The sequence below is a fragment of the Typopeltis vanoorti genome, chromosome 13, assembly GCF_054136105.1.
Source record: "Typopeltis vanoorti isolate ZY-2024b chromosome 13, IOZ_Tvanoo_1.0, whole genome shotgun sequence".
NCBI lineage: Eukaryota > Metazoa > Arthropoda > Arachnida > Uropygi > Thelyphonidae > Typopeltis > Typopeltis vanoorti.
Genome location: NC_143561.1, coordinates 38,174,383 through 38,717,949, shown reverse-complemented (window position 1 = coordinate 38,717,949; position 543,567 = coordinate 38,174,383). Strand labels below are relative to the sequence as shown.

General features: G+C 35.3%; 5 protein-coding genes across 9 annotated transcripts; 1 reads left to right on the top strand and 4 right to left on the bottom strand.

The window, feature by feature from the left end:
* The first annotated feature begins 15,937 nt into the window (after positions 1-15,937).
* LOC150100062 (epithelial sodium channel subunit beta-like) lies at positions 15,938-31,754 on the top strand. The gene is made up of 11 exons (XM_090403207.1): positions 15,938-16,209; positions 16,499-16,622; positions 20,739-20,872; positions 22,204-22,325; positions 22,477-22,619; positions 27,011-27,110; positions 27,219-27,285; positions 27,381-27,465; positions 27,771-27,805; positions 31,313-31,388; positions 31,497-31,754. Exons 1-11 carry the CDS (start codon positions 15,938-15,940, stop codon positions 31,752-31,754), a joined length of 1,416 nt encoding a protein of 471 aa, XP_090259333.1.
* A 925-nt stretch (positions 31,755-32,679) lies between these two features.
* LOC150100061 (erythroferrone-like) lies at positions 32,680-40,017 on the bottom strand. The gene is made up of 7 exons (XM_090403206.1): positions 39,889-40,017; positions 39,651-39,762; positions 39,238-39,278; positions 38,666-38,845; positions 38,263-38,474; positions 37,151-37,229; positions 32,680-32,697 (listed from the first exon to the last, which is right to left on the bottom strand). Exons 1-7 carry the CDS (start codon positions 40,015-40,017, stop codon positions 32,680-32,682), a joined length of 771 nt encoding a protein of 256 aa, XP_090259332.1.
* A 13,561-nt stretch (positions 40,018-53,578) lies between these two features.
* On the bottom strand, positions 53,579-128,386 carry LOC150100060 (anoctamin-7-like). 3 transcript variants are annotated; one of them, XM_090402353.1, is made up of 22 exons: positions 128,225-128,386; positions 99,552-99,759; positions 94,109-94,211; positions 88,206-88,345; positions 84,278-84,385; positions 83,909-84,045; positions 82,251-82,419; positions 81,973-82,138; positions 81,133-81,223; positions 72,884-73,050; positions 72,542-72,624; positions 66,992-67,129; positions 65,531-65,726; positions 65,332-65,443; positions 62,749-62,803; positions 62,502-62,599; positions 59,787-59,911; positions 59,477-59,682; positions 58,304-58,437; positions 57,530-57,620; positions 55,858-55,989; positions 53,579-55,385 (listed from the first exon to the last, which is right to left on the bottom strand). In XM_090402353.1, the coding sequence occupies exons 2-22, from the start codon at positions 99,672-99,674 to the stop codon at positions 55,305-55,307; spliced, it is 2,655 nt and encodes an 884-aa protein (XP_090258479.1). In that variant the 5' UTR covers positions 99,675-99,759; positions 128,225-128,386; the 3' UTR covers positions 53,579-55,304. The 3 variants fall into 3 exon arrangements, with proteins under 3 accessions (XP_090258479.1, XP_090258478.1, XP_090258477.1); XM_090402352.1 differs by lacking the exon at positions 128,225-128,386 and adding an exon at positions 106,143-106,246; XM_090402351.1 differs by lacking the exon at positions 128,225-128,386 and adding an exon at positions 100,466-100,556.
* Positions 128,387-150,240: 21,854 nt separating this feature from the next.
* LOC150100059 (succinyl-CoA:acetate/propanoyl-CoA:succinate CoA transferase) lies at positions 150,241-248,416 on the bottom strand. The gene is made up of 8 exons (XM_090402764.1): positions 248,127-248,416; positions 218,731-218,883; positions 208,371-208,610; positions 202,305-202,493; positions 182,156-182,371; positions 174,903-175,040; positions 158,087-158,215; positions 150,241-152,109 (listed from the first exon to the last, which is right to left on the bottom strand). The coding sequence occupies exons 1-8, from the start codon at positions 248,314-248,316 to the stop codon at positions 151,925-151,927; spliced, it is 1,440 nt and encodes a 479-aa protein (XP_090258890.1). The 5' UTR covers positions 248,317-248,416; the 3' UTR covers positions 150,241-151,924.
* A 16,019-nt stretch (positions 248,417-264,435) lies between these two features.
* Positions 264,436-534,317, bottom strand: Nup133 (nuclear pore complex protein Nup133). 3 transcript variants are annotated; one of them, XM_090402314.1, is made up of 33 exons: positions 534,097-534,317; positions 525,768-525,904; positions 520,532-520,641; positions 515,189-515,410; positions 514,810-514,881; positions 497,164-497,274; positions 485,542-485,655; positions 472,985-473,044; positions 465,104-465,165; positions 452,507-452,574; positions 443,321-443,397; positions 431,721-431,823; positions 426,579-426,647; positions 414,801-414,891; positions 393,779-393,830; positions 391,769-391,852; positions 383,758-383,917; positions 382,794-382,900; positions 382,349-382,455; positions 373,768-373,867; positions 362,608-362,727; positions 362,191-362,331; positions 349,916-350,120; positions 349,556-349,689; positions 342,335-342,374; positions 323,769-323,947; positions 318,278-318,353; positions 307,606-307,667; positions 302,927-302,983; positions 294,184-294,264; positions 294,028-294,095; positions 282,502-282,587; positions 264,436-267,519 (listed from the first exon to the last, which is right to left on the bottom strand). In XM_090402314.1, exons 1-33 carry the CDS (start codon positions 534,219-534,221, stop codon positions 267,383-267,385), a joined length of 3,417 nt encoding a protein of 1,138 aa, XP_090258440.1. In that variant the 5' UTR covers positions 534,222-534,317; the 3' UTR covers positions 264,436-267,382. The 3 variants fall into 3 exon arrangements, with proteins under 3 accessions (XP_090258440.1, XP_090258441.1, XP_090258442.1); XM_090402315.1 differs by having other exon boundaries at positions 393,779-393,827; XM_090402316.1 differs by lacking the exon at positions 302,927-302,983.
* Positions 534,318-543,567: the final 9,250 nt, after the last annotated feature.

The window sequence follows — 543,567 nt, the reverse complement described above, 5'->3', positions numbered from 1 at the left end:
ATGAAAAACAGCCAGAGAACACATACAATTAATAAATATAATATACTACCCTCAAGCCTGTGATTTTTTTTCAGTCATATCGGTGGGAATCTGTAATGAGGTGATATTATTTGAGTGACTTTGCTTCATGTCTGTTTTAGTTTGAATTAATTTTAAGTACATAGTATATCCATTCTATTAAGTGATGGGTTTCTTTAGATGTAAATAAAACGAAAAAATTTAAAAAAATAGTTATAAAGACTGGATTGTTTTTTTATTTCCCCAATTTCTCTTCCATCTGGAGATTGACTGTAGTTTACTTAATGCTAGTAAAAACCCACAAGTTCACAGAAAAGCTTCAGTCATATTCAAACTAAGTGGTTTGCATCAGATATGTTATTTGAAAAAAAGTCATGATCAATAATCAATTGTGTTATTTGAATGAAATCTGATAAAACATCACATATGAACAAGAATACAGAAGTCCACATGGATCCTTGTCAACTTTGAATCACAGGAATCATTGAATAAAACATGTCCAAAAGTTTATTTTTGCATACAGTTTTCTATCTTCCACTTTAACATGCAATCTTTCCTTGTTGCATGTGATACTCTTTCTGGGTTGATTCAAGCATGCTTACCTCTGTAGTTATAACAGTGTCTGATCTTCTATTGTAGTTCTCTATTGTGTTTAACTTCCTCTGGTACAGAGTTTCCTTGACATGTCCCATGGAAAAGCTAGTAAAGGTCATGGGATTGGACTGCCCTTCCACAATGTGATGGAGCACTGTCTTGCTGGAAAATAACTTGATCAAGGTTTGTCATCTGAGCAGCATGATTTTGCAACATCTATAGATTTTGTTAATGGTTGGTTTACTGGGTGGCAAACTGATGGTGCAATCTTTTTTAATGTTATATTCTCTTGCACCATCAGGATATCTGAGTTCCAGATCTTAAAATTGTCACAGTTGATTCTCCCTAAAGATAGGAAGTAAAAATACCAATTTTTGTTTGTTGTCTTTTCAAATTGTTTTACAGGCAATTTTTCAAAAATTGTTATAAATGGACTCTCACTCTAGAACTTGTGGGGACCACAGGTACTGTGTACGTGTGTAGAGGCTTAAGTGCTGTGAGGACATCATGTTGGAGGCTTAATGGATTTTTTACAACACTCAAAAAGAATTAAAATAGAATTTAATACTTCCTATATTTCGTCCTAGTCACTAGGACATCTATGGGGATTACAAAAACAATTAATGTAACATATACACAAATAACAAACAATACTAAGCCCAACCACATGGGTGACACTAAAGTCCTATCTAGGTAGAGCGAACTCTAAGGGCAGTAGTAGGTGGCCTGGAATGTAAGTTTTGAGTGTTTCCCAAATCTTCGGAAGCTTAATGCAACCATATTTATTGAGATTTGGTTGGTTTTTGAGAGCTGCTGCTGCTTCTAAGAAAAGTCTCTTTCTTGAATTTGCTGTGGTGGAGCATGGTGGTTTTCTTCCATGATACCCTGTGGGTGGTGTCCAAAACATGGTCAGCCAAGCCTGAATGGCCACAGTTGTGTTTGAAGATGTAAGACTTGTGTTCCTCTAGACGGATGGATGGATGCTGATCTGCCTGTCTGTCCAAAGTACACCAGCTTACAGGAACAGAGTACTTTGTAAACTCTAGGCAGAGAGAGAGAGGAGGGAGCTGATCTTTCGTAGAATGGGAGCGGAAAGATTTAAGTTTTTTCGTGACGTCAGGGGGCCAGGAAGATACTTTTTTGAGTAAGATTTTTAGTTTCTTAACTTGTGTTTTTGTGGGGTCGTGTTCTACATCTACATTCTGTACTACCTACATCCCGCTAGAACACGACCCCACAAAAACACAAGTTAAGAAACTAAAAGCTTACTCAAAAAAAGTATCTTCCTGACCTCACAAAAAAACTTAAACCTTTCCGCTCCCGTCCTCCCCGAATATACGGTTTACCAAAATTCCACAAACCCAATTCCCCACTCAGGCCTATAGTAGATGCCACCAATGCACCTTGCTATCTAAACAGCTAAACAGCTGGCTAACTCTCTGATCCCCCTCACCGGAAGGTCCCCTTCCTATATAAAAAACTCGACCCACTTTAAAGCCCTCACAGAAAATTTAACCTTGAATAAGACAGACATATTGGTAAGCTTTGTTATCTCCTCTTTGTTTACAAATATTCCCTTAATTGACACCTTATCTCTCTTAGAAAACGTTTTTCCCTCTGACATCTTAGATCTATTTTCCTTTGCCATTAACTCTGGGTATTTCTCTTGGAACAACAAAATCTACAAGCAGATAGAGGGAACTGCCATGGGTTCCCCCCTCTCACCCCCCTTGCCAATTTCTATATGGAAGATTTCGAAAAACGAGCCATAGACTCAGCCCCACTCAAACCTTCTATCTGGCTAAGATATGTAGATGATGTGTTCTCAATTTGGCCTCATACCCCAGACACGTTAGACTCCTTCCTCAGTCATCTCAATAGTCTACATCCAAGAATCCAGTTCACTGTGGAAAAGGAAAAGAACAATTGTTTACCCTTCCTAGACACCTTAGTCACACGCCTGCCTAATGATACACTTACCTTCACCATATACAGAAAACCCACACCCACACACACACAGGCAGATACATTCACAAATTCTCCCACCACCATCCCTCTCAACAATATGGCATTATTAAAACTCTTACCAAGAGAGCCCACAATCTTTGTTCCAGTGGAACTGCCCTCACTACTGAGCTTAACCACATACACAGCACTTTCCTCTTCAATGGCTACAGCGATCACAGTATCAAAAAAATAATCAATTCCTCCCCAATTCCCCATCCTTCTCGTCAACAAGAATTTAAAAATGCCGTCACCATACCCTACATCCGTGGCACATCCGAAAAAATAGCCAAGATACTAAAACAGTACAACCTACACACAGCATATAAGCCTCACCGCACGCAAACTTGCTACCCTTATCCGTTCTACGAAAGATCAGCTCCCTCCTCTCTCTCTGCCTGGAGTTTACAAAGTACCCTGTTCCTGTAAGCTGGCATACTTTGGACAGACAGGCAGATCAGCATCCATCCGTCTAGAGGAACACAAGTCTTACATCTTCAAACACAACTATGGCCATTCAGGCTTGGCTGACCATGTTTTGGACACCACCCACAAGGTATCATGGAAGAAAACCACCATGCTCCACCACAGCAAATTCAAGAAAGAGACTTTTCTTAGAAGCAGCAGCAGCTCTCAAAAACCAACCAAATCTCAATAAATACGGTTGCATTAAGCTTCTGAAGATTTGGGAAACACTCATCACCAGAGTTCCCACCTTACATTCCAGGCCACCTACTACTGCCCTTAGAGGGCGCTCTACCTAGATAGGACTTTAGTGTCACCCACGTGGTTGGGCTTAGTATTGTTTGTTATTTGTATATATGTTACATTAATTGTTTTTGTAATCCCCGTAGATGTCCTAGTGACTAGGACGAAATATAGGAAGTATTAAATTCTATTTTAATTCTTTTTGAGTGTTGTAAAAAATCCATAAAACAGGTACAGTGTGTTATACAGCATACCTCACTTAACGCAAATTTGATATGCACAGTTGAGTGAAATGGTACTATTTCCTGCTTTAAGTGAGTGATTAATCATTTAATGCGAAATTTTTTGTTGCCAATCTGCAGCGAGTGGAAAAGCTGGAAGTCATTAAGGGGCATGAAAGTGGCGCTAGTAATACAATGATTGTGCTAGACCTGGGATACAGCGAGTCCACAGTTTGGAATATATTAAATAAGAGCAAAGAATACAAAGAACAAGGAGAACTTGCTACTGCTTCTTTAAGCATGCAGATCACCCGAAATAGAAGACATTTAATGATCGAGATGGAGTGTCTTCTGTCGCACTGGATTGAGGATTATAACCAAAAAACAATACCTCTTAGTACAGGGAATATTCAGGCAAAAGTTCTCGTGTGTATTTTTACCTCATTGAAAGACACCAAATTTCAAGAGAAATGTGAAAGTTTTACTGCGAGTTTAGGATGATTTGACCATTTTAAAAATCGAACTGGACTGCATCACGTAAGAATAACTGGGGAATCTGCTAGTGCTCATAAAGACGGCCAAGTTTCCTGAAGAATTGCAAAGGATAATTCAGAAGGGTGATTATGATGATTGGCAAATATTCAACATCGACAAAATTGGCCCCTTGTGGAAGCGTATTGAAGAAATCAGCATAAGTGGAAAAGAATTTGAATTTAATGAACTGGATAATGAAGATATGAGAAACTTGCTCAGTTTCCATTCAGAACATTTAAGTGAGAATGATCTCCTACAACTATAGAACAGTGTGCTTATGAAGAAGAGAATGTTACGACTAAGAAGCTAACTGTAAAAGAACTTGAACTAGTGTTCAGTCACATTGAGCATGCTAAGGAAATTTTGTTTGATGCTAATCCTGATGTGGAAAGAAGCTTCGGAGTCCACCGAAATCTTGATAAAGCGATCACAGCACAAGATGAAAAAGTCATTTCAAACATCTTTACTTAATTTTTTTGTAAAAAAGTAGCTCAGTCAAATGTTTAGACATTAAATAAAAATTTAACCAATTGCTTTTTATTAACTGATGATTTTATCCTCTAATAAATATATAGCTTATGCAGTATTTTATTTTTTTTTTTCCAAATTTACGCTAACTGATGGATGAATTAGAATGATCCTATTGTTTATTGTAACGTGATTTTGTTTAGCGCACATTAACTGATAGATTAATTAATCATGTTAAGTGAGGTTTTCTTGTAGTGAATTTCTTTTAGCACAGATGGTATTTGCTAATGAGTCTTTGAGTATGTATACTGTAATTAGAGTAATGTGCAAGATCAGAATTATACACTTGAAATTTTGTGATAGCTTAATTCCTTTAATGGAACTTCTCAGAACTCTGACAGAAACACTTATTATGGTATATCCAGCCATCTAAAATATGGATTATTGATAAAGTTGAGATAGATGCTGATGAAAGAAAAGTTGACAGAACATGTAAAATCAACAGTATAGTTACATAATACTGCTTTGTGTGGGGGTAAAAAAAAGTATATATTGCTCATTTCTCAAAACTAGGCTTGAGCACTTTCATGGGTAGTTACAAACCCTGAATAAAAGTACTCTTAAGTCAAATGAATTGAAATAGGGAATGCATCAAAGACACAATGCAATAGCAAAATCTTTAGAGAATGTTAAAAAAGAAAAAAAAGCTAATGGTAGTAGAACCCCCACTCTGACTAATATCAGATTGAGGAAGCCTTATCTGGTAGTAAAGGAAGAGATGAATTAGTGATCAAAATGTTGTTGGTGCTGGGTAACTGCCTATCACCCTCCATCATAGGAATGCTGTTTAGTGCAAAACCAAGACTTGGTCTATCATACCTAAATTTATATCTGAAACTATCCTTTAGAGGTTATGATGTCAACAAAGTTATGTGGACTTACTAAGTTTTGGATCCTCTTGGACCGATTTCAAGATATTTTCTTTATTTGCCTTGCAAGGTACCTTGTACATGGAGAACTTGCCAGAGAATTTTCAAGGTCTGGAGTTGGCACAGGATATTGGTTATATCTCTTGTTTATTTTTTTTACATGTGGGACATAAAATTGAGGGCTGTCTTGGTTGTGCCTTAATATTTTTTGTGTTCATCTTGCAGTATTCACATTTAGTTTATATCTGAACTTGTATACCACTTGTCACTACAATGATCTAATGTGATATTCTCTTTAAGCCACATGTTTAAAATCATTGCTTTGTGTGAGATGCAGTGTTAGGCTGCAAAATGTATATCCCTACATTGTGCATATCTTGCACTTGTACAGAGTACCACTCATTTTATGGGCTACAACCAGTGGAGGTGATCAGTATCAAGAGATGTAACTCCACATCCATCTTCAGACCTCATTCTTGTGATAATGTAAAAAGCATTATCCATGTCTAAATGCTTCTGTGGTGTTGGAGCATATAATGTGATTCACTGCTCCATAAGACTGATTGCAATATGTTCCAAGAATGTTTGTGACTTGGTTCATATCAAATGGTACATTATTCTTTGTTAACAAAGCTGTGTGTGTTACAACTTCCATGAAATGTCCTACAGTTGTGTATTAGAAACTTTTTGTTTTTATTTTTTTAGTGGCTTCTAGAGTCTTGAAATGAGAACCATCCTGCTCATGGTTGGCTCCTTGTATTTGAGACCTCTGTGGTCATATCTGGGACTAGGTGTTGTCTGTGTTTTGTTCCATTTGTTCAGCATGCTTATAAGTGTAAATTTGGGAATGTTTAATTGATATGCAGTAGCACTTTATCTCGGATGATATCAACTAGCATTCCTATCCAAAACACTCAACTCTTTCCAGGTACTTAAAATGCATTTTCTAGGATATAAGACCAAAATCCAAGCAAACAGCTGATCTCCATTTATAGACGACAAAATTTGGATATTGCATAGGTATATCCATTTTCCTACAGTAGTGGGGATGAATTGTGGTGTGTTGGCACAACTTTTTCTTCTCAGTGTCATGAATATACATATCTGGCAGACCTGTGTATGTGTATGAGGGAAATTGTTGTAGTCCACTCATACACTATTCATTTGCATTTCATCCAGACTTTACTCATTTTTGGAGAACAGATAGTAACTGGTTTGCTTTTACTCCATTGTAACTCAAGAAATTAGGAATGTTGGTGCTTGGATCTGTCATAGTGACTTATCCACATCCTCAGAGTGGTGGAGGACTTAAGCTTCTAACAGACTAATTACATCTACTGATGGTACAAAAGCTACAGCTAATATCCAAACTTTTAAATCAAAAGTGGCATTTGTTTTATATCTGGACTTCAGACAAATTTCAATGACATAAAATTGGAGATGTGAACTTTACATTTATTGTAATACAGTCTCATGTAATATTGTAAATATGTTAAATCTGGTGTGAGACAAGGATGTACATTATCCCCTCTGTTATTCATTATCTATATGGATCACAATATGAAAAAAAGTGGTATTAAACATGATATCAGAATTGGAGATGTTAATGTCAGATTTTTGCTTTATGGCAGGAAAACGACCCAGAGGAAGACCAAGATATAGGTGGATTGATACGGTACAAAGTGCCTTAGACCAGCGCTTCCCAAACTGTGGGCCGCGGCCCCCTTGGGGGCCATAGGTTTTGTTGAGGGGGGGCCCGTGAAATAATGAAAACAAATTTAAAATGTTTTAAGACGAAGTATATTTTTTTATTTTAAAAGAAACGTATTTAACTTTTATTATTTCTTTTTTTGTTATTTTTTATATTTTAATGGAAAAATTCACACATTGGTGTTGATTCACAAACTTTGCTTCCTGCGTATTTCGGCGCTTAACGAATATTAGTAAATATTGCTTATTCATATATTTCATTTCAAAGCAGTGGTTAATTGTATTTACTTCGAATGCTCTCCAAGGAAGTTCCAAATCTTTCTGTCCCTTTCATAACGCGTTCGTAATCAGGGACTGTTGATATCGACTTTATATACATATCAAACTCGTTTTATATTACCACTGTCATCCGAGCTAGTTTTCTGTTACTAATAAAAGTTTCGCATATACTTCACACATGAAAAAAGCTTAAACAAGTTCATGTGGGGATATAGTAACTCGCTTGCAGTGGTAAAGAACACGCCCTCCCTAAGAGCCACTATACTGCAGAGGCAATAAAAATAAGTACTTTTATTACCAGTGAATAAGGTATGAGGAGTCTGTGTAATATATATAGTGCAATTAGAGACAACTGGGATAAAAACACTAATTAATGAATCACATGTCCCCTCATACAGAAACTATGCTGTATATAGACTGAAACAAAACCATATGTTGCATGGGCAAACACAGTATCTAACTAAAAACTATTGTTATTTAATTAGATTGTGTGAGTTCACTCGGCAGCAATAAAATTCAACCGAAAGTGTTAAAACTAATTAATATATATAATATATATATATATATATATAATGAATGTTATGGCAGTTTCACATATGGAATTCGGTTGAAGAGAGTTAGCATTTCAACTGAATTGTCAGCTATGCTTTTATCTTTCGGTTGCGCGATCTTTTGTTAATACCGCACCAATCTATATGCACGTTTTAATAAACAGACTGCCTTTGCTGTCTGTTTCGCGTTAGGCTTAATTACCGTAAAAGGAGAAAAGTCACAAAAGAGAAAAATGTTCCTGGTCCGGGGATTCCCTTATTCAGGTTATCAGTCTGTGGTGTGCCAGTATTGGTAAGCGGTGATATTATTTGATCTATTCTACGTTAAAAAATTTAACCCTGAGATGGATAAGTGGTTGATAAAAAATAAAAAAAAAAATCCCGCGAACAATCAGAAGAAGCAGAAACAGACTAAAAAAAAAAAAAAACAGAACAGCCCGCATCGTCTTCAGAACCAAACGGTAAGAGGCAAAAAATGTAACATATGCATTTGATTTTTGCAATATTCGCTGTGCATGTTTTGTATTGAATATAAATATAATAATATATCTCTATTACGATTTTTTTTTCGAGGGGGACCGTGAAATATTTTAATTTTTGTAGAGGGGGCCCTGACATCCAGAAGTTTGGGAAGCACTGCCTTAGACGATAGAAACATAAGATCTGATAATGTTGAAGTCTTGACAAGTAACGGACTGATGCCAACTCCGTAAATGTCTGTATTCTGACATTGGAGTACAGACTTTTCCGAAAAGTTTGTTTCAGCTTCGTCCTTCAGATGCTGTCCTCGGAGTGTATTTAAGAGAAATAAACGATTGGTGATCGAAAATTGCAGATCTGGGCTATGGGTGAGTAGTGGAAGATCAGTCCAACCTAATATTGCAACTGCATTCCATGTGTAAGAATTGGCGATAAGTATGGGTGTTGTCATGAAGAGGACCTCATTAATATTTTTGGCGGCGAAACTTGTGATGTTGCAGAAATTGAAAAGATGCATTTATGGATGAGGTTTTTTCCCCCCATATCTGCAACATGACCATTTTGAATACTGATCATGGTAACTCCAAAAAGTCCACAAGAAAGACTCCATCGTTGTCCCAGAGCACTGTTTCCCATGTAGAGTTGTTTTTGATTTTTTTTTTCCCCTGACGCAGTGAATTGTGGTGATTCTGTTCTATTCCATTCCATTAACTGCATGCTCGTTTTAGTCGCAATAAAAAAAAACTCATGTTTCATCGCTTGTAGCTATGCATGACAGCAAAGTCTTTACCCTTTCTCAACAGTTTTGTAGAAGTTGGGTGTACGCGAGTTTAAGGGCTTCTTTATGTTAGCATTTTTGGATCGGTGTATGTACGACCTTGTAATAGCTGAGGTCATTACCGCTGGTTTTCAGATACGATAGTGTTGACAATTGACGAGTTGTGACGTGACGATCCTCATTCATCAGCTCATGAATGCGATTCTTGTCCATCATTTCTGTTCTGCTGCTTTGAGGCTTATCTTTAGTTAGTTTCACTATTCATAAAATGTGTAACCCAGCGATTAACAGTATTGTCTCCTTCCATTGGAGTTCTATTTTTCACAGTAAGATTCAATCACTTTTTTGTCTTCGTATACATACAGCTATAACAGTCGCCACTTTGAACTACTTGTATGCTGCATCATGTGACTGATCACAGCTCCACTCACTGTAGTGTAACTCAAGATGACTACCACTACTGGCCATTCGATGACGGGTAAAGCTATCTTCCACTCTGAAATCGAAATAAAAGGATTACCTTTGTGTGCGTGTAGAGATAATGTTTGTAACAATAGTGTTAAGCTGCCGAGAAAAGCCGTTCTAACTTCGATTTTAGTCTCCACCTAGGAGATTTATTCCTAAGCTTTTCTCCAACCGCTTTCTGAGTTCGTCGATCTCTGGCGTAGGCAAGCAGGGTATTTAATTCTGCAACTCAAGAAAACTGACTTTAGAACTCGCACTATTTCAGGCAATAATATGAGTTTAGGGACAAGTAGATGGCGGCAGTTGTTTTTCAGTCTAGTTTTGAAAGAAACTTGTGTCACAGTATCATAAATTATCTACACGTAAATACAATAAGTATTATTTATTAAATATCCTGCCAAATATTTCAGTATGAAAGTAACAAACTATCGTCAATGGCCTGATCAACATTTTTTACAAGGTAGAATGCAAACAATTGAATTATTCAAAACAGTACAAGCCGCGTGATGTAAAATGGGTAATAGCGTTATGCTTCACCGAAGAAAAGGTTTATCATAAAAGTGATTAAAAAATTATATAATTTATATTATCATCAAAATATGTAATTTATAATATAATACTAAACAGATCATTAGATGTAGTATCCAATGGTTTCTTAGGATCTATCTTTGTAAATATAACTATTGGCCTTAATTCAAAATAAAAAAAAAAATCAGATAACGCCTTTTTATTCCCGTATACGGGGAGTAGGCAAGGCCATTTAACCCTATCTAACTTTTGGAGATTGAGTGGGCAGTTCAATCTCCACTGGTACCAATCAGAGATAGATGGCCCAAGGCTACCACTAATTAAGAGGTACTCAGTGAAGAGAGACGGCTCAAATGTGCCGCCATTTGGTCCCTAACCCAATATATTTATTGTCTGAAATAATGTGGGTTCTACGGTCGATTTTCTTGAGTTTACAGGACGAAAAACCCGAGTTTCCGGGAGGAAAAACCTGCTTGCCCGTGCCAGAGATCGACTAACTCGGGAACCGGTCCAAAAAAGGCTTAGAAAAATTTCCTCTAGTCGCCGACTAGACTCGAAACCAAGTCTTCCTTCGTGCGGCCAAGCGCCGTGGTTGGCAAACGCCACATCCACTGAGCTACACAGGCTCCTAATTCAAAATAAATAAATAAATGTGCTATTCGGATCAAACTCCTATATTTTTGACAAGGATTGGCAGTCATTCCGATTCAAATTAGGGCGATGAAGTAAGGTCTTAGCACGCTTTGAATAGGCGTTCGAATTTATATTGGCATCTGAGTAGAAGGCAAGTTTTACACCAGAGAATGTTGTGGTCTGCCTCTATTCCGTGTTGCGCCAATCCAGACTTACCGTAGAATATAGGATTAACGTTCTTTGTATTCTTTTTTCTATTGAACGACCTGTTTTCAAAGTAGGAAAGCTGGCTGCCACATGGAACTTGATATACACCAGGAAAAGACACATAGTTGAGCGTTTATCTTTAGACGATGGGAAATACCTGGATATTTAATGGAAATATAAGTAGCTACCATATCATATTTCCTCAGAATTCTTGAAATAGGCTCTAGAATGCCAGAGATGTATAGGATTGAACTCGTGTTGATGTATTGATTCTTTGTGGTTTTGATTGGGTTTGTAGGAATCAAGCAGCTGTTGTTTCGGAGAAGCCAATTAGTTTCATAGATAGTAGAGAGAGTTCTTCCTCTAACTGATGGGGAGTAGAACAGTTCTATCTCGTCTAATTAAACATTTTATGATTCCTGTCTTTTGGGAAGGATGATGTGCAGATTGTTAGAGGGTGTATCGTCCAGGAAAAGTTGGTTTTCTATAAACTGATGTTAATTTACCTGATGATGAGCGGATGAAAATAATGTCTAAAAAGGATTTTTTTTTTTTTCAATTTCCATAGTGAATTTTTCAGGGTGTTGCGTAGTTGAAACTCCGAAGTTTCAACTATGCAACACCCTGTGTAGGGATAATGGTATGCTTCCTGCAACTCCTACTCCTCCTCGCATTCATTACTCTCTACACCAGTGTGCCACTCAGTTAAAAATCAACGCATTCATCGCTCATCTCTCATGCTAAAATACTTACGTGACTCCAACACTCATGATCATGAAACCTTCATAGTTACTTGTTAAATCAAAATGCTTTTATTCAGTCGAAATATTTTTTCAATATAACTCTTCATACATCACAGATAGATAAACTGCAATTTATATTATGTTTGTCACCCACATTTTACCAGCTGGTAGTAGAGATTCCATATGAAAAGCAGAATTCTCGAATAATAGTAACTTCGCTACAATTTGTTACAACAAACGAATCAACAATACAGTGACGGCCGGTGAAAATTTTAAGTGGGGGTGCTGCATATACAAAAAACAAAAAAACAACAAAAAAAAACTTTTTTTTCCTAATCAGTAACGAATTTATTAATAAATAAATTTACATATTAAAAATTGCTTTATTAAAAATATTTCATCCTCACCATGAACAAACACCAATAATAAAAGTTTCGTAAATAGCAATGACAAGTGCAAACGAATATCAGCGTTAGATCGCAGTGCATTTGTTTCGTGCAACGATAATTGAAAAAATATAATTCTTTTCATATTTTCAACAGTGACACTCGTCATAATTCAGCCTTGTATCTATAATAAATAAATCATTATATGTTATTTTAACAAAATAAAATAAGATTTACAAAAAAATAGTTCACCACAACACGCGCCAATAATAAACGTTTCATATCTCACAGAAATAACGAACGCAGGCATAAGATACACTGCCCAAGTGGCAGTGTATCTAATGACAACATGCAACGACAGCAAACGAATATCGGCGTTAGATTATTATTATTATTATTATTATTATTATTATTATTATTATTATTATTATTCGTGACACCTCCAAGGAGTCCGAAGACTCATCGCGGGAGGACACTTATTGTACAACTCTCCGTCTCCACCTCTACCACTAATCGTCAACAGCAGTGCCATCTACTGGCCATTACCACCACAGCTAGTATTTTTTGTCTGTTAATTGCGTGCGTTCTGTAGGGCCGATTTGTCTGTATGCGGGATGAAAAACCCGAGTTTCCAGAAGAAAAAACCTTGCTACCTCCGTATGAGATCAGCTAACTCACCTTCGATTGAAAACGTCCATATAAAGATTCCTCCCGTTATGACGAGACTTGAAGCCATTTCCAATTGAAGGGCGAATGTACCATAGTTCTTCAAATTGCGCTATGGAAGCACTGTAGATCGCAGTGCATTTGTTTCGTGTAACTATAATTGAAAAAATATTATTCTTCTCATATTTTCAACAGTGACACTCGTCATAATTCAGCCTTGTATCTATAATAAATAAATAATTACATGTTAAAAAAAATCAGCTAACGCCTTTTTATTGCCGTATAGGGAGTAGGCGAGGCCATTTTAGCCCTATCTAACTTTTGGAGACTGAGTAGGCAGTTCAATCTCCACTGGTACCCAATCAGAGATAACTGACCCAAGGCTATCACTAATTAACCGGCAAGCAGTAAAGAGAGACGGCTCTACATGTGTCGCCATCTCGTGGTCCCTAACCCTAACACTCGTATTATATGTCTGAAATAATGTGGGTTCTACGGTCGATTTCCTTGAGTTTACGGGAAGAAAAACCCGAGTTTCCGGGAGAAAAAACCCGCTCGCCCGTGCCAGAGATCGACTAACTCGGGAACCGGTCGAAAAAAGGCTTAGAAAAATTTCCTCTAGTCGCCGACTAGACTCGAAACCGTCTTTCTACGTGCGGCCAAGCGCCGTAGTGTGCAAACGCCACATCCACTGAGCTACACAGGCTTATAATTATAATTATATGTTATTTTACCAAAATAAAATAAGATTTACAAAAAATAGTTCACCACGCACACGCACCAATAATAAACGTTTCATATCACAGAAATAAGGCGCGTAAGCATACTAGAAATACACTGCCGTTTGAGCAATTACAGTTGGGAATGACGTAACGTGCAATGACAAGAGCAAACGAATATCGGCATTAGATCGCAGTGCCTTTGTTTCGTAATCTAAAGCGTTAATCGAACAATCCCAATTATTAACTATTCAATCAATGTCAAAACATAAGCTGTAACCTTTAACATGTACTGCATTTATATAATGTTGTAAGCATTGTTATTATTTATAAACACAAACAAAATTTAATTTTTTCATTTTTTCCTTGGGGGTGCTGCAGTCGCAGTGCTTATGTATGGGCCACTGCAACAATAAGAAAGACTCAATGTTTTAAAAGTAAGTAGTCGAGTTTTGGACCAATCGGTTGATAGCTTCAGCAATGTTGCAGTTCAAATATGGCGATATGTTTTGCTTAATAGGAGCATCGTAGAACTTAGGCTAGCTATGCAAATATTGAACATGTCATGTTTTTGTGCTTAACAAACACTTCCTTTTGTGCTTAACAAACACTTTTGATTTTTTTTTTTTTTTTTTGTATGTGTGTGGATGTGCTTAGGGTACGCATATTTTTCGACAATTTCATAGTGTAAGCGCCCTTATACGAGTTTCACGAAAGGGGAAGAAATTCAATTTGAGAAGAGCATGTAACAAAACTATTTCTTTACAAATTTATTTTCACTTGTTTTTATTTATTTAGTTGTTTCTAACATTTTCATTCCATGAGAGACAGAAAGTTGATTAGGCTTTTTCTGTTTTTTTACATCACAGAGATTTCGTGTTTTTTTTTTTCATTCCACCATTCTCAAAACCCAAAACTATGAGCAGAACCACTTCTGAGTGATCGAGAGTTTCACTCGTTGAGGTTAGAGTGATTTGAGAAATCGCCTAGGTTTGGAAGAAGAAGACCCTTTATTTATACAAAGGTCTAAACCGGTCTGCATAGTAAACCATATGTTGTGATGTGTACTTTGCATCATGGGATACTAAGGCAATTAATGTGAAGTCACTAGTCCTTATACACGAGTAGCCCAGTCGTATTCGAAAAAGTTTCGAAATTGTTTTAGGGACACGTCACAGATCCATCATGCAGAAATAAAAACTATTAGTTTTCAGGAAAAAAAAAATTTATAAATTTAGCGGCATTTTTCATTTTACAAAAGATTTAAAAAAAATTTTTTTTTAATATATAGAGAGAGAGAGACGGGGAGAGATTTGATAAACATTAAGACGTACTACGCGAGTCAAATGAAGAAATACAGAATGCCCTGAAAAGGGTAGTTTTAAATCTATACAAAACATAATCATATACAGTATATTATTAATCGATCATAATCATATAGATAATTCAGACAAAAAATACTATTAATGGCAGTGGGCGGTAGATGGCGTTGTATATTAATAGTGGTAATGCCGTTGTATGGAGACTTAAGTACAGTAGTGAAGACGAGTTGTGTTTAGTAAATTAGAGTACTCTCCCACAATGAGTCCTTGGACTCCTTGAGGTATCATGTAATAATAATAATAATAATAATAATAATAATAATAATAATAATAATAATAAGTGATATATCGATTACTGAACCATTATTTCAGCTTTATTTACGTATCAAAAGCGTGAGGATTTTTTTTCAAGATATACATTCTATTTTTATGATATTTTTATTTTTATTTTTTATATTTCAAGTTCACATTGAAATTTGCTTATTTCATTGCTTCAGCTATCATTCAGTTACCAATACAGTTGTCATAGCAACAAATAGACTTTTTCCACACTTCTCTAGTAAATCATCTTTTTTTATATCAGAAATTTCAAGAAGTAACCCATCATCTATCGTCCTGAAATACTCTAAAGATATTGATTTTAACTTAGATATGCATATATATGACTACCAGTTTCATGACGCATGTAACAACATCCCTAGTTTCAGATTTATATCACATTAGGGCAATGATTTGGAAATGCTGAAATTCTTAGAAAATATCAAACTTTACTAAGATCACGTGTTCTCAAAAAAAAAAAAAAAGCTGCAAACTGATAGTTCGTCTGCCAATTCACAATATGGCAGACGAAGCAGGAAAATGTTATCTATGCTAAATTATAGACAGTTCTTGTAACAAACTTAAGCCTACTTTTTGATTCGCAAGTTATATATTCCAGTCCTTGTAATTCGCTTGAAGATTATTTCAAAGATATTATTAATATATACAACTTATAATGGATCCGTCGAAAAGGGAACAAATCGGGACGTATTGTAAAGATATGTTTGAAAGGTCACTGTTGACAGGAGTCCCTCAAATCATTGCCGCTAGAAGTACTCTTAGCAAAGTCATTAAGACGATCGTCTTCTTAGGAAGTGTTACGGGATTCCTTTACCAGACTTCGTCGTTTTTAGTGCTTTATTTCTCCTATCCTACTCTGGTGGACGTACAAGCTACCAAACCACCTTTTGTGGATATACCTGCTTTTACGATATGTAACAGGAATGGGTAAGTCAGTAGTGTTTAGAATGATCAGTGTATCTAACTTCCAAAATTGCGAATTAGCCACCTTTTAGGAAAGAATGCTTGAGCCTTTTAATGTACAGATTATCAGGGATCAATCAAACATTTAAATGTTTGTTATTTATTATTAATTGTATGAATAAGTCATATTTTGATATCCAATTTGAATAACATAACATAATATATATATAAGCAGAAAATCAAATATATTTTATGTTTATTTTATTTCAAATAAGTTGAAATTCTTCTGAAATAGAAGTGTGATTTTTTTTAGACTTCGTCGTACGCCTTTTTGTCAGACATTTCCTACAAAATGTGCACAACCACGTGATGTTGATGAATTTTGTAAGCTTCATCCTGTCGTCTGCGAAAAAGTCACAAAATCTGATGATCTGTTGGTAAGTTAGATTGCAACGTAAGTGCAATTTGTTTTAAATTCAGAACCGAGCGTTTATTTTATTCTTTTATTGCTGTTAGAGGCTAATTGGTCAGTTTAATATTTTCTAGTAAAATAAGAAAGGGAACGTTTTCATTTAAAAGTTAGTCAAGTTAATTTTATAGATTTAATTTATGCATTTCTAGGATTTTTCTTTGCCATTTGAAATCAAAAATAAATATATTATTATGACAATAATAATAGTAACCATTCACTTAAAACTTTTAAATTAATTTTCACTGAAGATATCTGCGATTTATAAATTTAAATAATTATTTTCTATATGTATAATCTAATAATAATTTATTTATAATGACAGGTTTTTTGAAAGATGCGAAATATCCGTTTTCTTCTAAATTATGTCTGTCTTTCACATTTTAATATAATAACTATAATTTACTAGATTTTAATTTAATAATTTCAAATAGTTTAAAATGTATAATACATTTAAATGATTATGTGGGGTCTTTGAACAATTATTATTCCTTTTTTTTTTTTTCCTCGTTTCATTTCTCAAATTCTCTAGGTGGCGCATTTAGTTAATAGCGTATATGTTACACTAGTTATTAGCAGATCAACTTATTCATTATTATTATTATTATTATTATTATTCCTGATACCTCCAAGGAGTCCGAAGACTCATCGCGGGAGGACATCTTCAACTGTCTCTACATCTTACCTCTACTACGAATCAACGTCATCTACCGCCCACCTCCAACACCACCACAACTAGTAATTTTTGTCTGTAAATTGCGTGTGTTCTGAAGGGCCGATTTGTATGTATGCGGGATGAAAAACCCGAGTTTCCGGGAGAAAAAACCCTGCTACCTCCGTATGAGATCGGCTAACTCACCATCGATTGAAATCGACCAGATAAAGATCCCTCCCGTCGCGACGAGAATCGAACTTAGGCCTATTCCAATCGAAGGGCGCAATGTACCGTCGTTCTTCCAATTGCGCTACGGAGGCATTCTTCCTGGGTTTTATGCTTTGTTAAGCCTACTTCAAAAGTGAGCAAACTGTGATTGTCAACGAAACTTCGACATCAGAGTAAATCTGTTTTGAAGGTAGCAGCCCGAGTCTCATCGAATTATGCTGTTAGCGTGTAGTCTATTCTTTTACGGCTTGTCAAAAATCCTTGTATACAGGGATGAAGTAATTTCAACTTCGGAGATAATAGACTTGCAGGAAAGAGAATTTATAAAGTTTCCAAGCGACAACTCTTGCAAGACGTTATGAAAAGAAATTGTAATGCAAGAATATTAGAACTCGTAAGTAACATTCGAGAATCTGACTGCAAATGGGGTAGCTTTTGCCACCAATTAGTGGAAATGACAATAGGTGTAAGAATTTTGACTAATAAAGTCTAAAGGCCGTCTGCAACTGTGTCGTGGTATGAGAAACTATATGGTGGAGGACCTGGTAATGCATGGGAAGCAGTCATGGGTGTTTGAAGAAAGCTGTAATTGACTGCATTGCCAGAGTTAGAAGAAACTATCACAGGGAAGTGAAATGGGTGAATAAAACTTTAAATTATGAACTACATGAAAAGAAAACAAATAAAACCTATATCGTGATGCGTTGTTATAATAACATTACAGAGAACAGGGCCGAGCGAGTGACAACTGTAGTGAGGAAGGTGAAATCAGACTTTGAAGGAAAAGTAGCCGAATATATCAAAGGAAATCCGACAATTATTTTTCTGTTTGACAAGTAAAAGGAATAATGACTGATAGGATAACGTTAGTAAATGTGGATGGAAAGTGTAGAAATAGTCGACTGTTTAAGTAATCACTTTGGCAAGGTATACATTCCTGACAGATTTATTAGTCCTGAAGATGAAACTGATCTGGATGAAAAGACAGAAGTAGAAAAAATAGATGCATTAAAATATTGCAACATCAGGGTGTGAGCGCTGCATTGGAGTCGGACTGGATATCAGCAAACATGTTAATGGAATTTGCTAGAGAATTGCTGTCCTTAACCTGGTTATTTGAGTCTCAACACGAACACGTTTCTAATGAGTGGAAGGAGGATAAGATAATTTTATTATGCATGGGTGGAGCTAAGATAGATGCAATCAATTATAAATAGTCGGCATCTCTGTAGTTGTTAAAGTATTAGAGAGACTAGCGATAACTATCATCCACAGGAGGATTAACAACACTTTGGTCTTTAGAGAGGGTAGTATAACTTTGTTAAATATAGCGGTAGAAGAATTAAAAATATTGCAAGAGATGGATGCAAACATGACATTAGGTTTGGATGAGAGATCAGTACGTGTTAAATGTGTTAGAAAACAGTTATGTCCTTAACGTGGTTGTTTAACTAGAGTCTCAACACGAATGCATGAATCATAGCTGCGTCATCTGCATATTAGAACTTGCCTCTGAGTGGTAGCTAATTAATGTCATTCATATAGATGTTAAAGAGGAGATAAAGAACATCTCCCTGTGAAACTTCAGAGGTTACTGGTAACTCTGTTTGCGGAGTTACCTTTGTGATTGAAGGGATCGTTTTCTACTGTTCTAGGATGGATTTTAAAGTACCAGGTAAAGCTTTGTCAGCTGTTAGAATGGTTTGATCACTTTCATAAAGCTGTGTTTGATTATTTCAAAGCGGGTGGTGGCTTTGGAATTAATCAGATGCCAGGATGTTTTGCATCATTTTGTGAAGCGATCAATTTATAGACACATTAATTTCTTTTAGCGCTTTTTTTAATCTGGTTTGTATGTAAAGTATTCACCTCCTAATTTTTTTTTTTAATTTATCCATGGATTCTGGTTTGGTTATGTGCATATTTTGATTTTGGTTTTCTTTATAGCTTTCTTATATATATTCTCCAGTGTGACTTCAATGTTTGAGTATAACATATCTACAGAATCCCATTAGTTTCCAATCATTTCTTATTTCTGGATTAACTACTTCCTCGTGTACTTGTTTTTCGTTTATTATTTTCGAATGGAGAACATTCTAATGATTGTTTTCTGTTATGTAGCTTTAGGGAATAATAAATAAATAATAAACATCAAGTACTGTCCGACCACAGAAGCGAGAGTCGTCGCAGATTACCAAGAAGAGTCAATTCATGTTGGAGGGAATAAAGGAATAAGGCAATGTACGAATTCGTCACCAACACGCGAAGTCACGTGTTTATACGTAAAAATTTCCGACTGTTGTACAAGCAAAATAGTTACCATTTTAAAAACTAGAATTTTCATAAAAGAGAAGTTAATTTTCCAATGTATAATACTAAAAACACTCATTTCACAAAATGCATTCACTACCCTATTATCGTAATGTATTCGTCTTCTTCTGCCATGCGCAGAAGTGTCGAGGAATCTCGCATCTTTGGTCGCACAGTAATATTTTTTTTTCTATCGAACTACTGACCTAATGAATTTTCAAGGTACCCGAAAAATATAGTACTTTCAAAACACATATAAAGTGGGTTAACTGGTCCGAGGTTTTTTATTGTAAAGTAATAGCCTACTAGTTTCGCTGACTTGACTGTTGACTTCGTCTGGGCATACAAGGTGACAAAACAGCTTAAAAAAAGATAAAAAAAAAAAAAAAGCTAAGGATATCAGGTTAAAACATAAACGAATGTAAAATATTGTCTAGATCCTTGGTGACATATGGAAAAGTCTCATAAGATCACTCAACACATCAGAGTTCAATTTTGCTGCCAATTATAGATCGTCCATGTATAACAATGACTGATGACATACACGCGCCATGCGTTTGATGTAGCGTTTTATTTGAATTTAGATAATATTTAACATTCGATTATGTTTAACTTGATATCCTTAGCTTGTTGTTAATCTATTTTTTTAAGCTCTTTTGTCACCTTGTATGCCCAGACGAAGCCAACACTCCAGTCGGGGAAACTAGTAGGCCATTGCTTTATAATAAAAACCTCCGACCAGTTAAACCCAGTTTATGTGTTTTGTATATAATCAGTGATCGAAAAGAACAATACAATATGGTACTTTCTTCATCAATAATCTGGGAATTGTTTGCATTCTTTTTAATTGATTTTCTTTCAATTCGGATTTCTTTTTATCTTACCATTTAGTATCCGACACCCGAAGCTTATATAGAAGAAGACAGGGCAACTCAAGAAGTCTTGAACGAGTTAGGCCATTCTTCCTACCCGATGATTTCCGATTGTATCTTTAAAGGGATCAACATTACAATCGATATGTGCCGGTAAGTTGGTGATGATGAATTTATAAATGTAAATATTTCAGTAAATATATAGAAAGTGATATTTTCTTATGTATCAAAATTGCATTTAAAACAGGAGCAACCTAAATTTCGTAATAATATAAAAGAGCTAAGCTTAGTGGAATATGAGCTGATCTCATAAGGCTTAAAATGTTTTTTAAAATTACACATGAAAAATTAAGATTTAGTTTAATCAATAGTAAGACTATCAATTAAATATTTTAATTTATCAATTAAAATATTTAATATATAGTCTTACTGGATCTATTTCTTTCCCACTAAGCTTAGCTTTTTTTGTAGTATGGATAAAAAATTGGAGTCACGTGACATTATTTTCAGAAATCCGGACCGTTATTTTAGGATGTAGTTTAATCACCCCTTCACCTGGTAGCCAACCAGAAATAGCTGTTCCAAGATTATCACTAATTTTAAACGACATACGTTGAAGAGAGGCAGACAAGTGTCGTCATCTCGTACTCCCTAACGCAATATGAATCTGTTCTGAAATGTGGGTTCTGCTGTTCAGTAACTTAATTCATTATTCTTCCGAAAGCATTGCAAAGGATAACACAAGAAAGAAATAGGTTAGCACATTTTAATACTATATTTAATTGTGAAAAAAATTAAAATATTAATAATTGATTTTTACACTAAAAATATAAATTTCTGATGTCTTTTATTTCCCAAAGGGGAGTAGCTGAGGCCATTTAGCTACCATTAACTTTGTTTGGAAAGTCACGGAAGTCAATCTCTATCCTTAGCCATTCATGATAGCTTTTTCAAGGTTATAAGTGATTTTTAATTGGCATCCAGGGAAAATAGTACGGTACAGTTGTTTCCATCTCGTTGTTCTTAGCAGTATATATTATCATCTGAAGTATTTTTGAGTTGTAAGATTAAAAATCCGAGCTTAAGAGAGAGAAAAGCTGTAATTGCTTGTGCGAGAGATGTGAATTTCTCTGGCTCAGGTTTCCCAGTTGAAGAAAGACTTAGAAGAATAAAGTTTTTCTAGATGACGACTAGAATCGAACTTAGAATAGTTTTTCTTCAGGTGGCCTGTTGCGATTGTAATTGGTTGGTGGGTTTGTTAAAATCTCAGCTTCCTAGTGTAAAAATCCTGTGATCATCGTACGAGATTAGCTAATTTACCATCAACTAAAAAAGTCCTTGTTTTTAAGGCCTAGTATAATGTGATTAGAACCATTTTGTTAACTAATAGGCTATTTTAATTAAAAAAATAGCTTTAGGATTTAACGTTTTATTAAATTGGTTTCTTAAATAAATAAGAATTCTTTTTTTTTCTGTTTTCACAGTAATTCTAGCTATCGTTCATTTGCTTATATTGACATTTATGGAAAACAAAAACTATGTTATATCATTAATACAAGGTGGGACAAGAATACTTTAAAGATGCCTCAAGCTCCTGTTGGATCAGGTAAGTTTTTGTTTTCCTTTCAAACGTTTTCAATTTCAGTTTTTTTTTTTTCGTTATAATTTTATATGAATAAAAATGAATGTTACGTTTTAAAACAATCTCCAAATTAAAAAATAAAAATCTGTCTAAGAAATTTACATTTAATTTTCAGTGCTGTACATTACTATTGATTTCGAACCAGATGAATACTTCCGACTTGATCGGCCGGTGGCAGGACAAATAGCCGTCCATTCTCCTTGGGTTGTCTTCAATCCATTCACAGAAGGTTTTCCTGTTGTTCCTAAAAAAGCTTATGTAATTCACTACAAAGAGGTGATTATCAATGTTTATTTTTATTTTATTGCATTACAGCAGAGGATTTCTTGTTTTGTGTGAAGAGTTTTTAAATGAATCGTATTTACTACTGTAATGAAGCCTGTGTAGCTCAGTGGATGTGGCGTTTGACCACGACGGCGCTTGACCGCACAAAGGAAGACTTATTTGTTTTGAATCTAGTCGTCGACTAGAAGAAATTTTTCTAAGCCTTCCTTTTTTCGACCGGTTCCCGAGTTAGTCGATCTCTAACACAGTCAAGCGGGTTTTTTCGTCCCGTAAACTCAAGAAATCGACCGTAGAACCCACATTATTTCAGACATTAAATACGAATGTTAGGGTTAGGGACCACGAGATGGCGGCACTTGTTGAGCCGTCTCTCTTCACTGCGTGCCGCTTAATTAGTGATAGCCTTGTGCCAGCTATCTCTGATTTGGTACCAGTGGAGATTGAACTGCCCACTCAGTCTCCAAATTAGATTGGGCTAAACGGCCTCACCTACTCCCTATATACGGGAATAAAAAGGCTGATAAAATAAAGCTTCATTTAATTATTTAACAATATTTTTCCCAGAATAGCGTATATTTTTAGTTATTATGCTTCCTATACTCGAAGTCTTCTCATTATCAACATATTTAAGACGTAATTCAATAATATGTATGTAGTATAAAGTAAATGTTAATAAGTTAATAAGAATAAATCAGCCTAACTATAATAAGAAGGTATTATAGTTAGGCTGACCATATTTCCTTGAGACAAAAACGGGACATTGGGATAACAAAAACGGGGCAGGGGTTAAGTAATATTTTGCATTCCTGAAAAAAGTAAGACAATAAAAAAGTTTGATTACATAAACACATTATTTTTGCTAAGTTTTTTGCAACCAGCGAAATTGGTGCTTGTGTTATCTGCACACAAAGCAACAATTTTGTTTTGTAAGGGAAATTTGTCATTTACGTCCTTCAACATAGCACACTGTATGCCGGATGTTTCACCAGGTAAGGAAATAAAGTCAATAAGTTTGCCTTGAACATCACAATTTGGCAAAATACCGCACAGCAATTGGAAAAAGTTTGATGTCTTTTTTCTTTGATGCATATAAACTGACTGTAATGCTTTTTTGTTTTATTCAAATCCTGTATTACTTCGCCCAATATGCGTGTGGTGATAAAACATTGATAATTCCTGCTTATGATTTGGTATATGCTGAAGAAAATTTTGGTTCATTAATTTTATTTATCAATGTTGACAGTTATTTGGGCGAAAACTTTACGCCGTGACGCACAGCATGATAGTCAACGGGACATTGGACAAAATTAACGAGACATTGGCCAAAAGAAAACTTTATAAAACATCATAAAGTTTTATTTACCATCAATAAAACTTTATGATGGTAAATAATTATCATCATAAATGAGCTGATGTTTTTAACTGAAGCCAGCGTCTTTTCAGCATCCTTATGTTTCTAGTGACGTAGATTGATGTTGTTGATTGATGTTACTTCTGTCTCCATAAGCAACGGAAAAATGGACATTACAATGTTGGCATGCCACTTTTTTTCTATCACTACATAGCTTGTCCAGTTTAATAAATTTGAATTTTTTCTAGAGATCGTCATTAAAACCAGTTTCGCCTCTTTGATATTACACGGATAGACTTAAAAAATGACTTCAAAAAATTAAAAAGACTTAAAACTTTTAAAAAATATGAAATTTAAACCTCTAGCATTGAATAACAAAGCCCCGGTCAGCATATAGGCAAAATAAAAACTAAGGCTACAGCAGAACAGACGCTGCGTCTGTTCTGCTTTGTTGCCACGTGCAACACAGCAGACGCGCTGTGTTGCCAACATGCATTTTTTATTTTCTCTCAATAAATTACTGCAGATAGCGATATTTCGTAAGGGCTGTGTAGCTTAGTGGAAGTGGTGCTTGCGTCCTCTGCATTTGTTCGCTCGAAGTTGGACTTAAGTTCAAGTCTAGTCGCTGACTGGATGAACTTTTTCTCAGCCTTTCTTCGACCGGCTACCGAGCTAGTCGATCTCTGGCACAGGCAAGTGGGTTTTTCCTCCCTTAAACTCAAGAAAATCGACCGTAGTACTCACATTATTTCAGAAAGTAACATATCTTGTTAGGGTTAGGTACCAAGAGTTGGCAGCACTTGTTTGCCAGCCTCATCAGTGGCTGCTATAATTAGTGATAGACATAGGCCAGCTATCTCTGATTGGCTACCGGTGGAGATTAAACTGCCCATTCAGTCTCCAAAAGCTAGATAGGGCATAAAGGCTTCTCCTACTCCCTATAAGGGAATAAATGGCGTTAGCTGATTTATTTTTTATTTTTATCGATATTTAGTATCGAACAATGTGACTCCATGGTTATACAAATTAATGGTATCCATGATATTGATATAGGTTATGAATAATAATTTATGATTGACCAATATTGAAGTATATTTATAGTTTTTATTAAAAACGTGACAAAATTGACATTTTTATTAAACCGACGGGACGGCCTGGAAATATGAAAAAAAAAACGGTACTGTCCCGTTCAAAACGGCACGTGTGGTCAGCCTAGTTATAGTCCATCTAGTGGCAGTATTGTTGAGACTAAATATATTCGCACGTTGTAATAAATAGAGTAATATGGGTTCAAAAAATATGTATAAAGTGCAATTTTAAAATAATTATTTTATTACTTTCACAGCTATTATAGCCTGTTTTTGTTTAGGAGTGTCCCTTATTTTAAATACATTGGCTTTTTTACTCAAGAAAAAATTTTAGGGCATTATAAGTGTATATTAAAGGAAATTATAGCAGAATAATTGAGGAAGAAAATTTTTCCCATAAAACCCTTCTCCTTCTCCAAAGAAATATATATATATATATATATATATATATATATATATATGTATATATATATTATTTTAAAAAAACCGGGTTTCCAAAATTATTCTTCCCGCCTTGCGTCGAACACTCCCCCACCCCTTTTTTTAACAGCCTAACAGCAGTAATATAGAGAATGAAGTCATCCTAGCATCTAAACAAGGTGTGTACAAAATTTTCTTTCTCAATTATTCTGCTATATTTTCCTTTAATATACACTTATAATGCCTTAAATTTATTTTGAGTAAAAAAGCCAATGTATTTAAAATAAGGGACACTCCTAAACAAAAACAAGGTATGATAGCCGTAAAAGTAATAGTTTCAAGAGGAGTAACATGAGAATTTTACCAGAAATAATACCTATAATTATTTTAAAATTGCAGTTTTAATTAATTATAGATTAATTATAATTAATATATAAATGAAATAATAATTATTATGGAACAATTTTAATTCACAATAGCTGTACTTTATTTACCTGCTTTCCTTAAACGTTAAACATTAAAAACAAAAAAACTTATTTTCATTTGTGTTGTAGTGCCATCTAGTGGAAGTATTATTGAGACTAAATCTATTCCCAGTTGTAGCAAAGCAAATAATGTAAGGTTCAAAACAATATTAAAAAGTGCAATTTTAAAATAATTATTTAAAAATTTTTAATTAATTATTTAAAATTATTTCATTTCTATAAATGAACTAATAATTATTATTGAATTTTAATTCACAATAGCTGTACTTTATTTACCTGCTTTCGTTAAACGTTAAACATTAAAAACAAAAAACTTTTTTCTTTTGTGTTGTAGTGCCATCTAGTGGCAGTATTGTTGAGACTAAATATATTTGCAAGTTGTAACAAATGAAATAATGTAGGTTCAAGAAAATATACAAAAATGCAATTTTAAAATATTTAATATATAAATGAAATAATCCTTATTACATATTAATATATTTAATTTAAAATAGCTGCTTTATTTATCTGCTTTCCTTAAACGCGAAACATTTTCAAAGTTTTAATTTGCCCGTCGAAAAAAGTTTATGTTGTACCGCCATCTAGTGGCGGTTTTGCTATTATATTTAAGAAAAGAAATACAGTAATTCATTTCAAGAGAAAATAAAAAAAAAAAAGCAACTTACTGTATGGATAAAATATTGAATATAACTGTATGGAGTTCGTGTATATGTTTCTTTATAGATATATTAAACTAGTATATTGTTTTTCTACCCAGATTATAACGAACCTACTTCCTCATCCATATCAATCAAACTGTACTGATTATGTAAAGAAATGGAGCACTAGGGGAGCGAACGGTCCTTTAACACCTGAGGTACTCATGTATACGAATTATTAATTTATTTAAATTTTATAATTAATATTCAAATATTTTATACTTATTATTATTATGATAATTTATATTTTAAAACATGTGCATTATGTCATTCGATACTAATGTACTATAAATTTATATATTTTTTAATTTGTTTGTTTTAGATGTGTGTACAAGAATGTTTTTTAAACAAGAGCATGGATCGATGTGGTTGTGTCCAGCTTTCTAATCTCTACCCCCATAGTCATAAATTCTGTGAAGAGAGTAAGTGAACATGATATTTTAGTCATACCGTTCGATTCGATAATATCAGTGATTATTAAACGTTTACGAAGTTTCTTGCATTGTTATCCTCGCGATTTCTTTGTGTAGGAGATGACTATTGCATTAATCAGATCAACTTCACTACGTGCTATGAAGAATGCCAAGCTGCTTGCCAGTAAGTTGTTATTTTCAAATATGCTTTTTGTTGTTGTCGTAATTTTGCATTGCTACTATACCTTTATGGTTTTTTTTTTTTTTTTTTAATCATAGTGACCGGAAGTTTGAGATAAGTATCAAGGAGGAGCTAATCGAGACGGTAAGTGATCTTTCATGGTTTGAGGAGCTAATTGAAAGGGTAAGTGATCTTGCATGGTTTACTTTATACTTTGTGCAGTGATGTCATATAATCTTCTAGAATTGGCCTGTGGTTTAAGGAGTGTAAGTTTAAAGGTGATTCCCAATACGTCATTTTTTTTTTTGTTAGGAACTCGAAGTTAGCTCATGCCAAAAGATTATAATATAATCTTTTATGTTGTAGTGCCATCTAGTGGCAGTATTATTGAGACTAATATTCGCAAGTTGTAAAATATCAAGTAATAATGTGCACTCCATCACACTCCCAAAAATATTAAATATTAATTTTGTTTTTCATTTTTTTAGGGTATAGAAGAGTCAGCGGGAATTAAAACTGAATGGTAAGTGCCAATCTGTTTTCCCCCTATTAAAAAGGTGTGTCTTTTTAATATCATGACCAAAATTCAATTCAAATTTAAAAAACAATGCTTTAATTTTTAAATAAAATTATATTTTCTAAATGATCCCCGCTAGGGCAATCCATGAATGCCGGTGGGGGTATTCCCGTAAGCTCTCTGGTCAACTTATGCTACGAAACGTTCATAGTTTCTACATTCGGCTTTGAAAAGAAAAGAAAGAATAAAAGAGGAAAGAAATAGAACAAATAAAATAAAAGAAAAATAGAAAACACAAGGAGGAATGCGTATGATTCTTGAAAAACCGGACTAAACATACTATTCACTATGCTAATCATTGACTTCACAAATACCGATCATAATTCGAGTTATATTCAAATATCACAAAATTTCATTCTCAATACAAAATATTCATTCTTAAAGGATTTTTCATCAACTAATGAAATATTCGGCACGTGGCGTGTTCTCCGTTAGCGGCAAAGAAACGAAGTGACAATGACACAAGTGTAATGTTAAAGAAAGCCGTTTGTATTGCTGGCATTATTTGGTACTCCAGAAAGGATTCTTCACCCATTCCTCGTTCCCTAAAATATCACTCGAACAAGCGGATGAATATCCTAGCAACTGTAATCCCCCCACATTACATTCCTAAGTTACTAGGACATATTTTGTTTCGAAACCGATGGTTGTTCCTTGAATCTTTCTCCACTCCAAGAATGATTGGCATCGGTAATGTCATGGTGGCTGATGCCAATCCGAATTTTTTTTTTTTTAGAAGAAATGTCACATCCATCTCTGTACACGATCGGTTTACTAATCTTCATTTAAACAGCTGTTATAAAAAGCTTATCATCTAAGATTGAAATCATACCCAGTATCTTTCTAACCCAAGGGCATCGTCGATAGCCACCAAGCTACGAAGATTCTAGGTCAAATGTAAATATTGTTCGTTAACTATTCTACGTTTATTTTGTTCTTCTATAACTAAACGAACGTTGTCAATTGCATTTTCTTTCTTTCTTCCTTCTCTCCTCTTTTACCTTACGGGGTCGAGGATTTTTCTACATTTAACAGCGACCGTACTCGAGGATAAGGTGGTTCGCCCCTATGCCTCCCAGAGTGTCATCTGTAGATGCGTGCGTTGACGGGGCCGGCTTGTCTGTTCTTGGGGACGAAAAACCTGAGTTTCCGGTGAAACCACCAACCTCCGTATGAGACCGACTAACTCACCTTTAGCCTAAAAAGACTAAATAAAGGTTTCTCACGTCATCGACGGGGAGTCAAACCCAGGTGTTTCCGACCAACAGGGTTCGTATATACTGACTGAGCTATGGAGGCTCAAATTACATTTTTTACCTGTATATTTGTATAGAATGCACATCTTCTTCTTTGGCCTCTCTTTTTTTGAGGGGGGGTTCATAACTCACTACGAGGTGGGGTGGTTACCCCCAAGCTCAATCATGTGTAATTGTCTGTGAAGCATTGTGTTCTTAAGACCGGTTTACCTGCTTTGCGGGAGGAAAAACCCTGGATAAGCTGGGGAGAAAAACCCTGCAATCCACGCCCAAGATCGGCTAACTTAGCTATGTCTGAGAAAGATCCTAAGCTCCTCACGTCAGCGACGAGAATCGAACTCGGAACACTCCTTTCCCAGGAATATGGTTGCGAAGCGCTTAACCCTGGCTAACCGCGCGCGGACGCATAGAATGCGCATGGTTGTCTGTAACTTCATGTGCTTTGTAGCCTGTATGACAGCTGCCGCTGCTGCTTTTAAGCTATACAGATGATTTTTCCCACTTTTATTGGGAATTTAGAATAAACTTCTTTCGTGATTTACGCATGCGCGTAAATGCTCCACTTCACCGTACAGGTATTTGAAACCAAATTTTTGTCCAAATAAGTTAGTTGATCCTTATTCCTCAAGTGTCCGATGTCAGTATATTGCGTAGGTTCTTCGGCCCAATTTGCCTGTTTTGAGGAACGAAAAATCCTTATTTTTCCCGAAGAAAAACCCCTCATCTCCTTATGAAGAGGCTAACTCACCATTTGAATTGAAAATACCCGGTAAACGTTCCTCATAATTCATTTAAGAATAATAAATAAATAAATTTCATTAATAACGAAATAATCAAAGATCACCTTGGCTAAGTTTGGACGATACCCTTTGATTTGAATCTTGTTTAAGAAGCCAAGAATCTTGATAAGGGCTTTTATACTGAAGGCGAATTAGCTGGCCTCATATAGCGAGATAAAAGCCTTTTTCTACCATAAACTCGGGTTTTCATTAAAACAGAGAAACTGGCAATTAGAACATACGCAATGGAGAAGCGTATTATAAATCTGACTTAATGAATCACATTTATAACAAACCAAGTCACTTGGTCTAGACAGGCTATTCTGAAGCAAAATGAAAATGGGATGCGAATGGGAAAAAAAATAATAATTTACCTTCGGGAACACATCTGGAATGAATTGGGATCCAACATACTATTGGACATTCCCCACTCACAGGAGGGGCTACGATTTTCCCACCTCGCGTGGATTGTACCACTTGCTGTTAAAAGAACGTGTGGTTGCCATGGAAACAGTCATCAAGCGAAACCTTTGTCATAATAGGAATAAAAAAATAAATAAAAAAACAGTCCCATCTACAAAAAACTGTAAAGGCCTTAGCAGTAGTATTATGATGGGTTAAGTTATGCAATCCGAGAACCTTGCTTCAGAGAATAAACATAGAATATTGTTTTTGCGAGCCACTGCATGTTCGATGGGTAAGGTGGTAGTCTCATGTCAAACAACAAAATTCATCTTCCTCTTAAAGATCATCACAAACATCAATGTCCATGATGAGATTCAGACCCATAGTCTATTGGTTGGAAAACCGAGATGAAATCCATTTGACGTCACGAGAGTTCTCAGCTTCACCAGTAGATGGCACTTGAGTATTTCTTGCTAATGATATTTTGATTTTTGCGTGGTATGTCTCGTGATCAACAGACGACGTTTCAGTTTCTACAAAAGGAATGTATTTTGCTCTTTCCATTTTCTTCTTCTTTTTTAAGACGGGTTTCATAAAATGCATAGCATCTTGTTGGATTCGTTTTGTCATGTCCGTCCGTACGCATATAATAATTTTGCTTTCGCTAGATAGTTTTATGTTGGGTTTGATATTTGTGATTTTTAATGGAATTTTTCAAGTTAGATTGGTTTTATTATTTCTGAATGACAACTGACGATGTAGGACTGACATCAAAAATGTCTCAAAGATGAAATATATAAAAAAAAAAGGATATCATCATGAAATAACAATGTACACGAATAAAACAAATCAAAAATTTTAATGCTTTTGCCAAACGTACTAACAAACACCTTTTTGGTACATTTCCCATGATAACTATGACGTCACTAACTGACGTCGTAGTCATTTTTAATTGTTGTCTTTCTAGCGTTTTCATTGGTAATATAATGCTTATTATTATTATTTAAATCTAGGAATCGGACTGCTCTCTTAATGGTGTTTTTCAAGAGTACCGAAGTAATGAAATACACGTATCGGGCTAAATACGAGGTAAGTTACAATAGTCTGATCGTATTTCAACTTTGTATTAATACGTAATCAGCGTATCACCGAGATATATCACTTCATGTTTTATTATTATTCTATTTATTTTTAAAGCAAATCGAGTTCTTCAGCTTCCTTGGTGGATTCATTGGAATCTGGTTAGGAATTTCTCTCATAGGAGTTCTGGATTTTGTCGAATCGTGTGTTGCATTCTTCATGTTCACAATTAGCAAATGCAGAGAATCGTCTGATGATGTACCCTATCGTCCATCTGTGGACAACCGAATACACGTGGCTCCCATGAGGGTATTTTCCAGAGAACGCAGTGCTCCCGTGTGGATCCAAAGACAGAACATCAGAGAAAAGTTGTAGATTCTTCAAAATCGGTGTTTACTTAATCACAACAGAGTTTATTATACCACAATCAATTTATTCAAATAAAATAGTGTAAGAGTTTTGGGGGTGAGTTTTAGGGAATTAAAGAAAGCCAACAGAGTTATTTGTATGTTGAATTATAAGCAAATAACAACGTTTTCAATGTTAGTTTTGCTGGATAATTACTTGAAGAAAGTTTATGATCTACTAACGCCTTTTTTTTTTATTCCACAAGGGACTGGGTACCCCCTTTAACCCTAACTTTAAAAAACTTAAGATGGGAGAAGCTAATCTCTGCCTTTAGCCAATCGGAATAGCTTTCTTAAGAATATCAACGATTTAAACGCATCTAGGGGAAAGTACGGCAGACAACTACCGCCATCTTATGGTCCATAACCCTAACAGTATATATATATATATATTATTGTCTAAAATAGTGCGAGTTGTACGGTCGCTTTTCTTGCGTTTTCGACATCACAGATTTGTATGTTAGGAAAGCTTTGTAGTAGCACACACAATCATCTTGTTCATCGACTGAAGAAGAAGAAGAACAAACATCATCCATTAATGTCACGTTAGCGACAGGACACTGAAGACTATTGGGCATCTGAAGTAGTAGAATGTATTGGTCGTGCCAGTAATCAGGTTCCTGTAACTAGTGGGCTTTCCCAGGAGTTATTGATAGGTAGTGTTGTTGTTTATCTTTAAACAATGATATTGATCGCGAATTAAAAGTTTAAGTCTAAATTGCGAACGATTATTATAAAGTAGGAAGGACAGTTAATGATGAATAGTTTTAGAAAGAATTAAAAGGATATTTTGCTGATCTGAAAAAGAACAACGAACATCATCTACCCATTCACTTATCGTCCGCCCATAAACAGGTTGAGTTCTCTAATTGAGGATTTGCAGCCATTTCCCATTATTTTGCTCCATTCATCTAAGGATAAAAATTTTATATTTATAACTATGTATGTTCACAGGGCCTCTTTAAAGGCTAATTTTGAGGGATGAAAAACCCGAATTTCAGAACCCCTCCCCCACTGCATGAGACTGGCTAACTCACCTTTAATTGAAAAGCCCCGATAAAGATTTCTCACATCATAGACGAACGCTATGAAGGCTATAATTAGCATGGGTTAAAGAGAATAAATTCAGCATAGCGAAAGATGAAAAAAGACTGATAGTAGTACTATAATCAATAAGAAAGTTTTAAACAGTATAGTATGAGTCAAATTGTAAATTTTCAAGTATTAAAATGCCATCAACAACTTTCTTTGTTTTTCTCATCAACTGTCTATCCATCCGTACTGCTAATGTACTACAGGTTGAACCTATGGTGTTGTAGATTCCCATCCACTTGAATACACGTAATGGATATCTTAAGATATCTGTATTGAAATATTGATAAGATAAATATTGAAATTTCACACAAAAACTATCAAAACGCAATCTTGCGATTATGTTTGTATTAATGAGATTAATACGAGATTTTGTTTAATATTAATAATAAACAATATTTGTTTTTGTTTAATAAATAATGTTTAATATCAATGAGATTATGTTTGTATAACAAAAACTAATCACAGTAATTGTGTAATGCAAGATTGTAAAAGCACGTGTTTAAATTGTATTTATACTAAATAAAATATTCATTTAAAAGGAGATTTAAACTTTTTTTTTTTTTTTGGAAAAAATTTAAAATTACTGTAAAGATATACAGAAATTTCATTGAAGTGAAATGCAGTTATATTGCAACAATGTAAGGATACGCATAACAATTTCAGTGAAATGAGATTGAGAAGATTGCAACAATTATCTACAGTTGAACAATGCTAAACAGACGAACTAAAGATTTTTATTTATTTTTTTTTTAAATTTTACATAAACAATTACACTTTCATCATTTTATTCTTGGCTATTTTCACAAAAGGAACCATCGACCGATCGTACAAAATAAAACCACTGATACAACCTCGCGTGTTCAATTTCGTGCCTGCAAAATGATTAATTAGAAGGTTCCCGATTTTGTCTTTCTGGTCTTCTCTCGTCATAAAGAACTCACCGTTACCATATGGAGATCTTAGATGCCCGCAAGGTAACCCGAAATTTGAGATCCTCTCATGATTTTCGCTAAACGTCTGGAATTATTATCCACATATATAGAAACATAGCTGTTTTTCTGAAATGACAAAAATAATTAAAAAGATTAGTTGGAGAAATAATATCCGATGTATTTTTGTCGTATTATTTAATGTCACGTGATCTGTGTTTATATATTTAAAATATCGTTCTTCGTCGATGTTTATTTTCTCCTATAAATCGAACCCAAACACGAACAATGATTCTTATCGTAGGCCTAAATGAAATACCTGCTTGGAAAAAAGTCAACGGTCAACCTCATGGGCAAAGGTGCATCGTGCCATGTAACGAGTCACGCGTTCGTAGCCGATACAAATTGAACGGGGTGAAATGGCATCGAGAAAGGAACTTTCGGAGTGTGAAAGAGGCGCTGTGATAGGATGCCATGTTGCAAATTTATCAGTTCGGCAAATTGGGCCACCCAGGTCAACAGTCAGCGATACCATGCTGAGACGGTAGCGCACGGAGTCGATTGCAAGTGCTACCCCGCAGTGGATGACCCACCACACTCACCGAAAGTGACCGTAGGGTGATACGAAGGATAATATGTAAAAATTGCTGTTCGTCAGCACACACATTGAATGCGGAGTTTCAGGCATCGACTTCAATACGAATTATGGATTTCCATGGGAGCTGAACATTACCCGAACAAAAAGCCGTGTTATGGAGCGACGAATCACGCTTCCTCCCCCCCCCCCTTTGCCAAGCAGATAAACGGGTGTGGTGGATGCCCAGTGAACATCTCTCATTACAGTGTGAGACGTTGATGTGTGATCCTGTTTTTCCTGGTTAGGTCTTGGACCTCTGTCTGTGGTGCCACGAACATTGAACTCCGAGCGGTATCTAAACATTCTGGACAATGCTTCCTACTTTGTGGAGTTTCCATGGGAACTGGCCATTCTCTTTTTTAGGACAACAATGCACTGTGTCATCATAAGACTGCTGGAACTGCGTGGTTCGTGGACATGAACGTTACCACACTTGGCTAGCCTTCACAGAGCCTTGATTTCAATCCTGTCGATCATCTGTGGACAATACCGTGAAGGGACGTCAGCCCCCCCACAACAGTCCAACACCTCGTTACATGGATACAGGAAGAATGGTCCAAAATTCCCATTGATCGTGATCGTTATGCTTGTGAAAAGTATGCCTCGTAGGATTGCTGCAGTCATCACAACGAGAGGAGGTCCTACATCTTATTAAGGTGGATGCCATGGCTGTTGGTTCCTCTTCACATGAAAAAGTTCAAGAATAAATGGCGAAAAAAAAAGGGGCTATTTAAGTCTTTCGGGAAAAAAGTTGACTTCTTTCCAAGCAGTGTATATTCGAATAGTCGTAATACTGAACAGTCTCTCTCTCTCTCGCTGCTTAAACAAATTAATACGTTTCTAGTGGACTTTTCTGTATTGCATCTTCATCAACGGCCATTCTTTACGTTATCTTTTAATTACTTGCAATAATTGACTAGGAGAAAAATATCAATTTTACACATTTGCCACTAGATGGCAGTTTTAGTATGTGTGTAACCAAAGAGAAAGACCTAAAAGGCTTCACTTTGACTTCGAAAATTCTTAGAAGAAAGAAAGAATAATTAAGTATCCTCTTGTTATTTTATCTAAGTAAATTACTCTATTTAAAAGACACGAACTCCGTCATACAATAAAAAAGTTGAAAATATCTGACAATAGCAAAAAAATATTTTAATAAACCCATCTTTAATTATTTTGTAATTAAAGATTCATTTAACGAATACTGGAATTAACTATCGCTTGAAACATTAATATTACCGTTATTATTTATTTATTTAATGATTCGATATATTAACGACATCAAATTCTGTTTCAGATTATGCCAACGAAACTAATGCTGTGAGACGAGTATAATTGTCCGTTAATTACGTGTGTTCAGTGGTTGGTTTGTCTATTTTTCTAGAGAAAATCCACTTCTGTATGAGATCATTCAGATCAATAAGCTTGCAATTGGTCAAATGTTGCACACTGCGCATTTTTTTTGGGGGGGGGGGGTATTTTCATGTCTGTCTATTCGTCTGCATGAAACAACCCAATAATAAATGAAAAAAAAAAAAGGGCTATTTAAGTCTTCCAGGAAAAAAAAGGAACAAACAGTTTTTAATTTTTGTTAAGATCGGGAAAAAACAATGCTAATTGATGATGTTACGTGATTTAATTCATTTCAGAAATGTTAAATAATATATTTATTTTATTTATTTTTAATAATCTTATATTCGATGTAGATATTTCTGAAGAACGTGCTTCAGCCCTGTACAGTGTATCAGATATTTCCAGTGCAACAATGAATTTGAAATTCACCCAATTACAACAATGGTTTACCTCAATAATGTTGTAGAAAATTTCCAGCACAACAATACTCCGTTCTCTTAACAATGTAAATATCACCAATCACAATAACCTGTTTGCAAACTACAAACATCTGTTTTCATTCACAAATATAAACTGACGCCCAAGAAAGTCTACAAAGAGGAGAGAAAACTATTTAGCTACCTTGCAAGAATAATTGCGACTAAAGCAAACTTGTATTTAACAACAGAGCCGCGAACGTACATTAATACCGCATTTCAGAACACAGGTACCAATTTTCTGAGTGTATCATCCAACCATCCATAATATATAAGATGAGTCCGCCTTATAGCAACCAACGTTAGCCACAACGATCCATGAATAATAACCCTTTCTATGTAGAGCGGTAATTGACGAATCCCTGTGCGGTTAAAGCCTCTTCGCAGATGTTGCTTTGTTGTTAAATATTCACAAATTGTATATCAGGGACAGGCATTGTCCCTCGGTAAATCATTCATGTTGTCTATTAGAATGAATCTCCGTTGTCATGAGGGGGGGACGACACGGGGGGGGTGATTACCATCGTTAAGTACACGGCTATCTACGGAAGAGTGATAATACCACGATGTAACGTGCAACGAATTGATTTTCATGCGCGGGTGTCTACTTTGTTCGGTTGAGAAGGCTTAAGGAGGTTACCGGAGCATTGAGTTCTTATTATCAACGTTCTAAGATTAGCGGAAGTATTCTCAACATGACATAAAGGCCTATACATGAGAAATTAATATTGTCTTCAATATATGCAGTTTCGTTAATAATCCTACCAATGCCGAAAACATACGCACGCACTCAGACGCTATTTAAAGTTCATTTTTGTATTAATATCTTTTTTTCTTAGAATTGGAGGAATCAAAGAAAATATAAAATTCTTACCTGAAGATAAAGTATGCCATTTAGGGCAGCTGTCACGTGTTTGTTGGTGGCACTTATACTCGCGAGTGTCTGCAACGACCTAAAAATAAAAGAAATATAAACTAGTCACATTTTTTTTTTTATTTTCAATTCACCAAAATGTAAATAAATGCATAGTTTATGCGTTTCCAATCGAATGCGACTCGTTCATGATGTCACATCCGATTTATAAAGCGGATGTGACGTCAGTTGCTGTTGGAATATTTTCTCTTCCCCGAAATGTACACGCAATTAATTACAAAAACAGCACTAAGTACTGGTTTCTGCTATGACAGGTAGATGGCGCTTGAGTCATTGCTTTTTACTGCATGCATTTTTATAAATAATGATCAATAATTGTTATGATTTTTTTGAAAGACTTCCATGGTTCTCGATAGGCGAAGTCAATCATCATTAGATTCGCCCGGAAAATTCTTTGATTATTTTTTTTTTATATCCTGATTTTGATCCTTTATAAATGCTTTACAAATATTTACTACTCATTTATAAATCCTTTAACCCTAACGTTATATATTTTAACCTTTTAATATAATATTTTAATTGTTTAATAATATTTTTATCGTTTAATTAATGTTATATTATATATAATATTATATGATTTAGTCTAATATTGTTTACGTGGCAGTTTCAGTGGATGACAGGAGCGCCATCTTTTGCTCATAAAATGAAACATTTGTTAAAAAAAACTTTAAATAGTAAAAATCAAGTGGATATTAAATCCAGCATTTTTTTAGTTAATACTTTTACGCACCGATCGAGAGTTCGCTTACGAAAAATACACCTCTCCGACGTTTCAAGCTCCTTAGTATTGAAAGAGAGTTTTTTTGCTCTCTTAAGGTTTCTACCTGGTCTCTGAGGAGAACCAACCAGTTTAGAACAGCTGTCAGGTCAGTGAAACCTTATCAAAATGGGCCAATAGGAGGCGAATATACGGATGCTTGGGCATAGCGTATATTTCGTATGAAATATATTCGAATTTCATACGAAACTTTTATAGTTTCTGTATTCGGCTTTGAAATAATGCTGGATTTAAACATGCCAATTACAAACAATAGATTTATCTAACAACTTACACATTCTTCTCACACAGAGACTCGATGCACAGGAACATGGTGATCACTTCATTGGACCTGGGGCCTCCTCCACCTCCTATTTCATTCGTTGAACTTTTGTCATGTACATGAATTCTTACAAAGAAAGTATAAAATCCTTCTTGAGGGATACGAAAACGTCCAGTGTCTGGATTAGTAATATTTCCTCGTTGGATCTCGTTATCACCAAAAGGCTGTTATGAAAAAAAAAACGTAAAACAAATCTGAAAAAAAAAAATTACTATATATACGCCACCTGGCGGACTTTTCTTAAACAATGAAATTAATCATTTATAATCAAGTTCGATTTATCATAAGTACTTTTCCTCTTAATTCAAGTGAAATAATCCACGTGTTTTTCCGACCATTATTTGTCATTACTTACTCTATGAAACTTTCGTAGTTCAACAAAAGACTTTTTGGGAACGAGAATATCTGCACTTAGTTCCCAAAGGAAAGCCACTGATACCTTTGGGATAATGGCGGCTTTGTCCACTTCGAACAATGGAGGTAATGATAGACCTGTAGTGTTGATTTTAAGAATAGGCTCACAGCTGTTGGTACACTAAAATTGGGAAAAATCAAAAGACGTTAGCTAATCATTCAATGCAAGATGCTATTTATCCATTAAAAATGCATATAATAGTGAAAAAGAAAACCTATTGCACCCACAATACGTTAACAATTGAGATGAAGATTCCAAAACATTGTGGTTCTAATTATTTGCTGGGAATGAGATTACTGTTTGTTGAAAAGCACATTTTCAATGAATGAAATGGACGTTGCTATAACAACGAGTTGGGGTGGCAACAATGAGTATTTGTGCAAGTACATTGTTTAGTGAGATAATGAAAGATCTTTGTTTCATTGTAGATGTTAAAATTGTAGGTTTTCAACAATCATTCAGAATGCTGTTTAAAAACAAAATAAAGGCAATAGAAAATATAGGAATTTTACCTTTGGATCTATAATTAGTTGAGCTCTACGTTCCGCTGCCTCTAAACAAAACAAAACAAAAAAAAATCATTACCTTTTCAGCACTATAAATTATACTCGCAGCGCCATCTATCGATAGTAATCGAAACAGTTCATGAGTAGCCTTAAAGTGCTTTATTTTTAAAGGAAAAATTAAAGTCTTTAAATAAACAAAAAAAATAATAAACAAATATATTAAAATTTAAAAATAATTACAATTTATTCATTATATATTTTCAAACGTCCAGCGTCACCTATCGCTCACTAAGCTTACTATCTTTGTTTAACAATAATTTTCAATAATAAAAAATTAAATAAAAAAAAAACTTTAAATAAAATAATATATTAAATAAACCTAAAATAGGAATTTTCAATTAACAAATAGAGAACTTTACCTCTAACGACATATCTAAACTCCCGAAACAATTCTTCTTTTGTGACATTTGCTCCTGGGGGTCCTCTAGGACCACGTGGTCCCTCTGGACCTTGAGGACCTGGTGGACCTTGCTGTAAAAACAAAAGAATATAATTTATATCAATCATCATATACTGGAATTGTCCCAAAGGATATTTGAAAGACGTTTTCAAGATGAAGTCATTAGAGATAGAGAGAAGAAAGAAAGAATTACTAACTGCGTGTAGCAATCCACTTTTGAGCTGCTTTCTGTTATTTCGATTGTTCCGTCGGCGATTGGCGTTCCTCTCGGAATTACGAAGAAAGGTCTTCCACGTTCGACGGGGATCTAATATTACTGGATGCATCTGCAAGAAAGAATTATTTCATAGTCGATTGCATCTTCCATAAAAGTAATTTTGTCCAACATAATAATCTTGTAATAATATTGGCGGAAAAGACAATGCAGAATGGAGCATGTGTGCTGAAGCGATGACATAGAGTCAACGAAAGGCCTCTTCGTCCATACAATCCTTCATTCTGGGTTTTTGGTGCGCCACCTAGGGAGAGATGTGAGAACTATATTCTTAAACTGGTAGAGACTTATCGTTTGGAAACTGTTAGGAATTAGGGAGAAGTAGTGTATAGAAAGAAAGAAAAAATAGCCATTTGGACACTGATGATACATTTATGATAACATTTCAATCACCAACTATGATCAGTTACCATAAATGAAGGAGAGGGAAGCCAGGTCTTTATTGTAGGAAATAAATTAGAATTGTTTTTCGATAGCGTTAAAATATATTACATTATCATCTAAACCTTATCTGAGAATGAACAGAAAATCGATTTTTAAGTTGACCTTAAAAGATTTTAAAAATTGAGTCATTTGAGAATTTTGTGAATGACGAAGAGGAATGGATTGTATTGTTATCCACGAAGGCCCACGTGGCAGAATATTATTGATATAAAGAAGGAACAAATATAGATAAAAGCACAGAACTTTGATGTACATCGATGGAAAAATTAGATGAGGGGGGAGAACTATTCACCATAACATATAATGAACGATTAAATGGAAAACTAAAATAAATGTAGTTCAATCCTTTATCCAAGTGTAAGCAAACAAAGTTTGCTTACACCTGAAGTATCTTCAGGATTGAGGCAACTAGTGGTAAAGGTGGACCAAGCTCTCATCACTCCTTGTCTCGATATCTTCCATAATGCAAAGCACATCTCCTTGCGGACATGTATAATGCCATGGATTAAGGGAAGGGACACTACCCAGACCGGTTTTGACCTTTATTGAGGTCTCGTCAGTGGGAGCCAGACCTAGAGATGGCGATACTAAGGCAAAAGCAATGGAGAAGTCATATGTATCTATACGAGTTGCCAAAAGGTATACTCAAAATGGATGGGGGATAATAACATGACAGTTTGGAAAGAATGTCCGATGCAAGAATAGCAGATGTCTTGAAAAATCTTGAAATAACCTTGCCCATCTTCTGTATCAGAAGATGGGCAAGGTTAGCGAGGAGGTCTGAAATCTGTAGAAGTAAGATGGCTGAATCCTTATTGATTATCGCTAATTAAATGATGGATCACTAGATTGGGAAGAAGAGAGCAATGGGATGTTAGTTTCATGGTTGACGTACTCCTTTTTGGGAACAGGGGGTGCAGGAAAGCTTGCTACCAGACTGTTGGATGAATGCCACATAAAGTATGACAACTAGAAAAGGAGATGTAAGATGGGTGTTATGTCTGGAATAGAAGCTTTTAGTGCAACTGCAGGATAACATCCGGACTATTAGACTACTTAGCCTCAAGGCTATGGAGCATTTTTTAAAAATACCGTCGTTGTCCTCCCCCCCCCCCCCTTATCCGCTATCAACGGTCAACCTTATTGTCAACGGTCAACCCAGTCCGAATATATTAAATGGAAAATTCCAGAAATAAACAATTTATAATTACATCGGCAAAGCGGATATTAGATCCAACATTATTTCGAAGCCGAATGCTTGCAGAGACTATGAAAGTTTCGTAAGTTGACCTGACGGCTTACGAGAATACAATCATCGGCATCCTCGAGTTGCACGATCCACTTGACTTGCGAGTAAGTAGCTAAGGCAACTCGGGGATGCCGATGATTGTATTCTCGTAAGCCGTCAGGTCAACTTACGAAACTTTCATAGTCTCTGCAAGCATTCGGCTTTGAAATAATGTTGGATCTAATATCCGCTTTGCCTATTTAATTTTACATCGCCGAAATGAAGCTGAATGGCTCTTTCTTTTAGTAATAGACCATTCGGCTGATTCCATTGGTAGTCCAACACCAGGGCAACTCGTTGCAAAGGTGGAGAAAGCTACACACCCATCTTGCAGTTTTTCGGAAATCAGGAATTTCGCGCCGTTCTGAGTAGTTCCGGTTATCAGATCCACTGTCCCGGTATTGCAATGCTTCTGTTCAAGTAACCTTTATTTTACTTAATAATGGAGCCAAAGTGCAAGAGTAGTGATGCTGGCAATTCGGTTAAGTATTTATGGCTGTAGATCGGTGTGCGTTCACGGGGCAGGTTTGTCCGCTTGCGGGATGAAAAAGCCAGATAAACTGGCGGGAAAAACCCTACTGCCAGCGCCCAAGACCGGCTAACTTGACTATGACTGAGGAAGATCCTCAAGCTCCTCACGTCTTCGACAGGATTCGAATCTAGGACACTCCTTCCCCAGTCATATGGTTGCGAAGCGCAAAGCCACTAGGCTAACCGCACAGACTATGCTATCCTAACCAGATATCATTGTTACACTGCTGATGTCTCCATGCATCACTTCCTGTCACGTGCTGCTTTGCGCTGAGGCAATTCTTGTAATCATCCATTGCTTAGGATTTTTCCATTGTTACGCAGCATTTATGTCGTCTGGCAGACGGTATGCATAAAATAATGTTTTATTTTGGCATAAGTGAATGACGTCACTCCGGAAGAGTGACAGATTTATTGATAAAATCATAATATTCGTATACAAATTAAAAATATATTACATGGAATAATTCCGAAGGATGCCGTTTATAGTTCGGTGCTTTTTTTTTTTCTCTTTTGTTTGCGTGAAGGATTATGAATGGGATATCACATCTGAATTAGCGCAGTTTTTGAGCTGGGAAGGGCTTGTTTTTCTTGACGGATAAAGGAATCCTTAGAAAACTGTATAAAACTAATATACTGTATAATATAAACTGTATAAAAATATACAAAAGAACAAACAGATGGATTATTGTCTGTCCACTAGTTAGGAGTATCAGAAACAAAAGGGTAGAGTTTGTTGCCTTAGTCATGATTCGACCTCAGATTGTAAGTATTAGTGAGATCTGGCTATCAGAATCAGACCTGGTATCGAGTCTCATGGGTGCAGTAATTTCAGGAAGGATAAAGAGGATAGGAGAGGAGAAGAGGGGGGGGGATACTGCTAATGATATCGCATGACTTAAATCCAGTTAGGGTTGAGACCTATGATTGTAGTACTACTATAAAGTCCGACCACAGAAGCGAGAGCAATCGTTGGCAGAATGCCAAGAAGAGTCAATTCATTAAGGCGATGTACGAGTTGGTCACCAACACGCGAAATCGAGTGCTTTATACGTAAAATTTTCCAACTTATACAAGCAAAATAGTTACCACTTTAAAAACTACAATGATCATAAAAGAGAAGTTAATTTTCCGACGTGTAATAATAAACACTCGTCCCACAATACGGATTGATTACCCTATTATCGGAATGGATTCTCCTTCTTTTGACATGCGCAGAAGGGTCTAGTATCTGTACGCGTACTATACTAACAATATTTCATGTGGCAGTGAGTTTGAAGCCATCTGGTGTGAGGTGGAATCGAACAAGACAAATTACATCGTGGGGTGTTGTTAGAGACCTGGTGGATCGGTTGCTGGTGATGAAGAAATGCATCACCAAATAGATACGCTGGGTGTGAAAAGAGTAATTAATTGGAGACTTCAATTTTCCAAATATTGATTGGTTAACAGTAGAATCTCATGCGAAGAATGAAAGTGAATTTATTGAGCTGTTGCGGGACAACTTACTCAAGCAGCATGGGACAGAAGGAACTCGAGGTCAAAGAGTGTTAGATTTGATTATAGTGTTAGAGGACGTTTCAGTAAAAGACGTAACTATTCTACTTCCGGTTGGTGATCATACGGTACTCACATGGGTAGTGATTAAGTTTATGCAAGTTCCATTCAGAAAAGATTACACGCTGAACTACAAAGTAGGAAATTATGACCAACTGAGGAATGTACTGAGTTTAGTGGAATGGGATCGGTTGCTGGATGGAAAGAATATCGACAGTGCATGAAAGCATTTAAACAACACTTGAATGATGCGATATCAGAATGTGTCCCGAGAGTTCGAAGAATAAATAGAGTAGGAGTCAAATGGATGTGTAATCTTATTAAGCAAGAGATTCGTAGGAAAAGGACGACGTGGAAAGAATGCTGTCTGCATAAGGATGACGTGGGTTTACTAAGGGAAGGTCATGTTTTTAGCAATTTGCTCACATTCTATAACAAAGTTACCATTGAATTAGACAAGGGGAATGAATACACCAAGATACGTTTGGATTTTGCTAAGGCTTTTGACAGAATATAGCATGGTAGACTGTTGCATAAATTGGAGAAAATGGGTTATACAATATTAACATGGATAAGAGGATGACTGACTGAAAGATATCAAAAAGTGGTATACGGGGGATGTGAGTCTGCAAGGTTTAAGGTAACAAGTGGTGTACCACAAGGATCAGTGCTTGCTCCAGTGTTATTATCTGTACATTAATGATACTGGGAAGGATTTGACAAGCGACATGCAGCTATTTGCTGATGATGATGAAAAGATTAGATAGGGTAATCAGGAATGCCGCTGATATGCAGTCTTTGCAGAATGATTTGAATAATCTGGAATTGTAGGCATGGGAAAATGGGTGTCAGCTCAGTTTAAGTAGAGTCATTCACTTCGGCATGATTAGATATCCAATGTCGTATTATATTGGTGGGATTGTGCTAGAAGAAACTTATCAGGCTAGGGATCTTGGAGTGTCAGGAGATAGGAAGTTGAAATTTAGGATCCATATAGCAAAGATTGCAAATACAACTCAAAAGATAATTGCAATGCTGAAACGAACGTTCACATTTAAAGATAAGGATGTCGTTTTGCCTCTTTCACAACGAAAACGGAAAAGGATTTCCGTTTTCGTTGCGATTCTGATTCAGTGGAGAGAGTACAAAGGAGAGTTAAAAATGAGATCAGGATTGTGGAATACTGGTGATGAAGACAGATTGAGAATTTGTAGACTGCAGACTCTAGCAAACAGGAGAAAGAGGGTTGATATGATTGAGACTTACAAATTTCTGAAAGGTCATACAGGATTTCAATTGATGGAATTTTTCAGTTTATGGAAGGTGGGGAAATTACGAGAGGGTGTCCTAGGAAGCTGAGAATGAAGGCCGCCAAGAAGGGTGTGAGGGCTAGATTTTTCTCTCAGAGGGTGGTGCGTGATTGGAATGGATTTGTTGTTGGATGTTGTGAGTGCAAGCAGTGGGAATGAATTCAAGAATAAGTATGACAGCAATTGCGTGTGGTATGTGGCCTCCCTCGATGAGTCTCTGACTCCCTGGAGGTCTCTAATAATAATAATAATATTATTATTATTATTATTATTATTATTATTATAAATGATAATAAAAAAAATTCATAATAGAGTTGGTTTTGATGATTCAAAACCAACTCCGACGGAAGAGGGTGGTTAATATCAGTGACTCACCCCGGAGGGGGTCAGGGACCCTGGCACCCTCCAAAAGAAAAAGGGGGAAAAAATACTAGAAAATTTTCCAAAAATCATTTCCTAATTAAAATTCATTTTTTATTTATTTATGTTGTGTTGTGTCTTCTATTTCTATACTACTTATGAATTAGCGATCATTGCAGATGCTCAGTCATAAGTCGTATGCGATGCATAGTGTGTATTCTCAAAATCATCTACTCAACATCTACTCCTCCTACCCCCCCCCCACGATTAAATCCTGAGTGCGCTACATAAGGTTAATCCTTATGTTTTTCCAACCAAAGAGCACTTCTAAACCAACTGAGTAATGGAGGCTCTAGTTGATAGCTCTTATTAATAATATCTCTTGCCATACCTAAGTCGTATAACTACGCTCCCCCTTCCCTACAACCCTACAAGCTTCCGAGGGGTTCATTGAGAGTTCGTGAATTTGTTAACCACTCCCAGTACAGTACGTCTCTTCCCCTACCCCTCGGGCGACTCATCTTTTGATTATTAGATTCATATTTGGAGACGTTAGAGATGCCATGACTAGCTACACATGCTTGTTAAGAGGTTCGGGGGGGGGGGGGAGGTTAAACCCTAAACAAGAGAAAGTACTCACCACTCTCTGCGTGGGTCTCCATCTCGGTGTTGGGGACACTGAAAATCCCTCAGCCGGTTGGTACCCGCGAAACAGTGCCGTATTTGCCGGCGATTTTGCGGCCGCTCCTGGATCCGAATGATCTGTCCTCTTGGTCGCCTGAACACGATAAAACATAAAACACAACAGCACAAACATATAGGGCCCCGCACACTCCATTGGATACACGTGTTTCGGTCTGCCGGTGACGGTTACTTCCCGCGTTCTGTTTTGTCGTCTAACTCTGCGACTCACGGTCTAATCACATTGTGAAAGGAATCGGCTTGCTCCCGGCTCGCGATAGCAGGTAGCTCCTCCCCCGTGATTGGGCCGTGTACGAAACAAGACGGAAGAAGAACAAGTGTGTGGGCTAAGGTCAGCGGGTCAAACCGGAAGTAGATTTTAAACTATGAACGGTGATGTTAGACTTTCTATTCTACCCTAAGGTATTTACGAGTATTAAAAATTAAATGAGATTAAGCTGAAGTTAATTGTTTTTGCGCAGTTTCCCATATACTCATCCCAGTTAAAAGTCACGCATTGACATGCTAATTAAGTTCGTGACGTCACCGGAAGGTTTATTGCCCTATTAGTGTTTAAAAGATTAGTTTTCACACAAAACAATCAATGTTGAATCAATGAAAGTTACAATTGCAAGGCGAAAGTTACAACAAAGGCTTTCACGATGGCATTTGTCACAATGCAATAATTGTCCATTTCATATAACCTGTTGTCATGGTGATATCACGCAAATCTTTATTGTTTGTTTCATACTGGGTATTGTTAATAATTTCTACATTCTTTCACAACAATTTCAAGCTATTGTTAGGAATCCTACATTCTAGGAAAGGTTTTTTTTTTTTTTTTTTTTTTTCAGTGGCTTACCAAGGATAAAATCGCATCCAATAATGACTATTGTTCAGCTTAAAGAACCCGCATTTCCCGGTATTTATAAAAAGAATTACCACCGCCGCAAACTAGATTGCCCTGGTAGCACCCATATAAAACTGTAACTCACCACAGTGACGGGGATATGGACACGTGTTCTGTCACCTGCAAGGGGGAGGTCCTTCGCTAGAAGTATGCTATTCTATTAAGACAATACCTCCCTCTGCAGGTGTGCATCTTACTAGTTCCCAAATACGTTGCTTCTCCGACTTATTTCTTCCATGTTCCACCCCTCCCAAAGAAAGAGTATTGTTTCGTAGGCTGGTGAAGTTCTTGCATACTTTGCAGGTGGGATGATAGGTGTAATCTCATGTGGGAAGTTAGGGGTTTGTGTGCGTTGAAGGCCATTCGTCCACCGTGGTTCTTATAAGGGGTGTGGGTCGAAATATTTGCAGAGTAGGAGTGGAGCAATTTATATGATAACTCCTCAAAAATGATTTGCAGCACATGTTTTAAACATTCTTGATGTATGTAAATTCTTAAATTCTTTTAAGAATTTAATCCCCCCTCATTAATACATGATATGTATTTGTTTTAGTTTTATAATGTTAATTTAACTGAGCGGTTCGCAACAATGCAGTCCAGTTGCCATAGTAACCATATTTTTATACATTTTGTACCTTTCATTTTGCTAGATCTTATTCCACGGAGTTTTCATTTGCAACAATCGAGTCCCGTTGTCATAGTAACCACATTTTTATACTTTTTTTTTTTTTTGCATCTGATTTTGCTAAGTTTTATTCTACCGAGTTTTCATTTGTAACAATTGAGTTTTGTTGTCATAGTAATCACATTTTTATACATTTTGTACATTTCATTTTGCTAAGTTTTATTCCAACGAGTTTTCATCTGTAACAAATGCAACACTGCTACTGTTAACATGTTAACTAAATTTTCATAAAAATTCACTATTCATCTATTTCACATTCCTTTTCATGTGATTACATCTGTAACGATGTAACATGATTTTCATTGTGGTGTACTTTCTATGTTTCTATTTTTATTCATTTAATTTTGTACCAGTGCAAAAGGAATGTTACTATGAAAGCGCATTTTTATGTTGCTGCTATTTTACTGACTTTTAAAAGAGCATTCCATTTGTAACAATGAATTAATGTTTGCTATGGGAGCCACACCAATAGTCGAATATTATTTCTGTTTTTATTGACAGAAGGCGATTCTTTGTAACAATACATCATGAACCACTGTTGCCATAACAACGAACCCAGGACCGTACTTACACTTTTCCCGAAGCGGGAAGGGCCAGAGGTGTTAAGAGTGCTCCGGAGCCCCCATCTCATTGTTTGGGGACCTTATATTGGCCCTAATTTTTCGGGACCCCAGCTAGAGCCTCGTGTGCCTGTGCATAAGAACGACCCTGGGAACGACATTTTAAAATAATGTAGCCCCGCATGACTTCTGATTTGTTCCTTTAAATGCGATTTCATTTGTAACAGTGCAGTATCGCTAAGAAGTCAATTTTTATGTTATTTCTTTCACTGAAAATAAATTCCACTTGTAATGACGATATGTGGGCCAATGTTGCCATGGAATCCACATTTTGAATAAAGAATGTTTTTATTTTTACCATGTATCTCATTCAGTTAAATATAGTTCAATATACCAATGCAAGTATTGTTGTCATATCCTGCAGTTGTACTTCTCTATGTATTTTTGTTGTTGTTTTGTTTTTATGCGCAATGCTATAGCAAACAGCATTCCTTGTGGATAATACTGGTGTTATAACGACTTTCTTCTCCTGGACAATGCTAACCTATGGAATAAATTATATTTTGGTTCTGCATCATGATACTAGATAAAATATTTATATTCGTAGATCCGTTTCATCAGTATTTTTATAACAACCCTACAGAACTCATCTTGAGACAGACGTTGTTGTTTTTTTTAAATAATTCCTCTTTGCACGAGAAGTGAGTATCACACCTGGGGATAAAAATCATGCACTGCCTCTTATTGTTTGTTGCGGACTATGCCATGTAGACTTTCAAGTGCAAAAAGTGAATAAAAGGAAAAGATCAAATGTCACGAAATTTAAATAACAACGGAATGACTTAGTAAATAACTTATTTATGTACGCTTACTTTCCTGCCTGTCGTATATTGTTTTAAAATTTGCGTCTTCAAACTTGGGTCATCCTTTGTGCGTAGGAGCCCTCGTTTTAACTATTAAGACTGAGTTTTATCTTTCTCATATCTCCTTAAATTATTTTAATTTTCAGAAAAATTCGAATTGTGGTAGAAAGCATTATTCTCTTTGTGTGGAAACAAATGTAATTATTTTCGTCTATGTCAACTTTTTCAATTAGGGAATAAATATATTTTTTAAATGTGTAATTCAATACTTTGAGTATTGTTAAATTTTTGCAATATTCATCCCTTGTTACTTTTTATTTGCAGAGAGCATTAATAATTGTTTTAACATGGCGAAATGTACAAGATTTTAATACCGTCCACTACTAAGCAACAACAATCAACTGGAATTATGAAAAAAACAGAGAAATGTACAAAATTTTAATAAGGGGCTCTACTAAACAACAATAATCGACTGGAATTATGAAAAATAGAGAAATGCAAAAGATTTCAATAATGTGCGCTACTAAGCAACAAAATTATGAAATATAACAATAGAGAAATATACAAGATTTATAATGTGTGCGCTACTAAGCAACAACAATCAACTGGAATTATGAAAAAAAGAAACACAGAAACGTATACAAGATTTCAAAAAGGGACGCTACTAAGCAACAAAAATTAACTGGAAATATGAAAAATAATAGAGAAATGCAAAAGGTTTCAATAATATGCGCTACTGACAACAACAATCAACTGGAATTATGAAAACAGTGAAATATATATTTCAATAATATGTGCTACTAAGCAACAAAATTATGAAAAATAACAATAGAGAAATGCACAATATTTCAATAATGTGCGCTACTAACAACAACAACAACAATGAACTGTAATTATGAAAACAACATCAGAGAAATGTACAAGATTTCAAAAATGTGCGCTACTGACAACAATTAACTGTAATTATGAAAACAACAACAGAGAAATGTACAGTATTTGAATAATGTGCGCTACTAACAACAATCAACTGGAATTATGAAAACAACAATAGAGAAATGTACAAGATTTCAAAAATGTGCGCTACTGACAACAACAACAATCAACTGGAATTTTAAAAACAACAATAGAGAAATGTATAAGATTTCAATAATGTACGCTACAACAACAACAATCAACTGTAATTATGAGAACAACAGAGAAATGTACAATATTTCAATAATGTGCGCTACTAAGCAACAAAATTATGACAATAGAAAAATGTACAAGATTTCAATAATGTGCGCTACTAACAACAACAATCAACTGGAATTATGAAAAGCAGTGAAATGTAGATTTCAATAATGTGCGCATACTAAGAAACAAAGTTATGAAAAATAACAACAGAGAAATGTACAATATTTCAATAATGTGCGCTACTAACAACAATCAACTGGAATTATGAAAACAAACAAAAAAGAACAGAAGAATGTACAGGACTTCAATAATGTGCGCTACTAAGCAACAATAGAATAATATACAAGATTTTAACAGTCCGCATAGCTAAGTGCCAACAGTTAACTGGAATATTCGCGCTACTTTTCTGTAGTTGTTTTCCCAGTTAGTTTTGTACTCTTCTTAAACGTAAATGTTACATAAACAGCTTTCTTTATATGTTTAGTAATTCTTCTGTGCCATCGACCTCCCAGCGCTTCTAATACACATAAACGAAATGTTTTATTTACTTCAATCAAATACTTTTAATGTCATTTCGTCTGCCACATTTCTCTATAGAAATCTTTACACTTGTCGTAAGTGAAAAGAGAGAAAGGTCGAAGGCTATGACGATGATAGTTTGGCAACCGAGTGGAAGAGAGAAGCGAGGGGGGGGTAGTTCGCAAGATAACTGTCACCATCTCCCAGGAGGCTCTGAACAAATAGCAATCATGTTGAGCATTAATTCAGTCTCACGAGACCCCGCTGGTCGCATAGCACCGCATCTACTGTGTGCTTAAATCTCTTTAGTTCATGACTTGAAATGAGCACCCAGCTATTCTTGCACATTACCAATATCACATGACTTGTTATCAGTATCTCATACCGCTGGCGATCGATAGGAACTAACTGGTAGAATGCTGTCAATTCCCTTCCCAGTGCAGGGTAAATCATAGATGAGCTGTTGCCTTGTAATAGTGGGCCTATCTTGGTGACAACGTCTCACAAGTGTCAAAAGAGAATACGTATCTTGTTGTTAGCGAGACAGACGGTTTTCCGATCGGCAAATACCAGAAAGGCGTTTCGATCCCATCAATTTCCCCTGCCGTCTCCTAAATCATAATGGAAATAAATGGAAAATAACTTGAAAGATAAATATTTTAAAGTGGTTACATAATTTGAGATAAATATACATAAAAAAAAAAAAACGATTTGGAAATATATTTCTGTTTCCATAGGAACTGTTACCATGGGAATATACAGAAATGACAGAGCTGTTAAAGTGAAACGTACATTTGAAAAATAAAGCGAGAAGCAAAAAGAATGAAAAAAAAAAAAATTTTTGTTTTTTTCATTCTTTATCTTCGGTCAATGACTGCGGGTTTGAATCCAGCCGTGTGCACGGATGTTTGTGATTGGAAATGGAAGATGAATTTCATCGTCTGATGTGAACCCACCGATTGGAGGAGGTCCGAAGTGGCTTGAAAAATTATATATATATATATTTGCCGATATTATGATAACACAGTGTGTGTGTATATATATCTACACACACACACACACACACACACACACACACACACACACACACACACACACACACACACACACACACACACACACACACACACACACACACACACACACACACACACACACACACACACACGCGCGCGCGCGCGCGCGCGCGCGCGCGCGGTGTTATCATAAGATGCTATATCAGTGGATTGTTCGTTTAACATTGTTAAAGGACTGCATTATCGAAATCAGCTGTACTCTAACATGATTAGCTGATGGAAATGTGCGTGCGCTACCTCATCAGGAAGTCTACCACCAAGGAAAATACGGAACTGCAGGTAGTCCGATGTGGAAACAAACAACAGTTCAAAGAAAGAGGGGGGGGTAGAACTACAAAAAGAACTCCACAGTTTAGGCTCCATAGGAGGATCGCTGCACATATGCTAAACCGTTACCATAGCAACTAACAGCGCAGATTACACTGGTGTAGAGAACTTCGTGATCAGCCAATAGAACGTTGGAAGTTCAAGATACGAGAAGAGAGAGAGAGAGAGGGATCGCACTCCAGTGATTAAAGGGGTGGGTGGCTGTGGTAATTCTAGGGAAAGTCATATCTAGTATGTCATCCCGACTGTAAAGTTTGATGGTGCTGGTCTAATTGGCTAATAATAATTTCCTAGGAATGTAATGGAATATTTAGTCCGGCCAGAACAGTGCATGACTCATACTATCACACAAACTAGTCAGAGAGAGAGAGAGAGAGAGAGAGAGAGAGAGAGAGAAAGATATGCCTAGAATGGTAATGCTTGATCAGCGACCAAACGGACAGCACCTACCCGATTGAGGTGCTCTGAAATACACTGTCCTAATACTTATTAAACACAGTGTATGTATTTCCATTATTAACTTATAACCATATTAAAGCAATAAGTTTGACAAACACGTATGACATCTGTTTGTAAAATATATCCCTCCACCTCCCCCACCTTTGACAGGGCCATTTCAAAGTCAGAATCCATTTCGTTGTTTGTTGTGTTTAATTAAATCCAACTGGTATTAGCAAATCGCAGCAAATAACTTCACCATAGTTCAGCACAATCGGTATTATGATCCCAAGTAAAATATGATTTATTCGAGCAAATAAATTACCGATTCCCGTATTAAAATATTTAAATATTTTTTACATTATTATTTAACATTAATATCTGCATTATTATATTTCCCATATAGAAGTAGTGACCACACCGGAAAGGATACTAAAGCAATTGATGTCAAGTCAATAGCTTCTATATACAAGTAGCCTAGTCGTGAAGTACTTACACTTGAATAAAGGATTAAACTAAGATTATAATTTCTCGGCATCTTTAATTTACTTTTAAACCAAGTGAAACAATATGACTCTAACAACAGAGCAGTTTTTATAAGTGCAATTCATATCTTTCTAAAGTAAACTAGACTCAGATGCAGAACTTTAGATTTGATGGTGAGAATCTTATCACTGAGCTACGAACATCCGTCTATTTCGTTCTTGACCAAGAAACACATGAAATCACCCTGCTGTTGTTATGGAAACATGACCTAATATCGTTTTAGTGACCACACAACAAAAACTAATTTAATATGTGTGCGTGTGTGTGTGTGTGGGGGGGGGTGTATTACTACGAAATATATACCTTTTTTTTTTAAATATAGTTACATTGAAAATTCCAAGATCATTTGTGAAAGGTAACAGTTTTATTATCTCGATGAATTACAGGAATATATCTTTGAAATACGAAAGTATACATTTGGAATATACACAGGAAAAGTACTTCGAATATATCGGTCCTTGAAACATTTGTTAATTCTGTCTGTGGGTGTTCCATCCCACTGAAACACCCGCATAAATAAACGTCTACGATTTAGCTTAATAAAATAATCCGTTATTTAATATATTTTTTTTTTCACCAATTTAAATACATACCTTTAATTATTTCAACATATTACGATATCCTGCAGTTTTTCAGGTTTAAGTTTTTTGGAACAATACTTTGGTTTACGTCACGAGCCAATGGATGATTTAAAAAATGTTTTTTTTTTTATTATTATTTTATTTTTCAGAAATAGATCAGCATTAACAATTGTTTCATTGTTGTTCTGAGAGACAATCACAGCTGAAATAGCAAATAGGAATTTTATTACTTTGTTGGTTCATCGTCTGAACTGGAAAAAATGCAAAAACACAAAAAATACTACAAAACATGAACGGGATGAAAAAAAAGTCAAGATTTTGACTATTAATATCAACCAATTATTTTGGTTCTGTTCATAGAAATTGTAACACTTAAGAGAATTATTTGTATACCCACTTGTATTATATTGAAGTTAAATATATTTTACGGTAAAGTTGGGAAAATCATGTTGACCTTTCAACCTTCCATAACCAACCGAAATACAAGGATTGGATATCGTATATATATATTTTCTTTCCGTATGTATTTTGCAGGATAATGAATTGATATTAGCAAAAGGCACTGATCAATAGTTTTCTATCGTTCTCTATTATGCCACTGCAAGCATGATAATAATAAATTCCGATTTATTGCTGGTAAATGCGGTCAAGTGGAGTGATAAACTTGCTAGCATTATAGAAGAATCAAACAATGAGATGGATCGCTTTAGTTAGCAGCAATTACATCATTGTTGTATTGAAATCTAGCAAATCATAAAGCTTGCATAGCGACCATCGTTGTTAAGTTTCATTTATGTGTCTACTGCGGCAAAGAATTAAAATCTGGCAGGGCTAAGTGGTGGAAGACTAGATCCTGCAACTTGAAACACGGCATTTAATTCAAGGAGTTTTTTATTTTATTTTTAATATTTCGTGTTTACGTTTCCTATGAATTTTTCAGCGGGATTAACTTTATACGGGGGGGGGAGTTATAAGGGAAGGTGGGATGCATATAATAGAAGTGGGTTTACCGAAGCATTTTAAATTTGCTAAAATAACTGAAAGAAAGCGAGCGATAAAATTTAAAAAAAAAAAAAATGTATCACATCTTTGGGTAATAAATTAAGGAGCCATCTCGCTATTGATAGTTAGGAGAAAAGCGCAGCATATATTTTTTTTCTTCAAAGAATTTGCTTGGAAAAATAATTTGGGAGTGGTAGAAATTCTTTTACAAAGGGGGGAAATCCATGTATACATCAAGATTAGAAAGAGTTTGCTGTTCCAGGGCACTTTCCTCCCCCAAGGGCGGGGGATCTCTTATGTATAGCCGACAGCCTAGAGCAGTAGAGGGAGGGTTTGTAGCTATCCGGATCCAACAGTAGCTTAATTCACTCCCTCTTTTTTTCAATTCAGCTTCGCCAGAATGGCTTAGGAAACAAACTCGGTTTCCCGCTGCCTCAGCCGGTGCAAATGATGACAAAACGGAATGCGATGCGTCTCGGTAATAGCCGCTATGATTCGCCTTCTCTTGTAGGCGAGGGAACGCGCTCGTCTTCTTCATCTTCGTCATCTTCATCCCGTCTCTGAGCCACCTGAAAGAGAGTGCGATCCAGATTAGCAAGGAAGAAATTCGGTGATGAATTAAAAAAAAAGGTTACAAAAATGTAATGAAAAAAAAAAAAAGTTCACTTTACAGTTATTTAATTTAAAAAAAAAAAAGATATTATGTGGATTCAGATATTTACAGCAACATAATCTCTTAATCCCTCCTTGAGTAAAAAAAAAAGCTATTGATATTTCATTAATCGAAATATGAGATGTCCTGGTTGCCATGGCTACTGAAAATCTACATCCAATGATGCTATCTTATTCATTCAGGGATTAGATCAACAGATTGGGGATCAATCTCACAAACTGTTTAATCCCCCCCATCAATTATATCGATAGGGGCGGTTGAAATAATAAAATAATAAAAAAATTGACAAACATGACAAAAAAATTGACAAAAAGATTGAAAAATAATGAAAATAATAAAAAAAAAGACAAACAATAAAATAAACGCACCTTCATGATAGTATCCGAATCGGCCAATGCTTGCTTTGCCAAGTACCTTTCTCTTTTGATCTTAAGTTCCAAAGATTTAGGAATGTCCGGAACCAGCACGTCGATGAGCCGGCAGATGCTGAAAACCACGTGCTAGAAAAATCAGAATCACGTGATTAGTAATCTGGAACGTCAGAAGGAAGTTTCACCTTCATTGTAAAAAGTAATTTAATAAATTACTTCAATAACTTTAAAATACTTTAAACTTTCTTAAAAGTTTCATGTCATAAACTCAGAGAAGAATCTCAGATGTGGCTGATGAGAAAGAAAGGACAGCAGAAGTCCCGTTGAGCATTATTGTGCTAGTAAAACTATATATATATATATATATATATATATATAAAACGCAAACTATGAACCAACGATTCCATTTTGGAAGTCGTGCTCTGTGAGATGTGTGGCGAAAATGACACGAAATGTGGTTCACTGGAAATTGGTTTTACAACCACAACAATGCTCCTGCTCATTTTGTTTGTGCCTAAATTTCAAGCTCAAACCGGGACTGCTGCTGCTGTCCTTCTATATTTTGCAACCACAACAATGCTGCTGCTGTCCTTCTATCATCAAACATTCCTTACTTTTGAACTATGAAATTCAAGCAAAGTTCTGATCACTATTTCTTCGCAAAAGCACAATTTCTAATTTTGAACGTGGTTTCTGATATTGAAGAACTTTGAAGTTCGAAGCAGAACGTAATGGACACGTGTTGTTTTTTGAAGTTTTCCCTTGTCTTTTAGAGTGGAAACTGCAAAAGACGATACATACACCCAGGGCCGCCGAGAGAGGGTGACATCTGAGACTTTTGTCACTGGCCTGGTATCGAAAAGGGCCCGACGTGTCACATAACTGTGATTATAATGCATGGTTTTAATTCTCGTAATAATACAACAATGATAAAAGATAATGGCATATCGAGAATGATACCGTGTTTTGTTTTAGACACACGGCTATGCTCTTTAGCTTGCTGTGAGTGTCCGGAAGACACTGATTCTCTCGGCGCTGATCGCTGTAGTCATAGCGGGTGATGACGTCAATAGGCGTTCGTGCAAGGTTGTCGCAGTCGGCTGCGCTAGCGCTAGCTAGTAATTGCATTCACAGTAATGTTCCCTAACCAGAACGCTTCGTTCTTGTTAGTATTTTGATAGACGAAGGTTTTGCGATTGTTTGTAAAGTGTAGGCCGTGCGCTAAAAAATAAAAGTAAGCATTCTTATTAATTTGATTTTTTAATTATTAAAATATAATTGAATTAAAATTTAAAGGCAATAAAAATTTAAAAATTCTCTTTTTTATTTAATGTTTGTATTTTGTATAGTATGTAATGCATCGAATTTTGAATTTATTGTACACTTTTTTTAAATAAATGTTTAATGTTTTATATGACTTTTTTTATTAAACAAAAGTGATGCACTTTTTCAAGTGGGGCCCGGACCACAGACTTGTCACGGGCCCGAAAATTTCTCTCGGCTGCCCTGCATACACCACCCAATCACACACTTCAAAGGTCTTAATAAGGACACCCATTTCAAAGCTGTAACCTTTGTTACATCTTTGAAACAGATGTCCATTGACCAACAGTTTTCGGTTTCAATTGCATGATGGATAACAGAAGGCTTTAAATATATCGATATTTACCTCAAAAATGATGACGAAGCCCAATCGAATGGCCAACAGACGCCAATAAAAATCCGTATGATTTCCTTCAGAGTCACGAAAGTCAGCGTACCTAGGGGGGGGGGGGGAAGCATCTATTTAGACTCAATTATGAAACGCTGTCGTCTGATTATCCGATTTCTGATTCGACAGAAATATTCAAGAAATAAATTACAAATATTTTCTCATGAATTTTGAAAATGTTTAAAAATTATACAATTGTATTAGAAATTAATTTGGCATTTAAAATATTCCATTAAAAATGAAATGTCTTTTTGATTTAATCAATGGAATTAATAAGTACGATTTATTTCTTGATTTGATTGATTTTATTTTGAAATTTTTAAAATTAATTTTTTTTTTTTTAGAATAATTTAGCGTGTTCAAATTCTACGGAATTTTATTTAATATTTTAAAATAAAAGTATATTTTAAATCAATTGAAGTCTGGCTAATCGCATTTAATATCCATTGCTACGTTTTTAAATTAGAAGATTTAACTTAATTAGTTATATTAAATTTAAATAATTCAAAATTTAATCATAAGCTAATTGTAATTTAACTATAAATTTATAATTAAGTTTTAAACATAACTGAAAAGCATAACAAGGACTTTTAAAACTGATATTGCAAAGCATCGATTTTGTTTTATTATTAAATGTAATTAATTAATTACATTACTTAAATTAATTATAATTAAACTTTAGGATTCTGCAATAAATTTCTTAAGTAGATTCGCATTATTTTTGGTTCGTACCTGCAATTATGATTAAGAGTGCCATTAGGGGCCCACGCCAAGGTGAAATTGATATATCCTTTCAAATTCCAGTTGTACTCGTACTCGTAAAGCATTTTCGGCAGGAAGTCGGATGTAAATGCAATCAGAAAACCCTGCAAAGAAAGAAAAATAAGGAAATTAAGGAAATAAAAAAGAAACAAAATAAACGAAATAAAAATAATAATCGACCCTTAATGAAGGGGTCAATAGTCTACAGGTAAGAAACATTCACCACTTCTGCACGAGACCAGTTAACTCACCCTCAGTTGAAAAAAAAAAAAAAAAAAAACTTTAAAGGTTCACCTTCCAAAGGATTGAAACCCAAGTCTTGGAAAGATACGTTGAGTGCAAAAATGACAAACATTCCACGTCTATTTCTGATCTATTACACTACTCATTCTCGATCACAGTAGTTTTTTTTCACATGTGGGAACTCGGACCACTCAAATTTCCATAAAGCCGGTCTTGTTGGCCGAGTGGTTAACGTATCCGCTCTCTAGCCAAGAGGCTGGGGATTCGAATCCCGCTAAGGGCATGGATGTGTGTGTGAATCCAACTAACCGTTTACCATATGTACTGCTGCAACCTGTGTCCTGGTGCAGTAACCCTTTGTGCCATAAAAATCAAATCAAACAATCCAAAAAAAAAAAAAAAGTAAAACTATTCAATATAATTGACAAACATTTTCATATTATAGTGCAATAGTAGTCTAAGTGAAGTAGTATCTTAAATGTCCAAAATTTCTGTAACTAAAATAAAGCAGAAATTGCAGCATGAGTCTTAGCATTAAGAAGTTTGATACCCATCGTCTTTATTGAAATTATCCCAAAACGTTCTCGATGACTGTGAGAGTTAGTGTGCATACATATAAGTATGTATCGTACTACATATACGATTACGTAGCGTAGGGATGTTTGGGACAATAATTTATATATCGGGTAAAAAAAAAAAAAAAAAAAAAAAAAAAAAATTAAATAGATATTAAATCTACTTGGATATTTTGACGCCAACATATCACCACGTCACAGGATTAGTTACATTTTAATTAATTTTCCTAACCATCATCTGGACTAATTTCAACTGTATTTAATATCGACTCCATCGTTTACATCTGATTTTATTTTTTTTTACGCGATCGAGTCGCTTACTTACGTTGCTCATCACAGCCAGGTGAGCCAACAGTTGCAGGATGCTGAACCAGATGCCAATATTCTGAGCTCTTTCGGCCACTGTACGACGCGTCTCGCAAACAAACTTCTGAGCGTCCAGTCTAATCTCGACCCAGTTGTTAAGAAGAGCAAACAGAGGTGCCAACGGGAAGGCAGCGACAAAGATTGTAATGAATCCGAACTGAAGCACTAAAATAAATAAAAGAAAATAAAAACACATTCTCACCAAATGAGTCAAAGTTCGTTGCAAATTGCCATAGTCACTTAATCTTCTTACAGATCGGAATACGTACCCATTTCGAGATATTCCTGAAAAAGGCCTTCGTTGTCGATGAGCTGGTAATCTTCTTCCCATCTGGTGAGTTCGACTGTCCCTACTAATTTGGTTCTTTTCCTGTGCCACCACGACTTCAACTTTCTGAAATCGTCAAAGAGTATATATTACACTTAGAATTACAGGTTGTGCAACATACACAAAAACAAACAAATCAATTAAAAAAAAATTGATCAAAACATGGTTTGAGTTGCTATATCATGGGAGAAGTAACAGTTTAGACAGTAGACAACATCCAAGACATATTTAGTACACAAGCTCGAGGATTAAACGGCTTAAGCTACCATTAACCAATATCGCATCATATTATTATAACCAATTTTAGCTGTCATTAATAATAATTATATTATTATTACAAACGCCTTCTGAAACGAGGATTCGTCGAGAAAAAGAAAACTTCCACTCGGCGGGGAATCGATTCCCGGTTTCTCGCGTGACAGGAGGGGATACTAACCACCATACTACCACGGAAGTATTCATATTTTCGACCATATTCTTCATAATTTTTAAATAGAATGGAATTTATATCAATCATTTGTATATCAAGGCATCCAAGAGAACAAAATAAAATTACTTACATAATTAAATATTTGTAAATAAAATTGTAAGCAAATGCGGATAATTTAATTTGCTCCATTTGTATTTTGAATAAAAAAAAAACAGGAATAAAAGCAGGAATCGAACCTAGGAGTATCCTAGGTTCGATTCCCGTCGACGACGTGAGGAGCTTGAGGATCTTCCTCAGCCATAGACAAGTTAGCCGGTCTTGGGTGTGGACAGCAGGGTTTTTGTTCCCAGTTTATCTGGGTTGAGCAATCAGGGCTTCCTCGTTCAAGCTTTCGACGTCGTACGAAGAACATGCGTCGTTTTACGAACGCTGAGATGTCAGACATGCACCTCGTTTACCATGTTATGTATCCAACTACTATTGAACTGTTCAGTCACGCCTAATAAATTTTTTTTACACTACTTACTGCCTTGTGTTATTTCTGTATCTTTGTGACCCTGTTAGTACCTTCCGGTGGCGTTTCCCGTCATGCTTTCCTATGTGAATATGGTTGATTTTGATGTTCTCTACCTCTCTCCAAAGTATGTACGTGAATTTTGAACTACCCTATATATATATATATATATATATATATATATATATAGGCATAAGCTTTGATCACTTGCCTAAGTATCCCATAATACAAAGCACATATCCTTACGGTCATGCAAAATGCTATGTATTATGGGAAGGGTCACTACCCAGACCGGTTTCGACCTTTATTGAGGTCTTCAGTAGGAACTAGACCCAGAGGTGGTGATACCATGGTTGAAGTAATGCAGAACTCATATTTACCTATACGAGTTGCCACAAGGTGCTTTGACCTTATTAAATAAAAATCTCAGGATGAGAGATAAAACCAAGTTTATAAAATTTCTTGGTATCTTTAAAGTATAGTATACCCAAGGTAAAAAACTTTCTATATCTCTCTCTCTCTCATCCTGAGATTTTTATTTAATAAGGTTTAAGCACCTTGTGGCAACTCGTATAGATAAATATAAGTTCTGCATTACTTCAACCATGGTATCACCACCTCTGGGTCTGGCTCCCACTGAAGAGACCTTAATAAAGGTCGAAACCCGGTTGGAAGCTTGACTGATGGATGGCAATGCTGTAGCCAATGAAGTTCTAACTGAGGCTCGGCTGTTGCTGTTATCCAGGTAGAGGGGCAACGAATGGCAATGCTGTAGCTCATGAAGTTACCTGAGGCTCAGCTGTTTCCCCCTCAGATGAGATATGAGCTGTTCTGCTCGGTGGTGGGGTGGGCCTGCCACTGGGTAGAGCCAACGCTGAGAATTCTTCTCAGTGACGGGGTGAGCCTGTTAGTGAGAGGGAACAACCGCCGAGTATTTGATCCTTTGGGTCCCTCGTTGTTGGGTGATCTCACGAGTTTTTTGGAGAGGTAATCTCGCACTTAAACAGGGAAACCGGTCTGGGTAGTGACCCTTCCCATAATACATATATACATGTCCGTAAGGAGATGTGCTTTGTATTATGGGATACTTAGGCAAGTGATCAGAGCTTATTCCACCTTTACCACGAGTTGCCTCAGACCTGAAAATACTTCAGACGCAAACTTGGCTTACTTGCTTGTTTTCTTACTTGGGAAAAAAAGGATTAAAATCAAATCAAGTTTATATATATATATATATATCAGTGGCGTAGCTTTTGTCGCCCGGGGTGGCTCCTGAGTTTGCCGTTCCTGTTTTTGTTTAATTTAAACTGAAAAACTGAGATTTCTTTAGAAAGTAGATCATAAATTTTTCCCCTCTTTGGATCAACCAATGAATGAAATAAGGAAGGGATGAAAGCAGTGACGAACTTTTTGTTTAGTTAAATAATTCAAGTACATAAAAATATGATTGCTATTTATAAACTATAAACTTTCTTGAAATGATCAAATACATTGTATTTAAAGAGAGGCATTTCATAATATTGTGCGCGAGTACATCAAGCTCCCTATTTTATCAGGTGGCGCCATCTATGGATACAGAATGTTATTAAAAGAAAAAAGTCAACCTTGCTTAATGGCTCTTTTTTATTTGAATTTTTTTTACTGACAATAAAACGACAGCAAAACTATTAATTCAAGAGATATGTTGGGGATAAAACAAACAGAATACATACGGTAGTAAAACCTCTTGTGCATTGTTGATGATTTGTTTTCCTATCATGATAATAGCAAGCTGCTGGGCCAATTCCATCAAGCATCCGCTGTTGTTGCACTAAAAAAAAATAATGAAATAAAATAAAATAAAAACGCTTCACCACAACATGAAAATGTCCATGCAAAACAGTAACGTCTTCTCAATTATATATATATATATATATTTTTTTTTTTATATACCGTAAATGTGTGAGATGATCACAGTACCTCTTCGTTCCTGAGTCCTAAGATGTGACCATAATGACCAGGGTAACCAGCAAACCTAAGAAATTGGCAAATTTAATAAAAAAAATTGGCAAATTTAATAACAAAAAATAAATAAATAAATAAATAAATAAACATAAATGCTTTATAGTTAATGTCTAATATCATTGAATTAATGTATTTACATATAAATAACTGATTTTTTTTTTTTTTACATATAAATAACGCGAGTCCCATTGTTACCGAGTTCAATCATAAACTTTTTACTATTATTCAGTTACGATCCAATTAGAATATAGTTGAGATATTTAATGAGCGATTTATAAAGGTATTTCATTCTTATGAATATGACATCATGCAGAACTTGAAAGCAGTGGAAAATAAGGGGAGGAGGAGGTGGAACTGTTAGTAAGTAAACAGGAGGTATATGAGGAATTGAATAGACTTGATGTGAATACGGCTGTGGGACTTGATGCTGTTTCACCACCTGTTTTGAGGGAACGTGCCAGAGAGTTAACAACAGCTTTTACATATCTTTTCAACATGAGTCTTGCACTGGGGCCAATTTCCAAAGAAGTGGAAAGAGGGTAAAACTGTTCCGATTCATAAGGGAGGTGATAATACTAGGGCTCTGAATTATAGGCCAGTCTGTGTATCTGGAGTTGTGGTTAAATTATTCAGAGAAGTTAATTAGGATCAAAATTCAGAATCGGGTGGACAACAGAAAAATATTCTTTGGTAGCCAGCAGGGAATTGTTAAAGGCAGATTGTGCTTTAGCAATCTGCTTACTTTTTATAATAAAGTGACAAATGTATTGGATAAGAGTGTTGCATATACAGTGGTATATTTAGATTTTACAAAGGCCTTTGATAAATTGCCACATGACAAGCTGGTAATTAAATGGAAAGGATTGGAGTGAACAGTAGATTAGTTCGCTGGATTGGAGATTGGCTGTCCGATAGGTATCAGTGAGTTGTCTATGGAGGAGCGATATCCCTGAAGAGGAAAGTTACTAGTGGTGTACCCCAAGGGTCTGTTTCCTGTCTATTTATGTTTATTTTGTATGTAAATGATATTGAGAGAGCGGTCTGAATGATGATGTGCAGTTCATTGCAGATGATGCTAAGCTGGAGAGCCTATTAGGAGTAGAGTGGATGCTGTGACTTTGCAAGAGGACTTGAATACACTGGATGAATGGGTACATGAGTGGGAATATCAATTTAATCTTGTAAAGTGTAAGGTTTAGAAATTTGGGAAGCAGAGATGAGATGTATAACACACAGTCGGTGGAAATATCTTGGAATAGGTAGAAGAAATGAGAGATCTGGGAGTGATTGAAGACAAGGACATAAAATTTTGGGGACATGTTGCTAAAATTGTGAGGACAGCACAGCGGATAATGGGAATAATACGGAGGGCACTGACTTGTAGAGGTAAGGATGTTATGGTTCCCTTGTATAAGGCTTTGATCAGGCCGCATATGGATTACTGATGACCTGGTGGTCACAGTAATCTGTGACCACCTGGTCACAGATTACTGTGACCAGGTGACAAAATCTGTGGTCACCAGGTGACCACAGATTTGGTCACCTGGTTTTTCCAAAAGATGAAGATGTATTGGAAAGGGCTCAGAGACGATTGACTAAGGAGGATTTCATTCCTGGAAGCAGTATAAGGAGAGTGTGAGCAAGGGGCTGAGGAGCAGGTGTTTTGCATGGAGAGTGGTGAGTGATTGGAATGCATTGCCCGAGAGTGTGATGTGCGCAGAAACAGTGAACATATTTAAGGCGCGGTATGATAAACTGTGTGTGTATAACAGTGGACCTACCACGATGAGTCTTTGACTCCATGGAGGTTTTTTAAAATAATAATGATCTTTTATGAATGCCATGTATTCTGCGATATTCATAGTAGAATTGGTATTTCGAGTCCTAATATGTTTCGATAAATTACGATAACTACTTAATCATTAGTAACGTGTGTTTATAAGCGCAGAGAGCATTTCATTAGAGTAATCTCACTGCTATCGTTATGATCCGACACTTATGAGGCTATCATTAACATTACAAGACCTTTCTCTTCTCACATATTCCCTCCTCTCTCTTTCGCGCGTTTTATTTGTCTCATTTTCTCCTGTCTTTTCAATTCTTTTCTCTCTCTCTCTCTCTCACACACACACAAACTGAACATTGCTTGTCTTCCTCTTCTGCCTCTTTCATTCTCTCATCTTTCTTTCATTTCATGCTCTTGTTTCTTTCATCTCTTCTTCTGCATTCTTCTTTTAAGTTTTTTTAATCTTGTTTGTTCTACCTCCCCTTTTCTTTCTCTCCGCATGCGCTTTCATTCTTCTTGTCACTTTCATTTTCTTTTATGATCTCTCTTCCTTTTTTTTCCTTATTCTGTTCTTCTTCTCTCATGGTCCTTCCTTTTCCATATCTCGTTCACTTTGATGATTTATTTTTTCATTTTGTTCGTATTTCTTTCTCTTTCATTCTCTCGCCTCCCTTTCTTTCTAATGCTATTTGCCCAAAGTTATACAATGCCTTTAAACAAGCACGATTTAATGCAAACAAAAGGCTACTTACCTTCCTTTGAAAAAAGCGATGTAGAATATAGAAGAGTAGAAGTTGATGAACTGGAACACGAACACTTTGAAGGTGAGGTTGTTATCGAAGTCCGTCTGAGTGCGGTGCATCTCTGAAAGATAATTTTTCATTGCAAACACGAACGATGGACGCACTTGTGGTCAAATATCTATCACTGAATTGTCCTGTTTTTACTTACCCCACTGAGTTAGTCTCAGAGCGAGTTTTTCATAAACTCTTCCGAGACACATAATAAGGATAAGATTGACCACAGCTCCAGTTGAACTAGAGATGAGCGCTGCAGCACCTCGAAACGTGTGGCTCCTGAACAGGAAAATCGATACCAGAACTCGGTAGATGATAACTGCAACTATGAAGATCATCACCAGTGTCATCTACAAAACGAAAAATGGTGTATTCCTACATTATGAACTTACAAGATTCTAGACTGATTTTAAATTTATTTAGTTTTCGAGTTTCATTAAGAAAAAGAAGGATTTTTTAGGACACTACAGCAACTTTCCCACGTTTTGTGAATTCAAAACGAATGTGCTGCCATCTCTTACTACAATGTTGAACCAATATCAAAATAAATACAGTATTCAACATTCTTTATGCTATTTTTCGAATATTTTCAGAATTTGCTTTGAACTAAAAATATAAAGAATTTGAGGTTTGGTGTCCATAATATAGATGTGAGATTTAGGAATATTTTTAATTCATCGTTTCTTTTGTATTTTACAGTCAAGCTAGGGATCCATTAAAAAAAAACAAAAAAACTGGCCCACTTAATAAATTTTATTGGGGATAAAAAAAAAAATAACCCTTCACTCGTTAAGGAAGAGTAATTTGTGAATATTACAACAAAGAGATAACCCAGAGTGACAAAATTTTACATACAGGAAAAAAAAAACCTTCTTAAGTTAAGCTAAAAAGATATTTTTTAAAGTAAATTTATTGTGCCGATTATGATATTTGATTTTTCCTTAATAAACTTTGTTAGAACATCATTTAGCTTTATTTAAAAATGGATAATTTTTATATACACTAAATTGTATTTTGGATTGTGGAAATTTTTTAACGAAATTTTTAAAGATATTTCGCCTGATAATTTGAAATAATAGTAAACGGAAGGACAGGATATCATTTCACTAATTCTTATGACGAAGATCGTTTGATTCAACTTCAAAAGAAAAAGTGATAGGAAATGGAAAAAAGTTGAAACCAGATGATTTCGTAATCTAATTTAACTATAAAAATTCAACCAAAGAACAATTTATGTTTAGCATATTGAGATAAATTACAAAAAAATGGTCAAAATTATTTGAGAAGTACAAAGGAGAGCGCGCAAGTCACAAGAATCCAAAGCACAAAAATCATGCAAATCAGAAATTGACGAATGTAATCATAGAAATTCATTTAAATAAAAATTTTATTCAAGAAGATAAAAAAAAGCCCTAAAGTTTTAAAGGTCAAAATTCATGAAGATCAAAATCATATTCTCAAAAAAAAAAAAAAAAAAAAAAAAAAAAATCAAGTTAAGAACTGCACTTTTAAAGTCGTAAACAATATCAAAATATGAAAAATAACTGACATCTCTATATCTTTTTCTCAGTCACCACCTTAGGAAGACACCGTCTTTGTCTATTTTGATACCCACCATGACTAAAATCGCTCCCCATCCAGTGGCCATTCTCTTAAAACGGACGTTCTGGGGGAAGGAAGGTTCTTTAATCCCAGTGATTGGATTTCGTTCTACGAATTGGGCTTTTGCTGCAAATTCTGGTCGGGGCCTTTCCTGAAAAGACAGAAAATGTTAGTTGATTCATTTCACAAGAACCAATGAAAAAAAAAAAAAAAAAAAGAAGAGAACTAATGACGGTAGCTAAGAAAAAAGTAGAAATAAAAATTGGAAAATTATCATAATCGAGCGCTGAATTACGGAAAAATTGTAAACATTGGTATTTATGGCCACCACTTAGTCGACTTCATTGGACAATAAAAAAGAAAATTGTTTTCTTAGAAACAGTAATAGTAATTTAACATTTTCCACTTATTTTTGCTTATTTGTATCTGTACAAAAATAATGGTGAATGCCGCTAAGCGTTTTTATTTAAAATTGCTTCTAAAAATTGGAGTGTTTTATAAAAAAGAATCATCGATTCTTATTCTTTTATTGCCTTTAAATGTATCAGACCCTGTTTTCGCATATTTTATCTAATTGTAGAGATTTATTTGAGCAAAAATAGACAAAAAAAAAAAAATGTTTACTTCCAATAGGAAAGAAAAGTGGAATTGTCTCATTAGACAAATATAAAAAAATGCCACAACACACACATAAAGAAAGGATTCAACGTTGTAAATATTCAGAAAATATTGCAGAAAATAATATTAAGAAATGGTTTTCGTATGTGGGAGCGAGAGTTTTCATAAATAATTTTAGGTGGGAGATGAATTTCATCGCCCGGTGTGAGACAATCACTCAGCTTATTGAAGGCCTGAAGTGGATTGAAAAAGTTTCAAGTATGGTCTCTAGAAAAGGGTTTTTGAACGATGGAAAAATGAACAAAAAACATATAAAGTTGATAAAAACGAAAAAAAAAAAAATCTGTAGTCTCCTACAGTACGAATGTACTATAGGTTTATAATAGCTTTTCGTCAGTGGGAGCAAAAAAGAATTCAACTGAAAAATAATTCTGTTTTTAATTTCAATGGTTTTAAATCACGTGATCTACGACTGGTTTGGTTGGTGAGCAATTACATTTCCAGAGACAAGCAAACAAACTACAATTCAGTTCGAATAAGCATAGTTGGCAAAATAAAGAATAATTTTGAACAAGCATAGACTGCGCTCCAATATGTCTTAGATCAATTCATATCTAGAGAAATTCTGTTAGAGAATAAAGATGGCAACGTAACATAATGGGATATGTAAATGATTTGCAAGAGAATCTGATCATCCGAAACCGAAAGAATGTTTGAAAATGAACGGAACCCATTAAGAAGAAGTTTTATATTAGGATGAAAGAGTAATGGATTGTTTGTTCTCCAAATTTCAGTGCAATTTAGTGAACCCGCACTGTAACCAAAATGAACCATTAGAAACAGAGACAGAATATAAAGTACAATAAAGCCTAAAGGCTTTCACAAATATCCATGTCTACAGTGGTTTGGAGAGAGAGAGAGAGAGAGAGAGAGAGAGAGAGAGAGAGAGAGAGAGAGAGAGAGAGAGAGAGGAGACGCTGTCCACTCTACCAACCAGACCAACAATAGACGATTCTCTCCCAATTTGGAGTGGAGAGTCAGTGTTACTTTACGTCAATAAAAGCTATAACAGTTTGTTAAAGCATTGCTAATGAACATATCGTTAACGTAACCCAATGAATCCCGAGTGCATATAGAATCCCAGGAAGAACTAATTAAGACCACAGGGGGATGGAGGGATAAGAGTGTTTCCTAGATTGATTACAACGATATGGGAGACACGATCATGGCCTAGAGATTGGAAGAAGTCGGTTTTCATACCACTACATGAGAAGGGATATATAAAGGTTTGCACGAACTATAGTACTATTAGTTTAATCTCTCATGCAAGCAAGATTTTATTACATATCATTCTAAATAGGGTTGAGGCAGGTTTTAGGAAAGGTAAGGGTACCAGATATAGATCCTTTGCCTTAGACAGATCATAGAAAAGTATAAAGAATTTCGACTCCTATGGGAACGTGTTTCATAGACTACTCCAAATCTTTTGACTGCATTCAGCATATGAAAGTGTGGGAAGTAATGAAAAGAATGGGTTTTCCTCAACACACATTCAGATTAATTGCTAACTTGTACAGTGAGCAGGAAACCACGCTGAGAACAGGTGTTGGATTAACTGATTGGCTTCAGTTTGGCAAGAGAGTTAAGCAAGGATGCCTACCTCACTCACTTGTTTAGTATCTATGCTGAGGATATCATGCCTGAATCATTGGACGAGTTTAAAACAGGAGCTAGAACGAATCCTTAACAGAGGTAATAAGATCAGCAATAACAGAGGATTTCAACTCAATTAGCAAGACAAAGATTATGGTTCTTAAAGGAAATACAGAAAGGGAAGCTCCTGAGAAACAAGTACACCTTAATGGGAAAAAAATTGAGGAAGCCACAAAGTTCGAATACCTGGGATCCGTTATTAATGTGAATAATTTCTCCTCAGAAGACATCAGAAGAAGACTAGGAATGACTAAAACAACAGCCAGATGAGGCGTTACAGAAAGCTGCTGAGGATACTGAAAGGCGGTCAAATGGATGGGTGTTAGAAAAGATTGGCAGAACTTGAAAACTCCTTAAAGATATTGACAGAAGAAAGCGGAAATACTTTGGACACGTTGAAATGATGGAAGGAGGACTTCTAAAACCAGTAACAGAAGGTAAAGTTCCTGGAAAAAGAGGAAGGGGTAAACCTTCAATGCGATGGATGGTATGCTTGGAGTGAACTCTCTGATCTTCAGGGAGTTAACGTCTTCAGAAAAACATATGACAGGACTACCTGGCGAGGACTGATGTGAAACATACCAAGAAAAAGAGTGACCACCGGGCATCTGATGATGTCCAATGAGCTGATGGATGGATGGATGGATGATCCAATGAACTTTAGTAAATTCACAAGTGTACATACCCAAGCTTAGTATGATGAAGTATTCTTGTTTCGATTCGGTTGTTCTCTACAATCAGAAATTTGCGCTGGTGGCTGATGGGATTTTTTCTCCTGTTTCCTAACTTCCAGGATAAAGTCTTAAAATCCACTAAACCTCTCAAGCGAAAAGTATCTACTCACGGAACCACCTTGTGGCTCAGTACCGAACGAAAATCTTCTCTTCTGAGAATCAGGCGACCACTTTATTATTATTATAAACTACACTATTCTTCATAGGAAAATCTTTCTACAGGATGTCCCAAAATTCACACAAGAAGCAATTTTGATAGAAAACAGAGGTTTTTAATTAAAAATTGTAATTTCTTATTGATTCATAAAGTATACAGTATAGGGTTATGCATGGAATACCATATCGCGTAAATGGCCTCCACGGCTTTGCTGGCACATACGCACTCTTTTGTGAAAATTTTCTATGACCGTTTTGCATAAATGTGGCTGAATCCCAAAGAAAAAAGTCCAACGGCGTTAAGTCACATGATCTGGGCGGCCAATTCTGATCACCAAAACGGGAAATGACACGACCAGGAAATGACTCATGCAGTAATTGAATTGTTTCTCGGGCTGTATGGCATGTGGCACCGTCTTATTGAAACCACATGTCGTCCACATCCATATCTTGCAATTTAGGCACAATAAACTGGATTATCATGTCGCGATAGCGAGCACCATTAACTGTTATTGCCTTACCAGCCCCATTTTCGAAGAATGGACTGATGATGCCTCCAGCCCAAAATCCGCACCAAACAGTGACACGTTGTGGATGCATTTGTTTCTCAACAATCACTCGTGGATTTTCTGAACCTCAAATGCGACAATTTTGTCGATTAACGAAGCCATTAAGATGAAAATGAGCCTCATCGCTGAAGATGATTTTGTTCGAAAAATAAGCATCCACTTGTTGTTGTTCCATAATCCATTCAACGAACTATCTTCGCTGTATGTGGTCATTTTTAATAACCCTGAACTGTCAGCTATCACTCTGTCTTTTTTTTCTCGTTGGCAACACTTTACCGCACAAATGGCGCTAAATTTAAATCTTGCGTGAATTTTGGGACACCCTGTAGATGTGTATGAATGAAAAAAAAAAAAAAAAAAAAAACAATCATGTAAGTTGCCGTGATTATGCTAGAGCACTGAAAATCTTGAAGGGCTGTCAGTGCTTTGTAAAGACTATAATTCATAAAGACTAGTTTTTAAAGTGATTTACTATATTATATAGGAACATATCCAATTCTTCCTTTAAAATATAATTTCCTGCATAGAATACTTGTCAATAATTTTAAACATTGAGCAAATTTCACGTTAAAAGTCGATTCAAAATATTTAATTAAAACAGACAGCTTTTTCTCAGTGGTTACCCATTAAAATCTGCACACTGCCGTAGTATTAGTTCTTTCAATAAATTATCTTTTTAGATATAGTTTATTATCTATTTTTATTATTATTATTATTAATAGTAGTAGTAGTAGTAGTAGTATTCGTGACACCTCCAAGGAATCCGAAGACTCATCGCGGGAGGACACCTACAACTGTCTCAACCACTACACCGAACATCTACTACGAATCATCTCCATCAACGCCATCTACCGCCCACCTCCATCACTACCACAACTAGTATTTTTTTGTCTGTAAATTGCGTGTGTTCTAAATATTATATAAATCGATGATATATAAATATTATATATCATCGATTAGTAACAATAATTAGAAGTAGGAAAGTCTCAATGCGAGTAGCCAATACTTTGGAACATAATCAGTAAATGAAGTTCATTAATTATTTTCACAGAAAAAATAAATAAAATATAATTAAGTGAAGTTTATCTCTGTGAATATATTTTTACAACTAAGCGGCATTCCAATTTATTTCCACACAAATATACTTACTTCTGGCCTTTTTTTTTTTTTTTTTTTAAACTGTGAAACAAATATTAAAACATAGAATTCGACATTAATTTATAAAATTTATCATGTCTAATTATTAGGTAAATTTAAATTGCCTAGCGAACAACTTAAGCTACAAATGGAGCTCTTAGTTGTAGATCGTCTGTTTATTTATCGACAATGAAAGAAGCGCCCTCTCGCAAAGATATTTATTCGCAGTTATGAGATATTTACTAAACGTTGATTTGTGATAGATTCACACGGTGCTTATTATTATTCTGGGCAATAAAATTCATCTACCACTTAAATAAAAATATCTAAACATGCATCGAAACAAAAGTGAACACTCAGGTTTCGCGTTATTCAAATTTCGAAGATTTCGGCATCTTGGAAAGATAAATAAAAAATAATAAATCATCTAAAGCCTTTTATTACCAAATGGAGAAAGCGAGGCCATTTAGCCTTGCTAATGTCCATCCTTAGCCGTCCCTGCGAATAGAATCAAACGAATGACAGACTTCTTTTACTTTTTATAAAATTCTACACATATTTACAGTTAAATAATAAACCATGATGTATTCACGTGCTATTACAGTTGGTGAGTTAGGTCTGACATGCCGTACTTACCTCCTCCTCTTCGAAGTCCATGCAATCCCAATGATGAGCTAAACTAGCACTTTTTCTTTTCCAGTACTCCAAAAATGTGACCGCTGAAACGAAAAAAATCAATCGGGAATTAAAGAAAATTGATACACGTCTAAATGTAAGTTAAAAACAACAACTAAAAAACTAAAGTCATCAGAAATTTGCCAGCGATGTCAGTCTAAAATATATCCACAATGGATATATTTTAGATAGAATAATAACAGACAGGAATGAGAAAAGATAACATTAGCTCAGGCAAAAATAAATTACAAATCCTGATTAGACAAGTAAGAGAAGATATAGAATAAAATAACTTAGTCTTACCCCAGAAGGAAACAAATATAGCGTAGAAGACTGTCCCAGGATGGTCGAAGAGGTAGGACATCTTGCTGAAAAAGCACACGTCACTGAGGTACCAGTAACCACAGCCGTAGCTTTCGTTACAGCGAGGACACATCCGATAAGTAGTGCCGCTACTGCAGACGTCGTTGCTGTAATAGTTGATAAATTTACATTACATTTAAATTTATAAGAATAATTAATATTTTCGCAGAAGGATGCTATTGAATTATATCAAAAATATTTTGATAATATTCTGCTAATAGTTTACAACTATGACGTATACGCAAAGCATATCAATTTGGGCTCAGATCTTATATTTTGGTCTTCTAAAGCATTTCTAATTTCATTAATCAATATCCACCTACATCTTATTTTTCATTTGTTTTTTCACTGTTTTTTAGTACACAAAATATCAATCTAATTATGCATTGCAATATTTTGTAAATATCCAACTTAATGTGTCAAAATATATACATATTTAAGGCAATTTTGCTAATATATCTTTGATAATTCCACGTGTTCTCTGGTTGGCTGGTTTATAAGTTTTGGAGGAGTTAAAATTCCGGTTTTCTGGATGAAAAAGTCTTACCCTTTGATATTTTTTACGCATAGGATTAATACATTTGCATTGAGTAGAAAAACAAAAATTCAAATTAGTTCTGTTATGGGTGCGAATCCTATCATCGTCACGGATGCTTCTGAATGATTTCAGGTGGCAGGCGGATTTCATCGCTTTGTATGAGACCACTGCTTTGCTTATTGGAGGCCTGAAGTGGTTTGGAAAAAAAGTACCATGTTTGATCTCTATAGAAGGATTTCCCAGTTAGCTGACCCTTAGCCTAAGCATGTTACTGATATGCGCTATAGATTTAAATCTTTCATGGGTTGAGTTGTCATAAAAGTTATTATTATGATATAATTATTAGACAATCATATTAATACCACGAATTAGACCTGGCTTTATACACATAATTAGAAACTTTTATTTAATAGTGTATTGGATCCCCCTTTAGCTCGAATTACAGCACATATGCGGTTTGGCATAGATTCCACAAGGTATTGGATTGTATCTACGTCTATAACATACAGGCATCTCACAGACAGTCCTTTAACTGGCTCAGATTTGATGGAGGAGGACTTTACTCCTAGCCATGTGCTAGGAAGGTGGTGGAAGTCGCTGTCAGGTGCGCTGAACCACTGTTGAGCAATTCTTGTGCGATGGACAGCAGCACTGTCGTCCACTAAACAACTGTCGCCTGTTGGATAAAAAATCAACATTACAGGATGGACTTGATCGGCGACAATGTTCAGATGTTCCTTGGAGGATACCCGACCTTCCAACAATAACAGGGGACCCTTTCCATACGAAAAGAAAATGCCCCACAAAATGACCTCCAAAATATTGAGTTATGTTTACAAGGCAAGCTGGGATTCATTGCTTCGGGGGCTTCACTCTGAAAGATCCTTTGTTTTTCACATTTGTCATCAACACTGTTGACGATTACTGGCCAGCCACATTCTTAAATAGTTGCTTGGAACATATCTGATGTACGTGACTAAGTATTTTGCAGATAAACGTCATTACTGCGTAAATGACGTTTACATACACCTGCATAAAGAAATTCATTATATCAGAGAGGAAGGAAATTAATGGGAATTACCGGAATGTTTATGGTGTTTTATCTTTAACTGACATATTAATAAACTTGGTACAATTCAGCAAATAAATAAATAAATAAAATAATATAATAAATGAATAAAGAAACACATATGCACACAATATCGAATGAAATGGTGACCTTATATTACAAGTTTAACTTTTGACAGAAAAGTAAATTTATGTTCTAACTATTTCATTATTATTTTTTTTAATATCCAAAGAAGTAGGCGGCACTCTTAAAGTCGTAGCTTTTTGGAAATCGACAGACGGTTAGTCTCTATCCGTCATCGTCATAGCAATTGATGCATTTTTGTTATCGTAGTAGACAGGGCCGGCGGAAGCGCGCATGCAGAGCATGCGTGCTTCCGCCAGGGAGCGGTTCATAAGTTAATTTTTAAGAAACAAAATTTTTATCATAAAAACAAAAAAAAATCTTAGAATGATCAATATTAAAATAAATAAGGCCGGATACACCGAATAAAAATTAAAAAAAAAAAAAGTATATTGCCGCCTCTTTGATCAGCCGGCTGTTTACAATTTGCAGCTAGAGCAGGTTAAATGCTTGCCTACAGAATGTTGTGTCTACTGCCGTCTATCTAAAGTGAAACGGTGAACGGTTTTTATGCCCAGAAACAAATTTTCGTACAAAACATTTGTTGCTAGTTAACCAGTCATATGGTACACATCTCAGTAGGCTACTGACAATAGCGCAGTGCCGACTATTATTTCGTCTCTGTGTCATGTTGTGTAATAATTTCTTGTGGGTATAAAATAGAAATGGAATCAAAAATTAAAAAAAAAAAAGTTATTCGGTGAACAAAATCGTAAGCGTCACGCTGCGAAAGAAGCAGATATTAAGAAACAAACTGGGGCTCTTAATAAATTTATTAAAATATTAAAATATTCTGATGCAGATTGTAACCAACTCGATACATCAGAAATCACAGTTGAAGAACCGCGCACATCATCCAGTTGGCATGAAGGTACTATTGCAACTATTGAACAAGATAATTGAACATGATTTAAGTGAAAAATAGTTAGGATTTAGTCAACTACAACAAGATTTAGTTGTAGTTGACCACGAAACTAACACATTGCTAGTCTCTGTAAATTTAGAAGATCCAGGTGAATGGGGAAATATTGATGAAAAATTACGAGCTGTTTTAATTGAAATGGGGCCTGTTCAAAAGAAAAAAATAATATATCCCAGAAATACATATGGTCGTAAATTTGGCCACACGTATTATAATAGAAAAATGGAAAACAGGAGCTCGTGCCAAGAACATGGCTCATTTATTCCGAAACTTTAAATTCTGTTTTTTGCTTTTGTTGCAAACTTGTCGCACCTACTAAATCAACTGAATCACCTACTGAGTCTTGTAGAAGGTCATAACGATTGGAGAAATGTAAGTACAACTTTACATAGACATGATACTAGCAAAACTACTATTGATTTCCAGACTCAAAGCATGTATGAAATGGAAAAGAAACATTGGACGAGTGTTTTAGAACGCTTGATTGAAATGATAAAATTCCTTGGTAGTCGAAATTTAGCTTTTCGCGGATCATCTGATAAATTATATGAAAGGAGTAACGGCAATTTTTTAAAATTAGTCCAACTGTTTGTTATGTTTGATCCCGTTATGGAAACTCATGTTGAAAGGGCCCTACAACGAATATAATAGGGTACACTATTTGAGTAAAGACAGTCAAAATGAAATATTGGAAACTTTAAGTAACGCAAGCAGGGATACAATTTTATTATCAATTCTAAAATCTAAATATTATTCCATAATTTTAGACTGCACACTTGATGCAAGTAAAACAGAACAAATGACCGTTATTATTCGCTTTGTTTCCTGTGACAATGGAATTTTCAAGATCAGGGAAAACGTTTTAGGTTTTGCAGATATATCAGATTCCACAGGACGTGGTTTATGTGCAACAATAATGGAACAACTGGAAAATGGAACATTCCCATTGAAGACATGCGAGGTCAAGGGTATGAAAATGGAGCAAATATGAAAGGGAAAAAATATGGGCTCCAAAATTTGCTTTTGAACAAAAATCCTCGAGCGTTTTACGTGCCATGTGCTGCTCATACTCTAAATTTAATCATTAACGATGCAGCCATAGTGAATGCAGATACAATTAGTTTCTTTGCAATTATTCAAGAAATATAAAATTTCTTTTCATTCTCTTACAAACGTTGGGCAATCCTGTAGGAGAAATTTATGATGCACTTTTTCAAATTTTAAATAATGAAAATTTTAATAAAGAAACTCAGCATGAAGCACAACCATTATGTGCTAAAATAAAGGATTACAAATTCATTTGCTCTCTTATAACTTCGCATGATTTACTTACCAGAATAAACCTATGAGTAAAAAGCTTCAAGACGAAAATATGAACATTACACTTGCTTTACAATCTATCAAAAACTTAAAAATATTCTTACAAGAGTATCGATGAGATACAAATTTTAAAGAAATTCTAAAAACGGCAAAAGAACTGAGTGAAGAGGTGGATGGAGAACAAGAATTTAAAACTGGTACGGAAGTTCGACGACGAAAGAAGACACGACAATTTGACTACGAGCATCATGACGAATCGCCAGAAGATAAATTTAGAGTGAATGTGTTTTATACATTTCTAGACGTTGCAATGTGTTCGTTAATAGAACGTTTTGAACAACTAAAAACATATTATGATAATTTCTCTTGTATAGATTACTACAAATTAATAACGAAGATTTACGAAAAAATTGTGACGATTTAGAGATTCTCTTGAAGGACTGCGACAATAAAGACGTAAATGCAAGACGTAGAACTATATGACGAGTTATGTGCTTTCCGGGATATTTTTCGGAAGGATAATTTAAATATTCAAAAGACCTTTCGATATTCTTAATTTTATTGTGTCCAATAATTTATCTTTCCCTAATTTTTCAGTTGCTTTAAGAATACTATTAACTTTACATGTTAGTGTAGCGAGCGGAGAACGTTCCTTTTCCAAGTTGAAATTGATTAAAACCTACTTAAGAACAAATATGTCACAAAAAAGGCTTGTTAGTTTGGCGTTAATAGCTATTGAAAATGATATATGTGCGGAATTAGACGTTAAGACCATTATTTCTAATTTTGTGAATATGAAATCAAAAACCTTAAAATTTTAATTAAAAAAATTTCAAGTATATTTATGTAATTTAATTTTTTTTCTGTTATTCTGAAGATGTTATTTTTTGAATACCTATATTAAATGTTCTAATTATTTCTGAATTCTTTTCTTATTTTCTCATCTGTTTTGAGTTTTTTTTATTTTTCTAAAAGATAGTTCCACTTATAAAAATTATTAAAAAAATTTTACAAGTTACTAAGAATTTAGTAACTTGTAAAATGCAAGAATTTTTTAAACCTTAGTTCAAATAAATTTTAACTTTAATTAAAATTCATGTTAATTTTGTTAGCGGGTCGGTGAGAAGGCTATAATCCCTGTATCATTATATTCAACGATTAAAGTGAAGTGGCTTTATCAAAATTTGTTTTAACTTTTGAAAATTTTTTGAATATTCTGTTTTTAACGATTATCCTGCCTAGCCAATACCCCGGTTCGTTACATTTAGCGAACCAACGTGTAGCTGTTCCGTCAAAATTTATTTAAGAAATTTCAAATAATTAAAATTTTTATTATCGTAAAAGAACCACACTCTCCCGGATCGTTACAGGGGCGCTTAAATAGAAATTGCATGCGGGCGCCAAAGACCCTAGCGCCGGCTCTGATAGTAGACGAAAGGTGACAAGAATACGGCAGGCAAACAATTGTCATCTTGTGTTCCTAATCCTAATTATCATCTGCAGGTATATCGTATTCTAATCGTGTTCTAAAGAGCTTTTGTTCATTTTTTAACAACCAAGCAATGTCCAGCAGCAGAGTTTTACAATTTAATCGACATCTCGTATACTGATATTCAATGGTATCTTCTACTGGTTTTTTTTTTTTTTTTACAGAGTTTATACTAGAAATACACGTGTGTTTAGTTTCCATATAACATCGCAACCTATAAATCATACTATAGTGTAGTGACACAATGATTCCTACCAGAATTTCTTTTCCCTTGAAGTATAATTTGGCATATTTAATTTTATGGTTTGATTTCATTGACAGTATTAGCAAAGACTATAAGACCAGACGACTCTGTAAAAATCAGAGTTTCCCAGGAGGAAAAGCCATTCTGCATTCGTATGAGAAAAGCTAATGTATTAATATTGTCTAAATAAAAGATTTCTTATTGATAATCAGTTATCTTATGAAATCATGTTTATCTGGAAGTACTGCATTATACTACTTGTCGGGGAGGAGGACGCAACATATTACTAGTGGAAAGTCCTGATTTCTTTCGTCACTACAATGATTCTCGAGGCCAAGCCATAGTCAGAGAATTGTTGATTTTTATTACAAGAATCATTAAAGCCATTATTCAATCTTTTCTCTAACTTTGATTGCAAGTTAAAAGTTATTAAAGTGCAATTTGATCATACAAAAATATTCAAAAGATGACATAATAAAAAATTTGATTATTGGTTTATAACCTATAATACTATTGGTTTATAATAACCTTTCGTGGTTGGGAACCACACATTAAAAAAATCAGTATCGTTAAATAGCAGTGGCTTGAGTACAGAATCCTTTGGTACGTACACTAGTTGCATGTCTTCTTCTGGACCTTACTCCTCCATAAAGTATTCCTTGATGTATATCCGTTAGTGACTCTCTTATCCACATCACTAGATTCATATCCAGACTCATTCGCTCCAGTTTATGTAACAACGTTTCGTGCGGTACCCTATCAAATGTTTTTGCAAAATCTAACAGTATCATCGTGTAACCATTCCCCTTATCCAACTAAGAAGTTACGTTGTTATGCAACAACAACAGTTACGTTGTTATACAAAAAAAAAAAAGAAAGAAAAAAGCGTAAATTGCTGAGGTATGATCTACCTTTCCCCCATAGAGTATCCCATTCCTTTTCACCCATTTCTGAAAATTCTGCGCTTAACCAACTTCTCCAATACCTCGACCACCACTCCTAAGATGCTTTGTAGATAATTTGCTACCACCCTCTTGGAGCTTTCTTTATGCAACAGAACTATTTCTTCCTCTTTCTACTCCCCTAGAACCCCACTGGAATTGACACTTAAACAATCTACTCAAAGTCGCTGTGAACTCCTTATAAAATTCTCGAAGTACGTACCCCAGTTGATATCCCATAGCTGTATTCACATTAACGTTGTGTAATATTATACACCTCTATTTCCACATCGGCCATTGTTGCATGTATTACTGCAATATCTTCAATCGGATGATGATATACATTTGTAAAGTGATCACTTAGTAGTTCAACTATTTCGTCTGGTACCATCAGCATGTATCCCAATTATTCTACCATAGTCACTCTTCCTTTTACTTGCACGATACTGAAAAAATCTTTGGGATACTCGTAATTGGATCATATTCCACTCGTAATTTCTGAAATTAACTTTCAATATGCTTTTCGACACAAGGTTAATTTAATTAAATATATATTTTATTATTGATAGTAGAGAAAAGCTTTTAGTAGGTAGCGCTGTTTACATACCAAACGATAGGATTTCGCTTTTTGAGCTACATGAAAACGAAAATTAATAAAAGCTCTCGAGAAGACAAAATATCTTACGTTTCGAGGAAAATGAGACCCGGTCAGAAAATATATATGAACTGCGTTAATTTGGTCACAAAGAAGACCAGCTGTGGAATTCGTAGCATTTATTTGTAGTACACAACAAAAGCGAATTCCAGTACAAAGCGAATCCATCAATGAACAAATAGATGACGTTCTCTAGGAGTGTGCCTCAGTTATTTTTTCTTCGACAACGCTGCAATATTCTATCAACAATCTTATTTGATCTTATGATGCTATAAAGGTAGCATTTATTTTTTTTTTTAAAGCAAGCTATCATAGGTGTCGTTATTTTGTATCGAAAGCATCCGAAGAATGTTTTGATATCAGAGGGCATTGACACGTCTTTGGGGGCGTATTATATCATTCGGAGAAATGCCGTTTCACCTTTATTGATCAAAACATCTGATATAAAAACGCATTTTCAGTAGAGAAATTAACGTCGCCCGCAAGCAAGGTGATCTCACCTATATAATGTACTTATGTTAGGACTTAAAAAGCAAAACCAATGTAAATTAACAATGCATTTAGCAGTCCAATTTTAAAGCGTTTAAACATACAGGGCTAAAATAGTGGAGACATACGAAAATCGTTGCTGCCTAACCTTTCCAAAGACAGACAAAATGATTCTAATGTTGATTAGACTCATACACCTGAACAATAAAAATTAACATAAAATTTCCCGAAACACACTTCTACAATGACCACACGGAAATATAAACTACTTATGTCACTACTCCTCGAAACCAGAGCATTATGTTGTTAACTTCCAGCATTTTAATAGAACAGATAAAGTTCGTTCTAAAATATAAATGAAAACTGTACCTATTGCGAATAAGACAAAGATAAACTTACGATGGTCTGTCATCCTTCATGGTGATAACCCCATAGAGGAAAACAATTAGACCGACAACAGCTGCAGGCAGGAGCCATCCAGTATAGAAACCTAAATAACATACACATAAAAAAATAAAATAAGATTTTTTTATATTATTATTATATTAACTAATATTGTATTATGTCCATTCACTTCACTAAAGAATGTCCGATGTTTCTCTAGGGGGGGAGAATTTTTTTTTACCTTCATTTATATTGACATCATACCTTAAGGAATACGCAAGACTAATTCTTTTTAAGAATACACTAAAGCAATTAAAACTATGAAGTTCGATCTAAAACGTGACTGAATACGCGACATGTGGTTCCCGTGAGTCAATGTATTTTATAATAGAAAACAGAAACAGTTTGAAAACAAACAGTAACCGTCAATTATTAATCCAATCTAATTATACCTCTTTCTGTATAATAAAATATGTTCATTGATTTGTTGATCAACTATGGTAGTGTGACTTCATAGTTCCATGTTTCCATGGGAACAGTGATTCTGTTTGTGAAACGTATCAGCGCATGTCTACTGTCTTAGGATATTGTCAGAAGACATGTGCTGATACGTTTCACAAACAGAATCACGGTTCCCATGGAAACAGTGATTTATTCTTTATTAATTACTAGGTTCTTTTTAATAAATTTACTTATTAAAAGAATAAATTTATTTTTTCTTTATTAATTATTAGGAATTATTCAGTGATCTCGGAATATGTACATTTTATTTGATTTTTTAAATAAATCGTAATATAAATTGATATAAAATTTTGGACATGCCACTATCATAAATCCCTTTTCTGTAAGGCTTACCAATCCAAGCAAAATAAATTCCTATCTTCTCCCCAAAATATTCCCTGATGTGGTCTAACGGTTGATACTTATACCATCTTCCCCATCGGGCCCAGTAGATATATAGCACCTGTCGTCTATTTAGACTTTCTGGAGCTACGTAATAGTTAGGCTTCTGGTAATCTCCCTGTAATAATAATAATAATAATAATAATAATAAATTATTTCGCTTCTTCTTTTCATTGTCGTAAAATTAAAATTTGAATACTTTTTCGTTTAAAAATGCATATTTTACTTACATCGTGCAGGGGAAAGGCAGCCGTGTAGGCCCCTTCCTCCACCAAACGGTCAATTCCTATTTGAGCTCGTCTTCTCTTTCCGTAAGCTGACGTTTGAAGAATTTCATGGACAATGCGAATTCTCTGAGCATTGGTGAAGTATTCGTCTTGATTATCATTACCTAAGAATCTAGTATGGGTTGAAATCGGTGACAATTAGGGAAAGCAAAATACAGCAATATAAATGCATTTAATTTCTGTACATTCATTAAAAGATAATTTCCTAGCTTTCCTACTTTATATTCAATAGTATCGAACAGTTTTAAAATATTAACTAAGTTTAAGAATAAAAATGCGAAAACGTAATAGATACATATAATAATCTGATTATAATAATATGACAAATTATTACGAATATAATAACTATTAAAATAATAATAATAAAATTTTTTAATGCATTTTTGTTCTCAGAAAATGTAACCTGTTTTGTTTTTCTTTATTAAGTTAAAAAATAAATAATAAATCTGTTTATTCTTCAAAGGGTATAGGCAACACACGTCATCCCTAACGTTTTGGAAATTGGCTGGCAGCCGGTCTGCACCTACGTCATCGTCGAAAAAATAGTGCGATCTCCGGCATGCACAGACGAATGCCGCATGAGGGCGCTGTAAATGACTGCCGTTATCCCGCGTTCCTATTCGTCATCCTAACTAGTATTGCCGTGTGAATTCTACAGTCGATTTTTCTGAGATACGAAAAATTCCCATTCCGAGTCTCTTCTTGTAGAGGAAAAAAAAGGTCTACTTAAAACTATCGTTCACTCCTAAACAAATTAAATTCCTAAACTTTTCGCTTAGCGATCATTCTGATTAATTTTAACATTAGCACGTGTTATATATTACGGTTAATTTTATGGAGTCTATCCTCTCCCCCCCCCCCCTAAAAAAAACCTCTTAAAATAATATAGATAACAAGCTTTTATGCACTTAGTCAAGGAAGCTTATTCGTATATTACTTCCCGTTTCGATGGTCATTCACAAACGATCCATTTTGTACACTCTTGAATTATGGTTTTAGTTTCGCCAATTAGTAATTTTTACCAAGTCAATCAGACTGACATAAATCCACCATAAGAGAGAATCGGGAAACTGTTCCATATCTCCAACTTCAATTGTAACTAGTTCTTTGCAAGAAGAACTAAAACCGAGGCCAGTATAGAGAATAGCTCCCCCCCCCCCCAATAGTTCCATAGTAGTTAATTTGCAGGGAAAAAAAAAGAAATATAAGTACATAAATAAAAAGAAAACTTTATTTAAATTACAAGATACATAAAGATATGCAACATGTCTATATATTTTTTTTATTTAAAAAGATATGCAACGTATTTATATCCTATTTAAAAAATTACAAACGTAAATTTGATCTTCTGAATCTTTTCCTCCATGATTTACTTTTTTTTTATTGTTTTATTTTTTATGTGTTTTCCACTAACGGTTGTGAACTTATAGTGCATTAGTACTGTGGGTTAGTTAAGGATTTTTTTATTTTATTTTGTTATTATTAGTTATTTTTACAGTCTATAAACACTGCTCCAAAGATCTAACAAAATGTACACATCGTTTTTATTTGTTTCTTCCAATTTGTCAAGTGACAATTTATGTAAATAACTGAAAACCTACTTGTCCAGTTTGGATTTTTTAAAGGCGCACGTGTAATAATCCAGTGGTTTATTTGGGACTTCCTCGCGCATGATATTCGGTATGCGAATACTACGCAGTAACCTCTCGGACCAGTTTTTACTAGGATTAGGATGAGCCTATAAAAAGAGAGAGAGAGAGAGAGAGAGAGAGAGAGAGAGAGAGAGAGAAAGAGAGAGAGAGAGAGAAAAAAATGGATGAAATAATTAAACTATAAATATTTGCGATCGTCAAAAGACAAAAGTACGATTAAAAATAAATAAAAACGTAAGCACAATTCACAAAAATTATTTAATTATTATTGTAAGAATTGAGTCAAATTTTATGAATGTAATTAACACGGTATCTTGCCTGTAGTGGCGCCCTCATACAGAGTTCTTCGGCATAATGGATGAGTATTGGCCAAGGTGCAGATAACTTGATAAAGTGAATTGTTTTTCTTTCGCTTTCCACAACTTCCTGAAAACAACAAAGAATCCATATTATGATTTTATCATTATTTTTAAATTTACTTTTAGCAGTAAATTAATTTTTTTCAATCCACATCATTATTCTGTCATCCATCCCTTCCCGTATGTATGTAGGTAATCAAATACATACATACATAAAAACAAGAGAATTTCAGAAGCATTTATCTGTTTTATTGATTATAAGAAAGCTTTTGACTGCGTGGATCACAACAGACTGTAGATTGTAACGAGATCAATGGGAATACCTGAGCATGTAATTCTCTTGATAAGAGAGTTATATGACAACCAAGAAGCTTCAGTAAAAAACAGTTTTTGGAGAAACAGACAGTGTTCGAGTGGGAAAAGGGGGCGCTGCAGAGTTGTATGCTGTCGCCCCATCTTTTTAATATTTATAGTGAATATATTATAAGAATGGCTAACTTAGACAAAGATCCAGCTGGGATTAAGATTCGTAGCAGAAAAATAAATAAATTAGGATATGCAGATGATACAATTTTCATAGCAGAAAGTAAGGAAGATCTGGAGAGGTTGACCAATAAGAAAGTTTTAGAGAGTATAAAGACAGAATGCTCCTTGGAGGCGATGATTGCGAAACAGAAGTTGATGTACTTTGAACATATTATGCAAGTTGCTGAACCATTGGAAAAGGCAGTTATGTTGGGGAAGATTGAGGGAATGAGAAGAAGAGGAAGACCATAAACGAGTTGGATGGAAAACATAAAGAAACTTACCAACTTGAACTTATTGCTGAAGGAAAGGACAAGAGGCCGAGTGGGATGGAGAGCCTTTGTTCACAGGATCACCGAGAGTCGAAAACGACTGGATGGCACATAATAACAACTTAATACATATTTGATATCTTAAAACTTCTTATGGGAGGAGCTGCTATAGAGACACAGACATCATTGTGGCAATGATGTTTCTTTGCCCAGTCAATGGTGGCTATCGCTTGGTGTGACACAGGCCTGTGTTTATCGGAAAAGACTACAGTAATATGAAAGAAACATGTTTGATCTGTAGGTCAAGGCTTCGGATTTTTTTAGCCTATTCACGGCACTAACGCAATACAGCTTTTACAAAACGTGCATGAATGAGGCCTATACCAACACACTGAAGAAGGTAATCCTTACTCATTGTCTTCTTCTTCATTATGTTTCTTCTATAACAAGTTTTTCTTCGGTAATTGCCAATTTCCCTCCTTAACTTATCAAATTTATCTTTTGCTATGTATTCCTTCATCTTTTGCACACTAACACTTTCACATGCCGAAGTAGGATAAAAATGATTTCTCAGTTGAAGGCAACATCAATTCATTGTAATCAAATCCCTATAAGCTAATATCAAATCCCGAACTCTTAATCGTCATATTTCATTTATCACATGTCGTTCAATTTAAGGGAGAATAATGTGTCATCCAACTCCTCACACTTACTGCAAGTCTTCGCTTTATTTTCCCAAAATATGGTCGATTTCATCTTGTTTTGAGGAAGGCAAGTCCTTTGTTATTATACTAAACAAGCAATTCAGAGATCCCCAGCACTTCTCTTGCAGGCTTATAGGAAAATGCACAAAATACTCAGAGTAATCATTCACCACTGCCAATGAAAAATCAAAGCGTCCTCTGGTGAAACAACAGTTTGCGTGCAAAATGTTTATCGTACATCATGGAAGCTATTTATGCGTTCCAAGCACACACACAGCTGCCATGCGGAACGTCACGCACCGCCATTCGCATTTGAAACGAATGGAAAGTAAACAGCTCAGCCTGTGCAGTTCCAAACACAATTGACGTAATTTTGCGATCTATTACTTGGATCGAGTGTGTGTGTGTGATTAATACGAAAGACCAAACTTATTTCTTTTCTCCAAATCTTTAATGTATTATTCTTCGGAACTTTTAATTAAAATATTTGGAACTTCATACTCAAACTTCAGTAAAAAAGTACAAAAACTACTCTATATTTTGTTTGATAACATCCCATTTATTATATTATATTGAATATAATGTACAGGAAAACCTCGCTTAACGCGATTAATTAATCCAATTAATGAGCGCTAAGCGAATACAATAAATAATAGGAATAATTATAATTCATCCATCGATTAGAGTAAATTTGGGGGGGGGGGGAATTACAGTATAAGCTATATTAGAGGATAAAATCATCGAAGTTAATAAAAATCAATTGCTTAAATTTTTATTTAATGTCTAAACGTTTGATTGAGCTACTTTTTAACAAAAAAAGTAAGTAAAGATGTTTGAATCGTGCTCGAGTTTTTCATCTTATCACGCAATTTACGACAGCTGGCGATCGCTTTATCAAGAATTCGGCGGCTTTGTTCCATTTCAGGATCAGTATCAAACAAAATTTCCTTAGCATACTCAATGTGATTGAAAACTAGCTCGAGTTCTTTTGCAGTTAGCTTCTTAGTCGTAACATTCTCTTCTTGTTCTTCATCTTCTTCTTCTTCATATGCACGCTGTTCTTCAAGCTGAAGGAGTCATTCTCGTTTAACTTTTCTGAATGGGAATCGAGCAAGTTTCTCACATCTTTATTATCCAGTTCATTAAATCCAACTTCTTTTCCAATTGTGCTGATTTCTTCAATAATGTTAGATATTGGATTTTGAGCACGATAAACTAACATAGGCTTGAGTTTAAAGTCGCCTTCCACATTGTTTCCTAATAAAAGCGTAAGACGATCTTTAGATACTTTGAATCCTGTTTGAGATGCTTCAGTTTTAGCTAGGAAAGTTTTTGTTGGCATACGCTTCCAAAAGAGACCAATTTCGTCGGCGTTGAATATTTGCGGATCGTCATAATCACCCTCCTGAATTATCCTTTGCAATTGTTCACGAAATTGGCCGCAGAATCTTTATGAGCACTAGCAGATTTCCCAGTTATTCTTAGATTATGCAGTCTAGCTCTCGGATTTTTAAAACGGTCAAATCCTAAACTCGCAGTAAAGCTTTCAGATTCCTCTTGAAATTTGGTCTCTTTCAGACAGGTAAAAATACTGAGAGCTTTTGCCTGAATATTCCTTGTACTAAGAGGTATTCTTTTTCGATTACAATCCTCAATCCAGAGTGACAGAACAAGGTCCATCTCAATCATTAAATGGCTTCTATTTCGGGTGATCTGTATGCATAAAGAAGCAGTAGCAACTTTTCCTTGTAGTAAAGTAAAAAAAAAAAAAAAAATCTATAGTCCAAACTGTAGACTGCTGTATCCCAGGTCTCGCACAATCATTATATTACTAGCTCCACTTTCATGTCTCTCAGTGACGTCCAGCTTTTCCGTTCGTTGCAGGTTGGCGACAAAAATTTCGCGTAATGTAGAAAAATCGCGTTAACTGATTAATAACTCGCTTGAAGCTGGAAACATTTCACTCAATCGCGCTAACTGATTATCGCGCATATCGAATTCGCGTTGAGCGAGGTTTTCCTGTACATTCAAATATAATAAACGGTTGTCACGTAAGTTCACTTCGACAAATATTTCGTATTGTATCATTTAAAAATTCGTTGCGACGCAGATGAAGATATATGTCGAAAAATACCAGGCAGAGCCGAGCACAGTTATTATTATTACGTGACACTTCCAAGGAGTTGAAGGGAAGGACACTACCCACCGTCTACTGAATAAATAAATAAATGAAATACAATAACTCAAATGACAGGCAGTTATTTTAAGAATTACCATATTTTAAAGGAACTTACTATCTTAAAACATATCAATTTAAGCACGCATTGCTATCAGGGAGAAAAGACATCAATAGTAAACACCTGCTTTATTCTATAAAGACACCAACCTCTTCCATATCCAATCCTGCCTTGCAGAGATTCGCCATAAACTTCTGGCGCCAAGATTCGTGCTTGTGGGATTTCTTTTCCTGTTTTTGTAACTGCGCGCTGCCGTCTCCTGATATTTCCTCGTACACCAAAACGAAGTCTTAAAAAAATCAAATTGTTATTGCAATAGAGAAAGAACATCATGACTATTTATAACTTATATTTCTATGACAACAACAAGCTGTCTGACACTTCCAGACAAAGTAAATTCGAAAAAGGAAAATGAAATACTTTAATTTTAGCGTCATACTTTCATTTTATTACAATTCTGCTTTAAAAATCAACTTTGAAAATTAAAAAGCACAGTCAACAGAATAGATATTGGGAGGGGGGGGGGTACTGCTGCAATGCAAGCACTTTTCGCCTCTATATTTACTTAACGTAGTTGGTGTAGCAGCGACCTCTTATGGACCTTGAGTTGATTTACAGAAGTTCACAGAATCTCTTCACGTCAATTTCTCTTGTCAAATCAAGTCATAAATTCATGTAATTCTTCCAATTAATTACCCACGGCTGGGTTAGGTTATTTACAGTTTAATGGCGAAGCAATTAAAGCTATACATGAGTTTATTATGTCTTCAGTTAACGGGTTTCTGGTTTTGTACAGAAAAACCAAAGCTTTTGGGAAAAAAAGAAAACTTTAATAATTCCGTCTGACCGATTAACTCAATTTCAGGTTAAAGGACATCTAAAATGTTCTTGGAGTTTTTTTGGTGTGAAATACATTCAAGTCCTTCCGTCCATAAAGGTCAGAAGGACCTCAATGTATATCACAGTATTGTACTAAGCGGGGGCCTTGTATTTTATAAGGAGTCCTGATTTCAACTGGTCATTTAGGGCATAAAATGTTTCTTTGTCATCGTCTGCTAGCCTGTCCGAAATAATGGGCTACTGTAAATCTCCGCAAAAGATACTTTATCAAGATTCCTAAACTAGGTAGGATTCCCTCTGCTGATCCTAAGTCTAACAATATTTGCAATTGATTTTAATTCCTGAATAGGAATAAATTAGAAGTGTTTTGGTCAATACGTGCTCCACATCCTTTCAGAGATTTCTCTTTTATAGGGAACAACTGTCATATATGAATTAAATTTACTACAAAAAAAAAAAAAAAAAGAACTGCTCATTATCATTCCTGGATGTTCTCTTTACTAAAAATCATAAATATACTACAAATACATACATACATATGCTGATCATCCCCAAAATATGAGTCTTGTTCAACAGATTCACTGATCTAATTAATTAATATTTCAACGAATATCACATAACAATAATTAAAAATAATCCGTTAATTTTTTTAAAGAAATGACATATCATCGCTGCTCCATACAAATCGATCACTCAAATAATTTGTCCTAACCATTTAATGAAATATACGAGAGACGTCCAGAAAATAAGTTCCGTTTTTAAATATTTTCACTGCAGCGCTGCGATCGTAATGGTGCGTATGCGTGCTGAATTTGTTGATTCGTTAGCAAGGCGTTGGGTGCCATTTTCAGACATTCTCGCAGTGCGTATGCTTCTTGGTAGGTGTTTATAATGTCTAAGAAAATCGAATCGCCCGCCACATGTGAAATTAGGTCAGTTATCCGTTTCTTGAATGCGAGGACGTGAAAGCAGCTGAAATTCATCGGTAAATTATTGAGGTTTATGGAGAGCACACGGCCGGCGTAACACAACACCTTCGGCTGGGAACAATTCCATACCCCACCCCCCCATAGTCCGGACCTCGCGCCACACGACTTTCACCTGTTCAAAAATCTGAAATCTTTCCTTGGTGGCCGGCGGTTTCAAGACGACGGCGAGGTCAAAGAAGCGGTCAATACGTGGTTTGAGTGGCAGGCGGCAACCTTCTACGACGAAGGTATATAACTCTTGGTGCTCCGTTATGATAAGTGCCTGAACAATGGCGGAAATTATGTAGAAAAGTAGTGAAAGATGTCTACTTTAATTTCCAATAACTTTTTTTTTGTAAATATATTTTTGTTTCTCTGACAGCCCATCGGAACTTACTTTCTGGACGTTCCTCGTACATTCAATAGTTACTGGATTGCATGTTGTCTATGCACGGGTTTACCTGTTATTCCATGCTGTGATCTTCGGAAATTCTTTTGCGACTTGCTACACCTAGACTTGACTGTTTAAAATATTTAAAGAAGTCAGTGCGGTGTGTTGAACTTGGTAAATATAGTTTGCGATTATTATTATTATTTTAATTCTGTCTTTTTTTCCTTCACCTCCTTTTTTTTTTTAAAAATCCTAATGTATTTTCCCTACTTGCAATTTGAATTAAAAATAAATAAATAAATCGCAGTGTACTAGTTAGTAAGACAGAACCAGAATGACACTGATATCCTTTTTTTTTTTTTTTTTGGCTGGAATGAATGATTGAGAGCATTGTCCTATAATGACCTTCAAAACTGCAGGCCTTTCAAGAATTTTTTTCTTTTTTCTTTTTCTTCTCCTAAAGAGTGCAACATATACATCTATTGCATATTTGGCTTTAGTGTCAAAATGCTATGCCACAAACGAAATGAGAATGCTAACTAATGAACTAACATTCACGTAGTGATGAATCTGTTTTCGTGGACAAGTTTTTGTCATATTTTCAAAATAAATTCGTTTTGATTGCTGATAAACGTTCACAATTAACAGTTGTCACTTGGATTGGTTTGCACATGGAAACTAATGAAATGAATTCAAATTGTTTCTTCTCCGAAAACGAATCGAAGGTTTCGTAACAGTTTTTTCCAGTTTAAAGCATAACTTGATGCGGTGCTATATTTATGTTATTTTATTTTACGTCTGTCATCGTGTAATGGAGCGGAAATCCCAAAAGACACAATCATACCTCATAAGATATGGTATGATTTTCAGTAACGTTGTTTTTCAGTAGCGCGTGATCCCAGAGAACACTGTTTCAGTGTCCCCTGGGAACACATCTCCACAATGACTGCTACAGGGTGGCCCATAACTCACCAACGGTTTAAAATAAGTGGTTTCTTCATAACTAATAAAAAATCAGGTTCTGTATTTCATTATAACAAAAATAATTAATAAATAAATAGTTATTAAACGTTTAAACCCCTTCGTGACTTATGTGATACCCTGTTCTACTCAGCACTTCTTACCTATATTATTTTGGCAAAACAGTGGTTGCACTATAGTTAAAATAAATCTTGGAACCCTAAAATTTAATTTCCCAAGGTTAATATGAAGAACTCTTTTCGTCCTAATTTTTTTTTTTTTAGGAGGAATTGGTAAGCAGTTGATTTTCCACTCCATCTTCGGTAGTAGAGATCATTTCCACCGAGGATTTGCACAGACAGGTGAAGAGATAAATGACCAAACTAATTTGTTATTTAATCGGGTTAAATAAACAATAATTATATGTAATAAATACGATGGTTAGCCGTATGCCTCCCAGTGTGTTCTATGTCTGTAAATGCGTGTGTTCACGGAGACGGTTTGCCTGTTATAGGTAATGAAAAACCCGAGTTACCGGATGAACCCCCCCCCCCCACACACACACCTCTGTATGAGACCGACTAAACGGTTAATTAGTCGGTCTCATGGTATCCTAGCCACTAAATATTTTTTTTAAAATATGTAACATACCTGTTTGAACCAGCCGTACAACCGGTTGTTTACTTGTAAATGCATCTGAATTATTTATTTATATATATTTTTAACAGGTTATGGAATTATCAATTATTCTGGGTAAGTTTTTAAAAATCTCCCTGGAATGATATTCATCTACTATCATCTAAAATTAACTAATAATAGCACTAATAATTTTAAGAGCGTCCGTAGCTCAGTCGGTATAGACGAAGCCCTTTGATCAGAAAGACCTGGGTCCGATTTCCGTCTAGGTCTTGAGGAACCTTTTTCTGGTCTCTTTCGACTAAAGGTGAGTTAGCCGGTCTCATACAGAGGTAGAGGGATTTTTTCACTCGGAAACTCGGGATTTTCGTCCCTCAGAACAGGCAAACCGGCCCCGTGAACACACACACGGATTTACATTCATAAAATATCCTAAAAACCCTTCATTAGAAGGGCTCACTCGTCCCAAGGGGTAGGAGAGGAAAGGGGTAAACCCCCACACGAATGAAATGAAACTAATGATGTTAATACTCATAACACAGTGGGAGTGACATTCTCATTAGTCACATTGTACGAGGGGGTGGGGCTGAAAAGTCTGATAAACAACTAGAAGAAAAAAATGATATTAAAGCAACTGATATAATCACAAGAAATTATCTCAAAACCCTTTAACCCCCATGTTTCTTCAAATTGTAGTAGTTTGTTCTTTTTCTTTTAAGATAAATAAGAAGACATCTCAATTCCTTCATGGTGATTATCACAACGTTTCAGCACACCCTCGTATGTATCAGTTATTTAACTTGTAAGTTATTGTTTGAATGGTGTGAGTTGCTTGTTAGGCCTTAACTGATTTGAAAGAGTTGCATGTTGATCTGGTAAGCAGTTTGGGAGCCATGATGCTAAATGTATCATGCACTCCAACCTTATATGGAGTTTGAATAACATAAAAAAATAAAACGAAAAAAAAAATATATAGGAAATTTTCTCACGAAGGAAATGCTCAAAAAAAGTTTATGAAAAAAAAAAGTGTAGTATTCATGGAGGAGTAGAGTCCAGGAGAAGGCGTGTGACCAGTGTAACACAAGCTCTGTACTCTGGCTATTGCTATTTCACTTTAACATTAATGACAGGAAATGGTCTGGCCTAAGAGAACATATTCAGTTGTTTGTTGATGTAAAACTGGGTAGAGCAATAACTAATAAATAAGATGCACAGATCTTGCACGATGATTTAAATAGACTGACAGTATGAGCAAAGGGGAATAAATGGCTATGGTATCAGTTTAATATGGAAAATTGTAAGGTTATGAATTCTGGAATGAAAAGATTACCAGCTGTGAACTACACTGATGGAATTTGACTGCAGGAAATTAATAAAGCTAGGGATTTGGGGATGTTGGTGGATACCGAGTTAAAGTTCAGAGGTCATACTGCAAAAGTGGCTCAAATAGCTTACAAGACTACCTGGTTATTGAAAAACACACTGACAGACAGAGATAAAGGTTGCTACAGGTTTGGATTATTAATATCGCAGTACCCAGTGATAACAACATTAACAACAAAGAACTGGGAAAAAATTACTAAATATCGAGATCTGGCAATCGAAGTTGGCTAGCTATGGCTTAAACACACCAAAACCATCCCAATAGTTATCGGTGCACTCGGTGCAATTTCAAAGAAGTTTATATTTCTATTTACAGAAATTAAACATCAGCGAAGTGACCCCATGTGATCTACAAAAAAAAAACAGCATTACTTGGAACAGTCCATATTTAAAGACCCTACCTGACAGACTATTCTTAGATTCTTGGGCAGAATCTAAATTGTTCTGCATCATAAGTCAAATTGTTGTTTAAATGATATCTTGTTTTGACTGTGTATCAATTATGTGAATAATAATAATAATAATAAATTTATTGTAACAAAACTTAACGGTATTTATATGCGGTTAATTTTATTATGATTTGAAGATTTAATTTTGTTGACATTCCTCAGCTTTTCATTCACAGAAATTAAAAAAAAAAACATTTTACTTCGTTGATTGTACCGAACTAGTATATACAGCAGGTCTTGCCTATTATATAAGAGAAATGCACAGTTCACAACAAATTCATCGTTTTATTTATTTACTTAGTTGAAATTTTAGATAATAAAATTGCATTGGTAATTATAATAAAAATAGGATAACGAGCTGGAAGGAAATTGCATCGTACTGCGATAACTGCAAATTTCAAAAGCGAAAAATTCGGTTAACTTACCAATTTTACGTTTCCCATCACGGAAATAAGTACTTTTATCGTCTGCGGAACTGGCTGTCATCACTATTCCGCCATCATTGAGAGGTGATTCGGTCTCTTCGTTCTGTAAAAATAAGAATTTAAACGATCTGGAAGTAAAATTACAATGTATTAATAAGATAACACGATCGTTGATATTAAACAAGCTTAATTTTAAAGAAATAAAATAAATAATTAGCCTTTAAATTTATTAATAAATAAAGTTATATTAAAACATAACTATTTATATCTTCCTTTCCTGTTTCTGCTTCTAAACTTTACAGTAGCTATTCCGTCTGTTACTTCACTCCCACCTCAATTTTTTTCCCCAAATAAAAGACAGAGTTTATAAAAATAAACACAATATCACTATTAAATACATTACCTATGACAAATTAGAATATCGGATATCAAATGCAGTGAGATATTTATTAAGGTTATGATCAGAATGTGAACAGCAACAGCATTAAAATAGGTAATGGCGTGAATGACTATCTAGCTGTTTTCCTTCTGTGGCTATTCCCAACAGTGTGCATCCTCCCCTTCTCTTTTCATTAAAACTGAATATATATTAAACTCTAATGGACACACATATATAAAATTTCTTTCATCGTTAAATTTGAATTTAAATTACATCAAATTATGCTTATATTAAAATGACCTATACAGATTTGATTAAATTACAATAATCATAGGTTTTGCTATTAATACGCATGCATTTCTATTAACATTAAAAACACGTCCTTTAAATATATGCAAGAAAAAATGACCGTATAATCCACATTATTTCAGACAATACTTAATCTGTGTACAGTTGATCTTAAGATGTTCCTGCGTAGGAAGTTGTTGGTGTGTTACATTGCAGAAATTCTGGTATGAATATGAACAATTTTCTCTGTTACAAATGTCAACAGGAGGAAACCTTTGCACCTAGTTTCTTACAGCATGGGCGGAATGGCGAATAAATAAAAAAAAATAAATAATCAATACCTTTATTTATATTTCTTAAAGAGAACAGGTGGCATTTTCTACCTCTAATTTTGGAAATCAGTTTGTAGCCGGTTTTCATCATCGACAAAAGACACTGGCGCAATCTCTAGAAGGTACGCACAGACGAAAGCACACCTATGCCATCTCGTAATCTTAGTCATCATTATATATTATTATCGCTCATTGCGAGTTCTATGTCGATTTTCTGAGTGGTGTGGCGGTGTAAGAAAACTGAGTTTAGAAAGAAAATTCCTACAAGAGTCAAAGAGGTACTGACTCAGGAACTGACTGAAAAAGAGAATGAGAAATATTTAGAGGAAAATAGAAGACTCGTGTTGGCCAGTTCAGTAGCGTAGCATCTATGAAAATGCCCTCAAAGTACCGGTACACCCCATGGATTTTCAAATGGGTTTGAGATCTGCTGGCCATTAAAGATGGTTGATGTCTTTTATATATTCCTCGAACCAGTTTCTTACAGCCAGCAAGGGTGGAATAGCGAATTCTCTTCCACAGACTGTGCAATATTGTGTGGAAGACATTCCGTGCATGGTCTGCTACGAGCTGAAGTAGGTAACAACAGTCATGGATTAGCTAAAATTCGAAAGGGGTTTAATTATAATTCTAAGAAACATATCCCGTACCATGATGCCCCTGAAAGATTGAAACCATACACGGCCAAACTAATTCCCTAAAGTATGAGTAGCATGGCACATTGTCATGCTTGGAACAGGTAAGAGTGAAGTACAACACTGCATAGTGAAGATGGTATCTGTTCTGAACTGCCAGTAGGATACATACTATATACTACTGTAGTATCTACAGTATTCACACATTGGGCGAAATGCAATGAAGGTTCCATTTCCGACCAACAAAATACAACCCATACCATGATATCACATTCGCTATCCTGGACGACTTCGTTTGTTGCCATTCTCATAACCGCCCATCAGTATAGTAGACCATAAACCATGACTCGTCCAAGCAGTATGCATTTTTGCATTCTTCTGGTGCCTGTCAAGTTGGACACTGCAGGAACGTGCTCACAGTACAGAATCAACTTTCAATAATGACTTGTGGCCCTTCTGCTCTAGAATCCCATATATGCAAAAGAACAGTCATAGTCCTGGAGGATATTTTTCCTGTACCTCTTATGTCGCATTATGATGACTAGGCTAATAGACGTTACTTGTTGATTAGCTACATGAAGCATTGCATCCTTCACTCAGCAGATGCAACATTCACTTGCAGCGCTCCATTACGTCGGCGAAGATGTTTCAGCCTTTTTTTTTGTTGTTGTTGGGATCATTACACTTTCTTCGTTGTGGGTTGTGAATAATCAGCATGGCACCATATCTGCGATCTACTCGAACTCCATGATATCGTTAACTTTCTATTATTGTAACTTTAACACTCTGGTTTGCATAAACATATACCCAGCTACATTCTGATAGCTCATGATGCTACGCGATTATTAAAATAATTTTAATTGGCTCTGTTCAGTATATTTTTAGGCAATCAAAAACAAATATTTCACTGTTTTTACCTCCATTTGAAATCGAATATCTTAGCTTTAGGTGGGAAGTTTTAGAAAACGGTCTTTGTATTTCTTCAGCATTCGAACCCAAGTGTTTCTAACTAAATGATTTGTGATGGTATTCCGCCTTGCCACAGAAACAATCGTTCTTTTGACCAACAGCGACAACGCCTCATGACTATTCTTGCCTATGCAATAATTTCGGTTCATTTTTTTTTCTTTTATTTCTGATAGTCCTTATGTGAACTGGAATTAGCGCATAGGCAAGAGCAGTCATGAGGCATTGGATGAACGTGTGAGTGTGTTTAGACTGATTCATCAATTTTGAGGAAATAAAACTGAAGTTTTCAGAAGGGGAAAATCCATACTCGCCTGAAACAGTCTCAATTTGGCATGGAATGATAAGACAGTCAACTTCTATATAAGTCATTCCTATCTATTTCTCATATAAAAAATAAAGTAATATCTTTAACTCATTTCATGCCATAATATTAAGATCCTTAAATGGAATATTCTTCTGAACAGTATTAATCTGTCGTTTTTTCGGCATAAGCGCATCGCATCTATAGATTACACTTAAGAAAAATCACGTATCTACCAGATCCCCCTTTTTTTTTTGCTTTTATTAGTGTATCGTTCCAGCAATAAAATTTTGAGGATGAAATCCCCGTATTTACTATATGCAACAGATCATGTAACAGTTACTCAATGCTTTAAGCGCTGTAAAGAAACCTTGGTGGTAGTGCGTGACGGAAATTAGCTACCTACTGATTTTCCAAACAGACAGGGCAAAAAGAGTGCCGCCTCCTCCCCTCTGTGGAATGAAAAGGCATTAGAGGATTCCCTTATATTAAATGGCCAAGCTACTAAAGCATGCAAGAGTACACTGAAAATTTCTAAATTTTACAATGCAATTCATTTTTAAGAATAATTTAGCATCTTTTGAATCCAAAATTTCTCCCTCGACAAGTCTTTGACTCCCAGAAATTTGGAACACAATAGACCTGACATCACAATTATCGAACATCAACAGATTTGGATTATCGATATCGCAATACACAGTGATAACAACATTAACAACAAAGAACTGGAAAAAAATGACTAAATATCGAGATCTGGCAATCGAAGTTGGCCGGCTGTGGCTTAAAAACACCAAAGTCATCCCAATAGGTATACTTGGTGCAATTTCAAAAAAAGCTATCCAACTATTTACAAGAATTAAACATAAAGGAAGTGACCCCATATGATCTACAAAAACAGCATTACTTGGAACAGTCCATATTTAAAGACGCTACCTGACAGACTATTCTTAGATTCTTGGGTAGGATCTGAACTGTTCCAGTCAAATTGTTGTTTGAATGATATCTTGTTTTCACTGTGTATCAATTATGTGGATAATAATAATAATAATAAATTAAACCAGTTATCATCATCAACTTATAATAAACACTCGAGATAATTAATTAATTTTTAATAAATTATATGTATTTACAATAAAATTTATTCGAAAGGTGGCGCTGTAATACACTCGCTGGATGTCAATAAGAAGAAGTATATACTATTATGTCTGGACTTTAAAGTTTGCAGAATGGATATATTAAACAATTATAGGGCTTGCAGATAAATTCAGGCGTTTCATATCTATATGTTGAATATTACTACTTGATTAAATTCATAAGGAAAAAAAAAAAGAATTAAAACTACTTTAAGGTAAGCATTTTAACATGTCAACATGCACTCGTCGGTCTTCCGCTTCCGGGCTACTAATCACTGCGAGTGCAGCCAAACGTAGTGGTCTCGTTACTTGGCAACCGCTGTCTGTAGGACACGCCCATAATGCAACAGTCGTTATTCTGTGTACTTAACCCAGCGAACAGAAGCTTGATTAATACATTCACTTGCACAAAGTGCCTCACGGCGCAAACGTGTAGTTTTCCTTAGCTGTATAATTAGTTTAATACAAATACACACAGTTTCGGATTTATTTAAAGGGAGATGATTAGAATATGGAAATTTATCTGCAAAAATTAGCAATGCAAGTTTATTTTTTAAAAAGTATTTATTTGCTTTCTGATTTATCTTACATGGATCTGTTGAAACTTTGAATATACAAATTTGAAAAGTATAATCAATTATTTGAATATAAAATTTAAATATAAAGGTGATTCAAATCTAGGATTGGATAAAATAATTTAATAAAGTAAAATTTTCTCAATGTTTAAAATATATCAAAATTATTTTATATAATTTTTTTGAATGTAGGAATATAATATCAGAATTCAAAGGCAGTAGAAAATTTATCTGTAAAATGTATGTACTGAACAAATGAAATATATGTACAGTACATACACTTTATAAGTACTGTTAGATACTACGCTTATTATGCTCTTGTGTCAATAATTGCATTTTGATGCAAATTATTGATACCAGAGGCGCTTCATCGAAATAGCAAATATCATGTATAAGACAAGTTAAATGAAATATGCAGTATTTACTTTTTAAAAGTAAATAATAAACATAGATAATAATGCATTTAAAGGAAATAACTGAGAGTTGCGTAGTGTCCTATTAACTTCCATAATGCTATATCAATAGATGAAAGATTTCTAGGTGCGATTCTAGCCACTAACTAAAATTTTTTATAAGCGTATAAAAAGTTTTTTTTTTTTTTTTAATTACTAGCCAATTCCTGAATTAGTTAGTCTTTGATGCAGGTGTTGAAAAGTTCGCACTGGGTCCCGCCTTTAGGAAATGAAAGAAAGGTGGTTTATGAAATAATTTCAAACAAAGTAATTAGACTAAAATATTAAATAAATTACTAGTGAAAATAACCTATAACTAAAAATATGCAAAATGCACAAAATATGTAAATACAGAAACTGAAGTTGTTATAATACTTACTAGGTGATCCCTGGCCAAAATGAAATCACCATCTTCCTCTTGGAAGGATCCATAAGTCTCTCTGTTCCTATCAGATGGCGAATTTAACTCGTACTTTTCCGAGTAGCGGCCGAAGTGTGGCATTGGAATGGCAGTTGATTCAGAAGCGGAGGGATCAGAAGTATCGCCAGCCGAAGCAGTGGAATCTGGAGACTGTCGGCGCTGACGTCTTTAAAAAAAAATAATAATTAAAATAAATGCTTAAAAATATTACGATAGCGACTCATTTTATTACCAGCATGTGAATGTATTCCTTCTCTAATACTAGCCTTTAGCATAAGCTGGAAAAATAAAATCCAATAAAACTTATGACAATCATAAATCTCCAGAGTTTTCTTTGATACTAGGCCCTGGTATGGTATCACGTGCTTTAGCGTACGCTACAATCCGCCGAAACTTTTATAGTTTGCTATATTCGGCATGAAACTCTTTGGTTTCTATCTTTGAGTTTCTTATTCGGCTTTGAAATAATGTGGGATTTAATATCCCCTTAATTTAAATAAACTTACATCGCCGAAGTGAAGCCTTTTGACTCTTTATTTTAGTAAAAACTTCTTTCCTAGAAGAATATAAGCTCGAATAGGAATACATCCCGCTTCTGTTCAAACTATGAGAGTCTGTTTTTTTGTTTTTGTTTTTTTAACTTGATTTTTCAAATGTCTGATGCTGAAAGAATAAATTCAGGGAACTGTTGAAAGTTTTGTTTAAAAAAAATAGCTTCAAATGACAAAAATAACATATGATAAATATTTTGCCTACGATGACATATAAAACGAATGATTGGAAGTGACATTAAGAATACCTATGGCACAGCTAATCAATGTTTACATAATTTTTCCGCCCCTTTCTGTTGCTTCTAAAAACAGTCATCTTACCTTTTAGAAGAACGCATGATGGATTTCACAAATTTGGGTAATTTTCTTTTCCCTGTCATTTTGCAACGCAAAGAGAATTTGTAGGAACAAAATTTCAACCGACTTCAACTAGTATCAACATCGCATATGAAGATTTCCGAAGGCCTTTGGATATGAATGCTCATTAGTATTTCCGGTATTGGAGGATGTTCTTATCAGTAAAAAAAAAAAAAAAAAAAGCTAAGGTTCAATGAGTAAAAGTAATAGTAAATTTCATTCAGCTAATTATCGAATACAGCTAAGAGTTCCTATTTTTAAATCTATATAAATCTTAAGATTAGCAAGTTTAATTCATACAGCAAGCATGTAGTTATGCACGAATAACCAATCATTCTCTTTCTTCCATTTTTTCACTCCTCTTTTTATTTAATCAATTATTTCCAATATTAATATTTATATATATTGACAAAAAACAATATCAAAATGCTCCTTACTTTATCAGTTATCTAGCTGCCCTCTTAGAAACCAAATATCCCGACATGTTCAACAGCACTAAATGCATATTAATCAACACTCCACCCTTTTAATAACTGTTATTAAATTTAACAGTAATAATTGACAATAATAATAATACTATTTATTGCAAATTGATTATCACTCACTTGTTTACGACATAACAAATATCAGCTGTCATCGAAAATTACAGCAAAGATAACAATTAAGGATAAATACTTATATTAGCCATCCTTAGAAGATGTATAATACTTATCAATGTTATTAATAATATTGATTTTTAATTACATGCTAATAACCCACGTGTCAATTAATATTATTTCATTTACTCTCCACCTATAACATTTACATAATCATTCTTAAAAGTATAGAACTTGCCACCGCCCATAACTCTTTGGTGAAGATCACTCGATATATTCCACTTAGCTCATATAAGATGAGCTCTAACCCCCCCCCATAACTTCTTATTACACCCTCAATTAGGACCTAGCTCAGCCATGCGTTAATAGTCTAGGCTATCTATATATAATCTCTGAATTCTTGTAATCTCCAGTTGAAGGATGCGTGTCTCGTCATTCTTCCAACTGCGCTAGTTAATGAGATAGTTAATTCCAATTAGTTGAAATCCCATGGATTAATATCAAAATATCATCGCCATGATATGCAAATATAAACAATTGCATACTTTTAACATCTACCATGTCCAGTTGTGTTTATATTTCTTTATTTTCTCGGTTATTGGTTGGTGGTTTAATTCTTTCATTATTTCTCAATTTATATTGAATTGGGTATATTTGCTGTTTTTCTGATAAATTTCATTTCAGCTATACTCTTCTTTTTGTCTAAATTGCACATCTGTGATAAAGCTAGTGTATTATAAACTTTTAGTCGAGTCTGCTTTGGTACCAAGTTAGGTATATGCACAGAATATATTGCACCTGTTACTTTTAGGTATTTTGTAACTTTCATAATTTATATCGTTTACATCTTTATAAATGAAAATCATGCATCCTAAATATTTAGTAAATTTTATTTAAGAAAAATAAATATAAAACTGTTGAGTTTTTTTTTTTAAATAAATTAGCCAGCCTAGTTGGGCGAGTGGATAGCATTGTTGTTGGGATAATCAAATACTGGATAAAGAATATCCGATTTTTCTGTATCTATATCTAACCTAAACACGTCACACCAGCCATATGAGAAAGAGAATTGTTATAAATAAAAACGAGATCCTCACATGTTCTTTTATAGCGTCTTAAGAGTATTAGAACCTTGTCTTTGTACTTTCAATCCAATGAGGGGGCATCCCAGTCAAAACACACAGGTTAGTATGCTCAAAAAATTCCCAGGCATGCACAGAAATTCTCAAGCATAACACGAAGTAATATTCTTAAAGTGTTCCCTCTTAAAAATAATTGTGAGTGACTCAATTTTTCTCTTTCTGTCCAGATCAAAATCTGTTCCACTGAGACTAAATCGAACTCAGATGATCTCGCATAGCTATATTGATACTGGATCTAAACAAAATAGTGTCGCTATTGCAAAGCACATTTTTCTGTGCCCTCTGGATAACGACAGGTGGTTTAAGGAAATGAATCATGATCGCGTGCGACTTCTGAGATCAAGGGTTCTAAGACTTTGACTTCAGAAGTCAAAGATTCTAAGGTTAAAGATGCAAAGGCTCTTTGACCTTTCTAAGGTCCTTGTGGTTACAATGAGAGAAAGTCTTAGGATGCGATGTTGTTTTTCTATTAGATTGAGTTTTTGCTAACTCGATGTGATAATTTTAATTTTGAACTGACTGTAGACTTGATGTGTTCCTGTCTTAGTAAAATACTCCGAATCCACATCTAAACACTTTCACCTGTGAGTAGGATATCCTCAGTGTGCAATAACTACAGACAAACTTGAGAGATCAACTCATTCGTGAACTAGGAAAAAAACTCGTCTACTCGGCAATTAGAATCGAATTAATTAAAAGTCTTTCTTGGTCTAGCATTATGGAAGCAAACACTATTTTCAGGACTAAACAGGCTCTTATTTACAAACTAATGCAATAATACATTACTTATTTCAAAATAACTAAATCAAAATAAATCGCATACATCTTGTAACATTTTTATTCCTCAAAGGGCCCAAACCCCCTCTTTTAGCTCGAACGTTCGAACATTAGTTGGTTGCCAATTTCAACTTTCGAAAATGCGGAAATTGAGTATACGTGTATTTCCATCCGGATACTACACAAGAAGTGAGTGCAATAGTTCAACTGCCGCCACCTCTTGGTTTTAATCCTAACTACAGACAAATAATAATATAATATTTAAAAATATTACAATATACACATGGGTGGTTCAAAATTCCGTGTACAAACTTTGAGGGGAGGTAGAGAACATCAAAATCAAGCATATTCACATAGGAAAGTATGCCCGGAAACAGAAATAACACAAGGCAGTAAGTATCGTAAAAAAAAACTTTATTAGGCGTAACTGAGCAGTTCAATAGTAGTTGAATACATAATATGATAAACGAGGTGCATGTCTGCTATCTCAGCGTTTGTAAAACGACGCATGTTCTTCGTACGACGTCGAAAGCTTGAATGAGGAAGCCCCAATTGTTCACCTGGAGCACTGATGAACAGCGCCACCTATCACTTTCGGGTGGCGTTTCCGGTCATGTTTTCCCATGTGAATGTGGTTGATTTTGATGTTCTCTATCTCCCCTCAAAGTTTGTACGTGGAATTTTGAACCACCTGTATATATAATTACATTTTTTTTAAAGACATACATTATACATTTAACAGATAAAAGTTATTTTATGCATTTTTATTATTTTCAGAATCATTTTTAAGAGAACTGGCGGAGACCTGTTAAGTTACAACTTCCATGAGTTTGAACCAGGTGAGAAAAGCTACATTATGTCTTCTGAAAAATAAGAAAATATGAACCAAGAACTGATAAACGACAAGACTGTCGTTAATTTAGAAGTGGCCGGGGTTTTAATTCAGTTGCTGAATACGCATATATATATATATATATATATATATATATATATATATATATATATAAATATATATATATATATATAAATAAATATATATATATATAAATAAATAAATAAATAAATAAATAAATATATATATATATATATATATATATATATATATTATGATTATATATATATATATATATATATATATATATATAATCATAATTTGATATATTCCCTGCAATCTATCTGCATGTTCATTGAGTTATATACATTAGTATTCCTGGCGCCTGCTATACGCTTAGATAAATGCACTAAAATAGAAAACAGCCAATATCAACATGTATCTAATTGCCAATGTTTGTTATTGAGCTCATTATTTACGGAGCAACCTTTCTTATGAAATTTTCAACCCAGAAACATAATTTAGAACGGTTTCTCTAGGATTTAAAGACAGAATAAGGGTATTATTTGGATACTTTATTAGCCAATATATATCTTAGCGGGATGTGTAAAGTATAATAAAACAAGAGCTATTTCGGAGTCACGTACAAAACTCAGGCCATCTTATGACACAAAACTTTCGCTAATCTTGCCTTTAATCCTCCGAACACGGTGCAGACATGGCCAGAGCGGATTTTCACCTCGCTTCTATTGCATTACCAGCACGAAACTCTAATAACATTTGGAAACAAGGCCACTCACGATACAAATCATGAGCTGTTTTTTCCTTTGGAATTTAATCCCCCCTATAGGCCTTGCTAAGCAACGACAACGCAGACTTCTCCAAACATATCGATTTTCTCCAAAACGACACACAGTGATATCCCACAGAATGCGTCATTGGTAACTTTGACGGTTGCTTAATTTATTCATGACGGTTGCATGCCTCAGACTTCCCATCTGATTACGGCACAAACAAATCCTCCTTAGAGATTGTTCAGATAGTCACTTAGCCTCTTTCTGTTTTCCCCTACCCTCGAATCCTTTGTCATAGTTTCGAGAAAACTGTTCATGTGCTTGATAGAGTGAATGTATACAAATTCCATTCACTTTGTCTATTTATATGACAGAAATCTTTGTCAAGTATACATGATTCTTTTATTTTAGTCATAATCATATATAAATTCGCACCTCTAATTACTAAACTAATATAATTAAAAAATAGTTTTATTTCTATATTTATTTGAAATAGTTTTGATATACTAGTAGCTACATACAGAGTATGGCAACGATGCCGATATATCATACGTTTTGTTTACTGCCTTTTAAAGAATTATTTTCTTTGTTAATTTTTTTTTTTTTTTTTTTGTTAAATTGGTATTCTATTTTTTATGTATTATCTCTAAACGGAAAGCCCATGCTAGAAAATATGAGAAATTAAACTTTAGTCAAGCTTATTTAAATAAAAAAAAAAGTCAAACTTATTTAAATGCATTTTTTTTTAAAAGAAAACATTAAAATTCATTCATAGAGCGGAAAGTGAGTTATCTGGTCTCATATCGTGGTGAAAGGATCTTTCCTCTTGAAACTCGGGTTTTTTCATCCATCAAAACATCCATATTGGCCAGAAGAACACACGCAATTTACATGCATAATATACTGGCCTCGTGACCTTTTCAGCTTTCACCTTAATTCCAAATAATAACAAATGCCATTCGTACAGTATTTATTGTTGCTCTATGCAGATTCAACTGTTGCTGATTGTATTAGGAGAAAAATATGAGAAATAATTTATGAGTTTTTTTTTTTTTAATTTTAAAAATGAGAGAATTAATTTTTGAATTAAACGAAATAAAACGAGTTTTTTTTTTTTTTTGCTTGTTTTTGCTACAAATATATTCTAGAATCTAGACGCTCACCTATTGTTCAGCACAGAATTCTCTTTCCCTCCCTCTCTAAAAGTAAAGCATAAAAAAAGGGTATAGAAAGACTTTATTATCTATTATTTATGATCATTAATAACAATAATAATAATAATCGATAATACCGAAGTTTTAGCACTTTTTTTTTTTTTTTTTTTTTTTTGGCCATTGGATATTCTGTACTCCCAAAAATGTAATTTAATCTACATTCATAAAAACAATATATAAGCATTGGGACTAAAAATATTTAATTAAATAGTAAATATTAATTGCAAGCCAAATAGGAACACTCGAATTCCTGTATAATTATCGACATAATTATTTAATTGCTCACCTGTCTACAGTTATTGATTCCATAAACGTTGAAAACATAATTATCTGGAAATTATTAGAAATGAAATAACGAGAACCAAATCAATCTACTGTTTAATGGCTTTCATCAGCCCAATTTATATTAGATTGATTTTTTATTATACTTTAATTTCTGAGACAGACGAGCGGTTTGTTTACAGATATGTCGGAGATTAAAAATACGTTTGTTATTTTTTTGTACTGCTTGTAATTCCCGCCATTTTTTAACTATGTGCAGTATACGAATACGATGTGACGTAGTAAGAGGCGTGTTTATGCGACGTCAGTCTCAAATACAGCAAATAGTCTGGCTGAGAAATGGACGAGTGAACTAAATGAAGTTAAGCATGATTTTCAACCAAACGATTGAAAAATGAAAGAATCCTGTGATTACGTTACCTTGGTTATAAAGGCGATTTTTTTTATCAACTTTATAAAACTTTGAATTCCCTTTATAGGTAAAGCAGTTTCACCTTTTTTTGTGGCGTGGGGGGGGGGGAAGTCTAGCAATATAACCTACGGTCTTTATACAATGCTAGTGAACATAATGAAAGTTAATAATGTCATCTATTTAAAGCCGGATAATTCTTCATATGCAATTAGAAGCTTCACTTCACCTGAACAGAATGTGATGGAGCTTGGCACACTTCTTGAATCTCTCTTTCCTTCTCTATTCATCTCAAACTAATTGTGAAAGGCTGCGACTGATCACTCAGATACCGTTTTCTTCCATGTTTTGTATAGGTTGAAAGCTTTTTTCAAATAATGGCAGAGCCGAAAAACAATATTAAGTCCAATAGCAAGTTGTGTTTCTGAAAAGATCAAATCGACTGAAAGTCCAGCTCAGAGGTTTAACGGCCCCATTTTTCTATGATGAAACGTTTTCGAATATCCAAGAATTTCCCTGGCTCAGTTTAAAATCTCATAATTACACGCTTTACTAATTACACGCTTTACAGTTCGATCCTTAAAAAAAAAAATGTCGGACTTTCTTGCAGGACCTAATAAAAATAAAAAAGGCTAGTCTAACCTTATTAGTTTCGTAGTTTCCAAGGAACTTACAATTCATTAATTTATTTTTAAAACTGATCTCATCATTTTTAAAAATTGTCTGATGTGAGACAGAAATCAACAGGATGAAATATATAATTGGTTGCTTCTATAATCTAGAGGGGGGGGGGTATAAGAGTGAGACTGTAGACGGTATGCATTGCAAATTTGCATGATGTAATCTGACTCCATGGAGATATCCGTAAAACAACAACAATAACAACAACCACAACAACAACAAATAATAATAATAATAATAATAATAATAAAGGTTAAAACAATTAAAGATTTTGCACTTATATATATATACTGATCACTATATGTAGCATAGCACATCTACGTGATCAGTGCACTGTGTAGAAGGTACAATCAAAATAATAATAATAAGCTAACGCCTTTTATTCTCTTATAGGGAGTATAAGTAATTCTTTTAAACGCTATCTAGCTTTTGGAGACTGATTCAATCTCTACCGGTAGCCAATCAGAGATAGTTGGCCCATATCTATCACTAATTATAGGCAGCCACCGATGAAGACACAGGCAAACGAGTGCTGCCATCTCTTACTAAATATACAATACTAAATTCGAGATCGTTACCAGAAGCGAAAAATAGATGCCAAGCTGATGGAAAGGAAGACATAAATCCTCTGTGTTCAAGAAATAAGATGGATAGAAAATGAGTCGAGGAGATTCGATGCTAGTTGCAAACTTATCTAAAACTAATGCCTAAGAAAGGTATGAGATTGGATATCGTACTAACAAAGAATTTCAAAGATAATATCCTGGAAATAGTAGATGTGACTCACGGGTATAAGACGATATAAAAGTTACAATTGTGAGTATTTTCTATTCTTATGCGCCCAAAGCTGCAAGAATCATCAGGCAAAAAACAATTTCTGAAAGTCGATGATAGATGCATTACAAGAAGTCTCAGAAGGCGAGAATATTTATACGAGGTGGGGGGATCTTAATAGAAATCATGGCAAAGATATTACATATTCATTCTATATTCTTCTGAGTTCATGGAGAAGAGGTCTTGAAGATACGAACCACGAGGAGAGAAACAGAATAAATTTGGACATACTTTTTAATATGGTATTGGCTAATTCATTCTTTGATAGATGGATAAAAAATGATCGTTGCAAAATGTTAATGGAGGGTCGATATATAGGAGAAGACAGACAGTCAAATAAAGGAATGACCATGGGAATAGCTGGAGTAGAAGTTCGAGAGGGCTTAAAAACATACGAAGTGGCAAACGTTGTAATTCAGACAGCATACCTGGGGAAATATGGAAAATATTAGATGCATTTTTATTAGAGGATAATGGCATTCTGTGAAAATCTAATAAAAGCAACATATGAAAAGGAAATGAGGTTGGCGAAAAATGGGAGCAGTGTGACAATACCCATTTATGAGGAGAAAGTGGGGAGTAGAATTGTAATAACTACCGAGGGATGAAACTAGTTTCAAATATCATGAAGATATGGGAAAAGACCATGGAAAAGACGCAGAGATAGACAGAGAGAGAGAGAGAGAGAGAGAGAGAGAGAGAGAGAGAGAGAGAGAGAGAGAGAGAGAGAGAGAGAGAGAGAGTTGGAGTGCACAAAGGATCAACATTTTTTTTTAATATAAAATAACTTCCTTAAGTCCTTTTTAATTTGATATTGTTATGAGGAGATAACAGGGGTGTGGGGGAGAGCATGTTATTTGCTGGTAATATGGTGCTCTACGCCTATAGTAAAGCAGAAGGCGAAACAGTTGTGACACACTGAAAAGCAGAGAAAAGTATTAGAAGCTAGCGGACGATAAAGTGACCATAACGCATAAAAAGATGTGATGCAGTGTAGATGATGAAAAATTGACACTGTTCATATTTATGAAAAAGTGATAAAAAAAAAAAAGAGTTCGAAGGTTTCGATAACCGGTAAAATGTTGGAAGAAGGTGACGATCTATTGCTTTGGTTTCCATAGATTTAGTTACGAAGCAACCAGCGTATTATGTCTGTAAAAGCGTGTTCTTTCTATTTTGAGGTTTCCCATTTTGAGCAATTAAAAAAAAACCGAGTTTCCGGGAGGAAAAATTCTTTTACTTTGGTATGAGACCGGCTAATACACTTCATATGAGAAAACGAATAGCTGAGTGCATGCTAGATAGAATAATTAGAAAATTGTGATTGTTTGGAATGACTTTCGAAGCATCTAAGGCTATAAGGCTAATGTACTATGTCTGTAAATAGGATGAAAAACTAGCTTTCAGAAGGAGGGGAAAACCTGTCACGTGTCCAGGAGATCAATTACCTCTGAACTTTATTTTAAAAATCTTTTACAAAAGTTTTTGCATCCTAGACAGAATTCGAACCAGGACTTTTTTTTTTTTTCAACCAAAGCGTATAGATTGAGGCTGTAACTAGTATACTTTGCGATGGAGAGGCTGAAAAGAAAAGCTTTTATCACTGTAGTAAGATCCCTAATGCAGCAGATGTCGAGGGTAATAACTTAAATATTGCTGAATGACGATTTTCAGATATATGGAGTGGGATCAGGAAAGACGGATTTAGGAACGAGAAGATAAAAGGTCGTTAAAGTAACTCGATATCTCAAAGATGGTCAAGAAAGATTGCGCTGAAAAGGACCCGGATACTAGGGATAATGAAGGATACACGAGTCGAGAATGAGCTATAAAACATTGATTTGCTTGGAAAACGAAAGAACTGCATTCGTCTACTCCTATTGAGACAAATGTACTTCAGGATTCTTCTTCTTCTTCTTGTAAACTATTAATTTTATCACCTTTAGATATATATCTTTTAACTCTAACTTTTTTTTAAAATTCTTTAATTATTAATGGACATCACTAATTGGCATTAAATCTTGAAAATTACAGTTTATGATGTTATTCAAATGGATCAGAATATTAAGTAAAAGAAAATCGGTACTGATATAAAACCAATAAAATTGGAAGAACTAAAAGAAGCAATAAAGGTATCAAAAAATAGAAAATCAACCGGATTAGATGGCATAAATACAGAGTTTTGGAAATATAGCGGAGATTTACATCAGATTCTTAAAATTAATTAATAACTTTTGGAGGAAATGTGAGATTCCATCAGATTGGTTAAAAGCTAAGGTTATATCCTATATTTAAGAAAGGAGACAGATGACTGTGGAAATTACAGAGGAATAAGTTTATTAAATAAACATTACAAAATTTACAGTAAAATCCTGAATAAAAGACTTAGAAATATTGTAAACAATTTACTCTCAGAAGAATAAATAAATAAATAAATAAATAAATAAATAAATAAATAAATATATATATATATATATATATATATATATATATATATATATATATATATATAAATCAGATTATTAAAATATGGAAAGCAACAATAAAACAAGGTATCCAGTTAACCAGAAAAAGTGTTCGTCCACCCGATTAGAGATCCTTCTACACGTCTGCGCATGTCAGAAAAAGGAGAATCCATCCGATAATAGGGTAATCAGTCCAGTCCGTATCGTGGGATGAGTTGTTGTTTATTATTACAGGTCGGAAAATTAACTTCTCTTTTATGATTATTAGTTAACTGTGTTGCTTGTATAACAGTTGGAAAATTTTACCTATAAAGCCATATAAAACCAATTACCTATAAAGCCATATAAAACCAATTACCTATAAAACCAATTCGTACGTCCTTCATTTCTTTCTCCCCTTCAGCATGAATCGACTATTCTTGGCAAGACGCCAAGTAGAGACCTACAAACAGTGGGCGAACTATCCATACAATGCTGTATGTAGATAATCAAATTATATTACAAGACAATGATGACGACCTTCAAAAATCAGTTTGCGAATTAAACAAAATAAGGCAACAATACAATTTAAAATTTTCACACAAGAAACAAAAAAAGTCATGGCATTTAAAGGTCGAGATAATGTTAGATCAAAAATAGTTATAGAACAGATGACATAGTTGAGTTATTTAGGCTGTATAATAACATATCTAAAAGATAAAGATATAGATAAAAAGATAAAGACATTTCAGAAAATCTGTGGAACAATTAAAAGGACACTGAATAGAAAAACAAGATGGAAAACTCAAGAATGCACAAAATTGGACCATATAGGAAATGAGCATCTCTTTAGGATGGAAAGATATCGGCAACCAAAAGAAATGGATGGATATAGACCAAAGGGAAAGAGAGTGACCAGTGGCAAAATGGAAAGACCGGTGAACCGGAACAGGCAAATGCGTAATCCTTGAAGAGAAGAAGAAGAAAATTAATTTTTATAAAACAGAATAATTAATAATTTAACAAAAGCATTAATTAAAAAAAAGAAGGATTTTCTGGCCATATTGCAACGGTAGACTAACTATTCTGGAGTGGTGGACATCATTTGGAAATTATTAATATATGAGATATATTGAAATTCGAAAATTTTTTCTCTTTAAATTTTATTAGAATTTTAGACCATCAGTATAGAAGATGGGAAAATAGCAGATACTATTTTCCATAAATAGCAGATGGGAAAATAGCAGAGAGAGAGACTGTTCTGTTATATATGTTAATTATAGAATTAGAATAATAATTGGAGGGGTGATTCTTAACCGGTGGGGTTGTTCCCCTCCCCAAGAGGAGGTGTATCAAGATGCACAAAATTGACTGTGTCTAATGCTACCACAGAACCTACTGGTAATTATAAGATGACTAGTTTTACCCAGAAGAAGAAGATTAACGCTAATGAAATCTGTTTAGTAGTATTATTCATGGCGTTACTTCCATTATGAACCACAATGAGAAAACACTGAGCAAAAATTGTCTAATTCAACAAATTTCTTACGTTCTGTGGCGTACTAGGAATAAACCGGTTTAATTTGAAAAACTGATATTAAAAGAAATAAATTCGCTAATACCCTCGATAACAGACTGATTCCTAAAACATAAACTGCCATAGATGGAAGAATTAAATTTTAAAAATGTGGGATGAAATACCCGAGATCCCTGAAAGGGGAGGAACTCTCCCACTTCCGTATGAGATCGGCAAACTCACTTTTAACTGAAAAGTCCTTACAAAATTCCTTTCTTGCTATGAGGGGGAATTGAATCTAGGTCTTCTCTCCAAGTAGAAAGCATTGTTGCTACCGACTGTGCTATGGAAGTCCTTCTGAGACTGGTTAACTAAGCCTTGGTCGATAAAACTAAGAAATATTCTTTATATCCTTCACGGAATTAAAACGCAGGTCTCTATAGTTCAACCAGAACTCGTCATAGGTTCCAGTATACACTGCGATGTGTATACTGGATCAAAATCCTGCTATCATTTTAGGAAAATACTTCAACTACATAGTTTAGTGGTGACGGTGGCATTAAAAATCTCCAGACATCAACAAAATTAAGTATTTTTAATGCGCTGCATTGAATCCATTTAATTAATAAAATCTACTATCATTCGCCCGTATTTTAGTGAATATCTTCATTAAGGAGATTTATTTCTGAAGTGTGCATTTTTAAATTATCCGAATAAACGCTTTATTTATTTATTTATATCGTGGCATTTTTTTTAATGCAAATGTACTAATCTCAACTCGAGGGAAATGTTTGCTCCAGACGTTAACCTTATGTCTTCCTCGGTGTGCACTCCTTTAGATTCACCCATTGATTATATGCTAATTCAATAATAACAAAGCCAATTTTAATTAAACGCCTGTTCCTCAATGACACGCGTAAATGAAAAGCCTGCAAGATACAATAAACACAGAATTCGAAGCGGCACCTCCATAGCGCAATTGAAACATTGCGCTCTTGAATTAGAAAAGCCTTCAGTTCGACTGTCGTCATTAGGAGAAGAAACTTTATATGAACTACTTTCAAGTGAATGTGAGTTATCCGATGTTATACGGAAGTAGCGGAGTTTTTTTTTTTTTTTTTTTTTGTTCCGGAAACTCAGTTCTTTTTCATCCCGCATACAGGAAAATCGGTCAGAGAACACACGCTAAATAATTAAAAGACAAAAATATTATTAGTAGACAGTAGATGGCGTAGTGTGTAGGAGTTGGACAGTATCGAGGATTAAGTAGCGGAGAGGGTGAGGTGCGTGATGATGAGTCCCTGGACTCCTTGGAGGTGTCACATAATCAGTGGCGCACCTAGTGGTGGGGAAAGGGGCCCTGTCCCCACAAAAGAAAAAGGAAAAAACACTAGAAAATTTTCCAAAAATCTTTTCCTAATTAAAATTCATTTTTTTATTTATGTTGTTTCGTGTCTTCTATTTCTATGCTACTTATGAATTAGCGGCCACATAAGGTGGGAATATCCTATAGCTCTCGAGAATCACGGCTGCTGTGAACGCAGGGCGAACGAAGTAGTGCTCGGGCGGACCGAGCGCTACTTCGTTTGCCCGAGCCCGGCCAGAGGAGATCAAGGGTATCATGTATTGGCGATCATTGCAGATGCTCAGTCATAGGTCGTATGCAATGTGTAGTGTGTATTCTCAAATCGTCTACTGAACTCTCCCCCAACCCCAAGATTAAATCCTGAGTGCTCCACTGCACATAAAATAATAGCTATATCAATTAAACATTAAGTGATATATTTAATGCAGTATGTAATCATTTAATAAATAACTTATATATGTGTATTAAATAATTTTATATTTCATCGGTTTCATAAATTTAATATGATAATGGTTTCATAATCTTAGGTGGCGCTTTGTAATTGTAATCGTCAAAGAATATTTTGTCTATATTTCAATTATTATTTTTGTACTCCTTATATTCTAGGCTCGAGACTTCGTAAGTAATAAATAATCTTATATAATCATATAAGTTCTCTAGGTCTTAATATAATATAATATATTGTAAACATTCTTAATATCTATAACGCTTTATTTCAACTGAATTATCAGAGCATTTTTAGTTCATAATGTTCAATATGGTACGTGGCAATCTGAGTATATAAATCGATATTCTAACTCCTGCCACCGTTTACATAGAGGTCATTCAGCCAATAGTAAGGCAGACGTGATATTTCAGCTTGTCTGACGACGGAGGTACTCAGTTCGATTGCAATAAAGCTATATAATGGTAAAGTACGTTTAAAGTAATCCAGTATATCTTTATTATGAAATAATCTCTCTCTCTCTCTCTCTCTCTCTCTCTCCATGTGTGTGTGTGTGTGTACACCATTGCCGTACTAAAACAGTTTAAACTGCATAAAACGCCTTTTTTATTAATGCAGTTTAAACTGTTTTAGCACGGCAATGGTGTACACACACACACATGGAGAAAGAGATAGAGAGATTTAGCTGTATTTAGTATTCATGCAGCTCCCTGAGGGTTTTTTAATTTATTATTAATAATTTATTTATTTTTATATAGAGCAGAATGTGATTCGCGACCGTTTACATAGAGTATTGTTTCATCGATTGCTAGTGTGTATCGACAGATTTATTACGAAGTTTTATTAATTTTTTCAAGATTTATTTATTTATTTTAAATTCATCCTTTTGGAAGAAAAGGAACAAAAATGTGGGGGAAACTAAACCTCGTTAAATATAAAGGCATCCATAAAAAAAAAACGAGTTCAGTACGTAACAAGCTGTTTATAGAAGACAGTGCGTAAACAACATCATGTTTGCAACTACGGCTGTATTAGACGCGATTCTAGTAATTTAAAACAGCTCTGAGCATGTGACTATAGGTGGCACTAGTGGGTGTGTTTGCTTCCAGAGTAGTCAGAAAAATTAAAGCGTAGAGTTCTACTTAAATACTTGATATTCGATACAATTTTGGTAAACTACTAGATTTTTTTTCTACTTTTTTCACTAGAAAGCTTTCGAAAGCATTCTAGAAATACTCAGATATCATTCGAGTTACTAGAGAATGAGACGTTGTTGAGTGATCCTTGAACTCAAGTCTTTGGTAATCTTCGATACGTTGTTCAATAGATTTTCACTCACTCGTGGTATGCGATCTTACAGTCGCATCATAGGCGATGAACTCTAAGGATTATAATTTGATGAAGACGGGTTACATTCTTTTGATTTTATATGCTCTAAGGATTCTGGCTAGTTTGATAATAAATGTGTTAAGTAGGTTGACTGTAAAGAACTTGAGATGATCGACTGTCGCACTGTTTTGTAATAAGGTTTCAGTAAGGAACTGAAGATCTTTGGCTAACAAGTCCTCATTGTTCATAAGACTCAAGAGAAGATTTGGTGTGTTGTGTCCTTATTTCATCCTTTGTAGAGTTTCTATCTGCTTTAACAAATACCGAAACTCTACGTTTGTTTTTATATGATAAATGTGCAATGTGTTCCAACTAAAAGTATTTCAAACGTTTCATTCATATTCAGATAATGAAGCCAGATTATCAAAAGATTTATTCCATTATGCAGTACACTCATAAGTTTAGCAAAACTTTTTCTCAAACTTATGAGTGTGCAAACGGAACATGCACAAACGGATTTTGTCTTTCACACGAATGAAGAACAAAATCCTTCACTTATTTTTGCTAGCTACCAAACTTGTTAGAACATTTGCCCTGTAGTTCTACGAGTGTTTAATGCCTTCTTTTTAGAGTTTGAAATTATTCGAAAACTAATGGACCTACTACCAAGGATGCCCGACTTGAAAACGACTATAACCCCCCGCCCCCAAATTTTGACAAGCGATAGAAATCTACCACCGAAGTACACAGGGTATTTAGGTGGTAGATGGTTTTCATCATCTGGTGCACTCCACTACTATGCAGATTGGAAGCTAAAAGTATCTTTAAAAAAGATCCGATTTTGGTTCTCTACAGTAGTTTCTGGATTGTTTAACAGTTAGCCCGCCCACAGTATTAAATGTACCATAGGTTTACAACCTTTGGTGGATGTGCATAACATAAAGAAATCTCGTTTCGTTTTTGACTTAAAACATGAGTTTGCTTTGTCCTTTGCAACAGCTAAGTTTTACATGTTTCTCCATTTTTATAATATAGGATGGTGAGGACTATATTTTCTCCTCAAATTTTGACTCCTAGGATAGTTTACGTAACAACAAACCATTTGATGTAATTTTTGGTATATATCATAGAGCCATTTGTCATTAAGGCATGGAATTGTTTTATTCTATTTTACTTGTCGATTCTTTTCAACTGATAAAGGAAATAATGATGGACGAGGAGGAAGTGGCAGAAATGTATCTTCACTGTTGTGACATAAAGACTGCATTTCTGCATACTCGTAGAACGTATTTCAAATTCTAGTAAAGTCATGATTCTCTTAGAGCCTGAATGTTTTATGTTAATATTTTTCATAAGTAAGACATTTCATAATAGCGTTTCTGATTTTAAAGAACACGAAGCAAAATTTAAAAAAATAATAAGAAAATTGGGTCGTCAGATAGTAAATTCTGATCAGGCACAACAGACATGCGAACAAGAGATGACCAGCGAACATTATCCAAAAGTGCCCTACTTACAATAAATGCAAGCAGTACGTCCTTTAATAATGACAAGACCTGGAAAATCGATATATGACGTCCAAGTCGTGCAATAACTCTCTAACTGCCCAATATGCAGTTACTTTTCTACGTTCTGACCTAGTAAATAGCAAATGGCTGGTTGTGATAGCGATTATGGTCTTTCCATATTCTTGGACGGGCAGATTTTAAAAGCATGACGAGAGGGAAAAAAAGTAACACGTATATGGTCGTGATAGGTAGCTACCCAGTACATATTGCATCACATACATAAAACATTGAACACCTTTCTTGGTATGGCATTCTAACCATAAAATATTGGAATGCGCCTGACACAAATCCGTCTTCTTGTATTAGTTTGAAACATATTTCACGTCTATGCCCAGATTGCATATCAGAAGTTAGCAAAAGGCATATTTATTTTACAATTAAAAGTTTAGTTTTTTTACTAACTTCGCTTTTTTTTTCAATTTAATTACAATTTTAAAATAACACGACGAATTTGATATACTGGTAAAAAATTAAAGTTTTAAATTCATAATAAATCGTATAATAATATATTTCTTTATTATTTTGATTAAATAGACAACTCCTTGTTTTAAACATTTCATCGGATTCTCATCGTAAAAAATGACTTTGTAAATAAATCCTCTAACGCCTTTTATTCTCAGAGTAAGCGGTGCTCTTTAGCCTTAACAAACTTTGAAAATTAGTTGGCAGCTAGCCATCAATAACAGTTGAACCCAAGGCTATAAGTGATTTTAAAGGCATCTGAGAAAAAGTACAGAATACAACAGTCACTATCTCGTGGTACTAAACCTTAACGGGTATATGTATTATTGTCCGAAATAGTGTGATACTAGACGTTTTATAGAAACATGATTTATTTATTTATTCGTACGATGATATAACGGCCGTGAGGCCACTTTTACGGGGAAGTACGGCACCATCTCAATCCCCCCCCCCCCAAATTTTATCCATGTTGGGGGATCGGCATAGCTGACGAACCAGGCCTATGGCTGAGTCTTAAGTATTCCTGACTGTAATCCGTGTGTGTTCACGGGGACCAGTTTGCCTGCTTGCTGGAAGAAAACCCCCCAGTTAAACTGGGGAGAAAAAGCCCTGCTGTCCACGCCCAAGACTGGCTAACTTGGTTGTGTCTGAGAAAGATCCTTAGCTCCTCACGTCGGCGACAAGAATCGAACCAGGGACACTCCTTTCCCAGGCTTGCGAACCGTATAGCCACTCGGCTAACCGCGCGGACTAGAAACATGGTGTGGGAGATATACGACAGTGGTCTGAAACGTTCTCGCCCTAACAATGAAAAAACGAATTTATAATTTCAAAATTATTTTTATTTTGCAACATAATCTCCCTTAAGACTAATACAGTTATTCCAGCGATGCTCCAGCGCCATTATCCCGTCCCTGTAGTGGTTCTCGGTAAGATTTGAAAAATACCCTTCTACAGTTGCAATCACCTCTTGATTCGAAGAAAGCCGCTGACCAGCGAGAAAGAGTCTTAGTTTTTGGGAAGAGATAGAAGTCAAAGGGAGCCAAATCTGGGGAATAGGGTGAATGTTCCAACAACTCATGGTGCAGATCCCTTAATTTTCCCATTGCCAAAATACCTTTGTGGGCAGGTGCATTTTCCTGATGAAAGATGATTTTTTTTCTTCTGCAAACTGGGTCTTTTCTCACGAATTTTTTCGTCTAGTCTGGTTAAAAGATCGGAATAATATTCTCCGGTTATTGTTTTACCCTTTTCAAGATAATTATTACGCAAAATGCCTTTAGCCTCCCAAAACACCGATGCTATGCCCATTCCGCTGATGGAACCGACTTTGTCTTCTTTTGCGCTGAAGAATCGGCTCCTGCCCACTGTTTTGACTGCTGTTTGGATTCTGGTTTGTAATGGTGAATCCAAATCTCATCCATAGTAATAAATCGACGCACAAAATCAGTTTTATTCTTGTTAAAGCACTCCAAGCACTGCTCAGAGATTTTCATGCAAGTACGTTTTTGATCTGCTGTGAGCAAGCACGGCACCCATCTTGCGCAAAGCTTTTTCATATGCAATTCTTCATGCAAAATATCTCGCTGAGACTATAGGCATTTCAAAACATCTTTTGAAATGCCTATAGTCTCAGCAATTTCAAGCACTTTGACTCGTCGGTCATCCAATACTGTATCGTGCATTTGATCAATGATTTCTGGTGTTGGATCATTTTGAAGGCTGGTACGACCACGTTAAAACTCGACAGCCCATTTCAAGGTTATCATGGATGCGAAGTACATATTAAAATTTTAATACCATTGATATTACATTGAAATATATGATGGATACGAAGCGTATGAGGATGTGTATTTGATCCATAATGGGCGTAAAGGTGGTTAAACCTTCTTTTACAAAGAATTTTTTAACCGCACGATACTCAATTTTATCCATTTCAAGGGATACAGACAACAGTTTTGCTTCAGACAGCTGTATAAAACAAACTACTTGATAGAATGACTTGCAATTTCATATGGATGCTTATGACAGATGTACCAACTTAGAAAAAAAAATCTTGCCGATAGTGTTGCCATCTATGCTCGAGGACGAGAACTTTACAGACCATCCTTAGTAGTAATATATATTTTAGAAAAAACAGTACATGTAAAGGAAATTAAAATTTATTATTAACTCCTTTATATATTTCATCCATTGTAACATGAGCTTCCTGCTGGGAGAATGTAAAAGATTGGTTACAACATTCAAAATATGAAATACAAGAAGGAATTATATAGTATGAATATACTTCCTCATGTCTCGCACAGCTGAATTGTGTAGTCGATTTTTTCTTGAGTTGCGGGGTCAAAAAAAAAAACAGTTTCTGGCAGGGGAAAACCTACTGGCATGTTTTGAATATCGACTGACTAAGGAACCAGCTGAAAAAAAGGCCTAGGAAAATTTCTAGTTGGCAAACAGAATCAAATGTATAACTCTTTTTCATATATATAATTTTTTCAAGGTCTACTGGTTTATTTAAAATTTTATATAATTAGATAAAGGCACTTTAATGGAGGATTTCTTTAAATCAAAATAACGGAACTCCTTATTTTGTGGGGGGAAAAAAAGTTCCACTCGTATGCCCTTGGTGTTTGATTCCATAGGCGCTAGACTGTCGCCAAAAAGAATTAATAAACTAAAATGAGCAATCTGATTATACTTAACTAGCCAAAAGTTTTAGCAAGTACACTGAGAATAATAATAATAATAATAATAATAATAATAATAATAATAATAATAATAATAATAATAATAATAATAATAATAATAGTTTATTATCTCTCAAATAAATTACACGCATATACTGCAAAATTTAGGACAATATATTTTCTTACAAGTGGCTAGTATGGAGTATAATTCATATCATTGTGATTTGCATGGTTAATACAATTAATATAAAATATTTATATAAAAATTTTATATTTATATTAATATAAAAACTATTCATTTATTATTATTATTATTATTATTATTATAAATAGTAATAATTAGAGTTATAGGTGACATTTACACGAAGCAAATACTATAATTATGGTTTACATATTAAAATATAACTGTAACAGTAAACTTTACAGTTTACATGTTAAAGACTCTGAAGAAAATAATCATAGTAATCAATTTTTTGGCAATGATCAGGTTTATTCTATAATAATAATATTATTAAATGACAGGTTCCAGTGTAGCCTCTTGAAAATGCCATTTAATTTCATATTCGTGAGGCCACCCAATGAAACGTTATAAGCTAGAGTCTGGTCACAGAGTGTAGGACCTTTTTCTTTGGCTGGTTTCTGAGTTAGCCAATATGTAGTAGGGGCAAGTAGTTTTTGTTTTTCAGGAAATTCGAGTTTTTAACCCGGAATAATAGTAATAAAAAAGATCGAAAAGCTCATAATATTATAGTCAATAATATGATCGTTAGGGTTTAGGTTCATGAGATGGCGGCGGTTATCTGCCATACTCTCTCTCTCTCTCCCTGAAAAGCCCTTCATTCATTGATTGCTATGTTCACTATCAGTGAAGGCTTGAAAATGGAGACGACTGCCCATCTATCTTCAAAAAAAAGTTTATTAGGGCCAAAGGAGTTCGCTGACTTCCTTGGGGAATAAAAGACGTTAGAGGAACTATTTTATTTATTTACATTACATGTCGACTCCATGGAGGTGATAGTAACATAACACAAAGGTCGCAAAGGTTATTCCACAATGATTCATCGTCTTCTACATTACATAGACTACTCACCACACTATACAATCCACAGTCTACTTTACATAAAATCTACCATCCATACTACACAATCCAGCGTCTGCACTACACCACTTACTACCCCCCCCCACAATGTATGTGTGTATAATATTACATATTGCAAGATATTTTTAAAAGTATATTTTAATATTTTATTTCAATTTCTTATAAGTAATCACATTTGAGTTAGCACATTAAATACACACATCAGTTCGATTCCTTGAAGTAAAGGCTAACAAAAGAGAGACTTGGCCTTTTTACTGGTGGTGGTGCGGGGAGGGGGGGGTAATCACGAAGCTGAAATCCTTGTGAAGGCTTGAACGTAACAGTAAGATACACATTTTCTGAGAAAGTTTGCACGTAATTTATACTAAGATTTGCAGAATTCGAGTACGTATGAAAATTACGTCTCTAAATAAATGCGTTTGACCTAAAGTTAGTTTTTACTGGTGATAGTAAATATCTATTTGCGTTTCACTTATGGTATGATTTTCAACGGTGGCGTCATGCACATCAGTAGCGTGACGCTCATGAATAGGTAGAAGTATTTCAATCGAGGTGTCCTATGGTATACAACGCCTCTCCTAGAACTTTACACGCTTTTATTCGTTGCTAGGACAACAGTATTGTTTGACGTAGTTATATTGGACCGTAGACTCTTATGGAGTAGTATAATTTAGTTGCGAGCATATTTTAATATTTTTTATACACCATTTTATAGACATACGTTAATATAATGAAACTCGTATTTCTCACTTTCTTGTTGCTTTAAATATTTACAATTTAAAATCTTCCAACAGGATTGTAAAAATGCTATTACAGTTAGTTATTTTCGTAAACAACTGTCTTGCGCGAAAATATTGTAAGATATCAAAGTGAATCAAATCAATCTAAGGCAACAAATCTTAAGGAAAAATATTGCCCTCTTATAACGAAAAAGAGTGGAATAGTTCTGGTAATTTTGCATCTACTTTTGCGTTACCCCTCGTAATAGTAGCCTCATCGGAACAAACCAGTAATAATACACAGAAACGGAAGATATGACAAACAACAGCACACCTTGTGTAGCAATCAATACAGGCCGAAATACAAAGCAAAGGCAGGTAAACTGCAAGGTCACTATCCAGAAAGATTTCAGAGTAATATTTATTGTACTGACGGTGATTAAAAAGGTAGAATATTTTTATTTGTTAAATGAAGTAATGATCAGCATCTTTGACGGGAAAAAAAAAAAAAAAAAAAACACTAGTTGTCAATAATTATAATAAACTAAAACCTTTGCAGCTTTTAGTTATTTCAGTATTAGCGTATTGCTTTTTTAGCATTTTGCTAAATATTACCCGAGCATTGACGTCATTCTAAGTGTCTTCTTGTCCAACTTATTCCTAGAATATTGCGAGTGACCTACAACTTCAACAGTGACCTTCGTTACAGTAGTGGGCAAGGAAAATCGATTAGCAGAAGAGCCGCAAGAGTGGAAAGATGCACATCTTAAAGCTCATATTACACTAAGGGTAATTATAAAGAAACTGTGCTGCGATTATCTTCCTTCTATCACTGGATTATTGTGCGTGTGTATGGCACATTTGATTCCGACAGCTGACCGATCAGTAATTTAAGCCATTAATGAGATATTAAATTTTTTTTTTATCATATTTCTTAAAATTTCGAACTAATATTTTAAATTGTGAATATAATGATGATGATTTACGGTAACTTTAGCTATGCCAATAATTGTTTATTGGTAATACCGAATAATAACTGGGAAGAACGTAAATTAATATTAGTAAATAACCGTGAAGTTCCGGAATTGTAATAAAGTATAATACCAGAGGTGGCGCTTCTGCAGCACTGTTATTTGTGCTCATCTATTTAACCGAACTAAACTAAACACAAAGTAGAGAATAAATTATTTCATTTATTATTATTATGCGCTGTAATAATAATAATAATAATAATAAATGAAATAATTTAATATTAATTTACGTTTCCAGTAAATTAATATGTTAATGCTTTAACAGTATTATTATTTTTATAATAACGAGGATAAATGTAATTGGGAAGGTAAATTAATATTAGTAATAATCATGAAGTTGCTGAGTTAAAGAATAAAACCAGAGGTGGCACTTCTGTAGCACTAGTATTTATGCTTATTTATTTAACAGAGCTAGACACAAATTTGAAAATATTTTTTTCATTTATTATAATTATGCGCTGTAATGCTTTATTATTATTATTATTATTATTATTATTATTATTATTATTATTATTATAAAAGAATAAATTTCTCTTAATATGATTATTTTTAAACTGAATTTTATTTCTTATATTAGTTCAACAGGTGGGGAGGTTAGCCATATTTTATTTGACCAACGCTAAAGTTCAAACATTAACATTCTTTAAGGTCAAGTTGCGTTTTAAATTAAACCATCCACGAAAATTTAAGGTGTAGCACGTTAGTTTGGTGGATTAAAATCTGAATAAGAAACTTTTTTCAGTCACTTATTGGCAGTGGCGGCTCGTGGCTTAAAATCGTGGGGGTGCTGCAACTTTCGAAATATACATACACACTGCAAGTACAGTGTATACGTGTTTGGATAACATATCAAAATTATGGTAAAAAGTTTAAAAAATAAGCATGAAAAAAATATTATTTATTATCGATAAAATTATACAGTTTGGTATAATTCAAAATTACTTAAAAATAAAATATATTCTTCTTGTTTTGTTTCATGAAAAAATATTGTTTATTATCGATAAAATTATACAGTTTGGTATAATTCAAAATTACTTAAAAATAAAATATATTCTTGTTTTGTTTCATGAAAAAATATTATTTATTATCGATAAAATTATACAGTTTAGTATAATTAAAAAATAAAATCCATTATCATAACCCTAATAATGCTCTGAAATAAAAACTATAACAAATGTTATGTCTTTAATTGTAATGTCCAAATATTTAAAGAGACGGAGTAAACACGATGCGAACACTCTACTACTGGCGGAAACTGCATATAAACAACAGTGGAACTGCGCGACGGACAGTGCCGCATTACGCTAATAGCTCGCATCTCACTATGACGTGCATACGCTTGCGCGCGTAGCAATATGACACTGTGGTAAACACAGTGCTGCTAGCGTCCTTCGCCCTCCTAAGTGCTACAAGATGGATTTTTATTATTTTTTATACAAAATAAGAGAATTGTATAGGATTGTTGATGATAAAAATTAAATATTACAAGCAAATATAAATAAATTAATAAATATATTTATATATCGAGAAAAGTTGGGGGGTGCTGCAGTTCCGCAATGCCTATGCACGAGCCGCCCCTGCTTATTGGAGACTTAAAGTCTACGCCATGTCTGTAGTGGCATTCCAAAGCTAACCTATTGCATTTTTATGTCAACGAAACGTTTACTGAAACCCTATAGTATTTTATGTAAACAAAGAGTTATAAACTGGTAATCTTACTGGGAAGACCAAACATGATTTTATTTCACTTAGGTCTTCTATTAAACGAGTCGATAGACACCACGGATGTAAATAATCTGACACCTAAAATTTATTTATTCATTTTTTGGACAAATTTGAATAGCGAATTCAGAGTTCTGTCGCGAGTAAGAATAAGAAATGGATAACTCGGGAAATCAGACTACAACTGGGAAGAAGAGATTATGAGGACGGTTATAAGGACAAAGGTAAAGAGTAGCTGCATTGGCGGAGCATAAGGTTCACGCTAGGAAAGTGATCAGTGTAGTAGGAAAGAAATTACAACATGAGTGGAATGATTGTAGGAGAAATGAAAAATAACCCTGGAGAAGATGGCCAGATGACTAAAGTAGATGAGTTCTAGTGGAGGCTATTTATTGATATCAAGATATTTCATTCTGGAGAAATGGTTTTTATTTTTCAAAGGAAGGGAGGGAGAGGGATGACAGATTGAAAGTAAATGGCATGGATGCGTTCAAAATACCACGAGGCACGAACCCGGAAGATACTTTTAAGGAATCCGCTAAAGAACTGAAAGTCTTGAAATTATAGTAGTCCCTATGAAATGTAGAGCGGACAAGATACGCCACTACGTAAAGGTAGTATTAAAAATTGAAGCAAATTATAGAACACTTGCATTTTCAGAGTGGGGATTAAGATTTTAGAAAAATTAGTAAGGGATTGTTTACATAATGGATAGCCAAGGGTTAGATTATTTATGGAGCCAACATAGATTTGTTAAAGGCTGGTTTGGTTTTTAGTAATTTAGAGGCCATTTAGCCGTAAGATTTTATTATTAAAGTAGCAAGAGTGGTTTATACTGGGAATGAATGTTCTGTGAGGTCAGAAAAGGTGGAAGGTTTGTAAGTAGAGTTTCGGGATCCAGTATTAGAGTCAATATTATTTCAACAGCATTATAAATGGATTTCACTGAAACGAATGCTTATGGAATGATGAAATCTGGAAGAATTATCAGCAACTTTACTGATGTAGAAGATCTTCAGGATTTGAATGAGGCTGGAGAGGCGAGTAAACGCGTGAGGATACTACTTTACTGTAGTTAAGTGAATAAATAAATAAACAAACCTGATAATGCTTTTTATTTCCCAAAGGGATTAGGAGAGTATTTAGCCCTAACTTTTGAAAACTAGCTAGCAGCTATACTTCACCCTTAGCCGATCACAGAATAGCTCGCCCGAGACTATAGTGATTTTAATTGACATCCGGGGAGGAGAGTACAGAAGACAACTGTTGTTATATGTGGTTCCTAACACTATATATTATTGTCCTAAATAATGCGAATTATACGATCAATTTTTTTGAGTTCACAGGATGAAAAAATGAAAGAAAGCATTATCGCAGGAGGAAAAAAACCACCTTTCCCGTTCCAGAGATCGACTAACTTGGAAAGTGGTTGAAGAAAGGCTTAGAAAAGTTCCTAAAGTCGACGACTTAAACGAACTTAAAATCAACTTTCTTCGGGCTGGCTAGCGTTATGGAAGCAAACTCATTTCCACGGGACTACACAGGCCTTTGGAACTAAGTGGTATTAAACTAGGTATTAATTAACTAACTAGGCATTAAACTTTGAGATCCATAGATAGATGGCTGTATTCTATTAGTGTGACTATAGTGGATGAGATAAAGGAGGCAAGGGGATCTTGGAAAGACGATGGATAGAGAGGTTGAAGTTAGTTGCTCTGACAATGACCAGAAAAGATGAGAATTTAGTAGTGCCACTGTATAAGGCTCACATCATACTACATATTCTGTACATTCTGGTCGCCTGGATTTCGAGGGGATCAGGATTCTTTCGATAGAGAGTACAGAGGTTTGTAAAATTATGATGATGATGATGATATCGTGATTGTAGGATCACGACAGATTGGGAGCTGGTAATTTGTAGATTTTGGTGGTTAGGAGGAGATGGTTGCATGGAAAAGTTTTCAAAAAATGATGTATAGTTGCAGAGGTGGGTAAATTTTTCAAGATAGTAAGTGAAGGTAGTAAGTTTGAAGCAGTGGTATGGTGAAATTTGTGCTGCTGGAGACCCTCCTGTGAAGATTTTCATGATTCCGTTAAGGTTTTCTAATATAATGTTAACAATACGCTGCAGTGAAGTTCACAATAGAGAATGGAATCCATTTGTCGAATACATGAAACTGAAGATGACTTCTTTTTAATGCTTACCTCTCCCATCAAAAGCTGTGCAGCTGAAACACATTAGTACCAATTAGAGTAAAGATTTTAAAATGCCAGAACCTTGCTCTGGAGATCAAACACCAAGCTTTTTTTTTTCTTCAAGTCACCCCATGCCTTCAATAAGCAAAAAAGACACCCACAAACATCCATGTCCGCGGTGAGATTCGAACATCCTGCCGATCATTTAAAAACTGGAAACTCGATTCAGTTGTATAACTAAGGAAGACAAAAGAATGCTTGGTCTGTTTCTTTAATTGACCTGATCATTTTAAAAATAAATTTTGTTTTCAATAATTTAAACATTGTTAATATTTCAATTTAAGGTTTCAAAATAATGGTTTTCATATCTACATCGGTGCATTTATGTTTACTAATCTGTATTTATGTTAATATACATTAGCACTTATCAAAACTGCCGGAATGTTTTATGTCATAAATTATTGAGCTAATTGGAGCACAAATTTCGAAGCATTTAGAAAAATCTAGTGGTGTGATATATTTTGAATTTTACATATTAAAATTATTGTCATGACAGATAAACCTGTATTATTTGATATATATTATATTAAAGGCTATAAACCGAACTAAAACCTTATTCCAGGAAATCAAAAAAAAAAGTCTTAAAAAAACTTTTTTTTTTAATAATAAATTTATGATAATCGTATATATATATATATACAATTGTGTTTAAATCTCGAAAGTGGAATTTACAAAATATATCACATAACCTAAAGCACAAGATCATTAGTAGAATATGAATATATATTCATTTTTTTGTTATTGAATTTATTGATATGGGAAGATACCAACATAGTCAAGCAGTTATTTGCATAACACCTGACTACTGATCTTGAAATTTTTAGTTTAAAATAGAAGCTTTACTGATGAGAGACAGATATCAGGTTTAACAATATCGAATCGGAACACCATCAACAACAGCAATAACACACACACACACACACAAAGCAGAAGTGTGTGTGGGGGGGGACTCTTTGAAACCAATGTCACATTTTTAAGATGGTGATACCTATGAGAGAATTATTACATTTCTATTTGTCTACACTATGTTTATTCTATTATATTTACTTCTATATTAACAATAATCTATAGGAATATTATGAAAATTTCATTTAACATGATGATTTTTACTGTGCCTGTCATTTTTATATTTTATCCCACTGAAAGCACGTTTATATAGTTAATAATTTTTTTTTTAAAAGTTTGTAAGAACGTTTTTTTTTTCCAGACTAATATCACTGTTTATTTAAGAAATATATGACATTATTTAAGATGAAAAATCCGTATAAAATTAGATATATTTCATAGATGTAATAGCTGCACATAACTCTTATTTGCAGTGGTTGATTCATTGGTGCAATTAATGTTTGCAGTAATAGAGATTGTTCTTTTGGCATGCAACATCCTATGTAAAAAAAATCTGTTAAATAATAATCCCGTACCTTATAACTTCATACTCATAATCGATGCTTATCTCTCCTACTGAATTAACCTCCAGATGTTGCGGAGTTTGCAACAATTAAAGCCTCAGTGTCTTACCTTTTAAGAAGTCGGGATAAAGATGAAAGCAACTAATAGATCAAGGCGGTGCACACTGGCGTCCATTTTGCAACAAAATTTTCTTCCACCATCACCCCAATCGTTCCACCCCCCATTTTTACTGTAATGGAAATCAACGCAATCCTTCGGTCTAGTGTAGCAACCCGCAGTCACGTCGGTCGTAGCTACAGATGCCAGCCATCACCGAGCTCCAATCTTGTCCAATAACTGCATCCTACTCCCCCTGGTGTCTCCAAACGCAACTGCACACTGGTTATACTCGAGCTCAGTCCATTTGCTAAAGTTGGGGAGAGGGATGGCGGGGGGGGGGGAGCGTGAACTATGGAAGACGACAATTTTTGTACCTGTGTTTTGAATCAGACAACGAGGATGTGACAAAGACACAAATCGATAGTGTGAAGCGTTCTCGTCGCTTGGGGGCGTCAGCAGTAGGAAATTCTATACGATATCAGAAACGTAAGTGGTATTTCTAGCTGGACACTAGCACACCTGTTGTTCGATTGGAAGGTATAAAAATTATATCTTCTACAAAGATACTTACGCTTTCCTCACTCTCCTTTCTTGGCTTTTTTTATTTTAAACTAGGTTTATTTTGTTTTTGCAGTAGTGTTTGTTTAATTCGATTACTATCTTTTCGTTCATCTAAAAAAAAAAAAAAACTTTCTCTGTCACTTGATCAAAGAGACAAAAGCAAATATATTAGCCATTTATTCCACTAAGATACCAATTGTTGAAACTGCGCCATCTAGCTGCATTGAGTGGCTTCACACACACAATACAGGTAACATTGTCTGCGGAGTTGTCTCGTAGTGAATGGTTTAATGATGCAGTATTTCAGACGCAACAGTTGTATTAGTACGCTCTCGGTTGCAGAGGGACCAACGGGAGGGGGGGGGGGGGAGAATCAGTGCATCGGATGCGATTAAGTGTACTAGAAATAATATTGCGAATAATAGGAATCCCTTTCCGCCAAAACAAACAAACAAAAAAACATTAAACTAAATAACCGCGTTGCTTATTTTATTCATTAGTTACTAAAATAAAAGAAATAATTTACTATTATAATATTAAGCAAAGTGTTTTCGCTCTCAGTGGTATTCGCTAGAAAAATAATTGTCATTAAGATATTTTAAAAATTTTGATTGTGCCGTGAGTAGAATTTTTTTTTTTTTTTAAAGCTGCTTAAGGTATTTTTTTCTTGGATATTTTTATCGTAATTATCTAATTAAAATTATTATTAAAATCTCTAATTAAATATAATAATAATAATAATAATAATAATAATAATAATAATAATAATAATAATAATAGTTGAAGTGTTGAATTGAAAATTGTATGCCCGTATTTTAGAAGAGAGGCTTAGGAACCAAATAGAGGATACACTGGACGAAATGCAATATGGCTTTCGAAAAAATGGAAGCACACAGGATCTTATCTTCAGTCTTAGACAAATATTAGAGAAAACATTGGAATATGGAAAAGAACTACATGCATGTTTTATAGATTTCGAAAAGGCCTTTGACCGAGTTCCCAGACACTTAATATGGCAAACATTAAAGAAAAACAAGATACAAAATAACTTAATAGCAGCCATACAAAGCCTCTACAAAAGTAATAGAAATTATGTAAGAACCTATAATAATAGATCAAAAGAATTTGAAAAAAAAAATGTAGGAGTGAGGCAAGGCTGTATCCTCAGCCCTCTTCTCTTCATTATAGTAATGGATGAACTTTTAAAGGCATGCCAAACAAAAACAAAAAAGTTCCACTTAGGATACAGGAAACTGAAAGAAATCAGGATTTCACACATGGCTTTTGCAGATGATGTAGTGATTCTAGCAAATACAGCTGAAGATCTGCAGTACAATATCAACATTTGGTATGAAGAAACAAAGAAAAGGAATATGACTATAAATATAAATAAAACTAAAACAATGATCATATCTAGAAACAAACCAAAACACATAATAAAAATAGAGAACCATCAACTGGAACAAGTCCACTCCTTTAAATACTTGGGATCGTATATACAAGAAGATGGTAGACTAGACACAGAAATTAACAACAGGATAAGAGGGGGAACAAAGCTATTCTATGCAATGAAAGGCCCACTCCTAGATAAGAAAGAAGTCACCCAGAATACCAAAATGGCAGTGTACCGTTCAGTGTTTCTACCAATATTAACATATAGTTGTGAGTCTTGGTGTTTAACAACAGGAAACACAAAAAAAATTACAAACAATTGAAATGAAATATTTTAAGAAAGTGGCACAAAAAACAAAACTGGACCGAATAAGAAATCAAACTATAAGAGACAGCCTTCAAGATGCACCTCTGAACCAATTCATAACACAAGTCCAAATGAGGTGGTTTGGACATCTTAATCAAATGGAAGAAGGAAGAATAGCAAAATCTGCATACGAAAGCCAGAAAATAGGGAAAAGAAACATAGGCAGACTCAGGAAAGTTTAGCAAAAGGAAATTAAAGAAAAATTGGAAAAGAAGGGAATTAACTGGAAACGAAGCAAAACAACAAGCCTTTGATAGGACGGCATGGAAATCTCTTTGGCAAAATCTCGACGCTTAAAAGCACAAGAGATCATAGACGAAGAAGAAGAAGAAGAATTCGGCAATTAGGAGAAATGGGATATCAGCTCGTGCGTTACAGGAATGTTCACCCGATTTGGCTTGGTCCTTGTTTGTATAATTTTAGTCTTGACTCAAGAATGATTGCACAGGAATGAAAAGAATGCATGATAATACTATTGCACAAAGGTGGTGCAAAACTTGATTGTCTAACTATCAACCTATCAGTATTTCTGGAGCAATTGTAAAGATTTTAGAGGTGATGGTAAGGACAAAATATACTTTGCAAAGAACAACATAGGTTTATTAAAGGGAGGTCATGTCTGAACTATTTACTCATAATTTATAATAATGTTACGCCTGGATAAAGGTAATGGATACACTATGACACTGTTGGACTGCTAAGGGATACAAAATGAAAGCTATTGGATAAACTAGAGAATATGGGATTGGAATATAAACCTTATATAAGTGGGTGGCTGACGGATAAATATCAAAAAGTGGTATATGGGGGATGTGAATCTGCCAGATTTAAGGTGATGAGTGGTGTGCCCAGGGATTCAGTCCTTTGATCATTGTTGTTGAATTTATACATTAATGACATTGGAAAGGGGCTGACAGGAGAACTTTAATTGTTTGCTGATGTTGCAGAGATAGGTATGACAATCAGAGATGCTACTGATACACAACATTTACAGAATGATTTGAATAGGCTGAAAGTGTGGGCAAACGATAATAGCTATAGTTCGCCCACCGTTTCCAGGTCCCTGCTTCGCGTCTTTTCGAGAATAGTCGATTCATGCTGAAGGGGAGAAAAAAATGAAGGACGTCCGAATTGGTCGCCAACACGCGAAATCACGTGCTTTATAGGTAAAATTTTCCAACTGTTATACAAGCAACATAGTTAACTACAATAATCATAAAAGAGAAGTTAATTTTCCGACCGGTAATAATAAGCAACTCATCCCACTATACGGACTGATTACCCTATTATCGGAATGGATTCTTCTTTTTCTGAGATGCGCAGAAGTGTCGAGGGACCTCAAATCGGTGGGCGAACTATATCAATTCATTTCAATATGAGTAAGTGCAAAGTTGTGCACTTTGGCTTGATGCAATATCCAACAGCATTCTATACTGGTGGGATTAATCTTGAAGTAATTGAAGAGGGTAGAGATCATGGAATTAATGTGGACAGAAAGTTGAAGCTCAAAGGTCACATAACAAAAATCGTAAATACAACTCAGAGGATAATTGCGATGTTGAAACAAACGTTGACATGTAAAGGATATGAAGGTCATTTTTATCTCTTTACAAGGCCTTGCTATGACCGCACCTGGGCTACTGTTTGCAGATTTGGTCTCCTGGTTTTCAAAGTGATAAAGTAGCTGTGCAAAGGCTGCAAAAAAGTTACAACGATGATATTGCAATTATGGAGTGTAGATTGCGAGGAGATATTGAGAGCGTGTGTACTACAGACATTGGTAGACGGAAGAAAGAGGGGTGATATGATAGAGATCCATAAACTTTTGAGACTACGTTATAGCATATAGGTTGATAAAATTTTTCATTGTATGAAAGGACAAGGGGAAATTTGTTGAATGTTAAGTTTAAGTGCAGTTAAGTAAGGGGTAAGAGCTAGATTTTTCTCTCATAGAGCGGTGAGTGGAAAAGTTTGCCCGTTGAAGAAGTAAGCATCTAGTGTGAATACGTTTAAGAAAAGATATGTCAGCTAATATGGATGATGTATGGCCTCCCTCGATGAGTCCTTGGCTCCCTGTAGGTATAATAATAATAATAATAATAATAATAATAATAATAATAATAATAATAATAATAACAACAAACATCTTCATAGGCAAAAAAAAAATATACGCACGTAAAAGGAGGTACACCAGCAAAAAGGCAAACACAGATTGAGTGTAAGAGGTGAGCTCTTACAGTCCCAACTGGCATCATCTATGGGTGCAGGGATAAAATATTGCTGAAGGTCTCTCAGATTTTTGGCAATGTGATGCAGGTGAATTTGTTTAGGTTTGGAATGTTCTAGTACACTGGCAGATTTTTTCAGAAATAGTCCCTTATTTATATTTGTATCCGTATCCATGGTATGGTCTGTCACACCAGAATGCCTACAGTGCAGATGATGTACATTAGCTGTTCTTCTAGTTTCTCTGAATTACGTAAGTTTGCAGGAAGAAGAGATATTATAAACACTACTACGATGAAGAGGATCTTTTGATGAGCAGATAAGAACAGCTAATTTTTTATCTGGCCTGAAGGAAGTCAATATGTTATTCATTGTAAGAAAGTGCAGTTTTTTCTGGGACGCCACAGATATGGAGATGGCAATGGATTTTTTGAGTTCTGGATTTTTTTTTTTTTTTTTTTGTGTGTGTGGGGGGAGGGTTGGTTTGGGGATGGCGGAGCGCTCCAGTTTTGTGAAGGTGAAGCTATCGGCTAATAAATGTGCACATGTGATTAAGTGAGGCCAGTGTTGTCCGAGAAAATGGTTCTAGCTCTATTTGTTAAGGTTTTGATAACATTATACTGTTATGAGGAGTGGTGTGACTAGAGTTGACTAGAGTGTCAAGAAATGGCAGTCAGTTATTGTTTTCCGTTGCAACACTAAAACGGATCCTTGGGTGTTGGCTGTGTAAAAACGATTCTAATCTAATATATGCCAGCCATGTGGCCAAATGGAGAGCACGTAATCAACATAGCATACATATAGTGTGAGTTTGAGAGGAACAGAATTTAGAGCCGAAATTTCAAAATGTTCCATGAAAAGATTAGCAGAGGATGATAATCTGAAGGGGGAGCTAAATCTGCTTGTTTTTCTCCTACAAAGTAAAACAGCTAGAGTGCATGGGTAAAAATAATAAGACTGATATATCGGGAGATAGAGAGTATGAGTTCTGAGTATTCGTTTAGGGGGTATAATAGTGAATAGGAGTCTATATCAAAACAGACCATGATGTCAATATCTTTGAAGATCATATCTAACAAGCAAGATTTGAAGTGCACACAGATTTTTAACATGGGAAGAGTGTGGCCTGTAATGAAAGAGAGTAAGGTAAGTGGCCGTTTTGTAAGTAGGGAAACATACTAACCTCTATGGATATCAAGGATGTGTTCTCTTTGTGTAGTTTTGGTAACCCATATATCAGGGAAGACCTAAGCTTATATGGTTTAAGTTTCTGGATAGTTTCAGGCCAGGAAAGAAACTTTGTCGAGCAATTTTTCGAAAGCTTTTTTTTTTGTTTTTTTTTGTCAAAAATTATTCTACAAAGTTATATCCTAGCCTCTGAAACTATCCGAAAACAAACCAAATAATGGGTTACCATTTACACAAAGAGAAAATGTCTTTGAGACCCATAGTAAACAGAATGTGTTCCCTATTTACCTATAAACTGGCCAAACACCTCGCCCAAAAGTTTTCCCTCATTACAGGCCACGTTACCTTCCATGTTAAAAATGCACTTCTAATCTTACTTGTCAGACATTAACCCCAAAGATACTGACGCCATGGTCAGTTTCTACATAATGGGTATCTTTCAGGGAGTCTGAAAACTCATCATGGAAGACCCACACTTATTTATACACATATTTTTTAAACTTATTCACTGTCACCGCACTCAGCTTATTCTGGCAATCTGTTCCACCTATTCACTACTTTCCAAGCAAAAAATTTAGTATACACACACCCTTACTAACCACAATATTACTCAGTTTCCTGGAGTGACCTCTAGTTCTCTATTCATCGTGTATTGAAAAATTCCTTGTGTCAATCCTATTGAACTCCTTTAATAACATGCGTCTGTCTAGTCTCATCTTTTCTGCTTGTTAACTATATTTTGCAACCCACACACTTTCAACCTATCCTCAGAAATAACATTCCATAGACCTCACAGTTCAGTCACTCATCTCTGAACCTTCTCAATCACCTTTTGATCCTCCCCCCCCAAAAAAAAAAAAAACGTGACCAAATCTGTGCACAGCTGTCAAAATGTGGCTGAATCATAGCGTTATACGGCATGGAGCAAAAAAAACAGTACTGAACTTCGACAACCCCTTCAGCACACGCGCTATGTGATATGCCGTTCGACTGCATGCTAGACTTGCCAGACGTCCAGTATTGTACTCGTAGGGATAGCCTAATGTCCCGTACTTTTAATGAAAAGATAAAATTATAAATATTATGTTAAGCAATTATAATTTTCAATATTCTTTTCAAATGATCCAACTTAAATTGATTTCTAAGCCATTAAAAACTGACAATTCGAGGAAATTAATTGTGTTTACAGTTTATGGCGGCGACGGCCTCATTCATTGGTCGCTTATTATGTAGTATAAGCATTTTATTTATAATTTGTACAGATTTAAGTTTTAATAATATTGTATTATTATTGTTTTATTAATATTGTATCTGTACAGATTTATTGCATTTGCTTATTTTCAAACAGTTTTTATTTGTACATTGTGCGGTATCGGTACAATCCGTGGATGTTATTTCAATAATTATTAAATATAATATCGCGCCTTTTTCGAATGTGCGATATTTGGTTAATACATAAAATATATAATTAATCGTAAATTAATTTTCCTTATTAATTTATAATTAATTAATCCATCTATCTATGTTCACTGGGCATCTACAGATGCCCTATAGTCATTCCGATGCTCGGTGACGTGCCACACCAGGCCTCGCCATGTAGTCCTGTTGTTTGCTTTTCTGGCGGCCTCAACTCTCTGAAGATCAGTCATTACACACACACACACACACACACACCAGCCATCTCATTGATGGTCTACCCCTTCCTCTTTTTCTGGGAACTTTACCGTCTATTACTGTCCTGAAAAGTCCCCCTTCCATCCTTTCTGTGTCCAAAATATTTTAACTTTCTTCTGTCAATATCCTTAAAATTATACTGATCTTTTCTAACACCCATTTGTACGCTTTTCAGTGTATGATATCCTCAACAGCCTTCTGTAACACCACATCTCAAAAGCAGGTATCCGTTTCTTATCTGACTTCTTTAGGTTTTCAAGTCTTACAACCATAAGTTGCTGTTGGAAAAACAACTGCATCCAAAATCCTCAACTTTATTCCCATGGAGATAGATCCATCCTTCCAGATTTTAGACAGGTCTCTGACTATTGTTTTAGCCATTTCTAACCTTTTTCTGACGTCTTCTGAACAGCAATTCTTCACATTGATCCCAGGCACTCAAACTTGCTGACTTCCTCAATTCTTTCTCCATTAAGGTACACTTGTTTCTCAAGAGCTTCTCTGTTTGTATTTCCTTTGAGAACCATAACTTTTGTCTTGCTAGGATTCAGTTGAAGTCCTCTGTTATTACAAATCTTGTTAACCTTGTCAAGAATTAGTCCTAGTTCTTCCATGTCATTACAAAGGAGTACTGTATCATCAGCATACTTCAGATTACTGATCAATCTACCTCCTGTCCTAATTCCTGTTCTGATCTCATCCAATGCTTCACGCATGATGTCCTTCGCATATATACTAAACAGAGGAGAAAATAAACATCCTTGCCTAACTCCTTTTCCAACTTGAAGCTAGTCAGTCAATCCAACACTTGTTCTTACTGTAGCTTCTTGCTCCTGATACAAGTTGGCTATCAACCTGATAGTGTGTTGAGGAAAACCCATTCTTTTCATTACTTCCTACAGTTTCACATGCTCAACACAGTGAAAAGCTTTAGAGTAGTCTAAGAAACACATTACCAGAGAGAGTCTGAATTCTTTATATTTTTCTATGATCTGTCTAAGGCAAAGGATCTGATATCTGGTGCCCTTCCTTTCCTAAAACCTGCTTGTTCCTGGACATCTCTGCCTCAACTTTGGCCTCAGTCCTATTTAGCATGATCTTTAATAGAATTTTGCTTGCATGGAAATATATTAAACTAATTGTTCTATAATTCAGGGATTTCATCTGCACCTGGGGCCTTATTGCTGTTAAGCTCCTTAATTGCCCTTTCAACTTCATGCCTAAATGGAGAAGGTTCCAAATCAAAATTTTGCTGGTGAGAGGACTCACCCACTCTGCTGTATAGTTCCTCACAGTATTTTTTCCATCTGTTTTTGATTTCCAACTCTTCTGTTAGTGATGTTCCATTCCTGTCTTTGATATTCAATGTAGGCTTAAACTTGTGCTTTAAGTCACGAACTAAATAATAATCACCTTGACTCCTTCCCAAAGCATTTCTGGTGAGTTCTCTTCATTGGTCTCCAAAAAATCAACCAACTGAGTTGATTACTCTAACATCCAATCTCGAGTTCAGTTTCCAAAGTATTGATACTTATTTTGTAAAACGAAATACGCAATGAGAGAAAAGTTACTGCTGCCGAAATAACTACGGCATACAGCATCATCGTTCTTTTGGTCATCCATGTCCCGTATTTGGTTTTCCAAAATCTGGCAACCCTACTGCATGCGCATTAATAGAAGAGCACGTGGAGTCTACATCATTATATTTAACTGTAACAATGGTGTTGACGTTGGAAGAAAAGACGTTTATTGTTGAGCATTATTTTCGTTCATACAGAGTTGGTAGAGCAGATGGTTCAAGCCTATATGTTTGCGAGCAGTTTCTTCGTTGTTTCCGTAAACGTGTCACAAACAAGTGTCATTATTTCCTTAATCGAGCGATTCTGACGTACCTGGAAGGAGTGTTCTGCCGCAATGCAAAGGGAATTCGGGAAGACCACAAACTGTTAACACAAATGAGAATTACGGGCGTGTGCGGGAATAAATGTTACAAGGCATCCAGCTCCTAAATCCTTAAGGAGCTGGATGCCTTTCGTATGTCATTCGGGTGGGTCAATGTTTAATAGCAACGGATTACGCTGCACGGTGGGAATATGAACACATGCTAGCCAATGTCTATGAAGATCCAGTCATCATCCATAACGTCGGGTTCTTGGATAAAGCGCATCTAAGCGGCCATGTAAACAGACGAACCTACAAGTTTCTCGAGACGTGAATTTATCCAAGAGAAATCTCTTCACAGCAAGATCATCGCATAGTGTGCAGTTTCCATGCATGGTATAATTTGGTCCTACTTCACTGAAGACAGTGTAACCGTGACCTAGAATAACTAATGCTACATCGAGAATGTGTTGGTTCCATTCACTCAGGATTTGCATAGGATGTCATGTAAAAAAACATTTCTTTTCGTGCACAGGTATTCCAAAAGAATGGAACAACCTGTCACACATCACATGGTTCTAGAGCCTATTTATCAGAACACTTCCCGAGGAGGCTTATTTTGAGGTTCACATAATTCCCATGCCCTTCGCGTTCATCTGATCTCACATTACTTGATGGTTTCGTTTGGGGTATGTTGAGGGAATGGGTGACAAAATTACATATGTCCTCAAGATGTCCCAACCCTTGTTCTCCAACATGACAGAGAACCTTCGCATGCGCTACGAAGTCTATCACGAAAGACAAGATGCCCATTTCGAGCACATAATCTACTGTCGTTAATGCTTTATTCGACCAAATTCCACCGATAGTTGTGGATGTACATATCATGAGTAAATATATATTTCTTTGTTAATAAAGCCGTTTACCCCACAACATACACTCATGAGCAGTTGAATTAGAGATACCTGCCATGTTGGCAAAATGGTGCTGTGGTCGCCCCAGCGAATGGAATAGTGCCACGTGGTGATTGACGGGGATGTCATCAGACCTTGTACTGACGGTCTGAGTAATAATCAAGCATAGAATGGAAAAGATGAGATCTCAGCGAATTCGATCGCGGCTAGACATATGGGGGCACTCCATCTCCAAAGTCGTGCAGGCACTGGGCTTTTCACGGGCCACTGTGTCAAGAGTGTACTGTGAGTACATGGAATCGGGTAAAACCACAGCTGCCAGGGAAAACTGCCATGGTGTGTGTGTCGATGATAGGGGATACTGTCGGCTAGCTCGGATGGTAGCAGTGGATGGGCCAAAGATCACTCACCAATTCAATGCTGGATGTGTGAGCAGCCACACCATCCAGAACCATCTCCTCGCTATAGGGTACAGAAGCCACTGCTCGACTAGGGTACCTCTGCTCACTGCACATCACAAGGCACAATTAGCATGGGCGCAGGAACACCACCAATGCATGGAAAAGGTCGCCTGGACTGATGAGTCTAGGTACACGTTGCTACATGCCGATGGCAGGGTACGAGTGCGTCGCCAAGCACATGAAGCAATGGATCCCTCGTGCCAGCAGGGTACAGTTCAGGCAGGTGGTGGTGGTGCTATCCTCGTATGGGGGACTGTTTACATGGGATGAAATGGGTCCCCTGGAATATCTATAATCGTCCCTCATCAGCGAACAATACAGGGACCTGCTATCAGATCACGTGCCTACAGCACCCTGCAGACCTGTACCTACAGCAAGACAATGCACCGTCCCATCATTCCTGAATTGTGGCCGAGTGGGATGAACACTCTACAGACATCAGGCTCACTATCTTTATTCCTTAATCTTCTTTTTTGCTTCTATCAGCAACTCTTGATCTTCTCTCATTGTATATTTCTCACCTTTTAAATTTGTGCCAGCCAAAACAATATTCTTTAACTTTTCCCCTCTACAAACTAACAGCTTTGCTAACATCCTTAATCTTTGCAGCTGAGAAACATGTTTTCCTCACTTTCTGATTAGGCAAGACCTCTTATCATTGAATTTCCATACAATACCTTCTCCTCACTTCCAGTGTCTCACACTTTCATACTTTTCTCATTTACTTGTCGTTCATTTTCCTTCCTGCTGTACCACATGCCAATTGTTTTCTCAGTCACTCTAGCTCATGTTGTCTTATGAAGGATTCCAAAGTAAGCACGCTATTTCACTCCTATCACACCTCATCTTTCATACTCTCATATTTTGTCAACTATTGTTCATTTATCACATTCTCTACAACTCTATCTTGCTCGCACTGTTAATATTTACTTCAATTCAACTACACAGTCTAAAGTTCAGTAAATACTACCAATAATAATAACTAAAATTAAAAAGACTAAGACATCTGTGTGCTACACACAGCACTGCTATTACATCTATGCACTTGCTAGCACCACCTGCTAGAGGAAATATAGCCTCTCTAAGTCACTGATATACCCATAAAAGAAGCAGAACTCATTCATACTTGTCCTCCCCAACATATATCAGCCTCATTCACTTTCACCATGCACTCTGGCTATTTTACTTTGCAGAGAAAACCTATATGCACATTGAAGCACAGCTTTGAAAGCAAGCATAACATGGCTATGCTAGTTTCATGACATGTTTTCCATATGGCTGGGACATGCCAGAAACATTTTTAGTACACCTCAACAGCAAACACCTAAGGAACCATTTCAGTGAAAAGGAAAATAACTGCCTACCCTTCCTTGACAAATAAGGTGAGAATGAAATAGACATCTGACTGCCCAATAAATCCTTTCTTTTTTAGTCTGCAGTAAACCTACCCACACTGAAAAGCACATCCATCATATATATCAAACCCCCTACTCCTCCCAGCAGTACATGTTATCAAAATCTTGGCAAACAGACCTAGAACTATCTGCTTAGACCATACTAGCCTCTACACTAAAATCAGTTACATTTGGAATAGTTGATCAGCCAATAGCTTCCCCCTCCTTCACAAACTGCTCTCCCTAGCTCTAAAAAATCCAGAACACAAAAAATTGATTGCCATCCCTGCATCTGGCGGGTGGGAGGTGCAATCAATTTTTTTTGTTCTGTTCTACTTTTAAGAGTGCATGCAAGAAAAAATTGCATGCACTCATAAAAGGTATAACATACAGATCACCTGCAGGCAATACCAAAAATTAACTACTCTTATCCACTCACCAAAAGATCCTCTACAGCATCCCTTCCTCCTGCAACTTGCATACTTCAGATATACTGGAACAGCTAATGTCCATCTAGAACACAGAAACTACATCACTCGTCTGCACTACAGCCATTGTGTAGTGGTAGATCATGCCATTGGATCCAATGGGGGGGACCCTTTAATACAGATGCAAAGAGACAATTTCTAGAGTCTCTCAGAGCACTACAACATCCTCCGAACCTAAAGAAATTTGGTTGCATCACATCATAAAAAATCTAGGAGACCCTCATTTTGAACCTTCAGTAAAATTCCATTACCACACCCATAGAACACACCAGTTAAGCCTGCAGGATCCCACTTCAATCAATCTCTGCATTCTTGCTGATGTGCCTGCCTGCATGCACATTCTTGGTATATTTTTAAACATTATTAACATGAGTGATAATGATGTGCAGATATACCAGATATGCATCATCTATCAAGGGTAACAGAAGTGACTTCTAAATTAAATATTATAGTCTGTCACTGACTCATTTTTATTACAAGAATCACCGAGGCCAAATTTTGACCTACTATTCTGGAGGCAGTTATAATACGTGTCAGGACAAAATTACATGGGATAAAATTGCACTGCAAAAATTACACGAGGACGAAATTACACCATCATCATCATCAAATTCCTGCCATGTACCCTCAAGGGGTGTACAGGATATGACAGTACTACATGAAAAAATTACATCATTACTAACTTCCTATCTACAATTTTCCTCCAAATCAGTCTGTTACTTGTCAAGACTCCATCATTATCAGATCTTATATTTCTATCGTCTAAGGCACTTTGTACCGTATCAATCCACCTATATCTCGGTCTTCCTCTGGGTCGTTTTCCTGCCAACCTGGCAGAGAACACTTGTTTTGCTAATCTTTCCTCTCCCATTCTATTTAAGTGACCATACCATCTGAGATTAGCTCTGCTAACGCATTCCTGGATGCTGACAATGTCAAGTTCTTTCCTAATATCCTCATTTTTAATATGATATTGCCATTGATGCCATCTGTTCACGCCTCTAATCTTTCTCAGGACTCTCATATCGGCGGTCTCTAGTCTTTGGTCAAGTGTTTTACTTCTGACCCAGCTCTCAGATCCATAAGTTAAAATTGGTTTGAACACAGTCTTGTATACAGCTAATTTAGTGTTCCGACTAATTTCTTTCTTATTCCATATGAATTTATTCAATTGACTTCCCACGATACCAGCTTTGCTGATTCTGTTGTCTATTTCTATATTTAGTTTACCATCTTCAGTAAAAATTGTGCCTAAGTAGCTGAAATGTTTTACTTGTTCCACAGGTTCTCCATTCACAACACAGTTGACATTTTCAATGATTCTGCCTATTTTCATTGTCTTTGTCTTTTTATTGCTGACCTTCATACCATATCTATTACAACAGCTATTCAATTTAGTCAGAGAATCTTGCAGACTTGTAGCGGATTTATTTAGAAGTATAACATCATCCGCATAAAGCAAAGAGCTGACATTAACATCTCCAATTTTGATATCAGGTTTAATACCACATTCCTTCATAATGTGATCCATATAGATAATGAATAACAGAGGGGATAATGTACATCCTTGTCTCACACCAGATTTAACATTAAACCATCTTCCTGTACTTCCTTCAATTCTAACTGCTGACTCACAACTCAAATAAAGACTAAGTATTGCTTGATATAATGCCCCATTGACACCATATAACTGCAGCGTATTGAATAGCTTCTCTCTTGGCACCTTGTCATATGCCTTTTCCAAATCGACAAAACTTAAATACAGATCTTTGTTATATTCCCATGCTTTCTCGACTATTTGTCGTAAAGTGAAGATCTGATCCTGACAGCCTCTATTTGGCCTGAATCCAGCTTGTTCTTCACCAAGCTTTTCTTCCACAATTCTTCTCAACCGTTTCTCAAGTATACTTGCATAGATCTTGCCAGGAACACTCAGTAGAGAAATACCTCTGTAATTCTCACATTCAGTTTTATTTCCCTTTTTATATATGGGTACTATGAGAGCTCTACTCCAATCATCGGGAATTCTTCCCTCTGTCCAGGCTTTCTGAACTATGCAGTGCAGCCACTGTAAGACTCTTATACCACCATACTTCAGCATTTCTGGTCGAATATCATCTACTCCTGCTGCCTTTCCACATTTCAAGTCTTTGATGGCTTTTTCTACTTCAAGTATGGATATGTATTCCTGACTGCACGCCTGGTCAGTGTTTTTTATTACTGTGCTGTCATCCCTGCTTGTTTCATTTAGCAGTTTTTCAAAGTAATTACTCCATACTTCAAGGATATCTTTTTCTCCTGTTTTCATTTCACCTTTATCATCTCTAATTCCTTTTACAGCACTCTTTCCTCCATTCCTAAGCTTCTTCAACAACCTCCAGAATATTTTGCCACCTTCTTGATATTTATTTTCTATATTCTTGCCAAAGTCCTCCCATGACTTTTGTTTAGCTAGTTTTACACACTGTTTAGCTTTCTTACATTTGTCTCTGTATTCTGTAAGAGTAAAAGCTGACTTATTTGCTAGGAACTTTTGATATGCTTTCTTCTTTTCCTTCACTGCTTCTTTAACTTCCTGTGTCCACCAGGGAGTTCTGATTTTTTTATCCTTGCACACAACCTCACCACATGCCTCTCTGGCAGAATCAATCAATGTTTCCTTCAGAGTTTGCCACTGAATCTCCAAGGTTTGATTCCTGTTCTCAAACTCTTTCATTTTCTTTTCAATAATATTTCTGTATTTTAGTCTACAGTTCACATCTGAGAGCTGCTCAACTTTTATTCGCTTTAAAACTTTCTTACATGTTATTCTTTTCAATATGAAATTCAATTTTATCCTGCTCAAGACTAAATAGTGATCACTTCCAATTTCAAATCCTCTGTACACTCTGGTGTCCTGCACCAGGGAGAAAACATCACTATCAACAATAACATAGTCAATGAGACTTTTCTTATTCCTAGCCTCTTCTCTCCATGTGAATTTGTGCACATTTTTATGTTGGAACATGGTGTTAGTAATAACCAGTCCATGTCCTGAGCAGAAATCCAACAGATATTTGCCATTATTATTAGCTTTGCTCTTTTCTCCAAATTTTCCCAAAATATTTTTGTATGTCTCACAATCATTTCCTACTCTACTATTTAGATCCCCAACAAGGACCAACTTTTCCTTTTTCATTGTGTCAGTTGCTTTTTCTAAAGCCTCAAAAAATTCCTCCACTTCTACCTTAGTAGAACCTTCTGTGGGACCATAGGCACAAATAAGTCTCATTGTCCAGTTCCCCATTCTCATATTTGCCCACATTACTCTACTTGAGACTGACTGCCATTCAAGAAGATTAGCCTCGTATTTTGTGTTGAATACTATGGCTACTCCTTCTTTTCCTTGATTGTCATTGCCTGAATATAACATTTTGTATTTATTGCTCAGAAAGATCTCACCAGTTTTGGTCTTTTTTGTTTCAGTCACCCCTATTATGTCGATCTGGTACTTATCTAATTCCTCAGCTAGCTCCATTTCTTTGCCATTCAGGCTTCTTACGTTGATAGTACCGATCTTTAACTCTGGTGATGTTGAGTTGGGGTTTGTTTTCAGATTTGTTCCAGTAGCTGACTTTTCGCTGTTTGCCCTGGTTCCCTGGCGAAAACAACGGGGGCCTTGTTTAACCGGGCGACGCCCCAGCCGGCATGAAATTTTGTCATGTTGTACCATCATTTTTTATTTTCGTTTAACCAATAAGAATACAATTTGGTCGGCTAAATCCCAAATTGCCAGCCCATCCTCGTTCGTTCAGTATCAAAGTAGATACCCAACAGGGTGCACCACGAGAAGGTGAGGATTGGACATTAGGTCAGAAGCCCTGGTCGGTTCTCCGCATTCCTTTAAAGGCTATGTGGAGGTCTCCTCTCAGTTATACAGCTTTGATACACTAAGAAAAAAATTAAAAGGAAAAATAGGAAAATATTTACACAAGTAATTTTGAAATTATAAAATTAAGAAATTACAGGGAAGAAAAAACAAAGAAAAAAATTACACAAGTAAGAAATTACACATAAAATAAAATTTACCAAAAATTGTACAAAATTTATAACCAGCAAGGGGTAAATCACTAGTGCAGATTTGGGCAAGGGGATTAGAGAGGTGGTTGAGTTGGAAAATCAAAATGATGTAGTGATTAGCTACCCTAATTAGTACTTACCTAAGATTTACAAGGAATAATTTCCTAAGGTAAAATCAATCGACAAGAATTGTTTGGGTGAAGGTATATAAGTAAATTTTTGTCTTACATTCTTCATTTCTAGTTTAGTGACTCGTAATACAATTAGTGTATAATGTGTGAGTTAATAAATTTCGTGATTAAATTTTTAAAATTAATTTTTAATTTACCCATGGCTGATTTTGAGTACGGTGTTAGTAATAAAGGTGGTCAAATTATAATTTACAAAGAATTCGAGTTTGTTCATCACCGTGAAACTGCTATCAGAACTATTCATTGGCGTTGTGCAAAGTATAGAACTTTACATTGTCGATCACTGCTCCATACCAGAGACAAGATTATCCGTGAGTCTTCAGAACACTGTCATGTTAATACGACTTTTGAATCTGACACTCATCGACTTGCAAATCAAATGAAAAGAAAAATGTCAAATCCAGGCGCAACGGCTTGTGCAATTATAGCTAACAGTTTAGTGACTGTATCAGACGGATTAAAAATGTGCCTACCGAAGAAGAGCTCCATGACGAGGCGATTAAATAGATCCAAAGCTAAAACAATCAGAAACATTCCGTCAAATCCAGATAACAAAAATTTTGAAATACCAGAGAAGTACTCTAAATGGATTATTCATGATTCCGGGACAGAAGATTCAGAACATATAATACTAATTGGTCACAAGATTCTTCTAGATCAACTTGTAGTTAACGATTTTTGACTAGCAGATGGTGACATTTAAAGTGGTTCCAGAAATATATTATCAGTTATACAGTATCCATGTTCAATATGATTAAGGCGTAGCTTTTCCTTGTCTACTGGCTCTTCTACTAGGGAAAAAGGAAGAAATATACGTGAAGATGCTGAACATGTTACTGGAGAAAATTCCTCAAGCTCGACGATGAAAAATTTTGACCGATTTTGAAACAGCAGCAATGAATGCTTTCCATACCGTGTTTGAAAACATCGAAATTGGTGGCTGCTTTTTCCACTTATCACAATCAATTATATGCAAAGTAAATGAATGTGGACTAAAATCTCATTATGACTCCAATCAATCATTTGCAGTACACATTAAAATGTTACAATCACTTGCACATTTGCCAGAAGAAAAAGTGTTAGAAACATTTTTAGAAGTTGCTGATCTGTTCTCTAATTTAGATGAATATAATGAACAAATCGAGCAAGTTCTCCTTTACTTCAAACATACATATATTCAATGTAGACAGCTCAAGAACGGCACTTATAGACAACCTCTATTCAATATTTCAACTGGAAACTATAGAGACTCTGCAGCCAACTGTATAGCCAGAACTACAAATTGTATCGAAGGATGGCACTATGGACTTCAGTCTCTCTTTCAGTGTTCCCATCCAACTTGCAGTACACATTAAAATGTTACAATCACTTGCACATTTGCCAGAAGAAAAAGTGTTAGAAACATTTTTAGAAGTTGCTGATCTGTTCTCTAATTTAGATGAATATAATGAACAAATCGAGCAAGTTCTCCTTTACTTCAAACATACATAAACAAACATACACATAAGAAACATTTTTAGAAGTTGCTGATCTGTTCTCTAATTTAGATGAATATAATGAACAAATCGAGCAAGTTCTCCTTTACTTCAAACATACATATATTCAATGTCGACAGCTCAAGAACGGCACTTATAGACAACCTCTATTCAATATTTCAACTAGAAACTATAGAGACTCTGCAGCCAACTGTATAGCCAGAACTACAAATTGTATCGAAGGATGGCACTATGGACTTCAGTCTCTCTTTCAGTGTTCCCATCCAACTGTTTGGAAATTTTTGGATAACATTGTTAAAGAATTATCTTTACAACATACAAACTATTTGTAGCATTTAACTGGTCAACGAAACCCAAGACGTTGTAGGTACATTTCGTTAAAACAACGTATTTCAAATATTATAAAAAATTACGACTCTAATAGATGAATGGATTTTTTACGTTGTATAGCTTATATGACTTAGTGTTTGTTTTTTATTATTTTTTAAAATAAAAGTAATTTTTGCAATATTAAGAAAGTTTATGCATTTAATTTGACAACAAAATACCAATAATATTTTAATCGAATTAAAGTCAACAGGTAAGTCTTATAAAGTATTACAAAAGTATCGGAACTCTTATCCGAAAATAAATATAAATTCATCATAAAAATTTAAAAACTCTAAAGTAAAAAACTTCAGTGTGAATATTCAAATTTGTGTAATTTTTTCTTAGTGTATTTTTATCTATATGTAATTTCATCCTTGTGTAATTTTAACATGTAACCATTATAATAATACTTTAAATAAAAAGGAAATAAAAATTGAATGTGAGAATTACAGAGGAATTTCCTTACCGAGTGTTTCAGAAAAGATTTATGCAAGTACACTTCACAAAGAGATATTGAAAGTGGCAAAGAATAAAATGGATGACTGTTGACATCCACCTTTACTAATTAAAGATTGGCTTACTTAATTCTTCCCTTATTTAGGGTTCCAAGACTAGATTTTTACCTTATAACAGTTAAAAAAAAATCACAAGAATATAATATAATAAGGATCTCTATTTAAGCTTTTCTGATCTCAGAAAAAAGCATATACACTGGGGTGACTGCTGAAAACACCAAATTTGTAGAGTGTAAACATAACTTTACACAGCTAATACATGGAGTATTAGCTGTGTAATTACGGAGTAATACACGACTTAAAAATAAATTGCCAAGCAATCAGCATTTAGAACTGAAGGGTGTACAGAATGATGATTTGAAACTGAACTGATATTTATAAATTTATATGGATCATATTTTATTGAATAAAATCACTGAGAATATTAAATCTAATATTCAAATAGGAGATATTAAGACTATCTCTGTGTTCTATGCAGATGATATTATCCTCTGACATAAGTATGAGTTTTCAAATAAAGGTGAGTTAGGATCTTGTACAGAGACAGCAAGGTTTCTTTCAGTTGAAAACTAGTTTTTCTACCCGACAAAACAAGCATATCAGCCAGAAAAACACATGCAATTTTACACCCATATTATGCATGCAGACAGGATTAACTGCCCTATCAGAGCAATAATTAAATTTCCAAGAAGTCAAATTTGATGTGCCACTGAGCCTAACATGCAAGGGAAAATGGAAATGTGAGATCAATCTACAACATAAAAAATAATAATAAAAAACTGACCTTTTTTCTGCTTTAATAAATTTCATAACTGCTATGGTAAATTTTGCATGAAAATCAGCAAAAGAGAGAGAGAGAGACAACAGACTAAAAGCTGCAAAAAATTAGGAGCAAAAGAAAAAAAAAATTAACTGCTCTTTGAGCAGCAAATCCATATGCAACCTGTAGTAGTTCAGGTTATATAGAATTACATATTTTAACTATTTAGTCATAATCCAGTAATAAATTTTCTAGCATTTTCTTCTAATGTCCTTTGATGTTTTATTTCAATTTCAGCCTCAAAGTCTTAATTTTCATTATAGTAATGAAGACGAACTTCAGTAGATGCAAATGCTTCATATTTTCTGATGTGGTTTGTGGGACATCATTTTCACTATTGGCCATATCCAAATTGTCCATGATTGAATGCTTAAATCACAATGAGCAAAACAGTTGTGAATGGTCTTATTGCTTATTTCTTGCCAACTTTACCCATAAACTGTATTGCTTGTAAAAAGATTAGCACTGCCCATCTCAATACGTGCCAAAAACCAGTTCATAAGCCAATTCTTAAAACAATTCAGATATCATCCATATATTTTTGTTTGTATGGTACTGAATTGATAAACTCTTCATTCTAATCCCTTTGAAGCATAGAGGCTGGTCCTTTTTCCAATAACTAACAGCTTTCATTTACTAGTTCCTGAAATATTTGAAAATCATAATACTGTTCATAAGATATATTGCTTTCACTGACCCAAATAATGTTGCATGTTTATAATACAGAGAACATCCAATGTGGCATGATAAAATAGCCCTGTTTCATTAGTTTTTGAATCAAGATTGCATTTTTCTAGCATTCCATGTAGTAGAGGTTACTGGCTAGCAGTGGTGGCCAGTGAAAATTTTAAGTGGGGATGCTGCATATACAAAATAAATAAAAAAAATAATTTTTTTCCTAATCAGTAATCAATTTATTAATAAATAAATTTACATATCCAAAAATCGTTTTATTAAAAATATTTCACTCTCACCACGAACACACACCAATAATAAAAGTTTCATATCTCACAGAAATAACGCACGCATACATACAATTTATCTGTAGCAACACTGCTCAAACAAGCAGTGTCGGATTCACTTGTTATGTGTAATGACATGCGCAAATGAATATCCGCAAATCAAGCTGCAATTGGCTGAACGCGATAATTCCGACACTGCATTAGATCGCAGTATTTGTTTCGTAATCTAAAGCGTTAATCGAACAATTCCAATTATTAAGTATTCAATCAATGTCGAAACATAAGCTGTAACCTTTAACATGTTGTATTGCATTTATATAATGTTGTAAGCATTGTTATTATTTATAAACACAAACAAAATTTAATTTTTTTTGGGGGGGGGTGCTGCAGTGACGCAGTGCTTATGTACAAGCCACCACTGCTGGCTAGCCCAATTAAACACATTGTGTCCAAATAAACGAAGCATATTCATGTTTATTCTCATGGTTTTTGTTCTTACACACTTCTCCCAATAAAACAGCTGCCTCGATTAATCGGTGGACCAATTAACCAGAATGTACCGTATTTGGTACAACAAAATTTTTTTAGAAGTCTAATAAGAGGCATAAAGCGTATGCATTTTTTTTTTTTTTTTTTAAAAACTCTTTGAATGTTGGAGATGGATTAGTACTGAGAAGTCATCAGTGTAACTATATATTTCAGAAGTTAGTGTTTTCAGATTAATTTGTCTTTTGTGGAAGGAAAAAAAAAAAAGTTTCTTGGGATGGAGGAACTCATTTCCAAATGATATCAGCTAATTAAATAATTAGTTATTTTGAAATAGCCTGGATTCACACCTAGGATGGGTGAATCCTGGATGCATGCATCATCTAAACATGTCAAAGTGCTCAACGTGTAAGAATGAGCAAGGCAATAGTCATGGAAACAGAGGGTTTTGGTGACCATAATTATTTTTTAACAATAATTTTAAAAAAAGTTAAAATACATGTGATCAGAATTCATGATGTATTTAATATAAAAAAAAATCACTGCATATACAGTTTCAGATCATACAAAGGGAAACAACCTATTTAATAAAGCCTTTATTATTCCTTGTTATGGCATGACAAATCAATGCAAAAGTAACTGATGAATAGATTGAATACTGATATTTAATTTCTATACAATTTGTTGTTGAAGCCTTCTTTTGCTTTTCATCTCACTATATTATGTGAGAAATGTTTTCTATTTTTATAAGCTGGGAAAGTGAGACAATTGAATTTTCACTGAAATGATTAAGCTAATTTTTCTGGATAAGATGACTTGTGTTGGCTGAGAAATAACTACCTTAATTGAGAAAGCATAACTAAGATATGCATTTTTATGACATGTATCAGAAATAAAAAGCAAAATGGCCCAAGGTTTATTTATAATTGCAGGTATCCCATATTTTCTTTTTTTCTCCATTTTTACAAATACCATTTGAAAGTCAGACTTTCATCTGCATTACAATAACACATCAAAAGAAATCTTGTATAATCTTCATTATTCTTTATAGCTAATAAAAGGGATATTTATGTAAAACTATTATTAAAATAGCAACAATAAAGAAAAATCATTTATTAATTATTCTGATTTTGGATTCAATGTGATGGAAGGACTCATTCACTGTAATGTTCTATTATTCATGAAAGAAACCATGTGCAGAAAAAGTGCAATGTTTAAACATTCTAGTCTACAAACTTTTAAAATGCTAATTATGAATAATATAGTTAGCTTCTATATAAATCTTTCTGTTATTGACATCTGAATTATACATTTTTTTCCCCCCATTATACCACTGAAAAACCTTAAAAGTACCTATTATTATCTTCATTACATGTGTTTACAAAAGAATATACATATTATACAAGTTTGTCCAGATCTTTTTTATATATTCTTTTCATTCGTCCAATTCTGCTGCAAATCTATCAAAGGCATTTCATAATTTAATAATAATATGCTCATGAAATGAATGCAAAGCTGACACAATATAAATGTACAACAGTTTATTTTTTTTTATAAGTTATATCAAATCTGAAAAGAGTATTAAAGTTTTTAACCTAACTTCACCAACTTATATATATAAAGTAATCCTCTATAATTGCAGCAGTTAGCTTTCTAAAACAGTACATTAAAAAATTACTATTTGCATACTTTGTCCGGAAACAATGTGACGTGACTATTAGTAACAAAATATATCAAATCTGAATTATCCTACAAATTGATGATATACACATATGGAATATGTTGAGCATCCCATTTCAAAATAATCAATTGCCATCTCATACAGGTGCTCTTTGTTTTTCTACTCTATTAAATATGCAAATAAATATCACTGAAGAACAGAAATGCAAGTAATACAAGGTAAACAGAAATTTATAAAGTCAAACTGTGTGAATTTTTGTTCCAATATTATTATGAAATTATCACCAAGTTTTCACTTATATACAGAAAGCTAATTAATATGTAATTTCATCTGACAATACATGTAACTGTTGTATTCTCTGTATTGTACTAGAACAAGCTACATTCATTCAATATATATATATACTAAAAATGCTACTGTTGTTACTAATGCAATTTAAAAAAAAAAATTTCTAAACAGCCTTTTTTGCAAATAAGTTTCAAAATTCTATTCATCTTAAAACCTTGGACCTCTCTACCTTCTGAGTATGTTTGTGTGTAATATTAAGCAGCCTCAGTAAATGCCATGGACACGATGGTTACTATTTATGGAGAAGGCATGCATTTCAGCCTCTCAAATGCAGCCTTTTCCAAACTTTCTCGATGATTAGGATGAGCTATCTGGATCAGGGCATGGGCACGCTGTCGAATGTTCTTGCCAAAGAGGTAAGCAATACCATATTCAGTCACAACATAATGAGTGTGTGCCCTTGATGTCACAACACCACCACCTGAAAAAACAGAATTAAACAGATTTACAATAGATTCATACAGAAAGGCTTAGGTGTTATTCATCATCCATGAATATCACTGAATGGTATAACTAACACCAAGAGGAAAAAATATATTTATAAAGTCACTAATATTTCGCTGTTTTTTTACCCAGCGTCAAGAGCACAATGAAACTGACAGGCACACAGCACTAAACCAAGTAACTGTAGAAATAATTTAAATTGTAACTGACAACCAGTGTTCTTACATGGGTCAGATAACTACAAAGTTAATTCAGAGAAGTCTGACTATTAGGTGTTAAAATGATAATCTCCCAGATTGTCGATAAATTAATGAAACCATACTTGTTGAGGTTGGGAGAATGCTTCATGGCTGATTCTAAGAATATCCTCTCAGATTTGTAACAACTTCGATGTAATAAAGATATTTTTCTCAATCCAATCCTATGTGAAGAAGTATCCAGAGCATGATCTGCTAATGATGACTTGCCATACAGATGATCTTGGACATAATTTTTATCTTCTTATATGTTAACTGATCTACCAGTTTGTCAAAAGCAGACTAACTTGCAGGCATAATAAACTTTATACATTCCCAGATGTTGAAGATGTAAATCTTTAGGAGAATGCATAAAAGTAGCTGTTGAATGAAAGGTTTGAAAGTGATATGAAGATCACATCTGCAAAGAACTTTGGCTATTTTTTCTGATGCATCTATAACATATGGAATGGGAATGGTTTTGCTGTGATCCTGTGTGTAGGAGGGATGGGAGGAGGGGGATGCATGAAATATTTTATCTATTTTAGATAAATTTTCCAAGTTTCTTTCTTTCTTTTTTAAATACCAAACCAGGACTATTTGTTCAAATGTTTGTTCATAGCTTTGAATGAAGTTAGGGCCATTTGCAACACCTTTTTCAATGGCTACAGGCTAAAATTACCACAGGTTCCAGCATGGCATCTTGATACACTTTGGTCCCATCTTGATAACATCACTGATGCAGGGATGATGACCTATCTGAATCCTGAGTGCTGTGTAACCATCTAGGGCATATACTCAATCATTTTGGCAATTAAATGACTCTTCAATGGATGAAATGAGATAAAAAATTTTCATCTGTGAAGAGGATATCTCTGAGTCTGTTGTTTGTGTACTACTGGTGAAGTGCCTTTTGATTTTATCACTCTCTGCTGCATAAGTTGTGGTGTTAGGAAGTGTCCAGTAGAATGATAATAGGCTCTCATCCCCAAGTCATCAGTTAGTACACATGACTTCTCTCATCTCTCGCAACATCACTTTCATCTGCGTTCTCACAGGATTATGGCAGAAGTGTGCCTTCACAGTCCTCATAAGCTGTTGCATCATAACGCAGTGTGGTTGACCTGTTCTTTGACAGTTAGATATGACTTCTGTATTGTTACAACGGTTAATAGTTAATACATAAACATCCTACTGATCCAGAGTGTTTTTAGTGTGCTGAAAATAACAAGTGGCTGAATTTCAACCTTGTGAAATGTGATCACAGCTACATGGTTCTAATAATCTCCCCACTGCATGTTAACCCATAAGCTAGACAACTCCTTCTCTACTGATAAATATATGAATGTTGGCTGTACACAGCGCCACTAATGGAACCAGGCTCGAGCAATTCTGTGGCCAGCATGGGGGATGTGCAGAAGTTGTAACAGTATTTATGGCAAGACTGTGTATAAGTGCATTTTCCTGATGAAGTCTAGATTCACATGGTTATAGTTCAGACCACCCTGCTTTTCTAAGCTGTCTGCAAAGGTTTCAGCTATGTTTGTGTCATGGTAGATGAAGCTTCATTCACTGTGGATTGATAGAAGGGAGTTAAAATCTGCACATTTCAGTACCTATTGGATTCATTGCCCTGCTGAATGCTTGTTGTTGTTATTGAGGGGGGGTGGGAAAGAATCTATGGTTGATATTGAAAACTAAATGAATGCAGACATCACATTTTCTGTATACAAGTATCTCATAACGTACTGCACACTTCCTTTTGGACAAGTCTTAATGTTCAGGTAAAGGACTGAAACAAGAATATCTAGTCTAGTATAATCCATTTTGTAACCAAGGGAAAAAAGATTTCTACAGTTACACGGACTATTGCACATAGATCTAGTTGCTTGGATTCCTTCAGAAGGAGGAAGCGGCCGAGAAGATTCAGAAGCGAGTGACTGTGACAGGTCTGTGGAATGTTCTCTATGAGAATAGATTGAAAGTGTGTGGATTATAGTGGCTGATTGATAGAAGGGGATAAAAAACCTTTAAAAACACAAATTATTAAAGGGATTTTATAGAAATGAAATTACTTTTTTTTTAATATGTGGCATGGTAGGAAGGGGGAGACCAAGAGGTCAGCCCTGGAAATTGTGTAAGAATATGGCCAGCAAGGGCCACATTCTTACACAGAGGGGGGGGGGGGGGAGGGGAGTGTAACATCTAAATTTGCTATCAGGCCTGCAAAATTTTTCCTATAGAAGATAATACCATCGCATACGAATATTTAGACCGCACATAGGTAGGCAAGGGAGGTCATACTATCAAAAATAGAAAGAGTTGAGATACCTTATCTCTTTTCCCAGTCTATGCAATTCAGTAATAGTTATGCTTGTTAGACGACATTCATAGCTTTATAAGATAAAGATAATGGCTTTTTTTTTTTTTTTGCTGCTATCAAATGATAGTATACAGATCATTTCAATACATCACAGTGATGACAAGACCAGGCCTCATATGATATGCATCCAAAAAGCTATGGAAAACATCTGCAAACAGTTTTCAAACAATAGAAGAGGTGATTTTATTGCATATCAGCTTGAACTGAAACTATGAAATGAAACTGCAGATGTTTTGAAAACAATCTGATAAAACATTCATTAAGTAGTGAAGGCTTTGAACGGCTATGATATGCTTAGGGCATGAAAGCTTAAGCTACAACAATCAAATCTCAAGGCACATGCTAGTGATAATTAATGCAATATAATGGACAAAATACAAGACAGATGGACAACACTATGTTGACAAAAGTATTTGGATACCTTATGTGCCATGCAAATTTTGGATCTTACCGATGCATATATGCAGAGGGTGTCTGTGTAAGTCTGGTAATAAAAGGTGGGATGTGTTGTATGTTTTGTACTGTAGTTTAATGTCAAGATGACATATTCAGGTGGACTGAAAAGACGTCCAACGTGGATGGTAGTTAGGTGTTACATCAGTGGTCTTTCTGTTAGGACATTGCTACCCATCTCAGTATACTGAAATCCACTATTGTTTATGTCATTCGTAGATGGAAAGTTGATGGTGATACCACAGCAAAAAGTGGTATCACCATCACTATCACCATCTCACCGATCTCAATCAGTGAGTGTCAGTGCCCTTGGGAGGGCACTGACACTCACTGATTGAGATCGGTGAGCTCTGTCTCAGAGCATTCGAGTATTCTGAATATCATCGTCAGCAGCAGATCTTGCAGTCAACCTGGAAAATGCTGCAAGGACATCTATCAGCACTAGAACTATCTGCAGAGTTGCATGCCTTAGGTCACTATAGCAGAGCTGCTGTGAACAAGCCACGCTTCATTCCCTTCAATGCCAAATAATGTCTGGACTGGTGTCTTTCACACCATTCCTGGACCATAGATGATTGAAAAAGGATTCTGTGGAGCAATGAATCACAATCCAAAGGCTTCACTCTGATCTGCAGATTACCTGGGGAATGGTTCTGGCAGGACTGCAACATTCCAACTGTGAAGTTTGGTTGAGGCTCGGAATGGTATAGGGGTGTTTCAGTTGGATGAAGCTTAGTCCATTGGTAAACGTGCTCCAAACCATGAACTCTCATGGCTATCTGGACATCCTGGAAAACTTCATGCTTCCAGTGCTATGGATGTACTTCAGCACAACAAGGCTCCATGCCATACTGCACTATGTGTTGAGACTGGTTTCCACACAACATTGAAGTATTGGATTGGCTGACTCAGAGTCCAGACTTCAATCATATCAAACATCTTTGGGATGAATTAAAATGCTGAATTCACTCCAGACCACAGTGGGCATCATCAGCATCAGTGATAGGGAACACTGTGGTCTGGAGTGAACGGCATTCTAATCCCAAATCGGTTGATGCCCCGTCATTTGCTGTCATTCAGGCCAAAGGTTGTCCCACTCGATACTAGAAATGTAATTAAAAAGCATTTTTTGACCACAATTAGGTGTCCAAATACTTTTGTCAACACAGTGCGTGCGTATGTGTGAGCACGCACATACACACGCACTAATTGCCAAGTGCTTTGTGATATATAGGATTGCTATGGTATTGAGAAGAGTGTTTTTGTTCTTTAAAAGTTTCTACCTAACCTCCGATGAGAACCAACAGTCATGGCAGTGAATGAGCTCCTGGGTAATGAAAGAATTATGGATTTTTAATATCCTCTCATTTATTAGCTTTAGGCTCTTTCCCTGAAACAATTACAGTATAATGAAAATGAAAATATGGTAAAATGTATCAACATATTTAGTATTTGCATATCCTGATGAAACATTTGTTGCATTTATATGAGAAAAAAAAATTCCATACATTTTTCAAGGAAAACCCATATCCATTCACAAGAGGTTGGTCAACATTTTTTGTGCACTAGTACTATGGAAGGGCAAAAAAGAACTTGTTCACATTTGATGTGAAGAGCTGTGCTGTGGATTGTATTCCTTAAGATACACAAGGTGGAAGATTGTTCCAGAGGGCAGCAGTAGCAATGAAGAGGAACTGGAGAAATTTGTTCTATGAGTGTGGACTTGAACTATGAAGGAGCACTGATAAGCTGCCATGTGCATTTGAATGAATCTGACAGAGTAGAGGAATTACCGATGCTAATTCTGATTAATAGTAGCTGCAGACATAAGCAGCAGAAACTGCATGCTTGTGTAAAAATAAGTGAAGAGAGTCGTTAATCAATCTAAATGCTCTTTTCTATACATTTTTAAGGAGCACCACCCTAGATGTGACAGTAATATTCAATAGTCCCACAGATCGGCGGTCTACATAGAGCTACACACTGTTTGGAGATTAAGTAATGCCTTGAGCAAAATAGGGAAAGCAAATTTTTTGGATACAGAGGTGGCAATATTTGTAATATGTTTGTGCCACGAGAGATTTGAGGTCAGAGTAATCCTAAGAAGATAAATCTCATCTTGAATGAAAATTTGGGTACTGTCGAAAGTAAGACTGGAAGAAAAGGATTTTTTTTCCCCTGTGGAAAATAAGGCAGAGTTGCATTTTCTAGCAACGAAATTGAAATACATGTTTTGGAAATCATAATTTTGAGTAGCAGAGATTAAGATTCTGGAGGTTTTGGTGATTTGTGCACTGCAAAGTTTATCAAATGAAAAGAAGAAGTGCAACATGTGCATCAGCAAAATTATATACTGAATTAATTGTCAGCTAGAGTAGATCTTTGATATAGAGAAGGAAGAGGGTGGGTGAAAGAACAGAACTTTGTGGGACTTGCTGGATTCTAAATCCAGAAGAGGGCAGTCTGGCTAAGTAATGATCCCTCTCACATAGACATTCAGTAGGAAAAAGTAATCAGGAAAAGTGTTAAACAATCATAATATCAGGTATACAGTTCTTGAATATGGACACACCAGAAAACAGTGATGCCCTATGTAACAGCATTAATCCAATAGACAATACAAGGCATTGCAATCAAGTAACTAATGAAACTGAAATGGGGAAAAAGTGAGAACTAGAGCCTACTATCAATGTGTTGAAGGTGGGTTCTTAAAATCATAATTCTAGCACTGATTAATAATATTTTAAGACCATCACAATTGCAATCATTTTAATAATATCAGCAGCTTAAAAAATAATATAATTTATATAATATAAATTAAAAAATAATATGAATAACACCCAACACCTAAGACTTGCTATAAAAGCTTTCATTTAACTTGCCTTGCTTTAAAAATGGAACAATTTTTGACTCTCCCTTTTTGGTAGTAGAAGGCATAGCCAAAATGGGCTTCCCTTTTCCATCCAGTCCCATAGCAGCTCCCCGCAAAAAGTCCACCTGACCACCAACACCTATTAAAAAATTAAACCAGATGCCTTACTATTAACAGTCAGGGTACTATATGCACCAGTAAGAAAAGAAAAACTTCTGTCTGTTAAAAAAAAAGTATTATTTTTAACTTTTATAATAAAAAATTAGATATTTCATAGGAAATCACTTAACAATTTAACAAAGTTTCTGGGTGATGGAGCTACTTCACACTCCAACCAAAGGCATCTAAATACAGAATTTTAATTATATAAAAGGGTAGTTAAGAAGACATACCTGGTTGTGTAATTTTGGAGCCAAACTTGATAAACCAAAGTGTATAATAAGAGAAAGGTATTGAGAATGAAGCTTTAATGTAATCGGTGAATAAAGAATGATGAATGGTATGGATTAGAGATTTTGAATCAAGATTATGAAAACAAAAAATGGAAAAACTAAAGACTTCAAACAAAAAGAAATAAAAAAATAGTAAAGTACATCCAAGACCAGCAGCATAATGGTGTGATTACCATTTCATGGGAAAACATCATAATATGGTGAATACACTATAAGCCTGCTGTGTGGTTTAAAATTACTTTTATCATAATTCTGCATTTTAACAATTTGAAAAAAAAAAAAAAGGACAGTACTATTGTTTTGGATAATTATATTTGTTTTAGACAAAGAGATAACTGTTGTTACAGAGAGGCTACTTATATTCTCCTATGCAGAATGTTACTATTTTATGGCTATCTTGTACTTCTTGATGCCAATGTTGTGCATCTAGCTCTGTTTAACAGAAGTAATCAGATATTTATGCGAGTAGTCCATTAAAACATGCAGTTCATAAAACCGATAAGAGTTCATCAGCACTAGTTCATGCTGGAATAAGTGCACCTTCATAAAAAAAAAATGCCTCATTAGCATGTTTCATACTAATGTCACTTGACACTTATAGAAAACACAAAGAATAAACTGATGGAAAATACCAACATCTGATACTCAAAGCAAACAGAACCAATACTTAAGTCAAAATGGCAACAATTACTTCTAAGTGATAGGAAATAAATGAATTTTTTTACATATTTTCAAAATGGTTATACCAATGCAATGACTATTCTGAAATTTTTTCAACAATGTAAATAAGTCAATATAAGTTCTTATACTGATATGAAATTTTGGTTCTCCCATGGGAGATCTCTGAATTATAGCAGTGAAAATGGTGCAGCATCGATGCAGATGAAACAGCATGCAGTGAGATAGTTTCTACAGAAAACATTCCATCAATTGATGTTCCATGATGTTTATCAGAATAAGTGTGTGTAGACATTGGTAGTGTTCAATGCCAGGCTGTATGTTATAGTGACACTGATTTGTGGAATGTAAATGCATTTAGAATTCGTGCTTACTGGCACTGCGATCAACTCAGAGTGTTATGTTGGAAATGCAAAAACTGAAGACATCGATTCAAAGGTTATGTTCTGATATGCAGTATTTTTTCATTTAATACAGTATGTAGCCTCACAAGTGCATGAATAATGCCAAAGATTCTCCAATTTCATTATCTCAGGCCATCACACATATAAGACATGATGTATGATGCACTTTTCATGTCAGCAGAAAAGTGAAGAGGCACAATGTCAGGACATGGGGGAGTGAAAATCCTCACTGTATCATGGAACACATGAGTGACAGTCCCAAGGTAAACATCTGGTGTGATGTAATGCAAAACACTATCATTAGCCCATTTTTTTTCTTCATGGAAAGCAATACTGATGGAATGATTTATCAACATGCGGGAAAATTTTGTCTTTCCACAAGTTTATCACACTACAACCACACATCCTCTTTCAGCAGGATGGTGCCCTGCCACACTGGCATTTGGAGGTCTGTGCAACTCTTGACAGGGTCTTTTTTCTGATGGAATGGATGTGGAGGACCGATTCTCTGGCCACCATGATCACTGGATCTTACCCTACTTGATTTTTTTCTTGTGGGAGTATGAGAACAACATAGTCCATGCAACCAAAGTGGACAGCCTAGAGTACCTGAAACATTGCATTTCTGCTATCGACTATGCACAGTGTCAAGACTATCAATTCGACAGTGTGCCTACTACTAAAGGAGCACACCTGGAAGTGTAATGATTTTTTTTTTTACAAAAACTTGGTGAGTGTTCCTTCTCATTTGTTACAATTTTGACACCATGGTCCATACACTTTAGTAGTAGTACCACATTGAAACTAGGGAAGTCCAATGTGGACACCCTGTATAACTCAAACTTGGCTCTATCTAACTTTCATTTTTTTCAAAACTGAAGGAACATTTGAGAGGACATCATGCCACATTTATACAACTTACAACAAAGTTTCTGATTTTTTGCCCATTACCAAGAACAGACTACCTCTTCTTTCTTTATCAGGTATCAGGTTTCCTGTGAACATTGCCTCTTATTTCAGTCAAACTGGCCATTCCACTGAGAACACGATAAGCGACAACAAACTACATCCATTACAGATGTTTGGTCTGGCTTAGCATTGACACTAAACGTAGGATTCTTTGAAAAGACCAATTGCGCCATTTTAGATATCAAGATTTGTTTAGACGTCTATTGAATACAAAGAGTTCTCTGTCTTCTTAGAGAATATCCAATGAAGCCTATACATTGTCCTAATTTGAATTGAACTGATAGTTTATTCATATCAAAAGTGTGGAAAATTCTTATCCTAAGCAGCTGCTGTTCCCCCCCCCCCCACTGCATAAGTGTAATACATGTTATACACATAATCTGTTGGTTTGAGTCACTTTAAATGATTCCAGCATTTAAATGATTAGAAATGATTTTTAGCTTTGGTTCTTAGATGTACTCCACTTGTCTTGAGCAGATAGGTAATTGTATGTTCTTACCTTGTTTCGAACTACACTGTCATTGAGTATGAAATTCTTTTCTTTCTGAAATATTTGATGTTTACGTTATCAATATTACTATTAAGAGAGACCTCCAGAGAGTCAGGGACTCATCAAGTGAAGCCACACCAGCTACCATACTTTTTCTTGAATTCATTCACACTATCTGCACTCACTATCTCCAAAGGCAATCCATTCCAATCACACCATTCTATGAGAGAAAAATCTAGGTCCTCCTCCATTTTTGACTGCACTCATTTGAGAATGGATTCATTCTCAAATGAATGCAATATCCATTCCACGGATGCCTGCTCATCCTCTCCCTGCTCTCCATGAAATGAAAAATTCCATCTACTGATATCCTCTATGACCCTTTCAGAAGTTTGTAAGTCTCAATCATGTCACACTCCTTTCTTCTGTCTGCTAGTGCCTGCAGTCTATAAATTGTCAATCTGTCTTCATAATCTGTATTCTCACAATTATTTGTAATGTTCATCTATATAATTGTTAATACTCTCCTTTGCACTCTCTTCACTCTATCAGTATCACCACAGAAACCAGTGATCAGATCCACAGAGGATTGATATGATAGCTCAAATGGGGTCATATCAAGGCCTGGCAAAATGGATTCCTTATCCTTATGAGTTTGTTCCAGCATTGCAATTATCCTCTGAGTCGTATTTGCAATTTTTGCTATATTACTATATACTATAAATACTATATTATTTGCTATATTATTCATACAGAAAACAATCCATCACTTGATCTTACTTCTGAACCCAAACCATATCTCTGATCAAGAGATTTTAGTTTTTTAGAATAAAAATAACACCTAGATTCTTGGCATCACACTATAACTGCTTCTTGAATGTAAACTTAACATCCAAAAAAAAAAAAAAGGTGTACCCTCTTTTCAGCTGCAGATGCTACTAATCTGAAGTGTATACTCAACAAATTCTAGATCTGCAGGTATGAATACTTCTTTCATATATGAGGAGTTGCCATCAAAACTTCCACAAAAATCTGAACTAAATTATTTTATTAAAGAGTAATCAGAATGATTACCGATCTCTTGAATATGTTTTGTAAATATATTCAAGTCAAAAGAGTTTTTGGACAGTACTTTCATACTGACTTGGATACCTTAATGCTACACAAGTAAATTAATTTAAACTATCCTATGATACAAACTACAAAATATGAAAGAGGAAGAAATAAATTAATAACATATTATACATCCAGTTGTGTTTCTCTACATTAAAGTTTGGCAATACAATAATTGTAAGAAAATTTTAAAATGAATCAAAGTTGAGCAGCTTTCAGAGGTAAACTGTACTCTCAAATACACAAACATTATTCAAGAAAAAATGAAAGAGAATGAAAACAACCAAAATTTGGAGATTCAGTGAAAACTGAAGAAAACATTCACTGATTCAGCCAGAGAGGCATGTAGTGAGCTGTATGCAAGGACAGAAAAATCAGAACTCCATGGTGGACTCAGGAAGTTAGCGTGGCAGTCAAGGAAAGGAAGAAAGCATATCAAAAGTTCCCATCAAATAAGTCAGCTTGTAAGCTTAAAGAATAAAGAGAAAAATGTAAGAAACTGAAACACTGTGTAAAACTAGTTAAACAAAAGTCATGGGAAGGCTTTGGTAAGAACACAGAAAATAAATATCAGAAAGGTTGCAAAATATTCTGGAGGCTATTAAAAAAGCTTAGAAATAAAGGAAAGAGTAATTACTAAAGAAACAGCCAAAAGACTTCATTTTGATGTAAAATTACATAGACAAAGTGGATATTAAATTCAGCATTATTTCAAAACTGAATGTTTTTTGTAAGTGTACCTGAGAGAGCTTACGAGAATACAAACATCTGCATCCCCAAGTTAAAGGAAAGAGTACTATAAAAGGAATGAAATATAATAAAGGTGACAAAATCTGAAGATAAAGATATTCTAGATGTCCAGAGTAATTATTTTGAAAGAAGCAGTGACAGGTAGAAAGTACTCAACAGAAATGTAATCAGGAACACATATCAGTACTTGAAGTAGGAAAAAGCCATTGAAAACTTGAAATGTGGAGAGGCAGCTGGAGGAGATATTTGACTAGAAATGCTCAAATATGGAGGCATAAAAGTACCTCTCATAGTACCAATCTATATATATAAAAAAAAAAAAAGGAAAATAAAACTGAATGTGAAAAATTTCCTATTGAGTGTTCCTGGTAAGATTTATACAAGTTTACTTGAGAAACACACAAGAAAAACTGTGATAGGAAAGTTGGAAAACAAGCTGAATTCAGGCAAAATACAGATTTGTCAGAATCGAATTTTCACTTTAAGACAAATAGTGAAGAAGTCATGTAAATATAACAAAGATCTGTATTAAATCTGCATTTTAGTCTTGTAAATCTGGAAAAGGCATATCACAAAGTGACAAGAGAAAAGCTGTCCAAACTGCATAACAATACTTAGTCTAAGTACTGTTAGACTTTTAAATCTTGAGTTTTAAGTCTGCAGTCAGAACTGAAGACTGTACAGAAAGATTTGATGTTAAATCAGGTGTAAGACAAGCATATATATACATTATGAAGGAAATGTGGTATTAAATCTGATATCACAATTGGGGATGTTAATCTCAGCTCTTTAATTTATGCAGATGATGTTATACTTTTGAATAAATCTAGGACAATTTTGCAGGATTCCCTGACCAAATGTAATATCTATAATACATTTGGTATGAAAATCAGCATTAAAAAGAAAAGACAATGAAAATAGGCTGGAATACTACTTCAGTTGTAAAATAACCCAGAGGAAAACCAAGATGTAGCTGGATTGATACAGTAAAAAGTGTCTTAGAAGAGAGAAATGTAAGATCTAATAATATTGGAATCATGACAGATAGATTAATTTGGAGGAAAATTGTTGACAGAAGTTAGCAATGATGTAGAGTTTTCATAATATTGTGTATACTGCTTGAGGGTACAGAATTTGATGAGTGATTATAAACTAAAAACTTTATTGAATATCAAATTTTATGAAATAATGCATTTTTTTCATCGTCATCATAAAATTTCTGATATCTATCCTCAAAAGGGATTTGTAGAATACTATGATAGTACAAAATAAAGTTTACATTATTAATAACTTCCTATTGAAAAATACCCTCCAAATTAGTCTGTTATCTGTCAGAACTCATACATCTGTCTTCTAATGCACTTTTAACTACACCAATCCACCTCAATCTTGGTCTCCCTCAGGATTGTTTTTCTAGTATCAAACAGCTTTGCTAACTTTTTTCCTTTCCTATTATTTTTAAGTGACTATACAATCTGAGATTATCTCTGCTCACACATTCTTGAATGCTAAAAACATCAAGCTCCTTCCTAATATCTTCATTTTTAATATGATTCTGCCATTGATGCTATCTACTCACTCCACTAATTTTTTAGAACTATTATACCTGTGGCCTCTATCTAGTCAATCAACTTTTAATTCTAATCCAGGTTTCAGATCCATAAGTTAAAACTGGTTGCAATGCAGTCTTGTATACTGCTAATATAACATTTTGACTAATTTCTCTCTTATTTCATATAAATTTATTCAATTCACCATATCAGCTTTACTTATGCTTGTCTACTTTCATATTTAATTTACCATCATCCCTAAAAATTGGGCCTAAACAGCAGAATTATTTTACTCATTTTATAAGTTTCTCATTGAAAATGCAGTTGAAGTTTTCCATGCTCCTGACTATTTTCAGTCTTTGTCTTTTTTAATGCTGATTTTCATGACAAATTTGTTATGGCGATTATTCAAGGAATACTGCAGACTTTCGATATATGTAGGAGTATAGCCATCTGCATAAAGTAAAGAACTGAGATTAACATCAACTTTGATATCAGGTTTAATGCTACTTTCCTTCATAATGTGATATATATAGATGATGAATAATAGTGGACATAGTGAGCACTTTTGTACGCATCCTGACTGCCTTTCTTTTGAATATTTTCAGTTACATTTCTATATAATTCACCATATGCCTCCCTGATCGAATTAATGTTTTCTTCAAGGTTTGAGTCTTGTTTTCAAATGCATTTATTTTTTCTTGAATATTATTTGTATATTTCATTCTATAACTTCACCTTTAAAAGCTGCTGGTCTTTCTTTTCTCTTATATACTTTTCTTTTCATTATAATATTTGGTTTTTCTACTTAAAACTAAATGGTCACTTCTTATTTCAAATATCATGCTCAACAATAATAGTCAATGAGACCTTTTTCATTTCTTCTATCTTCTCTCCAAGTGAATTTGTGCATGTTTATGTTGGAACATCACACTGGTAATGACTAGACCATGTCTTGAACAAAAATACCATAGATATTTATCATTATTATTATCTTTGTTCTTTTCTCAAAATTTTCCCAAAACATATCTACACACACACACACAATCCTCTTTTTAGATAGTATATACATTCCAAAGAATATTATGTAAAAAAAGACATCCAATTCTATATATATATGTACCATATATATATAGAAAAATATTAGATAGCCTCCACAACTTCAAAAATTAGTAATTTGGTAAAACTTGATCAACAGTGTAACTGCCATCTTCAGTTATTTTGGTAAGCTTTGAAGAATATTCTTAGACAGCTGTTGTATTTCCAGAAGTAATTTCACCTTTCATTTTAACGTTATGAGTTGTGTGTCTTTCCAAAAATCCTTGCGACCATCCATTACTTGCAGCAAATTTATTTATTTATTTTTTTTTTTTGTCATCAGTTAGTTCAGATGACGTTGATGGTTCTAGTTCTTTTATTTTCTCAAAGTTTTTAAAACCTTCTGTTTAATAGTATTGGTGTCTACAGGTATGCGTTTTCGTTTTTGGGTGTGATCTTCATTCCAAGTTAGTAGTGTCTCTCTCTCTCTTTTTTTTTTTTTTTTTTTTTTAAAACTATATCTCTGGTATATGAAGAAGACTTAGTGCTCAATTTTATACCAGAGGCTACAGATTGTCATACAGCATTTTCATTTTTTTTAAAAATTGTTTGGATCATAGTTCATTCAAATTAAAATTCTGCAGATGTGGAATCTTCACCTTTTGCAAGCCAGTCTAAGATTTCTATTTTTGTTTCTAAAGAAATTGTTTTTCATCTTGGTTTCTTTTTCAGTTGTTTACGATACAATCTGTCATTTCTGTCAAAGCAGAAAATATTTTCAATTAGTTAGATAAATCATGTGTAAAATCTTGTATAGAAAGAATTTTGTATAAAATTCTTATATACCGATTTTACTTAAGAAAGAAAGTAAATGCAAAATACTTATAGTTAAATTAACAATTTTCCATAAGTGTTTTATGTAATCTAGTAAAATATTAGAATGAATGAGGCACGAAGGTCAGCGAGTTATGGAGTTTTCCTGCCATGACTCAGCGATTTCGTATGGGGGGGGGGAAGTACCCCTGGTAGAACATCCGAGGAACTCGATCTAAAGAAGTTCCAAGGCCGTCAAGGGAGAATAAAAAGGGGGCAGGCGCTCTGCTGCTGACTTTTTTTTGGCTTGGCTCTGCTCTCTCCATTCCCGACTTGTTCCGGTGTTGCTTCAAAGAAGGTTCCTATATCTAGCCATTCCAAGGATAGGGAAGGATATCCCGCTAGCAGATTTTCAACGGTAATAGGAGATATGTAACAGTGCCGTCGGCCTGTTCCAGAAAGTCCCACTGCGAAGTTCCTTAAGCGATCTCCAGAATGCTGTATCGTCATTGCCATGGAATAATGTCAGTTTGCAGTTCTAACAGGAAAGAAGAAGAAGGTTATATTCGTGATCTCTAGGATCGTGAAAGCTGAACTGGCTGAGAAATTTATCAAGTAAGATTATTGTAGAACTGTTACGGATTGTGATCTTTAGAGCAGGGATTGTTGATTGTATAGTTGCTAGCATATTGTAAGGTTATGAAGTCGGAAAACCGCACTTCTTAATTATTGTGAAATAATTGTCAAAAGCATTCTGAGCAATTGTTAATATTAAAAGGTCATTGTTAAGAGTTAATGTTTAAAGGAAAGACTGAATGTAAAGTTTATTATTATTATAAGACCTCATGGAGTCAAAGACTCATGTGGGAGGTCCTTTTATCACACACACACACATCTCATCATACCATGTCTTAAACACACTCAAACTCCTTGCAGACACCACACTCTCAGGCAAGGCATTTACAACTCTGCACGAAAAAAACCTGCATCTCACTCTCCTACTCACACCCTCTTTATACAGTTTCCAGGGATGACCTCTGGTTCTCCCCTGATCTCCCACTATTCTCTGTAGAACTTCTCCATCATTGATCCTATAACAACCCCTTACCAACTTATAGGTCTCTATCATATCTCCCCTCTTCCTCCTGTCCACCAGACTCTGCAAATTACATCTTCTCAATCTTTCCTCATACTCAACATTCCAGAGGTCAGACTCTACCTTAGTCAGTCACCTTTGGACCCTTTCCAACATCTCTTCATCCTTCTGAAAACCCGGTGATCAAATCTGGGCACAATAGTCCATATGTGGCCTAATCAAAGCCTTATACAACAGAACAAGAATCTCCCTACTTTTACACGTCAGTGTCCTCCGCATCATTCCCAGAAGCCTTTGTGTTGTCTTCACAATTTTAGATCCTTATCCACTATCACCCCCAGATCTCTTATTTCCTCTACCTCCAACAATATATTCTCACCAAGCATAAATTCTGCATCCCACCTTTGTTTTCCAAATTTTAAAACCTTACATTTTGCAACATTGAACTCACATCCCCATTTGCTTGCCCAATCACTCAATTTATTCAAGTCTTCTTGCAAGGCCACAACATCTTCACTACTCTTTATGGTTCGTCCCAACTTTGCATCATCTGCAAACAACTGAATATCTCCATCCAAATCTTCGCTAATATCATTAATATACAAGTTAAACAGTAATGGCCCTAAAACAGACCCTTGAGACACTCCACTAGTGACTTTCCTTTTCCTGGATATCGCACCCCCATACATAATTTGTTGATACCTATCAGATAGCCAGTCTCCAATCCAATGCACTAATCTAATATCCAACCCAATCTGCTTTAGTTTGACTGTCAACTTACGTTAAGCATAATTCTGAAATTCATCTAAGTTAAATTGCTAAATTATTTTAAAGTGTGTATGAGACTAACCACGTTTCTGATGTATATGTGAACATAAATATTTGTCATCGTCTCTAAGCTAAAGGCTAGAAGTACTGATTTAAGTAAGTTGAGAACCAGACATGTGCATTGCTTTGTTACTTGGCAGAATTGATAAGAGCCTGATAAATTTGATGTGTGTGAAATCCTTTTTCCTTTAAATTGTAATTACCATGTCTTAGTATGAATAAATTGTTTTGTTTGTTAACTTGCCTAATTTCGACTTACCAATGCACTTCTCATAAAAATATAGAACCTGTGTGTCCTTAAAGTTAAAGATAGCCACGATTGACTAAATTTAAGTATCTAACATTGCTTGAATTAGAATTGAATATTAGAGATGTTTCCGTGTTCCGTTTGAGCATTTCACTTACACGTATAGAAAAGACAAACAATTCCTTGCATGATCTTTAATGGTGCAGTCGTTAATACAAATAAATTTTTAAAGATCAGTGTTAGAGAAAGCCAGCTAATTAGACAAAGGAATTGGCTCCAACCATAGTCAATTTCTAAATCTAAACTACACATACGTGAAAGTAGTATAGACGACCTTGAGAGGGGGGGGTGAAATTTTAGACTGAAGGATTAAAGGTGGAAAGACTAGCTCAAGCAACGATTACAACTCGGAGTTATGACAAGAATATAATAAGATAAGATAAGAAAAAATATTGAATATATATTTCGAATCAAGTATACAATAAAATATCATCATCATCAAATTCCTGCCATGTACACTCAAGGGGTGTACAGGATATGATAGTACTACATGAAAAAAATTATATCATTACTAACTTCCTATCTACAATTTTCCTCCAAATCAGTCAGTTACTTGTCAAGACTCCAACAATATCAGATCTTATATTTCTATTGTCTAAGGCACTTTGCACCATAGCATTTACACCTATATCTTGGTCTTCCTCTGGGTCATTTTGCTGCCAACCAGGCAGAGAACACTTGTTTTGCCAATCTTTCTTCGCCCATTCTGTTTAAGTGACCATACCACCTGATATTAGCTCTGATAATGCATTCCTCGATGCTGACAATGTCAAGTTCTTTCCTAATATCCTTGTTTTTTATATGATATTGCCATTGATGCCATCTGTTCACGCCCTATAATCTTTCTCAGGACTCTCATATCTGCGGTCTCTAGTCTTTGGTCAAGTGTTTTACTTCTGACCCAGCTCTCAGATCCATAAGTTAAAACTGGTTTGAACACTATCTTGTATATAGCTAATTTAGTGTTCTGACTAATTTCTCTCTTATTCCATAGGAATTAATTCAATCGACTTCCCACCATACCAGCTTTGCTGATTCTATTGTCTTTTTCTATATTTAATTTACCATCTTCAGTAAAAATCGTGCCTAAGTAGCTGAAATGTTTTACTTGTTCCACAGGTTCTAAATTCACAACACAGTTGACATTTTCAATGATTCTGCCTATTTTCATTGTCTTTCTCTTTTTATTGCTGACCTTCATACCATATCTATTACAACAGCTATTCAATTTAGTCAGAGAATCTTGCAGACTTGTAGCGGATTTATTTAAAAGTATAACATCATCCGCATAAAGCAAAGAGCTGACATTAACATCTCCAATTTTGATATCATGTTTAATACCACTTTCCTTCATAATGTGATCCGATCCATATATATAATGAATAACTGAGGGGATAATGTACATCCTTGTCTCATACCAGATTTAACATTAAACCATCTTCCTGTATTTCCTTCAATTCTAACTGCTGACTTACAACTCAAATAAAGACTAAGTATTGCTTGATATAATGTCCCAATGACACCATATAACTGTGACATATTGAATAGCTTTTCTCTTGGCACCTTATATGCCTTTTCCAAATCTACAAAACTTAAATACAGATCTCTGTTAAATTCCCATGCTTTCTCGACTATTTGTCGTAAAGCGAAGATCTGATCCTGACAGCCTCTATTTGGGCTGAATCCAGCTTGTTCTTCACCAAGCTTTTCTTCCACAATTCTTCTCGACCGTTTCTCAAGTATACTTGCATAGATCTTGCCAGGAAAAGTCAATAGGGAAACACCTCTGTAATTCTCACATTCAGTTTTATTTCCCTTTTTATATATGAGTACTATGAGAGCTCCACTCCAATCATCGGGAATTCGTCCCTTTGTCCAGGCTTTCTGAACTATGCAGTGCAGCTACTGTAAGACTTTTATACCACCATACTTCAGCATTTCTGGTCGAATATCATCTACTCCTGCTGCCTTTACACATTTCAAGCCTTTGAGGGCTTTTTCTACTTCAAGTATGGATATGTATTCCTGACTGCATGTTTGGTCAGTGTTTTTTACCAGTGTGCTGTCATCACTGCTTGTTTCATTTAGTTTTTCAAAGTAATTGCTCCATACTTCAAGGATATCTTTTTCTCCCATTTTTAATGTCACCTTTATCATCTCTAACTCCTTTTACAGCACTGTTCCTTGTTTCCTCCATTCCTAAGCTTCTTCAACAACCTCCAGAATATTTTACCACCTTCTTGATATTTATTTTCTATATTCTTGCCAAAGTCCTCCCATGACTTTTGTTTAGCTAGTTTTAACAGTGTTTTGCATTTGTCTCTGTATTCTCTGAGAGCACAAGCTGACTTATTTGCCAGGAACTTTTGATATGCTTTCTTCTTTTCCTTCACTGCCTCTTTAACTTCCTGTGTCCACCATGGAGTTCTAATTTTTCTATCCTTGCAGACAACTTCATCACATGCCTCTCTAGCTGTATCAATCAGGGCTTTCTTCAAGGCTTGCCACTGAATCATCAAGGTTTGCTTCCTGTTCTCAAACTCTTTCATTTTTTCTTCAATAATCTTTGTGTATTTTAGTCTACAGTTCACATCTGAGAGCTGCTCAACTTTTATTTGCTTTAAAACTTTCTTACATGTTATTCTTTTCAATATGAAATTCAATTTTATCCTTCTCAAGACTAAATAGTGATCACTTCCAATTTCAAATCCTCTGTACACTCTGGTGTCCTGCACCAGGGAGAAAACATCACTATCAACAATAACATAGTCAATGAGATTTTTCTTATTCCTTGTCTCTTCTCTCCATGTGAATTTGTACACATTTTTATGTTGGAACATGGTGTTAGTAATAACCAGTCCAAGTCCTGAGCAGAAATCCAACAGATATTTGCCATTATTATTAGCTTTGCTCTTTTCTCCAAATTTTCCCAAAATATTTTTGTATGTCTCACAATCATTTCCTAATCTGCTATTTAGATCCCCAACAAGGACCAACTTTTCTTTTTTCATTGGCTCAGATGCTTTTTCTAAAGCCTCAAAAAACTCCTCCACTTCTACCTTAGTAGAACCTTCTGTGGGACCATAGGCACAAATAAGTCTCATTGTCCAGTTCCCCATTCTCATATTTGCCCACATTACTCTACTTGAGACTGACTGACATTCAAGAAGATTAGCTTCGTATTTTGTGTTGTATACTATGGCTACTCCTTCTTTTCCTTGATTGTCATTACCTGAATATAACATTTTATATTTATTGCTCAGAAAGATCTCACCAGTTTTTGTCTTTTTTGTTTCTGTCACCCCTATTATGTCGATCTGGTACTTATCTAATTCCTCAGCTAGCTCCATTTCTTTGCCATTCAGGCTTCTTACGTTGATAGTACCGATCTTTAACTTTGGTGACGTTGAGTTGGGGTTTGTTTTCAGATTTGTTCCAGTAGCTGACTTTTCGCTGTTTGTCCTGGTTCCCTGGCGAAAATAACGGGGACCTTGTTTAACCGCGCGACGCCCTGGCCGGCATGAAATTTTGTCATGTTGTACCATCATTTTTTATTTTGGTTTAACCAATAAGAATACAATTTGGTCAGCTAAATCCCAAATTGCCAGCCCATCCTCGTTTGTTCAGTATCCAAGTAGATACCCAACAGGGTGCACCACGAGAAGGTGAGGATTGGACATTAGGTTTTCAGAAGCCCTGGTCGGTTCTCCACATTCCTTTAAAGGCTATGTGGAGGTCTCCTCTCAGTTATATAGTCCTTAAGGAAGATAAAAAAAAAGTCATTTTTTTTACTAAAAGACAAAATTTTACACGTTATAAAAATTGTAACTTACCTTAATATATAAAAAAAAAAAAAAATTCAAATTAATTTTTTCGATTTAACTATAACCATGCTAGAAATCAATTAACAAAACTCAGAAAACTTGGAAATTTATTCTAAATTTTCCTTTTTGAATTTAGATGAACATGATATGAAAATAATATTAAAAAAGAATAAACTTAAATTTGAAAAAAACAAAAAAAAACATACATAATGCAGTCCCCCCATCTGTCAGTTCGCTATCTGTGGTTTCACTATGTACGGTCAACCCTTGTCCGAAAATATTAAATGGAACATTCCAGAAATAAACAATTTATAATTACATTGGCAAAGTGGATATTATATCCAACATTATTTCAAAGCTGAATGTTTGTAGAAACTCTGAAAGTTTCATAAGTTGATGTGAGAGCTTACGAGAATACAATCCTCGGCATCTCTGAGTTGTCTTAGCGACTTAAGTCAAATAGTGTAAGCTAAGACAACTTGAGGATGTTGAGGATTCACATAAGCTCTCAGGTCAACTTACAAAACTTTCATAGTTTCTACAAACATTCGGCTTTGAAATAGTGTTGAATATAATATCCACTTTGCCTATGTAATTTTACATTGCTGAAATGAACCATATGGCTCTTTCTTTTAGTAATAGACAATTCATAAGTTTTAAATTGTGCGCTGTTCTGAGTAGTTCTTGGTTATCAGATTGACTGTCGCAGTATCGCAGCACTTGTGTTCAAGTAACCCTTATTTTACTTAACGATGGCCCCAAAGCACAAGGATAGTGATGCTGGCAATTTGGATATGCCAAAGAAAAGCTGTAAAGGGCTTCCTTTTAAGCGAAAAAGATGAAAGTTCTTGACTTCATAAAATAATGAATAAATAATAATAAAAAAATGTATGCTGAGGTTGCTAAGATTCCATTCACATTCAGATAACTTTTATGTCAGTAAGTTGTTATAATTGTTCTATTTTATTATTAGTTATTGTTGTTAATCTCTTACTTTTAATTTATAAATTAAATATTTCTCAGCTTAATTTATAAATTAAACTTTATCATAGGTATGTATGTATGTATAAGAAAAAACATAGTATATATACAAGGTTCAGTACTATCCACAGTTTCAGGTATCTGCAGGGTGTCTTGGAACATAATTCCCGGGGATAAGGAGGGGGGGGGGAGATTACAGTATTCGACAGGATTACTTTATTTCTTTATTTTTGTCAACTGTTTTATTTCAAAACTGTGTAAAAACAGGATTCGGTGCATATTTATGTACACACACACACACCACACACACGAGACTGTCTATGATAGTTTCAAGCAGGGAGAAAATACAGCTACTACTTCCTTATAAAGATCATTATTGCCTGAATATGATATCTTGTAGTTTTTATTTAGAAGAATCTCATATGTTTTTGTATTCTTTGTTTTGGTAATATCAATATAATACTTCTTGAATTTTCTGATGCTGAGTTGGAGTTTGTTCCAGCAGCTGACTTTTCACTGTTCATTCTGGTTTCATAGATGAAGACAGTGAGGGTCCTGTTTAACCAATTAAAGCCCTAGCTGGCATGACATTTCATCTTGTTGTACTATTACTATCTTTTGGTTTATGTCAATACAGAACATGCAACTAAATACTAAATTGCCAGCCCACCCTCACTGTTCAATATCCAGGTTAACCTATTAAGAGAATGAATGTATCATAAGGTGAGGATTGGACATAAAGTCAGTTCTTCAAATTTCTTAAAAAGCCATGCAGCACTTTAAACCTTAAGCAGTCCCACTTTTTTTTTTTTTTTTTTTTTTTTTTTAATGCAGTGAATCTTTAGCCTCATACCACTAATTACCATAACAAAGAATTCAACAAGAATAACCAACCTTTTTCTTTAGCACTGAAGTCATCATAAATAGAGAGCCAATAATCTTCCATAATGTAACAATAATTATGGGAATAATAAAAATTTAAATAATATTTAAAATAATTTTATTCCTACAAGAATTACAGTATTCATTTTTCAAAATTCATGTTACTCTAAGTTTTTATTTGCTGTTCTTTACTTTAAATTTTGTTTTTACTTTTCTTAATGGATTTTTGAATGACTCTTCAATTTCTTTTTTTGCATGTTCATCAAGTGGGCCATTTCATGTGTAATGACAAGCCATGCTACTGAGAAGTATGAATTGGTGACTGGATTAATATATCCATATTTTGAAAGAGCACATGTAATTATAAAACTGGAAATTTACAGCATCTTATAAATTCTAGTAAGTCATAGCATAAGCAACACTAACAAAAATTCATGCATGTAAAACTGCAGATGACAGAAGAACAAATGAATTTATAAAAGTAATATTCATGGGAACAACTTCAGATAAGGAACTTCAGGTCTAAAATAAAACTTTCTGAAAAGCTGTGTCAACATATTATATGATTAATATGCTACTAAATTAAAATTAATGAAATAATTTTAGAGGGTTCAGTACAAAAGTGAGAGAATAATTGTGACTAATACCCACCAGAATAGATTCTTGTGCCAATGGAATCTGATACCACCTGACCAGTTAAATCCACTTCAATACATGAATTAATAGCAGTTACTTTGGGATTGCGTGAAATGATAGTTGTGTCATTCACATAATCCACTATCAACATCACTGTAAACAAAAAAAGAAAGGGTAACAGGTTAATTATCCAATTTGCATGCAAAATAAACTAATAATAAAGCTTTGATTAAAAGAAAGAAAGGATACTAACTGTCCATTGTCATTTTATAGCTGAGTAAGCATTCCACTAACAAAATATTTATTCTGAAGAAATAATTTTTATATTATAGAATATAATGTGTTGTTGTAGAAAGTTTTTTACCTTGGGTATACTATACATTAAAGATATCAAGCAATTTTATAAACTTGATTTTAATCCTTTTCCCCAAGTAAGCAAACAAGCAGGTAAGTCAAGTTGGCGCCTGAAATATTTTCAGGTCTGAGGCAACTCATGGTAAAGGTGGAGTAAGCTCTGATCACTTTCCTTAGTATCTCCCATAATCCAAAGCACATCTCCTTGCAGACAGAGTTCTGGATAGAACTCTGTCTTATAAACAGCATATCATTAATATCGCTGCTAAAGTTCCCACCAGAAACAACATAGTTCAGAAGCTTTGTGGTACTATATGGGGTTCAAGTGTCACAACTCTGAGGTGCACCATCATGGGACTAGTTTACAGTGCAGCAGAGTATGGCACTCCTGTCTGGCTGAATAGTTACCATGTCAACAAACTAGGTGCTCAACTTAACTCCACTATGCATTTAATAACAGGTTGCATTAGGAGTACACCCTTACAATGGCTCTCCGCTTTGAGCCATATTGCTCCTCCGGAACGGTGACGACAGGAAGCCTTGCTTTGTGAATATAAAAGAATTTTAAATAAACGAAACCTCCCAATACATGAATTTATTCCAGATGCTTTATCTAAGTCTAAAATCCAGAAGATCTGCTATAAAAACTGCCCATAATCTTCTTAGCCAGAATGACAGTATGGTGAGTAGGTGGGATGTACTGTGGTCCCAAGCAGTATCACCTAAAGTTCGTAATTACATAAACATCTTCCAAAAACTATCTGGATTTGACCTGCCCAGGAATATATGGACGACGGCTAACAGGATTCGTACAGGCCATGATGTATGTGGAGACTTACTTTCAAAGTGGGGTGAGATATCAAATCACTACTGTCCCTGTGGAGCCAAGACCTAAACCATTTGCCATATAGTACAGGAACGTGAGCTGACAGCATATCCAGGTACTTTAAGGATATTTTTGACCTATCCCCAGAGGCAATCGATTGGATTAAAAACCTAAATGTTAAAATATGATTAATCTTTTCTCTGATGTTTGTCATAAATTTCATGTTTGTATTTTGCCTGAATGTAGATGTTTTACTTTTTATTTATATTATCATATATGTGTGTGTATCTTATCTATATTTATGTGTATTTTATCTTATTGTCTTTTAACCATGTGTACAAGCCATAAGATAAATAAATAAGTAGGTAGTAATTTGTTGAATTTAGCTGGGAGATATAAGATAGGTAAGAGGGGGTTTGTTATATTCATAATAAAAAGATAGTGAAGTAGAGTATTAGAAGAAGTATACAAAATTTAGTTTTTACTCTAATGGCTGAAAATATGTCAAATGGTTGTTGGAAACCAATTATAGAAGCGGAGAATTTATTTATGAGATAGAAATTAGATGGTTGTTTTGGCTGGAGGCTAGATTAATTAAAAATTTATGTACGATAATTATTTAGTGTTAATATTGTATGTATTTGAGTATAAATATGTTTAAAAAAATAATAAATAAAAATATCCTCCTTCTCTCCTCCAAAGTCTTTTCATTTCCAAAGAAGGCAAGCAAAATTCTTTAAAGCCATAAGTTGTGAAAATTAGTAGACAGCTATAGTCTTCAACCTCAATGATCATCATGAACATAGAGCATGGCTGATAACCATCAACATCTTGTGTTCCTAGCTCTAACCAGTATCACTGTGAAAAAATAATGGAAGTCCTACAGTCAATTTTTTGGACTTCAGTAACAAATCCTGACTTTTCAGGAAGGGGAGGAGGAGAGCTACTTTCCTGAGGTTAAGATCAATTAACCTCAGAACCCCCCCCCCCCACAAATCATTAGAAGTTCCTCTAGTTAGCGACTAGAACAGAACTTATGTTTTTCTTCTGTTGAAGTAGTGTCATTGAAGTTATGAGGCTAGATGCCAAAAAATACAAGAATTAAAAAAAAAAAAAGTGTGAAGATCATGTTAAGTGTACTGGTTTGGCTACAATATGATTACTCAGTATGTGGTTCCTGCTGTTAATTTTTTTCCCTTCAGAACTGAGGTGGACTGTGGCCAAAGTTTGAGGTTTATTTTCTTCAGTTTTCCTCTCATAAACCAACCTTGAACATATATGGTAGCAGTTATACTTATTGCAAAGATATAAAGTATGAATGCATGTTTTATGGCACTGCTACTCAATATGGACTTAAGTCTACTGGTGAAAGAAATATACAAACGTACTCAAAAAGGCTGGTATCTTGGAGAGGGCGCTAGTGGGTCAAGCGCTACGGACGTGTTTTGAAGAGCTCCTGATTCAGATAAGTTTTACTAGGAATAATTAAGTATATATGCGTAATTGTTTAAGTAAGAGCGGCTGTAAACGTTGTACGCTACCGATATTATTAGTGTGGGGTTTTTTTTCTTGCTTAAACTAAATATGAAAACATTAATATTAGACCTAGTAACCTGCAGAGAAAAAAAAAAAAAAAAAAAAAAATGGCGGCGGCATTGTCATTCCATGATTTTAATTTGGATTTCAGTCGGTTCGTTAAGTGTGAGGTCTGTTATATGTATTCCTTCGATTACATAAATGATTTGTGGATGTTTAGTGCAGATGGAAGAAGGGTGTGTGTGAAACGTGACCTGAACGAGGAATTGATGAATGCGAATATGAAGTTGATGACAGAAAGTGCTAGTACCGATTGTGTCGCGAGTGCACATTTGAAAGAGAAGGATGGTGAGAAGACAGGAGAAAAAATGTTAAAAAATCAGGAAAAAAGAAAAAGAGCAATTTGACAACCGTAACGGATGTTAAAAGGGACGAAAGTGAGGCGGAAAGAAACGAAATTGAGAGAACGAATGAAAGTAGAAATGGCGTGATGCAGAAATCGCAAGTAAAAAAAATCGAAAGAATGAATGATAGCAAAAAAAGAATGACTGATGGCGAAAGTTGGACGCATGTTGGAACGAAAGTACTGAACCAAAGAAAGATGAATGACAGTAAAAGTGAGAAGAATGATAGCGAAAGCTGGACGCATGTTGGACCGAAAGTACGGAAACAAAGAAGGATGAATGAGAGGGAAAGTGAAAAGAGGGGGTCGAGAGTTAGAAAGATTTAATGATAGAGTGAATGTGTCACGAGGTTCGGAAGGTGAATTGGATTGGATGAAGCAAGAAATGACATGGATGCGGAATGAAATTAAGAGAATTCAGGTCAAAACTATTAAAATAAATCATGATGGCATGAAAGAGTTAACAAAAGATGAGCGAGTGGCGTTGTATGGCAACTCCATTATTAAAGGTGTGCTAGAGGATAAAATGCACAAGGTATGTTTTCCAGGCAGTAAAATGAGTAGAGTGATTGAGGCATTGAATATGAGGCGGGAACGAGCAAAAGAGTTAATTGTATTAATTGGTACAAATGATTTGAGAGAGAACAAAGAGCATGTCAAAATGAATGTCAGGAGACTGCTTGGAAAGATAAAGGAGAATAGTGTGACAGGAAGGGTAGTCAGTGTGTTGCCTAGGTATGATTGTGGTGAAATGAGGCGGAGAGCAAGGATTATGAATGATATTCTGGCTGAAATGTGTGAGGAGATGGGAGTACAGTTTGTTAATGTGTGGAATGAGTTTGAGGGACGAAGTGAGCTGTATGGGAGCGATGGACTGCATTTGAGTGGTTATGGTGTGAGTCGCTTGGAGAGACTGCTGCTGGAAAGTGGAGAAGTGAATAGAGAGAATGAATCAGATAGAGAGGGGAGTGATGTGGAAGAGCAGGAGAGTAAGACGGGAGAGATTGAAGGAGTGGAAATGAATGGGGAAGTGAGTGGTATGAGTATAGAAAATGAGAGAACGGGTGTGCAAGAGGAGCAGGGAAACGGGGAGGCTCAGGGTGGACAGGGATACACAGCGTGAGAAAGGTGGATGCTCCAAGAGGAGGTGAGAGCATGTGTAGGCAGGAAAGTAATGGGATGATCAGGGATCAAAAGGAAACAGATGGAATTGCAAAGGGTTCTAAAATGAAGAAGCAGAAAGGGAAATGGCCCCAGTCCAGCATGGAGAGATCACATCGAGTGAGTGGTATCAGTGGAACTAGCTGTAGATCCAGAAATGAGTTGTTGTGTTTGTATACCAATGCTAGAAGTATAAGAAACAAGGCGGATGAAATAGTTGCACTAATTGCGTCTGTGCACCCAGAGATTGTTGGAATAAGTGACACATGGTTAGATGAGGATGACATCCTGACAGGAATAGAGATGGAAAGGTATGATGTGTTTCGTGAGGATAGAAGGGGTAAAAAGGGAGGGGGAGTGCTATTGATGATAGAGAAAGAGTTATGTCCATACAAGGTAGAGATGCAAGAGGGAAATGGGATCAGTGGTTTTGAGGCAGTATGGTGTGAGATAGAGGTGAATAGAATCAAATACTTGGTGGGATGTTGTTATAGACCTGGTAATGTGGATGGTGGTGATAGTGAAATGTATAGTCAAATAAGCCAAGCAAATAAGAAAAGGGTGATCATTATGGGTGATTTTAATTATGGCAATATAGACTGGAATGAAGAGATAGCAACTGAAAGTAAAGAAAATGAGTTTCTTGAGTTTTTGAGGGATAACTACCTCAGACAATATGTAACAGAGGGCACAAGAGGATTAAGGGTCTTGGATTTGGTCATCTCATCGGAGGATGTAATTATCAATGAGGTATCAAATCATCCACCAATTGGTGAAAGTGACCATGAGGTGATTACTTGGGTGGTTGCCAGCAGTGCAAGGACCCCTGTGAAAAAAGGGTATATGTGGAACTACAAGGGGGGTGATTATGAAGAGCTCAGGAGACAGCTTGCAGGTGTAGCATGGAATGAGGAGTTAGCTGGAAAAGAGATCAATGCAGCTTGGGGGATTTTCAAAAAATATTTAGTGGATGCAATGTCTAAATGTATACCACGGGTGAGAAGGTTAAATAAGGTAGGTGTGAGATGGATGAATAAAGAGATTAAGCATGCAATACAGAGAAAAAGGGCATTGTGGAGGCAGCATAAGAGAAGTGGAAGTAACCAATTTCATGAGGTCTACAAAGACCAGGCAAGGAGGGTGACTTGGTTGGTGAGAGTAGCTAAAGAAAGGTATGAACAGCAGTTAGCTAATGAAGCTAAAAAGAATCCTAGGGAGTTCTTTTGATATGTAGCCAGCAAAAGAAAGAATGATTATGGAAGGATGACATTGATTGGAGGAAATGGTATAAAGACAGCTGTTGCAGAATGTGTGGTGGAGATACTTAATGAGCAGTTCATAAATATCTTTCAATCTTGTGAATGTGACTTCATGGAGAGATTAAGAGCAGATGATGATGGGGAGGAGAGACTGACTGTAAGTGAGCAAGAGGTGTTTGGGGAGTTGAGTAAACTAGATGTAAATAAGGCTGTGGGACTTGATAATATATCACTGCGTATTCTGAAGGAATGTGCCAGAGAGTTGACACCTGCCTTGACATATTTTTTTAATACGAGTCTTGCACTTGGTCAAGTCCCTAAAGAGTGGAAGGAGGGCAAGATTGTGCCACTTCATAAAGGAGGTGATCGAACTCAAGCATCAAAAACTATAGGCCTATCTGTGTGTCAGGTGTTGTGGTTAAGTTGTTGGAGAAGCTTGTGAGAACTTGGATCCAGAGTTGGGTTGACAACAATGGTATAATCTTTGATGGACAGCATGGATTTGCTAAAGGGAGGTCGTGTTTTAGTAATCTACTTACTTATTACAATAAAGTGACTGCTTCCTTGGACAGAGGAGAAGGATACACAGTAATATACTTGGATTTTGCAAAAGCTTTTGATAGAGTACCTCATGATAAGTTGACAGTCAAACTAGAGCAGATGGGGTTGGATATTAGATTAGTGCATTGGATTGGAGACTGGCTATCTGATAGGTATCAACAAGTTGTGTATGGGGGTGCAATATCCAGGAAAAGGAAAGTCACTAGTGGAGTGCCTCAGGGATCTGTTTTAGGGCCATTACTATTTAACTTGTATATTAATGATATTGGCGAAGATTTGGATGGAGATATTCAGTTGTTTGCAGATGATGCAAAGTTGGGATGAACCATAAAGAGTAGTGAAGATGTTGTGGCCTTGCAAAAAGACTTGAATAAATTGAGTGATTGGGCAAGCAAATGGGGATGCGAGTTCAATGTTGCAAAATGTAAGGTTTTAAAATTTGGAAAACAAAGATGGGATGCAGAATTTATGCTTGGTGAGAATATATTGTTGGAAGTAGAGGAAATAAGAGATCTGGGAGTGATAGTGGATAAGGATCTAAAATTTAGGGGACACATCGCCAAAATTGTGAAGACAACACAAAGACTTCTGGGAATGATGAGGAGGACACTGACGTGTAGAAGTAGGGAGATTCTTGTTCCATTGTATAAGGCTTTGATTAGGCCACACATGGACTATTGTGCCCAGATTTGGTCACCTGGTTTTCCGAAGGATGAAGAGATGTTGGAAAGGGTCCAAAGGCGACTGACTAAGGTAGTTTCTGACCTCTGGAATGTCGAGTATGAGGAAAGATTGAAAAGATGTAATTTGCAGAGTCTAGTGGAGAGAAGGAAGAGGGGAGATATGATAGAGACCTACAAGTTGGTAAGGGGTTGTTATAGGATCAATGGTGGAGAAGTTCTACAGAGAATAGTGGGAGAACCAGAGGTCATCCCTGGAAACTGTATAAAGAGGGTGTGAGTAGGGGAGTGAGAGGCAGGTTTTTTTCGTGCAGAGTTGTGAATGATTGGGATGCCTTGCCTGAGAGTGTGGTGTCTGCAAGGAGTTTGAATGTGTTTAAGACCAGGTATGATGAGATGTGTGCGAGATAAAAGGACCTCCTAGATGATTCTTTGACTCCATGAGGTCTTGTTTAATAATAATAATAATAATAATAATAATCACTAACCTATAAATGGATTGTTGTCCATGAAGTCAAAAAGACGACGAGTCCCTATGGTAAAACTTCCCACAATCTTTCCTGGTTGAATATCTTTGCAACGGTTATTTATACATCCCTGCTCAACTAAATCAACAACACCATCACTGAACATTTCAGAATGTATTCCTAGATCTTTATGATTTTTCAGACTGGCTAAGACTGCATCTGGTATTGAGCCAATACCTGAAAAAGAAGCAATTTTATATGCAGAAAAAACATATACACATACCTTATATTTATTATATAATCATTAAATCTAATTCCCAAATATTCTATACAAACCAATTCAAGGTTTGTATAGAATAGTGGAAAATTCATAACTTATTTTGATGGTATTACAACACCAAAACAAAATATTAAATTATAAAAAGGATGTTTACTGACTGGCTTATATTTTGGTGGATTTCAAACCAGCATCTTCAGAGATAAACACCTATTACAGTTGTTGTTCATTAAGAGTTTGTAAATAACAGAAAAAGTTACTTCTTGCTAACAAAGAAACAATAAAGAAATAACTATAGATTTTTTCTAAAATCTATAAATCCAATACTGCCTTATATCATATAGTTGCTAGATAGTCCCACTTATAAACTTGCTCCAACAGTTAAGTCACTTGCCCTCCCCCTGCTTAACTACTTCTATTTAAAAATCTGTGCATTTCAAGTTACTAGCAAAAAAATCACATAATTATTTACTGACATACCACTAACTGGCAATCTTGATTTAATAGTCTAATTCCCCCCCCCCCACACACACAGGCACCCAATATCTTTGAATGATTCAAATTTACTATATATAGGTTACTTTACTTTGAAAGGAAATTTCTACCAATAAACAAATTAATGGTATTAAAATGTGTATTCCTTGCCTCTTTTCCCTAGCCAACTTTTACATGGATTTCAAAATTTCAAACCTTAAGGCTCTTGGGATTCCTTTGCAACTTACCTTACAAGTCAAGATCCAAAAATTCACTTTGCATCAGAAAAAAGAATCAAATCACTGTTTGCCTTTTCTTGACACATTAGTCACTCACCTTTCAGGTGGCTCATAATCTTTTTCCATTTATAGAAAGTCAACATATATGCACATGCTGGGAGATGTCTAGATAAACAATCACATCATCCAGCACAACCATATGGAATTCTCAAAACACTAACTCACAATCTCACTAACACACTATCCCACTTAACCACATAATCTGAAAAGAAAGCCAACGTACTTATAAAATACAATCTTAAACCACATATCAAATTAGCAACTCTGATCTGTACTCCTAAGGACAAACTCCATCCTCTTGCACATACTGGATTGTATGAAGTGCCATGTGACTGGCCTGCTACGAACAGACAGGAAGATCCATTAATTTTTTTTTAATGTGGCTCTACCCATGAAGGGTTTATATCTGAACCCATAGTACATTTATACATGTGTGGGGTTAAAGATTTTTTCTATTTTTAGATTATATTAACGGTATTACAAACACCAAAACAGAACATTAAATTGCAAAAAAGATGTTCAATGACTGGCTTAAGTTTTGTTGGATTTCAAACCAGCAGCCTCAGAGTCCTCATATGCAAGGACTTTAAGATCGTTTGTCCATTACAATTTGAACTGTTTCACTCATGTTGCATGTAATATATTGTGCTCTGAGGCTGGTGGTTTGAAATCCAACAAAACATAAGCCAGTCATTGAACATCTTTTTGCAATTTAATGTTCTGTTTTGGTGTTTGTAATACCGTTAATATAAGTTATGAATAACATCCAACACCTAAGCTTACAAACAAGATTCAAGTAGAAAATGAGGTGGTACTGGACTAAATGATAGTGCATGTGCTAGATAACGGGTGATTTTTCATTACTCAGAGTGAAAGTTATTTCTTTAACCTACCAATGATACTAATACACCATATGGTCTAACATTTTTTTAGTAGGCCATAAAAATGTTGTAGTATACAAAACAAGTTGAGTAACAAAATTATTTGTTACTCAACTTGTAACAAATAAAAAAAAAAAAAAAAAAGAAAAGAAACAGCATAGAATTATTCAGGTTGCAATTTCAGAAGAAATTTGATCTGCAGACATCAACACTGCTGCTGATTATTCATCACAATTAAAAGTTATCACACAAAAGCAGTGAACCAAGACTTTGTTCCTACATACTTCTTGATCAGACAACTAACTTGTATATCCAATGACCAAAAGGCACAGGGTTTTAAGATGATGAACAACAAGGCAACACTGCTCTTTCGTGTCAATAAAACTGGCACCCCACAAAGATAATGATGACTATATCCACAAAGTTAAACCACTCTGTGTAGAAAACTGAGTCCCATAAGAGTCTCCAACCCAAAAGACACGGCATTAGTGTTTTTGTATCACCAAAGCAAGAATGTTTGGATGACAGCATAGATTTTTCAAGGAATGGTTTCATAAACCCTTTGTGTCATCAGAGTGTGATCATTTAAGGAAAAAAAATACAGAACTGAAAGCACTTTTATTGCTGGACAACCTGTCTTACCCACCTTCATGCAAATAGCTCAACTTTATTCTGTCTTTATAAATCATGTTGGCAAAATAAAGTTGAGCTATTTGCAAAAGACTATGACCTCCAAGATCCAACATTTGGATCAAGGGCATTATACCAACCTTTAAAATGTACAAAAGAAAAATTTAATCAGATGAATAACTGATGAGGAAGTATCTATAACAGAATGCCTGAAGCAGATCATGCTGGGCAATGTTTTAGATTTAGATGGGGAATCATATCAGCATGTTGAAATGAGAAGTGTTGAGAGAGAGAAAGAGAGTTTTGCTTGAGGCATTCATCTAACTCTGAGGAAAAAAGAAAATGATTAAGAATAAGAGTTTGAATAAATTACACAAGGGAATGTCAACAAGACATTGATGAATGGATCCACATAGATGATGACTATATCCAACTTACAAATGCTTAAATGACCAGATGATTATAACAAATGCTCTAAATTCTCCATGGCGCAAACTGAAGTCACATTTGTGAGCAGAAAGAAACTGCACTTCAGTGGCTAGAATCAAAAAATTTAAATAGAATTCATATCCTTTATTTGAAATCAATTGTGGAAATTGCAAAAAAGAAAAGAGAGAGGGAGAGAGAGAGAGTAACAGTTAACTCAAGATTTGTTTATTAAAAAAACCAATGTAATCAGAACCTTTTTTTCCCAATATTAAGAAATTTCATTATTTTCTTTTACTTGACATAGTGCAAGTCACATCTTTCTTATCTATTACAGAAAAATATAAAATCAATATAATGTAGATTCACTTATATTATGGACCAAATGTTTTGACCCCACTGCCAGTATTATCAGATCTACAATGTTCTATTTATCATATTAAAAACTACATACAAAAACTACAGAATGAAATGAGAAAAATGAATGAAACTACTGACTTAATAAAGAAAGAGTCACACACTTCATTCAGCAAAGTAAAGCTGAATGTATGTAGAAACTATGAAAGTTTCGTAATTTTGACCAATAAACTTATGAGAATACAATCCTTGGCATCGGAGGTGACTTAGCTTGCACTACTTAAAAGAACATGACAGGTGCCCATGAGTCCATATATTTGCCTTTTATTAGTGCATTTGATAAAGGCCTGACAGCTATTTTGAACTGGTTGGTTCTCTTCAGAGATCAGACAAAAGCCTTAAGAGAGCAAAAACTCTTATTTAATACAAAGCAATCCAATGTCAGAGAGTGTATTTTACAACTTTAATACAACTCTCTGACATAGGATTGCTTTAGTATTGACTGGTCTCTGAAGAAAAGCAACCAGTTTGAAACAATTGTCAGGGCAGTGAAACCTTTATTAAATGCACTAATAAAAGGCAAATGTATGGACAATTAGCCAGAAATTGTGTTATTTTAAGCAGTGCAAACTAAGACAACCCATTCCTTAAGAAAACTCTTTCAATGAGTACACTGGTAGCTGGTACTGAAAGAAAATTTTCTCTGAGAAATTGTACTGCAGAGTAAGTTTACTCATTAAGCCTTTGAAATCCTTTTTTTTTTTTTTTTTTTTTGAAAAATTGAGTATGGTTTGTCCATTCCATGCAGTCATTTCAGCCATAGCATAATGGAAAGATTTTACTCATTTGTTATCTACAGCTTTTTTTTTTTTATTGATTATTCATTAATGTCAAATAATGTTTGTTGTTTTAATGGATTTACTTTTGATTCTGAGTGCTTAATTGTTCTTGCAACATGGTTTGATATTTCAATTTATTTTGTTGTTTGCATATTTATATTTTTTAAATTTTGAATTTCCACATAAATTGTATGAGTAAAACTTCTAAAGGCTTTTTTTTTTAATATTCATGGCCCAAACTATACTATTTTTCAACATTTTAAGACAACTTTTAACACTACATAATATGAACTAAAATAAAAATACCAAAAATGCAACAAGCCTTTGTATGCAGTCACATAAAGTAAGGAGAGGCTTTTCCTGATTTGCTGCATTTGTTACAATATGTAACAGGAATTTTTCTGCCTCAGCTGGCTGAATACTGAATTTTTCTAGTGATCTGGCTAAAGCAGAATATTGAAAAGCATAATGCATTGGCTGAATACCAAAAAAACAACAACTGAATATCTGGTGCCTTCCTACTGCTGACAACTTGAGATTGTATTAGCAATAAACAAGATCAAATATTCCATCAAAGATATACAGGATGACTATAATTAAAGTTGATGTTTTTGAAAGGCAGTAACTGGGTAACTACTCAGTGGAACGATTTAATATTTAACACGATGTGTACAGCAATGGAATTTTATTTTGCATAAAAATCAATATTAGTTCTAAAAACATTACATGCCAAATCCACAACATTTCGAATGAAACTCTACGTTCTATGGTTGAGTATGTGATTTTGCAATTTCAGCATGTTACCAACAACAGAGGACAACACACTGAGCATATTATTGTGTAACCACACAATGCACTGTGTGTACCCTACATTTTGAATTACCCACTACACCATTGCAGCACCACATATTGTTCTAGTGCTAATTTTAAGAACTAGCACTGGTTTTTGCACAAAATAAAATTCCATTGCTGCACACATCATCGTGTTATATAAGAAATCATTCTGCTGAGTAGTTACCCAGTTACAGCCTTTCAAATGTGAACTTTAATTATAATCACCCTGTATGTAGTATGAAACAATGCAATCGATCATCTATGAGCAATGCTATGAATCACCTGTTTCATAAGAGGTTGTTTCAAATTATGGCTGAAAAAAACTTCATGCACATTCAGAATTATATAAAGTGACTTAAAATGCCATACAAAGAATGGAGATTGCCCTTAGGAGAATGGATAAGGATCAATAGCTTCATATTTTTTTTTTTTTTTTATATCTGGTCCATACATGAAAGGCCACAAGACTTATAGTACACACTAGTGCTGTGGGGGGGGGGGGGATAGAAGAAAGGAGGAGTCTGTTCACATTTTGCTTGAACAGCTGAGAGTTGTAATTTTGGGGGGAAGGCAGAGTGGGGAAGACAGAAGTTCCAAAGGACAGAAGTAGGTGGAATAAAAGAGGAGGCAGTGAAGTTGGTTTGGTGAGTTTTAAGATGGAGAGTAAAAGAATGTTGGTTATCAGTGGCTCTTGTTTTAATGATTCTGGAGGAGAGTGAAGGAATAATAGTGGCCAATTCAGCAGAGAACTGTCCATGAAAATATCTGTAGCAGAAGCACAAGGCAAAAACTGAATGATTGTGAGAGAGGGAATTGAAGTGGGTTACAGTGGAATTGAAGTGTTTAAAAGGACGTGTACATTATATTCATATAGCACTTGGGATATCTTTTCAGATGTATCCTGTGTATAGGAGATGGAAACAGTTTTAGTATGATCTTATATATGTCAAGAGAGGATAGAGGTGAGGGACATGCAATATTTATTTTACATGGCTTGGAACCACTAGTTTTTTTTTTTTTAAGTATGTATAGGCAACTATTCTATGACAAGAGCTGTGTCAATGGAACAAACAGTTCTCCAGCTTTATATGTTAATGTTTTAAAGATACCACATTGTAATGCTAGATGGTGTGACTGTTTCTTTTAGTGTGCACTGGCTTTCTATAAAAAGAACTACAGTAAAACCCCAAAGTTACACGGTAGGCGGGACCAACAAAAAGCGCGTAACCCAGGGTATAATTTTGCATGTAATTTATATATACAAACATACAAAATATTAGTTAATAGGGACCAAAGGTTTACAAAAACACCTATTTTTTTAAGAAATATAATCATAATTGTAGTTTTTCATACATAAAAAAAAGAAAGTTATTTCGATGTCGATGGTTTCATAAAATCTAATAGATTCGTCTGACGGCATAATGTCTTTTTCTTCTCACACAAAATTTCTTCATAGCAAGCTAATGATTTTTTTATTCCTTGCCTTTTGTCTTGTGGCTACATTTCATTCCTCATTAGAATCTATGTCCTCCAAAATCTGTAAACCTTTCTTTTATGATTGTTCTTACTGTGGATTCCTGTAGATCAAACTTCTTTGCTAGCTCACAAATTTTCATTCTGCCTTCAAAATCCTTAATAATATTGAGTTTTGTTTCCAAAGTCAATGTTTTTCTTTTCTTGATAGCTGTAGAAGAATCGGACTTGCTTCTTTTGGATGACATTATTATTTTTTATGTGATAAAATTTTTATCAAGAACATAACATTAAACAATCGCAAGGTTTGTAGACTATAAAAATTGTGTATGAATGGAGACCACACGAAACACATCAGTGCTTGTTCACAGCATGTGCAACACTGGCGAATGCGGCGAGCGAAAGATACAACTAGTGGTGAGGCGTGAAGCGGAACGGGAATATGTACATATGAGAAACCACGTAACTACGGATTCGTGTAAGTCGGGGTATGACTGTATTTGAAGACATAAGCGACTGATATGCTAGGAATGGCAGATGGTTATCCAATTTCTTTTATCCATTATGGTTATTTTCGAGTTCAAAATAATGGAATGAAAAATGATTAATTGATTGGATTAATTACAAGAACAGTCTTCTAATGAAATGATACAGGTGGTTATCAAAATTAGAAGGTAAACATAATGATGACAACAAATGCAAAATGAAACTATTCTGCACAATAAATGGTAATCAATGAACCAACTTCTCATCCCACCTTCATTCTTTACACTGCTTTTCCATACTATTTTTTGAATGATTATAACATTCAGGTCTTCAACAACACACAAACAAATTTTCCTTTCCTCCTTCTAACTACTTACCCACATTGGCATTGTCATATAATAAGTCTTGCGATCCCTTGTGTGTGGGACTGATATTAATGGGAAAAAAAAAAATGCTCGAAAAAAGCAATTATTTTTATGCCTGAAGGAATGAAGGGATTGATGTTAGATGATAACATTGCATAACAATGGCTTCCAAAGCAGAAATACTATGTTACTAGTCTGGATTATATCGGTGTTGTTTGTGGGAAAGAAGATAAGAAAGAAACCTATGGTAGTTTTCTCATGCAGCTCAGCAAATACTATATGAGAACAGTTGCCCAGAAGACACAGATAGAAGGAATGACAGAGGATGAGAATTCAGTTGAGTGATTTTTGAAGATGGAAGAATCAGTACTGATCAGCAGTTATGTGCATTTTTAATGCAGTTTGGTAGAACAACCTAAGAAAAGATACAAGAGCAGAAACAGAACAACTTGAGTGAGTTTGTGCATGAACATGCACGACATGCTTATTCTTTAAATAAACTGTCCTCCTGTAGACATTGCTGAGAATTGTAATAGAAGTTTTCAGTTCACTATCCTCTAAATATAACAACATTCCAAGGTAAGAAGAACTGGGATCTGTATAATTATGGTTCGAGTTGTACAGGTGAAAGTAGTGTGTTGAGCAGAAAAGGACAGTTTTTTTTTTGTTGTTTGTATCAAAACAAAAAACAATCTAGTCCTGTATGAGATCAGTGTATTAACAAAAGGTAAGGAGGTGTAAGATGAGCTCTTTCTTGAGAGAAAGAAGACAACACTATCTTTATGGCAATGAAGATGAGAAGACTGTTCTTGTTCCACTGAAAATGGCAAGGAGTTAAGGTTTGTGGAATATCACAAAGATTCAAATGCTTGAACACTGCAATGTTTGTCAGATACAGACATAAAATGGAGTGTTATACTACTATCATCAGCAAAGTTATGGATAGAATTTAAGATCAGTGAGAAAGAGATTAGTTTATGTATAGGAAGCACAGGATAGGTGAAAGTGGAAAAGTTCTGAGCCACTACATCTGTCAAACTCTGTCATCCAATTCTAAAGGGTACACAGATAGTAACAGGGTAGTTGACTGAATAAGCCTCTAAGCCAGACCTAACTGTTTTTTTTTTTTTTGGAAATATTGAGAGCAACCATATAATTTTCTCCACACCATTTCATAGCCTATCAGCATGTGGGTTATGTGACTTGGTTGGAGAGATCTACTGTGGACTGAGATTGAAATCCATACTGATGGTTATCATCAGGAAGGAGAGTACAAGAAATGACTCCCATTATTTTTTATATAATTTAGGTGAGGACAGTGGGAGTGTGGTTTCATGGTAGACTTGTCATCCTATGTTATCTCTCTAGTCTTCAAGTTCATTAGAACTAAATGAGTTGTTAGTACTGAAGCTATTCAAGACTTGCCTGAAGTTTTCCTAGCAAAAGATCAGAAGATACAGGTAAGGAACTGTTCATTGTATAGCAGAAGCCATGCACTTCAGCTGAGGAGGAGAAGAATGACATCAAGAAATTGTTTTGTCTATGGGCAGTGTTGCTATGGTACCACCTGGATGTGAATTAGCAAAAACATGGAAGGGAAGAACTTGTGCCCAGACACCTTGGCTAGGGAAGAGACAGTATGGTAGTTTGAAGTAGATAAGTTTCCTGCATGTAGCCTTTAAAAGTTTGATTGGAATTTGTTATAGGTTTTATTTTTGTCCAATTACTCCAAGCTGCTAGCATAGGCTTGCTGTGAAGATCTTGTAAATTAATTTACAAGATCTTCACAAGAAACTTCTCTTTTCAATATGAAGTCATGCATCCTAAATAAGTAAAAGAACAAAGGTGTGCCTAAATTTTATTATTTATCACTATTTTGCTTCTAGTTGAATCATCAACACCATCAAACTCCCATATGGATCCTCAGGATATATAATAATAATAGTACTACATGAAACATTTACACATTACTAATATTCTACTGATAGTTTTCCTTCAAATTAGTCTTATCTGTCAGGATTCCAATGTTGTCAGATCTCGTATTTCAGACCTTAAGACATTTCTAACTGCATCAATTCACCTTGATCTTGGTCTTCCTCTCACTCTTTTTCCTACCAAACAACTGTTTTGCTAACCTTCCTTCTAACGTTCTGTTTAAATAAATAACCATACTACCTGAAATTAGCTCTGCACACACAGATTCTGAATGCTAACAATGTCAAGTCTGTCCTAATACATTCATTTTCTTAATATGATTCTACCACTGATGCCATCCATTCACTTCCCTGATTTTTTTCAGAACTCTCATATCTGTGGTCTCTAATCTTGGATTAATGTCATTTGTAACTCAGCTCTAAGATTTATAAGTTGAGAGTGGTTTCAACACTATCTTGCATATAGCTGGTTTAGTGTTTTGATTAATTTTTTTCTCTTATTTCATACATGTTTATTCAGTTTACTATCCCACTGACTATACTAGCTTTGTTCATTCTCTTGTCCATTAAATTTAATTTATTATTTAACTAAATATTTAATTTAATTTTCTATTTAAATAAGCTATTTAATTTTCCAGCCATCTTCACTAAACAATGTGCCTAAACAGATCTAATGTTTTATTTGTTCTACAGGTTCTACATTTAGGATGCAGCTAATGTTATTAACGTTAGCTGCATCTTAAATGTCATAGTCTATTTCTTTTTACTACTTAGGCAAATTTGTTACAGCAGTTAAATTTAGTTAAGGAATTCCACAGACTTGTACTAGACTTATTTAATTAAGAGTATAGCATCTGCATAAAATAAAGAGTTGAAATTAATGTATCCAATTCTGATATCATGTTTAATGCCACTTTCCTTCATAATGTGATGCATTCTAGTTGAATTTTGAGTTTAAAAGCAAGAGTTTTGATTTTTCTGTGAAATCGTCAGCAATTTCTTTTAGTTTATGAATAGCTTTCTGAAGTTTGTCCTCACAATCATGTGTATTTATCACATGGTCATCTGCAAAAAGTGTTCAAATTCACATTAGTAGATATTACATTACTTCGATCATTTTTTCTATTCCACTCTATTTAATGCTGTGAGTAGGCTATGGTTAGATAATCATAAAACTGTATTCTATTAACCAAATGTTCAACTTTTTTAAGCCATTTTAACTTTTTCAAGTGGTGAAATTCATCTACACCTAAAAATGAGCCAAACAACGGGATCGTTATTTGGCCCATTGTAGGTCACCATCATCATCATCAAATTCCTGCCATGTACCCTCAAGGGGCGTACAGGATACGATAGTACTACATGAAAAAAAATTACATCATTATTAATTTCCTATCTACAATTTTCCTCCAAATCAGTCTGTTACTTGTCAAGACTCCAACATTATCAGATCTTATATTTCTATCATTTAAAGCACTTTGTACCATATCAATCCACCTATATCTTGGTCTTCCTCTGGGTCGTTTTGCTGCCAACCTGGCAGAGAACACTTGTTGTGCTAATCTTTCCTCGCCCATTCTGTTTAAGTGACCATACCACCTGAGATTAGCTCTGCTAACGCATTCCTGGATGCAGACAATGTCAAGTTCTTTCCTAATATCCTCGTTTTTAATATGATACTGCCATTGATGCCATCTGTTCACGCCTATAATCTTTCTCAGGACTCTCATATCTGTGGTCTCTAGTCTTTGGTCAAGTGTTTTACTTCTGACCCAGCTCTCAGATCCATAAGTTAAAACTGGTTTGAACACTGTCTTGTATAGAGCTAATTTAGTGTTCTGACTAATTTCTCTCTTATTCCATATGAATTTATTCAATTGACTTCCAACCATACCAGCTTTGCTGATTCTGTTGTCTATTTCTATATTTAATTTACCATCTTCAGTAAAAATCGTGCCTAAATAGCTGAAATGTTTTACTTGTTCCACAGGTTCTCCATTCACAACACAGTTGATATTTTCAATGATTCTGCCTATTTTCATTGTTTTTGTCTTTTTAATGCTGACCTTCATACCATATCTATTACAACAGCTATTCAATTAAGTCAGAGAATCTTGCAGACTTGTAGCGGATTTATTTAGAAGTATAACATCGTCCGCAGAAAGCAAAGAGCTGACATTAATATCTCCAATTTTGATATCATGTTTAATACCACTTTCCTTCATAATGTGATCCATATAGATTATGAATAACAGAGGGGATAATGTACATCCTTATCTCACACCAGTTTTAACATTAAACCACCTTCCTGTACTTCCTTCAATTCTAACTGCTGACTTACAACTCAAATAAAGACTAAGTATTGCTTGATATAATGCCCCATTGACACCATATAACTGTAGCATATTGAATAGCTTCTCTCTTGGCACCTTGTCATATGTCTTTCCCAAATCGACAAAACTTAAATACAGATCTTTGTTATATTCCCATGATTTCTCCACTATTTGTTATAAGGTGAAGATCTGATCCTGACAGCCTCTATCTGACCTGAATTCAGCTTGTTCTTCACCAAGCTTTTCTTTCACAATTCTTCTCAACCGTTTCTCAAGTATACTTGCATAGATCTTGCCAGGAACACTCTGTAGGGAAATACCTCTGTAATTCTCACATTCAGTTTTATTTCCCTTTTTATATATGGGTACTATGAGAGCTCTACTCCAATCATCGGGAATTCGTCCCTCTGTCCAGGCTTTCTGAACTATGCAGTGCAGCCACTGTAAGACTCTTATACCACCATACTTCAGCATTTCTGGTCGAATATCATCTACTCCTGCTGCCTTTCCACATTTCAAGCCTTTGATGGCTTTTTCTACTTCAAGTATGGATATGTATTCCTGACTGCATGCTTGGTCAGTGTTTTTTACCACTGTGCTGTCATCACTGCTTGTTTCATTTAGCAGTTTTTCAAAGTAATTACTCCATACTTCAAGGATATCTTTTTCTCCCATTTTCACGTCACCTTTATCATCTCTAATTCCTTTTATAGTACTCTTTCCTCCATTCTTAAGCTTCTTCAACAACCTCCAGAATATTTTGCCACCTTCTTGATATTTATTTTCTATATTCTTGCCAAAGTCCTCCCATGACTTTTGTTTAGCTAGTTTTACACACTGTTTAGCTTTCTTACATTTGTCTCTGTATTCTGTAAGAGCACAAGCTGACTTATTTGACAGGAACTTTTGGTATGCTTTCTTCTTTTCCTTCACTGCCTCTTTAACTTCCTGTGTCCACCAGGGAGTTTTGATTTTTTTATCCTTACAGACAACCTCACCACATGCCTCTCTGGCAGAATCAATCAATGTTTTCTTCAGAGTTTGCCACTGAATCTCCAAGGTTTGATTCCTGTTCTCAAACTCTTTCAGTTTTTCTTCAATAATCTTTGTGTATTTTAGTCTACAGCTCACATCTGAGAGCTGCTCAACTTTTATTTGCTTTAAAACTTTCTTACATGTTATTCTTTTCAATATGAAATTCAATTTTATCCTGCTCAAGACTAAATAGTGATCACTTCCAATTTCAAATCCTCTGTACACTCTGGTGTCCTGCACCAGGGAGAAGACATCACTATCAACAATAACATAGTCAATGAGACTTTTCTTATTCCTTGCCTCTTCTCTCCATGTAAATTTGTGCACATTTTTATGTTGGAACATGGTGTTAGTAATAACCAGTCCATGTCCTGAGCAGAAATCCAACAGATATTTGCCATTATTATTAGCTTTGCTCTTTTCTCCAAATTTTTCCAAAATATTTTTGTATGTCTCACAATCATTTCCTACTCTGCTATTTAGATCCCCAACAAGGACCAACTTTTCCTTTTTCATTGTGTCAGTTGCTTTTCCTAAAGCGTCAAAAAATTCCTCCACTTCTACCTTAGTAGAACCTTCTGTGGGACCATAGGCACAAATAAGTCTCATTGTCCAGTTCCCCATTCTCATATTTGCCCACATTACTCTACTTGAGACTGACTGCCATTCAAGAAGATTAGCCCCAAATTTTGTGTTGAATACTATGGCTACTGCTTCTTTTCCTTGATTGTCATTGCCTGAATATAACATTTTGTATTTATTGCTCAGAAAGATCTCACTGGTTTTGGTCTTTTTTGTTTCAGTCACCCCTATTATGTCGATTTGGTACTTATCTAATTCCTCAGCTAGCTCCATTTCTTTGCCATTCAGGCTTCTTACGTTGATAGTACCGATCTTTAACTCTGGTGATGTTGAGTTGGGGTTTATTTTCAGATTTGTTCCAGTAGCTGACTTTTCGCTGTTTGCCCTGGTTCCCTGGCGAAAACAACGGGGGCCTTGTTTAACCGTGCGACGCCCCAGCCGGCATGAAATTTTGTCATGTTGTACCATCATTCTATATTTTGGTTTAACCAATAAGAATACAATTTGGTCGGCTAAATCCCAAATTGCCAGCCCATCCTCGTCCGTTCAGTATCCAAGTAGATACCCAACAGGGTGCACCACAAGAAGGTGAGGATTGGACATTAGGTCAGAAGCCCTGGTCGGTTCTCCGCATTCCTTTAAAGGCTATGTGGAGGTCTCCTCTCAGTTATACAGCTTTGACCCTTAAGCACCAATGATTTCTTATTTTTCTGCCTTTGCAAACAACTTCATTACATATATCTGTCTGAGTCAGTCAATGTTTTCTACATATTTTGTCAAATAGTTTCTAAGATTTGTTTTCAAACCCCCCCCCCCACTTCATTAATATTTGTACATTTGAAGCGGAAGAAATGTAGTACTGTTTATAGTTCATTCTTTTTGAAACTTCAGAAGATATATTTTTTTTTTTTTTTTTTTTTATCGGGATCAACACTACACTGCAGTCACTCTCTGTTTCAAATTCCCTGTACACTTTTGTATCTTGGACCAGTCTAAAAACATTAATAATAATGTAATTAAATGAAATAATTTATGCAAATTTCATGGTGTAGTAATGACCAGTCAATGTCCCCAAGCAAAAACCTGACAAGTGCTTATTATTTTCAATGCTGTTTTCTCCAAATTTTTACAAAAGATTTTTATGTGTAGGATTCATCTCATAATCTGTGGTTAAAGTTTCTAAAAAAATCTTTATTCTTTTCCTCAGCTACTTTCTCCAATGACTTGAAAAATTCTTTTACTTCTTTCATACTGAAATTTTTTTTTTTTTTTTTTTTTTTTTTTTTGTGGAACCACAAACACACAAGTCATATCATCAAATTCCTGCATATATCCTCATGGGGAGTACAGGATATTATGATAGTACTACATGAAAAACTTGCATCATTACTAACTTCGTATCAACAATTTTCCTCCAAATCAATCTGTTACCTGTGAAGATTAACATTATCAGATCTTCTTTTTCTGTCTTCTAAGGCCCTTTTTACCATAACAATCCACTTCTATCTTGGTCTTCCTCTACGTCTTTTTATTGCCAACTTGGCAGAGAACACTGTTTTTGCTAATCTTTCCTCTCCCATTCTGTTTAAGTGATAATACCATCTTAGATTTATTTAAAATTAAGGGGATATTAAATCCCACATTGTTTCAAAACCGAATAAGAAACTCAAAGATCAGAATCAAAGAGTTTCATGCCGAATATAGCAACTATAAAAGTATCAGCGACTACTAGCGTGATCTAAAGCATGTAGTCCAAACTAGGGCAACTCGTAGCAAAGGTGGGGAAGTTCTGATTGCTATTCTTAGTATTTCTCATAATGTAAAACCCATCTCCTAGGAGATGTATGATGTTATACATTATGGTGGGAGGTCACTACCCAGACCAGTTTCAATCTTTATTGAGATCTCATCAGTGAGTAGCTAGACCAAAATAATACTAAGGGTACCTGAGATTAGATCTGCTAACATGTTCCTGGATGCTAACAATGCCATGTTCTTTCCTAATATCCTCGTTTTTAATGTGGTATTACCATTGATGCCACCTGTTCACACCCATAATCTTTCTCAGGACTCTCATATCTATGGTCTCTAGTCTTCAGCCAATTGTTTTATTTCTAACCCAGTTCTCAGATCCATAAGTTAAAATTGGTTTGAACACCTTGTATACAGTTAATTTAGTGTTTCTAATTTCTCTCTTATTCCATATAAATTTATTCCCTTCACTTCCCACCACACCAGCTTTGTTGATTCTGTTGTCTATTTGCATATTTAATTTACTGACTTCACTAAAAATTGTGCCTAAGTAGCTGAAATGTTTTACTTGTTCTATAATTTCTCCATTCACGATACATTTGATATTTTCAACTTTTCTGCCTATTTCCATACCAAAATTATTACAATAGTTATTCAATTTAGTCAGGGAATCTTGCAGACTTGTGCTGGATTTATTTAAAAGTATAACATCACCTACAAAAAGAGATGAGATTAACATCTCTCAAGTTTTGATATCAGGTTTAATACTGCTTTCCTTCATAATGTGATCCATAATGAATAACTGAGGAGATAATGTACATACCTGTCTGACACTAGATTTAACTCCAAGCCATCTTCTTGTACTTCTTTCAATTCTAACTGCTGACTTATAGCTCAAATAAAGACTACGTAACGCTTGATGTAATACCCCACTGACATCATACAACTATCATCATCATCATCATTATCATCATCAAATTCCTGCCATGTACCCTCAAGGGGTGTACAGGATATGACAGTACTACATGAAAAAATTACATCATTAGTAACTTCCTATCTACAATTTTCCTCCAAATCAGTCTGTTACTTGTCAAGACTCCAACATTATCAGATCTTATATTTCTATCATCTAAGGCACTTTGTACCGTATCAATCCACCTATATCTTGGTCTTCCTCTGGGTCGTTCTCCTGCCAACCTGGCAGAGAACACTTGTTTTGCTAATCTTTCCTCTCCCATTCTATTTAAGTGACCATACCATCTGAGATTAGCTCTGCTAATGCATTCCTGGATGCTGACAATGTCAAGTTCTTTCCTAATATCCTCATTTTTAATATGATATTGCCATTGATGCCATCTGTTCACGCCTCTAATCTTTCTCAGGACTCTCATATCTGCGGTCTCTAGTCTTTGGTCAAGTGTTTTACTTCTGACCCAGCTCTCAGATCCATAAGTTAAAATTGGTTTGAACACAGTCTTGTATACAGCTAATTTAGTGTTCCGACTAATTTCTCTCTTATTCAATATGAATTTATTCAATTGACTTCCCACGATACCAGCTTTGCTGATTCTGTTGTCTATTTCTATATTTAGTTTACCATCTTCAGTAAAAATTGTGCCTAAGTAGCTGAAATGTTTTACTTGTTCCACAGGTTCTCCATTCACAACACAGTTGACATTTTCAATGATTCTGCCTATTTTCATTGTCTTTGTCTTTTTATTGCTGACCTTCATACCATATCTATAACAACAGCTATTCAATTTAGTCAGAGAATCTTGCAGACTTGTAGCGGATTTATTTAGAAGTATAACATCATCCGCATAAAGCAAAGAGCTGACATTAACATCTCCAATTTTGATATCAGGTTTAATACCACTTTCCTTCATAATGTGATCCATATAGATAATGAATAACAGAGGGGATAATGTACATCCTTGTCTCACACCAGATTTAACATTAAACCATCTTCCTGAACTTCCTTCAATTCTAACTGCTGACTCACAACTCAAATAAAGACTAAGTATTGCTTGATATAATGCCCCATTGACACCATATAACTGCAGCGTATTGAATAGCTTCTCTCTTGGCACCTTGTCATATGCCTTTTCCAAATCGACAAAACTTAAATACAGATCTTTGTTATATTCCCATGCTTTCTCGACTATTTGTCGTAAAGTGAAGATCTGATCTTGACAGCCTCTATTTGGCCTGAATCCAGCTTGTTCTTCACCAAGCTTTTCTTCCACAATTCTTCTCAACCGTTTCTCAAGTATACTTGCATAGATCTTGCCAGGAACACTCAGTAGGGAAATACCTCTGTAATTCTCACATTCAGTCTTATTTCCCTTTTTATATATGGGTACTATGAGAGCTTTACTCCAATCATCGGGAATTCGTCCCTCTGTCCAGGCTTTCTGAACTATGCAGTGCAGCCACTGTAAGACTCTTATACCACCATACTTCAGCATTTCTGGTCGAATATCATCTACTCCAGCTGCCTTTCCACATTTCAAGCCTTTGATGGCTTTTTCTACTTCAAGTATGGATATGTATTCCTGACTGCATGCCTGGTCAGTGTTTTTTACCACTGTGCTGTCATCACTGCTTGTTTCATTTAGCAGTTTTTCAAAGTAATTACTCCATACTTCAAGGATATCTTTTTCTCCTGTTTTCATTTCACCTTTATCATCACTATAGCATTTTAAATAGCATTTTTGGAGACAATGGCACCTTGTCATATGCCTTTTCCAGATCTACAAAAACTTAAGTACAGATATTTGTTATATTTCCATGATTTCTCAACTATTTATCGTAAAGTGAAAATCTCATCCTGACAGCCTCTATTTGGTCAGCTTCTTCACCAAGCTTTCCTTCCACAATCCTTCTCAAACATTTCTCAAGTATACTTGGATAAATCTTACCAGTAACAATCATTGGGGAAATACCTGTGTAATTCTCACATTCAGTTTTATTTACCTTTTTGTTTAGCTTTCTTATGTTTGTCTCTGGATACTATGAGAGCTACTCCAATCATCCAGAATTTGTCCAGTGCAGCCACTGCAAGATTTTTATACCTTCATACTTGAGCATTTCTGGTCAATATTATCTCCTGCTGCATTTCCACATTTCAGGGTTTTGATAGCTTTTCTACTTCATATTCCTGACTGCATGACTGTTTAGTGTTTTTTACCACTGTGCTGTCACTGCTTGTTTCATTTAGCAATTTTTTAAAGTAATTACTCCATACATCAAGGATATCTTTTTCTCCAGTGACAGCACTGGAGAAAAACATATCCATAGTTCACATCTGAGAGCTGCTCAACTTTTATTCGCTTTTAAAGCTTTCTTACACATTCTTCTTTTCAATATGAAATTCAATTTTATCCTGCTCAAGTGATCACTTCCAATTTCAAATCCTCTGTACATGCTGGTGTCCTGCACCAGGGAGAAAACATCACTATCAACAATAACAGTCAATGAGACTTTTCTTATTCCTTGCCTCTTCTCTCTCTCCATGTGAATTTGTGCACATTTTTTATGTTGGAGCATTGTGTTAGTAATAACCAGTCCATGTCCTGAGCAGAAATCCAACAGGTATTTGCCATTATTATTAGTTTTGCTCTTTTCTCCAAATTTTCCCAAATATTTCTGTATTTCTGACAATTATTTCCTACTTTGCTATTTAGATCTCCAACAAGGAACAATTCCTTTTTCATTGTGTCAGTAGTTTTCTTTAAAGCCTCAAAAAATTACTCCACTTCTCCCTTAGTAAAACCGTGTGGCACCATAGGCACAAATAAGTCTCATTGTTCATTCTGATATTTGCCCACATCCCTCTACTTAATATTGCCTGCCATTCAAGAAGATTAGTCTTGTATTTAGTGTTGAATACTATTGCTACACCTTTTTCCTGATTGTTATCGCCTGAATATAACATTTTGTATTTACTGCTGAGAAAGATTAGTTATCCCTATTATGTCTATCTGGTACTTATCCAATTCTTCTGCTAGTTAAATTTTTTTGCCAAGGAACAAGGAACAATTCCTTTTTCATTGTGTCAGTAGTTTTCTTTAAAGCCTCAAAAAATTACTCCACTTCTCCCTTAGTAAAACCGTGTGGCACCATAGGCACAAATAAGTCTCATTGTTCATTCTGATATTTGCCCACACCCCTCTACTTAATATTGCCTGCCATTCAAGAAGATTAGTCTTGAATTTAGTGTTGAATACTATTGCTACACCTTTTTCCTGATTGTTATTGCCTGAATATAACATTTTGTATTTACTGCTGAGAAAGATTAGTTATCCCTATTATGTCTATCTGGTACTTATCCAATTCTTCTGCTAGTTAAATTTTTTTGCCATTCAGGTTTCTTATGTTGATAGTACTGATCTTGAACTCTGGTGATGTTCAGTTGGGATGTGTTTCAAGATTTGTTCCAGTAGCTGACTTTTCACTGTTCACCCTGGTTCCTTCACGAAAACAACCGTGGCCTTGTTTAAACAGGCAATACCCCAGCCGCCATGAAATTCTATGATGTTGTACCATCATCTTACGCTGTGGTTCTCACTGTTCAATTCTGCATTTTGAAATTGCCTTCCATTCAAGAAATTATCTATGTACTGCATGCTATAATGCCATCCTTTCCCCCAGTCCATAATTAAATCAAGAAATGAAATTAATTGTTAAAACACATAATGAATAATGTATACTTTACATATGAAGCATATGTAAATTATTGACTGTAAAATTAAAATGTTTATGTCCTATGACATAAACATTTTAATTTTACTCTGTCAATTATTTGTAGTTATTTCTTATAAGACTGCAAAGTATCCATGCAATCAACACTCTACTTTCACTATAATATACTTATAGGGATGCAAGGAAATTTGCTATAGTTTGTTATAGCAAATTTCCTTTTAGCATATCATTGAACCTATAAAAAAACTTTGGCTGAGACTTTTCAGTAGTATGTTATAGTGAGAGAGAGTTTGTAATAGTGATGTAAACTGTACTGCTGTCAAACATACTCTTGGTTATAACAATTGTTCAGATGCATGCTCAATACAATAAACATTCTATATAACAGCACTTACATGAAGTCCATTAATAGATTAACATATCTTGTATTTTAATATAAAATTTTAAAAAAATTATATATTTCACATAAATTAATTAAAATTAACATACCCATTTGAAGAGTGGCTCCGTTATCTACCAAATTCTCAGCAATCAATTTGCCAATTTTAATTTCTACATCAGTCAGCGGTTCTGGCTTTAGTTCTGGTAGTTCCACCTTCCCATCCACCAGATAATCAAAGTGAGACATATGAATTAATCCATCTCCAAAAGTACGAGGAAGACGAGGATTGACTTGTCCTAGTTAAGTAAACAAAAATTATGCTATACTTAGTAGATAATTCTACAAAATAAAATCTGTACACATGGTTATTTAAACTCTTTCTTTTAAGGTTACACGGTGATCAGCATTCATATTTACAAATTTAGGGACACAAAACACACGTATTGAAATGATTATTTTACTTATTATTAATAAAATAACACTTGACGTTTCAACCCCTGTATTGAGGTCATCATCAGAAAGATACATGTGTATAGGAAACCAAGCTACATGCTCTTGCACTCTATAAAGGTAAATTAAATCTATGCTGTTAATTAATCTTTTTGTTAGCCTGACCTCTAGTGATATATATATATATATATATATATATAAAAAAATTAATTAAATAAAAAAAAACTACAATAAACTCTGATAAAGTCCTCCTGTACTAAGATTCTTCTGGATTTGTACAGTTCAGATTGTTATACTACGATTAAATAAAAAAACAATAAATACCTCCATTTGGGAAAAATTGGCCTTTCTGACCACGCTCCAAACATACCACAGAACTGATTGGAAAGCTACCAAGTCCCTACACTGCACCAAAACCTGGTTCGAGAGGAAATTTAAAGAAGCATATGAAATGCTCAAACATAATCCAAATCTGAACAAAAATGGCCTAACCATTCCAAGAATGTGGAGAACCTTTTGCAACCTTTATAGCAACCAGAACAAGCCAAGGAAAAATCCCAATACAAGAAGACTTGTTGAATTTTTTTTTTTTTTTTTTTTTTTTTTTTTAACATTCAAGAGCAGCTTGAACTGTACAAGTGCAGAAGAATCTTAGTACAGGAGGACTTTAGCAGATTTTATTGTAGTTTTTATTTATTAATTTTTATTATTATTATTTATTTATTTTTTAATCACCAGAGGTCAGGCTAACAAAAAGATTAATTAACAGCATAGATTTAATTTATCTTTATAGAGTGCAAGAGCATGTAGCTTGGTTTCCTATACACATGTATCTTTTTGATGATGACTTGAATACAGGGGTCTAAACGTCAAGAGTTATTTTATTAATAATAAGTAAAATAATCACTTCAACACGTGTGTTTTGTATTCCTAAATTCGTAAATATGAATGGTTATTTAGAATGTACACAGATATCTGGAACTTGAGCATTTCCCCTTGTTCCATGGGCACTATAGTGTTCAAACTCATGTTTTTCATTACCATACCATGCAACTTCCATATATAAATACATATATACTGGATATTATCTCGTATACTGTAGGGGCATAATCATCATGGAATGAAATCCAAAAATGGAGGAAAGAGCTTAGCACATTTGGCCAAATGAATATGCCTAACAACAACAAAAAATAAACTGTCAATCAAAAGAAAACTTCAAAAACAAGTGGTAGGCTAAGTAAACTCATCTTTCTCTCTCTCAGTAATGTTGACATCTTAAAATGCCAGATTATACAAGGCCTCTGCTCTATTTGTTACGGAACCAAAGTGAACAGTGAAAGCAAACCAGTAAGCTACTAAAATAATTCTCAACAAAACTGAAGACAGGCATCACTGGTGTAAGAGGCATTAATGGAACAAAAGTGGAGTTTAGAGAGGAACTAAGATATATAATGGACGAAATCCTCCTAAATAATAAGTATTATATGAAAAGGAGGGGAAAATTAACACTAAACACGAAGATAAATTTCTTGAATGGTGGTGAGTTATGTGGACAAGCTTCAAAATAGGAAAATGGAAAAGGAGAAGGCAAGAAGAGTAGATTTTTGTGGTCATTAGAGAGAGAGGACAGCTGACAAAAAAAAAATTAGGAAATGAATTCTAGAATAGAAAATGTTTTGAGGAAAATTTGGAAAACGTTCAGGGCAAATAATTACTGCATATACCTACTAGATTCCCTCATTGGGACATGAGTTAATCATTATAAGCATAATGTTTCGACATAAAAATAAAATGTGCATAAATTCACTGGAGAATATAAAAAAGTCTTACAGTAGCTGTGCTGTACAGCTACTGTAAATGATGGACAGAGGGACGAATTCCAGATGATTGGAGTAAAGCTCTCATAATACCCATATATATAAAGGAAAATAAAACTGAATGTGAGAATTACAGAGGTATTTCTCTACTGAGTGTTCCTGGTAAGATTTACGCAAATATACTTGAGAAACAGTTGAGAAGGATTGTGGAAGAAAAGCTTGGTGAAGAACAAGGTGGATTCAGACCAAATAGAGGCTGCCAAAACAGATTTTCATTACGACAAATTAATATTATTTTTATTATTATTTGACCCTCCAGGAAATTCAAGGACTCATTGAGGGAGGGAACTGCTCTACAACTCAGTCTCCACCATTCAATCAGCAACTGACTGCAACTACACCAATACCATCTACTGCCGACCACCACTGATATTTCCACAGACAATCACAAACATCCATGCCCACAGCGGAATTTGAACCCGCAGCCTTTTTGGAGAGCAGATATGCTGTCCATTCAGCCAACCAGGCCACGGGAATATAACAAAGATCTGTATTTAAATTTTGTAGATATAGTAAAGGCATATGACAAAGTGCCAGGAGAGAAGCTATTCAAAATGCTACCATTATATGGTGTCGATGGGGCATTATATCAACAATACAACAAGATGGTATAATGTTAAATCTGGTGGAGGGAATAATGTACATTATTCCCTCTGTTATTCATTATCTATATATATCACATTATGAAGGAAAGTGGAATTAAACATGATATCAAAACTGGAGATATTAATGTCAGCTCTTTGCTTTATGCTGATGATGATGTTATAATTCTAAATAAATCTGCTACAAGTCTACAATATTCCCTGACTAAATTGAATAACTGTTGTAATAGATATGGTATGAAGGTCAGCATTAAAAAGACAAAAACAATGAAAATAGGCAGAATCATTGAAAATGTCAACTGTGTTGTGAATGGAGAACCTGTGGAACAAGTAAAACATTTCAGTTACCTAGGCACGATTTTTAGTGAAGATGGTGAATTAAATATGAAAATAGACAACAGAATCAACAAAGCTGGTATGGTAAGAAGTCAACTGAATAAATTTATATGGAATAAGAGAGAAATTATTCAAAACACTAAATTGGCTGTATACAAGACAGTGTTCAAACCAATTTTAACCTATGGATCTGAGAGCCAGGTTAGAATAAAACACTGACCAAAGACTAGCGACCACAGATATGAGAGTCCTGAGAAAAATTAGGGGCATGAACAGATGGCATCAATGGCAATATCATATTAAAAACGAGGATATTAGGAAAGAACTTGACATTATCAGCATCCAGGAATGTATTAGCAGAGCTAATCTCCAGTGGTATGGTCACTTAAACAGAATGGGAGAGGAAAGATTAACAAAACAAGTGTTCTTTGCCAGGTTAGCAGGAAAAAGACCCAGAGGAAGACCAAGATATATGTGGATTGATACAGTAAAAAGTGCCTTCGAAGAAAGAAATATAAGATCTGATAATATTGGAATCTTGACAGGTTATAGATTGATTTGGAGGAAAATTGTAGATAGGAAGTTAGTAATGATGTAAGTTTTTCATGTAGTACTATCATATCCTGTACACCCTTTGAGGGTACATGTCAGGAATTTGATGATGACTATTTATTACCTTTATAAATTCTGTTTGTGTGCATTTGTACCCTGAAGGATGTTCAGGCTACTATAAGAGCACTACAGGATTAAGTTTATATCATTATTAACCTCCTATCCACAAATTTCTTCCAAATTAGTCTATTACTTACCATCATTCCAATATTCTCATATTTAACATTTTGTGCTTCTAAGATACTTTTGAATGAATCAATTCACCAAGATCTTGCTCCTCTGGATCTCTTTCCTGCCATCTTGGAATCAAACACCTGTTTTGCAAATCTTTGCTCATCTATTGTATTTAAGTGGCCATACACCTTAGATTAGTTTTGCTTACCCATTCTCGAATGCTAATAATGTAAAGTTCCTTTTTAATATGATTCTGCCATTGACCATCTGTTCACTTCTCTAATTTTTCTCAGAACCCTCATATCTATGCTCTAGTCTTTGATCAAGTGCTTTATTTCTAACCCCCACTCTCAGATCCATAACTTAAAAATGGTTTGGACACATTCCTATAAACTGCTAGTTGTTTTGGCTAATTTCTCTCTTATTCCATATAAATTTATTCAGCTGGCTGCCCACCATACCAGCTTTGCTTATTCTGTTGTATATTTCCAGATTTAACTTGCCATCTTCACTAAAAACTGTGCCTAAATAGTTGAAATATTTTACTTGTTATATAAGCTCTCCATTTGGAATGCAGTTGATGTGTTCGATGTTTCTGCTTATTTCATAGTTTTGGTCTTTTTTATTGCCAAATTTGTTACAGTTGTTATTCAATGTAGTCAGAGAATCCTGGACACTTGCAAGAGATGCATTTAGAAGTACCACATCATCTAAATAAAGCAAAGAGCAAAGTTTCATATCTCCAATCGTAATATCAGGCCTATGCCACTTTCTATCATCCTTGTCTTACCCATGATTTTACATTAAACCATCTTCTAACTGCTAATGTACAATTTAAATATAAACTATGTATTGATCTGTAAAATGTTTCATTTACCCCATATAATTATAGTGTTTTGAAACTTTTCTCTGCATACTTTGTAATATGCCTTTTACAGATCTACAAAACTACAGATCCTTGTCATATTCCCATGATTTTTCAACTATTTGTCTTAAAGTGAAAGAGTTTGCCACTGAGACTCCAAAGTTTGGTTTTTGTTTTTAAACTGCTTTAAATTTTCTTCAATAATGTTTATATAGTCAAGTCTACAGTTTACCTGTAAAAGCTGCTCAAATTTTAATTATAATAAATTTAATTTAATCCTTTATCCAAGTGTGCGCAAACAAAGTTTTCCCCTGAAAATATCTTCAGGACTGGGGTAAGGTAGTACAACACCAGGCAACTCGTAGCAAAGGTGGACCAAGCTACCTACCTAGCTACTAGCAACTACCTAATGACTTGAAAAATTCTTCCACTTCTTCCTTAGATCCTTTTGTGGGACCATAGGCATAAATAAGTTTCATTGTCCATTTCCCCATTTTCAGTTGTGTCCACATCACATCACTCTACATGACACTTCCTTCCAATCAAGAAGTTTATCTTAATGTTTGATGTTGAATGTTATCGCTACTCCATCCTTTCCTTCATCATTATTTTCTGAATATAATATTCCATACTTATTAATTAGTAAGATTGTACTTGTTTTTGTCTTCTTTGTCTCAGTAATGCCAATTATGTCCACGTGGTACTTTTCCAATTCTTCTGCAAGTTTGATTTCCTTTTCATTAATACTCATTATACTGATGGTTGGTTTCTATCTTCAGTTCATCTGACTTTGGGTTTATTCTTCTTCTAGATGTTGAGTGGAGCTTGTTCCAGTAGCTGACTTTTCATTGTTTGTCCTGGTTCCCTGATGAGAACAATAGGGGATCTTGTTTAACTGGGCAACCAAGAAATCTCATGTGTACCATCATATGCAGCTGTGGTTTATGCCAATAGAGAGTACAATTACGTGTTGGTTAAGTCCCAAATTGCCAGCCTATCCTCATTTGTTCAATACCTAGCAGATACCAGCTAATGGGATGTACATGTGAAGGTGAGGATTGGACATTAGGTCAGAAATCCCAGTTGGTTCTCTGCATTCCTGAAAGGTGACATCTCCTCCCAGTCATCTGGCTTTGACCCTTAAGGAACCATGTGGGTGTATATTTTTAATTTCAAAAAAATCTTTATTTAATAAGGGCATCTGCATTAAAGTAATATATATATATTTTTTTCATTACCTATTCAGCAGATGCTTACCTATCATGTGTTTTGAATGTTGTGCAGCAGCTCGAGCACAGTCAACACTGGTTCCCAAACTGCAAAATCCATGTTCATCTGGCGGTGTTACCTGAAGTAAAGCAACGTCAAGTGGTACAATTTTCCGATGAAACAGAAGAGGAATTTCACTAAGGAATATGGGTACAAAATCTGCTCGCCCAGAATTAATTGGTTCACGACAATTTGCTCCAACAAAAAATGAGTTGCTTCGGAAGATACCTACATAAAAGTAATGTTGATAAATGTTAATTTTAAACAGATTATATATATAACTACATACTAATTTCAATAGTTAATGTTACATTGAACCACACACATCATATGTATATTTGAATGAACATCTATATCTAAAAATATATTTGTAATTAATTTTTATATTTGTAATACAATTTTTCATAAAATTGTTTAACATATTTAACATATCATATGACTGTTTTGAATGCTGTTTGCTCCAGCAAGTCATATGACTGTGTACTGTAAAGAATCACTTGTACCTTTTCCCATCCACCCCCTTTTTTTTTTGCCACCACTTTTTATTTATTTCATTTTTTATTACAAACAATTTTAATCCTTATAGGTGCTTCTACATTTTGACAGCAACCTTAGAAATGTGAATTATATGGATTATAATAACTAATCTATAACAAACTAAACAAATTAATAGAATCTCTTCAAACAGATATTTACAATTGTAATAGTTTGTTATGTCAGACATTGTCCTGCAGCCTCTACTTTAGCATTCTTAACTACAAGTTAATGATGTACTGCTGTGCGAACTCGTGTTCACTGCCTTTTATAAGGCCAACTGATAGCATCCATATACAGCCATAGCTCAATGTTCTGTAACTGTTTGTCATAAAGGCAGTGTCCTTAGAGGAATGTTTGTATTTTCAATCAAATGAATGGCACAGGAGCTAAATTCCAAGCTTTGGGATTCTTAGTTTGATATTTATTTACTTTCATATTCAATATGAAGTGTTCCCTCTTCTTCCTTTCAAGGAATGGTCTATTGACTCAAAATAAGGAATTTGACATTGACATTTTTCTTGTAAACACCTAGACATTTGATTTAAGTGTATAAGAAACCCCTTGTTACAAGGGGTTTCTTACACAAAGTTAGCATGGCATAATTCAATGTGTTTCAAGTCTCCCCCATCCCTCCTCTCTCTCAAAGTGTGGCTTCCCATTCAAGGAAGCTGTCATGAAAAAGAACCACAGACCACTAGATCATATACCTCAATTTGAACTATATCTGAACATTTACAACAGATCTTATAAATAACAATGAAAATGAGTTCACATGACAAGAACCTCACTTAGGCTATGGCAATGATAACTTAATTACAAACCAAAACTAAGTTTCAGTGCAATTCTTTCTAAACTTTAAAATAAAAGTACCAGTAAAACTATAAAAGTACTAGCAAGAACTGTTATGCAATTCTTGTTAGTACTTTTATACACTTAGCAGCTTTCGAAGCTGCTAAGTGTAAATGTACTGTACCTGTAAAATAAAGTTCCAATTAGGAAAGAATTAAGTCATAATTTCAATTTCTTGTGTTCACTATTATGGGTTGGCAAAAACTCCCTCTTCTCTCTGCTCTTTCCCTTTCGCAAGTGTCATCTCTTGAATACTCAAAAATATCCTTTTATGATAGGAAGTAAAGATTACATTTCATGTAGATGCAGTAATTATGCTTTATGAAATTAATATAGCAAGTCTGTTGTTCAAGGCTATACTGTATGTTGATTGTCATTTATCTTGATGTTTTAGGAAGGAAGGAAGGAAATGACAATGTAGATGATATAATAAGTAAACAGATTTAATTATTATTTCCAATATTTGCAGTGATGGAATATTGCTTGATTCTATCCAGAAGAGGACAATATAGCTAATTAATGATCCCTCTGTCACAACCACTCCACTCTCATTCACAGACATTCAGTTTCTGCCTTGTGCCTCTTCTACAGATACTTTCATGGACAGTGCTCTGCCAAACTGGCCACTATTATTCCTCCACTCTCCTCCAAAATCATTAAAACAAGAATCACAGCTAACCCAACACCCTTTTACAGTCCACCTTAAAACTCACCAAACCAACTTCACTGCCTCCTCTTTTATTCCATCTATTTCTGTCCTTTGGAACAGTCTCCCCTACTCTGCCTTTCCTAAAGATTACAACCCTCAGCTGTTCAAGCAAAATGTGAACAGACTCCTCCTCCTTTCTATATTTCTTTTGTCCACAGACGGCACTAGTGTGCTATAGGTCTTGTGATTTTACGCATGTGGGTCAGATATATAAAAAAATAATGATAAATAAAGGCCTGTTTGGCCAGGTGGTTAGCATATTTACCCTCCAGCTAACAAGCTGCAGGTTCGAATCTGCCAAGTACACGTGTTCTGCATTTTACCATTTTGTAAGCTATCTTACTATGGCCAAACAAGCAGGACAACTGACACCAGAATCTCATTAACGGATAAAATTGTTAAATGCTAGAAATGTTCATTTAATTTTTGTATTGCAAATAGCAGCAATTAGCATTTACAAACATAAAAAGAAGCTGATGCCAGTGCTTCATCACTGATATCATCATATCAGATGATAAACAATATATACATTACCAATTTTTTGTTACTTTTTTATTCCTTAATATTTAGTTTTTTTTTATTATTATTATTCTGACAACTCCAGGGAGTCTAAAGACTCATCGAGAGAGGGAACCTGCTCTACAACTCTGTCTCAACCACTCAATCTGCCAACTGACTGCAACTACACAACACCATCTACTGCTATCACCACCACCACTAGTATTTACAGAGACAATCACAAACATCTATGCCCATGGCAGGATTCGAACCCACAGCCTTTTGGCTGGAGAGCAAATGTGCTAACTACTTGGCCAACCAGGCTGCAAATCTTAGTTTTTAAATCTTTTATGCTCTATATTCATTTGACTCATCTTCTTTGTTTACCAGTTCATATATTTTAATGTTTTATCTTTCATTTTTGGCTATTGAACATATCAGGTAAACCAAAAAAGTTTGTGCAGTTTTCAGTAGAGTTCACTGCAATGACTTGTTTTATTTTGTAGTGATTTGAAGAGCAATTTTTTATGTGCATCATAAAGCAGATACGTGTCGGTCAATCAGTGCATTCTAATTTGGTGTGTATGCTTTTCTGTGACTGTGAACCCTTTTAAAATGTCATTTGAATGTGGTGTAATTTGGGTTTGTTTGCTTTACAAATTTAAACTCAATTTGAAGGCTTCAAAAATGTTCCATAAGATGTGTGGCATTTGGAAAAGATGCAGTAGCAGAACATACTGCACGGAAATGGTTTAAAAAATTTGTTTCTGGTGATGAATCACTTGAAGATGCACCACGTTCAGGAAGACCCTCCATTATTGATAATGAAGAATTACATGCTGCTGTTGAAAATAATTCTACATTAACACGTCAAGAACTATCAACAAATGTTTAATAATGTCAGTGGTGAAACAATTCGTTTACACTTGAATCAATTGGAAAAATCATGGAAGCTAAGCAAATGGGTCCCACATGCATTATCAGATGACAATAAACTTCAAAGGCTATCAATTTGTTCTTCACGTCATAAAAACGAGCCATTTTTGGATTACTTGCTCGCTTGTGATGAAAAAAAGGATCTTTTACTCTAACAGGAAGCGAACTTAATCATTGGTTGTCACCAAATGATCCAGTACTGCACACTTCATCCCCAGAAGACTATGCTTTATGTGTGGTAGACTGGAGCAAGTATTGTTCACCACAACTTTATCACTGCAGGCCAAACAATTATGGCCAAGATCTACTTGAAGCAACTAGAGCGTGTGCAGAATGCGTTACTTCAGAAACAGCCAGGACTATTTAATCAGAAGAAACTGCTATTCTTACAGGGCAATGCAAAGCCTCATACTGCACAACTTACCCATGAGAAGATTTGTGCTTTAGGATGGGAGATACTTCCTCATCCTTCATATTCTCCTGACATTTCTCCAAGTGATTATTACTTTTTTTTTTTTTGGTGCTAGACAATCACATGCAAAATAGTTCTGCAATAAAACAGAGATTGAAGCAGAGGTTGCTAGGTTTATTACTTCTAAAGACAAAATGTTTTATAAAAGCAAAATTTACCAACTTGTATCTTGTTGGGAAAGAGTTGTAGATTGTGAAGGTGCTCATTTTAATGAATAAAACATTTTATGAAAATTTCTGCAGTTGTTTAATTTTTATTAAACAGCTGCAGAACTGAAAAACCGCATGAACCTTTTTGGTTACTTGATACATATTTATGCTAACACAATTGAACGTCATTGTGAACACCTTTCTCTTATTGTATGTTTTGGCTCAATCAAGTTCTGCTATAAATTAAAAAATTTTGTATCAATCAGATCTAATTTTGGTCTAATCAGATCTAAATAGGATAACTCTATCACAAAATAAGCCTTGCTATTGTTTTTCTATTGTTCTAAATTAGGTAGTGACATGAAATAATGTTTAAGAAAATGTTTCTATATCGATATTCATGCTTTAGAAATATCTAATGATAAAATAAACACTTGGCACTTAAAGAAGCAACTTAGTGTTATCAAGTATGCAACACAACCATTCATTTCATTCAAATGATTGCACTTCCAAATTAATCAACTGTTTTATTTTGATGACTTTTTCAGATCTGTCTTTTATTTTCTTCAAGGAAAAAAAAAATGTTGCCACTAGACCTTAACCTCTTGCCCACAGGTGTGCACAGATTTTCCAACCCTATGTATGTGGATTTCATAATATATAAAGGTAAATAATAATAATTATATGAAAATAGAAAATTCCTATATACACCGAGGAAGCAAGAAGACTTAATTCTATTCCTGATTACATAATAGAAAATAAAAACATGTCAAAGTTCAGTGGTTTATATTTAGATGCAGTTATTGTTAACATATTGGTACTTTCCAAAATAGCTTGGTATAAAGAAAAAAAAAAAAACAGAAAAATATATTTAAGATAAAATTGCTCCATTAGGAACACATCAGAAAACTATGCTAAAGAAAAGAAGAGAATGAAAATACTGAAATATAATGATAGAATACAGACAATATAATAAACAAAGTAGTGGATGACAGCCTAAAAAAGGTTATAAAATATCTCACATAAACTTATGTTCAATTTTTACATATTATACATACTGAGTGTAAATTGCCTAAATTTTCATTGTTTTTTTTTTATATGATGAAACATTTTTTATAAACTGATTTGTTTGCATTTCTTAATACAATTGTATGCCCAGTATTACCAAAACTGCCATCTTGATGAATAGCGATGATACAAAAGGAAACAAATTTTAGTCAACTTGCATACCTTAATATTGTAATCTTGCAGGGGTTATGTTCAAATGCTATGTTTGTGTAATGTTTTGTTAAGTTAAATAGCTTTTCCTAAATCACTGTAATTGCTGTCTTAATGACAGTCACATTATCACTGGAGTTTTGAAACAACTATAGCTGGAAACAGGAGAGAGAGAGTGTGTGTGTGTGAGAGAGAGAGAGAGAGAGAGAAGCAGATATCAGATAATATTTTATATCAACCTTTATCTACTTTCCAAGGAAGAACTGTGAAAATAATATTGAATAGGTGTTATGTAATGATAATGTTATAATAATATCAATGAGAGTGTTATATGTTCAAAAGCAATTGGAAAAAAGGGGGATATATTTCATAAAGAGAGACCAAATCTACAATAAAATTCTTGGAATTTTGCCTTTAGAAATGCTCCAGTAAATGTACTTTTACTGTCACCCAATTCCTATGATCTAAAGAATTTGAGAGGTAAGATAGACTGAATGAGTTAAAAAAAAAGATAATGATTAAAATAATAACTGTAAAGGAAGTTCTCTATCTGGCAAAAATAAAAAACTATGCAACTTTTAGCTGATTCCCCCTACCACCTTTCTTTTTTGGTATATTAACTGATGTCAACCCTCAAAAATTAATTGAATTGTGAGACAACATTAATGCGAACGAGATAAGGTAACCCCCCCCCTCTAAACTCACGTTATGTAAGCTTTAGTATGGCCATATGACCATACTAAAGTATGGTATTGAATAATTTAAAAGTCAGATATAGATAAAATATTAGAAATTATATATTCTAATTGTAATTCTACAGAGAATATGATTTGTCAGATCTCCTGAGGGGGGGGGGGAAGGAGGGGGGCAATAACTTAACATACTTACCCCTCTAAACTCACTTTGTGTAAGCTTTAGTATGGCCATATGTCTGGTATTGAATAACTTAAAAGTCAGATATAGATAAAATATTAGAAATTATATATTCTAATTGTAATTCTACAGAGAATATGATTTGTCAGATCTCCTGAGGGGGGGAGAGAAAGAGAGAAAGGGGGAGGGAATAACTTAACATACACAATTGAAAATGTTAATTTATTCTCTCTCTCCCTATTGTACTTGCATGTTTCTTTACAGTAAATATTTTTAATTTCTTTATAGCTGAGTTTCATTCTTTGGAATTTACATGTTGATTTGAAAGTTGATGTACCATCTTGGGTATGAATCTACACTGGTTTCTATAAATTAAGGAATAAAGAGAAAAATCACAATAACTCAAAAACTGTATAATGAATTTTTATGCAGTTCTATGAAAAGCAGTATGATATGAGATTTGAAAGAAACACTCCAAAAATTGTAAATAAAGGTTTAATTCAGTGATAAATGGGTACACAAGACAGTAGTCACCCCTAACAGAAATACAACATGCACCATGATGTTTAATACTACTTATAATGGTGTCTCAGGAGCTCAGTTGGCAATAACTATTACTGCTGCAAAGCTAAGTCCCTCAAGATTTTGGGGAGGAGAAGAAGGGGAGTTGAGAGCAGCAAAATGTTTACCTAGAGCATTCATTACATGCTCAATAGAATTAAGGTCAGGAGAACTGGCAGGTCAATCCATATGTACAACAGTCCCTATCTGAAAATACTGGTCCATGAGCTTTGCTCAATGAGGATGAGCATTACTGTCTTGTAGAATAAATGTCTCTCCTATTGCCCTGCTTATGGATGAACACAAGAGTCCAGGATCTCTATAAGTTTTGCATTCCACTATGAGGCACATAAATGTCAGTGGGCTATCTAACAAGATTCCTCTCCAAACCATTACCATAAGTGTCCCTTTCACAGATATCAGAGAGATGATAACATATCAATGGTTTTCTCTCCAAATCAGAGCATGCCTGGTATTGCTTTATAGAGCATATCAGGACTTGTCTGTAAACAATACTGATCCCCTTGGTCTTGGATCCAGTTCACGTGGAGCCTGGCTCATTTCAAATGTTCTCTCCTGTGGTGTGGGGATAGGAAGATGCTGACTACCAGTTGCCTAGCATACAGACCACCTTCATGAAGCCTTCTGCACCCAGTAAAAACAGATACCAATGTTTCTATAGCCAACATGAGGTCAGATTTACTGATTTGGGACAGCACTCCTGTTTCAGCAAGCAGATAACTGTAGATATTAGTCACCCAGTGCAGTTGTAGCCCATGGCCTTCCTTCACTGTAACTCCACAAACAGCATTCAAGAGATAAGTGAAGGACTTGTCTGGATGCTGTTTGTGATTGTTGGAATTGTCAAAATATGCAACCAATTCCAATTGTTGGAATTTGTTGCATATGAGTTGTTCCATGTAAACCATGGAACAACTCATATGCAATATCTGGATACCTCCGCTTGACTTTGGCTAGCCTCTTATCATGGCACGCCACCTGAATTCATTGGTTAAATGACATCTTGCTGTCATAACCAAGAATTTTTGCTATCATAAAATGTCTTATTCTCGCTCCAGACACGAAATGGAAAATACTTCAAAGTGCGTGCATTCGTGCAGTGGCTCACTTGCATATACTGCTGACAGCACCCTTCACTTGTATATAATAACCAGACTAAGCGTCACTTTTTCATGATGCACTTGAATTTCATGTTCCTCCTCCCCACTGCGAGTTCTTGTGATTTTTCTCTTTGTTTCTTAATTTATGGAAATCAGTGTAAAATATCCTAACCAACAAATAAACAAAATTAAAAAAATATAAATAAATATAGTTAACTTAATCTTTATATATAACCAACTATTAACATAATAAACTGGATATCAGAGAATAGAAAATGAAATTATATATTAGATTATTACTAAATTCCCATAATTTCTTGTAATTTCTAACTCTTTCATGTAGTATTCTCATAATATCCTGTACACCCCTGAGAGTACATGTCAGGATTTTGATTATGATAATGAAGAAATTATAAAAATTAGAACTATGTAAAAGATCTTGAAACAAACTTATCTTTTTCATGAAACTCAACCATCTGTAATCAAGCTATCCAAATAGTGAGGTCATCTTTAAGCAACCTCAATGTCCACAATTCTAACTGGCTTCCCTTTTCCAACACTACTGATTAAGCTGGATGAGAAGCAGAAGTCTCTGCTATATGTAATAACCTAATGCAAATCGTATATCTACCTCTTTGAATTCTTGATAACTCTCTTCACTCTCCAACTCTGGATCTCTTTTTCATCAGTTCTTCTTCCAGATACACCACCAAGTCACCTCTCCTCTTGGAAACTCTCAGACAATAATCTGCAAGTCTTCTCTCTCACAGAACAGCCTTCCTCAAACTACTCCCGAGCTTACATCCTCAGGCACTACAAAGGTGCCAATTAGGATAAGACCTCCAGAATTTCTACTCTTTTCCTTAGTATGACTACTGCTTCCACTCATCCAACCCCAACATCTGCCCCTGAACAAATCACAGAAAATATCCTCACTGGCATGCAGGCCTTCATCCCACATTCCAGCCTCAATCTCTGTCTATACCAAAGCAAGCAACAAATGCAAAATAGTCATCAGTAGATTCAAATCATATTTTATGAAGGCCAACAACCGAAAACTTTCCTCCTGTCCAAATGGAAGCTGTGTCTTCTGGTCCCTTTCCAAGGCTGTGTGACACAAGTTCTGCTCACTTGCACTTCTACCTCTCTCTCTCTCTCTCGTTCTCTCTCATCCTGATGGTACCACTGTTACTTCACCCAAAGATAAGGTTGACCTCCTGGCATCACTCTTTTCCTCAAACTCCTGCAAGAAAATTACCTCTTGCCATACTGGAATCTTAGTACTGTATGCCTCCTGTAGTTTTTTTTTTTTGACAAAAAAAAAAAAAAAAAAATCAGAAAACTACTAAATTACTTGGACACTAAAAAGTCTTTTGGTCCTGATGGCATATCTTCAATTGTTCTCCAGAGATAACACCTGTCTTGAATCATCTCTACAATCTACTATATATAGCTAGTATTTATCCCAATGCATGGGAGCAATCTCACATCTAGCCTATTCCAAAAAAGGGGAGGTAGACATCTACTGTTAAACTACCAGCCAATTGCCATCACCTCTGTCCTCTCCAGAATAATGGAGAAAGTCATCAATAGCCAACTTCTCCACTACTTAGAGGTCCACCAATTAATCAGTGACTACCAGTATGGATTCCACCCTTCAAGGTACACAGCTGACCTCTCAGCTTACATCACCCACCAATGGGCACATGCCATGGAAAGGTTTGGAGAACCCTGTGTTGTTGCTCTTGACATTTCCAGAACTTAGGACTATGTCTGGCATGGAGACCTGCTAAACAAATTGCCATCCTTTGGTCTCTCTACCACCCTCTGTAATTGGGTAGCTAGGTTTCGCTCTGGTCATTCTCTGTGAGTCATGGTAGATGGCTCCCTCTCTTCAAGTTTCACCACCAATGCAGAAGTGCCTCAAGGCTCTGTCCTATTACTTACGCTCCTGTACGTAATTGACCTACTGTCAATCACCATCAATCCTATCCACAGCTTTGTAGATAACAGTACACTCCATTTGTCTTACTCACTTGACAAACCATGCAGAACTCTGACAACCCAAGTTACAAGAGGAATGGCATTAAAGAAGTGGTGTGAGACTAAAATAAGTCATAAGCTTAATACTATAATTTGTCAAGCTATTAAAATTTTAGATGTCTAGATTAACTCAAGGTTTCATAACAACCACAGAATGATATAAACTGGATGGAAATAAATAGTAGCCTATGAAATGTGTCTGTGTAGTATAGGAAACAGAGGTGATGTTTATTTTCATTCTTTTTTATTTTTTTTACTCTGCCATTAATATTTCACTTTTTGTCAATTTTCAAAAGCTAAAATTGTTTAATAAAACTCAATAATAAAAGAAATTCAACACTCCATACTGAATATATCCTAAAAGCTAAATATGGCTACCTACCTTGGTATTCAGGCTTGTTGTATTCAGCAGCACCTTCTGTATGAATATGGCATACTGTGACATCTTTCAATCCAGCTTTTTTTCCATGCTCAACCATAGCTGGTACTAGCACCCTAGGAGTGGCAGCTGCTCCTTGAACATACACAGTGTCTCCTAGCGAGAACAAACAAAAAGCAAAATATTAGTTAATTTTTACAACTTCTTACACATTAGAAAAACTAAAATAACAATCTCAAATGTTAGAGAAACTTTTTAGCAAAACAGCAAAAACCATATTTTAATAAATTCACTTATATTCACAATCTGACTATATTCTAAATGTACCCCGCTTTTCAGACTATCTTTGAGATATGAACTTTTTTTAAATAAATTAAGATAAGATGAACAATAACACTAAGCCATTTTTATTACAGCTAATATTTTACTAGCATATTAACTAGCCTTTGTCAGATGACAACATGAATTAAAGATCAATTCAGTATACTGGAATAGGTGAGGCATCATTTGATAAACTCAGTAAATAACAAGACTGCTGTACAAAAACAATTAAATGTTCATTTTACAAATGACTGCTTTGCAAATAAGAGGTGGAAATAAATCATCTTTATTTAAGTTGTTTGATGTAAGAATTGCAAGACTCTTTAAATAACTTTGCAATTTCTCAGAAGAATGCTCTTTCTGTTCAAATAATTTGATCTGCTTGTGTAAGTGTTCTGCAAATTTCTGGAAGACACTAAATGGATGAATTTTACATTTTGTAGACAAAAAGAAAGATGCAAGTTTCAATACTGAAGACAAGGAAGAGGAATAACTAAATTCATTATGGATATGAGCAAATTCCATAGCAATTTCATTTACATATGGGATTGTTATTTAGCAGATGAAGAATGTTCAGGCATGTATTTTGTAAGTGTTTTATTAACCGTCAAAATCAGTGGGGGTGCTGCATATACTAAAAAAAACTTTTTTCCTAATCAGTAACGAATTTATTAATAAATAAATTTACATATTAAATATTGCTTTATTAAAAGCATTTCATCCTCACCATGAACAAACACCAATAATCAGTTTCATATCCATAGCAATGACAAGTGCAAATGAATATCTGCGTTAGATAGCAGTGCATTTGTTTCATGTAACGATAATTGAAAAAATATAATTCTTTTCATATTTTCAACAGTGACACTCGTCATAATTCAGCCTTATAGCTATAATAAATAAATAATTATATGTTATTTTAACAAAATAAAATAAGATTTACAAAAAAATAGTTCACCACAAACACGTGCCAATAATAAATGTTTCATATCTCACAGAAATAAGTCACGTAAGCATACTAAAAATACACTGCTGTTTGAGCAGTTACAGTTGGGAATGATGTAATGTGCAATGACAAGAGCAAACGAATATCGGCGTTAGATCGCAGTGCATTTGTTTCATAATCTAAAGCGTTAATTGAACAATTCCAATTATTAACTATTCAATCAATGTCAAAACATAAACTGTAACCTTTAACATGTTGTACTGCATTTATATAATGTTGTAAGCATTATTATTTATAAACACAAACAAAATTTAATTTTTTTCATTTTTTCCTTGGGGGTGCTGCAGTGTCGCAGTGCTTATGTACGGGCCACTGCAACAATAAGAAATACTCAATGTTTTTTTAAAAGCAAGTAGTTGACTTTTGGAACAATTGGTTGATAGCTTCAGCAATGTTGCAGTTCAAATATGGTGATATGTTTTGCTTAATAGGAGCACTGTTTTTGCTTGTCGACTAACGGCGACGCTGCAATGTGTATACAAAAGCAATGTGATATACTGTATGTATGTATATGCTGGTGGCAAAGTTAAATGAGAATTTTTAATAATAATAATTTCTGGCGACAAAGTTAAATTAGTGAATTTTTAATAATAATAATTTTGCCCATCGTAAGTGCGAATCGTCGTAAGTCGAGGACTACCTGTATTTAAAAAAAAGCTTCAAACTATAAACTCATTATTATACCTACAGTAGCATACAGAGCTGAGAGATAGAGACTGAATCAGAAAAAAATACAGAAAATCAGAGCATCCAAAATTAATTAAAACTCACTGGTTAGAACACATAAATTAAACCATAGAAAACATATCATAGATATAATTCTTAAACAATAATTATGATGATGCCATAGAATGTCCTCTCAGAGATTATCAAATAGTACCAAATAGACACTAGAGGAAGACAATCGAGTAATATCAAAAAGAACTTGGTTACAGTCTTTAAAGGAAAAGTCACAAGTATTGAGCTTCAGAGAGAGATGACAAAAATGGCCAGAGATAGAGCCAGATAGCAAAAATTTGTTCATAGGGTACTCAACCAGTCATCTGACAGAAGATATTAGAGAATGGCTGCTCTTTGAAGCATATCATTAAAACTTAATAAATTTTGTGAGATCAGATCCACGTGGCAATCAATTCCTCTGATTTACCAAAAATTCTCTGTACCTAAAACTGGATGTCAGAAGAAGAAAACTTCCATTTTATTAATTCCAGTACTTATGTAGTGATGCATTAATCACTTTCCACTGACTTCAAATCATACATACATACATTCATGCTGACAACAGTGCATTCCTTTGAACCAAAATCTATCCAAATTCTTGCTGTTATCCAAACAAGGGCATTCCAGTTAATTATCAATCCTGCTCTCACAAGCACAATCCAGTCACTTTTTTTTTTAAAATACAAATTCTATTTCTACCACTCTATTCCATCTATTTTTATTATTTATTTTTTTTTTAGAAACAGCTTTTCTTATAGTGTTTCCAAAGAATTACAACCTTCTAGCAGTTAAAAAGAAAGAAAGGAGGGGTGGGAGAAAGAAAGAATTGAAAAGAAACATCAATAGGTCCCATCTCCTTTCATAATCTCTTTTCTGAATATTGCACCAAAGTGATATAAGTTCTGTATCCTGTTGCAGGATTAATATATCAACAATCTGACTTTATTTCTTAAGTAAAAAGATTTTTGCTTAACAGAAAATGAAATCAATCACAGACAGTTTTGATATGACATCATCTGACTTTTTTTCCACTCTTTTTTTTCTTTAAAAAATCCTGCTATTTCCTAGGTTTGCATCACTGAATGAAATCTCATGTTCCACCACATTGTTACATGTGATCTGTTTCGTATGGTATTGTTCATTATTTTTCCAAGAGTGACTGTTACACCCTTACTGAAACACAGACACTACTTTAATAATACTTTATATTAAATCAAATATTTTGATCTGAAAATAACAGATTACTGTCAGTGAACACATAATTCAACAAGACAGAATAGCAACAATGAATTTCAAAAGATACAAGCCACATGGTAGCATGTACAGTAGGACTGCAAGATGTGATACTGCATGAAACTAATGAAAATAAGACTTATTTTCATTTGTTCAGAGTGCCAAAATTTGGGCACTCTGAACAAATGCTCAAATTTGATAGATGAGTTTCAGACCAGAAGATTCTGTGGTTAGTAAACTCCATGCTGTGCTAGACGAGGCTTCTCAGGTTTATTATAGATGATATAAGATTAGTGTTACTGTAGTCTTTTCTCAACAGAATGTCCTGATTGTCCAAAGTGAAAAGAATGGCAATCACAAGAAATTTAGTTAACTCCTGGGAGGATATAGAAAAAGACAATTTATTCTTGATGGAATGTAACAAAGAAGAGTTTGTTGACAGGAAAAAAATGTGGGACACTAAATTATATAAAGTCAAGAATTAATCAATCTCCTGAGGAAAGAAACCACTCTGTTTGCTCCAACGAACTTTATTAAAGTTCATTGGAGCGAACAATGAACTTTATTTGCCAACCTATGGATGATGTGCTGAATCTTGCTGTGTATAACAGCCAAAAAAGGTAGGTTTATGATTAACTTCTGATGTACTGACTACAAAAGTAGTCTGTGCAAGAAGGCTAATATTTTTATCCTTTTCTATCTCCATGGTAAAGATATGGGAGTGAGCACTATTGATTTTAGTTAAGAAAAAGGGTAAAGTATCTTCAGAGTGAGGCTATATAGTGAAGGGAGACCAGAAGGATTGCAGTAACTATCATGGCATCTCTCCACTCAGCCTGCCTGGGAAAGTATGTATGACCTAGGTGCTTGGAAAGATGGTGCAGGAGCATAGTTGAGTCAAAGTTCCAGGAAGAACAATGTGGCTTTCATCCTGGTAGAAGCACAACTGACCAAATCTTCACTTTAAGGCAAGTCTTTGAGAAATCTTGGGAATATGCCAAGAATGTCTACGTTTTGGTAACTTATGGAACAAGTTACCATAAGGTGTTTTAATTATTAAATAAAAATCTCAGGAGATATAAATGTAGAACCAGGTTTAAAATAGCTTGGTATCTTTATCATTTATTATACCCAAGGTAAAATACTTTCTACATTTATATCTCCTCCTGAGATTTTTATTTAATAAGGTTAAAACACCTTATGGTAACTTGTTCTGGTAAAATACTTATAAGCTCTGTATTACTAAAATCTTGGTATTTCTAGCCTGGCTCCCACTGATGAGACCTCAATAAAGGTCGAAACTGGTCTGGGTAGTGGCCCCTTGCCTTTAATACAAAGCATCGTACATCTCCTCCAGGAGATGTGCTTTGCATTATGGGTAAATATTAAGATTAATGATCAGAGCTTATTCTACTTTTACCATGAGTTGCCTTGGTCTTGCACTACGTGCAGGGTCAGCTAGCCTTGCAACACTTGCAGGTGCAAACTTGACTTGTTTGTCTGTTTGCTTACTTGGGAAATGGAGTAAAACCAGGTTTAAAATAGCTTGGTATCTTTAACACACACACATATATATATTTCTTAGGCATTCAACTGGGTTTGGAATGCAGACCTCTTCATCAAGCTACAAGATCACAGTCTGACTTCTGGATGCATATATATATATATATATATATATATATATAATCTAGAAATTCTGCTCTAGAGACCAAACACAGAACTTTAGCAAGTGGAGCAGTGGTCTTGCAATGGGAAATGAAATTCATCTCCCATCTAAGGACATTTGCAAATACTAATGCCGAGATTCGAATTCACAGCTTGTCGGTTGGAGTAAACTAATTGGCTAACCAGGCCAAGAACTGACAAAAACGGTCAAAATTAAAAGTATTTTTTATACTAATCATATTTGCATTTATTTATTTCTTCTAAATAAGTGTTTGTTTAAAGAAAAATTAAAATGACAAAACAAAGTAAAAAGAGAACAAGTAAACTGACATATTGTTAATAAATGAAGAGAAGAACTATAATACATGAATAACAAATAAAAAAAGATAAAAAGAAAATGTCTAGAAGTTCTGTTAATAAGGGAAAATATGAACATATAACCTAATACATGTGAAAGGTTCATAAACAAGATTAAAAATTATGGATAAAAATTAGCTAATTGCATTAAATATTATGGATACAAATTAGCAGCCTGATATCCTTTCTGCTGTCTGGCCCTTCAAGACAGTATTCCTTCATAAACACTTTCTCCTCCCCTTTCACATTATATTCCAGAAGAAAAAATGTTATACCTGTATCTGACAGAAGTAATCTTAGCCTTCACTGAAGAAAAGAAAATGGGTGTTGGGGTAGTGAGTATTATGTGCCTACTGCTTTGTCTCAATGTGGTGCATTCTGGTTTTATTCACAGTTATAAATTAATCAAATTACAGTTAACTATTTCAATAGCTAGAAGAGATTATAAAAATTCTACTCTGATATTTCAATTATAGCTCCACAATCTTATTCCTCTCTTTATTTTTATTTTTTTTTTAAAATTCCTAGTATTATTTATAGTCATTCATAAAACTGTTATATAGGGTGTCCCATAATTCTTAGTGCAGTTTTAATCTTTAACTGCTTCAAAAGTATCACGGTTACAGAGTTGCAATAAATATCATTTGAAAGTATAACTATTAGAATTTTTGATGCATGAATATTATTATTTCATTACATTTTTCTTTTTTTTTTTTAGACTGGTGTGATTGAAGATGGCAAATGTTGAAGAAAAAGTCAACTGCAACCTGTGGCTTGCCCAACTCAAGTCTATAACAGCAATAAGAAGAAAATTCTCTGCCCATTATAACAAGGAGGCTCCCCGCAGAAATTTAATTAATAACTGGATGAAAAAATTCAATGAAACTGGATCAATTCATGACAAGCCCAGATCAGGGAGGTGTTCATCAAGGGAAGCAAATATGGTTGAAATCGAAAGGGCATTTGATAAGAGTCCAAAGGAATCAGTGCAACGTGCTGCTGCTGAGTTAAATGTACCAAAAACCACAGTGCACAGAATTCTAACCTGACAACTCCATAAATGCTTACAAAATTACAACTGTTCAAATGCTACAAGAAGAGAATTATCATCTTGGTTGGATTTCTGTCAACTATCGAAGACACAGATGTGGACGTGTTGACTTTTTCAGATGAAGCAACATTCCACATAAGTGGAAACGTTAACCATCGCAATTGCCGCATGTGGGGTACAGAGAAGTCTCAGGAAATGTGGCAACATGAAAGAGACTTACCAAAAGTTAATGTATGGTGCATGGTTAGAAGTGTCACATTATCGGGCCATTCTTTTTTGATGAGCCCACTGTCAGGAGTGAATTTTATTTAGCATTGCTTCAGAATTTTTTTATTCCCAAATTAAAGAGATTAAAAATGAATAAAACCATTTTCCAACAGAATAAGGCACCCTGTCACTAAGTGACACAGGTATGAAAGTTTCTAGATGACACTTTCGCAGATAGGTGGATTAGTAGAGGAGGTGCTCTTGTGGGGCCACCTCGGTCACCTGACCTGACTCCATTAGACTTTTTCTTATGGGGTCGCATCAAAACAGTCGTGTATGCTTCAAAACCTGCTTCTCATGATGACCTTAAGACTAAAATTACAAACGCAATCAATGCAGTCACTGCTCAGCAACTACTAAACATTTTCTGGAACTTTGAAAATTTCCTAGTTACATGAATCGTACAATATGGCAGTTATATTGAGCACTAATAAGAAACAAATCGTAGATAAAACTTAATTACATACTCTTTAAGCTATTACCGTATTTTTCTGTGTATAATATGATACTTTTTTCTAAAATTTTTATACCAAACATTGGGGGTCGTTTTATACGCAGGGGGTAATCAGTTGAGAGACCCATGATTGCCGTGCCGAAACTGCTGATACCTTGTCTCTGCAAACAGGCTTCCGCCAATCACGAGCCTCTGCTAACTCTGTCGATTGATGTTGTTAATGACTGATTCTGAATAAACCAATCAGAACTCTGAAAGCATTTATACATCTGCAACTCGTTGGCGGGATAAGTTAATGCATTAACAATATTTTGAGCACTAGCCCATAAAAATGTCCGAAAATAAAAAACTATTGTCATATTCTTCAGAATTCAAGTTAAAAGTCATCAATTATGCAAAAGAACATGGAAATAAAGCTTCAGAGAGACAGTTTGGACCTCCTCCCACTGAATATGATTAGACAGTGGAGATGTTTACAATATCAATTTCTTAATTTTGGGTTCTAAAAAGTAGGGTTTGTCTTATAACATGGGGGCGTCTTATACACAGAAAAATACGGTATATACTATAAATCTGTAACTTTTATAATGTTGGACTTATTAAAGCTTAAAACTGCACTAAGAATTATGGGACATCCTGTATAAATAAAGATTACTTGTTTGTAAATTATATTTTTGCATTCTGTGAGATGAACAGTGAAAATCACAGCACCAGATCATGACAACAATTAGCGATTTCATATGTGAGAGAGAGAGAGAGAGAGAGAAAAACTGCTATTTGTATGAAGGAATCATATTATAATGAATATCATCCTCATCATCAAATTCCTTGATGATGAGGATGATACATCATCAAATTCCTGTACACCCCTTGATGGTAACATATACCATCAAGGGGTGTACAGGATATGATAGTACTAAATGAAAAATTTACATCATTATTAACTTCCTATCTACAATTTTCTGCCAAATCAGTCTGCTACTTGTCAAGACTCCAATATTATCATTATCAGATCTTATATTTCTATCGTCTAAGGCACATTGCACTGTATCAATCCAACTACATCTTGGTCTTTCTCTGGGTAGTTTTCATGCCAACCTGGCAGAGAACACTTGTTTTGCTAATCTTTCCTCACCCATTCTGTTTAAGTGACCATACCACCTGAGATTAGCTCTGCTAACGCATTTCTGGATGCCAACAACGTCAAATTCTTTCCTAATATCCTCGTTTTTTAATATGATATTGCCAATGATGCCATCTGTTCACACCTCTAACCTTTCTCAGGACTCTCATATCTGCAGTCTCTAGTCAAGTGTTTTACTTCTGACCCAGCTCTCAGATCCATAAGTTAAAACTGGTTTGAATACTGTCTTGCATATAGCTAATTTAGTGTTCCGACTAATTTCTCTCTTATTCCATATGAATTTATTCAATTGACTTCCAACCATACCAGCTTTGTTGATTCTGTTGTCTATTTCCATATTTAATTTACCATCTTCAGTAAAAATTGTGCCTAAGTAGCTGAAATGTTTTACTTGTTCCACAGGTTCCCCGTTCACAACACAGTTGACATTTTCAACAATTCTACCTATTTTCATTGTCTTTGTCTTTTTAATGCTAACCTTCATACCATATCTATTACAACAGTTATTCAATTTAGTCAGGGAATCTTGCAAACTTGTAGCGGATTTATTCAGAAGTATAACATCATCTGCATAAAGCAAAGAGTTGACATTAACATCTCCAATTCTGATATCATGTTTAATACCACTTTCCTTCATAATGTGATCCATATAGATAATGAATAACAGAGGGGATAATGTACATCCTTGTCTCACACCAGATTTAACATTAAACCATCTTCCTGTACTTCCTTCAATTCTAACTGCTGACTTACAACTCAAATAAAGACTAAGTATTGCTTGATATAATGCCCCATTGACACCATATAACTGTAGCCTATAGAATAGCTTCTCTCTTGGCACCTTGTCATATGCCTTTTATGACTGATGTAATTAATATTGTATGAAAAAAGTAACTGATTTTACTTTTAAATTATAGCTGATAATAATTCTAGTAGCCAGAAGCACCAATTTATTTTAAGCATTTATAAAATATCAAATTGGTGCCAAGAACCTCTTGTTATGTGGCTCTATTTTATTTATGGCATATGTTACTATTTTGGCAGTAACCTTCATGCATGTCTTTAACACAGTTATTGCTGCTTCATTCCTGCACACCCTCTACTGTCATGGAATCAGTAGTTACAAAGGTTAAGTAGAAGTAAAAACTTGCTACAATAGCTTACTTCATAGTTGTGCAACACCTTAACTTTTCAAGGTCATAAATACTTGCAATACTATTATTACACTTAAGTTTCACAAGGACTGACTACTATTTGCAAAATACTGCAAGGCAGAATGGAGAAGTACTGCTAAAATAAAGTAACATCATTATAAGTTTAAGAGCAGAAGCAATTAAATTAATTTGAGTTTTTTTTCTTTCATTTGATAATTATAATAGGCTAACAATAAATGCAGAGTATTGTATAATATATAACACATTTTTAATATGGAATATACATTTTGAAACCTATCTTAAGATTTATTATAAGTTAAAATCATCTATAATGAAATTTAAAATAATTACAATATTATTAAATAAAAAGTAGGATTTTTTTATTTGCCAAAACTAGACACATGATTCAGAATAATATGAAACTTCTGAATTGAAATTAAACTGAAATTAATATTTAAAAATAAGTAAATCATCATTAGTCTTATTCCAATGAAAAATCCTATCATAATAATGAGTCACACCAATCACATCAATTTTAGAGCATGACTATCTTTTAACCTGCCATCTGAAAATGGTATACTTAGATACTGCTTAGTCATGATAAAAGTTGGGATGCTGTGCCAGTGCAGCACGTTTAGAACAGTAAATATTTATAGATGACATTCTGGCACACACAATATGAACTAAAGTTCATCGTTATTTTTATTGGACTTTCTGATCAATTGATAAGTAATAAATATTTCTCAGTCTCCTTTATGTTTTCATGAATAATTATAATTAATTAATATAATTCATATATAGAGGAGACTGAGAAACATTAATTACTTCTCAAATTATAAAATATTTTCTTCATATTAATTATCCTTTTATTATTCAAACTTAATCTAGTAAAACCACTTTTAGGACTTCACTATCTACTAATCTCTTTGCTTCACTATTCTGATTAAGTACTTAATTTCGTATATGATAAACTGCAAAACCAACGAAAAATGCCAAGTGAAGGTGAGTTAGTTGGTCTCATGGAGATGGCAGGATCTTTACTCCTACAAAACAGATAAGAATGTAAACATAAAATGCATGTCAATCATGGAATTAATTTAATTATTTTCAAATATTACAAACCCATTCATGTCTTGATTTCTATGGTACACATAAAATACTAATTTAAATTAAGCATCCTAATATATATTCCATTTCTGATTATTTTCCTTTCAAGGATTAAAATATTTTAAAATATTACTCAAAATATTTTTGAAATATCATCTGCAGCAAATTTTTACACTAGATTGGAAAGTATAATAGGTTAAACTCATTTAACGTGTTTGCATTCACCAGATTGTCAGGCAATGCATTCCTCTTACTAACCGCCATGCTAAGAACCTACACTCCTAACCAATTTAAGCATCTTTGCAGACTGCATTTGCAAAGGCTGTGAATACTGCATTCCCTCAATCTGTTTTCACACTGCACACTCCAAAGACCAGTTACCACTTTGGTCAATTTTCTCTGAACCCTTTCTATATATTTTCACCATCATGAAAACCAGGTAATCAATTTCATGCACAATAATCGACAAAAGGCTTGATCAAGGTCTTGTTTTTTGCCATAATTCCAATGTGGTGACTTAAAAACTTGTACAATGCGACTTATAAACTTCAGGTTCTTGTCCACTACCACACCGAGATCTCTCGTTTCCTCAACTTCCTTTAAAATTTTCCAACAAACTTACACTTTGCAAGAGTGAACTGATAGTTCCACTCAGATACCAATTCATACAATCTATTTATGTCTTCCAGTAAGGCTGCAACATTGGCAAACAGTTGCATATCTCCAGATTTACTTCTTAAACATACTTTAAACTAAGTCGAGATAACATTGCAAAGTTCTTTTCTTAAAATAATACTAATATCCAAAATTAAATATTACTGATCATTATTTAAATTAAGGGGATATTAAATCCCACATTGTTTTAAAACCGAATAAGAAACTCAAAGATTGGAATCAGAGAGTTTCTTATTCGTTATTTTTTGTTTAAATTTTTTTTACAAAAAAAAAAATGTCCATTTATGTTTATTTTGTGGGAAAATAAATTTTATTAGTAGATACATCCCCCTCTAATATACAAATATCATCATCATCAAATTCCTGACGTACCCTCAAGGGGGTATACAGAATCTGATAGTGCTACATGAAAAACTTACATATTTATTAACTTCCTAATCTACAATTTTCCTCCAAATCAACATTATCAGATCTTATATTTCTATCTTCTAAGGCACTTTTTATCATATCAATCCACATATAACTTGGTCTTCCTCTGGGTTTTTTTATTGCCAACCTGGCAGAGAACACTTGTTTTGCTATTCTTTCTTTGCCCATTCTGATTAAGTGACCATACCACCTGAGATTAACTCTGCTAACACATTCCTGGATGCTAACAATGTCAAGTTATTTCTTAATATCCTCGTCTTTAATATGATATTGCCATTGATGCCATCTGTTCATGCCAATAATCTTTCTTAGGATTCTCATATCAGCAGTCTCTAGTCTTTGGTCAAGTGTTTTAATTTTGACCCAGCTCTCAGATCCATAAGTTAAAATTGGTTTGAACACTGTCTTGTATACAGCTGATTTAGTGTTTTGACTAATTTCTCTTTTATACCATATAAATTTCTCTCAGGGGACCCTGTAACCCCTAGAGAGCGTGTCCCCTGGGTGGCGGATAGGGGAGCTCACCATGTGTGTGTGTGTGTGTGTGTGTGTGTGTGTATATGTATATATGGTGGGGTGGTCCGAATATACTGAATAAGGACTCGTGGACCAACAGGGCCATAAGGGGGCAATCATCTTGATTGTAAGGGAAGCAGCACTCCCATGGACCCTAGCCGGATCTATCCTCTCCTTCTTCTACTTTGAGGAAGATCCACTTACTTTAATCTTTCCTATAAGGCCTTATCAGCCAACTCTTCTTACTTTATGACCCTTATGCTATTAGAGTACTCAAGGGCCATGGGCTCTTTTCATTTCTGGTCTTATAAACTATGCCCTCTCTATAAACCTTACTATATTTCTTCTATAATCTACTCTTTCCCCCTTCAATATACCCTATTCCTCCTATGGTTTTAAATTCGGAAGAAGGCTAGTTCAGAAGCCTTAAGGTAGCAGCCCTACCACTGAACTATTCCATCGTGAGGCTAGTCCCCTGACATGGAGAACATAATCCTACTTGTAAGCTGACAGAAAAAGATAATCAGATTGAATCTATGGGAAACGACCCTGAAATGGAAAAGGGGAAACGAAAATGGAAACGATAAAATATAATACACATAGCAAACTGGAATGTAAGAGGAATAGCATATAAAGAAATAGAATTAGACCAGTTATTAAATGAAAGAAATTTTAAAATAGCAGTAATCACTGAAACAAAAAAGAAATTAAAAGGAACTATGAGAACTGAAAATTTTAATGTGATATACAGTGGAGTCGACAGAGACCAAAGAGCACAAGCAGGAGTCATGATTTGGATTCAGAACTCCCTTTCAAAACAGTTAAAACATTATAAATTATGGAATGAAAGAATAATAGAAGCTAGAATAAAAATAGATAGAGGCTATTTAACAATAATTCGTTTATATGCCCCAGAAGAAGGAAGCGAACAGGATAATATTGATTTTTATAATCAGCTACAAAACATATATAATAAAATAAATAAAAATGATTACATAATTTTAGCAGGAGACTTAAATGCAAGAATTGGAAACACGAAAATTAATAATAATATAGGAATACATGGAGAACACACTCTAAACAGAAATGGTAAAAAATTGATTGACTTTGTAGTTTATAATAACCTAAAAATAATGAATTCCTTCTATAAACATAAATACATACATAAATATACTTGGGCAGCAAGAGGATGGAAATCAATATTAGATTACTTCATATTAAATGAAAAGACATCAAAATTTTCACTAGATGTTAGAGTTCACAGAGGATATGAAATAAGCAGTGACCACTTCTTTGTCAAAATAAAATTAAGATTACCACCTAAATAGCTACAAGTAACAAGAACAGAAAGAAAAATTTAAACATTTGTTTATAAAACTAGACTATTGAATGACACAAATGTACAATGGCTATATGAACAAAGAATTAACCAATATCTAGATAAAATAAAACAAAATGAAGAAATAGAAATAGAATGGCTTAATATAAAAACGATACTAAATGCAGCAGCAAATGAAAGCTTAGGAAAGACCAAAAAATTCAATAAAAGAAAAAAACTGAAGATCTGGGATGATACAATCAAAGAAATAATCAAAAAGAAAAAAGAAGCCCTATCACAAATGGTTAAGCAGTAAAAGATTAGAAGATGAAAAATAATATATAAAAGAATAAGAGCCATAGCTAAAAGAGAAGTCAGAAAAAGACAGAGAATCATGGAATAAATTTGTTTCTAATTTAGAACATGATTTATATAAAATAAGACCCAATGTATATAAGATTTTGAAACACCTAAATGCAGATACCAAAGAAAACATAAAATTAAACGCTGAATTGAAATTAGAAGAATTTCTAAATTACTACACAGAACTGTGGACAGACAAATATTTTAAAAAAGACAACTGGCAAACAATTAACGAAAATGAAAAGGAAATAACTGAAGAAGAATTAGAAATCAGCCTGAAAGAAACAAGAAACGGAAAATCACCTGGAGAAGATAGGCTAGGTTCAGAACTATATAAATACGCAGGAACAAGATTCAAAGAAAGACTCTGATTATTTTTAAATAAAATTTACTCAACTGGTATCCCCCCAGAAGAATGGAAAAAAGCAATTGTGATTCCTATCTTTAAGAAAGGTAACAGAGATGACCCTAAAAATTATAGAGGTATCAGTATATTAAATTCCTGTTACAAAATATATAGCAGAATCTTAAATAACAAACTAATGAAATATTCCGAAAACTTTATTCTAGAGGTACAGAATGGATTTAGAAAAGGACGATCATGTATAGACCCAGCCTTCTGCCTAAAATTAATAACAGAGAAAAGAAGAGAATATAATTTAGAAACACATATTGTATTTATTGACTTTGAAAAAGCATTTGACAAAGTTAAAATAAAACATTATTTAACATATTAAAAGAAAGACAAATACCAAATAATATCCTAAAAGCTGTCACAAGTATACATGAAAATAATCAAATACAAACAAGATTAAATCATGAGCTATCATATACAAGAGAGATAAACCAAGGGGTCCGACAGGGATGTCCCCTCTCAGCAAATCTTTTTAATATCTACTTAAATGAAATAATAATAAAATGGAGTAAAAATTCACATCAAGGAATTAAACTTTCACCTACAGTTAACTTAAACACTCTCCTCTTTGCAGACGACCAAAGAATAATTACAAATTCTGAAGATAACTTACAGAAAGCTATTTTAAATCTAAATGAGATATCCAAAGATTATGGTATGATAATATCAACGGAAAAATCAAAAACTATGGCCTTTAAAGGACAAGATCCAGCAAGAACTAAAATAGTAATAGATAACAAGATCTTAGAACACGCGAATTCATTTAACTACCTAGGATGTATAATCACATATGAAAATGAAAAAGATATAAACGTAAAAATTGCAAAATATTTAAAAATAACAGGTGTAATTAACTCTATATTTAAACCAAACCTAGTTCAAAAACAAACCAAGCTAAAAGTATACAATACATTAGCCTTACCAGTCTTAATGTATGGAAGCGAAATCTGGACAATAAAACAAAAAGACAAAGATTAACAACAGCAGAAATGAAGTTTATGAGAAAAACTGCAAAGTATACCCTATTTGATCACAAAAGAAATGAAGATATAATGAAAGAATTAAACCAAGAACCAGTAATAGAAAAAATTAAAAAAATATAAATGGATGGAACACTTTCAAAGAATGAAAACAGAAAGATTACTAAAACAAGCCTTAAAGTACAAGCCATTAGGAAAAAGAAAACCAGGACGTCCTCTTAAACGATTCAACGATGACTTCTAAGGGGCCAGAACAGGCCATGCTAGGCCTGAATCCTTGATACGTATGATGATGATGACCATATAAATTTATTCAGTTGACTTCCTATCGCATAAGCTTCATTGATTCTGTTGTCCATTTTCATATTTAATTTACCATTAAAAATCGTGCCTAAGTAAATGAAATGTTTTACTTGTTCTGTAGGTTCTCTATTCACAATGCAGTTGATATTTTCAATGCTTCTGCTTATTTTCATTGTTTTTGTCCAGTTATTGCTGACCTTCATACCATATCTATTATAACAGTTATTCAATTTAGCCAGGGATTCTTGCAGACTTGTAGCGGATTTATTTAGAAGTATAACATCATCATCAGCATAAAGCAAAGAGCTGATATTAATATCTCCAATTTTGATATCAGGTTTAATACCACTTTCCTTCATAGTGTGATCCATACAGATAATGAATAACAGAGGGCGGGGGGGGGACAATGTACATCCTTGTCTGACACCAGATTTAACATTAGACAATCTTCCTGTACTTCCCTCAATTTTAACTGCTGACTTACAACTCAAATAAAGACTAAGTATTGCTTGATATAATGCCCCATTGACACCATACAACTGTAGCGCTTTGAATAGCTTTTCTCTTGGCACCTTGTCATATGCCATTTCCAGATCTACAAAACTTAAATACAGATCTTTGTTATATTTCCATGATTTCTCAACTGTTGTAAAGTAAAAATCTGATCTTGAGAGCATCTATTTAGCATGAATCCAGCTTGCTCTTCACCAAGTTTCCATTCCAGAATCTTTCTGAACCGTTTCTCAAGTATACTTGCATAAATCTCACCAAGAACACTCAGTAGGGAAACACCTCTGTAATTCAGCCCTCTGTTCAGGTCTTCTGAACTATGCAGTGCAGCCACTAAGATTTTTATACCATACTTGAGCATTTCTGGTCGAATATCATGTACTCCAGCTGCCTTTACACATTTCAGGCTTTGATGGTATTTTCTATTTCAAGTATGGATATGTAATTCCTGATTCCATGCCTGCTGAGGGTATTTTTACGACTGTGTTGTTACTGATTGTTTCATTTAGCAATTTTTCGAAATAATTATTCCATATATCAAGGATATCTTTTTTTTTTTTGTTTCCATGTCACCTTTTATTATTTCTAATTCCTTTTACAGCACTCTTTCCTCCATTTCTGAGCTTCTTCAACTACCTCCAGAATACCTTGCCACCTTCTTGATATTTATTTTCTATGTTCTTATCAGTCTTCCCATGATTTTGTTAACTTGTTTTACACAGTGTTTAGGTTTCTTACATTTGTCTCTGAATTCTCTAAGAGCACAAGCTGACTTATTTGTCAGGAACTTTTGATATGCTTTCTTCTTTTCCTTCACTGCCTCTTTAACTTCCTGTATCCACCATGGAGTTTTGATTTTTCTATCCTTGCAGATAACCTCACCACATGCTTCTCTGGCTGAATCAATCAATGTTTTCTTCAGGATTTGTCACAGCATGTCCAAGGCTTCAAATTATACAAATATTTTGTATATATTTTATTCATCATGCATCTAAAAAAAAAAAAAAAAAAAGGGGTATCAGAATTTTGTAATTTCTCACACAAACTGTGGCCTCCTTTCAGCCATTCATGTGCTGAAAAAAATGCAAAATATTACAGCTACAGGGATGTATCTAACAGATGAGAAATGGTAGACTTTGTCAGAACACAAACTGTGATATTCTGAAACGGACTTCATAAATAAAGCTATTACATAACACGATCATAAGTAAGAGTGCAAGAAGTCATAAAGAAGTAGTGCCAGAAGTGATAAAGAAAAAAAGTAGTAGAATATTTATACATTAGTCAACTGTACACATAGAAAGTAGAATTGCTTGTATGTTAGTACTTATATGGGATACAGTGAGTAGAGAAATAGAACCCATTTGATTTTCTTTGTTTATTTTTTATGTGGCTTCCACAGCCAAGAGATTTTTGTAAACCCACTGTACATTATACTGTCAATAGGCTGTTTGAGAAGAGAGGAAGATGGAATGGATCTATGTTCCATCTTCCTCTGATCTGGTCGAGTCAGTAGAAAACGTGAAGGAAGTTGATGAGCTTCCCCCTCATGTTCTTACAGGCTTTAAGGAGAGAGAGATCGTGGAGAAATGATAAAGGTCAGTTGTAGAATAGTCTTGACTGAAAAAAATACAGAATATTACAGTGATAGATGATGAGAAATGGTGGACTTTGTCAGAACACAAAACTGTGATAACATAACACATTACTTCTTACCTCTTTAGCTTCTAACATTGTATGAATATCAAATCTTCCCAAATTTATAATACTGTTATCACATTTAGAGTTGTCCACCAAAAATCTGAAATATTCTTGATGCTGTTTAGAAAAGAGCAGTTCAGTTAATTCATGACTCTTCTTTCACAAACATATTCTGACTGCAGTCTTACAAGTTTTATTATGTTGGAGGTTTAATGGATTTTTTTACAACACCCAGAAAGAATTAAATTAGAATTTAATACTCCTATATTTCGTCCTAGTCACTAGGACATCTACGGGGATTACAAAAACAATTAATGTAACATGCACACAAAAACTTACAATACTAAGCCCAACCACGTAGGTGACACTAAAGTCCTATCTAGGTGGAGCGCCCTCTAAGGGCAGTAGTAGGTGGCCTGGAATGTAAGGTGGGACCTCTGGTGATGAGTGTTTCCCAAATCTTCGGAAGCTTGATGCAACCGTATTTGTTAAGATTTGGTTGGTTTCTGAGAGCTGCTGCTGCTTCTAAGAAAAGTCTCTCTTTCTTGAATTTGCTGTGGTGGAGCATGGTGGTTTTCTTCCATGATACTCTGTGGGTGGTGTCCAAAACATGGTCAGCCAAGCCTGAATGGCCATAGTTCTGTTTAACGATGTATGACTTGTGTTCCTCCAGGCGGATGGATGCTGATCTGCCTGTCTGTCCAAAGTACGCAAGCTTACAGGAACAGGGTACTTTGTAAACTCCAGGCAGTGAGAGAGGGGGGAGCTGATCTTTCGTAGAACGGATAAGGGTAGCAAGTTTGCGGTAGGGCTTATATGCTGTGTGTAGGTTATACTTTTTTAGTATCTTGGCTATTTTTTCCGAAGTGCCTCGGATGTAGGGTATGGTGATGGCATTTTTAAATTCTTGTTGACGAGAGGGACGGGGAATGGGGGAGGAATTGATTATTTTTTTGATACTGTGTTCACTGTAGCCATTGGAGAGGAAAGTTCTGTGTATGTGGTTAAGCTCAGTAGTGAGGGTGGTTCCACTGGAACAAAGATTGTGGGCTCTCTTGGTAAGGGTTTTAATGATGCCATATTGTTGTGAGGGCTTAGCTTACAGGAACCCTGTTCCTGTAAGCTTGCATACTTTGGACAGACAGGCAGATCAGCATCCATCCGCCTGGAGGAACACAAGTCGTACATCGTTAAACACAACTATGGCCATTCAGGCTGACCATGTTTTGGACACCACCCACAGAGTATCATGGAAGAAAACCACCATGCTCCACCACAGCAAATTCAAGAAAGAGAGACTTTTCTTAGAAGCAGCAGCAGCTCTCAGAAACCAACCAAATCTTAACAAATACGGTTGCATCAAGCTTCCGAAGATTTGGGAAACACTCATCACCAGAGGTCCCACCTTACATTCCAGGCCACCTACTACCGCCCTTAGAGGGAGCTCCACCTAGATAGGACTTTAGTGTCACCCACGTGGTTGGGCTTAGTATTGTAAGTTTTTGTGTGCATGTTACATTAATTGTTTTTGTAATCCCTGTAGATGTCCTAGTGACTAGGACGAAATATAGGAGTATTAAATTCTAATTTAATTCTTTCTGAGTGTTGTAAAAAAATCCATTAAACCTCTAACATAACGTCCTCACAGCACTTAAGCCTCTACACAAGAAGTCTTACAAGTTATCTGTTTCAGCCTCGTGTATTTTCTTCTGTAAGACAACAGTCAGAATGGTTTGTGAAAAAAAGTAATCAATTAACTGTGCTTTTTTCTAAACAGCATCAAGAATTTTCAGATTTTTGGTGCACTACTGTAAATGTGATAACAGCATTCTATATTTGGGAAGATTTGGTATTCGTACCAAGTTGGGAGCTGAAAAGGTAAGAAATATTATGTTGTGACAAGGGATACTAAGTTTTTCAGACTGATATGGTAATTGATGTGATATGTTTACGACAGAAAACTCTGGAGATAAACATCATCCCCCAAAAAAAGGGAGAGCTGATGCTGCCTGAAGATAAAGGAAGATGAAGTGAAATTTTCTTTCTCTCTTTCTTTCCCCTACTCCAAATGAGTAGCAGCAATGGCATATACTATCATTGGCAAAACTATATATAGGATTTAAAGTCAGTGAGAGAAGGTCATTTATGTAGGAAGGAACAAAGTAGGTGAAAGAACACAGCCCTAGGATAATCACTTGAGATTTTTATTATCAACATCATTGTTAAGATTAGGATGGTTGATCAAAATTTCACAGGTTTCGTTAAATTTGTGTTCATACCAGGCTTCTGTATGATGTGAGGAACAGGTACTTTTCCAATCAAATTTGGTGTAAGGCGTTAAGAGTGTGATCTGAGAGGTCTGCTTTACCAAAATTGTTAATTTAATGTGTCATTTTTTTTTTTTTTTTTTTTTTTTTTTTAACAGATAGGAATTGTGTTCAGTTTCACCAATACAATAAGGTAAGTTACAAGTGCAATAGATATGATATACCAAAGGGTGGGCCAAGAAGGGGGAGGGGGGGATCCTTGGAGGAGTTAAATATGTTTTTAAATTTTATATTTGATTTAAAAATAGCATTTAGATTGTAATGGTGTCGAATTATATTTATTTTATCTGATAACCCTTTAATATATGGGATAGATATGGTTTTATTGTAATCTATATGCATTTTTTTATGAAGTTTTGTGAAGAGGTTTATTGATGGTATTTTTGCTATAGCCATTATTTATGAATGTATTGCTAATAATTTGTAATTCTTGTTCAAGAGCCTGTTCATTAGCTCTGTTTTTGAGGGTGTTAATGACTCCAAGTTTTTGTGAAGGGTGGTGATAAGAATCAGCATGTATATATCGGCAGATATGTGTAGGCTTGCAGTAGACAGTAAAGGATGGATTGCCCCCGAGAGAAGACGTGTGACTAGTGTATCCAGGAAAGGAAGTTTTGATTTTCAATTTCTGCAGTAAATTGCATGTACTCATGTTGTTTGTCCAGCTAGCTGAGGAAGGTGTTCAAAGTTTGGCAGCTGTGTAACCAGATAACGAAAACATCGTCAATGTTCTAAGTCAAACCATAGATTTTAAAGTAAAGGAATCTAGATCATGTTGCTCAAAAGCTTCCATATAAAAATGTTAGCATTTTTTTGGGGGGGGGGGGGAGCAGAATAGTGGTGAGCCCATGGCTGTACCTTCTTTTTGTAGGTTAAAAATTATTTTGCCACACAAGTAACCAGAATGTAATATGTGGACAAAGGGAATGGCAATATCAAGCTGAAATTTGTTTGTAAAATAAGAATCGTGTCACTGAGGCCACATCCTAAATAATGGCAAACTCCATTTTTTTTTTTTTCTTTTTTTTTTTTTTTTGTGTAGGAGTGAACTTTCACTCCTACCCAAAACATTTTGCAGGATGAAACCCTGCTACATCTGCATGAAACTAACTCACCTTCACTTGACCTTTTAAAAGTTCTTTATTATCCTAGATGGGTTCAAATGATCTTTTCAATTAAATGGCATCATAACTACTGACTGTAATAGTAATGTCCAGGAATGATCTGTTGTTCTTGTTCCTTCTTCCCTCTGAAAAACATTAAAACATTTGCTCTTTGGTTGGAAAGACCTAGACTTATATGAATCATGTTTAGGATGTAACTTACTTAGGCTTTTCAACTGAAGGTGAGTTAGCTTATAGTTGGTAGTGGCAGAAATTTTTCATCAGAGAAAATTGGATTTTTCATCCTGAAAAATAGGCAAACTAGCCAGAGAGAACAAATACAATTATATGATTAATACACACAAAATACACTTGTTTAATAGCTTCAGATACTTTAGTTGCTATTTCAACCAACCACCCAATTTTCTGAGAAATCCTTCTGTTCTACTAAGCTTCTCTCAATAACTTATACATACATCTTGATCACAACCTAACTCCGAAAATAACATTCCCTCAATTTATCTTCATAACTCATATTGTACAGCATGAAAATATTTTTGATATTAGTTCTGAACCCTTTCCAGAACTGCCTGGATCCCTAATACTTACCAACATATTCCTCACTGCAGGAGCAATCCATTAAATTACCTTTGTAATGAATCCTCAAAACATCAGCATCCTATTTACCATAATCTCTCAAGGTCCCTTGACTCCTCCAATTCTTGCTATATTAAATATGCGAGTTTTGAAGAAGTCCTCTGGTTAGAAAGACTTGGGTTTAAATCCCATCTAGAATGTGAAGAACCTTTATCAGATCTTTTCAAGTGAGTTAGCTGGTCTCATATAAAGATGGCAGGATTCTTCCTCCTGGAAACAAGGATTTTTCAAACTGGTACCCAAGCAGAAGTAGCAAGGCTGTCACTAATTAAGCTGCACGCAGTGAAGAGGTGGATCAACAAGTGCTGCCATCTTGTGGTCCCTAACGCAATATATTTAACGTCTCAATTACTGTGGGTTCAACGGTCGATTTTCTTGAGTTTATGGGATGAAAAACCCGAGTTTTCCCGTGCCAAAGATAGACTAACTTGGGAACTGGTCAAAAAAAGGCTTAGGAAAATTTTCTCTAGTCATCGACTAGATTTGAAACCAAGTCTTCTTTTGTGCGGTCAAGAGCTGTGGTGTACAAATGCCACATCCACTGAGCTACAAAAAGCAAATTATATTAAACCTAAACTTAATATTTTGTATTAAACATTAGCAAGTTTTTACCATTACTCCACCTAAATGGTGTGTTATAGGTGTATGCTTACTTTTGAATCAATCCCTTATGCATTATGTGAAGGAAGGTCGAAACCAGTCTGGTTAGTGACCCTTTCATAATGCATAGCATTACACATACCTGTAAGGATATGTGCTTTGCATTATGGGATACTAAGGCAAGTGATGTAAAGTCATTAGAGTCTATATACGAGTTGCCCTAGTCCTGATTAAATTTCAGATGCAAAAATTACACTTGAATAAAGGATTAAAGCAAGTATATAATTTCTTGGTATCTTCAATTTATAGCATAACCAAGTGCAAAAACTTCCAACAGCTTTTACATATCTTTTTGACATGAGTCTTGCACTGGCCAAGTTCCAAAGGAGTGGAAAGAGTGTAAAACTGTTCTGATTCATAAGGGAGTTGATAAGACTAGGGCTGTGAATTACAGGCCAGTCTGTGTATCTGGAGTTGTGGTTAAAGAGAGGTTAGTTACGACCAAGATTCAGAATTGGGTTGACAACAGAAAAATACTCTTTGGTGGCCAGCATGGATTTGTTAAAGGCAGATCAGGTTTTAGCAATTTGCTTACTTTTTATAATAAAGTGACAAATGCATTGGATAAGGGTGTTGCATACACAGTGGTATATTTAGATTTTGCAAAGGCCCTCTGATAAATTGCCACACGACAAGCTGGTAATTAAATTGGAATAGATGAGGTTGAACAGTAGATTATTTCACTGGATTGAGATTGGCTATCTGAAGGTATCAGCAAGTTGTTATTGTAGGAGGAGCAGTACTCCAGAAGAGGAAAGTTACTAGTGGTGTACCCCAAGGGTCTGTTTTGGGTACACTGCACTTTAATTTATATGTAAATGATATTGGGAGAGGTCTGAATGGTAATATGCAGTTGTTTGCTGATGATGCAAATTTGGGGGGGGGGGGAGCTATTAGGAGTAGAGTAGAGTAGATGCTGCGGCTTTGCAAGAGGACTGAATATACTGGCTCAGCGGGTAAATAAGTGGGGATGTCAATTCAATGTCGTAAAGTGTAAGGTTTTAAAATTTGGGAAGTGGAGGTGGGCTGTAGAGTACATAATCTGTGGAAATATTATTATTATTCCGGGCTACTCCAAGGAGTCGACAGACTCATCGAGGGAGGCCCTAACATCACGTCAAGAACAACTATTCGACATTCACACAGTATCTATCATACCTCGCCTTGAACTCATTCACGGTCATAGCACCCACAACAAACTAGCAGCTTTTTCCACTGATTCACCACTCTCCAAGTAAAAAACCTAGCTCTAATACACCTTGCTAACCACATTCTTGCCCAGCTTCCATGTATGGGCCCCCTAGTCGTCCCACCACCAGTCCTATTCTCAAAAATATCTTCTGGATTAATCTTATAGAAATCCTTCAGTAATTTGAATGTCTCAATCATATCACCCCTTTTCTGCCTATCGACCAATTTTTACAACCCACAAATCTTCAACCTGTTCTCATAAGGTTCATTCCACAGACCTGCTATCATCTTGGTCACTCGTCTCTTGATCCTCTCCACCTCCTTCTCTCCACCAAGAAGAAATCCTGGCACCCATATCTAAGCACAATAGTCTAGATAGGGTCTTATCAAGGCTCAATACAGAGGAACAATAACTGGTTTGTCTCTGCTTGTTATTAAAGTATTTTTCAGAAGCCAAGTGATTTGATGAGCTGATTTAGCCACATTTGCAATGTGCCCCCCTAAACTTCAATTCCCTATCCACCAACACTCCCAAATCCCTGGCCTCATCAGTCTCCTGGAACACAGTTCCACCAATGTGATATACTGCTGCTAATCTTTTCACCCCAAAATGCATAACCTTACACTTTGCCACATTAAATTGACATCCATTTTCCCTAGTCCAGTCCTCCAAACTATCCAAATCATCCTGCAAAATTTTGACATCCTGTGCACTCACAATTGCTCTATCCAACTTTGCATCATCAGCAAACAAGTGAACACTTCCTCTCAGATCCTTTCCTATATCGTTAATGAACAAATTGAAAAGTAGTGGTCAAAGAACAGAACCCTGCGGCACACCACTAGTCACAAGCCATCTTTTGGACTCAACTCCTGAATAAACCACTCTCTGGTATATCTCCATCAACCACCCTCCTATCCATCTCACCAACCCGATATTCATCCCCATCTGCTCCAGTTTACTGATTAGAGTTCCATGTGCTTTCCTCTCAAAGGCCTTGGCAAGGTCCAGTAGAATCACTGTAAACCCATTACCCTTATCCAGTTCAGCCGTCACTGTGTTATAAAATGTGAGCAAGTGACTGAGGCATGATCTGTCATTCACAAAACCATGTTGTCCCCCATACAATATCCCATTTTCATCTATCCAATCCTGTAATCTTTTTTTTGACTAATTTCTCCAAGACCTTGACAATGATTCCTGATATGCTAATCGGTCGGTAATTTACAACAGCAGTCTTGGAACCACCTTTATGCAGTTGAACTATTTTCCCCTCTTTCCACCCCCTCAGGACTAACCCAGACCTGAGACTCAAATTAAACAAAATGGTCAAGGGTACTGACAATTCTTTAGCCGCTTCACGTATGACACGAGCTGGTATACCATCCAATCCCACAGATGTATTGACATTGAGGTTTTGCAATACACTACTCACCTCCACTTCATTCACCACAATTCCCGTATAATCTATTGGTTCAGATGATATATTCTTGCAAAGTGCTCACTCAGTAACTCAACTATATCAACTGATTCGGTTACCTCCCTACCATCGGCATTCTTTAAAATCATTCTGCCATATACGTTTTTTCTTTTACTTGCAACATAATGAAAAAACTGTTTAGGATTCTCTTTAGCCTGCATGGCCAATGTTCTTTCGTAATCCTTTTTTGCTTTTCTTACCCCACTCGTTACCCTTCTGGCCTGCACTTTATTCCGTTCATGTGCCTGCCAGTCACCTTTCTCCTTAAATTCCCTCCATAGTTGTTTCTTTTTTTTGCAGCTCAAGCTTAATGGTGTTATTCGCCCATTTAACCCCTACTTGATTTATGACTCGGACTCTAGGTATACAGTCAGCCATTGCTTCATGCAAAAACTTCTTCATCGCCTGCCATGCACTATCAACTTCTAGCCCTTGCAGTTGTACATGCCATGGCACTGAACCAATCAAACTCCTAAGCTTGTCATACTTACCAGCCCGATAATTCCACATGTACCCTGTCTTAATTGTAAATTCCACACCTTTAGTCCCCTCCCAAGTCAAGACCCTATAAATCACTCTCACCAATTGGTGGCAATGTGGTCATATTAGTTACAGCCAAATCCTCAGATGTAATTACTAGGTCAAGCACTCTCTGACCCCTAGTATTTTCCATTACATGCTGTCGCAGATAGTTATCCCTTAATAACCTCATAAAATCCAATTCCTTCCTCCTGTGTGTCCTCTCCTCACTGCAATCAATGCTACCATAGTTGAAAGATATCTTGGTAGAGGATATGAGAGGTCTGGGAGTGATTGTGGACAAGTACCTAAAATTTCAGGGACATGTTGCTAAAACAGTGAGGACAGTACAGCAGATAATGAGAATTATGAGGAGGGCAATGACTTGTAGAAGTAAGGATGTTATGGTTCCCTTGTATAAGATTTTGATCAGGCCACATATGGATTATTGTGCACAGATTTGGTCACCTGGTTTTCAAAGAGATGAGATGTATCGAAAAAGGTCAGAGATGATAGACTAAGGTGGTTTTGGTCTCTGGAATGTTGAGTATGAAGACAGATTGAGAAAATGCAATTTGCAGAAATTGGTGAATAAAGAAGAAGAGGGGATATGATCAAGACATAAGCTGTTTAAGAGGCTATTTCCAGATTAATGTTGAAGAAGTGTTGCATAGAATGGGTTAAGATAGGGAGAGAACAAGAGGTCAACCCTGGAAGCTGTATAAGGAGAATGTGAGCAAGGCGGTGAGAAGTAGGTTTTTTTTTTTTTTTTTTTTTTTTTTGCAAGAAGAGTGGTGAGTGATAGAATGCATTTCCCAAGAGTGTGGCGAGCAGACAGTAAACGCACTTAAGGTGCAATATGATAAACTGTGTGTGTAACATTGGGACCCCTCGCGATGAGTCTTTTGACTTCATGGAGTTTTATAAAAATAATAATACATGAATATTAATCCATGTCTCCTTCATGGTCTCACTCCACTTTCCTCTAGTTATATAAAAATGCATGCAACTGCTGGTCAACACCCATTCATAATCACAAAGCGATTGTTTCTTCTGTTGTTCCATCTACTTATGTCCTCTAAAATGAGTGCAAAGATCAATTTTAATATTAAACGGACAATGAATTTCAATGTGTTATACTTCCTAGACTGAAGAAAAAATAAAAATAACTAAGGAAATGCAAAAGGCAGAAAAATTTAATATAATGACTACAAGTAACAACACAGCCCTGCAATGGTTTTATTGTCAAAAATACTTGACTATTCTCTAGTCATTTCTGAGTGCTGATTTAGAAAACTTCATTTTTTTAATATCATATACTTATTTTTCACAAAAGTGCATTCTTTTATTATTATTATCATCATCAGACCACCATGGAGTCAAGAGACTCATTGTGGGAGGTCTCTCTCTCTCTCTCTCTCTCTCACACACACACATATACACACACAGTTTATCACCTTGACTTAAATGTATTCACTCTCTGACAATTTATTCCAATCACCTACCACTCTCCATACAAAAAATCTACTCCTCATTCAACATTGATCATGAATGACATCTATCATCTTAAATAACTCAAATATCTTTGAGTTATTGAAGAGAGGAACAAGAACCCTTAGGATGATACTAGAAAGATTGTATGCATCATTTAAAGTTGTCTATCAGTAACTATAAAGGAAAAATTAGGAATCTGAAATACTGGACAAAAAGTAGAATTTAAGGGCTTTAATTTTATTCCTTTGTAAATAAACAGAGGTTATGTTAATAGTCCAGATATTTTCTGTTTATCTGTAATAAATATGCTGTAAAGAAGCAAAGACAAGAAAAGTATGTTTTATATGTGCAATTAAACTTTTGGACCAAATAAACTATATGCTGTCTACACAAAATTTATAGCATTTGTGGTAAAGAACTGAGACAATTCTAACAATAAGAAAAGTTTTTACCCTTTTGAAACTCAGCGATTCATCAGATCACTGAATTTCCAAATGATAAAAATGATGCAGAATTTTTAATCCAAACCATTAGTCTACAATAACATCTGATGACAAAAAAAAAAAAAAAAAAAAAAAAAAAAAAAAAAAAAAAAAAACATTTAAGCACAGTAATTAAACTTTAATGAAAAGCACAGTATTTTATTTTGTACTGAAATTAACAGTACAATTAACAGCACTGCATGCTAGAGAAATAATATGTATTTTTTTTTTTTTTTTTGATATTTATATACAGTTAAAATCTCCCAAACTTTTTTTTGGGGGGGGGGAGGTAAGAGGGAGAATCATTCTGATTTAGATTAGGCCAGTGTCAAAAGGGATTTGCTTTTTTTTTTTTTTTGAAAATGCATTCATATTTTAAGCTGCTTCTATGAAGAAGACAAGTTTCATCCATTAGATACTGTGTTTAGTATCAGCAAACACAAATCTGATTCTGAATGGGCCAAATACAGAAAACTATCTCCTGTTTAAAGGACAGTCAAGCTTTCTGGTCCCTGTTGTAGATTATTCTTCTTCAAAACGATTACCAGTTCATGTACCATTGTTAAATGCAAGTCTGGCCTGCACCTGGATTAAAATCAGGGTTCTGTTTGACTCTGTAAAACTTTTTCACATCTTTTATACTTGAAACCATGTTACAGGAATGCCTAAAGATGACATGGTGCATTGCTGTGTTAAAAAAGAAGATAGGGATCTGTTGTTTAAAACTGCCACAGAGAATGATGCACTGCAATATCCAAAAATGTCACATATCTGCAACAAGGGTCCAAATCCATGCTAAGAGAAAAAGCTTTAGATCATCACAGCTCCATCACTTCACAGATGAGATGGGCTATGCTTGAGCATAAAACATCCTCCAAGCATACATTACACCTGATTATTTGATTTGGAATGGACCTAGTGCTCCAGTTCACCTTTCAAATATACTGTGGATGTTGCTCTTTTCTTATTAACTTAAACCATAACTTTATCCCGTTCCCTTTTCTAATTAACGGCCTCTATCACTCTCAGTTTTATGTCTTTTAACACTAAAATCATGATTTCTACTCTTCCTTCCATGTTTTTAGTGCTTCTGCTCTCCTGATCCAAGTACTTGCATCGGCTGAATAATAATGGCCCTATGTCTAGCATTCAACTCAAGTCTACCCCCCAATCACTATCCAAGCCTTGGTTCTCAAAATAAATAGCAGATCCTAAAAGTTTTTGTATGGGGGAAAAAAAAAAAACAAAAAACGAAGGGGGAGGGGGAACGACGACTATAAATTTCACTTAAGTTAAAAGATTACTTTATACCACTGTAAAAATGAATATTTGAAGAAATTCATGTTATCATGAATACTTTATTTTTTTACAGTACAAACATACACGTTAGGAAGAACGGAGCCGGTTCGACACAAAAGTTACAAAACTTTAATAGCATTATGGGAAGCAATACACAGAAAAGTAAAATGGCCTAAAAAAAATTAAGAATATACACTGCAAACGAAAATTACAGTTATAATTTTCTATACTGGACCAACAGCATAAAATTTTTTTTTTTTAAATCACGTTATTTCCCATGTTTTTAATATTGTATATTTCACGATTCACTTTATGATTCTAAACATCATTTAATCTGCACTTTCATTTGTTTAAAAATAGTATGAGTAAGCTGACAAACAGCAATTGCTTCAGGGTGGATGGGGGATAAAAATAAATTCACATTATAACCACAGCAGAATTTTCCTTTGAGTTTATTATAAACTAATGAAAAACAATTATACATATGCATGACTTGCCTGATTTTATGATGCTTACAGCTTCTTCTGCTGATGCCCATTTCGGTTTTTTGTCAAAAGGCTGGAAAGGTTCTCTGAGAGGAGCACAACAATTTCTAGTAGATTGTTTATAGATTGCTCGCTGATGCTGATTAACAGAGCGAAACAGCTGCGAAATTGAAGACACCGAAACACCACGGCAGGCTGCCATCTTTCTTTTCCCTTCACACACCACCAACTTCACAGAATCTGTAGGACAGATTAGTGTTTGCCCAACTAGTCGGAAAGGCTGTTAACCTGGCACACTTTAAATTACACAGTATATTATTTTCAGCATAATGTTTATATATATATATATAGAATAAAATAATAGAAATATATTAGTAAAAGGGGAAAAATACAGCGCTCATTAAGTTAATTTATATATTCAAAATTCAGAGTGTTTGCAAAATGAAAGCAATCTCGCAGATGCTTTTTCTTTCTTTCTTTCATTTTTTTTTTTTTTTTTGGTCTGTTACGTGCGTGAGTTGTTTGTCTGCTTTGTGGTAGAAAAAACCGGAGTTCCCAAAAGAAACAAAATTGGTCTGCTGCTCACCTTCAAAAAAAAAAAAAAAACACTGATATGATCTCTCATATTCTTACTGGAAAACAGACTTTCATCCCAAAATCAGGTAAGTTTCATATTAGAAGAAGAAAAAGCCCTTCCTACAACACGAGACAAGCAACTTTTACAGTACGACAAGACAGGGCACGGTTCTGAACACATATTAATTTTTAAACTTGTAATTCTTGCAATGGCTCTCCAATGACTGAGTAGTTAACTTCTAACTTAACTGTTCTCCAACCAACCGGCTGAAAATATCAATCTCATCGTATATTCATTACCCGCAAGTCGGAGATGAATTTCATCTTTTGGTGTAAGACCATCGCCCAGTTATGAGAGACCTGAAGTGCATGGAAAAGGTTACTTTTTTCATCTTCAGAGCAGAGTTTCCATATAATGTAAAAGTAAATAAATAAAAGTCAGAATGTAGAATGTATGTTTCTACAGTTTACTTTTTCCATGGATATTTCATAGGTACTACTCCACAAATGGCTGTGATTACCAGTGGCGCACTCAGGATTTAATCTTGGGGGGGGGGGGGACCGAGTTGAGTAGACGATTTGAGAATACACACTACGCATTGCATACGACCTATGATTGAACATCTGCAGTGATCGCCAATAATACATGATAGCCGTGATCTCTGGCCCTGCTCAGGCAAACAAAGTATCGCCTAGCACTACTTCTTCGCCTTATGTTCACAACGGCCGTGATTCCCGAGAGCCAGAAGGTATTTCCACCTTATGTGACCGCTAATTCATAAGTAGTATAGAAATCGAAGACACGACACAACATAAATAAATAAAATAAAAAAGAATTTCAATTAGGAAAAAATTTTTGGAAAATTTTCTATTTTTTTCTCTTTCTTTTGGAGGGGTCCAGGGCCGCTTGGCCCCCTCCCTGGTTGCGCCAATGGTGATTACACTCTTACATTCCTTTTAGCATATTAAAAATGCGCGAGTTCTACTCAACATACTTATTCGATTAATTTTCAAATTTATCGAATCAACGTCAATTTGTCTCTTAGATTCCATCTATGCCTGTTTTTGGGAGCAGGTTTATCAGGCTGTTTTCCTCAAAGACTATGTTCTCGGCTGTTCAAGAAATCCTTTAACAGATTTCTTCTTTCTCTTTTACAACTTCTCACATACTATGCTGAATTATACACACACTCCAGTCAACTATATCATGATCATCCTCGTTATTTCATAATGAATCATTTCATCACCAGTGAGTGACACTCATATATTGGTGAAAGCTGATATATATGATACTGGAGGAAGTGTATGTTATACTGGTCATTCATAGTTGTTAATCGACGTGATCTGACTTACTTCTAAAAAAACATAATAATAGAATACTGCTGAAATACAGCAATATGTTTATGGTGTAGTGCAGTAAATTGTTCCAAGAGGAGAAGGATACTGAGCACAAAAATAATTGAAGGCCAATTGCGAGTGCCCACGTCTCACAGATGCTCATGGTAAAAGAAGGTTGTCCCACATTCTGAACGCCCATATATGAAAAACTGTGAAACAACGTACCATATAATTTATTCAGAGGACAGATTCTATTCAACCTACGAGGGTGGTCGTTGAATAGAACCTACGAAAAGTTCTCGTCCTAACAATGGAAAAACGAATTCATAATTTAAAAATTATTTTTATTTTTCAAGATAATCTCCCTTAAGACTAATACTAAAAGTGTAAAGAATGTGAGGATTTAAAGAGTGTTTCAGGTCGTGTGAGTAATATCTTTGTCGAAAGTGAGAATCTAGATAACAGCGATATTCGATGTATGAATGATGATATTTGGGAGGTAGTACCTGATAGCTGTGAGAGTGGCGTTGAAACAGAGAATGAAGTTAAGCATGCAGAACGATTGAATGAATCATCGGAGAATAAAAATGATGACACTGATGCAATGAGTGAAATAGCACTATTACGCGGACCGATACACAGAGTAAATCAGCATCTGGAGCGTTGGCAAAAATCTTTAACAAGCGAACCGACTAATAATCGGCAAAAGTATGATAGAAAAAATAAGGGTATGAAAGTGAGTGTCAACAAAATGAAAGAGCATGTGTTGTATGGGGACTCCTTAGTAAGAGGTGTGATAGTTGAGAGTTTAACAAAATCGTACCAACCCGGTGCGAACGTAAAGAATGTAAGCGAGTCAATTAGAATGCAAAAACAGAGAGTGAAGGAATTAATAGTGGTTGCAGGTACAAATGATTTGAAAGGAAACAAAAAGGCTGAGTGAGGATGTGAAGGAATTGCTTGAGGTAGCAAAAAAGAGTGAGAGAGAGTTAGGATGGTGTCTGTTTTCGTGGTATGACAGTGAAGAGTCTAGAAGGAGGGTCATAAATGCCAATGACTTTATGCATGAATTATGTTTGATGAGTGGTGTGGAATTTGTGGATGTATGGAATGAGTTCGATGGGCGAAAGGAGTTATATAATATGGATGGTTTACATTTGAATGGATTAGGTGTACGGAGACTTGAAAAGGTGTTGTCGAATGTCATGGAAGCGAATGTACAGAACCAGGGAAACTAGAGTTATTAAAGAGGAGGGGAAGTAGATATGCAGATTTCAGGGAGACAGTTGAGTGTGTGAATGTGTGTAATACGCCCAAGCGAGTAGGAAAGACCACGAAACAGAATGGGATAGTTAATATAAGGCATCAAAATAGGGATGGGACAAATCGGCTACTGAATTCATGTATACAAATGCCACAAGTATTAGGAACAAGAGGGAAGTATTTTTGGCCTTTTGTTGGCACTTCCAGACCACAGGTTATTGGCATTAGTGAAACATGGTTGACAGAAGATGACACATGTAGTGGGATTGAATGTGAAGGGTTTTGTGTGTTCAGGAGAGACAGGGAGAATAAAATAAGGGGAGGTGTGTTATTGATGATAGTGGATGAGCTAGTCAAAGAGAATAGAATTGGAACTGCAGGATAGAGAAAAGAGCACATTTGAGGCTATTTGGTGTGAGATTGAGACTAGCAGAACAAAATATACAGTTGGGTGCTGCTATAGACCAGGTGATGGAATAAATGGTGGAGAAGTATACATAAGCAAATAGAAGAACTGCGAGGGAAAAGGTTAATTATTATGAGAGATTTCAAATATGGTAACACTGATTGGAAGGAGGAGAGGACATATTGGAGAAAGGAATTTAATTTTATGCGGTTATTAAGGGATAACTATCTGCAACAGCATGTAATGGAAAATAAGGGGTCAGAGAGTGCTTGACCGAGTAATTGCATCTGAGAATTTGACTGTAACGAATATGACCATGTTGCCACCAATTGGTGAGAGTGATCATAGGGAATTGACTTGGGAGGTGGCTAAAAGTGTGGAATTTACAATTAATGCAGGGTACATGTGCAATTATCGGGCTGGTAAGTATAACAAACTTAGGAGATTGATTGGAACAGTGCCATGGCATGTACAACTGCAAGGGCTAGAAGTTGACAGTGCATGGGAGGCGGTTAAGAAGTTTTTGCATGAAACAATGGCTGACTGTATAGCAAGAGTCCGAATAATAAATCAAGTAGGAGTTATATGGATGAATAACACCATTAAGCTTGAGTTGCAAAAAAAGAAACAACTATGGAGGTAATTTAAGGAGAAAGGTGACCGGCAGGCATACGAACACAATAAAGCCCAGGCCAGAAGAGTAACGGGTGTGGTAAGAAAAGCAAAAAAAGGATTACGAAAGAACATTGGCCATGCAGGCTAAAGAGAATCCTCAACAGTTTTTTCATTATGTTGCAAGTAAAAGAAAAAATGTATATGGCAGAATGACTTTAAAGAATGCCGATGGTAGGGAGGTAACCGAATCAGTTGATATAGTTGAGTTACTGAGCGAGCACTTTTGCAAGAATACATCATCTGAACCAATTGATTATACGGGAATTGTGGTGAATGAAGTGGAGGTGAGTAGTGTATTGCAAAACCTCAATGTCAATACATATGTGGGATATAATGGTATACCAGCTCGTGTCGTACGTGAAGTGGCTAAGGAATTGTCAGTACCCTTGACCATTTTGTTCAATTTGGGTCTCAGGTCTGGGTTAGTCCCGAGAGGGTGGAAAGAGGGGAAAATAGTTCAACTGCATAAAGGAGGTTCCAAGACTGCTGTTGTAAATTACCGACCGATTAGCATATTAGGAATCATTGTCAAGGTCTTGGAGAAATTAGTCAAAAAAAGATTACAGGATTGGATAGATGAAAATGGGATATTGTATGGGGGACAACATGGTTTTGTGAATGACAGATCATGCCTCAGTAACTTGCTCACATTTTATAACACAGTGACGGCTGAACTGGATAAGGGTAATGGGTTTACAGTGATTCTACTGGACTTTGCCAAGGCCTTTGACAGGATACCACATGGAACTCTAATCGGTAAACTGGAGCAGATGGGGATGAATATCGGGTTGGTGAGATGGATAGGAGGGTGTTTGATGGAGATATACCAGAGAGTGGTTTATTCAGGAGTTGAGTCCAAAAGATGGCTTGTGACTAGTGGTGTGCTGTAGGGTTCTGTTCTTGGACCACTACTTTTCAATTTGTTCATTAACGATATAGGAAAGGATCTGAGAGGAAGTGTTCACTTGTTTGCTGATGATGCAAAGTTGGATAGAGCAATTGTGAGTGCACAGGATGTCAAAATTTTGCAGGATGATTTGGATAGTTTGGAGGATTGGGCTATGGAAAATGGATGTCAATTTAATGTGGCAAAGTGTAAGGTTATGCATTTTGGGGTGAAAAGATTAGCAGCAGTATATCACATTGCTGGAACTGTGTTCCAGGAGATTGATGAGGCCAGGGATTTGGGAGTGTTGGTGGATAGGAAATTGAAGTTTAGGGGACACATTGCAAAAGTGGCTAAATCAGCTCATCAAATCACTTGGCTTCTGAAAAATACTTTAACCATCAGAGACAAACAAGTTATTGTTACTCTATATCGCGCCCTGATAACACCCCATCTGGACTACTGTGCCCAGATATGGGCATCAGGGTTTCCTCTTGATGGGGAGGAGATGGAGGCGATCCAGAGACGAGTGACCAAGATGGTGGCAGGTCTGTGGAATTAACCTTATGAGAACAGGTTGAAGATTTGTGGGTTGCAAAAATTGGTTGATAGGCGGAAAAGGGGTGGTATGATTGAGACATTCAAATTACTGAATGGTTTCTATAAGATCAATCCAGAAGATATTTTTGAGAATAGGACTGGTGGTGGGAGGATTAGGGGCCATACATGGAAGCTTGGCAAGAACAAGGATGTTAGAGCTAGTTTTTTTACTTGGAGAGTGGTAAATGAGTGGAAAGCTGCCAGAGTCTGTTGTGGGTGCTACGATGGTGAATGAGTTCAAGGCGAGGTATGATAGTTACTGTGTGAATGTCGAACAGTTGTTCTTGACATGATGTTAGGGCCTCTCTCGATGAGGCTGTCGACTCCTTGGAGTTGCCCGAAATAATAATAATAATAATAATACATTTCTTCCAGAGATGCTCCAGCGCCATTTTCATGTCCCTGCAGTGATTCTCAGTAAGATCTGCAAAATACCCTTCTATACGTATTTTGTATTTCTATATACCCTGCAATCACCTCTTGATTCAAAGAAAAACTCTGACCAGCGGTGTAGATTTTTAGTTTTGGGAACAGACAGAAGTCAGGGGGAGTCAAATCTGGGGAATTGGGTGGATGTTTCAACAATTCATAGTGCAGATCCCTTAATTTTCCCATTGCCAAAACACCTTTTTTGGGCACGTGCATGGTCCTAATGAAAGATGATTTTTTCTTCTGTAAACCAGGTCTTTTCTCACGAATTATTTTGTCTAGTCTGGTTAAAAGATAGGAATATTATTCACTGGTTATTGTTTTACCTATTTCAAGATAATTAATAAACAAAATACCTTTAGCATCCCCCAAACACCGATGCCATGACCTTTCCTGCTGATGGAACCGACTTTGTCTACTTTGGTGCTGAACTTTGTTCAGCACCAAAGAAGTTTTCACTATTGTTTTGGATTCTGGTTTATAATGGTGAATCTAGGTCTCATGCAGAGTAATAAACCGACTCACAAAATCATTTCTATTCTTATTAAAACGCTCCAAGCATTGTTCAGAGATTTTCATGCGAGTGCGTTTTTGATCTGCTCTGAGCAAGCGTTGTACCCATCTTGTGCAAAGCTTTTTCATTTGCAATTCTTCATTCAAATATATCCTACATGTTCTTTTGAAATGCCTATAGTCTCAGCAATTTCACACACTTTGACTTGCTGGTCATCCAATGCCATATCGTGCACTTGATCAATGATTTCTGGTGGTGTTACACTTTTTCGATGTACTTCACATGGATAATGTTCAAGGCGGGTACGGCCACGTTTAAACTCGGCAGCGCATTTCTTAATTGTCGAAAACGAAGGAGAAGAGTGCCTATAAACTTTTTATTAACTTCAAATGAATTTCTTTTGGCATGAAACCTTGTTTTCTAAAGAATTTAATAACCGCACTATAATCAATTTTATCCATTTCAAGGGATACAGACAACACTTTTGCTTCTGACAGCTGTATAAAACAAAATACTTGACAGAATGACTTGTAATTTCACATGGATGCTTATGACAGATGTCCTAACTTAGGAAAAAAAAATCGTCTCGATAGTGTTGCCATCTATGGTAGAGGCCTAGAACTTTTCAGACCACCCTCGAACGTATCCAGTTAATTTTCATATGTATGAAATCAACGTCGCATTGTTAGATTCTATCTATTATAGGCTGACCATACATACAGTTTTGAACGGACAGTACCGTTTTTTTTTTCATATTTTCCGGCTGTCCCCCGTCGTTTTAATAAAAATATCAATTTTGTCCCTTTTTAATAAAAACTAAATAAATATACTTTAATATTGGTCAATCATAAATTATTATTCATAATCTATAATCGTCTCAGTGGATGTGGAGTTTGCACTCCACGCACTTGGCCGCACGAAGGAAGACTTGGTTTCGAGTCTAGTCGGCAACTAGAGGAAATTTTTCTAAGCCTTTTTTCGACCGGTTCCCGAGTTAGTCGATCTCTGGCACGGACAAGCGGGTTTTTCCTCCTGGAAACTCGGGTTTTTCGTCCTGTAAACTCATGAAAATCGACCGTAGAACTCACATTATTTCAGACATTAAAATATATTGTGTTAGGGACTACGAGATGGCGGCACATTTGAGCCGTCTCTCTTCACTGCGTACCGCTTAATTAGTGATAGCCTCGGGCCATCTATCTCTGATTGGGTACCAGTGGAGATTGAACTGCCCACTCAGTTTCCAAAAGTTAGATAGGGCTAAATGGCCTCGCCTACTCCCGTATACGCGAATAAAAAAGGCGTTAGCTGATTTTTTTATTTTTTTTTATCTATAATCGTATATCATTATTAGGATACCAGTAATTTGTGGAACCATGGATTCGCATTGTTCGATATTAAATATCAATATATGCAGTAATTTATTCAAAAAAAAAACCCATGTTAGCAACACTTGCGCGTTTTAAACGCGGCATCTGTTCTGCTGTAGTGTTAGTTTTGCCTGTATGCTAACCGGTGGCTTTGTTATTCAATGTCTGTGGTTTAAATTTCATATTTTTTTAAAGTTTTAAGTCTTATTTTTTGAAGCTTTAAGTCTATCTTTGCAATGTAAAAGAGGCGAAACTGCAGTTTTAATGACGATATCCAGAAAGAATTCAAAATTTATTAAACTGGACAAGCTGTGTAGTGAGAAACAAAAGTGGTATGCCAACATTGTAATGTCAATTTTTCCGTTGATCATGAAGGCAGAAGCGAAATCAACCAACATCGAAGTATCCAGAAACATAAGGATGCTGAAATGACTCTGGCATCAGTTAAAAACATCAGCTCGTTTATGGTGAGACGTGGTGGTGGTAGTGAAAACGATAAAATTGCAGCATGTAAATCTCTGGTTCCTTATCATGCTATGCGCCACGACCAAAGTTTCCGTGGAAATGACTGCTTGTGATCGATATTAATAAAATTTATGAACCAAAATTTTCTTCAGCATGTACCAAATCAGAAGCAATAATTACCAACGTTTTATCACCATACATACTGGGCGAAGTAATTAGCGAATTTGAATAAAAAAAAAAAAGCATTACGATCAGTTTAAACAAAAAGGACATCAAACTTTTTTCGATCGTTGCGAGGTACTTTTTAGCAAATTGTGGTGTTCAAGACAATGTTATAGACTATTTCCGTACCTGGTAAAACATTCAACCTACAGTGTGTTTTGTTGAAGGAAATGACAAATTTGCCTTACAAAACAAAATTGTTGCTTTGAGTGCAGATAACACGAACGCCTATTTTGATGGTTGCAAAAGACTTGGCACAAACTCGAAACTGAACTGAACTGAAGCGGCAGATTATCGGTACTGGTTATTGGGCACACATTATACACAATTATCTCCAGTGTAGTGCAAACTGCTTACCAATTGAGATATTGAATGTTTTCAGTGAAAGTATACAAATACTTTATTTATATATATATATATATATATAAAGTCAGAGTTGAAGAACTGAAAAACTTTGGTGACTTTGCAGGAAACAATTACGCTAAATTGATAAAACATGAAAATATAAGATTTTTGTCCTTGGGTCCATCAATTGACAGAATTCTAAGCATGTTTGATTGGCTTCGCTATTTTCTTTCTCAAGAAAAATGCTTTAAGTTGCAAAAATTGCTTGTAGATCCCTGTTTAAAATTGCGGTCATCATTTGCGAGATATTGTCTACGTTCTAAACATACATCAGCTTAATTGATAAAGAGAATATTGCAGCTACAGAAGTAGCCATGAACATTGAAAATCTTGTAAGCAATTTAGACCACAAAAAGTGATGCATTTTAAACTACTGATGTCAAAAAAACAACAGAAAACGTTAGTCGATTCAGGAGAAATTCATGAGGCAAGTTTTTTGAGGTAATTGAGAATTTGTATGAAACCAGCTTAGAATACGTCAGCAAGTAGAAGTGCAATTTAGGAAACACTGAGAAGTTCAGGTTGGTGCTACTAAGGAAGACATCTGAATGGAAAAAAATACAGGACAGCCTGAACGAGGAACTCATCATACGCAAAGAAATAGAAGAAACTCTTGTATTCGATCAGTGGACCATCATAAAATCTATAATTGTGAGGCAGTTGGATACATGGAATACAGAAAACAGTTCTGTATCAGATAGATGGGTACTGATTTTTTCTGAAATGAGAGAAAAACGCCTAGAGTTTGAATACTTTTGTAATATTGTAGGGTTTATTCTTTGTCTTTTAGGAAGTACATTACCTGTTGAGGAAACATTTTCTATTATGAACGGTATGTGATCAAAGCAGACATCTAGATTAAGTGTTGAGACAATGAAGGCTATGTTGTAGGACAAAATTGTAACATGCATTGTGAGAAGTTTTATGATAAAGTATTGAAAGACCGAAATTTGTCACGTAAGACCACTTCATCAGAGAAATATTCATGGTACGATCGTATAGTCCCCCTCTATGTGTCTACCTAAATTTTTGTATGGGTTCTGTGCAGAACAATCGTAAGCTCAATATGTTTATGTAATAAAACCTTTTTTTAATCGTCTTTTTTTTATGAATACAGAATATTACATAACCTCCTCGCGTTTTTGTCTCAAGGAAATATGATCAGCGAAATCTATAATGGAGGTGTATCCCGGAACATATAACGTATCCTCCTCTACAAAGTAGCCGTCTAGTAAAATATCCATATCTACAACTATGTCTACAGTTTACATCTTAAAAACGTCATTGGAACATTAAAGAGTGGGAAAAGTATTAATATATCTACGACTACTCCTGCAGGTTACATCTGATAGACGTCATTGGAACATGATTAAAGACTGCAAAAAAAGGTTAATTCCGGTTCAAAACAGGGAAGAGGAGCTAGCGTTACTGTATGGGAATCTCTTGATGCAGAGATAGCCGTAGGCTGTACAATAAATAATAGAGTTGCTGCTCAGGTACACCCTTACGAAGATCACATCTGTGTTATCTTCGTAGATAAAACAGGTGTGATCAAGCAGGAAAACATATCTGTTGCTGGTATCATTTGAGAGTGGTTTGTCGAACAAGACGACTTGGCTGCGAAATTCGGAGGATGTGAATTTCATAGAACATCCTTGCTAATATGTGCATAGAGAGCTCTTGCCTCTGAATTCATCCCGAAAAACTCCCAGGTCTATGGGGAAAATACTTAGAGAAGTAGTACATAATATTTTAACTGAACGGTGTTGGCTCTACCTCTCGCATATAGGCTTCATAGATAAAAATAGATATGGCTGTATTGTGGTTTTTCTGAAGTAACGATATACACTCTCTGTCCAAAAAGAAACTGAACTTTTCGAAAATAAAAGAAACTATTAAACACCTGTTGTATCTTTTTGTTGTCGAAAGCGGCAAGTCAACTGTTTATGGCATTTGTTTCATTAGAAGCCGAGTTATAGTGCCAAGAGTGACAGTGTTTTGACGAACGGTCGGGAAATGAGTTCAAACAGAGAACTAAGATTGTCTTTTGTGGTAAAAGGTTTTCTGAAACGCATCAAAAAGCATACAGTGATGAATGCTTATCCCGTACTCAAGTTTATGAGTGGTTTAAGCAATTTCAAAGTGGTCGTGAGACGCTTCAGGACGACGAAGCATCAGTTTAAAAACTGGACTGAGCGAAGTTAACATCCAAAAAAGTGCGTTTTCATCAAAGAAAACCCGAAATCGTCCGTGAGATTGACTGAAGATGAATTGCGGATTCCAAAACCAACCATGCACATTTTGACTGAGAGTTTGAGCCTTCGTAAATTGAAATCGCGATTTGTTCCACACAAGTTGACAAAAAAAAAAAAAAAAAATCAGCTAACGCATTTTTATTCCCGTATACGGGAATAGGCGAGGCCATTTAGCCCTATCTAACTTTTGGAGACTGAGTGGGCAGTTCAATCTCCACTGGTACCAATCAGAGATAGCTGGCCCAAGGCTGTCACTAATTAAGCGGTACACAGTGAAGAGAGACGGCTCAAATGTGCCGCCATCTCGTGGTCCCTAACACAATATATTTAATGTCTGAAATAATGTGGGTTCTACGGTCGATTTTCTTGAGTTTACGGGACGAAAAACCCGAGTTTCCAGGAGGAAAACCCCACTTGCCCGTGCCAGAGATCGACTAACTCGGGAACCGGCCGAAAAAAGGCTTAGAAAAATTTCCTCTAGTCGCCGACTAGACTCGAAATCAAGTCTTCCTTCGTGCGGCCAAACGCCACATTCACTGAGCTACACAGGCTCTCACAAGTTGACAGACGACCAAAAAATGTATGGAATTGAACACTGCAAGGACCTCATTAAAACCGCTTGTAAGGACTCAAACTTTCTTGAAACGATCGTTACTGGTGACGAAACGTGGTGTTATGAGTATGACCCCGAAACAAAGCTCTAGAGTGCTGAGTGGAGGCCATCAGAAGAGGGGCATCCGAAAAAAAAAGTCGCTTGGAGAAGTCAAAAGTAAAGACAATGATTTATTTCTACAATTCCAAGGGCATTATCCACAAAGAATTCGTCCTGCCTGGCCAAACGGTCACTGGAGAGTTTTATCTCGATATTTTGAAGCGATTGATAGCGAGAATTCGTCGCGTACGGAATGAATATCGTGACGACCGACCTTGTCAAAACACTGTCACTATAACTCGGCTTCTAATGAAACAAATATAAACAATTGATAACACTAATGAAGGTTGCCGCTTTCGACAACAACAAAAATAAGATACAACAGGTGGCGCCACTAGTTTCTTCTATTTTCGAAAAGTTTCTTTTTGGCCAGAGGTTAAAGGTTTATCTAGCAACGCAATCGACATATATTTTCCTGGATTACAATTAAAATTTTAAAAATACACAACTGTTTTGAGAATTCTCTGTTGAAGTAAAATTGATTATACCATGTGCATACAAGAGCCGGTGTAGTTCAGTGGATGTAGCGTTAGCACACCATAGCACTTGGTCGCACGAAGAAATACGGTTTCAAATCTAGTCACGACCTTTTTTCGAGTGAGTCGATCTCTGGCCGAGGAAGCGGTTTTTTCCTCCCGAAAACTTGGATCTTCCGCCCGCACTAAAAATTCACCGTAGAATCCACACACTATTTCAGACATTAAATATGTTGTGCTGTGATCAGGGATCACTTGTTGAGCCGTCTGTTCACTGTATCTTGGGCAAGCTATAGCTATACTCGGACTGGGTTGCAGTGATTTTGTCGATCTCTAGCAGGAGCAAGTGGGTTTTCTCCGGGACTTCTTTTTTTTTTTTGTCCCGTAAACTCCGCCTGCAGCACCATTTAAGACAAATATTAATAAATAAGAATAAATGGAAGTGGAGTTTGAACTCCTTACCACTAGGCCGCCAGAAGAAGAACCTAGTTTCAATTCTAATTGCCAAAGAGCTTCTTTTATGCCTTTCTTCTGTTTGTTCCTGAATTAGTCGATTTCTGTCACGGATAAGTGGTTTATCGTCCCGTAAACTCAAGAAAATCGAACCATAAAACACAATCTATTTTCAGATATTAAAAATATTCTGTTTAGGTTAGGGACCACGAGATAACGGTATAACAATCCCTCGATTACTGCGCCTAATGCGTTCTTTAAAACAGGCGCACTAATCGAATACAATAACCTATGGGAAAATGTATAATTCGTTTCTCAAATTTCTTTTTTGAACCTTAATTTTTTTTATATAAAAGAATTAAGGCATGTCTCAGGGCTTAGTTAAAGGAAAACCATGAAGCTGAAAGACAATAACACATTGAGAATATAAATTTAATTATTCTGCTTCTTAAAGAATTGAGCTAACGTAGCTTGGCGGGCATTTTGTTTCTTTTTTTTTCTTTCATACAACCGACGGTATGGCCTTATTGCCTCTTCTGCAAATTTTACTGCTTCTCTCTCATCAGGTTCAGCCTCTAAACATTGCTGCTTATAAACTTCGATTGTACGAAAAATAATTTCAAATTGTTTCTGTGAAATCTCTTTTGGCTGACAGGATATTGCAGAATTTGACTCAGTGGTTAAATTTTCTTCATATTTTTCGGGATCTTCCTGCTGTGCATCTAAATTTAGAAGGTGGGAATCACTCAATTCTTCAGAATGAGATTTAATTAAGTCTTGGACGTTATCATTGAAGGGGAGAAAGAAATGAAGTACGAATCGGTCGCCAACACGCGAAATCACGTGCTTTATAGATTATAGATAAAATTTCCCTACTGTTCAGAGCCGCTCTAAAGACGGTGCAGGACGTGCATTTGCACGGGGCGACAAGTTTTTTTAAGGCAGCAAAGTTGGCATAAACTATACGAAAAAGAAGGGCAGCCCTGCTACTGTTATACAAGCAAAATAGTTACCACTTTAAAAACTACAATGATCATAAAAGAGAAGTTGATTTTCCGACGTGTAATAATAAACAACTCATCCCAGAAGACTGATTGATTACCCTATTATCGGAATGGATTCTCCTTTTTTGTGACATGCGCAGAAGTGTCTCGAATTTGTGGGCATACTATGGCAGACAAATTTTGGCGGTAAAAATTTGGAACAATGCACACGGAAATAGTGTAGTATGCAATTAAAAATATAACTTTGTAAAATGTTTTAAATCGGTAACTCTGGCGAGTGATTTTTTTAAAGTTAGAAAAAAATGAATTGATAGAAAAATTTTTAAAATCTGTAACATTTATTTTTAAAATGTATATAGGCAAGAGGAAACCTCCTTGCGTCACTATCTCCCTAGTAATCAGCTGCAACCCTCTCAAGAGAGGAAGCCACAGGATTAGGATATAGGCACACTAATTGAATTTGGGTATCGAAAAAAATAACGCAGTCGAGAATTATTGTACTTGTTAGCCCTCTCTAAACAGGATATTGCAGAATTTATTGACAATCTTCTTCTAGCTAGCTCTGACTGCTAACAATGGAGATTGAATTGTCCACTCAGTCTCTAAATGTTATAGAGCGGTAAAACGACCTACTCATAACTTACTCCCTTTAAGAGAATAAAATGCTTTAGCTGATTTTTTTGATTCATATATTGGTATATCAAGTTTTTATTTCATATTTAGATACAATATTATGTGAAATCAACAATTAGACACTTGAGACATTAAGATTAATGTTTGTAAAACCTTTTTTTTTTTCTCTCCTAGACCAAAGTTTTGATGTCAACTACAGCTATTTGCTTTCATCCTTCTTTTAATTAATATGCTGTTGATCGTATATGCATCAGATAAACCCTCCTCCTTTATCCAGGCTTGGGACTGGCACGAGCAGAGACACACCAGCCATATGTGCAATGTGTGCAATGCACACAAGCTCCAAAGAGGAGGAAATACTTTAAAAAACCGTTTTTTTAAAGTGATTTTTTTTATTGGAGGGGGGGCCTAGGGACGCCAACTAAAGTTTTGCACACAGGCGCCGGACACTACTGGCGTGCCCCTGGGCATGAGACCCCCCTAAGGATTCCATGGTGGCCTTTTGCTTTGCTTCCTGGCAAATCAGAATTAACTTACAGCAGATTATTCAGTGTCTTAAAGGGTTTACGTTCATCATTAGATCCTGAAACGTTGATGGTTGACTTTGAGAAAGCAACTATCAACGCTTTTTCTAACATATTTACATCAACAACTATAACAGGTTATTTCATATGGTACAAAATCTATATCGCAATATTGTTGCCATTGGTTTGAAGTTACGTTATCAAACAGAATTCAACACTAAAATGAAATGCTTGACAGCATTAGCATTTTTTCCAATGAGCGATGTTACTGATGGATTTGTTGAATTGATGATCCACAGCAAATAAGTTAATTATTTACGCAGCATCTTTTAATTTGCACAATTTTTAAATGATTTCATTATGTTATGTATCACATTTCACCTTAATAAAAAATTAGCCTTTTTAATGAATTTATAATACCATTTATAATACATTACTTTACATATTTAACCCCACAACCCAATTTTGAATAAAAAAAGACACTTTAAATAAAAATACAATCAATGACATATATTACTAATGAAAATTCATATATTAAGTATGAAAAAATAAAACAAACAGTAAAATTTACGATTTACATTATCATCCATTAATTATTTGCAAAAATGAATGCAAAATATTTTACGGCAAAAAATGTTGCAGCGAATTTTCTGGTCACCATAAAAAGAATTCAAGTGTATTTTAAAATATCTAAAGGATTTCACGTTTGTTGGCTAATAAAGCAACTTTTAAAACTTTGCCTCAATGCTGATGCACACATATCTGCTCTGTGTGGAGGAAATAGCAAACAAATTTTGCAATGTTTCCATATTTTGTTTTTTTTTTAATTATGCAATATTCAATTGTTTTTTTTTTTTTGTTATCAAGTTACTACTAATTTATGCCATGCAGATAGCATCTCCACTCTGTAACAGGATCTGTAAGAGCCACTGTGCAATGGATATTTGCAAATGCCCTTATAGGTAGTAGATGAATTTCATCAACTGGTCTGAGATCACCACTCTGCTAAATGGAAAAGGTAAGATGGGGAGAGAGAAAGTGCAGGGTTTCCAAATTATCAAACTCTTAGCCTATCCATGGTATTAAGGTACTATTACAGTTTACAACTGTCACGGTGAGATTTACATAAAAATTTATTAGAAATTAGTTAAACAAGTAATTGTTCTTGATTAAATGAAATCATACATCATACATAACTGAAAGTTCTATACATGTTAGCAGTTATGTAAAGAATTTATGAACAATAATTCATTATATAAATAAAATGCAAACTACATTACTTTACACAACCTTGCACAACCCAATTTTGAATAAAAAAAGACACTTTAGATAAAAATACAACCAATGACATATTACTAATGAAAATTCATATATTAAGTATGAAAAAAGAAAACAAACAGTAAAATTTACAATATATTTCATGTGTTGTATTTACAATGCAACATATTTACAATATTTTTGTTTTGGCATCATAATAAGAAATATTGGCATATTGTTCAGAAAAATCTGTAAATATTTTAGTGATTATGACATTCATAAATAAGATGAGAGTTTATCACAGTATAAGTAACCAGTATAATTCACCCATACAAACTAACCTGATATTTAAACAATTTAGGAAATATTCATGAGAGATAATACCTAAATAAAAATATTGCTTAAAAAAAAAAAATTTTTTTTTTTTTAAATATATAAGGAGTGCTTCCCAAACTACATCACAAGAGCCTTCTGATGGATCACAAACAATAGCTAAAATTACTCTTAGTGTTCATATAAAGTAAATAAGCAATCACAATTTATATAGTTTATATTTATACAATTTATATTTATATTACATAATTTTAATACCGTGGTTCAAAGCATGTTGAAGGGTAAAGTTTTTCTTCAACACATTTTTGAAAATTTCAGAAATCAAATGCGATGCATATTAACATATCTGCACAACTTACTATTTAGTGTTTATTCATTAAAGCAAGACGTCAGAAGAAACTGTTATTCATGTCGAAGTTTCTAGAACAGAAAACTACATAGACATTAGAATGGAAATAATTTACTAGCTAAAATTAATTAATTTTATACAAGTCCTCAATTATTTACAGTTATTTACAATTTTAGCTAGTAAATTATTTATTTGCATTTAGGAAAAAGAAAACCAGGACGTGCTCTTAAACGATGACTTCTAAGGCTGGAACAGGCCATGCTAGGCCTAAATCCTTGATACGCATGATGATGATGATGATGCATTCCAGTGTCTTCTGGAATCCATAGTTTTCTGTTCCAGAAATTTCAACATGAATAACAGCAACAGCTATGGAAATAAGAAAGAGGAATCTGGATATATTTACAAGATTTAAGTTTATAATGATCCTGGCATTCAAGTTTGCCATTTTATACAGTGATTTTTTTTTAATATTCCTCTATTGTAACTATTGTTATTCATAGAGATGGGGAAAAATGCAATTTCCATTCCAGTGTCCATAGAATTCTGAACTATGGTAATTTGTGAGTAGTTGTAATTACACAACATAGTCTTAAACGTTTTGGATTTTGGTTTGGAAAAATGACTCATTTTTGATGAGCTTCATCAAATTCAAAGAACCATTAGGTTTAACTCATGGATACATACCTTAATTTTTGAAAAAAAAATTAAACTGAGGTAGTATTAGACTATAGTGCACTCAAACCTGGGTTAGCAAACCATTGAACTTTTTGGAAAATGAACATGACAATGGCAAATAATTAGGGCTTGATGTGCCTTCAAAGTCTATTTCTGTTCTCCTCTCTCCTTAAGAGGAAATCTCATTGACTTCTTTTGAAGTAGTCAGGAAACAACAATCCAAGAAGTCTCACAACAGAAAGAACTTGTGAAGCCAGCTAACATGACAAAAGATGGTGTTTCCTAAAAGTAATGAATAGGAACTGGCACTATTTGGATCACTATGTAAATCATTTCATATATTGGATGGCAAGCAAAAAGTTTGGTAAACACTGTTATTAAACATATTCATAAGATTTTAAAAAATTACAATAAATAACTATCAATAAAAACGAATTTAGTAAGTTTAATTTTTGCTTTGTATTTCTTTAAACAAAATCTAGATAACCAACATTTTCTCACATAGATGAAACATTCGCCATCTCTTTTACAAAATATATTTTTGTTATTTGCAATGGGTTCAAAAACAGAAAAAAATTTAAGATATGACGAAATGTGCTAGATGAAATACATCTGACTGGCACTATAACAAACTCACATGAACTAATGAAATAGTTTATTACAGTGAATTTTTTTTAGCACAGCACTATTCCTAGGAAGTTTGGTCCAGTTTGTTATAGTGAGAGTTGACTGCTAATAAAATACTATAACAAACTTAAATAGTCAAGTGAAATGTTTACTAAATGTCTCTATAGATGAATAGTTGATTATGAATCTCTTGCAGGGAAAGAGACAATATATTGTAGATTCCAACTGACAACTCCTCTAACAGAAGAACTTTATTACTGATAATTTTTCAGGCAGAATTAAGCTGATCTACTTTAGAGACTGCCAATTTTTTTTGGTCCCAGTTCAGGTTTTTGTTTTCTCTAGCAATAGGAAATTAAGAAACACAAGCAGACTGTAGGGAAACAATAATCAGCAGATATTTTTATAAAGTGCTTTACCTGGACCTAACACATGAGTGGAAAGTGAGAAATGTTTACAATTTTCTGTCTAAATAATGGCATATAATTGAAACTACAAATTAACAGTTATATAACATAATTAAGGATTTTCTATACTGAAAATATTTTCTGCTCATAAAACTTCTGAAAAACAAACTAATTTTTCTCTAAATTAAAATTTCAAAAAGCAATACAAGTGCAAGGGATAATCTTGTTCATGCCAGATTTGTCCTGCTGATTTTTCATATCCAACACAGTGAAATAAAGCAACATTTCCATATATGCACTATATCACATGGATTATGACATTGCATAAATCCCACTGTGTACTTAGGTGAACTAAATAATAATAGATAATGAATGAAATAAATACATTTTTTCTTGTTTTTTTTTAAAGATTTAGTCAATTATTTTCATTATTTGTTCATAACCTGCTCGAATTAAAAATGAAAAACTTGGGCTTTCTGCTAAAGAGGAAAGTTCAGGACATTTCAACAACGTATCTAATGGAGGTAGAAAATCATGTAGATCAGCACCTGGAAAAAAAATCAGCATACTGTGTAAGAACAAATCATTTAAGAATAATAACTATGTAATAAAAAAAAAACATTTCCTTTTTTCAAGAATCATTTCTAAATTTCTCCAAATTTCCAAGAATTTGTGCTGCAGATGAGTGATAAGGATTTTTTTTTTTTTTTTGAAACTGCAGGAAAAAATCCTAGAGGTAGTGAAGGGCAGCTCTGACTAATAACTAGAAATGTACATATGCAACAAAGACAGCATTAAAGGAAGATTTTAGCCCATTTGTCAATTAAGATGTGCAACAAATTGATTAAATAGATTTTTTTTTGTTTCCACCAAGTATAAAAAAAATTTATAATTTGTTCATAGTTGCTTAAATATATACAAAACTTGAGTTGTCTACAAAGAGAATGGTTCAGTATTGTAATCAAAATTTATCAAAAGAAAGCAAGAGATCATGCATGGATACTGCTGAGAGATATCATCAACAATCTATAACATATTGTAAATACATATTTCATGTTGTTTTTGTTAAATAAATTACTTCAAATGTCAATAATGAACAAAAGCACATCTTGTGTGTGTTGGAGGAAGGCAGGATTGCTTACAGTGAAGGGGAAATAAAAAGCAACTTGTGGACAAAAATAATGACACTAGCGGTCTACTTACAATTTAAAGCAAAGCATCAGATCTTTCAAAGAAGAACCAGTAATATGGTAAAGATGAATTGATTAGCTGCTGGTTTTATGATTTTTAAAGTGACATTGTTCTTGGCAATTCTGATAGTCATGCATCTTTCCCTTGGGTCAGAAACAATCTCCATTTATAATGCTGTTTTGAAGCAAATCCTTTAATTAGTGAATGATCCAATGATTCATTACTGATACTTGAGAAATGAACAAAGCTAAATAATTGCTACTAGTTGGTTAGTCTTTCTTATAGGATGAAAAACCAAATTTTCAGAAAGAAAAATTTATTTAAAATGCCATCATCATTATCAAATTCCTGCCATGTACAGGATATGATAGTACTACATGAAAAGTTGACATCATTACTAACTTCCTATCTACAATTCTCCTCCAAATCAGTCTGTTCCTGTCAAGACTCCAACATTATCAGATCTTATATTTCTATCTTCTAAGGCACTTTTTATCATATCAATCCACCTATAACTTCGTCTTCCTCTGGGTCTTTTTCCTGCTAACCTGGCAGAGAACACTTGTTTCGCTATTCTTTCTTTGCCCATTCTGTTTAAGTGACCATACCACCTGAGATTAGCTCTGCTAAAGCATTCCTGGATGCTGACAATGTCAAGTTCTTTCCTAATATCCTCATTTTTAATATGATATTGCCTTTGATGCCATCTGCTCATGCCCTTAATCTTTCTCATGACTCTCATATCTGAGGTCTCTAGCCTTTGGTCATGTGTTTTACTTCTGACCCAGTTCTCAGATCCATAAGTTAAAATTAATATGAACACTCTTGTATACAGGCAATTTAGTGTTTTGACTAATTTCTCTCTTATTCCATATAAATGTATTCAGTTGACTTCCTACCATACCAGCTTTGTTGATTCTGTTGTATATTTCCATATTCAGTTTACCATCTTCACTGAAAATCGTGCCTAAGTAGCTGAAATGTTTCACTTGCTCTATAGATCCCCATTCACAAAGCTTCTGCCTATTTTCATTGTCTTTGTCTTGTTATCATTGACCTTCATACCATATCTATTACAACCAGTTATTCAATTTAGTCAGGAAATCTTGCAGACTTATAGCAGATTTATTTAGAAGTATAACTTCGTCCACATACAGCAAAACACTGACATTAACATCTCCAAATCTTGAAATCAGGTTTAATACCACTTTTCTTCATAATGTGATCCATAAAGATAATGAATAACAGGGAACAATGTACATCCTTGTCTGACACCACATGCCTTTTCCAGATCTACAAAACTTAAATACAGATCTTTGTTATATTCCCATGATTTCTCAACTACTTGTCAAAAAGTGAAGATCTGATCCTGACAGCCTCTATTTGGCCTGAATCTAGCTTGTTCTTCACCAAGCTTTTCTTTCACAATCCTTCTCAACCATTTCTCAAGTATACTTGCATAAATCTTACCAGGAACACACAGTAGAGAAATACCTCTGTAATTCTGATAATGTAAAATCTTGCATAGAAGGATTTTGTACAACAATTCCTTATATGATGATTTTACTAGAAAACGAAAATCCATACAAAATACTTGTGGTTAATTAGCAATTTGTTTATGTTTATGTAGTATTGAAATAACTTAGAGTAAACTTAAATATTGTGACTGCCAAATTTCTGTAAAGAAAACAAAGAAAGTTAAGTGTAAATTTAATTGTAACAAAGGAAAGTTCCAGACAAAGAGAAATATTCCAGACAGATTAACTAATGATCTAAGGCAATCACTATTCCAAAGATCAAGTATGTATGGGGTTTCCCACCTTAACGCAACGACGAAAAAGGTGGCGGGTGTAGACCCAAGGTCGAAGGAAGAGAATAAAAAGGGGAAGGATCGATAGATCGAGGTTCCCTTTCTCGCAGGTGGCTTGGCACTTAGGCATGCATTTTTTGGTTTTTGTCTTTGCCTCTATCCAGATGCTGTTCCGGCTCTCGGTTCCAGTCCTCAATGCAAGGAATTACAGTGTGTTTTGCTGATTCAAGGTTGCAGATCCACATCCTGCCAACAGACATCCAGAAGTAATAGAAGGCTCGATTATGCAGTAACAATGGTCAGTTCCAGAATTCCAGCCGCCAAGTTTCCTAAAGGTCTCCGTTGATGAAATGTCTTTGATATCATAAAAAGCACCTGGTTGTGAGCTATGTTGGAAGGTAAAAGATGAAGATAATGATCTAAAGGATCTACTATTGTGGACTAGACGACTAAAAAGTAAGACCTTGTATAGGAATTTTCTAGAAGTGAAATTTGTGGCAGAAATTAAGAAGAGTAATTCTACTAGTAAGCTGACAGAAAAAGATAATCGGATTGAATCTATAGGAAACGACCCTGGAATGGAAAAGGTAAAACAAAAATGGAAACGACAAAATATAATACACATAGCAAACTGGAATGTAAGAGGAATAGCATATAAAGAAATAGAATTAGACCAATTATTAAATGAAAGAAATTAAAAGGACCCATGAGAACTGAAAATTTTAACGTGATATATAATGGAGTTGACAGAGACCAAAGAGCACAAGCAGGAGTCATGATTTGGATTCATAATTCCCTTTCAAAACAGTTAAAACAGTATAAATTATGGAATGAAAGAATAATAGAAGCTAGAATAAAAATAGATAGAGGCTATTTAACAATAATTGGTTTATATGCCCCAGAAGAGGAAAGAGAACAAGATAATATTGATTTTTATAATCAGCTACAAAACATATATAATAAAATAAATAAAAATGATTATGTAATTTTAGCAGGAGACTTAAATGCAAGAATTGGAAACACGAAAATTAATAATAATATAGGAATACATGAAGAACATACTCTAAACAGGAATGGTAAAAAATTGATTGACTCTGTAGTTTATAATAACCTAAAATAATGAATTCCTTCTATAAACATAAAGACATACATAAATATACTTGGGCAGCAAGAGGATGGAAATCAATATTAGATTACTTCATATTAAATGAAAAGACATGAAAATTTTCACTAGATGTTAGAGTTCACAGAGGATATTAAATAAACAGTGACCACTTCCTTGTTAAAATAAAATTAAGATTACCACCTAATGGCTAGAAGTAACAAGTATAGAAAGAAAAAATTGAAACATTTGTTTATAAAACTAGACTATTGAATGACACAAATGTACTATGGCTACATGAACAATGAATTAACCAATATCTAGACAAAATAAAAAATGAAGAAATAGAATGGCTTAATATAAAAACAATACTAAATGCAGCAGCAAATGAAACCTCAGGAAAGACCAAAAAATTCAATAAAAGAAAAAAACTGAAGATCTGGGATGATACAATCAAAGAAATAATCAAAAAGAAAAAAGAAGCCTATCACAAATGGTTAAGCAGTAAAAGATTAGAAGATGAAAAATAATATAAAAGAATAAGAGCCATAGCTAAAAGAGAAGTCAGAAAAAGACAGAGAATCATGGAACAAATTTGTTTCTAATTTAGAACGTGATTTATATAAAATAAAACCCAATGTATATAAAATTTTGAAACACTTAAATGCAGATACCAAAGAAAACGTAAAATTAAACACTAAATTGAAATTAGAAGAATTTCTAAATTACTAAACAGAATTGTGGACAGACAAATATTAAGCAAACAATTAACAAAAATGAAAAGGAAATAACTAAAGAAGAATTAGAAATCAGCCTGAAAGAAACAAGAAACGGAAAATCACCTGGAGAAGATAAACTAGGTTCAGAACTATATAAATATGCAGGAACTAGTTCAAAGAAAGACTTATTATTTTTAAATAAAATTTATTCAACTGATATCCCCCCCCCCCCAATAGAATGGAAAAAAATAATTGTGATTCCTATCTTTTAAAAAAAAAGGTAATAGAGATGACCCTAAAAACTACAGAGGTATCAGTATACTAAATTCCTGTTACAAAATATATAGCAGAATCTTAAATAGCAAACTAATGAAATATTCTGAAAACTTTATTTTAGAAGTACAGAATGGATTTAGAAAAGGACGATCATGTATAGACCCGGCCTTTTGCCTAAAATTAATAATAGAGAAAAGAAGAGAATACAATTTAGAAACACATATTGCATTTATTGACTTTGAAAAAGCATTTGACAAAGTTAAAAGAAACATAATATGTTAAAAATATTTAACATATTAAAAGAAAGACAAATACCAAATAATATCCTAAAAGCTATCACAAGCATATATGAAAATAATCAAATACAAATAAGATTAAATCACGAGCTATCATATACGAGAGAGATAAACCAAGGGGTCTGACAGGGAGTCCCCTTTCAGCAACTCTTTTTAATATCTACTTACATGAAATAATAATAAAATGGAATAAAAATTTACATCAAGGAATTAAACTTTCTCCTACAGTAAACTTAAACACTCTCCTCTTTGCCGACGACCAAATAATAATTACAAATTCTGAAGATAAACTACAGAAAGCTATTTTAGATCTAAACGAGATATCCAAAGATTATGGTATGATAATATCAACAGAAAAATCAAAAACTATGGCCTTTAAAGGATAAGATCCAGCAAGAACTAAAATAGTAATAGATAACAAGATCTTAGAACAGGTGAATTCATTTAACTACCTAGGATGTACGATCACATATGAAAATGAAAAAGATATAAATGTAAAAATTGCAAAATATTTAAAAATAACAGGTGTAATTAAATCTATATTTAAACCAAACCTGGTTCAAAAACAAACCAGACTAAAAGTATACAATACATTAGCCCTACCAGTCTTAATGTATGGAAGCGAAATCTGGACAATAAAACAAAAAGACAAACAAAGATTAACAACAGCAGAAATGAAGAAATTATGAAAGAATTAAACCAAGAACCAGTAATAGAAAAAATTAAAAAATATAAACATAAAAGAATGGAACACGTTCAAAGAATGAAAACAGAAAGATTACCAAAACAAGTCTTAAAGTACAAGCCATTAGGAAAAAGAAAACCAGGACGTCCTCTTAAACGATGACTTCTAAGGCCGGAACAGACCATGCTAGGCCTAAATCCTTGATATGCATGATGATGAAGAACAGTATTAAGGACTCTAGATTGTGAGATATATTTTTGTGAAAAATCCTGTTGAGTTATGTGTGTTAAGATAGAGTTGATATATTTGATGGTTTAGAGTGCGTGATATAATTTAATGTCTGAGTTAAAATATGATGTAGTATGCACAAGTCTGTTTTAGTGTATAAATAATTTGTAGAAATAATTAGTGCATTAGACCAATTGTTTAAAGGAGAATTGTAAAGCTAGGTTGATTAATTTGAATCCAAGCTAATATTGCTAAAAGGTATAGAGCCTGAGAGGTTTTGAATGTTTAGTGTTAACTTTTAATGTACATTCAATTAGCATGAATAAATTGTTTTGTTTGTCAAATAAATTGCCTGATTCCTGCATACCAATACACTGCTCATAAAAATCAAATCTGTGAGACCTTGAGAGATAAGTAGCCACGACTGATAGATAGAAATTTTGCATTGCTAGATTTAGTAATAAGTAGAAGAGAAAAATTCTGTGCCTTGCTGAGTGTTTTTCTTTGGAAGGATATTTAACTCCTATCTATGAATTTTGATGGCACAGTTGATACAAACAAATAAATTTTCAAAATTCAATTTGGAAAGACGGCAGTAGTTCAGACATAGAAACTGGCTCCAGCCAGAGGCAATTTCTTAGTTTTAAAGTTTTGAGCACGTGAAGAATCATATTTACGGCCTTGAGACTAAGGGGGGATTGAAGTTAAAGGAGAGGATTAAAAATAAGTCTAAATCAAGCAACGTATTAGGAACTCGGAGTTACAATTGTATATTAAGTAGAGTACTTAAGTTTAAGTAAAGTAAAATATTGAGTTATAGAATTTTCGAACAAGTACAAAAACAGATAAGAGTAATATAATTTCACAATGGCGCAAACGACATTGATTTTAAAAAGGCGCAGACAAAATATCAATATAAACACACATGTTTACAACATTTGTTTTACCCCCCCCTTTTTTTTTTGAATATGGGTGCTAATGTGAGCTCTACTCCAATCATCTGGAATTCATCCCTTTGTCCAGGCCTTCTGAACTATGTACTGCAGCCACTGTAAAACTACTATACCTACATATTTAAGCATTTTTCCAGTTGAATATCATCTACTCCTTTCTACATTTCAGGCTTTTGATGGCTTTTTCTACTTCAAGTATGGATAAGTATTCCTGACTGCATGTCTATTGAGTGTTTATTACCACTCTGCTGTCACTGCTTGTTTCATTTAGCAATTTTTTTGAAATAATTACTCCATACATCAAGGATATCTTTTTCTTCAGTGTTCATATCACCTTTATCATTTCTCATTCCTTTTGCAGCACTCTTTCCTTCAGATGTGAAAAGTTTTTTACCTTGGGTATAATATATGTTAAAGAATTTATAAACTTGGTTTTAATACTTTTTCCCAAGTAAGCAAACAGACAAGTAAGTCAAGTTTGCGTCTGAACGTGGTTCAAGACTTATGGTGGTGGTGCAACACCAAGGCAACTTGTGGTAAAGATGGATTAAGTTGTGATCACTTTCCTTAGTATTTCCCATAAATGTAAAACACATCTCCTAGGAGATGTATGATGTTATACATTATGGGTGGGGTCTCACATCTTTCTCTCATCCGGAGATTCTTAATTAATAAGGTCTAAGCACCTTGTGGCAACTTGCATAGGTAAAATTGATAAGCTCTGCTTGGCATTTCAGGGTCTGCCTACTCACTGATGAGACTTCAATAAAGGTTGAAACCGGTCTTGGTAGTGACCCCCACCCATAATGTATAACATCATACATCTCCTAGGAGATGTGTTTTACATTTATGGGAAATACTAAAGAAAGTGATCAGAACTTTATCCATCTTTACCACAAGTTGTCTTGGTGTTGCATCACCACCATAAGTCTTGAACCACGTTCAGGTGCAAACTTTACTTACTTGTCTGTTTGCTTACTTGGAAAAAGGATTAAAACCAAGGTTATAAAATTACTTGGTATCTTTAACACTCTTTCCTTCATTTCTGAGCTTCAACAGTCTCCAGAATATTTTGCTACCTTCCTGATCTATTAGGTATTCTCTAAGAGCACAAGCTGACTTATTTGCCAGGAACTTTCAATATGCTTTTTTCTTTTCCTTCACTGACTGCCCACCATGCAGTTCTGATTTTTCTATCCTTGCAGACAACCTCACCACATGCCTCTTTGGATAAAATCAATGTTTTCTTCAGGATTTGCCTCTGAATCTCCAAGGTTTGATTCCTTTTCTCAAACTCTTTCATTTTTACTTGAATAATTTTTGTGTAGTTTAGTCTATAGTTCACATCTGAGAGCTGCTCAACTTTAATTTGCTTTAAAACTTTCTTACCTGTTCTTCTTTTCACGTTTTATATCATGGGTACTATGAGAACTCTACTCCAATCATCCGGAATTCGTCCCTCTGTCCAGGCCTTCTGTACTATACACTGCAGCCACTGCATTTACCAGTGTGCTATCACTGCTTGTTTCATTTAGCAATTTTTCGAAGTAATTAATCCATACTTCAAGGATTTTTTTTTCTCCAGTTTTCATATCACCTTTATCATCTCTAATTCCTTTTACAGTACTCTTTCTTCTATTTCTGAGCTTCTTCAACAATCCCAGAATATCTTGCCACCTTCTTGATATTTATTTAGCTTGTTTTACACAGTGTTTAGCTGTCTTACATTTGTGTCTGTATTCTGTAAGAGCACAAGCTGACTTATTTGCCAGGAATATTTCATATGCTTTCTTCTTTTCCTTCACTGCCTCTTTAACTTCCTGTGTCCACCATGGATATCTAATTTTTCCATGCTTGTAGACAACCTCACCACATGCCTTTCTGGATGAATCAATCAGAGTTTTCTTCAAGGGTTGCCACTGAATCTCCAAGGTTTGGTTCCTGTTCTCAAACTCTTTCATTTTTTCTTGAATAATGTGTGTAGTTTAGTCTACAGTTCATATCTGATAGCTGCTGAACTTTTATTCGCTTTAAAACTTTCTTATATGTTCATCTTTTCAATATGAAATTCAATTTTATCCTACTCAAGACTAAATAGTGATCACTTCCAATTTCAAATCCTTTGTACACTCTGGTGTCCTGCACCAGGGAGAAAACATCACTATCAACAATAACATAGTCAATGAGATTTTTTTATTCCTTGCTTCTTCTCTCCATGTGAATTTGCACATTTTCATGTTGGAACATTGTGTTAGTAATAACCAGTCCATGTCCTGAGCAGAAATCCAACAGGTATTTGTCATTATTATTAGCTTTGCTCTTTTCTCCAAATTTTCCCAAAATATTTTTATAATATAAAAATATTTAAAATGATTGTCATTTTATAATATTTCATTTCCTACTCTGATATTTAGATCCCCAACAAGGACCAACTTTTCCTTTTTCATTGTGTCAGTTGCTTTCTCTAAAGCCTCAAAAAATTCCTCCACTTCTACCTTAGTAGAACCTTCTGTGGGAGTATAGGCACAAATAAGTCTCTTGTTCAATCCCCATTCTGATATTTGCCCACATCACAATACTTGAAATTGCCTGCCATTCAAGAAGATTAGCCTCGTATTTAGTGTTGAATACTATGGCTACTCCTTCTTTTCCTTGATTGTCATTGCCTGAATATAACATTTTGTATAAATTAAGTGGATATTAAATCCAACATCATTTGAAAGCCGAATACAGAAAGTATACGAATTGCTGTTGGATTTAATATCCACTTAATTTATATAATTTTGCATCACTGAAATGAAGCTATTGGCTCCGTTATTTTAATAAATAACATTTTGTATTTATTGCTCAGAAAGATCTCACCAGTTTTTGTATTTTTTTGTTTCAGTCACCCCTATTATGTCGATCTGGTACTTATCTAATTCCTCAGCTAGCTCCATTTCTTTCCCATTCAGGCTTCTTATGTTGAGTTGGGGCATGTTTTAAGATTTGTTCCAGTAGCTGACTTTTTGCTATCTATTTGCAGTAGTTCCCTAGCGAAAACAAAGGGGGGGGGGGGGGTAGTTTAACCGGGTGAAGCCCCAGTCGGCATGAAATTCTGTCATGTTGTACCATCATTTTATATTTTGGTTTAAGCCAGTAAGAATAAAATTTGGTCAGCTAAATCCCAAATTGCCAGCCCATCCTCGTTTGTTCAGTATCCAGGAAGATACCTAACAGGGTGCCCCACGAGAAGGTGAGGATTGGACATTAGGTCAGAAGCCTTGGTTGGTTCTCTGCATTCCTTTAAAGGCTATGTGGAGGTCTCCTCTCAGTTATACAGCTTCAACCGTTAAGTACCCATATTTAACAATGTATATATTTTTTATTTGGTCTTGAGTCAGTGATTTTCTGGATTCTAAAAGAAATAGAGTTAAGTCACTGCATCAATTGGAATGTACTTTCTGTAATTACTTAACACCTGGTGTAAAAGAATCTCTTCACAGAAATATAATAACAGCATACTTGATGAGTATGTGTTTGTAACTTTCTCTTTTGTGAACATATGGAACATATTTTCCCTTTTCTTGGAGGATAAAATGACATCTAAAAATGTACTTTAGGAGTCAATATTTTTAAAATTGATTTAATTGGCATATTAACTTTCTTATCTAATATTTAAATATGAACTAATCACAAAAATTAATTATTAATTATTCCTGATATCATTATGCTCACAGGCATGATAAATTGCTAACATGAGGCAAATGGATAAACAGTTTTGTCAGCTTTGTGGAAGGAATGATACATATTACCAACTTGCAAATATGTCTCAAGTGCTAATAATTAGATAACAGGATTGAGGGTCCAATAAAAAAAGTAAAAGGCCTGAAATGGAAAACTTTCACAATGGCAAACTTTTAGAAATATGCTAAACAGAATTTTTAAAGATTCTTATGAGCAAAATGCGAGTCATAACTGGGCACTGTAATTTTAATGTTTAGCATTCTTGGTTTAACAAGAATGAACAAGTCTGCGATACATTGAGTGATTGGATTGGATCGAAAAGTGGGATACCGAAAGGAAACAAACTGAATTGACAGAACTGTTATCAGTAGGGACATGGAGTGTATGGGCACTTTGGATGTCAGGAAAACTAGAATTACTTTGCGAGGAAATGAAGAGATACTGATGTTATATCTCTTCATTTCCTTGCAAAGTAAGGAAATTAAGAGATATTGATGTGACATACTAGGACTAGCAGAGACGCAATGGACATCATCAGGAGAGATAAATGAATGTGAAGTCATATGGTCAGGGCATGACACCAAGCAGGAACTGGGAGTTGGCTTCCTTCTTAACAAAAGAGCTAGAGAAGCACTGTTAGACTACAAACCAGTCAATGATAATCATGGTAGCAAGATTTCAAGCTAAATCATTTAACATATCAATAGTTCAATATATGCACCCACATCTGACACCACAGATGAGGATATTGATTTATTTTACAAAGATCTGACAAAGATAATGGAAATAATATCAAAAAAAGATATACTAATTATTGAAGGAGACTGGAATGCCAAAATTGGAATAGAAAATGAAAGTTGGGAAAGCTTCATGAGAAAATATAGTTTTGGAGAAAGAAAGAAATGAACAAGGTGAAAAAATGTTAGAATTTGCTGTAGACCACGAGATGATGATCTGTAACACAAGATTCCAGCAAAAGGAGTGTAGAAAATGGATATGATCAAATGATGGGAAAACCAAGAACACGAATGATATGATTATGATTAAAAGAAGATGGATAACATCAGTACAGAAGTGGTGAACTTTTCAAGGAGTGAATATAGATTCGGTCATAGCTTAGTGATTGCAAACATCAAGTTGAAATTAAAAAGAAAATATAAATCCTGTCATCATTTCTGAGAACAAGTGAAGCAGAAATAGGAAGAAGGTACAGAACATTGTTAGAGGAGAAACTAAAAAGCATGGAAAAAGAAAAAAATTCGAATCTAAGAGTGAAAGGAATAATGAAGATGATAAAAGATGCAATTGAAAAAACAGTACCAGAAGAAGAGAAGATCAAGAAGTGAATTAGATAGGAAACACTGAAGTTAGTACAGAAGAGAATGTTGAGGATAAGAAGGAATATATCAGAACAAATAGAGGAGCAATATAGAAGAAAGTGTAACTAGGTGAAAAAAGCAGTCAGAATGGATAAGATGAAATGGTTAGAAACTCAATACAAAGAAGAGTACTATGGAAAGCACAAAACTAGGGAGGTGTATAAAATGATTAGAACCATTAATATAATAAATTTAGTTTAATCCTTTATCCAAGTTTGAGCAAGCTACTAACACTCCTATCTCAGTATCTCCCATAATGCAAAACACATCTCCTTGCGGATATGTCTAATGTTATGCATTAAAGGAAGGGCCACTACCCAGACTAGTTTCGACCTTTATTGAGGTCTCTTCAGTGGGAGCCAGGCCCAAGTGGAGATACCAGCCAGAAGCATTAGTAAAGTCTTATTAGATATGTGAAGAGCCAAAGGCTTCAGTATCCAGTGCCGCAGTATACCGACAGTGCTGCAGTATCCAGGTATTTGCTTACGCTTGGATTCGCCGAACTTTATATAGTTTCTACTATATTCGGCATGAAACTCTTTGAGTTTCTCATTCGGCTAAGAAACTATATGGGATGTAATATCCCTTAACTTAAATTAGTAAAGTCATCTCTACCTATAGGAGTTGCCAAATGGTGTGCTACCTTTTTAATAAATTACTCTGGATTTAGAGAGAGATGTTGAAAGTTTATTTTTCACTTGGTTAGAATATAATAAATTTAGTTTAATCCTTTATCCAAGTGTGAGCAATAGGTAGAGATGACTTTACTAATGCTTCTGGCTGGTATCTCCACTTGGGCCTGGCTCCCACTGAAGAGACCTCAATAAAGGTCGAAACTAGTCTGGGTAGTGGCCCTTCCCTTAATGCATAACATTAGACATATCCGCAAGGAGATGTGTTTTGCATTATGGGAGATACTGAGATAGGAGTGTTAGTAGCTTGCTCCACCTTTGCAAGGAGTCGTCCTGGTGTTGCACTACCTTACCCCAGTCCTGAAGATACTTTCAGGCGCAAACTTTGTTTGCTCACACTTGGATAAAGGATTAATCTAAATTTATTATATTCTAACTAAGTGAAAAATAAACTTAGAACCATTAATAGAAGGCAGCAAGTAAAACAGATCACAATTAAAGATGAAAAAGGCAAGTATTGATGAATAAAGATAAAATTGTACAGCAGTGGACAAGTACTGTAGTGGATTATAAATAGAAACTAGATTTAGATGGAGTTGGGGAAACTGATTGAAGAATTGAAGCAGATATCACCACCACGTAACGAGTATAACACAAACATTTTAAGAGAAGAGGTAGAAAAAGCAATAGGATAGTTAAAACACAACAAGAGTCCTGGTAATGATAACATCGATAGTGAAATTATTAAATATGGTGACAAAAGTATGGTTACAGAAATGCACCAACTATGTAATATGGTATAGAAGGAAGGGAAAATGCCAGAGGAGTGGGTGAAATCAATATTAGTGACATTACACAAGAAAGGAAATAAGCTAGAATGTAAAAATTATAGAACAATTGCTTTGACAAGTCACCCTGGTAAGGTGATGATGATGATATTGACAGAAAGATTGAGAACACAAATGGAAGCATACCTTGCAAATGAGCAAGCAGGATTTTGGAAAGAGAAGTACAATTTGACAGATTTTGACAATGAGGTTAATAGCAGAGAAAGCTAGGAGAAAAAACAAAAACATATATACTCGCTTTGTTGATTTTCAGAAAGCCTTTTACAACATCCACCAGAAAGTGACAAAGTGCTAGAATCCTATAGAATTGACAGAAAACTAATAGCCATATTAAAAGATGTTTATAAGAATACAATGGCAGTTAGAATAGGTGAGAATTTGGAAAAATGGTTTAGAACAAGCAGGAGGTTAGACAGGAGACCCAAGATCACCAAGTATTTTCATCACATGAAGGAAGATGCAAAAGGAACATCAGTACATGGGATAAGAATTGACAATTTTAGATTTGCAGATGACATTGTTATTACTGAAGAAGATAACTACAAAAAACAGTGAAACTGTTAAACGAGGAATGGAAGAGATTTGGACTTGTTATGAACTTGGAAAAAACAAAGACAATGGTATTTGACAAGATGAACATGAAATGAAAGATACAAGCAGATGGAACTGATATAAAAAATGTACAATTCACATATTTTTGGAAAGTAAAATGACATATGACTTGGACTGTAAAAAAGAAATAAAGATCAGGATTGTAAAGGGAAGAACAAATCTGAAAGACATGGATAACTGGTCTTTAGCAGTGTACTGTATGGATCTGAAACGTGGGTAATAAATAAGGAATCAAGAAAAAGAATTTTGGCATTTGAAAGAACTTGTTACAGGAAGATTCTAAGAATACAATGGGTACAGAAAATCACAAATGAAGAGCTCTATTGGAAGATACAACCAAAGGAGAATGTAATGCAGAAAATTACACAATGGAAACTGCAATTATTTGGACATATCTGCACAATGAGAGGATTGGAATATAAAGACATTTATGCTTGGCATTATGGATGGTGTAAACAGAACAGGTAGACTATACAGAGAATGGATAGACAACATAAAGGACTGGTGTGGAATGGGTTATAGAAAGTGTGACACTGTACACTGGACAAAGAAAGGTGAAAGAAGATAATGAAGGAGACACTGGACATCAACAGGCATTGTGCCTGTTGATGTCCAGCGTCTTTGTTTAACATAGAATCATCATCATCATGGTTTGTGATGATGATGATGATTCTATGTTTAATATATTTTTCAAAAAAATTGGGCAATTCATAAAAAATAACATTCATAATTAGTGTGTCAAAATACATGAATAGAATTTGTACAAAGGATAAAACTTAGGCTGAACGTAATTTCATCTCATTATCAGTTAACCCATTGCAGTCAAAGTAAACTATGGAATTTTAATATAATTTGTATAATTCTTGTGGACTGAACAATAAATTCTTAGGTAAATGAACAGCTTGCTTCCTCCCCCCACCTCTCTCTCTCTCTTCTGCCATTCATATTCATAGAGCAGGAAGGATAAATAAAAAGTTGCCAGAATTTTGACAACACTTCAATTCTTGATAATGAAAAAAAGTATGGAAATTCAATTTTTAAATTAACATGAAATATTTTTAAGTAAAGCTTACCTTGATCAAAAGCCAATTCAACAACACGAAAAAAAATTGTATTTTTGATGGATTCCAGGGGATTGTCTGTATCCATGTCTTCCCAACTATGAGGAAAGAGTTTAATATATAATTATGTTTCTATAAATTCTAGGAAACTAAGTATGTAATAACAAGCCCACATCTTCAACAGTTTTTAATATGGATAAATCAAGATATAACATTTTAATTATATTATTATTAATTTTCAAAAGAAACCAAAAAATTGATCATCCCAAACTGCAATTGATGGTTGGCCAAAAAAGTGGTCGGAAGCATATCTGCTCTCCAACCAACAGGCTGCAGGCTTGAATCTTGCCATAGTCAAGATTGTAATTGTCTTTAGGTGGAGGATAAACTTCAACACTTGGTGTGAAACCACTTTCCCCACTTACTGGAGGCCTGAAGTGGAGTGAAAAAGTTCCATGTTTGGTTTCTAGAGCAGGGTTTCTGGACTATGTAAAAAATAAATAAAAATACAAAAATAAGTAAAAAAAAAAAAAAAAATCCATATTTCAGGTGACACCTTTCCACTTCTGAGATAGACATCATTATTGTATAGGTATGATTGATACACAAAGGACCTTAAAAAATGTTCAAACCTGGCAGGACAAATGTAAATATGGTCATATGTTTTGAGGTCAGAACATATTCTACAGAGCTAGGATATCATAATGTGCAAGTTCTCAATTTTTTATACTGGCATAATTCCATAATTCTTGTTCATGCGTTCAAAGTATGTGAACAAGAAATGCTGTACATTCCTAAATGGGACCAAGGGCGAATGTTGTCCCCTGCTGATGGAAAGAAAGAAAGGTAACAATATATGAAAATTTAAAAACTTTATTTAAAAAATATTAAAAAAGAAATAAAAACAATGTTAAAATTAGAGGATTTTTACTTCAGCATTGAATGTTCCAGGTAAAATTTATACAAAATTATACTTGAGAAGCTAAGAAGAATTGCAGAAGAGAAATTAAGGGAAGAAAAGGCTTGGTTCAAGTCAAATAGGGGTTGTGAAGATTTTTACTTTAAGTCAAACAATTGAAAAATCACAAAAACATAATATAAGTTTTAAAGCTCTAGAAAAAGCACCAAGAGAAAAGTTCTTCAAAAGGCTACAATTAGGACATTATACTGGCAATGTAAAGTCTATGTTTAAGCTGTAAGTCATCAGGTGGAACTGGAGATACAGGAAGAGATAAAATTATGTGTAAGACGAGGATTACACATGAACTCTCTATGGTCATCAGTCTGTAGAATCTCCATTCTCAATTGAGAGTTTACAGACCAAGTAAAACATTTTGGCTATTTAGGCACAATTTTTAGCAAAGGTGGCAAATTAAATATTGAAATAGGATTCACATAAATGGTGGAACCAGTTGAATAAATTTATGTGGAATGAGAGAGAGAGAGAGAGGGAGAAATTAGTCAAAACACTCCACTGGCAATAATATAAGACAGTTTTCAAGCCAAATTTATCCTGTAAATGAGATTTTGGTATGAAATAAAACAGCTGATCAAAAATTAGACACCACAGAGATGAGTTCTGATAAAGAATGAGTGAAGAGATAACAACAAGGGAAAGAATCATCTTACAAATTAAAATGTGAGAAAGGCATTTGACAATGTGGGAATAGACATAATTTAAGATGTTAATAAATTATATGTTTAGTTTAATCCTTTATCCAAGTGTAAGCAAACAAAGTTTGTGCCTGAATTTTGACATTAAGATGTTAATGTCAATTAAACTGAATGCAGGAGAAAAGCTTAGCAAAACAGATAATTTGGTGCAGTTAGTACTGACTTAAAAGATTGAAATGTAAGTTCTGACAACAAAGAATATCTGACAAATAAGATACCAATTTGAAGAAAGTTGATGGAAGGTGGCTAGCAAATAATGTAAACTTAATTATGCAGTATTATCATCATAGTATTCTAAGCATCCCTTGAGAGTACATATCAATTTATGGAAGTTACAGAGAGTCTTACAAAAAGATAAAGAGACTGTTACTGATTTTCACAATCGTTTATTGACACTAGCCAACAGTTTAAATGTGACTAATGAGGATAAACCACACTTAGATTGGGCTGTATTCCAACAATTTAGACAAGGTGTTAGGCAAGAATTAAGAGAAACAGCTTATAAGAAGAAAATTTCAACCTTAGAAGAGTGTCTCAAAAGTGTCAAGGAAAAAGAACAAATGTTAGGAGACCTTTATCCCTCATCCAGTGTAGGTCTTGTAAATGTTGTAAATAAGACTGGTTGTTCCTTGAACCAATCTGAAGTTGAAAAGAAAAGTAAGGATGAAAAAGGAAAAGGAAAGAATATTGGAGAAAATCCAAGTAGTATAAATTGCATAACTGAAAGTAAAGAACTATTTGACAAAAGGCTGATGACAGAAGTGCAAACCTTAATTCACCAGGAAGTAAATAGGTTAAATCAGCCAATAATGGAGTCTTAATGAGGTTGTGAGACAATTATCAGCTATTACTTTGAAGTCTCAAGAAAACCAAAACCCCACAACTGATAAAATTAATGAATTAATTAAACATGAAGTGGAAAAACAAAATCAACCCATTTTAACTAGTCTAGATAAGGTAATTCAAGGACTAGATAATGTTAAACAACAGATGTCTATTGTCCCTCAACCTAAGACAGAGACAAAACATAGAGATCCTCCCAAATGTTATAATTGCAACAAAGTTGGACATTATGCCAGGAATTGTTTCTATAACAAAGGAAACTACTCTAATAGCAGATGGGACTCAAAGTTTGGATACAAACCCCACAGAAGAAATAAAGGAATTCAGAAACACCAAGCACCTAATGAAAGAATGATGAGAGTTAGAGGAGAAATCCTAGGTTCTAAATGTAATATTTTGTTTGATACAGGATGTAATGCTTCAACTATTAGAAAGGACTATCTCCAAGGTATAAGACATAAGTTAAGGAATAATATTGCCAAATTTAGACAACCTGTAAAAATTACTACTCTTTCAGATCCAAACTTCGTAGCATATGAAAAGATTCGAGCAAGAATCTACCTACCAGAATTTAAGTTAAGTGTCTGGCAGGACTTACTTATCATCCCCTCAACCGTTCACATAAGCTCCCACATCATACTGGGAACAAATTTCTTAGAAAGATATCAGTTCTCCTGTGATTTTTTTAAAAGGGAAGTATGCCTAATGGGCAGGAAAATAAGTGTCAGAACAAATGGCAATTATATGCATAATAGAACAAGGAGGCAGAGAGAAAGGATTTGCCCCAAATAAAGTGGCGCTGTCTGTAACTGAACCAACTATGGAGGATAGTAATACACAGTCTGTTATGCGTTATCTACCAAAATCAAAATGCAATACTGATGAACATTCTCAACAACTAATAGCCAAACCTGAACCTGAAGTTATCAGTAAGGAACAAATAACAGTTGAGGTAAATTGTGCCAGGGTGACTAGTCTATACAACAGAACTAGGACAAAAGAAACAAATTACCAAAATGATAGACAACTGAGGATAAAAGTTAGTAACAGAGAACAGAACTTCTACCCTGAAAGGACAATATCACATTATAAGTGTAGCAATCAAAATTCTCCCTATGATAGAAACAACAAGAACTTAAGTGAAGAAGTGCAGAAAGGTAAATACATAGATTGTAATGAGAAATTTAATCATGTTCAAACTAAGTGCTGTCTAAGATCTTGGAAGGGAGATAAGGAGTCAAATTTCTCCACTTGTGAGTCTGGTGTGAAAAATTTTTCAAAGGAAGAGTAAGCCTTTGTTGGATTCTGATTATGTAGAGATTAGAGTAATTATTATTTGCTTCAGAATCCAACATGATCTTCCATCACAAAGACTAGACTTGTAAATAATATTTAATGTAAACAACTTATTTTACAATTTAATATTCATATAAGTACTTTAATTTTGTCTAATATCTAATTATTTAATCAAAGATATATGTATTAATAGTGATAAGACTGTATTAAATATTATTAAGCTATTTTAATTATTATTATGTTAATATTATAAGAACTTGTATTTGATAATTTAACTGCACATTATTGAAGTATAAATATTCTCTATTTATTCTTGTTTGTAAAGTTTAACGTTATGTAATAGCTCAATTTTATTATATTTTGTTTTGTTGTCATGGAAACGTATGTAAGTGAGCGAGCACGTTTTGGAACACCACGTGAGGTTTATTGAAAAGAGTTTTAGAAAGAAATGACGTGAGCAATTTAGGGGAAAAAACAGATATATAAGTGACGAACGCTGGAATTATTATTTAATTAGGAGATTAGAGATTTATTAGAGAGAGATTGGCATTAGGTTGGAATCGGGCATTCGGGAATCACAGTGCGATAATAGCGAGTCGGCAAGTCACTCAAGCAGCTAAATAAAGTCTACTAGTCGAGAGGCGGTTAGCTAATAAGTTGTAGAATAACAATTATAACTACAGAAGACAGCTGAGTGTCTATTAAATAGACTAGCGATATTTGTATTGAGATTCAATTTCAGGGCTGACCTTTCAAGGACATACAGAACCTTGAAGCAAAGCACGAAGTTACTAAAGTATAGTAGAGGCTGTAAAAATTGAGGTTTACTGTTAGCTGTGCTTAGAAATATATTGCCTAAAGAATTAACTGAATGCCGGAGGAATGAACAACTGTGCATATAAAACCCCAAGTTAAGAATTATTGTGTTCAGTAGTGATCAGTAGTGCTTCATACAAGAACGTCTGATTATATGTATTGTGCCCGTGAATTAATTCAGTTAATGCTTAGAAGATTTATTTTAATGAGTGCTGCTTATTGTTAAAAGTGTTTACGGTTATAAAAAGTGTTTGTGTATAAGTAGATGAAGATAAAGGATTAACGGTAAGATTATTCCAACCTTAATATTTCTGTACAGAGAAGTGTGCGAGTTTCATCCTAAAATTTCCTTATGTTAACAGTAACTATCGCGAAGATTAACTGAAGTGAAAATTTAAAAGTGTTTGCTTGTAAAGCGATGTTACTGCGATTTTATTATATTTTGGAACTTAAGGAACTGTGAGAAGACTGTAAAGTAGAGATAGCAGAATTACCATTGTCTGAGTTTGCATGACTGTATTGCCAGGAAGGTTGAAGTGTTTCTAATAACTTAATTAGTGATTTGAAGTTAAGTGTAAAATTTGTGATTTTAAAATTAAATGTTTGTTTTGTTAATCTAAAGTTGTATTTTGCCTGAATCTCTTTTACTGCACCATTCATAAAATATTCGAACCAAAGCGGGTAAATTAAGTAAGTCAAATATACTCGGCCAGTATATATTTTAAGGAGTAATAGTTGAGGGTTGATTTATCTTCAATTCTTGAACTAATCCAGATATAGAGTGGCACAGTCTATAAATATAAATTTTCTCTATATTTGAATTAGAAATCAACTCACAACTTATCAATTAGTTAAGAACATCGTAATTGTAATCATGTCGGATCCAAGGTATAGATTAAGAACAAGTAGGATCCAACACCAGGATCAGTGTGAGATAAATGACAAAGGAAGACAAGATAAGGATGTAGGGATAGCCTCAATGAGAGCAACAGAGTCAGCAGACTTGTGTGATGTGAGGAATTGTGGGAAGGGAGGAACCAGGGAAAGCTTCTGTGCTTATACCCCATTGTAAGGAGTATTAGGAATAAGGGTGCAGTCTTCATACAGTTAGTCAGTCCACAAATCATTGGTGTTAGTGGGACATGGTTAATGGAGGATACTCATGGGAATAGAATATGATCATTATAGCATTTTTCAAAAAGACAGGAAAGATAATTTCTGATGAGATATTACTGATGATTTCAGAAGAGTTGTGTCCTCTCAATGTGGAGATGCCGAGTTTGTGGCTTTGATACAGCTAATTAGTCTGCAAACCATTAGTGTCATGGTTAATGGAAGATTATGTACTCAAAGGAATAGAATATTTTTATAGAATTTTTTGAAAGAGACAGAAAAGATAAGAGGAGGTGAGTATTGCTGATGATTTCAGTAGAGTTGTGTTCCCCTCCAAGAAAGGAGTAGTAATAATTCTGCGAAGTGAGACAAGCACAAAATTTCAGATATTTGCTACAGGCCAGTAAATGTAGAGGAATATGATTCTGAAACATTTATAGACAGATAAGAGTGATGAGTGACAGGAGGATGGTAATAATGGGCAACTAACTATAGAAGCATTGAACAAAAGCAGGAAATTAACATGTTTGAGTAAGGAGATTGAATTCCTTGAGTATACTTGGGGACAATGAGACCGATTTAATATTGTCTCATACAGTAATAATAAAAGATGTCACCACAATGCCACCAATGGGGGAGAGAAATGTGTGGAATTAGAGCAGAGGACTATGATAAAGTAAGGAAACAGACTAGTGATGTACAATAGCTTGCTCAATTGAAAGGGGGGGGGGGAGATTGGCAGTGCCTGGGGCTTGGTTTGAAGGGTTACTTATGGCAATGTTATATTGTATTCCTAAGGTTAGGAGGATAAATAAAGTAGTCGTGAAATGGATGAATCATGGAATTATGCAAAAGCATCTGAGAAAGAGGATGTTGTAGAGGAGATATAATAAACAAAGTACACCTCAGCAGGTGGCAGGGTACCTGGTTTGATTCAGGCTAGGAAGGTGACAAGTGTAGTGAGGAAGGAGAAATTGGCTGAAGCAGTAAAGCAAAATTCCAGAGAATTTTAGTTATATCACAAGTAGAAGGAAGGATGAATATAGAAGACTGACTTTAGCTGCTGGGGATGGAACACGGATCACATCTGCTGAAGATGTAATGGAAATGTTAAATGAATATTTTTTAGTGTATTTTGTGTGTGGGGGAGATAGGGTTAGTGTTGAAGACTAATATGAAGGACAGAAGACTGATAGCTCAAGAATGAAAAATATTTTGAATATTAAGTAGCTTTGATGTTAATAAGGCCATGGACTGCATGGGATATCACCATATATAGTACAGAAATGTGTGAAAGAGCTGGAAGTGCCTTTGACTTGGTTGTTCAAGAAGAATCCAAGCCAGTGATGTGAAACTATAGGCCAGCGTCAAGTTTAGCGGTGAAGGTATTAGAGAGGCTGGTGAGAAATAGAACACAAATCTTTCAAGACACTGATGGGTTTGTTAAAGGAGGGATGAGTCTTGCTTTAGTAACTTGGTTATATTTCATAATAGGATAGGGTGACTAGTGTATTGGACAGAGGAGATGCTTATACAGTGATTTAAGATGTGCTCTAAACCACAACTACAATAAGAACTTCTGAAGATCAAACAGTTAATGAATCCCAATGGCTTTTCAGAGCAGACCATACAACATAATTTTGATACCTATAATCTGAGCAGAAATAACAATGAGACAGTATGAAGAGTTACTATCCCATAATTCTGGCTTCTCAGAACCAATTTCTAGAATCTTTAAAAAGTATAATCTGGTGGCTATATTCATTCCTTTCAACAAACTATTGCCATAGTTCCCATTTTTCAAAGATAAGCAATCCCCTCTTGCTCTTCCTGGTATCTACCAAGTGCTATGCAGATGTTGCCTTCTTACTTCGGACAAATAGAAAACAATGCAAGAACACCAATCTTATATTATTAATAGTAAATATGGCTTTGCACAACATCGTACATTTCAGACACAATACTGTCTAAAATGTCAACAATGTCTTACTTCACTGTTGCTAGCATAACTGCCTCTCACTATTGAAGATATGGGAAAGTGTTATTGTAATCACATATCATTAATTTTTTTAAATAAATAATACTACATTTTCCCAGTTATTCCTTTGCATTGTTCTGTGTATAACATCAACAGCTCTTACTGTTTTAAAGAATCTATTATTTATATTCAACTTTGTATTTAACTGCCTAATGCCACTGATGATAAGCTGTAATTTTCAGGTTGCAATATATGGCTTTAAAATATATTATATTCACCCCTTTTCCTTGTGTTAATTTGTGAAACCTTATAGCACAAGTATTCTGAAACAACAAAATGACGACATGAATAAGTACAAATACAAACAGTAATGGGAGAGATAAGAAAGAAATGGAAGAGGATGAAATTATAAAAATGAAAATGCAGAATTAATGTTTAAATTTCAAAATGTTAAATTAATGTAAAGATGTGCAGTATGTACCATTAAAATGAAAAATAACCTGAAAATGTTAGTCAATTTAATAATTTGTCATATCCAATTACAAGTGATGAATACTAGTCAGCTTATAGACAGGAGAAAAGTGACTGGCACAGCTAATGTGAAAAAAAAAAAGTCATCTTCCTAACTGGACAAAGACTCAACGATGGACAGTGACATAAATTGATGCTGTTCTTTTAGAACTGTAAATTAAAGAAATGTGACCATAATATTTCTTTAATTTGTAGTTCTAAAGTATGTGCAGGTGTAAAGCTTGTGTTTGAAGGATTCTTTATCCATTAGCGAGAGGACTATTCCAATTGAGAACTTTTGATTTTTTTTTGGCTAAATTTTTGATTGTTACGGTATAGTCTTAAATATTTAGTTCATTATGAAGAATTAAGGTAAGTGCCATTACTTTAAACGAACATAACATTTCAAAATTTAAGCATTAATTCTGCATTTTCATAATTTCAAACTCTTCTAGTTCTTTCATATATGTGTTTCCATTGTGCTTTACATTTGTACTTTTTTCATGTTATGTTATTATTTCCTGTTCTGTTTAATGTATGATTTCTTATCATTTCATTTGTCTACAGATTGTTATGTCATTTGCTAGAAAAATATAACTGATTACTACTGTGAAGGTTCATAATAGCAAGCCTAAAATAGTATTGATTCTATGGATTTAGGCTGGGATTTTTCCTGCAGTTTGTAATAGTGCACCATTCTGTTAAATTGGTGTTTTGCAATAGTGCATGTCCACTCTAGCTAAGTGGTTGTAAAAAAACAGATGCATGCCATAAAACAGTTGTTAAAACAACCAATTTATGATGTCTTTGGAATTAGACATTTATGACAAACAAGTTAAATTATAAAAAAAGCAACTAACTAACTAAGTTTTTATTTTTATTATTATTTTTAACTTTCCACAGCACCAAACCACATAACCTGATCTGAATACACTGCTGTTCAGAGGCAGGTCATAAGATAAGATGTTCATGAAGTGACAACTCATATAGATGATCATTTAACGAAGAGTAAAACCCCTACACTTAATGATGACCTATATAGGTAAGCAGCATATTATAAATGAATTGCTACAAAACACCACAACAGTCATATTGTAGAGAACTTTAGTATTTCTCTTTTAAAAATGGAGTGGATATACAAACATTTTCAAGTGAATGTATAAAAGTCAATAGATGTGATACTAAAACAAGAGATTTTCTGGTTTAGAGGTCTCATGGGAAAAGAAATGGAGAAATGAATATGGTATACTTATAATTTTTGCAAAACCTAGCCCTCATATTTTAAAGCCTTCACTCCAGTTTTGTAATATGACAGTTATTTCACTGTCATAACTAAAAAATTGGAAGAACATCAATGAGATTATATTATATTAAGTCTGAACAAGATTCTTCTGATCCTTCTCTACAAAGTCTAGTGCTTTGTAGAGAGGGATCTCTAATTTCTTGAACTCCAAAAATCTTTTGGAGTTCAATAAAGTGCTTGTTGGAGAGGCTAATCCAGATATGTGTAAGGCAAGCCATCTACCAGATGCAAAAACAAGTGGAAGTAAGGTTGAATAGACACACAGCATCAATCTTTTCTCCTCCTCATCATCATGCTCAATTATATATCCTCAAGGAGTATATGCACCAGATACTACACATACCAGTCACTGAATTAGAAACTTTTATACAGATTGTACATAAATGTTACTCATTGCAGCATATATGCAAAATACTTGGTGACAAAATACTTCTAGTTTCCTAGAACACCACGTGTTCTAGGAAACTATTTAAGAATGCTGCTGGTCAGTAAATCTTTTGGAGGGCTTATTGTGGGTGTCCATCTGGCTGGAGCCATGATTTTGAAGACATCAGAGCTGACTAGTTTCTCAAAAGGTGAGATCTCTAGTGTTTAATCAGTGGAAAAATAACCCGAATTGTTTGTCCAAGAGGTATAACTGTGGTCCTAAGACAGTCTGTCAGGAAAGAGATTGCCATAATCTGAGAAGGCTTGTACAGACAACCAGAACTTCCTGTGTGGACAGCAATTGACCAAAGCATTTAATGAAGGCTGTTCCTGACCTATATCTCACCGAACTATCTACAAGGAATTGAAGAGTCAGTTGCATGCCTATATGGCAACCACTGATTTATGCAAAGAACTGGAAAGTTTGCCTACAGTGGTGTCAGGAACACCATGACTGCATACTGAAAAAAAGTCGTGGTCCAACGAGTCATGGTATACCGTATTCTGTACAGACGGTAAGCAGAGAGTGAGTTTGGCAGGAGCCCCCATGAAGCGATGAACCCAGCTTGCCTTGTAAGCACAACACAAGGTTCTCATGGTGTGGGGTATGTTCTGTTGGTATGGAACAAATCCCTTGATAGTGATGGAAGGTCGGCTGTCCTCCAAGGAATATCTGAACATTATTGCTGATCAAGTCCATTCTGCAATATTGACTTTTTATCTAGTGGGTGACGACTGTTTCACGGACAATGATGCTACTGTCCATCATGCAAGAATTGTTCAGCAATGGTTCAGTGACTTTCACCATTTTTCCTGGCCACCACAAAGCCTGGATCTGAACCTCATTGAGAACATATGGGACATGTTAGAAAAAATATGTCTGCGAGCAAATTCCTCGTCTGTCAAATATGAGTTAGTTAAAGGACTGTCTGGTATGTTGTACATCTAACACATAGCAATGCAACACCTAGTGGAATCTATGCCAACTGTATATGTGCTGTAATTCAGGCTAAAGGAGGTCAAACACAGTATTAAATAAAAGTAAGTTTCTAACTCAGTGGCTAGTATGTGTATGATAAGCCAACTTTCTTTTTTCAGCCCTTTCAAAATTATTTCTGGATTTGAAGATGATGCGTTTGCAATTATTGATGATTCTTACTGATCAATACTTTTAATATTAATCAATACTTTATTTAATACTGATCTTTAATAAGCAGGTATTTTTGCATATCATATTAAAAGCCTTTATCCTTTAGGAATAAAGGCTTTTAATATGAGATTAAACAGTTCATCAAAGAGAAGGAGAATAGATCTTTTGGGTATTATCTCATTTGGTTTTACACTAATGCCAAGCAATGCAAAAATTGAGAATGTTTTATAAAGATGAAGACAAAAAAAAGGTGAGGTGCTACCTTCATTTATTTAAAATCTTTCTGAAATTGGTTTAGATATTATATTTCAAGATGCTTATGTTAATTACGAGTACATACCAGTAAAGATGAAGGCTCTGTGGAAGAAGAAATGAATACTTGAAATTTCACTGTTCAAAATTAGCTTATGTTCTAAACATGTAACTCACCTATCCCGAAGAACTGCTGTGCACCAGATATGTAAACGTAAATCTTCGACATCAGGATCACTGGGTGGCTTAAAAAATAAAATGATTTCATCAGGATATGAACAAAAGGAAGTTTAAACAAATTAATTTAACTTGTTGCTAATCATCAATATTTACCTTTCTAATGAAGTTCAGGAGATCAAGGGCCTTCTTAAAATCAAAATGGTTTGCTGATGAGTTTTCCTCGCTGATATATATCTAAAAAAAAAGTATATATATATATATATATATATCTCAAGATGTCTTACCATAACCATAATTATTTCTTAATATTATAACTGTTAATCATTAATGTGCAAAACACTGGTATGTGATTCATTTCCCTGTTAAATTTTATATTATTAGGAATTTATCAAATCTGTCTCATGGCTAATAAATATCGTGTTAGATATTTTTCAATGGATGGGACAATTTGGCTTGAAAACAGGGCTCAAACTAACTCTGAAATATCAAATACAGTGTAAGGACTACGTAAAGAAATCATATATAATTAACTGACTATACACATAAATTACATAATAAAATACAGAATTTAATATAAATCACTAATATTTTGTGATGAGTATGTCATCAGATCATCAGTAAAATATACAAGCTACTGTATATTTTACTGAAAGCAAAAAGGTAAGATTTTCTTTCTTGCTTCATGTAACTTGAGTAGCTCATTGTGTGATGTGATGGTATACTCATCACAAAACATTAGTGATTTATATTAAATTCGGTACTTCATTACACAATTTACATGTATAGTCAGTTAATCTTATAATTATGTTAACATTAATAATCAAAAAATAAGATAGTGTGAGTTCTTAAAGGGATATAAAACATTTGAAAGAAATAATATACTTGGGATTACTTCAAAAGCATACAATACTAAAACATAGATAAGAAATACATAATTGGTTATTGCTACTGTTAAAAAGAAATGCAACCAAAAACACATTGCATGCTATACAATCTAAACATTCCTGAAATAGATTAAGTTACTACTATAATTGATTTTCAAGATAATGAAACCAAATTATGTTGTTCTGAATCTCTAGTAATAGGAATCAATTAGCATGCTATAAACAAAAAGACCCTATCTAATTTTGCCCTCTTAGAAATTAAACAAAATAAATTACAGGTATTATTTCCAGGAAAATTCCCATGTTACTCCTCTTAAAAAGTTTTATGGTTATTTTGCCTGCTTTCATTTAGGAGTGCCCCTTCATTGGCTTTCCACTCAAAAATTCTTAGGGCATTACTGATGTATTACAGAAATTATTGTTTTTTTTTGAGGAAGGGGAAGGGTTTATCAGAAAAGGAGTCAGGGGACGATAAACCCTTTCCCTCCCTCAAAAATCTATTTTCAGCCCCCTCTTTCCCTTCCAAAAAAGCACCCCGTTCACTCTTTATATAAAAAAACCCAGGGTTTTTCAAATTAATTTTCCCACATTGCCCCAACCCCCCTTCACTTTTTCTATAAACCCCTTCCTTTAACAGCAGAAGTATGCACATCGCAAAAAAGAAGACAGCCAACAACATCCAAGCAAGGTATGTCTGAAATTTCCTCCTCTATTATTCTGCATATATTTGTCTCTGTAATACATCAGTAATGCCCTAAGAATTTTTGAGTGGAAAACCAATGACACAAAAAAACGAAAGCAGGTGAAATAGCCATAAATATAATAAAATAAATTACTCTCCATTAATTGCAAACTACCCAAACTCCCCATTACTCTTGAACCAACTGAACTGCTCTTAATACATAATCTTAAACCATGTGACAGCTCAGTCAGTTTTGCATGTTTATCATCTGACAGTGGTTCTTGCAAAATGGCCAACACTACCATCATGCTGCTGGTCATGTATGGTTCAATACTCTTTGGTCTTTAATTTTTAGTTGACAAAATCTACAGTCCATTTGATTTGTCATTTTCCTTGTTTTTGCTGTCTTAATTTATATATCATTATCAACACCATTCTCTTATGTCATGTTCTTGGCACAATCAAGTTTGGCTTCAAATATTTTGTCATTCTTGCCTTCCAAAAATATAAAATCAGGTATGTCTTTTAAATTACTCTTTGGTATTAATTAAATGTTTATATTTGTCTTTTAACTTAACCCCTGGTTGGATATACAGGGTGTTTCATTACCTACTTTTTTTCCCTTCTATTATCTGACATCAGAAGCAACATGAAACGTTAGTTTTAGAGAATCCATGTAGAGAATTGGTTAATTTGGTATACAAATTTTGGTTCATGTTGCTATATTAAGATAGGATTGCTTTTTTTTTCTTCTTTTTTTAAAAAATATATAAACTATTTATTAAGAAGTTATGGAGCTCATTATGCACTAGCACTACTGTTTGGTTTGCTAGGATTTTAAGGAACAGGCTTTAACAAATGTGCTTTTCCCATTCTGTTAAAAACTCTCAGTAAGAATTATATCTGAACCACAAGAATTGACATTTTATTTAGTAACAACCATTACATATGTCAGTAAAAAAAAGACTATTATTCCAATTAAAGACTGATATCACTCAAAATATATACAGGGTGTTCGGGATAAATTTGACATATTTATAATTAATTATATTTTTCCGTAAGTTACATGTATTAACACACACTTCTCTTCATTTAAAAGGTTGGACCCTTCTTCATTCATATACAAGATGTCAGAAAGGATGGATAGCTGGAACCCACCTGAATCATGGAAGAGAATAACTTGTACCATGATGATTCGTGCCGGCCATCAAAATAAGGATATTTCGACTGCTGCCCAATGCTCCCTGAATACAGTAAAAACAATCAGGCATGAACTAGAGACTTGCAATGGTGACTACGAGGATGTAGCAAGAAGAAAGATCCCTAGCAGACGATCTGATTGCGTTCGTACAGCAGAATTCCTCGCAAATCTGCAGGAACAGGTGTTGAAGATCCCTGGCATTGGAATTCGGGCTTTGTCACGTGAAATGAATGTTGCAGCCTCTACTATGAAGCTTGCACTCAATGAAGACCTCCACTACTACTCATACAAGCGCCGCAAAGGTCAGCTGCTTACAGAAAAGGCCCGTGAAAAACGTTTGATAAACGCGAAGAAACTTCTAAGCAAAGTGAAACATCCTGCGGAACCACAAACAATCTGGTTCTTTTCCGATGAGAAAAACTTTTGCCAGGATCAAAAACACAACACGCAGAATAACAGATGGCTTGCATACAGTACAAAGGACATTCCTCGTGTAATGCAGACTAAATTTCCCCAAACTGTGATGGTTTTCGGATGTGTATCCTCTGAAGGCAATGTGATGCCTCCGCATTTTTTCCAAGAGGGCCTCAGGTTGACTTCAGATGGCTATGTGGAGTTGCTAAACACTGTAGTCAAGCCCTGGATAACAAGGGTAGCCAATGGTAGGCCGTATGTATGGCAGCAGGATTCGGCCCCTTGCCACACCTCTGGGAAAAGTCAAAAATGGTTGTCTGAAAATTTCTACGACTTCACCAGTCCAAATGTTTGGCCTCCAAACTCCCCAGACCTTAACCCCATGGATTATTTTGTATGGGGCGCAGTTGAAAAAGACACCAATCGCACTTCCAGTAATACAAAAGCCCAGTTAATGGATAAAATTAAAACAGTTTTTGCGGCCCTTCCCAGGGAGACTGTAGCATCAGCTTGTTCGAGGTTCCGAAGCAGGATTGAAGCTGTGATCGATGCTAATGGTGGTTATTTTGAGTAAATCTTGTTGATAGTATTGTAATTAACTCTGCCTGTAATGTTTTTTGTCAATTCATTAAATTTAATAGATACAAAGAAGATTTTCTTTTTCCTTACGAAACTGTCAAATTTATCCCGAACACCCTGTATATATATATAATTATTATTTTTTTAAGGGTGGTGGTAGAGTTAAGGTTGGAGGACATATTGCTACCGTTGCTAAGGTAGCCCCATAAGATTACTTATGGGACTAATTATTAACTGTTATTGAAGAACACATTAACAAGCAGAGATAAGGAAGTTGTCATTCCTCTTTATAAGACCTTGCCCACATCTGGATTATTGTGCTCAAGTCTGGTCTCCTGGGTTTCTTGGGATGAGGAAGTGGCAGAGAGGATTCAGAGGCAAGTGACCAAGATGGTGAGTGGACTGTGGGATGTTCCCTATACGGATGGATTGAGGGGTTGCAGAAGTTGGTTAATAGTAGAAAAAGAGAAGGATATGATAGAAACATTTAAGTTGCTTAAAGAGTTTTATGGGATAGATGCAGGGGAAATGTCTTAGCACTTGACTAGAGGGACCAGAACAAGGGGGAGTTGGTCATCCCTGGAAGTTGAATAAAGGTGTGGTTAGTAGGGGTGTGAGAACTTGATTTTTTTTTACTTGGAGCATTGTGAACGAGTGGAATGGGCTGCCAGAGTCAGTTGTGAGTGCTTTGCCTGTTAATGGGTTCAAAGAGAGGTACGATAGATTGTGTGGATAGACTGGGTTACCTATGAGTTTTCAGATTCAATAGAGGTGTCCATATAATAATAATAATATATATGTTCAACAGAAGATTCACTCAGTTTGATAACATATTCTATAATATCGAATGATTTGAACTGAGGTTAAAATAAAAAACTTTATTTACACGACTAGTTTCATCTCAAACTAGACTTCTTCAGGTGCACACCAAATAAATACCATCATAACTGGAAAGGAACTAGTATTTTAAAAACAAAACTAAGAGACATATCAAACAAACAAACTGTAAAGATTTCAGCTTAGAGCTTCAAAAAGAAGAACAAACTCTGGTTGTATTATTGTGCACATGCGTGCATATGAGATCTCGAGCATGCCAATATTGAATAGTAGAGCTGTGAGAGTCTAGTAGGCTCTAGCTTAGATTGAGTATTATTTCTTTAGATTCTAAAGAAAGATAATTTTAGAGAGATAATTTTTCTCTCTACCTTGTCACAACAATGGTGAATATTGTCAGTTCTATCCAGAGTACCTGATGTTGAAGGTTTTCTTTATTCGAATTAGCTGAAAATAGACCATGACTAGACAAGGCACTAGCACGAGTTCTGTTGTAGTCGATGTCTCGTTGATGTTCTTCTAAACATAGTTCGAGTGATTTCTCCGTCTGTCTGAAGTAAGGTTTACCGCAGTCGCAAAGAATCTTATAAACACCAGGATATTTGAGATTATTGTGTTTAGTTTTAGGATGATTTAAGATTGAACATAGTTTAGGAAGGCGTGTGAAGAACGTGTTGATGTTATATTTCCTCAGAATTTTAGCTAATTTTGGGGATATAGAACTAATATATGGCATAGAAATACTGCCTTTTGAAATAGTGGTATCTTCGTTGCATTGTTGATGAGGGTTAAACAATAATTTGTCTATAGTCTTCTTTGAGTAGCCATTAAATAAGAATGTACTCTGAAGCTGACCGAGTTAATCTTTAAGTTCCTGTTCATCCGAAAGAGACCGGGCTCAGGTGACTCAGAGTAGAGATGATACCTAACTTCTTCAGAGGATAATGGTGTGAATCAGCATGAAGTTATCTGTCTGTATGAGTCAGTTTCCTATAAATGGAGAACTTGAGTTGTTCTGTCGACCGGGTAAGTTTAATATCTAAGAAGGAGAGAGAGAGAGAGAGAGAGAGCCGTCAACTTCTAACTCAGATGTGAACTTGATATTAGGATGAATGTTATTCAGGTGTTCTTGAAAGACTCTGAGGGTATCCAGACCGTGTTCCCAGATTTCATCTTCTTCCTTAAAACCTTAGGTTTTAAGGCAGAAGATGAAATGGCTTTCTCTTCAAAGTTCTCTATTTACAGAATCTGTAAATTCTGTAAATGTTGGCAAGAACTGGAAATAAAGGGACAATAGCTAATCCTGAATGCATATAGATTCTTCAAATTTGAAATGGCCTGAGGAGACGCAGTGTGTCAGTAGGACGAAGATTTTCTTTGAAACTTTGTTCTTTAAAAGAGCAAGTACCTCCTTGGTAGGAACATTTGTGAATAAAGAGTGCCAATGTCAAAGCTAGCCATATCTCAGTTTGTGATCGTAAAGTCCTTAAGCTTGGAAACAACGTCTGTGGAGTTTTTAATAAAGGAAGCCGATTTTCCTGTGAAACATTTAAAATAGGCGAGAAATTTTGAGAGGTTGTAAGTTGAAAAATCGATACCTTCGACTATGGGGCAAAGAGGAATATTTTCTTTGTAAATTTTAGGAAGACCATAAAGCCGTGGTCAGAATTATCTGACCACGGTTTTATGGTCTTAGTAGATTATTGGTACGGTTGTGGAGTTTTCTGGTAAGTTCTCTGTTGAGAATTGAATAAGTATCTGTATGTAATAAATCTAGGATTATTTGGTGGTAATCTGTTTTGTTAAGGATCACTGTGGCATTACCTTTGTCTGTTGGAAGAATGATGATGTCTTGGTTATTCCTTAGTTGTCTAAAAGCTTGTCGTTCAGAAGGTAGAAGCCTATCCACAGGAGGTCTGGCACTGTTAATAGTAAAAATCGACTCTATACGGAGTAAGTTTGAGTCCTGGGTGGGGAGGAGAAAGCAGCCTTTTAAATCTTAATGAGAAAGATTTCTTTAGGAATAGACTTCGGCGACACAACAAAAATTGAGGTCTTTTAAGAAATGCTTATTTAGGCCGGTGCAAGGATATGATTAGATTTGTTTATAACCACTTTGTCTTGTGTGTGAAACGAGGTTTGGAGAAAGAGAATTGTTCTTGTTGACATTTAAGAAAATTAAATTTCTTGATTAATTTCTGCTTGTTCTCAGTTTGAGACTTAGAAAGCAAAAAATTCACTAATCTCTTTTATATTGTTCCAGGTGTTACTATCTAGGGAAAGCTCTAAAAAAAGTTGTTCAAGTCATTCAATATTATAGAATATATAAATATATACATATTTATTTAACTTACTTTCTCAAAAGAAAATCCATATACATAGCCAAGTGAGAGAGATGTCATCTTTAGAACTCAATTTACAGAATGGAAATAGAGTTCTATGTTTTAATGGAAATATCAGATATGGAAACCTCAAAAGTTACACTTATAATAAAATAACATTATTCTTTATTCTGACTTCATACATAGTTTTCACAACTCCATATTCTGAAATTGTGATACTTCATTATGTAAGCAAAGAAATGACTTGTTTATACTAATCTATTCCAACAGAAAAATATCACAAGGTTTACCGTATGGCGCTAAATGTTTTGTAAAAGTTCCAATTTACACACAAAATCTTTTGCACACATCATGAACTTTGAAAGAGAAACTTTGAACCTTATATCTTCTCTCATGTAAAGCTTGTGCACATCTTTATGCTGAAGCATAGTACTGGTTATGTCTATGTCCTGAACAGAAATCCAGCAGGTACTTACTATTATATTAGTCTTGACCTTTTCTCCAATTTTTATAAATATGAGAAAAATATGATATTCATTTCCTACTTTGCTGTTTGGTGTTGAAGACTATGGTAACTATAGTTCTTTTATAATAGTTACTCCTTTTCCTTGATGATCATCCACTGATCGAATTTAATATCTTGTAGTTGTTATTCAGAAGAATCTCATCTGTTTTTGCTTCTTTGTTTCACCATTATGTTGACAAGGTATACTTTGTAATTTTTCTTCCAGTTCCTCTTCTTTTCTATTGATACCTCTTATGTTTATGGTGGCTATCTTGAATTCTGCCGATATTGAGTTTGTTCATTAGCTGATTTCTTGCTATTCTCCATGACCCCCCCCCCCCCCCATATACCATTGTGTTCTGAACCAGGTAATGCCCCAGCCAGCATGAATTTTCATTTTGTTCTGGTTTAAGCCAATACAGAATAAAATTTGGTCAGTTCAACTCCAAACTGTTACCAGTATCCAGGTAGATACCTACTAAAAGGGTGCATCATAAGAAGGCAAGGGTTGGCCATTAGGTCAGAAGTTCTGGTCGGTTCTCTGCACTCGTTAAAAAGCTATGTAAAGGTTTTCTCATGGTTATCTAATTTTATTGCTTAAATAACCCTCTGCTTGTTTCATTTAGCAATAGTTCAATGTAATTACTCCAGAGATCCAGAATATCTTTATCTTTAATTTTTATTGAAGATAACGATATTCTGGATAAAGATATTCCCTTTTATAATACTCTTTCCTTCATTTCTAAACTTTTCTTTAACATATCTGAGAATCATAAATGACTATATCACTTTCAAGTTAATGAATCAAATGAAGGATTTCTTATTCCAGATATCCTAATGAGCACTTTTTATTACATTCTATATTCTTTTAAAAAGGCAGTGTTAGAAATATGCATTAATCTGCACTGTATATCTTAATGCAATCCTCATCCTTAAAATGCATTAATTTATTAATGTATTTTAGATAAATCAAATGGCTGTTACAATTATTTATCAAAATTATTTAATGAAATAAAAGGAAGGCGCAATGAAAATCTACTACGATATGTGAGGGAATTCTATATAAAGCTTGGAAACTAGAAACTAGTTTAAATCTTCTCAAAAAGTTTAAAAACACATTCTCAATTTGCTTTCATTATCATGTAATTTATTTCTTTTATTTCATTTGTATAATTTCTTACATAATACAGAAACCCTTCTCTAGAGACCAAACCAGGAAATTTATCAGCCACAGAGGCCTCCAATAAGAGGGCTGATAGTCTCACACCGGATGATAAAATTCATCTTCCACCTAAAGACAATCACGAGCATCCATGGCCACGGTGGGATTTGAACCACAGTCTGTTAGTTACTATAAACACTCAGCCAACCAGATATGCATCAGATAAAATAATAAAATATAAAATAATTAAAATTTAAATCTCTGTTGAATTCTATAACTGAAAGAGCACTGACCTTTATAAGTTCTTCAGGACTTAATACTCTCATATTATCAGGATCAAACCCCAAGATCTGCAAAGAAGATGTATATATGAAGAGTATATTTAAGCCCCATATATTGCAACAAGTGAAAATATGACTATTTTTAGAAAATAAGCATTTTATTCTTTATGCACTAACATGGCTATTTCATGAATTATCAAGAAAGGTCACAGGATAGTTTTCAACTAAAACTAAACTAAACAACATTACTAAAATAGTCCAAAAATAAAAGTTGCTTCTACAGTTCAAGTTACTCCTTTGCTGTTTAGAGAATGCTAAGTCCAATGTTATGAGACTGAGAAATACAGAAATAAGCAGAATTTGTTTATTTCTCATTACGTAAGGACTCATCTACACATCGAATAGCAGTCAACTATCTGGTTATTCAAAAGTGAGGAACTTTACTGGCTTGGAAGGAGTGGATGTGAGGTGGGGGGGGGGGGAAGAGTGTCTGCATGATAATAAAACACTTCCAGTGAAGGACGAAACACATTAAAGAAGAGAGAAAGGATTTGGGTTGGTAATTCATCTCATCTTCACCTTCAAGAAGTAGAAAAGTATCTCGGAAACAAAGCAGGCAATGTACCAATTAAGTTACACAGATGGAATTTAGGAAATTGTATTGTTTTGTATGCAATTTTTTTCCAACTAATTATTTTATTTTTTCTTTGCTTTGAAAGCTAGTCAGTTATAAAAAAAGTGAATTTCTGTAAATTAGCTAAAAATCACCACTTTGATTTTCAGCTTTATTAACATATATCATGAAATGAAAAAATGTGCACAACATACTTTATTACTCAGTTAGCACCTTAGGATTTAGAAATTCATTGAATATTATTTGAGATGAACAAGTTTAAATGAATTTAAGAGGAGACAAAATACATTCTAGAAATTGTGCAGCATTATTCTAAAAGTTTACCATGATAGTGAAGGATTATATAAATAAAGTTATCAATTGTTTTTAATTTCCATTTCAATATTATGTACAATGTAAAACAAGAAAAAAAATTGTTTGTTTCGAATGTTTTTCTGCTCAGTTTCACTTGAAATGGTCTTGTTTGTTAGTGAATTATTGGTCCTAAAATATGACAGAATTTACAATTTCTGAAGTATAATTTGCTAAACACCCTATAGAATCCATTCCTTGCCACACACGCACAATATATACATATATATATATATATATATATATATATATATATATAAATTTTATTATATGGGGTGCTTAAGGGTCAAAGCTGTATAACTGAGAGGAGACCTCCACATAGCCTTTAAAGGAATGCGGAGAACCGACCAGGGCTTCTGACCTAATGTCCAATCCTCACCTTCTCGTGGTGCACCCTGTTGGGTATCTACTTGGATACTGAACGGACGAGGATGGGCTGGCAATTTGGGATTTAGCTGACCAAATTGTATTCCTATTGGATAAACCAAAATAAAAAATGATGGTACAACTTGACAAAATTTCATGCCGGCTGGGGCGTCACCCGGTTAAACAAGACCCCCCCGTTGTTTTCACCAGGGAACCAGGGCGAACAACGAAAATTCAGCTACTGGAACAAATCTGAAAACAAACCCCAAATCAACATCACCAGAGTTAAAGATCAGTACTATCAACATAGGAAGCCTGAATGGCAAAGAAATAGAGCTAGCTGAGGAATTAGATTAGTACCAAATCGACATAATAGGGGTGACTGAAACAAAAAAGACCAAAACTGGTGAGATCTTTCTGAGCAATAAATACAAAATGTTATATTCAGGCAATGACAATCAAGGAAAAGAAGGAGTAGCCATAGTATTCAACACAAAATACGAGGCTAATCTTCTTGAATGGCAGTCAGTCTCAAGTAGAGTAATGTGGGCAAATATGAGAATGGGGAACTGGACAATGAGACTTATTTGTGCCTATGGTCCCACAGAAGGTTCTACTAAGGTAGAAGTGGAGGAATTTTTTGAGGCTTTAGAAAAAGCAACTGACACAATGAAAAAGGAAAAGTTGGTCCTTGTTGGGGATCTAAATAGTAGAGTAGGAAATGATTGTGAGACATACAAAAATATTTTGGGAAAATTTGGAGAAAAGAGCAAAGCTAATAATAATGGCAAATATCTGTTGGATTTCTGCTCAGGACATGGACTGGTTATTACTAACACCATGTTCCAACATAAAAATGTGCACAAATTCACATGGAGAGAAGAGGCTAGAAATAAGAAAAGTCTCATTGACTATGTTATTGTTGATAGTGATGTTTTCTTCCTGGTGCAGGACACCAGAGTGTACAGAGGATTTGAAATTGGAAGTGATCACTATTTAGTCTTGAGCAGGATAAAATTGAATTTCATATTGAAAAGAATAACATGTAAGAAAGTTTTAAAGCGAATAAAAGTTGAGCAGCTCTCAGATGTGAACTGTAGACTAAAATACACAAAGATTATTGAAGAAAAAATGAAAGAGTTTGAGAACAGGAACCAAACCTTGGAGATTCAGTGGCAAACTCTGAAGAAAACATTGATTGATTCTGCCAGAGAGGCATGTGGTGAGGTTGTTTGTAAGGATAAAAAAATCAGAACTCCCTGGTAGACACAGGAAGTTAAAGAGGCAGTGAAGGAAAAGAAGAAAGCATACCAAAAGTTCCTGGCAAATAAGTCAGCTTTTGCTCTTAGAGAATATAGAGACAAATGCAAGAATGCTAAACACTGTGTAAAACTAGCTAAACAAAAGTCATGGGAGGACTTTGGCAAGAATATAGAAAATAAATATCAAGAAGGTGGCAAAATATTCTGGAGGTTGTTGAAGAAACTTAAGAATGGAGGAAAGAGTGCTGTAAAAGGAATTAGAGATGATAAAGGTGACATGAAAACGGGAGAAAAAGATATCCTTGAAGTATGGAGTAATTACTTTGAAAAACTGCTAAATGAAACAAGCAGTGATGACAGCACAGTGGTAAAAAACACTGACCAGGCATGCAGTCAGGAATACATATCCATACTTGAAGTAGAAAAAGCCATCAAAGGCTTGAAATGTGGAAAAGCAGCAGGAGTAGATGATATTCGACCAGAAATGCTGAAGTATGGTGGTATAAGAGTATTACAGTGGCTGCACTGCATAGTTCAGAAAGCCTGGACACAGGGACGAATTCCCGATGATTGGAGTAGAGCTCTCATAGTACCCATATATAAAAAGGGAAATAAAACTGAATGTGAGAATTACAGAGGTATTTCTCTACTGAGTGTTCCTGGCAAGATCTATGCAAGTATACTTGAGAAACGGTTGAGAAGAATTGTGGAAGAAAAGCTTGGTGAAGAACAAGCTGGATTCAGGCCAAATAGAGGCTGTCAGGATCAGATCTTCACTTTACGACAAATAGTCGAGAAAGCATGGGAATATAACAAAGATCTGTATTTAAGTTTTGTCGACCTGGAAAAGGCATATGACAAGGTGCCAAGAGAGAAGCTATTCAATACGCTGCAGTTATATGGTGTGAATGGGGCATTATACCAAGCAATACTTAGTCTTTATTTGAGTTGTAAGTCAGCAGTCAGAATTGAAGGAAGTACAGGAAGATGGTTTAATGTTAAATCTGGTGTGAGACAAGGATGTACATTATCCCCTCTGTTATTCATTATCTATATGGATCACATTATGAAGGAAAGTGGTATTAAACATGATATCAAAATTGGAGATGTTAATGTCAGCTCTTTGCTTTATGCAGATGATGTTATACTTCTAAATAAATCTGCTACAAGTCTGCAAGATTCTCTGACTAAATTGAATAGCTGTTGTAATAGATATGGTATGAAGGTCAGCAATAAAAAGACAAAGACAATGAAAATAGGCAGAATCATTGAAAATGTCAACTGTGTTGTGAATGGAGAACCTGTGGAACAAGTAAAACATTTCAGCTATTTAGGCACGATTTTTACTGAAGATGGTAAATTAAATATAGAAATAGACAACAGAATCAGCAAAGCTGGTATGGTGGGAAGTCAATTGAATAAATTCATATGGAATAAGAGAGAAATTAGTCGGAACACTAAATTAGCTGTATACAAGACAGTGTTCAAACCAGTTTTAACTTATGGATCTGAGAGCTGGGTCAGAAGTAAAACACTTGACCAAAGACTAGAGACCACAGATATGAGAGTCCTGAGAAAGATTATAGGCATGAACAGATGGCAACAATGGCAATATCATATTAAAAACGAGGATATTAGGAAAGAACTTGACATTGTCAGCATCCAGGAATGCGTTAGCAGAGCTAATCTCAGGTGGTATGGTCACTTAAATAGAATGGGCGAGGAAAGATTAGCAAAACAAGTGTTCTCTGCCAGGGTGGCAGCAAAACGACCCAGAGGAACGCCAAGATATAGGTGGATTGATACGATACAAAGTGCTCTAGACGATAGAAATATAAGATCTGATAATGTTGGAGTCTTGACAAGTAACAGACTGATTTGGAGGAAAATTGTAGATAGGAAATTAATAATGATGTAATTTTTTTCATGTAGTACTATCATATCCTGTACACCCCTTGAGGGTACATGGCAGGAATTTGATGATGATGATGATGATATAAATTTTATCTATATGACTTTATGCTAATATTTTTTAACATGACTAAGAACAAACTTTAATATATTCACAGACTACTCACCTCCAAAACTCCTATAGGCAATGTTTCTTGATATAAAATTAAATCTTGTTCCATATTTATAGCTAAAAATAAATGAACATTTTTTTTTCAAAACTACAATAAACAATAATTTAGTATGTACATATAAAATAAGCAAACAATATGAGAGCTCATAAAACAAAAAAAAATTAAAAAGAATTTTAACTACTGCTGCATTACAATTTTAATAATTATATACAGGGGTGCTTAAGGGTCAAAGCTGTATAACTGAGAGGAGACCTCCACATAGCCTTTAAAGGAATGTGGAGAACCGACCAGGGCTTCTGACCAAATGTCCAATCCCCACCTTCTCGTGGTGCACCCTGTAGGGTATCTACTTGGATACTGAACGAACGAGGATGGGCTGGCAATTTGGGATTTAGCTGACCAAATTGTATTCCTATTGGATAAACCAAAATAAAAAATGATGGTACAACTTGACAAAATTTCATGCCGGCTGGGGCGTCACCCGGTTAAACAAGACCCCCCCGTTGTTTTCACCAGGGAACCAGGGCGAACAACGAAAATTCAGCTACTGGAACAAATCTGAAAACAAACCCCAAATCAACATCACCAGAGTTAAAGATCAGTACTATCAACATAGGAAGCCTGAATGGCAAAGAAATAGAGCTAGCTGAGGAATTAGATTAGTACCAAATCGACATAATAGGGGTGACTGAAACAAAAAAGACCAAAACTGGTGAGATCTTTCTGAGCAATAAATACAAAATGTTATATTCAGGCAATGACAATCAAGGAAAAGAAAGAGTAGCCATAGTATTCAACAGAAAATACGAGGCTAATCTTCTTGAATGGCAGTCAGTCTCAAGTAGAGTAATGTGGGCAAATATGAGAATGGGGAACTGGACAATGAGATTTATTTCTGCCTATGGTCCCACAGAAGGTTCTACTAAGGTAGAAGTGGAGGAATTTTTTGAGGCTTTAGAAAAAGCAACTGAGACAATGAAAAAAGAAAAGCTGGTCCTTGTTGGGGATCTAAATAGCAGAGTAGGAAATGATTGTGAGATATACAAAAATATTTTGGGAAAATTTGGAGAAAAGAGCAAAGCTAATAATAATGGCAAATATCTGTTGGATTTCTGCTCAGGACATGGACTGGTTATTACTAACACCATGTTCCAACATAAAAATGTGCACAAATTCACATGGAGAGAAGACGCAAGGAATAAGAAAAGTCTCATTGACTATGTTATTGTTGATAGTGATGTTTTCCTACTGGTGCAGGACACTAGATTGTACAGAGGATTTGAAATTGGAAGTGATCACTATTTAGTCTTGAGAAGAATAAAATTGAATTTCATATTGAAAAGAATAACATAAGTTTTAAAGCGAATAAAAGTTCAGCAGCTCTCAGATGTGAACTGTAGACTAAAATACACAAAGATTATTGAAGAAAAAATGAAAGAGTTTGAGAACAGGAATCAAACCTTGGAGATTAAGTGGCAACCCTTGAAGAAAACATTGATTGATTCAGATAGAGAGGCATGTGATGAAGTTGTCTGCAAGGATAGAAAAATTAGAACTCCATGGTGGACACAGGAAGTTAAAGAGGCAGTGAAGGAAAAGAAGAAAGCATATCAAAAGTTCCTGTCAAATAAGTCAGCTTGTGCTCTTAGAGAATACAGAGACAAATGCAAGAATGCAAAACACTGTGTAAAACTAGCTAAACAAAAGTCATGGGAGGACTCTGGCAAGAATATAGAAAATAAATATCAAGAAGGTGGCAAAATATAATGGAGGATTGTTGAAGAAGCTTAGAAATGGAGGAAAGAGTGCTGTAAAAGGAGTTAGAGATGATAAAGGTGAAATGAAAAAGGGAGAAAAGATATCCTTGAAGTATGGATTCATTACTTTGTAAATTTGCTAAATGAAACACGCAGTGATAGCACAGTGGTAAAAAACACTCAACAGGAATGCAGTGAGGAATACATATCCATACTTAAAGTAGAAAACGCCATCAAAGGCTTGAAATGTGGAAAGGCAGCAGAAGTAGATGATATTCGACCAGAAATGCTGAAGTATGGTGGTATAAGAGTCTTACAGTGGCTGCACTGCATAGTTCAGAAAGCCCGGACAGAGGGGACGAATTCCCGATGATTGGAGTAGAGCTCTCATAGTACCCATATATAAAAAGGGAAATAGAACTGAATGTGAGAATTACAGAGGTATTTCCCTACTGAGTGATCCTGGCAAGATCTATGCAAGTATACTTGAGAAACGGTTGAGAAGAATTGTGGAAGAAAAGCTTGGTGAAGAGCAAGCTGAATTGAGGCCAAATAGAGGCTGTCAGGATCAGATCTTCACTTTACGACAAATAGTCGAGAAAGCATGGGAATATAACAAAGTTCTGTATTTAAGTTTTGTCGATTTGGAAAAGGCATATGACAAGGTGGTAAGGGAGGAGCTATGTAATATGTTACGGTTATATGGTGTCAATGGGACATATATCAAGCAATACTTAGTCTTTATTTGAGTTGTAAGTCGGCAGTTAGAATTGAAGGAAGTACAGGATGATGGATTAATGCTAAATCTGGTATGAGACAAGGATGTACATTATCCAATCTGTTATTCATTATCTATATGGATCACATTATGAAGGAAAGTGGTATTAAACATGATATCAAAATTGGAGATGTTAATCTCAGCTCTTTGCTTTATTCGGATGATGTTTTATACTTCTAAATAAATCCGCTACAAGTCTGCAAGATTCTCTGACTAAATTGAATAACTGTTGTAATAGATATGGTATGAAGGTCAGCAATAAAAAGACAATGAAAATAGGCAGAATCATTGAAAATGTCAACTGTGTTGTGAATGGAGAACCTGTGGAACAAGTAAAACATTTAAGCTACTTAGGCACGATTTTTACTGAAGATGGTAAATTAAATATAGAAAGAGACAACAGAATCAGCAAAGCTGGTATGGTGGGAAGTCAATTGAATAAATTCATATGGAATAAGAGAGAAATTAGTCGGAACACTAAATTAGCTGTATACAAGACAGTGTTCAAACCAGTTTTAACTTATGGATCTGAGAGCTGGATCAGAAGTAAAACACTTCACCAAAGACTAGAGACTGCAGATATAAGAGTCCTGAGAAAGATTATAGGCGTGAACAGATGGCAACAATGGCAATATCATATTAAAAACGAGGATATTAGGAAAGAACTTGACATTGTCAGCATCCAGGAATGCGTTAGCAGAGCTAATCTCAGGTGGTATGGTCACTTAAACAGAATGGGCGAAGAAAGATTAGCAAAACAAGTGTTCTCTGCCAGGTTGGCAGCAAAACGACCCAGAGGAAGACCAAGCTATAGGTGGATTGATATGGTACAAAGTGCCTTATACGATAGAAATATAAGATCTGATAATGTTGGAGTCTTGACAAGTAACAGACTGATTTGGAGGAAAATTGTAGATAGGAAGTTAGTAATGATGAATTTTTTTCATGTAGTACTATCATATCCTGTACACCCTTTGAGGGTACATGGCAGGAATTTGATGATGATAATTATATACACCAAGGGTCTGCAAACTAGGGGCCCACCATCTATTATTGTACTGCACACGAGCTAAGAATGGGTTTTAAATGAATTTCATGACAGAATCATGAAGTAGCGGTTTCAGTATCCACGTAGTAGTGCTAATGTGATGACATAGCCATATCCATTCATTTGCATACCATCTATGGCTGCTTTCATGTCCCATATATAGCTGTGGCAGTATGTTGTACTGCCATTTTTGCCAATGCCGCTTCCACTCACACTGCTAACTTGAAAATGTTTGAGTGTCACACATTTCTTGTCAGTGAATACTTGTACACATTTCTTAATATTTATATTCAGGACATTTTCTAACATTATTATAGAGAAGATATCATAGTTAAATTTCTGTGAACACCAATTTGGACTCCTCCAGAGAATGCCCTTTCAAAGATTACCAAACATAGTCTTGAATGGAATCAATGGAGGAAGACAATCAAGAGGTAGACCAAACAGAACTTGATTACAGTCTCTGAAGGAAAGATCACAATTATCGAGCTTCAGAGAGATGACAGTAATGGCCAGATATAGAACCAGATGGCAAAGATTTCTTCATAAGGGGGGGGGGGGCATCCTATTTCACCAACCTTAGCTGATTATTTTATGGAGCATCTAGAAAAAAGAACTGTTTGACGATACTTCCTCAGTCTCGTACATGCATGGTTACAAGACTGATATATTTGCTGTTATATTTGTAGTTTGAGTCAGAATTACTTTAGTTCCTAGAGAAAATAAATTCTTTATACTCCTGTATCAAGTTCACTATTGAACAAGAATCCAACAACTAACAACCCTTTTTGGATACCTTAATAATTCATAATCCCACAGGTCATGTTGAATTTTCAGTTTATCAGATGCCAACCTTTACTGGCAGATAGATTCACTCATTCTCCCACCATCATCCATCTCAGAAAATAGGTATTATCAAGTTTTTTATATGGAGCTCATACAATCTGCTCTTCAGAACCCCTTTTATTAGATGAACTGAATAAAATTAAAAGCAATCTGATATATAATGCTACAACAAAACTACCATTCAAAAATTTATTGATAATTATCATCCTTCTACCAGACCACAATCCAATGCAAAAAGAATTTCAATACTCTACCTTAAAGGACCTAAGAACAAAGAGCAAGGATTCTTTGTGAATTCAATCTACACACTTCCTTCAAACCAGCTCATTAACTATCTTCCTTCCTACCATCTATGAAGAATACATTACAAATTCTTTCTTTACCAGATGTCTATCAAGTATCCTGCTCATGTCATCTTTGCTATTTTGGACTGACTGGCTGTTCTACCTTGATTAGAACTGAAGCACATCAAAACTATATTACATTTTTGGAATCCAACAAGTCTGGCCAGACACTAGTTCTTTGGAACCCGACAAAACTTCTTCATTCCAGCATCTTTTTCTTGAAGCATGTGAAATGCTATGAAATCGTCTGAACCTGAACCAGTCACTGCATGCTAATATCCAAGTTTTGGGAAGCGATCACTATTAATTGTTCATAAGTTTTTTTTTTTTTTTTTTTAAATTAATAATTTGAAATAATTTTTATCTATATGACTTACTAAAATTGTTCCTTTGAACTCTAATAGCGAACTCCAATATCATATACCTCAGCTGTGACCGAGAAACAAGCTAATATATGCATGAATATGCATATATAATAAGGTTGGATGAAATATATTGTAGTTTTTGAATAAATTCTATATAATTTTTGTTACACGTGTAAGCAGTGAAAGTTACTTTAGTATATCCAGTACATGTTCCTTTAAAGCTATTAATTCATTTTTAATTGAATACTGTTATGCAAATAATGTTTTTATGTAACTCTGATTTTTTTTTCACTTCTGTTATGCACCTGATAAAGTCTTCTAGAAAGATGAAACTAATAGTACTTTTTTCTATTTTCATTTGGCTATATAGTCATATAAGTTGTTAAAAATAAATAAATATGTTAGAGTTCATAAGGCAGTAAACCAGAATAAGATATTACCAATTACTTTAATCAAAAAATACTTAATACATAGGACTTCAGATGTATAGTAAAAAATAGTAGACAAAGAAACAATAAAAGGCTAACAAGGAGACAACCATTATGTAGCTATACATAATGGTTGTCTTAGAGCTTTATTAACGTGGTTAATGTACTAAAGTGTTTTATAACATAATCTATGACGGGAAGTCGCCGCTAGATGAATTCGTAATGAGTAGTGTTCGTGCAAGCTCCGGATAAGATAAGTATCATTTTCAGTTATCGATACAAATTACTTAATATTGTGTAGTTTTGTTTTGTTTGCCTGCGTATTTTAGTGCGTGTATTTTTGGTGTGTTATAACGTTTAATTTGACAAAACACGTTACAGATAAATATGGCACCTGTGCGTAGGAAAATGGCGGCCAGTAATGAAGGTTCGCCATCGTTATCAAAGAACGGTAGCATAAAAGAAATGAGTCAGTGTACTAGCTGTGAAATGTACGCTTTGCGGGGTGCGGTCGGAGTTTGGTTAGATGATGATAAAGGATTGAATGTGTGTAGAAAATGTAGGGAGAATGCGGAATTGAAGTGTATTTCGGATCGTGAGTGTGATATTTTTGTCAACCTTCAGAATGAAGGAAATAGGGATATGACAAGAAACGGCAAGGTTGTACATGAAAATTGTGAGAGTGTGAATGTAGAAAGTGTGAATGATAGTATAAATGGTTTCTCAGAGAATAAAAAAGATGAGATAGATGCATTGAGTGAGATCGCATTGTTGAATAGTGCGATAGAAAGAGCAAAACAGCAGCTAGAGTGCATGAACAAAAGTAGACTGAATGAACCAACCAATAATAAAAGGTATGACAGGAAAAATAGACGTATGAATGTGAACATGAACAAAATGAAGGATAGAGTGCTGTATGGAGACTCGTTAGTACGAGGTGTGTTAGTAGAGGATTTGACAAAATCGTACCAACCTGGTGCGACCATAAAGGACGTAACTGCGTCTATTAGAGAGCAAAAGGAAAAGGTGAAAGAAATGATTGTTGTGGCAGGTACGAATGATTTGAAAGGAGATAAAATGGAAATGATAGAAGACCTGAATGAATTGTTTGAGGTAGCAAAAGAAAAGAGTGAGAGAGTTAGAATGATTAGTCTTTTGCCACGGTATGACAGTGAAATGTTTAAAAGGAGGGCTATAATTGCAAATGACTTTATGCGTGGGTTATGTATGACGAGTGGTGTGGAATTTGTGGATGTGTGGAGTGAGTTTGATGGGCGAAAGGATCTATATAAGATGGATGGCTTGCATTTGAATGGTTATGGTGTAAGAAGACTTGAGAAAGTGTTGCTGAATGTAGTGGATGTGCAAATTCAGGGAAACTAGATTTGTTAGGGGGGGGGGTAGAGATACAGTCCTTATGGAGGCAGTTGAATGTAAGAATGAATATAATATGCCAGAGCAAATAAGGACAACAAATCAGAGAGGGATAGTTAATATAAGGTATCAAGATAGGGTTGGGGTTAATGGGGGTCTTAAATTCATGTACACTAATACTAGGAGTATTAGGAACAAGAAGGAAGAGTTTTTGGCCATGGTTGGCACTTCCAGACCACAGGTTATAGGTATTAGTGAAACATGGCTGACTGTAGATGATATAACTAGTGGGATTGAATGTGATGGGTATAGTGTGTTCAGGAATGACAGAGAGAATAAAATGGGGGGAGGAGTATTGTTGATGATAGCTGATGAGCTCCAGCCAAGGAGAATAGAAGTTGAATTGCAGGATAGAGAAAAGAGCACATTTGAGGCCATTTGGTGTGAGATTGTGGCTAGCAGAACTAAATATACAATTGGGTGCTGCTATAGACCAGGTGATGGAAAAGATGGTGGTGACAGTATGCACAAGCAAATAGAAGAAATGGGTGGAAGGAGGGTGATTATTATGGGAGATTTCAACTATGGTCGCATTGATTGGAGTGAGGAGAGGACACACGGGAGGAAGGAACTGGATTTTATGCGGTTATTAAGGGATAACTATCTGCGACAGCATGTAATGGAAAATACTAGGGGTCAGAGAGTGCTTGACCTAGTAATTACATCTAAGGATTTGGCTGTAACAAATATGACCACATTGCCACCAATCGGTGAGAGTGATCATAGGGTCTTAACTTGGGAGGTGGCTAAAGGTGTAGAATTTTCAATTAAGACAGGGTACATGTGGCATTATCGGGCGGGAAAGTATGACAAGCTTAGGAGTTTGATTGGTTCAGTGCCATGGCATGTACAACTGCAAGGACTAGAAGTTGATAGTGCATGGGAGGTAGTTAAGAAGTGCATGCATGAAGCAATGGCTGACTGTATACCTAGAGTCCGAATAATAAATCAAGTAGGGGTTAAATGGATGAATAACACCATTAAGCTTGAGTTGCAAAAAAAGAAACAACTATGGAGGGAATTTAAGGAGAAGGGTGACCGGCAGGCACATGAACGGTATAAAGCGCAGGCCAGAAGGGTGACGAGTGTGGTAAGAAAAGCAAAAAAGGATTACGAAAGAACATTGGCCATGCAGGCTAAAGAGAATCCTAAACAGTTTTTTACATATGTAGCAAGTAAAAGGAAAAATGTACATGGCAGATTGATTTTAAAGAATGCCGATGGTAGGGAGGTAACTGAATCAGTTGAGATAGTTGAGTTACTGAGTGAGCACTTTGCAAAAGTATATCATCCAGGTGGTGACATTGCAGAAACGAATAAACCAGTAGATTATACGGGAATTGTGGTTAATGAAGTGGAGGTGAGTAGTCTATTGCATAACCTCAATGTCAATACATCTGTGGGATTGGATGGTATACCAGCTCGTGTTGTACGAGAAGCAGCTAAAGAATTGTCAGTACCCTTGACCATTTTGTTTAATTTGAGTCTCGGGTCTGGGTTAGTCCCGAGCGGGTGGAAAGAGGGGAAAATAGTTCCACTGCATAAAGGTGGTTCCAAGACTGCTGTTGTAAATTACCGACCGATTAGCATATCGGGAATCATTGTCAAGGTCTTAGAGAAAATAGTCAAGAGGAAAATACAAGATTGGATAGAAGAAAATGGGATACTGTATCGGGGACAGCATGGTTTTGTGAAGGGTAGGTCATGCCTCAGTAACTTGCTCACGTATTATAACAGTGACGGCTGAACTGGATAAGGGTAATGGGTTTACGGTGATTCTGCTGGACCTTGCCAAGGCCTTTGACAAGATTCCACATGGAATTCTAATCAGTAAATTGCAGCATATGGGAATGGACATGGGGTTGGTGAGATGGATAGGAGGGTGGTTGACGGAGAGATATCAGAGAGTGGTTTACTCGGGAGTGGAGTCCACAAGACGGCCTGTGACTAGTGGTGTGCCACAAGGATCTGTTCTTGGACCACTGCTGTTTAATTTGTTCATAAATGATATAGGAAATGATCTGAGAGGAACAGTTCATTTGTTTGCGGATGATGCGAAGTTGGGTAGGGCAATAGTGAATGCAGATGACGTCAAAATTTTGCAGGATGATTTGGATAGATTGGAGGTCTGGGATAAGGAGAATGGATGTCAGTTTAATGTGGCAAAATGTAAGGTTATGCACTTTGGGGTGAAAAGATTGGCGGCAGATTACTGCATTGGTGGAACCCTGCTCCAGGAAATTGATGAGGCACGAGATTTAGGAGTGTTGGTAGATAAAGAATTGAAATTTAGGGGACACATTGCAAAAGTGACCAAAACAGTTCATGAAATCACTTGGTTGCTGAGGAATACATTGACAAGCAGAGACAAGCAGGTTATTGTTCCTCTCTATCGAGCCTTGATAAGACCCCATCTAGACTACTGTGCTCAGATTTGGTCACCTAGGTTTCTTCTTGATGGGGAGGAGGTGGAGAGGATCCAGAGGCGAGTGACCAAGATGATAGCAGGTCTGTGGAATGAACCGTATGAGAACAGGTTGAGGATTTGTGGGTTGCAAAAATTGGTTGATAGGCGGAGGAGGGGAGATATGATTGAGACATTCAAATTACTGAAGGGTTTCTATAAAATTAATTCAGAAGATATTTTTGAGAACAGGGCTGGTTGTGGGAGGACTAGGGGACATCCATGGAAACTGGGCAAAAGTGTGGTTAGTAGGGGTGTTAGAGCTGGGTTCTTTACTTTTAGAGTAGTGAATGAGTGGAATGCGCTCCCTGAGTCTGTAGTGGATGCTGTGACAGTGAATGAGTTTAAGGCGAGGTATGATAGATACTGTATGAATGTCAAATAGTTGTGATGAATATGATTTGGGGCCTCCCTCGATGAGTCTAATGACTCCCTGGAGTTGCCCGCAATAATAGTAATAATAGTAATATACAAGAATGTGATGATTTTTAAAAATATTTCTAATTATGTGTTGCACTGAGCACCCTGTGCATGCTCATGTGTTCATGTTTACATGTTTGGTTATATATGTATTTAGGATTAACCATCCCATGCATATACAATGTTCATTCTAGTGAGAGTCAACTATAGGTTCCCTGTACTCTAGATGATATCTGGGAATCATTGATGCTGACAGAGATGGAAGCAAATGATAACTCAATTTTCTGTTTGCAAAGTAAACAATTCTTATTAATATATAAAGTAGTATACTTTCCAGTGATGAAGTATAAAAATACCAGATATAACTATAGAGTGCAGTTATGTAAACATGCAGGTAAAATAAATTTAATATATATGGTCCAGGTTTGGTGTACTTAGTATTTTTTTTTATCAGCATATATATTCCTATTATAGCTTTCAAAACAGTGTTTAAATCTTTCTATATACTCATCATTCAGCATATATAACTGACTTATGAGTGAACTACTGATCTTGTTTATAGGCCATAAAAATTTTTAGATATGTTCTTTTCTTAACTCATTACCACCACCACCACCACACACACACACAAGAATAATAATTTTAGAAGTTATTCTGTCTAATCTATATCAAATACTATCTAAAAACATCCTTCATATTTATGCTAATGTTGTCTCTCTACATAAACCACAAAGTCTTCAGTGCTTTTAATATGTTAAGCAAAAAATACTATTTGTTTTTACCTTCTATTTGGGCATTCTTGATATCTGCAGGTGTATCACTTGCTAATGCAGCCAGCTTGCTCAAACTGAGTAGAGTCTAAATAATATATTAAATAAAAATTTTACAAACATTTAAAATTTGTTAGGAAATTATGTTGAATTATTTTGAAATGATCTCAATCATATTAATATAGTAAAATTTATGCATTAAAAACTCTTTCCTCTTTACACACAAGAATAATAAAATTTCCTACAAGGTTTTGACTTGCTTGCCTTTTCTCTACAAACTACAATGCAGAAATCAAAGGAGTAGTTTACTATAAAGCTGCTGCTATGGAGTTTTGACCAATACTTTTCAGCAATTCTTTATACCAAGCGGATTCATGAGGGCTACGATTAGACTTGATTATAGTTAATGATGGTGCTTATATAGCTATGAAACATTGGAGAGAATTATTTTAAACAAATTAGCCATCACAAAGCTACGTGCAGTTTTGACTTTTCAAAAATAGTCAAAACTACTGCCCAAATTAGAACCATGTAAACTGTGCTTATTGTGAAGCTTACGACTCCATTATTTCCAATTAGTAAAAAAGAGGAAGTGAGCGCTTAATGTTCAGAACTGTATAACTGGGAAAAGATCCTCATATAGCCTTTTTAAGAAATGTGAAAAAACCAACCATGGCTTCTACATAATGTCCAATCCTCACCTCTCATGGTGCATTTCGTTTAGTAGATATCTACCTGAATGAATGAGGATGGATTGCCAATGTGGAATTTAGCTGACCAAACCATATTTTTATTGGCTTGAACCAATATAACATGTATGGTAAAATACGACAGAATTTTATGCCAGCCCAGACATCACCTGGTTAAATAAGTCCCACTGTTTTCATCAGGGCACCAGAACAAATAGTGAAAAGCTACTAGAACAAATCCAAACTCAATATCAACAGAACTCAAGAGTGAAATATACTGTAATAAGAAAATCTCACAGATAGGTGAAATGTTACCGCTTTTAGAAAAGCATTAAGCTGGACCTGTTGGAATATGATTGCCCACTAGGATAGTTACTCCACCATGAGCAGGATCATCTCCAGTTCTATCTTTATGAATACGAGTGAAATTCTTTAAGGTGAGGGATCTTCACTGACTTGTGTTTCTGCAGCAGAATCTTGATATAACTGATATTTTTGGAGAACACCAAGACAGTTCCACTGTAAAAGTTTTCCTAGTGATTTGGCTTTGTAGACTTGTACAATTTCCAAGAGGGCTTCGGTTTACATCTATCAATTGATTTTGGGAGGTATGGATGGCCATTATCCATTTCTTCCTCTGGAAAAATGTTCAATGTCATCTGATGTGTCAGGATCATTTGGTAAGTAATTTATTTTCAATAGATACTCAAGTATCCATTTTTTTGTGAGGGTGTCTAGTGGTTTATCTTTCAGTGATATCCTTGGCATAATTTTTTTGATAAGTGGGTCATCTATCTATTTATCTCTCCCTTCCATCTGATTCAGATGGGTTGGGTCTCCTCCTAGTGAGGAGTCACGGTGAAATAATGCAGCCTGCAAGCCACTCCTCTGCTGCATCCCTATTGAAGGTATTCATGACTGTAGTCCGTGTGTGTTCACTGGGCTGGTTTGCCTGCTTGCGGGATGAAAAAACCCTACTGCCTGCGTCCAAGACCAGATAATTTGGCTATGGCTGAGAAAGATCCTTGAGCTCCTCACGTCTCCAACGGGATTCGAACCTAGGACACCTTCCCCCCAGGCATATGGTTGCAAAGCACACAGCCACAAGGCTAACCGAGCAGACAGTGGGTCATCTAATTGGACCATTTTTGGAGTTGTGCGATCATATGCCATGTGACAAATGTATTCCACAGAGAAACACTCAAGATCAAAAAATTCAGGTATGGGGAAATTATCAGATGGTAGAACAAACACAAGTTTGACCTGCTGTTGATATTTTTTTAAATGTCACCTTTTCAGCATAAGAAGATTTCAGGAGAGGCGAGGTGGTGGCTAAATTCCTTTTTCCATACTAGTATATATTTTGTTCCATGATGACTTTTTGTATTTTGTTTTCATTCTTTGACAGCTAGAATGCGCAGGAATAGACAATCTACCTGACAGTTGACATATGTAGCTTTCTTGGTAGAGCAAGATTTATTATCATGTTCTTTTCTGCTACATCGGGTTGAAAAGAACATGATAGGTAATAAAGCCATGGCAGACAGTTTGAGCATGCCCATATATGACATTTAATGCATCTCAGGAGATTAAGGATATACAGCTAACATGGCAATTGAGATACCCTCCTTTTACAGATGTTGGAGGTTTAGGTGTACTGAAAGTAAGGATGATATTCCTGGTGACCAACCCTATGTATCAGAATGTCCCTTATACCCATCACTCCTTGATCTTTAAGTCTCTGAACATATTTCCTCATCAGGAACATCAAGGAGATCCCATTCTGATATAACTTCTATAGAAGAGTTTAGCTTTTAATGAGGGGTTACTGCAACTGTTATTTTATCCACTGATGTTGCTCTGAGTAGTTTTTCTGAGTGTTGCTGAGATGATATTTCCACAAGAATATCACTGGAATGTAGTTTCTTAACTGTTTTGGGGATTTCCTGACAGTTCTTCTAAAACCTTTTGAATAAAAAAAGAGTGAGATTTCCCCTATTGGCTTTTCACATGTTGTGTGGATGATGAGAAACACTGATACATTGATATTGATGTCAGATGTCTTGTTTCTCACTTCTATCATCAAATGGTATATCTATAGTATCAGCATCAGTGGTGGCTCGTGGCTTGAAATTGTGGGGGGAGGGTGCTGCAACTTTAGAAATATACATTCATATTGTAAATACAGTGTATACGTGTTTGGATAAAATATCAAAATTATGGTAAAAATTAAACAAGAACAAATATTGTTTATTATCGATAAAATTATACAGTTCGGTATAATTCAAAATTACTTAAAAATAAAATATATTCTTCTTGTTTTGTTTCATGAAAAAATATTGTTTATTATCAATAAAATTATACAGTTTAGTATAATTCAAAATTACTTAAAAATGATTATAACAAATGTTATCTCTTTAATTGTGATGTCCAAATATTTAAAGAGACGGAGTAAACATGATAAGCACTACAAACACCCTACTACTGGCGCAAGCTACATATAAACAACAGTGGAACTACGTGATGGACAGTGCCGCATTATGCTAATAGCTCGCATCTCACTATGACGTGCTATGCTTAGACGTGTAGCAATATGACACTGGAAAACACAGTGTCGCTAGCATCCTTCGCCCTCCTAAGTGCTACAAGATGGATTTTTATTATTTTTATTTTTTTTTTTTACAAAATAAGAGAATTGTATAGGATTGTTGATGATAAAATTAAATATTACAAGCAAATATAAATAAATTAATAAATATATTTATATATCAAGAAAAATTGGGGATGCTGCAGTTCTGCAATGCCTATGCAAAAGCCGCTTGATCAGTACTTAGTTGTGGTCCCTGAAAAATTTGAGGACGGAAAGATTCATATTCAAGGGACTTCTTGTTTGGTGCCAGAGCTCCCAACCCACCTACCATGGGTGCCCACTAACTGGCAAACAATAAATGTTCTTGGAAGTGGAGCACTAGGATTATCTCAGACACTATACCAGTACCACAGCAAACCTTGAGCTCTGTTCCTGGACCAAGGGATAGGAGACTTACTGCAACACCACTGACCCTTGTAAGCAAGCCCAGTAGCCAATTGATCTTAGCTGGGGACTCCAGGACTGCTTGTCTTGCTGAGGCAGGGGTCAAAATAGTGAAAGACTGTTAGAGTCTCCCTTTCCAGATGTCCATGGGTTGCACTGCATGAACATGGAAACATGACACTGGATTCCACTGATGGTTGTCTGCACAACAGGAAAGTAAAAAAAAAAAAAAAAAAAAAAAAAAAAAAAAAAAAAAAAAAAAAAAAAACTCTGAAGTAGGGCAAAGAATATGGGAAGAAAAGCAAAGAAAAAGAGGAAGAATGAAAAGGGCCAGTAGTATCATTGGAGGTCTCCTTCACCATGAACAGGTGCCTTATGAAGAGGGGAATAGCAAAAGCAGGAAAAGATCCATAAGATCTAGGTGGATCAGCAGCACCTTAGAAGACCAAAAATCTGACAGTGCTGACAGAAAAGACTAATTTGAAGGGAAATTGTTGATAGGAAGTTAGTAATAATACAAGCTTTCATGTTGTGTTATAATAGTGCCTGTACACTACTTGAGGGTAACAATTTTTTATTTATTTTTTATTTTTTTACAGTTTTTATAAAGTTATTTGAAAAGATTTAAAAATCTGCATATTTATTATTTTTTTGTGAATTAAATGATACATAATAAAAAGATTATTATTATTATATGAGTGTCTCCATGGAGTCTGAAGACTCATCACAGGAGACCCAAACTATCCACACAATCTATCATACTTGTTCTTGAACTCATTAACAGACAAAGCGCTTCCAACTGACTCTGGCAACCCATTCCACTCTCCAAGCAAACACTCTAATCCTCACACCCCTATTAACCACACCTTTATTCAACTTCTAGGGATGACACCCCCCTTGTTCTGGTCCCTCCAGTCAAGTGCTGAAACATTTCCCCTGCATCAATCCTATAGAACCCTTTAAGCAACTTAAATGTTTCTCTCATATCCCCTCTTTTTCTCCTATCAGCCAACCTCTGCAATACACACATTGTCAATCTATCTTCATAGGGAACACCAACCTCTGCAATACACACATTGTCAATCTATCTTCATAGGGAACATTTCACAGCCCACTTACCATTTGGTCACTTGCCTCTGAATCTTCTCCACCACTTTCTCATTCCCAAGAAACCAGACTTGAGCACAGTAATCCAGATGTGAACATATCAAGGCCTTATAAAGAGGAATAACAACTTCCTTATCTCTGTTTGTTAATGTGTTCCTCAAGAGGAAAGTAATCTTATGGGCTACCTTAGCAATATGTCCTCTACACTTTAACTCTCTCTCTCTCTCTCTGTCTACCACCACCTCATTACAGTGCCATCAATGTAATACCCAGTTTGTAATCTATTTATCCCAAAATGCATGACTTTATATTTCTCCACATTAAATTGAGATCCATTATCTTTTGCTTATACTGACAGCCTATTTAAATCATCTTGTAAGCTCACTACATCGCTTTGATTACTCTACCTAATTTTGCATCATCAGCAAAATTAGGTAGAGTAATATTTCCTTTCAAGTTATTTCCTATATCATTTATCTACAAATTAAACAATTGTCCCAGCACTGAACCTTGCGGCACACTACTGTTTTCCTCTCAAGATCAGCAGAGAAAATTTTCTTCAAGTGTACAGTTAAAAAAGAATGAAAAACACCATTGGAGAATCACTCACTTATTTAATACAGGAGAATCCTTTTCAGTACTGATATATACATATATCAACTAAAATACTTACCTTCTTCTTTGTCATGAACCTTTCTTCTTTGTGAGCCAATTTTTTTAGTACCTGGTTAGTTAAAGCAAATTGGTCTGTATTTATATAGTGAAGCCAACTTAAATTTTCATGTTTCTTTAAAAATTTTGTCAGCTCCTTCTCATAAGCAGGAGAAAGAGTTAAAAGTTTTCCTTTTTTACCTAAAAATAAAAACATTGTAATATGAGTCAGTGAAAATGCTGTTACCTTAACAGAAAACATTATATACAAATATTAAAAGTTTATTGTATAGAGGTGATATATAAGTGTATATAATATAGTCAAGTCAATTCTCTAGAGAAAACTCATAGACCAAAAGAAATATTTTGTTACAGTAGAAAAGTTCCTATAGTGAATTTTCTTTAGCACTGTACTAATGCTGTTGCAATTTAGCTGAGACTTTTTATTAGTGTGTTAGAATAAGTTCATTATAATGAAGCTTGCTATAGTGAGAGATGACTATAAAATTGGAAATGAAGTAAGTGCACAAGATAGTTAAGAGATGCCCAAAAAAGTAATGGATATATTGCTAACATTTCTGCTGCTCTCCAGAAAGTCAGCACCTGAAGAGGTTTTTGATCCTGAGTGCAATCTGACCAGTTAAAAAATGTGACTGTAATGCCATTTGCTCCACAAATAGTAACGGAAGCTAGACACTGGCAGCTAGGCAAAGCAATGTATCCATCCTACTATTCTCTTGATAGCAGAATTTTTGAAGATGGCATTTTCATCACAATCTATATCAGATATTTATGAGAAACTGTAGCTAAAAAAAAGTATGTATTTCTATGCAGGTTCCTTGTTTTCATTAGTGCAAAAGTGATTTATATCAAGGTTATCTGCAGGAACACACACAATGAATCACAAGTTACATACTTCAGTGGGCTGAGAATAACTGCTTGGGCAACTGTTGACCATAGCATGCTCTCTCTGGTGAAAATAAATAAAATACAATAAAACAATTTACTTTGTAGAAACTACATCAGCAGTTATTTATTTCTTAAAGTCCTATAACTTTTTAATTTCTGTTAGCTGTCTGGCAGTTACTGCAATGTTGTTTAAATAAATTTTTTTCCCTATTGGTCTTCACTACATGGGTGCCTCTTTTTCCAGATGTTATGTGGGTCATAGGTGAGCAATCCAGATCCTTGGGAGTTTTAGACCATCATTTATGTTGAGATCTGGTTGGTCGATAATCATTTCACAGGCGTCTTTAAACTTACATTCATAGCCATTTTTAATAAATGTTTTTCTTATTACTTCAAATTCATTTTTCAGAGATTGTTCATCAGAGTAAATTATTAAGACCCTTTTTTTTTGGTGCTAATAACAGCTAGTTTCTATGTAGGTTGATGGTATGAGTCTGTATGTATTGGGCTGTGTGTGTGTTGGTTTACAGCAGATGGTGAAGGATAGACAGCCTGAGGGAAGACGTAACAAGTGTATCCAGAAAAGGAAGTGTGTTATTGTTTTCATTTTCAATGGTCAATTGAATGCATCTGTATTGCTGTTTAAAGTTTGGCAGCCATGAGGCCAAATGGAAAATATGTCATCAGTATATCTTAGGCAAACTTTGGGTTTCAAAGTCACCGAATGTAAAGCTTGTTGTTGAAAATGCCATATAAAAGTTTACCATTAATAAAATTTACCACAAATCTTTACCATCAAACTAATACCCAATTTCTCTCCTCAACTCTGTAAAATAATGGAAAGAACCATGAATGGTCAACCCCTATGCTACCTTGTAGTCACTCAATTAAGAAAAGTAACGATTGCTAGTGGATTCTGCCATTGTTGATTAAAAAACCAAATCTGCCTATGTATGATGTCACTGAACAAATCCTATAGAGAAGTTTTTAGTGAATCTTAATTGGTTGTACTCCATATATATCCAGGACTTTGACTAGGCTGGCACAAAGCTGTAATAAGTATACTCTCATCTATCTGATCTATCTCCCAACTTTGCAAATGGGTTGACAGCTTTCACTGTGTATTAGGATAACCAAGTAATTTTATAAACTTGGTTATTTTAACTCCTAATCCCAAGTATGCAAACAATTAAGTTTGCAGCTGAAACAAAGTTCAAGTCTAAAGATGATACAACACCAGGGCAACTCATTGTAAAGGTGGGTAAAGCTCTGATCACTATTCTAAGTATTTTCCCATAATGTAAAGCACATCTCACTAGATGTATACTGCAATGCATTATAGGTGGGGTCACTACCCAGACCGGTTTCAACCTTTTTTGAGGTCTCCTCAGTGAGTAGCTAGACCCTAAATACCAAGGTTATAGTAATACGGAGCCTTATCAACTTTATCTATAGAAGTTGCAACAAGGTGTTTTTATTTTTAATAAAAATCTCTGGAGGAGATATAGATGTAATAAAATAACCAAGTTTATAAAATTACTTGGTTATCCTAATATACAATATCCCCAAGTTAAAAAATGTATTACATACATACATATATATATACATACACACACACATATATATATATATACACTATGCATGAGAGTGGATGGTTCCTTGTCTTCAAACCTATGCAAATAATGCTAGGGTTCTGCAAGGCTCTGTTCTCCAATCACTCTCTCTCCCTTCGAAACAGCAATGATAAGGATAATACTCTTAAAGCTTGAAATGAGTGATTACCCATGATGCTAGGAAATTTAACTGCAATAAAAAAAGTGACAGGCAACAATCGATTCCTACGTCATTAACTAATAAGAGCTGCATGTGTGTTTAATACATATGTAAATGAAATTATTTTAATGGCAAATATTTTACTTTAATTAAAGCCAGTTGTTTATCTATAATTTTGCTATGCAATAAATGAAAAAGTTTTCTAAACTTCTATTTTGTCTTATGTACACACACCTTTTAACCTTTTGACATGCAGCTTTATTTAATTAGGGCAATTAAGGTCGAAAACTCACAGACAGAAGAGTTATAAAAAAAATTAGAAGAAAACACAGATATCATCAATGGCAAAATCACATGAAAAATAACTTTAATATTATGTTAGGAAGGAACTTGGTAGTTAGCATTTTGAAATGTATGAGCAGAGCTAATAAAAAAAAGATGCAGAGAAAAGTAGATCATGATCTAGTTGGACTGATACAGTCTGAAGTGCCTTAGAACAGCGCTTCCCAAACTGTGGGCCATGGCCCTCTTGGGGACCGTAGGTTTTGTTGAGGGGGCCGTGAAATAATGAAAACAAATTTAAAATGTTTTAAGACTAAGTAGATTTTTTTTATTTTAAAAGAAACGTATTTAACTTTTATTATTTATTATTTCTTTTTTGTTATTTTTTATATTTTAATGGAAAAATTCACGCATTGGTGTTGGTTCACAAACTTTGCTTCCTTCGTATTTCGGCGCTTAATGAATATTAGTAAATATTGCTTATTGATATGTTTCATTTCAAAGCAGTTGTTAATTGTATTTACTTCGAATGCTCTCCAGGGAAGCTCAAAATCTTCCCTTTCATCACACGTTCGTAACCAGGGACTGTTGATATTGACTTTATATACATATCAAAATTCGTTTTATATTATCACTGTCATCTGAGCTAGTTTTCTGTCACCAATAAAAGTTTTGCATATACTTCACACATGAAAAAAAGCTTAAACAAATTCATGTGGGGAGACAGTAACTCCCTTGCAGTGGTAAACAACACCCCTCTCTAACAGCCACTATACTGCAGAGGCAATAAAAACAAGTACTTTTATTATGCTAGTGAATAAGGTATGAGGAGTCTGTGTAATATATTTCTCAAAATAGTGCAATTAGACACAACTGGGATAAAAACACACTAATTAATGAATCACATGTCCCCTCATACAGAAACTATGCTGTATATATAGATAGAAACAAAACCATATGTTGCATGGGCAAACACAGTATCTAACTAAAAACTATTGTTATTAATTAGATGTGTGCGAGTTCGATTTCCCAAGGCAGTAATAAAATTCAACCGAACGTGTTAAAATTCGTAAAAGTGTTAAAACTAAGTAATATATACAGGGTGTTCGGGATAAATTTGACAGTTTCATAAGGAAAAAGAAAATCTTCTTTGTATCTATTAAATTTAATGAATTGACAAAAAAACATTACAGGCAGAGTTAATTACAATACTATCAACAAGATTTACTCAAAATAACCACCATTAGCATCGATCACAGCTTCAATTCTGCTTCGGAACCTCGAACAAGCTGATGCTATAGTCTCCCTGGGAAGGGCCGCAAAAACTGTTTTAATTTTATCCATTAACTGGGCTTTTGTATTACTGGAAGTGCGATTGGTGTCTTTTTCAACTGCGCCCCATACAAAATAATCCATGGGGTTAAGGTCTGGGGAGTTTGGAGGCCAAACATTTGGACTGGTGAAGTCGTAGAAATTTTCAGACAACCATTTTTGACTTTTCCCAGAGGTGTGGCAAGGGGCCGAATCCTGCTGCCATACATACGGCCTACCATTGGCTACCCTTGTTATCCAGGGCTTGACTACAGTTAGCAACTCCACGAACAAAGCCCGAATTCCAATGCCAGGGTTCTTCAACACCTGTTCCTGCAGATTTGCGAGGAATTCTGCTGTACGAACGCAATCAGATCGTCTGCTAGGGATCTTTCTTCTTGCTACATCCTCGTAGTCACCATTGCAAGTCTCTAGTTCATGCCTGATTGTTTTTACTGTATTCAGGGAGCATTGGGCAGCAGTCGTAATATCCTTATTTTGATGGCGGGCACGAATCATCATGATACAAGTTATTCTCTTCCATGATTCAGGTGGGTTCCAGCTATCCATCCTTTCTGACATCTTGTATATGAATGAAGAAGGGTCCAAACTTTTAAATGAAGAGAAGTGTGTGTTAATACATGTAACTTACGGAAAAATAATTAATTATAAATATGTCAAATTTATCCCGAACACCCTGTATATATAATGAATGTTATGGCAGTTTCACATATGGAATTCGGTTGAAGAGAGTTAGCATTTCAACTCAATTGTCAGCTATGCTTTTATCTTTCAGTTGCACGATCTTTTGTTAATATCACACCAATCATATGCGCGTTTTAATAACCTGCCTTTGCTGTCTGTTTCGCGTTAGGCTTAATTACCGTAAAGGGAGAAAAGTCACAAAAGAGAAAAATGTTCCTGGTCCGGGGATTCCCTTATTCAGGTAATATTCACTAATTTCATGTTATCAGTCTGTGGTGTGCCAGTATCGGTAAGTGGTGATATATTTGTTCTATTTTACGTTAAAAAATTTAACCGAGATGGATAAGTGGCTGATAAAAAATAAAAAAAAAATCCGCAAACAATCAGAAGAAGAAGCAGAAACAGACTTAAAAAAAGGACAGCATTTCATATTTTACCAGAACAGCCTGCATCGTCTTCAGAACCAAACGGTAAGAGGCAAAAAATGTAATATATGCATTTGATTTTTGCAATATTCGCTGTGTATGTTTTGTATTGAATATAAATACAATAAATATTATAATAATATATCTCTCTATTACGATATTTTTTCGAGGGGGGGCATGAAATATTTTAATTTTGCAAGGGGGGGGGGGGGGCTCTGACATCCAGAAGTTTGGGAAGCACTGCCTTAGAAGACCGAAAAATATTATTATATGGTATCTCCATGGGGTCCAGACTCATCGTGGAAGATCCAAACTAACTATCATACACAAAAAACATATCATACCTCTCAAATTCATTCACTGTCAGGGAAGTCACAACTAATTCTGGCAATCCATTCCACCCAATCAATACCAACAACATATTATGCTCTATTGGCGTCTATCTCACACTACACAGCTTCAAATGAATCCATCAAATGCTTCCCCACACCTAAATACTCTACCTTCTAATTTTGTTAGTTGTGATTCTTCAGCTATCATCAGCAATACCCCATCTTCTGTCCTGTTCCCTCTATCCTCCCTGAAAATATAAATCCCTTCACATTCTATTCATGGAACTATCATTTTCTGTCAACCAGGTCTCACTGATTCCTAATTTTTGGCCAAGTCAAGCTGACCAATGCCAAAAACTTCTTTCCTTTATTCCTGATACTTCTTGCATTCGTGTATATGCATTTCAACCCCCTTGTATCCACAATTACCATTGTGTAGTGTCATTACCAACCAATTCAAATCAGAAACCTGTGAAATCTCATTCAGTGTTGCATAATAATTTCTGTACACACATTTATTTATAACAGGGGGTGGCTAGACACGTTTGATTGCATCCTCCTTAATATCTCTAGTTTCCCTGGTTTGCACTTCCAAACTCTCACTAAACAACCATCCAATTCCAAAACCATTTAAATGTAGGCACATAATCTTTTCTTCCATCAAATTCACTCCATACATCAATAAACTGCACACTATTCCTCATTCACAATCTTTTCATGGACTTATTGGCAATCATGGCCCTTCTTCTCAACTAGGTCCTAATATAATGAGGCAGCAGACTCACAATTTTTTTTCCTTACTCTTCATTTTTGCTTCTTGCAACAACTCTCTCTCTCTCAACCTTTTCTCTCTCTCTCGTTTCAAATTACTTGTTCCTGCCATGACAATCATCTCTTTCACTTCTCTCTTCTGCAAACTAACAAGCATCACAAACATCCCTGATTTTCGTACCTGGGAAACATGCTTTCATCACTTGTTCATTAAGTATACCTCGTCATCATCAAATTCCTGACATGTACCCTCAAGGGGAGTAGAGGATATGATAGTACTACATGAAAAATTTACATCATTACTAACTCCCTATCTACAATTTTCCTCCAAATCAGTCTGTTACTTGTCAAGACTCCAACATTATCAGTTGATAATCAGTAAATGAAGTAAAAGACTTCAACATTAACAATTAAGTTTGCGCGATAATCAGCAAATGAAGTAAAAGACTTCAACATTAACAATTAAGTTTGCGCCTGAAACAAAGTTCAAGTCTAAAGATGATACAACACCAGGGCAACTCATTGTCATCGTCTAAAGCACTTTGTACCGTATCAATCCACCTATATCTTGGTCTTCCTCTGGGTCGTTTTCCTGCCAACCTGGCAGAGAACACTTGTTTTGTTAATCTTTCCTCGCCCGTTCTGTTCAAGTGACCATACCACCTGAGATTAGATCTGCTAATGCATTATCGCCATACAGTGCCATATTCATATTTGCAGTTTTTTCTTGCACTTTCATACTTAATCTGACAATATGGAATCTTGACAGACAACAGATTAATTTAGAGAAAAATAGCCAATAAGAAGTTTGTAATAACAAACTTTTCATGTAGTACTATCATAGTATCCTGTACACCTCTTGAGTCTACATACATATCAGGAATTTGATGAAGTCTTCAAGCTCTGATTCTTGTCTTCAATTTTTCTTGGATAATCCTGATGTATTAGTTTAAAAAAAAAAAAAAAAAAAAACATGATTTTTTTGGTTCTCTCCAAATCACTGGTATCCTAAAAGCCATAGACTGCTGTGAATGAGTTCAAAGCAATGGCACCCACAACAGACTCTGGCAACCTATTCCACTAATGCACTACTCTCCAAGCAAAAAAAACCTAGTTCTAACACCCTTGCCAACTATACCATTACTCAGTTTCCATTGATGGCCCCTAGTTCTTCAACCACCAAGACCTGTTCTGGAAAATTTCTTCTGAATTAATCTTGTAAAAACTCTTCAGTAATATGTCACAGTCATATCACTCCTTTTTTTTTGCCTGTCAACCAATTTCTGTAATCCAAATCTTCAATCTGTTCTCATAAGGGTCATTCCATAGGCCTGCTACCATCTTGGTCACTAGCCTCTGGATCCTCTCCACCTCATCAAGAAACCCAGGTGATCAGATCTGCACACAGTAGTCAAGATGGAGTCATATCAAGGCTCAATAAACAGGTATAATAATATGCTTGTCAAGGTATTCTTCAGTAACCAAGTAATCCGATGAGCTGCTTCAGCCACTTATGCTATGTGTCCCTAAACTTGAACTCCCTATCCACTAACACTCCCAAGTCTCTGGCTTCATCAATTTCCTGGAGTACAGTTCCACCAATGTGATATACAGCTGGTAATCTTTTTCTCCAAAATGCATAACCTTACACTATGCCACATTAAACTGACATCCATTCTCATTTTCCCAGTCTGCCAATCTATCCAAATCATCCTGCAAAATTTTGACATCATCTCTATTAACTATTGCTCTACCCAACTTTGCATCATCAGCAAACAACTGAACAGTTTCCCTCAGATCCTTTCCTATATTGTTAATGAACAAATTAAACAGTAGCAGTCCAAGAACAGAACTCTGCGGCACACCACTAGTCACAGGCTTTCTTTTGGACGCTACTCCCGAATAAACTACTCTGATATCTCTTCATCAACCACCCTCCTATCCATCTCACCAATACTATATCATTCCTCCTGTGATGCAGTTTACTGATCAGAATTCCATGTAGTATCCTGTCAAAGGCCTTTGCAAAATCTAACGGTATCACTGTAAACCTATTTCCTTTATCCAACTCAGCTGTCACTGTATTATAAAATGTGAGCAAGTTATTGAAGCATGACCTACCTTTTACAAAACCATGCTTCCTCCTATACAGTATCCTATTACCATCTATCCATTCCTGTGTTTTGCTATTGACCAACTTCTCCAATACTTTGACAACAATGTTGATTGGTCAGTAATTTACTACATCAGTTTTGGAGCCTACTTTATGCAATGGAACTATTTTCCCCTCTTTCCACCCTCTCGGGATTAATCCAGAGCTGAAACTTAGATTAAACAATATGATCAAGGGCAATGATAATTCTCTTGCCACTTCATGTAAAACATGAGCTAGTATAACATCCAATCCCACAACTGTATTCACATTAAGGTTCTGTAATGTGCTATGCACCTTCATTTCATTTACCTAAGTTCCCTGCCTATAAGCCTATGGCTATCTTGTTCCTGCAATATTACCACCTGGATGATATACTTTTGCAAACTGTTCACTTAGTAATTCTTGTTAAACTTTGAAGGAAGAGGATCCCTAGTTCATCATGGTTTAACAAGAAAGAAGAGAAAAAAAAAAGTAGAAAAAAAAAAAGGGGATTCTCATTTGAAAAGTACTTGCTTCTAGGTATGAACTAGAGGCACCAGAAAAGAAAAACTTTGTAAAAAAAAAAAAAAATACTGTATAAGGCCAATAATACCATATGAATTATTGTTAACCTGGATTATTGCAAATGTAGATGATAAAAAAGATATATTAAGGCCAGTAGTATTGTATGAATAGAATTTTATTTTGGTTAGAATTGGAATTATATGTTTATACAATGACTTGCAAATTTCATTTTAAACAAAAGCTGAAAGGTCATGGGAGTGCTGACTGAAGGGAGAAGAAAACCCCAGGCTGTCGCATGCTCAAAGCCACGTGGAGTAGTGTGACGTAAAAGAAAAATACGATGCTGAGCAAGACCCAGAAGGGGGGGGGGGGGTGCGTTGCGTTGGGCGAGCTACGTAGGTGGCAGTGGTTGTTGATAAGGGTGAAGGTATAAAAGGGTCAGCAAACCCCCCCCCCCCATCTCTTCAGCAGTCGTCTTGTGCTTAGCTCATGGTCCACGGGTACCCGATCGGCAGATGGAGCAGCTCTGTTCCGTAGAGCTCGGAACGAAGAATGATCGGAGATAACCTCCATTCAATGGCTGACAAATGCAGATAATATTTGCCGGTCAAGTGCTGATGAGGATACGTGCCTTTAATCTCATATAGAAGGGCATATCCTATCCATTTTGGTGTGCAGCCTATGCCATGAGATAGGAGCAAGAATATAACCTCAGCCAAACCCAGAGAGGATCAACAGTGCAGAAATCATGCAAACTTTCCCCAGGAGTGGAAAGAGATATCCAAGTGAACGCATCAATCGATCTGACCTGAAGAATGATTGGAATTGAAGGAGGCTATCAAAAGCTGGAGGAACAAGTGTAACAAAGCTCTGGTGTATGGTAATGTAGAACTTTTCTTTTCATGTCATGTATAAGGGATCCTTAAGAATTGTGAATGAGGTAAAGAGACATTAAGGGACAGAGACTTTGATTGAACTTAGGAAGGAACTGTAGTGCCTTAACTAATAACGACCATGTTGTGTTAACCCTTGTGTTGGTTCAAGTATTGCAGAAATGTTTAAGAGAGGATATGGCGGGGTCTAGTTTGAACAATGAATTCCATTATGTATTCAGTTGTTGAAGATAATGTAAAGCAGTGTATTTCTAAGAAAGTTTAGCTTGTATGTAGTACATGGAATTTGTTGTTTTAGTGTTCTCATTAATTTAAGGGTTAATCTTAGAAATTTACATGAATGATTTATGTGGCTTGAATTTAGTATGTGCTATTTTGTATTGTATATTGCATTAGTATGTTCAATAAACCTTAGCTATGTTTAACTCCATGCCTTATTTCTGAGTAAAAGAATCCGATTAACCACCTGCAACAAGGATATACGAATCTAAGTGGGAAACAAGGGAAGTCTGATTCAGGTCACGACTGCATATTATTAGTCACCGTTGTATATCTTTGGAATCATTTCTCGGTTAAAGTACCATATTTAGCCCTATTACTTTCGGTGGCGTAGCAAAAAAAAATAAATTATCCTAGAGTTGCGAGAAGCGAGATTCCAAAGACTTTGCGTCACTGGTCTTGGCTCAACCCAGAGACAATTTCTTTGTGTTTGGAGATACCACGTGACTTCCTGAATGAGACTTGATGTGCGATACATAGATACAATAAGAAATTATAGAGAAAGGGACACAAAATAAATGGCGCAACCAGTAGGATTGTGAAATAAGGAAATAAAAGGGAGGAAAGCTCATCTTTTTTCACATGCAGGTTGGTTTCGGATTCTAACCAGAGACTTAAAAATTGCAAAGGTTATAATTTCAAAAATTTTGAAATAAGGTTGTATTGTTGTATGTTAACTTAGATAGCAAGCATGCCCACCACTAATAGCAGCACAGGAATGAATGATGAGGAATTTTTTAAGTGTATCAACCCTTAACAAGTGTTTCCTCAATTCCCGGGAGGGGACTGATGATGTGATTGCATTTTTTTGCTATATAGAGGAACTTAGAAAGGCAGGGGGGATGGTCCGAGTTTCAATCGCTGGTCCTACTCTGTAGTAAGTTGACAGGAAAGCCCAAAGACTTCCTGTGCTCCTCCCCCACATTAAGAAAAACAACTGAATATCAAAAATTTAAGCAAATACTAATCGATGAATTCTCATCAAGGAAATGGGGCCCCCCCTCAAACATTAAGAGAATTGTATAACTGTATACAAGGGGATGATGAGAGGGTGACAAACTTCTTTGACAGATTACTATCCATTTCAGGATCCACGAGAGTATCAAACCCAGAGGAGAGTGCCCATCTGAAGTGGTTGGCCTTCCAACAGTTTAGGATGGGATTGCGTGATGATTTGAGGGGGGGGGGTGTAATATTTAAGAAGAGGGGGGCTAAGGATTTGGATGGGTGTGTTAATCTAGCTATAAGAAGGGAGAGAATTTTAGAGGAAATGGCCAAATTTCTCTCTCTTGAGGGCTCAACTAGGGAGAGAATTGGGGGACGCACCCCCCCGCCTACTCACTGATCCCGAACGGTCGATTACTCCTAATAACAACGCAATTCCTGCACCAAATATGAAAGAAGAAGTCATGGTGAAGGCCACCCACGAGTTGATTAAAGAGGATGACTCAGATATGGCGAAGGGTTATAAAATGCAGACGGTTTCCTTAGCAGAGGTAGGAAGAGAACTGCAGTTGTCTCTAGTGGAAGGGTATGTTGAAGGGGTCCCCTGTAAGTTTCTGCTTGATACTGGAGCTCGCATATCTGTGATTCCCTCGCGTCTAGTTGAGACCTTCAGGACCACTGCCCCTGAAGTCTTCATAGAATTGTGCAACCCCATTAAAATCATGGGGATTGCTAGAGTTGAGCTTTCTTCAGCACTGAAGGTCAGGGTAAAGATTTCCATACCATGCTTCCTGGTTAGCTCCATGCATGATATTGTTTGTCCTTTCCGAACTGGCAGACACCGGTGATCAGGTCATACTGGGCATTGATTTTCGTGAAAAGAACAGGTTCATGTGTGATTTTGGCAATGGAACACTCTCTCTGTGTGAATGCAAGGTATGCAAGTGTGCCATTACCTCCCTCAAACACTCCTTTACCACTTCCCATGCACTATCAACATCCTGCCCTTGCAGTTTTACATGCCATGGCACCGATCCAAGCAATCCCCTAAGCGTGTCATATTTACAAGCCCTGTAATTCCACATATTACCCCATCTTAACTGAAAATTCCACACATTTAGCCACCTCCAAGGTCAAGACCATATATGATCACTCTCACCAGTTGGTGGCAACAGATTATATTTGTTACAGACAAATGCTCAGATGAAAATTATCGGATTGGATAGTATATTCCATGACATGATGTCTCAGTTAATTATCCCTTAGTAACTGCATAAATTCTATTTCCTTCCTCCCATGTGTCCTCTCCTCCTTCCAACCTATGTTACTATAGTTGAAATCACAAATAATACCACCTGTGATTGGCTTTGCTAACACATTCCTGAATGCTAACAATGTCAAGTTCTTTCCTAATATCCTCGTTTTTAATATGATATTGCCACTGATTTCATCTGTTCATGTTCCTAATCTTGTTCAGGATTCTCATATCTGTGGTCTCTAGTTTTTGGTCAAGTTTTATTTCTAACCCAACTCTCAGATCCATAAGTTAAAATTGGTTTTGAACTTCCTATCATACCAGCTTTGTTGATTATGTTATCATCATCGTTATCAAATTCCTGATATGTACCATCAAGGGGTATACAGGATATGATAGTACTACATGAAAAACTTACATCATTACTAACTTCCTATCTACAATTTCCCTCCAAAGCAATCTGTTACCTGTCAAGACTCCAACATTATCAGATCTTATATTTCTATGTTCTAAGGCAATTCTTACTGGTTTTCCTGACATGTACCCTCAAGGGGTGTAGAGGATATGATAGTACTACATGAAAAATTAATATCAATTAGTATCAATCCACCAAGATATAGGTGGATTGATACCACTGTATCAATCCACCTATATCTTGGTCTTCCTATGGGTGTTTTTCCTGCCAACCTGGCAGAGAACACGTATTTTGCTAATCTTTTCTTTCCCATTCCATTTAAGTGATCATACCACCTGAGATTAGCTCTGCTAACACATTCCTGGATGCTAACAATGTTAAGTTCTTTCCTAATATCCCCGTTTTTAATATGACATTGTCACTGTTGTTGTTCATACCTCTAATCTTTCTCAGAACTCTAATATCTGTGGTCTCTATTCTTTGGTCAAGTGTTTTATATCTAACCCAGCTCTCAGATCCATAAGTTAACATTCATTTGAACACTATCTTGAATACAGCTAATTTAGTGTTTTGACTAATTTCTCTCTTATTTCAAAACAGTTTATTCAGTTGACTTCCTACCATGCCAGCTTTGCTGATTCTATTGTCTATTTCTATACTTAATTGACATTTTCACCAAAAATCATGCATAAGTAGCTGAAATATATTACTTGTTCTATAGATTCTCCATTCAGAATGCAGTTCATATTTTCAATGCTTCTGGCTATTTTCATTGTCTTTGTCTTCTTATTGCTGACCTTCATACCAAATCTATTACAACAGTTATTTAATTTAGTCAGGGAATCTTGCAGACTTCTGCTGGATTTATTTAGAAGTATAACATTATCTGCATAAACTACAGATCTTAGATTAACATCTCCAATTTTGATATAAGGTTCAATACCACTTTCCTTCATAACGTGATCCATACAGATCATGAATAACAGAGGGGATAATGTGCATCCTTGTCTGACACCGGATTTAACATTAAACCATCTTCCTGTATTTCCTTCAATTCTAACTACTGACTTAAAACTCAAAGACTAAGCATTGCTTGATATAATGCTCCACTGACACCATAACAACTGTAGTGTTTTGAATGGCTTTTCTCTTGGCACCTTGTCATATAAAGTACAAGCCATTAGGAAAAAGAAAACCAGGATGTCCTCTTAAACGATTCAATGATGACTTCTAAGGCCAGAACAGGCCATGCTAGGCCTAAATCCTTGATATGCATGATGATGATGATCTTGTCATATACCTTTACCAGATCTAAAAAACTTAAATACAGACCTTTGTTATATTCCCATGATTTCTCAACTATTTGTTGAAAGTGAAAATCTGATCCTGATAGCCTCTATTTGGCCTGAATCCAGCTTCTTCTTCACCAAGCTAACCTTTCACAATCCTTCTCAACCGTTTCTCAGGAATACTTGTGTATATCTTACCAGGAACACTCAGAAGAGAAATACCTCTGTAATTCTCACATTCAGTTTTATTTCCCTTTTTATATATGGGTACTATGAGAGCTCTACTCCAATAATCGAGCATTCGTCCCTCTGTCCAAGCTTTCTGAACTATGCAGCACAGCCACTGTAAGAAGTTTATACCTCTTTACTTCAGCATTTCTGGTCGAATATCATCTACTTCTGCTACCTTTCCACATTTCAAGCCTTTGATGGCTTTTTCTACTTCAAGTATGGATATGTATTCCTGACTGCATGCCTGTTGAGTGTTTTTTACTACTGTGCTGTAACTGATTGTTTCATTTAGCAATTTTTCGAAGTAATTACTCCATACATCAAGCATATCTTTTTCACTAGTTTTCATGTCACCTTTATCATCTCTAATTCCTTTTACAGCACTTTTTCCTCCATTTTAAACAACCTCCAGAATATCTTGCCACCTTCTTCATATTTATTTTCTATGTTCTCAAAAAAGTCTTCCCATTACTTTTGTTTAGCTAGTTTTACACAGTGTTTAGCTTTCTTACATTTGTCTCTGTATTCTCTAAAAGCATCAAGCTGACTTATTTGCCAGGAACTTTTGATATTGTTAAACTTTGATAAATTGAGATTCCTAAGAATTTTAATTTTATCATCGTTTAACAGGAAAAACTTGTAGGGAACATGCTTGCTTCTAGGTATGTGCTGTATGCAACTGGTAAAATATAGATTACATTATTATAAAGAAAAAAGATTGTGAATATTTCAAGGAAGGAATTCCTACTTGATTGTATAATGCCAATGATACATTATAAATTAATAATATTTTGTTAGAATTGATAATACAATGTTTTGTAATATGACTTGCATTAAGCTGCTGTGAACAAAAGTTCAAAGTGCGCGGGCACAGTGACGGAAAGAAAGGATGCCCTCAGGCAGTCGCGTGTCCATGGCACGTGCAGAAGTGAGTGGTCAGAAAAAACAAATGATACGAAACGAGACCCACGTGGAAGAAAATATACACGTTGAGTGAGCTACGTGACTTATGGTGATTGCTGATGAAGTTATGGTGATTGGGAAATGATATAAAAGGGTTAGGAACCCCCCCCCCCCCAAGGATTTTTTTCTTGTCTCTCTCTTGACTGGTAGTCTCTTGTATTCTGGTGGGTAGACGGTTGCATGGAGGAGCATCTCTGTCCAGGAGTGCTCGGACGAAGGATCAGCGAAGAGTTCTGCCAGGAATCCCGAGGGTGGTAATAGGATATGCCACTTATGAGCTGGAAGGATCATGCGCTCCTAATCACACAATGAAAGAACACATCTCCGTTCGACTGACGGGCAATCCACGGAAAGGGCTCAGCACCTAGGCAATAGGCATCACGGAAGCAGAATCGCCTTACGCCATCGTTCTATCTACAGTGGGCTAGTTATGCTGGAATCGTGTGGACTTACCTTTGACTGGAGAAATCCATGCCATAGCAATGACTAAATGAATCGGAAGGGAGATCGATCAGAGAACGGCAGTCAGAAGTTGAAGGAACAAGCATGAAGAACCAGTGTGTACGGTAACGTTAAAAATTCTTTGTCTATATAATGTGTATAAGAAAATTTAGATGTTATGAATGAAATCTCATTCATAACATCTAAATTTTCTAAAAGGAAAATTGAGGACTTTCATATAATTAAGACAGGACTGTAGCACCTTAATATTAGAACGCATAGTGAGGTAACTCCTATATGGTTAAACTAATGTGTATGTTTTTGAAAGTATTAAGAAGGTTTAGTCTGAGTAACGTGATATGATATGAAGATTAATGTGAATATTGCAGTCAAGTTTTGTTAGTTTGTGAAATAACATATTGATGTTGCTTCTTGATGTCCTTACTTAATAAGAATACCTATAATTTTCTCTGATTAACATTGAAGTTTTGGATCGAGTTTCTTTGTATTATAAATTGTATTAATGTGTCAAATAAACCTTTGCTATCTTTAATCCGAGTATCTGAGTATTAGAATCTGATGTACCACTTGCAAAAAGATACGAATCTAAGCGGGAGAAAATAGATTATGTTATGGGTCACGATTGCAAATCAGTAGTCATTATAGTACATCTTTGAGATCACTTCTTGATCAAGACATGTTTAACTTAATCTAATAGCTTAAGTTGCAACATAAAAATATAAATATTCCTAATGCTTTAATAGTGAGAATTCCAAGACTTTGCCACGCTGGTTTTGGCTCGACCCTGAGGCAATTCCTTTGTGTTTTAGAGGTACCACGTGTGATTCCTTAGGAAGGACCCAGCATATAGTACATATATTAATAGAATTTAAGAAAGTGGGACACAACAATATGCTTTTTTCTTTTCCTTAACTTCCTCTGTCCACCATTCAGTTCTGATTTTTCTATCCTTGCAGACAACCTCACCACATGTCTCTCTGGCCGAATCAATGTTTTTTCAGGATTTGTGCCTAAATCCCCAAGGTTTGATTCCTGTTCTCAAACTCTTTCATTTTCTTTTCAATAATCCTTCTGTATTTTAGTCTACGGTTGACATCTGAGAGCTGCTCAACTTTTATTCGCTTTAAAACTTTCTTACATGTTATTCTTTTCAATATGAAATTCAATTTTATCCTGCTCAAGACTAAATGGTGATCACTTCCAATTTCAAATCCTCTGTACAATCTAGTGTCCTGCACCAGTAGGAAAACATCACTATCAACAATAACATAGTCAATGAGACTTTTCTTATTCCTTGCCTCTTCTCTCCATGTGAATTTGTGCACATTTTTATGGTGGAACATGGTGTTAGTAATAACCAGTCCTTGTCCTGAGCAGAAATCCAACAGGTATTTGCCATTATTATTAGCTTTGCTCTTTTCTCCAAATTTTCCCAAAATATTTTTGTATGTGTGACAATCATTTTCTACTCTACCTCAAAAAATTCCTCCACTTCTACCTTAGTAGAACTTTGTAGGACCAGTTCCCCATTCTTATATTTGCCCACATCACTCTACTTGATATTACCTGCCATTCAAAGAAGATTAGCCTCATATTTTGTGTCGAATACTATAGCTACTCCTTTTCCCTGATTGTTATTGCATGAATATAACATTTTGTAGTATATATCCAAAAGAAAATTTTTTGTAAATATTCAAAAGTCTTTTTTTTTTTTTTTTTGTTTCAGTTACCCCTATTATGTTGATCTGGTAATTTTTCAATTCTTCAGCTAGCTCTATTTCTTAGCCATTCAGATTTCTTATGTTGATAGTACTGATCCTGAACTCTGATGTTCTTGAGCTGGGATGGGTTTTAGGATTTGTTCCAGTAACTGACTTTTTCACTGTTCACCCTGATTTTTTTGCAAAAATCAAAGGAGGCCTTGTTTAACCAGGTGACATCCCATCCAGCATGAAATTCTGTCATGCTGTACCATCATTTTTCATTATGGTTTAAGCCAATAAGAATACAGTTTGGTCGGTTAAGTCTCAGGTCATATAAGAAGAGGACCTGAATACTTGATTCTTTGGATGTCACATGGAATTGCGTCCATTTTGCAGCATCATGGCTGAAAGGAGTTGCAAAGCTGCATAACGGAATAAACGGAATTTTAGGCAAAATTATGGGGGGGGGGGTTATGCCTAAAATGTATAGACAGGCAAGCTGTAGGAGAAAGATAAAGTGAGGAGAAAAAGAACTTCTCCTCAATACAGTACCTTCAATCTTGTTTTACGAACTAAAATAACTAGAGTGCATTACAAGGTCAAAGATGCCAACAGTATCTGAAGGAAAGTCCTGGAATAAAAAATGTAAAGTTTTTGCCTCTAAACTTTGCAGAAACCACAGTATCTTTAAAAGATGACTTCAAAATACAATTAGAATCACTCAACTTAAATTTCAATTGCAGAAAGTTTTAATTTGTTCACAGTGCTATTTTTGTCTAGTGGTGTACAGGAGTGGAATGAGAGTAGACAACACAGAACTTACAATATGCTTTTCCATGAAAGAGCAACTTATTACTATAAGTTATCTTTAATACAGGTGAAAAATCAGTATGAAAATATTATCAGTTATAAAAATTACTTTTGAATTAAAAAACATACAGGAACTAAAATTTATTTCTCACGAAGAGTAGGTAGTGGAATCTTACCTTTGTCAATGTACCACTTGAAGGCAAAGTCCGAAAATCCCTATAAAAATTTTAATTAAAAAAAAATTATGCAATCCAAATTAAATTACAAAATAAATATACCTCCTTTTAAAAACCATGATGCATTTTTTTTTTTTAAAGAAAAGTAATAAAACTATTTCACAAATAGCAATAACCTATAGATCTTCCATTTAGAATTGCTGGCATTGAGACAATATCTTATGCCTGCGAATTTTGTGTGTATTCTCCACTCAATCAGTCCATTTTGAGCTTTCATATCACCTTATCAAAATAATGCTAGCTGTACCTAAGAAAACAGCTAATAGTAACTTGGTTATCTGTTTTTGCTTAAAGTAAGGGGTGGGAGCATCCAGAATGTCTAGCAATGGTTATAAAATGAAAGAAAAGCTGAACTTTATAGGAAAAACAGTACAAAGAGTATTTAAAAAATAAATAAAACTATACCATCAAAGAAAATGCCAAGAGTAATAATTATTAATTGAGATTCACTCTTATATATGAAATGAGAATACTGCAAAAGAATGTTTTTTTTTTAAGACTGATCATATGAGAGAATACAAGGAACAAAAAATGACAACAGTCACATGAAGGAAGGATAGCACAATTCTGCTAATTTTTCTTCGACTTTCTACACTTGACTCTTACTAAAGAGAACCTAAGGGCCACAGGAATAATTTGCCATTTTGAATAGCTGTATGTATACCATTTCAAGTCAGGAATTTTTAGTAGTTTGTTACAGTGAGTGAGTATGTTATAATAGTGCTATAGTGAGAGTCAACTCTCACTATAGCACTATTATAGCAATAACCTATAGATCTTCCATTTAGAATTTGCATGTGTGTGTATACAAACAACAGTACACATGCAAAAAAATTGCTTGTTGTTGTCCCTCTGTAATACTCTATAAAAGCTCATAAAGGCTTATGTTACAGTCGGTTCACATTATGGCAAATGCTATTGTAATGCGCTTCCTCGATATAGCAAACTACAACAGAGGTTCCATAGAAGCTTACAAAAGAAATGTTATATTAAAGCATTTCTATAGTTCTAAAAGTTTGCTATAGTGAGAATCAACTGTAAAAATTAATAAAATAAAGTCCTTGGTCATTATAAAAGAAAAACTTCAACAGCAATATATACATGGAACGGAGTTACTCTTCAGAGAAGAAATAAAAAAATTATTTCAGGTAATTTAAATTTGCAATTTGAATAAGCCTGCTTATTATATTAAATTTTAATATAATTTTAAAATGTAAGTTATATATTAAAAAACTACCCTTATATTTAATAGAGTGACAACTGAGCTGGATAAAGAGAATGGCTATATGATGATACTGCTGGATTTTGCAAAGTCATTTGACTGAATACCACATGGAAATCTCTTATGCAACCTACAATAAATGGAGATGGATAGGAGACTGGCAATATGGATAAAAGGGTGGTTGATGAACATATACCAAAAAGTAGTATATGGAGGAGCAGAATTCAGGTGACTAGTGGTGTGCTACAGGGCTCTGTGTTTAGACCACTGCTGTTTCATTTATACGTATGACACAGGAAATAATTTAAAGGGAGATATTCAGTTGTTGGCTGATGATGATGATGCAAAGTTGGGTAAGGTAATAGCAAGGTGATGTAGAGAACTTGCAGGATGATTGAAATAGGCTGACAGTACGGGCCAAGTGACCTACAATAAATGGAGATGGATAGGAGACTGGCAATATGGATAAAAGGGTGGTTGATGAACATATACCAAAAAGTAGTATATGGAGGAGCAGAATTCAGGTGACTAGTGGTGTGCTACAGGGCTCTGTGTTTAGACCACTGCTGTTTCATTTATACGTATGACATAGGAAATAATTTAAAGGGAGATATTCAGTTGTTGGCTGATGATGATGATGCAAAGTTGGGTAAGGTAATAGCAAGGTGATGTAGAGAACTTGCAGGATGATTGAAATAGGCTGACAGTATGGGCCAAACATAATATTTGTCAATAATTAAGGAGATACAAATTCCTTGTTGTTCAACTGCCAGTAAGCAAAACTCTAAGATCGAGAACTATGAATCTATGAGTTTCACATATACCGAAAAACTATCGGCGAATCCAAGTGTAAATGACCACTTGGTAGTACAACACCAAGGCAACTCGAAGCAAAGGTGGAGCAAGCTCCCTCACTATCCTTGATATTTTCTCATAATGTAAAAACACAGCCCCTAGGGGATGTAATACTGTAATTACATTATGAGGAGAGGTTGAAACCCAGACCGGTTTCAACCTTTTTTTGAGGTCTCATCAGTGAATAGGTATATATGAAACTCAGATTCGTAGTTCTTGATCTTAGAGTTTTGCTTACTGGCGGTTGAACAACAAGGGATTTGTATTACCTTAATTATTATTAAGGATGCCAGAAAAATAGCCATTTGGCTTTCAATTTATGTTATAATGTTTGTCAATTTAATGTGGAAAAGTTTAAAGTTATGCATTTTGGGATACAGAGATTACAAACCGCCTATCACATCGCGGGAGCTGTACTCCAGGAAATTGATGAAGCCAGGGATTTGGAGAGTGGTGGTAGTAGTAGTGAGCCTCCATAGCTCAGTCAGTATAGACGAAGCCTTTTGGTTGGAAAGACCTGAGTTTGATTCCTGTCCATATCATGAAGAACTTTTATCTGGTCTCTTTCGACTAAAGGTGAGTTAACTCTCATACGGAGGTGGAGGGTTTTTTCTCCTGGTAACTCAGGTTTTTCATCCCTGAAAACAGGCAAACCAGTCCCATGAACACACATGGCTACATTCATAAATACATACAGCAAGGAAAGCAACGGAAATCACCTTGCTCATAATTATCTCCCTGGTTTGATTGTTCAGCTGCAACAACCTCTCAAAAACAGGAGGCCACAGGATAAAAGTAGTAGTAGATAGAGAGTTGAAGTTTAGAGGGCATATTGCTAAATTAGCCAGGGTAGCTCACAGGATTACTTGCTTACTGAAGAACACACTGACAAGCAAAGATATAGGAGTTACCATTAATCTTTTATTAAAGCCTTGATACGACCAGATCTGGATTACTGTGCTCAGATCTGGTCACCTTGATTTTTTGGGGATGAGGAAGTGGTGAAGAGGATCCAGAGACCAAGATGGTGAGTGGCCTGTGCTTCCTATGAGGATAAGGTTTGTGGATTGCAAAAGTTGGCTGATAGGTTAAAAAAAAAAAGGGGGGGGGTATAATAGAAACATTTAAGTTACTTAAAGGATTTTATAAGATTAATGCAGGGGAAATGTTTCAGCACTTGCATAGAGGGGTGGAAGAAGAGGTTATCCCTGGAAATTGGGTAAGAGTGTGTTTAGCAAGGGTGCGAAGACTAGATTTTTCATTTTGGAAGTGGTGAATGAATGGAATGCATTGCCTGAGTTAGTTGTGAATGCTTTGTTAACAGTTTCAAGGAGAGGTATGATAGATAATGATAAACATGTAGAAAGGCTTGTGGTGGCAGTTTATTTAATGATATTAATTCACAACACAGAATATAAAAAAAATAATAATTATTTATTTAATGTATTTGCAAATATTTTGCTGGTATTATATCCTGCATCTTCAGAGCAAACACAGTTTTGTGTGTTAGGTAATGGAGGGGATTTCCTGGGTGCATTTAGTATTTTTACTATTCTTTGGGGATTATAATCACTGACTAAAAAGTGTGATGCAAATAAGCGGGTTCAGTAGTAAGAGCATTGTCATTGGAATAGATAGTTCTTGCTCTGTAAGTTAGTGTTCCACTGGTTTGAGAGTAATTGTATTTATAGGTAGTTTTTTAAGTGTTTTTTTGTAGAAATTGGCAAAAGGAGAAGCTCGTTGCTGTCCCCATCCAGTTGTTTGTATATCTTCTCTTTCCATGCAAAATAACCTGCATGTACTGTAATTTTATATAATTCAAATACATCTGGTGTATCTCTCTATATCTGTATCTCTGGTGAACTCTCTCCTTTATCGCATCTAGGAGTATATTAAGTGCCCTTAATATACATCTAGGATACAGGTATACAAGTATACAGGGCACTTAATATACTCCTAGAATTTAGACATTAAAAAATTCTAATATACATTAGAATTTTTTAATGTCTAAATTTTTTAAGATACGGTTTTTTTAATATACTTTTTAGGTGAACAGAATTTTTAACAAAGGAGGAAGAATTGCTTGTGAGGAGTGCTAGTAATTTAGCTAAATGCTAAGCAGATTAATAATTTCTTTCTCGAGCCCGGATAAAATGGGGGGGGGGGGTTGAGGTGGTGCTGTACCTCCCCATAAAAGGGGCTTACAGCTGTTGAATCACCATATAAAATAAATAAAAAAAAACTACAGTATTATTATTACTGTACAGCTCCTTTAACACAGTGATTTCTTTTTTTTGGCATATTGTTCTTGGGACAATTGGATTAGGATGTTGGCTACATCCAAACAAATATTATTGGCTATAACTGGAGGCAGGTCATATATTCCCTGTTCAATAGAAGCTATCATTATCCCATACATTCAGGGCATATCTGAAAAGATAACTAGAGTGCTTAACAAATATCTTCTTCACATCACATTTAAACCATATGTCAAAGTGGCAACTCTCGTTTGTTCACCTAGATGAACTCTCCTTTATCACATCCAAGAGTATATTAAGTACCCTGTACTTGTGACCTGCTTACTATGGACAGGCAAGAAGAACTGTTGACACCCACCTTGGAGAACATAAAAATACATTTTGCCACTACTGTTATGGCAAGTCGGGACTAGTGGACCATGCCTTGGACATCCCATTGTTGGATTCTGATTATGTAGAGATTAGAGTAATTATTATTTGGTTCAGAATCCAACATGATCTTCCATCACAATGGCTACATTTGTAAATATTATTTAATGTATATAACTTATTTTAAAATTTAATATTCATATAACTACCTTAATTTTGTCTAATATTTAATCAAAGATATATGTATTAATAGTGATAAGACTGTATTAAGTATTATTAAGCTATTTTATTTATTACTATGTTAATATTATAAGAATTTGTATTTGATAAATTAACTGCGTATTATTTGAAATGTAAATATTCCTTATTTATTCCTGTTTGTAAAGTTTAACGTTATGTAATAGCTCAATTTTATTATATTTTGTTTTGTTGTCATGGAAACGTATGTAAGTGAGCGAGCACGTTTTGGAACACCACGTGAGGTTTATTGAAAAGAGTTTTAGAAAGAAATGACGTGAGCAATTTAGGCGGGAAAAACAGATATATAAGCGAAGAACGCTGGAATTATGAATTAATTAGGAGATTAGAGCATTAGAGATTTATTAGAGAGAGAGAAGGATTGGCATTAGGTTGGAATCGGGCATTCAGCATTCGGAAATCAAAGTGTGATAATAGCGAGTCGGCAAGCCACTCAAGCAGCTAAATAAAGTCTACTAGTCGAGAAACAGCTAATAAGTTTCTGAATAACAAATAAAGCAACAGAAGATAGCTGAGTGACTACTGAATGACTAGCGATATTTTAGTTGAGATTTATTTTCAGGGCCGACCTTTCAAGGACACACTGAAACGTGAAGTATAGTAAGAAGTAACTAGAGAATAAATAGAGGCAATAGGGTTGTGTTTAATGATAGCAGTGTTTAGAATTATAGTGCCTAAAGAATTATTTGAATGCCGGAGGAATGAACATCTGTACATATAAAACCCCAAGTTAAAGAATTATTGGGTATTGCCCTAATTCAAGAGTAATCAGTAGTGCTTCATACAAGAACATCTGATTATATGTACTGTGCCCGTAAATTAATTCAGTTAATGCTAGAAGATTAATTTTAATGAGTGCTGTTTATTGTTAAAAGTGTTTGTGCGTATGTTGATGAAGGAAGAAGATTAACGGTAAGATTATTCCAACTTTAATATTTCTGTTCAGAGAAGTGTGTGAGTTTCATCTTAGAATGCCCTGATGTTAACAGTAACTATCGCAGAGAATTAAAAGAAGCGTAAAAAGTGTCTGTTTGTGAAGAGGTATTACTGCAATTTTTATTGTATTTGGAACTTAAGGAACTATGAAAAGACTGTGATATAGAGATAACAGATTTATCTTGTCAGAGTTTGATTGTACTTATCGGAGAAGCTGATTGTGATATCTTAATTACTGATTTGAATTTAACTGTAAAACTTATGATTCTAAATTAAATGTTTGTTTTTGTTAATCAATAGTTGTATTTTGCCTGAATCTCTTTTACTGCACCATTCATAAAATATTCGAACCAAAGTGGGAAAGTTAAGTAAGTTAAATATACTCGGCCAGTATATAAAATAACAACATATAAGAGAAAGGTTGTTAAGAGTTGGTTTATCTTCAATTCATGAACTAATTCACACATAAAGTGGCGCAGTCTTTAAATATAAATTTTCTTTATGTTTGAATTAGAAATCAACTTGCAACCTATCAATTAGTTAAGAACATCGAAATAGTAATCATGTCGGATCCAGAGTATAGATTAGAAAGAAGTAGGATCTAACACCCTCACACAGGATCAGGACTTTAGTTGTTTGCATTGTCCATTACAATTTTTGAAACTAGTCCTAGTATTATACCAAACTGTTGTGGTTTCACGTACTGTAACAAACTGCGTTCTGTTTTGAAGATGCTGGATATAATACCAGCAAAATATTAGCAAATATTTTGCTGGTATATAAATACGTTAAATAAATATAGCAAATACGTTAAATAAATAATAATTATTTTCTTATGTTCTGTGATGTGAATTAATACCTTTAAATAATTCTTTTGCAGAGATATGCAAATCTACAATTGTACCAGATTTGTGATAGGACACTCTTATTAAAATTATATGAAGCTTGAAACAATTTTTCCCTCCATGAGTTGCCTTATGCACTACCTCAGAGTGGTGCAATTTTTTAGTAAAGGTGGCTCAAAAGAATAGTTTTGTTTGTTTGATTTCACAATACTGGTATTTATTCTACTTTACTAAATACATGTTCTCAAGTCAACTAGAGTACTGGAGGCTGGCAGACAAAGCAAGCAGCAGAGTTACTCTCCAGAGAAGAAATAATAATAATAAATTCTTCAGTGTTTATTGTGAATGCATGTATTTGTGTTAATAATAATCACACACAAATATGAGAATAAACATGACAATTAAAAATGTAACTTACCTGGTCAGCAAATTGTAATGTATATCGTTGCAATCTTTCTTGATTATCAGTTATTTCACATAACTCTACAAGAATATCAAAGTCACAATACTTCTCTGCAAGAACTGCAGCTCTTTCATACTGCTCCATTTCCACTGTCAATAAAAAAACAAAATAACTTTTTTTTTTACTATTTCAGGTGAATAATATAATAAGCAATAAAAACAATATGCCATTTTTTAGTAAAAGAAGAAAGATTATCTTTAAGAAAATCAGCAGCAGTTACGTAAATATTGACTGATAATAAACACTACCCAGAATGTAAAATCAAAAATAAAAGCCATAAACATTTTGTGTGTTTTAGTTAAATATAATTCTTACACAGAGGATATATAAGGTCATGTCTATCCTGATGATACTTGGCCTGTAAGGTTTGATAACGTTCTTCCTTATTCTTGATGGACTCAAATTGATTTCTGTAACCATCTAGGATGATATCTGCTAAATCTACTATGTTCTGAAATAAGATTCCTTTTAAATGAATGTCGCCCACCATTTTAAGAGCATTTTCCACTGTAATACTGTGCTGAAAAATGAAGTAATTTTTAATAATCATATAACTTAATATGCAATACTATGTAACAATATTTTCTTATAATTATCCATTTTATAAATGACATGAAAGTTCAACTCTTCAAGGAATATAATTACTTATTAGATAGAACGAGATAATAATAATAATAAATACTATTAAGAGAGAGACCTCCAAGGAGTCAGGAACTTATTGAGGGAGGCCATACTATTTGCACCAACTGTCATACCTGTTCTTGAATTCATTCACACTACTTGCACACATAATATCCAATGGCAATCTATTTCAATCATGCACTACTCTATGAGAGAAATATTTAGCTCTAATCCCCCTTTTCTTGACAGCATTCATTCTGAACTTCAACGGATTCCCTCACATCATTTCCCCACCCTCCATAAGATGAAAAATTCCATCTACTGAAATCCTGTGTGACCCTTTCAGAAGTCTGTAAGTCTCAATCATATTAATTCTGTTTCTCCTGTTGGCTACTGTCTACAGCCTATAAATTCTCAATCTGTATTTCACAATCCTGATATTATTTTTGCCACTCTCCTTTGCATTCTCTCCACTGTATCAGAATCACCACAGAAACCAAGAGACCAGACCTGTGCACAATAGTACAAGTGAGGTCTTATCAAGGCCTTATGAAGAGGCAAAATGACTTCCTTATCTTTACATGTCAAGGTTTGTTTCAGCATTGCCATTATTCTCTGAGTTATATTTACAATTTTTATTATATGACCCTTGAACTTCAGCTTCCTGTCTACTAAAACTCTACGATTCATAACCTCATCAGGTTCTTCAAGCATAATCCCACCAACATAATACGACACAGGATATCTAATCACACCAAAGTGCATGACTTTGCATTGACTGACATCCATTTTTCCATGTCCACAATTCTAGCTTATTCAAATCATTCTGCAAGTACTGTATATCAACAGTACTCCTCATTACCCTACCTATCCCTGCATCATCAGCAAACAGCTGGATTTCACGTGTCAAATCCTTTCCAATTTATTTCTTTTCCTATCATCAGAAACAGAACATAATGCAAGAAGCAATAACATCCTGCTTTTGCTTCCTTATGGAATTATAAAAAACAGAAATATTTCATTTCGGTGTTGCATTAACTAACAGTTTATAATCAGGAATAATTTATAGAATCACCATAGTAACATTCACTTTATAACTGAATAAGGTCCAAGAAAGGTAAGCTCATTTTTCAAGAACGGAAAGTCATAATAAATTAATACGAGTGATCTAAGAGCTGATATTAGATATTCTAAAAATCTTGCTCTAGAAACCAACCATGAAAGTTTCTTCAAGTGACTCGAGGCCTCTAATATGCAAGATGAGAGTCTTGCAGCACCAATGACCATCATTTATGCCACCTAAAGACATTTGCAAACATTCATGCTATCCACTTAGTAAACAAGGTTAGAATATCTCATGTTTTCTGAAATTTGTGCTGGTTGCTTTCAGTATACTTATATCCATATCATTTCTTATCATAGTAGCTTATAATTAATGATTAAAACAATAAAATGGATACATGCAGGTCTGGTTGGTCCAGAGTATGTCTTTGCTTTTCAACCAACTGGCTGTAGGTTTTAGGTTTGAATCCCACTGTTAGAAGGTGTTTTTGAAGGTCTTTTTTTTTTTTTTTTAGGCAGTGGATGATTTTTACAGCCTGGCATGTGACCACCACCATCCCATTTACTGGAACCTTAAATGGCATGAAATAATCAGTGATCTTTAGAGCATAGTTTCAGATAATTCCAATAAAGAATATTCAAATTTGGATTATAAAATAAAGGAAGATTGTAAAATATCAAAAGAAAACTGGATGGAAGAAATATGTAAAGAAGGCAAATATACATTAAAAATAGAAGGAGCCGATAAGTCACATTGAAAAATAATAAGTGCTGCATACACCATCATCATCAATTTCCTGATATGTACCACCAAGAGGTGTTCAGGTTACTATGACAGCACTACATGATTAAGTTTACATTATTATTAATCTCCTATCAACAATTTTCCTCCAAATCAATCTGCTACCTGTCAAGACTCAAACATTATCATATTGTATATTTCTGTCTTCTAAGGCACTTTTTAATATATCAATCCACCTATATCTTGGTCTTCCTCTGGGTTTCTTTAATGCCATTTTTACATCAAATACCTGTTTTGCCAACCTTTCTTCGCCCATTCTACTTAAGTACCCATACCACCTAAGATTAGCTCTGCTAACACATTTTTGAATGCTAATAATGTCAAGTTATTTTTCCTAATATCTTCATTTTTAATATGATGATGCCATCGATTCACTCCTCTTTTTCTCAGACCGTCATATCTGTAGTCTCTAGTCTTTGAACAAGTACTTTATTTCTAATTCAATGCTCAGATCCATAAGTACTGGTTTAAACACTTTTGTATACTACTAGTTTGGTGTTTTGGCTAATCTCTCTTTTATTCTGTGTAAATTTATTCAGCTAGTTACCCACAATACCAGATTTGCTTATTCTGTTGTCTATTTCCAGATTTAACCTGCCATCTTCATTAAAAACTGTACATAAATAACTGAAATATTTTACTTGTGTTATAGGATCTTCATTCAGAATGCAACTGAAGATTTTTATGCTCCTGCCTATTTTCATAGTTTTGGTCTTTTTATTGCTGATTTTCATGCCAAATTTGTAACAGCTATTATTCAATTTAGTTAGTGAATCTTGGAGACTGGCACTAGATATGTTTAGGAGTACATTATTTGCATAAAGCAAAGAACTAAGTTTAACATCTTCAATTCTAAAATCAGGCTCGATGCCACTTTCTTTCATAACGTGATCCATATAAATGATGAATAAGAGTGGAGATAATGTGCATCCTTGTCTTACCCCTGATTTTACATTAAACCATCTACCTGTATTTCCTTCAATTCTAACTGCTGACTGACAACTTAAATATAGACTATGTATTGCTCTGAATAATATTCTATTCATCCCATATAATTGTAGTTTTGAAAAGTTTTTCTCTGAGCACCTTGACTCATGCCTTTTCTAGATCTACAAAACTTAAGTACAGATCCTTGTCATATTCTCACGATTTCTCAACTATTTGTCTTAAAGTGAAAATATGATCTTGACAACCTCTATTTGGCCTGAAACCAGCTCGTTCTTCTCCAAGTTTCTCTTCCACAATCTTACCCAGAACACTTAGTAGAGAAATTCCTCTGTAATTCTCACATTCAGTTTTATTCAATTTTTTTTATAAATGGGGACTATAAAAGCTCTACCCAAGCATTGGGGATTCAACTTTCTGACCAGGCACTCTGAACTATGCAGTGCAGCCACTGCAAAACTTTCATACCTCCATACTTAAGCATTCCTGGTCGAATATCATCTACTCCAGCTACCTTTCCACATCTCAAATTTTTGACAGCTTTTTCTACCTCAAATACTGATATATCATGCTTGAAAATGTTCTAGTATGGTTCTGTCACTTTTTGTTTTGTTTAATGTTCTATTGTCTTTATCCTTATCTTTGGTTTTCATGTCACCTTTATCATCTTTGATTTCATTTACAGTACCCTTTCCTCCATTTTTAAGTTTCTTCAATAGCCTCCAGAATATTTTGCACCTCCCTGATATTTATTTTCTATATTCTTACCAAAGTCTTCCCATGACTTTCCTTTAGCTACTTTTATACACAGCTTAGCCCTTACATTTTTCTCTATATTCTTTTAGGGTATCTGCCAACTTACTTGCTAGAACTTTTGGTATTTTTTCTTCTTTTCAAGGACTGTTTCTTTAACTTCTTGTGTCCACCCACCATGGTGTTCTTACTTTTCTATCTTTGCAGACGGCTTCACCACATCTCTCTCTAGCTGAATCAATCAATATTCACTCAATCTTCAGAGCTGCCAAGATTCCAAGGTTTGGTTCTTGTTTCCAATTTGTTTCATTTTTTCTTCATAATGTTTGTATAGTCGAGTCTGCAATTTACTTGTAAAATCTGCCCAACTTTAATTGTTTTTAACTAAAACTTTCTTACACACTTGCAACAACTTCTTTCTAGCAACAACTGTTCTTTTCAACATGATATCCATTTTTCTTCTGCATGTATTAAGTAATAATGGTCACTTCCAATATCAAATCCTCTCTACACAATTGTATCCTGAAGCAGCCTTATATCACTATCAACAATAACGTAATCAATGCTTTTCTTATTTCATGTGTCTTCCCACCATGTTTCAACATCTTTATGTTGAAACATGGTGTTAGTAATGACTAGTCTATGTCCTCAGTAGAAGTCCAGTAAATACTTAATACTTACCATTATTATTAGCTTTGCCCTTTTTTTTTCAAATTATTTTCCCAAAACGTTCCTATATGTGTGGTGGGATTCATTTCCTACACTGCTGTTCAGATCTCCAACAAGGATCACTTTTTCCATTTTCTTTATGTCAGCTGCCTGTTCTAATTCCCATGCTTCTTTCTTAGAAGAACCTTCTGTAGGAACAAGGGGACAAATAAGTTTCATTGTTCCATTTTGAAGTTTGTCCACATAACTCTACTCGAAACTGCCTTCCAATCAAGAAGTTATCTTCATGTTTGAAGATAAACTTCTTGATTGGAAGAACTATCACTACTCCTTCCTTTCCTTGATCATTATTGCCTGAAAATAACATCCTATACTTATTATTTAGTAAGATTTCACCTGTTATTGTCTTCTTTGTCTCAGTAATGCCAATTATGTCCACGTGGTACTTTTCCAATTCTTCTGCAAGTTATTTCCTTTTCATTAATACTCCTTATATTGATGGTTCCTATCTTCAGTTCTTCTGACTTTGGGTTTATTCTTCTTCTTCTAGGTGTTGACTTGGAGCTTGTTCCAGTAGCTGGATCTTCAGCTGTTTGTCCTGGTTCCCTTGACAAGAACAAAGGGGATCTTATTTAACTGGGCACCCTAGCCAACACAAAATCTCACCATGTTGTATCATTATATGCATTTGTGGTTTAAGCCAATAGAGAGTACAATTTGGTCGGCTAAATCCAAATTGCAGCACATCCTTGTTTGTTCAGTAGCCAGTAGATACCTACTAACATGGTGCACCACGTGAAGGTGAGGATTGGAGATTAGGTCAGAAGCCCCTAGTTGGTTCCCTGCATTCCTGAAAGGTGATATGGAGGTCTCCTACCTGTTATTTGGCCTTGAGCCTTTAGTGACACAGTGATCTCAAAACAAAAAGTGAAACAGGACAAAATTAAAAAAGGAAAATTAGTTACTGTGATAAAGAAATATCTTGAAGACATATATGGAGAAATGAATAGTAAAATTATTGAACAAGAATATGAAATCTTAGACCACAGTTACTGGATGAAGAAATTAAAACAATGAATGAATAACCTAACTGGAAAGCTTTAAAAAGATGCGATACCAGATGAAGGGGAAAAAAAAAAACATCTGGGAGATGCAACAAAGGTTTATTTTAAAGTGCTTAAGTTAATTTATCAAGAGAGAAATGAAGTACAGCTAATTCTAATTTTTACACAGTATATTTTGATTTTACATGGTTCAAATGGTGCTTATTTTTAAAATTTCTGTTTGAATTCAGTTCTGTTAAAAAAGGTATTTCCATTATAATTATCATTTCTTAGAAATGTACATATGTACTTAAACTTGAATTTTTGGGGAACTCCTTGATGTTTTAAATATCAGGGATTACTCTATGCTACAGAATGTAGACAATTGGGGCGACAAAAAAAAAAAAAAAAAAAAAAAAAAAAAAAAAAATCAATTTTTGTAATTAGGATCGCAGAAGTTAAGTGACAGATCATCCGCTATATTCACTTGCCTTTGGTTCCTGGAAGTAGAAGGGTGCTATGCTGATTTCTCAAAGTTAAGTTGGTCCATCACAGAAGGCACACCTATATAAAGCTACTTGGAAGGAGTTAAGCTGTTTGCTATAATAAATTTAGTTTAATCCTTTATACAAGTGTGAGCAAACAAAGTTTGCACCTGAAAGTATCTTCAGGATTGGGGTAAGGTGGTAAGTAACAACACCAGGGCACTCCTAGCAAAGGTGGAGCAAGCTACCAACACTCCTATCTCAGTATCTCCCATAATGCAAAACACATCTCCTTGCGGATATGTCTAATGTTATGCATTAAGGGAAGGGCCACAACCCAGACTAGTTTCGACCTTTATTGAGGTCTCTTCAATGGGAGCCAGGCCCAAGTGGAGATAACAGGCAGAAGCATTAGCAGGTCATCTCTACCTATAGGAGTTGCCAAATGGTGTGCCACCCTTTTTTAATAAATTACTCCGGATTTAAATTTTTCTCTGAAAATAAAAAAAAATGAAAATTTTTCTCTGAATTAAATTTTCTCTGGATTTAAATCTCTCTCTTTCTCTAAATCCAGAGTAATTTATTAAAAAAGGGTGGCACACCATTTGGCAACTCCTATAGGTAGAGATGACCTGCTAATGCTTCTGCCTGGTATCTCCACTTGGGCCCGGCTCCACTGAAGAGACCTCAATAAAGGTCGAAACTAATCTGGGTTGTGGCCCTTCCCTTAATGCATAACATTAGAGATATCCGCAAGGAGATGTGTTTTGCATTATGGGAGATACTGAGATAGGAGTGTTGGTAGCTTGCTCCACCTTTGCTAGGAGTGCCCTGGTGTTGTACCACCTTACCCCAGTCCTGAAGATACTTTCAGGTGCAAACTTTGATTGCTCACATTTGGATAAAGGATTAAACTAAATTTATTATACTCTAACCAAGTGAAAAATAAACTTTCAAAAAGCTGTTTGATAAACAATCATTTCTTGTTTACAATTCTAAATGTTTACACGTCTTGTGTTTTGTTCGTGCAATAGAGTTATACAATTATATATTAAATTCTGAAGTTTTGTACACATAATATCATTCATCTTCAAGGCCCACCTTTCCTAATTGGGTTGTGGGGGCAGCAGCTGCAAAAGGAACTTCCAATGGTCATGATCCTCCGCCACCAAGCTCAGGTGTTCTGGTGGGACTCCCAAAATGTGTCCACCCAAGGTTTTGGATATAATCTATCCAGCGAGTCCTTGGCCTTCCAAGTGGCCTCCCACCCTCTGGCTTGGCAAAGAGGGCCTGCTGGGGGAGCCTCTCTTGTGGCATTCTGACCAGGTGTCCATACCAACGTAACTGTGATCTCTCAATACGGAGAAGCAGTAGTTGAGTATTGAGGGTTTCCCGAATTGCAGAGCGTCTGACTCTGTTGAGTCTTGTCAGCCCTGCAATCCCTCAAAGGAACCTCATTTCAACTGCTTGGATTTGTGTTCGCATTCTTTTGATCATTACCCAATTCTCATGACCATAGGTGAGGATGGGGACATAGTCTGTATTGAAGACAGTCAGCTTTGCCTTCTGGCTTAACTCCCGCAATACTGCGCTTGCTGACCAATCCGAGTATCTAGCTCTATGTCGAACTTTCCATCACTCGTGAATATACACCCAAGGTATTTAAACTTCTCCACCTGCCTCAGTGGGACTCCACTCAGAGTGCACTGGGATGGTTGTCTTGAGACCACAAATGTTTCGGTTTGTGGTCTCAAGACAAAGTAGATGTCCAATGCCACATCTTCCAATTCTGACAAACTCACTGCCTGGGCTATGCCTATCAATCCAGTCCATAAATATTATGAAAAGGAGGGGTGATAGAACACCCTTGACGGAGGCCAATGGAGACTGAACGGTTCAAACTTTGTGCTGTTTACCCTGACACACAAAACTCTGGGCATTCATACAAGGACTTGATGGCAGCTAATAGTTGGTCATCCAATCCATACTCCTGTACTACTTGCCAAAGCTTATCCCAAGGAACCCAGTCATATGCCTTCTCCAAGTCCACAAAACATGTCTACACGTGTTTTGTGGACTTGGACACATAATATCAAATTAGTAAAATTGATTATTTTTAGATATTTTTGTAACATCATCCCATTAATCACGAATTTAGATAATTCAGTTAGACAGAAGAAGAAAAGCTGTTTCTTTAGAAATTAACATCCTTAGGGAAATATTTTGGACTGAACGAAGCTATTGTGAGAATGATTAAGAAAAATGAAGAGGCCATTAGAAAATCTGTTCTTAATGGAACAAAATTAGGTGCCAAGTCATCATCATATACGAGAGACATAAAAGTGAAGATGGAAAAGGTGATGTAGATAGAAGATTGCTCACAAAAAGGAACACCTTTAGATGGAAATGTCAAACAGAAAACATTATGGTTGTACAAACAGATTCAGGAAAAGGAGCCAACAACATCAAACAACAATTGTGATTTTTCTGCAAGCAGAGTTGGCTTACAAAATTTGTCTAAAGATACATGCTTCATAATGTAAAAATAAAAGGAGAAGCCACATCTGGAGATGAGCTGGCAGCTAGGGAATTTCTTTCAAAACTGTCTAAAATTATTGAAAATAGTGGCTGCACTCCTGATCAAGTTTGGAATGAAGATGAGACTGGCCTTTTTTGGAAAAAAATGCCAAGTAGAACTTATAAAGCAAAATCACAAAAATGTGTTGGTGGTTTTTAAAGCAGCTAAGGATCATGTGACTATTATTTTGCAATAATGCTTCAGGAGATCGTATATTAAAACCAGTACCATGGACAATGAAAGGTGTGGATTTTAACACATTACCAGTGCACTGGAAAGCAAACAAAAAAGGCTGGGTTACAAAAGAAATTTTTAATGAATGGTTCCATCATTGTTTTGTTCCAGAAGTTAAACGCTGTTTGATAGAAAAAAATCTGGACTTTAAAGTTTTATTGATTATAGACAACGTGCCTGTCCATCCTGAATGTGGAATTTTGTTTTCTGCCACCTATAATACAACCGCTAGACCAGGGTGTGATGGCTACCTTCAAAACTAGCTACATAAGAACATTTCAATACATTTTGGATAAACAAGATAAGGATAATTTACTGACAGTTATTGATGTGAGGAAGAAATTTTCTATTTTGGATTGCACCAAACTTACTAAGTTGGCGTTATAAGAATTGAAACCATCAAATTTAAATGCATGCCAGAAAGCTACTTGGCCAGAATGTGTAAAAAAAAAAAAAAAAAAAAATCCTGTACCATTGCTTACAACTGAATATTCCAATATCAACAGATTAGCACATGCAGTTGGCGGAGAAGGATTTGATGATTTTTTGTCTGCAGATATCGAAGAATTGATGGTTGACAAGGCTGTTAGTGATGATGAAATGATAGAAGCTGTCCTTGAGAATCTCAATGAAAAAAAGAAAAAAGTGATGATGATGAAGAGATCTACTCACTGCAGGATTAATTAAAGAAGGGCTTTGCTTCAAATGGCTAGTAAAATTGCAAAGTCATTTTCTTACACATGATCCAAATACTGAACGAGCTGAACAGTTTAAACGTGAACTGAAGTCATGTATGGTGCGATATGAAGAATTATACAAAGATCTAGTCAAAAACAGGATCTCAATGATTAATTACAGAGTTCATGGTAAAAAAAATCAACCTTCAGAATTATTGGAAATTAGTGCTAATTTAGTTCCTTTTACTGAAGGAAACGTTTTGCCATTGCAGTAAGAACAGGCAGGCCAAAGTGTTTCAAGTAATGGAAGTGATTTAATTCCAGTCGCACACAAAAGAATGTGGCTACTGTCAGAAACTGATGGCGAATAAAATTTAACTAATAATCATATGCGCGGTGTATTTGAGCCTTTTCGAATTTCTGTTTTAATAGTGACACACTATTTTGTTTTAAGAAAGATACATGCTTTCAGTAAGAGGAAACTTCTGATATCAAGTTAACTATAAAAGCGAGTAGTGTGAGAGTCAACAGAGAACCTTGCCAGACTCTCTTTCTTTTGAAGAAATGGAAAGTAAATAAGTGAACAAGAAACATTGTCTTTGATATAAAAGGAGGTTCTTGCTATTAATAAAGTTACATAGATCTTTGAGTATAACAAAAATCTGAGCTGCATACATGTCAAAGAAAACCAAAACCAAATACATATTTTTTTTAGGAAAGTGTATATAAATAAATATTTTAGTCATATTAAATAATGTATTTTCAGTGATTTTTTATTCTATTTATTTATTTATTATCAAAGCCAGACTGTGTTTAAGAAAAATGGTTGTTGCTCTCTAAAAACTAAAATATAAAAGTTAACCATTTTCCCACAAGATCTTGCACATGTAGCTGGTCAGAGATACTGGATGATAATTTTTGTAAATAAAAATTTATTTACAAATATTTACAATAAATATTTGTTGGCCTGGATGGCTGAGTGGTTAGCGTATCCCCTCTCCAGCCAAAAGGCTGTGGGTTTGAATCCTGCTGTGGGCATGAATGTTTGTGATTGTCTGTGAAAATACTAGTGGTGGTAGATGCTGTAGTTGCGGTTCGTTGGTGGAGATAGAGTTGTAGAGTAGGCGCCCTCTCTCGATGAGTCTTTGGACTCCCTGGAGGTGTCAGGTAATAATAATAAATAAAAATGTAATGTTTGCATCGTTACTCAGCTTTGGAATCGCACTAATAACTATCCTTTGCTAGGAATTGAATGCTTCCAATTCTGTTATACAGGTGGAGAGGATGATTCATGAAAGATGACAATAGATATTTCATCGCCTCATCATTATTCTGTTTTACAGCACTTGCTCAACATTAAAGCAGCTTTCAGTTCTTTCTTGAATAGGTCTGTTATACACTTTCACCAGAATGTTTGATGAGATCAAAAAATTAGATGTTTTTCTACTGTGCTTTTCAGGACGAGAGAGGGAGAGAGAAAAAAAAAGATGTAGATGATTTGGGGAAAACACTTTGCTTTTGGGACAGCAACTATACACCTACTGTATTCCAGAAGTGAAAGTGATTTGCCCTTCATTTTTTGCATTTTTTCACAGATCACTTGAGTATTTACTGATCTGATCAGGAAATGTAAATTGGATCCCGCAGTCTTTTGGCTCCAATGATGGATGTATTGTGCTCAAGCACAAAAATTTAATTTAATTGGTTATTTGCAGTATATACCCTAAGACTGTTTTCAGTTTCTTGCTAATGTGCATTCTGTATTCCACCATGAAAAGATATAAGCCAATTTGAGGTTTTGCTATTGTAGCAGCTTATAGTATACTAAGATTTGCTGCTTTCTTCAAATCAAATTTTTCTAGGGATGAGACAATAAGTTTCAAATAGCCTAATCTATTTTCAGCTGTGATATTTATGATGAAGTGCATGGTTTCCTACATAAGAAAAAAAACACAGGATAATGCCACTTCTGTATGTATTGCTTTCTACTTATTTATAAAAGCAGTGAGAAGATTAATGGAAAATAGCTAGTTAATAGCAGAGATTGTCCAGGTAGGCATGTGTGGAAAGTATTACTTCCTATTATTATTATGACACCTTCAGGGAATCCAAAGATTCATCAAGGGAGGATACCCACTCTACAACTGTCTCCACCACTCAAATCCACCAACTACAACGAATTGCAACTACAATCATCATCATCTACATGAACACCATCTACCACCCACCACCACTAATATTTTCACAGACAATCACGAACATCCATGCCCACGACGGGATTCGAACCCGCAGCCTTTTGGCTGGAGAGCAGATACGCTAACCACTTGGCCAATCATGCCAGCATGTAAGTAGTGCAAGACAAGGCAGGAAACTCTGTTGCTGAGGATTGTATTCTTGTAAGCTCTGGTTAAATTTTCAAAACAATTATAATATTTTTTTGATTTTTGATGATCATATATTTCTACATATATTTGGCTTTGGAAGTAGGTTGGATCTTTAATATCGCGTATTTCTGTTTAAGTTACTTCCTGTGATTAAGATGAAGAAGCTATTCTTCTAAGTTTGTGAAATGCATACAAAGTATATACATTTCATAAAGAGAAGCATAATTCAAATACATAAAGTTAATGTTATTATCAGTGAATTAATACACTGAATCATGACAAATCTTGTTTGAAAAGAAAGTATCTACATTACCCATTTAATCAAAAATCAACACACCTGTTTAACTGTGAGCGTACGTAGCCCAGAGGAGCCTTCTGTGGATGTCCAAGGTATGTACTCCACTTCAGAGGTGTGACTAGGTTTATTAAACTGAGCAAGTTTATTTTGTCGATATTGGCATACATCTTTAAGTACACCCTATTATGTAAAAATAAACCTACATATAAGTCATCATTTTAAACTGATACATTAAAATTTTAGGAATCTGGTATTTAAAACAAAAAGTACATAAATATCTCCCCACAGTAAGAAGTAAAGAAATAAAAGCATTAGCATTTTACAGATATCTATGTATTTGCATAGATATGTGTAAATGCTAATTGCGAAAAATTTTCTGTGAATCTTCCACAAAATAGATAACTAATTTTTTGTTGCGCAGAAATAATAAATATGAATTAAGTGAAGACTACTTACCAAGAATATTGTATTTACAGATATAATTGTGATAACAATATCTTGACCATTAACATCATCCTTCAACTGATCTTCTTCCCATTCCACAAGGACAGGAAAAAGGCTATCTATCTGGGATACCTAGAACATCAAAATTATTTGGGTTCAGATTTAAAAGTTTCTAATTTATATTCTTTGACACAGTTATTCCAACTCTGTATTTTTAATTTTATTCCCTCACTTTATGTTGTGGTGAAAAAAAATGCACTTTTCATTTGTTTTATTTACTAAGTATCCAAGCAAGGTTACACCAGGAAGCTTAAGTTTTGTAGGTAATAGAGACCATATCAAGTTATACTATATATATATATATATATATACATACACACACACTATACTATAAAATAGTAAGCTGAAATTGGAAACGGATGTGACGTCAGCTTTGAAACGGATGTAGGCTTTTACACAATGAAAAACCTACATCCTACAAATCAAACAATGAAAATAACAGTACGTGTCAGTATTCATTACTAAAATACTGAAAAACTCCGGCTTACCAGCCTGGGGGGGGGGGGGGAAAGAACACCTTTCGAGTCTTCAAAATTCGAGTCATCAGAAATCAAGGAAAACCAGCCTACCAGTCAGGAACTCAGGATGTTGGGTGCCTTAGATGCCAGGGGGAGCCCCTGGCATCTAAGGCACCCAACAGGTCTGGTCTCCTGTGCACAATAGTGCACAGGAGACCAGACCTGTGCACAATAGTTCAAGTGAGGTTTTATCAAGACCTTGTAAAGAGGCAAAATGATAGCCTTATCTTCACATGTGAAAGTTTGTTTCAGCATTGCAATCTTTACTACATGGCCCCTGAACGTCAACTTGCTATCTACTAGCACTCCAAGATCCCTAGTCTGATCAGTTTCTTCTAGAATAATCCCACCAATAGAATACAATATTGGATATCTAATCATTACAAAGTCCATGATTAGGATTTTCATTTACTGACGGGTCAAAGCTGTATAACTGAGAGGAGACCTCCACATAGCCTTTAAAGGAATGCGGAGAACCGACCAGGGCTTCTGACCTAATGTCCAATCCTCACCTTCTCGTGGTGCACCCTGTTGGGTATCTACTTTGATACTGAACGAACGAGGATGGGCTGGCAATTTGGGATTTAGCCGACCAAATTGTATTCTTATTGGTTAAACCAAAATAAAAAAATGATGGTACAACATGACAAAATTTCATGCCGGCTGCGGCGTCGCCCGGTTAAACAAGGCCCCCGTTGTTTTTGCCAGGGAACCAGGGCGAACAGCGAAAAGTCAGCTACTGGAACAAATCTGAAAACAAACCCCAACTCAACATCACCAGAGTTAAAGATCGGTACTATCAACGTAAGAAGCCTTAATGGCAAAGAAATGGAGCTAGCTCAGGAATTAGATAAGTACCAGATCGACATAATAGGGGTGACTGAAACAAAAAAAAACCAAAACTGGTGAGATCTTTCTGAGCAATAAATACAAAATGTTATATTCAGGCAATAACAATCAAGGAAAAGAAGGAGTAGCCATAGTATTCAACACAAAATACGAGGCTAATCTTCTTGAATGGCAGTCAGTCTCAAGTAGAGTAATGTGGGCAAATATGAGAATGGGGAACTGGACAATGAGACTTATTTGTGCCTATGGTCCCACAGAAGGTTCTACTAAGGTAGAAGTGGACGAATTTTTTGAGGCTTTAGAAAAAGCAACTGACACAATGAAAAAGGAAAAGTTGGTCCTTGTTGGGGATCTAAATAGTAGAGTAGGAAATGATTGTGAGACATACAAAAACATTTTGGAAAAATTTGGAGAAAAGAGCAAAGCTAATAATAATGGCAAATATCTGTTGGATTTCTGCTCAGGACATGGACTGGTTATTACTAACACCATGTTCCAACATAAAAATGTGCACAAATTCACATGGAGAGAAGAGGCTAGGAATAAGAAAAGTCTCATTGACTATGTTATTGTTGATAGTGATGTTTTCCTACTGGTGCAGGACACCAGAGTGTACAGAGGATTTGAAATTGGAAGTGATCACTATTTAGTCTTGCGCAGGATAAAATTGAATTTCATATTGAAAAGAATAACATGTAGGAAAGTTTTAAAGCGAATAAAAGTTGAGCGGCTCTCAGATGTAAACTGTAGACTAAAATACAGAAATATTATTGAAAAGAAAATGAAAGAGTTTGAGAACAGGAATCAAACCTTGGAGATTCAGTGGCAAACTCTGAAGGAAACATTGATTGATTCTGCCAGAGAGGCATGTGGTGAGGTTGTGTGCAAAGATAAAAAAATCTAAACTCCCTGGTGGACACAGGAAGTTAAAGAGGCAGTGAAGGAAAAGAAGAAAGCATATCAAAAGTTCCTGGCAAATAAGTCAGCTTTTACTCTTACAGAATACAGAGACAAATGTAAGAAAGCTAAACAGTGTGTAAAACTAGCTAAACAAAAGTCATGGGAGGACTTTGGCAAGAATATAGAAAATAAATATCAAGAAGGTGGCAAAATATTCTGGAAGTTGTTGAAGAAGCTTAGGAATGGAGGAAAGAGTGCTGTAAAAGGAATTAGAGATGATAAAGGTGAAATGAAAACAGGAGAAAAAGATATCCTTGAAGTATGGAGTAATTACTTTGAAAAACTGCTAAATAAAACAAGCAGTTATGACAGCACAGTGATAAAAAACACTGACCAGGCATGCAGTCAGGAATACATATCCATACTTGAAGTAGAAAAAGCCATCAAAGGCTTGAAATGTGGAAAGGCAGCAGGAGTAGATGATATTCGACCAGAAATGCTGAAGTATGGTGGTATAAGAGTCTTACAGTGGCTGCACTGCATAGTTCAGAAAGCCTGGACAGAGGGACGAATTCCCGATGATTGGAGTAGAGCTCTCATAGTACCCATATATAAAAAGGGAAATAAAACTGAATGTGAGAATTACAGAGGTATTTCCCTACTGAGTGTTCCTGGCAAGATCTATGCAAGTATACTTGAGAAACGGTTGAGAAGAATTGTGGAAGAAAAGCTTGGTGAAGAACAAGCTGGATTCAGGCCAAATAGAGGCTGTCAGGATCAGATCTTCACTTTACGACAAATAGTCGAGAAAGCATGGGAATATAACAAAGATCTGTATTTAAGTTTTGTCGATTTGGAAAAGGCATATGACAAGGTGCCAAGAGAGAAGCTATTCAATACGCTGCAGTTATATGGTGTCAATGGGGCATTATATCAAGCAATACTTAGTCTTTATTTGAGTTGTGAGTCAGCAGTTAGAATTGAAGGAAGTACAGGAAGATGGTTTAATGTTAAATCTGGTGTGAGACAAGGATGTACATTATCCCCTCTGTTATTCATTATCTATATGGATCACATTATGAAGGAATGTGGTATTAAACCTGATATCAAAATTGGAGATGTTAATGTCAGCTCTTTGCTTTACGCGGATGATGTTATACTTCTAAATAAATCCGCTACAAGTCCGCAAGATTCTCTAACTAAATTGAATAGCTGTTGTAATAGATATGGTATGAAGGTCAGCAATAAAAAGACAAAGACAATGAAAATAGGCAGAATCATTGAAAATGTCAACTGTGTTGTGAATGGAGAACCTGTGGAACAAGTAAAACATTTCAGCTACTTAGGCACAATTTTTACTGAAGATGGTAAATTAAATATAGAAATAGACAACAGAATCAGCAAAGCTGGTATCGTGGGAAGTCAATTGAATAAATTCATATGGAATAAGAAAGAAATTAGTCGGAACACTAAATTAGCTGTATACAAGACTGTGTTCAAACCAATTTTAACTTATGGATCCGAGAGCTGGGTCAGAAGTAAAACACTTGACCAAAGACTAGAGACCACAGATATGAGAGTCCTGAGAAAGATTAGAGGCGTGAACAGATGGCATCAATGGCAATATCATATTAAAAATGAGGATATTAGGAAAGAACTTGACATTGTCAGCATCCAGGAATGCGTTAGCAGAGCTAATCTCAGATGGTATGGTCACTTAAATAGAATGGGAGAGGAAAGATTAGCAAAACAAGTGTTCTCTGCCAGGTTGGCAGGAAAACGACCCAGAGGAAGACCAAGATATAGGTGGATTGATACGGTACAAAGTGCCTTAGACGATAGAAATATAAGATCTGATAATGTTGGAGTCTTGACAAGTAACAGACTGATTTGGAGGAAAATTGTAGATAGGAAGTTAGTAATGATGTAATTTTTTCATGTAGTACTGTCATATCCTGTACACCCCTTGAGGGTACATGGCAGGAATTTGATGATGATGATGATGATGACATCCATTTTTCCATGCCCACAATTCCAGCTTATTCAAATCATTCTGCAAGTGCTGCATATCAGCAGTATTCCTGATTACCCCATTATCTTTGCATCACAGCAAATAGCTGATTTTCACCTGTAAAATCCTTCCCAATATCATTAATGTATAGATTGAATAACAGTGGACCAAGAACTGATCGTTGTGATACATCACTAGTTACCTTAAATCTTGCAGACTCACATCTCCCATATACCACTTTTTGATATTTGTCAGTCAGCAATCCTTTTATCCATGCTAATATTTTATAATCCACTTCCATGCTATATACTCTGTCAAAAGCCTTACCAAAATCCATCATCATCATCAAATTCCTGACATGTACCCTCAAGAGGTGTACAGGATATGATAGTACTACATGAAAAATTTACATCATTACTAACTTCCTATCTACAATTTTCCTCCAAATCAGTTTGTTACTTGTCAAGACTCCAATATTATCATTATCAGATCTTATATTTCTATCATCTAAGGCACATTGTACCGTATTAATCCACCTATATCTTGGTCTTCCTCTGGGACATTTTCCTGCCAACCTGGCAGAGAACACTTGTTTTGCTAATCTTTCCTCGGCCGTTCTGTTCAAGTGACGATACCACCTGAGATTAGCTCTGCTGAAGCATTCCTGGATGCCGACAATGTCAAGTTCTTTCCTAATATCCTCGTTTTTAATATGATATTGCCATTGATGCCATCTGTTCATGCCTATAATCTTTCTCAGGACTCTCATATCTGCGGTCTCTAGTCTTTGGTCAAGTGTTTTACTTCTGAACCAGCTCTCAGATCCATAAGTTAAAACTGGTTTGAACACTGTCTTGTATACAGCTAATTTAGTGTTCCAACTAATTTCTCTCTTATTCCATATGAATTTATTCAATTGACTTCCTACCATACCAGCTTTGTTGATTCTGTTGTCTATTTCCATATTTAATTTACCATCTTCAGTAAAAATCGTGCCTAAGTAGTTGAAATGTTTCACTTGTTCCAAAAGTTCAGTTGACATTTTCAACAATTCTACCTATTTTCATTGTCTTTGTCTTTTTAATGCTGACCTTCATACCATATCTATTACAACAGTTATTCAATTTAGTTAGGGAATCTTGCAAACTTGTAGCGGATTTATTCAGAAGTATAACATCGTCTGCATAAAGCAAAGAGCTGACATTAACATCTCCAATACCACTTTCCTTCATAACGTGATCCATATAGATAATGAATAACAGAGGGGATAATGTACATCCTTGTCTCACATCAGATTTAACATTAAACCAACTTCCTGTACTTCCTTCAATTCTAACTGCCGACTTACAACTCAAATACAGACTAAGTACTGCTTGATATAATGCCCCATTGACACCATATAACTGTAGCGTATTGAATAGCTTCTCTATTGGCACCTTGTCATATGCCTTTTCCAGATTGACAAAACTTAAATACAGATCTTTGTTATATTCCCATGCTTTCTCAATTATTTGTGGTAAAGTGAAGATCTGATCCTGACAGCCTCTATTTGGCCTGAATCGAGTTTGTTCTTCGCCAAGCTTTTCTTCCACAATTCTTCTCAACCATTTCTCAAGTATACTTGCATAGATCTTGGCAGGAACACTCAGTAGGGAATACCTCTTTTTAATCTCACATTCAGTTTTATTTCCCTTTTTATATATGGGCACTATGAGAGCTCTACTCCAATCATCGGGAATTCATCTCTCTCTCTGTCCAGGCTTTCTGAACTATGCAGTGCAGCCACTGTAAGACTTTTATACCACCATATTTCAGTATTTCTGGTCGAATATCATCTACTCCTGCTGCCTTTCCACATTTCAAGTATGGATATGTATTCCTGACTGTATGCCTGTTGACTATTTTTTTACCACTGTGCTATCACTGCTTGTTTCATTTAGTAATTTTTCGAAGTAATTACTCCATACTTCAAGGATATCTTTTTTTCCTGTTTTCATGTCACCTTTATCATCTCTAACTCCTTTTACAGCACTCTTTTCTCCATTTCTAAGCTTCTTCAACAATCTCCAGAATATCTTACCACCTTTTTGATATTTATTTTCTATGTTCTTGCCAAAGTCCTCCCATGACTTTTGTTTAGCTAGTTTTACAGTGTTTTGCTTTCTTACATTTGTCTCTGTATTCTCTAAGAGCAAAAAATGACTTATTTGCCAGGAACTTTTGATATGATTTCTTCTTTTCCTTCACTGCCTCTTTAACTTCCTGTGTCCACCGTGGAGTCCTGATTTTTCTATCCTTGCAGACAACTTCACCACATGCCTCTCTGGCTGAATCAATCAGGGTTTCTTCAAGGCTTGCCACTGAATCTCCAAGGTTTGGTTCCTGTTCTCAAACTCTTTCATTTTTTATTTAATAATCTTTGTGTATGTTAGTCTACAGTTCACATCTGAGAGCTGCTCAACTTTTATTCGCTTTAAAACTTTCTTACATGTTATTCTTTTCAATATGAAATTCAATTTTATCCTCCTCAAGACTAAATAGTGATCGCTTCTAATTTCAAATCCTCTGTACACTCTGGTGTCCTGCACCAGGGAGAAAACACCACTATCAACAATAACATAGTCAATGAGACTTTTCTTATTCCTTATAGCAAAATCGAAAAGTATAAATATGTATCCATTTGCCTTGTCTAACTCAATGGTAAGCTTATTATAGAATGTGAGCAAGTTGCTAAAACATGACCTTCCCTTAGTAAACCCATGCTATTCATTGCAAAGTAGAGATTCACTGTCAACCCATTTCTGAGTGTAAGCCCCCTAACCAATTTTTCCAAAATCTTCACAATCGATCCTGAAATAATGATTGGTCGATAGTTGGATATGTCTATCTTTGTACCATCCTTGTGCAATGGGATTACCATACATTCTTTTCATTACTACAGAATCTTCCCTGTTCTGAGACTCAAATTACATAGCCTGTCAAAGGAATAGCCAGTTCAGCCGAACACTCTTTTAGCACCTGCAATGAAATCCCATCAGTGTCTATTGCTGAATTCTTATTCAGTTTGTGGAACAGCTCTAATACCACCTCTTCATATACCTGAGTTTTTCATCTAGTGACGAGGTAGCAGTGAACTCAATGTTGGGTTGATATCTTTTAGCAAAATAGGAACTAACACCATCTGCATTCAGAAGAGTTATTCTTTCATATTCATTCTTTCTTTTACTTGCAGCATACTGATAGAATTCTTGTGAGTTGTCTTTAGCTTTCCATAAAATGGATGACTATTCTAGCTTTCTGCTTATAATTATCATAACGGACATTATCCTTATATACACACACACGTGGTATTCCTTCGACACCATCCATTTCTTATGAATCTCTTGCTTAATAAGATTACATATCAACTTGACTCCTACCCTACTTATTCTTCGAATTCTCAGGACTTATTCTGATATTGCATCATATAAGTATTTTTTAAATGCTTCCCATGCACTATCAATATTCTTCTCATCCAGCAACCAATACCAATTTGCTGAACTCAGTATACTCCTCAGTTCGGCATAACATCATACTTTGTAGTTTAGCATGTAACCTTCAAAGTTATCTAGTATATCTTAGCAATATGCAGTGAATTACAGCTCAATCCATTATCTTTGGTGTGGTCATCAAGGTACTGAAAAGGCTTGTTAGGAATTGCATTTTATTATTATTCGTGACACCTCCAAGGAGTCTGAAGACTCATCGCGGGAGGACACCTGCTGTACAACTCTCCGTCTCCACTACTACACAGAATCTCTACTAACAATCACCTACGTCAATGCCATCTACTGCCCACAACCACCACAGCTAGTATTTTTTGTCTGTAAATTGTGTGTGTTCTGAAAGGCTGATTTGTCTGTATGCGGGATGAAAAACCTGAGTTTCCAAGAGAAAAACCCTGCTACCTCCATATGAGATCGGCTAACTCACCTTCAATTGAAAAAGTCCATACAAAGATTCCTCCCATCATGACGAGAATCGAACTTAGGCCTTAAGGGTGCAATGTACCGTCGTTCTTCCAATTGTGCTAAGGAGGCACTTCAAGGTAGGTCGGTCTTGCTTTAGCATCCCGAACTTTAACAACCAGAATTTTACACTGGAGGTTGTCATACAAAGTCAAAGATATAGGTTTGCAAAATAAACTTGAAACATGACTGGAGAGTAACTGACAAGTAAAAGAGAAAGTGAAGTAGGAGTAATGAATTTGAGTTTCTGTACTTCAGCCATTGTTAGCATGTATATTAATGATATTGGGGGAGAGTCTCAAGTGTGATATTCAGTTATCTCAGGATGATGCTAAGTCAGGGAGAATGAAAGAAATGTAGCTAATGCAGGGATTGCTCTACACACTGATTTGAACAGACTGGTAATAGGAACAAATGATAAGGAATATCAGTTCAATGTTGCAAAGAGTAAAGTTATATATTTTGGACAAAGGACAATTATTAATGCAAAGGTGATGGAAGAAGTAAGACTTTGTAGGTTATTGCAGACAGTGAATTTAAAGTTCAGGAGTGATAATGCAAAGGTGGTTAACGTTATCACATCATGTAACAGTACTGTTTCTTTAACAGTGCTGTTATGTAATTTTACAAGACTTTGATAATAGCATATCTGGATCACTGTATGCAGGTATGGTCATCAAGGTTCTAAGAAGATGGAGAAACATTTCAAAAGATTCAGTGGTAGGTAATGAAGATAACTCATCATCCTTTCCTTTAGTGTTACACAGTAATCAGTATTCATTTTACACAAATTATGGACTCTACAACCATGTCATAAATAATTAATTTCTTGATGTTTCGATCTTCATATTAAGGTCATTATCTGGAGTATACACATATATATATATATACAGAGACCAGCTAAATTACATTTCACACAGTATGCTAAAGAGACAATGATTTGATTAACAGTTATTTTACTAGCCTGACCTCTAGTGAAAATAAAATGAAATAACAATAAATAAATGACATAAAATAAAATAACTACATCAGTTTCCCTGATGTTGTCTTAAATAGAATATAGTTTTGATGTAGTTATTTTATTTTCACTAGAGGTCAGGCCAGTAAAATAACGGTTGATCAAATCATTGTCTCTTCAGCATACTGTGTGAAATGTGATTTAGCTTGTCTTTGTATATACATGTATATACTCCAGATGATGACCTTGATGTGAAGGTCAAAACATCGGGAAATTAAAATAATTATTTATAACATGGTTGTAGAGTCCATAATTTGTGTAAAATTAAGATAACTCATCACATTCCTGATATGCATCCTTAGATGATAGTACTACATGAAAGTTTACATAATTAACTACCTACCGACAATTTTCCTCAAAATTAATATTTAACAGGACTCCGATCTTAAATTTTGGACTTCTAAGGCACTTTTTCATGTATTAATCCTCCTAGATCTTGGTCTTCCCCTGAGTCCTTTTCCTACCATCCTAGCTAAACACACTTTTTTTGCTAACCTTTTCCCATCCATTATATGACATTATATATGACAATAGCCTGCTCTCTGATAACTGAGATATAAGCAAAACCATGTAACTTGTTGGTTGGTACATTACTGACATCACTAGAAGTGACGCCATTGAGAAATCAATGTGCTGTTGCACAGAAGACTAGTAATGGGTGGTAAATTTTGAAAATATCGAATTAAAAAAACAATGAAACAAACCAAGCAAAAATGAACAAAAAATGTCACAAATTACATGTTTAAACCAATAATAAAAATAACCTAATGTCATTAAAAATGAATTTAAAACTTATAAAAGCAAGCAAACAGACAACAAACAATATATGCTTTTCCTATGTATAAATAATAATACCACATGTTGAGGATGTTTTGTGGAGCAAATGTGTTTAGAGGTGGTGTTAGGTGGGTACCACGGAAGTGTGATTTTTGAGATGGATGGCAGACAGGTTGGGTGGATGTTTCTTGAGATAGAGAAGGTGGGTGTATGTTAGGTTGGTGCTTGTGGGCTGCAAGTCAGAGGTTTTTAGTTCTTGTAGCCTGCATTTCTATTATTGTTTTTATGTTTTTGGGTGTTTTTTTTTTTGTTTGTAATATTTAAATGGTCGAGTTAGCTCTAGGTACTATGAAAGCTTTACTCTAATCATCTGGAATTTAACCCTATGACTAGGCCTTCTGAATTATGCATTGTAACCACTAACTTTTATAACTATTTGAGCATTTCTGGTCAAATATCATCTACTCCAGTTGACTTTCCACATTCAGGTTTTTGATAGCTTTTTTTATACCTGCTTTACAATGGCTGAACAATTCAATCTTGTCCATGGTGTCAATCTGTTAGTTTGTTGATGACATGAAAAAATTCTCAAGCAGGAATATTAGAGGCAAGATTTTTTTTTTTTTAACTTTCAATGGTGAATGCTCACACTAATTATATGTCAAGTCTCATGATGCAAAATAAAATGTTTTTAAATTAATTAAGACTTAATTGCAAATTACGTAAAGTTGACATGTTAAATCTAATTTTTATACATCCATGCATCACACACAAAAAACTATAATTATATGTCACTACTCTTGGAAGATGATGGCCAACTAACATAGATTATTAAGAAGTGCAACAATGATTTAGTTTACAAAAAAAGAATGGACAACAGAAGCTTTCAAAGATATCAATGACATTTTCTCCCCCTGTTAAATATTTGTTAGAAGATAATGAATATGCTGGAAAACAATAAATATACTGCTGATTGTCAAATTTATAATTAACAGAAGTAACTCAGAAATTCTAAGTAATTCACAATACTACCTCTCTATAAAAGACATCTTGATGTGTTAAGTGATCTCTGACTTTAATTCTTTTCTTCAACAGAACTGTCCTAATGGTTGCATCAAGAATGGTATTATATCTGAAATGAATTACATGCCATCAAATAAACTCAATCATATTATGAATTTTTAAAAAAGATTTTAAAAGATGGATAAGCCTTCTTACTGCTGTTGAAATTTAGTTTCATAAGAGAATCCCATTTGAGAAAGAATTTTACTCTTTTTTTAAAATCAAATAATCACTACTAATATTTTTTATTATTACCTTTTTTTTTTTTTTTTTTTAAATAAAAAATGAATTAGATAAATGTCTTCCATGGATATATCAGGCCCAACAACCTATTATGGTGTTAAATAACTGTTAATAAACTGAATTTTTATTAGGAAAAGTTCTTCTATTATTATTTTTTGATCTATATACCATAATATATCCATCAATTATGCATATATATGGGCTGGTTTGCAATATGTGAGTGGAAAAAAATCCTATTGTCTTCCATTTAAGACCAGCCAAATTAGCCATTCTCAGGGAGGGAAATACTAAAAAATAAATCTTGGCTATGATGGGAGTTATTTTAATTTTTACTGACTTTTTAATTTGTATTTATATATTTACTTTATTTACTATTGTGAATCACTTAACACTAAAAATAAAGTTTTATTAATTATATTTAACATTATCCAGAAAATGCCAATAAATCAACATATGGAATGTTTTTGATGATTAACTTTAAATGTTTGGTGATTAAGAATCAATTTAGATATTTCAGGATAATGAACAATATTCTGAGCCCACAACAAGCATAAGTAGCGTGTTGTTGACTAAGAATTACTTAAAGAGTACTATAAAAGAAATATACTATCTTAAGTTTGCTGAATTTTGTTTATCAAGGCATTCCTTACATACTCTCAAGAGATGTACAGGATACAATACCAGTACTAGATGATTAAGTTAACATTATTATTATTAACTTCCGACAATTTTCATTTGGATTAGTCTTATTTAATTAGGACTTCAAAATACTGATAGATCTTATATTTCAGTCTTTTAACGAACTTTTAACTACATTAAGACAAACCTAGTTCCTTTTTTTTTCTGTTATCCTGGCATCAAAAAACCAACGTTGCTAATCTTTCCCATTCCAATAATCCAAGTGACATACCCCCTTTAATTAGCTCTGCTCATACATTCTTGAATCCTAACAATGTCAGCTTTCTAATTTCTTCATTTTTCACATGATGCTGCTATCTTTTGTCTGTTTATTTATCTCAAAAGTATCATCACTGTGGCTCCTAATCCTGCTTAGCTATTTTATTCCTAACCCAACTCTAAGATTCAAAATATTTTAATTTTGAACATGACTTGAATACTGCTGGTGTGATTTAGGTAATTTATCCCATATTTCATATAACTTTGTTCATTATTTACTTACCTGCCAATGTATTTTGCCAGTGAAAGGCTAGAGCATCATAAATTTATTTTCACAAAAAAAAAAAGCAGTAAATTAAAATTACATGTGTTCACCTCTAATAAATATTTGGTCGTATTTGAATAACAAAAAAACACATAAGTAGGCAGGTAGGCCAAATGTAAAGGCTTATATCTTATCACAGGTGATGAACTCAGAGCGTAGTGAACAGGCTTTTAGTATACCTGTAGTATAGCAAAGGCAGTAATTATTGTTTACAAAAATTCAGAAATTCTCAAAACGGTTCTGATTGGACAAGCAAGGAGGAAACATAATGTAAAAAAATAAGCCAAGAAGAGGATATGCAATACTAGTGTATGCATCTAATGTTTAAACACCATGTATATAAAACATGAGGAATCATGTTTTATATACTACCTACAGGTAAAGATTGCTTGTACATTTAGAAAAAATACAAATAAACTGAAATGTTTGTTTTAAGTATTCAACTGATGCAACAAAATTAATGAAGATATTAATTCTCCTTTAGGATATATAGAAAATAACTATTAAAAAATTAACAAATACTGTTTCTATATAAGTATGTATATACAACAGGTTTCTCTCTTAATTTTTCCATAACAAATTTATAAAATCAGATAACTTACTTTAAATCTGGACAAAATCAATGCTATAAATGTTAAAAAGAATCATAAAATTTTAATTATAAATTTTAAGTTAGAATATCTTTACATGTATTTATAATTTGTAATGGATAACTTACACAAACAACTTTCATCTCACACACTCTGGTAGACACACTCAACTTAAGAGTCGATTTTTCAGATACCTTATGCATAACTTTCCAAATCCCATGAAGTTTCTTGTTTCTTGGTGTAATTTTATACGAATGAATTCTTCCTTTATGACGACTTTTTTGACTTTTGATTTTATGATTCGTTTAAATGAAATTACTAAATTTGTATGTTAGGTCACAGTTTGACCTGAAATACAAAACTAAATCATCCAAGAATCATTATCATCATTTCTCCCACCTCCCACACTTAAAAATGTAAAAGAATTTTCATTAAAATCAGTATTAAAGATAATTACAATAAAATACGCCGGGTCTCTTTTTATGAGGATCTTTTCTATGCGGTGCATAACTTCAAAACTTATGTACCATTGTACATAATGAACAGCGTGTTGCAAGCACATTCTAGAGAATTGTGTAAGCAGTGCGTGTCCATGAAGTTTAATTGTCTGTCTTGAAGTGTTTGTCTTTTCATTATCGAAAGTCTAAATTTTGCTAATTTTTATTTTAAAGATTTAATTTGGCCGATGGACAAAAAAAAAGTACCAAATTTCTTTGGAAATGAAAATTGCAATTTTATATCCCTTGGTAAACATTTTAATTTAGGCGAATCTACTATAAGAACAATTAAAAAGAATGAAGTCGCAATAAGAAAATTTGACATTTCTGGCATAAAACTAAGCTACAAATTATCATCGTACTCATAAAGAAAAAAAACGTATTAGAAAAAATGGAATGAGCGCTTATAATTTGGATTGAAGAATTCCTATAAAGGGGTGCTTAAGGGTCAAAGCTGTATAACTGAGAGGAGACCTCTATATAGCCTTTAAAGGAATACGGAGAACTGCCAAGGCTTCTGACCTAATGTCCAATCCTCACCTTCTCGTGATGCACCCTGTTGGGTATCTACTTGGATACTGAACGAACCAGGATGGGCTGGCAATTTAGGATTTAGCCGACCAAATTGTATTCTTATTAGTTAAACCAAAATAAAAAATGATGGTACAACATGACAAAATTTCACGACGGCTGGGGCATCACATGGTTAAACAAGGCCCCCGTTGTTTTCACCAGGGAACCAGGTCGAACAGCGAAAAGTCAGCTACTGGAACAAATCTGAAAACAAACCCCAACCCAACATCACCAGAGGTAAAGATCGGTACTATCAACATAAGAAGCCTGAATGTCAAAGAAATGGAGCTAGCGGAGGAATTAGATAAGTACCAGATCGACATAATAGGGGTGATTGAAACAAAAAAGACCAAAACTGGTGATATCTTTCTGAGCAATAAATACAAAATGTTATATTCAGGCAATGACAATCAAGGCAAAGAAGGAGTAGCCATAGTATTCAACACAAAATACAAGGCTAATCTTCTCGAATGGCAGTTAGTCTCAAGAGAGTAATGTGAGCAAATATGAGAATGGGTAACTGGACAATGAGACTTATTTGTGCCTATGGTCCCACAGAAGGTTCTACTAAGGTTCTCATTGAAGTAGAAAAAGCCATCAAAGGCTTGAAATGTGGAAAGGCAGCAGGAGTAGATGATATTCGACCAGAAATGGTGAAGTATGGTGGTATAAAAGTCTTACAGTGGCTGCACTGCATAGTTCAGAAAGCTTGGACAGAGGGACGAATTCCCGATGATTGGAGTAGAGCTCTCGTAGTACCCATATATAAAAAGAGAAATAAAACTGAATGTGAGAATTACAGAGGTATTTCCCTACTGAGTGTTCCTGGCAAGATCTAAGTAAGTATACTTGAGAAATGGTTGAGAAGAATTGTGGAAGAAAAGCTTGGTGAAGAACAAGCTGGATTCAGGCCAAATAGAGACTGTCAGGATCAGATCTTCACTTTACGACAAATAGTCGAGAAAGCATGGGAATATAACAAAGATCTGTATTTAAGTTTTGTCGATTTGGAAAAGGCATATGACAAGGTGCCAAGAGAGAAGCTATTCAATACGCTGCAGTTATATGGTGTCAATGGGGCATTATACCAATCAATACTTAGTCTTTATTTGAGTTGTAAGTCAGCAGTTAGAATTGAAGGAAGTACAGGACGATGGTTTAATGTTAAATCTGGTGTGAGACAAGGATGTACATTATCCCCTCTGTTATTCATTATCTATATGGATCACATTATGAAGGAAAGTGGTATTAAACCTGATATAAAAATTAGAGGTGTTAATCTCAGCTCTTTGCTTTATGCGGATGATGTTATACTTCTAAATAAATCCGCTACAAGTCTGCAAGATTCTCTGACTAAATTCAATTGCTGTTGTAATAGATATGGTATGAAGGTCAGCAATAAAAAGACAAAGACAATGAAAATAGGCAGAATCATTGAAAATGTCAACTGTGTTGTGAATGGAGAACCTGTGGAACAAGTAAAACATTTCAGCTACTTAGGCACGATTTTTACTGAAGATAGTAAATTAAATATAGAAATAGACAACAGAATCAGCAAAGCTGGTATGGTGGGAAGTCAATTGAATAAATTCATATGGAATAAGAGAGAAATTAGTCGGAACACTAAATTAGCTGTATACAAGACAGTGTTCAAACCTGTTTTAACTTATGGATCTGAGAGCTGGGTCAGAAGTAAAACACTTGACCAAAGACTAGAGACCGAAGATATGAGAGTCCTGAGAAAGATTAGAGGCGTCAACAGATGGCATCAATGGCAATATCATATTAAAAATGAGGATATTAGGAAAGAACTTGACATTGTCAGCATCCAAGAATGCATTAGCAGAGCTAATCTCAGGTGGTATGGTCACTTAAACAGAATGAGCGATGAAAGATTAGCAAAACAATATCGGATTGATGCGGTACAAAGTGCCTTAGAAGATAGAAATATAAGATCTGATAATGTTGGAGTCTTGACAAGTAACAGACTGATTTGGAGGAAAATTGTAGATAGGAAGTTAGTAATGATGTTATTTTTTTCATGTAGTACTGTCATACCAGTACACCCCTTGAGGGTACATGGCAGGAATTTGATGATGATGAGTCTTACAGTGGCTGCATTGCATAGTTCAGAAAGCCTGGACAGAGGGGACGAATTCCCGATGATTGGAGTAGAGCTCTCATAGTACCCATATATAAAAAGGGAAAGAAAACTGAATGTGAGAATTACAGAGGTATTTCCCTACTGAGTGTTCCTGGCAAGATCTATGCTAGTATACTTGAGAAACGGTTGAGCAGAATTGTGGAAGAAAAGCTTGGTGAAGAACAAGCTCGATTCAGGCCATACAGTGGCTGTCAGGATCAGATCTTCATTTTACGACAAATAGTCGAGAAAGCATGGGAATATAAGAAAGATCTGTATTTAAGTTTTGTCAATCTGGAAAAGGCATATGACAAGGTGCCAATAGAGAAGCTATTCAATATGCTGCAGTTATATGGTGTCAATGGGGCATTATATCAAGCAATACTTAGTCTTTATTTGAGTTGTAAGTCAGCAGTTAGAATTGAAGCAAGTACAGGAAGATGGATTAATGTTAAATCTGGTGTGAGACAAGGATGTACATTATCCCCTCTATTATTCATTATCTATATGGATCACGTTATGAAGGAAAGTGGTATTAAACATGATATCAAAATTGGAGATGTTAATGTCAGCTCTTTGCTTTATTCAGACGATGTTATACTTCTGAATAAATCCGCTACAAGTTTCCAAGATTCCCTAACTGAATTGAATAACTGTTGTAATAGATATGGTATGAAGGTCAGCATTAAAAAGAAGAAGACAATGAAAATTGGCAGAATCATTGAAAATGTCAACTGTGTTGTGAATGGAGAACCTGTGGAACAAGTAAAACATTTCAGTTACTTAGGCAAGATTTTTACTGAAGATGGTAAATTAAATATAGAAATAGACAACAGAATCAGCAAAGCTGGTATGGTTGGAAGTCAATTGAATAAATTCATATGGAATAAGAGAGAAATTAATCGGAACACCAAATTAGCTGTATACAAGACAGTGTTCAAACCAGTTTTAACTTATGGATCTGAGAGCTGGGTCAGAAGTAAAACACTTGACCAAAGACTAGAGACTGCAGATATGAGTCCTGAGAAAGATTAGAGGCGTGAACAGATGGCATCAATGGCAATATCATATTAAAAATGAGGATATTAGGAAAGAACTTGACATTGTCAGCATCCAGGAATGCGTTAGCAGAGCTAATCTCAGATGGTATGGTCACTTAAATAGAATGGGAGAGGAAAGATTAGCAAAACAAGTGTTCTCTGCCAGGTTGGCAGCAAAGCGACACAGAGGAAGACCAAGATATAGGTGGATTGATACGGTACAAAGTGCCTTAGACGATAGAAATATAAGATCTGATAATGTTGGAGTCTTGACAAGTAACAGACTGATTTGGAGGAAAATTGTAGATAGGAAGATAGTAATGATATAATTTTTTCATGAAGTACTATCATATCCTGCACACCCCTTGTGGGTACATGGCTGGAATTTGATGATGATGATGATGAATTCCTATAAGTGGTTATTTAATTAAACAAAAAGCTCTTCGTTTTATGAGCAGATGTAGCAATTGGAGCTGTCTACTTCCGCTTCCCAGGGTGATAAAAAATTTTCGGCTAGCAAAGGATGGTTAACCGGGTTTTTAAAAAGGAATGCACTTCATAACATGAAGATTACATGCGAGGTTGCAGAGCAAATGAAGCAGTAGTCAAAAATTTTCAAGATGGTGGATATTGTCCTGATCAAGTGTTTAACGCTGATGAAACAGGATTGTTTTGGAAGAAATGCCTAGTCAAACTTACATCGCAAAGTCTGAGAAAAAAAAATGCAAGCAAAGATCGAGTAACATTGTTACTTTGTAACAATGCATCAGGAAATTGAACGTTGAAACCCCTTCTAGAAAATCAATCTTAACGGCAAAGATCTAAAACAGCTACTAGTACATTGAATGGCTAATACAAAGGCCTGGGTAACAACTGCTGTATTTACTGAATGGGTCAATAATTGCTTTGTACCAGAAGTGGAAACATATGAAGCAAAAAGCTCTTGATTTTAAAATTTTATTAATTGTTGACAATGTATTAAGTCATCTGCATTTAGAACATCCAAATGTGTGCAGGTAGTGTTTTTGCCATCCAATACAACAGCATTATTCAGCCATTATATCAAGGCATAATTGCTACTTTTAAAAAATATTACATTAAGCACACTTTTCAATTTATATTGGATAAACCAGAAAATGAATCATTAACAGTAACTGACGTTTGGAAAAAATTTTCTATTTTGGAACTGCTCAAATCATGTTGCATCTGCTATCGCTGAAATAAGACCACCAGCTTTAAAGCCTAGCTACTTTCCACCTGCTGGAAAGTAGCTTCGCCTGGATGTGTTGCGAACAGTGCAACCATGTAAACATTTACATAATCAGCTAAAATCATTACTTAAGCACAGGAAATTGGTGGAGAAGGTTTTGATACATTTAGCCAGAATGATGTAGATGAATTGCTCGTGGATAATGCCTTAAGTGATGATGATATTATTGGATATTGACTAAGTTTAGATATCGTCGAAGATCCAGAAAAGGATAGTGAAGCAGAAGAAAAACCTGTCCCCCTCACTGCAAATATAATTCAAGGTCTTGAACTGTGCAATAACTCGGAAAATCATTTTCTTGTTAATGACACAAAATCCAAAAGAGCCTTTAAATTCCAAGTCAGCTGAAGAACTGTATGTCTGGATATTGCAAGCTGTATAAAAAATTAGTAAAATCATCATCGCAAAGTTTAATCACAGATTACATTGTCAGAAGAAAAAAATCAGCGCAGGGTGAAGCTAATTCTGTTTTGTGAAGAACCATTGCCTTTACAATACGGATCCGATGTGCCGACTATCTCTTCTGGTGATGAAAGTGATTTCGCACCAGTTCGCAAACGTTGCCGAATGTTGTCTAATAGCGACGATAATTCTCATGACAAAATGTAAAAAAAAGTTACCTTTCAATAAAATTAAATGAATAAAGCTTTAAAACAAACTTAGGCATTATTTTCCTGAATTTTTATAAATTTTTTTAATGCGATTTTAGGTTTATTTTAATTCATTGCTTCAGTTTTATGCGGTTTTAGAGAAGTATAGAATGTATCCCTAATTTTTCAACGTAAGATAGGTCTTTTTTTGTGCGATTTTTTATATGCGGTTTTCTGTGGAACGTATCTACCGCATAAAATGAGACCTGACTATATTTATTTCACAGCTAAAATCAGAAAGGAGATGCTGGAACTAACTATAGTGTTGAAATTATATCATGAAACAAACTTTTGCAACTGAAAATATTTCATACTCAACTTACTTGGCATGAAGCTGTCGGAATGCCTTTGCAGCCACAACTTTTTCTCCATGTTCACATAGCAGTAAACAAGTAGCCATTTCAGAATCATGCACCTTTACTATATTTAACTAAAAAAGGAAAAAAAATATTTTCTGATAATATAAAAATCCAACTTATGAATAAAATGGGGATGGGAACTGTATTGTTAATTTTAAGTTTATTTTTTATCTATGTTATGTGAAATATAAAAGAATTGTCATTCAAATCAGCATTAAAGATAAGATCTAGGAAATTAATATTATCAGCTAATTAAATTACCCAAATTATTTGTCCTTTTATTCCATATCATAATACCTTGGAATATTAATCCCCTTTTAATAATAAAATTTAATGAATTATTAAGTTTTATTAAATTATATCAGATTATTAAAAAACCAACTTCAACAAAAAGCAAAAGGAATCTTACCCTGTCCCACAGACCCATTGCTTTCAGGAAATTAAGAAGAAATTCGTGTGCTTGCATTTTATCATTCAGTTGATGTAATAAAATTACTGAAGAAGATACTGATTCTCCTTGATGATAAAAAGAAAATAAATAAATTATATATATATATATATATATATATATATATATATATATATATATAGTGTATAATACAGTAATCTTATAATTTCTTTATGGAAATTATGGTTATTTTAAAGCTGGATATATGAATCAATTCTATAAATGTTAAACTAGTCCATAAAGCTTTAATTATAAATGTTTCATTAAAAAGTATTTATATAAATTTGAATTGGATTTCTCTATTATTTGTTTATGAATAAAATGGGGGCAGGAACTGTATTGTTAATTTTAAGTTTATCAAGAGACTAAGAGACTTTGTAGTTGTGATGCTCAGCATTTCTTTTTTTTCATTGAAAGATGAAAAGAAACATATTTTTATTTGATTAAACTAAATTTATTATAGTCTAACCAAGTGAAAAATAAACTTCCAACATCTCTATTATTTGGTTCACTCTAAAAAAGAACAATGCTTTTTTCTTTTTAGTTAAGTATATATTGGGGATAGGGGGAGTAAAAAAACAACAATGTCCAAAGTAAAACAGTTTGTGGTGACAAACTCATTACATCCTCTTTAGGCTATCTGAAAACACATCCCATTATTGATTTTTCTTTGGGGAGAAGTAAGCTAAAGATAACAAAAGCTAGCCTAACAACAATTATCTTCAGCCAAGTTAGAAGAATATACACGACTTAGAAGGGACACTATCCAATAAAAAAAATAAAAAAAAGTATCTGATAATGCATGACGTAATTTAGAAGTACACAGGATCATTTTTAAAGACAACACATGGATTGACCCAAGTTTTAATGATAAGAAAAACTTATGAATAAATTTTTAGTAAAAATAGAAAAAAACTTTGAATACCTGGAGGAACAGATTCCATCCATCGAGGATCAGAAGCAGGATAATCATCAATTAAATCTTGGCTTACAGCTGCTACTGTTATGTCTAACTGTGAAACACAACTTGAATTCATGATCATCGATTTTGGAAACATATCTTCTACGATCTTTTGACATTCAGCCTATTTTATGTTTTTTAAAAAAAATAAATAAATACACATTCTGATCTAGATTTATGCAAGGCATAACATGAATCAAAATACTCTTAAAAACTGACTTTAAACTCCACAGCTGAAAGGACTGAAAATGAGATGTCATATTACATCATCATCAAATTCCTGCCATGTACCCTCAACGGGTGCACAGGATATGATAGTACTACATGAAAAAAATTACATCATTATTAATTTCCTATCCAAATCAGTCTGTTACTTGTCAAGACTCCAACATTATCAGATCCTCATATTACATTTACTCCTAAATTTGACTGAAGTTTATCTGGTTTCCTGGAAGACATACAATGAATTTCCATTCATAACTTAATGGCATTACAACACCAAACCAACTCAATTATAACAGAGATGTTTATTAACTGGCTTATCTTTTGCTGAATTTCAAACCAGCATCTTCAGAGCACATTACATGTTACAGTTTACTCATGACGATGAGTAAATGAAGCAATTCAAACTGTAATGAACAAAAGATGTCATGTTATAATTTGGCATCCTCTGATGTTAAAAAAAGCATTACAGTTATATAGAAGTTGATCTTAAAATAAGTCTCTCAAATTTTTGACAAATTAATACAACCATACTTGTTTAGGTTAGGAGAATGCTTCATAACCATGGCTGACTCTAAAAATAGTCTTTCTGTCCTGGAATGACTTTTGTTTTTTCCCCATCTAATTCTGTGTGAATGGGTATCCAAAGCATGATGTGTTAATCCAGACTTGGATTAACACATCATGCTACCATAATAATGATAGTGAATGCATTTTTTATGTTCTCCAAGGTAGATGTTAACAGATCTTTCTGTCTGTCCATAGCAGGCAAAGTCAGTCCCATGGAACTTCATATGCTTCAGGATATGTCAGGTGATGTAGTTTATCCTTGGAAAAAGCAGATCAGAGATGCTAATTTAACATGTGGTTTGAATGTGATGCAAAGGTTATATTTTATTAGTACTTTGGCTATTATTATTATTATTATTGTTCCGGGCAACTCCAAGGAGTTGACAGACTCATCGAGGGAGGCCCTAACATCATGTCAAGAACAACTATTCGACATTGTCACAGTATCTATCATACCTTGCCTTGAACTCATTCACGGTCATAGCACCCACAACAGACTCTGGAAGCTTATTCCACTCATTCACCACTCTCCAAGTAAAAAACCTAGCTCTAACACCCTTGTCAACCATGCTCTTGCCCAGCTTCCATGCATGGCCCCTAGTCCTCCCACCACCAGTCATATTTTCAAAAATATCTTCTGGATCAGTCTTGTAGAAATCCTTCAGTAATTTGAATGTCTCAATCATATCGCCCCTCCTTCGCCTATCGTCCAATCTCTGCAACCCACAAATCTTCAATCTATTCTCATAAGGTTCATTCCACAGACCTTCTATCATCTTGGTCACTCGTCTCTGGATTCTCTCTACTTCCTCCCCATCACGAAGAAACCCTGGTGCCCATAACTGGGCACAGTAGTCCAGATGGGGTCTTATCAAGGCTCGATACAGAGGAACAACAACTTGTTTGTCTCTGCATGTTAAAGTATTTTTCAGAAGCCAAGTGATTTGATGAGCTGATTTAGTCACTTTTGCAATGTGTCCCCTAAACTTCAATTCCCTATCCACCAACACTCCCAAATCCCTGGCCTCATCAATCTCCTGAAGTAGGGTTCCACCAATGCGATATACTGCTGCTATTCTTTTCACCCCAAAGTGCATAACCTTACACTTTGCCACATTAAATTGGCATCCATTTTTCCTACTCCAGTCTTCCAAACTATCCAAATCATCCTGTAACATTTTGACATCCTGTGCACTCACAATTGCTCTACCCAACTTTGCACCATCAGCAAACAAGTGAACACTTCCTCTCAAATCCTTTCCTATATCATTGATGAACAAACTGAAAAGCAGTGGTCCAACAACAGAGCCCTGCGGCACACCACTAGGCATATTATATTCATTCATACATTCAACTGCCTCCCTAAGGACTGCATATCTACCCCCACCCCCTTAATAAATCTAGTTTCCCTGAATTTGCACATCCATTACATTCAGCAACAATTTTTCAAGTCTCCTTACACCGTAACCATTCAAATGCAAGCCATCCATCTTATATAGATCCTTTCGCCCATCGAACTCACTCCACACATCCACAAATTCCACACCACTCGTCATACATAACCCACGCATAAAGTCATTCGCAATTATGGCCCTACTTTTAAACATTTCACTGTCATACCGTGGCAAAAGACTAATCATTCTAACTCTCTCACTCTTTTCTTTTGCTACTTCAAACAATTCATTCAGGTCTTCTATCATTTCCATTTTATCTCCTTTCAAATCATTCGTACCTGCCACAACAATCATTTCTTTCACCCTTTCCTTTTGCTCTCTAATAGACTCAGTTACATCCTTTATGGTCGCACCAGGTTGGTACGATTTTGTCAAATCCTCTACTAACACACCTCGTACTAACAAGTCTCCATACAGGCCATCCTTTCAGATGTACCTTGGACATAGGAAAAAGGAATACTGTTTTGTTCTTGTGTGTTTGAGGAGGGGGGGGGGAAGTAGGTAAGCGGGCCATGTAACATTTTATCTATTTTGTAGGAGCTGTAGCCATTGGTCAGGAAAGTATGGTGAGGATATTTCGGTTCAGTGGGAGCTGCATCATTAGAACAAACAGCCTCCTGTAAATAAGTGTTTAAGAATACCAAACTATAGGGCTGGATGATGATGACGACGTGATTTTATAGTAGATATTTTCCTGTGTATGTTGGTTTTCTATAAATAGAAAACAATAGTGAACCATCTGAAAGCCATTTCATATGACATTTCAAATAAAGAAAACAGTTATTAGATTTGTTTTCTACTATGAAGTGAACTTTGGGTGTTGACTGTTTAGGTAGGTAACAAAAGAATTCAAAGTATCTCTTGTCCATGGGGCAAAATGGCAAACACATCATTAACAAAGCATAATTGTTGTACTAAGGTCTTGTATGTAGTTGTAGTAAGTATTTTGTTTTCAAAGTGTTCTATGTAAAAGTTAGCTGGGGGGGGGGGTTAAAAAAGTAGTCCTGGAAAAGAAAAAAGCATAACAAAAGTTCTTAGCAAATAAGTTGGTAGATGTCCTAACAGAATACAGAGAAAAATGGAAGAATGCTATGCTGTGTGTAAAAGTAGCTAAACAAAAGTCATCAGAAGACTTTGGTAAGAATATAGAAAATAAATATTAAGAAGGTAGCAAAATATTCTGGAGGCTATTGAAAAAAAACTTAGAAATGGAGGAAAGAGTACTGTAAAAGGAATCAAATATGATAAAGATGACATAAAACTGAAGATAAGGATATTCTTGATGTCTGAAGTAATTACGTTGAAAGACTGTTTAAACAAAACAAGAAGTGACAGAACCATACTAGAACATTTTCAAGAGGAATGCAAAGAGGAGTACCAATACCTGAGGTAGAAAAAGCTGTCAAAAACTTAAATGCAGTAAGGCAGGAGTAGATGATATTTGACCAGAAATGATTACGTATAGAGATATAAAAAGTTATTATAAATTTATTATTAGTAATGGAGATGTCACACTTAGCTCTTTGCTTTATGCAGATGATGCTGTACTCCTGAACACATCTAGTCCAAGTCTCCAGGATTCTCTAACCAAATTGGATAACATCTATAACAAATTTGGCATGAAAATCAGCAATAAAAAGACCAAAACTATGAAAATTAGTAGAAGCTTTGAAATATATCAACTGCATTCTGAATGCAGAGCCTATCGAATAAGTAAAATATTTTGAAAATAGACAACAGAATAAGCAAAGCTGGTATGGTGGGTAGCCAGCTGAATAAATTTACATGGAATAAAAGAAAGATTAGCCAAAATACTAAACTAGCAGATACAAGACAGTGTTCAAACCAGTTTCAAGTTTGGATCTGAAAGTTGGGTTAGAAATAATGCACTTGATCAAAGACTAGAGTCCAAGGATATGAGAGTTCTGAGAAAAATTAGGAGAGTGAACAAATAGCATCAATGGCAGAATCATATTAAAAATTAGGATATTAGGAAAGAACTTGACATTATTAGCATCCAAGAATGTGTAAGCAGAACTAATCTAAGGTGTATGGCCACTTAAATAGAATGGGTGTTGATTGTTGTTATAGAGCATATATTCAACAACTCTTCCTCTGATGTTTGCTCGGGTATGACCCCACAGAGTGTTATGTCCATTAAAAGCAATGGGGAGATTTTTTTTTCTTTTTTTTTTTTGGAATTGTGGATGGCCAATATCCATTTCTTTTTCTGGAAAAATATCCAAAACATTACATTACATTCCCTCTGGAGAACTCGGTATATTAACTATTTTATATTCCTGGTTGTGGGGGAGAGGTTATCCATTCTGTTGACGGGCCATGAAATAAAGGATCTGGAGGCATATCTTTGATCATATGTAGTGCACATTACATTTTTTAATATGAGGATTTTCATGTAGTGGGACCATTTTGGGCATGTCTTCAGGAGTGAGTCCATAACGATTTTTCTCTTTCATTTGCTCAAAGGAGATAGCGAGTAAGTCATATTTTTCAGAGATGTAACTGTGGGAAGGTGTTAAGTCAGAGGACTTAACATTGTTATCACTCTCTTGAGGAAAATAATGATTTATCAGAAATAAAGAAGCACTGTATAGAAATCGTAATTTAGTTGTATATATCTTATTTAGTAATGTGAAATTTCATTGTATTATTATTATATAGTTGCTTAATCTAAAATACTGTGTGAACAACTAACCTTTTGCTGGATATAATAATCTAAATGTGAAACGGCTGACTTCTGAGACATGTGGTGAATGTACTAGTATATCTGTTATGTAGCACGGTGCTTCCACCCCCCCCCCCACCGTGATTCCATCATGCTTTCACTATGCCACGCGGCGCTAAGTGCCGCGTGAAAGCATGATGTACACATTGATGATGAAAGAGAGAAACGGCATGGAGTTTAAAAAGGGATGTAACGCTACGAGCGAGGCTTTTAGACGTTTTCCTGCTGCTGTATTCCTGTGCCACGGAAGTCCGGCTGGTATGGAGCCTCCACGTGGGTTTCCCTTGTTCGTGGAAGTTATGATCGAATGACCAAGAGAACTTACCAGTTGGAAATAAAAGCCCAGCAGATCCTGATAGTGGAAAACCACAGAATAATTCCAGTTTGATGCATAGAGGGAAATCGTATAGAAAATCCCGAGGAAGTGTGAAGAAAACCGATCATATAAGGTAGTTGTCTGACGAATGAATTGAAGTGGCCAAAGTAGAATATCCAGCAAATTGGTAAGGTGAAAACTTTATGTCTACTAACTAATGAATTGAATGAGAAGACTTTAATGTGTGTGCTAAGAGACATTTCTTTGAACTGTTGCTGATAGATTTAGAAGGAAATATAATAGTGTCTCATAAATGTATCGTGAAAGAGATGAGTTATGAATGTTCTTATTTAAATCTGAGATATATGTAAAATTTGAATAGGATTGTTAGAGAGATTTATGAATGGAATTTGATAAGTATTAAGAGTAATAATTTAAGTGATTAGAGTAGAGAATTGAGACTAAGTGATTAAATGTTAGTAATTTTGTTTCAAAGATAGTAATTCATGAAAAGGGATAATTACTGTATGTAAGAGTGTTAAGGCTGTATATATAATTTAGTTGAGTGATTAACTAAGTGCTTCTCAGTGTAATATATGAATTCTAACCGTAATTAAAATGTTTTGTTTTAATGTGAATGTTGTCTTGCCTGTACTTCATCCTACTGCACTTGCTCATAAGATATAACGAACCACAAAAGCGGGGGAAACTGTGTAATATAAGGTCATGACTGCAAGCTGTAAATGTATAGCTGAGAAGAGTGATTGTTGACTGGTTTCTAACTCCTTGGTCCTATCTTTTTAGTATATCCTAGGATTCAGGGTGGCGCAGCGTATACAAATAAATTTTCTCTGAATTTGAAAGGGGAGGTAGAACCAGTGCTGAGACAAAGAAATTGGCATCTGCCATTTGCATTTCTTTGTCTCACAAAACAACAGCTTCACTCTTATCAGGAATTCGGCCAGTAGTGTAAAAGAAATAAGAAAGGGCACATTAAGGACAGGAAATGACACAACAAAATGGCGCAGTCGACAGGATTTAATTTAATTCAGAGATCTATATATGTATATATAGAAACCATTAAATTAAGTGAGCAAGTTGTAGGTCTAGACAGGCAAGAGTGAACTTTCAAAATTCCAGGTAAGATTTATACAATCATACTTGAAAAAGAGATTGAGAAAGATTGTGGAAGTGAAACTTGAAGGACATGCTAGGTACAGGTGAAATAGACGTTGTCAAGATCAGATATTCACTTTAAGACAAATAGTTGAGGAATCGTGGAAATATATTTTTAAGTTTTGTCGATCTGGAAAAGGCATACAACAGGGTGCCCAGTGAAAAGCTTTTCAAAACACTACAATTATATGTGGTGAATGGAACATTATACAGAACAATACAGAGTCTATATTTAAGTTGTCAGTCAGCAGTTAGAATTGAAGTAAATCCAGGAAGATGGTTTGATGTAAAATCAAGGGTAAGATAAGGATGCACATTAACTCCACCCCTATTCATCATCTATATGGATAACATTATGAAAGAAAGTGGCATCAGGCCTGATATTAGAATTGGAGAAGTCAAACTTAGCTCTTTGCTTTATGCACATGATGTTGTACTCGTAACACATCTAGTGCAAGTCTCTAGGATTCACTAACTAAATTGAATAACAGCTGTAACAAATTTGGCATGAAAATCAGCAATAAAAAGACCAAAAGAATGAAAATATGCAGACACATTGAACACATCGATGTTATTCTGAAAGGAGAGCCTATAGATCAAGTAAAAGATATCAGCTATTTAGGCACAGCTTTTAGTGAAGATGGCAGGTTAAATCTGGAAATAAACAGAATAAGCAAACCTGGTATTGTGGACAGCCAGTTGTATAAATTTATATGAAACAAGAGAGAAATTAGCCAAAACACCAACCTAGCAGTATACAAGACAGTGTTCAAACAAGTTTCAAGTTATGGATCTGAGAGTTGGGTAGGAAATAAAGCACTTGTTCAAAGGCTAAAGACCACAGATATGAGGGTTCTGAGAAAATTAGGGCAGTGAACTGATTATGGTATCAACAGTAGAATAATATTAAAAATGAATATATTAGAAAGGAACTTGACATTATTAGCATTAAAGAATGTGTTAGCAGAGCTAATCTAAGGTGGTATGGACACTTAATTGAATAGGTGAGGAAAGGTTAGCAAAACAGGTGATGCCAAGTTGGCAGGAAAGAAAACCAGAGGAATATCAAGTCTAAGTGGATTGATTTGGTCAGAGATGCCTTAGAAGAATGAAATGTCAGATATGACAAAATTGGAGTTCTCACAAGTAATAGACTCATCGGGAGGGAAATTGTTGATAGGAGATTAATAATGTAAACTTAATCAGGTAGTGCTGTCATGGTAACCCGAACACCCCTTGGGGGGTACATATCAGGAAATTGATGATGATGGTAACTCATTAGTACAATTACTAATGCTTACAGTCTTTTGTGGATATGATTCAATGAAAGAACTACAGATCTCAGTAGACCATAGCAAATGTCTGAATTTTTCAATGAAATTGCATCATGTTTGATGCATGTTTAAACCACAAAATCTGGTTCAAAAGATTTTTAAAATATATCAAACAAATTAACTTTGTAATAAATTATACATTTATGTTAAGAATTACCAGTTCCTGTTTGCAAAACATCAACACTGCAGATTTTAATTTTGATTTCAGATCACCACTTTCCATCTCTTCTCCTAGGAATACCTGTTTCAAAAAAAAAACAAAAAAAAAAAAAAACAGAGTCAAATAACTATTAAATGAACAAATGTTGAAATTGCTACATTTCAAGGTATTTTAATCCAAGAATGGCAAAGATATTCAGAACATTAATAGTAAGCATTAATCAAAATTAATGATTATTATTATATATTGAGCTTTGACTGGCTACTGAGCATGTCCCCAGGTTGTTGATAGGAGGAAACCTACCATCTGTTGGATATCAGGTCAGTTCTGAATATATTGAATGAAGGGCCTTGGACCAGTGGTTTTGGGACTGACAACCCCATGTGAAAATATTACCATCCACTAATCCACAGTGGGCCAGCGTGGGAACCCAATCTTCCAAGATGAATCGAGCAGGAATAAAATGCTCTCATTCCCCCACAGGCCAGATGTAGGAGTCTGGGTGCCATGGCACCCAGAGTCCTACATGAAAGCAGAGGGTACTAAGAATCCCCTAGTAACCAGATCTTGCTGCTGTTGGAAACTAGATCTCAGAACTTTAAAATGTAGGACTCCGGAGAGTGAAGCACAGCTAATTGAACCAACTACAGACTAAAGCGATTAAATGGGACAGTCTTGGACTGTGTGAAGTTAGACATAATGGTGAAGAAATTCAATTAAAAAATGGAGACATACCATATTATAGAGTCCAAGATAGGGAAAGAATCAGTGGAGTTGATTAATGATTAACAAAAAACTGAAGTAAAACATAATCAAATTTGAGAGTATATCTGATCGAATAGCAAGTATTGTTGTTCAAATATCAAAAAGATATACTCTCAAAATCATTCAAGTCTATACGTCATACTGATAAAGAAATAGAAGACTTATGATGTATAAAAATTTACAATAAAAGAAAACATCATTTCATAATTGTAATGAGACTAATTCCAGAATTGGTATACATTAATTAGATGAAAGCTCAATGGGAAATTTTGGATATGGCATGAGAGGTGATAGAAAAGCAAGGCTAATAGAATCTGCAGAAAAAGAAAACTTGCACATCACGAATTTTTTCGTCTAGTTTGGTTAAAAGATCGGAATAATATTCCTCAGTTATTGTTTTACCCTTTTCAAGATAATTAATAAACAAAATACCTTTATCATCCCAAAACATCGATGCCATGACCTTTCCTGCTGATGCAAATTCCTCATCCACCACGGAGTCACAAATAGAATCCCCATCTCTGGCAAGCAATAATTGCACTCGAGAGTGGAATGCTGGGCTATCCTGGACACTATCTATACCAGCACCACAGCAAGTCTTGGACCCTGTCCCTGGATCATGGGAAAGGAGACTTAGCAACACCATTAATCCTTTCAGTCAAGCCCACTAGGTGGGTTGATCCTGGTTAGGCCATCCAGGACCACCCATCTTGCTGAAGCAGAAGCCAAAGAAGGATCCCCCCTTTCTGGATGTCCACAAGTTGCACTGCATGGCAAACAGTGGCAAGGCATTAGATTCCATTGATAGTGGTCTGGATGAGATAGTAAAAAAAAAAAAAAAACTCAGAAGTAGAGTGAAGAATATGGGAAGAAATCAGAAAAAAGTATGAACAAAAGGTGCCATTACTGGGAGGTGTCCCCCACAACAAATAGGTATTTCACATGGGGAAGAACAGTACTGGTATATCCAAAAAAAGTTAAGGATAAAAGACTGCTGTCTATTCTCTTTGGGAATATAGGAAAGAGTTAGACTTATTTATCAGTGGGCGGAAAAAAATGCATTTGCATTAAAAGTTATCCTATGTTGGAAAAAAGTCCTGTTTTAAATTATACTTAAGGATTAATCAGCAGCCTAGTAATTAATTATCATGAATCAAGATAATTATAATTTTCTGAATAAATATGAATTTGTTATAAAAAGAGAATAAAATGAAAGCAAAGAAATTATTCATTAATACTTACATTATCATCACGGGAGAGCTCCAAAGGGACTATATCTTTATGCCAATTACTGCTAAAAAAAATGGATTTCAAATTATAACATTTGGTATATTCAGACATATAATAATTATATATACACATCAACAACAGAATTCCAAAGCAATCCAGTATTCCCCCCCCTTGCCCTCCCACGACATACACAAACTGTTCATAGTAAAAGTAAATCCACATATGTAATTAGCGTACTCCTTTATAGCTAAAAATTATTTTATTAGCTCTATGTTTAAGAATTTCAACCTTGGTATCTCTTCAATTACTTCAACTTCTTGGTATTTCTTCTTGATTTGGTTCCCACTGATGAGACCTCAATAGAAGTTATAACTGGTCTTGATAGTGGCCCTTCCTATAATGCATAACATTATACACATCTGTAAGGATGTGTGCTTTGCATTATTGGATATTCAGGCAACTGATGTGAATTCATTAGCCTTTACATACAAGTAGCCCAATCGCAAACATACTTCATGGGCAAATGTTGTTTGCAAAACACCCGGATAAAGGATTAAACCAAGAATATAATTTCTTGGCATCTTTAAATGATAGTATAACCAAGTTAAAAACTTTCAACATGAAACTTAAAATGTTTCTAAATTTGCTAGAAAGCTTATGAGAAAAACAAGCTTCAACATCAGAGTTGTCTTGCCATGTACAATATAAAAGATGCAGACTATGTCCAGAAGCCTATACATTCATCTTTTATTAATACAGGCAGCCCTTGGTTTACGCCTCAATTCCATTCCTGAAAAAAACGGGTGTAAAAAACTGAATCGGCATAAAACAAACCCAATTTTAATAGGGGGTATGAAGTTATGTTCCGCGCAGTAAAAAATATGCACATGAAGTATGTGTAACATTATTATATTTAAAGCTTTGATAATACATACATAAATATTTGTTAAAATAAAATTAATAATGAAAACAAAACAAAATTATATACAAAAAATATGAAACTTCGAAAAGATGTTACATACTTCTATGTTGAAGTTCCTGGTTTTGGATCACCTGCATTTTTTTTTTTTTTTTTTTTTTTTTTTTTTTAAGTATCCAGTGTTAACTGCCTAGATTTTCTTTTTCTTTCTTTAAGGAGTTCAGTGTAAGGTCGAAGAGATGCAATTGCACTTCTTTTTATGTTCGCACTCAGTTCCCAATCATGATCCATTTTGCAGAGTTCATCAGTCAATGTCTCTATGCTTGCGATACGCTGTAAATCGGCTGTTTTCATATCTCTCAGAGGACCTTCTTCGTTTTCTTTTTCCTCCTTTGGATGTTGACTTAATTGTTCGGCTAATTCTTTTAAGTCTTCATTGGAAAGCGGTTTATCATGGCTCTCTAAGACTTCTGTCACATCTTCAGCTGTAATATTGTACAATCCCACCTCTCGCGCAAGCTTGGTAACATCTTTAATAACATTCTCCTCTTGCTCTAATTCCTCGAAGTCATGCATAAATGCTGGAAGAAGTTTTCGCCATGCTCCTTTTAAACACTTTGCTGACACGTCGTTCCAAGCTGCCTCGATGTTGTTAATGTCCTTCAAAATATTGAATGACTGTTAATAGTCTTTAATAGCCTGAAGTGTCCAAGACTCTTACCATTTACATAAACGTTATACGCAGGCTTTCAAGATTGATATAATCCCCTGATCCATCGGTTGCAAAAGCGATGTTAAAAATCAACATTAAAAATGAGATCAGGAGGATAACTTCCTTGTTCTATAGTCTTGAAATTCTTTAGGAAAAGCAGCCGCTGCCGCAACATCTGCACTTGCCACTTCAGCACATAATTTGACACTGTGGCAGTTACTTTGAGACTTAAATCTCATGAACCAACCTTCGCTTCCTAAAAATGTTTCTTCACCTCCATCTGTCTTTTTAAGATCCTCAAAAATTGTTTTTGCTTTCTCAGTTATAGCAGCCTGCATCAGAGGAATGTTTTTCTGATTCAAATCATCCACCTATAATGATAATAATTTTTCCATTTTTTCATGAAGTTTACCCCTGCTATAACGTACATGTTTTGCATTTAGTGCTGTCGTAGATTGTTGCGCAGACTGTTTTATTCTATCTGCATTTTTCATAATTGTAGTAACAGTCGATGGAGGTAAGTTCATACTTCTACAGACATTAGTACGTGTCTGCCCATCTTCCATTCACCCCCATCTTCTTTTCAAGTGTTATTGATTTCTGCACCTTCTTAACACCAAGTTCTGCTAATTTTTCTGCACTTCTATTATCAGACATGGTATGTAATTACGTACTTTATCAATTTAAATATGTATGTACGTAAAAAAAATGAAATAGAACAATTAGGTAGATTCAACATTAAAACTAGGTTCGATACATATACGTCGTAGTAGCTCAGAAAACACTCAAACACTGGAGTGCCTGCTAGCGTTGTTTCTCAGTCAACCACACTACAGTAAGAAAGCATGCGCAGGCAACCGGCGTTATTGTGAATTGGCATAAACCGAGGGCTGCCTGTACTTTCATGTTTCACTGGCCAGATAGTTATTTTACTACCAGTTTCCTGATCAGACAGGCAGAAATAAGTTTGTTCAAAACCTGGGGCTTCAAAAACTTGTGAATGACATAAAAAGGTCACTTTCTCAATGTTCCTGACTAAGCTTCATATCAATATTTTGGCTAAAAAATAAAATAAATAAATAAAATCACATCAAAACTTATTTATAGAATTTTCACCCATGATTCATAGACATCTTCAGCACAGACGCACACAAAAAACATCAGCAGTTAAACAATAACAGAAAATTATATAAAGTTCCACCTCAGTAACCAATGTAAGACAAAACAGTCAACATTTTCCTAACTGAAAATATTGTGTATATTTCACTTAATCCCTCACACTGAGTGGTTAAGCTCTTAATTTTAAAACAAAAAGAAAACCTTGAAACTAAACTCCTAATTAACCTTGCACAACAGGTTCATATCCCAAGATATCTCCATAAAACTAAATCTATAAATTAACCCATTAAGGGATATTGAGTCTTCACACACTTATAACCAAAATAAAACCTTAAATTTACAAAAGAATACATCAAATCTACTACTTAACTACACAAGCACCAAGGTATTTTTCAAGTTACAACTACAAATAATATGAAAAAACACTTGAATTAAACACCTTCCCTTCAATTTTCATAAGCCAACATCTTATATAGAAAACTTTTGGAATTTCAGTTTCTTGCTTCCTATAAAACTTTTATTCCTTCTTGAATTCATAAAGGAGAAAGATTAACTCAGAACTTGCTCTCTATATACTCTCAGCAAAATACAAAATCAGTCAATTTTTTCCAGCATCCTGAATTGCAGAATACTGAAAAAAAAAATCTCTTCATCCAAGAGAACAACTTTGCCTTCTATATGAAAGCATCAGAAGAAATACCAAAACCATATCAACTGTTAGAAATCATTTATCAGAATGAGAATCTTAAATAAACAAACTTTAGTGGGTACATTTCTATATGAACTGGAAATCAATAAAGTTACTTTCAGCTTTAGCTGAAGTAAGTCCTATACGGATTAATAACCACAAAAATTTCACTTATCTCTAATTATCACTTTACTGAAGATGAGAGATCAGTGAAACTTCCATTACTGCCTTCACACTGTGATTAAATTACAATAAAGTTCTTTTCATAGTGCAGGAAAGATATTTAATTATAATTTTGTAACGAAACTGCCAGAATTTATAACCGATCTTCAATTATACGCTCTTCTCATTCGTGTTCAGTTTTCATATATTGAAGACACAAATTCCAGTTTTTCTCCTGCTGTTTTTTAACCTCCTGAACATATTTTCACTTCTGCATATGCTTGGGAATGCAGCTGAGAAACTTCTGCTCCAGTCTTTTACGAACTGCGATAGGTTCATTTAATTATTCATGCAACAAATTACAGCAATAATTTTGGCTTCTCTCATACGTGACCAATAGGTAATTCGTAAATAACATTTGTCTAGATACACCAACATTATAAAACTTTTGATACTTATAAAATTACAATCAAGCACTAGTATTTCATTTAAATAAATTTATTTTACATGTAAGCAAGACTTTAGTGGTCAAATATAATAACATTGAAAAACATCTCGCTCGTGACATACAAAAAGAAACATGTCTAATAACTACTTTTATAAAATACCTTATTACTAACTTCTTAATTTTTAATTCATTTTTATTATTTTTAATTTGTAGAATATCTGAATTTTAATACAGACATCCTACACTTATGTTCTTCATGATGAATAAAAGCGGATCTTTCAGTTTATCCATAATAAGATAAGTTACAATAAATTTAGTTTAATCCTTTATCCAAGTGTAAGCAAACAAAGTTTGCGCCTGAAAATATCTTCAGGACTGAGGTAAGGTAGTGCAACACCAGGCAACTCTGAGCAAAGGTGGGCCAAGCTCTCATCACTCCTTGTCTCAGTATCTCTCATAATGCAAAGCACATCTCCTTGCAGACATGTATACTGCTAACGGGTAGTGGCCCTTCCCTTAATGCATAGCAGTATACATGTCCGCAAGGAGATATATTCTTTGCATTATGAAAGATAATGACACAAGGAGTGACGAGAGCTTAGTCCAACTCTGCTCGGAGTTGCCTGGTGTTGCACTACCTTACCTCAGTCCTGAAGATATTTTCAGACACAAACTTTGTTTGCTTACACTTGGATAAAGGATTAAACTAAATTTATTATAGTCTAACCAAGTGAAAAATAAATTTCCAACATCTTTCTCTAAATCCAGAGTAATTCAGTAATAAGGTGGTACACCTGTTGGCAACTCCTATAGGTAAATATGACCTCTCCTATTGCTTCTGCCTTAGTATCTCCACGTTTGAGTCTGCCTCCCACTGACAAGCCCTCAATAAAGGTTGAAACCGGTCTGGGTAGTGGCCCTTCCCATGATGCATAGAAGCGTTATATTTTGGTTCATTTCTTTTATTTATTTCTTTATTTTGTTCTTCTTGTTATATCACTTATGATTACGTATATTAAATAAATTGACAAAGGATTGACTTCTGAATAGAGTCCGATCCTCAGCAATAACGGTCTGGAGTTACTTCCTATTCAGGTTCTGGCAATATTTATTTGATCAAGCTGCACCAGCCAGATCCCTAGGTTAGAAATTCCTTCCAACCAAGAAGAAAACATACTAAGTAAATCGATCTATTAATTACTCCTCATATCAAATTTTATCTATCTCTCTTAAAACACTTTAGATTGCAGTCGTGGTCTCTGTCATATATTTCTCTCCCGCTCAGATTCAAATATTAGCAAACAGTGCATTGGATTCACATCAAAGCACAAAACAGGTTAAGATAATCAAGATACATTTATTAGATTCTAAAGATTACACATTTACAATAAAAAACACTCCATAGGAATAGTTATCCCAAGTTATAAGGTTAGACATAACAACTGTAATTCACATATCACATCTAAGAATAGGCTCATTTCACTACACAAAATTCTAGCTAGCATCCTTTAAATATCTTTACTTATCTTACACATTTTCTTAAAACATTCACATCAATAATTCTATAGACCATTACTTATAGCAAGTTAACTACTACTCATTCACATAAATACTAAGGAAACAGGCATTAGATTCTAAACACTGGTATCTAAATCTCACTATAGTCCTTCCTACACGTTTAGAGTTATATAATCTAACATCTCGTTTCTTCCATAACACATTATTCCGTTCTTTCTTAACAAAGGAATTATAAAGGGTTTTACATTACCACATTCCTGTAACTTATTCAGTCTATCCTTTCTTTATAATTTCCCTCCGAATGTTCGATCTCGTCCTTGGTGATTAACTCACAGGCTAGGTTTGGCCTTCTTTGTTCTGTCCTTTCATCGCATTCTCGACTGGAAACAGCATGGATTGAAACGATCCACGTGGACGTATGTGGCGGCCAGTTTCTTCAAGCTTACTTGGAAAAGTACCTCACATTTCTTCGTGAATAGAATAGCTGCCTGCTATCGACTAGATCTCAAACTGGAACTCTTCCTGACTCCACCAGAAACTCTCCAGCAACTCCAGATGAAAAAACCTAAAAATCCCCGAAGGGGGAGGGGGACAAACCCGTTTTATACTTCATATCTCTAGCGCCCTCTTTCACCCAAAACTTTCTTTTTTGCACCCAGCTCCTATTTCATTCCTATCTTCCTGGAATACTCCGTATGATTGCTGCGTCTTCCCGGAAAAACACTGTGCGCGTGCCATTCACACGTAAGCAAATTGTCTCGGCTACACAATTTATCCGAAGTTACCGTTAATGGACTTTGATCCTTCATTATTATGCTCTAACATATATCTTATAGATAAACTTCTTACATCATAATCTTTTATAAATAAATGACATCTTTCACCTTTAATTAATATTACAAAATTTGTATTAGTATAATTCTTTAAACAAAATTGGTATCTTCACTTATTTACAAGCATTTTCGTTATTGTTTTAACTTCTTGTTAAATTCCGAATGAGATATTTCTTAGTTAAAATATTTTCATTCAAAATTCAACAGAAGTATACATGTCTGCAAGGAGATGTGCTTTGCATTATGGGAGATACCGAGACAAGGAGTGATGAGAGCTTGGTCCACCTTTGCTTGGAGTTGCGTGGTGTTGCAATACCTTACCTCAGTCCTGAAGATATTTTCAGGCACAAACTTTGTTTGCTTACACTTGGATAAAGGATTAAAGTAAATTTATTATAGTCTAACCAAGTGAAAAATAAACTTCCGAGATAAGTTACAAGAGCAAAAAATCTGGTAGATTCCTAGAAAACTAGGTGGAAGCTTATCCTTGGAAGATGTGACAAAGGCAGAGATTTTTCTAACAAGATGAAAGGCAACGAAAGTGTTCAGTGGTTTAAAATTTTTGCTATGCATTTGAAAATGCCTCTTCTTCTGTATGGAATCAAGTATTTTTAGAGAGTTCTTAGGGGCAACAGACCAAATGTGTGAGCAGTACTCGATGGACGGATGAACAGAACTGTGATTTGTAACTGGGCTAGTAGCTGTTCAGAGATAGAGTCTTGAGCACAAGAGGAATCCTAATTTTTTGGATGCTGAGGTGGCAATGGTTCGAATGTGTTTATGCCAAGAGAGGCTTGATGTTAAGGTAATCCCAAGGAGAGAAATCTTATTTTTCTGGGTTGAGTGTTGTCGAAAGGTAAGGCTTGGAGAATATTGGTCCTTTTTTAAGCAGTTTTAATAGAACATGTGCACTAGACATGAAAATAACTTTCACGACTTACACATGTAACAATCTTATTCAAAATCTCCAATATATTTCATCCAACATGATGTGGATATTGTTAAGTAGAGAGAGTGTGTTAACTACTTTCAAAACATGAATCATGATGAGTCATAAATCATGACTATATTAGCTCATGTCTCAGGTGCAGCTGAAATATATTATAATACATATTATAGTTCAAAGGAATAATTGTAGAAAGTAGCACAGATAAAAAAATAATTTCAAATAATTATTAATTTGACTTAATTTTTTTTTATAATATAATATTTCCCATACTTGGATATTGGTTTTGCAGTCTGGTTGGTTCAAGTTCACATAATTTCATAGCATTTCACATATTTCAAGGAAAAGACAATCAAATGTGAAGTTGCTGAAATGAAGAAATTTTGTCTGGCTCCAAAGAACTCTGTGTCCAGCATGCAAAGCAAGGCCAAACTTGTTGGATTCCAAAAATGTAAAATAGTTTTGATGTGCTTCAATTCTAATCAAGGCAGAACAGCCAGTCTATCAAAAATAGCAACGATGAATGAGCAAGGTACTTGATGTATATCTGGTAAGGAAAGAGTTGGTAATATATCCTTCAGAGATGGTAGGAAGACAGTTTCTGAGCTGGTTTGAAAGAAGTATATATAGATCAAATTCACAAAGAATTCTCGCTCTTCATTCTGAGGTTCCTTTAAGGCAGGGTATGGAAATTCTTTTCACAGTGGATTGTAGTCTGGTAGAAGGATGATAATTATCAATAAATTTTTAATGTGTAAAATTATGATTGATAAAATTCCTAAGAGAATTTATTCTTTCATAATTTAACAAGTAAAGAACCTATAATAGAAAATTCGCTTGCATCTAAGAGTGTAAACTACATATATGTGAACAAAATTGTATATATTAAACAAAAGAAAATAATTGTGAAAATACATAAGAAAGAAGTGTTATTCCATTATGTAGAAAGATTACTTAAGCTAATTAAATATTGACAGTAAAATTCTAGAGAAAAAGAATGTTATAGTATGATTAAAGCCGTATACCATTTCTAGGAATTAGATAGACAAAGCTTAGATGAATGACTCACAATTTTTAACGATAATTGTAGCGTAATCCAAGGCCAGGAGCACAGGATCAAAGGAAGTTGCTGCAAGCACATCGTGTGCACACAGCACATGATAAGTAGGCAGAAAAGTAAAAATCCTCTACCGAGAGGTATCGCATTGAATGTTATCGATGAGTCGGGGGGGATTACGGAAGGTGCTGATAGGGTGCGGAGATATAAAAGAGTTAGGACCCCCCACCACCCACAGGGGCTTTTATCCTGATGGTTTTGGGTTTTGGTGTGTGGACCTCACGAGTGGAGGGACGGTTCGAGAGCATGAGGGGAAATCTCTGCCCTGATGCCCGGCAGACGGAAACGGTAGATGTTGCGTATCCACAGGAAAGGTTATGCGTCGCAAGGTCCGAGGTGAATCACATTACTCCAGAAGAGGAGGGTAGTCTGCGAAGAGGCCTCAGAATCTAGGTAAAAGGGTAACACATGCGAAAGAGTGACTTTGCCCCAAGAATCCTATTGAAAGAAAGGCATACCGACTGAAACGAATGGGCCAGCATATAATCGAGGAATTCTAGGTACCAATCCCAGCACAAAGAAACCAATTTGAGGGTCAAAGGACGAGTAAAGAGAGGAACAAGCACAGGAGATAACTATAATATGGTATCGTGAAATTTTATTGTTAAATAGTGTAAATGAATAATATGTGAATCAAGATCTAAGGACTTAACAAAGATAAAACTTAGGACTGTATCAAATTATAAGTTGTGAAAGTAGACAAGTGTAACTTAAAGAGTGATAACCTTAGGATGTGTGAATACAAGGTGATAATGTACGTTTACTAGGTTTTAATTAAGAGAGTTATGAGGATCTTATGTGTGAAGTGATATAGAACAGCTCTATTGTTAATCCTATGTGAGTTATGAGAATTTACTGTTCGTATTTGATAACTATGATAGCACATAAATTTGCAGTTCAGAAATGATCTTTCCCAGACTTCCATGAACTGTATATATGTTAGAATGTTAAATAAATTTTTTGTTTACTCTGATTCAGTTGTTTGTTAGTATTATCCGATGCACCACTTGCTAAATATGCAAACCTAAGCAGGAGACTTGAGTAGCGTGTTTACCGTCACGATGGCACAGTTGTTAGTCACTGAGGTATAGCTGAGTGTTCACTTCTTGTTTAAGATTTTTTCCTTTAAACTAATTGTCCTAAGTGGCGCAGTGAAAACAAACACATGTAGGATTTCATGAGAAGAACCACAGAAGTTTTGTTACATTTGGATTTTGGCTCTACCCCAGGGCAATTCCCTTTGTGCTTAGGTTGTACCACGTGACACCAAGGGGCGAATAAACGTAAAGAGCATAGATATCAAAGTTATTAAGAAAAGGTGACACAACAAATGGTAGTTTTTTGTTGTGTGTATTACATATCAGATTGCTTTTAATTTTATTCAGTTCATCTAATAAAAGGAAATCAGAAGAGTAGATTGTATGAGCTCTATATATACAAAACTTTTGATAATACCCATTTTCTGAGATGAATGATGGTGGGAGAATGAGTGAATGTATCTGCCAATAAAGGATAATAAGGCTTCCGATAAACTGAAAATTCAACGACCTGATGAATTACAGATTTTTATTTTATTTTTAAAGGTATCCACAAAAAGGGTTACAATTTATTAATGTATCCAAAAAGGGTAGTTGGTTAGGATGACCGGCTTCCGATAAACTAAAAATTCAATGACCTGATGGATAACAGATTTTTTTATATTTTTTAAAGGTATCCACAAAAAGGTTATGAATTATTAAGGTATCCAAAAAGTGTAGTTGGTTATTGGATTCATGTTCAATAGTGATCTTGATACAGAAGTCAAAGGAGTTTAGACTTAATTCTCTCTGAAAACTGAAATTATTCTGACTTAAAGTGGGAGCAGACTACAAATATATCATCAACAAAATGTAACCACATACAACTGAAGAAATATAGTATCAAAGAGTTCTTTTTCTAGATGCTCCATCAAATAATCAGCTAAGGTTGGTGAGATAGGATTGCCCATTGCTGTTTCCTTTTATTTGTTTGAGCAATTTATTATGCCATGTAAAATAGTCTGCATTGATGGCGAATTTAAATAGGTTAACAATATCTTCTGGGAAATCAAATTCTAAAAACTGAAGAGTTTCTTGTAATGGTGTGTTGGTGAATAGGGATACTATATCAAAAGAAACCATAATGTTATTATTACACAGATATACAGTAGATCCTTTATTTTCTCTTTAAAGTCAAGACTGTTTTTGATATAAGAGTTGGTGTGGCCAGTGCGATTCCGAATATGACAAGAGAGATGTTTGATAAGTGAGAGAGCCAATACAGTCTGCTATTGGGTGTAGTGGGTTGCAATCCTTATGTATTTCAGGAAGACCACAGAGATGAGGTAGACAGGCATGATGAATTCGTAACTTCTCAACAGTATTGGTATCCTAAGATTGTACACTGTCTAACAATTTATTTAATTTACTGATTTGACTTTTTGTTGGATCCCAGAATGATAACACTGTAGGCTGGCCTATATCTTAATAAGATATTAATTTTATGATTATAATCAGTGGTATTCATGACAACAATAGATTTACCTTTGTCAGCCTTCGTGATGACAATATTGGTGTTCTGGTGTAGGAAGTGAAGAGCTTGTACTTCTGAAAAGAGTATATTCAAGGGAGGTAGTTTTGCTTTGTATAAAATTTGGGCATCTCAAAGTGCAATTTATTTGCTTCATTTGTGTGTAATTCTGTGATACCGTTTTCCACATCATTTGTAAGTAAGAAATTGAGAAGACAAGGCAAAATAGAGACCTTTAGGCAAAATATTTTATTCATCGTTTGTTAGTGGTCTATTGGTTAAATTTATAACCTGGTTATTACAAGTAGACTCAGTTATTAATTGAATATTGTGGTAGTTGTAATGAGCATACTCTTGGCATTAAAAATCTTTCAATAGTTCTTCCTTCTAATATTTCAAAATTATGAATTAATCTACATTTATAGATAAAATGTGTTTGTTCTGGTCAAGCATATTGAAATATGAGAAATTAACTTAAAATGATCTTTACTGAGAATGTCTTAAATATTTTCAAGTTCCAGAAGTTTTAGCATTATTTAAATAAAAATGTTTCTTCATTTCACATATAGGATTTATTATTAAATCAAATATCAAACCTTAAGAACAGTTTGGAGATCAGAATTTAGGGTTGCAAAGGTTGTTGCTCTGCAAGCCGTGGTGGTTTGTGTGTTCCAAGGTTTAAGTGAGAAGAAGTGTAGTGTACTGTCATTGGCAAAATTGTGTATTGGACTGGTGGTAAACTAGAGCAGGTCATTGATATAGTGAGTAGGGTGGGTGAGAGTACATAACCCTGCAGGATCCTAGAAAATCATTATCATCATTTTCTTGAAAGTACTCTGGGTGAGAGAGAACATAACCCTGCAGGATCCCAGAAAATCATTATCATCATGTTCTGGAAAGTACTTTCAAAGAATGCTGGGGACCCTACAACAGTCAACATAATAGTGCATTACTAGTTTTTTTTATCAAAGTGTTCTTCATTCAGAGATGAATAGATGATGATCAAAGTGAATCTCCAGTTTGATAAGGATATTCCTATACAAATGTGTGACTAACGCCTATACTGTAGTCATGAGACAACAATCACCATTATGAAATGTTATGTCATCCTTCAATTTACTGACCATATCAAATGAGGTTACCTCTGCTAACTCATTCCTGAATGTTAACAATGATAAGTTCTTTTGTAATATCTTCATTTTTAATACCTTACTACCACTGATGCCATTTGTTCACTAATCTTTCTCAGAACTCTCTACCTGTGATTCCCATTCTTTGATCTAACCCAGCTCAGAGATCAATAAGTTAAAACTGCTTTGAACAGTCTTGTATACAGATGATTTAGTGTTTTGAATAATTTCTTTCTTATTCATATAAATTTATTCGGCTGACTTCCTGCCAGCTTTACTAATTCTGTTGTCTATTTCCATATTTAATTTATCATCTACACTAAAAATTGTGCCTAAATAGTTGAAATGTTTTATTTGTTCTATAGGTTTACACCATTCAGGACACAGTTGATGTTTTCAATGTTTCTGCCTATTTCCATTGTCTTTGTCTTTTATTACTGATTTTCATATCAAACTTACTACAACGTGTCCTCCCACGACGAGTCTCTGACTCCATGCAGGTCAGGTGTGTTGATAATAATAATAAGTCATTCAGTTTAGTCAGGGAATTTTGCAAACTTATACTGGATTTATTCAGAATTTTAACATCATCTGCATATAGTAAAGAGCTAAGCTTAACATCACCATGTTAAGCTTAGCTCTTTTGATAACAGATTTAATCCACTCTGCTTCATAATGTGATCCATATAGATAAATGAATAACAGTAGAGATGATGTGCATTCTTGTTGCATACCTGATTTAACATCAAACCATCTTCCTGTACCTCCTTCAACTCTGACTACTGACTTACCTTAAATAGACACTATTGCTCAATAGAATGTCCCATTTTCACCATATATCTGTAGCATTTTGAAGAGCTTTCCTTTTTGTACCTTGTTATATGCCTTTTCCAGCTCTACAAAACTTAAATACAAATCCTTGTTATATTCCCAAGATTTCTCAACTATTTGTCTTAAGTGAAAAATCTGATCCTGAGTAACCTCTATTTGGCCTGAATCCAGCTTGTTCTTCACCACCAAAGCTTCCCTTTCACAATTTTCCTTAGCCATTTCTGAAGTATACTTTTACTAATTTTACCAGGAACAATCAGTAGGTAAACACTTATGTAATTCTCAACATTCACTTTTATTTCCCTTTTTATAGATGGGTATTATGAGATCTCTACTCCAATCATCTGGAATTTGAACTACACTGGGTCTTGAATTATGCTACTGCAAAACTTTTATACCTCCATATTGGAGCATTTCTGGTCGAATATAATCTTTCCAGCTGTCTTTCCACATTTCAGGTTTTTGAAGGCTTTTTCTACTTTAAGTATGGAAATGATTTCCTGACTTCATTCCAACTGAGTGTTTTCTACCAATGTGCTGATGCTTCTTGTTTCATTTAGCAGTCTTTAAAGTAATTCCTCCAAACATCTAGAATATCTTTATCATCAGTTTTCATGTCAACTTTATCAATCTCTGATTACTTTTACAGTACTTTTTTCCATTTCTGAGGTTTTTAAATAGCCTCCAGAATATTTTATCACTTTCCTAATATTTATTTTTTATGTTCTTACCAAAATATTCCTATGACACTTATTTAGCTAGTTTTACACAGTACTTTGTTTTCTTACATTTTTCTTTGCATTCATAGCAAAAGGGAAATCCTAGATTTTTAGAAGCTGAGGATGAAATGGTTGTGATTTGTTTATGCCAGGAGTGATTTGATGTCAGGGTGATTCCAAGAAGAGAAATCTCATCTTGTCTGTAAATTTGAGTGTTGTACAAAGATAATACTGGGAGAATTTTTATTTATTTTTTAATGAGAAATAAGGCAAAACTGGGTTTTACTAGCATTGAAATTAGTTATCTGAACTCCACAGGAAGATGGCAGTGGTGGTTGAAGTGAAAAGGAAGGAGTGAAATGTGCTGTCATCTACAAAACTGTGTATTGGGTTGGATGTCAACTGAAGCAGGTCACTGATATATATAAGGAAGAGGGCTGATGAGAGAACAAAACCTTGTGGAACCCTAGCATTAGTTGAATGGTGAGAGGATAAGAAACCATCCACTATCACACATTGTGCATCCAGACAGAAAGCTGGCAATCCAACTGCAGAAGTCCTGGGACAGACCAAATGATGGGAGTTTGTTAAGCAAGCCTTTGTGCCACCTGGGCAAAAGCTCTGGAGATATCAAGTACAACCATTTGAGATTTACCAAAATTCTCCAGGGCATTTGTCCAGAGATGGGTAATATATGTGAGTAGATCTCCTGTTGATTGGCAGTGATAGAGTCCATACTGGTGGTCATTTATTAGCTGGGTGCCTTCAAGGTAGTGTAGGGTTAGGAATTGATGGTTCTCTCCATTACTTTAGATAGGACTGAGGTAAGTGAGATAGTTTGATGGCAGTGATTTGTCACCCTTCTTGCAATGGGTTGAACATAGGCCAATTTCAAGTCTGTGGAATAAATATCAGTGGAGTAAGAGAGTATATGCAGGCAACATAGGACAGGAGCCAGTTCTAGAGTGCAAACCTTCAGGACAATTGGAGGAATGTCATGAGACAATGTTGTGTCTAATTTGGACAATATTTTTCAGATCTCTTCCTGGTGAAAGGATATAGGGGCATTGCATATTGAGCATCTGGAATGGTTGGGGGACATTTACCATGGTCAGTTGTGCATTCACTGGAGGCAAAGCGTGAAGCCAATCAGAAGTTTGGCTTTTTCTGTTGGTGATGATGATGATGCAATAGAGCCATCTGGGTATGATTGTGTGTGTGTTGGGGGGGGGGGAATAGTGTTGGATAAAAGTTATGACCAATTGTTTTGGCAAGAGACCAAAAGGCTCAGCTGCCATTTTCCTGCTTTTTGCTTTTTCAAACTCTTTTTTGAAAGCATTGATAGTTTTCTTGCAGCTATTTTGAGCTTAAATAAAAGCACTAAAGGAGGATGGAATTCTTGATGTAAGCCAGTTGTGGTATGCTTGATTTTTTTATTTGTACAGCCTTGGAACATCTTTTGGAAAAACCAGGGCTTAGTTAGGGGATGCAATTCTGAGTAGTGTGGGGAATGTACATTTCATGTACCAAATGTACCAAAGTAATCCATGCCAGTAAGGATTACTTTGGTGATACGTTTGTGCATTTGTCTGGGTTCAACCATGGGAATAAGGCATAGAAGTCACTGAGGGTGTCCAACTTGGAACAGTTATAATGCCAAACTACTCTTGTATGGGAGTGGCTGTGTAAGAATTGTCACATGGGGGAGGAGACATGCACTAGATTGTGGCCAGAATTGCCTAGAGGCTCACTACATTCACAGTGTATTTGGAAGGGTCACTCGTTTAAGAAGAGATCTAGGATGTTTGGGGAATGGTTGTATATCTGGTGTTCTGGTTAGCATATGAACAATTTGTGTAAGGTCATTGATGATGGCAATCAGCATCTCTACCTGATAGATCTGTACAATTGGAGGAGGAAAGCCAGTTGGTGTTGTGAACATTAAAATCTCCTAGGAGGATGATTTTGCTGTTAGAGAAGTGGGACTGGAGAAAATCAATTTTTAAGGAGAGGAAATTAAAGAGCTTAGAGTGGTTGGTGGAATTAGGGGAGTGGGAGAGACAAGAAATCAACATGATTGAGTGTGAAAGGGAGATTTTCAATCAAAGAAGGTCAAAGCTGGGTGATTCTGGGTTGGACGCTCTCTGGCAAGGTATGTCAGAGTGGATATATGCACAGATGCCACCCTTGGATTGAAAGGAGTTAAAGAGTGTGTAGTTGGAAAGTTGAGATGAATAGTGCTGGGGGAAAGGTGAAATTTGAGTTTCTGTCAAGAAGAGTAGTTGGGTTTGTTAGACTGGAGATGGTACTGGACACTGTTAAGATTGGAGCTGAAGCCATGGATGTTAGTGAAGTGGATATGCAAGGCTTTGTGGAGCATATACTTGACAGCAAGGATCTTGAACATTTCCTATTCAGTGCTCACATACTGGTCTCCATGGTGACTACTAGTGGTGTCACTTGATTTCTGTACTAATTTTCCTTGTTTGTAGTCGATGACAACTCCACCATTGCCGAACCCAAGCCCGGATGAGAAAGGAGGAGGGTTGTGCTTGTGGCTAGCAACCATAATATGGAAAAAACCTATTGCTACAGAAACCTCAACCATTGTTGGAAAACCGACACAAAAACCAAGAGGGAGAAGTACTGGGGAAAATGAAGCAAGCCAGTGAAAGCCCTATTGGGGAAGCTGACAGGCAGAAAACCATAAGAAAAAACTTCTTTAGCTCAAAACTTTTAACCAAAATTGGATGCTGGAATATTATTAGGACTTTGTACGAAAGTGGAAAAGCTAACTTACTAATCAGAGAAATGGACAGATACAAAATAGAAATACTAGGTCTAAGCGAGACAAGATGGAATGGTAGTGGAGAAATCCAACTAACAACAAACAAATATATTTTATATTCTGGAAACCAGAATGAAGATGACACACATAGCAAAGGTGTAGCTTTCATACTAACAACAGATGCTAGAAGAGCAACTGAATGGAAACCAGTTTCTGAAAGAATCATCAAAGCTAGATTTAAAACTAAATACAGAAATGTGACTATAATAAATATATATGGACCAACAAACAATGCAAAAACAGAAGAGAAAGAAGACTTCTATGACATGCTGCAAAAAGAAGTAGATGAAGTAAAAAGTAGGAGATAGTAACGTGGGATATGAACGAATAATGGGAAAAGAAGGTTTAGGAAACTGTAACGAAAATGGGGAAATCCTAAAAGACTTTTGCACTTTCAATTATATGATCATAGGAGAAACCTTATTTAAACATAAAGCCATCCATAAACAGACTTGGATATCACCTGATAAGAAATCCAAAAACCAAATAGACCATATTTTAATAAACAGACCTTAGAGAACCTCTTTGATTGATGTAAGAGTTTGAAGAGGTGCAGATGCCTTTACACCACTTATTATTGATTGCAAAAATAAAAATGAAACTAAGAAAAATATTTAAAGACAAGAACCAAAGAATTAAATACAATATATCCAAACAGAAAAGCAAGGATACAAAAGACAAATATAAATTAACATTAAGGAATAAATATTGTATGCCTTGTAGAACAACATAAGGAAATAGACATCAAAGAGAATTGGGAAGGCAGAGTAGGAATCACAAACAATGGATGTCTGAAGAAACCATCAAATTATGTGAAGAAAGGAAACCTGTATGGAATACACTTTTGCAAAGTACAGAAGAAAACAAAAGAAATAGAATAAATGAAAGATACAGGCTTAAAAATGGACAGGTAAAAAAAGTGCAAGGAAAGATAAAAGTTTTTTTCCTGGAGGAAATTTGTAAAGAGGCTAAAGAAGCAGCAAGTAAATTTGACCAAGAGGTTGTTTGAAATAACAAGAAAGTTAGCTGGGAAGAGTTTTAAAAGAGAAGGACCTGTAAAAAATTAACAAGGAAATTTACTCACAAATGAAGCAGACATAAAGAAATACTTAAAATAAATACAGGAACTATAACTAAACTAGAAATAACTCAGGCAGTAAAGAAAACAAAAAACAATAAAGCAGCTTGGAGTGACAATATACAGGCTGAACTACTTAAAGCAGATATAAACACTACTGTTGAAATGCTACACCTGCTATTTAATCAAATATGGGAAAAGGAGGAATTGCTAAAGACTGGAATACAGGACTTCTAGTGAAACTGGCAAAAAAAGGGAGATATAACACGTTGTAAAAATTGGAGAGGGACTTCACTTCTAAATGTTGTAAGTCAAGTATTTGCTAGAAAGAATGAAACAAGAAATTGAAACTAAACTGAGGAAAGAACAGGCTGGGTTCAGGCCAAACAGATCTTGTATTGATCAGATAATAACACTAAGAATAATTGTTGAACAGTCAATAGAGTTGTAGAGTAGCCTATATTTGGGATTCATCGACTCTGAACGTGCATTTGATAGCATAGATAGAAAGACTATATGGAAATTAATGAAGCACTACGGGATTCCTCAGAAAATCATAAATATAACAAAGAAAACTCATGAAAAATACAAAATCCAAATAATAAATAATGGCAAACTATCAGAACCATTTGACAAACACAGGAGTAAGACAAGGATGTATACTATCCCCGACCATCTTTCTGATTGTTATTAATTGGGTGATGAGGAAAACTTCTGAAGAAAGAATTGGCATTCAATGGGGATGGTCAAATAAAATCAGTGACCTGAATTTTGCAGATGATATATGCCTTTTGGCACAAAAACATCAACACTTCCAAAAGAAAATAGATAATTTAAACCAGGAAGCAAATAAATCACAACAAGATTAAATTAATGAAGATAAACCCTAAACAAGAATTAGTCTTTGAAATACTAGAGAAAACACTGGAACAGGTAGATAACTTTATCTACCTGGGATCACTTTAGAGTAACTTATTCACACAGGTGCCACCTGCTTAAAATTTCTTTGCCATTCATAATCTACATGTATCATACTATGAAGGAAAGTAGTTAATATTGAGATTGGAAATATTCAACTCAACTCTTTACTTTATGCAGATGATGTTATACTCCTAAATAAATCTGGTACATGTCTGAATAACTTTGAATTCAAATTGGTTTCCCATCTTTTAATTCCACTATCAGAGCTGAAGGAGATAAAATATCTACTGTTATAATTTAATACAAATTTTTCAGTAACTGCACAAGATGTGGCATGTTTAATAAGGATTCTTTCCATATACTAAAAGGAAACAATTCTCAGTTATTAAAAGGATTCTTTTCTTTTAGTAACTCAATTCTTGTCCATGTTTCCTTTTCTATGGAATGTCCTTCACAAATATTTTCAATCTTATGTTCTTTGACACTAGAATGGTACCAAATGGGATGACTGATTTCTAGTCAATCATTTCATGGTCTGGATGCTGTTCTCCCAACTGTAACACCTGTTCCAAATCCCGACTGGAATTAATGCCTTCATCCACCACTACATCCAAAACTTGGCTTTCCAACAAGTCTATCAAAGCAGTTCAAGATAAAAATTAGCACATCTCAAGTGCTGACATCAAAACCCCAGTTTCACACTTCTGCTTACAATGCAGTGTGCAACATCAACAAAAAATCAAAATTTGAAAGAGCACAATGCAGAATACTTGCATCCAACTTAAATGGAAGATGAACTTCACATCTCTTGTCTAGTATGGTTGAAACTGCTCTTTTATACCTAATGGCATTATTAGAACATGACCCAAAGATAAGGCCTTGTATAGATGGCCCTAAGTCATCCCCCAGTATATCAAACACAGCTCACTATATTCCTCTTCTAAGCTCTCATCAGAAGAATCAATAACTTAATCATTTCCAGGTGCAGATAGTATCCTGCCAACTGTGATGATAATTTGTGTTAGAGAATTAACATCATCTTATACCATCTATCTATGATACTAGATTCAATCCATCCCAAGAAAAGAAAGGTAAATTCAGCCATCAAAACTACTGTCCTTACCTCAGCACTAATTTACTACTGGAATGCCCAGCAATTAATTAGCAATCACTAATATGGATTCAACTTTTTTTGCTCCACTTAGATCTCTTAGCCAACCTTATCTACTTTTGAAGATTTGAAGGAATGGTTTTGAAAACAGGTCTGGAGCATCTGATTTGATCTGGCATAGATATGTACTTACTAAGCTATTGTATTATGGTTTACAGGCTGTTTACTACATCATGGTGGGTGATTTTTTGGTCTTCAAATTTTCCCATCAATCTCAAGTACTTTAGACACCATGCTCTCTTCCATATTATTCCTCCTGAAAATTAATGACCTCACGCTGACCTTAAATCCTATTAACAGTTCTGCTGATAAACTGCCTACTACACTGCTCTTCTTTATTCAACGAACCAGTGTTCAAATGATCCATGTTTCAAGATCTTCCAATAACTAGTGACTTAAACAATGATCCTCATTGCAATTTTCCAGTCTTATGAGACAACGCACTGAATTTCAATGGTATCAAAATACAGTCCCATCTCATTTTGCATAAGAAATATCTTGCTACACTTCTGTTTACCTTTGATAATACTGAGACCACAAAGTAAGATCAGAAGAGAAAATCAACAATTGATGTCCTTTTCTGTCTGCCCAGATGCCTTTTCTAGGTATTTTCATAGTTGCTGCTCCACTGAACTGGCCACCACTTTCCTCTATGCATGTTGAAAAGCCTGATGAGTTGCTGGCCAAAATTCAAACTTATGAAGCAGCTTCTTGTAATCCTCTTTCATATACACCTTTGTTCTTTGCAAGAATTTCCCTACAATGCAATCTTTAACTGTTCAAAAAACATACAAGTTATCTCCTTAATCATGCTCTCACATGAACAACATTTTTGCATTACAGATTTTGTGACCTTTCGAGGTATTACACACACACACATATGAATAAATTTATATATTAAATATGCATATATTCAAATATATCAAATGTTGCACCATCATGATGAATACTGTAGTTTAAGTTATCATAAAACAATTTGTTCAGCTATGTTCCAAATTGCCAGTGTGTTCTTGGTCAATCCAGCATTCAACTTGATACCTATTAAACAGATGCATAGCAAGGATCAGTTCTCTGCATTCCTTATAGGCAATGTGAGATAGTCTCCTATTAAGTTTCAATCCTGTAGTGACTCAATTTGCATTTATTTGGAAAACAAGTAAAAGTAATGTTTTGTTATTTTGAGATTAAAAAAAAAAAAAAAAAAAAAAAACATGACTTAACACTCTTAGTCAATATATTTAATTATACTGCTTTAGGAAAGAATCTAATTTTTCAAAAGTTTACAAATATTTATTTTGTAAGTTCAGCCAATGAATGTTTATGTTACCTGGTTTCCAATGATGGAAGTGGCTGGGTAGGAACCACTGCTAATATTCCATATTTATATGAAAAAAAGAGAGGAAGTTCATCACAGATGCCTAAAGGGACAAAATAAGAAGTAAATGTCTACGAAAAAACAACAAAAAAAAAAAAAAAAAAAAAAAAAAAAAAAAAAAAAACGATGGTAATAGCACACTATTTAGTAGTAATGGAATTTTGTTTTGATGTACAGGAAACTTTGCTTAATGCAACTAATTAATCCATCAATTAATGCAAGCTAAGCGAAATTGTATTAAGCGAATGCAGTAAACAATAGGAATAATTATAATTCATCCATCAGTTAGCATAAATTTGAAAAAAAAAATTACAGTATAAGCTATATTAGAGGATAAAATCATCAAAGTTAATAAAAATCAAATGCTTAAATTTTTATTTAATGTCTAAATATTTGATTGAGTTACTTTTTTTTAAATAAAAATATTAATTCTCGTAGACAGGCTTATACGTTGGTTATGCATTATTAAAACACTTAAGGAAAGAATAACGTAGTTAAGGATATAATTTAAATTAAACTTTAATAAATATTTTCTAATATTTCGGCAACATCACATTGCCAATTTCTAAAGGAACTTACAAAAAAGTTATGTGCACGTAGGCACTACAACACAGAAACTGGGAATGAAGAGATGAAGCTATTGTTCTCCTAACAGTCCTGATGGTGCCCTCTAGTGGGCTAAGTAGGTGTTCTTGGCCGTTGGGCTGAAGGTCTGCAGATGTAGGCCTCCCAAATCTGGGGCAGTCGCATACAACCAAATTTGTTGAGGTTTGGAGAATTTCTTAGGGCTGAGGCTGATTCCATAAAGAATCTTTCAAATTTGTATTTGCTACGGTGTATCACTGTAGCTTTCTTCCACCGTATTCTGTGGCGTGTATCCAGAGCATGGTCCGCAAGCCCAGAATGACTGTATTTGTGAAAACGGATGTTCCGAAATTCTGATATTCGCTGTCCTGCCTGTTTGGCCAAAGTAAGACAGTTTACAACTGCAAGGGACCTGATAAACACCGTATATATACACCGTAGCAAATACAAATTTGAAAGACTCTTTATGGAATCAGCCTCAGCCCTAAGAAATTCTCCAAACCTCAACAAATTTGGTTGTATGCGACTGCCCGAAATTTGGGAGGCCTACATCTGCAGACCTTCAGCCCAACGGCCAAGAACACCGACTTAGCCTGCTAGAGGGCACCATCAGGACTGTTAGGAGAACAATAGCATCATCTCTTCATTCCCAGTTTCTGTGTTGTAGTGCCTATGTGCACATAACTTTCTTGTAAGTTCCTTTAGAAAATGGCAATGTGACGTTGCCGAAATATTGGAAAATATTTATTAAAGTTTAATTTAATTTATATCCTTAACTACGTTGTTCTATTCCTTAAGTGCTTTAATAAAAATATTAAGTAAAGATGTTTGAATTGTGCTAGACTTTTTTCATCTTGTCATGCAATATGCGATAGCTGGTGATCGCTTTATCAAGATTTTGGTGGACTTCGAAGCTTTGTTCCATATCAGGATCAGCATCAAACAAAATTTCCTTAGCATACTCAACGTGATTGAAAACTAGCTCAAGTTCTATTGCAGTTAGCTTCTTAGTCGTAACATTCTCTTGTTGTTTGCACTCTTTATCTTCTTCATATGCACACTGTTCTTCTAGTTGAGGGAGATCATTCTCGCTTAACTGTTCTGAATGGGAATCGAGCAAGTTTCTCACATCTTCATTATCCAGTTCATTAAATTTAAGTTCTTTTCCAATTGTGCTGATTTCTTCAATAATGTTAGATTTTGGATTTTGCGCACGATAAATTAACATAGGCCTGAGTTTAGAGTCGCCTTCTGCATTGCCTCCTAATAAAAGCATAAGATGATCTTTAGATACTTTGTATCCTGGTCGAGATGCTTCAGTTTTAGCTAGAAAAGTTTTTATCATCATATGCTTCCAAAAGAAACCAATTTCATCGACGTTGAATATTTGCTGATCGTCATAATCACCCGCCTGAATTATGCTTTACAATTGTTCAGGAAACTTGGGCTGCAGGATCGTTATCAGCACTAGCAGATTCCCCAGTTATTCTTATGTTATGCAGTTCAGCTCGATTATAGAACGGTCAATGTGTAAAGCTTTCACATTCCTCTTGAAATTTGGTCTCTTTCAATGAGGTAAAAATATTGAGAGCTTTGCCTTGAATATTCCCCGTACTAAGAGGTATTCTTTTTTGTTTATAATCCTCAATCCAGGGTGATGAAAACGTTCCATCTCAATCATTAAATGACTTCTATTTCGGGTGACCTGCATGCTTGAAGAAGCAGTAGAAAATTTTCCTTGTTCTTTGCTCTTATTTAATATAGTACAAACTGTAGACTTGCTGTATGCCAGGTCTTGCACATTCATTGTAATACAAATGCCACTTTCATGTCTCTTAATGAGATCTAGCTTTTCCGCTGATTGCAGATTGGCAACAAAAAATTTCGCGTAATGTAAAAAAAATCGTGTTAACTGATTAATCACTCACTTAAAGCAGGAAATAGTATCATTTCATTCAATTGCGCTAACTGATTATCGCACACATCGAATTTGCGTTAAGTGAGGTTTTCCTGTATAGTCATTTCTCAACATACTCTTGATACCTAACATCTCAAATTTAGTAAGAGATTCAATTATGAAAGCACAGCAAAACTACAATGAAAGGTTTACATTCTTAATTCAGAATTTGGGAGTGGTCGGGATTCTTTTCCCCCTCTCAGATGCTAAACAAAAAAAAGCTTGCATTAATGAAAGAATTAAAACAATTACAATATTAGATGAAGCTGGCTGTATAAGTAATATATGTAGTTTTTTTCCCTCTTGTGTTAAGATTTCTTTTCATCACTTGCTACTGTTGATGTTGAAACATTGTTATACATGTCCAAAGGATAGATCCAGCACTCTATTTATTAAAAAAGTAAGTCATTACTGAAAAAATTACAAGTATCTAAATGAATCTGTTGAGAAAATCATTATTCTGCAATATAAGCTTTTGAGCCTACTTGAAGATATGACACAATTCATCCTAAATTTGATGATGCCAGGCCTTATAATTTAGAAGCACAATTTACCATAATGTCACACAAGATCTAAAAGCTGAGGCAGTCTATCAAACTCCTACACTGCTTTAAGCTGTAAATAATTGGAAGCTGCATACCAAATCTGGTGATCTTAGTACCAAATAAATTAGTTTTACTTTGCACGGGTGTATGTACAGTAGGGAAGTGATCTGCTCAACTTACTTTCTGTTCATACAAAAATTTTCAATTTATTACTTAATATCAGATTACAGGTATTTTTAAACAGTGAAAGTCTTATTTCTATGCATTATTACTTTTAGAAAATATTTCTTTACTAGCAACAGTTTTTAATTAATGCTCATTATTTACTTTTGTCCTCATGCATGTCAAACCAATATAAAACCATTCAAGTACATTTGATAGTGCTTCATTATATTGGAACAATAATCCCCTTGATTCAATCACATCTCAGATCAGAAGTCATACAAAACCATTTCAATCCTTAACTACCAGAAGTTCTGATCAATTCAAATGCAAATCATCTATTTCAAGGGATTTTTCATTCTTTATCTTCCTTAGTGCTTCAACTTTTGCCAGACATAATTTCCTATTATCTCTCTCATCTCAAAATTCATTCCAGTTTATTTCACTGTAGCTTTCAAATCATTTAATAGATCTAAAACAATGTTGCTGCATTCTGTCTTGCAGCAGTCACAAGATTTCCATTGCCATTTATTAAACAAACGTGGTTCCACATTGCTTCTTCTATTCTTCATTAATCCACACAACTATATTATTATATTGTTTCCACTGATATCGTATTTTTAAGATGTAAATTCAATTTAGTTTTTCTTTTGCTGTTCAATTATTATTACTTATTTACAGTAGTGAACAAATAAGCCAAATTTTGGTCAATTTTTTTAAATTGACCAAAATTTGGTTTGATTTTTGTTTTGGTTTACTATTTTTGTTGAGGTGCTGAGTGTTTTAACTGTCTCTACGATGTTTAGTAAAAGTGTTGTTCATTTTTAATATTGTAAACAAGTTGACATTCGTAGTGTTTCATTAATTTTATGTGGTTATAAAATGAATACATCTCCAAGTAAGTGTTCAAAAATATGTACTCTTTCTCAGCAGACATCCATGACTCAAAGACAAATTGCCAGTGAGTGTGGTGTTGGTTTCTACTGACAGAAAAGAAAAACATGGACGAAAAAGGAAAATTACACTTACTCAAGATCATTTACTAGTTAGGAAAAGCAAAATGAATCCCAGATTGTTTGTTGTAGACTTAAATAGAGACTTGGCAGCTAGTAGGATTATTGTTTCTAATATGACAGTCTGTTGAAGATTGTTGGAAGCAGGGAGGACTGTCCACAGACCATAAAAAAAAAACTGTTGACAAAGGCTATGGAGAAGAAGAGGGCCCCAATGGGCAAAAGTGTACAAAGATTGAACTGCTGAGAAGTGGAAGGTCATATCCTCAGATGACAGCCATTTCTTTGTCCAAGGAATGAGAGTACTCTATGTTTGCAAATCAGCAGCTGAGAAGACTTCTCCAGCTCACCTTCAACAAGCTCCTAAACACCCAGCTTAAAGTATGCTCTAGGGTTGTTTTACACATGGTGGCCCAGGATCCCTTGTGCCTGTTGACGGTATGATGAAAAGTGACCAATACATAAAAATATTGGAGAAAAGGGTGGTCCCACAGATCCAGAAAGACAAAGAACTCATCTTCGAACAAGATCTTTCTCACTGCTACACTTCAAAAAAAAGTGAAAGAGTTCTTCAAAAATCACAATATCCAATTACTTCAATGGCCAGGTAACTCTCGTGACATTAATCCAACAGGAAATTTGTGGGCCATAGTGAAGAAGAGACTTTGAAAATTAAATTGTGATACAAAGGATAACTTAATACAATCCATTATAAAAGTATGATTTCAAGATGCAGAAATAAGAAAAATATGTTCTACCAGGTACAGTCCATGCCTAAGCGAATTAATGACCTTATTAGGAAGAGAGGAGCACATAAATTATTAGATAAAGTTGGAGTTTAATTTTTGTACTTATTTTCTTGCAAAATTAAAATTTTTCTGTAAAATGTGAGTGTTTGGATTAATTTGTTTGCTACTATTTATTTGCAAGGCTCTTTCTCTGATTTTAAACAATTCTATCATTATGAGAGCTAGACTTGATGAATTTTGAAAAAGTTTTTTTTTTTATTTCGTTGCTTAACTGTTTCATCCTACTAGCATGTTTCTTTTCTTTTTCTGCTTCCACATGTTCTGATGCATACCTCTTCCACTAATGGTACATCTTGAAATTTTTCCCATTCCTTATCCACATTATTTATAACCAATTCATGGGCTTTTGACCCAATCTGAGACTCAAATTCTTGCTTTACCTCAGTCTTTTTCAACATCCACAGTTTCAGATTTTTTTTTCCTGCCATATTTATTTTCCACACATACATCTTAAAGATGGCTATGAGAAAGCATAGTATCTCCATCTAAGACAACAGATTACAAAACTTTGATGTTTATGACCTCCCTGTTCCATTCTTTATTGATGAAGAAATAACATTCTTTTTGCTCACCATCCCAAATATACCATGTAATTAGGTAGCTTTATCTTTATTCAAGCAGCAGTTATCAATTTTGAGATAATTTCTGATGAGAAAAATCTAATACTCTTTGTCCTTCATTTCTTTGACCAAAACCAAATGGCCTCAAATTTTTTTTTTACTCCTGTTGTTTTCTCTGATCTATATATTAAGACCTCCTAAGATGATTAAACTCTTGATTTTAATCATACCCCCCTCCAATCAACTGTTCCTTAAATAATGTCTTTTCATCCATATCTAAACAATATTGTGGTTCAAATACATGGTCTATAGATATCTACATCAATTCACTCCTGTCATACCATGGCCACAAATTTACAATCTTGACTTCTTTTTTTTGGGGGTGCTTAAGGGTCAAAGCTGTATAACTGAGAGGAGACCTCCACATAGCCTTTAAAGGAATGCAGAGAACCGACCAGGGCTTCTGACCTAATGCCCAATCCTCACCTTCTCGTGGTGCACCCTGTTGGGTATCTACTTTGATACTGAACGAACGAGGATGGGCTGGCAATTTGGGATTTAGCCGACCAAATTGTATTCTTATTGGTTAAACCAAAATAAAAAAATGATGGTACAACATGACAAAATTTCATGCTGGCTGGGGCGTCGCCCGGTTAAACAAGGCCCCCGTTGTTTTCGCCAGGGAACCAGGGCGAACAGCGAAAAGTCAGCTACTGGAACAAATCTGAAAACAAACCCCAACTCAACATCACCAGAGTTAAAGATCGGTACTATCAACGTAAGAAGCCTGAATGGCAAAGAAATGGAGCTAGCTGAGGAATTAGATAAGTACCAGATCGACATAATAGGGGTGACTGAAACAAAAAAGACCAAAACTGGTGAGATCTTTCTGAGCAATAAATACAAAATGTTATATTCAGGCAATAACAATCAAGGAAAAGAAGGAGTAGCCATAGTATTCAACACAAAATACGAGGCTAATCTTCTTGAATGGCAGTCAGTCTCAATTAGAGTAATGTGGGCAAATATGAGAAGAGGGAACTGGACAATGAGACTTATTTGTGCCTATGGTCCCACAGAAGGTTTTACTAAGGTAGAAGTGGAGGAATTTTTTGAGGCTTTAGAAAAAGCAACTGACACAATGAAAAAAGAAAAGCTGGTCCTTGTTGGGGATCTAAATAGTAGAGTAGGAAATGATTGTGAGACATACAAAAATATTTTGGGAAAATTTGGAGAAAAGAGCAAAGCTAATAATAATGGCAAATATCTGTTGGATTTCTGCTCAGGACATGGACTGGTTATTACTAACACCATGTTCCAACATAAAAATGTGCACAAATTCACATGGAGAGAAGAGGCTAGGAATAAGAAAAGTCTCATTGACTATGTTATTGTTGATAGTGATGTTTTCTCCCTGGTGCAGGACACCAGAGTGTACAGAGGATTTGAAATTGGAAGTGATCACTATTTAGTCTTGAGCAGGATAAAATTGAATTTCATATTGAAAAGAATAACATGTAAGAAAGTTTTAAAGCGAATAAAAGTTGAATAGCTCTCAGATGTAAACTGTAGACTAAAATACAGAAATATTATTGAAAAGAAAATGAAAGAGTTTGAGAACAGGAATCAAACCTTGGAGATTCAGTGGCAAACTCTGAAGGAAACATTGATTGATTCTGCCAGAGAAGCATGTGGTGAGGTTGTGTGCAAAGATAAAAAAATCAGAACTCCCTGGTGGACACAGGAAGTTAAAGAGGCAGTGAAGGAAAAGAAGAAAGCATATCAAAAGTTCCTGGCAAATAAGTCTGCTTTTACTCTTACAGAATACAGAGACAAATGTAAGAAAGCTAAACAGTGTGTAAAACTAGCTAAACAAAAGTCATGGGAGGACTTTGGCAAGAATATAGAAAATAAATATCAAGAAGGTGGCAAAATATTCTGGAGGTTGTTGAAGAAGCTTAGGAATGGAGGAAAGAGTGCTGTAAAAGGAATTAGAGATTAATAAAGGTGACATGAAAACAGGAGAAAAAAATATCCTTGAAGTATGGAGTAATTACTTTGAAAAACTGCTAAATGAAACAAGCAGTGATGACAGCACAGTGATAAAAAACACTGACCAGGCATGCAGTCAGGAATACATATCCATACTTGAAGTAGAAAAAGCCATCAAAGGCTTGAAATGTGGAAAGGCAGCAGGAGTAGATGATATTCGACCAGAAATGCTGAAGTATGGTGGTATAAGAGTCTTACAGTTGCTGCACTGCATAGTTCAGAAAGCCTGGACAGAGGGACGAATTCCCGATGATTGGAGTAGAGCTCTCATAGTACCCATATATAAAAAGGGAAATAAAACTGAATGTGAGAATTACAGAGGTATTTCCCTACTGAGTGTTCCTGGCAAGATCTATGCAAGTATACTTGAGAAACGGTTGAGAAGAATTGTGGAAGAAAAGCTTGGTGAAGAACAAGCTGGATTCAGGCCAAATAGAGGCTGTCAGGATCAGATCTTCACTTTACGACAAATAGTCGAGAAAGCATGGGAATATAACAAAGATCTGTATTTAAGTTTTGTCGATTTGGAAAAGGCATATGACAAGGTGCCAAGAGAGAAGCTATTCAATATGCTGCAGTTATATGGTGTCAATGGGGCATTATATCAAGCAATACTTAGTCTTTATTTGAGCTGTGAGTCAGCAGTTAGAATTGAAGGAAGTACAGGAAGATGGTTTAATGTTAAATCTGGTGTGAGACAAGGATGTACATTATCCCCTCTGTTATTCATTATCTATATGGATCACATTATGAAGGAAGGTGGTATTAAACCTGATATCAAAATTGGAGATGTTAATGTCAGCTCTTTGCTTTATGCGGATGATGTTATTATTATTATTATTTTGACACCTCCAGGGAGTCCAAAGACTCATCGAGGGAGAGTGTGCCGACAGCATCGAACGATTGGCTCCCTTCCAACTACTAACCGCGCTCAAACTTACTTAACTGAGCCATTAGTAGCAGAGGCTCTACCAATCGACCAACCTTCGCCATGTTATACTTCTAAATAAATCCGCTACAAGTCTGCAAGATTCTCTGACTAAATTGAATAGCTGTTGTAATAGATATGGTATGAAGGTCAGCAATAAAAAGACAAAGACAATGAAAATAGGCAGAATCATTGAAAATGTCAACTGTGTTGTGAATGGAGAACCTGTGGAACAAGTAAAACATTTCAGCTACTTAGGCACAATTTTTACTGAAGATGGTAAACTAAATATAGAAATAGACAACAGAATCAGCAAAGCTGGTATCGTGGGAAGTCAATTGAATAAATTCATATGGAATAAGAAAGAAATTAGTCGGAACACTAAATTAGCTGTATACAAGACTGTGTTCAAACCAATTTTAACTTATGGATCTGAGAGCTGGGTCAGAAGTAAAACACTTGACCAAAGACTAGAGACCGCAGATATGAGAGTCCTGAGAAAGATTAGAGGCGTGAACAGATGGCATCAATGGCAATATCATATTAAAAATGAGGATATTAGGAAAGAACTTAACATTGTCAGCATCCAGGAATGCGTTAGCAGAGCTAATCTCAGATGGTATGGTCACTTAAATAGAATGGGAGAGGAAAGATTAGCAAAAGAAGTGTTCTCTGCCAGGTTGGCAGGCAAACGACCCAGAGGAAGACCAAGATATAGGTGGATTGATATGGTACAAAGTGCCTTAGACGATAGAAATATAAGATCTGATAATGTTGGAGTCTTGACAAGTAACAGACTGATTTGGAGGAAAATTGTAGATAGGAAGTTAGTAATGATGTAATTTTTTCATGTAGTACTGTCATATCTTGTACACCCCTTGAGGGTACATGGCAGGAATTTGATGATGATGATGATGACTTCTTTTTTGCCTCACTTAACAACTCTCATATCTCCCTAAGCATGGAATTACCTAAATCACCACATCCTTTTTTCCTATTTCTGCTTTCTTGTTTTCATATCTTCCTTTATTTCTTCATGTTTCATTTCCTTTCTTAACTTTCCTGCTATTTGCCCCAAGTGCCTTTCTGGTCTTCCATGTGGTGTTGTGAAACAGCCAACAAAACATTGAAATTTCTGACATGATACCAAATATTTCTTTTTCTACTACTTTCATAACACCTTTACACATTCACCTCTTTTGGTGTCATGCAACCAACCATTCATGCTTATATTCATACTGGCATGTGTCACTACCTGCAGTGCCATCTCATTTACTCCTCATTTGAAGTTATACTTGCATTCAATAACAACTGATCCTCATTCTGCCTAATCAACTATTTCTAACTACTTGCATTCACCAATGCATACATCCTCACATACAACATTGAACAAAAGCTGGCATATATGAAATTCAAACAAACGATGCACAACTTCCATTGTTATAATCTCTTACCACCCACCAACGCTATATCAACATACACTGCTTGGAAAGAAGTCAACAGATACCATGATACCACAGCGTGAGGAGAAAACAGCCATGATGTCATGCCCACCTTAATAAGACATAGGACCTCCTTTTGTTGTGATGACTGCAGCAATTCTATGGGGTATACTTTCCACAAGTGTATGATAGCGATCAATGAGAATTTTGGGCCATTCTTCCTGGAAGCATGTAATGAGGTCCTGGACTGTTGTGGGGCAGACATCCCTTGACCTCCTCCAATGCTCCAGTTCATCCCACAGATATTCAGTAAGGTTCAGATCAGGGCTCTGTGGAAACCAGTCAAGTGTGGTCACATTCATGTCCACAAACCACGCAGTTACAGCAGCAGCCTTATGATGTAGTGCACTGTCTTGCTAAAAGAGGCAATGGTCAGTTCTATAGATATGACATGAAGTAGCATTGCATTGTCCAGAATGTTCAGATACCTCTCTGAGTTCAATGTTCGTTGCACCACAAACAGAGTTCCAAAGGCCAAACCAGGAAAAACAGGATTTTGCATAATGCAGTCCGACTATGAAAACCCACATTGTGAGCTTTGGTTCTGAATGTTTTTGTAGAGATTCATGTTCCAGTCGATGCCCAGAACTCTGCTTTAAACATCGGTCAACAAATGGTAATTTTTACATATTATCCTTTGTAGCACCCTGCAGTCACATTCAGTGAGTGTGGTGGTCATCCACTGCAGGTAGCATTAGCAGTTGACTCCCTGCACTTCCATCTCAGTATAATATCACTGATTGTTGGCCTGGGATGTCATAATTTGCCGAACAGATAGGCCTGCAACATGGCATCCTATACAATGCTGATTTCAGATTCAGCCAGTTCCCTTCTCGTAGCCATCTCACCTGGACACAGCTACACTGTCTTGGGATTATATTTCTCTAATTTATACCAGCTACAAGCCTGTGACTTGTACATGGCACGATGCATCTTGCCAATGGGGTGTCTGTAGACTTCTTTCCAAGCAGCGTGTGTGTGTGTGTGTGTATATATGAAATAAGCACTAATTATTCACAGATTAAGCACACTCAGGGTGTTTATTAAATTAAAAAAATTCATAGAAGGCTATATATATGTCTTTTCAGCAGTAACTACAATGACCACAGCATTACAAAGAGTACTAAAAAAAGTGACTTGGTGTTATAGTGTTTAGAAATATTGTAATTCTCTGAAAGCTGTAACTATCACTGTAATGCTCTATGAGAATACCTTACTGATGCTACTCCCCCCCCCCCCCCAGTCAGTTTTTGAAACTGGGGGAAAGCGGGTGGAGGCATCCAATCAGCAATTAATGAAAGATGCAAGATAATGTATAAAAGTGTAACACATACACACACAAGCATGCGACAGTAAACAAGACTGCCAAAAATAACAGCATAAGCAAAAAATTAGTCAATGTAGTAATAGTAATACTAGTAAAAACAGCCCATATGCCACTGAATATCACTAAATGAAAAATTAAAGAAATAAATCTTTATTTCTTTAATCTTTAAAAGCATTATCATGATCCAACTCATTTCCTGAGGGAGTTATAGCTTTCACTAATTTATTAAGTATTATTGTTTTAATTATATAAAAAAAAAGATTTTTGAAACATCAGAAAAAAGAACTCACCTGCTCCAAGAATTTTATTGTCATGACTAGTAAAGTCCATAATATCTGGATCATCTTCTGGTGATATAACTATAAAATAAAGTTTATAATTACTCAATTGCAATATCAACAGTGCAAGATAGACTTACTGCCATGCATTTTCAATTATAGGATTCAATTTGCATATGCAGATTTGTATACCTACCATAGCTCAGTAGTAATAATGATGCCTTTTAGTTGGGAAAGACCCGTGTTTGAATCCCGCTTAGGATATCAAGAATCTTTATAATATCTTTTAAATTGAAAGTGAGTTAGTCTCGCATGGAGCTGGCAGGGTTTTCTCCCCTTTGAAGAAACTCTGGTTTTTCATCCCGCAAGGCATACGAGGTGCAGCTATTAAATAATAAGAAAGGCTGCAAAAAAATGTGGTTTATTATTACAATTGTATAACTTAATTGTTATTCCCTTCAACATACTCCCCTCCTCTATCTATACACCGTTTGCATACTAATTTTCCATTGTTGGAAGCAGTGCTGCAAGTCATCAGGTGTTATCTGCTTCAGTAGTGCTACCGTTTTCTCCTTTACCTCATCCACTGACTGAAAATGGGTGCCCTTCAATGCTGACTTCAACTTTGGAAAAAGGTAAAAGTCACACTGAGCTATGTCTGGTGAGTAAGGTGGATGGTCCAACACTGGGATCTTCTTATCAGCCAGATACTGCTTTACAGACAGCGCACTGTGAGCTGGAGCATTGTCCTGGGGGAGAATCCAAGCATTGTTCTTCCACAGATCAGGTCTCTTCTTCTTCATTCGTTCTCTCAGCTTGGCCAGAACCTCTAGGTAATGATGTTGGTTAACTGTCTGACCCTCTGGTACCCATTCAACCATTACCACACCATTGATATTAAAAAAAACGATCTGCATTGCCTTCAGTTCTGATTTCCTCATTCTTGCTTTTTTCATTCTTGGTGACATGGAAGTTTTCCAGTCTCTTTGTTTCTGGATCGTACTGGAAAATCCATGTCTCATCACATGTGATGATTTTCTTCTGCAAGTCTGGCTCCACCGTCAGCTGTTTTCAGTCAGTGAATGAGGTAAAGGAGAAAACTGCAGTGCTACTGAAGCAGATAACACCTGATGACTTGCAGCACTGCTTCCAACAAAGGAAAATTCGTATGCAATGGTGTATTGATAGAGGAGGGGAGTATGTTGAAGGGGATAACAATTAAGTTGTACAATTGTAATAATAAACCACATTTTTGCAACCAGTCTCGTTATTTAATAGCCACACCTCGTACAAAACCAGCTGGAGAATAGGTGCAATTTAAAGACATACAGAGTTTATATATTATGATTAATTACTATTATGCTATTAATTAGGTTTATATGAAGCCAAGTTATTTGGCCATGATAGGCCACTAAGCCTAACAAATAAATTCAAAGGGATATTCTAAGCCAGCTCAGAATTTTTTATTTTTACAGATATACCCATTATTAAGAGAGCTGATTCGTAAGAAATATAGCAGCCTAGTTGGTATATTTACAACCTACAACCTTGTTCGCTATAACGAACAAGGTTGTAGGTTTGAATCCTGTTGTAGGCATGGATATTTGAGATTGTGTTTAGGTAGGAAATGAATTTCACTGCTTGCTGTGAGACCACTACGTACCTTACTTACTGAATGCCTGAAATGGCTTGAAAAAGTTCCATGTCTGTTTTCTCTAGAGCAGGGTTTTCATACTATGGATTAAGAATTTTTTTTCTTCTATTTTTAATAAATAAAAATACAAATATATATACAGGATAGTCATAATTAAACTTCTGTTGTTAGATCAAGCTACATGAGGCTCTGAATAGAAGAAGTTTAATTATGACTACCCTGTATATATATATATATATATATATATATATATATATATTTGTATTTTTATTTATTAAAATAGAAAAAAAAAATCCTTACTCCATAGTGTCAAAACCCTGCTCTAGAGATCTTTTTATACCTTTTCCCTACCAAATTTGGTAGAGAAACTAATAAAAACATGGGAAGGATTCAGCAAAAAAAGTTCGAAAAATCACCAATAGGGAGGAATATGAGGCTGCTGCACAATGTAAAAAAAAATACATTAAAATGGACATACAAATGAATAACAAAAACTAAACTGAAATGAAAGATTACCTTTATGTGTTGCACTCATAACACAGTGATAAAACATTTAATATCAATTTAATTTAGCACTTTAATTACGGTGTTACAGTTACTGCAGCATGAATGCTATCATAATCCTGTTACACAACTTAAGCACACTGAGTTCAACCATTGGAAAAAGAACCTGATTTAATGTGGCCAATGTTCTCACTTATGGAGAAGAAATTGCTTCCTGTACACAGCATTCTCAACAGCAGAACATAATATGACTGAAAGAATGTTCGTCACAGTCCATGATACATTGTCCTTTAAGGGTGCAAAGTTCAAGAAACTGCCACAATAGACACTGGCCCTCAGGTACATTAGGTCGAGAACCTATAGAACAAGTAAAACATTTCAGCGAAGATGATAAATTAAATTTGGAAATAGATAACAGAATCAACAAAGCTGGTATGGTAGATGTCAACCGAATAATTTACATGGAATAAGACAGAAATTAGTCAAAACACTAAATTAGCTGTATACAAGACAGTGTTCAAGCCAATTTTAACTTATGGATCTGAGAGCTGGGTTAGAAATAAAACACCTGACCAATGACTAGAGACTGCAGATATGAGAGTGCTAAGAAAGATTAGGGGCATGAACAGATAGTATTAATGGCAATATCATATTAAAAACGAAGATATTAGGAAAGAACTTGACATTACTAGCATTCAGGAATGTGATAGCAGAGCTAATCTCTGTTGGAATGGTCACTTAAACAGAATGGGAAAGGAAAGATTAGTAAAACAAGTGTTTTCTGCCAGGTTGGCAGGAAAAAGATCCAGAGAAAGACCAAGATATAGGTGGAGTGATATGGTAAAAATTGCCTTAGAAGATAGATAGAAATATAAGATCTGATAATGTTGGAGTCTTGACAGGTAACAGACTGATTTGGAGGAAAATTGTAGATAAGAAGTTAGTGGTGATGTAAGTTTTTCATGTAGTACTATTATATTCTGTACACCCCTTGTGGGTACATGTCAGGAATATGATGATGAGGTTTTTAAAAATTTCATCTAGACTGCTGTAAATAATTTAAGTGAAATAGCATCTTCGTAACTCATTTTTTTTAGTAGGAAATTTCACATCTGTTCTTATGATTTTAAAGATGCAGTGGAATTTTTATATACATGACTAAGTATATCAATGTAAGTTTTTTCAACACCTTGATTTTTAAGGACTTCTAAATTAGCTTGTGTTGAGATTGAATCAAATGCCTTTCCAAAATCAATAAGTGCCAGACCTACAGGTTTTTGATATTCATTTGTCTTATCACATATACACCATCTATCAATAATTGTCCAGATACTTTAGCAATTTACAATTGATACCAGCAGGCGAACCCTAATATTGGGTATGTCCACCTTTAGCTTTGATCACCTCCTGCATCCTTTGAGGGAGGCTTTCCACCAGCATGCAACAGACAGGTGGAATTTGTCTCCATTCCTCCATAGTTCAGTGATTGAGGACATGCTGCTCTGGACCTCAATCACAGTTCCATTTTGTCCCATAATTGTTCAATGGGATTGAGGTCAGGACTCTGTACAGGCCAGGGAAGTCATTTAACACCCATCTCTTTATACTATTCCATAACAGCTGCAGCTTTGTAGTAAGGGGCATTGTCTTGATAGTCACGCAGGTCCATTCCATAAAAACTCCATACTGTAGGCAGCACCTGATCATCCAGAATATCAAGGTAGCTGTCTTCATGAAACCAAAGACAACAACTAATGGTCAAACTCCAAACCAGTTGAATGCATCCTACACCATTACTCCACCACTAAACTTTACTGTGGGTACAACAACACACTGTGGTAAAAAGCATTCACCAGGTGGCCTCCACACCTGCCATCAGACTGGAAACAGGTGAACCTTGATTCATTGCTCCTGAATACTGTTTTCCACTGGTCAATTGTTCATTCACATGCTCTTTGCACGAGGCCAGACAAGTCGCCATGCTGTTGTTGTGATCTTCAGCTTGTGTACCACTGCTCTTCCATGGAAACCCAGTAAATGGAGTTATTTGCATATAAAGTATTAGTCCTCACTACAGTGTTACTGGCACAGCTGTAGTCAGTTTTTGCATGCCCCGTTTTAACACCCTCCTGTATTTTTCAGTCATTTTCGAGCAGCTGCCCTGGTGGTTTTCCTGCACTACTGATGCCCAAAATGTTTCCATTTGTTGATCACATCACCAACCATTAATTTTGGATGCTCCAGTTGAGTGGCAATGACATGTATGGACATGCCACCAATGTGACAGCCCACAATGATACTTCTCTCAAAGTCTCTGAGTTCAAGTCGTGTTGCCATACCACCTGTACTCAACTCTACGATGAAATACTGCTTCCTACTATCTGTACAGTGGTTTTTATGTTATCAACAAACCTGGAATGCTCCATAACTTCAAATAATAGGGGGTGTCTGGACAATTATTGGCAGATAGTGTATATAATCAACGGTACTGTAATTTTTTTTAATACTGCTTGTTCTGAAGGTCGGCAAAAATCTAGTCTGTTGCTAATGAGTTTTGTAAAAATTTCGTATATTGTTGAAAAGACTGATAGGGCAGCAATTTTTTAATATCTTATCTGTCTCCCTTTTTGAAGTACTATCATATCCTGTACACCCCTTGAGGATACATTTCAGGAATTTAATGATGATGATAATAAGGATAGCATTTTTCCAACTCTTTGGTATTCTTTTCTGTCTTTGGCATGATATATAAATTTTACTTAGCATAGTTATGACTGGTACACCACCTGCTTTCAGAACTTGGTAACTTATCCTTACCTGGTGTCTTTTCATTACTCATGCTAACCATTGCATATTGAACTTCTTGTAAAACATCAGGGATATTACATTTTTGTTTACATATTGGTTTAAGTCCTGGGAATCAACATAAAACTTGGCATAATTCACTTCATTTAATTTTTTTTAAAACTTATTTTAAAACAAAACAGCATACTCACTAGAAATACATATTACTGTATGGTTATTGTAAATGTATGCAAGAGGACTCTTTATAGAGGGAATAATGAATCTGTAACCAAGTAGTCTTTCTTCTTCACTTTCCTATAAATGAAAAATTTCTTTATAATCTTACAACTATAAAAAAGTACATAAATAAGACAAATTTATTAATTCCTAAATTATGCTTGATAATTTAGGGTGCATAAAAAAATTCAGTTTGGTTGAAGGTTTTGTGAATCTACTGTATTTACTTGAATATAACTCGTACATTTCTCCTCAAAATTAAAGTTAAAAAAATCGTGGTGTAAGATATATGCCGGGATTTTTGGAAACTAAAGTTTTTCAGGAAAAAACTAACTTGACGTTTATAAATCCTCAGTATTCATTATAATTTTAATTGCTTACATAGTCTCTCTGCAGCTTAGTCAGTATAGATGAAGCTGTTTGGTTGGAAAGACCTGGGTTCAATTCCCATCCAAGATGTGAAAGAGATCTTTATCTGGTCTCTTTCAACTAAAGGTGAGTTAGCTGGTCTCATACAGAGATAGAGGGGTTTTTTTTTTTCCCACCCAGAAACTCAGGTTTTTCGTCCCTCAGAACAGGCAAACCGGCCCCGTGAACACACAAGTTTAGTCATAAAATACATATACTTAATCCCTTATTGAGTGGTGTTAAATCGATGTTTCTTCTATATGATTTATGCTTAATTAGTTGTTTACTTAAATCTATCTCTTCTTACCTAAAACCTTATACAATCAAAATCCTACCGGCTGTTCTATTGTTATATATTCATCTTTCATTATTTATTCTTTCTTCTCTTACGTTAATCTTATTCTTATATTTAGGATTGTTTCCTCTTCGGATACTGGCGAATTTATATTTTGCTGCGCCAGCCAGTATCCTATAGTAGAAAAGATCCTTACTCAGGGAGACAATACTAGATTCTTAGCTTTCTTACACAACATCTTATTTAAACTGCCGTATAGATTCAGATTATTGCAGTCGTGACCTAAATCTATTATTATATTCACTCTCTAAATCCTTCCTGTCAAAATAGGTTCTATTTTTATAAGTGGTAATTTGGAATCGTAATCAGGCATGACTTAGGTTCAAACTTAGGTAAATATGACATGTTTATTGGAATATCTAAAACACAATACAAAATTCATACACTCAATTATGCTCAATACTAAATAAAACTCAAACTAAGAGATTAACACATTCTAAACTAATTAAATCTTATAAGGCATGCTAAACACAGTAACTGCACATTGGGATAGAGATAGGAAATGATATGAAGTTAAGCTAAATTCCTTTCAGTAGTATTACTCGTAAGAGAAAACCAACAAACATTCTAATATCACTGAGATGCTAAATTCTACTATTCTTATCGCATTAAATTAATCCTATCACATACAAAATTACAAAAGATCTCTTCCAAACAATTCTTCTTACTCTCAAAGGAGGTTAACTTTCTAAACAGAGGCTGTCCACAGAGTTCTTTAGAATACAGTTCTTAATTTCACATTCATTAACAACCTTCTCTCTTCTATGAAGAGAGAAGATTGTTAACGAATTGCACCTTACCGAGCTTTTTCCGCGTCGTTCTGCACCACGTGTATGTCTGGATACTTCTCATCTATTGGCTGTCCATATGCCAATGTAGGGCTATGCTATCTTCATTCCTTCTGCCGAAAACGGACTCAAATCTTTGCATTTCAGGAACAATTCGATGGGACTTTTCAGTGAGGCTTGATTCTGCTAGGACTGGAATTTTTACCTTCAGCTTTGCATAGAATCCTACTTCATTTTTAGAACGCTCACAGTCTGACATCTTATCACAGACTTCATCCCCCACCCTTTACGCGAAACTACCCGTTAACTTCCAAACCACCAAAGCAGAAAAATGTTATGACCAGAGAGAGAGTGTCTTCCGATACGGGCTCAACCCCTTATATTCTTCTATAGAGCGCCCTCTTTTCTCAGTCCCCTTTTTGCACACGGCCCTTTGGGTTCATCCTTTGCTTTTACAACGCTGTTATGCTTGGATTCACAGAATACATGGCAACGTAATTTTCCAAGTAAGAAATAGCCACTAGCGTTACACTGCACATGTGTAGATTTATGCCTTCCAGGAATTATTACTTTTTAGATGACTCACAGTAAATTTTACATAGCTTAAGTGAGGCTTAAATTTAAATCAGATTATCTCTCTTTTTAGACATACTTAAAAATGAAATCTTAATATAATCACATCAGTTTAAATATAAGGCACTTGAAATAAAGAATACAAATTTTACATAAAGTGAAGAAGTTTCACTTTTGATTACAGCTGATGTGCAGGTATTTCTCTTTGTCAGCAAGTTTTATATGTTAGATTCCAAATGAATGATTTCTTTCCAAGATTCCTTCATTTAGGATCTAACAGTGGACTCAACCCATCCTAATGGATGGGGGGAGGGGAGACCCCATATGAATGAATAAATAAATTGCTCCCATTATTTATAAAATGAATGCATTTAAATTTTAATTATCAACATTATTTACGACTGGCAGCTCATCTTTATCACGCAATATATTTGAATCTTTAGCAACAATGCTTCTGTAATTAAATTAACACAAACTGTTTCGTTATTGCTTGTCCTTTTATTATTTTGGAATCATAAGATTTAAATCACCATGATTTAAAAAAACTGAAAATGGGTATGACTTACCAAGCAGATCCTATTTGCTATCGCTACTTCAGGTTTCGAGAACAGTTTCCTCATGTGCATGTCAATCTACCTAAACAGCACCATCTTCGTTCCCATCCAGGGCATTAGAGATGCCGGTTTTTAAACATACCCTTGGCAATTATATCTGGCAAAATCATGTCCCAAGCTCTCGTATTCCAGTTGCACAACAGCTCTAATGATAGTCTCTTAATCTTCCCTGCTGGAGTCAGGTCACAGCCACTGGATTGCCATCCACTCCATGTAGAATTTTCATACATAGTCATAAAATACATGTCAACAAACCTTGGATGGCTTGTTGACTGATGCATCCAAGGGCTGTAGACAAGGTGTAAGAACACCAGGAATAATGGCCACATCGGTTTTCACATCCAAAAGATTTTTACTATTTCTATCATAACAACATTCACTATCTATTTCTTAAAGTTTTAACCTTTTTTCGTGTGCGAGGTACATGCAAAACTTTTTAATTTCTTTTTTCATAAAGTAAAATGAGGGGTGCGAGATATATGCAAGGGCGAGTTATATTCAAATAAATACGGTATACACACACACACAATACCAATCTTAATCTAAACTGACAACAAATGTGAGATTATCTCACTTTATATTAGGAAATTATCATTATTATTGTGATACCTTCAAGGAATTCAAGGACTTCTCACAGGAGGGCGCTTCACTCCACTCCAAACACCTTACCTACTACTTAATTCTCTCACTACACATAACTACCACCAACACCATCATTATCTATCTATCGCCCATTACCACCAACAATATTTTTTGTCTATAAATTGCATGTGTTCTGATGACTGATTTTTCTGTATGCGAGATGAAGCACTTGAGTTTCTGGAAGAAGAAACCCTGCTACTTCCATATGAGATCGGCTAACTCATCCTGAAAATAAACTTAAATCATATCTTGCCTGTGATGAAACTTTATTAGGATATTCAAAGGCATATCTCTTGAATGTCCTCTAGAATGCATTTTTCTTTTTAATTCATTAATTTCAGATTCGGGGTGCTTAAGGGTCAAAGCTGTATAACTGAGAGGAGCCCTCCACATAGACTTTAAAGAAATGCGGAGAACCGACCAGGGCTTCTGACCTAATGCCCAATCTTCACCTTCTCGTGGTGCACCCAGTTGGGTATCTACCTGAATACTGAATGAACGAGGATGGGCTGGTAATCTGGGATTTAGCCGAATGTTCTTATTGGTTGAACCAAAATATAAAATGATGGTACAACATGACAAAATTTCATGCCGGCTGGGGCGTCGCCCAGTTAAACAAGGCCCCAGTTGTTTTCGCCAGGGAACCAGGGTGAACAGCAAAAAGTCAGTTACGGGAACAAATCTGAAAACACATTCCAACTCAACATCACCAGAGTTAAAGATCGCTACTATCAACATAAGAAGTCTGAATGGCAAAGAAATGGAGCTAGCTCAGGAATTAGATAAGTACCAGATCGACATAATAGGGGTGACTGAAACAAAAAAGACCAAAACTGGTGAGATCTTTCTGAGCAATAAATACAAAATGTTATATTCAGGCAATGACAATCAAGGAAAAGAAGGAGTAGCCATAGTATTCAACACAAAATACGAGGCTAATCTTCTTGAATGGCAGGCAGTCTCAAGTAGAGTGATGTGGGCAAATATGAGAATGGGGAACTGGACAATGAGACTTATTTGTGCCTATGGTCCCACAGAAGGTTCTACTAAGGTAGAAGTGGAGGAATTTTTTGATGCTTTAGAAAAAGCAACTGACACAATGAAAAAGGAAAAGTTGGTCCTTGTTGGGGATCTGAATAGCAGAGTAAAAAATGATTGTGAGACATACAAAAATATTTTGGGAAAATTTGGAGAAAAGAGCAAAGCTAATAATAATGGCAAATACCTGTTGGATTTCTGCTCAGGACATGGACTGGTTATTACTAACACCATGTTCCAACATAAAAATGTGCACCAATTCACATGGAGAGAAGAGGCTAGGAATAAGAAAAGTCTCACTGACTATGTTATTGTTGATAGTGATGTTTTCTCCCTGGTGCAGGACACCAGAGCATACAGAGGATTTGAAATTGGAAGTGATCACTATTTAGTCTTGAGCAGGATAAAATTGAATTTCATATCGAAAAGAATAACATGTAAGAAAGTTTTAAAGCGAATAAAAGTTGAGCAGCTCTCAGATGTGAACTGTAGACTAACATACACAAAGATTACTGAAGAAAAAATGAAAGAGTTTGAGAACAGGAATCAAACCTTGGAGATTCAGTGGTAAGCCTTGAAGAAACCTGTGATTGATTCAGCCAGAGAGGCATGTGGTGAGGTTGTCTGCAAGGACAGAAAAATTAGAACCCCATGGTGGACACAGGAAGTTAAAGAGGCAGTGAAGGAAAAGAAGAAATCATATCAAAAGTTCCCGGCTAATAAGTCAGCTTTCGCTCTTAGAGAATACAGAGACCAATGTAAGAAAGCGAAACATTGTGTAAAACTAGCTAAACAAAAGTCATGGGAGGATTTTGGCAAGAACATAGAAAATAAATATCAAAAAGGTGGTAAGATATTCTGGAGGTTGTTGAAGAAGCTTAGTAATGGAGGAAAGAGGGCTGTAAAAGGAGTTAGAGAAGATAAAGGTGACATGAAAACAGGAGAAAAAGATATCCTTGAAGTATGGAGTAATTACTTCGAAAAATTACTAAATGAAACAAGCAGTGATAGCACAGCGGTAAAAAACACTCAACCGGCATACAGTCAGGAATACATATCCATACTTGAAGTAGAAAAAGCCATCAAAGGCTTGAAATGTGGAAAGGCAGCAGGAGTAGATGATATTCAACCAGAAATGCTGAAGTATGGTGGCATAAAAGTCTTACAGCAGCTGAACTGCAAAGTTCAGAAAGCCTGGACAGAGGGACGAATTCCCGATGATTGGAGTAGAGCTCCAATAGTGCCCATATATAAAAAGCGAAATAAAACTCAATATGAGAATTACAGAGGTATTTCCCTACTGAGTGTTCCTGGCAAGATCTATGCAAGTATACTTGAGAAACAGTTTAGAAGAATTGTGGAAGAAAAGCTTGGTGAAGAACAAGCTAGATTCAGGCCAAATAGAAGCTGTCAGGATCAGATCTTCACTTTACGACAAATAGTCGAGAAAGCATGGGAATATAACAAAGATCTGTATTTAAGTTTTGTCGATCTGGAAAAGGCATATCACAAGGTGCCAAGAGAGAAGCTATTCAATACGCTGCAGTTGTATGATGTCAATGGGGCATTATATCAAGCTATACTTAGTCTTTATTTGAGTTGTAAGTCGGCAGTTAGAATTGAAGGATGTACAGGAAGAGGGTTTAATGTTAAATCTGGTGTGAGACAAGGATGTACATTATCTCTTCTGTTATTCATTATCTATATGGATCACATTATGAAGGAAAGTGGTATTAAACATGATATCAAACTTGGAGATGTTAATGTCAGCTCTTTGCTTTATGCGGATGATGTTATACTTCTAAATAAATCCACTACAAGTCTGCAAGATTCTCTGACTAAATTGAATAGCTGTTGTAATAGATATGGTATGAAGGTCAGCATTAAAAAGACAAAGACAATGAAAGTAGGCAGAAACAATGAAAATATAAACTTAATGGAGAATCTATAGAACAAGTAATACATTTCAGCTACTTAGGCATGATTTTTTAGTGAAGATGGAAATAGACAACAGAATCAATAAAGCTGGTATGATAGGAAGTCAACTGAATAAATTTATATGGAATAAAAGAGAAATTAGCCAAAACACTAAATTAGCTGTATACAAGACAGTGTTCAAACCAGTTTTAACTTATGGATCTGAGAGCTGGGTCAGAAGTAAAACACTTGACCAAAGACTAGAGACCGCAGATATGAGAGTCCTAAGAAAGATTAGGGGCATGAACAGATGGTATCAATGGCAATATCATATTAAAAACGAGGATATTCGGAAAGAATTTGACATTGTCAGCATCCAGGAATGCATTAGCAGAGCTAATCTCAGGTGATATAGTCACTTAAACAGAATGGGAGAGGAAAGATTAGCAGAACAAGTGTTCTATGCCAGGTTGGCAGGAAAAAGACCTAGAGGAAGATCAAGATATAGGTGAATTGATACAGTAAAAAGTGCCTTAGACAATAGAAATATAAGATCTGATAATGTTGGAGTCTTGATAGGTAACAGACTGATTTGGAGGAAAATTGTAGATAGGAAGTTAGTAATGATGTAATTTTTCATGTAGTACTATCATATTGTGCACACCCCTTCCCTTGAGGGTATATATCAGGAATTTGATGATGAACGAGACTTTCACTCACTCACTCATTAGTCTTCCCATTCAAATAGTTATTTTACTGAGTAACTGCTTGAAAAGGTTTAATTTTAAATACTCATCAAGTAGCTGATCAGTAAAACAACTATTTGAATAGAAAGACTTTGAATGATTAGCTCACTCACTCGTTATCAATTGGCTAATAGATGAGCATGAGTGAAAAGCTAGAGGAGAGTATTTAATCAGTGTTAAAGTATTAAATCAGAAATTGGAATTGATGATTAAAAAAATAATCATTATTTTTGATTATTTTTTTAATCATTAATTGGTAATGTTGGTAATGTTGACATTCAAATTGATATGATTTGAAAAGTATATCTGGAAATGCAAATTGTTGGAAATAAGTGGCAAAAGCAGAAACCGAATATAAAACTCTTCTTAGATTTATTTATTTTTCCAGAGTTGTTTTCTGCTTACCTGAATCATTTCATCTGTTCTTCACGATCATACATACAAAAGGTTATAACCCTATATTACATTAGTAGTGTGGGTGGATCTAGAGAGATATTCATTTGGAAATTCTGATTTAGATAAGACATGGCGCTTTTTTTTTTTTTTTTAATCTGCTTTATTTCACTACTGTAGTACCGGAGCAGAGCTGACTACTACTGGGTGCGTCCCCAGGTGGCAGATCGGGGAATAGCGTTCAGATATGGAGGCTAGCTGCGATATAAGCAGAGCAATATGCCGAATAAGCAGCCGTGGACCAACAGCGACTGAGCTATCAGGGCGTGGGGGAGCAGAAGTGGCAACTCTGTCTCACTTAAAACCTCACAAAGCCCAATGACAACTCGGTGACATGGCGAGTAGTGCCGCCATTAAATAAGTACCTGCTGGGGTCACTGCCACTGACATTGGGAAGCAGTATTGTCAGTACTGACACAGGGTTGAAGCCAAATGATGACGGAAAAGCTTGTGATCAGAGATTTGCAGATGGCAATATGATTATATTGTGTACGTCTGTAATACTGCGGAGCAGAAAGCAAACGGAGAAACTACTGCTCTACCTTATCTCCAGAACAACCACCATGGCGAGCAAACCCTTACAATTGGCCCCAAGTTCCTGGCGTCCCTTAAATGGGACAGGGGTGCGAAGAATCTCCGGGCTCAAAATGGTGTCCACTTTTAAAATTGCAACTTGGAATGTCAGAACTCTGTATGAAGCTGGCAAATTAAGAAATGCCACAAGAGAAATGAAGAGGCTGGGCATCCGGAATTTGGGAATTTGCGAGACAAGATGGCCAGGATCTGGAAAGTGTCAACAAGATAATACAACAATGTATTACTCTGGGAATGATGAGAACAAACATCGACATGGTGTAGCTGTAATAGTAGATGAAGAAATCAATAAATCAGTACTAAATTGGATTCCATTTTCTGAAAGGATAATGCTGTTACAACTTAAGGGAAACCCTGTTAACATAAATATCATCCAAGCTTATGCACCCACAGCCGACAAAAGTGAAGAAGACGTTGAAGAGTTTTATGAACACCTAAAAGAGATTAAAAACCTAACAAAGAAACATGATATAAACATAGTGATGGGTGACTTCAATGCAAAAGTAGGAAGAGGGGGTGATGGAGAAATTGTTGGCGAACATGGCTTAGGCACCAGAAATGACAGAGGAGATCGCCTAGTCCAGTTCTGTCAGGAAGAAGATCTAACAATAGCAAATACCTGGTTTAAACTTCCACCCAGAAGACTGTACACTTGGAAATCGCCTCAAGATAACCAACATAACATTATCCGAAATCAAATTGATTATATACTGATAAATAAAAGATTCCACAGTAGTATAAAGAGTGCAAAGACTTTATCCTGGAGCAGATACCTCATCAGACCACAATCCCATAGTTGCAGAAGTACGTCTTCGATTAAAATCAGCTTAAAAAATCACAAAAGAAGAAAAAGAAAATTGATGTAGAAAAACCGAAAGACCCGAACATAAATAAAAGTACCAAGACACAGCTTAACCTGCGATTACAACAGATTAACATAGAAGAAAATAAAAGTGTGGAATCTCTTTGGAATAGCTTAAAGAATGCCATCGTAACAACAAGTATTGAAGAAGTAGGTTGTTATGTGAATAATATAAAACAACAGGAATGGATGACAGATGAGATTCTTTCTCTTATTGATACAAGAAGAATGTACAAAAACAAAGACCTAGCCAGGTATACAGAAACACATAACATCATCAAGAAAAAAATAAAAGAAGCCAAGGAAAATTGGATGAAAAATTTATGTACTGAAATTGAACTGCTTCAGAAGAAACATGATAATTTCAATCTGTATAAGAAAATCAACGAAATTTCCGGAAAACTGAGGAAAAAGCAAATAGTGTCTCTAAGAGACGAAAATAGAAAAATAGTTCTAGAAGAAGAGAATAAAGCACAGATTTGGATAAAATATGTAACAGAACTTTTCAATGATACTAGACAGAAGCCTATAAATATAAAAGATAACATTCAAGGACCAGCAATCATGAAATGCGAAATAGAGAATGCTATACGAACAAGTAAAACAGGAAAAGCCAGTGGGCCAGATGGTGTGCAAACAGAATTTTTAAAATTAATAGAACCAGATAACATCAAACTTCTTGAAAAACTATTTAATGAAATATATGAAAGTGATGAATTTCCATCAGATTGGCTCAAATCTACATTTATCACTATCCCAAAGAAACCCAAAGCGAATTCCTGTGGTGACTTCCGACTTATTAGTCTAATGAGCCAAACATTAAAAATATTTTTGAAAGTAATTCAGAATCGCATTTATAGAAAAAGTGAAGAAACTCTAAGTGAAACACAATTCGGCTTTCGGAATGGTTTTGGTACTAGAGAGGCCCTTTTCTGTACCCAAATATTGATACAAAAATGCATAGAAAAACAGAAATCTGTCTTTATGTGTTTCATAGATTTTGAAAAAGTATTCGACAAAGTCAGACACACTAACTTAATAGAAGTCCTTCAACAAACAAGGCTAGACGAACAAGACATAAGACTAATAACAAATCTGTATTGGAATCAGTCAGCTACTGTTCAATTAGACAACATTACCACCAATGATATTAACATCGAAAGAGGAGTGAGACAAGGATGTGTGCTCTCACCACTCCTGTTCAACATATACGCAGAGGTAATCTTTAAAAAAGCATTGGAAGAATGTCCAGAGGGAATCGCAATAAATGGAAAGATTGTTAACAACCTACGATATGCAGATGACACCGTGCTAATTGCAGATAACATTATGGATCTCCAAAAACTCATTGACAGAGTATACATAGAAAGCCAAAGAATGGGAATAAATATAAACATCAACAAGACAAAATACATGATCATCAGCAAACATCCAGCCTCATCAATGAAACTGACACTGAATGGAAAAAATATTGATCAAGTGTCAAGATATAAATATCTTGGTTGTTGGCTTAATGAACGGTGGGATCCAGAAATAGATATAAAGACAAGGATTGAAGTTGCACGGCAGTCCTTCATGAAAATGAGAACACTATTCTGCAATAAAGACCTAAACATGGAAGTCAGATGCCGAATGCTGAAATGTTACGTGTGGTCTATTCTGCTCTATGGAGTTGAAACATGGACATTGAAGGCGGCAACCATCAAGAAAATCGAAGAGGCCTGCTTCACCAAAATTGTTAAATTTGATGTGTTTGTGCTCTCTCTCTCTCTCTTTTTTTTTTTTTTTTTTTTTTTACACATCCCACATCCAGTATAAATTACTTTATACTGGATGTATAAATTACTTATACATCTCCAATATAAGATAAGTTACAGCTGCAATAGATGCAATCAACTCCTCTAAGGATTCTCCCCCCCACCACCATTGGCCCATCCTCTAATTTATTGCATCTATTGCACCTGTAACTTACCTCATGCAACTGAATTTGCAGAGGTTAGGTTAGTTTCTTAAGGCAGAAGCAGATTCAAGGAAAACTTTCGTATTTATATTTGCTGCGATGGAGTAGAATAGCCTTTTGATGTATCCTATGGTGCATGTCCAGTGGTCAGCAGATTCTGAGTGGCTGTAGGTAGAAATGGATAAAAACAGTCTCTCCTTCCTAGACACTTTAATTATATTGATAGATTCTGGCATTCTCTGTTCCCCTCTCCCAACAGTATGGGATTATTCAAACATTATATAACAAGGCTAAATTAATTAGTTCAGATAACAGTGTCCTCTCCATGGAACTTGACGACATTTAAGAAAATCTTAGCCAATAGCTACAATTCCCACCATATACAAAAAAATATTAAAACCTCCAAACCACAAATCCCTTTCCCTTCTCCAGAACAAAGACTAGACACCAAAGCTATCGCCATTCCATATATCCAAGGCATCTGAAAAAAACAAAAACAAAAAAAACCTTCCAACCACTTACAAAGCATATAAAAAAAATTCAGCATCCTTGATCTACTCCAAAGAATTCTTTAATATATGTGTGACTAAAAAATCCAATGATTCCAATAATTTCTCTAACTTACCTGAAAAGTAACTGAATGTTTTATGATTATGAAACTAGAAAACTTCATTGGCATAAAACTGGATGACTCCAATGTTCCTGTAAGAAAAAAACAACAGAATACTGTAAAAGATATGAACTATCACTAAAAGCAAAATAAACTAAATCAATAAACACTGATACCACTAAGTAATATTAATAAAAACAAAGAAATAAATAACACTAGAGAGGAGAGAGGAGTGCGTCCATGCGGTTAGCCTAGTGGCTATGCGCTTCGCAACCACATGCCTGGGGAAGGAGTGTCCTAGGTTTGATTCCCGTCGGTGACGTGAGGAGCTGAAGGATCTTCCTCAGCCACAGCCAAGTTAGCCAGTCTTGGGCGTGGACAGCAGGGTTTTTTCCCTAGTTTATTCTGGGGTTTTTCATCCCGCAATGCAGGCAAACTGGCCTTGAGAACTCAACACTACAGGCCATAGGATACACTGGGGCAGAAGGCTGGCCACCTTATCCTATAAACGGAGTGAGGTCCGATGATCAATGGACCCTCGACACCGCAAGGTAAAAGAGGGTATAGGGAAGATGATAATGAGAGAGGAGTGCATCATACATTTTTTCCTGACAAACATATTTGCATTTTAATGTGTATATATACTACATATTAAAATAGAACTACAACAAACATATCACACAGCTGCTCTTTGTACACATCTGACATTTACAAGGATTATGTACCTGAAAATGAAAATAATAATAAACAATACAGAATGTATAAGAACAATATATCTCCAGGTTTGAATATGCTTGGTCCAGAAGTGTATCACTGCAGATTTTTTCTCTCTCACCAGCTGGACAGTAAGCAGATATGCACTACCTCTTTGGTTCACCTCTTAAATGCTGACCCTTCAAAGCATTCTGCATGGCTCAAACAAATAACATTAAATAAATTGCACTGTATATAGGATATCAACACTCTGTATATAGTTTTAACTACATGTGGAGTGTTTCACTCTAATCTGCAGTATGAGAGACAGATAGTTGTGCAGTGACAGTACTTTCTGACAGTTGTCCTCAACATTTAATTTGAATCATTTGTTTCAGCTTATAGTGCAACATCTCACTATATAATGTATGCTGTTTGATGTGTCATATCCCTCTCCTAATATGATCAAGGAGAGGGATTATGAATCCCAGAAATCTTTCTTTTTTTTTTTTTTTTTTTTGCTGAAGGTTGTGATTTGAACTGCTTGATAAGAGGCATATATCTCAATTTCCAACTCAGTCACATTTACTGTCTCCAGCTCACAGTAGTGGAACATGTTTCATCATCAGTGACGATGAATAGTTTTGCATATGCTTTACTGCAAATTGTTTGGGAACCCATTTTGAATAAATTCATAGAAGTAGTGTCGGTTACAGATCCCCGTGTAGACAAAATCTAGTAATCTGCAGCTGCTTTGGAATTTCGACTACAACCCTCCCATGGTGGAGTGCAAATAAAGATCAAACACCACATTTAAATAACAATTAGATTTTGGGTTTTTAACTACAAGAGCATTCTGTAATGGTATCAACAGAAAAAAAAAATACTGCAGATTAAGTTTCTGTAGCTCAATCAGTGCCAGAAATTCCCAGTAGGAAAGTTTTGGCATACTCCATCCAGAATGTGAGGAATCATGACAAGGACTTTTTTTTTTTAAACCGAAGATGAGTTAGGTTGTCTCATGTAGAGGTGGCACAGATTTTTTTTCATCTGGAAACTTGGGTTTTTCATTCCACAAAATGAGTGGGAGGATGTGTATGTGAAGAAAGAGAAAGTGTCCAACGTTTTTCAGAGTTCTCTTCAGTCAAAATGAACAGGTATCCTGATAGGGGAAACCTATCATCAACAATGGCTTCAATACTAATTATTTGTTGTTTTTGAGCATGTGCAGCTCAGCTGCAGGAAACTATTGTTGCTAATAAATGCAATCTTTCTGCATCTGTTACACCTTCAGTACACAAATCAAATCATACTACTCTTTAGTACCCATCAGTCACTGTTCACATGGTTAAAAGTAAGACAACTCATTAGTCCAGATCAAACATCTTATTTAAATAACAATGAGGTTTTGTGTTTATATGCAGATAAAGCTTCTACAGCTCTGTCAATACAGACAACAGCCCTGGATTAAAATACATGGCCTCAAACCCCATTCAGGATGTGAAAATTGTTTACGAGGGCTTTTCAACTGAAGTTGAGTTAGATGATTTCACATGGAGTTGGCATGTTTTCCTAAAAATATTCTCAAATAAACACAAAGCCAAATTACTTGGCTGTGATAAGCAACTGAGCCTAACCAATTAAGGGAAAGATGAGATGAGAATATTATATAAACCTTTTGGCTTACCTTCAAATTGTGAAGTGTGATTAAATTGCTTGGATATAATTCACTTTAGTTGGAACCATTATGTGTTTAATTATGAACTCAAAGTGCTTTTATTTTTCCCTAAATGAACATAATGTCTCTATAATTTTTTTAAATACAGCAGGACCCTGGTAAATGCTACCCTGTTTAACAGTGTTTCATTATAGTGCTCTTTTTCAAACATCAGGTTAAAATCATAATTACCGGATAAACTGAACTGAACTCAACACCTTCAAGTGATAATACTTAGATAATGGTGAGAGTATTAGAAATAATGATCATCGAGAATTGGCACAGCAAGGCATTCGAAGCAGAATCAGCAGCTCTTGATCCAAAAATGTACATTTTCTTAGTAAAAGTATCACAATCATCATGTAAATTATGGACCAATTCTCAGAAAATTACTCAGATTATGAGTAGAGCTATAAAGCTAAATAGGGTGTCATGAAAGCAATATCTTGCTATAGAGAGGTACCAAGAGCAAAAAGGGAAATGACAACTGACCCTTCACGGCTACATCTTAGATGCCGAAGTTCTTGGAAGACATTCGGCCCAGCTGTTCATCTAAAATGTAAAACTAAAAATACATTACATAAGTTTATGTATATTATTATCGTTCAATAAAAGTTCAATACAGTTCTAATTCATGTTTGTGCTTTCATCTTTTGACCCCATTTAGTGCTCTAAATTCTAAGTAACCCAAGCGTTATACTGGTTATTGTATACAGATGAGTTCAGATCTTGTACTCTAAGATGCTTGAATCACATGTTTCGAAACTTTCTACCATTTCTTCTAAAGAGTAGTTATTATCAGACAATCAGTGAAATGCTGCTTTAATTTTATGACAGTTATCTAAAAATAACTATGGCATCTGGTTTCAGAAGGCTGTCCTTATTCTGAATTACTCTTTGTTATCAAAGATACTGATAAACAGTAAGAATTTTTATAATGTAATGGCAGTACTTTACTGCCATTATATTATAATATTGTTACTTCTCTATTTTAAAATTGATTTAAAATAGACGTAACAAGTCAGTCACGATACTTTGATATTTTGGTGTCGAGGTTAGCTGGTGAACGGACGTGCTATCGGAGAGCTCCTGAGAGATTTGTGATTTTTGTTGATTTATTGATGTTTTGGATTCAAATTAATGGACTTAAGTGTGTAATTTTGGTATATTATTGGAGCTTTATTAGCGTGGTTAGTGTACTAAAGTGTTTTATAACATAATCTATGTCGGGAAGTCGCCGCTAGATGAATTCGTAATGTGTAGTGTTCGTGCAAGCTCCAGATAAGATAAGTATCATTTTCAGTTATCGATACAAATTACTTAATATCGTGTAATTTTGTTTTGTTTGCCTTGCGTATTTTAGTGCGTCTGTTTTTGGTGTTATAACGTATAATTTGACAAAACACGTTGCAAATAAGTATGGCACCTGTGCGAAGGAAAATGGCGGCCAGTAATGATGGTTCACCATCCTTATCAAAGAACGGTAGCATAAAAGAAAGGAGTCAGTGTACTAGCTGTGAAATGTACGCTTTGCGGAGTGCGGTCGGAGTGTGGTTAGATGATAATAAAGGATTGAATGTGTGTAGAAAATGTAGGGAGAATGAGGAATTGAAGTGTATTTCGGATCGTGAGTGTGATATTTTTGTCAACCTTCAGAATGAAGGAAATAGGGATATGACAAGAAACGGCAAGGTTGTACATGAAAATTGTGAGAGTGTGAGTGTAGAAAGTGTGAATGATAGTATAAATGGTTTCTCAGAGAATAAAAAAGATGAGATAGATGCATTGAGTGAGATCGCGTTGTTGAATAGTGCGAAAGAAAGAGCAAAACAGCAGCTAGAGTGCATGAACAAAAGTAGACTGAATGAACCAACCAATAATAAAAGGTATGACAGGAAAAATAGACGTAGGAATGTGAACATGAAAAAAATGAAGGATAGAGTGCTGTATGGAGACTCATTAGTACGAGGTGTGTTAGTAGAGGATTTGACAAAATCGTACCAACCCGGTGCGACCATAAAGAACGTAACTGAGTCTATTAGAGAGCAAAAGGAAAGGGTGAAAGAAATGATTGTTGTGGCAGGTACGAATGATTTGAAAGGAGATAAAATGGAAATGATAGAAGACCTGAATGAATTGTTTGAGGTAGCAAAAGAAAAGAGTGAGAGAGTTAGAATGATTAGTCTTTTGCCACGGTATGACAGTGAAATGTTTAAAAGGAGGGCCATAATTGCGAATGACTTTATGCGTGGGTTATGTATGACGAGTGGTGTGGAATTTGTGGATGTGTGGAGTGAGTTTAATGGGCAAAAGGATCTATATAAGATGGATGGCTTGCATTTGAATGGTTACAGTGTAAGAAGACTTGAGAAAGTGTTGCTGAATGTAGTGGATGTGCAAATTCAGGGAAACTAGATTTGTTAAGGGGGGGGGAGTAGATATACAGTCCTTATGGAGGCAGTTGAATGTAAGAATGAATATAATATGCCAGAGCAAATAAGGACAACAAATCTGAGTGGGATAGTTAATATAAGGCATCAAGATAGGGTTGGGGCTAATGGGGGTCTTAAATTCATGTACACTAATACTAGGAGTATTAGGAACAAAAAGGAAGAGTTTTTGGCCATGGTTGGCACTTCCAGACCACAGGTTATAGGTATTAGTGAAACATGGCTGACTGTAGATGATATAACTAGTGGGATTGAATGTGATGGGTATAGTGTGTTCAGGAATGACAGAGAGAATAAAATGGGGGGAGGAGTATTGTTGATGATAGCTGGTGAGCTCCAGCCAAGGAGAATAAAAGTTGAATTGCAGGATAGAGAAAAGAGCACATTTGAGGCCATTTGGTGTGAGATTGTGGCTAGCAGAACTAAATATACAATTGGGTGCTCTTATAGACCAGGTGATGGAAAAGATGGTGGTGACAGTATGCACAAGCAAATAGAAGAAATGGGTGGAAGGAGGGTGATTATTATGGGAGATTTCAACTATGGTCGCATTGATTGGAGTGAGGAGAGGACACATGGAAGGAAGGAACTGGATTTTATGCGGTTATTAAGGGATAACTATCTGCGACAGCATGTAATGGAAAATACTAGGGGTCAGAGAGTGCTTGACCTAGTAATTACATCTGAGGATTTGGCTGTAACAAATATGACCACATTGCCACCAATCGGTGAGAGTAATCATAGGGTCTTAACTTGGGAGGTGGCTAAAGGTGTAGAATTTTCAATTAAGACAGGGTACATGTGGAATTATCGGGCGGGAAAGTATGACAAGCTTAGGAGTTTGATTGGTTCAGTGCCATGGCATGTACAACTGCAAGGACTAGAAGTTGATAGTGCATGGGAGGTAGTTAAGAAGTGCTTGCATGAAGCAATGGCTGACTGTATACCTAGAGTCCGAATAATAAATCAAGTAGGGGTTAAATGGATTAATAACACCATTAAGCTTGAGCTGCAAAAAAAGAAACAACTATGGAGGGAATTTAAGGAGAAGGGTGACCGGCAGGCACATGAACGGTATAAAGCGCAGGCCAGAAGGATGACGAGTGTGGTAAGAAAAGCAAAAAAGGATTACGAAAGAACATTGGCCATGCAGGCTAAAGAGAATCCTAAACAGTTTTTTTACATATGTAGCAAGTAAAAGGAAAAATGTACATGGCAGATTAATTTTAAAGAATGCCGATGGTAGGGAGGTAACTGAATCAGTTGAGATAGTTGAGTTACTGAGTGAGCACTTTGCAAGAGTATATCATCCAGGTGGTGACATTGCAGAAACGAATAAACCAGTAGATTATACGGGAATTGTGGTTAATGAAGTGGAGGTGAGTAGTCTATTGCATAACCTCAATGTCAATACATCTGTGGGATTGGATGGTATACCAGCTCGTGTTGTACGAGAAGCAGCTAAAGAATTGTCAGTACCCTTGACCATTTTGTTTAATTTGAGTCTCGGGTCTGGGTTAGTCCCGAGCGGGTGGAAAGAGGGGAAAATAGTTCCACTGCATAAAGGTGGTTCCAAGACTGCTGTTGTAAATTACCGACCGATTAGCATATCAGGAATCATTGTCAAGGTCTTAGAGAAATTAGTCAAGAAAAGAATACAGGATTGGATAGATGAAAATGGGATATTATATGGGGGACAACATGGTTTTGTGAAGGGTAGATCATGCCTCAGTAACTTGCTCACGTTTTATAACACAGTGACGGCTGAACTGGATAGGGGTAATGGGTTTACAGTGATACTACTGGACCTTGCCAAGGCCTTTGATAGGATACCACATGGAACCCTAATCAGTAAACTGGAGCAGATGGGTATAGATATAGGGTTGGTGAGATGGATAAGAGGGTGGTTGAAGGAGAGATATCAAAGAGCGGTTTATTCAGGAGTGGAGTCTAAAAGACGTCTTGTGACTAGTGGAGTGCCACAGGGTTCTGTTCTTGGACCACTGCTTTTCAATTTGTTCATCAATGATATTGGAAAGGATCTGAGAGGAAGTGTTCACTTGTTTGCTGATAATGCAAAGTTGGGTAGAGCAATTGTGAGTGCACAGGATGTCAAAATTTTACAGGATGATTTGGATAGTTTGGAGGACTGAGCTAGGAAAAATGGATGTCAATTTAATGTGGCAAAGTGTAAGGTTATGCACTTTGGGGTGAAAAGAATAGCAGCAGTATATCGCATTGGTGGAACCATACTCCAGGAGATTGATGAGGCCAGGGATTTGGGAGTGTTGGTGGATAGGGAGTTGAAGTTTAGGGGGCACATTGCAAAAGTAACTAAAACAGCTCACCAAATCACTTGGCTTCTGAAAAATACTTTAACATGCAGAGACGAACAAGTTGTTGTTCCTCTGTATCGAGCCTTGATAAGACCCCATCTGGACTTCTGTGCCCAGTTATGGGCACCAGGGTTTCTTCGTGATGGGGAGGAAGTGGAGAGGGTTCAGAGACGAGTGACCAAGATGATAGCAGGTCTGTGGAATGAACCTTATGAGAATAGATTGAAGATTTGTGGGTTGCAGAAATTGGACGATAGGCGAAGGAGGAGTGATATGATTGAGACATTCAAATTACTGAAGGGTTTTTATAAGATTGATCCAGAAGATATTTTTGAAAATATGACTGGTGGTGGGAGGACTACGGGCCATGCATGGAAGCTTGGCAAGAGCATGGTTGACAAGGGTGTTAGAGCTAGGTTCTTTACTTGGAGAGTGGTAAATGAGTGGAATAAGCTTCCAGAGTCTGTTGTGGGTGCTACGACTGTGAATGAGTTCAAGGCAAGGTATGATAGATACTGTGTGAATGTTGAATAGTTGTTCTTGACATGATGTTAGGGCCTCCCTCGATGAGTCTGTCGACTCCTTGGAGTTTCCTGGAACAATAATAATAATACATATCAAAATACACTATCTACCAATAATTGTCAGGACACTTGATCATCTTAATTTAAAATAGAGAAGTAACAATATTATAATGTAATTTGTGTCGGTCACGATACATATCAAAATACACTATCTACCAATAATTGTCAGGACACTTGATCAACTTACAATTGATACCAGCAGGCAAACCCTAATAATGGGTATGTCCACCTTTGGCTTTGATCACCTCCTGCACCCATTTCAGGGAGGCTTTCCATCAATGTGTGGCAGACATCATATGGAATTTGCATCCATTCCTCCATCAAAGCAGCACTGAGTTCAGTGACAGATTGAAGACATGCTGCTCTTGACTTCAATCGCAGCTCTAATTCATCTCACAGGTGTTTGATGGAGTTGAGGTCAGGACTCTGTGCAGCCCAGGACAGTCGCTGCAGCTTGGTGGCATGGGGCATTGTCATCTTGATAGTAACATGGGTCTGTTCCATAAAAACTCCACAGTGTAGCAGCACTTGATTATCCAGAATATCAATGTACTAAGCTGCCTTCATGAAACCACGGACAACAACCAATGGTCCCACTCCAAATCAGTTGAATGCATCCCACACCATTACTTCACCACCAAACTTTACTGTGGGTACAATAACAACACACTGTGGTAAAAAGCGTTCACCAGGTGGCCTCCACACTCTGCCATCAGAGTGGAAACAGGTGAACATTGATTCATTGCACCAGAGTACCATTTTCTACTGGTCAATTGTCCAGTTCGCATGTTCTTTGCACCATGCCAGATGAGCTGCCTTGTTCGTTGTTGTGATGTTCAGCTTATGTGCCACTTCTCTTTCGTGGAAACATAGTAAATGGAGTTCTTTTCGTATTAGTGCTCCCCATGGTGTTACTGATGCTCTGGAACTCATCATGGATGGTCTGTGCTGATTGTAGCTGGTTTTTGCTTGCTACTCATTTTAACACCCTCCTGTCCCTATCAGTTATTTTTGATGGCCGCCCTAGGTGTTCTCCTGCACTAATGATGCCAGAACTTCTCCATTTGTTGATCACATTGCCAACTGTTAATTTTGGATGCTCCTGTTGAGCGACAATGTGACAGCCCACGATGACATCTCTTTCGAAGTCACTGAGTTCACGTCTTGTTGCCATACCAGTTGCATTCAACGGCTATGATGAAATACTGCTTCCTACTATCTGTACACTGGTTTTTATGTTATTAACAAACTTGGAATGTTACATAACTTCAAATAACAGGGATGTCTGGACAATTATTGGTAGATCGTGTATATCAAATACATATAACCATCTGCAAAGTTAAATATATGGTAATTTGTTTACCTAAAAATATAATCTGAATAGTTATATACTTTTTTTTTTACTGTATTGCAATACTTACCAAATGCATAAAACAATTGTTGGGATATCTGAGGGTTCATTCCTGCTACAAGAATTGTTATTCCATTGCTGAAAAAAAAAAAAAAAAAAAAAAGGATATTTAATATATATCAAAGCATCTGAAGCTTTTCTTTAATGAGCAAATAACTTTTGCAAGTGAAAGAAACACTTTTGTTATGACATTCTCAAACTTCTTCTCTCTTGGTAGTTTTCGTGGTTTCATTAATTTTTTTTTATGACACACACTGTGAAGTATTTTTTTTCAACAGAATATGGAACAATCTAATATTCTACAAAGACTGACATTTTCATTTGTGTGTATCAACAATTGTAATCTAGCAAGCTACTGATGATGGACACCATTATGATCAGAATCATGGTTCATGCTCAATGTTCTTATGCAATTCCTATTATAAACACACATGCACAACAGCTGCCTTTCACATTTGAGGCTTGCAATGGCTTTTTCTATTTCAAGTGCTGATATATAGTCCAGATTGCATACCTGTTAAACATTTTTTAAATATACCTATTGTTTGCTTCCTCATTTATTAAATTTCAAACTCCAGACATTTACACCTTATTTTCATGACTTGATTCATACTGTGGCACTCTTTTCTCTATTTCTAAGCTTTCTTAGCAACCTCTACAAAATATGCTTTCACAATATTCATCTACTTTCAAAAATCATTCCATGAGTGGTATTTACATATTTTTACAGATAATTTGACTTTCCAATAATATTCTCTATATGCTCTAAGAGCACATGCTGATTTAAGAACCTAAAATTTGAAAATTTTAGGTTCTTAAGTCAGCATGTGCTTACTTACACTATCAAACCCCATCTTTTACTGAATAATCTTTGTGCACTCAATGGACAAAACATTACAGATAGGGATGATGGGAAGTTGACACTGGCATCTCCTGCGCAGAGTGAAACATACTCAAACGATTGCAGGTGGTAAATAGAGACATTGGGGGTTCCCAAGTGTATTGTAATCATGAACATGACTAAATGTAGCAATCTTAGAGACTTTTTGATAGTGAAATGTAAATATAGGACGTTATTTACATTTCACTTCCTGCCACCACATTTCTCAGAAACTTAGTATTGTACACACGTTGAAGAACCGTGCCTCTCTCCTTACAACAGATCAACAAGACCTCCAGGAAGAACTATCCCTGATATCCACCAACCTTACCATGAATGGATTTCCTCGAAGACTCGTCCACAAGATACTTTTCTCTGAATCCCGACAAAGACAACAAGATGATATACATTATATTTCTACCATCGTCATTCCATACTTAGGGACAGTTTCCAATAAGATTGCTAGACTCCTTAGACCACATAAAATAAGAGTGGCCTTTAAACCTACAGAAACGATTAGACAATTCTTAAGATCTCCAAAAGATAGCCATCCTTTCTCCAAATATGCTTGAGTTTATAACATACCCTGCTCGTGCGGCTTGAATTACATCGGCCAAACTTCAAGGAGCCTTGAAATCAGGCAAAAAGAACACATAGGTGACGTCAATAATAACAGAGAAGAAAAATCGGGGTTAGCCTTTCATTTCTCAAGAACGAACCATACCATAGAGTGGGATAGAAGCACAATTCCTTACATGGAGGAGGACTTCCGCTCCCAAATTTTTAAGGAGGCCACAACAGTTGCCCGCTGTATACAAAACCTTAACAGGAACCAAGGATTAATCTTGCCGTGATCTGGAAGACCCTTATTAGATCCCTCAACTCGCCAAAACTGAATTATAGTGCCAACTATAGAACGTTCCTAAATAACAACAAGTGATATCATGCACACTCTATGCATGTATTATACGTGCTCTGTTCTTTGTTTAATATAATTGGAATCAGTTGATTATAGTTTATAACAGTTTTTTACTTTTTAGTGCCTTACATCAGTTATGTACCCTGAAGATGCCAACAGCCTTAGTTGGTATAACATAGTTGTTTATTATATGCACTCGATCAATATAATCCCATTAAAAGTCATTCCAGATCCTTTTGGTCAAGAAAATTAAATGTTTTTTAACATAGTACTTCATTATTTGATGCTCATGTTCATAAAAATAGCAACATAATTACTAAAACAAGTCTGTGTACTAATAACATTCAAATGAGGTGTGGCAGGCCATAATCTATCCAAGGCTGGCATAACAGTAAGACCTTTCAAAAGGCATATACTTGAGTAAGCATCTAAATCATAAAGTATGACATCTAGCACATTGAAAATGCAAGCATGAACTGAAGAAGCTATATATACTGTACTTGCTTAGAGATAAGAGTGCTTAATGAACAATAGAATGAATTCTGTTCCAAAACTCAGATTTTTTGTCCTGCAAAATCAAAATCATATATATCTTGACACACACACACACACACACACACACACACACACACACACACACACACACACACACACACACACACACACACACACACACACACACACACGAGAGAGAAAAATTATGTAAATATTTTAACTGCCCTACTGCAACATTAGATTTATCAAGTCAGTTGGCTGTGACAGGCTATTAAGCTTAATATTTTAAGGGAAAAAGGTAGTTAGAAAGGTGAATTAAAAATAAAAATTAATGTACCTAAAAATAAAGCAACACAAGAATTTATTTACAATAAGTTATAAGTATATGCATAAAAAATAAAAAAGGTATATGTAAAATAAAATAACAGTGCGAGAGAATGTACAGATGGAAATGGAGCAAGGTTGAACCATGTAAATGTAAAAAGTCTATTCAAAAGATAGTTTTCTATCTGCTTTCTGTAGAAAAACAAAACTTACTGTATGTTATTTCAATTCACTGTATGTCAGAAAACACATTTACAGCAATTTTTCTTACTTTGAACCATCTGGAGAGATTATTTGATTTTTATAGTCAGGTAATCTGGCTTCATGGATCATATCATCAACAGTAAATACAGTTAAAGTTCTGCATAGAAGTGATTTCAAATCCAAACGCTTCTTCAAAAAAAAAAAAAAAAGCTGCGGAAGCACTTCATCAGCAAGATAACAAATTGAGAATAAACATGCACATATATTATAGTTTTAACTCCCCCCCCCACTTACTGTTTTTTTAACCATAAAATATTCATGTAAAATTACAACTCAAAGGCCATAATTATCTTCATATTAATGTTTTTGCTGGATAGTGCTCTTTCTCAAAATAATTCTATCCTTACTAACTAAATCATTATTTCATTTCTTTGAACATCAGACTTATTACTTATTATATAAATAACTTCATTTGATTTACCTATATGTGCTTTTCTATCATCATCATCAAATTTCTGCCATGTACCCTCAAGGGGTGTACAGGATATGACAGTACTACATGAAAAAAATTACATCATTATTAATTTCCTATCTACAATTTTCCTCCAAATCAGTCTGTTACTTGTCAAGACTCCAACATTATCAGATCTCATATTTCTATCGTCTAAAGCACTTTGTACCGTATCAATCCACTATCTTTGTCTTCCTCTGGGTCATTTTCCAGCCAACCTGGCAGAGAACACTTGTTTTGCTAATCTTTCCTCTCCCATTCTATTTAAGTGACCATACCACCTGAGATTAGCTCTGCTAATGCATTCCTGGATGCTGACAATGTCAAGTTCTTTCCTAATATCCTCGTTTTTAATATGATATTGCCATTGATGCCATCTGTTCACGCCTATAATCTTTCTCAGGACTCTCATATCTGTGGTCTCTAGTCTTTGGTCAAGTGTTTTACTTCTGACCCAGCTCTCAGATCCATAAGTTAAAACTGGTTTGAACACTGTCTTGTATACAGCTAATTTAGTGTTCCGACTAATTTCTCTCTTATTCCATATGAATTTATTCAATTCACTTCCCACCATACCAGCTTTGCTGATTCTGTTGTCTATTTCTATATTTAATTTACGATCTTCAGTAAAAATCGTGCCTAAATAGCTGAAATGTTTTACTTGTTCCACAGGCTCTCCATTCACAACACAGTTGATATTTTCAATGTCTTTGTCTTTTTATTGCTGACCTTCATACCATATCTATTACAACAGCTATTCAATTTAGTCAGAGAATCTTGCAGACTTGTAGCGGATTTATTTAGAAGTATAACATCATCCGCATAAAGCAAAGAGCTGACATTAACATCTCCAATTTTGATATCATGTTTAATACCACTTTCCTTCGTAACGTGATCCATATCTTCTTCTTATTGTGCTATCTTCCATCGAAGGTCAGCGACCATCTTGGCGAACTAATCTGAGCAGTTGTGCACTGCTCTTTCCTGTCCAAGTCTTGATGTTGTCAAACCATGATATTCTTTTTCTTCCTCTAGTTCCTTTGCCATCAATTCTTCCTACCAAAATATTTTGTAGAAGTTGGTATTTGCTGTTTCTCATGATGTGGCGATGTTTTTCGTTTCTTGATTATTTGTACAAGATGCTTAGCTTTGCCAATGGATTTTAAGACCTCTTCATTGGTAATTTTTTCTGTCCATGATATCTTTAGCATTCTTCTGTATAGCCACATCTCAAAGGCTTCGATTTTCTTGATGGTTGTTGCCTTCAATGTCCATGTTTCAACTCCATAGAGCAGAATAGACCACACGTAACATTTCAGCATTCGGCATCTGACTTCCATGTTTAGGTCTTTATTGCAGAATAGTGTTCTCATTTTCATGAAGGACTGCCGTGCAACTTCAATCCTTGTCTTTATATCTATTTCTGGATCCCACCGTTCATTAAGCCAACAACCAAGATATTTATATCTTGACACTTGATCAATATTTTTCCCATTGAGTGTCAGTTTCATTGATGAGGCTGGATGTTTGCTGATGATCATGTATTTTGTCTTGTTGATGTTTATATTTATTCCCATTCTTTGGCTTTCTATGTATACTCTGTCAATGAGTTTTTGGAGATCCATAATGTTATCTGCAATTAGCACGGTGTCATCTGCATATCGTAGGTTGTTAACAATCTTTCCATTTATTGCGATTCCCTCTGGACATTCTTCCAATGCTTTTTTAAAGATTACCTCTGCGTATATGTTGAACAGGAGTGGTGAGAGCACACATCCTTGTCTCACTCCTCTTTCGATGTTAATATCATTGGTGGTAATGTTGTCTAATTGAACAGTAGCTGACTGATTCCAATACAGATTTGTTATTAGTCTTATGTCTTGTTCGTCTAGCCTTGTTTGTTGAAGGACTTCTATTAAGTTAGTGTGTTTGACTTTGTCGAATACTTTTTCAAAATCTATGAAACACATAAAGACAGATTTCTGTTTTTCTATGCATTTTTGTATCAATATTTGGGTACAGAAAAGGGCCTCTCTAGTACCAAAACCATTCCGAAAGCCGAATTGTGTTTCACTTAGAGTTTCTTCACTTTTTCTATAAATGCGATTCTGAATTACTTTCAAAAATATTTTTAATGTTTGGCTCATTAGACTAATAAGTCGGAAGTCACCACAGGAATTCGCTTTGGGTTTCTTTGGGATAGTGATAAATGTAGATTTGAGCCAATCTGATGGAAATTCATCACTTTCATATATTTCATTAAATAGTTTTTCAAGAAGTTTGATGTTATCTGGTTCTATTAATTTTAAAAATTCTGTTTGCACACCATCTGGCCCACTGGCTTTTCCTGTTTTACTTGTTCGTATAGCATTCTCTATTTCGCATTTCATGATTGCTGGTCCTTGAATGTTATCTTTTATATTTATAGGCTTCTGTCTAGTATCATTGAAAAGTTCTGTTACATATTTTATCCAAATCTGTGCTTTATTCTCTTCTTCTAGAACTATTTTTCTATTTTCGTCTCTTAGAGACACTATTTGCTTTTTCCTCAGTTTTCCGGAAATTTCGTTGATTTTCTTATACAGATTGAAATTATCATGTTCCTTCTGAAGCAGTTCAATTTCAGTACATAAATTTTTCATTAAATTTTCCTTGGCTTCGTTTATTTTTTTCTTGATGATGTTATGTGTTTCTGTATACCTGGCTAGGTCTTTGTTTTTGTACATTCTTCTTGTATCAATAAGAGAAAGAATCTCATCTGTCATCCATTCCTGTTGTTTTATATTATTCACATAACAACCTACTTCTTCAATACTTGTTGTTACGATGGCATTCTTTAAGCTATTCCAAAGAGATTCCACACTTTTATTTTCTTCTATGTTAATCTGTTGTAATCGCAGGTTAAGCTGTGTCTTGGTACTTTTATTTATGTTCGGGTCTTTCAGTTTTTCTACATCAATTTTCTTTTTCTTCTTTTGTGATTTTTTAGCTGATTTTAATCTAAGACGTACTTCTGCAACTATGGGATTGTGGTCTGATGAGGTATCTGCTCCAGGATAAGTCTTTGCACTCTTTATACTACTGTGGAATCTTTTATTTATCAGTATATAATCAATTTGATTTCGGACAATGTTATGTTGGTTATCTTGAGGCGATTTCCAAGTGTACAGTCTTCTGGGTGGAAGTTTAAATCAGGTATTTGCTATTGTTAGATCTTCTTCCTGACAGAACTGGACTAGGCGATCTCCTCTGTCATTTCTGGTGCCTAAGCCATGTTCGCCAACAATTTCTCCATCACCCCCTCTTCCTACTTTTGCATTGAAGTCACCCATCACTATGTTTATATCATGTTTCTTTGTTAGGTTTTTAATCTCTTTTAGGTGTTCATAAAACTCTTCAACGTCTTCTTCACTTTTGTCGGCTGTGGGTGCATAAGCTTGGATGATATTTATGTTAACGGGGTTTCCCTTAAGTTGTAACAGCATTATCCTTTCAGAAAATGGAATCCAATTTAGTACTGATTTATTGATTTCTTCATCTACTATTACAGCTACACCATGTCGATGTTTGTTCTCATCATTCCCAGAGTAATACATTGTTGTATTATCTTGTTGACACTTTCCAGATCCTGGCCATCTTGTCTCGCAATTTCCCAAAATCCAGATGCCCAGCCTCTTCATTTCTCTTGTGGCATTTCTTAATTTGCCAGCTTCATACAGAGTTCTGACATTCCAAGTTGCAATTTTAAAAGTGGACACCATTTTGAGCCCGGAGATTCTTCGCACCCCTGTCCCATTCAAGGGACGCCGGGAACTTGGGGCCAATTGTAAGGGTTTGCTCGCCATGGTGGTTGTTCTGGAGATAAGGTAGAGCAGTAGTTTCTCCGTTTGCTTTCTGCTCCGCAGTATTACAGACATACACAATATAATCATATTGTCATCTGCAAATCTCTGATCACAAGCTTTTCCGTCATCATTTGGCTTCAACCTTGAGTCAGTACTGACAATGCTGCTTCCCAATGTCAGGGGCAGTGACCCCCAGCAGGTACTTATTTAATGGCGGGACTACTCGCCATGTCACCGAGTTGTCATTGGGCTTTGTGAAGTTTTAAGTGAGACAGAGTTGCCACTTCTGCTCCCCCACGCCCTGATAGCTCAGTCGCTGTTGGTCCAAGGCTGCTTATTCGACAGATTGCTCTGCTTATATCGCAGCTAGCCTCCATATCTGAAGGCTGTTCCCCGATCCGCCACCTGACTACTACACCCGGTAGTAGTCAGCTCTGCCCCGGATCCATATAGATAATGAATAACAGAGGGGATAATGTACATCCTTGTCTCACACCAGATTTAACATTAAACCATCTTCCTGTACTTCCTTCAATTCTAACTGCTGACTTACAACTCAAATAAAGACTAAGTATTGCTTGATATAATGCCCCATTGACACCATATAACTGCAGCGTATTGAATAGCTTCTCTCTTGGCACCTTGTCATTGCCTTTTCCAGATCGACAAAACTTAAATACAGATCTTTGTTATATTCCCATGCTTTCTCGACTATTTGTCGTAAAGTGAAGATCTGATCCTGACAGCCTCTATTTGGCCTGAATCCAGCTTGTTCTTCACCAAGCTTTTCTTAAACAATTCTTCTTAACCATTTCTCAAGTATACTTGCATAGATCTTGCCAGGAACACTCAGTAGAGAAATACCTCTGTAATTCTCACATGCAGTTTTATTTCCCTTTTTATATATGGGTACTATGAGAGCTCTACTTCAATCATCGGGAATTCGTCCCTCTGTCCAGGCTTTCTGAACTATGCAGTACAGCCACTGTAAGACTCTTATACCACCATACTTCAGCATTTCTGGTCGAATATCATCTACTCCTGCTGCCTTTCCACATTTCAAGCCTTTGATGGCTTTTTCTACTTCAAGTATGGATATGTATTCCTGACTGCATGCCTGGTCAGTGTTTTTTACCACTGTGCTGTCATCACTGCTTGTTTCATTTAGCAGTTTTTCAAAGTAATTACTCCATACTTCAAGGATATCTTTTTCTCCCGTTTTCATGTCACCTTTATCATCTCTAATTCCTTTTATAGCACTCTTTCCTCCATTCTTAAGCTTCTTCAACAACCTCCAGAATATTTTACCACCTTCTTGATATTTATTTTTTATATTCTTGCCAAAGTCCTCCATGACTTTTGTTTAGCTAGTTTTACACAGTGTTTAGCATTCTTGCATTTGTCTCTATATTCTCTAAGAGCACAAGCTGACTTATTTGAGAGGAACTTTTGGTATGCTTTATTCTTTTCCTTCACTGCCTCTTTAACTTCCTGTGTCCACCAGGGAGTTCTGATTTTTTTATCCTTACAGACAACCTCACAACATGCCTCTCTGGCAGAATCAATCAATGTTTTCTTCAGAGTTTGCCACTGAATCTCCAAGGTTTGATTCCTGTTCTCAAACTCTTTCATTTTTTCTTCAATAATCTTTGTGTATTTTAGTCTACAGCTCACATCTGAGAGCTGCTCAACTTTTATTCGCTTTAAAACTTTCTTACATGTTATTCTTTTCAATATGAAATTCAATTTTATCCTGCTCAAGACTAAATAGTGATCACTTCCAATTTCAAATCCTCTGTACACTCTGGTGTCCTGCACCAGGGAGGAAACATCACTATCAACAATAACATAGTCAATGAGACTTTTCTTATTCCTAGCCTCTTCTCTACATGTGAAATTGTGCACATTTTTATGTTGGAACGTGGTGTTAGTAATAACCAGTCCATGTCCTGAGCAGAAATCCAACAGATATTTGCCATTATTATTAGCTTTGCTCTTTTCTCGAAATTTTCCCAAATTATTTTTGTATGTCTCACAATCATTTCCTACTCTGCTATTTAGATCCCCAACAAGGACCAACTTTTCATTTTTCATTGTGTCAGTTGCTTTTTCTAAAGCCTCAAAAAATTCCTCCACTTCTACCTTAGTAGAACCTTCTGTGGGACCATAGGCACAAATAAGTCTCATTGTCCAGTTCCCTCTTCTCATATTTGCCCACATTACTCTACTTGAGACTGACTGCCATTCAAGAAGATTAGCCTTGTATTTTGTGTTGAATACTATGGCTACTCCTTCTTTTCCTTGATTGTCATTACCTGAATATAATATTTTGTATATATTGCTCAGAAAGATCTCACCAGTTTTGGTCTTTTTTGTTTCAGTCACCCCTATTATGTCGATCTGGTACTTATCTAATTCCTCAGCCAGCTCCATTTCTTTGCCATTCAGGCTTCTTACGTTGATAGTACCGATCTTTAACTCTGGTGATGTTGAGTTGGGGTTTATTTTCAGATTTGTTCCAGTAGCTGACTTTTCGCTGTTCGCCCTGGTTCCCTGGCGAAAACAACGGGGGCCTTGTTTAACCGGGCGACGCCCCAGCCGGCATGAAATTTTGTCATGTTGTACCATCATTCTATATTTTGGTTTAACCAATAAGAATACAATTTGGTCGGCTAAATCCCAAATTGCCAGCCCATGCTCGTCCATTCAGTATCCAAGTAGCTACCCAACAGGGTGCACAACGAGAAGGTGAGGATTGGACATTAGGTCAGAAGCCCTGGTCGGTTCTCCGCATTCCTTTAAAGGCTATGTGGAGGTCTCCTCTCAGTTATACATCTTTGATCCTTAAGCACCCATTTTCTATTATTTTAATTTCTTAATAGCTTGGTAACACATTCATCTGAAGACTCAACATTTAGTATGCAGTAATATGCTATAAATCATTTAATTTTATTCCAACGATCATCATCGTCATGTTTGTCAAGGATTTAGACTAGAGTGGCCTGTTCTGGCCTTAGAAGTCATTGTTGAATCTCTTAAGAAAACGTCCTAGTTTTTCTTTTTCCCTAATGGTTTGTAATTTAAGGCTTGGTTTGGTAATCTTTCTGTTTACATTCTTTTTACTCTAATGATACTAAGAGATATTTTAAGTGATATCTGAAATAGTCTATAAAGCTCAAAACAATCTAACAGCAGTTCAGATATAAATTTGTTGGAATATCCCTCTTTAACCAGTGAATAACATGCTTGCATATTCTTCACAACACTCAACACTGTTTTCAAAAGAAATACAAAAAATAATTTTATATGTACAAATATCCAATGTTAATCTATAACAACTTTTGTTTTCATTTCTTTGGAATGAGATTTCTTTTTTCTCAAGAAATTATTACATATCTGTGGTCTTATAAATATGATATTAGTTGGTTTTATGAGCTCAGATAGCAGACATTCCTTAAGTTACAATAAAATGATTCTTGATAATAATCCATTTTTGTACATCAAGGAGGAGGGAGGGGATGACAAAGTTTTTACAGTAATATTTTCAAGAGTTGAATACTCAAATAAATAAATAAATAAAATAATAATTATAAAAAAACAACTTTAAAACTATATAGGCCAAAAGTCTGAAATCATAGTGACTGGTGTCCAGATAAAGTAAGAAAGACTGGTCTTGAAAACTATTGTTTCTAGGTGGATATGCTAACCACCTGCCATGTACCATTAATGGGCTGGTGATACACAATACCCACTCCCAGCAGAGTCCTGTGGTATGGGCCTGTTTTTGAAGCAAGTCCTGTCCATTAAAAACATATTTTCCAAAGTTGCAGGAAATACCAACTAGACCACAAGATGGCAGATGACTCATTGGTTGGTGAAACAGCACTACCCAGCTTACTGGAGGTGTGAAGCAGCCACTGCACATTTCTTTTCTAGGGGTTTGCACTCTCTATACCTTCCCTTTCTTCTTACCTGTACTGCATGTAGCCTTACTAGTCATGCTCTCCATGTCATAACCATTGAATTAAGAAGCCAGTACTTGCTCCATTTAGACAGTGGTTTCTACATGTTGGTCACCAGATAGAACATGGGACTAAACCTGTTGATAACACTTTAGGAAGCTTCTCAATCACGTGGAAAATAATCCCGCTGTTTACTCTTTCAGATTGCATCTGAAAGGATAGCAGCTTACAAGGGACATCACTGAGGTCATGGAAGTTATGTCCACAAGTCCTTCATCCCTACTGAATACCACTATTCATATATTAACAACAAAAAAAAAAAAAATCCATAAAATATCAAAACAAACTCATATCAGCATCCACAATAGTAACAAATAGTAAGGAACCTCAGGAACCAATAAGGATTCTGCCATTCTCACACAGCAGACCTCCTTGCTAACCTTACCCATCTTTGGACAGAAGCCATGGAAAAATCTAGAGAATCTTATGTAGTTCTTGACATTTTCAAGGCATTTGACTGAGTCTGACATCACAGCCTTCTTTCCAACCTGCCACCTTTTGGTATCCTACCTACTCCTTGTGAGTGGACTATCAGTTTTCCCTGATCGTTCATGGCATGTCATCATAGATTGTTCCCTCTCATTTTTCCCCATCAATGCTTCAGTATTCAAGGCTTTGTGTTTTCACCTACACTCTTTCTCCTATACATGAATGATCTTCTCTTACTAACATCCAAATTCTATTTACTGAGTTTCTAAACATTTCTTATGAACTCAGCCACTTTATATCCCAAATCTTAGAATACTGTTTTCTCATCTGAGGTGGTGCACCAAAAATTTCCTTCAGAATGTTAGACTGTTTCCAGAAGAGCTACTCACTTAATAGATGACCCTTCTCTCAGTGACTCCCTCCAACTGCCTTTCCACAGATGCTCTGCTTCTACATTACATCTATTCTACATGTATTTCCATGGATGCTGCTCCACTGAACTGGCTGCCACTATTCCTCTGCTTCTATCTCACATTTTGACCAATTGACCAGCAGGTAGTTGCTGGTCAATTCATATACCATTCAGCTCCACACACACAATGAACCAACTTCTTGGCCTCTTCCTTCATTTCATATACCTCTGCCCCGTGGAATAGTCTTTTCCATTACATTTTGCTCAATGTATACAACCTAAAATGCATCAAGAAACACACGAACAGATTCATTCTTCTCTAATCACCTACCTGCAGATGACAGTGTCATGTTATAGGTCTTGAGACCTCGTGTGTGTGGAAATGGTAAAGAAATGTGCATTATCTAACTATTATATGAGAAAGAATTACTTATTTTCATTTGCATTACATCACTTTTCTCTTCCTTTAAACTACATACAATGTACATAGATATGTTTTTCTCAGGAAATGAAATTGTCAATTTAAATAATAACTACATTTTATTAATAATTAGATAATGACTTACTATGTCATTTGCATATCCAGGCACCATGTTTTCAACTGATGAAGCTGACTGCTGTCTTGATTCTATATAATAAATTAAATAGCATTATATGAATATAAATATATAATGTCTAAAAATACTAAACTAGTGAATATTAGTATTTTTAAAAAAGAAAAAAAAGTAAATAATACCTTCAAAGAAAGAAATTCTTTATTTCTTTCTTTTCTTATTTTATTCATTTATTATTAATGTTTTTTCTTTACTCTATTTAAATATTCTGCCACTTATCTAGGCTCCTTACTAAATTATTTTATTTGTGCTTAATATATGTTTGGGATGGTTAAGAATGCAAATACTTTATCTACCTTAACATCTGCTTAGGATGGCACTAAGATACACACATTAAGAGGCATTAATGGTTACAGAAAAAAAATGCTTTGCTACATGCTACACCTTTCATGAATACTTAGAACAGATTATTATTAGGCAGGTATCTCCTTGGAGTCAGAGGACTCATCATAGGAGGCCAACACTAACCATTATTGACACAATGCCTATCATACCTTTCCTAAAATTTGTTCACCAACTGTTTCTGACAACCTATTCCTTCATTCACTACAAGATTTTGTTTGTTTTTTCATCTCAAGGTGCAAAACTTTACATGTTGATATACTAAATGATATATTACCCTTGGCCCAAACTATCAGTCTATTAGTTCATCCTGCAGGATCTCCACATCACCTTCATTAACTACTGCTCTCCTAGTTTAATACCATAAGCAAATAACTGGATTTCCCTCCCCCTAATCAATCCCAATATAATTACCGCAGTTAGTACAAACCAACTGCGGCCTATTCCTTCACTCACTACAAGATGTTGTTTGTTTGTTTTTCCATCTCAAGGTGCAAAACTTTACATGCTGATATACTAAATTGGCAGCCATTACCCTTGGCCCAAACTATCAGTCTATTAGTTCATCCTGCAGGATCTCCACATCACCTTCATTAACTACTGCTCTCCTAGTTTAATACCATAAGCAAATAACTGGATTTCCCTCCCCCTAATCAATCCCAATATAATTAATGTACAAACTGAACTGCAGCAGTTTAAGTATAGAGCACTACTGGACACTGCTGGTCACTCGCCTTCTCTTTGATTTAATTCCATCATAATTCTCTAATGTTTGTTCATCAGCCACCCTCTTAACCATGTCACCAGTTTCATATCCATTCCATTTACTCTAACTTAAGTAATAGGATTCCTTGCAATATCATGTATGTCATATGCATTTGCAAATTGCAACAAATATCATTATAGAAAGTGAGTAAATTACTAAGACAAGACATACCCCACACTCCTTCACAAAACCACACAGTTTCCCAATAGAATATCATATTCTTCTCGATCCAATCCCGAACCCCATCTTAATCCAACTTTTCCAACACCTTAATCACCACTGATGGATTATTAACTGGTCTATAATTTCCATCTCTGTCTTGAAGAATCCTTCATAACAGGACTATCACGCCCTCTTTCCATTCCTTTGGAACTCTGCCACATGGATTAATATCACATCCAACTGCAAGGCTATATTCACAATGAGATTTCTTAATATCCTAAACACCAATTATCTACTTCTGTTTCCAGATCACAGATCACTATCACATCAGTCACCTTATTATTTCAGCCTGGATGACACACACACACTTGCAAATTCATCACTAAGCACTTCAACTATATCTTCGGTTTCTGTCACTTCCCTATCAGGGATTCATTTATCAATATTACTATTATTATTGCACAGGCGCCTCCTTGGAGTCCTGAGATTCATCATGGGAGACCCAAACTATCAACACAATATCTATCACACCTCTTCTTGAACCATTAACAGACATAGCACTTACAACTGGCTCAGGCATCCCATTCCATTCATTCACCACTCTCCAAGCAACAAATCTAGTCCTCATGCTAACCACACTCTTACCCAACTTCCAGGGATGACGGGGATGACCTCTTATTCTGCCCCTGCTAGTCAAGTAATGAAACATTTTTCGCTGCAATCTTATAAAATCCTATAACTTAAATGTTTCTATCATATGCCTTGCAATTTATGTCTCTTAAGTCATCATCAAATTCCTGACATGTACCCTCAAGGGGTGTACACAATATGATAGTACTACGTTAAGGGGATAAAAATCCCTTATTGTTTTTCAGCCAGTAAGCGAAACTAAGATCGAAAACTACGATCTGAACGTTTCATGCCGACGAACTGTCGGCGGATCCAAGCGTAAGTGACCACTTGGTAGTGCCACACCACGGCAACTCCTTTGCAACGAGTGAAAAACAATAAGGGATTTTTATTCCCTTAACTTATCAACCTCGCCAGGAAAAAAATAGCCGTTTGGCTTTTCATCTTAGTTATATGTTATAATATAATATAGTGACACACCTTTCTGGCAATCGTACAGCAAAAGTATGTAAGTTCTTTTCACTTAAACTCTGATATTCTAGGTCTAGCTACTCACTGATGAGACTACAAAAAAGGTTGAAACTGGTCTGGGTAGTGACCTCTCCTCATAATGTAAAACAGTACTACATCTCCTAAGAGCTGTGTGTTTTTACATTATGAGAAAATATCAAGAATAGTGAGGGATCTTGCTCCACCTTTGCAACGAGTTGCCGTGGTGTGGCACTACCAAGTGGTCACTTACGCTTCGATCCGCCGACAATTCGTCGGCATGAAACGTTCAGATCGTAGTTTTCGATCTTAGTTTCTCTTACTGGCTGAAAAACAATAAGGTATTTTTATCCCCTTAACTTATCAACCTCGGCAGGAAAAAAATAGACGTCGGCTTTTCATCTTATGATAGTACTACATGAAAAATTTACATCATTACTAACTTCCTATCTACAATTTTCCTCCAAAACAGTCTCTTACTTCTCAAGACTCCAACATTATGCCAGCAAAGGTTGGTCGATTGGTAGAGCATCTGCTACTAATGGCTCAGTTAAGTAAGTATGAGTGCGGTTAGTAGTTGAAAGGGGGCCGATCGTTCGATGCTGTTGGCACACTCTCCCTCGATGAGTATTTGGACTCCCTGGAGGTGTCAAATAATAATAATTATTATTATCAGATCTTATATTTCTATCATCTAAGGCACTTTGTACTGTATCAATCCACCTATATCTTGGTCTTCCTCTGAGTCGTTTTCCTGCCAAACTGGCAGAGAACACTTGTTTTGCTAATCTTTCCTCGCCCATTCTGTTTAAGTGACCATACCACCTGAGATTAGCTCTGCTAAACGCATTCCTGGATGCTGACAATCTCAAGTTCTTTCCTAATATCCTCGTTTTTAATATGATATTGCCATTGATGCCATCTGTTAACGCCTCTAATCTTTCTCGGGACTCTCATATCTGCGGTCTCTAGTCTTTGATCAAGTGTTTTACTTCTGACCCAGCTCTCAGATCCAAGTTAAAACTGGTTTGAACACTGTCTTTTATAACACTAAAGCTAATTTAGTGTTCCAACTAATTTCTCTCTTATTCCATATGAATTTATTCAGTTGACTACTTACCATACCAGCTTTATTGATTCTGTTGTCTATTTCCATATTTAATTTATCGTCTTTGGTAAAAATCGTGCCTAAATAGCTGAAATGTTTCATTTGTTCCACAGATTCCCCGTTCACAACACAGTTGACACTTTCAACAATTGTACCTATTTTCATTGTCTTTGTCTTTTTAATGCTGACCTTCATACGATATCTATTACAAACAGTTATTCAATTTAGTCAGGGAATCTTGCAAACTTGTAGCCGATTTATTTAGAAGTATAACATCGTCTGCATAAAGCAAAGAGCTGACATTAACATCTCCAATTCTGATATCATGTTTAATGCCACTTTCCTTCATAATGTGATCCATATAGATAATGAATAACAGAGGGGATAATGTACATCCTTGTCTCACACCAGATTTAACATTAAACCATCTTCCTGTACTTCCTTCAATTCTAACTGCTGACTTACAACTCAAATAAAGACTAAGTATTGCTTGATATAATGCCTCATTGACACCATATAACTGTAGTGTATTGAATAGCTTCTCTCTTGGCACCTTGTCATATGCCTTTTCCAGATCAACAAAACTTAAATACAGATCTTTGTTATATTCCCATTCTTTCTCCACTATTTGTCGTAAAGTGAAGATCTGATCCTGACAGCCTCTTTTTGGCCTGAATCCAGCTTGTTCTTCATCAAGCTTTTCTTCCAAAATTCTTCTCAACCGTTTCTCAAGTATACTTGCATAGATCTTGCCAGGAACACTCAGTAGGGAAACACCTCTGTAATTCTCACATTGAGTTTTATTCCCCTTTTTATATATGGGTATTATTAGAGCTCTACTCCAATCATCGGGAATTCGTCCGTCTGTTCAGGCTTTCTGAACTATGCAGTGCAGCCACTGTAAGACTTCAATACCACCATAAAGACAAAGTATTGCTTGATATAATTGTAGCATTTCTGGTCGAATATCATCTACTCCTGCTGCCTTTCCACATCTCAGACTTTTGATGGCTTTTTTCTACTTAAAGTATGGATATGTATTCCTGATTGCATGCCTGGTCAGTGTTTTTTTTATCACTGTGTTGTCATCACGGCTAGTTTCATTTAGAAATTTTTTTCGAAGTAATTACTCCATACTTCAAGGATATCTTTTTCTCCAGTTTTCATATCACCGTTATCATCTAATTCCTTTTAAAACACTTTCTTCCATTTCTGAGCTTCTTCAACAACCTCCAGAATATCTTGCCACCTTCTTGATATTTATTTTTTATGTGCTTACCAAAGTTTTCCCATGACTTGTTTAGCTAGTTATATACTGTTTAGCTTTCTTACATTTGTCTCTGTATTCTCTAAGAGCACAAACTGACTTATTTGCCAGGAACCTTTGATATGCTTTCTTCTTTTCCTTCACTGCCTCTTTAAATTCCTGCACCATGGCATTCTGATTTTTCTACCCTTGGAGACAACCTCACCACATGCCTCTCTGACTGAGTCTATCAATGTTTTCTTCAGGGCTTGCAACTGAATCTCCAAGGTTTGCTGTCTCTTCTGAAAATCTTTAATTTTTTCTTGAATAATGGTTGTGTATTTTAGTCTACAGTTCACATCTGAGAGCTGTTCAACTTTTATTTGCTTTAAAACTTTTTAAGTGTTCTTCTTTTCAATATGAAATTCAGTTTTATCCTGCTCAAGACCAAATGGTGATCACTTCAATTTCAAATCCTTTGTAAACTCTAGTGTCTTGCACCAGAGAGAAAACATCACTATCAACAATGACATGGTCAATGAGACTTTTCTTAATTCCTTGCCTCTTCTCTCCATGTGAATTTGTGCACATTTTTATGGTGGAACATGGTGTTAGTAATAACCAGTCCATGTTCTGACAGAAATCCAACAGGTATTTGCCATTATTATTAGCTTTGCTCTTTTCTCCAAATTTTCCCAAAATATTTTTGTATGTCTGACAATCATTTCCTACTCTGCTATTTAAATCTCCCAACCAGGACCGACTTTTCTTTTTTCATTGTGTCAGTTGCTTTTTCTAAAGCATCAAAAAATTCCTCCACTTTTACCTTAGTAGAATCTTCTGTGGGACCATAGGCACAAATAAGTTTCATTGTCCAATTCCCCATTCTGATATTAGTCTCACATAAAAATTATTTGACTTTGCCTGGCACTTCCTGGTCTATAGCAGCAAAAAATTTTACATTGTCTTACAGCTTCAATTTCACACCATATTAATTCAAAACAACTGACTGCCATATGCCCAATTGTCTTCTATTCACACTGGATGCAACTTATCTACTATCATCAGCATTACCCCACCATATCCTTCCTGAAAATACTAAATCCATCGCATTCTATCCCTGTACCTATGTCATTTGCTGTTAGCCAAGTCTCACTAATGCCTATAACTTCTGGCAAGAGCGCACCTTAAGCCCCCAACCACCTTTATATCCTGAATTGACTTCCCATTCGATACTGTTGCCTAAGAGACTAGATTCTGCATTTCTCCAAAATCTGTTTCCCTGTTGCTGAAATAAATTAATATTAATTAGAATGCAGAAAAGGAAAGGTGATAGAATTGATTGTTTTGGCAGGAACCAATAACGCAAGAAGTATTGTATGAGGGAGAATGTAAAAAGAGTTACTGGAAGAATCAAAAAAGAAGAGCAAGAAGGTGAAGTTTACGAGTCTGCTACCATGCTATGATATAGCTAAACTGAGAAGGAGGGCAAGATAGGTAATGAATCAATATGCAGGTTGTGCAGAAGGAATGACAGCCTGAGTTCGATGGACAGAAATACTTGTACAATGCTGTTGGTCTGCACTGAAATAGATTTAGAGTTAGGTATCTAGATAACTTTATTTACTGAGATTGTGGAAGCACAAAGTCAGGAAAACTAAAGAAATTAGGGCAGATGCAGACGAATTTGTGTGAAGATACCCATGAAGTAAATGAGTGTGAATGAACACACACATTCATCTGCATCTGCCCTAATTTCTTTAGTTTTCCTGACTTTGTGCTTCCACAATCTCAGTGAATAAAGTTCTCTAGATACCTAACTCTAAATCTATTTCAGTGCAGACCAACAGCATTATACAAGTATTTATGTCCATCAAACTCAGGCTGTCATTCCTTCTGCACAACCTGCATATTGATTCATTACCTATCATTGCCCTCCTTCTCAGTTTAGCTATATCATAGCATGGTAGCAGACTCGTAAACTTCACCTTCTTGCTCTTCTTTTTTGATTCTTCCAGTAACTCTTTTTACATTCTCCCTCATACAATACTTCTTGCGTTATTGGTTCCTGCCAAAACAATCAATTCTATCAACTTTCCTTTTCTGCATTCTAATTAATATTAATTTATTTCAGCAACAGGGAAACAGATTTTGGAGTACTTCACTTTTTGTGAAGTACTCCCCTTATCATAAATTTCTGTAAAAAATTATCTGCTTACACTCTTTCTCTCATTTATTATTACAATTTTCTTTTTGGTTTCGGACTGGTTGCTTTTTGTTGTTCTCGGTTCAACTGATTTCCTGCTGTTTCTGAAGCCTTTCATTCTCATGCCAAGTTGTGTGAAGGACTACATGCAAACACACTGCTTCTTTATTCAGGTTTTCTACATTGTCTTGAACTTCTGCCAAAATACTTTCGTAGTATCATCAATATTTACATTTTTTGGTCTACTATTAATACTCTCTACTCTATTATCATGTAATTTGTTCTCTCAACATTCACTTTCAAAACATTTATTACACACTTGCTCATCAGTTTCACTATCCTTCCACAAATCTTTCAACTTTCATGATGAGTACATTTCACAATTTTTAGGATGGACAAAATCACACAAATTTAGCTAATTCAACAATGACATCTTGGCTGCAATTGTTCTGCTATGTATAGGTGCCATACCAACAATGTATATAGTTTAAGGAAATATACATGTTTTGCTTACGATTAAATAACTCAGCCTATCTTGCACACTTAGAAAACAAATAAATACAATAAATTAACTCAGTATCGTTAGCAAAAATTTGAAAAAATTACTTATCTTTCTACAGTGTTATCAATCGACGTCAATTACCAATTTAATTTAATTTAATTTTTTTTATGTTAACATCAAATTTATCATTCCACAATCACTCTTCTTTGGAATTTCCTTTGTCCTGCACAGCTAATTTCCTCTCATAATCTGATTTTGCCTTTCTCATATTCTTGTAATTAAAACATTAATTTCTACATATTTATATAAGAAAAAACAATACCAAAACAATCAACCAGCAATACATCCAGGTTGATTTTGAATATTACACAAACTATCTTACCCATAGAGATTCAAGAAATCCTTCTTTTATGGATCTGTCAATGTCACAGTCATATAGTAACTGAAAAAAAAAATATATATAAATAAATAAATGAAGATACAGAACATGAAATTGCATTCATTTAGCTGTTTTGTAGCTATTCTAATTAGAGTGCAAGATAGCTTTACTCTAAATAATCATATAATAAATGATGAATGAATACATACATACATTCCTTTATATGTAGAAAATCTGGGGAGGAGCATTATGTTAACATCTATAGGCATATACATGCAGCAGTAAAAGGTAATTAGATACATAAAGATGATGGACACAAACAATGTAAAGCAAGATAAGACAAAGGAGTAATCAAATTCCTTTTACAAAAGATATTATGGTAAAAATTACACATTGCAAAGTTTTGTTTAAAAAAAATTCTGTAAGTCACGATGAAAGAAACCTTGAAAAATCTTTTTCTTTTTGAAAGTGTCTCCATTTGTCAGCAGCTGCCTATTCTCAGCTCAGCTTGCATGATTCCTCCAGTCCTCATCCTGTTCTGTTTGAGGTGGAAGAGACCTCCCAGTGACAGTACTCGTACTCTTCATTCTTTCTCTTTGCTTTGCCTCCCATATTCTTCTTCTGAACCCTTTTTTGCTATCCTTTCTTCCAGGCCACCATCACTGGGATCCAATGCTGTGCCACCACGTTTACTGTGCAGTGAGACCCATGGACATCTGGAAAGGGAGATCCACTACTTTGGCCTCTGCTTCAGCAGGATGGGCAGTCCTGGATGGCCAGGATCAATCTGCTGGTGTTCTTGCCTGCAAGGGTTAATGATGTTGCAGTAAGTCTCACCTCATGGTCTGGGATCAGGATCCAAGGCTTGCTGTGGTGCTGGTATAGCATCTGGGGTAGCCCTGGTGGTCCTGCTCCTGAGCACAGTTTGCTTGCCAATCAGTGAGTGGGAAACCCTGGCGCTGAACCAAAACCCCCCTGATCATGAATTCTCAATCCTCAAAACGTTTCAGGGGCTTATCAAAATCCCAAACAAGTACTGATACCTAGATACAGCATTTGGTAACAGAAGAAAGAAACAAAAGCCATATGATACTATATATAAATGTACCATTTCTGATTATCCATGCAACAAGTGAAAATCAAATAGGGAAAATGTCATCCTTCTTTATTCAAAAGGGTTTAGAAAGACTAATAGTATCTTCCAGAACTGTTAAGAAATGACATTCTGGTGATATCCTTGTGGAAACACTCAGAAAAACTACTTAGAGCAACATCCATGTGTGTGAAATACCAGTGCCAGTAACACTTCATAAAACACAATTCTTGTAGAGTGATATCAGAATGGGATCTCTTTGATGTTCAAGGTGCATCATGATATGTAGGGATAGTCACCTAGTTCCATCTAGGAACTAGGAATCATCCTTACTTTTGGTACACCTCCAACATCTGTAAAAGCAGGGTATCTCAACTGTTTGGTTAGATTGTACATCCCTAATCCACTAAGATGCTTTAAATGTCATAAATATGGGAATGCCCAAATTGCCTGTCATGTCTCTACCACCTGTGCCCAAAATGTAGTATATAGCATGATAACAAATCTTGCTCAGCAAAACAAGCTAAATGTATCAACTGTCATGGGGATCATCCAGCTTACTCCCATGCATGTCAGAAGTAGAAAGAAGAAAAAGAAGTACAAAAAGTTAAAACAGAACAAAATACATCATATAAGGATGCAAAAAGGAAGTTAACCACAACTATACATGTTATGAGATCCTCTTATGCTGAGAAGATGGGCAGCTAAGAAAATGTCAGCAGCAGCATCTCAAACATTCATGTCTATTCCACCATACCAGAACTTTATGATCGCAAGTGCTTTTCTGTTGAGTGCAACAATCACATCAATCTTACTCCAGAGACAACTCCAAAAATGGTTCCATTCAATGAGAACCCACTTGTCAAAAAAATTATAGCAAGGATATTACTTTTTCTACCAGTGGGTTTGAGCCATACTATCAGCCATTTGTTAAAGAGGAATAGGTTGGTTTAGAAACTTTATAAGAGATGCACTCCTGAATTCAGAACACCTAGTTTCAATTTTCTTTGAGATGCAAAAAGCTTATGAAACAGCCTGGAGATATGGTATATTAAAAAAGCTCTATAACCTTGATCTCAGAGCACACCTTTCTGTATTTATTAAAAACTCTCTCCAGGCAAGATTTCCAAGTCATAGTGGGAAGTAAGTTATCTCGGCCATATCAAGAACAGGGTGTTCCCAAGGACAAGTGTGACACTTTTTGCTATCAAAGTTAACTCAATCACTGAACAGCTTCCTCCCACTGTAGGCAATGCTCTGCATTTTGATGACTTCACAATTTACTGTCATTCTCATAACTGAGAGTAACTGAAAGACAACTTCAGAAAGCAATTGATCGTGTTTCTCTATGGGCTCTTAGTAATGAGTTCAAGTTTTCAGCAGAAAAAAGTGTCTGTGTACACTTATTAAGAATGAGACCAACTGTTATTCCAATGGGGTGCAGATCAATCTTCATTGCTTCATCTTTATTGTTTGCTTATATGTTCAAAGCTGAATTTATGGTTTCAAAGTCTATGGTTCTGCAAGGCAGAATAACCTGCAATGGTTGGATCCCATTAATCATCAGGCATATGAATAGCTACTGGTGCCTTTAGAACACTGCCCCCCCCCCCTCTTCAAAGTCAATGTTACAGCAACTGAACTGGCTCTATCACTTAGATGGAAGCGGTTGTCTCTTAATTATATCATAAAGTCTCCTTCAGATCATCCTACATAGACTAGTCTCTTTTCTTTACATTGGGAAGCTCAATATCACACAGGTCAGACTGTCATATGTCATTTTAGTATGCATGTTACGGAGTTATGGAAACTGTTGGCATGATGCTGACAACATTACCTGCACCAAACATCATAACAGCAATCCTCCATGGCAGGTTTGCACTCCATCCTGCAACCTCTCACTTTGTCAACTACAAAAGTCTTATACAACATCTGTCTACCTTCAATTGTTTAATGCACATAGAGCAACCCACTCTAGTTACTTGCCCATCTAAACTGATGGTTCAAGAGCAGAGATCTCTGTTGGTTGTGCTGCTGTGTTTCTGATTTTACTATCTCCAACCAAGATCCCACTTGAATGCAGTAATTATACAGCAGAACTACATGCCATTCAGCTTGTATACTTGTTTCTAGCATGTAAAAGAGAACCGCTACCAAAAGTGTGTAATGATACAGAGTTCTTTGCATGCTATCTCCTTTCCTATGTATAATACACATCCAGTGCTTTGTAAGGTGTAACCATTTATACAAAATGAAGATGCTTCATTTTGATTTTTGGTTGTGCGAGATTCCCAACCACACTGGAATTAAGGGAAATGAGACTGCAGATGCTAGATCAGCTCATACTTTTTTGACGCACTGTTTAACAGTACTATATACAGACTACAGATGCTTTATAAGATCAAAACTAATTGTCCAATGGCAGGAAGCATTCACAAACAAATTAAATGACATTAAATCCAAAATTAAGTATTGGCATTCTAGTTAACACAGAAAGAGAAGAGAGGAAGTTGTTCTTGCTAGGCTCTGTATAGGTCGTAATCATCTTATACACTGTTATTTACTGAGGGCTGATGACACACCTGTGTGTGAAAACATACGTTTTACTATTTATCATATTCTAGTGGAGTGCCAGCACTTTACATGAGACAGGAATGAAATATTTAGTTATCTAGCCAAGCCATATACACTCAGGCAGATGTTATCAGACTCAGACAAACTGCATGATGTTTTTAACCTTAGCAAAGAATTAATTTGTACAAATGCATTTGACTGTTTTATGTATTGTTAATTGCCCAATCAGCAATAACCACTGACCTGTAAACTTTGCTGTTCTTGCATTAATAAACCATAAACCAACCAATCTCATCCTTTAAGTCTCTTTTCTTCATCACTTGCATAATCATTCTTTCCACATAGCTCTTGGCTTTCTTCTTTTTCTCCTTACAGGAAGTGACCAGTTCATAATTCTCAATCAGCATCGTTCTCTGGATGTTTCCACACCAACTTCAAAGCTTTCATACTTTCAAAGGAATCCACTTCCACAGCTTATTTCCTCTCGCTGTTAGTGAGGGTCCAACACTCACATCCATAGATCATTATACTCCATAAACACATATGATCCCACTATAGTTCTAATAGCAGCTTGTGCATGGCCTGTTCAAAATCCATGTCCAGTTCACACTGGATGGACTTATCCATCTTGGAGCCAAGATATTTCGAGGCATCCATGGATGATTCCCATTTCTAACTCACAATCTGTTGCACTATCATCTCCAAATACTAGGTGGTCCGTTTTTAACAGACTGACTTTCAGGCCCCAACATTTATATGTATCCATATCCTTATCCTGTGAGAGAATCACTCGATCATCAGTGAAAAGAAGAAAATGTAGGATTGTTCTCCTATGAGTACATCCATTCCATGCCATTTGTTTCAGTTGATGTACAGAACTCCGCATTCAATGTGTCAGCCAACAAATAGCGGTTTTTACATATTATCTTTCGTAGCACCATATGGTCAAGTTTGGTGAGTGTGGTGGATTGGTCACTGCGAGTAGCAATTGCACCCGATTCCCTGTGCTTCCATTTCAGTATGGTATCATTGACTGTTGACCTGGGATGGCCTAATTTCTCAACAATTCACTGAACAGATAGGTCTGCAACATCCTATCACAATGCCTTTTTAAAATTCCATCAGTTCCCTTCTCGCAGCCATTTCATCCGGACACAGTTGCACTGACTTGGAAGCATCATATTCCTCCAATTAATACTGACTAGAAACACGTGACTCATTTACATGGCACAATGCAACTGGCCCATGGGAGCATCTGTTGGCTTCTATCTAAGAAATGAATTTACAGGTCCTGACAATTGTCAGGACCTGTAAATACTTTACTACCACCATGCTTATCTCAATTACCATTCCATTCTTTGATGCCTAAGAAGCTCACATCACCTACTCTAATGTTATCTCAAATGTCCTTTCTCTCAACAATAGCCCTCTCGTCTCATTGACATTCCATCCTATCCTCAAATAATAAACCTTTGTAATATATTTTAAAATCTTGAAGGGAAACGATATTAAGTCCTACTCAAGATGCATAAGGGCTTGTACCTGTTGCACAAATAACTAAGCCTCGGAAGCATAACTATATCCCACTATTTGTTCCAATTTCACTGCCCTTTCTTTTACACACACTTCTTTAGCCTTAATCACCATTTTTCTCACTTGTCTCTTAATACTGTTGTACTCTTCTTTATGAAGGGTCTTACTGCCTTAACCATCTCTTATATGCCTCTCCTTTTTTTTCTGTCTTCTCCTTCACTTGTTGAGTTATTAATTCTATATTGTCACCTCTTACTTTCTCTTCCAAGAGCCTCTTCAGCACCTTGTGCACATTCCTTTAAATGGTGATACAACTGATTCAAAGCCCTCTCTGGTTAAATTTGATTTCTGCTCAAGACAGTCTATATGGCGTGCTTAAGGGTCAAAGCTGTATAACTGAGAGGAGACCTCCACATAGCCTTTAAAGGAATGCGGAGAACTGACCAGGGCTTCTGACCTAATGTCAAATCCTCACCTTCTCGTGGTGCACCCTGTTGTCCAATCTACTTTGATACTGAACGAACGAGGATGGGCTGGCAATTTGGGATTTAGCCGACCAAATTGTATTCTTATTGGTTAAACCAAAATAAAAAATGATGGTACAACATGACAAAATTTCATGCCGGCTGGGGCATCGCCCAGTTAAACAAGGCCTCCGTTGTATTCGCCAGGGAACCAGGGCGAACAGCGAAAAGTCAGCTACTGGAACAAATCTGAAAACAAACCCCAACTCAACATCACCAGAGTTAAAGATCGGTACTATCAACGTAAGAAGCCTGAATGGCAAAGAAATGGAGCTAGCTGAGGAATTAGATAAGTACCAGATCGACATAATAGGGGTGACTGAAACAAAAAAGACCAAAACTGGCGAGATCTTTCTGAGCAATAAATACAAAATGTTATATTCAGGCAATGACAATCAAGGCAAAGAAGGAGTAGCCATAGTATTCAACACAAAATACGAGGCTAATCTTCTTGAATGGCAGTCGGTCTCGAGTAGAGTAATGTGAGCAAATATGAGAATGGGAAACTGGACAACGAGACTTATTTGTGCCTATGTTCCCACTTCTACCTTAGTAGAAGTGGAGGAATTTTTTGAGGCTTTAGAAAAAGCAACTGACACAATGAAAAATTGGTCCTTGTTGGGGATCTAAATAGCAGAGTAGGAAATGATTGTGAGACATACAAAAATATTTTGGGAAAATTTGGAGAAAAGAGCAAAGCTAATAATAATGGCAAATATCTGTTGGATTTCTGCTCAGGACATGGACTGGTTATTACTAACACCATGTTGCAACATAAAAATGTGCACAAATTCACATGGAGAGAAGAGGCTAGGAATAAGAAAAGTATCATTGACTGTTATTATTGATAGTGATGTTTTCTCCCTGGTGAAGGACACCAGAGTGTACAGAGGATTTGAAATTGGAAGTGATCACTATTTAGTCTTGAGCAGGATACAATTGAATTTTATATCTAAAAGAATAACATGTAAGAAAGTTTTAAAGCGAATAACAGTTGAGCAGCTCTCAGATGTGAACTGTAGACTAAAATACAGAAAGATTATTGAAAAGAAAATGAAAGAGTTTGAGAACAGGAATCAAACCTTGGAGATTCAGTGGCAAACTCTGAAGAAAACATTGATAAAAAAAATCAGAACTCCCTGGTGGACACAGGAAGTTAAAGAGGCAGTGAAGGAAAAGAAGAAAGCATATCAAAAGTTCCTGGCAAATAAGTCAGCTTGTGCTCTTAGAGAATACAGAGACAAATGCAAGAATGCTAAACACTGTGTAAAACTAGCTAAACAAAAGTCATGGGAGGACTTTGGTAAGAATATAGAAAATAAATATCAAGAAGGTGGCAAAATATTCTGGAGGTTGTTGAAGAAGCTTAGGAATGGAGGAAACAGTGCTGTAAAAGGAATTAGAGATGATAAAGGTGACATTAAAATGGGAGAAAAAGATATCCTTGAAGTATGGAGTAATTACTTTGAAAAACTGCTAAATGAAACAAGCAGTGATGACAGCACAGTGGTAAAAAACACTGACCAGGCATGCAGTCAGGAATACATATCCATACTTGAAGTAGAAAAAGCCATCAAAGGCTTGAAATGTGAAAAGGCAGCAGGAGTAGATGATATTCGACCAGAAATGCTGAAGTATGGTGGTATAAGTCTTACAGTGGCTGCACTGCATAGTTCAGAAAGCCTGGACAGAGGGACGAATTCCCAATGATTGGAGTAGAGCTCTCATAGTACCCATATATAAAAAGGGAAATAAAACTGCATGTGAGAATTACAGAGGTATTTCCCTACTGAGTGTTCCTGGGAAGATCTATGCAAGTATACTTGAGAAACGGTTGAGAAGAATTGTAGAAGAAAAGCTTCGTGAAGAATAAGCTGGATTCAGGCCAAATAGGGAATGTCAGGATCAGATCTTCACTTTACGACAAATAGTCGAGAAAGAATGGGAATATAACAAAGATCTGTATTTAAGTTTTGTCGATTTGGAAAAGGCATATGACAAGGTGCCAAGAGAGAAGCTATTCAATATGCTGCAGTTATATGGTGTCAATGGGGCATTATATCAAGCAATACTTAGTCTTTATTTGAGTTGTAAGTCAGCAGTTAGAATTGAAGGAAGTACAGGAAGATGGTTTAATGTTAAATCTGGTGTGAGACAAGGATGTACATTATCCCCTCTGGTATTCATTATCTATATGGATCACATTATGAAGGAAAGTGGTATTAAACATGATATCAAAATTGGAGAAGTTGATGTGAGCTCTTTGCTTTATGTGGATGATGTTATACTTCTAAATAAATCTGCTACAAGTCTGCAAGATTCTCTGACTACATTGAATAGCTGTTGTAATAGATATGGTATGAAGGTCAGCAATAGAAAGACAAAGACAATGAAAATAGGCAGAATCATTGAAAATGTCAACTGTGTTGTGAATGGAGAACCTGTGAAACAAGTAAAACATTTCAGCTATTTAGGCACAATTTTTAGTGAAGATGGTAAATTAAATATAGAAATAGACAACAGAATCAGCAAAGCTGGTATGGTGGGAAGTCAATTGAATAAATTCATATGGAATAAGAGAGAAATTAGTTAGTCGGAACACTAAATTAGCTTTATACAAGACGGTGTTCAAACCAGTTTTAACTTATGAATCTGAGAGCTGGGTCAGAAGTAAAACACTTGACCAAAGACTAGAGACCACAGATATGAGAGTCCTGAGAAAGATTAGAGGCGTGAACAGATGGCATCAATGGCAATATCATATTAAAAATGAGGATATTAGGAAAGAACTTGACATTGTCAGCATCCAGGAATGCGTTAGCAGAGCTAATCTCAGGTGGTATGGTCACTTAAGCAGAATGGGTGAGGAAAGATTAGCAAAACAAGTGTTCTCTGCCAGGTTGGCAGGAAAACGACCTAGAGGAAGACCAAGATATAGGTGGATTGATACGGTACAAAATGCCTTAGACGATAGAAATATAAGATCTGATAATGTTGGAGTCTTGACAAGTAACAGACTGATTTGGAAGAAAATTGTAGATAGGAAGTTAGTAATGATGTAATTTTTTTATGTAGTACTATCATATCCTGTACACCCCTTGAGGGTACATGGCAGGAATTTGATGATGATAAATAAATAAAGTGACTAGAGCAAAACTTTCAGGGATCACAAGAACAATTTTCACATTGACCATTCATAATAGTACTATATGGTATAAACAGTGGAAAAGAACAAAAGTAATTTGAGTTAATATTTTGCTGGATTTCAAACCAGCATCTTAGAACACAAATAACGACTGAGGTAAATATAGCACTCAATGAGAAGTCAACTTAACTTCAGAGAAGTCAAGCTAAATATGGTCTTAGAATGACCATTTTCTAGATCTTAAGCACATTTCCCTAATTTCAGCCATACTTCTGAAATTAGGGAAATGTTTCAAACCTTAAAGTGACTTCTATACAACATTATTCTTCCATTTCATCCTACAGATTTCATACAGATTACTGTGAATGTAATTCTTATGTTCTTCATAGCAGATGTTGACAGATCAATCAGTATGTCCAACTAGATGAACTTTATATATTCCAGGATGCTCAAGAGGATGAGGATAAGCCTAATTTTCTTGCACATTCTAGATTGTATAAGTGTTGTCCTTTGGACAGAAAATCTTGGTAGCAAAATACAGACTTGTGCATTTTCTACTTTCCTTAAAGATATGCAAAAATATCCATAGAAGTTTTTTTTCTTAATAACTGCTTCATTGCCATTACATAAAAAACATCTACCTTGCAAACTAGGTGTCTATTTATCAGAGTGCAGATCTCTATTACAGATATTCTAATAGTAGTGAGATTTTAGAAGTAGTCCACATATTTAAATAATAACCAAAACTTGCTATCATATCAAGTGAAATGAACAATGATAATTATATAGCTTTGTAGAAGTTACACAAGACTCAATAAAAACAGGGATATCTGGATATGACAAGAGAATAGTTTTTTTTTTTCTCAGTAACTTGTTTTGGAAAAAAATCATGAAAAGATTTTCCCATGAAACAATTACAACTTAATAGTTAGTACAGTGGTATCTCGCTAATCTGAACTAATAAAAACCATGCTCGTTCGGATTAACGAATATTCCCCAAGAGACAACAATAACTAGCTTTTAAAACAAAAATAATCAGATTCTAATGGTACATCAGTTTAATTCTGTAAATAAATTTAATTTAGTAAATTCTGAAGTAACTGATAGAAAAAAAGCTACTGTATTGTAACATAAACTATCAAATATGAACAATATCATTTTATAAAACTTAAAAAATAATACAGTACACAAGTTTATTTTAGTAAAAAATTTAGTTTATATGTACCTGTGTTGTTGAGGATTCTGATTTAATAAAATTGCATAGTTCAGTTCATAAAAAATATCGCTTTCTTGTACACAACATACAAAAAAGTTTAACAAAATAACACAATTTTTTTTTTATTTCTTTGTAAAAAAAGTCAGAATCCATTTCTTTTGCTTCTTGGAAGCTAAACTTTTTTCGAATGCTTCTTCTCGGAGCTGCATTGCAATAAAATTTTGTGGAATTGCGTATCATTCTGCTTAGCCCATTCTATACACATATTAAAACTGTCAATCACCTCTATATGTTTTACTTTTTTTTTATTTATTTTTTTATTTCAGTTCTTTATCGTCAGCATAGTCTTCAAATTCATTCTGTAGTGTCATATTTATAATTTCAGCATCTGATTTGATTTCGAATTCACTTTCGGTTCTACCTGTAATCCATTCCGTAATTTCACAAATATCTGTGAAATTTCAACACCTGGATTTATGTTTTTAACCAAATTATGCGCGTTTTGAATTTCCTTTTTGTTAAAAGAGGAAATTCAAACTTTTTTGTCTTGGTAAATTGAATTTAACAAGATAACCGTAATTATCTCGGTAAATTCTAGAAGGCCACAGTTTATTCCATGACGCTCGAATTGTTTCAGGTTCGGCAGCTTCCCAAGCAGCAACAACTGAGAATCATACATCCTTCAAATTTATATTTTTTATTGATGCGGTAACGTCATAAATTTGATAAATTACATTTAAAAGCAGTTCGGATTACTAGAGGGTTCGGATTAGCGAGATACCACTGTACATACAAGGACAGGCTGTAATGCCCTATGGTCTAATAAAATCCTGAATGTTCTTCCTGTCATTCTCAATTATTTATTTAAGAGAAGACTAGATGATGCAGATCATCTGATATCACAAGAAATGAAAATCTGAAAAAGACAGATTATCTTGTATAGTGACTAAGAAAAAACTATACAAAGAAAAAAAAACATAATGCCAAACCATCATATATAATTTTACATATGATGTCTGAAATTTCTAAGGTTTGGTTGAACAATTAATGTCACATTCTATAGTCCAAACTTAGTTCCAAATGATTATTTAATGGTCCCTTTAAAGCAGCATTTCTCAAACTTTTCCTACGATGGAACACTTCACAAATCCTGAAATTTTAACAGAACACCTTGGCTAGAGTTGGATATCATCATTCTCATATTCAATGAAAAGCTAAGCACACACTATTGCTGAAGCAGGCAGTATCGCATTGCAAAAATGCAACAGCACACACACACTACAGGTAGTGCTGGGCCTCATCGCATCGCATTGACCTTGCTTGTGACCGCATGTTTCCTAGAATAGATACCTCCTTACTTCACTCATGCTCGGAAGTGTTGGCATCCGCGGGCAGCTGAGTCAAGGCTAGCATGTGCTCGCCTTAATAGCACAATCCACATGCAAAGTGAGGAGTGCCTGATTTTCAAACATGTTTGAACTTGTTGCAGTTTAAAATCATTCTAGGCTCATATCAATTTTAATAATTTTTCACGGAACACTTATTCACTTTCTGAGGAACACCAGTGTTCTGTAGAACATAGTTTGGGAAACCCTGCTTTAAAGTAGAGCCCACAATGACATTGCTTTTAACAGACATGAGGAATTTAAAAAAAGACATCAAAGACTGGTTCAAGAATCACGAATGCTTTATCACAGCATTAACTGGGTTTCTAAGCAGCCAAGTAACCTGGCTGACAGACTACTGAGCCTAATATGTAAGGGAAAGATCACGCTATATCATTTCATTATTCATCTCATGCTGCTACAATTATGTCTGATAATTACATTCACAATGAATCAATTTCCGATTCTTCTATTATCTGAGAATGGAAAAATTAATAAAGAGCCAAAAGGCTTTAGTTCAGCAATACAAAATTATAAATAAAGTGTAAATCCAGCATTATTTCAAATGCCGAATGTAGAAACTATGAAAGTTTCGTATGAAATTTGACCAGAGAGCTCATGGGAATGCACTCGCCAGCACTTACAAGTTGCCCTAGCATGGACCTTATAGATTGCTTGCCCAAGCATCTATAGAAGGCGGATATATAGACACAAGCAATCATGTCTTCTATAAGGTCCGTGCTAGGGCAACTCGTAAGTGACGCGAGTGTATTCCAATAAGCTCTCTGGCCAAATTTTGTACAGAACTTTCATACTTTCTACATTTGGCTTTGAAATAATGCTAGATTTAATATCCACTTGATTTACATAATTAATAAAGAGCATTTATTATAAGGACGTTTGTCAACAATGATGAAATCTCACTACAACAGACTTTGACTGTGATTAAGTGTAGTTATCTTTTATAGATTGTTACCATGAGAGCATTTAAATACCTTATTTCAGGAAGTGGGTGATTTGATCAATCTCTTTCTTTTGCTGCTCTCTCACCTTACATTACAGTTAATTTCAGTTATGATTTAAAACTAACCTTATCAGGTTCACTGTTAATCAGGTGCCATTTTTGAAGACTATTTCCTGTTAGAACAAAAAGATACTTCTCATCCTCCTCATCACCCATGGATAACACTTTTATTAACTGCTTCTAAGAAGACATAAAACAAAAAAACTCTCAAATCAATTTCAGATATGTACATACATTAAATTAATATCAAATTTGATTAGAATGTAAAATTATTATACGTATCTCAAAATACCATGATTTTTTTTCTCTTTCATATAAACTAAATCAGGTTATTTATTACTGTTGCCATGAAAACACTTTTTTTTTTATATTATTTTAACTGAAAACTGCACAGAAATTGTTTCTTCAGATGCTTCATAAAACAGGAGTTGGAATAAGAAAGAGAATTAAATACTTCTTTTCTTATAAAAGAAAAGAAGTGTTTATTTTAGAAAGGAAATGCTACTGTGTGAAGTGTTTATTTTAGAAAGGAAATGCTACTGTGTAAAAGATAGCCAAAAGATGACACATTAAGATACTAATGAATGATAATGGTCGATGAATCAAGAATTTGTCAAGAGATGGCTGCTTTTATTCCAGTAAAAAAGCCCCCCCCCCCACTACAGGTTGAGCTCCATTTCTTGAAGCACTTCCAGAAACTACTATGGTTGTGTATACAAAAACTGATACTAGCAACAAATATATAAGATTTTTTTTCTTCTTGAATTTTGATGAGGAAAAATTCTAGATCATTAATCAATTTCCTGATATGTATCCTTATGAGGTGAAGAGAATTACATGGCAATATCTATCAACTGTCTAACAACAGAATTGCATGCCATAATCTATCAACAATTTTCCTCCTAATTAGTTTATTATTTGTCAGTGCTGAAATACTGTCACATCTAATATTTTAGTTCTTCTAGAGCAGCATTTCTCAATCTTTTGTCTATCATGGACCAGTTAAATCTCAGATAATTTTCCGTGGCCCAACAATATAAAAAGTACAAAAAAAAACATATTGTAAGAACATAAATTGCACTTTATTTGAATATAATACATTCATCATGTCATACATTGTAACTTAAAGTAGGTATATAATAATGAGGAAATAAAGTTATGAAATTTAGTGGCTTCTTCATTCTTGCTCCCTTTCAACAATTACATCAATGTTTGGTTGCAAAATTCTTAAAGGCAGGTGAAGAGTTGGACCTATGGTTAAACAATTTCTTAACTTTGTTTTCATAGCTGACATTATCTAGAATTCTGATTCGCACAAATAAGTTGTTGCAATGGTAGTAACACCTTCATTGCTTCCTTATGAAGACTTGGAACTTCGTTCCTAATTTTGGTCCAAAAGTGATTTAAAAGGGGTGCTTAAGGGTCAAAGCTGTATAACTGAGAGGAGACCTCCACATAGCCTTTAAAGGAATGCGGAGAACCGACCAGGGCTTCTGACCTAATGTCCAATTCTCACCATCTCGTGGTGCACCCTGTTGGGTATCTACTTTGATACTGAACGAACGAGGATGGGCTGGCAATTTGGGATTTAGCCGACCAAATTGTATTCTTATTGGTTAAACCAAAATAAAAAATGATGGTACAACATGACAAAATTTCATGCCGGCTGGGGCATCGCCCGGTTAAACAAGGCCCCCGTTGTTTTCGCCAGGGAACAAGGGCGAACAGCGAAAAGTCAGCTACTGGAACAAATCTGAAAACAAACCCCAACTCAACATCACCAGAGTTAAAGATCGGTACTATCAATGTAAGAAGCCTGAATGGCAAAGAAATGGAGCTAGCTGAGGAATTAGATAAGTACCAGATCGACATAATAGGGGTGACTGAAACAAAAAAGACCAAAACTGGTGAGATCTTTCTAAGCAATAAATACAAAATGTTATATTCAGGCAATGACAAATGACAATCAAGGAAAAGAAGGAGTAGCCATAGTATTCAACACAAAATACGAGGCTAATCTTCTTGAATGGCAGTCAGTCTCAAGTAGAGTAATGTGGGCAAATAGGAGAATGGGGAACTGGACAATGAGACTTATTTGTGCCTATGGTCCCACAGAAGGTTCTACTAAGGTAAAAGTGGAGGAATTTTTTGACGCTCTAGAAAAAGCAACTGACACAATGAAAAAGGAAAAGTTGGTCCTTGTTGGGGATCTAAATAGCAGAGTAGGAAATGATTGCGAGACATACAAAAATATTTTGGGAAAATTTCGAGAAAAGAGCAAAGCTAATAATAATGGCAAATATCTGTTGGATTTCTGCTCAGGACATGGACTGGTTATTACTAACACCATGTTCCAACATAAAAATGTGCACAAATTCACATGGAGAGAAGAGGCTAGGAATAAGAAAAGTCTCATTGACTATGTTATTGTTGATACTGATGTCTTCTCCCTGGTGCAGGACACCAGAGTGTACAGAGGATTTGAAATTGGAAGTGATCACTATTTAGTCTTGAGCAGGATAAAATTGAATTTCATATTGAAAAGAATAACATGTAAGAAAGTTTTAAAGCAAATAAAAGTTGAGCAGCTCTCAGATGTGAACTGTAGACTAAAATACAGAAAGATTATTGAAAAGAAAATGAAAGAGTTTGAGAACAGGAATCAAACCTTGGAGATTCAGTGGCAAACTCTGAAGAAAACATTGATTGATTCTGCCAGAGAGGCATGTGGTGAGGTTGTGTGCAAGGATAAAAAAATCAGAACTCCCTGGTGGACACAGGAAGTTAAAGAGGCAGTGAAGGAAAAGAAGAAAGCATATCAAAAGTTCCTGGCAAATAAGTCAGCTTTTACTCTTACAGAATACAGAGACAAATGTAAGAAAGCTAAACAGTGTGTAAAACTAGCTAAACAAAAGTCATGGGAGGACTTTGGCAACAATATAGAAAATAAATATCAAGAAGGTGGCAAAATATTCTGGAGGTTGTTGAAGAAGCTTTGGAATGGAGGAAAGAGTGCTGTAAAAGGAGTTAGAGATTAATAAAGGTGACATGAAAACAGGAGAAAAAAATATCCTTGAAGTATGGAGTAATTACTTTGAAAAACTGCTAAATGAAACAAGCAGTGATGACAGCACAGTGATAAAAAACACTGACCAGACATGCAGTCAGGAATACATATCCATACTTGAAGTAGAAAAAGCCATCAAAGGCTTGAAATGTAGAAAGGCAGCAGGAGTAGATGATATTCGACAGGAAATGTTGAAGTATGGTGGTATAAAAGTCTTACAGTGGCTGCACTGCATAGTTCAGAAAGCCTGGACAGAGGGACGAATTCCCGATGATTGGAGTAGAGCTATCATAGTACCCATATATAAAAAGGGAAATAAAACTGAATGTGAGAATTACAGAGGTATTTCCCTACTGAGTGTTCCTGGCAAGATCTATGCCAGTATACTTGAGAAACGGTTGAGAAGAATTGTGGAAGAAAAGCTTGGTGAAGAACAAGCTGGATTCAGGCCAAATAGAGGCTGTCAGGATCAGATCTTCACTTTACAACAAATAGTTGAGAAAGCATGGGAATATAACAAAGATCTGTATTTAAATTTTGTCGATCTGGAAAAGGCATATGACAAGGTGCCAAGAGAGAAGCTATTCAATATGCTGCAGTTATATGGTGTCAATGGGGCATTATATCAAGCAATACTTAGTCTTTATTTGAGTTGTAAGTCAGCAGTTAGAATTGAAGGAAGTACAGGAAGATGGTTTAATGTTAAATCTGGTGTGAGACAAGGATGTACATTATCCCCTCTGTTATTCATTATCTATATGGATCACATTATGAAGGAAAGTGGTATTAAACCTGATATCAAAATTGGAGATGTTAATGTCAGCTCTTTGCTTTATGCGGATGATGTTATACTTCTAAATAAATCCGCTACAAGTCTGCAAGATTCTCTGACTAAATTGAATAGCTGTTGTAATAGATATGGTATGAAGGTCAGCAATAAAAAGACAAAGACAATGAAAATAGGCAGAATCATTGAAAATGTCAACTGTTTTGTGAATGGAGAACCTGTGGAACAAGTAAAACATTTCAGCTACTTAGGCACAATTTTTACTGAAGATGGTAAATTAAATATAGAAATAGACAACAGAATCAGCAAAGCTGGTATGGTGGGAAGTCAATTGAATAAATTCATATGGAATAAGAGAGAAATTAGTCGGAACACTAAATTAGCTGTATACAAGACAGTGTTCAAACCAGTTTTAACTTATGGATCTGAGAACTGGGTCAGAAGTAAAACACTTGACCAAAGACTAGAGACCGCAGATATGAGAGTCCTGAGAAAGATTAGAGGCATGAACGGATGGCATCAATGGCAATATCATATTAAAAATGAGGATATTAGGAAAGAACTTGACATTGTCAGCATCCAGGAATGCATTAGTATGGTCACTTAAATAGAATGGGAGAGGAAAGATTAGCAAAACAAGTGTTCTCTGCCAGGTTGGCTGGAAAACGACACAGAGGAAGACCAAGATATAGGTGGATTGATACGGTGCAAAGTGCCTTAGATGATAGAAATATAAGATCTGATAATGTTGGAGTCTTGACAAGTAACAGACTAATTTGGAGGAAAATTGTAGATAGGAAGTTAGTAATGATGTAATTTTTTCATGTAGTACTATCATATCCTGTACACCCCTTGAGGGTACATAGCAGGAATTTGATGATGATGATGATGATGAAGTGATTTAAATTCAGGGTTCCAAAACTTGCTCTTAATGACAAATCTGAACTTAATTCCAAAATACATTCTTGTTCTTTGTTAGTAAAATTATTTTTATTATGCTCTATGAAAGGACTGGTAATCCACAAATTCATTTCTCGAATATCTGTGTCTTTTGGGAAATATTTCGGGAATGCATTGTATAATGATTTTAAGTGATAACAGATAATCGTATCCAACTTATATCTAAATCTTGTGTGTTTGTAAAATCAAAATAAGACAGAAAAATATAATTATTTTCTCCGACTTTTGTTTGCCAAAATCTCAGTTTCTGATTTTTCAGACACAGAATGGATTGCAAAATTAGCTTTTTTAAGTCATTGACATATGAAAATATATCACTTAAAAAAGCTAATTTTGCAATCCACTCTGTGTTCTGAAAAATATGCAGAGAGTAGAGACTTTCAATCAAGAATATTTCTACTTGTGTCCTTAATTCAAACAATCTGGTTAGTACTCTACTGCAGTATAACCACCTTACTTCAGCATGAAGTAATAAGTGCTCATGTTCTGCACCTACTTCTTGGCAAAGTATTGTGAACAGTGTGAATGAAATTAACAATTTTTATGGATTGCAAAATAATGTTATTTAAATCATGTGACAAATTTTTGGCTGCTAAATGCTCATGATGTATAAGGTAATATGTAACTAAAATATCTGATGAAGCTATTTACTGAATTTGTTTAGTAAGTCCTGAATGTCTGACCGTCATATTAGCTGCTCCATTAGTACACATACCAACATAGTTTTTCCAATCTAAATTATGGTTACAAATGTATGTATTCAAACATTAAAAAATTTCTGAAATTGTTGCATGGAAAGTTAATTCTAAACAACATAAAAACTCTTCTTTTATGTCCTCAGCAACAATTTCAGAAATTTTTAACAAAGCAAATGATTTTTTTTTTAAATGTCTCCTGATTCACCAATTTGTATTGCAAACATTGATGATTTTTTTTTATTTTTGCAATTAATTAATGTTCAACATTCTCAGATAATGTTACAATTCGGCATCCTATACTGTTGTTGGAAAGGGGAATTGATTTGAGTTTGTCAGCAGCTGCCGATCCAAACATTTCAAAATACACATTTATTAAAAGAAGTTTATCAAATCTTTTCCAGTGGTAAAAGATTTTTTTTTGTTTGAGCAATGCGGAGTGCTACTAAATATGAAGATTTTAATAAAGATTTATTTTAAATTGTTCATATTTGGTCTAATGTATTAAAACTGAAAACTTTATTAATAAGAGACCATATGATTTAATGAATAAAATACAAATTGCCAACCTGTTTCACTAGCTACTGTCTAGCATTATCAAGGCTGTACAGGTGTACATACAAATGCATCAAGTTACATGAATAAAGAAGCGTTAGTACCTATTAGGCCGTTACATTTGATAATTCTCGTTTGAACGTGCGCATGCGTTAGTCAGAATCTGGTGCATGACCATGTGTTGTGTGGTTTTTTGCGAATTGTAGTTCTGTTAAGCTGAGAGAATTGATGAGATTTTTCCATGTCTTTAAGCATAGCACCACTGCTGATTCTTTAAAAGTTCTGTGTTTGTAGTCATCCTCGATGTACAGCATAGAACTGTTTTTCCAGTCTATAATGTGATTGGATGTCTAAAAAATTATAGACTGGAAAAACAGTTCTATGCCTTACATCAAGGATGACTACGTGCCGGTAATCACAGCCGCTAAGTGAGCTCACTTAGCAGCTGCGATTGGTAATTTGTCAACCAATCCAATTGAATGTTATCACTTGTCATGAGTTGAGCACTTTCTGTATCCGATGGCTGTATTACAAATGGCTATTACACGTTTTCTGGAACTGAAAATTTGAAAGTGGATATTAGGAGAAAAACCTAAATGTTTCTCTTGCTATGCAGCATAGCATCGATTGAGGTTGCAAAGTTTTTTTAATGGAATAGAGACATTTTTATTTGTCTTCAGAAACAACAGACAGTAAAACATATCTATTCCTGAATAAAAATGAATATTTTTATTCAGGAATAGGTATTATAATAGTGTATTATAAGATGTTGTTGATCTACAACAAAATACAAGCATATGTGAGATTGATAAGACAGACGAACCGCTGATACTAAAAAAAAAAAAATAATGAATGTAGGATTCCCAAAAGTATGGATAATTCCGATAATGATTGGCTGTTATGTACATTGAGTCTCAGTAAACAAAAGAAAATTCTTGGAAAACAGAGCAAAATATACACAAATACACATAACATGGACAACAAATTTTATGAAATGATTGGCTGCTCCATCAAACTATATTTATTCCTGCCATACTCTGTCTCCTCGTAAGTTTTTTTTTTTTTTTTTTTAATTATGCCATCATAAATTCACTTAGGTGGCAAAATATTCTGGAGGTTGTTGAAGAAGCTTAGGAATGGAGGAAAGAGTGCTGTAAAAGGAGTTAGAGATGATAAAGGTGACATGAAAACTGGAGAAAAAAGATATCCTTCAAGTATGGAGTAATTACTTTGAAAAACTGCTAAATGAAACAAGCAGTGATGACAGCACAGTGACAAAAAACACTGACCAGGCATGCAGGCAGGAATACATATCCATACTTGAAGTAGAAAAAGCCATCAAAGGCTTGAAATGTGGAAAGGCAGCTGGAGTAGATGATATTCGACCAGAAATGCTGAAGTATGGTGGTATAAGTCTTACAGTGGCTGCACTGCATAGTTCAGAAAGCCTGGACAGAGGGACGAATTCCCGATGATTGGAGTAGAGCTCTCATAGTACATATATATAAAAAGGGAAATAAAACTGAATGTGAGAATTACAGAGGTATTTCCCTACTGAGTGTTCCTGGCAAGATCTATGCAAGTATACTTGAGAAACGGTTGAGAAGAATTGTGGAAGAAAAACTTGGTGAAGAACAAGCTGGATTCAGGCCAAACAGATGCTGTCAGGATCAGATCTTCACTTTACGACAAATAGTCGAGAAAGCATGGGAATATAACAAAGATCTGTATTTAAGTTTTGTCGATTTGGAAAAAGGCATATGATAAGGTGCCAAGAGAGAAGCTATTCAATGCGCTGCAGTTATATGGTGTCAATGGGGCATTATATCAAGCAATACTTAGTCTTTATTTGAGTTGTAAGTCAGCAGTTAGAATTGAAAGTACAGGAAAATGGTTTAATGTTAAATCTGGTGTGAGACAAGGATATACATTATCCCCTCTGTTATTCATTATCTATATGGATCACATTATGAAGGAAAGTGGTATTAAACATGATATCAAAATTGGAGGAGATGTTAATGTCAGCTCTTTGCTTTATGCGGATGATGTTATACTTCTAAATAAATCCGCTACAAGTCTGCAAGATTCTCTGACTAAATTGAATAGCTGTTGTAATAGATATGGTATGAAGGTCAGCAATAAAAAGACAAAGACAATGAAAATAGGTAGAATTGTTGAAAATGTCAACTGTTTTGTGAATGGAGAACCTGTGGAACAAGTAAAACATTTCAGCTACTTAGGCATGATTTTTAGTGAAGATGGTAATTAAATATAGAAATAGACAACAGAATCAGCAAAACTGGTATGGTGGGAAGTCAACTGAATAAATTCATATGGCATAAGAGAGAAATTAGTCGGAACACTAAATTAGCTGTATACAAGACAGTGTTCAAACCAGTTTTAACTTATGGATCTGAGAGCTGGGTCAGAAGTAAAACACTTGACCAAAGACTAGAGACCGCAGATATGAGAGTTCTGAGAAAGATTATAGGCGTGAACATCAATGGCAATATCATATTAAAAACGAGGATATTAGGAAAGAACTTGAAATTGTCAGCATCCAGGAATGCGTTAGCAGAGCTAATCTCAGGTGGTATGGTCACCTAAACAGAATGGGCGAGGAAAGATTAGCAAAACAAATGTTCTGTGACAGGTTGGCAGCAAAACGACCTAGAGGAAGACCAAGATATAGGTGGATTGATACGGTACAAAGTGCCTTAGACGATAGAAATATAAGATCTGATAATGTTGGAGTCTTGACAAGTAACAGACTGATTTGGAGGAAAATTGTAGATAGGAAGTTAGTAATGATATAATTTTTTCATGTAGTACTATCATATCCTGTACACCCCTTGTGGGTACATGGCAGGAATTTGATGATGATGATGATAAATTCACTTATTCATTTCTAGACTTTATAGGCCCGTGCTATTTGCTGTACCCAGTAACTTATAGGACACACCTATCACAAATGTTAATTATTAATAATTCATTTGGCATTAATGAAAGCATTTCTATTCACGCTTATTCTTTCCTTTCATTTCCTATTCCCACGTCTTATAAATCCTTGATTATTTCAAATATACCAACAAAATATAGCATTCTCCTTCATTGTTTTCTAATAAATCCTAAAACAAACCAGTTGTTCTCCATTGCAAAAGTATTCAAAGTTATCCTGCAATTAATTGCATTGGACCAATTAAGATGAGCACTGATGCGCTATGCACTCTCAAACATCGATAAAAATGCAATCATACGGTCATGTGCGTCTGCAGGGGGGGGGGGCAAATGGGGGAACTCTCAAAATTGGCTATGGTTTGTGAGAGATCCGCAAAGTTTCTTATATAATAGAGTAATACATACTTATCACATATACCACTTCTATGTCCAACTTCACTTTGTCTGACATGGAAGCGGACCACTTTTCCTGGTATTGTTTCTCCATTATTGCAATTTCCTGATGGAAACATTCACTGTCCTCATCACTAACCACGCTGCAGTTGTTGGGGAAGAAATCCAAGTGGGAATGGTGCAAATGTATTTTTAAGGACATACTGCACCAAGTTTGTGATACAGAGACAACAAGTCCTCAACCAGTTCCTTGTAGTTTTCTGTCCTGACATTTCTGAGGAAGTTAGTCGACACCAGACAAAATGCATCCCAAGCTTTTTTCTCATCACCATGTAGCAAGTTGTCAAACACCTCATCAATGAAGAGCTCTCGGATCCCAGGATCCACAAAAACTCTCTCTTTAATTTTTACTTAGTGGAGTCGAGGGAATTTGTCAGCCAGTTACTTGAAAGCTGATCCAATCCGGTCCATGGCTTTTACAAAGTTTTTTTACCAGACCGAGTTTGATGTATAAGGGAGGTAGCAGAATTCTGTGCATTTCTTCTAGTGTTGGGTGTTGCACATTTTTCTCTCCGACTTTCAGAGATTCCCCTCTCAGGCCAGTCTCTCTTCACATAGTACCAAGTCTTTGACTGGCTGTCCCATCCACACAAAAAACAGCAGCAGTACTTCGTATATCCCAGCTGCAGACCCATCAACACAGACACTGCCTTAAGTCAAACATCTCGCTTGCTGTACTTGATATCCAACAGCTGTTTTAGGTTGTTGTTGTAGGTTTCTTTTACGTAAACGGTATGTCCAACTGGAATGGATGTAAGCTGGTTTCCATTATGCAGCAACACCGCCTCGAGACTAAATTTCGATGAGTCTATGAATAGTCACCATTTGTGCAGGTCATGTTTAATTTGAAGGACATTCATCAAGCGATCTACACTGTAGCAAAACACAAGGTCATCCTCCTTTCAGAAGTAAGATGCAAACTGCTCATGATGAGTGAGAAATGAAGTCACTTGGATACTTTCCTTGAGAAGATTCCACTGTAAGTCTTGATCCCCGTAACTCTTTGGCCTTGGACAGCTCCAGATTGTGAGCGATTGTTCAGTTCTTCTTGTGTGAAAATGTGTGGTGCAGATGACACACTGTGGCTGACATATGGATCATCATTAGATGCCAAACGCTCAGGTGTTTTAGGTTTCTGTTTGCCTCTGTCATCATCCTCAAAATCAATGGAAAATTCTTTTGGAGGTTTCGGAACGAGAAGTTCCTTTGCCATGCAGAACTAGTCGGAAAGCAGAGATGGTATATTTGGGGATGCTATTGTCCACTTCTTTTTCCTCGTGATGCCTCCCGAAACAGGTGATATCATGCAGAAGTAGCAGTCGTTCAAATGACTGCTTGGCTCCCTCTAAACCATAGGAAGAGCAAACGACACTTTACTGCCTTTCAGCCACTTTGGAAGATTTCTAGCACACATACTGCAGCATGTGTGTGTGGGGGCCCAGACCTTGTCGTGGTCTGCAATCTTACATCCAAAATAAAGCTGATAAGCCTTTTTCACTAATGGAGTGATGAACATTTTCTGGCTTGCAAATGTCACTTCCCTGCAAATGTAACAAAAGTTATTTGCACCATTAATATAAGTACGAGCCATCACTACTGCTGGATTTACACTGCAGGGATTGCTTGTGTAATACTCATCGCGTAGGAGTAAATGAGAGTGTAACCCAGGAAGTCACACAAACACTTGCTCACCCTATGAGACTTCACTTTATACTAATGATTGTATCATCCTACAACAGCAATGTCATCACTCAAGTGCATCGCAACAGCCAATGATGCATAGCTCTTGGGGATATTGAGTATGATTGGCTGATGCAACATTGAAAGCAGGAGATTCCTATATGATTAAAATGATATTCCTATATGATTAAAATGATATTGCATACATAGGTATCATTCCAAATGATACCTATGTATGCAATACAGACTGAGTCTCTCCAACAACGTGTTCAGCATATCGAAATTAGTAAAGAATCATTATTATCCTTTCAGAGGCAAATTGTGTGTTGTCCAGTGTTATCAGCAAAGCATCTATAGCAATAAACTTCAGCATATTATCAAGAGAATAACAAGATATATTTTTTTAATGAGGAAAAATATGGGAAGAAAACAAGTCCAATCCAGGGACTTGATTTAAATCAATTAAATGGGAATTTAATTAAAAATGTATTAGAGTTATACATAGAATTACAAATATCAATGGTTACACCTACTGATTCAGATGACTGGTTAGGCATAGCTCCAAAAATAAAAGATGATACCCTGCGTCCAATACCTGCTAGTACACCTTGGGGAATCTTCAAAGTTCGGCAAAGAATAGTATTCTAAGAGAAATTTGACGAAATAAAGCAGTGAGAGTTTTTTTTTTTTTTTTAAATACTGTTTATTCATCTAAAAGCTAAAATGACTATCTATTCAAAAAAGTTAAAAAGTTATTTTAATATGATTCTGATAATTGGGCATGTAAAATTAATACTCTATAGTAAAACCATATTATAAGAAAGCATATACTAAGAACTTTAAAATACAGTGAGTGAAAATTAATTTTTTTTTTTTTTTTGACATCACAAACACTGTTTCACCTTCCCCTATCCAGGAAGGAGATGATTTACGTAATTATTTAAAGAAATGCATTGCTCATCCATATTTTGACTTGTCACTTTCTTTCTGGATGAACACTCAGATTTTAACTGAAAGTTACTTTGCATATAAACATATGGATACATGCTATGCATTAAAATAAATAATAATAAAAAAAAATCAGCTGACTATTCAAGACAACTGTACTAAAATGACAAATTCACATGAAAAATATAACCATTAGTGAACTAAAAACATTAGTTTCATTTTAGTTTGAATATTTCTCCACCTTCAGCAGATAATCTACCATTCAGATTCAAGTTAAGAAGATGTAATAGAACTTCAAAATTCTCCTTTAACAAGCATTGATGCTTAAACTGCTTCTATGAATAAGCTTCATGTGCTTTCAAAGAATTCTATATTTAGTACTGCCACCACGATGAACCAAACCACACTTGTAAGATTCACTATATTGGATGAAATTGTAATATTTACTAATCATCTTTTCTGCAGAATAGCGAGTATGACCAATATAAGAGAAGTTACACTCTTACCCAACATATACCAGATAAAATGAGAACTTGTTTGTCCATGGTTATTGGTGAAAAACTGAAAAACTTTTTGTTTAAATGTAACGACAAATTAGTAATAGACAACTTTTGGAAATAAGAGACCACCATTCTGCCTGAAGTGGGTTGAAAAAGAGCAGTGTTTCAACTCTTAATGGGTGGTGGTAGATGATAGTGTGCAAATGGAAAGGATTGGGGGAGGGATCACATAATTTTTCTGCCTCAGAGATATGATAGTAAAGAGCTCTTGTAAGGATATTGAATGAGTGGGGAAAAAGGAAGTGGATGATGTGGAACAGTATTTTTATTATATTATATTTCTGTGAAGGATGATTACTTCTTTGACATGCATCTGCCTGTGAAGGTAGATTGCAGTATATGTAGCTGGCAAGGGTATGGGTACCATCACAGGTTGAGGTAAAGGAAATGTATAGGAAAGATAGTTTTATTTTTGTTTTGTTTTCTTCCTCTCTATAAATTTAATCCCAGAATCAATAATCTTACTCTGGGATTAAATTTCTAGAGAGGAAGAAAACAAAACAAAACAAAAATAAAACTATCTTTCCTATACATTTCCTTTACCTCAACCTGTGATGGTACCCATACCCTTGCCAGCTACATATACTGCAATCTACCTTCACAGGCAGATGCATGTCAAATAAGTAATCATCCTTCACAGAACTGAGGCAGAAAAATTATGCGATTCCCCCCCCCATCCTTTCCAAATTCAAATCCTGAATGAGGCTATGTAGCAAAAACACTGTGAACAAAGTACAAAGATGAAAAACTCTTCAGAGCATTCAAAATAACAGTCAACTAAGGGAAGAGAGAGTCCCCATTACACTACTATAGGGAGTCCACTTTCTGCTTGTGGATTTTTAACAAAATAATGGAAAATATGTTTTTATTACATCTATAATTTTCAGTCAAATACAATAACAATTAAAACAAGACAATTAAAATCTATTGTTTGAAAATGCCATTAACTTGTGAAATGAATGGGAGGAAACTGGATAGTCTCTGATAAATATTTGAAGTGAAGTACAGATACTAAAAATGTCTACTGAGAAGAATGAGGATAGAGACTACAGTTATTAATCATTATTTTGAAAATTGTTTATAATAAACAATATTCAAAAGAAATGTTGTAGGTCTGGTTGTAACACAACTTCTGTGACAGTACATGTGTGTACATGATGAATAAAAGTTTTGATAATGCTAGGAATATGAGAAGGACGATAATAAAAGTAATACTGAAAAATCTTACTAATATCTTTTCTTTCTGTAGAAAAACTGCAAATCTGCCTATGCAATTCTGATCAATGTCATCATCATCAAATTCCTGATTTATTATAGTACTACCTGAAAAATTTACATCATTACTAACTTCCAATCTACAATTTTCCTCAAATTCAGTCTGTTACCTGTCAAGACTTCAACATTATCATATATTTCTGCCTTCTAAGGCACTTTTTACTGAATCAATCAACTTATATCTTGGTCTTCCTCTGGGTCTTTTTCCTGCCAACCTGGCAAAGAACACTTGTTTTGCTTATCTTTCCTCGCCCATTCTGTTTAAGTGACTATATCACCTGAGATTAGCTCTGCTAATGCATTCCTGGATGCAGACAATGTAAAGTTCTTTCCTAATATCCTCATTTTTAATATGATATTGCATTGATGGCATCTGTTCATGCACCTAATCTTTCTCAGGACTCTCATATCTGCAGTCTCCAGACTTTGGTCAAGTGTTTGACTTCTGACACAGCTCTCACATCCATAAGTTAAAACTGGTATGAACACCATCTTGTATACAGCTAATTTAGTGTTCCGACCAATTTCTCGGGGTGCTTAAGGGTCAAAGCTGTATAACTGAGAGGCGACCTCCACATAGCCTTTAAAGGAATGCGGAGAACCGACCAGGGCTTCTGACCAAATGTCCAATCCCCACCTTCTCGTGGTGCACCCTGTTGGGTATCTACTTGGATACTGAATGAAAGAGGATGGGCTGGCAATTTGGGATTTAGCCAGCTAAATTGTATTCTTGTTGGTTAAACCAAAATAAAAAAATGATGGTACAACATGACAAAATTTCATGCCGATTGGGGCATTGCCTGGTTAAACAAGGCCCTCGTTGTTTTCGCCAGAGAACCATGGCGAACTGCGAAAAGTCAGCTACTGGAACAAATCTGAAAACAAACCCCAACTCAACATCAACAGAGTTAAAGATCGGTACTATCAACATAAGAAGCCTGAATGGCAAAGAAATGGAGCTAGCTGACGAATTAGATAAGTACCAGACATAATAGGGGTGACTGAAACAAAAAAGGCAAAAACTGGTGAAATCTTTCTGAGTAATAAATACAAAATGTTATATTCAGGCAATGACAATCAAGGAAAAGAAGGAGTAGCCATAGTATTCAACACAAAATACGAGGCTAATCTTGAAAGGCAGTCAGTCTCAAGTAGAGTAATGTGGGCAAATATGAGAATGGGGAACTGGACATTGAGACTTACTTGTGCCTATGGACCCACAGAAGGTTCTACTAAGGTAGAAGTGGAGGAATTTTTTGAGGCTTTAGAAAAAGCAACTGACACAATGAAAAAAGAAAAGTTGGTCCTTGTTTGGGATCTAAATAGCAGAGTAGGAAATGATTGTCGGATATACAGAAATATTTTGGGAAAATTTGGAGAAAAGAGCAAAGCTAATAATAATGGCAAATATCTGTTGGATTTCTGCTCAGGACTTGGACTGGTTATTACTAACACCATGTTCCAACATAAAAATGTGCACAAATTCACTTGGAGAGAAGAGGCTAGGAATAAGAAAAGTCTCATTGACTATGTTATTGTTGATAGTGATGTTTCCTCCGTGGTGCAGGACACCAGAGTGTACAGAGGATTTGAAATTGGAAGCGATCACTATTTAGTCTTGAGCAGGATAAAATTGAATTTCATATTGAAAAGAATAACAACATGTAAGAAAGTTTTAAAGCGAATAAAAGATGAGCAGCTCTCAGATGTGAACTGTAGACTAAAATACACAAAGATTATTGAAGAAAAAATGAAAGAGTTTGAGAACAGGAATCAAACCTTGGAGATTCAGTGGTAAGCCTTGAAGAAACCCTGATTGATTCAGCTAGAGAGGCATGTGGTGAAGTTGTCTGCAAGGATAGAAAAATTAGAACCCCATGAAGGACACAGGAAGTTAAAGAGGCAGTGAAGGAAAAGAAGAAAGCATATCAAAAGTTCCTGGCAAATAAGTCAGCTTGTGCTCTTAGAGAATACAGACACAAATATAAGAAAGCAAAACATTATGTAAAACTAGCTAAACAAAAGTCATGGGAGGACTTTGGCAAGAATATAGAAAATAAATATCAAAAAGGTGGCAAAATATTCTGGAGGTAGTTGAAGAAGCTTAGAAACGGAGGAAACAGTGCTGTAAAAGGAATTAGAGATGATAAAGGTGACATGAAAATGGGAGAAAAAGATATCCTTGAAGTATGGAGTAATTACTTTGAAAAACTGCTAAATGGAACAAGCAGTGATGACAGCACAGTGGTAAAAAACACTGACCAGGCATACAGTCAGGAATACATATCCATACTTTAAGTAGAAAAAGCCATCAAAGGCTTGAAATGTGGAAAGGCAGCAGGAGTAGATGATATTCGACCAGAAATGCTGAAGTATGGTGGTATAAGAGTCTTATAGTGGCTGCACTGCATAGTTCAGAAAGACTGGACTAAGGGGCGAATTCCCAATGATTGGAGTAGAGCCCTCATAGTACATATATATAAAAAGGGAAATAAAACTCAATGTGAGAATTACAGAGGTATATCCCTACTGAGTGTTCCTGGCAAGATCTATGCAAGTATACTTGAGAAACGGTTGAGAAGAATTGTGGAAGAAAAGCTTGGTGAAGAACAAGCTGGATTCAGGCCAAATAGAGGCTGTCAGGATCAGATCTTCACTTTACGACAAATAGTCGAGAAAGCATGGGAATATAACAAAGATCTGTATTTAAGTTTTGTCGATTTAGAAAAGGCATATGACAAGGTGCCAAGAGAGAAGCTGTTCAATACGCTATAGTTATATGGTGTCAATAAGGCATTATATCAAGCAATACTTAGTCTTTATTTGAGTTCTAAGTCAGCAGTTAGAATTGAAAGAAGTACAGGAAAATGGTTTAATGTTAAATCTGGAGTCAGACAAGGATGTACATTATACCCTCTGTTATTCATTATCTATATGGATCACATTATGAAGGAATGTAGTATTAAACCTGATATAAGAATTGGAGATGTTAATGTCAGCTCTTTGCTTTATGCAGACGATGTTATACTTCTAAATAAATCTGCTACAAGTTTGCAAGATTCCATGACTAAATTGAATAACTGTTTGTAATAGATATGGTATAAAGGTCAGCATTAAAAAGACAAAGACAATGAAAATAGGTAGAATTGTTGAAAATGTCAATTGTTTTGTGAACGGGGAATCTGTGGAACAAGTAAAACATTTCACCTACTTAGGCACGATTTTTAGTGAAGATGGTAAATTAAATATATAGAAATAGACAACAGAATCAGCAAAACTGGTATAGTGGGAAGTCAACTGAATAAATTCATATGGAATAAGAGAAAAATTAGTCAGAACACTAAATTAGCTGTATACAAGACAGTGTTCAAACCAGTTTTAACTTATGGATCTGAGAACTGGGTCAGAAGTAAAACACTTGACCAAAGACTAGAGACCGCAGATATGAGCGTCCTGAGAAAGATTATAGGCGTGAACAGATGGCATCATGGCAATATCATATTAAAAACGAGGATATTAGGAAAGAACTTGACATTGTCAGCATCCAGGAATACGTTAGCAGAGCTAATCTCAGGTGGTATAGTCACTTAAACAGAATGGGAGAGGAAAGATTAGCAGAACAAGTGTTCTCTGCCAGGCTGGCAGCAAAATGACCCAGAGGAAGACCAAGATATAGGTGGATTGATATGGTACAAAGTGCCTTAGACGATAGAAATATAAGATGTGATAATGTTGGAGTCTTGACAAGCAACAGACTGATTTGGAGGAAAATTGTAGATAGGAAGTTACTAATGATGTAATTTTTTTCATGTAGTACTATCGTATCCTGTACACCCCATGAGGGTACATGGCAGGAATTTGATGATGATGATGACGACTAATTTCTCTCAGTTGAATAAATTCCATACGAATTTATTCAACTGACTTCCTACCATACCAGCTTTGTTGATTCTGTTGTCTATTTCTATATTTAATTACCATCTTCACTAAAAATCATGCCTAAGTAGCTGAAATATTTTACTTGTTCCACAGGTTCTCCATTCATAATGCAGTTGATATTTTCAATGCTACTGCCTATTTTCATTGTCTTTGTCTTGTTACTGCTGACCTTCATAACATATCTAATACAACAGTTATTCAATTTACTCAGGGAATCTTGCAGACCTGTAGCGGATTTATTTAGAAGTATAACATCATCCGCATAAAGCAAAAAACTGACATTAGCATCTCCAATTTTGATATAAGGTTTAATACCACTTTTCTTCATAATGTGATCCATATAGATAATGAATAACAGAGTGGATAGTGTACATCCTTGTCTGACACCAGATTAAACATTCAACCACCTTCCTGTACTTACTTCAATTCTAACTGCTGACTTGCAACTCAAATAAAGACTAAGTATTGCTTGATATAATGCCCCATTGACACCATATAACTCTAGCATTTTGAATTGCTCCTCTCTTGGCACCTTGTCATACGCCTTTTCCAGATCTACAAAACTTAAATACTATTAAGTATAATTTCTGGGAAATTCCCATGCTACTCCTCTAAAACACTATTAATATAATTAACGGCTATTTTAGCCTGTTTTTGTTTAGGAGTGTTCCTTATATTTAATACATTGGCTAACATAACTCAAAAGGGGTATATATATATATATATATATATAATTTAGGACATTACGGGCGAGTGTAGAAGGCAATTATGGCAGAATAAAAAATGTTGAAAAATTATGTACATACCTTGATTTTGGTTTAAAGATGCCTTCTAAATCCAAGAACATGGGAAATAAGTTTGTATTAATAATAAAAAGATGCAATTTCAGTCTTCCCTGTATTCTGTGGTTTGTTTTTCTTTTTGATGTTGCGATGTTTTTCGTGTTCAGATATCCTGGAATGGGAATATTGCAATCCCTGAAGTGCTCTTGTAGTCTAGTCCATAACGACCTAATAACGACCACAGAATACAGGGAAGACTGAAATTGCAGCTCACACCCTTGAACTAAAACACATTCTCCAAATTGACAAACAAGAAAACGAAACGATGCTCAGAATATCCGAAACTATTGCCATAAAATGTGATGGTAATTCTATCAACGTCCACCGCCCCTACCTAATTTCCGAATGTTGGACAATCCAAAACTTACAAATTAAGCCTCGCCTCCAGCCATTTAGCGACAACAAATGCCCAAATTTGGCAGACACATCTTGCAGCCTTGACGTAGCCCTACAGTCATTCCCACAAAGTTCCGACGATGGTCAGATGATGACCGAAACGGTCCACACCCCGTAAACCCTTGCTCCAGTTTCCACATAAGGATACCCTTGCCCTTCCTTTCCCCCCCCCCCCTCTCCCCACAACAAAATAATATATATATATATTATTAATAGTAACCCGGGTTCCCAAACTTATTTCCCGTGTCCCAAACACATCCCCATGTCCTTTCCCTCTCTTCCTCCCCTCCCCCCTTCCACAAGAGCTTGGATTTAGAAGGCATCTTTAAACCAAAATCAAGGTATGTACATAATTTTTCAACATTTTTTATTCTGCCATAATTGCCTTCTACACTCGCCCGTAATGTCCTAAATTATATATATATATACCCCTTTTGAGTTATGTTAGCCAATGTATTAAATACAAGGGACACTCCTAAACAAAAACAGGCTAAAATAGCAGTTAATTATATTAACTTAAATACTATAATAAATTTAGTTTAATCCTTTATCCAAGTGTGAGCAAACAAAGTTTTCGCCTGAAAATATCTTCAGGACTGAGGCAAGGTGTTGCATCTGTCGGCAACTCGTAGCAAAGGTGGACCAAGCTCTCTCATCACTCCTTGGGACATGTATATGGCTATGCATTAAGAAAAGGGCCACTACCCAGACTGGTTTCGACCTTTATTGAGGTCTCATCAGTGAGAGGCAGACCCAGAAGTGGTGACATTAAGGCAGAAGCAAAGGAGAGGTCATATTTACCTATGAGTTGCCAACTGGTGTACCACCTTATTATTAAATTACTCTGGATTTAGAGAAAGATGTTGGAAGTTTATTTTGCACTTGGTTAGACTACAATAAATTTAGTTTTATCCTTTATCCAAGTGTGAGCAGCAAAGTTTGCGCCTGGAAATATCTTCAGGATTGAGGCACGGTGGTGCATCTGTTGGATGAGAGCTTGGTCCATCTTTGCTACGAGTTGCCACATCTTTGCAACATAGTCAATGAGACTTTTCTTATCCCTTGCCTCTTCTCTCCATGTGAATTTGTGCACATTTTTATTTTGGAACAATGTATTAGTAATAACCAGTCCATGTCCTGAGCAGAAATCCAACAGGTATTTGCCATTATTAGCTTTGCTCTTTTCTCCAAATTTTCCCAAAATATTTTTGTATGTCTGACAATCATTTCCTACTCTGCTATTTAAATCTCCCAACAAGGACCAACTTTTCCTTTTTCATTGTGTCAGTTGCTTTCTCTAAAGCCTCAAAAAATTCCTCCAATTCTACCTTAGTGGAACCTTCTGTGGGACAACAGGCACAAATAAGTCTCATTGTCCAGTTCCCCATTCTGATATTTGCCCACATCACTGCCACCCCTATTATGTTGATCTGGTACTTATCCAATTCTTCAGCTAGCTCCATTTCTTTGCCATTCAGGCTTCTTATGTTGATAGTACCGATCTTGAACTCTGGTGATGTTGAGTTGAGGTGAGTTTTAGGATTTGTTCCAGTAGCTGACTTTTTGCTGTTTGCCTTGGTTCCATGGCAAAAACAGGGACCTTGTTTATCAGGCGATGCCCCAGAAGGCATGAAATTCTGTCTTGTTGTACCATCATTTGATATTTTGGTTTAAGCCCAATAAGAATACAATTTAGCTGGCTAAATCCCAAATTGCCAGCCCATCTTTGTTCGTTCAGTATCCAAAAGATACCTAACAGGGTGCACCATGAGAAGGTAAGGATTGGATATTAGGTCAGAAGCCCTGGTCAGTTCTCTGCATTCCTTTAAAGGTTATGTGGAGGTCTCCTCTCAGTTATATAGCTTTGATCAATGTCTCACTCTGAAATTCTAAGGAAAGAAAGCTATTATTGATTTCTAATTCTTGGTGAATGAATCATTCTTTGATGATCAGTTAAGTTTTTGGAAAAATATGAAACACCAGACAAGAAAGAGCACCATAAACAGCAAGCATTTCATCCATGTAATGTGTCCACACAATTCCATTATGATCTTAAAAGGCACTAATCACATTTCCCCCCCTTTTTTTTTAGTTCACACATTACATATTTTATAAATAAAACCGTGAGTTTTGTCCAGTTGAATGAATACCAACAATGAAGTGTGCATCATCTCTAGCATGCAATTCATGTGCTTGATTTGAACAGTTAGTCAAATGTTGCACATTTTCACTCTATATTCAAAGCAGTTTAATTTTTGGATCACTGGAGAGGAATGAGTTATTCATCAAATATTCAAAAATACTTGATTCGAGGGATGACTGTACACACACACACACACACACACACACACACACACACACACACACACACACACACACACACACACAATCATCCCTTAACTTACGTCTGGGTTCCATTCCATCTGGCAGGATGTAAGTTGATACATTAAATCAACAGAGCTATAGCTGGTTAGGGACTTAACCGTAATAAGTATACTGCTATTTAATTTTTAAACCTTATTATAAAACTGTACTGTGTGTTACTTTTACTATAAAACAGGAGAATAATCACCCAAATCTTCCTCATCCATATTAAATATTTGCTGTGGCAAATAATTTTCCTCCGTAATAATTTCATCCAATTTTTCCACAAACTCCTTGGCAGCCTTCTCAGCACTTGCAGATTCCCATACATTAAATTTGTAGTCATGATCTGGTTCTGCTTTCTCCTTCAACATGTTGAAGAGACTTCGTGCCATAGCGGTTATGGTCACGATGCTAAGGGGATATGTGCTTTTGGTTCAGGTCCTCTATCCATGATGCAAGTAGCTTTTCCATATCAACGATAGGACCTTGTTGTTGCTTTGTCACTATCTTTGATTTAATGGAAGCAGATCCTTTCACAATCTTTACGATTTTATCCTTATTTTTCAAAATGATTGTACTGTAGAATGAGACCATCCGAAGTCATGTGATCACACTGACTGTAGAATGAGACCATCCGAAGTCATGTGTGATCACACTGATGGGCTTACCAGCTTCACGTTACTTGATAACTAGCAACTTTGTTTCAAGATGATCAATTGCTTGCCTCTTTTTCTGTGATTGTTCACTAGTTTTTTTGATTGTGCATGTAGGGCCATGTTGCACAAAACATCGCGAAATATTTAAAGATAAATACAAAAATAACCCATTTCTCAAACACAAAATCAATAGAGGAATTGTTTAAGACACGTGCCGACTGCCAAGGGAGGTTGCCACTGTGCATGCTTTACCTTACTCTCGCTTGTGTCTTGTTCAAAAGTATAGTAGAAAATGTTATTTATTCTCTTGTGGGATCACAGACATATCTTCGAAAGCATGCAAGCGAGAGTAAGGTAAAGCATGCACAGTGGCAACCTCCCTTGGCAGTCGGCATGTGTCTTCAACAATTCCTCTGTTGATTTTGTGTTTGAAATATGGGTTATTTTTGTATTTATCGTTTCTCCACCACTGACTGTAGTGGAACTAGACTATTGCTGTCCACTCAGCAATGTATGAAACCTGCCATGTTCAAGGAATGACTGTATATATATATATATATATATATTCTTTCTTTCATATTGTATGTGTACATTTATACATCTGAAAAACCATTGTTCAGATGTGCTATAACTACACATATATATACAATTAAAAAAAAATATGTCAGCAATATATTTTAATTCATCAACACACACACACACACACAGAGAGAGAGAGAGAGAGAGAGCTGAGTGAGGACAACACTGAACTTCTGAAAGCAAGTAGAGGAAGCAATACAGAAAATCTTGGTCTAAACTTTTAATTCTATGTCTAAAAAAGCATGATGTACAAGAAACAGTATGATGTAATGCCTATTTTTCTTTTGATCTGAACATGGCAGGTTTCATACATTGCTGAGTGGACAGCAATAGTCTAGTTCCACTACAGTCAGTGGTGCTTGATCAGTCGAGCACAATACACAATGCAGTTCAAACTGGCAGCTGGTATAGATGTACATATGAAAGTGGTTATTGAATTCCTGAGTGCAGAAGATGGGTTTGATGAAAATTCACCTCCATCTGAAATACACATAAGGAGATGATACTATTGACATGAGCACAGTCAAATTCTGGGTTAGATGATTTATGAATTGTGAACCTGTCTTGTTTATGGATTTTTTGGAGAGAGACATCATGTTTAATTCATTATAGTAGAGAGATCCTACAGAAATAAAAAAACATTCAGAGTTTGGCCTACTAGAAACACGAATTAGGTCTTTCTCCATGACCTCATCTCAATTTGCACACAAGGGATACAATTGCAACATTTGTCTGGAATGATCTTCCCCATCCCACCCAGCTTGGATCTGGCATTCTCCAACTATCACGTTTAGTTCTTTGAAGACTGCATTCAACAAATACCATTCTGTGGATGGTAAGTGTTAATGAAGAGCTCCAATATCGGGTTAGACTTATGAGATTGGTATATAACATCTCTCTTTCTCTATGATAGATAGCAAGTTCATAAAGAATGATGGACACATTGTTGAAAATAATGTTCACAAAAGATGGAAGATTAATCCATGTAAAAAGACTTTTCTAGGTGTGGGGGAATAAAGCAGGAGGTATTACTTTTGTACCACCCCTCCTAACAAGAACATGAAAAATGTTATTTTCATATACAAAAGAAGTGAAGTAAAGACTAACTATAATTATCCCATCAGTGATTATATACAAGTTTTCACAAAAGTCATGGCAAATAAGCTTTAGATCTAAAGAGGCCATATTTGTGTGTTGCAACAGACTACTGAATGATGCAATGAATGCTAGCTCCCATTATATCTTGAATTTTTTTTTTTTTTTTTTTTTTTTTTTTTTTTTTTTATGAGTAAACCAATGATTTGGTAACAATTTTTAAAATATTCAAGGCACTATAAAATCCGCATGCAAAGAAACCTTATGTTAAGACCATCAAGTCAGCACATGCTAAAGCATGGAAATATGTATGGAAAATGTACAGGAATAAGACAAGACGATACAATCTCTTCCTAAACTATACCATCTAAATGATAGTATGAAAGGAAACATACGAGAATGATATGAAAGTGATGTATATGAAAATAGCATGAAATGAGGATATTTTTTTTAAAAACTCTAGTATTATACTATTCTTCAAACAGATGTAACTGGAAAACTTTGAGAATTATAATTTAATACTGAAAAGGATATGGAGAACAGTACAAATACAGTCCACTCTTACTATAGCAAACACTGCTATAATTACTGAAAAGTCCCAATGAAAGTACCATAGACATAAGTGCTATTCTAAAAGACATTGCAAACTATCCAATATAACCTATTCCTGAGGTCCCTATGAGTTCTCTATAATGAGTCAACTGTAGTAGAAGATATAAAGAACAAAACAGACGAGCCATTCTGGAAAAAAAAACTTTTTGAAATATTACCAGTGAACAAATAGAACACTGACAGAAGTCTCAATATATTTAATATGATTCCATAACAACCTGAAAATGTGCAAGCTGTAAAATCAGTGATCAGACTAACTATGGACATTATTGAAATTTCTTTAAAATTTTTTATTTATTTAACAAATGCTGCTGCAGTGACCTAGGGTCCTTAATATCCTATATACAGAAAATTTGAAACAGTTTCTAACCAAAAATGATGATGATGCTAAGCACTTCTGCCAGAGCACTCAATGCAAGATGATGGTTTAATTATCATACTGCAAAACTCCACAACAAAAGTCCTGGTAATGATAACATCACTGGAGAAATTATTAAATATGGTGGTGAAAGTATGGTTACAGAAATGCACCAACTAGTCAGGGGCGTTCGACCCATCGATCACGGAGCGATTTTTGGTCGATCTCTTGTGTATTCCTCCTTCCTTACAAATTTAATTAAACCTGAAAACATAATATTTTATTTATCATTATTTTGTATTATTTTTAATTCGCTTTAAGTGTATTGCTATTGTTTATTTATTTTTCGTTAAAATTGTCAAATCAGTAATTTTCTTATAAGTCTGGGTAAATGAATTAATTTGGATCAATGGAATCAAACAGCGAGCGCCGAGTGAATACGATTATAAGCAGAGTGTAAAAACTCAATTGTAGCTTAAATATTCCAAAGCATTACATTGATTTTTTACTTAGGTTAAGTCCCATGTGAATATTGTAAAAAAATAAACTTTGTTTGTCTCGGTATAGTTTGTATTTTTTGTAAATAACTCTTTTGAAGCTAACTGTATATACTCCTTTAATAAGAATATGTTAGAGTGTTAAAAACAAAGGCAATGTTTTTGTTGCCGAAGCCGTACATGGCAGCATTAGAAAGATTGTTATTGAAACTTGTATGTATGAGAAAGGCTTGCAGGCTCTAAGTGTAAACATCTCGGAAATCAGTCAGAAAGAGTTCAAACAACTTTCTGATGGTCGGCAACTTACAATCAAAAGGAAGCGGAGGAGAACAAAAGGCATGCTGAACTTGAAACTTAAGATGAAAGACTCATACCGATTCTTTGGGGGTTGCCAAACTTCATGCAAGGTCTCGGAGGAGGCCTAATAAAAAGGGACTGAAGCAAGCAGAAAGGGTCCCAGTTCCAGAATTACTGTCAGAGAGGAGGGCACCCGGTCCAGAGTCGCCGTCAGAGAGAGACTGCCCGGATCCACGTTGCTTGAGAAAAGAGTTTCCCACTTCCAGAAAGAAGTTTCTCGGTTCGAGAAGTCGCTAGAGAGAGACTACTTCTAGGCCCCGCAAACAAGGTTTCAAATTGCCGAAGAAAAGTTTCCAGGCCAGGTTAATGTCAGACATTCACCAGTGTGTTGCGTTTTCATTACAATTTGATGAATCAAACAACTTCACTAATATTGCTCAGTTAATGGTATTTATTCGCATGGTATTTCAAGATTATTCAAGTAAAGAAGAACTTTTAAAAATATAACCATTATTGGGAAGGACTAGGGGAGAAGACATTTTTTCGGCATTTGATGAATTTGTGAAACAACACAAACTTCCACTTTTTAAATTTGTGTCTATTACTACTGATGGTGCTCCTGCAATGATAGGTAATAAATCAGGCTTCATTTTATTATGTAAAAACGATGACAAATATCCAGATTTTTTAATGTACCACTGTATTATTCACCAACAAGTACTGTGTAGTAAAAGATTAAACACAAAAGATGTTTTGGATATTGCATTTAAAATTGTCTGTTCGAGGAAAAGTCCTGCAACGGCGGTTATTTAAATTACAGGCAGATGATGGTAGGGAACTTTGTTGTACAATAATGTTCGCTGGCTCAGCAGAAGTCAATTTTTAGAAAGATTTCTTGTATTAATTAACGATATAAAAATTTTTCTTGATGAAAAAGGAGATATTTATCCACAATTGAGTGATAAAAGATGGTTGTTACACTTATCATTTTTAGTAGATTTCTGGACGAAATTAAGTAATTTAAATTTAGAGTTACAAGGTAGAGATAAAAATTTAATTGACATGTTAAGTTCAATAAAAACTTTCCAACAATACTTACTTTTATTAAAGAAAAATATAAATGACCATGAATTTAGACCTCTCCCATATTTATTAAAATTTTTTGAACAAAATCAAGAAATGCTTCGCTATGATTTAAAAGAATTTATTCGTGAAACAGAATTAGTTGAGGAAGAAATAAATTCAAGATTTAAAGATTTTAATAAAAATCTTTAAATGATTGTATCTTTTATCAATAATCCATTTAAAGAAAACTTAACATCACAGAAATTTCAAATAAAATTAGTGGGCTGTTTGATATAAACCAAGCTGAAGTAGAACTTGAGATAATAAACATTCAGAATAGTTTACATTTAAAATCAATAAACAACGAAGTCATTTGGAAGTATGCACATGAAAAATTCCCAATATTAACTGATATTGCACGAAAAATTCTATCGTGTTTCGGATCGACATACTTGTCAGAATCCGCTTTTTCAAATATGACAGTCATAAAAAATCAATTAAAAAACCAAATTACAAATGATCATTTGGATGATTGTCTGCTATTGGCCACTTCTTCATATCAACTTGACTATGAAAATATTGTGAGGTCCAAACAATGCCAAATTTCACATTAACTTTTTATTTCTTTTAATCAACCAGCATTTCCTGTAACTTGTGAGTTTGTAATCAATTTTTTTTTTTCTTTCTAACTTTGGTTTTCCAAAATAGAGAAATAAATATTTTATTCCAATATATTTTTTTTTATTGTTGTATTAAAATATTTGTTGTATTAAATTAATTAAAAGTGATAAATAAATTTTTAAATACACAAATAAAGTTTTTATTTGTTTATTTGTGCATAATCAGATATCAGGTTGCGGAAACGTGATCTATATAAGAGAGTAGATCGCCGAATAACTTTTTATAGAAAAGTAGCTCGCATAGTAAAAAAAGTTGAACACCACTAAACTATGTAATATGGTATGGAAAGAAGGGAAAATGCCAGAGGAGTGGGTGAAATCGATATAGTGACATTATACAAGAAAGGAAATAAGCTAGAATGTAAAAATTATGCAACAATCGCTTTGATAAGTCACCTCGGTAAGGATGATATTGACAGAAAGATTGAGAACACAATTGGAAGCATACCTTGCAGACGAGCAAGCAGGATTTAGAAAAGATAGAAGCATAATTCAACAGATTTTGACAATGTGGTTAATAGCAGAGAAAGCTAGGAGAAAAAACAAAAATATATATACCTGCTTTGCTGATTTTCAGAAGACATTTGACAGTATCAACCAGAAAGTGACATTAGAAGTGCTAAAATCCTATGGAATTGATAGAAAACTAATAGCTATATTAATAGATGTTTACAAGAATGCAGTTGCAGCAGTTAGAATAGGTGATGATTTGGAAAAATAGTTTAGAACAAGCAGAGGTACTAGACAGGGGGACCCAATATCACCAAGCATTCTCATAGCACATTTAGAAAGAGCAATGGATAAAATGAAGGAAAGTGCAAAAGAAATATTAGTACATGGAATGAGAATTGACAATCAGAAATTCGCAGATGACATTGTTATTATGGAAGAAGATGAAAGAGAACTACAAAAAACATTGAAACTGTTAAATCAGGAAGGAAAGAGATTTGGGACTTGTGATGAACTTGGAAAAAACAAAGACAATGGTATTTGGTGAGAAGAACATGAAAATGAAGTGGAATGAATAAGTGAATGTTGATATAGAAAATGTAGAACAATTCACATATTTTGGAAGTAAAATGACATATGATTTGGACTGTAAAAAAGAAATAAAGATCAGGATTGTAAAGTGAAGAACAAATCTGAAGGCCATGGATAACATCTGGAAAAGTAAAGTGATCAGCCTGCAAACAAAACTAAGAGTACTAGAAACATGCATCTTTAGCAGTGCACTGTATGGACCTGAAATGTAGGTAATAAAAAAGGAATTTTAGCATTTGAAAGAACTTGTTACAGGAAGATTCTAAGAAGGATGGGTACAGAAAATCACAAATGAAGAGCTCTATCAGAAGATACAACCAAAGAAGAATCTAATGCAGAAGATTATAAAATGGAAGCTGCAATTATTTGGACACATCTGCAGAATGAGTGACGACTGGAAGATAAAGACATTCATGTTTGGTATTATGGATGGTGTAAACAGAAGAGCTAGACCATACAGAGAATGGACAGACAACATAAAGGACTGGTGTGGAATGGATGTACAGAAGCTGCGACATTGTGCACTGGACAAAGAAAGGTGGAAGGTGAAGGAGGCATCAGACACCAATGGGCAGTGAGCCCATGGTTCGTGATGATGATGATGAAAATTCTACCAACATCCTCTCTATAATGAGAGAGGAGGATGGGGAAAGGATCCAGTGAAATATAAGAAATGGACATGAAGAAAACCGAAGAGGCCCATATAAATATGCGACAAGGACTTAAATGAAAGTGTCCTGAAGGGAGAAAAAAAAAATTACAATTATACCACTAATAAGAAAGCACTGCTGTGAATGATGGATAATGAATATGAAACTGAAATATCTTAATTATTCAATTTATGTTTGTACAGTACAATAATAACATTCTTAATTCATTGGCTGTTCAACAAAATTGGTAAATCATTTTTTTTGTATATTGTATCTCTCTCTCACACACACACACACAGATAAGAGACAAATCAGCTTTTACCTGTCCATCACATGTAAATGGGGAAACAAGAACCAGAGAACTTGTTGTAGTAGCTAGAATACATCCTAAGGGCTGCAATATAAAACAAATTTTTACATGAAGAAAGAAATTCAACAAAAGTATGTTGTTGTTTTTTTTAAATATTTGCTAAATAAATCACTTCATTGCACTCTACATGAGTATAAAGTGATAGGAATATGAATAAAAGCAATTATGGCTATAAGCCATCACAGAAAAATGCCCTGTTATAATATACAAAAATAATCTTAATCTTCAACATAAGCTTTGAAATATATGAATAATTTGAAATTAACTCCAACCTCACAATTTCTAAATGTATTCTAATTTTGTGCTTTAAGAATATTTTTCTCCAGAATACCTGAATATTAGTCAAAGAAAAGCACTCTTGTCCTTGTAGATCAGCAGCAGATTCTATAGATGACCCTTCGTGAGCAATGTTAGGCCAATATCGAACAATACCTTCTGGAGATACTGCCAAAGCAGCTGGCATTTGTGGGTCCTTATTTGGAAGCACACAGACTAATTCTGCTTTGTGAGCTAAATCACTTGGAGGAAGAGTTAATTCTCTACAGTAAGCCACCTAAAGAAAATAAAATCAATTTACAAATTGAAAATTCCATGTACAGTTTTAAAAAGGGAAAGGCAGCTATTTCTCATCATTAGCAAATATGTAAGGATTAAAGGAATATATTATAGCAGATAGTTTGCTATAGTGAATTTTGTTTTTAGAATAATACTATTTCTGGGAATTGATCAGGACTTTGACAGTTTGATATAATGAGTGATAATGGCATTTGCTGTGCACTATTCAGAATTCACTAAAGTTTGGGTCAAACAGGAAATTATTAGGAATATATTTTTCCTTCATCACAACATAATGGAATCAAGTTAATTTAAATGTCTTAATATGTAAAATTTTCACCTAAGTTTCAAAGCCATTGTCAATACAATTACAGGAACACACACACACACACACACACACACACACACACACACACACACACACACACACACACACACACAAAGTACAACAATTCAACTGAAAGCATATGATATTATGTGCACTATTGGCTGCAGGAGAATAGCTCCATTTGCATTAATAGATATACAAAATAAATTACAATAAAATAATTTAGTTTATAAATTATTTTTAAATATAAACAATAAATTAATTACAAATTAAGGAACACATAAATGGTCAGCATCACTTCCCAAAATTGAGAAAGTTTTAAACAATTGTAAAGCACACATTATGAATGTGTGCTTTATGGTTTTCTTTGTACAGTCTTTCTGGAAGAAAATAACTCTAAAAATAACACTTAGATTTTGTTCTGCTGAAACCTGTGTTTTGTAGATAACGAATGGCTTGCTAAACGATTTTTTGGGGTATTTTAAGTGAAATGTATTCCTGATTTTCTTCAAGATAAATTTGTGCAAAATGACCAATCTGTCCATAATAACATAAGCTGCAAGAGCAGGAGATTCTGTAAACTCCATGATAAAAAGGAGGAGGATCTTTATCTTTAGGAGATATAAGGAAGGTATTAATTTTGCAAACTGGATGGAAAGAGACTTATAAGTCAATCTGCCAAAGTAGTCTTGCTATTTTTTGTGAAAGTCCTTTAATATATGGAATATAAATTCTGGTAATTTCTTCTTGAAGAGAGTTAAGATGACAGCTTAATTATTGTTATTTAGATAATGATAACCATTAGAGATAAAGGTAGTTTTCATAATAAACAATTCTTTGTTTAGAGGAGAGTTTGTAGAACAATTTTATAAGCTCTGCCAACTAAAGATTTGATTACAACATATTCCTGACAAGGGTGATAATATGAGTTAAAATCAACATATTTAACCAGTATGAGCTGGTTTTCTATATACTGAGACCTGTAGACTACAGTTTGGTTGATGTAGAATGGGAACTTCTAGGAAAGGAAGGCAATTGTTATCTTCTACTTCCAGAGTAAATTTGATTCTTGGTTTTAATGAATTAATTTGTTCAGGAAATTCATGAAGATTAGACAAGGAGGAGTTACATATAGCAAAAACATCAACATATCTATACTAAATTAGGTGAAAAGATGACCAGAATATGTTGTTCAAAATGTTCTGTAAAGCTAGAGTTAGGGAAAAGAGAGAGAGAACAAACAGTTTGTTCTGGCAGCTAAAGTATCCTAAATTAATGACAAAGTCAAATAATTACCGGCCTGGTTGGCTAAGTGGTTAGCGTATCCGCTCTCCAGCCAAAAGGCTAAGGGTTCAAATCCTGCTATGGACATGGATGTATGTGATTATCTGTGAAAAATACTAGTAGTGGGCGGTAGATGGCGTTGGTGGACTGAGTGGTGGAGACAGAGAACTGTAGAGTAGGTGCCCTCCCTCGATGAATCTGGACTCCCTGGAGGCGTCAGTAATAATATTAATAATTTTATATTATCAGGAGGAAAGTCATTATGAAGTAATTCAATTGTATGTATCAGAGGGATATTTGTAAAGAGTGAAATATCAAAACTTACTATAAGATCTGTGGGATGTAAGGATAATCCTGAAATTTGATTCTTAAAATCTATTTATTTATTTTTTTTTTTTAAAAGAAGCAGTTTCCTGTAAATACAAAAAGAAGATTAGATAGGTATTTTGACAGTTGATAAGTCGAACATCCTATGCTGTTTACAACAGGTCTTAATGGCACTTTGCTTTATGTAATTTAGGAAGGTCATACAGTATTGATGCTTTTACTCCAAGATGAACTTTTAGCCTTTTTATTGCTTTTTCATTCCAGAACTTCATCCAAGAGGCTGTTAAGTTTATTGATTTGCAATTGAGTTGGGTCTCTATCATTGCTTCTGTACATAAATGATCTCAAAGTAGAAGATTAAGTTTTCTAAAATAACTGTCCTTTTCATGAACTATAACTGCACTTCATCAGCCTTAATAATAACAATGTCCTTATTATATTTCAGAGAAAATAAGGCTTGAGATTCTTTTTTAGAGAGAGATTTTTTTCAAGAGATATTGATTTAAATAAAATACACTGCTTGAAATCTGATTTTACTTGCTAAATTATATGATCTCTTATGAAGGTCTTTATTTATATTATACATTAAGTCCATGATCGGAATGGGTTTGGAGCTACTGTATAGTCCAATCCTTTGGATAATACTGATATTTTGCCATTAGACAGAGGATAGCCTGAAATATCAATGACAGTTTTTGATGAGTCAAAGAGGTTATTAAGACACACATTTTTCACATTCAGTAGACTTTGAAACTTCTGAATATGACACTATTCAGATGACAGGAAAATTATTAGCTTAGTCCGAAGAAATCTTGTAAACAGTATCAAATTCTTTAATAAATAATAATAATAATTATTATTATATGACACCTCCAGGAAGTCCAAAGACTCCTCGAGGAAGGGCACCTACTCTACAACTCTGTCTCCACCAACCACAACCACCATCATCTACATCAATGCCATCTATTGTCCATCACAACCACCAGATTTTCACAGACAATCATAAACATCCATGCCCAAGGCAGGATTCAAACCCAGAGACTTTTGGCTGAAGAGCGGATACGCTACCCACTGGGCCAACCAGGCCAGCATATAATTAAGTCATAATAAATTATGGTAATGAAATATTAGTATAATCCAAAAGATTAGACTACACAGTAGCTACAAACTCCAATCATCTTCTTCACATATAGTATAAATAAAAAACTTCATAACTGATCATATAATGTAGCAAATAAAATCAAACTTCAAGAAGCATACATTTTATTTAAATCAATATCTCCTGAAAAAAAAAACCTCTCTAAAAATAATCTCAAGCCTTATTTTCTCTGAAAAGCTGTAAGAACATAGTTATTACTAAGGCCAACAGAGTTTGTGCAGTTGGGTCTCTATTTGTGCAAAATAGAGACCCAACTGTACAAAAGGCTAAAAAAGGTTCATCATGCTTTTGCTCCAAGACTGTATATCCTGGAGACAAGATATCTCCAAAATATACAATTATTATCCAAAATGTTATCCAATTTGTGACTAGAATTTGTCTTTGTTCATATTATTTTGGAAGGGTTTAACTTTTATATATATATATATATATATTCTATGTAGACAGATTATTCAGGAAAATGGTAATAAATCCCAATGTCAAATTACAGATGAATGAAATCAGTACACAGATAACGTCATTATCTTTAACATGGACATGCTAAGCTGTCTCACGGCTCACTTCACACTTGTCAACATCAGACATATCCTGGACTGAATGAGTTAACTTCATCTGCTACAATTTTTAAAACTCCAAAAACCCAAATAAATAACTGTTGTAACAAATCATCTAATAAAAAAACCCCAAACTATTAAAATCTAGGAAATCGTCAGATTTGCACAATCAAAATGCACAAAACAACTGATAGAAAAATTAAAACATCTAAAGCACAGCTTTTAGTAAAGAAAAGATTTTAAATAAATTTATATGGAAATAAGAAAGAGACAAACAAAAACAGTACAAGTATAAAATACAGTGTTCAAACTAATTTCAGTACATGGATCCCAGAGTTGAATCAGAAATAAAACAATTGATTGATGACTATTACACTGATAATATAATTCTGTATTTTGTCACTGACTTGAAGTATCCCACTGATAATACATCACTGATGGTAACATCAGTGCTCAGATTCCTCAAAAGGTCATTATGGAAAGCATTTGGAAAACACCGTTAAGTATTCAAAGGAAACATCCCAATCTGCCTTAAAAGAAAAATATTCAACAGTTGTATACTTCTGGTCATGACATATGGAAGTGAAACATGGACTTTGACCATCAAAAAGGAGAAACAAGTTGAGGATTACCCAGAGGAAAATGGAAAAATTGTTATTCAGTACTACCATTCTAGGTAGAAAGCACAATACTTAGATCAGAGCTCAGACTAGGGTGGGAGACATTATAACAACCATTAAAAGATCCAAATGGCAATGGGCAGGTCATATTGCAAGAAGTAACATTCAAAAAATGAACCAAGTTAATATCAGAATGGTATCCCAGATGGAAGAGTTATAGGAAAACCATAGAGATGGTGGAAGGATGAGAACTAGGGCAAACCTGTTCACCCTAGTCTTCTTCTTTTTCCCTCTTTTACATTGCGGTGTTGAGGGTTTCCTATTCATTTAACCACAACTGTATACAAGGATAAGGTGGTTAGCCCTATGCCTCCCAGTGTATCCTATGTCTGTAGAAGTGTTGAGCTCTCAAGGCCAGTTTGCCTGCTTGCAGGATGAAAACCGTGCAGTCCAAGCGCAAGACTGGCTAACTTGGCTATGTCTGAGAAAGATCCTAAGCTCCTCAACGTCAGTGACGGGAATCAAACCCAGGACACTCCTTTCCCAGGGATATGGGTAAAAAATGCATAGCCACTTGGCTAACTAAGTGGATGTTTGCACTGGTTCCCTGGGGAAAACAATGGGGGCCTTGTTTAACATGGGATATGCCACAACCAGCATGAAATTCTATCATGTTGTACCATCATTTTGATCTCAGTAAATCATTATTCTGGTATACTGAGGTTTGATTGTATTTTCAAATAATCAATACACCAAGATGTAATATAGAGTATGTGAAAATGCAACAATGCTGTACATGTTCACATAAGCATTTAAATACTTAGCAAAAAACTTATAAAACACCTACCATATTTCTTGCTCCTGTATCATGTTTATATTTCCATACAAAAAGCATACGTCCACAAACTAGCCAAGCCCATCCATTACTAGAAATTTTAGCAGATATTTCAGTTCCTCCTGTAATGTTATTTTAAAATAGTAAAAATATCTAGATTAAACTGTAGAAATTTTCAAACACAAAAATATTTTACACATACATTGCACTAATAAACTTAGCTCTCCCAAAAACCTATCCATCATGCTTTAAATACAAACCATAGGCTAGACTACACACTACACAAAACAAAATACTGGCTAGAGAGAGGATTCAAGGAGCAACTAGAGTAGCATAAACCAACCTTACACCAATATGATTATTCAAACCCATCTAATACTGGGACAGTATCCCTTGGCATTTTACTACCTGAAATCAGCAGAGTGATTACTACCAGGACCTACATTATGCATGAAGAAATTATATTCTTGTTTAATCCTTTATCTAAGTGTAAGCAAACAAAATATCTTCACAACAAGGGTACTTGTATATAGAGGTTGTTGACTTTGCATCAATTGCCTTGATATCCCATAATGTACAGCATACATCCATTCAGACATATACCAGGACCTAAGCTTATCTAACAAACTGAATATGAAGAAACACTGGAAACCTGAACAACTAGTAGGGCTGTAGAATTCCTCCACATTCTGTGATTGGAACTTCTGACTAAATCTCAATAGAGTAAAATCCACTTTTATAAAAGGACTAGAGGCATCCATTTATTTATAGCTGACTTCATCACAGTTTCAATCAAGTCAGCTATAAATAACTAGCAATTTCAAGTACCTTGGGAAATAAACAGACTAAATTCTGTCAAGGTAACGGTTATAAAACAATCCTGGTCATATTTCTATATAAATGTTATTCTAGATATCACATTACTGTAAAAATTCCAAGTATGAAGTTTTTTGGCATGAAAACAAGTGGTTTAGGTTAAACAACTGACTTTGAAATACCCAACAGTTGTCCTACCAACAGTTTTGGTAGGACAACATACATAAAAACATACATGCATACAGTGCAGCACTCAAGATTTAATCTTAAGAGAGGGGGTGGGGTGGGGGGTTGAATAGATGATTTGAGAATAGACACTATGCATTGCATATGACCGAGCATCTGCAGTGATCTCCTCTGGCTCAGCTCGGGCAAGCAAACCAGCAGTCAGTCCACCCGAACACTTCCTCGTTCTCCTTGTGTTCACAGCAGCAGTGATTCCTGAGAGCTATAGGGTATTCTTACTTCATGTGACTGCTAATTCATATAGTATAGAAATAGAAGACATGAAACAACATAAATAATAAAAAAAAAAAACTTATTTTAATTAGGAAAAGATTTCAGGAAAATTTTCTAGTGTTTTTTTTCATTTTTCTTCATCATTATCATCAAATTCCTGCCATGTACTCTCAAGGGGTGTACAGGATAAGATAGTACTAAATGAAAAATTTACATCATTACTAACTTCCTATCTACAATTTTCCTCCAAATCAGTCTGTTGCTTGTCAAGACTCCATTATCAGACCTTATATTTCTATCGTCTAAGGCACTTTTTACCGTATCAATCCACCTATATCTTGGTTTTCCTCTAAGTCATTTTCCTGATGACCTGGCACAGAACATTTGTTTTGCTAATCTTTCCTCACCCATTCTGTTTAAGTGACCATACCACTTGAGATTAGCCCTGCTAATGCATTCCTGGATGCTGACAATATCAAGTTCTTTCCTAATATCCTCGTTTTTAATATGATATTGCTATTGATGCCATCTGTTCGTGTGCCTAATCTTTCTCAGGACTCTCATATCTGCAATTTCTAGTCTTTGGTCAAGTGTTTGACTTCTGACCCAGCTCTCAGATCTATAAGTTAAAATTAGTTTGAACACTGTCTTGTATATAGCTAATTTAGTGTTCCGACTAATTTCTCTCTTATTCCATATGAATTTATTCAACTGACTTCCTACCATACCAGCTTTGTTGATTCCGTTGTCTATTTCAATATTTAATTTACCATCTTCACTAAAAATCATGCCTAAGTAGCTGAAATGTTTTCCTTTTCCACAGGTTCTCCATTCATAACGCAGTTGACATTTTCAATGCTTCTGCCTATTTTCATCGTCTTGTTATTGCTGATCTTATTTCCATATCTATTACAACAGTTATTCAATTTAGTCGGGGATTTTGCAGACTTGTAGCGGATTTATTTAGAAGTATAACATCATCTGCATAAAGCAAAGAGATGACATTAACATCTCCTCCAATTTTGATATCATGTTTAATATCACTTTCCTTCATAATGTGATCCATATAGATTATGAATAACAGAGGGGATAATGTACATCCTTGTCTCACACCAGTTTTAACATTAAACCATCTTCCTGTACTTCCTTCAATTCTAACTGCTGACTTACAACTCAAATAAAGACTAAGTATTGCTTGATATAATGCCCCATTGACACCATATAACTGCAGCGCATTGAATAGCTTCTCTCTTGGCACCTTATCATATGCCTTTTTCCAAATCGACAAAACTTAAATACAGATCTTTGTTATATTCCCATGCTTTCTCGACTATCTGTCGTAAGGTGAAGATCTGATCTTGACAGCCTCTATTTGGCCTGAACCCAGCTTGTTCCTCACCAAGCTTTCCTTCAACAATTCTTCTCAACCATTTCTCAAGTATACTTGCATAAATCTTATCAGGAACACTCAGTAGGGAAATACCTCTAATTCTCACATTCAGTTTTATTTCCCTTTTTTTATATATGGGTACTATGAGAGCTCTACTCAAATCATCTGGAATTCATCCCTCTGTCCAGGCCTTTTGAGCTATGCAGTGCAGCCACTGTAAGACATTTATACTTCCATACTTCGCATTTCTGGTCGAATATCATCTACTCCTGTTACCTTTCACATTTCAGGATTTTGATGGATTTTTCTACTTCAAGTATGGATATGTATTCCTGACTGCATCCCTGTTGAGTGTTTTTTACCACTGTGCAATCACTGCTTGTTTCATTTAGCAATTTTTCAAAGTAGTTACTCCATACTTCAAGAATATCTTTTTCTCCAGTTTTCATGTCACCTTTATCATCTCTAATTCCTTTTACAACACTCTTTCCTCCATTTCTGAGCTTCTTCAACAACCTCTAGAATATCTTGCCAACTTCTTGATATTACTTTCAATGTTCTTACCAAAGTCTTACCATGGCTTTTGTTTAACTAGTTTTACACAGTGTTTAGGTTTCTTACATTTTTATCTCTGTATTCTCTAAGAGCACAAGCTGACTTATTTGCCAGTAGCTTTTGATATGTTTTTTTTTTCTTCACTGCCTCTTTAACTTCCTGTGTCCACCATGGAGTTCTGATTTTTCTAACCTTGAAGATAACCTCACCACATGCTTCTCTGCTGAATCAATCAGGGTTTTCAAGGCTTACCATTGAATCTCCAAGGTTTGGTTCCTGTTCTCAAACTCTTTCATTTTTTCTTCAATCATGTAAATGGACAGTTTGATATTGATACCTTGTCTTTTAACTAGTATGTCCAAGAAGTGTAGCTGTTCGTTGTTTTCTACTTTTAGAGTAAATTTCATTTTATTGTGGAGTGCATTGATTCTATTGACAAACATGTGTAGGTTTTCTTGCCATATGATGAAGATATCGTCTAAATATCTCCACGATATTGAAAGTTTAGGAGTAATGCTGGTGAAGATTTTATTTTCAAATTTCTTCATGAAAAGGTCTGCACATGGAGGTGACAGAGGGCTGCCCATGGCTAGGCCTTCTAATTGTTTGTATACCTTGTTGTTAACTTTGAAGAAATTTGATTAAGCAATGCTTGAACATCTTTGTAATATCAGCAGGAAAGAGATCTTTGATAATGTTCATGACTTCTTCTACTGGTACATTCATGAACAAGGACAGAAAGAACATGTTGGCGATGTAAATCACAACAGAATGATCACTTCCGGGTTAGCACATCACTTTTCAACTTCGAACCACACTATAGACTGGAATAACAGCTCTATGCCCTACATAGACGAAGATTACAGACATCGATTATTTAAAGAAGCAGCAGTAGTGCTAAGTACAGGCAGCAACCTAAACAGAAATCAAGGGGCCATAGTGAACGATACTTGGAAAAATCTAATTAATTCCCTCAGTTCAACAGAACTACAGTACGCGAATAATCATATTACATTTGCATGTAACACGTGTTCATGATACTGAGTAGAAATGTCACACGAACGTGTTACCTTAGCTACCTATAACATTTTTTTTTTCTTAAACTTTTTTTGCATTTATCATTTTTTTGTACTGTGCAAGCCTTGAAAAAGATAGTCAATTACTAGCGAAACTGGTAGGCAATGTTGTACGAACATAGGTACGAATTAAAAATCTATGATCAGTTTAACAATAAGTCTTATATTTTGGTCGTAAAATTTACATTTTACGACCAAAAACATGTATAATTTTCATTAAGAGAATATCATTGGAATATTGCAACGACAAGCACAGAGACATGACTCAAAATCAAAAATCATAAAATGAAATAGAACACAGAATTAACCACCCAACCAGCCATATGGATACAATACATCATGCCACATACACTTCATATCCATCATATATATTTTAATGTAATATCAAATGGTATTACAATTTTAATATGCACTTCACGTCCAAGGTAGCCTTGACGTCTATAGACGTTATGACAGGTTGGGTGATTAAGGCATGATAAGAAGATAACCTGCTTCATTTGTGAAGCTTGCTAATGCTTTCAAGGAAAAGTGCGCGCACACACACACACACACACAATCCTGCCAAAAGTCACGAAACATGTTCGTATATGTCTTTATGCAGAAATTACTTGTTAATTTTTTTGCGAAAATCATTATTCTCTGTATAGAATACTGCATGTTGGGAATATAGACAAGCTGAAGACAAATTTTCCTCTCATTCATTTGTGGATGCTTCCATTTTACACTTAAATACTTTTATGCAGTTTCCAAATTGTAATATAACACCTTATTAAACAGTGGTTAGAAAATTAGAAAATTTCCTAAGACATGTATATGTGACAAGAAAAGTTAAAGTAAAATATTATGTAATTTTAAGAATATAGTTAATCAAAAACAACCATAATTTTAGCTTTATCTTCAGGTCTTAAATTAAAGTGAAAGAAACTTAAATTTCAATAAACAAAATTCTTACTTTCTGCCAAAGTAATAACTTCGGTGACCAAAACAGGTAGTGGAATACCACAACTCTCCACAACATGACTGGTTGTTTCTTCTATAACAGATGTCTGAAAGGAGCAACTAAGAGATGGACTGCGAGGTGTTCCTAATCTACAGAAAATAAAATATTGATTTATGAAGTTTTCTTTCTGACATAATACTTTAGATTCTTCATTAAGAGATTAAGAAAAGAAATAATTTCTACTAACAATCTGTTTGGCCAAGCAGACAGCTTCTCCACCCCCCTAACCAAAAGACTGAGTTGGAGTGCAGTGACGGTCTAACACACACACACACACACACCTGAGGGAACAAACCCGTTTTGTACCTCTTATCTCTAGCGCCCTCTTTCACCCAAAACTTTCTGCCTGACACTTTCTTTTTTGTGCCCGGCTCCTATTTTCATTCCTATTTCCTGGAATACTACATACACATGCCGCGTCTTCCCGGAAAAACACTGTGTGCGTGCCGTCTACACGTAAGCAATTTGCCGTCGGCTATACAATTTATACGAAGTTGTCGTTAATGGACTTTGCTCCTTCGTTATTATGCTCTAACATATATCTTATAGAGAAACTTACATTATAATCTTTTTACAAAAAAATGACATCTTTCACCTTTAATTAATATTACAAAGTTTGTATTAGTATAATTCTTTAAACAAAATTGGTATCTTCACTTATTTACAAGCATTTCCCCCTTTTAGTTTTTTTTTCTTGTTAAATTCTGAATGAGATATTTCTTAGTAAAAATATTTTCATTCAAAATTCAACAGCACCCTGTCAAATGCCTTTGCAAAATCCTAAAAAAAAAAAAAATGGCAGTATATGCCTTTCCCTTATCAACTGCTCTTGTCACTTTATTATAAAAGGCAGGCCTAGTTGGCGTATCTGCTCTCCAGCCAAAAGGCTGTGGGTTCGAATCCCACCATGGGCATGGATGTTTGTGATTATCTGTAAAAATGCTAGTGATGCTGGGTGATAGATGGTATTGGTGTAGATGATGGTACTTGGTGGATTGAATGTTGGGGACAGAGAGAGAGGTACAGTAGGTGCCCTCCCTCGATGAATCTTTGGACTCCCTGGAGGTGTCACATAATAAAATAATAATATTACTAAAGCAAGAGTGTCCCTTAACAAATCCATGTTGATTCTCACAGATAACATTACACTCATCTGCCCAATGCTGTATATGATCCCTCACTAATTTCTCCAAGACCTTAACAACTACTAATGATGCACAAACTGGCCTATAATTAGACACTTTCAGTCTGCTATCGCCCTTATGCAATGGCACTATCTTATCTTCCTTCCATTCCCTGGGTACCTTTCCTGTAGCCAGACTTTCATTAAAAAGCCAGGTCAACAGAGCTGTCAGTTCTTTAGCACATTCTCTCAAAACCTGTGGTGAAATACCATCCAGTCCGTCCCACAGCTTTACTGACATCCAAAGTACTCAGTATTTGGAACACACTCTCCTTTTGCACCTCTAAACCTTGAACCTGCCCTATCCCTATAGTATTAAAACCTATTTCTCCAGGATGAAATACTTCAATAAAATGTTCATTGAACAACTCCACTATGTATGTCCTCTGCCTCAGTCACTCTATTCCCGTTTTTATCACACAATGTCATTCTTCCACAATCATTTCTCCTCCTACTGGCCACATTGCTAAAAAATTCCCTAGGATTTTCTTGGGATCTTAATGCCAATCTCTTCTCATATTCCAGTTTTTGTGTTCCTCACCATACCAGTCACTCTCTTGGCCTGAGTCTTACATTCTTCATGCATCTGCTCTCCACCCCACTCCCTATATCTCTTCCATAATCTCCTTTTCACCTGCAGTTCCTGTTTGATATTGTTTGTCATCCACTTTACACCAAATCATGTTCTCTTCTTCACTCATGGAATACAGCTTACTATTGCAGTCTCCCGCATACAGTTCCTTTCTGTCCTCAAATGCCCTCCAAGCATCCACATATTCCAATCCTCTCTTCTGACACATTCTGGCTATTATGCTATTATTATTACTGCTCTTCTGCTCAGCTTGTCGCTATCATACCTGGGCAACACACACACAATCTTTCCTCTCTGCGTTTTCTTTTGTACAACCTCAAGCAAGAATCTCAGATCTCTCGCCACCCGATTTACATTGCCTCTCAAGTCATTCATGCCCACCATCAAAATCATCTCATTCACCCTGCTTAATTACCATCTCTCTCTCTATCATTCCTCCAGACAAACACTCCTCTGGCATTCTATCTTGCACACCATGGATCATTGAGTCTCCATACATCACAGCTCTTACCACTCTGTTCCTTGATTGCTCATCTGCAACCCTCACTCTCTCTCCTCTAACTCTTTCACTCTGTGTTCCCATACTTACTTGCTGTTCTGGCATCACTCTATCCCTGGTTCTAGTACTCCCTTGCATTCTTCTCATTCTCTCTAAGATTGTTTCCACTCTCTTCTGTTCCAACATTCCCATAGCTCTCTCTCTTCTACTGTTCCTATTCTCTCCTCTTCTATCATTCCCATACCTCTCTCTCTCTCTCTCTCTCATTCCCTCTTTTCTACTGTTTCTATTCTCTCCTCTTCTATCATTCCCACAATTATCTCTCACTCATACTCTGATTCGCCTTGCATCCATCTCTTCCATTTGCCTAATCTCATCTTTCATCTTCTCATCTCATTCCACCAGCTCTTAATTCATCCTCACAATCATGACCATCTCCAAAAACTTCAATCGTTCAAACCTTCCACACTCTCCGCTATTATTTTTTGAGGTCTCCTCAGTATTTAGGGTCTAGCTACTCACTGAGGAGACCTAAAAAAAGGTTGAAACCGGTCTGGGTAGTGACCCCATCCATAATGTATTGCAGTATACATCTCTTAGTGAGATGTGCTTAACATTATGGAAAATACTAAGAATAGTGATCAGAGCTTTACCCACCTTTACAATGAGTTGCCCTGGTGGTGCACCACCTTTAGACTTGAGCTACGTTCAGGTGCAAACTTAACTGTTTGCTTACTTGGGATTAGGAGTAAAATAACCAAGTTTATAAAATTACTTGGTAACCCTAATATACATTATTCCCAAGGTAAAAAAAAAAAAACTTATTTACACACACACACACACACACACACACACACACACATATATATATATATATATATATATAGGGTTCGGTACTATCTGTGGTTTCAGGTATCCACAAGAGGTCTTGGAACATATCCCCCTGCAGATAAGGGAACTACTGTACCAAATTCAGAAACACTGCATGATACTCAATTAGGAATTGAACCTTTTGGACCTGAGGCTATTGGGCACAACTTCTGCCTATGCTTCCACCTCTCTCACATCCAGATTGCATTACGGTATCATCCAAAATTATGGTTGATCTGTTGGGCATCAGTATTCTTCTCCAACTCTTATACAGATGACCAAAAAAACATCGCATCCCACTATACTGCCATGAACAGTTCAATATATGTCTCCTGATTTTTTTTCAGATAGACATCAGAAAAAATCTTATACTAATAAGTCTACTGGTCCAGATAGTATCTCATCCACCCCCCCAACACACACATATCTAATTGTGCTCAAAATTTGCACTCTAGAATTAAAATGTCATTCAGGCACTCATACTTTCTGATATCTACCCAATAGCAGAAGAATCCTTAAAAGGGAAATAAAAGTCAGCCCTCAACCTATTATACCACTGTCTTCACATCAATCCTTCCAAAAATCAAACAGAAGGTAATTGAGAGCCAACTCCTTCCCAACTTAGAAGCATGCCATTTAATTAGCAATCACCAGAATGGATTTGCCATTTTTTTCACACAACAGATTTCCTACCCAACTTTATTCACCTTTGGATGCAAGGCATTGATAAGTTTAGATAAAACTCACGTGGTTACTCTTCACATTTTCAGAGAATTTTAACTGGGTACAACATACAGGCATCCTTTTCAAGAGTCATCTTAAGGTGTGCCTTTAATCCTTGGTGAGAATGACAAGAAAGAAAGAAAGTTGGCAACTGCTGTATATGAATGGTTTTTTCTCTTGAGATTTCCATATCAATGTTGAAATCTCCCAATGCACAAATTCTGTGCTTCACCTATATTCTTCCATCAGCACATTAAGAACCTTCTCTTACCAACCTGAAACACAATCCATGGTTTTGCTTATAGCAGTACAGCCTATTCATTTTCGTTTTGCAAAGCTTGCAGTACTCAAATGAGTCAAACCTGAACTTCCCACTCCAAAGTCCTGAACACTAATTTACTTATATCCACTGAAGTGAAAATCTAGCAAATTTCACTTAATATCAAAATAGTCCTGTCTTATTTCTCATAGGAAAGACTTCACATCTCTCTCCTACTTTTTATAATATTCAGATATTCAAGATCAGATTTTTCTTCTTCCACTGACTTACACTTCTAGTAGTATTAGTATACAATGGCTACTTCCTTCTATTATCAAGATATTAACAAATCCATTACTAATGTCACACTATGCGTATAACAACAGACGCTTCAAAGAAAAAAATTACCTATGCTGTACCAGATATTGCCAATAGTACTACATTCATGTACAAAAGAAAGGAACAAAAAACTAAGAGCCAACATTAATACATTTCAGTTATAAAACTAATTACATAGGAAGAACATATTAATGAAACCTGACAAAAAAATGACACAAAACACCTATGTTGGTTACAAAAACTACCAACATCTTACCAAACAGCTTTTGGTAAACGAATGCCAAAAAGGTGTGCCACTATATTATATTATAACATATTATAACTAAGATGAAAAGCCAAACGGCTATTTTTTCTGGCGAGGTTGATAAGTAAAAGGGATAAAAATCCCTTATTGTTTTTCAGCCAGTATGCGAAACTAAGATCGAAAACTGTGATCTAAATGTTTCATGCCGACGAACTGTTGGCAGATCCAAGCTAGTGACACACCTTTCTGGCATTCGTATAGCAAAGGTATGCAAGTTCTTTTCGCTTAAACTTTGATATTATCTAGGTCTAGCTACTCACTGATGAGACCTCAAAAAAGGTTGAAACCAGTCTGGGTAGCGACTTCTCCTCATAATGTAAAGCAGTTCTACAACTCCTAGGAGCTGTGTGTTTTTACATTATGAGAAAATATCAAGGATAATGAGGGAGCTTGCTCCACCTTTGCATCGAGTTGCCTTGGTGTGGCACTACCAAGTGGTCACTTACGCTTCGATCCGCTGAAAGTTCGTCGGCATGAAACGTTTAGATCGTAGTTTTCGATCTTAGTTTCGCATACTGGCTGAAAAACAATAAGGGATTTTTATTCCCTTTATTTATCAACCTCGCCAGAAAAAATAGCCGTTTGGCTTTTCATCTTAGTTATGATATGTTATAATATAATATAGTGGCACACCTTACTGGCATTCGTATAGCGAAGGTATGCAAGTTCTTTTCACTTAAACTTTGATATTATCTAGGTCTAGCTACTCACTGATGAGACCTCAAAAAAGGTTGAAACCGGTCTGGGTAGTGACTCTCCTCATAATGTAAAGCAGTTCTACAACTCCTAGGAGCTGTGTGTTTTTACATTATGAGAAAATATCAAGGATAGTGAGGGATCTTGCTCCACCTTTGCATCGAGTTGCCTTGGTGTTGCACTACCAAGTGGTCACTTACGCTTGGATCCGTCGACAATTCGTCGGCGTGAAACGGATCGTAATTTTCGATCTTAGTTTCGCATACTGGCTGAAAAACAATAAGGGATTTTTATCCCATTTACTTAATGCCGCACCACATTGTACACGAGGAGTGGAGATTTCTGGAAACCGAGGATATTAATCAAATCGAGAGGCCAACACGCTCCCCAGATATTCACCCCCATAGAATATGTTTGGACAATAGGCAGAAGTTAATGCTGCTCAAAATCCCCCTCCAGAAAATAAACAAGGCTCTACCCTTGCTATGAAAGAGGAGTGAACCAGTTTGCCTCGAACTCCCGAATCCCTTGGTGATAAGCAAAGTACAACATTGTGAAAATTGCATCACAGTGCTGGGGTGGACATATTCCATACTGAAATGTCTCTCCACATAGTTTTCTGTAAGCACTATACATTAAGTACTTAACTACGTCCTTAGGAAATTTATAACTTTTTTTTGTGTGATATAATTTATTACTATGCTGACAATAAATTTATGTCCCCATTTGGCTATGGTCACTAAAATGTTTTCATATATTGGTAAAAAAAATCATTCGTCCTTAGCTTTTGGACACCAGAGTATTACTTATAACATACTTTACCAACCTCTGCAAAATGCAACTGCTTATGGTAAGTCTCCCAACCACATACCTGCTTCATGTGCAAACAAATGAACACCTTCCTTCAAAACATGGATTGCATCAGACAAACATTTAAATCGCTGCATTAAGCATCCTCTTAGAGCTACCCAAAAAGTTCAAGAAAAATGTTTTTAGCTTTCATACTATCTCAAAAATTTCATGAATACATCTCTACAGATAACAGAAAATAAAAACAGATAATATAACAATCTATTAGACAGAGCAATACAATGTCACACAATGAAACTGTGTGAATCAGTAACTAGCTCTTAATACAATGCTAGCATTTATCTTGAATGTGTAAATGTAGTATGTTGATTAAGATATAGCCTATTTCTGGAAATATTCTCAGTTCTCTATGGATTCAGACAATACACAATCTGCAGAGACAAAAATGTGACTTCGATATGTAAAGTGAAACAAATGCTAAATCAAAATTCTTTAATGAGAAAAAAAAAAATCCAAATGATGAACAAAGAATTCATAGTGAAGAAATGAGAATTCCACAGAAACACAGCTATATACACATGTGGGGTTGCAAAACAAATAAAATTTTACCATCTCTGAATAATACTATTATTATTATTATTATTGAAAGAGACCTCCAGGGAATCAGGGCCTAATCAAAGGATGCTACATATTACACACCACACCTCTTAAATTCATTCACACTACCTGCATTCACTACCTCCAAATACAAGCCATTCCAGTCATGCGTCATTCTATGAGAGAAAACTCTAGCTCTCATTCCTTTCTCGACTGCATTCAGTTTCAACTTTCATGGATGCCTGCTGGTCTTCTATCTAAATAATATTATTATTATTATTGCAAGAGACCTCCAGGGGGTCAGGCCTTATCAAAAGAGGCTACAAAGTTCTCTCCATCCTCTATAAATGAAAAATTCCATCTACTGGTATATGACCCTTTCAAAGGTTTGTATCATATTATCCCTATTTCTTCTGTCTGCAGCCAACAAATTCTCCTCTCCTCATAATCTACATTACAGTTCTTATATCATCTTTAACTTTCTCCACTCCTCTCCACTGTATCTACATCACTTTGGAAACTAGACCAGATCTGCACAAAATGATCCAAATGAGGTCATATCACAGTCTTGCAAAGAGGCAAAATGCCTTCCTTATTTTCACGTATCAGTGTTCATTTAGACATTGCAATTATGAGTTGTATTTGAAATTCTTCTATATGATCCCTGAACTTCAAATTCCATCTATTAAAACTCCAAGATCCCCAGGCAGGTCAGTTTCTTCTAGCATAATCCTGTCAAAAAAATGTGCCATTGGATATCTGATTATACCAAAGTGCATAAATTTACATTTACTAACATTGAAATGGCATCTATTTTCACATGACTGCATTTCAATAATATTAAATTAATAAATCATGGAAAAAGGACTAAGGGACTTTTATTTTAATGTTGATCATTTAGTAATGTTAAAGGCAAAGTTTCACGATATATTTCGAGTGAATTAATTGAGCTGAAGACAATATTGTAGTTCTAGTGCATTTACACTGGATTCAACACACAGCGTCCCGGACCGAGACATACGAGCTGGTGGGGAGTTGTACCAGATTAATGTGGAGAAGATATTTCACAGAATAGGGGGAAGCAGGGATATAACTTGAGGCCATCCATGAAATATATAAGGAGGGTGTGTGAGCAGGTTCTTTGGGATGGAGAGTGACTGGTGAATGGAATACATTGCCTGAGCAGAAACTGAATGGGTTCAAGGGACGGCTCGATGAACTTCTGGCATGAGAGAGCATAATAAAACTCCCGCGATGAGTAGTTTGACTCCATTGAGTTCGGATGTTAATAATACATTTTGGAGGAAGGGATAATTTTTTTTATTAGAATAAAAAAAATCTTAATTTCTAAAATCTTTCTGAAAGCAATCTGGCCATTTTTGTTATTTCAATATTTACCAAAAACTTACCCAGGTGTAAAAGGAGACCTTAAACTAGGACTAAAAAACGAATTGTTCCGTCTGCTAGGAGTAAACGACCTCTGCATCTTAATGGTTGTAGGAGTACGTGCTAATGATAATCGAGGCGTAAACATTTTAATCTGTGTTGTTGATAACAAACTACGAAAAATATAAACAAATCATTCAGCCTTTTTAAGATAAAAACAAATCCCCTTTATTGTAACAAGGAATATATAACACAATACAGCACACGTGCTTAACCGCAACTTTTTAATACTAAGAGCGCGTCTTTTAAAATTTAGCGAATATAACTCCACCTGTGTATTTCAAAACTATAATCTTACAGAAATTTAAAAATTGCAACAAATGATTTATTTAAAAAAAAAAAAAAAAAAAAATCAGCTAACGACCGACAGGCTTCAACATTGGAGATTGTTATACAAACTCAAAGGGATGGATATGGAAAATAGGATTGTGCTACAGAGAGAAGAACAGCTGAAAGTCTCAGGAGATAATGTATGGAAATGCTGAGTCTAAGAGAAGGAGGGTAGCCACTGGAGCAAGTATTACAGAGATCTGTATTCTAATGTGAATGAACCATTGTTTAATTTGTACAAGTTACAAATTATACAGGTTATAGTGAATAGAGAGCTAAAGCCAACACCATATTACTTGGGTGGTTATGCCATCAGCTCAGAAAAATGTTGATGAAAACACTAACTTGTAGGAATACAAAAGGTGTTTTTATTTGAAAATAATAATAACAATTTGCAGTTACTGAGGTGACAGAGACTGATGTGAGAATTGAGGTAGATAACGGATTTATTCAGTATATCGAAAAATATCAATGTGAATACAACAGTAGCCTGGACGGTATATCTGCTCGTGTGCTACGAGAATGTGCAAGTAAACTGGCAGTGTCTCTGAATAAGTTGTTTAAATTGTCTCACCTCTGGCAGGGTTACAAGGGAGTAGAAAGAGGGTAAGATAGTTCCATTACATTAAGTTGGCTCCAAGACATAAGTAGCAAATTACACACCAATTAGTATCTCTGGAGTGGTGGTTCAAATATTGGAAAAGTTGTTAAAAGTAAAATTCAGGAACGAGTAGAAAGAAATGTGATACTTTATAGGGGGAAGCATTTCTAAAAGGTATGTCCAACCACAGTAATTCATTCGCATTTTATAATAAGGTGATGGCAGAATTGGATAAAGGAAATAGCTACACCATGATACTGCTAAACTTTGCAAAAGCATTTGACAGAATACAGCATAAAAACTACTACATAAGTTGAAGCAAATGGGATTCGATATGAGGTTAGTGGCATGGATGGGGAAGGAGGGGCCTAAGACATCAGAGGGTGGTGCATGATGGAGTGAAATCAAGGTGAATGAAGGTGACTAGTGGAGTGCACCAGGGCTCTGTAGTAGGACCACTATTCTTTAATTTGTATATTAATGATATAGCAGAAGATTTGAAGGGAGAGACATTCAATTATTTGCTGATTATGCAAAACTAGGAAGGGCAACAGTTGATAAAGGTGATGTAGATATCTTACAAAATGATTTTAATAAATTGGCAGTGTGGGCAAAGGACAATGGTTGTCGATTCAATGTAAAGTGTATGATAATGCACTTCGGGATGGAAAGATTACACACTTTGTATCATATTGATGGTACTAATTTACAGCAAATTATTATAATTGTTATTATTATTATTATTATGTGACACCTCCAGAGAGTCCAAAGACTCATCGGGGGAAAGTGTGCCAACATCATCGAACGTTTGATCCACTTCTATTTTCTCTAGGTAAGAGAGGAGGCCGTTTGGCAGGAAATTTTGTAAATGATCATGCTTAGCCTAATTTGGGAGAGTGTTATTATTTACTGTTTTCTAGTGGAATGGGAATTGGTAGTCTTAGAATCGCATTGTTGATGGTCAGTATTGTTTTGGGAATGAAGCATTTTATGGTTTTCTTGAGGATTTCATATGGGACTGGTGCTTTCCTGTTACTTAGTTATTAAGAGAGCCATCCGGGGAGTCAGGGACTCATCGAGGGAGGCCACATACTACACGCACCAGCAATCGTATTAATTCTTGAATTCATTCACAATGTTTGCACTTACAAAATCCAATGGTAATCCATTCCAATCACGCACTACACTATAAGAGAAAAATCTACTCCCCGTCCCATCTGAAATCCTGCATGACCCTATCAGAAGTTTGTAAGTCTCAATAATATATTCCCTCTTTCTCCTGTTTGCTAGTGTCTCTACTATACAAATTCTCAATCTGTCTTCATAATCAGTATATCATTTTCAACTCTCTCCTTTGCACTCTCTCTCTCTCTCTCCACTATATCGGAATCACCATGGAAACCAGGAGACCAGACCTGTGCACAATAGTCGTCCAAGTGAGATCTTATGAAGGCCTTGTAAAGAGGAAATATGACATCCTTATCTTTACATGTTAAAGTTCGTTTCAGTATTGCAATTATCTTTCGAGTTGTATTTGCAATCTTTGCCACATGACCTTAGAACTTCAACTTCCTATATACTAACATTCCAAGATTCATAGCCTCATCAGTATCTTCTAGCATAATTCCACCAATATAATACAACATTGGATATCTAATCGAGCCAAAGTGAATGACTTTACATTTACTGACATTGAACATACATCCATTTTTTCCATGCCCACAATTCCAGCGTATTCGAATCATTCTACAAACACACTGCATATCAGCAGCATTCTTGATTACCTACCTAACTGTGCACACACACACACACACACACACACACATATATATATATATATATATATATATATATATAAAACAGCCATTCTTTTGTCGGCATCATTGAAGGCAATACCTTGTTCCCCGTGTATTTTGGGGAAGAGGATTTCGATCGTTGCGGACACTCGAAAAGTTTTCGATGTGACTAATCTGCTCGTATTGTTTGTATTATTAAAATAATACAAATATATGCCTTTTGATTCTTCACATTAAGAAGAATACTATATCTATTTCTATCAACAATTACAAGAGGAAATTGACAGAACATAAAAAAAGATTTGTTAATAATTATGGGTGATTTTAGTGCCAAAGTTGGACAATATTCTGACAACATGCATCATGCAATGACATGTCCGCGCGGTTAGCCTAATGGCTATGCGCTTCGAAACCACATGCCTGGGGAAGGAGTGTTCTAGCCGAGGACATCCCTTCCCCAGGCATACGGGAATCTAACCTAGGACTCCTAGGTTAGATTCTCGCCGACGACGTGAGGAGCTTAAGGTTCTTCCTCATCTATAGCCAAGTTAGCCGATCCTGGGCATGGACAGCAGGGTTTTTTCTCCCAGTTTATCTGGGGGGGGGGGTTGATCCCGCAAGCAGGCAACTGGCCCCGTGAACACACACGGACACAGTCAAGAATACTTAACACAATCCCTCCAGCCATAGGTCTGAATTCTCAGCTATGCAGGTACCAAGCACGAATAAAAATAGGGAGTATATACGAAATGAATGAATGAATGAATGTAATGACATGGAATAGACACAAGAAATGAGAGAGAGAGAGAGAGAGAGAGAGAGAGAGAGAGAGAGGGAGGGAGGAGTATCTCCTTGACTTTTGTAGAGAAAATAATGTCATAGTTGCAAACACTATGTTCTACGAAGTCATGCCAACAGATACACTTGGACTTCAGCAAATTCAAATACTAAAAACTGCATTGATTACTTCCTAATACTGAAAGTTACAATCCACCGTTTGGTATTGAAAACACCAAATTAATACCAATTAATATCAAAGGGTATAGCGAAAAGGACTTATTTACTCTGCTATACGAGTTGTCCAGAAAACCAGAAAACACCTAAAAGTAAGGACAAGGCTTTTTAGGATAATAATTGATCTAGCTACTCACTGATGAAGCCTCAATAAATGCTGAAACCGGTCAGGGTAGTGACCTCCCACCATAATGTAATAAAAGCATACATTTCCTAGGAAATGTGATTTTACATTATGGTAAATACCAAAGAATAGTGATCAGAACTTTCCCCAGCTTTGCAACGAGTTGCCCGTGTTTGTACTACGCTCTAGGACTACTTGCATTCAGCTCACGCTAGTATTCGCCGATACTTTTATAGTTTTTTATACTATATTCGGCATGAAACTCTCTGATTCTTGAGTTTCTTATTCGGTTTTAAAACAATGTGGGATCTAATATTCCCTTAATTTAATTAATGTTTATATCGCAGAAATGAAGCCTGTTGGCTCTTTATATTTAAGTAACAGCTTAGATAATTCAGATTATGGGAGCAGAAATGAAAAACTAAAGAGCATCTGAATAAATTATATAATGGCCAAAATAGAACATAAGCCTACAAAACCAACTAGACAGGATGTGCCAAAAGTCAAAAAGATTGTCTGAAAGATAAAGCAGACAAATGTACAGAAGCCTATTTACGTTACGACTCCAAATTTCTCTACTCTACACTTAAGATATTACCACCGACTACATTCTCTCACCTCTCACCATGAATTCGCAAGACAAGGTAACTGGAAATATTAGAGAAACGGAAAACATCTGGTATACAATTACTTCTCTAATATTTTTAAAGTAGAAAGTTTTCACCTAAATATACTGACCAGTGAGAAAGATACGACGCTCTTAATCCTAGAGGTGGGAGTTATCCTTTCACTGAATCAAATGAAATTTTCAAAAGCACCTGGAATTGATGAAATACCCCCACAACTCTGTATCAATGGTACAGAGTTGTGGGGGTATTTCATCAATTAGATCTGAATCTTACTGATCTAATTGCATAAACAAATAAACAAACTTTTCAATAATATTCTTTGCGCTGGAATTTTTCAAAATTCTTGGAAAAAAGAAAAAAAACCTTGGAAATACACGTTGTTGTTGTAGTTGTCAAGTCCGTTGAAGAACTTCTAGATATGACCGTGGGCCTGTTGAACTGCTTTGGCAATCTGTTGAACTTTGAAGGAGTAGAGCTTTTCTATAGGATTATTGACAATTTCTGTAGAGCAGCGGCAATTACTGGAAAAGAATAGATATGGGCAGATGTTAGTTATCGACTCCTGGACAGTTCTAGCATATTTCACAGCTTCTAGTACCGTTCAGATGAATTTCAAACTGGCTTTAATAAAGACGGGTCAACAATTGATCATAGCTGTACTCTTCATAGTCTGGCTGGGAGTGCGTGGGACAAGGGGAGAATCCTTTATTACTGATTTTTAGATTTTAGAGAAGCATTTGATTGGGAATAGAGGAAAACTTATTCCAATATTAACAAAGAAAACATAGACAGAAATATTGAAACTTTTTTCAAGCTACTAGAGCCCCCGTAGTTTAGTCAGTCACTATAGATGAAACCCTTTGTTAGGAAAGACTTGAGTTCGATTCCCGTCAGTGACTTGAAGAACCTTTATCTGGTCTCTTTCGACTAAAGCTGAGTTAGCGGGTCTCATATGGAGGTAGAGGTTTTTCACCCGGAAACTAGGGTGTTTTTTGTCCCTAGAACAGGCAAATTTGCCCGTTGAACACACACACACACACACACACACACACACACACACACACACACACACACACACACACACACACACACACACACACACACACACACACACACACACACACACGGATTACAGTCATGAATACATCCCAGCCATATGCCGGTCCCGAGGCCGGATAAAATTAAGATAAAATCTCAGCAGAAATACTTTGTCGGCAATGCCTACAAAATTATCTATGGTCTGAAAAGTGAAAATCAGATCAGACCAAGCTACTATCAAAATACAAGTACAGTAGTTCAATATGAAAATACACAACTAAAAAACTTCAAATCAAACGAGAAGTTGTTTAAGGATGCCTACTCTCCTCGTACCTTTTTCACATTTTCATTCAAGAACTCATTAAAGAAACATTGTTTTCAACAAAAGGAGTAAAAACAATAGAAGACCAATCAGCATTATTCATATAGGCAGATGATCTAAAAAACAAGCAACAAAGCAATTTTCTAAAACCTGCTTGCAAAATTACAGGGACCCTTCAAAGATTGTTACACTATCTACCAATAGTTGTTTGGACACCTCTCTTATTTGAAGTAATGGAATATTCCAGGTTTTTCAATAATATAAAAACCGGCTACAGATAGTAGGAAGCAGTATTTCTTCATAGCAGCTGAACAGAGGGGGGGGGGGGTATGGCAACACGAAGTGAAGTCAGTGACTTCGAGAGCACTGTCATCGTGGGCTGTCACATTGATGACATGTCCATACGTGTCATTGCTGCTCAACTGCAGAATCCAAAATTAACGGTTGGCGATGTGATCAACTAATAGAGACGTTCTGGCAGAGAAACATCCAGATATACACCTAGGTGGCTGCCAAAAATGACTGCAGGAACAGGAGGATGTTAAAACGGGTGGCACAAAAAAGGGCTACAATCGCGCAGACGATCCGTGATGAGTTACAGGGCACCAGTATCACCATTTTGAGCAATACTAGAGTACGGAAAAAACTCCATTTACTGCGTTTCCAAGGAACAGCAGCGGTTCATGCCATCTATTAGGTTTGGCTAGGGCAGCTCTTAGCATGGCGGCGGGCGTATTCCCGTAAGCTCTCTGGCCATATTTTATACGAAATTTCTATAGTTTCAGTAGTCGGCTTTGAAATGATGTTGGATTTATTTATTTGGTTATTTATCTGATATTTGATAATCTTTGTTTATTCCTCAAAAAAAAAATGGCGGTTGCCAAGTGTTTATATATATGATCCGTGATTTTGACATTTGATATCATGGATGAAATTTGATTGATATATAGAGGTAAGACTTTGATTTAGTTGCAATTTAGGAATTGTAGTGATTTCTGAAAATATCGAAATCTCTGTTATCGATATCTATATCGCTTTCTGCGATAGCTACCGTTAAAATCCAATGATTTTAACGGTAGCTATCGCAGAAAGCTAACTTGTGGAAAACTTTTCCAGTTGCATTCGATACAAAGGAGTGCATTTTTGTTTGAGATTCACTCAGCGAAAAGTAAGGTTTCGCTATTAATTATCAGTTTTAGTAATTGATCAACGCCGAATCAAAACCTACTAGACGTAATTATGACTGACATAGACACCGACGCCCTGATAGAAACACTAGAAAAGGTCTGGCGCTAAGCCTACTCAAAAAAATTACTAAAAAAATTTGAAGTGGAATGGCCAGACTATTTGAACCTGTACTCCACAACGAGAGATGATGAGGAAAGCGAAGATACTGCTAATACTGAGCAAAAATTGGATTTAGTGGTCTCCAATCCCCCAACCCACGGTCAAGGAGAGACCCACCCACGGAAAAAACGCAAAACACAGTCGATAGAACCACCCACAGATGAAGGTATGGAGGAAGACGGAGATAACTCTGACCCTCCTGCCTCCACTAAAGAGAAATTTCCTCCAATTATCTTAAGAGAAAAGAATAGGTGGACAGAACTAAGGCCCACTATGACTAGTCTACAGATAGCATACACTACAGCAAAGAATTTAGATTACCAAAATCCAACCCGCCACTATAATGGACTACCGCAGACTCACAAAGGAGCTAGACAATAAAGGTGTACAATACCACACCTTCACCCTCGACTCCGAGAGGAGCCTGAAGGTGGTTCTCCGTAGAGTATCAGAGCAAATACATACAGAAGACATAGCCGCCGATCTCTGCTACCAAGACCTACCACCCATCAAGGTCAGCAGAATGACCAGAGCAGACAAAAGTCCAATGCCACTCGTCTTAGTAGAGATCCACCAGGCATATAAAAACATATATGACCTAACTTTAATTTGTGGACTAAAAATCCCTGAACCATTAAGAAAAAGAACCTCATCAGAATAGTGCCACAGGTGCCAAAAGTATGGTCATGCCCAGAGATTATGTAAAGCAGAATACAAGTGCTTAAAATGCGGGGAGAGCCACCCCACCTTTACCTGCACCAAGCCAAAATCCACCCCGGCTAAATGTGCAAACTGCGGGGGCCCGCATCCAGCAAACTACAAAGGATGTATACAACACCGAAAAAACAGACTATCTGCTCCCTCTACTAATCTACAAAAAGCAGCAGCAGTAGCTCCAACTCCTCAACCCTCCAGAGATCGACAAAACACGATACAAAACTAGCCGCCGCAACCAGAAGCCCCGATCGAAGCAAACCACAAACGGCAGACGAAGACCTATGCAGATGTAGTCCGCTCAACAAAGGCCACTCAGGAGCAATACAACCCAAATTTAACAGCCGTCATCACAAACTCCCTTGCAAATATGCTGCAAGACTTCAACAAATCTAACCCCACATCGGACTCCAGAAAAAGATTTCTACAAGAAACCCAATCCATCCTAGCAGCTCTCATAAATGCATAAAAATAAAAGCACTCCATTTTCCCTACAGATCATCGCATGGAACGCGAACGGACTTAGAAACAAGATTCTGGAACTCCAAGAATTCGCAGTGAGATACAACCCAGACATCATCTTAATGAACGAATCCCACTTAAGACCAGCAGACAACCCCAAAGTTAGAAGATACCTCCTCCACAGAAACGACAGAATAAACTACAGAGGAGGTGGCACCGCCATTTTCATAAAAAACCACATCGATCACCACTCTGTAACCAGTCACTCAACCAAAAATCTAGAGCTCACAGGAATGGTAGTACCCCACAACCTCAGCTGGGAAACTAACATTTTATGCAGCTTACAACCCTCCATCAAAGAATCTACTACATTCAGATCTAGTTGCCGTCCTGGACAATAAAGATCAAGTCATCATTGCTGGCGACCTAAACGCGAAACACCCGGCATGGAACAGTAAAACCACCAACAGAAACGGCTACACACGCTTCAGCTACTCCAGTTCAAATTATGCAGTGGTGGCAGGCCCTGAAGAACCATTACATCATAGTACGTATGGCACAGCCGACATACTTGACATTGCTATATTACAAAATATTAAGCTACAGTATAGCCTAGACTCTTTAAACGAGCTGACATCCGATCACAATCCAATCTTGCTCCAGCTGCGAAAGCAAGAACAACTGCTGCCTCCTCCCCACTCCTTCATCTCATGGAAAAAACTAACAGAAGTACTATCAGAACGCATTGGACCTGTCCCTCACATCAGATCCATAAAAGAGATTGAAAATGCTGTCAGAAGCCTGACCCAGCGGCTCAACACAGCAATAAAAGTTGTCACCTCTACCAAAGCCACTCTTTAGCCAAACCGACTACTCGGAGACATCATGGATTTAATTAGGGACAAAAACAAAGCTAGGAAAAGGTACCCCAACACCCGTGCACATCATAACAAAAAAAGATCCTCAATAAACTGTACAATGAAGTTAGAGAAGCACTTAAAGCTCACAGGAACGAAACATGGGAAGCCAAACTAGCCTCTGTATCACCCGGCGAACA

Coding starts and splice junctions, on each gene's coding strand:
- LOC150100062 (XM_090403207.1), top strand. CDS start 15,938: ATGGATCCGTCGAAAAGGGAACAAATCGGGACGTATTGTAAAGATATG. Junction 22,620..27,010: donor TTGTTCCTAAAAAAGCTTAT/GTAATTCACTAC, acceptor TGTTTGTTTTAG/ATGTGTGTACAAGAATGTTT. Junction 27,806..31,312: donor GCGGGAATTAAAACTGAATG/GTAAGTGCCAAT, acceptor ATTTAAATCTAG/GAATCGGACTGCTCTCTTAA.
- LOC150100061 (XM_090403206.1), bottom strand. CDS start 40,017: ATGCATCCAGTAATATTAGATCCCCGTCGAACGTGGAAGACCTTTCTT. Junction 39,279..39,650: donor GTTTAGATATGTCGTTAGAG/GTAAAGTTCTCT, acceptor TGTTTTGTTTAG/AGGCAGCGGAACGTAGAGCT. Junction 38,846..39,237: donor AACTAATTATAGATCCAAAG/GTAAAATTCCTA, acceptor TCCCAATTTTAG/TGTACCAACAGCTGTGAGCC.
- LOC150100060 (XM_090402351.1), bottom strand. CDS start 100,524: ATGACAGGGAAAAGAAAATTACCCAAATTTGTGAAATCCATCATGCGT. Junction 73,051..81,132: donor ATGAAGGATGACAGACCATC/GTAAGTTTATCT, acceptor CAACTATTACAG/CAACGACGTCTGCAGTAGCG. Junction 62,600..62,748: donor TAGGACTCAGGAACGAAGAG/GTACTGTGATCA, acceptor ATTTTTTTTTAG/TGCAACAACAGCGGATGCTT.
- LOC150100059 (XM_090402764.1), bottom strand. CDS start 248,316: ATGGCAGCCTGCCGTGGTGTTTCGGTGTCTTCAATTTCGCAGCTGTTT. Junction 218,884..248,126: donor TGTAAGCATCATAAAATCAG/GCAAGTCATGCA, acceptor TGTTCTCGCTAG/GAGACACTGTGTATGTTCAA. Junction 152,110..158,086: donor TGTTCCATTTTTAAAGCAAG/GCAAGTTAAATG, acceptor CTGTTTTTTCAG/GTGGTGGTGTTGTGACATCA.
- Nup133 (XM_090402314.1), bottom strand. CDS start 534,221: ATGTTTACGCCTCGATTATCATTAGCACGTACTCCTACAACCATTAAG. Junction 515,411..520,531: donor ATACAGGAGCAAGAAATATG/GTAGGTGTTTTA, acceptor TATTTTCTTTAG/GTGGCTTACTGTAGAGAATT. Junction 393,831..414,800: donor CTTCCATCATTGGAAACCAG/GTAACATAAACA, acceptor CATTTTTTTTAG/CAGTAATTGGCATAAAGATA.